The 424,187-nt window shown below is 47.8% G+C and overlaps 15 protein-coding genes and 2 long non-coding RNA genes across 71 annotated transcripts; 8 read left to right on the top strand and 9 right to left on the bottom strand.

The window, feature by feature from the left end:
- Positions 1 to 4,245: 4,245 nt before the first annotated feature.
- Positions 4,246 to 21,284, bottom strand: ANHX (anomalous homeobox). Of its 10 annotated transcripts, XM_061603261.1 has the most exons (10): positions 18,505 to 18,853; positions 14,626 to 14,899; positions 14,214 to 14,338; positions 13,402 to 13,525; positions 12,521 to 12,713; positions 11,333 to 11,462; positions 10,473 to 10,849; positions 10,065 to 10,203; positions 8,226 to 8,316; positions 4,246 to 5,617 (listed from the first exon to the last, which is right to left on the bottom strand). In XM_061603261.1, exons 1-10 carry the CDS (start codon positions 18,558 to 18,560, stop codon positions 5,525 to 5,527), a joined length of 1,602 nt encoding a protein of 533 aa, XP_061459245.1. In that variant the 5' UTR covers positions 18,561 to 18,853; the 3' UTR covers positions 4,246 to 5,524. The 10 variants fall into 10 exon arrangements, 9 of the variants coding, with proteins under 9 accessions (XP_061459245.1, XP_061459253.1, XP_061459246.1 ...); XM_061603269.1 differs by lacking the exon at positions 10,065 to 10,203 and having other exon boundaries at positions 5,530 to 5,617; positions 18,505 to 18,821; XR_009759681.1 differs by lacking the exon at positions 4,246 to 5,617 and having other exon boundaries at positions 8,232 to 8,316; positions 10,065 to 10,849; positions 18,505 to 18,855.
- A 68-nt stretch (positions 21,285 to 21,352) lies between these two features.
- DEPDC5 (DEP domain containing 5, GATOR1 subcomplex subunit) lies at positions 21,353 to 69,939 on the bottom strand. Of its 5 annotated transcripts, none has more exons than XM_061602718.1 (42): positions 69,839 to 69,939; positions 67,891 to 68,015; positions 66,619 to 66,706; positions 65,793 to 65,839; positions 64,783 to 64,868; positions 63,776 to 63,859; positions 62,831 to 62,880; positions 61,855 to 61,924; positions 61,553 to 61,631; positions 61,217 to 61,278; positions 60,756 to 60,825; positions 59,347 to 59,419; positions 58,712 to 58,815; positions 57,077 to 57,151; positions 56,157 to 56,291; positions 55,168 to 55,229; positions 54,447 to 54,520; positions 53,751 to 53,820; positions 53,046 to 53,082; positions 52,672 to 52,792; positions 49,955 to 50,181; positions 48,471 to 48,677; positions 47,034 to 47,169; positions 45,284 to 45,381; positions 44,410 to 44,475; positions 41,260 to 41,443; positions 40,065 to 40,225; positions 39,693 to 39,810; positions 38,917 to 39,084; positions 37,427 to 37,646; positions 37,090 to 37,226; positions 34,751 to 34,880; positions 27,938 to 28,089; positions 27,389 to 27,466; positions 26,821 to 26,953; positions 26,366 to 26,474; positions 25,317 to 25,541; positions 24,718 to 24,887; positions 24,282 to 24,453; positions 23,697 to 23,757; positions 22,919 to 23,001; positions 21,353 to 21,990 (listed from the first exon to the last, which is right to left on the bottom strand). In XM_061602718.1, exons 2-42 carry the CDS (start codon positions 67,946 to 67,948, stop codon positions 21,698 to 21,700), a joined length of 4,773 nt encoding a protein of 1,590 aa, XP_061458702.1. In that variant the 5' UTR covers positions 67,949 to 68,015; positions 69,839 to 69,939; the 3' UTR covers positions 21,353 to 21,697. The 5 variants fall into 5 exon arrangements, with proteins under 5 accessions (XP_061458702.1, XP_061458701.1, XP_061458703.1 ...); XM_061602717.1 differs by having other exon boundaries at positions 69,705 to 69,901; XM_061602719.1 differs by having other exon boundaries at positions 41,260 to 41,416; positions 69,705 to 69,901.
- On the top strand, positions 69,678 to 92,711 carry PRR14L (proline rich 14 like). 2 transcript variants are annotated; one of them, XM_061602716.1, is made up of 10 exons: positions 69,681 to 70,007; positions 70,939 to 71,453; positions 72,954 to 73,038; positions 75,883 to 75,948; positions 79,639 to 81,487; positions 85,404 to 85,472; positions 87,004 to 87,166; positions 87,896 to 88,002; positions 88,365 to 88,436; positions 89,503 to 92,711. In XM_061602716.1, the coding sequence occupies exons 2-10, from the start codon at positions 71,022 to 71,024 to the stop codon at positions 89,777 to 89,779; spliced, it is 3,120 nt and encodes a 1,039-aa protein (XP_061458700.1). In that variant the 5' UTR covers positions 69,681 to 70,007; positions 70,939 to 71,021; the 3' UTR covers positions 89,780 to 92,711. The 2 variants fall into 2 exon arrangements, with proteins under 2 accessions (XP_061458699.1, XP_061458700.1); XM_061602715.1 differs by having other exon boundaries at positions 69,678 to 70,007; positions 75,883 to 81,487.
- LOC133373245 (melanotransferrin-like) lies at positions 73,362 to 121,093 on the bottom strand. Of its 9 annotated transcripts, none has more exons than XR_009759632.1 (19): positions 118,619 to 118,684; positions 115,814 to 115,997; positions 109,629 to 109,792; positions 108,435 to 108,534; positions 107,476 to 107,652; positions 105,691 to 105,853; positions 105,534 to 105,598; positions 104,639 to 104,796; positions 103,215 to 103,401; positions 101,965 to 102,113; positions 100,751 to 100,841; positions 99,210 to 99,269; positions 98,221 to 98,403; positions 97,874 to 98,030; positions 96,797 to 96,879; positions 96,252 to 96,436; positions 94,868 to 95,045; positions 92,570 to 92,671; positions 73,362 to 74,012 (listed from the first exon to the last, which is right to left on the bottom strand). XR_009759632.1 is itself a non-coding variant. In XM_061602733.1 (19 exons), the coding sequence occupies exons 2-19, from the start codon at positions 118,695 to 118,697 to the stop codon at positions 93,929 to 93,931; spliced, it is 2,358 nt and encodes a 785-aa protein (XP_061458717.1). In that variant the 5' UTR covers positions 118,698 to 118,733; positions 120,923 to 121,093; the 3' UTR covers positions 92,728 to 93,928. The 9 variants fall into 9 exon arrangements, 8 of the variants coding, with proteins under 8 accessions (XP_061458718.1, XP_061458717.1, XP_061458719.1 ...); XM_061602733.1 differs by lacking the exons at positions 73,362 to 74,012; positions 92,570 to 92,671; positions 115,814 to 115,997 and adding exons at positions 92,728 to 93,981; positions 116,309 to 116,398; positions 120,923 to 121,093 and having other exon boundaries at positions 118,583 to 118,733; XM_061602735.1 differs by lacking the exons at positions 73,362 to 74,012; positions 92,570 to 92,671; positions 115,814 to 115,997 and adding exons at positions 92,728 to 93,981; positions 116,309 to 116,398; positions 120,923 to 121,093 and having other exon boundaries at positions 118,619 to 118,733.
- PISD (phosphatidylserine decarboxylase) lies at positions 112,710 to 152,243 on the top strand. 5 transcript variants are annotated; one of them, XM_061602758.1, is made up of 9 exons: positions 134,426 to 134,604; positions 134,828 to 134,952; positions 138,358 to 138,543; positions 140,619 to 140,784; positions 145,016 to 145,252; positions 145,916 to 146,054; positions 147,634 to 147,780; positions 148,439 to 148,599; positions 149,809 to 152,243. In XM_061602758.1, exons 3-9 carry the CDS (start codon positions 138,494 to 138,496, stop codon positions 150,031 to 150,033), a joined length of 1,125 nt encoding a protein of 374 aa, XP_061458742.1. In that variant the 5' UTR covers positions 134,426 to 134,604; positions 134,828 to 134,952; positions 138,358 to 138,493; the 3' UTR covers positions 150,034 to 152,243. The 5 variants fall into 5 exon arrangements, with proteins under 5 accessions (XP_061458744.1, XP_061458743.1, XP_061458742.1 ...); XM_061602760.1 differs by lacking the exons at positions 134,426 to 134,604; positions 134,828 to 134,952; positions 138,358 to 138,543; positions 140,619 to 140,784 and adding exons at positions 112,710 to 113,074; positions 121,937 to 122,034; positions 126,080 to 126,255; XM_061602759.1 differs by lacking the exons at positions 134,426 to 134,604; positions 134,828 to 134,952 and adding an exon at positions 126,174 to 126,255.
- Positions 148,158 to 184,937, bottom strand: SFI1 (SFI1 centrin binding protein). Of its 7 annotated transcripts, XR_009759630.1 has the most exons (34): positions 182,406 to 182,684; positions 181,160 to 181,275; positions 178,814 to 178,966; positions 177,358 to 177,429; positions 175,939 to 176,049; positions 174,374 to 174,468; positions 173,717 to 173,834; positions 173,133 to 173,235; positions 172,310 to 172,466; positions 170,879 to 171,040; positions 170,283 to 170,353; positions 169,713 to 169,805; positions 169,028 to 169,125; positions 168,132 to 168,198; positions 167,255 to 167,385; positions 167,073 to 167,154; positions 166,204 to 166,382; positions 165,324 to 165,399; positions 164,410 to 164,505; positions 163,141 to 163,217; positions 162,882 to 162,984; positions 162,061 to 162,157; positions 161,217 to 161,377; positions 160,689 to 160,763; positions 160,272 to 160,346; positions 158,218 to 158,394; positions 156,900 to 157,162; positions 156,650 to 156,748; positions 155,655 to 155,919; positions 154,843 to 154,963; positions 154,396 to 154,528; positions 153,403 to 153,505; positions 152,361 to 152,601; positions 148,158 to 148,979 (listed from the first exon to the last, which is right to left on the bottom strand). XR_009759630.1 is itself a non-coding variant. In XM_061602724.1 (33 exons), the coding sequence occupies exons 2-33, from the start codon at positions 181,180 to 181,182 to the stop codon at positions 152,485 to 152,487; spliced, it is 3,753 nt and encodes a 1,250-aa protein (XP_061458708.1). In that variant the 5' UTR covers positions 181,183 to 181,275; positions 184,210 to 184,937; the 3' UTR covers positions 149,752 to 152,484. The 7 variants fall into 7 exon arrangements, 5 of the variants coding, with proteins under 5 accessions (XP_061458708.1, XP_061458709.1, XP_061458706.1 ...); XM_061602724.1 differs by lacking the exons at positions 148,158 to 148,979; positions 182,406 to 182,684 and adding an exon at positions 184,210 to 184,937 and having other exon boundaries at positions 149,752 to 152,601; XM_061602725.1 differs by lacking the exons at positions 148,158 to 148,979; positions 182,406 to 182,684 and adding an exon at positions 184,414 to 184,937 and having other exon boundaries at positions 149,752 to 152,601.
- Positions 184,661 to 209,549, top strand: EIF4ENIF1 (eukaryotic translation initiation factor 4E nuclear import factor 1). Of its 5 annotated transcripts, none has more exons than XM_061602727.1 (19): positions 184,661 to 184,919; positions 187,419 to 187,545; positions 188,935 to 189,008; positions 190,621 to 190,748; positions 191,146 to 191,441; positions 192,324 to 192,525; positions 193,621 to 193,796; positions 196,251 to 196,386; positions 196,647 to 196,826; positions 199,206 to 199,432; positions 201,512 to 201,583; positions 202,299 to 202,491; positions 203,058 to 203,137; positions 204,015 to 204,154; positions 205,017 to 205,107; positions 205,454 to 205,583; positions 206,495 to 206,839; positions 207,409 to 207,573; positions 208,780 to 209,549. In XM_061602727.1, exons 2-19 carry the CDS (start codon positions 187,447 to 187,449, stop codon positions 208,983 to 208,985), a joined length of 2,940 nt encoding a protein of 979 aa, XP_061458711.1. In that variant the 5' UTR covers positions 184,661 to 184,919; positions 187,419 to 187,446; the 3' UTR covers positions 208,986 to 209,549. The 5 variants fall into 5 exon arrangements, with proteins under 5 accessions (XP_061458711.1, XP_061458712.1, XP_061458715.1 ...); XM_061602728.1 differs by having other exon boundaries at positions 184,661 to 184,953; XM_061602729.1 differs by having other exon boundaries at positions 184,909 to 184,997.
- A 1,921-nt stretch (positions 209,550 to 211,470) lies between these two features.
- DRG1 (developmentally regulated GTP binding protein 1) lies at positions 211,471 to 221,130 on the bottom strand. The gene is made up of 9 exons (XM_061602761.1): positions 220,922 to 221,130; positions 218,471 to 218,594; positions 217,953 to 218,128; positions 216,746 to 216,815; positions 216,252 to 216,421; positions 215,224 to 215,354; positions 214,245 to 214,412; positions 212,713 to 212,835; positions 211,471 to 211,591 (listed from the first exon to the last, which is right to left on the bottom strand). Exons 1-9 carry the CDS (start codon positions 220,961 to 220,963, stop codon positions 211,492 to 211,494), a joined length of 1,104 nt encoding a protein of 367 aa, XP_061458745.1. The 5' UTR covers positions 220,964 to 221,130; the 3' UTR covers positions 211,471 to 211,491.
- Positions 221,131 to 224,927: 3,797 nt separating this feature from the next.
- Positions 224,928 to 255,955, top strand: PATZ1 (POZ/BTB and AT hook containing zinc finger 1). 9 transcript variants are annotated; one of them, XM_061602743.1, is made up of 6 exons: positions 224,928 to 227,016; positions 232,477 to 232,540; positions 239,865 to 239,936; positions 244,220 to 244,391; positions 250,021 to 250,158; positions 254,301 to 255,955. In XM_061602743.1, the coding sequence occupies exons 1-6, from the start codon at positions 225,680 to 225,682 to the stop codon at positions 254,714 to 254,716; spliced, it is 2,199 nt and encodes a 732-aa protein (XP_061458727.1). In that variant the 5' UTR covers positions 224,928 to 225,679; the 3' UTR covers positions 254,717 to 255,955. The 9 variants fall into 9 exon arrangements, with proteins under 9 accessions (XP_061458727.1, XP_061458726.1, XP_061458730.1 ...); XM_061602742.1 differs by having other exon boundaries at positions 224,932 to 227,016; positions 239,868 to 239,936; positions 254,298 to 255,955; XM_061602741.1 differs by having other exon boundaries at positions 224,955 to 227,016; positions 254,298 to 255,955.
- Positions 255,866 to 265,782, bottom strand: LOC133373252 (uncharacterized). Its single transcript, XR_009759633.1, has 3 exons — positions 264,477 to 265,782; positions 263,824 to 263,908; positions 255,866 to 256,436 (listed from the first exon to the last, which is right to left on the bottom strand). It is a non-coding gene; the product is annotated as an uncharacterized LOC133373252 (long non-coding RNA).
- Positions 264,811 to 273,548, top strand: PIK3IP1 (phosphoinositide-3-kinase interacting protein 1). Of its 2 annotated transcripts, none has more exons than XM_061602763.1 (4): positions 264,811 to 264,940; positions 267,069 to 267,254; positions 268,007 to 268,085; positions 271,924 to 273,548. In XM_061602763.1, the coding sequence occupies exons 2-4, from the start codon at positions 267,218 to 267,220 to the stop codon at positions 272,129 to 272,131; spliced, it is 324 nt and encodes a 107-aa protein (XP_061458747.1). In that variant the 5' UTR covers positions 264,811 to 264,940; positions 267,069 to 267,217; the 3' UTR covers positions 272,132 to 273,548. The 2 variants fall into 2 exon arrangements, with proteins under 2 accessions (XP_061458747.1, XP_061458746.1); XM_061602762.1 differs by lacking the exon at positions 264,811 to 264,940 and adding an exon at positions 264,949 to 265,254.
- A 770-nt stretch (positions 273,549 to 274,318) lies between these two features.
- LIMK2 (LIM domain kinase 2) lies at positions 274,319 to 312,644 on the bottom strand. Of its 4 annotated transcripts, none has more exons than XM_061602751.1 (16): positions 312,414 to 312,644; positions 307,753 to 307,852; positions 290,821 to 290,956; positions 289,377 to 289,486; positions 288,550 to 288,738; positions 287,570 to 287,675; positions 286,030 to 286,229; positions 285,506 to 285,692; positions 283,058 to 283,144; positions 282,002 to 282,133; positions 281,512 to 281,568; positions 280,342 to 280,407; positions 279,132 to 279,306; positions 278,373 to 278,428; positions 276,992 to 277,149; positions 274,319 to 275,994 (listed from the first exon to the last, which is right to left on the bottom strand). In XM_061602751.1, the coding sequence occupies exons 1-16, from the start codon at positions 312,442 to 312,444 to the stop codon at positions 275,838 to 275,840; spliced, it is 1,947 nt and encodes a 648-aa protein (XP_061458735.1). In that variant the 5' UTR covers positions 312,445 to 312,644; the 3' UTR covers positions 274,319 to 275,837. The 4 variants fall into 4 exon arrangements, with proteins under 4 accessions (XP_061458735.1, XP_061458737.1, XP_061458738.1 ...); XM_061602753.1 differs by lacking the exon at positions 312,414 to 312,644 and adding an exon at positions 311,921 to 311,988; XM_061602754.1 differs by lacking the exon at positions 307,753 to 307,852 and having other exon boundaries at positions 312,414 to 312,489.
- Positions 312,645 to 314,555: 1,911 nt separating this feature from the next.
- RNF185 (ring finger protein 185) lies at positions 314,556 to 332,019 on the bottom strand. 4 transcript variants are annotated; one of them, XM_061602451.1, is made up of 8 exons: positions 331,843 to 332,019; positions 325,986 to 326,205; positions 324,708 to 324,726; positions 323,293 to 323,405; positions 321,776 to 321,830; positions 319,515 to 319,632; positions 318,234 to 318,310; positions 317,683 to 317,771 (listed from the first exon to the last, which is right to left on the bottom strand). In XM_061602451.1, exons 2-7 carry the CDS (start codon positions 326,150 to 326,152, stop codon positions 318,258 to 318,260), a joined length of 525 nt encoding a protein of 174 aa, XP_061458435.1. In that variant the 5' UTR covers positions 326,153 to 326,205; positions 331,843 to 332,019; the 3' UTR covers positions 317,683 to 317,771; positions 318,234 to 318,257. The 4 variants fall into 4 exon arrangements, with proteins under 4 accessions (XP_061458432.1, XP_061458433.1, XP_061458434.1 ...); XM_061602448.1 differs by lacking the exon at positions 318,234 to 318,310 and having other exon boundaries at positions 314,556 to 317,771; positions 331,843 to 332,013; XM_061602449.1 differs by lacking the exon at positions 318,234 to 318,310 and having other exon boundaries at positions 314,556 to 317,771; positions 331,917 to 332,010.
- A 100-nt stretch (positions 332,020 to 332,119) lies between these two features.
- Positions 332,120 to 338,708, top strand: C19H12orf43 (chromosome 19 C12orf43 homolog). Its single transcript, XM_061602447.1, has 6 exons — positions 332,120 to 332,308; positions 333,437 to 333,482; positions 334,451 to 334,549; positions 335,384 to 335,457; positions 336,368 to 336,461; positions 337,456 to 338,708. The coding sequence occupies exons 1-6, from the start codon at positions 332,167 to 332,169 to the stop codon at positions 337,829 to 337,831; spliced, it is 831 nt and encodes a 276-aa protein (XP_061458431.1). The 5' UTR covers positions 332,120 to 332,166; the 3' UTR covers positions 337,832 to 338,708.
- Positions 338,709 to 341,221: 2,513 nt separating this feature from the next.
- HNF1A (HNF1 homeobox A) lies at positions 341,222 to 370,136 on the bottom strand. Of its 3 annotated transcripts, none has more exons than XM_061602561.1 (10): positions 369,937 to 370,136; positions 352,912 to 353,111; positions 351,243 to 351,429; positions 349,481 to 349,692; positions 349,019 to 349,233; positions 347,835 to 348,036; positions 346,697 to 346,888; positions 345,892 to 346,013; positions 344,266 to 344,407; positions 341,222 to 343,702 (listed from the first exon to the last, which is right to left on the bottom strand). In XM_061602561.1, exons 2-10 carry the CDS (start codon positions 353,084 to 353,086, stop codon positions 343,578 to 343,580), a joined length of 1,572 nt encoding a protein of 523 aa, XP_061458545.1. In that variant the 5' UTR covers positions 353,087 to 353,111; positions 369,937 to 370,136; the 3' UTR covers positions 341,222 to 343,577. The 3 variants fall into 3 exon arrangements, with proteins under 3 accessions (XP_061458545.1, XP_061458544.1, XP_061458546.1); XM_061602560.1 differs by lacking the exon at positions 369,937 to 370,136 and adding an exon at positions 364,662 to 365,243; XM_061602562.1 differs by lacking the exon at positions 369,937 to 370,136 and adding an exon at positions 359,756 to 359,837.
- LOC133373176 (uncharacterized) lies at positions 343,450 to 367,362 on the top strand. Of its 2 annotated transcripts, XR_009759622.1 has the most exons (6): positions 343,450 to 343,628; positions 346,149 to 346,213; positions 352,716 to 352,844; positions 353,601 to 353,712; positions 356,116 to 356,975; positions 367,180 to 367,362. It is a non-coding gene; the product is annotated as an uncharacterized LOC133373176 (long non-coding RNA). The 2 variants fall into 2 exon arrangements; XR_009759623.1 differs by lacking the exon at positions 346,149 to 346,213 and having other exon boundaries at positions 343,452 to 343,628.
- An 8,287-nt stretch (positions 370,137 to 378,423) lies between the features above and the next one.
- Positions 378,424 to 423,161, top strand: SPPL3 (signal peptide peptidase like 3). Its single transcript, XM_061603152.1, has 11 exons — positions 378,424 to 378,943; positions 403,629 to 403,706; positions 406,378 to 406,466; positions 407,445 to 407,564; positions 411,637 to 411,715; positions 412,652 to 412,764; positions 416,115 to 416,221; positions 417,538 to 417,701; positions 417,957 to 418,156; positions 419,928 to 420,037; positions 421,715 to 423,161. Exons 1-11 carry the CDS (start codon positions 378,921 to 378,923, stop codon positions 421,784 to 421,786), a joined length of 1,155 nt encoding a protein of 384 aa, XP_061459136.1. The 5' UTR covers positions 378,424 to 378,920; the 3' UTR covers positions 421,787 to 423,161.
- The last annotated feature ends 1,026 nt before the right edge of the window (positions 423,162 to 424,187 follow it).

Genomic DNA, 424,187 nt, shown 5'->3' with positions numbered 1-424,187 from the left:
TCGCCCGCCGCGGCGGCGTTCTATTTCTAGCTGACGTCATCCACTTTAAATAGCTCCTTGCGCGTGCCCTGTGCGCGTCGGGCGGCCGAAGCGGGAGCGTGCCTGAGGAGGGGGGAAGGCGACGGCAGGGGCGCATGCGCGGTGGCTGTGCTGCATTGCCAAGGTATGGGCCGGCGACGGCATTGCGGAGGGTGCGGCCCGCGAGGAGCCTTCAGGACCGCACCCGCCTCCCCTCTCGGCCATGAATAAATAATAATAATGAAACCCAGTGGGTGGGCGAGCTCGTGCCGGTCGCCGGCGCTCAGCCCAGCCTACCTCACAAGGCTGTTGCGAGGAAGTGGAAAGAGCTCCTCGAAAGAAGCATGGGATGGGAAATGTGATCTTTAAACTGACCGCACCGCCTTAGATGCTTGTGCGGAGCGGAGCGGCGGGTGGGGTCCTGAGAGGGCGGTGTGGGGCAACAAACCAGGACTCCGAGATCTCTTTCCTGGTCAGTCACCAAGTACGGAGCTTGTTTCGTAAGGACTTCATCCCACCCCCGGTGTATAGCACTGTCTGTCTGTTTTTTATTTATTCATTAAATTTATATCCTGCCCTTACTTCTAGAAAAAGCCCAAGGAAACAAGCAAGGGGTAGAACTGTGAAAACATGTTAAAAGGTTGTCACCCAGAGCAGGGCCAGGATCTCTGCTCCATCCTCCCAGGTTGCGGACAGGGAATAATGGGCTCAGGTTGCAGGAAGCCAGGTCTCAACTGGACATCAGGAAAAACTTCCTAACTCTTAGAGCAACAATGGAACCAATGGCCTAGGGAGGTGGTGGGCTCTCCAGCACTGGAAGCATTAGAGGCAGCTGGACAGCCAACTGTTGGGGATGTTTTAAGTTGGATTCCTGAATTGAGCAGGGAGGTTGGACTCAATGGCCTTATAGGCCCCTTCCAACTCTAAAAACAAAACATCTTGAAAGCATATTTTTTTAAAAAAAACATCTAAAAAAGCAGTTCCAACATAGATGCGGACTGGGATAAGGTCTCTACTTAAAAGGCTTGTTGAAAGAGGAAGGTATTCAGTAAGTGCAGAAAAGACAACAGAGATGGCACCTGTCTAATATTTAAGGGGAGGGAATTCCAAAGGGTCGGTGCTACAACTCTAAAGGTCCATTTCCCATGTTGTGCGGGAGGATCCTCCAGATAATATGGTATCTGCAGGAGGTCCTCACCTGCAGAGCGCAGTAACCGACTGGGTATATAAGGGGCAAGACAATCTTTCAAGTAACCTGGTCCCAAGCTGTACAGGGCTTTGTACACCAAAACGAGTACCTTGAACTTGGCCCAGTGGGTAATGGGCAGTCAGTGCTATTCTTTCAGCAGCAGGGTGACATGTTGGCGATACCCTGCCCCAGTGAGCAGTCACACCACTGCATTTTGCATCAACTGCAGCCTCCAGACCAACATCAAGGGCAGCCCCACATAGAGCACATTATAGTAATCCAGCCTGGAGGTTACCAGTGCATGGACAACAGTGGTCAGGCTAACCCAGTCCAGAAATGGCTGCAGCTGTCATACCACCAGCAAAGGTACTCCTAGCCACTGATGTCACCTGGGCCTCTAGCGACAAAGGTGGATCTAAGAGCACCCCCCCCCAAACTACAAAACTGCTCTTTCAGAGGGAATACGGTCCAAAGCAGACAACTGACCAATTATCCGAACTCGGGAACCACCAACCCACCATCTTGCTAGGATTCAGTCAGTTTCTTGGCCCTCATCCAGCCCACCACTGATTCCAAGCACCGGTCCAGGGCTTGCATGGTCTCTCCCAATTCAGATGTTACATTGAGAGCTGGGTATCATCAGCATACTGCTGACACCTGGCCCCAAATTTCCTAAGGGCTTCATATATATGTTAAACAGCATTGGGCACAAGATGGTACCCTGTGGCACCCCACAGCACTACTGCTAGGGAGCTGAAAGACAATCGCCCAATGCTATTCTCTGCAAATGACTCAAGACAGGATTGGAACCACTGTAAAACAGTGCCTCCAATACCCATCTCACCAAAACGGCTCAGGATACCATGTCAATAGTATCAAAAGCTGCTGGGAGATCAAGTAAGAGTAACGGTCGCATTTCCTATCCTTGTTCTTACTTTGAATAACATTTCTTTTATTGCCTGTGTGCCCAATTTGGAGAGATCATTTTGGGGCTCTTTGCAGTCTGTTTTTGCCACCCTGAATAATTTGATGTCATCAGCAAACCTGGTCACCTGTTTACATTCCTTCATTGCAAGAACGGTCCCATTTATTCCTCCTTTTTGGTTCTTTAACCAGTTATCAAACCTTAAGATTTCCATTGTCCTCTTATTCCATATCTGCTAAGTTTACTCAGAAGCCTTTGGTGATGGACTTTATTTGGGGCACATTTCACAGCACAGAACTCTTGCTGAAGAGAGTTCGTTGTCTGTTCTCTTCTGCAAAGAGAACCCCTTCCTCGCAATGTTTTAAGAGTTTTTGAGACCATCAACAAGCATGTGGCTAGGGGGTCATCTGGCAGACATTCTATACCTGGGCTTTCAAAAAGCCTTTCCTAGCCTCTGCCCTGCAGAAGTTTTGGACTACAACTCCCATTAGCCCCAGCCGTGCTGGCTGATGAGAGTTGTAGTCCAAAAATATCTGGAGGGCACAAGGTTGGGGAAGGTGAAGGAGGACTTCAAGCAGTGGATGTGGTAGGGGGATTCACTAAGGACAGCAGTGGGGGAGGCAGATCTCACCCCTGGGCACAATCCTCCTGCGTGAGCCTGACTGATGTGACTGCCAACCCTCCTAATCACTGTTCTGGGTTACACATACTGCCTTCTTTTCCGTGTTTCATCTCCTTGCCGGGAAAACATGACTTATTAATGCACAGCTCGTATCTAAATTGCCCATTACTTCCTTGCTACTCAGACATTGGGCACCGCTGCTGCCTCAGCCAGAAGAGGAGTCATTTCCATCTGTTGCTATGGTTCAACGGCAAAATCTCTCCCACTAGCAAGCAAAGGAGGAGATGGATATATTTGTCTCTGGTTGCTAAAGGCAAAGGAGGACGACTAGCCAGTCTGCACACAGCAGGATTGAGACTTTTTGTGAAACGAGCAGCTCTCTGAAGTTGGAACCAAGACTTCTTTCTCTGCATGTTGTTATATAGCCTCACTGTGGATGTGCCCAAGGGGCAGCTCCACTCATCCATTCCGAGTATTTTTTTGCTAGAAAAGGATGGGTTAAGTAGGGATGGATGAATCTCGTAATTTTATTTTTTCTCAGTTCCTGATTATTCCACATCAATTTATAATTAAGTCCCCAAACTTGCAATTTCCATATACACAGTAGACCCTAGCTGTAATGCGGGTGTCAGATGACCAAGTACGTACCCGCGTTATAGGGCTTCCGTGTTATAACGAAAACGGCATTCTGTAAACGGCATTTTACTTGGGGACAGTTGTCATACCTGCAGTATATCCAGATCTGTGGTTCAGCCGTGTTATAGCGATGTTCCATGGGCATTTCTTCTAATATGCACATTTTTGTATGCCATATTACCTAATATACACATTTTGCAATCATTTTCCCTAATATAATGCATTTTTGTGTGTTGTTTCAGAGATATATGCATTTTTATGCACACCTGCTCCTAATATATTCATTTATATATGCATTTTTTGTTTAAAGAACTGCACTGCAAAATGGAGAAGTACGAATTTCAAAGGATAGCTGTGTTTCAGTCTGTGTACTGTTTTGGGAAGGTTTGCACAAACAAAATGTGTACCCTTATTCCTAAGGTTAAGGATGCTAATCCATACATGATTCTTTTTTTACATGCAGCCTTTAGACAATTTGCAGGGTCTTTCTCTGTATTTCTCTTTAATTTTATTTGCATACAGTGTGGTTCATCAATTAATAGTTTTGCAAACTACTGCATCTCAAAAATATTGCCTGGGTTTTAAAATATTTTTGGAAGACCAATTATAGGTTTAAAAATAGGACAATTAAAAATATGCATCTTTGCATAAAAATGTGTACCAGTTAATGTCTATGTATAGACGCCTCGGCAAATTAAGATGGCAGGTGGCGTGGGGGGGAGCAATCTCATCAGCACAACTTGAAAAGGGAAGGGAAATGGCTAGGAAATCTGGTGCTCAGTGCAAAGGACACCAGATAGAGACCCCTTCCCCAACACCCATATAAAGAGAGAGATACATTTTCAAAGAACTTTATTTGTAACCGTTCCTTTACAACTAGAGAAGTCAGTGCATGAACAAGTATCCCACTGAGAAACAGTTAAGCAAATAAAAAGCACCACAAAATCTTGCAATGTGGAATATTGCTTAATAAATAATAATAATAATAAATTTAATTTCTTCGTCACCTATCTGGCCAATGGCCACTCTAGGCGACTTACAAAATTATTAAAATACAATTAATAAAATACAGTAATACAATAAAAACAATAGATCTACAACAACAATATTAAAACTGGGTAGGAGGCATTACAATTATATCGATTAACCCTCCCCGGGTTTTCATGCTTAAAATGAAAGTAATTTGATAAAATTATCCCAAAGGCTGCATAACAATCTGGGGTTGCTAGCCAATGCCCTCATTCTGTTAGTGCACCACAGAACATCCGTGCTTACCCTGCCCCTATGCACACCCCATGCCCTCCCCAAATCTGCTCTGGAGGGTTCCACTGCGCAAGCATGAGTCCTTGCGCTCAGAAAAGGAGGGACTTAGCACTACTTTGGATACAAGTCTTACTTTTTTATGGCCTCTGGCATGTGACAAGCTCTCCCCCATGTGTCTCCAAAGACATACCACTTCCACTCTTTAACACATAGGCGTTGGCATGTAGCAATGGATCCACAATGGGAAGGACAGCAGAGAGCAGAACTGGAGTCTTAAGTGCGGGGTCTGGGCTGAAGGCTGCACTGGTGGTGTTCTCCTCCTGTGAGGCCTGCCTGGAGTGCATCTCTGTCCAGGTGAGACCCTTGAAGGTAACTGGGCAGATTCTCATTAGTAAGTGCTGCAACTTGGCAGTTAATTTAACAATGAAAGATTTCCTTTGTGGGAAAACTTAGCCACTTCTCTTCAACCCCCCACCCCACGCTCACATCACCAGCAACTTTGGGCAATGTGGTCCCCTCCAGATGTTTTGGACTACAACTCCTATGGCCATATGATGCTGGGGATGATGGGAGCTGTAGTCCAAAACATGCAGAGAGCACCAGGTTGGCAAAAGCTGATTGAATGCTTGAACTAGCCCATCTCCAAGCTGCTATTGCCACAGCCAGCTCTCAGTAGCCTTACAAATGGGTAACCCCGTAATTAAAACAAGCTCTGTAACTCGGAAGAGCCTCCCTTGAAACTTGCAGCCTCCTGCAGGTCCACGGGGGTTGCCCCCCCAAAGGAACCCCAGGCTTTGAGCATCCCTCCCAATGTTTAGCGTGCCTCTTTGTTGCGCAGAAATAAAGGGTCCAGGCGTGGCTCTAGTGGGAGTCACACACGACTGCTTGAAGAGAATTCACAGAGCAACCAGGCCCCCCAGAGAGTGTCACTGGTCGAGGGATCACTCGCAAAATCCCACATCATCTAGAATAAGAGCAAAGGATGTTTACTGTGAGGGCTTCCTCTTAATGCTGGACGGTGGGTTTTCCCATTTGGAGGAGAGATTCCATTTTGGGTCCAGCACAAGGAGAGGCAAGAAGGGACCAATTTGTAGGTCCTACTCAGAATAGACCCATTGAAATGAATGGGCATGACTCACTTTGGTACATTAATTTCAGTGGGTCTATTCTGAGTAGATCTCAACCCTGTTTTGTTTGCTTCCCAGAAAAACCAGAAGAGAAAATGTGTCAACAGAACTAGATTAACCACAGAACACACTCGGGCAAGTCATAAGAAAATCAAGAGTGTCCTGGACCCGTTGCAGCCCACTGAGTCCAGCATCCTGTTCTCACAAGGGCCAACCAGATGCCCCAATGATAAACAATAAAACTACAAGTAGGAAATGAGAGCAATAGCGCTCTTCCCATTTCCAATTCCCAGAAACTGGCACTGAGCGGTACTGGCGGCAGCAGACAGCCATCATCATGATGGGTAGCCTCAGCTACCTCTATGAATTTGGCTAATTCTCTTTTAAAGCCATCCAGGTTGGTGACCATCACTACAATTTCTGAGACCGGATTCCAGAGTTTACACTCTGCACCTTGGGAAGAAGTCTGCTCTCACTTTCTCATTTCCCCACTCTTTTAGGGGTCGCCACCCAGAGCTAAACTGCGTTCATGGTCCCCATGACACCACCATGCCAACAAAAGATTTTCCAGCTGACACATAGCTTAACATTCTGACAGTCTCAGGTTTCATTCTTTTAAAAGCTTAAACATGCTGCCCCTCATTGCAGCACTGCCTATGACCCACTTTGCAAGATGGCAACTGCTTTGGGAGGATGCTGGGCTCTGAGCCTCTGGAGCTGCTGATTTGTGTGATCCAGCAGATTCACCTTGGCTGCGAGCATGTGCCAATGCTCAGTGCGGCTGGTCCCCAAGGAAATGCGGCACTGATAGCGGACTTCCCTGCTATTTGCCTGTTGTTCATGATCCAACTGTTCAGATCTGGCCACGGCGAGCGGCAGCCAGGCCATGAACTGGCCATTCCTGTGAGCACTCAGTATGGAAGGCCACTGCCCCAAGATACCTAGAGTAGCCCACTTCCTCGTTTTTCATAAAGGAAAGACCAGAGCCTCACTAAAGCAGCAGCCGCTGCTGCCATCCAGAGTGCAGAGAGGCAGCACATTCATTATTGATGTTCTTAAAAGCATTCCTGCTTGTCTGGCTTGGCTAATGGCAGCTGAAAGGGCCACATTCCCAAGATAAAGGAGTGTGCCATCAGGTAGCAGAACTTGAATGGAGCCTTTCAGAGCCGCACAACCCCAGCTGAGCAGCGCAGCCCTCGTCCCTCCAAACATGGTGCAGAAAAAGACTGTGCCACTAGAACAGGGCCTGCATGCTTCAGGCTTGGCAGAAATACCTTGCTTTTTTTACTAGACCCCCAAGATCTACCAAGCAGAGCCGGGTGCAAAGAACATACAGTTAGAATGAAAGGCCAGGGAGCACTTCCTGAGTCTCAGGATTTGTTTTCAGAACCATGGTGGTGATTGGTTAAGCACAGTGTAGGTTGTAGCTAAAGCAGCCTTGTGTTCTCCAACCCATCAGTGCATGGATTTACGCTTGCACCATGGGACCTCCTCTCCTCCCCTGCACGTCTCCTAAATCTCTTCCTAGGGGTTCCCCCAACCCTCTGAAGCACATCTGGGGAGGGGAGGGGGCACCTGTGGAAGGGGGGGGGAGTCCTGTTGTGCAAGGAGAACTCCCACCAGCTCCAGCCAGCCCAGTCGTATGAGGCTAGGGCTGATGGGAGGGCACCAGGTTGGGGGAAGCTGCCTTAAACACTACGCTACCCTGGCTCTCCGCTTAAAGCTAGGGTGGGGATAAGGGAAGGGGGCCCCTCAGGTTCTATTGGGACTCCAACTCCCACCGTTCCCAACCATAAGCTGCGCTGGCTGCTGAGGGAGGGAGAGTCCAGCAGCAGCGACACCTGGAGGCGACAAATCCCCCCATCCAGAGTAGTACCTCTCTGCTAGGCAGGGATCAACAACTGGAGCCTGCAAAAGGAGGGGAGAGGGATGGGTGGAGGCCTCTGCCCCGGAACGTCCGTACAAGCCACTCTGGCCTTGCCCTGGCCCACCACCTTCCATTCTCAAGATCCTGCACGGATCGCTCATCTTGCTCTTGTTTGCACTCTCCAGGTGAAACCAGGCGAGGAGGACACCCCTCCAGGCCCCACTATCTGGGGCCCCTTGGGCCACAGCCCTCACTGGTCCTGGCCCTGGCCCTGGTTTGCACTCTCCTGGAGTGCTTTTGCCTGGCTGGCATGTGACTGTGAACTCTGATCATGATGCTTTCTTGCCTGAAAGGGGTATGTGCGTGCATAAAAAAGCCTGCATTCATTGCTCCTCCCACTTTGGCCCCTGGTTCATCAGCCCCTGGCATTTGGCCCCTTGAAAATTGCCCAGAAGGAAAATATGGCCCTTGGGCTGAAAACGTCTCCCCCTTCCTGTGGCTCCAGCAGGTGGAGCACAGGGCACCCCCGGGCCAGCTGGGGAGGCCCCCTTCGGTGCATCTGTGCCGCCGGCTCTTACCTGCTCCGGTACCAAGGCCTGGCTTTTCTCTCGGTGAGGCAGGTGGAGAAGCGGGTAGTGCTGAGGCTGGCAAAGTACAGGCGGAGGAGAACTGTGGAATGGAAGGAGGAGGAGCAAGTGAGATTGGGATACCATACAACAAACCCAGGCCCTTTTTGACACAGGTCTTGCATACACAAATTCTGTAATCTGTATCAGTATCGGTATGATTTTAATATACTGTATTTAAGCTACATGAAAATATGTAATTAATAAAAAGATTTAAAATTCCATATCCCCTCTGAGTTTCTGTGTCCCTCCTCTGAGGGTGGTGCAGAGGGTGGCGACATGAGAATAGGGCCCTTTCAGTGGTGGCTCTCGTCTGTGGAATGCTCTTCCCAGGCCTGGCACCACCATTGCCAGCTTTTAGCTGCCAGGATAAGACATTCCACTTTGACCAGGCTTTTGGTCATTAGCTTGAGACTGTACTGTGGTATGAATTAAGGCCTGTTTTATGGTGCTCATTGCTTAATGAGATGGGGTAGGATTCATCCTTTTCCTAGTTGTTATTGTGGGAGCACTTCTATTGTTGTAAATCGCCCAGAGAGCTTCGGCTATGGGGCGGTATACAAAGGCAATAAATAAATAAATAATTTTTATTGTATTGTACTTTTCCTCCCATGGATTTGGTTTTTAATTGATTATTACAGGTTTGTTATTTATTTTAAAAATGTATATCCTGCTTTTCACTCTCTAGGTCCCAAAGTGGCTTACAATGGTAAAAATATACAATACACAACATTTAACTTGTATTTTATGGATTGGTAAATTGCTTTGAGAAATCTTCTTGTGGAAAGTGACAAATATTCTTAGCACTGTAGGTTGGAAGCGAATGAAGCCCCTTCTCCAGTCAGGCCGGGGCAGACCTCTCTCTTACATCCCCCCATGACAGAATTGCCCCCTTCCATTGTGGAGGTAAAGCCCCTGGCCCCCACTGACACGCTGCATGCTCATTTTCCTATATGCCCATCCAGCTGTATGATGGTTTTTCTAGAAATCCGGAGACAGATGAAGGTAGGATGCAGATGGTAGGCAAACCACAAAGTTACCTGAGAAGCACATAACCATCCCACTTCTGCTTCAAGTAAATGGGTTCAGCAGGTTTTTGTATTGTTCCCCAAAACCTGCAAATCCTGTTTGACCAGAGGCAATAAGTGGTCTAAAGCACCCAGGGTAACAATTCCTCTCCCATAGGACTTGCAATTCTCTTTAAAGACTACCATATGTGCAGCCAGCCTGAAAAGGGATGTGTGTTGTGTGTGTGGGGGGGAGACAACCTGAATTGTTTTAGAACCAACAGTCATAAAATAAGGAACGTTTGGGTTAAAAAGCCACAGGTGTTCACTGTTTGAGCAAAGTTGCTGTGGGGCTCCGCAACACCGGGGGGGGGGGGGCTTCCAGGGCAGGGCTTAATATGGCAAAGGGGTTGTTCAGATATTGCAAATGGGTGACTGTCAACAGGTTTTTTAACTTTTTGGATCTTCCCTGGAAATGTTAAATCCAGATTAAATGGGGGAGGGGGAATATGAGCTGCCTGTTGATGCTAATGGTGTTGTGCAGACGATGCTGTGAAAAACGTCCATGTGTGAGGAGCTTCAGTCCCATGATAAAGGCTCATCTGGAAGCCCCCTGGGGTTCTTGGTGCTGACTGCAATCACTCTGGCTTCAGTGGAGGGGCGATGAGTGGTGGGACTCAGAGGCCCTTGTTGCTCCATGGCTACTGCTCCTTCGCCAGCGATTTCCAGAGTGTTCTTGGGCCCCACAAGCCAAGGGATCCTTCCCCCGGCCCCTCCTGGTTACCTGCAGGGCAGGAGGGCTGCCCAGGAGCTCCCTAGCTGCCTCTCTCTAAGTACCAGGCCTTCAATCGCTAAGTCTGCCTGCTCACTGACCGTCTCTGGCCTGGCCTCCCCAGAGACATCCGGAGGCCCCCTGCCACAACCTGCGTTGGAGTAAATGCCTGGTTAGGAGAGGCCGGAAGAGACACTCCCAGACCATGAGCACAGCCACTCCCAGCATGCAGCAGGCCCTGCCCTTGCACCCACCCACCCCCAGTGCAGGCTGATTCCTGAAGTGAGGGCGTCACACCACCCACGACCCCCGTGCAGCTGCCCTTTGTTTCAGTCTGCCTTGGGCAGGAAAACGTCCTCGTGGGGTTGGCGCCCTTGCTCTTGTCCTTAACAACCCCCTCCAAATCTCCTGCCCTCTCACCTTGCTGCTGCCACGTGGCCGGGCTCCCTGTGGACCTGGAGCAATGGCACCCACAGGGTGCCTCCCAGCCCCCCAATGAGCACTGGACCCCCTTGTGAACAGCTCCTGGGGTTGCTCTAGGCGCCGGCAGCATCTCAGCCAGGGGAGGTGCTGGGTATAAATCGTAAGGATGGCCAACGGGGTTCTCCACCCAGAAGCTGCCAGTGGCAGCAGAGCTGGGCGGTTCCCGTCCGGTCTCCAGCATGATGGTGCTGAGGCTTGTTCCTTGCTCTGGCCCAGCAGGCGGATCAAAAGCTGTCATCTCTTTGGCTCCGATGGGGCCGGCCACGGCCTCCGCGCCTGGGCAAAAGCTTTCCTGCTGGTCGCTTTGCACGGTGCTGTGGAGAAAGAGGCAGTGAATGAGGCTGATCGCTAATATGGTGCCTTTTGCAAGTAAGAAAAAATATAGGCAGGGAAGCGTCATTTATGAGTGGCAGAACAGTGCGTGGCCAGCAGCAAGGACTCAAGATGGGGCTCCAGGAAAAAATGGAGAAGATGCTCAGGGGCCTTTCCAGGCTGTCGCTATTTTTGAGTGGGATTCACATACTGGCAAACTCAGGTTGCACAATTAAAGTTGATTTGGTGGTCTTGCATGAAAACCTGGCTCCACCCCCCTAAAAAAATTACAGACTTTTTGCAATAGTGATGAAAAGTGCATAAGATAGTGTGAGATAAGGGTTGATGCAATGCAGTACAACCTCCCCACAAACCAATCAGAATGAATGCTCAATAAATAGCCAACGTCTCCAACTTTGGGCAAACAAGCATCAGGATGAATGCTTCATAGTGAGGTACCCTGGAAGCGATTTCAGAGGCATCACCTGCTGTGCAACAAGAAAAGAGCCCCACTGGGGTTGTCGCTCTGGCCTCCGGCTCTCCACTCCCACCCTGGGCTGCAGGCGACAAGGGGATCTTCCATTTGTTCCACGCCAGCATCTCCACAACGTCCACCTGAAAGGGTGTGGGAGAGGCAGATCAAGGATTTCATGCAGAAAGGAAGCACTGTACTTAGGGGAGGGCTGTGGCTCCGGGGCAGAGCACCAGCTTTGCATGCAGAAAGTCCCAGATCAACCCCCAGCAGCCTGGGGCAGGACTGGGAGAGACCCTGCCTGAACCGATGGAGCGCTGCTGCCAGTCAGTGTAGACAATACTGAGCTAGGGGGACTGACTTGGTAGAAGGCAGCTCCACTCCCTATGTTCTTTTTGATTGTTTTCAGTTCAACCTGTTGGACTAGCAACCAGACTGGGTACAGATGCACTGTGAAACGGCGGGGTTGCGCCCTAGGAACTCATTCACCAGGCAAAAACACTAAAGAGTCCTGTGGCATCTTAAAGACTGAACACACTTATTGTTATAAGAAGTTGTTCAATACCTGTGGGTTAACTCAAGACAAAGATTTTAATCACCCTATTTGTGTTAATTAGCTTATCAATGCAAGGATATCTGTGCTATCAAAGATGGTTTCACACTAATGGTTCCCTTCCCCAGTACAGGTGTTAATACAATCATCTCAGCAAATTATCACCAGTCTGCCACTATAAAAAGTGTGCCTGCTTAATATGGATTTATCACTGACTTTAATTTTTACACCTCACTGCCATTCAACGCCTACCTTACAATTTCCTTTATATATCTGCTGAAATTTCACTTCATGCATCTGACAAAGCAGGTTGGAGTCCATAATTATTTTGTAATAAATGTGTTATTCCTTAGGGTGCAACAAGACTCTGTTATTTTTGCTGCAAGAGACTCCCAGGACTATCCCTCTGGAAAAGTTTTCTGTGAAGTGGCCTTAGGGTGCATCAACACAACAGCAAGTTGCTAGGCCTCATAATAGCTGCAGTCTTAAAAGTGTGAAAGCTGAGAATAGGATGGCAAGACATTTGGAAGGAAGGAGGACACAAGCCAAGAGAAGCCCAAATGCATTTGCCCGAGTGTTTGATCTGCAGCTTCAGTCCGTCTTTCAGTGCTTCCCCCAGTCCTGAACCCCAAGAAAATGAGGGCTGACCTGCAGCCTGAGGGCTTCTCCACATCCCCTCCTCTTGAGGTTTTCCTTGGCAGGCTGAATCCTCAATGCCAACAGAGGTGATGACAGGCCCTTGCAGCTGCTGACTGGCTTTGGTTTTTTTGCGCCGGCGATAATTGGCAAACCAGTTATAGATGTGACAGGGCTGCAGGTTTGTGTCACTAGCCAACCACTCCTGTAGTTAGCAAAAGACAGGCATAAGAAAAGCCACAACAGCCCGGCCGGCCTCGCAAAGGATGGTATTATTTTCCATACACATCTCTGTTACCCACAAAAAGCGGGGAGGGGAGATCAGTGCAGTCGATTCATTGCCCCTAAACCACTGATTGGAGAATAGCCTCCTCACAGGAGGTTCCCATGGCCACACTGGCTGGGGCTGATGGGAGTTGTAGTCCAAAGCATCTGGAGGGCACCTGGTTGGGCAGGTCTGGCCTGAGCAGTTACATGGCAGTGGCATTATTCCTTTGCCGAGGACACTCTTGGTTTGGTCCAACATTTCAAAGGAGTCTGAAACGTCAGGTGAGAAATGTAAATGTACTTGAGGGGCAGTGACTGGCCCAAGGTCACCCAGTGAACTCGCTATGTGGGGATTCGAACCTTGGTCTCCCAGGTCGTAGTCCAACACCTTAACCACTACGTCATACTGGGTCTCCAGGTGAGAATGCGATGCTAATTATTCATCCAGCCTTGGTGCTCAAGCAATTTCATGTCCACTTGCCCCATCTCAGAGTACTGCCCATTCCTCACACCCATTCACCAGACCAACTCGCCTGTTCCACAGCCCAAGCTCAAACAAACCACAGCCGCTGGAAGCTGCAACAGAATGGCCCTTCTCCCCTAAGGAAGTGACATTCCGATCCTACCCTCTGCTGCCTGCTCGGCTTGCTGGTCACCTCCACAGCAAACCTCCGCAGAATCTCGCGGACCTCCTTAGGGTAGTTCCTGCTTTTCACCCCCTCGGGACAGAGGGAGGCTGGCGGAGGGTTCCTGCACATGAACAGAGAGAAAAAGGGAAAAGCTCTGCAAAGGACAACAAGCAGTGATGAGCTCCTTCTCAAACCAAACCAAACATGGCGGATCAAAGCCTCTTCAGTCAAGCGGACGGACGGGCATGGCAGCAGCAGGGGTTGGCGGGGAGGATTTTGCACTCCCAATTGTTCAATGATAGCAAGGACAAAATGACTCCCACTCCCTCAGATATCCTGCAGAAATGAAGAAAGCTTGGAGGTAACCAGGAATTTATTTTTGTGCGGAAGGACTGAGAGTTCAGTTCATCTCAGTCCTGGTGCTCAAAAATCTAACTTCTGTGCTCAACAACAACTGCTTAGAGGTGTCACAGAGTTGCATCCGAGTCCTACTCAGAGTAAACCCATTGTGATTAATGGACCCAAGTTAGTCAGGTTCATGAATTTAAATGGGTCTACTCTGAGTAGAACTACCTTTGGACACAACCCATTCTTTCATTTCAGGTGCCTGTCCCCTCACCTGGCTCCAGTTGGAGAAGCAGACCCCATTAAGCCCGAAGCCTGCCCTCCCCTGCGGCAGTGGCCCAAGGACTTCTCCTGCAACACGGAAGGGGGGCACACACTTCCAAGGAGGTGGGGACCACCCACTCTCGCCCCGGCAATGGACGACTGATTCTCCCACCAAAGGCTTCTTTTGCTGCCCCCCGTACCTTTTTCTACACCTGTATTTCTGGACAGGTGTCAAGGACTGTGCCTTCCGCTTCTCCCTCTCTTGCCAATAGTGGATCTCATGCCAAAGCCTCACCAGATCCGCCTTCTCTGTTGCTTTGCAGCTCTGGAGACAAACAAGAGGGGCTGCTTATTTCTCCCCTCAAGAAGTACATTAACTAACTAATTAATTAGATATCCTGCCCTTCCCCACAAAGGATACCCACATCCTGCTACTTCTGCCTAGTTTCTAGCTCTCTACAGTCCACAGTTTGTGCTGTAGGAAGGAACAGCATGACAGGCACCACACTGTTAGAAATGTATGAGCGCACTCTCTCTGGCCCGGACTATTCAGAGTAACTTCCTATCCCACAAGCTGTTTCTCCCCCAAAGAAGTTGAGGGTCTGTTTCTACCTCCAGAAGTTTGCAAGCTGCATCATACTGGTTCTGGCGGAGATGGACAAACACACGAGCCTGGACGATGTGGACATTGGTGAGGAGGTACCCCCAGTGCCTGCCCTGCGCCATGGTCTGCACCAGCTCCGCCAGGCTCCGAGGAGAGTGCTGGAGAGTTTGGCAAAGCTTTCCTGCTTTGTCCCGTAGCTTGGTCTGGGGAGGATCCTGCTGGTCGCTCTTCTTAAGCTGGGCCATGAACTGCTTCACCCTTCTGGCCAACCCGTTGCCTCTTCTGTGTGACACAAACAACATTCCCAAGAGGATTTGTTTTACACAATGCAAGATGGAGAGACAGAAGAGGTTCTGCTGCTTCCAAAAGATACTAGGGGCGCATATGCGCCATACATTTAAAACATATTATTTTCCCCAAAAGAATCGTGGGAATCGTAGTTTATCCTTCACAAAGCTACACTTCCCAGCATCCTTAACAAGCTACACTTCCCAGGATTCTCTGGGGGAAAGAATATGCTTTAAATGGATGGTGTGTATGCAGGCCAGACAGGTGTGTCCTCTTCAGACCATGAATGACCTGACTGCACAACCTCCGCTCTCTTTGAAGAAGGTGGATCTGGTCACTGTCCCAGCTGCCTTGCTCACATCCCAACAGATCAGGAAGGAAATACTTTTACCACAGGTCTCGGTAACAATTTCTTATCCACCACCAAACCAATGTTTTTTGGTTACTGTGTAGCTTTTAGCTCAACTGTCCCTGACATGAATGTTGACATGAAAGGAGTTCACAGAAACTGGTGTGGTTTACATATTAGCCATTCCTTTCTGGCAAAAGCACCCTAACCACATGATCACCAGACCAATTTCGCTGGGCTGCTCTTACAGGCAAGTGCTCGGTCCTCTTCCTGATCCCACACTCAACCCTTCCTTTCCTTTCAAAGAAAGGGCTACAGCTGGAGTCCTTTGCACACTTACATGGGATCAAGCATTGAGCTGGGTGTGGCTTTTCTCCAAGAAAATGGGCACAGGACCAAATGGAAATTGAGTGATTTGGCAAAGGCTACTCAATGCTCCCACTAGGGAGCTGAGATTTGAACCCATGGCCAAGCCCAGAATTCCATTATTCACTGTTTATTCTTTAAAAAACATGCCATACAGTTTAATTGTCAAAACCTCTAGGCGGTTCTTGCCGTCCATCCTTCCTGGAATCAAGTCCAGACAGCTGCCCAGGATTGGCCTAAGACATTTTGCTGCTCTGCATAGTATTACGTTCCAATTAAACCATGTGGGTGGGTGAACACTGCTGGAGTAGCCCCATCTAAACAGAAGACCGTAAGAAGAGCCTGCTGGATCCAGGCCAGTGGCCCATCTAGCCCAGCATCCTGTTCTCAACAGTGGCCAACCAGATGCCTCTTCTGGGAAGCCCATGAGCAGGACCCAATGGAACAGCACTCCCGCTCCTGCGGTTGAGTTCCAGCATGTGGAACAGACCTGCCCCAACCCAGAGAGCCACCACGCCAAGGGCAGCTGGCCAGAGCTTCCACAAACATCTCCTTTTTGCTGCCTGTCTGGGATTGCAAAGGTGACTGGCGTGTTCAAGGTCCCAGGGGGTGACTGCAGGTCTGTGCTTACCTCCCCCCCCCCCAATAACAGAAATTTAGCAATTTATCTCAAGAAATAAATAATGTGTTGGGTAGAGCCAGGAAAAAGGCGGCCACCACATGTAACTCACGACTGCTGGGAAGTGTCTTGAGATTTTTACGGTTTTGCTGCTGTATATTTTTTAGGTTATTTAAATGGTTTTTACTGTAATGTATTCTTTTATTCTGATTTTATGTTATACTTCATGTTATTTATTTATTTATTTAGTTTCATTTATAAACCACCCATAACCAATGGCTCCCTGGGCGGTGTACAACATACAATAGTACAATAATACAGTAGATCAGCAAAATCACTCGATATAAAATACAGATGCACTAAACAATATTATCTGGAGGGTAGTACCACACTGAGACGCCTTGCATGGCAAGCAACGAACCAACTGAATTATTTTTGTTATTAGGCAGTGTTAAAATACTTAAAAAAAACCCTGTATCCAACCTGAAAGCTGGTGTTTCTTTAGAAGAAGTATTCTCCTTGCCTCCACCCACCCCCTGCCCAAGTTAGGCCGTGGTGGGGAAGGGCTGGGGAGAGACTCGGGGCAACCCTCTTGGTCGGCAAGAAAGAGAAGTGTGTGTGTTGTTCCCGCCAGCCAGGACATCAAAGCAGGCAGTTCCTGTGCCAGAAATGATTATCTTTTCCTTTGGGGCTGGGGTTTTCTACCGGCAGATTTATGCAAATGTGATTAATCCGTATAGACTAAAATTAATCCAATCAACAGGCTAAGGATTTCTTCAGTCAGGTGGACCCCCTACTCAGAGGCAAATCCTGCTGAATAAGAAGGCGGTGATATCAATCTTCATAATGTGCTTTAATGTGCTTAGGAACTTGGTATGAATGTTGCAGACTACATCAGAAGATTAAATTGCTGATGAATATTCAGAATGTCAGCGATTTGCAGTGTTTTTACTTTCACTACATGGAAAGGCCCGCTCAAATTTGGGCAAGTATGTCTTTAAAATAATTAAGGAAGCAAACCCTGTTTTTTTCTTTTAAAAAAAATACAGCAGGTCACCCCATGACCTGGTGCCCTTCAGATGTTTTGGAAACCAATTCCAAAACATTGTACCCCAAAATGTCTGGAGACCCTGCAACCCAATTCACCATTGTAACCGCATCACAAGATACAAGAGCATACATTCTTTCTTTAAAAGTTTAAAAAGAAACGTAAAGAACTCACGTTTTATCTTTAGAAATCGTTGTTGTGAGGGCTAAATTTAGTTTAATACATTCTATTTTGTTGCAGTCTAATTTGCTAGATTGTTCTATTTAGTTACAAATCTCAAACTTGAAGTTTAGAAATGCTGAATTATGCACGGTATGGAGAAATGTAGTTGCAATTACAAAAATGAAAATGTGTTTTAAAAATGACCCCCCCTTACTCGCCTCTTTTTCCAAACTAAAAAGCCCCCCAACCTTGTAACCCCTCCTCGTAGGGGAATTCCCGCAGCCCTTCGATGGCCAATCTTCCTCGACCCTTTTCCAGCTCTAGAAAATCAGCCCCCCTTGTTTAAAGGCTCAACAATAAGCCCCCTACCAGACTTTAGGACTGTTGGCACAGTTCTTTTGCCTTGTGAATTCTCAGCATGGACTTGGCCCCTCTTTTTGGGGGGGTATTTTGAACCCTCTAATGTGACGCCTCCCGCTCGGCAGTTTCCTGCCGCCCCCCTGTTCCGCTCGGGCTGGGAGGCTCCGTTACCTGCCCATGCTGGCCCCGGCGACGGCGCGCTCCGGGTCCACCCACGCAGGGCGCGCACCGCCCCAGGGCCCGCGACGCCAGCTGGGCGTCTTCCCTCAGGCGGGGCGCGCGCGGCCTCCGCAGTTGCCTTTTGGCCAAGGTGCGGGGGACGCGCGCGGCCACGGCGGGAGGTCGCGCTGGGCCCGGGTAGCTTGCAGGATAAAGGGCGCAGCAGGAGCGGCGAAACGGGCTCGGGTGCGGACGGCATCTGCACGGAGAGCCGGGTCTCACCATGCTCTTTTTACTGGGCTGCGTTCAAGGGTTCTCCTAATCAGAGGAGACCCAAAGGAAATAGAGGACATCATTATCACTGTTGTATTTATTAGTCGCTTTTAAAGAAACTCAAAGCGACTTACAACATTAAAAACAGATGTAAAAACAAGAATCAACACGTCCTAAAAATACGAAACACTTAACACAAAATCCAACTGCTCCCCGCCTGACTGAAAAACAAAACAGAAAATTGTAATTCCGAAGGTTTTTACCTGGCGCCTAACAACAAGCAATGGTGGTACCAGGCGTGCCTCCCTGGGGAGAGCATTCCACAAATGGGGAGTCACCACGAAGAAGGCCCGTCCTGGTGTTGCCACCCTCCACACTTTCCCAGGGGGCACACAGAGAAGGGCCTCAGATGACGATCATAAGGGGCAGGTGGGTTCATTGGGGGCCTGAGCCACGCAAGGCTTTATAGGTCAAAACCAGCCCTTTGAATCTGGCCCAGAAGCTAGTCGGTAGCCAATGCAGCCCTGCCAGAATTGCCATTGTACGTTTCCACTGCCTTGTCCCAGTCAGCAATTTGGCTGCTGAAGTCTGCACCAGCTGTCGTTTCCAAGCCGTCTTCAACAGCAGCTCCATTTAACGCATTGCAACAACTAACCCACTGCATGACTGACGTGGGTCCATCAATTTCAATGGGCCTTCTCTGAGTATAACATAATTGGATACAACTTACTATTTTTAACTTTAAAAATGTAATACCTTTACACAAAGCAGGTATTATTTCCAAGGCCACGTGTTTAGCATCAGGACAGCAGAAGCAAACCTCATTTTGTTCCTGCAATCACCATGATTGAAGGAAGATTTTAAAATGAGAAAGTGCATGTGCTCAGACTTTTTTTTAAAAAAGGGGGGTTGACAAACTGTTTTCGTTCTGCTCCAGGTAGCAGGAATGTAGAAGCAGCAGTAAAGAATGGAGCGGGGGGTGGAAGTGCTCCTTGCGTGCTTTTACAACTGCAATACAAGCCCCCCTTTACGCTCACCATGTGCAAGATCAGTCCAGAGTCTGTAATCACCTCGATGTTCCACTGATTAAAAAAAACAACCAGTGGTGTAGCTCAGTGTGTGAATGAGACAAAACATGCATCGTTTGCAAATGGGTCTCATACACATGTGCTCAATCAGGAGTGGCTGTCACTCAAGCCTCTACTGGGGGTGTGGGAAGTGCGTGGAGCTTCCCCATCAAGGCCTCAGAGGAAAAAAGGTTAGCAGACCGGCCCTCTTGGTGGACGTGCAGGGCTTTGGGCACAGAGGGCTCAGAGGCTTCCCGGCCCCTGCGATGTAGCACCAGGCAGGCGAGGAAACTTCTGATCTTCCATTCGGTTAATAAAACAGGTCAATACTGAGCTGAGCACAAGTTATTTCATCTCCCCAGGCAAATGCTGCTCTTCAAGCGGACCCTTGCAGAGAAACCCCCCTCAGATTGCAGCCAGGCATGTTGAACTGGACAGCAACCCACAGGATCAGTTCCCTTTGTGTCGCTCCACTGCATTTTGAAACCTAAGTGCCTTTTGTGTTTTTTAAAAGGTCTATCTGGGTTCAGTGGGACTTACTCCTAGGTAAGTGTGTAGTGGACTGCAGCCTCAGTCCACAGAAAGTGAACTTGGAGAAAGTCTTCCTCCCCTCCCACCTTCAACTGGAGCTCACTAGACACTGAACTGTTTTTTCACCCCAAAAAGGATTTCTTCAGAGTAATAAGAGACAAAGGAAATTCAGCCTCTCTTCACACACACCTCTCCGAATAGAAGCTTCCTGGCATCAAGGCAGGGCAAGGCAACTGATCACATTTAGGTAAAGTGCTGAATCACGCCAGCAGTGATATTACAGAGCAGCTCATGGTCACTCAGGTATCAGTGATGACAATCCCAAATAATTTGGGGAATGCTAGAAACTATCTCCTCACTTTCAGACATGCCCCAATCTGTAAAGATGAGATGCGCTCTCCCCTATTTGCTTAACTAGCTTCCTGGAATCATGTTGGAGGAAGGGACCCTAGAGGTTATCTAGCCCAACTGCCTGCTCAGTGCGGGATCTACAATGCAGCTACAGCAATCCTGCCAGGTGACCAACCAGCCTCTCCTTACATATCTCCAGGGAAGGAGAACCCACCATCTTTTGAGGCAGACCATTCCATTGTTAAAGACCTCTTACCTTGAGGAAATGTCTCCTGTCATTTAGCCAAAATCTGACCCTCTGCCATTTCCATCCCTTGGCCCTAGGTCTTGACCACTGGCAGAAAAGATAACAAGCCTGGCTTCATCTTCTGCATAAAAGCTCTTCAGATACATATTTGAAGGCTGCTATTGTGCCTCCCCTTAATTTTATCTGCTCCAGGCTCAACAGACCCAGCCCTTTTGCTGTTCCTCATAAGATTCATTTCCAGACTCCCTCGCTACCATGGCCACCCTCCTCTGGAGAATTTGTCACTGCCCTCCTTAGAATGAGGAGCCCTGAATTGGGCTCGGTACTCCAGCTGCACCCAGACCAACACAGGTTAGAGTGGAACTATTATCTGCTTCTGTTAATACAGCCCAAGATTGTATTAGCTTTTTTAGCAGCAGCATAACACTGCTGGTTCATGTTCAGTTAAGACAGTCTTCCCTGACCTGGTACCCTCCAAATGTTCTGGACTACAATTTCCATCAGTCCCAGCTAGCACTGCCAATAGTTGAGTATGATGGGTGGAGTAGTTTAAATGCATCTAGAAGGCACCACGTTGGCTAAGCTAAGACGTCTAGATACCTTTCACATCTCGAGCCTTTTCTTTCTACCTGAATGCAGGGCTTTGCATTTTGGTCTGCTGAATTCCATCTTGGGGGTTTCAGCCCATTGAGAACACTGTGAATCTTGATCCTGCCTTCTGGGGTGGTAGCAGCCGGTCCTGTTTCATGCCACCTGCAAATGTGCCAAGTATCACCCTCTGAGCCTTCATCCAAGGCATATATGAGAAGGCTGCAACGCACAGGGCCAAGGACAGAGCCCAGCAGGTGTCCACTCCAGACCTCCCCTCCAGGTGGGACGCCAACCCCCCTCCCACACACCACCAACAAATGCACCCTCCCATACACACACACACCACAATTTTTCTTCCATAAATATTGTACAGTATCTTACATATGCACATAAAAACCATGAGCACTCCAGGGGCTGGGAATGCTTTGCTCATTATCCCGAAAAGGCTTCTGGTCTTCTTCGGCTGCAGCCTGATGCTCAATTCTGTTGGGAGCCGAGAAACGAGCGAAGGTGGCATCGCAGTGTGAGGCTCTCCATCTGCACCTGTGACGATCGCCAGTCTGCTGCATCCTGAGATCTCACTTCCAGGGTGTGCAGAGAGGCTCTTCATGCTCACTTTTCACAGAACTGCCCATCCCAGCTACGTCTGACGTGTCCCCCCCACGTCCTTCAGGGCGCGCTAGTGTGCATCTTCTCCAAGCAGCTAGCCCAGAAGGAGAGCAGGCGGTTGTCTTTGTTCCAGCAGAAGTCTGTGAAGTCCTTGAGCAGCCGGTCGGCAAACTTCTCATCTCCCGTGGCGCTTGACCGCCACGTTTTGGTCAGCATGGTGTTGTAGGCCCAGTTGTAGCCAATGTGCTCTTCACAGAAGACGTTCTGATTGGTGGAGCTGGTGGAGTTGCGTCGCCGTCTCTGCTGCCCAGAGAACTTCCGCTTGGAGTACGGCAGCTGAAGAAACACCGTCCCTGAATCAAGAGGAGCCCATTTTAAAAAGAATGGCAGCTACCTCACACAACGCAGTTCAGGTAGCTGTGAATGCTTGTCAGTGTGCGAGGCCATCGGGGGCACAGGCTAAAAGCCTGGCCGCTCCGTTTTTAAATGGGAGATTGCCTCTGGTCATGGCCTAACTTGCAGAGGAGCTAGGTCTTTGCAGAGAGCTCCTCCAGCACGATCTAGCAGCACGGCTCTTGCAAAGCATCCCTACCACTGGCATGTGGCCCTTGCAAGATTGCCTAGAAGGAATGTGGCCCTTGGGCTGAAAAGTATCCCCCCCTTGCTGCTTCTCTTTGCCTTTCTGCTGAGGAGCAAAGCAAATGGAGCAACACAAGTCTATACCAGGACCTTGAGAAAAGCGCTCTGGCCAAGGCTGCTGGCTGCTTCTAGGGTTCTCTCTAGCAACTGGTTGTTTCCTGTCTCTCTGATGACTTCCTTAACACTCACCTGGCTGGGCGGCTGAGCCACAAGTGCTTGTTTTCGGAACAAGGACTGAACTGAGCTTACACAGTCCTTTCTACAGAGAAGTCCACTCCTGGCTACCTTTCTTAATTCCAGCAGACTAATCTGGGCGAGAAAAGCCATTCTGCTGCTGTTGCTGCTGCACACTTGGAAGAACGTAACTCTGACCGATTGACTGCAAATCAGCCAGAGATCCGCCAGGAGATCCCAAACTGCTTCCTGCCTGCCCCTGACAAGATCACCCGTCTGATGCAAACCTTTTCCTCAAACGACAAGGCGACAACTGCCTGCCAGTGCCTTCTGCGGGCTCGGTTCATCGTTCTGCGCTGCCCACTGCCAGCTTTTGCTGGTGATCTTATAAAAGGCCAGCTACTCACGGGGTGCATCACACCCCTCAAGAGTCACCACCCAGGGGAAAAAAGAAAAAAGAGTGCTCACCTGTGACATGAATGTACTGGGGTTTGTTCTCTGAAGGGAAGTTGAATGCAGAGGCCGAATATTTGTCTTGTACAAACCCAAACCTGAGAAGAACCAATCATTGCAGAAGAAATTAGGGGAGGATGCCCACTTGGCATGCAAAAGGTCCCAGGCTCCCTCCCCGCAGTGGCATCTCCAGGTATGGTTGGGAAAGACCCTACAGGAAAACCCCAGAGGGCTGCTGCCAGTCAGTGGAGACAACCCTGAGCTGGATGGACCATTGGTCTGACTCCGAATAAGGACAGAGGAGGGCCGCAGCCCCCGCTCTGCCCGCAGAAGGTCCCGGGTTCAACCCCCAGCAGCATCTCCAAGTAGGGCGAGAAGAGACCCATGCCTGAAGCCCTGGAGAGCTGCTGCCAGCCAGTGTAGACAAGACTGAGCTAGATGGACCAATGACTCGGTATAAGGCGGCTTCCAGTGCTCTTAAGCGACGGAAAGAGCACGCAACAGAGAAAGCTGCCTTAGACATCCACGTGGCCCCTCAGAGTCTTGCAGCTTAAGGCAAGGGTTGCCAACTCCAGCCACTGCATTCTGCACATGAGCAGGAACCAGACCGACCATTAGGAGAAGATCATGGAAAAGGTAAGACTCCCACACAAAACCTTGCCGAACTCATTTCCAGACGCTCCCTCCAGACGTCACTGCTGTCCCCCTTCCCACCCCTCCAGAAGCGAGTCTCCTCCTCGGGCTGGATGGTTAAGCGGCCCTTGCCCCGCTGCCCACCCTCTCGTTGGCTTACCTGTGTGCGATCACCTCCTGGAGGAGATGCATGCGGTCCCAGTAGGTTTCTGGCTCAAAGCCTGGAAGAGAAGGCCAAGCTGCTAGCTGGACAAGATGCAACGGCATTTAAACGCTGCTGGATGCACAGGGAGGAGGGCAGGTTGTTACACCAACTCCCCTCACCCCCCGGAAAGGATGTATACGGAGGGGCCATCAGCCAGTGCTGGAGGACACGTGTGCCGGTGCAGTGGTTAGAGTGTCAGACTGGGACCTGGGAGATTGTGCGTCTCCCATGCCAGCCTGAGAAAAGGCTAGCTGACTCAGGGCACGGTGGGAGTGGGGAGGGAGGGAGGATGAATGAGGCAGGTATGAGCTCTGACCACTGCCTTGCCCACATTCAGGAGCAAGCAGCATTTGGAAGGTGAGCAAAGGGAATCGTCCTTCCAAACTGCACCTGTCCACATTTTCCACCTCAAGCACCTCCACACGTGTCCAGATCCACAGGGCATGCTCAGATGCAGGACTGTGCGCGCAGGAGGGAGGGCAGGCCTTCTGCTCTCGCCAAAGGCACCAAGCCGCCTTCCCCTTGCTCCTCCATCCTTACCATCGAAGAGGTGCTCGGTGCCCTCCTTCAGCAGGCAGCTGATGTTGAGAGGGATGAACAGCTGCGCGCGAAGAGGGTCCCCGTACAAATAACTGGGTAGTGCAAACGGGCCTTCTAAGACAGGAACCAGCAAGAACCCACAGGATGTGGCTTTGCGATGCCAGCCCTGGACCTGGGAGGAGGAGGGGAGCCATGCTTAGGGAGACAGCGAGCCTGCCAGCACAGAGCAGCAATTCGCTTTCGCCCACACAACTCTTGCTAAAAGAGGAGTGACACTGCAAGCTTTTGGTTTACGTTAAATTCCTCATCAGGACAACGGAGACCTGAGCGAAAGCGGCGTATTTCCCCAAACCAAAGAAACTGGCCCCGTAAGAGGCTGCTTTGATTCTCTGGATCAAAACACAGCAAGAAATGTTGCCCCCCACCCCCAGCTCACCATCTCAAAGAGAACAGTGGCTGTCACAGCCATCCAGTGCAGCTTGATCTCGAAGGCCGCGTTGAGGGAGAAATTGCCATGGTAGTAACAGCTGCACCACTCCAGGCGGTCCGTGCGGTTGTTGATGTCCACATCCAGCGTCACTGTCCGCTGTTCTGGCACTGTGGCAGCTACCGCGGGTCAGGACACCAGAAGAGCAGGAAACAATTGGAGGGGAAAACCACAAGGAAGAAGCTTCTAATTAAAGTTGCATGGGCCCCTTTTGCTGTACAGGAGCACTTTCCGAGAAAACATTACAGAAGGGTCTCGGCAGCGGGTCTGATTCAGTATAAGGCCGCTTCCTATGACAAATAAAGCTATTTAGGGGCAGCTATTTAAACCAGACTTTGCCTACCTGGCGCCCTTCAGATGTTTGGGGCTACAGCATCTGGAGGACACAAGGTCAGCAGAAGCTGCTTTAAACCCCTCCTCCTCCTCCTCTTCTTCTTAAGCCCATGCGTGCACTCTGTGCCATTTCTGGCAGCCACAAGCACTAAGCCCTCCCCTCAGACACCTCCAGCTGCCCTCTCCCTCACCACCACCATCACCACCATGGGTACCTAACAGCGCAGCTGCCTGGCTTCGCCCTCCAAAACTGCGGCTGAAGGAGCTGTGTCTGCTTGCGTAGGAGGCCGGGCGGCTGGGCAGCCAAGGCAGGAGGAAAGCCGGGATCTCGGAGTGAATGAGCTCCTCAGCTACAAAGGCCACCTCAAACCATTTCCGTTGGAAGGCAGAAAAGTCGTCCTTGGCGGCCGTATGCCACATGGCAGGCTGCTGGATGCCCCCTGCAACAGAAGAACAGGGGCCCCTTTGGACAGGCTCCCAGGACACCTAGGCACGCAACCACGTGGCCAAGAGGGGGGCCAAGCCTGAAGTGGAAGGTCCAAAGGGCCCCTTTCCTTGGCCCCCTACCTAATGTGGGGCAGAATCCAGCAGCAAGGTTCCAGCACAGCTTTCCGGCAGGTTCATGTCACTGTTCAAATGAAGGGAAGTTTGCAAAAGGACGGCCATCTTCCCTGGTCACTGTGTCTGTGCAGGGGAACCTCTGGGGGGGACCTGCCTGCCTCCCACACCCCCACACCCTCCAAGAGGGTCTGTTCGAAGAGATCAAGAAAGGAAAAGTGGCCAGTGTGAAGCAGGCAATGTTGCCGGGGGGGGGGGGAGCAGGAGGCATGTTGGGAAAGGAATGCAGCTCAGTGGTTAGAGCACCTGCTTTGCATGCAGAAGGTCCCAGGGTTCTCTCTCCCACAGCATCTCCAGGTACAGCTGGAGACCCCTGGAGAGACACTCCAGGTCAGGGTTGGCGACACTGGGCAAGATGGACGGAGGGCAGAAAGCCTCAGGAGACAGCGGCTTCCCAAGTGCCTCTCTTGGGGTTTGTTAAAAGTATCCCCATTAATTTCATGTGGCAACTTTTGACACTTTAGACTGGCCTCCTTTGACAATGGTTAAGCCGCCTTGGACTTCCTTTGTGTGAGAGGGAGGGAGGCGGGAGAGCGATTGTTAGAACCGATAAATACATAACCCTCTGCTGGAAAACTGCCTAAAAGTGCTGAGGGTGCCCCCACATGCGTGTGTGCAAGTTGCCTTCCGCCATGCAGAGCCCAACCTCGTTCCTGATCCTTGTCTTCCACGATCTTGTAGAAGTAAAACCCGTAGATGAAGTTCCGCAGGGCCTCTCCGGAGGCATGAGCGATCAGCTGCTCATCCAGCATTTTCTGCAGACAGAAGTGCAGGGATTGGGTTCTCCATGGCTGGGAGGGGGCAGGGGGTGTCTCCAGGGGCCGGGGCGCAGTCTGAGATGCCATCCTAAGCCGGTCCCCAAAAGTGCACCTTGTATTTTCCCCAAAACACTGCAAGTGTGGTGAGGGCCAGCCCTGCCCTCCCTCTTGGATGCTGGCTGGGATCGTGCCAGGGGAGGGGCCCTCTGAAAAAGCCCACCCATCTCTGGTTTGTGCCGCTGCCCAGGCCAGGCGCTTGCCATGCAGTTTAGCATCTTGGTCAAGCCAGGGCTGGTTGCAGGGCTCACGGTAAGACGCCAGTGGGCCTCTCCTCTGCTCTCACCTGCATGATGTCGATGGCCATGGCCTGGGTCGGCACTCCTTCCACCATGTTCACCAGCCAGTGGACCACCTCTGCGCTGATAAAGCAGTACGGGGAGAGGCCCTTCTGTTCCGAGAGCAGCTGAATCCCAGTGCTGAATCCCAGTGGGAGAAGCGGCAACTTTAGCATGGAGGAATTAAACTGATTCCTGAAGCCCCAATGCCTTCCGCCAACCCTCGGATGGGCGGGATGTGCAGATGCGCCTAAGCTACGATTCTTTCAGAGGGAGGTGCCTGGAGGCCACAACAGCCTAGGCCAGCGGAGGCCTTGAAATACTTCAGAGAGGAGCAGATTTGCCATTTGGGGCAAGGATGTTAAGGCTGCCTGGACTGGAGAAGGGCCTCTATAAAGTGGCAGAACACCTGCTTTGCATGCAGAAGGTCCCAGGTCCAGCGGGAACGGTCCTGTCTGACACCCTGGAGGACACCTGCCAGACAGACCACTGGTCTGACGCAGCGCAAGGCAGCCTCCCATGTCGACTCCCCAAGAGGCAAGGGAAGGGGGCAAGAGAAAGAGAGGCTGCACTTACGTGGGGTGTTTCATGGCTTCAAGGATCTCTAGCAAAGTAGACGAGGACGTCAGAGAGCTCGCCGAGGACAGCTGAGAACTGCAGAGTTTAAAAACGAAAAGGAAGCATTTCGCTTGGTCTGGTTCATTCCAGGCAGCCTTAATGCCCTTGCACCAAACGGCAAACCGAGGGGCCTCCAACTGCTTTGGGCAATGACTCCTCTCAGCCCCAGTCAGCACAGCCATGCTGATGGGAGCTGTCACCCCAAATGCCTGGAGGGCATCAGGTTGGGGAAGGCCGATTTCAAGCAAGCCGATCCCTGCAAACAGATGAGCACCACACCTCTCACTTGGGAACGGAGGAACAGCCTGCAGAGCTCACTTCAGAGCCCTGGGCAGGGGAGGCCCTCGGACGCTGGGATCAAAGCTTTTCCCAGTCAGCCAAACAGCCAGGGACTCTGGCCTGCCATTCCAAAAGGGCAGCCTCTGCCTCACCCAGCTGGACCCAGGGCTGTCACCAGACGGGCACGCTCGTGTGCTCACCGTCAGTGACGGACAAGGCCCGTCTTACCTGTTCTCCATGGAACCAGCGGTGGTGGAGCCCTGGTCTCCTACGTTCTGGGAGCTGGCAACGCCCTGAGTGCCGCTCCGGTCTGCAGGCTGGCCCGCGTTGCTCAACACGCTGCCTTCCAGGGCGGCAGGAGCCGTTTGATCGGTGGAGACCTGGAGGAGGAGGAGGAAAGCAAGACGACAACACTGCAACCCTCTCTGTTTATTTAAAGGAATTTGAGAAACTGCTTAGGATTTTAAAATATGCAAAGTGGTATACAAAATGGCAACATAAAGGCAATAAAATAGTTATAAAGAGCAGAACCACAAAGCATGAACAGAGACACTAATAACAAGTTTCAATCTTATGCGTCAGGGAAAGCGTTACCAGACATTATTTATTTATTTGTTACATTTATACCCGGCCTTTCTTCCACCATGGAACCCAAGGCGGCATACTGGTGGTTCCCAGGCAGTCTCCCATCCAGGCACTGACCAGACCCAGCCCTGCTTAGCTTCAGCAAGGGGGTGGCCTCAGGTGCCTGCAGACCACAGCCTGGGACCATCTGAAGCAACTGATGGGTGGCGGCTCAGCTCTGGCCGGAGGAAGGAACAGAGGAGGCTGCCTGATACAGAGTCAGACTGCTGGTCCATCTAGCTGAGCCCTGTCGACACGGACTGGCAGCAATGGCTCTCCAGGGTGTCAGGCAGGGACTCTCTCTCCCAGCGCTACGCAGAGATGCCACTGGGGGTTGAACCGGGGACCTTCTGCATGCCAGGCAGATGTTCTGCCGATGAGCTATGGCCCTCCTCTGCTCTGGGCATTTTGGAGTTCAGAGACAATAGTAGGAAATGCCTGTTTTTGAGTCACTGCCCTAAAATCTCATGCAGGGTGCAGTGCCACGAGTTAAGATCCCCCAAGATGACCTAAGCGATCTGATAGGACAATAGAGGGGCAGGTGGTCCTCCAAGTAACCTGGTCCTGAGTTCGTTCAGTCCCGCAATGCATCGAAAGAAAAAAACCGACCTGCGCATAACAGCAGAGGTTGGTCGTGCTGCACATAACCCAAGCATCATTGGACACACAAGAACTGTGGGGCCAGCTCTAATTCCAGGGCGAGGGAATGCTTTCACGCTCCTGACTCCTGCAGGCCAGGTATGCAGCGTATTTTAGTCCCTACTCGACCGAGGCCAAGATTTGACTCTCAAATCTAAACCGATTTAATCGTTCAGATTTTCCATGGAGAGATACTGTAAATGGTAGTTTGGCGAGAGTGCGCCAAGATCTTGTGCCTGGATCCCTCGTCCTCACAGAGAAGAACAGTTCCCAGGATTCCCTGGGAAACAGGCTCAGATAAACTGCTCCTGGGCGGTGACCTGGACAGGGCCTCTGATTGGGGGCCCATGCAATGCACACAGCAGAAAATGACAGAGCTGCAAGGGCCTAGACCAGCCTTTCCCAACCTTCTGGGTCCCCAGATGTTGTTGAACTGCAACTCCCATCAGCCCCAGCCAGCGTGGCCAACGGAAAAGCATGTGTTTGCGTCCATCAACTTGGAGGTGGGGGAAGGGCTGGATTACAAAATTATGCAAATTGCCTCTTCTGTTTAAGACACACTCAATTTCCTTTTGAGTCTTCTGAAACGGAGAAAAGAGCCAAATGTCCTCCTCCTCTCACCAGCCACGCCTGCCGCTTGTATGAGAACACAGGCGGCCTTTCTCCCACAGGAATGGGAAGTGGGGCGTTCCAAAGTAGACTCAGGAGTTGCAGCGGAATCTTCTGGAAAAAACACGAGCCCCCCAAAAGCTTCCGTGTGAAGTGAGCCCATCTGCCTGGAGGATCACCCAGTATGCTGAAGGTTGGCTAGAGGCAGCGGGGAGGGAGTCAGTCACGGCAGGGCCAAATTATGGCCTTGAAAAGAATCCTCAGCTTGAGCACCTATCCCGCTACTGAGTAAACCTTTCCTATTTTTAATTGGCAATCATTAATGGATACCGTCCTCCTAATTCCTGAAAAGGTAAGTAAGTACATTTTGTCATCTCAGCCGCTTCCCAAATCCTCCACAGCAGCTCTGAAATGTGGGTGGAGGAGGCGGAGACAGATGATCTGTTCTTTCATTTCTCAGACAGGCGCCGCTTCAGATTCACACCACAGTCAAGTTATTCACAACCTACATTTATCTTTTTGCGCATAAAAAACCTCAGATTATCTAAGCAGAACTGCAATCTGTACTGTATTTTTTTATTGACTCATCTTATAAGAAAGCAACAAAATGATTAAAAGGGGGGAGGGAGGAGAACAAATTTCATCATGCCCCCCCAAGACCAACAGTTCCTGCAGGCCCAGCTGATGACATCTCCCCCGCACCGCCCCCTCCCACAAGCCCTTCACACACACCCAGTACCACCTACACGACTCTCTCTCTGCAGCCAGAAACAACAGATGCTCTCCTCAGGCTTCGCCCTGGATCCCACCCAAAGGGGAACAAGCAGTTCTCATGAGATACTAACCAGTACTGCGTGTTCCAACGGGGCCTCCCTCCTTCCTTCCCTCCCTGCGATTCCAGCACCGTCTGCTCTTAAAACCATAGCAGGCCACACACGGGTTGGGGTCTGCCCAGCCCACCCTGTGAAGACGGTGCAAACTGAATGGGATGGGAAATCTCCAAGAGAGAGGCCCCCGGGCTCAAATCCCAGCTCTCTGGCTCAGCAGCCTTGTGAAGCCACTTCTGATTCTGTTCTCCTAGCTGCAAAATGGCAGCACTGGCCATCTTGCACAGCCAGGGTGTGCTCTAGGGCCCAGGGCCACAGCCGCACTTGGGGAGGGTGGATTGGGCAACAGCTCCTTCTGCAGCCATCTGGGACGCACGTGGTTCCTCCAAATTACAGAACAGAGGCGACAAAAGAGGGAGAGATGGGAATGTGGGGTTCTCCATTGGCTCTGCTAAAAGACCTGCCACATCAGGCTCCTCTCTTGTCAACTACAGCAGCCTTTCCATCAGGCTGCGGGAGAGGACATCGAAGTTGTGTGGTCTTCCCATCAGCTCTGCTGGAAGAGTGACATCTTAGCGCTCCTCCTCTCCTTGACAGCCTTCCATTTCAGCTGTTGCTACAGACTTCGGTATCTAAGAAACAAGTCTCCCTGAGTTTGCTTTTTCCCCTCCTCCCTCACAATCCTCTTTTCCTTTTGTGTCATGTCTCTTTGGATTATAAACCTGAGGGTGGGGACTGACTTCTCCCTGACATTTGTAAGCTGCTCTGGGAGCCTTTGTTTTGGCTAAAAAGGAAGCTAAAAGCAGTAACAGCAACAACTTAGATTGCAAAACATATGGACCAGTCACTTAAGTGGATTTAATTAAAGGTAAGAAATGCCAAGATCCTGTCAAGCAGCCCAGTACCTTTATACTAACTGGTCAGAACCCTGAAGGCAGGAGCAAGTGGGAGAAGGGACTGCCTGCACAGCTTTACCCTCTATTTCCGCGAGCAAAACAGTAGCGAGAGAGCGATTGTGGTGAGGGTTTTGTTTGTCTTAACAAGAGCTCAGAAGACAGGGCATGGGCACAGCAGAGATCTGAAGGGGCCAGGGCTGCCTCGCCTCCTTCGGGCTAAATTAACTGAGAAGACTGGTAGTCATTTCAGACCCCAAAATGCAACTTGTGGCCTTGCCAGAGACAGTCTGTCAAAAAACACCCACAAAACTGACCTGCGTATGGAAGACTGACGCTGTGCGTGGGCTTCGGACAAACTCCATAAAGAAGGTCCCATCCTGAAGGCACCAGAGGGAGCAGCAGTGGGTGGCAGCGGCAGGAAGAAGACGGGGGGCGGGGGGGAAGACACACCCTTGGGCAGATCTGTCACCATTGGGGGCAGGAAGAGCCAAGGGGGCAAGGGATGTGGGGGAGGCGCCTCCTCCACACAGAGAGGGCCCCCTCAGGGTACAAAGAGCAAGCAGTTGGGAGCCCCACAGGCAAGGCCAGCAGGGCAGAGCCCACACGAAAAACAGAGCAGCCATGGGTCCATGCACCCTGCTGGCAATCCAGATTCGGAAACATGCATTGAATTTGCATCATTAACCTGCTTTGTTAATCCTGGGAAGAGCAAAAGGACACACAAGCTTCCTGCAGGTGTTAAAAATCTTATTCCGCTACCCCTCTGGAGTCTGAGATTTCGGCAGGCATCACTCACGTGCTTTCTTTGCAGACATGAGGGCTAGAAACTTAAAACAGCACACTGAGATTCTTAGCAAACTGAATTCTGTGCTCAGTCCCCACATTCTGCACTTTTTGGGTCCTCCCACACAACAGCAGCAAGACACACAGCCCTGACCACAAGGCCCCCTTCCCAGCCCCCCCCAACAATGTGGGGCTCTTGGCTTCAAGAACCAGAAAGGTTGCACAGCGAGAGTAAGGCGTGCAAAACACCCCATAAGCATACCCCGCCCCCCGTCTGGATCAGCCGTTCAAAGCACAGAAAGCAGTTAAGAGGTGACGTCTCTGCTGGAGAGTGGCAGCGTTGCCAAGATGTTAAAGCTGGTCCAGTGAGAGAAAAAGGCAGGCAGGCAGCATGTCATTCCTATAAGCCTTCTGTTATGGCAGGTGCTTTATTCACCGCCACAACCACAGTGCAGAAAGCAGGTCACTCTTACGCCCATTTTACAGATGTGCAGGAGGAGTTGAAACACCCTCGGCCACCAAGCCAGCCTGTGTCAGAGCTGGGACCTGAAGCCCTAAATCCAAGCACAACAATCCACTGTTGCTATTCAAGCACATACAAAAACGGGCACCATCTCTCTCTCTCTCCAGCTCCTGAACAGTATAAACATAACAGCCCATCCAGTCCAGCATCCTGTTCTCACAGTGACAAACCAGATGCCCCAGAAGCAGGACTCGAGTGCAACAGCAGCTCTCCTCACTCGCGATTCCCAGCAACTGGTATATACGGAGGCAAACACAGCCCTCCTCTTTTAACCCAATTCAATTTGGGGCCATCGTTGCCTCTTGCGGGAGCAAATTCTGTAGTTATGCACTGCCTTAAGAAGTCCTTTCTTTTGTCTGTACTGAATCTTCATTGTTTTAAATTGTTTTTTAAAAAATTTAAATTGTGTTTTTAAATTGTTTTTTTCTGTTTTAAAATTTGTGTATTTGTTTTTAATTGCTATAAACCGCCCAGAGAGCTTTGGCTATGGGGCGGTATATAAATGTAAATAAATAGGATGTCTAAGAGTTCTACTGTTATACCAGAGGGTGGAAAACTTTTCTCTGTCCGCTTCCTCCATGCCATGCAAAATTTTATTTATATGTTTCAGTGGGATGGTGGAGCCTTTCCAGGATTCCACATCTGGGATCAACAACTCCATGGTTGCACATCTGCAGTCTTGCCTTGGCATGCACCCTGCAACTTTAGAGCCACGCTGACTCTTATCATAGTGGCTAAGCATGTGTGTTGTGTTGTCTTCAGTTTAAATCTTGCCTTATGCTACCTTGGGCACTACACCATGCTTTCAGCCTCAACCCATTATCTGTAACATTGGGATGATAATCCTGACCTACCTTGCAGGAGTATTGGAAGGGTTACAGAGAAAACGCACATGAAGCACTTTGAAAACTCTCAGGACAGAGCTATGTTATCAGTGAAGGCACAGAAGTTATTACGCCAACACACCCAGCTCCCTTACATTTCAACCCGGTTAAGTGCTCAACGCAGAGATGACAGACAGATCTGCAGCCTCAATGAGCCACTGACACCAAGGCCATTTGGCACGGCAAGCATTTGATAAGGCTTGGCAGGGCCATCATTCATGGCTGCTTTTCCTTTTCTCCACTGACCACCCTTTCACACCTCACACCTCCTTCTTTGAAGGATGCACAACCAAGCAGCTGGATTGACCCAGAAAACGTCCCACTCACCCCTCAAAGGTCTTTGCTCAGTTATGAAGAAGCCCAAACAAAAAGCAATTGCTTGGGACAAATGCCTCAGGCGTAGCCTATAACGGCAGACAGAGATCGGAGGAACCTCAGAAGAGCCCTTCAGCTGAAACAGGCCAAAGGGCCCCCCACCTAGTCCTGCATCCTGTTCTCAGTGGGCAACCAGATGCCCTAATGGGAAGCCCACAGACGTCAGGACCTGAGTGCAACAACTCTCCACATTTGCAATTCCCAGTCACTGGCATTCACCGCCACGCTGCCTTTGACAGACAAATGCCTGGAAAATAAGGCTAATACTCTTTTAATCCAATTATTGGCCATCACTGCCTCCTGTGGAGCTGCTGTGTAGTTTAACCTCACACTGTGTGAAGGAGTCCTTCCTTTTGTCTTCCAGCATTCAGGCGTCACTGATCCCCACAGATGGAAGAAGGGACATATAACCAAGGACGAGTACCAGCGAGTAGCGCAAACCTGCACATAATATCAGAAGAGCCCTGAAGCAGCTGGGCCCGGCCCACGGAGGCCCACCTGGTCCAGCATCCTGTTCTCACAGTGGCCAACCAGATGCCCTAATGGGAAGCATGGGAAACAGCCTGAGCGCAACAGCAGCTCTTCCCAGAGGGACACACTGCCTCCGATGGCTAGTAGCCGCTGATAGCCTTATTCTCCATGAATCTGACTAACCCCCTTTTGAAGCCATCCACGGCGTCTTTTTTTTGCTTTCCTGGCCAGTGAGACTAACCCTCAAGATTTCGCTTATACAAACGGACTCACATCCCCATTTGTGGCAAGCAAGGCTGGAACTCGCCTGGAAGGCCCATGCAAGTGAGCGAGCAACATGCACGGGGGCGCATTCCAAGGCGTGGCATGCGCTTGAGACTCCCTCCCGGCCCAGGAGGCCTTGCCTTTACCTTGCGTGGACTGTCCACGTAGGTTGGGGTCATGGTCAGGGCTGCGCTGCTGCTGCTGCTGCTGCTCTCGGGTGGCTGGATGGCGCTCTTCCCGGCAAGCGTTGCGGCTGCTTGCTGCTCGCCCAGGGTCCTGGAAAAGGAGGAGGAGGAGGAGCGGGATTGGCCTCACGCTTGGCTCTGCAGGCAGCAGCCACAGCAGCATCACTCCCCGCCTCCTCCATGCTGAACATGCTGCCCTGTGGCAGCTTCTAGCCACAGCATCACCATTTACAGCACGGGTGGGCAACTTTTTTCTCCAGCCCAAGGGCCGCACGCCTTTCTGGGCAACCTGCCGGGGGCCACATGCCAGTGATGGGTGGGGCCAGAGGCAAAACTGGGCACAGCAACAGATGTGACTTTGTATAGTGAGCCTCATTTTGCTACTCAAAAGGCAGAAGTTTCTGCACACACACATGCCCCTGCCCCCCATCCTCCAGTCCTGCTAAAGGGATGAGTTGCCCTGCGCCAAGGACAAATGCCAGCCTGGCAAAAGCACCCAAGGAGGGTGTGGAGGCAGGTCTGGGAGGGGGTGGTGCCTAGGGAGCTCCCCAAGGGTCAGACCGAGAGGCCCGGAGGGCCACATACACCCCTTGGCTCCGAGCTCACCCACCACTTGTTTACAGGCCAGTCACCTGCATGACAGCAGCGAAGGGGATACGGCGCAGGTGCTCAGGGCCTGAGCTCTCACTCCCCCCCTTTCATTACCAAGCCCCAGGATGGGAGCATAAGAACAGAGGAAGCTGCATTACCCTGAGCCAGATCCATCTACCTCCTCACTGCTGCCTGCACTGACTGGCAGCAACAGCTCACCAGGGTTCCAGTCTTTTCCCAGCCCTCCCTGCTGCCACAGCCACTGGGGAGGGAGCCCGGGACCTTCTGCGAGTAGGGCAGGGGCTTCGCCACCCCTGAGCCACAATGGCCTCTCCTTAAAGGCTCCGAGAACGGCACTGACTTCCAGCGAGTCGGTTCAATTTGGTACATGCATTTGACATTCCCGATCTCTGAATCACGGTTCAGGGCTGGCTGTGGGGTGGCTCGCTTCCTCCCGCCCCCCCTCCCTGGCGTTCATGTGACATCTGCACCAAGGTTTGGCTGCTCGCAGCTGGGCTAACGGGCTTCGCCTCCTGGCTAAAAGGAAGCTGCAGTGGGATCGGTGCCTTTACAGCCCAGCATGCGGTAACAAGGAGGCAGGACGGGGCATGTTGAGGCCATTGCTCTGCTCCCCCTTACTCTTTTTACCCAAGAGGCCCTTGGCTTTGGGGGCAGGTCTCTGCTCCTCCTGCCCTGCTCGCCTGTTAGTTTGCCATGGCTGTTTTCAGGTTTTATTCCACAGTTTTAATGTAATATGTATTTGTTTCTAATTATGGTATTTTTGTAACCTGCTCCGGGATCCTTTAGGACTAAAGGAACGTAGGAAGGTGCCTTATTATACTGTGTCAGGCCGCTGGTCCATCTAGCCCAATACTGCCTACACTGACTGGCAGCAGCAATCCAAGGTTTTAGGCAGGAGGGATTCCCAGCCCTACCTGGAGACGCTGTCGGGGATTGAACCGGGGGCCTTCTAAGATGCTCAGCCACAGAGCTATGGCCCTCCTGCTATGGTAGGAAGCTACCTTATACCAAGTCAGACCGTTGGTCCTTGTAGCTTAGAACTGTAGACACTGAATGGCAGTGGCTCCCTAGGGTTTCAAAGAGGAGCATCTCTCAGCTCTACTTGGAGATGCTGTCGGGGACTTTCTGGAGACGTTCTACCACTGCGCTATGGCCCTCCACCTTTGGGGAACGGGGGGTTGAAGGACGGCCAGCCAGGCAGCCAACGCACGCCTATCTACACCAGCCCTTAGCCACAGGCCGACTGGCACCAGAGGACTTTGGCAGGCAGCAGGCAGGTGTGTGAAAGCGGGCCACCATCTAGCAAAGAGGAAGGGTGTACCATGGGATGGGTCGTATGAACCTTGTGCTATTCAAGGCTCCCTCAACACTCTCTCAAGGGACCTCCACTTGGGAGCCTGCCCACAGATGATATGCCACACCACGCACAGGCAAAACTCATGACACTCAACCTGGCACGAAGCAAAAGGCAGTCGGCCACAGAGCTGTATGCCAGGACATGACAAGGGGGCCCTCCATTCCCCTCTCCCCTAAGACAGCGATCTTGGGAAAACCAGGACCGTGGATGGCGGAAAGCAATCGCCTTGCCGTTGCAGGAACCAAGGAACCTCTCCTTGCCAGGAGGCCAGAAACGTGGCCAGTGTGGCCCTCCAGAATCCTCCCCAGACTGTTGAACTTTTCCAACTCACTTCTGGCTGGCTTCCATCTCCAGCAGGGCTGAGAGTGCAGAGGTCCCCTTCTTACCGAGAGGAGGAGGCCCAGACGGCTCCAAAGAGTGGGTGGAAAGCGGACCTGGCATTTGCAAGCCTTTCATGGCGGATCCTTTCTAAACGGAAAAAGCAGAAGCCATGAGAATGCAGCAGGGAAACACACGGAGGAAGAGAGCCTGACAAGCATCCTGCAGGAGGGGCCGTGAGGGAGCCAAGGCTGGCTGCAGCTCTCTGCTCAGCAAACCCAGGTGCGCCCTGCAGAACGTGCGGACTGGCCCACAAACACACAGAGCATCGCTTAAGGTGACTGGCTCACCCGGATCATCCGGTCCGACCGGTGGCGCCTGCGAATGCGGTTCAGTCCCTCCACAAAGCGGATGAAGCCATCCAGGAGCTGCCACTCCTCTTCGTCCGAGCGCACCTTGCCCCCATACATGTCGCAGTGCGCCTCGCCCTCCATAATGCGCTTTGTGGCACTGATGCAGGCCGGCAGCAGCAGAAAGCGAGTCCGCCAGAATTTCAGTGACTCAATGAGGCTATGCGAGTGATGGGAGAGCCAAGTAAAAAGAAAAGGAAGCAGGGCGTTTTATACGTGCAGACGCCATCTAAGCCAAACGTCTGCCAAGCTGCTGAAATTTAGTCAAGGTCAGTCAGCCAACCTCGGAAACATATTTCACGGATGCCTGTGCTTCCTCCTGCCCAGCGGTACCTGTGCTCGCCCCTGGCAGCCTGGCAGAAAAAAAGGTCCCATCCACACTCTCACGCCAGGTGGCGATGCTTCCTTGCCATAGGCGGCAACTGTGCAAGTGGCTGCTGACCAGCCTGCAGCCCAGAGGGCCCTCCTCTATGGATCCCCTTCCCAAGCTCGATGTGGGAATGGCAGGGCCAGCAACAGGCTGCTGCCACGCGCTGGAGACCACGAAGGGAGGCCCAAGTGCCCAGCTGCGGCCTTCCTTTGTTCTAAACCCATTATGCTGAAGTTGTCAAAACAGACAGAGGAGGGAAGTCACAACCAGAACACAAACACACACACAGAAATCAGGCACAACAAGGGGATTTCTATGCAATACAAGGACCAGAGAGAGACTAAATTACCCACGTAACTACAGTAAGATAAGCCTACACAGTTTCCGTCTGTGCAGTGCAGGAGGCCAGCGTGCTTGGGGGAGGGCCTCTGGGACTCAGAGACAGCCTCCTTTGGCAATTTCCTGAAGAATTCATGGTGGCAGGAAATTGGGGGACGTGTGGATAACTTGGAATTTTTTCCCTATATGGTGGGAATTCCCTGTGGTGCAGAAATTCTGGGACTTTGGTGAAATCTTGAGTTGTGCCACAGAAGAAGGTCCTAAGTTGGGCTAACTGCATCCTCCCAAGGGTTAGAGTTAGACTCTGGCTCCCACCAGCCCCAGCCAGCATTGCCAATGGTTAGAGATTATTTATTTATTATTTATTTATTTAGTTTCATTTATAAACCGCCCATAACCAATGGCTCCCTGGGCGGTGTACAACATACAATAGTACAATAATACAGTAGATCAGCAAAATCACTCGATATAAAATACAGATGCACTAAACAATATTATCTGGAGGGTAGTACCACACTGACCGCTGTCACCCTCTTTGGCTTCCCGCCGGCAATTGGGTACACAAGTACAGGAGGTTATGACACTACGTCAATGAACTTGGACAGTCTACTTGTGCTCATTCTAAGGTACCGTCTGTCTGTAGCTGGCTGAGGTGGATGAGAGTTGCAGTCCCAGAAACAGCTTGAGGGCGCCAGGTCAGCAAAGGCTGCTCTCCACTCACCTGAAGTCCTCTGAACCAGCAGAGCAGATGTACTGGTCCAAATAATTCCACTTGTACTCTTCTAACCTCTCATGGGAGAACTCAACCCAGCAAGAGACAAACTCGGAGTCGGAATGGGAAGGGCACAGGCTGTAGGTGTAGTTGATCTGGGCCGATTCATACGGATACCTACAAAGAACAGAGGAAACCTCTGCAACTCACACCAACAAGCTTTTGCTGTTTAAACAATGCAAAGGGGCTAGTCCACATAGGCACTGAGCAGACCACTGTGCTCCAAGAATGTAGGGAGAGACCTAAGGCTCCAGCAACCACCATCCCATCCACAAGGTCCGTTCAGCGCCATGCAGGGAACAGGCCTGAAGTGGGGCAGCCCCCCCCCCCTTTGGAGCTCCCTCCTGTCACGTATCAGGCAGGCGTCTCCTCTGCTTGGCACTCCCCTGAAGAACTTCCCTTTTTCAACAAGCTGAGACTTTTTTAATCCTGGTTTGTATCTGCAGCGGATACGAAACTGTTTTCTATTTGCTATCCTTACTAAATCATTTTGAAATGTTTCATAGCAAGCAACTCATACGTGGAAACCAGTAAGTCTCGCCGCATCCCCACCCTCTACCTGAACAAGAAGACGGAACAAGAGCGGCTTTTGCACACCCGGTTTGCAAGGCCTCCTTTGCTGCTTCCCGATGGCACATGTGGAGCCAAGCGCCCTGCAGAGCCGAGGGGCTCACAAGTGCCTGAGGAGTCCCCAGTCCACACAGCGCTTGGGCAAAGAGACTCACTTTGGCAAATACCGCGTGACGGTGATGATTTTGTCCTTCAAGACCACTCTGTGGAAGGTCCGGCCCATGCTCAGCCAGTACTGGTCCTCCTCCTCAGCTCGAATGCGCGACACGAGGCCTAGTTCACAGGACATACACAAAGGACAGTTGACAACATTTGCCCAGCCGGAAGCTCTGCTGAGCTGCGCTCTCTTCCGAGCCACCTCTGCCACGCAGCCCAAGCAAACGTGGGCAGGGCATCCAATGCCAATTTCGCTGTTGCCCAGCAGGCTAGTTTCTAGACACACACGCGCCCCCCGCCACCCCCCATCCAGGCAAGCAAAGGCTCGTCATTGCTCTCTTGCTGGCCACCAGGAGAGGGGAGCGGCTCACCTCTGCTGTACACGGGGCTGCTACTGAGAGGGGGTTGGACTGCTGCGGGCGGCTTCTGAGGCTTGCTCTGCACGATGAGCTGATAGCCTTGCATGAGGCGCTGGCAGATGAACTCCTCAAACACCTGCTGGGCCGTCATCTGCACACCTTCCTCGTCCCTCCTGAGCAGGGAGAAAGGGGAGGAGGGTCACCCACAGGCAGCCAATCAGGCAGTTCAAAGGCATCTGATCCCACCCCTCCTGCTCACCCCGCACTCCCCTGAAAGGAGGTCATGTGATGTCCAGGCAGGGAGATGCCAGTTATTAAGAGCCTGGCCTGAAGCATCTATGCTGGAGCCAGCCAACACGGTGCCTCTCCAGGGGTGACGGACTACACCTCCCATCAGCCCCAGCCAGCAGGGTCATTGGTCAGGGATGACAGCAGCTGCAGCCCACAACATCTGGAAGGCACAACGCTGGCCGCCTGTGCTCTGTATGGCTGGCCAAGCCCCATGCGCTGCCCTTGCGCAGCCATAAGCTGGACCAGGCCAGAGGGGCCTGTTCCCACAGCGGCCAACCAGATGGCCCAACAGGAAGCCAAAAACAAGCAGGACCTGAGCGCAAGATCACTCCCCACTCCCACCCCACCAACCGAGATTCCCAGCCACTGATATTCAGTACCATCCCCAACACCAGAGACGGCCATCGTGGCTAGTAGCCAATGATGGCCTTTATCCTCAATGAACGTGTCTAAACCCCTTTTCAAAACCAAGCAAGTTGGTGGCCGCTGCTACATTTCACAGGAGTGAATTCTGTGGTTTGACTCTGCGCTCAGTGGGCAGCCTTTGGCAGCCTGTTGAAGAGCTCTGTGTCACCTGGAAGGTGGCATGCTCTGACACTCGAGTGCCACTCCTCCCCTGCCGACTCGGGCCCTCCTCCTCCTCCAGCAGCCTCAGCTGCCCCAAGGCCGCCCTGTTTGCTTCAGGGGCTGGCTTCCCCTGGCGGATCCCTGAGCAGTCCCCAACACCCCCGGAGGAACTGCTGGGAAGAAGCTCGCCTGGCCGTGAGCCCCTCCCGCTGCGCTCCAGCTACTCGTCATTTCTCCAGCCGTTGGGGACTAAGCCCAGCCAGCCCTGAGGCTTAAGTGCCTGCCGGACAGCAGCAAGTCTTTAACCTCGCCCGCAGGACAATGGGAACATGCACGCGCGCACACACACCTGTCCAGATCAGCTTCGGGAAGCAGATCATAGCAACCCTCGGTGTAGTCATTCTGCAAGCTTTGGCGGTCCGGGAAATAGTCCGTGGTGAGGGGGAGGCAAGCCGGAGTGGTGAGGGACTTCCAGTCCACCCCAACTGTACAACAGAAGCCTGGCACTACAGGGGGAGCAGACAGTGTCAGAACTGCCTCGTTTCATCACATGGCGGAAGGCAATAGGGTGAAGGGGGGCGGTGGGTGGGCATCAATGTGGTGGGGAAAGGGGGAGAAATAAATCAGGAACAAAGAAGGGGGAAAGGAGAGAGAAACGGGTGCCACAGAAGCAAAAAATGGGTAAAGCAGGAACGGGAAATAAAAAAGGGAGACAGATGCATGTTTGCAGGGAGGGGGGAGTGAGAGGGGAAGGGAGGGGAAGAAAGACAGAGTTTGTTAAATGACACAGTGCCCATCATGCCAACTCACTCCCATCATGCAACTGGGATCCAAAAAAAGTTAATACAGTTTCAATTGCCCGTCGATTGTCAACTTAAGCCAACACAGCAGCTGCAGAATTTTAAAAAAGCCACGCATACATCACTATTAAGCATACTGAGGTGAATGAAAATGCAGGACGACTCCGATATTTTGAGTCCAGACCAGAGAATTAACACCAGGCCTTTCTCCTGCGTAAAGTGCCAGAGAAACAGGGTAGGGCAGAGGAGGGACCGGGGTGGGGTGTGGGGCGGAGCAGCCTGCCCTCCGCAGCAGCAGGAGTTGCACACCCATCAGAGCAGCAGCAGCAGCAGGAAGAACGGACAGCAGAGAGACAGGAAGGGATGGTGAAATCACAGGGAAGACGGGATCTTGCCAGAGTGGCCCCTGCCTGGAGCAGAGCTTTCAGAGAGAGGAGCTCACCAGATCAAAGCAGCTGTTGGCCCCAGATGCAGCATGGGAGGGGGCCGAGACCCCACGTTGGGCATGGAATCCACCCAGACCCCTCTCCTCAGAGTGCCCCTTTTCCAGCCCCAGGGGCTTAGCAGGGAGAACAGGGCATTCTGCACCTTTCAAGCTGGCTCCTTGCAGAGCCACATGCAATTCCCCCTCGCCTCGCTCACTCCAGGGCACACGGCAGGCTCCGCTACACCAGCAACGGGAATTGTTCAGGGGCGAGAACAACCCACAAGGGGGTCCCTTGGGATGTTTGCTGGGACTCAACTCCTGCCATCCGGGGCCATCCCTGTCCCTCCGTGCAGTGCACCTGCTTGGACTGGCTCTCCCATCAATGAGGAAAAGGCACTCTGCACATACTCAGAGACACGCTCCTCATAGGTTCCTCCCACGTTCCAAGGCCAAGTCTCAGACGTGGCAGGTATTACTGATCTGGGTACAGAAATCCAGCTAGAGAGCAAGCTCTGCGGAGACCAACCTTTAAAAGGCAGGCGGACCAAGCGCCGTCTGTCGCAGCAGAACAGAACCAAAGTCTGGGAGGAGGGATTGCACTCGGCTTCCCAGGCAGAGTCTGAGCGATCTGACCTTCATCTCTTCCTCCCAGGGCACAGATTGTGCTTTAGCTTCCATCTGGCTTGGTGGCAATTTGCAAGAGCTCAGCCCACAGCTCTCTCGTCAGTTCACCAAGGGCAAAAAGCAATCATAGGCTGTAGTAAGCAAAATCCCTACATTTAAGATGTTTGCAACTAGCTCTGCATTAAAAAAAAAAACAATAATCAGAGCCCTCCGATAAAATGGTTAACAGAGGCTCTGAATGACTGACCTGGGAAGGATTGTATAATAGGCTATACCCGAATTTCGTCTCCAATAAAACCTACATTTAAGAAGAAGATTAAAATTGACTCCACCTTTTCATTATTACAAGGACAGTACAGGAAGGTTATTCTCTCTGCCCTTTAAAAGGTTCAAGCACAAGGCACTGAAGTGCACCAGCGAAAAAGTTTGCCTGTATATAAGAACAAATACCCAGTTTAAATAAGGCACCTAGTTCTTTAAGCGCAAAGACATGGCAAACCCAGCAAGCGAGCGCAGGGGGGGAGGGAGAGGAGGAGGAGGAGGAAGGCACGGCCCCTAGGCTGCCCCACACAGCTCTCATAGGCCAATATCAGTCAGTCTGATACAACACCTTTGCCTTCCACCCAGTGCAGAGATAGCCAACGAGATGGAGACAGTCCAGCTGAAACAACCTATTGCACTAATTCTTTCTGCCAGGCAGACTTAACCTCTGCTGACCATCGTGGTTTGTTTTGAGATGCAACAAACCACAACCCCTGCTTCGGATGCAATGCAAGGCTAGGGATGGCGGTTTTTCCTTCCCTGAGGTGAGCTGGCAAGAGCAAAGAAGGGCACCATCAGCTGCGTGTGGCAAGCTGCAGTTCTTGACTTCCCATGATGAGCGGGCGTGGCCCCTGTTGGAGGCCTACTGCATATATTGCAATTTTATACATGCCGTTTGTCTTTCTCTGACATCTCCCTTCCCAAAAGGCTTGTTCGAAACACTCTCCCTGCTGCAACCCTCAAATGCAGCCAATGTTTATAACAGGCATATGCCAAAGAGCTACCAGGCGCCTTATCAAACCGCCCTGATTTGCACAGTTTATTCCAGGCGTTGCTTCTTTGGGTTTTTCTTCCATTCTCTGCAAACACAGAACAGAATCTTCCTCCAAGGGCAGAGCTGGGTCCACACGTGTCCCGGCTCTTCCTGGTCACACATTTCACAGCAGGAGCAGAAGCTCTCAAACCCAAAGGGGTGGGTGGGAGTGACACCCTCCCCCCCCGGCAGTGCAGTAGGGCATTATGAACATCCCGCAGTCCCCCGAGAACTAAAGCTCTGCGTAACGCAGACAGGCAATCCCGGTTATTGTTCTTCAGTCCCAGACAGACGTCCTGGGATGTCTGGACAACTGGAGGGTTTGACTGCTGAGAAACCAGAGTCCTTGCAGTGGGGCAGGGTCCCCCTTTCCTATGGGGAGTTGCCTAGTCGACAGCACCTTCCAGATGAAAGGAAGGCCCTACATCAAAACTTACTGCTTGGAAGAGAGGGAGACAAGGACACTGGGGGCGAGGGGGAGGGGGAGCTGCAGGACTCTGGGAAGCGGCTCTCGCTTTTGCCCTCATCTACCCAGAACAACCTCCTTCCCAACCCCGTCACCGCTGTGCTTACTCGGATCCGGAGAGTTAGAGACAGCACTTTCCAAGGAGTCCTTGTTTTGGCTTCGGACATTCATTCCTGTAACAAGCGGAAACAGACTCTCACCCTTCAGGGAAGCGCAGAGGGCTTTCGAGAGCAGCGCTCATCTCCCAATTGACAAGGAGAACTCCAGAGAACCCGAGGCTCAGCAGGGCATACAAAGAGGAGGCACCAAGGCACTCTGAGGCCCAAGGGGGAAAAAACCCAAAGAGCAGCACGACAAACCTCCTCTAACAAACCCCAAGAGCAGACAATCCACCAGGAGTTTGGGGCATTAGTATGGGCTTACATCAGGGCTGGGGAACCGGTGGGGGCCCCTCCAGATGTTGTCTGGCTGCAACTCCCGTCATCACCCCTGACCACGGATGAGAGTGGGGAGTCCAGCAACGCCTGGAGGGCCCCAGATGCCCCCCGCCCCGGTTGACACCATAACGCCTTGCTTTATTATGTTGTAAACAGCTCTGAGGATCCCGGTCACAGTGTGGGATGTGCATTTCTCAATAAAATAAAGTAAAAAGACTTGTCTTGTGCGAGCACCACTTCCCATAAGAAATACAGGCCAATTTTTAAGAAGCTGATGTAATGCGGAGCCTGCAAGCCGGAAGAAGAGACCAGCCAAGGCTCATCTTGCAATCAGCCCCTGCCAAGGCCACCTGCCATTTGGGGTGTGCAAGGAACATTAACTACACGTATAAGGCTCACAGGTCCTGCAATCTGCTCTTCGGTGCTAGATGCGGCACACACAGCCATGCTTATTTTGTGGCTGAGACCAAGACAGTCTGGGAAGAGTCCCCCATAGTCACAATCACCTGCCCACAACCCTCCTAATGCTGCTTCCTGTTCTCACCTGCGCTGTGGCTACCAGTCAGCTGGTGGGGATAATCTTCCATCCCACTGAAGCTCAAGAAGGAAGGGCTGTCATCTGGATGCCAAGGAACTCCGTGCCTGGAGAAAAAGAAAGAGGGATTTGCGCGTTAACTTCAGGGAAGCAGAAAAGTGCCCCCCGCCCCATCCTGCACGGACTTGGGGAAAGGGTTTTGTCATCCAGGGCCTCAGAGAGGGAGAGGGACAGAGATAAATAAAATAAAAACAAAGGTCAACTACTGAAAAAGGCAATGGCTTGTCCAGTGTCACCATTTAAAAAAAAATTGTCTCCACCCAAATGAGCTACATCCTTTTATGAATAATTATCCCTAAGCTGCCTCAAAATCTGCGAGGCACTGAGCAGGAGACAAAAACAAGGAGCAGGCCCTCTGCGCACAACCTTAAGTAAGGGAGGGCATAAGAAGGAAGCAAGGGAAGGGGCAAACAGCAGGGCTAATGGTGGGAAGTGGGGGAAATCAGATCACGGGGCAAAAGCCAAGAAATCCAAGATGAAAACCAGAAGTGGGGGAGGGAATCTTCAGGCGCTTCTTGCAGGAAGAAGAGGATCATGGGAACACAGGAAGCAGCCTTACACGGTGTCAGGCCATTTGCTCAGCACTGCCTGCACTGCCTGGCAGCAGCGGCTCTTCAGGGTTCCAGGCAGGAGTCTCTCCCAGCCCTACCCAGAGATGCTGCCGGGGACTGGACCTTGGGACCCTCTGCATGCTAGGCGGATGCCCTACCGCTCAGCTATGGCTCTTGCGAAGCAGATAAATATTTGGGAACATTCTGGGCATAAGGAGCAGCAAGGGAAAAAAAGACAAATACAGGCGAGAGTGCACGGAACAGATGGCTTCCTGCAAGTCAGCTAGCATTAAGAGGCGGATACGAGGGAAGCAGAGGATGCATTTAGAGCTGCTTTCCCAAACTCCCCGACAGCTGAGGCACGGGGGTTTAATGCGTTAAAACTGAGTCACACCCCAAAATGGTTTGGCACATGAGTTAAGAAGGACCTGTCCCCTAAGTGTCTCTGCATGAGTCCCTGTTCAGAGTGTGCTCTTGTGTGGAGGGAGCCTAGCCCAGAGGTTTGAGAATAACCAAATACTCAGATGTAGAGGATGCAGAGAACCAGATGTACCGGCTTCTTGAGAAACACAGTATGTCCTGCAGGCCCAGAGCAGCTAACAGCAGCTTGATTGATTGATGGTTTTAAGGTCACTCAGTGACTTGCTTGCTGCTGCGTGAACGTCTTAAATGGCCCCATTAAGAACATTTGCTGCATGCGCACAATGCACAGACAGCTCCGCTGAGTAAGCAGGAAACCAGAGACTGGAAGGGAATCAGCCGCCCAGAGAATCTCCAGGCACGGATGGCAATCGATAACTTCAGCGGCTGTATTTTAAACGGGGCTAATGGAAAAGACTCCAGACTTTGATAGATTAGTCCTTGCCAATGTGGCGCCCTCTAGATGTTTTGGACTACAACTCCCATCAGCCCCTGGCAGCATGGCTGAGGCTGACGGGAACCGTAGTCCAAAAATGGCCTACCTGGCTGGGGATGGTGGGAGTTGTAGCCCAAACATTGGTTATTTATTTACTGAATTTATATCCTTCCTCCCAGAAGGAGCCCAGGACGGCAGGTTAATGTGGGAGGGACCACAGTCTTGCTATGGCGAGGAGCCAACACTTGCAAGCTCCCAACAAGTCCCTGCCGCTCCCTTTGGGTGGCCTCACCTCCCCGCTGCCTCCTGGTAGGCCAGCTCCAACAGTTCGGCCGAGGAGTGGGTCCAGTCCCGCTGCCCGTTGCCCTGCATCTCCGCCATGTTCTGCCGCGTCTGGTGGTGGATCTGGATTGCTTCCCCAGAAGGACCTGCCCAGGCAGATGTTAATTGTCGGATGATTTGCCACCCGCACCTCTCCAGTCCTTTCCCCACATCCCAAAAAGACTCTGCAAAGCCACAGGGGATGCAGGCCAGTGGTTTCCTTCCATTCATTACTAAAAATTGCCCAGAGGGGTGGCACACTTTACAACCCCTGATCTGTTCCCACTACCGGCTTTTCTGCATGAAAACATATGCCTCATTAAATGGGTTACATGATTGGGGTGGAGCAAACCTAACAATCACCAAGAGATCATCTAGTCCACCCTTCCCCAACCTGGTAACTTCCAGCTGTTTTGTATCATAACTCCCATGAGCCCCAGCTAGCTCGGCCATGTTGGCTGGGGCTGATGGGAACTATAGTCCAAAACATCTGGAGGATTCCAGGCCGGGGAAGGTTTAGACATCTTTTCCAGTACCGATGTCTCTAACTGGGAGCAGCATTGCAAGGCCTCAGGCAGGGAGAGGGATTTTCCCACTCAGCTCTCTGAGACTAGCCTGGGGAGTTGTGCATGGGCTCTGCTGAGCCATAGGTCCCTTTAGGGTATCAGATGCAGGCACGCCAACAAACCCACGCACACAGACAATACACCTGTGGATGGCATGCACCACAAGGCAAAAGTGTCCCAGATCGAAAAGAAACCCAGACCTGCAGTCAAAGGCAGCAGCTGGAGACTGACTGAACACAAGGACATCATACTGGGTCAGGCCAGAGGGGGCCCACCAGGTCCAGCCTCCTGTCCTCACAGTGGCCAGCCAGATGCCCCAAAGGGAAGCCACAAGCAGGACTGAGAGCATTAGCAACTCTCTCCCCACTCGCAATGCCCAGCAAGGGGCATCAAGAAGCAGAACATAGCCATCATGGCTAGTAGCCACTGATAGCCTTTATTCTCCATGAATTTGTCTAATCCTCTTTTGAAGCCATCCAAGTTGGTGGCCGTCGAATCCCACAGTTTAACTCTGCGCTGCATGCAGAAGTCCTTCCTTCTGTCTGTCCTGAATCTTCCAACATTCAGCTTCGCTGGATGGCCCTGAGTCCTAATCTTATGCAGGAGAAAAAGTCTTATCCGCTTTCTCCACACCATGCATTATTTTAAACACATCCCCCGCTTACTCCCTTCCCCCAAAAAACAAAAGCTCCCTTATAGGAGAGTTGCTCCAGCCCCATAATCATTTTAATAATAAATCTGCCCCGCCTCCAACTCCAGAGGAAATACGTAAGCATTGTGGCTAGTAGCGATCGATACAGCCTTGCCCTCCATCAAGCAAGTCAAATAAGCTAGCCGCTTACCCACAGGGAAGGTGTGCATCCAGCGCCTCCGATTGGATGTGAGCTTCATGGGCATCCGGGAGGGGGCGAAGGGGTTGATGAGGGCCCTCTGTGGTGCATATCCCCCAGCGGAACGGACGTGCAGCATAGACTCTGCGCTGCCCACGTGGAACCTTCCAGGAGCGCTCGAGTCTCGCTGCTGGGGCTCCATCATATTCTCAAGAGCATCTGCAACAACGAAGAACTCTGCATGAACAGGAAATCCCTTGAGCACGTTAAGAGCCAGCCTTGCCGCCAGGCAAGTTAAGGCAGTCGACTCAGGCGGCAGATCTGGTTCCTGCATTGAGCAGGGGGTTGGACTTGATGGCCTTATAGGCCCCTTCCAACTCACTATTCTATGATTCTATGATCTGTGGTGCCGCAGTCGGAGATGGACATGCTCCCAATGAGGTTTATGCAGAACATCTTCGTAGTGGATTGTGCCCATGTGAAGGAAGGGGTGGGGTGGCCGGTTGCATTTCCTGACTCGGGCACCCAAACGTCCTTGGCATTGCAAGCACGGGCAAAGGAAGGAAAAAGACCAGTCTGCCTAGCAGCGTATTTGGGAGCAAGAAATCCGAGTCGAGGGCAGCAGAGGGTTCTAGGGTGGCGTGGTAGTCACTGATGCTCATGTTTATATGGCATTTAAATACTTCACGATCTTTGGGAGGGGTGGGGTGGCGGTCTGCCTTCAGAACGACCCTCTGAGGTCTGCAGTACCAGCAGCTGAGAAGGAATCCCCTGAACCTAAAGTCCAGCTCCCTAATCGTGAAGCATTCTGTGCCTCAAGGGGATACTTTTTAAGGAAGATCCTTAAAATAAGACAAAGAAAAGCTGTTGAGAGACAGTAAGAGAGCTTTGGCTATGGGGTGGTATATAAATGTAATAAATAAATAAAGAAATCCAGTTGGGAAAATGGCCATAATTCCCCCCCTCCCTGGTTAGAGGCTACAAGTGGGGGGTTCCCAAGGGACTCCCCAATGAAGCCAATTCCTTTAAACAATTTAACAAGCAGGGCAGAGAAGAAGGCCAGCTGTGGCACGTGCTGACATTTGGAGAGGGTATAAAGAGGGCAAGGACACCCAAGGCGAGGCAGGCATTGTGGGAACTTTGTAATGAGCCGAGGCAAGGAGGGAGAGGGCAACTCAGGAGGTGACGTCTCTCGGGGGCCAGCCCAGAACAATCCACAAGAAGACAAGGCAGAAGTGAGAAATGTGGACAGCAGAGACTTGGAGGAAGGAGACGAGAGGCAGGGTCAGGAGACACAGAAGGGCCAAAGGAAGCCACAGCGGGGTGGGGGGACGAGAACACAAGAAAAAGCAGGGCCCTTCCGCTCTCTCTGTCTCTCTCTGTGTGTCTGTGTGTGTTAAAAAACCACAAAACCTTCCATTAAAGAAAGAAGCCCCAAACAGTGATACGTTGAAAAGGAGTGAAGCTTCCCCTTTCACTCCTGGCCTCATCCTGACCTCGGGTGCTGGTGTAGCCCAAAGAGCTGCTGACTTCGTACTGGAGGTGCAGGTGTGGGCGTGGGATCAGCAGGATGTTGGAGATCTTGCCCAGGGAGCTGTCGTCAGAAGCCTGGCCCCGCCCCTCCTCGGACGGCAAGGGGCGGCTCTGCAGGGAAGGGCTGGAGGAGACATCATAGGAGCTGGAGCTCTTCCGGGGGCGGCTCTCTCGTTCCCGCACGGACCGGCTGGAGAACCCACAGCAGGGGGAGGGAGGAGGAGGAAAAAGAGAAAGAGAGAGGCCCAGCTGCAGTCACTTCACACAAGCCCAGGACAAGCCTTTTGGCAATTAAGGGGAAAAAAAACTTTTTACAAGCGACTAAGGCCCTTAGCTGACCTAGACATTTAAAGCAGCATTATACCACTTTAAGCAGCTATGGCATCCCCCCAAAGAATCCTGGGAACTGTAGTTTGTTCAAGGTGCTGAGAGTTGTTAGGAGATTCCTGGGAAGATAAATTGTTGGTTAAATCCCTTTGGAAACTGTAGCTCTGTGAGGTGAGGAGGGGGTCTCCTAACAACTCTCAGCACCCTTAACAAAGTACAGTCCCCAAGATTCTTTCGGGGAAGTCATGGCTGTTTAAAGTGATGCTTTAAATGTATAGTGCAGAAGGGGCCTAAACGGGAGTCTCCAATTAACTGAATAACCCTTTTTTTAAAGAACAAAATGTTAAATTTGATGTAAGTACTTTTAAAAATTATCTTTTAACAACAGCCAAAAATATTTGAACTAATATGTAATTGGGGGGGAAGATTTAAATCTGTAGTTTAAATCTTCCATTCCAACAAATTCAAAGGTTTATTTGCAAGTTGTGTGCATTGAAATAATTCTAAACATTTGACAAGAAAGGTCAATTCAATGGTCCAGCTCAGACAATCACATAAACCAGCCCTTCCTCCCTTGCTCTCCTCTGTCACATGTGCAGGAAGACACCAAAAACTTCTACTTTAAGAACCACAGTTCCACTTTATTATCTAAAAAAATATTTTATTGTTATTATCTAAAATTTATTCGACGCCTATCTGGCAGGACAGCCTGTCACTCTAGGCGACATACAAAGGGATAAAAATACAAAAACAACATCAACATAAAAATCAACATAATAAAAATACTGTTCACATAAGACCCCAAAAATCAGACCACCCCCTTAGCCACCTAACTGTGGCATGTTCATTCATCTGACTGTACAAAAAGCCATGTCTTCAACTGCCTCCGGAAACCCAAAAGTGAAGGGGCTAAGCGAGGATCAACTGGTAAGGTGTTTCATAGCGTGGGAGCTACAATGGAGAAGGCTTTAGATCTAGTACCACTTAATCTGGCCACCCTGATAGATGGAACCACAAAAAGTCTAGCAGCTGAGGACCTCCTACGCCCATCTGCTCCAAGAAGAGAGTTTGTTCTTCAAATAGATTGGGCCAGCATCAAAAAAGGACTTATAAGTTAAAGCTAGTATTTTAAACTTCACCCGCAACACTATCAGGAGCCAATGAAGTTCCCGAAGGATTGGGGTGATGTGTTCTCTCCTATGGCAGCCCTTAATGAGTCGTGCCACCGTATTCTGGCCAAGCTGAAGCCTACGCAAAGTTCCCAAAGGGAGACCAGCATATAGAGCATTACAGTAGTCCAGACGGGAAAGAACCAAGGCACTGACTACAGTTGGTAAAAGATGCTTTGGGAGGTAGGGGCAGATTTTGCGAATGAGGGACAGGTGGTAGAGTGCAGTCCGACAAACTGCCGCTATCTGAGCCTCCATCGTCAGTTGGGAGTCCAGGATGACACCCAGACTTCGGACTTGGTCACTCAAGGGAACAGAAACTTGGTTGAAAGTCACTTGAGTTATTCCTAGTTTGGACCGATCACCTACCAAGAGGATCTCAGTTTTATCAGAGTTTAGCCGCAGTTTGTTCTTAAACATCCATTCCCCTATTAGTTCCAGCCCTTTAGTCAGTTGTGTTACAGCAGCCTGTGGGGAAGATTTAAAAGACAAGTAGATTTGGGTATCATCTGCATACTGATGAAATTGCAGACCCATACTACGAATAAAGTCACCCAACGGTTTGATGTAAATGTTAAAGAGCATTGGGGCAAGAATCGAGCCTTGTGGCACGCCACAATCTAGCGGCCACAATTCCGAGATCTCATCCCCCAATGCTACTCTTTGGGTTCTCCCGCTAAGATACGAGCGGAACCAACGCAGGACATCTCCTTGAATGCCCATGGTCATTAAACGATCTAAAAGAATGTTGTGATCGACCGTATCAAAGGCTGCTGACAGATCGAGAAGAGCGAGGAAGGTATATTCTCCTCTATCTAAGGCTCCCCAAACTCACAGAACTGTGGTTTGCTCAAACCACAGTCAGTTAATAAATGAGGCGCTGAAACCACTGGATTGCTTCCCAGAGTTTGGACAGGGCACAGAACTATGGTTTGTTCTCACAGTGAAAGGGAAAGTTTTCATTTTGCACTTCACGTTGCCTGCATCGTCAGCCAGACATGGCTGAATGAGCTCACGGCTGAACAGAAGCAAGCACAACCGCAGACAGGAAGCCCAGTTGAAAGATAGTTAAGCTGCCTTTGAAAAATCTACTCACTTATTTGCAAAGGCTGCTCCATCTTTATTCCAGGCCAGCGTCTGCATTACTGAATCTGGCTCACTGCCACCCACGCAAGCTTGTTTACCTGAAGGTGGCGCAACGCTGCGCTCTGGACGGGCCGGGCAGACGGAAGACTTGGGCATCGTAGCCGTCATAATCCACTTGAATGGGGAGAGCGTTCTCTGTCTCTTTCGGGGCCGCTAAGGCTGGAAAGCAGTGACATCGTGCTATTCACTTGGGCAGCTTTTAAAGGACTGGGCCTCAGCCCTTGGGCAAAACAGCGTAAGAACATAAGAACCTGCCCCACTGGGTCAGGCGAAAGGGAGTTTATCTAGTACAGCACCCAGATGCCTCTTTGCAAGCAGGACCTGAAGGCAACAGCAGCACCCTCCCCACTTGCGATTCCCAGCGGAAGATGGAACCCTTTAAAACTAGCAACAATGGAGGATAATTACTCACAAGAATCCTTGCTGCTTTTTCCTTTTTCACTCTGTGGCTGGAATCCAACGGGCACACACACCGCAAAGGAGAGAAAACATCAGAAATGCAAGTTAGCTTTGGCCATTTGTGAGTGGCAGACTCAGACCAAGAATAGTTTGGCAATTCATCTGGACACCCAAACTGCCTCCCCCCCCCGACAGTCGCACCCTGAAGTGCTTGGTGTGTTCTCAATGTTTTTATATTTAATTATTGTAATTTTTACCAAGAAGCAACTCCCACATTTCATACACCAGCCAAAGTAAATAAAAAAGATTCATCTGGCTGGCTGAGGTCCCCCGTAACAAAAACTGGATTCGTATAGCTGTCCACTGTGATGGCATGACTCAGCTAAGGAGAGACGGGAGGCGGGGGAAGAGTCAAGGGAAATGCTCTTTCTGCAGAGGTTGCCAGTACAACACCCGCAGGTGCCAAGGTGCCCACGCCAGTAAATATCCCCCCAAATTCAACAATGCATGAGAGACTGTTTGCTCTTCCTGCTTCCTTCCTGTTTGCACTGGCCCAGCCTCTCCTACACACCTCCATGGCAGCCACTTTCTGTTATGCCGCACCCCATGGCAGCCACTTTGTGACTGGTGCCCACGGCACCTTCTCAAAATTCGGAATTTTGAATGTGCCTACTGGCCCTAAAATGTGGGTGACCACTGTCTTACAGGGACCACTTACTTTCCTGGCAGCCAGCTTGATCCGTGGAGTGAAGCTGTTACACTGGAGCTGGCTCTTGGAGGCGTAGAAACTGAAAAAGGAGGAAGAGAATGGCTCAGTTTGCTTGCAATGCTAAACCGTGGCTTAACCAGTACGTGCACGGACTGGAAAACGCCAGAGTAAGATGCTGGTTCGCACGTTAGCTCGCTCTCCGTTCTCCTCTGGGAAGGTGATTTGGTGGTAGTGTTTCTTTTCATGTCCCCCTCATATCAACAAACCAGAGCTTGTAGTCTACAACCAAGTGGCCAAGTTCAAAACTAGCCGACTTCGGACTGAGGCTCCTGAAGCTGGCTTGCTGAACTGGCCAGCATTTGTTATAAACTACAATTGCTGGTTCACATACAACGACAAGCTGAGATTAGGGGAATACGAAACTAAGCTCCTTCTGCGTTTCAAGGAGAAAAACGATGCAGGAAGCACCGGGAGAGCTTTGCTGCAGCAGTAGCAGCCGCTGCCGCCCCAGACAGGAAAAGCAGAAAGCAGCAATGGACTTCCCAGGACTGCTGCTGGGGAGGGGGGGAGGGAGACAGCCGCGCTCCCTGGCCTTGAGCTCAAGGACTGAAACTAGAGGAGGAGGAGGAGGAGGGAGGGCGGCCCCACTCCAACACCACCCAAGGGGGAGCCTCAGCTGCCACCGTTCCAACGTCAGGCGCGTACCTGTGGTTGATCCAGTGAGGTATGTTGTAGTCATCCCCCAAGCGAGAGTCTCCAGGACTGCAGCGATTGTGTAGCTAAGAGGAGATTTGAAAAAGGACATAATGCTGTCTAGATGCTTCTCGCAGGAAGTTTCTGCTGCATTTTGGGAATCCAGGAGTATGCCCTGCAAGCGAAGAACCTGGAACTCGATGCAGAGGCTTGTGGTCAAAGGAGTCATTGTGTGAAGTGAACGGCTTCTGCTCCCGCAATGGAACTTCCCTTCCTCCCCCCTGCATGTCCCCCCTGCACCCCAGTGCTCTGCAGGGGTCACACAAGGGAAGAGGAAGTTTTGCTGCATGAGCAGACGTCATTCCGCTGGCTCAATGGCCTCCACTGGAGTCAGCCCAGAAGCTGGCAGCCTGGAGATCCTTAGCCTTCATTTCAAACAGCCTTCCCTAACCTGCTGCCCTCCAGATGTTTTGGGATACAACTCCCATCGCTCTCAGCCAGCGCAGCCATATGCTGCTGGGAGTTGCAGTCTAAAACATCTGGAGGGCACCAGGTTGGGGAAGGCTAATATAGAAGGAAAAAACTCCTAGTCCTCATTGTTTTGGAGAGGTCTGAGAACAGGCATCATGGAAACAAGCCTGCCTTCCGGCACACACTCTGGAAGCAGAATTTTGCAAGCATACGCCTTTTTATTTAACTGGCTGGATGTACTTCCCCCCACCCCACCCCTTACCTTGAACAGGGGCACAGCATGGAGGGGCTGCTCTCCCATGCACACCAAGTCCACCCCGATCCCTGTGGGTGCAAGAAGCAAATACAGGTGAGGAAAGGGTTGGGGAAGTGTTGCCAATAGCGACGGGCAGTCCAACTGCTCCAGGTTTAAGGGGTTTTTGCTTGCGATCCCAAGGAGTCTTGGTGCATCACATGAAATACAACTTATACAGGGGAGGCTTTGGAAGGAGAAACCAGGGGTGCCCTGCAGCCAACACAGGTTTTGCATTCACGTTAGAAGAAGCCTCACTTAGGAAAACAACACCCTTTTATTTGGAGAAAACCTTTCTGGGTTCTACCCGGCAACATAAAAAGAGAAGGTCTTCACTAGACAAACTAAGAAGCGATCTGTGCCGATTCCGGCTGCAGGAGGTGGGGAGTCACTTGTCTGAAAGTTCCTACATAGGGAGGGGAATCTCCCTGCAGACAGAAAATCAGCATGCCAGGGAGAAAGGGTTGGTTCAGCCTTCTCCCTGGCAAACTGTTCTTCTATACATAGGGACAAGGAGAGCATTCAGATATGCAGCTGGTCACCAGCAATGAACACTTTACCGCTTGGTTACCCTTCACTTGTTTAACAAATGCCTCCTAAACAAAGAAAAAGAATAAATGATTTTATGATCTCATTTTCCAAAGGGCCCTACCCAAATGCACACGTGACAAAGAGGACATCTTTGCATTTTGGAAGTACTCTCAAGTGGGAAAGAATACATGTAGGAAGCCGCCTTACGCAGAGTCAGACCACTGGTCCACCTGGCTCTGCATCCCCAGGAGTGGCCCTCAGGATGATGCTGAACAGCAGCCCTCCAGGGTTTACTACAAGGGTCTCTCACAGCCCTCCCTGGAAATGCCACTGGGGACTGAACTTGGGACCTTTTGCAAGCAAAGCAGATGCTCTAACCACTGAGACATACAGCCTTCCCCCACAGACTGTTACTAACACAATCTTACCATTATCGATCATGCGTTGTTTGGTCAAGATCATGAGAAGCCGGTCCACTTCAAAGACCCCTACGCCAGGTGTGATGACGACGGACATCTGCCCTGTTCGGTCAAAGTTCCGATTGATGTAATGTTTGTCGAACACTAAAACGGATAAAAAGTCAGGATCAAAAACAGGCAATGTTTTACAAAGAATATCCTTTTCAGCTTTCTAGATGGTCTATTGTACAGCTCACCACATTATATAAGCTTATATGGAACAGTTAACATTTGGGCATTCAATAGGTTTCAAGCAATGATCTGTCGGTTTCACTACTGAAGAGGCTCTCCTGATGATTAATTACCCCCATTTACAGCCCTCAACTGTTATTTCAAGAGGTGGACCAAAATTCCCTCCCACTTTTGCATGGGGGGGAACACGTGTGTGGGATTTGGGGCTGCTTCAGACGGCGGACAAAGTTGCCATGCTGGCTGGGGTCGAGGACAGTTATAGGCCTAAACATCTGGAGGGCACCAGGATGGGGAAGGCTAGTGTAGACTTCAGGTGAGTACTGGGTGCCTCACAAGGGCCACTCTCAGTTCACAGGAGGCAACGAGGAAGGAAGCCCAACAGGCCAAGGCCAGCACCCCACATTCGCTGAGCATGAAAACCAGAAATATAACAGAACCCTCTGCCACACACAGGAATTCCACACCAAAGGTGCAGCAGTTCCTTGGAGGAAAAATCAACAGGAAAGAAGTTCCCCAAGGAGAGCAATTTTGAATACCGCTGAAATATCTCATCAGTCAGAACTGAGACAGTTACTGGCCTTTTCCAGCCCGGTCTATCCTGCAAGAACAGGCAACGTTCGTATTAGAAGGAGCCGGGTGAACAGTCTTGCCCAGACACACGTTGCTAGAGCGGAACAAGATTATACCCCCCGACTCACCATTGAATGACAGATTTATGGCCTCCAAATAATTTCCTTGAGCAGAGGTGGAATTGTACCCCGGAGGGAAGCCCTCTAGATGTTAATTGCAAAGGGGACGGGAGGGAGGAAAGGAGAGAGATCTTCATATTTTGGCTAGAACTCTAGAAGCCAATTTTTATTATTTATTTACTTGACAAACTAAGAACATAAGAAGAGCCTGTCTGCTGGGTCAGACCAATGGCCCACCTAGTCCAGCATCCTGTCCTCAGAGCGGCCAACAGGATGCCTCTTCCCAGAAGCCCACAAGCAGGATTTGTGAGCAACCCTCCCCATCTGCGATTCCCAGCAACTTCCTCTGGCACTGGAGGTAGAGCTAACAGCCATATCCTCCATGATTTTGCTTAATCTCACTTTAAAGTTGGTAGCCCTCACTACTGGCTTACATCTCTACCTTTCCCACCCCACCCTTCAGCATTCCTGCTCCTAGGACAGCTAAGTATAAACACCGCTAAAATTACAAAGCGGATATGCCAGAACGGTAACAGCATGAAAAACACAGCAGCAAAATAAAACCAAGCTCAAACAAGGTTTAAAAACAGTAGGGAAAATGTAAAGGGGGAGGGTTTGCCTGGCACCAGAAAGACATGAGAGCTGGTGCCAGGTGAGCCTCCTTGGGGAGGGCATTCCCCAGGCAGGGCGTCACAGCCTACAAGGCCCCCTCCACGTTAGCCTGACCTCTGATGGTGGGGACTCTCAGAAGAGGGGCTCTGAAGACTGCCTTCATGGTAGGGCATGGAGGGTGCAGGGAAGTTGGGGGTTCTCATGGACTGCAAGCCAATTTTTGCTTTTCAATATCTGCTCAAGAGGTGGGTGCAATGGTAGCATTTTCCCCACCACCCAAACTTTCCCAGAGGACAGGAAAGGTCAGTAACCAAGACTGGACCTGCAGAAGGCTACTGGTCAGCGAGAACCCTGCTGGCAACCCTGACAGCCTCTCGGATGCAGATCGGGCTTGAAAGGAAGAGGGCAAGCAAGCCTCCCTTGGAAGGAGCAGGCAGGCCTTCGGGCTAACCTCTCAAAAGGCAGGGACATCTTTTTATACTCCAGCTTCAAACTGACTCAGCAAAAGGTATCATCTCACCCGCTCTGAATTTCCTCCACAAGTCAGGAAGGTGCAGCACCTTCCCTGGCTTGCCTCCTGGCCGAATCCAGAAAAGACAGGCGACCCAACTCCTTCGCAAAGCACCCCCTTAGCAAAGTTGTGAGCTCCCTCGGGCCGACGGAGCTGTGCTGATGGCCAGGGGAGGGCGATGAGTGCCTTGCTGTGCGTGCTGTGGACCCCCCAGGCCTGAGCACTGCCACAGGGAGGCTTACTGCAGGCCCTGCTTACCTGATGACCTCCAGGGGTTTTGGACTACAACTCCCATCAGTCCCAGCCAGCCCAGGTGCATGATGCTGGGGCTGATGGGAGCTGTAGTCCAAAACATCCAGAGGGTGCCAGTTTAGGGAAGGCTGGCTTGCTATGACAAAGCCCAACAGCCTTTTCACCAGCTGCACAAGTTACACCAACCGCATCTAGACTGCTGTATTCATTTTGCAATTCTAACAACCACCCTAAGCAATAATACAGTAAAAATAACAGCAGCGCCTCACCTGCCTGCTCTAAGCGCACCAGGACAGGGTACTGGATGAAGAGCTTCTTGATGGTTATGAGCAAGGAGGTCCACTCCTCTCGCCTCTCGTTCTGGACCACCACCCTGTAAAGAACCACGGGGGCGACTGGGTAACAGAGCAACGAAACCAGTACAGTCCCTTGCAGAGAACGAAAGGATATGAGGATGGAAAGGGCAGGCGGGCTAGAGATGGGGGCGGAGGGAATGAATCACAGGCAAGGGACTGCAATCATTTATCCAAACACTTGAATTCTGCGGAATTCAAATTGTGATACAATAAAATACAATATATAAGAAATAAAAGAGGCAAAACAAACCATTAAAAACTATACGGCATCTAGGACAGTACATTACAATTGCTACAACAAGCAGAAAAATCATTATGTTTTGGACTACAACTCCCATCAGTCCTGGCCAGCACGGCTGTATGATGCTGGGGCCAAGACCCTCAGCAGTTTTTGAAGTTTGGGAACTACTGGCTTAAGACAGCTGTAAACATGAATTCAGCAAATGGCAATATAGAGGAAAATCGGATGATTTTTCCAGAATAGTAGCAAGTTGCTAGTTCTCAGGGTTATGACACTCCATGAAAGATGGATCACATCGGAAACCTACTTGTAAAAATCTTCATAGAATCTTCCTTCGTGATCCTGCTGAATTGAGGAGCGCTGCATCTCCGGAAATTCATCTAAAATAGACAGAGGCAAGATGAAAGATAAGTCCTGTGGGACCCTAGAAGCCTGCTGTAAGGTTCGCTGAATGCATGCCAGCAGTATTCAAAGACAATTATCTGCAAAAGCACTTGCCCAGAACATCTGCGAGGGTGACTGACCCTCCCCACTTTGGAGAGTAGTGACTGAGCCAATATGATGAGGTGTGTGTGGGGTGTGTGTGTGAGATGATGATGAGAGGCAAACTAGGGGGCTGGTTGCGTGGCCCAGTGGGGCATGGTGGTGACAAGTGTTGGACTAGGACCTGGGAGAGTTCGAGTCCCCACTCAGCCATGAAGTTCACTGTGGGTGACCCTGGGCCAGTCCCTGCCTCTCAGCCTAACCTACCTCACAGGGTTGTTATGGGGATTAAATGAGGAGGGGGAGAAGCATGCATGCCACCTTGAGCTCCTTGGGGAAAAGATGGGATATAAGTGCAATAGATAATAATAAAATAATAATGGGTTCCGTCAGCCAGATTAAGTTGTATCAGTTTTGAAAATGCTTTCTATGCTGTTACAGTATTAGGGGGAAACCGGATTTTTATTTATTTATTTATTATTTAATTTAATTTATATACCGCCCTAAGCCCGAAGGCTCTCTGGGCGGTGTACAAAAAGACGTCACAGCTGGCTAGAATCTAATCCTTGGCTAACAAGGCCAACCAGAATTTGGTCATGTATGAGATGACTTGCAGTTTGCTGAACCAGCCGCAGTTTAAAACAAACCGTGGCATAGCACTATGTGCAAATACAGACTTCTTCTGGAATTTGAATCACCAGTTAACAAGAACGTAAGAAAGATGGACCAGGGCAAAGGTGGCCCATCTGCTCCAGCATCCTGTCCTCACAGAGGCAAAGGCCTGTTGCTGCTCTGTGGCCATGCGCTGCTAATAGGAAGGACACTCACCCCACGGAGGGGAGACTGGCACAGGCCACCAGCTGTGAAGCCAGCTCTCAAAGGAGAGGCTCCTCTAGGTACATTTGGTATTACCACATATTGGGTTGAGTGGAGGCACTAATTACATGCAGTCAGCTGTTCCTTTTAGTTTCTGCTCAGTTATATGCAAAGGCTGCATAACCAGGAAATGATGACGCACACACCTAAGGCGTGTCTTTGATCTGGAATTAGGACAGAAGTGGGGGGCGGGGTGGGGAATGCTGACTGCATGGAATCCCTCTTATGGTAAGCGATCAACACCTCCAGCTTCTAATGAGCCCACAATGCCCAGAGAGGGAAGGAGGGAGGAAGAGAGCAGCCCCCTTACAAGTGGAAGGAGGAAGGCAGAGAAACACTTGCCCTGTGGCTACTTACTTGAGGACTTGGCATCATAGAATGTTCTAGAAAAGAGGACCACTGTCACTTCATGGCTGCAGTTCTTCTCCTGACCAAGAGGAAAGCAAGGAGGTGAAAACTCTGCCCAAAGCCAGCCCCAAGTCACATACCTCATGGGACCCCCAACACGTGGCATCTGCACACACACGCCACATTCACACAAACAAAGCCTTGACAAACTGCATATGCTCTTTAGTGCCTGGTCTCAATGAGAGAGAACCTAACAGTGGGGCCAGGAATCGGACATCTTGCTAGATTTGAACACCTTCCGACGGAACCTAAGGCCTTCTGAATCACTTGTTGAGGGGAATGTGACCAGAGCAAGGCCCTCTCCAAGGACAACCACAGGACGACCCTGGCCAACAGAGCAACAATGCATCATGGTCACAAAAGGGACCATGCTCTCCATTCCACTGCTGCAGCCAAAGGCACAGCATTACCTTCCACTTGGTGAAGAGATCAGCAAGGAAGCCATTCACAGCTTTCTCAAAGTAAAGGTCCCCTGTGGAAGACGAACCACAACAACAACAAAAAGGGACAATTAGTTATTTATGTTGCACGAAACGCTACTGCTGCAACCAGCGTCCCAGGAGCTGTTCAACAGGGGAGGGGCACTATCTGAGTGGCAGAGGACAGTTTTGCACGTGGAAGGGCCTGGGTTTTATCTCCAGCCTCTACAGTGAAAAAGGCTCTCAGGAGGATGGACTGGGGAAAAGCTCTCTGAGCCACAGACCCTCCCCAGGCAGTCCTCTGGGAAGGCTCTTGTTTCTCCATACCATAGATGTCAAAATCCCACATTTCACAGCTCATCTGGATGAAGATATAAACCATGGCAGAGGTTGAGCGGAACACCACCTGCAAGACACACAGACACAGAGCATCGTCAGCCAGGAACTGTAGGGAGCTCAACTGGAACAAACAATGAGCTCATCTGTTAATTCAAGGCCATTATTCTGAATCAGCCCACCCTCCCCCCATACACATGAGGAAGGGAGAGTCAGGGTGATCTTCTCGCTCACTGTCTTCAGCTGACTCTCACGTCACTTTGGAAACGAAAGAAAAGGATAAAGAATCCTACCCGGGTGTCTTCACTGATGTAGCCACAGGTGACCTTCTCACTTTTAACCCACAGTTCACCTGCCTGAGCCCTAGGAGCAAGCCAAGGGAAAGAACATCACACTCTCGGAAAAGGCTGCGGGCGTGAAAACCGGCATCGCTACCGGCTGGCCCGGCCTGCAAGACAGCAGCAGGACCAGCCGCTGTCCAAGGGCTTTGGGTGAACGAAAAGGGAAATGCTTTTTCAGGCCCCAGATGTAGCTTTGCAGCCATTTCTCAAATATTGCAACTATGCTTGTCAACTAAATTTTTAACTTGAGGATATCATCTGCCTGATTAATCAATTTATCAGTTACATTCAAACTGATTTCCTTATTATCAAAGCCTTTTCCAGCTCCTGCCTGTACCTGGGAATGTGATTTAGGGAATTAGTAACCTGCTGGTATGGGGTGGGGGTGGGGTCATTTCATGATTATTCTTTCCTTTTGTTACTTATACAAAAGCAAACAAACACTTGCCCAGCTAAGAACTCAATTCATGGCTAGGTTCTTTGAGGTCCCTTTCCCTAGGAAGAGTCTAGGGAAAAGTCTGCCTTGGGAACTAGTGGGCCTTTCTTTGCTGGACGTTTTTCAGCAAAAGCTGGATACCAATCAATGTTGGAAGCTATAGCTGGCAGGATTCATGAGTGGAGCACAAGGCTGGCTCCAATGGTGCAGTGGGGTGGTGAATCGGCCCCAGTGAATCCACAAAGCACTTTGGACAGTGCCTTGAAAGTTCACACTAAAACCTAGAGTGGATTCACTGCCCCACTGGTGTTGGAGCCACCAGCCTCCGCTGTCAAAATGCCTTCCAGCTCTAGAATTCTACAATTCTATGTTTATAACTATGGGACAAACATAATTATTCCTGGTGCAGCCAGATTTCTATCATAAGCACTTCCTGGAGAGAAGGGCGATATGGTAGAGAGCGAACAAAGGGTGGGGGGGCTGGATACTCACCGAATACCTGCAAATTCCACCTTCTGAGTGACATACGCACAGGTACCAACCTAGGAGTATTTGGTTTACAAGAAGAAAGGGGAAATAGCCATTAGCATGAGAGGCAGTTAAAATTTGCAGGAGACAACAGTTCTTCCTACCTCCTATGTTCAGCACTTCGGAGAGAGAGAGCGTGTGCAAATTTCTAGTGCTTGTGGCTGAATTTGAAAACTTTTAGACCTTTTTTATTAAAGGCCTAGAAGCCAGGACTCTCAGGGCACAGGCAGTCACATAGGTGCCTCTTCCTTTGCTTGGATATAGCCTATTTCTGCCAAAACCCATTTCTGCACAGCCTTGCATCCCTCAACTCAGACCCTAACAAAAAACTCTCAAGTTGCACACCTTGGGTGGAAAACCTTGTCAGCCTGAGGGCTGCATTCCCTCATGAAAAATCTTTCAGGGGTCACATGCCAGTGGTGGGTGTGGCTAGAGGCAAAAATGGGAGCAGACAACTGTAAAAGTGGGCAGGGCAACAGATGTGACTCTTTGGACAGCAGCCTGAATTCCAGCCAAGCAAAACTGGGAGGCTTCTACATCCAGACACACAACTCTCCATCTGGGCAAACAGGAGACATTATCCCAGCTCAAAGACACATTCAAGCCAGACGAAAGGACTTGAGGAGGGCTCAGAGCAGGGCTGATCAGGTGTATGGCCTGGGGAGAATCCAGAGGGCCACATTTTGCCTATGGGCCCTATGTCCCCCACTTCTGTTCTACACAACCCCCCCCAGCTGTGGTCTCATGCCAAGGCCTCCAGTTTCACAGTAACATACTCTAATGTCAAAATCAGTCAAAATCTGGGTTGCTTAAAAGGGATTCAGAGTGGCAGGTCAAGCCCGTGACCACCCAGCGGTGGGAATGAACAGAGCGTCATGTTCTCTCCCCGACTGGAAGCAACATCCTCACCAGACTCTTCTTCAGCCGCCACATATCGCCACGCCCAATATACTGATCCTTGAACGTCAGCTCCACCAAATCAAGGGTCACATCCTAAAAGAGAGTGGGGGAGGAAGGTGGTGACAGCATCCTGGGGACTCTACACTCCAAAGCACCCAACATTTGCTCCCGTGGAGGACTGGCAGCTGGAAACGGCGGGCTCTTTGACTGCAAGCAAAAGCTCTTCTGCTGTTGCTTTTAGCTTGATATACTTTTCATTTCTTGGCAAAAAAAGTTTTATTAGGAAGCCAGTATAGGTGTGTAGTCCCCATTCCAAAAGTGCTGAGGTGCTGTCTATTTCAGGGCATAACTTATTTCACGTTTTAGCTTGATATATACTGCACCCTTCGCCAATCTCATTGATCCCACAGCAGGTAATCACCCACTTCAGCCAGTCTGTTGCTCCCCTGAACATCATCAACCCTGAGTATTGGTTTTAAAGTCTGCTTTTACAGCTACATTTTTCATGAATATTTTATATTATCTTATATAACCAGCTTAGAGGGTTTTTTATTTTATTAAGCTGTATATAAATCTTGTTAAATTAAAAAAAATGAGTAAGTGAACCCCTTGGGCCAATCCTAGCTAACATTGGGCAGATAAGGTCACCTGTTGCATTATGCAGCAAGTACCCAAAAATGTGCTCCTGTGCCCATCTTGCTGACAGTGGACAGGTAGGAAGGTGTCTCACCTCAGTTTTGGACAAAGCATTCAGAGCTGGGAAAGGGCCCGCCTGCTCAAGGCCAGCTGCCCTACAGCGAGGTGTAGGAAACTTCAGAGCAACAGTCCAAGCTCTGCTATACTCCTGCTAGAACTGCAGGCACCCAAGCAGAAGTCAACTTTGCAAAAGGTGTTGAAATGCCTCCACAAAGCAAATCTATCTGCTTTTGCAAACTGAAGCGGGATAAAATTCCCACGTCCCTAGCAATGGACCAGATGGAAATGCCTCACAGTAAAGCCCGCGACGTCACAAATACCTTTGGGTCAACAACATTCACGTGGACATCCTGGTAGGGTCTAAGTCGGAACACCTGAGCAACCGTCTGATCTACACTTATGGTTTCTGTGAAAAGAAGGAAATGCTGGGTGATTGGGAAGAAATGGATCCTGATGGACTCATCCCAGCATAGACTTCACGGTGGATCTCCGGGAAAGTCACAGGAGAAGGTGTTGACTGCATCACTCCTAGCCATGAAGAGCTGACTGAGAACAGCCAACACTTTTGATTGATTATACTGCATTAAGAATCAGAAAACCAATCAATCAAAAATAATCTTAATCCACCATCAACAGAAAAATGGTCACCTTACCAGAGCTTGGAAAAGTTACTTTTTTGAACTACAACTCCCATCAGCCGCAGCCAGCATGGCCACTGGATTGGGCTGATGGGAGTTGTAGTTCAAGAAAGTAACTTTTCCAAGCTCTGCCTGAAGCCATAGATAAAAACAAGCTATGGTTTTATGTTAACGAGAAGTGTGCTGGTGCATGCGCCGGAAAAGTTCTTGCTCCATTCCTTCCTGGCTCCCGCTCAGCCACGGATGGAACAAGCCTGGTTTATGGTTATGTCTAAACAGGCTCATGGTTTGTTGCCCCAAAATGAAACTGCAAGCAGTAATCCAAGAACAAATCTTGGTTTGTTTGTGGTACATTTGACCCCAACAATTGACAGCGGTTTAACAGTATAAAGTCATCATATTATAACCCAATACAGCCTTCTGAACCACAATTCAAAGGTGGAGCAGATCCTGTGAAAGCAACGCCAACACTTGCATTAACTTATGATAAATATAATGAAATAATAGATCATTTATATTTCAGAATATATAATACCAGTCAGTATTTGGTAAAAAATATCCAATGCGAACACCAACTCCAATCAGGAAACCACCTTTAAGCTAGAGTATCTAGAACTGCTTACTGCAGTTGTATCCGCCACCCCCATTAAATACCCCAATAACAGTTTCCAAGACAGGGGCTGGAACCCTACCTTTCTGTAAATCCTCCTTAAGTGACTTCACTTGCAGGAGCAGAGGGCTGAAACACAAGAGAGATAAACAGTCACGTGAACCAGGCCTCTGCTGTACACTCCAAGAAGCTTAAATGTTTTAATGTGCCCCCAACCATTACCACGCTGCAGTTCAACAAAGCATCCTGGCCCCCTCAAAGATCGGTATCTAAGTTATACTTTTACTTCAAGATCAGTACTGGGTGACCAGAAGCTAAAACGATTTCAGGGTGGGGAGGAGAGGATGCAGCAATGATGATGCCAAAAGCACACTAAATGATTGGCTTCAATGCTACACCTCTCCACAGGCCCTACTACACATGGTCAGGGCCACAATCAAAGACCTGCCCCTCCCAGGGAGAACAGCAACTAACCTCCATGAACAGAGTCTCCCAAGCAAGGCCAAAGCCCTTCCCCCTAGGAAGGTCTGGCTCTTGTGGTTTGGGAGGTGTAGTTAGGAATACAGAGGAACTAATGCATGATCCCAAGAGGATCCTAACTTGTACTGAGCAGATGAATGTGGCCCAGTAGCCTCAGTGCAGCAGGATGCCTGCCTGGCATCCCTTGCCCCAAGCAAGCATTCCCCCCCCGTGCCCAGTGGTTCTGGAGATTCCTGCCCCAAAACCAGAGTACACAAACAAAGGGGTAACAGCCAGCATCTACAACATAAATAAACACAGACATACAGCCCTCCCTCACAAAGTCCTGCTGAGTCTGCAAAGGTGGTCCCTTATCATGCACGGTATCCCAAAGTTGATATATGCAGAAGGGCTGGAGGGATGTCCAGCCCAAGCACAATGGGATTCACCTGTATTCATCATTGGGGTGTGCAATTTCCACGATGTCCCCCAGCTTGATCTGAAGAAATACTTTGGGGTTCACCACAAGCTCATCATCTGAAAGAAGAAGAAAAAATAGCGAGGTGGGGTTATAAATTGGCTGAGTAACCATCATGGGGACGTTGGGCTGTTTTGCTCTTTACAGCAGTAACTGCAGCATTTCCAGATTGCTGAGAATTTGTTTCAATAAATGGGCAGTTTCAAGTCATTGGTTCAGGTCACACATCACATTAAACCATACTAGGGTTTAATGCTAGTGCACGCTCCTCCAAAATTCCTGGGGTGCTCCTTCCCTGCTGCTGCTGCGTTGCAGCTGAAACAAGCCAGACTCTGACATGTCGCGTGGTCTGGGCTCATGGTTTGTTTCCTCCAAACAAACCACAAGCAGTAAGTCATGAATGAATCTTGGTTAGTGCCTGTGGTTTGTTTGAAGGAAACAAACCATGACCCACATTTGGACAATACAACCAGCTAGATTCTGGCTTGTTTCATCCATGGTGAAGCAGCGAAATGAATGGCATGGGAGGGCCACAGGAGCTTTTGAGCAGTGGGCACCAGCAGACTGCTCATTCACATTAAAACATGGTTTGTTGACACTATGGTTTACTGAAGCATGAGAAAGTGTCTGCAATTGCCACTCAAGCCTCAAATGCTGGAAGAGGGCTGCCTGGGAAGAAAAAGATGAACAAAGCTTTTAAGAGAACTGATGTAGGGAAGGAGCTGAGAGCATAAGCTGTGGGCCCAGGTTCAAACCTTGCCTCAGCAACAAAGTGACTAGGCAAGCCACCATGTCTCCATCTTACTCCCCCACTGACCTGCTACATGGGGCTAATCACCCAGGCTTATGACAAAGATTCCTGAAACAACAATCCCAACGTATGTACTAGGGAGGAGTTTCACATAAAACATGCCTATGGTTCCACTCCCCTGAACTCCCAAAGTGTCCTTTACAAACGCCAAGAATTCATGGAGTTGCATCCAATGTTAGTCTTATTCTGAATAGACAGAGAGCCCATTAATTTCAGTGGGTCTATGCTGGGTAGGATTTAGTTGACTACAGCCCATGAGCATTATTGTTAAGATGGGAACCAGGCACCTTGCAAGGCTGCCCTAAAGCGCCTTGGGGTGGTCTAGAGGCTGATTGCTCCTCCACCTCCTCAATAATGGAAGAATGTTTATTCTGTTACCCTTTCAGCACTAAGGGCCCTGTGGCCATTTCCACCTTCTCCAAAGCTACTGACCACTGCTTCCAAATCCCTTCTTGTGTATGACGAGCTTGTAGACCTTGTTGGTTTTCATCTTGAATTCTGAATCCTTGTTCTTCTCAGGTATTAGAAACCAGTCATTTAACCAACATCTTGCTGTTCTGCAGAATAAAAGCAAGCAAAGCATTCAAAACCACAAACCACAAACCATTCTACATCACAAGGAAAACAACCTGACGGCCCGGCTAAAAAAAAAAAAAGCACAGCCACCGAAAGCCCACATAGTATTATTTTATTAATTTCCAGAGGGATAGCCACGTTAGTCTGTTGCAGGAAAGGAAAAACCAACAGGACCCTGGGGTTAGGGACATTAAAAACAAACAAGCTTCTTACGGCATCATAAGCTTTTGTGGGCTAAGTCCACTTCATCCGATGCAAGATGAAATGGGCTCTAGACCACAAAGATTAATATCGCAAGAAATGTGGTACTCCTCATAGTGTCACAAGACCCTTTGTCATTATTTCATTAATAAACCCCAGCCTATTTTAAGCCATTGTTTCCATCCTACATTTCATTTGATGTCACAACTCAGTGGCAGAGCAGCTGGTTCACATGCAAAAGGTCCTGGGTTCAATCCCTGGTGTCTCTAAGCAGGCCTGAGAACACCCGCCGCCTGAAACCCTGGAGAGGTCACTGCCATCGCCAATGCAATGACTTGGCATAAATTAGCGTCCTCTGCTTCTATGCCCAGAGCAACTGGTCGCTCAGAGAAGAGAAGCTGCCCTCACTCAGAGTGCCTCTTCCTGATGCCCAACCACTTTCAGCCACCTTGCCAGTTTTGACCCATGCTCACCAAACTGAAGAAAGAACTGAGGTGGGCATCAAAACGTTTCAGACAGTCTCATCAGGCAGAGGAAGAGATCCTGGGGCTCAGCATCGAGCCTGCCATGGAGCCTGTGGGGATTCAGTCAGCACAAACCAGAGGAAGAGCCCCACGGCTGGATCAGACTGATGGTCCACCTAGCCGGACATCTTGTTCCCTGCTGCCGTGGCTGCCACCCAAATGCTTCTGGGAAGCCCACGGGCAGGATGCAAGGCCAGCAGCCCTCACTTGCCGCTGCTCAGTAGTTGAGCAACAGCTCTGCATGAAGAAGGCCCCAGGTCCATCTCCAGGTAGGACTGCGAGAGGCTTCCTCCCTGTGGTCCCCAGCGGATAGTACTGAGAGGCCTCTACACATGGAGGCTCCATATAGCTAATAGCCAGCTACTGACCAACCTCTCCTCTATGAACACATCTAATCCCTTTCAACAGCCATCTGAGCCAACAGCCGCCACTACACCTGTCAGGGAATTCCATCGTGCGTAGTGGCGGTATAGGAGGTGCACTCTGTGCCAGCTCAGGAGCACTTTCACCTCCGTTCCAGAGCGAGGAAAGAGGGTGTTGTGTTGTGTGAATGGCATGGACTACTATGTATCAGAGTGAGGCAGCAAAGACGCAACAGAGCCTTGGGGTGGCAAACTCATATGTGACCAGATTTCATGTGCTTTGTGGGAAGGATAAGGGAGAAGAAATCCCATTTTTGAAGGCTGTCCTACACTAAAAAAAACCCCTGCGAACAGAAAGCCGGCGTCTCTGGGAACCTTCCTCCCAGATGTACTAATTTTCTACTTGCAAGGAGTTTTTACATCTATTCAAACCTGGATTCCTCACTTGTCCTTCCTCCGCCCCCCCCCCCGTCGGGAGTGGTACAGTCCCCTCCAGGCGAAACGAGAGCAGGGAGGCGGGCGAGCCCACACGCTCCCAAAGAGGGGCGGGACGGGAGAGAGAAAGATATCGTCACACGCCTACCCTGGACGGGCGGAGGGAAAGAGGGCGCTGCCCGGCGCCTCCCGGGCTAGACTCCCTCCGGCGCCAAAGGCGGCGGCGCAACAAGGGGTCGGGGACCGGCCCGCTTCCCTCACGCCGGGGCCCCCCTTCCTCACCCGGGAACCGGAGCTGGGCGCAAGGAGGCGACCCTTCCTTCCCTCCGTCTCTATGGCGCGCCGGTGACTTCCCGGATGAGGAAGTGGGGCGGCCCATAGAGAAGCAGGGAAAGAGCGGCGCGATGTCGGAGGGAGCGGAGCTGGCTGCGGCCTGCGGAGGAGCGCCCAGGTGGGAACGGGGTGGTGGGGCGCCTCTGAGGCCTGGGAATAGGCACCCCAGAAGTCTAATTAACGAATTAGTTAATTACCTCACTCTCCCCTCGCTGGGGGCAGCTGGGTAATTAACTAATTCGCTAATTAGACTTCTGGGGTCCCTTTTATGCTGAGTGTGCGCCCTCCCCCGCGCAATCTAGCCCCTCCTTGGCTACCTTGGGGGGGGGGAGCTGTTTTGTCCTGTGTTTTTGGCATTTTATGTTTATTTTATTTTATTTATTATTTTTAAGTAAGTTTATTTATATTTATGTTTTCAGATGTGCTAAAAGCTGCCTAGAGATCAGTCCCCATCCCTGAGCCCTCTTTCTCACACACCCCATCCGGAAGGCGAGCAGGCTCAGGCTTTGGCGAGTTTCCCGGGGAAGGGGGGCTGTTCCAGGGCAGCTGCTGCTGGGGCTGCCTCTCTGGGCCGTGGGGGCCCCGATGGGGGGGGGCGATGGGGGGGGGGCTCAGGCAGACAAGGTGGCCAGGCGCAGAAGGCTCCTGCACCAACCCTTGTGGTGGTGAAGGGGATTCAGGAGGAAGATAGGAAGCTGCCTTATACTGAGTCAGACCTTTGGTCCATGTAGCCCAGTATTGTCAACACTGGCTGGCAGCAGTGGTTTGCCAGAATTTCAGACATGGGGCTCTCTCAACCCTATCTGGAGATGCTGCCGGGGATTGCATGTGGGGCCTTCTGCATGCAAGGCAGGTGCTCTACAGGTGAGCTATGGCTCTTCCTGGAGATGAGGAAGGAGCCAATTCTGGATGAGGGGGTCAGCAGTTGGTGTACAGGAGAAAGGGGTAGGGGACTTTGCAACTTAAATAAAACCCTTGGCTACTAGAAGAAGATTGTTTGCCTTGCTTTGTTTGTGTTTTTGCTGACTTGTTCTTTTTAATTGTGAAAGGGCGTGAGTGCAACTGTCCTGATGCAGCATCTGCTGATGTGGAGTCCCTGGAAAAAAGCCATTTTGATCTTCTCAGTTTCTCCATGTCTGCTGTGGTGCAAGAACTGTACTCAGGGCTTCCTGTCACCCTTGCCACTGAACGTACAGCTCTGTTGGATCCCGCAATCGTATTCGGTGCAAAACCTGACGCACCGGCCTTTGTCCTGTCATGTAGCAGTTTGCCGTCTGAGCACTACCGAACTCATGGGTTGAAAATCTGTTCCAAGGATTCTGCTGAAAGGCTGGATTGCACAGGCAAAGCACCTTCTCCTGGACTAATGGATCTGCCATCTCAAGAGCCTGTAGAAGCTGGAGGTCTTGTTAAGGATGATGAGACCCTAAATAGGGATGTGATGAAACTGGACCTTAATCATGGATGCTCGAAGGAAGATGCAGGAGCGGCAAAGGACTTGGGCAGTGTTGTTGAGGAAGGCCTTGCACAATATTCTCTAATCTCAAAGGAAATCTCCAAAGAAGTAAGAATTGGGGCCACTGGGTATGGGTTAGAATGCCACAATAAATTTCGTGCCAGGATGAAAGAGAACTGTTATATATCAACTGCATCATATCAGCTCCTAATAATATATAGAAGTTTTAGAAAGGGAATGGTTCCAAATATTGGAGGTGCAGAGAATGATACAGATAATTTCAGGAATGTGTAAAGGAGTGCCCACATATTCAGAATTACTGGATGGATTTAATCAAACACTGACAGTGCAATCGTACACCTTTTTTTTTTACTCAGAATTAACTCCCCTTGAGTTCCATGGGGGCTTACTCCCAGATAAGTGAGCACGGTTAGTGAGGATTGCAGCCTGGGTGACTTACTGGCTGTGCAGTTCCATTAAATCCTGAAGTTACATAGCTTGCCAGTATTAATGGAATGTTTTGAAATATAAAATCTGCAATAAGCAGAAAAGTTATTTTGTTGAATTAATTGGCGTTTAAAAGTGTGTTCTCTTTTCCTTTTGGAATCCTTGTTTCTTTTACTTTTATGTTGGGAACTAATGTTGCTCTTATATGTTTCAAATTTATAGCAAAAGTTTGTTTGTTTTTAAAATTGAGAGGTATAAAATTAGTGTGATATTTCATCTGACCAAACTGCATGTCACTTGGGAGGTCCGTGATTGGCTTTCCTGTCTTTTTTTTTTAGTTCAACTAGAGTAGGTCTGCCATGCAAACAGAAACTCAGAGAATAGGAGGATTTAGATCAGGGAAATGTCCCCACCTCCAAAAAAAACCCCATCTTCACTGCTCTGAAGAAAATGGCATGCCGTCCATGGCTGTATTTCTGTGCTGGTTTGTTTTTTTAAAAGGAAAACCCAGTCACAACTTCATTTGTAATGTGTATTTTGGCTGTGTGGTTTGGGAGCATAGGAAGCAGCCTTATATTGAATTCATCTAGCTCCTTATTGCCTACACTGACTGGCAGCAGCCCTCCAGAATTTCAGGTAGGACATGTTCTTAACCTTACCTGGAGATTCTGAGACCTGAACCAGAGACCTTCTGAGTGCAAAGTGTGTGCTCTACCAGTCAGTCACTGCACTTCCTCCAAAGAAGCAGATAGTTGCTTGGGACTATTTGTGTGCTGAAAGAAATTGCCTGGTTCAGTTTTTCATTTTCATCAAAACATCCAAAGTGGCAGATGGTAAATATTTAATAAAAAACAGAAACTAAAATTCAATAATAAGAACATTAGTAAAAGCTAAAATGAGAACAGCTGTGGCAAGTTAGTTTTCAGCACCTTCCTCCTCTGTGAGGTGCCAGTGGATTGGCACCACAAAATAAATGTAGAGAGAAGTCACTTCTAGAAAGGCACTCTTGACGCGTGTAGTGCCTGGTATCCAGGGAGTTAAGTCCCCTCAGCAGACTTAGACATCCTCTGCCTAGGAAGGATTTGGGAAAGTTATAATTATCCTTGTCGTCTCTGGAGGTGCTGTTGCTTTGATGAGCGGTATGATATGTTTTTATTTCAGAAGGCACCTTGCCTAATCCATGAGGGGAGAAAATTTCTTCCAAGACCTTCCAGTGTTGAAATAGCAAGCTTGCAGCAGAATCCAGGTACGCAGATGTGTATGTTTGGCCAGGCAATTTCTCCAGGACAGGGTTGCGATGATTGTATTTTATTAAATTTCTATCCTGCCCTTCTTCCCAAAGGAGCCCAGAACAGTGACTGACTGAACAGCAAAATAATACAATTAAAAACTAAATAAATAAATAAAGACATTTTTAAAAAAAATTTTTTTTTGGTAATGTTCTTGTTTTTTGGGCAATAAAAAAACCTTAATCTTAAAACATTTAAAAAACAACCACATATTCTCACAGCTGATAATTTCAAGGTTACTGTGAATCTTCTATGTCAGCAAACAAATATCTGACTGAATGGGATTTATTTAAATTGTTTATAGCTTGTTCTTTGTCTTTCCCACGATCCCTGAGCAAGGAACAATAGTAAACTACAGCAAAACAATAGTGTCGAAATGCAACTTAATGTAAAAAAAGACACTGCATTAACAACATCATCAAAAGTCCATCATCAACCAAGCGAGGGGCAACACCTTTAGGCAGATTTTTACCTGACATCAAAACTCCATTATCATTGGTGCTGCTCATACCTGAGAGTGGAGAGCATACCAGAGTCAGGCTGCTGTTACTGAGGAAGGCTTTTAAATTCCTCCTGAAAGCTGATAATGAGGGAGACAGGATTCCTCACCAGGGAGGGCGTATCTGCTCATCATTTCAGGTTGTAAAAGGGGGCTTGCTTTCCGCTACCCTCTCTTTTTTCCTTCTTTTTTCATTCCTAATGTGAACTAAAGGGAAGTTGTAATGTTGGTTCAAGCTGAATCGGATTTAAAAAAAAAATGTGAGAACCAGTTGTATTTCTAGGGAGGGCTCCTTTGGGAATGTCATAAAAATGCTGGACAAACTTGCTGCTTTGCGCACATGTGCCCATCCCGAGGGCCAGGGAAGGGTTCTGTGTCTAGAATGCCTGAAACGTTGCTTTGCTTCCAGGTAGACTTGACTAATGAAAAAGGCTAAACAGATAAACAGAAAATACAAATGATACAGAATTTAAAAACAATAAATCCACTTCTACAGTCTTGCAGTTAACATTACGTAAAATGACTGGGACACACTAAAGGGAAAACCTTCTTAAACAAATCTGCCTAAGTATCAAGGCACTGGACCCTTGTCTAATATCAGATGGTCACTGATTCCAGAGGGCTGAAGCCACAATACTACAAGGCCGGTTTTTGAGTACAAACGAAGCACACCTCTGGGGTGTGTTGGACTTTCCGCAGTGCCCCCTTTCAGACGTGCACTTGCCTCATCCTCATCACAAATAAGGTGGTGCCAGCCAGCATTCTAGAACCTCCTCAGAGTTCCAGCCTTAACTCAGAGCCCCTCTGCCCACCCCAGTGAAGAGCACGTATTCTGGGGCTTGGCAGTTGTGCTATTGAGCATCAGACTTCTGTTGTCAGCGTAACATGCGGATGTGTTGGAATGGGCTGGAGTTATTATTGCTGCTTAGTGTGAGATCTTTCTGCAGGGCACTTAGGGCAGGGTTAGGAAGTCAAGAAAATGGGTTTATCTTCTGTAGGTGTAGATGGCTTGTGAACTGGTTATGTTCTTTTTCTGGTCAGCTTCTTTTGCTGTCGTTGCTTTTAGATAACCCATGGAGTATGTGAATCTGTAAGGGTCACTGAGCTATCATTCCCTGTTTTGCTTGTTCTTTGTTTTGTGGAGGTGTGAATGTAAGTTGCGGAGCTTTCAGAAAAGTCTTTGTGGGGTGGGAACCCTTAAGCTATCTAGGACAGAGGGGGTAGAGCGGTGTGGGCACCGGAGAATTCCAATTAAAATGCCTGTGTCCTGGGTGGTATTAACTGCAGTCCTGTATTTTTAATACAACCTAGGACATTTGTGTAGTTTTGCATCCTTTCTGTCCAGACACCTTAGATCTGTGGAGGATAGACTTCAGGCTTGTGGGATCTACTTTGTTTTTAGCAGATCTGCTAAATCTACAAGAACCTGAAAACATAATTAAATATTAGTTATATGAGCGTTGACCAGAGAGATGTCTTAAAGGGACATTTCAGTTTTCCCGCCTCTCCTTCCAAGTGGCGAATGATGAGCCCAGCAACAATTTCCCCCCAATTTTTTTAATGTAGTAGAAGGTCAAATTTATGCCCTAGAATCAATTGGTAGTCATAACAACGTAAGCAGTATTCCTAACTCAAAACAGTATTCCGTTTACAGAATATATCAAGACATATAGACAAGCTTTCAACATGTCAAGTGCGTTCGTTAGACGTTGGGATAAAAACTGATGCTCTCCAGAAACAGAAAATAAGGAAAGCAACGGTTAAACCACACATATTTTGAGTGTGTGAGAGGACAGTTTTGATTCATAAGGTTGCAAACTCCTGGTGAATTTTAGGTTGCTGGCGGGAGGGGGAGGAGGGGTTATTTATCTCAGGCTGTTGTGACTTTCCTTTAATGCATGCAGGACAATATTGCTTTATTGTCGTTGTGTCTGCTGGTGCCGTGCTGTTCCTATAAAACTGGGGGGGGGGAGAATTCAAGCAGTGTTAAGGTACATTTTAGCATAAGTGGACCTCTGGACCCCGTATCCACTGGAATCTTGTCTTAATATGTTGGGCTGGTAAGCGAAACATAGAAACTTTGGGTAGTATTCAATGCTAGTCTTAGAGTAAACCTATTGAAGTTAATAAACATGACTAACTTGAGTTCAGTATTTTCAGTGGGTCTACTCTGAGTAGGACTTAGTTGAATGCAGCCCTTTATATGTATATGTTCATCCTTTATTCTTCATGTACAGAATGAAACGGAAGAACAAGGGAACGTAGCACAGTAATTTCCCCCCCCCTTTTCTTTTTTGCGCAGAAGAAAACCAAGCAAATGTGCAAGTGACAACTGAAAATCTGTCAGACCCCATGAAAGAAGCACAAGGTATGAAGGCTGATGGGACGGATGGGCTGTTTAGTAAAGCAGGCGAGCGCAGTGTCCGAGGGAGTGCAGGTGTTTCACCCGAGAGCAGTGAGTCCTCAGAGATAGACACAGTCATGGCCAAAGTTGAGGTTTCAGAAACCAACACCTTAGTCTCTCTAGAGCCTGTAAGCACGATGGACAATGCTTCAGTGAACAAGCAGCTGCAGGGAGAAGAGGAGGAAGGTAAAGGTCTGACAGCCTGTGCCACTTCATCAGTAACAAGAGATGTCCTCCCCAGCCCAGAAGCTGGGGGAAATCAGTCCCTCAGTCAGGACGTGGAAGTGAATGCAGTCCTTGATGATTATCCATCTCCCCTGCAAGATAAGATGAACTTGCATGATAACAGTGGCTCTGCTCCAGTTTTGGAAAGCAAGATTACCATTGAACCTCTGCTGTCAAACTCAGGCTCTGAAGCTTCAGGTCATCCCTTGAAAGGTAGCCTGGAGCTTGGAAACACACTCTGGGAAGAGAACGTGGATGTCTTTGAAACTGTTTGTGAAATGCAGGAGGAAGGCTGTGTTGGTGGAGAGGAAGAAGACTTGAGAAGCTGTGAAAAAATGGAGGTTCTGGAAGGATGGGCCTGTGAGCCGAATGCGGGTGAGACTTTGCCCCCAATATGGAGCAGTGAAGAGCTGCCCAGCAAGAGCAGTAATGAGCAAGAGGTGGGTGTTCAAGACGTGGATCGTGCATATAGTTGTGTCTCTGACGGAGCTGTTGAGGTCCAGCAAGAAGGTGCTGTCCAATGCCGCTGGAAATACATTGAAGAGAACTCTCATCCAGAGAACAACGGCTTTGTGGTTCCTGCTGGATCATTTGCAGTGGCAAAGATTGTGTGTCCAGAGGATGGCATCTCTTCATCATCTGAAGGTCATTCAGAAGATAGTTTAAGACCAGCCTCTTCAGGGATCGGCATCATTCAAAGGGGTAAGCGTCCCAGTTGTGGAAGACTGGCCATTGAGGAAGAAGAAAACAGGTCTCTTGTGATGGAACAGGAAAACTTTGGTTGTTTTCAGAGCAGCTGCAGTATAAGCATTGATTCAAATCCCACCCACCACGACTCTTTGGATTGTAGCTGCAAATTAGGTGAAGTGAACTTACTGCAAATGCAACCCAACAGTGGTCCAAGAACAGAAATCCTAAAGAGTGCTTCAGCTGTGCAGGTCCTTGCTACCAGTGTAGGAGATGTTAACTTAGCCGCAGTTGAAGGAAACCCCCAAATGACTCAACTCTCTGACGAGCATTTGTCTATCCAACGATCGGAGAGGGTTTTAAGTAGCAGCAAGTTCCTAGACAACCTGCCCAAAGAAGAATTCCCTGCAAAGCTGGAGATGCAGCACACTCGCTTCGTACTTCACGCCAAGAAAGAGTTGCCTTTGAAAAGTCAAGATGTTTGTAGTTGTGCTGTAACAAGCGAACAGTCTGGGAAAAGCACAGCGCTTCTGCTGAGGGATGCAGAACAGCGGCCGGCTGATATGGAAACGGTACAGGCCAAGGCGTGCCATGTTGGGGACCAGCGTGTGAACAGTCTCTGTGCTGCCAGTGAGACTTGCTGCACTATGTCAGGAGGTGCACCCTTAGATGATGATTATGATGATGAAGACGACCTCCATGATGTTCTCAAAAGGAGAACGGAATCAAAAGCTGAAGGATCTGATGGACTGGAAGCAAGTCCCCGCTCTGCATCCGACCGGGAAGGCATCTCTCCCGAGGAGTGTGGGGGTGTTAAGGCGGGGGGTCACCATCCCTGTGGAAATAGCTGTGAAGACTTGGATGAAGCTTGTTCTCTGAAGGCCAAAGCATCAGAGTCAGATGTGGTGGCTGAAAATCGATGGACTGGCAGTGACAATACTTGTGTGAAATCAGAAGAAATTTTGGATGTTGATGGCCTTGGATGTCTTTTCCCTCCAGATTCAAACCTAGAACAGAGACTAATTAAAGCTTCAGTGGTAGCTGACTCTGATGGAGCAGAAGCAGCTGAAAGGGTAAAAATGTACAAAGGGAGCTGGAGAAATGGGCTCAGTGAGAAGCCAGCAGGTGACAGGGATTTGGACAAAGCCAGCTGTCCTTTTGAATGTGGCGAGGCAGAAGAAGGGCGGCATCAAGGTCATCCCTCCTCCTCCACACCCGAGCCCCCCAATGTGAAGAGTGCCAACATCCCTGGTCACACAGAGCAGCAGCACAATTCTTTGCTCTTGGAGGATTTGTGTGTTGTCAATCCAGGTCAGCCGAGGGGAGCCATTTGTCCGACAAAAGTTCGGTCCCTTCCGTATCAGAATTCTCATCTTAACAAACTGGTTTTGTTGAATCAGAAAAATGAATCCCTAGAAAGAGAAGCTTCAGAATGCCAGCTGCCTCCCTTGATGTCCTCGGAGAAGCAAAAGGAAGGCCATTCTACAGAGACTGTGACCTGCTCAGCTGAAGAAACAGAAAAACCTGTCAACTGCAGTCAAAACGAACTGCTGTGTCCAAAGAGAGTTCACCACATGACTCCAACTCCACCGCTTTTAACAGAAGAAAAAGGTGTTCAAGGGAAATTTCAGCAAAGTACGTTAGGTTATTGCACCTCCATTAAAGTGGTGCCAGAATTTACTGGCAATCCACGAAAAGAGTCTGTAGAATTAAAAAATACTGACCCACATTCAGAATGTGCTCCTGAACTCCTGAGGTTGAATGGATTTATTACAGATCAGGCTCCTCAAGCAACAACTGATGAACTCTCTCCTGCCTCTGAGGCAGTCAGCAGGAATCCTTCAGAGGTGCTAGATAAAAAAGCATTTCTAAAGTGTAACAGTAAGCCTGCTTCAATTCCTAGTCAAATGTTTTTTCAGCCAGACCCTTTAACCTCCGCCACAGCAAATGGTCAGAAAGTTATGGAGGGGGTCCATTCAACGCTGCTTGAGAAAAAACAAGTACCTAGTTTGGCAAGTATGTGCTTAGGAGTGCAGCTTGCTCAGATTCCTGGGGTCGCCTGGTCTCAAAAAGATGATCCAAGTACTTCACCTTCTCCACATGCTCTCTCCTGTCCTCTTGTGAAAGAGCATCCTGGAATAACGGAGTCCATGGGGAGAGAAGTTGACGATCATCGTGCCAACCCGTTAGCATCAGGTTCCGAGAATGAAGAAGCAAGCTGTTCTGTCAAAGAGGATACACCCTTAGACTATCCTCCAGATAGCCAGGAAATGTCCACATGCACAGAAGATACCAAGCCAGGGGCAGAAGTAGCAGAAGACGTTGCATCCATCACTTCCCACAGTCCTGATCCCTCAAAGAAGAAGATTAAAGCATCTTTAGAAGTTGGCCAGGAGGAGAGCAGTCTAACCACTGAGAAGATGGAATTGTCACCTCACCCTCTTTCTGGCACTGAAGAGTCTTCTGGAGCTGTCTTGCGAGGCTTGACGATTCTTGCAGAGGGAGGAGAAATCGCTTTCCCTTTCAAAATTGAAATACACGCATGGCCTTCCTTCACCCACCAACCTGGACGCATTTCAGGACTGGGCTCAGCAAAAGTCAAAGATCCTTCGACCCCAGCAGTTGTTTTTCGACGTCATTTGGAGAACATGAGTTATGCTTTGCAAATGAAATACTTACACTTATGTCCCACAAGACGGTCTCTGGAAATCTCTTACAGCATCATCCCTTGTGTGTCTTCAGGTGGCTGTAGGCTAGAAGCCTCCCCAAAAGGAAGAAGTCTGCAGGCTGCGGAGGGCTGCCAGAAGCTGGCAGGAGACAAAAAGAAGCCGTTGAAGGACCACTTGGCCAGCCTAGGCGCTGTTGAGAAGGCGAGAGGTTCGGAAGCAGGTGATCGTCTGATGCTTACCCAGAAGCCCCTGCGAGAGGAGGCTGAGCAAACTCTTGCTTTGCCTGTCGCTTCCTGTGATGCGGTTGGTCAAGAAGAGGGAGCAGAAGTGAAGGCAACAGTCAAACGCCCCTTGAAGCGGAGACTCCTCAACTTGGGGCCTCCTTTAGGCAGCTCTTCCCGTGAGATGGTGGTGAAGTCTGGAGGTCCTGCATGGCGGGCTTTTGCTGGGGGGAGTGCAGTTGAGGACGGCAAGTATGAAGATCCGTGGTGCACTTTAAGGAGAGCGAAAAGGCCAAAGAGAGTCAAGGACCTCATTGAGTTGAAATGTCCAGAGGCTGAAAGCCTGAGCCTTTGTTTCAGGAGCCAGGGCCGGCAGTCAGCTGCCAGCAATAGCCCTGTCCTTCTAGTCTTTTGCACATTGCCACAAACCGCTGGCTTTAGTTATGACAGAAGCAGGAGTCCCTCGATTCGCACTCACAAAATAAGACCACTTCTTCCATTCAGGAGGCAACCGGGCAAAGCCTGCTTTAGGGTTCGTGTCCCAGGCCAATTCAGAGTGGCAAGAAGTCACCTAATGGCAAATTCTGCTTTCCTGAGGGACCCCAATCCCAAATGCCAGCTCATGGAATCTGTCTGTTTTGCCATGAAGCCTACAGGGAGCAAAGTAGGCATGGTCAGGGCCCAGATGCCAAAGCAGCGAGGCAGCCCAAGCAGCTTGCCAGACAGCCCCTGGCTTAGAAACCATACCAAAGAACCAGCCCTCTTGAGGAAGCTATCCGTGTTGGCCGATAAACTGCTGGCCCCTCCACGGAGCCCTCAGAATCTCACACAGCTCTTGGTTTCCACTGAGCTTCTCCCTGTGCCTGAAAACTACAGCCAGCTGGGAAGTAAGAAGCTCCTGGAAGTTTTCTCCTGTGTTGATATGAAGTTAAACTCTCCGTGGCTTAAGGGTGGCAGCTGCAGCTTGAAGATGTTCAGCTCTCAGTCCTTGGCACTCTATCCTCTTGAGCTGACCAACCTGTTCTTTTTGGAACTCGGCAACAAAACCTCCCTGGCCTTCAGCACCCCTGTCTTCCCCGTTTCTTTTCACATAAAAATGGACTCCAGCCCAACGAGCAACCTCCTGGGGCTGACGTCCCTGCACAGTGCCCCTCACAGCCACCAGCCGGTGCTGGGCGAGGCCCAGGCCTTGCAGCCTTCCAAGTGGGCCTTTTCTTTCCTCCTGTCTCAGAACTGCCTGGGCGTAGCGCCAATCCAGAAAGATGCCTGCATCCCTTCTGTATCACCTGCTGTGCCCCCAGCCTCGCCAACAGCAGCCAAGGGCAGGGGAAGAGAAGCTGCAGCTCACTGGAGGAGGGCAGGGGGCTGTCCCACACTTGCTCACCCGACCGCCCTGGCCCTGTCCTCCCTCGGCTGCTATCGGGTCTGGACAAGAAAAAGAAACCTTGGCCATCGCATCCCGACTCTCCCAAAGCTGGCTGTGCGCCAGTTCACCCGTGGCCTGAAGGGGTTAACATGCTCCCCTGTTGTGTCAGCTGACCTCTCCTCTTCCTGGCCCTCTTCGCTGGGCAGAGTTCTGTCCATCTGGAGCCGGCATGGGCCTCCCACCTGTCCTTCCGAAATCACGCCTCTCCGTTCCAATCTCGGCAAGTGGCAGCCAGTCAGGGTGGCAACCGCAAGGCTGGGCTTCTTCGGGAACAGGTAAAGCTCCCTCCCTCTACCTTCTTTCTGAGAATCCATCTGTGCAGCTGTGTGTACTTTGCTGTCTCTCTTGGAAATGGGGGTGGGGGGCCACATTAGAACTGGCAGTGGAAGAGGCCCACGCTCCAGCCCCCCACCGTGTCTGTGTGTCTGCTGTCAGCTAAACCTGCACGCTCAAGATGGCTCTCCGGCCAAGCCCCATTCTGCCAGCTGAAGTAGAGCCGGGCTTTGTCAGTTTATTCTCTGACAGAGCAATAACTTTCCTTTTTCTCCCCTTCTGGCCACACACACCACCTCACGCACCAGAACATTCCTTGGGGAAAGGTGAGCTATAATCTCACTCGTGCTTTTCAGAATCTGGTTGCAGAGCGCCTGGAGGTTTGAGATTTCAGAGTCCGGAGCCGTGGGGACCGTCCGCTGCCTTCCATAGTGAATCATCTAGGCCAGCCTTCCCCAACCTGACGCCCTCTGACTGTTTTGGACTGCAGCTCCCATCACAGCTGAGCTGCCTGAAGCTGATGGCTCTTGTCGTTGGAAGGACCTGGAGGGCTCCCAGGCTGTGGAAGGCTAGTCTGGATTCTGCTTCTGGACAAAAAGTATTGTGTTGCCCTCTCTGAGAACAGCTCTCTGGAAAATAACACCCGCACCCCAGAGAGCAAGCTTTGAGCAAGAGACATTGGGGTCCTCGGTGGATTTGCAAGTGGAGGTTGCCCCACAGGCATCGCCCAAGCTGTAACTTAGCTGGGAATTTTGACTGTCTGAATTAAAAATGGCATGCAATGGAGAGAGTGATATCCTCTCTTTCCCTCCTTGGGCTAAATGCTAGAGGGGGAGAATGGCCTTTTTGTAAATCTAAGGCAGTGGACTTGGTTAAAATTATAAACTGCCCCACTCCCCAATAAGAATTCCAGTAATTTATTTTGCCCCCCTTCTGATTCTGCCCTTTTGACATCAGGAAAGGGAAACGGATAAAGTGGCCCTCTCTTATGCCTCGGGGAAGAAAATTAATATTTTGCACATGGCTTAGCTGTGACCCGATTTCATTTACCTGCTTGTTACAAAATGGGAATTTAAGAACTAAGTAAGCTCTAAAAATCTGAAATGTTTCCACCTTCTCTGACTGCTTTTAAAATTGGTTTAGCTGAATGTGTGAAGCTGTTTAATACCGGGTGGTGGAACTGCTCACTCCTGTCTAGTCCAGCATTGTTGGATGTGGCTTGTAGTGGTGGCAGAAGGCCATCTTCGCTGTCCTGCTGCCCTCCAGATGGTTTGGACTAGAACTCCCATCACTGCCATGATTGCTGGGGCAGATGGGAATTACAGTGCAAAACATCTGGAAGGTGCCAGGTTAGCAAAGGCTGCTCTAAGGGGTGTTTTAAAAAAAAGTTTATTTTTAGGCAGAGGTCCTTCCTAGTCCTGCTATGTAAGAATCAGTTTCCAGGGATGGTGTCCAGGTGTTTCTGCATACAAAATATGTGCTCTTCCCACTGAGCTCTGTGTCCTTTCACAAATATTTAATCTCGGGCAAATGTCAGGATTTTGCCACAATGTTCTGTGCATAAAAAGCAAGGAGGAAAGGAAGCGTCACCTTAAAAATGAGTGTTTTAACTGTAACTCCTTTGTTATAAAATGAGGACACTTGTGTAATGTCCTGAAGAAATTGTGTGTGGGCTGAACTCCGTCTGTACAGGGCAGAAGTCCTTCCATCTTTGTCTCCTGCCCCCCACAAAAAACTGTAGATATAAATTAAAACCCTATTGTATTGTTTATAAATAAGTAAAAATGTTTATAGACTGTCCCTTGTACAAAATATCACAAAAGAGACAAAATACAATGCAGAATCATTGCAAGGTCATCTTCAGAAATATGTCATTTTTAGGGGGTGCAGAGAGTGCTGGATTTAAATGTGTCCCCCTCTCCTCCCCCCCCCAATTCTTTGCCCTGTGGTAAAACTGTGGGCAGTTTGCTGCATGACATTTTGCTGAAACCAGCAGCACTTTAGTTATTTTTTTAAAAAACAGGCAGTCCCTTTTAAAGCTGAGAGCCCTTGACTGCTTTATGTCATATGAGCATGTCCACAAAGGGAATCTGCTCCAGTGATGAAGCAGAAGCTTAGATGGATTCCTGAAGCCAGGGAGGCCAGATTGCTCTCTGTGCCTCTCATTTCTACATCAGAGAGCGAGTATCACGCTAGAACCATCTCTTTTTTAAAATAAATAAATAAAAGCAGTCAAGGTGCAGAAGGGCCCTCGGTGATGAGGGCTCTCTCCCTGCTGCTCTCTTCCAGCTCTGCAGTAATGAGTTCAGGTTTAGGTTTAAGTTTATTTAATCCGTAAATTGCTTCCCACCAATAGGAGTAAAAAAGTAATAAAATGACACAAATGTTTAAAAACCCAGATTTAACCATGTAATATCGTTGGTGCTGCCCAAACACCCAGGAAAACAGAAGCATCTTTGAGGGCACCGAAACGGTGGCAAGGGCGGTGCCAGGCGGGCCTGTTTGCACAGAGTTTTCCACAGGTGTTGGGTGTGAGTGATGCTGGCAGAAAACACCTTGGCTTCCCCACTTGCATCCGTGTGATTCTGCCTCAAATGCATATTTCCAAGCTGGGATGAGATGCTGGTGTGAGGCTGTGACGTATTTCCTATTTAATTTGTACGCTGCCTTCCTGCATTGCTGAACTAAAGGTGATTTTACAACAGTGACAAAATGTACACCAAAACCCACACTGTCATCATCCAACAGTTCAAAATAATAACTAAACACACAGCTAAAAAAGTTCAAGGATCCCATTTCGCATACAGTCTTACCAGATGATCTCATCAATATATTGGCAAACGGCAGATGTGAGCCGGCTGGCGTTTCCACCTTGGAACAAATTGTCCTTTCACACAAGCGCCTCCCAGTTCTGCTGGCATGAAAGAGGCTGCCAACTGCTGCCAGGTGGCATTTAACACGGATGCCAGTCCCAGCCTTAGCGAGATAGTTGCAATGAAATGCTGGCATGGCAGGGGCTCAGCCTCTCTGGCCACCCTGCCCGTGGAGCATGGGCTCCCCAGGAGTTGGGCTCAGAGTCCTGACGGAAAAAGTGCCTCTTTTCTCTTCTTTGTCTGAGTTCTGCACTCCCAGCCTCCGTCAGTTTCTGACCTTCGGAATCCCAGTGTAGCGACGGGGCAATCCAGACAGACGTGATTTGTTAAAACTGCAGGAGTGGCTGTTGTGTACATTCTCAGACATCTGCCTGGAAGGATTCTTAAGCCCTCACGGGGCAGTTGATATGTTCAAAGGCTTTCAGCATTGGCCCTGGTTTTTATCACTTTTTCCTGTGGCTGTCACTGGGGGTTGATTTCAAAGAACCACGGCTGTTTCCAGCCATTTAAAGTACTCCAGAAAGGGGTGTGTGTTAAAGTGTCAGCCTAACGGGAAGCCTTAGAGGCACCTAATGCTAGACTTCCTTTCCTTTATAACTTAGTCCAGCCTTCCCCATCCTAGTGCCCTCCAGGTGTTTTGGGTTAGAACTCCCATCCCATCGCTTTTGTGCTAGCTGGGGCTGGTAGGCATTGTGGTCTTGAAAGGGCATGAGTTGGGGGCGGCAGCCTTAGTTGTTTTGCGCTTGCCCTTTAGCAAAGAAGGTGTTCTGAACTGAGAAAGAGCGTCTCTAAACGACTCCCAGCATTTCAGGCTGGAATTAGTGCTTTCTCGGTTTGGCTTGGCTTGGCTTTTGCCTCTCAAGCAGGATCCCTTTCCTCCTAGACATCAGGGCGGCAGCCCCAGGAAACACCGAGAGGCCCCAACGTTTTCTCTCCTCCTTCGTGGACTGTCACTTGTACTCATGGGCTGATCTCCCTTTTTCTTTTTTTAATAACCTAGCTCTAACTCCTTGTTTTCTGTGGCTCTCTTTCCTGTTTGAACCAGCTCTACCATGTTGCCCCAGGTGCCTGACCAGTTGGTTGACAACCCCAGGGCTGCAAGTGATGCTTGGAGGTAAGTGGGAGCCTCCCCCCCCCATACACACACACACACACAATCGCACAAAGGAGCCTTTGACTTTTCTTCTTGCCTGGTACTTTATCTGTCTTTGACAAGGAGGCACTGCAAAATATTTGTGTCCAAATTCTTCCTGGGAACCACTGAGCTTTGCAAGACTTCAGAAGTTAACTGGCAGAGACTATTGTGGGCATTTCTGTGTCCTGCCTTCTGATCAGTTCTCTCCCTCTCCCCCCCACACAGACAGACAGACAGACTCTCTTCAGGAACCTCTGGCCTCCCTTTCCATATCCTGTAATGTTGTAAAATTTTGTAAGCCACTTAGACGCCTTTTTTGTAGTATCAAAACATTTCTGCGACCCTACCTTCCTATACATCTGCTCCCACGAGTGATACATGCCCTGGTCTCCTCTCGATTAGACTACTGTAATGCGCTCTATGTGGGGTTACCCTTGAAGACGGTCTGGAAATTGCAGCTGGTACAGAATGCGGCGGCACGCTTAATAAAGCAGAACCGTCGCCGGGACCATGTCACCCCAGTGTTGATGGAGCTACACTGGTTGCCAGTTGTGTACCGGGCCCAATTCAAGGTGTTGGTGTTAACCTTTAAAACCCTATACGGTTTTGGCCCAGTTTATCTGAAGGAACGCCTCCAGAATCACCAAATATGCCGCCAAAGAAGATCAGCCTCACAAGACCTTCTCTCGGTCCCACCGGTGAAAACAGCTAGGCCTGGTGCAGACCAGGGAGAGGGCCTTCTCGGTCGTGGCCCCCACCCTCTGGAACTCGCTCCCTTTGGACCTCCGACATGCCTCCTCCCTGATGGCTTTTCGCCGAGCCTTAAAGACCTGGCTATTCAGGCAGGCCTCTGGGATCTCTGGGGTGGGCTAGGTTCTTATGCTGTATTATTGAAGGGATGGTTTTAGATGAATTGATGTTAATGTTGTGATTGTTGATTGTATGTGTTTTATATTGTATTTTATATTGTTGTAAGTCGCCCAGAGTGTCCGTTAATTCGGACAGATGGGCGACTAACAAATAAAATTCATAATTATTATTATCATTCTGTGAGGGTAACCTAGGAGCACATATTTTAACACTGGCTCTGGGCAGTTCACACGCCTTCTCCTCCTGGCTTGCCCCTACCTCTGACCCACCTGGCCTGATTGCTGCCTGCTTCCTCCTGAGGACATGGGAAGCTGCACTATGCTGAGTCGGACCATTGCTCCATTGAGCTCAGTGTTGTCCACGCTGGCTGGCAGGGGTGACTCTCTATCGTTTCAGGCAGGGAGCCTTTCCCAGCCCTCCCTGGAGATGCCACCAGGGATGGGGACCTGGGACCTCCTGCATGCAAAGCAGGTGCTCAAACCACTGAGCTGGCCATGTGACCACCTCCTTACTCTCTTCAGCCATCTCCACCAGCACCGGCCTGGATGCCGCCTCCATCGCTAATCCCCAGCTGCGATTGGCATGTTCTTGCTTTCGTTTTGCTTTCCGCCTCACCTTGCCTGCCTTGTCCTTTTCCCAGGTTGGAGCCTTCCTTCTCTGCATCGTTACCTACATCTTGCTCGGTTCTAGAGCCGGCCCGCTCTCCTCTCGGACTTCCAGCGCCTTCATTTCAGGTCCATCCCTTGGATCGGCTGGACGTTCCTGTCCCTGTCTTGCCCGAGGCTGGCAGCCGTCTTGAAAAAGTGAGTGATGCCAGAGAAAAGGCAGGCGGCCGAAACGTAGACACCAGTTGGTGGCGGGATGAATGATGCTCCCTGTTTCTTGACTGGTGAGAGGGTTGGAGCATGCGTGGTGCGGGAGAGAGAAGGGGAGCAACAAAATGAACCCCACCTTACCCCTGTGAGATTTTGAATGAGGGGGAGAGAATGGGAGGAGCCACCTTAGATAAAGCAGGTGGCTTTCAGCTATGGGATCTCCTCCCTCCCCCATCACAATATGGGGATAGTACTGGTCTGCCTTGTAGGGTTGTATGTAAGGGTTGCTATGTGAAATACTCCCCAGCCTGGTGCCATCAGCCCTAGACAAGCGCAGCCATGGTTCCATCAGCCCCAGCATCATATGGCCACGCTGGCTGGGGCTGATTGGGAGTCATTGTCCAAAACATCTGGAGGGCACCAGGATGGAGAAGGCTGGTATACTTTCTACCAGTGCCAAGTCTTACTTGGAAAGCCCTTGTACGCAGGGATTGGCCTGTTGGGGTTTGGTTGTGATTCAGATCCCCACTTGGCTGTGAACCTCGCTGGGTTCCTTTGAACAAGTCATGTGTGCCTCTCTCATGATTTATGTGAGGATAACAGCCTGTGGGCCAGAGGTCATCTTGGTGGGATGCAGATGTCACTTGGGGACTCCTCACTTTGGGGCTTGTAGCATCTGGAGCTGGGTTGTAGTTGCATCTTGCTCTTTTTCCCAAGGCTGACTTGGAGACGAGGCCGAAGAAGGTGTCTCAGATCCGGATTCGGAAGACTGTTCCTAAGCCAGATCCCAACCTCACCCCCATGGGACTTCCCAGGCCCAAAAGGTAGGCAAGTTGCGCTGCCTTCTGCTGTGAGCTGCTGCTGCTGCAAGTACTCGACACTTCACGTGGCAGCCCTCATGGCGTGCTAGGGGGTGTACAGAAGTGGTGTGACTTCTGCCTAGAGGCCTCACAGGCTCCTGCACAAGGCACAGCCTTCTTCAAGAGGACCTGGTCAGTTTTAGCTGCTGTGCAATTGGCACATGGAGAGTAAAACCAGTGTGGGCTGGGGGCGGGTGTCAATGTCAGGGACAGGGAACATTTTGGTATCTCTCTTAAACTGCCCCCCGCCCCGTTGGCCAAAGCAACAGTAACTGGATCTGATGAATATGGATGATCCTGATGTTTCTTGTTTCTCATTCTTCCAGGTTAAAGAAGACAGAATTCAGTTTAGAAGAAATCTACACCAACAAGAACTACAAATCTCCCCCAACAACCAGGTTGGTTACATTCGCCAGTGCAAAGTGTAGGACAGACTCAGTCTCTGGACTCATGGGACAGACAGCAGCAAGGCTCCAGAACCAAAAGGGGGTTGCATGCTGTTCATTTACTGTGCAAAGAAAATTCACAGGAAGCTGTCACAGAATCATAGAATAGTAGAGTTGGACGGGGCCTCTAAGGCCATCAAGTCCAACCCCCTGCTCCATGCAGGAATCCAAATCAAAGCATCCCCGACAGGTGGCTGTCCAGCTGCCTCTTGAATGCCTCCAGTGTCGGAGACCCCACTACCTCTCTAGGTCATTGGCTCCATTGTCCTATTGCTCTAAGTTAGGAAATTTTTCCTGATGTCCAGTCGAAATCTGGCTTCCTGCAACTTGAGCCCATTATTCCGTGTCCTGCACTCTGGGATGATCGAGAAGAGATCCCGGCCCTCCTCTGTGTGGCAACCTTTCTTGTACTTGAATAGTTCTGTCTGAATAGTTCTAATTTGTTCATGTGGCTGAGGGTGGACTAGAGCTGTGTGTGTTTGAGAACATGCTAAATTGTCTCTTTTGTGATGTACAAGAGAGTATTTTTACTCACTTCCCTGTTGAAAATTGTGTCTAAATATGCCCTGAGATGAGGAATGCTACAGATTTAGCTTCTGGTAAAATTACCTCCCACCCTTCCCCAGACTTAATTTTGCTTTCCTCCCCCAAAGTGCTTTATTTAAGTTCAAATGCAACTGATCTTTGGCTGCACTTTTGGAGCAAAGCGAGTGGTCTTGAGATATTCCACTTGGATAACTAGATGCCAGCAGGAAACTATCTAGGAAGTGTCCTAGTAGCAACTGGACAATGGTGAGTGGATTTCTAAAGAGGAGTTGGTTTGTGGTTAGAAACTGTAAGGTGTAGCTTCACTGTGTGTGGCAGAGATTGTAGAAGGTGCTTAAGAGTCTGTCAGTGTTTAGTCATGCCATTGAGTCACCTTCTCTGTCGGTGCAGGATTGTATCTGACACTTCCGTGGTGTATGAGATGATGTTGCAACTAATGTTATTCTAAGTTTACTCGTTCTGGCCTTTCCAGGTGTCTGGAAACCATCTTTGAGGAGCCAAAGGAGAAGAACGGATCTCTGATCTCCGTCAGCCAGCAGAAGAGAAAGCGGATTTTGGAGTTCCAGGATTTCACTGTTCCCCGGAAGAGGAAAGCTCGCAGCAGGGTCAAAGCCACGGGCGGTTCCACCCGGGCCCAAAAGGCAGCCTTGGAGGGAAGAGAACTTGATATCCTTCTGATCCAGAAACTGACGGACCTGGAAACCTTCTTTGCTAAGGAGGAAGAGCAGGAGCAGGCCTCTGGCAGTTGAGGATGGGCCGCCAGCTGGAAACAGCCCATGTCCTCTAGTGCTCCAGTGTGCCCGGAAGGGCACTTCATTGCTTTTCCTGTACGAAACCACTCAACTCTGATCCCCGGATGATCAGCTCTTGTGTACAGGCCTGTCTGGCATGGCCATAATAGGTATTTTCTTAAACACTGGAGGAGATCCGCTAATTTCCTTTTAACCCAGCCAGGCGGCTCTGTCTTCTTCCTCATTCCAGTGTCACTGAAAATTATTGTTAATATCCTCTGGGGAAAATGAGTGGGGCAGATTAAAGGCTCAGGTGATGCACCTTCAAAGACAACAGGATTTTAAGAACTTCCAAATGTTTTGTTTTGGCTCCTGCTGCTCTGCTCCTCCGTGCCCTCTCCCCCCCCCCCAGATGTTGGGACCAAGCTAGGAGGACCAATGAGCTTGGGTCACCTTATTCAAGAGCAACCCTTGTGAAGCAAGATTTAAAACAGGGTGTGGCGTCTCCGTCTGGTGTAACCAGCAAGGACCCACTGCAGTTCTCTCGATCCAAATTGTCTCAGCAGAAGTCTCGGGCGAGACCAGAGCATCAGAAGTTGCACTTTTGTATTTTGTTTGCTGCATGTGGACCCACTTTAATATGTACAGACGGACTCTGGAGTGGAGGTTCACCTGTGAAATTACCTTAGTTGTTTATCCCCCCCGCCCAGCTCTCTCCTCCAGGTTCCTTTTTACTGAAACCTTTTGGTATTTGACACACCAGTGAAATTCAGTAACAATTCACCACATTTCACCTCTCTTAGCAACGCTGACCTTTCTCTCTTATCTTTCTCCTGTTTTTAACTTGAATATTACAGGTCTGGGGCCAAGTGTTGCCTGGTTCTTCTAGCTGAACAAATGAATTAATAAACTGGCCTGGCTAGCAGTACACTGCTGGATCCTGACATGTGCAAGCTGATGAGGAGCAAGTCATTCTTTGTAGCCACACTCAGGAAATCTTAGCCTCTTCCCCCCCCCCCAGGCAGTTGGAATGTTGCTGCGCTGTGGGATTCTCCAATACACCTGTTTTTCCTTTCCTTTTTATTTGAACATTTCACATGGTGAACCACAGCTGCTGTGCAGCTGCAGTCCCCATAATTTGGGCCAGCTGTAATGGCTGAAATGCTCCAAGGTTACCTCCCACATCCTCCCATCTAAAATTTGCACTTTCCGTACCTCTCATGCCCCTTTTTGGATACCTTCTTTATCTCCAGAAAGAGTGGAGTTCCAGCAGTCCAGTGAAATAGCGGATGATGGTCCCTTAGGCAAGCCTAGGGATGAAAACTGTGGGCTGCCCTCTCTCCTTATGACCAAGGACGCTAGAAGTTGAAGGAGTCGCCTGTGGAACCCTGGGCCTGAAAACTAGAGAAGCGGAAGGAAGGGGTTGCCACATGTGTGCCTGAAATGAACAGCTGGACTCCTGCTCCATCCTCACCTGTGTGGACAAGTTAAATAGCTTTCCCAATGTGAAGAAGACAAGGAATTGTTTTTCTTCCAGCCTTTCCCAAGCTGGTGCCCTCCAGAGGTTCTGGACTACAGCTCCCATCAGCCCCAGCATCATATAGCCATGTTCAGAACTGCTGGAGGGCACCAGCTCAGGGAAGGCTGGGCGAGACCTCATAGCCAGTTCCATATGTGACTTTGACGTATGTTTGCTACTGCATGCAAATCTGTGGGCACCCACTGCTAGCAAATACTTTTATCATGGTAAGAGATCCCTGAACATCTCCAGTCTCAATGTTTTGGATGTGTTGATTTAAATCATCACTAGAAGTATGTTTTAAAACCCCTTTTTGTCCCATAGTGGGATTCTATGATGCAACACACCAGCACAGATTCTGATGTGGGGGTTTCTGATTCCGTTGTTGAGCTGATGTTCTGTGAGGGCGAGGCAGGGTGAGTGCGCCGAATAGGATCCCTTCCTCCACTGTGAATTTTGAATTGTCTGCTGTTGGTCTCTTGTGTGTGTTTTCTTTCCTCCTGTTTTGTGTGAGCTTCCTCTTGAGAATGCATTTCGGTAAAGTTGCAGCATGGGAGAGGCAGGACTCCTTTTACTGCTGTTTTGCTGCAGACCACCAGAAAACAAAGCCAATGTTTCTGTGGCAATCCCTTCACCAAGACTGCATTGAAAGAGGGTTTTCTTCCAGCCCTGGATTCCTTTGGCTCTAAAGCTGTCATTTTGTGTGTATGCAAGTTCCTCTAGCCCCTGTTTTCATAGGACCCATAGATCGGTGGTGGTGGTGCTGCTGCTGCTGCTGAGAAGTTGAAGCTGCCCATTGTGCAGATATTTTCCCTGAGAAGGATCTGCCTTCAGACAGAGCCCTTCCAAAGTATGGGGACTGGATTTCTTTTGCTTTCGGTACAATCATGGAAGAGATTCTACCCAGGGCACTTGAACGAAGATTCCTTCTCAGGAAAGAGCCAAGGCAGCCTATGATGGAAATTCTTCGGGGTATAGAACAGATTTCTTTTTTAAAATAATGTGGTTTGGGCATACATGTGGCTGTGTGTGCTTGAATGGAATCAGAGTGTTGGTTTTTTTAAAGTAATTCCTCTACAGTGGGGATGGGGCTTGCTGAGGCCAGAAGACGACATGTCCCTGCTGGTGGTTAGATTTGACTGACGCTTTGTCAAGTTGGGTTTGGCTTAAATTGGATCCATCACTCTTTGATGGAGCTGCATCTGCTTTGTAGTCGGTGGTCAAAAATGGCTTGTAATAAATGGCTTCTTTAAGCCTTTCACGTTAATAAAAACTGAATGGAAACTTACACACTTTTGTACCAGTTGATGCCATCGTCATGATGTTTCTGCTTTCGTTTCGTTATGCTCTTTAATTCCAGTAGTCTCTGAATTTTAAGTTTTACTTTCTTCCTGTGTTAAATTATGGAAATAAAAAAAATTAACATTTCAAGTATGCACAAAAGGGATTTCTTTTTCAAAAACATTGCCTTTATTAAAATATACAAGGAAAAGGAAGACTACAATTTAAAGAAAGGAGTGAGACTCAAGCATGAGATGTTAAACCAGACAAAATAACCTTGTTATATTGCAAAGCTTATTAGGTACACTTCAGCCGCGATCCAGCCTTTCCCAACCTGGTGCTCTTCCAGATACTTTGGACTACAACTCCCATCAGCTCTAGCCGACACAGCCATATGACATTGGGACTAATGGGAGCTGTAGACTAAAACATCTGGAAGGCAACAAGTTGGGGAAGGCTGCTGTACTTACCTGGGTGTAAACCCCAATTAACTCTAGGTAGACATGCATAGAATTGGAGTTGTATATCTACAGGATTATAAATGCAAATGTGCCGAGAATGTTCATAGCTTTCCTTCTCTGTGTAAGAAAGAGGTTCAGCAAAGCCAGCCATCACTTACATGGTTGTTATAAGGAAACAGATTTGTATTGTGGAAAGAAATTGGTCTTAATTTATGGGGAAACTCTGACAAAAATAGAAACCACCTGTCTGAAAAAAAGAGGACTGGTTTCCCCTTAGAATAGTCTCCCAAATCTGGCCTGCATTTGCTTAAAGGAAGTTCCAGTGGGGGCAAGGGATCAGGCGTCTTGGAGCTAACTTGGATCTCCACTAGTCCCAGGCTTTAGAGTTGGATGTCTGTCCTAAACATCCTTTGGGCCAAGCCATCTAAAGCAGGGGTGGGAAATCTTTTTCAGCCCAAGGGCTGCATTCCCTTCTGCGCAAACCTCCGGGGGCCACATGTCGGTGGCCGGCAGGGGTGGACCAACAGATGTGACTCTTCCCTTTGTACAGGAGGCTACCTTCCATTCTGGACCATTGTATGCATTCCGCTCCAGGGTAAGTTGCTGTGATACATTTCTAGGCAAGTGTCCATTTTAAAACTGAAGATGTAGCCTGAGAAAAACGTAGGCAACAGGGAAACTTGGCTTCTCCAGCATGACGATACTGGAAGCTTGCCACCAGAATGGCTAATATTTCGGTATTAGCTGCTGTTCTGATAGTCTGAGTGGCACAAGGCCCATCTTGTGTATGTTTGCTATGGAAAACAGCCAATTGCTGAAGCCCACGGAGCCTCCTGGCAATGGTCGCTGTGCCAAACCTTCTGTGGCAGTCTCACTTCTGTGTTAGGAGTTCCTCTGGATGCAACTTCAGTGCTGTGCTGAATACCTGCAAGGATCCTGCTCGCAGAAGTCCAGGATACCTGAAAACCCAACGGGAGTGTATTTGTGCCGCTGCTGCTGCTCAAGTCTGTGTGCAAACACACGCTGTGAGTTTCTGAGAGTGTCAGAGAAGCTCAGAATGTCGCAGCACTTGGCTTCCGCAGAATCTCACACCTACTTTTTATAAAGCATGTTTTCAGCCCTTACAAGGGTCTGAAATCAATTTATCACTGGGTTGGAGCAAGAGTTCCTAGCCTAATCCATTAGAAATCACACAAGTTTGTTTTGGCGTTATGGGTGGGGTTGATGTGTTTCATTGGTCTAACTGTTCCCGTGTTTTTATACGTTGTCGCCTGCCCAGGGACTTCCTCATGAAGGGCAGATAAATACAACTGATGGCAATTTTTATACCCATCACAGATTGCCTAGGATCAGCTTTTCATTTATCAATTTGTGTACAGAGTTTATACCATCCTGCTGACACTTAGCATTTACACAACATATTCCGACTACCCAAAGAACTTTGCAAGCGTGGACTCTGTGGGTTGTATCCAGTGCTGGTCTACTTTGAGTAGAGCTAACATGGGATACAACCTATGCTTCAGTGGCTTAATTCAGGGGTGGGGAATCTTTGACCCTCCAGGTGTTGCTGAGCTGCAGTTCCCATTATCTCTGGCCATTGGCCAGGCTAGCTGGTGAAGCTGATGGGAGCTGTCCTTCAGCAACATCTAGAGGGCAATGGTTCCCAACCCTGGTTTAATTATATGTCTCTAAGAGAACCCAGATTATTGAATGACTAAGAAATAGAATGTATTATTGCTATATCACTAGTTCCTCACAAGAGCCCAGTATGGTAGGTCAAGTACAAAGCGGCAGAGGACAAGGGGGCCCAGCCTGCCATACATTTCCTCCACGGGCCCAGCTTACCTGCAGGTGTGCAGTTAAAAACAGCTTCCGCAAGCTGGAAGAAGGACTCCCCAAGAATTGCCTTGTAGTCCAAGTGGCTGGTGGGGATGAGGTACTGCGTGGCATCTTTAAAGAGCAGGTCACTTTCCCTGTACTTCTGTGACTCAAAGAGCGGAAAAGCCGAGGCCAGGCTTTGTTCCTGAAAGAAAAAAGCAGAGCCTTCAATCAGCGAATATAAGCAAAGCCTCCCCAGAGTGCCTGAAGCTATTCCCACAATACGCACCAGACCTCTTGACATGTCTGCTCAATGGTGAATCTGCACAGGCAGAGAAGCCTGAACGGATCAGTATGAATGTGTACAAAAGACTGACAAACTCACACTAGACAGCTGCCTCAAGCAACAGGTTTAGGGCAGTGGGAATGTGCCAGAGTGAGAGATGGACCCATCATGGACACAACAAGTTCTGAGGAGAGTATCAAGAGCTGGGCATTTCTGCTTTGGCTGCTGCTTCCCTCCTCAGGTTTCCCAGGCACGTTTTCTTAACTATGGACTATTGGCGGTTATGGGCTGAGGAAGCTTACACAGCTCCAGTTCATAATACCTGTTTCTGGATTACACACGTGAATTTTCTAGTGAATTGTTTCCCCTGTTCATTAGCACGTGGCACTCATTCTGGTGGACTCAGGAGCCAGTAACTGCTGGGTGAGTACCTCCAATTAGCCTAGACGGGAAACTCCAAATAGTTTGCATCTCCTCCTCCAGGAGACCACAGTTTAGTTTCCTGTCTAGCCTAGGTCAGAACCCCTTTTCTTTCTTCTTGCCTATCTAGAAAGTGATCTAAAACTTCTCATGTTTTCCCTGTTTGGCTTCTCCCCCACTCCCAGCTCAGAAAGTATGTCTTCAAAACAAAACACCACAATGCAACAGCTGCACAATTTCCACAGGTACAGATAACTCATGGCAGAGCTCTTCAATAGTTTTTCTGGGTAATTATGGCATGTATGAATTGCTTCACCCATTTCCTTCTCTATGGTTTGTCCTTTCTGCCTCGGAATCAACTCTGTCACTTGATCCCTCCTTTTCCAGATAGTATGGCCTTTCTTTTCTCTCCCATCTCTCTCAGGAGGGATCAATCATGACTAGGAGTCCAGCAAAGTGGCAGGGGGGCATATGTAACCCTTTCTCCCAGACTGTGCTCCCAGTGAAAATGGCAGGAGATGGGTTGCCCCACTGGTTACAGAATGTTATTTGGGTTCCAAAGGTTTGGAAGTGGAGTTGTTTTTCCACATGCAGCTTAAAGCAAAACAGCAGTAATCATCCATGGCTGGGAGCAGCCTACTTTCTCAGCTGAGCATCTCTCACAAATAATGCTTTAGCTCTTCAATCTTGCACTTTCAAGCTTACCTGTGACTTCACCAGGAAGTCATAGACCTTTGTGACAGTCACTGGCCGTGTCACGACTACATTGGGAGGGACATGGCCCAGGTTGCAGGCCCTCCACTCTGTCACTGCTGCACGGCTCCCATCCAGGCATAAGAGTTCAAAGGCATGAGAAGCACATCCTGCCCCCCAGCCTGAGTGATCCAGGTCTGCAGAGGAGTAAAAGCAAAACATGAAAAACCTCGTGAAATTATTATATGCGTTCATTTGGTAGATAGGATCCAGATATTTGATATCCAACTATTTGTATTTTTTTACTCTATGAATGTTTAAGTCGTTCCTAGAACAAAAGAAACTAGCAAAAATGGCCCATGCTTTTTATTATTTTATAAATACATAGATGCACTTGTCTGACTTATAAACATTTGCACAAGCAAAAACAAGCATCTGTTCTCTCATATATAATTAGACAGGCTTTTTAACTGGTGATAACATTTGGAGGGAAATTAAACCGAAAAATCAGTTTAACATCTTACTAGAATCTTCACAGAAGAAAAGAAGGATCTTACACTCAATATTCTGGAGCAGGTTATGGTGTTCCAAGAAAGCCACATCACCAAAATGTCTTCTGCTGGGGTCGCCAAAGAGACATCTGGAAGAAGGAAGAGGGGTAGTCCCAATCCAGCAAAAGTTACATTGCGGTTTAAGTCCCGCCAAAACCAATTTAGTCACTACCAACTTTTTAATTGTTTTATGGGACTTTTTGCCATGACTAATTTTAGCTGGATGGGGCCAGCATTTCCACATCAGTCATGCACAGGGCATGAGGTGACCTCAATAAAAGGTCAATACAAAAATAATGGGATTAATAGAAATTGTTGCTAACTTCAAGACAACCTCCAGCTCACTTCATCTGCCAGCTGCTGGCCATTGCAATAGTTCTAAACAACTACATGGACCAAAAATAACGGACTATATCTGACTGGATCATCCTTGAAGTAGATCCATTGACATACAAACGTTTCAAGTTAGCCATGTCTATTGATATAAATGGGTCTACTCTGAGTTAGGGATGGTGGAGAATTTTGGTTCAGTTTGAATTTTAATTATGTTATTAGCAAAATGTATATACCACTTGATTGCGCAAAACCTCTAAGTGGTTTACAAAAAACTTTTAAATTATCTAATCTAATTCACACTTCCCAAAATAATACACGAACCAAAATATTGCTATTTTTGAAAATCCACACTTCCCATAATTTTGCAATGGAATTATTTTTAAAAAAGTGAATACAAGTGCAAAATTAGTGTGAAACGTGTACAAAAATGCATATATTGGTGAAATGCTTTATATTAGGGAGATTTGCTTGCAAATGTTAGGCAAACGGAGCACTAAAATGCAGATGAATTTTCATGAAGACTTGTAAAAATATAAATCACAAAGTGATGTGGAAATGTGGGGCAGGGAAGAGAAGTTGAGAGAAACCAAAATTGTACTGATCTTTGCATCCCTACTCCGAGCATGACTCAGTAGTTTCACACAACCTAATACTGAAGCTGGCATTCAATGATTGCTACCAAGGAATTCAGAACTGGGCAGCTGTCACTCCAAAGCAATATCCTTTCTGACCATGGATACAACTCACCTGAGGGCACCCAGGTTGCCATAGTAGAGTTCGTTGTGATTGGCTGCACACCTGGATGAGCCCCTCCCTCCCTCTGCCTCCTTTTGCCCAATGCAGACTTTGCAAAGGTTTCCATCGCTTCCTGGCATGCATCCCTTCCAGAAGTAGTCCTGGTACGCTTTGAACAGGGAAGAAGGGCCAGTTGTTAAACTAAGGAACAGCCTTTTGGACGGAATGTCAAGAACCTAGTTGAGCCTAGAAAGGGAAGAGGCTCAAACCTCCACCCAGGAGGATCCAGCATCCTGCCCTGCACCCCATCCCCACACATCTCTGGAATCAAGTTGCCCCCGTTCTGCTGAGATTGTTACCCGAGCTGAGGTTGCAGTTGATGGTGCCGTTCTCCTGAGCCCCCACAGTGTACCGAGAGAGAAGGAGCCACCCTCCTGGGCTGTACATGTGGCTGTGGCAGGAGCGCCTCCCCCCCAGATTGTGGATGTTGACATGCTTGGCATCCTTCTTGACCAGGGCGACCGCGTAGACTGGAGGAAGAGCTGTGTGGCAACAGCATAATGCTGTTAGAATGTGGCAGGACGGGCACTTTGGAAGAGAGCCTCTGAGTCCCCAGTGAGCATGGCAAGATGGGCCTTGCTAGGAGATGCCACTCATGTCAGCTGAGAGACAGATATGATCAGGGGAGGGGTACAATCTGCAGATAAGTCATCCTGCGCAACCCCCCTTTGAAGGGAGCAGAATATGGCAGCTCTTGTACAACGCCCACTCATTGCAATTATTGATTTCATTCTTATTTAAGGCATGTCAGTTTTCAGGGCAATTTGCAAATAAAACAAATAAAAGCACAAAAATTCAAAAATACAACCAAAACATTTTTTAAAAATCAGTTAACAGCAGCATCCAGGCCTTTAAAAGGCCTTTTCAAAACCTGAGAGATTAAAAAGTCATTCCCTGGTGCCACAAAGACAGCAGTGGATGTGGCAGGTGAGCTTCCCTGGGGAAAAAGTTCTGGCGAGAGGGTGTCTCACTGGCCTCTCCCTCAAGACTGCGCAACCTAATTAACCTAACTGTGCATGCTAATTAGAGGGAGGGTAGATTTTGTGCAGCTGACCTGGTTAAAGTTGCCTTCCTACTGCTTGAGGCAATACTGGGTTGCCTACAACAGTAATCTCCTTGGAACAGAGCCACTGAAATTAAAGTGCATGACTAACTTGTGTCTATTAATTTCAGCAAGTCTACTCTGAGGATAACATAGCTGGATACAACCCACAGAGTGCAAAATAATCATACTGCATTTCTTTGATAGTTTTCATCTTTCCCCTCTTTTTCAGGCACTTCTGCTTACCTGTAATGTGGTTCAGTGTCTCTGTTTCCTCTTCTCCTTGAGTGGGAGCGCATTCATCTCCTGCACAAAAGAGATATACAGAAGTGACCTCTGAAAATGGGAGGAGGGAGGAGGAGGAGAGGAGTCGTGCCTTAGACCACTTGGTGGGTTCTCAGTATTGAACAAGGATGGTCTAATTCAGTCTTCCATCAGCCCTAACCAGTATGGTCAACAGTCAGGAATGATAGGAGTTGTCCAAAACATCTGGAGGGCACTAGATTGGGGGAGATGCTCTAATTACATCGCGTCATATGTGTCCCACAAGGAAATGCCTTTTTGTATCACACACAGGAGTTATCAGCTTCCTTTTCTGATGGGGAATTCCTGTGGAAGCCAGAATCTCGTGATGCTCCAGCTCAGATAACCCATGCAGGGAATTTCACATGAGCAACCTTGCCACAGAGGGGGACTTCAGGCCATCTCTCAATATCCATCTGTTCCTTTACAAATTCACTGTGGCATCTATGGCCATTCAGCCACAAGAGGAACCAAGCTGTTGTACTTTTTTTTTTAATATTCCAAGAAAATAGCTGTATAGAAAAAGACTATAGTTATAGTCACATTATCCATACATGCATTTTTGTTACTCAGATTGCAAAATCAGTGGATGCCTTGCACGTGCAAATGATCAATGACAGAGCTAACACCGCTGCAAAAATGATAATACCACCTGTCAGTATCAGGAAATAACAGCAGAATACTGCTGTGGAACCTGTAATATTGAGCTGCCAGTCATCAAGTGCTGAGTCACCAAACAATGTGCATGTGTTTGCAAGTCAGCAGAGTGTTTCCTCTTTATTCCCCATGGGTTACAAACCCTTTGCTGAACTGCCTTCTGACAAGAAAGGGAATTTGAGTGAATCAAATTGCAGTTGCCTATAAAGCCAATTCATTAATTTGAGTGTGCTAAATTAAGTTTAATTCCAGGATGTTTCAAGGACTTGTTTTAACTTTGTTTCTATCTTAATTTCCGTGTATCTGTTCCTCATTTTTCAATTCAAGTTCGGTTCTCCACATTTCTGCATCAACTTGAATTTTAAAAAAATCACAAAAATTCATCAACATTTAGGGCATATTTCTATTAATACATACTGTAAATGTTTTTATGCAATTTTGCCTAATATGCACATTTTTGCAGGCAATCTCTCCTAGCATAAGGCATTTTTGTGTGCTGTTTTCACTACTATAGGTATTTCGTATGAACATTTTTGTTTTGAGAACTGCACTGCACAATTTTAAAATATCAAAGGAAAGTTTTGTTTCGAGAAGTGCAAATTAATAGGTTCACATTAAAATGTGAACTGAACTGAACTTCTTTCCCCCCCACCTCTTGGACCTTCCTTATTTCTGTTGGCATCACTGTGCCCTCATTACGATCTTCGTTATACTGCTGTTCCCCTGTATGCTTACACATGTTTATTTTTTGTTTTACTTTTAGTATTGCCACTCTTATGAAAAAGAATTGAAAGATACTTTTTAAAAAGTAAGTGAAGCAAGCTCACCATAACATTCTGCAGCGACAGGAACTAGGGCACATCTCCCTGCAAAGTAGGCATGTGTGGCGTCCAGCGTAACAGCGTCTGCCTTGTTATTCTGCCCATGGAATAAGTGCACAATTACCAGTTTGATGTTTGCCATGTAGAGAAAGCCAATCTTCCCTGCAAGTCACACCTGCTTTTTAGACAATTTCGGAGATTGATTATTAAAAAAAATAATGAAACTACACAAATGACCATAAAGTTAATTTACTATGGGATTTAAAGGAAATAGTGTAAGAGACGGATTTGGAATTACTAAGTGGCTTGTTAACTACAGCAAATATTTGTATTTCATTATTAGGAAAAAATGCCATTTACCATTTCACAGAGCTTGTTCGAAAGTATGCATATTGCTGTTATGTCTAAATTAGCATATAACAAGAAATTGTAAGGGTATAAATTTGATGGTTTTATGAATAACGATTTTGCATGTTGCATTTGGGATAATAAATTTCAGATAATGCTGCACACACGCACTTGCTTTTTGTTTCTTCCTTGGGAATGGGATGAGTAAAAGAGATGGAAACATGTCTGGAAAATGATGCTTTATTTATATCTTTTAGTTATGTATTTTAAAGAGAATTTATAAATAAGAGATTGAATATACAGCATATTTTGTATACTGGGATTACAAAAAAATAATGAAACTACACAAATGACCATAAAGTTAATTTACTATGGGATTTAAAGGAAATAGTATAAGAGACGGATTTGGAATTACTAAGTGGCTTGTTAACTACAGCAAATATTTGTATTTCATTATTAGGAAAAAATGCCATTTACCATTTCACAGAGCTTGTTCGAAAGTATGCATATTGCTGTTATGTCTAAATTAGCATATAACAAGAAATTGTAAGGGTATAAATTTGATGGTTTTATGAATAACGATTTTGCATGTTGCATTTGGGATAATAAATTTCAGATAATGCTGCACACACACACTTGCTTTTTGTTTCTTCCTTGGGAATGGGATGAGTAAAAGAGATGGAAAAGAGATGGAAACATGTCTAGAAAATGATGCTTTATTTATATCTTTTAGTTATGTATTTTAAAGAGAATTTATAAATAAGAGATTGAATATACAGCATATTTTGTATACTGGGATTACAACTGATAACAGAAAACGTAAAAAGATTATGCAACACAGACATCGCCAGTTTAGCTTTGTATGCCCCCACCTTGATGAGCTCAATGCAGCCGATCATAGAGTCTGCTTGGACACAGACCAGCGGGTCAGACCTGACATTCAGAGCCCACTCCTCGCATTTGCGGAGTTCAGCGTTACTGATACAACACCAGCGTACCAGGCTGTTGGCTAGGGAGCTCCCTGAAGCAGCAGGAGAGATAATTATCATAGGAGGGAAGAGAAATTGTATAACCGAGTGAGGGAGCTGCTGGTACTTAGAAGGGGTGAAGCCCATAGGCATGTATTTGCTTAAAATCTGAATATGCTAATTTCTATTATAGATGCAAATTTGGAATTTAAATGTCACAGAAGACGAAGGAGTTAGTTTCCCATCCAAATCACCCCAGATAAATTCTTAATTTGCACCTCACCCCAAATCAGTTCCTCTTAATATGCACCAATTAATTTCCCAACAGATCCTGCAGTAAATCAGTTCAGAGACCCTTCAGTTACCCCATCTGAAGAAGCATGTCTCCGAATGCCAGTTTCTGCGAGCCAGAAGTGAGCAGAGTGCTGTGGTGCTCAGATCCTGATTTTGGGCTTCCCAGAGACATCTGCCTGGCCGCTGTGAGAACAGGATGCTGGACTAGATGGGCCCCCTTTGGTGCGATCCAGCAGGTTCTTCTTATATTATTCATTGTCCCCCCACAAGCATCTCTAGATAAAATTATCTTAATTTATTCCCCCAAATAAATATAAATATCCGACAAAGTTCAGCCTCCCAATTCAGTTATGCACCTAGAAACACTTTGGGCTTCTAGAAAAAGATCTGGGGCCCATACAGGGGTGTAGTCATCCAGGGTCTCAGGGGGTCTTAGACCCTTTACTTTTGGGGGAGCAGGGTCCCCATGAATCCAACATCCTGTGAGCCAATCAGCATGAAAGGTGTTAGCCACTGAGAATAGTCTTCTAACATGCTTCTTTGTCCTTTTCTGCTGATTGGAGCCAATCAGAGTGAAAGAAGGTGAGTCAGCCACTGAGAAGACTCTTCTCAGAAGCTAACACTCTCCCTTTTCATATTTATTGGTTCCTAGGGATGCCTGTTGTGGGAGAAGGCATTAACAAGGATCTTATTCTCAACCCAGCAGCATAAAAATAAAAAATGGGGAGGTGGCGTGGCTGTGACTAACATGGAAGAACCCTGCACCTCTGAATTTGCCACTACACTAGTGGGCCCATGCCTCATGGACCGACTTCTAGATACGCTCCTGGAGTTGTGCTCTTTGAGTCGGGCACTCTTACCTTCATGTCCCAAACCCTGCAGGAGAGTGACATAGTCCAGGCCAAGGACATGGCTGATCTCAGCCCCCTCTTCTGTTAGTTGCAAGCGGCGTGTAGCATCATGGAACAGCAGGTTCTTCCCTCCAAAGGGTGCAGATGCAAAGAGCTCAAATCTGGCCTTGTCTTTTCCCTTTGTTCCAAAGAGGTGCTAAGGACAAGGACAGGCTTAGCTAGGCCCACACTGCCCAGCAGTGGTGGCCACACCATGGAATAAGCTGCAGGGTGGCCAATGCGGTGCCGTCTAGACATTGACCAGTGGCCATGCTGGCTGATGGGGCTGATGAGGTGGATCCCAGCAACAACTGGAGGCAGCAGTGGCGCATGGGGTGGGGCGGAGCCTGCCCTCCCACCACCAGCATCGCTGCTACTTACCCAGATGGCTGGAGCAAGGCCACAGCAAGGGGGGGGGCTGCATGGTTGCACCTGTGGGACTGCTGCCGCTAACCCAGGGCTCCTGCTGGTGCACCCGCATAGCCCTGACCTCACTGTCACCTGGCCTCAACCCCATCCTGGCACAACTCCCCCTCTCTCCCCCCCAAAAAAACTATATTTCTTCCTCATTAACATCCTTTCAAATGATATTACTTTAGCATGGCTTTATAAAAAATAACTTTGTTCTTACACGTAACAAAGAACTATGAATACACACACACACACAAATTGCATTAGGGAGAGAAAGGGCATATTCATTCCAGACTGAAAAACAGGCTGTATGGAATCAACCAAACGCATCTTTCCAGAGGGGATTATGAGCCACAGGAAGACAGAATCAGTGTTCCAAGAGTCATTGCATGTTCTTTAGGGGAAAAAACACAGATTTTACAGAATTTTAAAGTGGTGGTTTGAGTCGTACTTGCCAAGTCAATTTTTCCCATAAGGGTGAGCTGAGGTGAGTAAGGCATCTCTTTTGCAGTTATTATTTGGGCAATGCAGAGCTGGGAGCACCAGAGCAGCAGAGGCCACAGACCCCCAAGGGACAGAGAGTGTGGGCCCGACTGCAGCAGTACAAGTACCCTTTGAACCTTGCTGAGTGCCACAACTCATGTAGTGGCTGTGTTAAGGAAAGGTGAGCCTGGGATTGGAGAGCCAGAAGGTACTTCTGTTCCTGAGAGTCTCTGTAAGAGCATTTGCCAACCTGGTGCCCAACAGATGTTTTGGACTACAACTCCCATCAGCTCCAAAGAGCATGGCCATACTGGGTGGGGCTGATGGGAGTTGTAGTCCAAAACATCTGGAGAACACTAGGTTGGTGAAGGCTGCTCTGCAAAGACACACATGCTCATTGTGGAGTAGCCCTTTTTGCCATCTCAGTACGTCTTTATATAAATGAGGCCTCAGGCATGAGCCCCACAGCCATATTCATTCTTGTGCTGGCCAAAAAATACCTGGATAACCGTGAGAAATTTCTTGGCAATCTTCTGGAAGTTGTGGCGTGTGACAACGGCACGTCCTGGCCCACGGCCCAGATTGCAGGTGGCATAATCAGGCAAGGAAGCTGTGGACCCCTCAGGACACAACAACTCATATTCTTCTTGTTCTGACTCTTAACAAGAAAAACAAAAAAAAAGTCTGGATTCAGAGAAGCTGGAGCAACAGCTGCAGTGTGGCTTGTTAACAAAGTGGCTGCAACAGAGAAGGATGGACAATTGCTATCTGTTCTCTTGGCTGTGTAAAAGAAACAGCTTGCTGATGTAGCAAAACCCGAGATATAAAAAAATAGAGATAAATAATATATCCTACTTTATTTGAGAAGGACAGAGGAAGAGGCAAACTTTGGGGCCTGGAAAGTACCTTTCGAGGGCTGTTTCTCTGGCTATCTGATCTGGCGAAGGGGATGTGCAGTTGGAATGTGTAAGCCTGTTGCCCTCCAGATGTTTGGGACTATAACAGCCATCACCCCCAGCCATACTGGCAAGGGCTGAAAGAACTGTGGTCCAAAAAGGCCATCAGAGGCAAATTGCAGTCCAAAACATCTGGAGGAGAACAGCTTGGCAAAGTCTGCTTTAAGCTGGACCTCCGTTCATGCTCAGTCTGAACATTTGTAAACAAACTGAAATATTACAAGATGCTCGAAGGCATCAGCAATCCCTCCTGCCAAAGAAAACCAAACCTGGGTAGGCACTGCACCCCTGGAATTTCACACTGCTTGCAGAAATGGGGAGAATTTCACACTAAGCCACCGTATGTCTCCTTGGCAAATCTTAAGTTGCTTTTTTCAGGAAAGCTGAACTCAAAGTGACTTACAAATCTTAGACAAAAGTCCCTGGGCAAGAGGTTTACCTGTGACATTCATGATGGCCAGGTGATCCATGAAGGCAACATCTGCCACCCCATTCCTCAAGCATCTGCAGGAATTGAAGTGGCATTAGCCCAGGGGGCTGCTGAGCATCTTCTCTGGTCCCACCCACTTGCACTTCGGGAGGAAGTGGAAGGTCACCTGAAGGCTCCCTCTGAGCCTGAGAAGGGTTCACCGCTGCTGGTCTCACAGAAGTGGTTCTTGTCTTGGATGTAGGATTTCTGTCCTTGGCAAAGAGTACAGAGCTGCAGAGCGGTAACCCCGATGCCAGGGATGCAGCTGGCACTGAAATAACCACTGACAACTAGAGAAATTAGAAGGGGAGACATTCTAATGAAAATGCATGGCTGAGACAACACGGAATTCCTGGCCCAAGAATTAAGAGCAATTATACAGCAATCTGTGCATGATCGCTTTCTTAAGAACATAAGAAGAGCTCCTCTGGATCAGGCCAATGGGGCCTGTCTAGTCCCGCATGTTGGTCTCTCAGTGGCCAACCAGATGCCCGCAAGAGAAGCCCGCAAGCAAGCAGGACCTGAGCACAAAAGCGCTCTTTCCACTTGCGATTCCCAACAAATGGTATTACTGCCTCTGACAGTGGAGGCAGGAAATAGCCATAGTGGCTAGTAGCCATTGCTAGGCCTATTGTTAGGGAAGCCTGGTTAGAGGGTTGGACTAGAACCTGGGAGACCAGAGTTCAAATCCCCACTCAGCTATGAAGCTTGCAGGGTGACCTTGGGCTATCTCTCAGCCTAAGCTACCTCACAAGATTGTTGCGAGGATAACATTGAGAGGGAGGACAAACATGTACACCACCTTGATCTCCTTGGAGGAAAGGTGGGATATAAATATAATAAATAAATAAATAATGACATTTGGAGGGCCAAGGGTTCCCTATCTCTGGCATACAGGACTGGAGGCTTAGGTTGCAGATCTATATCCATTTACCTAGGAGTAAGTTCCACTTAACTCAATGGGAGATACTTTTGAACAGACGTTATAGGACTGTGCTGTAACCAAATGTTCTGAAGAATCAAAGCCCAGTCTTTATTTATTTATTTCTGAATATAATGTCTCATGGGTGACTGAGGCAACATTTAATTGCCAGGGCAGACATTTATTTTGCTTAGGCTATTTTAGATCTGATATCTTCCTGTAACAATGAATGAAAAAGACAGGGAATTATTAAATATTATGTTTCCATCTAACAATGAATGGCAGCTTCTTTCACTAAACTTTAGCTAATTGTAAATTATATTGCACTTTATTTAAAGTCTCAAAAATTCACTTATATTGTAGTTTTTGGTAATATGCCTGTTTATTTAAACTTAATCTGCAAAAGGCAGAATGAAAATTCTTCAATTGACTGACAACTTTCATTGGAATCCTTTTGAAATTAGAGATGCCTCATGCTGATTTGGACACCTTCAAAAAACAAAAACAGGAAGTGAGCACTTTGCCCTGCGATGTGATGGTGATAGGTGTTTCCTTGGGGTGTTGCAAAATTGGTTTGCTGCTCTCCCTGACAAAGCTCTGGCAAAACAGGATCTAAGGACCCATCTGGGTTGGCATCTCTTCTCATGCACAATAATACATTGTGAGAACATTTCACACATGTCTTTGTCATGGCCAATTCTCACAAGGAGTTTGTGCATTCAAGCAATCAGCCTTGTATGTTGGTGAAATGTACCATAGCAGGCATAATCCATCTTAACTTTGGCGTTCTTTTGTTCTCAGTGGTACACACTTACACTTCCTGTATTCAAACCAGCAGGACTTAAAAGGCCATAATGTGGCTAGATTAGTCCCAGTATGAGAAGAATTTAGGATTCGTGTGGCAGGTGCTTTCCACGCTGCACTTTCCCTCACATTCCAGTAGGCAGGCCCTTGATCCAGCAGGTATCTGATCTATCGCTGTTCACTCACCATGGCTGAGGGGCTGGTCTTCATCCCATACAAGCTCATTCCTAGTCAGAAGAAAGCCCAAAGGGATGTTCCAACCAGAGGTCCATCTGGCCCCATTGTGGCAACTACGGGCCCCTTTTAGCCTTCGGATATCCAGGGTTCCTCGTCTGGCCACAGCTACAGCAAACACACAGTTACCTAGTGGTGAGAAAGCAGGAGAAGATGCAGGAACCACATTAATAAACATAGACATCTCTGTGCCTTCCCCAGTCTGGCGCTCTCCAGATGTTTGGGACGACAAGTCCTTTCAGCCCCAGGCAGTATAGCCAAGGATGACTGGAGTTGTAGTCTAAAACACCTTGAGGGCACCAGGTTGGGAAAGGCTCTGCTAAGCCCTTCCTCATGTTCTCAGGGTTTCCTAGGGAGAAGGCATGACAAGTAAGCCAGTTCGCGTCTGTGGTGTAGATATGCCCTCAGTTTATCATGGATTAGGGCAACTTCTTTGTTTGGGAACAAGCGGGCCCAGTTATGTTGAAGAAACATTTAGGGTTATTTCCAGATGGGGATTAATTTGCAAGTGGGTAAGTGGTAACAGTTTTTAAATTATTTATTTCTCCTTGGAAAGGTTAAATCCCAGATAAAGTGTGCGTGTGTGAGAATAGTGGCAGGCATTTTGATGCCAACAGTGTCAGGTGGACACTACAAAGAACTTGCATGCCCGAGGAGCGCCCATCCCACAACAGACACCCATCTGGAAGCACCCATAGTGTGCCTGCTTCTCCTGGCCAAGAGACCTGACCTTCCTCCAGACAGTCCCCCACTTGCAACCCTTCCAAGATCCTTAATTCACCTTTTCACTCCATCAGGCACATCAGGGATTGTGCTGGACTCAAGTCTTGACTTGATGGGCTTTTTACATTTCTGTGGGCTCTGATCAAGTTCCTGGGTGCTGGCACCAGCCTGGGAACAAGATAACTGACCTTCTGAGTAGATCTCCTTTGCCACAACAGTCAAGCCGAATAGCTTTGCAGCTGAATATACATCTCCAGCATCCAAGGAGGTGGCATCCGCTTTGTTCACCTTATTAAGAACAAAAACACCATTCAGAAACATGCTTTAAACCTTCCGTACAAGTTCTTCTGGTCAGGTAGGCTATTCCCAACCCTGCCTGGAATTCTTGGGTGATATCCTGCTTCCAGTCTGGTTAGGATGGGCTAACTTAATAAGTATGTACTGTATGTAGTAATAGATGGGCTGTAATCTCTCACGTATTAAGCATGAACACCTGTCACAATAATTGCAACATTTCCCCCGGGACAACACCACTCCCACCCTTAACAGATGCTGTGGTCACCTAGCCACTCAAATAATGCATGGCTATTTATTCCTGCCATCCTCAACCTGGTACCCTCCAGATGCTTTGGACTACAGCTCTCATGAACTTCACCAGGATACAGCGATGCTAACTGGGGCTGATGGGAGTTGTAATCCCAAACATCTGGAGGGCACCAGGTTGGGGAAGGCTGATTTACTCCTTTTTCCCAGTACCACCCAGTATTACCAGTGTGTGGTAGCAGCTGCAATAGTTTGTGCTGTTAGTTAAAGTCAGCATTGTGTACATTAAAAAAAATGCTTCTGACCCTTCTTTGATGCTGAACTGAAAGCTCAGTTGCTGGTGTTGTCTCCTACCTCCAGAAGCCCCTTTTCTCTTCAAACTCATTTTTTTAACCTGTTGGAAGATTCGGGAAGTATCTGAAGCTGTGGGGTGGCAGGAGCAGCAACGCCTCCTTCTGCTAAGCCTCTTCTAGAGCTGTCTGTTGGTGGCCATCACTGCTTCTCGTGGGAGCAAATGCCTTAGTTTAACTATGTGCTGCAAGAAAAAGTTCTTTCTTGTCTGTCCTGAATCTTCCACTTCTATCACGTCCTCTTTTATTTGCCTTTTCTCCAAACTAAAAAGCCCCAAATGTTGTAACCTTTCCTCAAATGACAGTTGCTCCAACCCCCGGATAATTTTTGTTGCCCTTTTCTGATCAGAAGATCAAGCTGATCAATGTACGTCAGCTGCTAGAATTCTACCAATTGCAAAGGAATAATTCCCTCCTTCTGAAATGTACAGCTGAACAAATGGATTGAATTTGCAGCTTGGATAGCCTCTGGGATTCCCGGGGACTCACTCTAATCTTGTCAATACAGTCATAAGTGTTGTGAGCTCTGATGCAGGAAACCTTGGTGAAGGCATTAATTGTGACAGGAGGCAACATGGCCAGGAGCGCTTTGGATAACTCCGAGCACTTCCTCTGTTCCAGGTCGGAAAGGGTGCACCAGCGGAACTTCTTCCCTGTGAGAACAGAGAGCAGCTGTCATTGTAAATGGCATGGAAACCCAGTAGCATGTGAAGATGCTGGCAACTGAATTTGGGACCTTCTACATGGAAAGCTGATGTTCTACCACTGACTTATGGCTCTTCCTCAAATGGGAGTTATATGATGGGAGCTGTATCCTAGCAACATCTGGAGGGCCACAGGTGTCCCATCCCTGCTGTAAGACCATTACATCCAGAGTCTAAAGTCACCTAACGGCACCACTGTTCATGAGAGCGCCCTACAAATCAGAAACCACCCCTTCTGAAATTAATACCCCCAGCTCTCCTTTAGACTCCTCTCTTTTGTGAAGCCTTCAGCACAACCTCCCAGTATTCATCTCCAAGTGTAATAAATTATAAAGCTGTAATTCTATGCGCACTTAACTGAGAAAACCCAACTGAAGAGTTTACTCCAAGGACTGGGCTGAGGTTGGCATTACAGTTTTACTCATCTTCTTAACCCCATCCCCCTGGTTTCTGCCATTCCTTTCCTCTGTCGCTTTGTTCCCACAACACAGAAATTGTAAGCACCTTAAGGCAGAGACCTGGATCCCCCCCCTACACACACTTTCTCTCTCCAAAACAACATATACATTGTCTACGTAATAATTAACGAGAGCAACTCCAGAGCTGGCAATGGGCAGAGCATTCCAATAACTGACAAGACATAACATTTTCAGAATCAAAGTAGACTATTAGCTTGGTGGGATATTGCTTGCAGGAGAACGGACAACCTGGCTGGGTTTTTGCCTCTTACAAAAAATGACAGGTGTTCAGGGCACAGGCTGCCTTTTGTCTCCCTCAGTGCTGCCACCCTTACCTGTAGTCGTAAGAGCAAGAGCGGCCAGGACAAGAGCAGTGGCTGCAAGGGCCTTCATGACCGCAGCTGCAGAGTGCAAGCCCAGCTTGCCTCCTCCGCGCAGAACCATTTGCCTTGCCTCATACCAAAGATTCCAGAACAATGAGTTGAAGCCTCTGGAAGAAAACAAGGGGGCTTGGCACTGTTTTTTTTTTTTTTTTTTTTGAGCAGGGAGAATTAAAAGGGCTATCAAAGCAGCAGCCGCCTCTGGATGTAAGGAGGATGGGAGGAAAGAGGCCCCATTATTGGGCACAGATGGGAAGTGTTACTGTTTTGTCAAGACTTGGCCTGACGGGTCTGTGAGAAGAGTTATGTCACTTTTATTTCTTCAGTCCTCCTCACACAGGCTATTTTAGACAGAATTGTGTGAGGCTTTGGAAACTTGCACTCAGTGGCACCATTTGCTAAACTGGATTTTAAATATTGCTTTTACATCAGCATTCTGAGACTTTCCAAACATCAAGCATGGATTCTGAGGTAAAACCTACCTGCCCATCCTCAGTCCCTTCCCTTGTAAAGGTATTTTGTGGTTGTGCTTTAGGTTGTACAAAGTGCTTCACCTGCAGTCTCGAAAGAATCCTCACATTACCCCCATTTTGCAGATAGGCTGAAAGTGGCTCACCTGAGGCTGCCCACGTTCATAGCAAGGATGAGATCTGAACTGGGGAATTCCTAAATCCAAAATTTGTGTTAAGGCAGTACTTTTATTATTGTTAATATTATACATTTGATGTTTTTACTGCTAGCCACCTTGAGGGTCTCCAGCAAAAAGATTGCTGGTGTGGTACAGCGGTCAGAGCCTTTGCCAATCTGATGTTCTGTAGATGTCTTGGATTACAACTCCCATCAGCCCCAGGGGTCTCACTGGGGAACTATGCTGACTGGGGCAAATGGGAGGTAAAGTCCCAAACATCTGGAAGGCAGCGGACTAGGAAAGCTGGGGTGCAATTTGATACATGCATACTCAGAAGTAAGACCCTGCTTTGTTCAGTGGGACTTACTCCCCAGGTAATTGCATACAAGAGTGCAACACTAGTATTGGACTAGGACAAGAGAAGTCCAGGTTGAAGGCCCTCCTTGGCCACCAAGTTGTCTGCTTAGTATGCCTGAGCTGCTCATTGCCTCTTACCATGTCCCACCTCACAGATTTGTTGTGATAATAAATTGGGAGAGGAAGGGAGAGAAGAACCACTTATGCTGCCCTTTCTTTGTAGGCAAGTTTTTGATAAACGGTAATAAACAAATGTTAATAAGAAGGCAAGATGAGAGTTTTAACAAAAACTAGATGCCACGCTCTCCCCAGAGAGGCCTACCTGGGACCAACATTAACATCCTTTCTACCCCATGGCATGACCTCTCTCTCAGCCTTTTCAGGGGAAAATATTATTTTCATGATTCTCTCTCTCTCTCTCTGTGCAAGTGTGTGGATATATGTATGTTTTTTTTTGTTAAACTTGGTTATTTTTATTTTATTATTAAATCCATAGTTCAATACAGAAGTGGTTTCTCATTACTTATACAGAATAGAAAAACTGAAAGCTAAGTTTATAATAAAGCTCACACATTATTAGATAGTTGTATCTATGTATGTTGTCGTATGTCGCTCCAAAACATACATTGGTATTGGTAATAATTGATTTGTTGGCTGTTTTAAATTGTGTACGTAAGTCACATAGGCACGTTTGGTATTAAGCATCAAACTAAATACTAATAATAATCTGAAATATAAATTCACAATAAGGCAAATAAGGTTGTGTGTTGTCATGGTAGCTGTAATTCCAAAACATGACAAAAATGGGTAATAACTGGTTGTTTTAAGATGTGTACGTAAGCGGCCTACAGACATTTTTTATCAGGAGACATTAATAATAATAATAACTGAGAGGTAGGTTGACAATAAAGCAAACGCACTGAGGACTGTATGCAGCCCTGATATTCGCCACTCCAAAGCATGATAAATCATTGGTAATAGTCGATGTATTCATTGTTTTAAGGTATGGAAGTCGCGCCTGGCGCCGTTTTGTGCGATGACCGTCGTGGTCAACCCTCCTAGGCGTGAGAGGAGAGACCGGGGAGCTCGGGGACTTCGCTCCCCTCGCTCGCGCAGGCACGAATCAGCCGCAGAGGCCAGGGCGGCTTCTCCTCACGGGGGACGCCCGGCCCAAGAGCGCCGCCAGGCCCCGGGACGCCCGCCCAGTCCCGCCTTCTGCGCCCGCCCGCCCGCCCGCCGCGAGGAGACGCCGGCGAGGCAAAAGAGCGAGCGCTGCGGGCGGCTCTCCTTCTTCCGTCGCCGCTGCACCCACCGGCCGCCCGAGAGAGACAGAGAGCGGCGCCAAGATGGCGGCGGCGGCGGCGGCGGCCCTGCGCGTGGCGTGCGCGAGGGCGGGCGGCAGGAGCAGGTACCGCGCGGAGCCTTCTCTCGGCCCGCATGGATGGAGGGGCTGGCCCTCGAGGGGGGCGGGAGGCAGGCAGGCAGGCAGCGGCGGCGGCGGGGCGTGTGGCGAGGGGCGCCTCTGACAGGACACGAGAGAGGGAAGGACGTGGCTGGCCGGAGGGAAGGGGCCTCGCAGCTGACGGCTCATTTGTTTATGGGGTTTCTGTCCCACCCTCCCTCTCTCCCTCCCTCCCCGGAGGCGCCCGAGGCGGCGAGCAAAAACACTGAAAGAACTTTAAAACGCCTTAAAAACAAAAGGCTTTAAAATATGTTTAAACAAGAGACCTTTTAAAAACGATTAAAACAAAGCATCTTAAAAAAGAAAAGAAAAGAAACCAGCTTTGAAAAACATCTTAAAAAGCAATTCTAGCACAGACGCAGATTGGGACTGGGATTATAGTTAACTGACTTATTAAGAACATAAGAAGAACCTGCTGGATCAGGCCAGTGGCCCATCTAGTCCAGCATCCTGTTCTCACAGTGGCCAACCAGGTGCCTGGGGGGAAGCCCGCAAGCAGGACCCGAGTGCAAGAACACTCTCCCCTCCTGAGGCTTCCGGCAACTGGTTTTCAGAAGCATGCTGCCTCTGACTAGGCTGGCAGAGCACAGCCATCACGGCTAGTAGCCATTGATAGCCCTGTCCTCCATGAATTTGTCTAATCTTCTTTTAAAGCCATCCAAGCTGGTGGCCATTACTGCATCTTGTGGGAGCAAATTCCATCGTTTAACTATGAGCTGAGTAAAGAAGTACTTCCTTTTGTCTGTCCTGAATCTTCCAACATTCAGCTTCTTTGAATGTCCACGAGTTCTAGTATTATGAGAGAGGGAGAAGAACTTTTCTCTATCCACTTTCTCAATGCCATGCATAATTTTATACACTTCTATCATGTCTCCTCTGACCTGCCTTTTCTCTAAACTAAAAAGCCCCAAATGCTGCAACCTTTCCTCGTAAGGGAGTCGCTCCATCCCCTTGATCATTCTGGTTGCCCTCTTCTGAACCTTTTCCAACTCTAGAATATCCTTTTTGAGATGAGGCGACCAGAACTGTACACAGTATTCCAAATGCGGCCGCACCATAGATTTATACAATGGCATTATGATATCGGCTGTTTTATTTTCAATACCTTTCCTAGTTATCGCTAGCATGGAATTTGCCTTTTTCACAGCTGCCGCACACTGGGTCGACATTTTCATCGTGCTGTCCACCACAACCCCGAGGTCTCTCTCCTGGTCGGTCACCGCCAGTTCAGACCCCATGAGCGTATATGTGAAATTCAGATTTTTTGCTCCAATATGCATAATTTTACACTTGTTTATATTGAATTGCATTTGCCATTTTTCCGCCCATTCACTCAGTTTGGAGAGGTCTTTTTGGAGCTCTTCGCAATCCCTTTTTGTTTTAACAACCCTGAACAATTTAGTGTCATCAGCAAACTTGGCCACTTCACTGCTCACTCCTAATTCTAGGTCATTAATGCACAAGTTGAAAAGTACAGGTCCCAATACCGATCCTTGAGGGACTCCACTTTCTACAGCCCTCCATTGGGAGAACTGTCCGTTTATTCCTACTTTCTGCTTTCTGCTTCTTAACCAATTTCTTATCCACAAGAGGACCTCTCCTCTTATTCCATGACTGCTAAGCTTCCTCAGAAGCCTTTGGTGAGGTACCTTGTCAAACGCTTTTTGAAAGTCTAAGTACACTATGTCCACTGGATCACCTCTATCTATATGCTTGTTGACACTCTCAAAGAATTCTAATAGGTTACTGAGACAGGACTTTCCCTTGCAGAAGCCATGCTGGCTCTGCTTCAGCAAGGCTTGTTCTCCTATGTGCTTAGTTAATCTAGCTTTAATAATACTTTCTACCAGTTTTCCAGGTTTTTCCAGGTTTTCTACCAGTTTATTGGAGAGCTTTAAATAAGAAGCTTGAGGAGGAGAGAATTCTAAAGCGCCATTCAACGTTAAAAGAAGGAAGAGAGTACAATGTGTGTGTGTATTGCCCTCGAGCCGATCCCGACTTACAGCAACCCCATGAATGGGGTCTTCATGAGGCTAAGAGGCAGTGGCTGCCCAAGGTCACCCAGGGAGCTTCATGGCTGTGTGGGGATTCGAACCCGGGTCTCCCAGGTCGCAGTCCAACACCTTAATCAATACACCGGCTCTGGAGAGTACAATATGCCATCGCGAAAATAAATCCAGGGTTGTATCCGACTCAGAGTAGACCCAGGAGTCTGCGAGTACGGTTAAGGCAGTGGGCACCACATAGATACTTGTATAAAAATCACATTATTTCCCACAAAGAAACCTGGGAAGTGTAGTTTGTGAGGGGCGAGCTGCAGTAATCTGGGGGAAAGTCCTGTCCTTTAAAGGCAAGGTGTGCGTGCAGCCATAATTCAAGTTGAATGATACCTGGGGGAAATCCCACTCCAGGAAAAGGCTGGGTGAAGTCAGTGCCTGAAGGGTAAAGGGTGCCTTGTTGAGTGGTGAGGGAAATGCACTCTATCCTTGCTCAGGGACACTTGAGCCCCTGCTGCTGTAGTAGTTTCGTTTTATTTGTCTCTAGGACCATCCATGTTGCTTTACCAAAAGAGGAGAGCATGGGAGGGGGTCTCTGCCCTGAGGGGTTTACAGTATAGAAAACAGGAATGGAGGGAACAGGAGGCAGGGGCCTTCCTCCAGTGACAGACGTTTAAGGCTTACTTACAAGGGTCCTTGTGGTGAGCCCTGGCACAAGGGAAGCCCCAGCCACATGCCTGCTTTTTCGCTCCCCTTGCAGTGTGGGCCAGTTGGGCCCTAGTCCATTTTGGAGGATTTGGGGGAAATGGCCTCTGTGAAATAATAATGATAGACTTTCTATGGCCATTCATCTGCATATTCTCTCTGGGTGGCTCAAAGAAGCAGAAAAATAGAATAGTGTTAAAAACAAAACACAGTAATGAAAGTACAATGGCAGAGATGATAAAAACACCACAACATAAGACTTTCCTTCTAGTAGGGAATAAAACCCAAAGTTAGTAGCTTCCTTGTCAACATAGCCTGGTTCTCCCTCCTCCCCTGCCGCTGAATTGGCATGGTGAAGACATTATAAAATGTTGCATCAGGATCTTTACTCCAGAGAGACTTCAGTACTCTCAAAGGGCTTCTGGGATATATGCAGCTGGGTATATTGTGCCAGTTTTGTGTTCCTGACCAACTGTACCTGCTTGCCTGGCATCATAATTTCTTTTCCATCCTGTTTTGAGCTCTGGTTCTTCAACATTTTGCCAGTGCAAACTGCATTTCAACAGCTCTTAAGAAAAACAAAGTGTGTATGTTAAAGCTGCATGCCTTAATGTTCTTAACTGTTGGGGAGAGTTACATCCTAACCCCATCCCGGCATGTTTAACTTGGAAGACAGTCCCACTGAGTTGCATGGCACTTTTTCACAAGTTAGTGTGTGCACATTTTCAGGCTTTAGGTGTTTGTAAGCATGTTTACTCAGAAGTAAGTCCTGCTGAATTAAACGGGGTTTGATTGAATAACTGTGCTTGGAATTGCGCTCTAATAAGAATGAGATTTTGGTGGCAATTCTGGGCACAGGTACTTGTGAGTAAACCCTGCTCAACTTAGTGGGCTTTATTTCTGAGCAGACATGTATGTATGATCGCAGTGAATGTGTGACGGCAAATAGTTATGGTATCCAAGGGCAAGAAATTACTTTCTTGATGGAAGTGTTCGTGTATTTTTAAAGTCAAAAACGTAAAATCTCTTAATCTGTGCATATCTGAATATCTACTGGAAGTATTTTTTTGCATGACTAATTTAATAGCACGGGGGAATAAGTCTGTCAATGGTGATTAGCCATGATAGAGCCTTGGTATTCATAGACTGCATGTTGCCAGATACAGTACCAGTTATGGGGTGTGGGTGAACAAATGGGAAAAGCTGTTGTTGTCATGCCTGTTTGTGGGCTTCTTGGAGCTGTTACTGGCTACTTATAGAAATAGGATGCTGGACTAGATGGGTCTTTGGTCTAATCCAGCAGGGCCTTTCTGGGGTACTTTAAAAAATCACTGCTCATCACTTTAAAGTGAGCATATTAATTTTCTTCTCAAATGTTGGAGAACTGTAAGTGGGTGGATAGAGTTGTTGTTTTGAGTGCCTTGGATGTGCCCTCCCACTCTGGAGTCACAGAGGGCAGAAGAGCCTATCTGGAAGAACTCTGAACCATTGACCCTCTTTCACATCGTTTCCATTTATAGTGCAGGGTTTGGACTCTTGCGTGAGCATCCTATTGCTATCATATATACACACAATCAGGTCACTGGGAATAGATAACATTTGGCTTGGACTATTTCCCCATCATCCTAACTGTAGGTCATTGGGAGCACAGAGGGATTAGACTTTTTTGGCTCATCCTCCCATCTTCACTCTCTCTTATCTCAGGAGACTGGGGAAGAGGTGGTTGGGTTCCTGTGAACTATGTTACTGAATTAGTTATACCCTCTTCATTTCAGCCTTCAAGTAGAACCTGTAGGGGAGACGATCTTGGTCAACATGTGCTCAAAAGAGGACTAATCAGCTCTGCCATGCTTGGACCTAAAACAGAATTAACATTCTGGCCTAAATTAATAAGCCTAGTCAGCTAACGTGCGCCCCTCTTCTTCTGCACAGCTGAAAGGAGGAGTTTGGAATCTTTTGCTTTTGGTTAACCACTGTCTGTAATTTTGTCAGAACTAGCACAATGTGGTTAACATTAACTGTGGCTAGTTTAAAATAAGCCAACTTCAAATGGTGGTTTCCAAAGCTACAGGTTTAGAAGCCATGGTTTGAAGTTGGATTGTTTTAAACTAACCATAGCTAATGTTTACTACAGTTTGCCTATCTGGACAAACCGCAGTTAACTAAAAGCAAAACCTTCCCAACAACTCCTCCTGGCTATGTGGAAGAAGTAGGGTAGGGGCATGAACACAGGAGAAGGGAGGGGGAGCATTAGCTCATTATTTGTTAAATTTTATTTGTTTGTTTAATTTCTATCCCACCTTTCCTCCCGAAGGATCCCAGGGCAGCATTCCAACCAAAAAATCCGCTTCAGCCTAAATCAAATGCCAGCCCTCGACACAGTTCAACTCACATACAAAAGCCCTTCTATAGAAACCCAAATAAATGATACTAAATAATTAAATAATATCAGTGATGACAAAATGTTTTAAAAGCCTTGAGAGAACAAGGAAGTTTTTGCCTGTGGCTGAGAAATTGTTAATGTATGCACCAGGCAAGCCTTTCTAGGGTAGCGATTCTCAAACTTTTCCCCCTGTGGACCACTTGAAAATTGCTGAGGGTCTTGGCGGACCACTTAATGATTTGCTGCCTGTTGCAGCAATTGTAATTCCATAGAATTCAAATAGTAATACAATATAAGAAATAAAAAACAATTAAAATACAATTAAAAATCATTATGAATATTCAGAGTGATGGATGTACCATTTCCCACCTTCAAATACAAATGCACAGGCAGGCTGGAGACTACCTGAATGAGGCAGTTGTCCATGGACCACAGGGAGAGCATTCCACAGGTGGGAGTGGGGGACCCTGGTCCTTGTGTCCATTATTCTATAAATTGGGAGCTGTCTTGAGTACAGTTTCTGTAGAAATATGGGGTATAAGTTAGGTTGAAAGAAAGATGGGGTATAAATGTAATAAATAAATAAATAAATGCATTGATCTGTCATAGCATCTCATTTGGCTCTAAGGACCCTGTAATGTGAGCTGGCTTCCTGGCAAGGGAAGACGCCCTTGACTGCTACAAGGGACCAGAACATTCTGATCTCCCTCTGTGGAGGTTTTATATACAGGCCCAACTAGTTATTTATTCTTGGTGGGGTCGTGGGGGAGATCTTGTTCAAAGCTTTTCAGTAGCACTTTAGAGACATCTCTCATTAGCAGCTGAAATGCACGTAGCTGTTTAAATCCATTGAAGTCCTGGAGAAACTTTATCTCACACATATTAATTTATGAGTAGAGTAGTTTTAATAATTTTAGTGAATGTAGCACAGCACAGTGCTTAGTGCTAGGAGACCTGGGTTCATAATCTGTAATTGTTATCAGCAGCATAGTTTGCAATGCAGGTGAACAGATGGAAGGCCTGTAAAATGTGTAGCCCCCATGGAATTCTGTGAGCCAGAGCAACCAATCTGGGGCATGCCCCAAACTTGAGGGGGGGTGTCACATGAGGCAGGAATTGGGTTTAGTTCCCATCTTAACAATGTCCTTGAGTGCCTCATCCTCCCCACCCCAGCCACACCTATGACAAATGGTAAAGCTTTGCATTTGGGTACCATTGTGGTACAAGAACTTTCTCCCATCCCTGACTGGGTGGTCCAGCATCTAGCAACAGGGACCTCCTTGGCACGGTTTGTGTGTTGAGACATGTGTGTGTCTGCATGTGCAGGTTGCAGTATGCACAGAGTTGCATTTCTTCACACAGTGCATAATTAACTGGACTATTCTACCACAAGATGGCCACCAACTTGAATGGCTGTAAAAGGGTGTTAGACAAATTCATGGAGAATAAGGCTACCAGTGACTGTAGACTATCTCCCGTGTCAGGCCATATGCTTCTGTATAGCAGTTGCTGGGAGTTACAAGTGGGGAGACAATTGCTGTTGCCCTCAAGTCCTGCTTGTGGCCTTCCTATTCGAGCATCCTGTTGGTCACTGTGAGAACAGGATGCTGGGCTTGATGGGCCTTTGGTTTGATCTGGAAGACAGGCCTTTCTTATGTTCTTCCCCACCCCACGCCTTGGGGGGATTTCAGTAGTATGCCTATCCTCCTTCCCCTATACACACCTCACCTGTCAAAATGACATGCATTTTGCTGTTCATCATGCAAAAACCAGTTCTTAGTTTTCATCTATTTGTCATGCATGAAACTGAACTCGGAGCAAGGCTATAATGGCAAGGGTTGATTCTCTGAGACTCCCATCCAGTGTTGTGAGACAAAGAAAATTGGCTGCAATTCAGGAAACAATTTTGTAGGAGGCCAAACGTAATTCAGATACTTTGATTAGGAGTAGGTTTTGGATCTTGAATGTACTTAAGTGTAATAGTTTCCATCTTGTCAGGTCACGGGGTCCCTTTGGAGTTGATCACGTTGCAGAACCTTATCAGAGTTAACAAGAGGGTGTTCACTTGGCTGCAGTAGTTTTCTTTCCTCCTTGCTATTATAGGTTTTCTTAGCACATCAGGGTTGATGGGTTTAAAATGGATATGAACTCTGCTGCTGGCTTCAAGACAGAAGGGACTGAAAAGGTCAGGGCTGCAGGCGCTCTTTCCTATATTTCCTTAGTGCTAAATTTGCCCTCAGTTAAAAAGAGAAGAAGGAGCAAGGTGACAAAGACTCTTTGGAAAGTCTGCAGAAGGCAGGAAAAGTTGGACTTAAAATAATAAAATGCAGTTCTGATCCTGCCACCCAAAGCCGATGAAATTAGCCCTTTAAAACATGCCTGATATGGCATATCTTTGGATATTTGGGTGGTATACAAAAAGGCATGAGATAAAATCAATAATGTTGAAACAGTACAAGGAACAAAACCCTGAAACAGTAAAACAGCAGAGACAGCTAAGAACAAGCAGAACAAAACATGGCCCAGCTCAAGAGAAACAGTTTTAAGGCCAACTGGTTAAGGTTTCAATATTTAAAAAGTGTCTGGTTAACCCGTCCACTAATATTAACAAGGAGGTATGAGTGCTCAACTTTGGCTGTCTCCTCTCTGTAGGAAAACAGATAAACAGTGAATGATCACAGGCCACAAAAAGTTGCCTTGTATGCTTACCCTTCTGCCTGTGTTGTGCCCTGAATTAGCTGGAACTCTCTGCTGTCTGTCTTCAGCCTGTGTTCTTTGTCACCATGGGTCTCCTGGAAGAGTCCATGCTGTGATGATTTATCCTCCCCACGTTTTCTACTGTAGTCAGCTGGGAACCATTTACCACCTGTCTTGCATTAATACATAATGGCTGTGTTTGCATATCGTGTTAAACCATAGTTAATGTTCAACTATGTTTCAGTGTGAATAAGCAGTGTGCTGGTACACACAGTTCAAAAGTCCAGGCTTCACTTCTGCCATGCTGTGCCAGGAGCAACAAACCACAAGCCTTGGCTTGTGTTGTTGGAGCTTGGGCTCATGGTTTGTTTTCCCCAAATAAACAATGAGTGGTAAGCCAAGAACAAGCCAGGACTAGTTTGTTTGGAATGGGGGGGGAAAAAAAGCCAGGTTCACGTGACACAACAATTCAAGGCTTGTTGTCTGTTGCTCCCTGTGTGGATAGGGTTGCAGGAGAAGCAAAGAGGAGACTTCTGAGCAGTAAATACGAGCATGCTGCTCATTCACATTGAACCATAGTTAAACATGAACTATGGTTTAATGTGACATGCAAAGCAGGACAGTATAAAACAAAGTACGTTGAATCTTAATTACATGTTTTAAAATCACAGACAAAATATAACCAATCATCATAGCTTGAAGGGTAGAAATTGTGACTAGTGTATATTTTACTGCCTGGAGATAGTAATTTGGAAGAAATCAAGTTAAAAGTACAATTGTAGGTCTAGATAACTCAAGTGTTCCAAGTTTTGGATTAAGGTTAAAATTCACTCCCTAGTACATGAAAAAATGTAAAGTAAGTCAAGTGATCACAGGGCTAGGGTTAAACAAATTAATTAAACATTGCGTTGTCATCTTGAGGAAGATAATTACTTGTACCTCGGTTTCTGAATATGTGTAGTTAGATGTACATGCCTTATATAGATGTTATTTATATGTATTTTTCCTGTTCTTTGTACCCACCAGTACCCTGTTCAGCAGTAGCATCTTGAGGCGTGAGAATAATTCCATGAAGGAGATGTTGGTGCTTTGGAAGCAGCCACTTTCCCCGTTCTTCCTTACTGGTAAGAATCTTCATATATTTTAATCTAATTGTTTCTCTGACTACTTCAAACCATGATTACATATTATGGTGTGGAAGCACAGCACTAAACATAGTTTGTCAGTTCAGATGTCACAGCAAACCATGGTTAGAAAATAAAACAGGAAATGGAGAAAAGAAGCTTCTTGCAAGAGAGGGTGAGGAAGGCACCATGTTCAAGAGAGCTGGTTTTGATACCTGGAACGGGGCACGGCCCTGTAATATAATATTTGATATTTATGTAAAGATGATGGTGGCATGCTGCTTGCTGCTGCTATATTTGATGTTTAATTTCTCATTACCACCCTTGGGAAGTCCTTGTTTCGTTAGAATAAGATGAAAATTAAACCTGTTGGTCTTGTTCTTGCTGAATCAAACATGTGAAGGTACTCATCGTGTATATGCAGTCTGAGTGTTCGGGTGTTGATGTAGGCTTAGATAATGAATTTGTTGCAAATCGTGCCAGAATTGTTCATTATTTATTTAATCTGGTACCTGTGTGTGAGTGCAAGGGCTTTTAATCCGGTGGAAGTGACTGCTAATGGAAGAGGTGGCAAGATGGCTTTTGCTGATTTCCACCACCACCCTACTGCCTGCAGCCTCCAGCGTCCTCTGAAAATCTGCCCTAGATGGTTGGGAGACCCTCCAAAACAGGGTACATGATGGTGTGGAAGGTTGCAGTGGGAGGGGTGAATCATAAAAAATGGCCTCCCTTCCTCTTCCATTAGCGGATGCCTCTGTCGGAGCCAAAGCCTGAGTGGTAACACCAGCTGAATTCCACCTTTACTGTAGGTGCATGGATCAAGTTCTGATGAATGGCATAGTGAAGGAAAGTACATTGCAGAGATTTTCATACATAAATTTCTATACATAAAATATACATGTTTTGAAGGACAAAACTTCCACCTTTTCAAATGAACAGGTTTTTGTGGTTGGGTGCTGTTGTGCTAAAAATAAAATTTATTCATAAATAATATGCACATTTATTTCTGTATTGTAACTTATTTGATTGATTTTCTTCTCAATTGAATAAGAGACCTCATATGCAAAAACGGCGGGACACAGATTGCTCCTGTAGTTACACACAGATACAGTCTTTGTTCTGCCTCAGGTACAGAGGTGTCCAGCCCAAAGCAAGTCTGGCAGATTTGCCGATTCCTAAACAAATGGATTTGGGGAGGGAGTTCCACAGATGTAGCACCACCATGGAGAAAGCCCTGTTCCTGGTGGGGGCACCTGCAGAGCCAGACCGCCAAAAACAACCCCAATAATGTTCAGGCAGAGTCTCTTTCTCTCTCCTGTGTGTGTGTGTGTGTGTGTGTGTGTGTGAGAGAGAGAGAGAGAGAGAGAGAGGAAGTGCTGCATTAGTTGTGCAAAAGCATTGGCTCCCTGAGCCCTTGAAACCATTTACAAAAATTGTATTAAAGTCTTCAAATCAAGGAAGATTTCCCCAAGGCAGCTAATACTTGGCCTCTTCCATATGCTCTCTAGTTGTGTCAGTGTCTGGGGCCCCAGAAGAGAAGAGACAGCCCAGAATAATATGATGGATGTTAGTTCGCTTTCAGTGCAAAAGGGACGGTGGCTTTGTGATTGGCATAGGACTGGCCAGTCGGTGCTGTGCAAATTCAGTATCAGTTGCAAGTTGGGAAAACTGGTTTCCGATCTAGAAAGAAGATGGCACATGAGTCTAAATTGCAATGAGTGTGCTTTCACAGTGGGCTCACTGCTGAACCTATTTTTACATTGTTGTAACCTGCCTTGGGACTTCATGGTGAAGAGTAGGTCAGAAATCAAATAAATAAAAATAATATGCCTGTGTGCCTATTGAGAAGTATGCACCAACAATTCCAGGGAGACTGATACTTAATGCATCCTCCTGTCCAGCAGGTGGCAGCAGGGAAGTGAAAGATGGTTCTTCTTGTGCCATAATAAGAAATGTGGAATGGCAATATCTATGCTTGCATAGAGACAGAGAAAGATTAGAGTGACATGAGGTTTCTTCTCCCCCCCCCTTGCAAGTTTTCTTCTTTCGTTTGGATCTCCAATTCATCCTGTTAGAGGAGTAGAAGCACAATTGCAAGATGTTCCTGCATTCACTTGGGCTGAGGCTTTATGTTGTGAGGTGGGGGAGGGAGGAGAATTTGAGAGAGCAATTTAACGAGATTGATCTTTGCTGCAACCTGCAGCGTGTATTCTGTAAATCATGGCTCTGTGGCGATTTGAGGAAGTTTAGATACATGGACACTGTTAATTAAATTTGTTTACTTGCAATAGCTGTATATTCCAGCATACAGGTTATCCTGCTGTCTCTCTGCATCTTGGTAAAGTGTGTACCTCATAGCATTGCACTGGGGAGCTCTACCTGTGGCATATTTCACCAGTAAGGAACCAGAAGTAGCAGCCCTTAAAGTCTTCGTTAGAGAGCTGTAACCTGGGCCCCATTCAGATTTGTGGTAGTTACACAAGAGCAGACTCCCCCAGTCTATTGCCCTCCAGATGTTTTGTACTGGGTGTAGGGAGTTGTCGTCCAAAACATCTGGATGGCACCAGGTTGGTGAAGGTTGTACTGCTGGATGGTTGTAATCCTCTCTTCCCAATCTGCAGCATGAGGATAAAAACTGTGGACTACATTGCTGGGTTGTTGTAAGCTATGGTCAGCTTCAGCCCTTCCCCACAAATCTTGCCTGCAATATAACTATAGAGTTCATTTAAAATTGCAGCACAGTAATCTCTCCCCCCTTTCCCCCTACATAAGAACTCCAAAGTTTGAAAGAGCGGGAGTTCTTCTCTTTGATTTTACATGGATGTGGGGAAGACCGAGGACAGGACAGGACATTCTGCTACCAAATCACACAGCTTTCACTTTGAACCTTTTAACTAAAATAAAATAGAATAGAATAAAATAAAATAAAATTGATGTCATGATACGCCAGAAGGTCCATCTGCAGACAAAGGGGTTATTGTCAGTCCTGTATTTCTTTATCTCTATAGCTGTTTTCTGTCCTTTTGACATTACAGTTTCTAGGCTGCTGCAATGTTGGAAAATAGCCACTTGCCATTGTAGCAAAGAAACAAATCTTGCACAGTAATAAAATTTCAGAAATCATTACAAAGAAACAAACATTTAAAATATGATGTCAGAAAGGTCAGAAGCACGTCTGAAAGTTGTCTGTCCATTGAATTTTGTCAGCTGTTACTCTGCACAGATTTGTATGGACGTGCAAAGTAGCCCTGCATTAGATCTGCAGTCCCCAATGTGGTTTCCATAGGAACCTCAACACCCCCAAGAACGATGAATGAATCTGTCAATTTTGGTTTCTCTCAGTTTCTAATTTTATCATTCTTAAGTTTGCATCTCCCCATTTCTGTATCAGTGTGTGATTTACAAAAATAATTTTAAAAAGCATAAATATTTGCAGAGAGAGGGAGGAGTGGCTTGCCTAAGGCACCGAGTGAATTTATGGCAAAGACAAGATTTGAACTAGGGATGTCTTTTTTTCCTAGCTCTGTCTTGTGGACTCTATGCTACATCATACAATACTGTATTTAAAAGCAACTTAATTCAACAGAGCAAAACCATGAAAAACCCAAATGCCAGTCTGTTCCTGTGTACCTTGAATGAAGGCCTTGAGTGGGCCTGTTGGGGAAGGGTAGTTGCCTGAATAATGGGAACACTACCCAGGGGCTTCTCTATTTTTTCTCAGACTAGATTGGATGCATAATATAGGTCTGATTGCGGTGAAACTGTTTCTAAATCCTTTGGCATCCCTGATTGTTTGGCTTCAGTGTGGGTTCTGTTCCAAAGTGCTCTGTGTTTGAGAACAGAAGCTGTGAACTGGGAATCAACTTGTCTAGGAAGTGACCATTAATGTTTGAATCAGCAGCAAGCCAGTTGTAACAATGCCGATACGTCTCTCGGGGCAGACATGGAGATGCCAGGTTCCCTATGCAGCCTCTGCCTCCTTTCTTTGCCTTGTCACTTGTTGCCTGCTTGATTTCCTAAAACGTGCTATCTCCTTTTGTTGCAGGTCAGCGAAAGCTGCACACTGCACCAGTAAGGAGTGTATTGCGCTTACGTCCGCTGCACCTTTTGGTGGCTACAGGCGGAGGTTATGCGGGGTACAGACAATATGAGAAGAATAAGGAGAAGCAGCTTGGAAAATTGGGTGAAGAGGTACCCCCCAAAATTGCAAATGATTGGGAGGTAAGTTGTTGAAGTTTTTATGCCATGTTCTTTAACTTCACACCTTCCCTTATAAAACTGCATCAGCTAGCCAAATGTAAAATGAAACAAATGATGTGGTGAAGTGGCTAAAGGGTCATGTTTTGGGTGTGAGAAACCCAGGTTGAAATCCCTGCTCAGCTCTGAAGCTGGCTGGGTGGCTCCGGGCAAGTCACAGAAATGACAGCCCAGGGTGGCTGGGAGGCTTAAGAACTCCTCTGAGTTGCTTGGAAGAAGGGCAGAACACCAACATACATGCATAAGTATTGGGCCATTGGACCCACCTTTCACATTTTATCTTGCTCCCTGGGGATGTCATGACTAGTGGCATGTTGACACGTTACCTGTAGTAATAGCCCTAATAGTGATGATAGTAATAATGGGGGAACGGCTGTACTGCTCTGTGGTAGAGCACCTACTCTGAATGCAGAAGGCCCCAGCTTCAATCTCCCACAACTCCAGGTAGGTTGAGAAAGACACCAGTATGAAACCCCGGGGAGCCACTTCTGGTCAATGTGAACGAGGGCTTTTCCTGGATCAGAGAAGGAGACGGTGTCTAAAGTAGTAGGGACCTACCATGGGTGATGAGTGCAAAAAAGGGATTCTTTGTGTGGGCCTCTAACCTTGATGATGGATGCTAATGTGTTTGCTGGTGACTGCAGTGCTTCCAGTATGGAGCTTTCCTTCATTCCTGCTCTAAGGTGGCCAGCTAAATGGGTGCACTTTGCATGGCTTGATTGCATTAGGAACTAGGCAGGGATTGTCTGGAGTTCTCATGTCTCTGTGCACAACCAGCAAAAGTCACTTGTGCTGCAGGTGCTTACGGATGACCTTGTCCTAGTTCCTCAAGCCTCGGCGTAGTTTGCCTTCCCAGACCCAACAGAGATGGCTAGAATCAAGCTGCTGCGGCACGCTTAAAATGGTGGAGAGGCTGAGCCACTCAGTAACGTACCACCCTAATTACTGTTGCTAATTATTCCACAGTTGTTTTAATTGGGAATCCCCATTTATGTGGTAATTGGTTTTCACTCAGTCTGTTTTTTAAGAAAACACACCTCTCTTCAGTCCTTAAGGTGGTTGGAGATAAATGGGAAAAAACTGACAATCAAACTGTTGTTGATTTGGGCCTGTTCCATAGAAACATCCATCGCCGGGTCTTTTGATGTCCCCTTCTGAATATGTCACATGGCCCTCCTTCCTCTCCTAAACCCCTTAGTATAGATACAGGATGCTGAATTGATTTTCATAATCTTTTATTTGTTCTGTTGTTTTTATTGTTTTTAAATTTTCTTGAATTCTGAGCTGCTTTCCAAGGTTGAAGAGCGGGACAGAAATATATGAAAAATAAACATTTGTGTCTGATCCAATGCAGTCTCATTAAAAGTTGTAAGACTGGAAAGGACACTAAAAGAGGGCTAGCCCCAAGCAGGTTATCACTCCTTACAGTTCAGTTGGAAGTACTGCTTTTGCATGTATCGAGGCATGGAAACACGGCCCCTTCTTTGACCAGTGGCCATAGCATGTGGCTCTTGGCATGCGCCCCAGCTGAGTCTTGAGTTTGTTTTGCTTTATAGTACTGATTTTGTGGTTTTATTATTTATATTGTTTATATTTGATGGCTTTATTATTGGTACTGATGCTGGAGGTGTTTGATTGCTATCTTAATTGTGTTCTTGATTTGTAATGATACGATTTATTTATTTTTACTAAACTGCTTTGAGATCTCTTGGTCTGGAGGGAAAGTGGAATTCCGGGCCTTCCTGTACTTCCTCCACCAAGTTGGAGGGGACAGGCAGGCCCTCACCAGCACTTGGCAAATGAGCATCAGGCAGTTCTGCATGCTGACACCACCACCATTTTCAGAGAATGTTGTTTGGCTGGTCTTAAAAGTGGAATGTTTCTTCTTTGCCTGCAGTGAATTGCAGGGGCAGAGCACTCACCTAGGCTTCATGCCCTAAAAGGGTTTCCTCTCACGTCATCACTCCTCAGAGAGAGCTCCCTTTATATTAGAAACAAAGCTTGGAGGTAGAACTGTCTTGCAGCAAGCAAGGCAGAGCAGCTCACAGACCTTTTCATTCACTCATGCATGCATGCATTTGCACAGACCGAGAACAAAGGAGAGATGTGGAGCCAGAGGTTGCTGGCACGTGGCTCTTCATTGGGGGGTCTGTCCTTTACCACTAACTCATCACACAGTCACATTTAACGGGCTGTTTAACACCCCAGCCATTCTTGGTCTGCGTGTTTTCAGCCAGGTCTCTGCGGATGCTGGTGGAAGGTCTGAGCTGTGGCTCTGTTCCCGCTGGTCTGGTATCACCTCTGACTTGAGTATCCTGTAGTAGACTCCTTGGGCAGAACAACTGGTTCTGTTGGTACTGAGGGATGTTTCTCTTGTCCTCTGTATGGGTTGTATGTTAGGCCTATTCAGAGTAGACCTGTTGAAATTAAAGGACATGACTAAATAAGGTCCATTGATTTCAATGGGTCTACTCTGAATAGAATTTAGTTGGATACAATTCTTGTTGATTCCACGGTATAAGGATGTAGCTCATCCCTTCTGCTTTAACAACTGCTAGTACCCAATCTGTACTCTTTTACATCCACCGTTCTCCTACTCTTGCAGGGGTGTCAAAAATGCAGGGCATAATGCTCCTTTTGCCAGTGTCTTCCTGCCGAGAAATCAGTAACTCAGGGTGAGATCAAGTGCTAAGAGCTTGCAGTGCAGTGTCTACTGACAAGTCTACAGCTTAGCTGGCAGTTCTCTTTCTCTCATGCTTGGGAGGCACCCCAGGAAAGAGACACCAGAGGATGCAAGCAGTCTGCTTTCTGAGCCTGTCAGGATGCAATTAATTGATGTGTGCAGAGGGAGAATTCCATGCGTACTATGAGAAATGGCATGATTCAAGGTTCCTGTGAACCCAAAGTACCACCCACAGAATAGGCTGCTTGTTGCTTCTCTGTGTGATTCACTGTTTGACCCTGGCCTCATTCCTGTTGACCTCCACGGAAGGTCTGGTAATCCTTCTGTGACTGGATCATTCCATCACTGCGATGCACAGGCACTGCAGAAAGGTCCAGCCTTGGAGGAGGCATCCTGTTGTTTCTCTGCCTGTGTCACAGTTCTGTGCCTTGCCTCCTCCCAATCAGAACGCACACCTGGATTGGTGATTTGTGAGGAAACCTCTGAGGGCAGGTAATGCTTATTCCCACATACTAGAGCTTCAGTTTGTGAAGTGCAAGCGTGCCTCCAATTTAATTCAGAAAAATGTGTCTCATCTATCAGAAATTTGGTAACCATTAGCCCATAGTGAAATTCGAGAGGTCTGGGAAGTTTTTGGGGTTGCCTATCAAAGCAGCCGCTTCCACCCACCTATTGAGAATGCCTTGGTTTTAGCATGATTAACAGTGAAATCCTTTGAGAGTTACTTCAGGGACTCCAAACAGAAAAGCAGCTCTCTAAGTAAGGTAGATACAATTTAGCCCAATTACTTTGCCATTTGTAGAATCCTTATGCACCAATGGATGTTCCCAGTTTGAAACATGGGCTGACAAATTAAAAGTAGATTGGGAGCAGGGGAATCTGTCTTGCTGCAAACAGTTTGTTAACAACAATAAGAGCTTCAAAAACATATAATAGCTTGATTGTTCCTTTCATGAGAAGCTGGAGTCTATTTTTGCTGACTTGTGAGTTTGAAAGTTTTTTCCCTGTGTTTATGTATTCGTATTCGCATTCTTGGTCACAAACTGCTGAGACCTTCCCCTTTCTTCATGGGTCATAGTAATGAATAAAATGATGAGGAAAGGACTAATCACAGAGTTGGTACTCAGTTATGTAGCTGCCTGTTACCAGGACAGGAATGGATTCCTGGTGTGTGCGTGTGCCTGTGTGTGTAATAGCCCATAGTTTCAAGTTTCCAGTCCACGGAACTGGCCCTTTTGCATAGGTGGGAAGAGTCTGTCCTTTTAAATTTTAAATTGCATGTCTGCCTGCTGCAAAGGGGCAAGTGGGTATGCAGACTGGGAGTGCATGGAAGAGGCAAATTTCTCAGAGCAACACTCTCAGTTATAGCAGGAAGAAGGCAAAGACTGCCGTGGTACTGGTTCTTGATGTCAGTTTCATCAAATAAAAATATGTTGTGTACCTTCAGCTCATCCAGTTAGTGGAGCCTCCATTGCTGGTCTGGATCAAAACTGGTTTGTGAACCCCTGAACTTGCATTTATGGAAAAATACTTGATTCTCCCAGGTGTCAGCATTAAGTGGTTAGGCACCAGCCTTGCTTTACGGCTGTGAAGGAGAGTGTGCACCCTTCCAGATGTTGTTGGGCTACAATTACATTAGTCTCTGACCATTGGCCAAGCTGCCTGGGATCTCACTGTGAGCACACAAGGTGAGATTCACTTGCTTAATTCATTTATTGAATTAGATGCATGCAGCTGTCTCTGGTTGGGTAGAACTGTTGCCATGTATGGCCAGGAGGCAGAATCCGAAGAGCATTTCCTGAGTGGGGCCACTAGCTGTGTGTCCGAAGGGGTTAGACGTCCTTTGGGAGAAGGAGGAGGAGGAGAAGCCTTTTGTCCAAAAACAGCTCAGCCTTCTTGCCACACTGATTTACATAAGGAAGCCTTGACCAAAGAACATGCTTGTGTACACTTGGTGAGACGAAAGCAGCTTTTTGCCTTGAGCTGTCTCTTAGTTTTTCATTTGGTGTGTGAAAAGCTCTTCTCCCCCCTCTTTTTATAAAACAATGAAGAGCAGCTTCTCCATTCTTGTGGGCAACTTTGTGCCATTGCATTTCCAAATGGCTCTCTATGCAAGGAACAAACTGGAGGGATTCTGCATAAGATTGCTGTACCCCCACCCCAATTTTGGTTAGCTGCCTTGAGTACCATTTGGTGGAAAGGAAGAATACAAATGGAACAACGTCAGCAAAATTACACTCCCTATTATTCAGTTAATTAAGAGGATTTCTATCCCCCTTCTTCAGACAACTGCCTTTCAGAGTGGCTAATTGTTAAAAACAAGAAAAATCTAAACGACAGATTTATATAAAGAAACAAGAGGATAAACTTAGTCAGATAAAATATTGCATAAAAGCAAAAGATCAATAATGCATGAGCAAATAAGGAGTGAAATACCGGACAAGCTTCCTTGCATAAGTGCACCTCTGTCACTTGGCTCTCCTGGGGGCAGAGCATGAGACTTCCCTCAGGCACTGAACATCGTAGGCCCTGAGAGGGGGGTGATGTGCTGTGCTTCTTGTTCCCCCTTCCCCCTGTTGTATTTTCATTTAAATGTAAACTGCCAATAAGACTGTGCTGTTTGGGCTTAGAGTAGCTGACGGTTCATAGTGACATCTGACACTGAACACGCGGCGGGCGGCCTGGCATGTCAGCGTAGCTTAACCCTCCACAGCTCTGGAGAGGACACTTTGTTTTACAGGCTGTATCCTGGCACCTGACACAACTGTCTGCGAAAGGCCAAGTTCCCAGCAACTTCGCCTCCATTGGCTTTATTGGCTGAGGGGAGTGGCGTGTGTGACGAGCAATCCGTTCTGATGCCCTGTCCCTCTCTACTCAGAGGGCACAGAGTGCAGTCGTGGGCTCGCTTGTAGGGCGATACCTTCTGCCGTTGGAGATGCTGATTCAGAAAATGACCAGTGGGAAAGCCCAGAGGGTGACCCCTTTCCTGAGCTTGAGCCTGCTGGCTGTACAGAATGAGATGCAACATGCCTCAGCCTAGTTGCCTCAGCAGTATAATTAAAATGAGTGACAACATGGGGGCAGGTAACAATACTGGCTTTCCTTACAGGGTTGTTGTAAAGGTCACAGCTAGAGAATCAATGTCAAGTGCTTTGAATGCTTGAAAATGCTGTGACAGATGTTACAAGCATTGCTTCCTCATAACTGAAAAATCTCTTTGCAGCCTACATAGAAATAAAGTAGAATATAAAAATACCATAAAACAGTACTATAGATAGATGCAGTGATGTGAGGCAGAAAACATTTCAAAAATGATTTTTTCCAGTGTTTTATTTTTCAGTGGAAACATATCCTTTTATAAGTAACATTGAATGGATGTCAATTGCAAATACATATTATGCAAGCTTGACAGTTTCAAAGTTTTTGGGCTTGTTTACTCAATACACCTTAAGTATACACAGATCACTCTCCAAGGCTGAGGCAGCCAACACGGTGCCTCCGGATGTTGTTGGACTCCAGCTCCCAGCAGCCCCAGCACCGAGCATGGCCAGTGGCTCAGGGATGATGGGAATGGTTACAATAATAATAATAATAATAAAATTTTATTTGTGAGTCGCCTATCTGGCCGACTGAATACAATATAAAACCCAAAATACAATAATTAAAATTAAACAACATTAAACTAAACAACATTAAAAACTGACCCACCCCCGTATCTGTTGTATCTGGCAACATCTGGAGGGCACCATGTTGGCTGCCCCTGTTTTAGGGCAAACAAACTTTTTTCCAGCAAAGACTGAACATTTCTTGATGGAAATTTGAGTTTTCCAGTTCAAACTTTTCTGGAAAACCCACATGGCCAGATAGATGCCATTGCCTGTAACGCCAGATCTGACAGTTTTAAGACATTTTGGAAGAGGTGATTAGTTCATTGAGATTATCATTTTCATGGCAATTTAAGATGACAGTATAAATTTGACTATTGTTTGCCTGGATCATCTAAGGTTTTGGAATATAACTTGTACTTCAGCTATTTCAGCTGATGCAGTGTTAGCTAAAGAATTTTATTTATCATAATATTGTTTGTTAAACCCTTATAACAGCTACGTGCTATCTGTATAGAATTATTTGATGATAGCTACCTTGAGTGGGAGAAAAGCTAGAGATAAATATGTAAATAAGGAAATTATTGTTCAGGAAACTACATAGTTTGAAATGAAAAAAAACCCCACCTCCTTTCAAATTCTGGCTGCAGTTATTTATTCCACATGAGCCACGTGGCTTTGACTCTGTACCTTCTGAGTCATTTTTGAGCAAATAATTATTTAGCAGGTAGAGAGAGAAGAAGAATCCCAAAGGTTTAAAATCCATGGTCAGTCCCCCAGAGAAATTAAGGTGTGTGAACCTTCTTGGGGAGAATCTTTATTTATTTATTTATCTGTTTGTTTAGCTTTTGGCTTATACATCAAAGGCCCTGCTCTGTTCAACTGGTGATACTGCTTGGCATAGTGAAGGAATTTGGAGCAGGCGCCTGGGCAGGGATGGTTTCGAGTGGAACGACTAGGTGTTTTATTGGCAGACATATACTATTCCCAATACCATGTTTGCTGAATCCCTCTGTGGGGAGAGGGGGAGCACTTGCAAGGGAATTGCAAGAGAATTGTTGCTGGGAGGGAGTGCACTCGCGAAAAGTAGCAGGGTTCCTCCTGGATTGAAAGCCTGGCTGGGAAAGTCATTATTTGAAATGCAACCTCTCTGATACTCCCTGCAAATTGTGTGGACCAATTGGCCTGACTCTGCATAAGGCAGGCTCCTATTTGGAAAAGGCTGTAACTCAGCGGTGGTTAAGGGTATTTGCTTTGCTTGCAGAAAAGCCTGGGGTCCATCCCTGGCATCTTGTGGCAGGGCTGGGAATGTCCCCAACTGAAACACTGGAGAGCCACTGCCAGTCAGTGTAGACAATACTGAGCTACATGGACCACTGGTCTGACTCGGTATAAAGTCAGCTTCCTCGTTTCCTCCTTAAATGGACAGGTTGCAAAGAGCAACGGGCGTGGAACACAGTGGGATAGATATTACTACAAAATATAGATGAGGGGAGAATATTTAGTTATGTCAAGTTTGTCACAGTTTGGCTCATTTTAACTTGATTGATTTTATTTAATTTCATTTAACAAGATTTATATACCCAATGAAGCAAACCTCTAAGTAGTTTATCTGTTTATAATAAAATGTTCTGTTCTGCTTCTATCTGCAAGGCAGAAGATACAAGGCAGCTTATGACAAACCAAAATAAAAAGCTGTAACAATAAAATACATTCAGTGACTGTGAAAGAGCAGTATACAAAGTTGCTGTACAGATGTAGCAGAATTCCCTTCCTGTGAGTGGTGCCGCCACTGTTGCCCTCCCTTCCGGCTTCTTCTAGTTATGGGGCAGAGACTTGCACCATCTGTCCGTCCTTGAAGGGCTTTCTGTGCTGGTTTGGAGAAGAAGCGTGTATTTGGTATCTGGCATCAGTTCATACAACAGCAAGAGCTCTTTTCTGTGGCTGGTTGATAACTTTAACCTGTAAACCGTGAGCTGCTGGTTTAAATAGGTTTGCTGGAAATGCATTAGAGATAGCCTGATGGTAAGATCTGGGAAGTGATGGTGGGGTGGGCACATTGTTCCCTTTGTCCGGAAGCTGGAGAATTATTGCACCAGTCGCCTGAGCTTGGAAGCAGTGAAAGAGGAACTTTGTGCACAGAAGGAGGGGCTTGTGTCTCCCCCCCCCACTTCCTACAGTGGTTTATAAAAGGGGCCGGAGTAACGGCTGTAGCTGGAGTTGTGCCTGTTTCTGTATCTCTGTGCAGGCACTGAAGAATCAGTGACATCCACATCAGGCGGACGCAAAGTTTGAGAGACGCCGTTGCCGTCCCAGCCGACAGAGCCAACCCTTTGCCCTTGCGAGAGTGCTTGGGGGCCCTCTGGAGATCGGGTAGCTAAATATATCAGCATGATCTAGACCCTTTTGGTTTCTACTGTTTTTCCTCAGTACAGAGTTTTGTTGTGTGAATAAAAATTTAATTTAGATGGAGGTAGTTTTGAGGGTTCCCTTTTTTAATGGGGCTTCTTTTGTAGTGGGGTTGTAGCCCTGAAAAACATCCTCTAGTGTGTTTTTCCCCCTGAGTTCCAAATATATTTCTTAGTTCAGGATCACTGATGATGCCGTTCAGAAATATGTCCCAAAGCATGATGCTCTTTAAACTGTTGCTTACAAAAAGTTCATTGGTTTCTGAGCCAGTTCAGTGCTTTTGCCGTTGCTACTCTTTCAAGCTTAGAGGGCTTTCTTTCTGAAGAGCCACAGCCGAAAATATTTTGGGAAGTTTGTGAGAGAAGTAATGACACCTCAGCTGCTTCCCAGCCCCCCTGCTGGTGTCCTGCATATGCTGGGGCAGAGCTGGGATGCAGCAACTGGTGCTTAGTCGGCAGCGTGTGATCATCATGAGAAGTATTGCCCCTCCTTCCTCACTCTCTCCGTTAAGTCTTCCTCACTTGCCACCTCCTCCTCCTCTTAAAGAAGCACGCAGCTCATTCTGGGGTTTGTGGGAAAGGAAGCTCTGTGTTTTCACAACAGAGGTGGGACATCCTTAAGAGTTCTCATCCTGAAGGGGCAATTGGTGCTTTGTTAAGGGAGAGTTCTGGGCTGAGACTCTGTTCTGGGGCTGCACTCTCACAAGAGGATGAGGAAAGGGTATTTAGTAAATTGTGACCAAACAGATTTCATGCTGAGGCAGATCTTAATTTCTCTCTCACTTGTCTAAATGTGAGACGTTACTTTCTGTGGGCTTTTGAGAAAGAAATGAGGATTACAGTCCAGAATTCTGCAGTTATACCCCAGTGACACTTTACATCTAGCCTGGAAAAGTTTTAACCAATTACCTGCATTTGACCGAGGCTACTGTAGCTTTGATCCAGTTTGTCTGCCATGCTGTATTGGCCTTATACGCCGGCCTCGTGTTGGCAGGTGATGCTCTGTGGCAGCCATCCCTAACCTGGTGCCCTCCAGATGTTAATTTGTTTTAAATGTTTAAATTGTGTTTTAAATTGTTTTTAAAATATGTGTTTTAAATTTGTATATTTGTTTTTAATGTTTTTAGTTACTGTAAACCGCCCAGAGAGCTTCGGCTATGGGACGGTATATGAATACAGTCAATCAATCAATCAATCAATAAACAACATCCCCCATCAGCTGTCGCCAGCAGGGCCATAGGATTCCAGGGCTGATAGGAGCACCGCTGTGCCGTCTGGGGCTGGAGGGCACCAGGCTGGGGAAGGTTGCTCTGTTCATTAGAGGCTGAGACAGGGCTTACATTTCCTGGCAGTCTGCATGCAAAGATGTGAGTTTCGGGAAGCTTTTTATTCCCTTGAGCACACTTATTAATTTACTTTCTTCTTAAACATTGATTAGACATAATGTAAACTGCTGTCTACAATACTACACAGAGATGAGTGTATCTAGAACGAAACACGCACACTCTGCTGTTACAATAACATTAATGTGTGTTATAATCACATCTGTTTAATGTGATGTTAATAAATAGGAGGGTGGCTTTTCCGGAGTGAAGGGGGTGCTGATGAAATAAGTGAAAGTGATCCTTGTTGTTTCCCAGTGTGATTTCGATGGTTTTCATATGGAAACAAACTCCTTTCAGAGTGTTGTAACAGAGATAGAAACATCATAATACCTGCAGAGCTTGGAGGAGCATTTCATTGCATTGGCTGTGGCAATGCTGGAGAGGAAGCTGCCTTATAACCAGTTCAGCTTTTTTGTCCACCCAGCTCAGTGCACTGATTGGCAACTGCTATCCAGGGGTTCCATCAGCCCCAGCCAGCACAGCCATATGATGCTGGGGCTGATGGGACTTGTAGTCCAAAACACCTAGAGGGCACCAAGTCACTAAAGGCAGCTCAAGAGAGCTGGTGAAGGGAGGGGGAAGGTATGTGCATACAGATACTATTGTGATTTGTTTCAGAGAGCAGGCCTTTGTATCACTGTTTTAAAAATATGAAGACTTAATTCTTGGTTAATGGACTGGGTCTTAATTAATGGCTTAGGACAGGAGGTAAAGCAGAGGGAGCCCTTAGGAGATGCAGGTACTTGTGTAACTCGCATCCACTTCAACGAGGCTTGTGCAAGAGGAATTAGTGCCATTAGTTTTGTCCAGCGACGACAATCTTTGAATGTGATGCTGATGATTTGTTGTTGTTATGTGCCTTCAAGTCGATCACGACTTATGGCAACCCTATGAATCAGTGACCTCCAAAAGCATCTTAATGTGGAAATAAGCTTCACTGAAATCGTGGACTGTGTTCAGGTATACATGTTGGATGACTTTATGAAATAGGGAATATTTGTGGCCATTACTAAAACAAGAAGGGTTGCTTCCAGACGGACTTCCTCTCCAAAGCAAGCCAATACTTCTGCATTCCTGGCAGTGTTGGGAGACCAGTAACAAAGTCAACAGTTTTCTTACCAAATATTGTTTCTTGACTAAACAACTCTACATTGCTTTGCTGTTACTTTGAGAGTGAAGTCCAATCGAAGGCAGGTTTCTTCTGGTCTCTGCCTCTGGCCCTCTAAATGGACACTGTTGTTCTCTTACTGCCCAGGTCCAGTCAACAGGACTCTAACATTACCTTGGTAGTCCAGGGCCTTGAGGTGTTTGGGCAATGAGAGGAAGAACCATTTGCACTGGAGAATATTCATAAATCTGTGGCTCTTGGATGCGTTAAAAACCATCTGCTTAAGTTTTTGTCTTCTCTGCCTATTAAGGCAGAGAGGAATTACTTCCGTAGCCGCCACTGGTTCCTAGCTGTCCCTGGGAAGTGAGAGCTGGCCTTCCCCAGGCTCAGCGACGGCCATTCCTGTTGTCTGGGGTGGGAAATGGCTCCCTCTCTCTTTGCGTGCCGCTGTGCCTTGGCTGGGCAAGGTGGGAAGGAGAAGAGGTTTCTCTGGCAACATGAGTGCTGCATGCAGACCTACAGCTCAGCGGCCCAGAACGGAGGGAGCTGGCGATACTGCACTGCAGAGTCAAAGCTGGGATTGCCTCCCCCCCCCCCCCGTTCTCTTCTCTCCTCTTTCCTCCCTCCCCTCCTCCCTGCCTGCTCGCTTGCATTCAGCCTGGCTCCTGGGAAAGATCTGAGGGGCTGCACATCTGAAAATAGTGCATCAGTACCCAGTGGCTGCAGATTCTTTGTTGGCGGAGCCTCGCTCCAGTGGCAACTCCTGGCTGAAGCTGTGCCTCACAGAGCAGGGCTTGTGTGGGGGGAAGGCTGGGCTTGTCTCTGCAGGAGGATGTCTAACGGCTGCGACACAACAACCCTTGTCTGTTTGCAATAGCTGAGCCCGTCCTAAGAGGGCAAGAGAGGCAGGGGCAGATCGGAGGAGGCAAGACCGCCAGAGCTGTGACATCATCGCATCTTTCCTCTTTTGCCGAAGTGAGTGAGGGGGAAGAGAGAGAGAGAGAGGACAGACAATGTGTCAGTCAAGCGCCCTGCAGGGACCAGAGCTACACTCAGGGAAATGGTGAGATGCTGCAAAGCTTTATCTAATCCTCCTCCTTCTTGTGGCAACCTCCGCAAAGTTAAAATTCATGTCCGGAGGCTGCGCTCAGGGAATGGTGGCAGCGGCAGCTGTGCTGGGGAGCATCACCCGCAGCTGGAAAATCCAGGCCCAGGTGGGGGCACCCCAAATAGGAGAGCCCGTTTCAGGTACTGTCTAGCATATGTTTTGCTTTGTAAGAAGGTGCTGGAAGGAGGGAGGCAGGGAGGCAGGAAGAGTGGCAGCTGCCTGCAAAGCCTTTGTCTGGCTCACTGTACTCCCAGGCTCTCTTGCTATGCACTTGATTGGCACGGGAAAGGAGTGTTGCATTGTAGCCAGGATCCCTCCCTCCCCTCTCAGGCCTTTTTGAGGAGTGGTGCAAGAGAGGAATGTAGCGGGGGGGGGCAAGAATCCTTAGGAAACAAGGCCATGAGGCGGCAAGCAAGGATGCTTTTTACAGTTAGCTGCAGCTCTGCAGGGATTGGCCCGCGATTGTCTGCAGTGAAAGGGGGGAGATGGAGAAAGAAGAAGGCAAGAGAGGCGTCCTCTCCTCTGAGCTCTTGGAAATGCCCCCTGTGGCAGCATCCAGGAGGCCCCATGAATAGATCCCCCTTCCCCTTGAGGAATGGCAAACTTTGCCTTACTGCCCCCCTTGGCCCTGCTGAAACATGGCTGCTCCGTGTGTGTGTGTGTGTGTGTGTGTGTGTGTGTGATTGCTCGAGTCTTTAGGAAGCTCTTCAGTACCCCAAAGCACTCATGTCTCCCCTGGCTTTGACTCTTGGTCCAGATCCTGGCCAGAATGCATTAATGTGAGCATCCCGAAGGTTCCCTTGCCCCTTCTTCCTCGGAAGGCAGGAATGGGTCCTCGTACAGGTGGCCTTTGCATATAGGCACAGCCCTACATGGGCCACATGTGGGGAAGGAAGCAGGCCTACTCAGTAAGTGATCGCTTTTAGGCTGAGAGGGGATTGAAATGTGTGTGTCCGCAGCCAAGTGGAAATTTGTATGGGTGTGGTTCCAAAATGGGGAAAGAAAAGTAGGGAGGAGAACTACCTATCGAGAAAGGATAATCAAAACAGAAACCGGATGATGGTGGTGGTGATTTTGTCTTAGTGGCATTTTTTTGTTTTTGACCGGTGTGAGGTTCATCTGGCCTCAGTCCCACAGCAAGATGCATAGAGCTCTTGAAGAACTCTGGAGTGGCGTGATCCTGGAGCGCTAAGCAGCAGGTGGTGTTCTGCTTTAGGTGAGATCTTTCAGTCCCTCTGGATTCTAAGGGTGGATTGGAATCCAGCATTTTCCTGGTTTAAGGCAGTGCTGCTGTTGTGGTAGGATCCCAGCCCCGGCACATTGCAGGACATGCTGACTGTCTGGTTGCCCCAGGACTAGCAGCTTCTGCTGTAGCTCCTCACCAGGACATGCCTGGGGAGGTTTCCACAGGGCCTCAAAGCAGGCACACTCCTGCACCGGGGTCCTTTCCCCCCATAGGAGTAGTTAGGGAAGGATGACCTGCAAGGCCCACAGAAATACCGGTTCTTAATGAGGGCCATGTTGGACTCATCCTGCAGCAGTGTGTGTGGAAATGTAGCCTTCCCTTATCAGGATGTCAATGCCCTCTGCTGTCCTCCATTCCAGCTCTTTCACTGCAGACAATTTTCACGTCCTCACAAGTTGTGTTTTGGACAGGTTTCTATTATCTTTCCAAATCAACACTTGCTTGCTGTCCAGTGGATTGTGGGAGAAGCCTTTTATTGAGTGGTGCTCAGAAGTACAATGTGGACTAGACAGGTCAGCTGCAGCCTAAAGATAGTCTTGCTTCCCTTCTAAAACAACTGCTGAGTGGCAAGTGTGCTGCTGGGCCCTGTTAATTTTGCACTTGGTTCTGGGTTTTTTTTGCAACGATTTATTTTAGGAAAGAGCAAGGGTGGGGCGAGGTAGGTAGGTAGGAAGCACCTGTGTCCCCAGAGGTGCTTCTGACTGGCCAGGTGTTGCCTTTTGTGAGCCAGCCGTACCTGAGGTCCAGTTGGCTGACCGTCTTGTGTGTGTGTGTGATCCTACAGGTTGCAATTTCCCCAGCTGGCCTTGAGGCGGAGGTTGGGCCAGCTGAGCTGTATGTCTAGGCCTGCTCTGAAACTCCGTTCTTGGCCTCTGACTATTCTCTATTACCTTCTGCCTTTTGGTGCTCTTAAACCTTTGACCAGAGTGAGATGGAGGCCTATGAGCAGGGTAAGTGCTTGCAGGTTTGTACTATGCTCTGTGATGCCTTATTTGGAGGGGGGGCTGTTAGCAGAGGGAAGAGGCTGAAGCAGAGCTGGCATATGGAACCCCCCCCCCTTTCTCGTTCTCTTCGCTAGCATCTTGTGTTGTCTGTAGTGAAGCTTCTGTGCTTGGCAAAGATTTTCCTGTTAGTGGACAATTTCACATGCTAGCCTGAAAACTGACTGACTGCTCACGAGAGGAAGTTATGTGTGGATTCAGCTATGAGAGAGAGAGAGAGAGAGAGAGAGGAGGGCAAGAATGTTGGGGGCTGAGGAAAGCCAGGGTGCCTATCTTGTGATGTGAAGGTGGAGGAGGTTTGATCCTGGTTGGGCACCTTGATGTTTTGGGAGATTTAGATTGCAGGCACACTGTGCATCCCTTCATGCAACAGGTCTGTGCCCTGACGCTCTCTGGCTGTGTATTCTAACAAAGGACACCCTCCACTTGAACAATATTGGTGTTTTAAAAACGTGCTATTTGTGCCCGAGTCCTACTGCTGTTACAAGCATGTTGTATCATTATTTTGAATACAGTTGTGTAGGATCAAGCTACTGCTGGGCAGGAGTGTCCCTTCACAGCCATTTCATTTTTCCCCCTTTTCAAATTTGGGAGTAGGGATGCTAAGAAGAAGGATTAGCTGAAAAACAATTAGCGTGATCTTCACAATGACTATTGTCACTGCCTGTACTATCCAACAGTTTTTATATTCAAGCCAACTTTATTCTTTCATTCTACCTCCATTTCAAGTAGCTCCAGAGGGTATTGGGAGCAGGCAGGCATGGTTGTGAACCTCACGCCCGTCCTCCCAAGAGCTCAGGCCAGTGTGGATGGGTTCCCTCTGATTTTATCATCACAGCTACCCTGTGAGGTCGGTTAGGCAGGCTGAGGGAACCTCTTTTCCCTCCCCCGATGCACAGGTTGGATCTCTGTCAAAGAGATTTGGCCCTTCAACGTTTCCTACTAAAAGCAATTTTAAAAAATGTAATTTTATTTAGAAAAAATGATAAACTGCGTATTCAAAAAACCCTCTAAGCAGTGTTCATAAAACAGTATAAAGCGATGATCAATGATACAAAAAAACTCAGCAATTTTTTAAAAAGGTATGCATGACTGAATCATGTGACCACCCTTGATACTCTCCTTGCCCCCATTTCCCAGAGAGGCCCCCCGCTGGGCAAGGTGGTACTCCCTGTGGAGCGGAGCGTCTGTTTTCCCTGCATGCAGGCAGCAGTCCTCAGGGCACATCATCCACGTTCCACATTGAAGTGAGCCTGTTGCATGCGTCTGACACAAAACTGTGGATCCAGGGGTGGTGGTGGGGATGCCTCAAAGGACAGGATCCGTTGACAAGGAACTGCTTGCTCCTTCGTGGCTTACCAGCAGTTTTAATGGCGGGCCGTTTGCTGCAACATGTCATGTTGGCTTTGTCAAATGAGTGGCTGTTAATTGTTTCCAACTGCTAGAGCAGACGCTTAGCTGAAAGAAGAGGGTGCATGGGGCAGGTGAGTGGCCAAGTGTTAGTCTGGGCCCCGTTAGGCCTCAGGAACTGCCCACTCAGCAAACGTCAGAGCAGCCACAAGAAAGCAAAATGGGTGTCAGTAATAGAAACATTAAAACTCTGTAGAAGCTGCTTGGACGTTTTGCTGAATCACAGTGGCAATTAAATAGGAGATCTTGGGGGCCTCTTGGGTGATGGAGTGGATCTGCTCTAAGGTTAAAGAAAACCTCATTCCTAATACAATGTTAAAGGGAATAGTCACGGCCGCTAGAGCAGATACACAAGTGGATTGTTTTAAAGAATATGCTGGAATGTGTCACAGTGAGCTCAGGATTGTCAGAAAAACTGGGGGCCTTGGGAAGCCGCCCGTGTTTTGTGTACTCTGACTGGCAGCAGTGGCTCCCCAGGGTTTCAGGCAGGGGACATTCCCGTTCCCATCAGGAGATGCTGCCAGGATTGCACCAGGGACCTTCTGCATGCAGAGCAGGGGCTCTATTGTACTGCAGAGCTTCAAGTCCCAGGTTCACTTTCCCCTAGTTAGACAACGGGCATCCTTAATCGACAGTTCTATGTATGTCCACCAATCTAAGTGATAAAGTTGATGTAAAAGATGGAACAAATCTGGTCCAGTCCCTGATGGGTAATGTAAGAGGATGTTCAGAGCCACTCATGCTCTCAGACAACTGAACTTTATTCTAAAATGCTAAGGAACATTGAAATGCTCTTCAACAACTAAGTATACTGGAAAATGTTAGAAAAAGGCTAAATCTTCATTCAGGGTTGGAAATAAGAAGCCTAGGATTCTTATTCTAGTTACTCTGATTGCTTAGTCAATGCAGTTATAATGCTATTATTAATCCATTTTATTTTCTAAGTACTATATTGCTATATAGATTTTTCTTTATGTTGCTGTGTCTTCTTTCAAAGGTCATAATATTTTCTTCTGTCTAAAGGATATTTTCTGAATGAAGCATTGTGTATCAGTAAATCAGTTCATTGATTTTTGGTTGCAATCTTGAGTCTGTGGTCTTTATCACTGGCTATTCTTTACCGCCCCTAGCCCCCAGCCCACTGGGTTGCTGAAGTGCAAATCTGAACCCAGATTAGATCAGCACATTAACACCCAGGGTTTCAAATGTGCTGAGCCCCCTTGTGATCATCAGGTGGTCTGAGAAATCAGGAGATATTAAATGCAGTTTTTTTCCGGTTCTGTTCGTTTCCAGGATGTTGTGATGAGTGAAATGAAGTGGTGTTTCTCTTTTAAGGACGAAGATGAATTTTTTTCCTATATTTATTAGGAATCTCATAATTAGGGACATTGGAAATCCCTCACGTTGTGGTGCTCCCAGTGAAAGGACAAGAGTTGGCTGTATTGTACTGTAGTGGCAAGAGGCTGGTGTGCCCTGATCACAGCACAGTCCCAAGCATTCCCCTCTGAACTCAGCTGAGCAAATACAACTCGGGACGCCTCCTCACTCTGCCAGGCATTGTTTCTCACCTGACATGGCTGTGCCAACAACAGCCAGCCACTTAGGAAACAGCGGAAGCAGAGAATAGCTCTAAAGAAATAATTCCAAAAGCATCGCTGTGACGGGCCAATGGAGCTCGCCTTTCTTTCTTTCTGAGTCAGGACAGTACTGAGTGGCTGTGCCCGGTGATGATGGCGATTGGGATGCATCGCTTGCTAGCCAGCTTGCCCAGTGGGCTGAAAAATGATCCACTGCTGCAACAGGCATGAGAAATGAGAGTGAAAACACTGCTTCTTTTTCCTGGTCTGCAGATACCCACCACCTCATTGCCTTATTTTGAAGGATTAATGAGCAGTGGTAGATTGCGTCATCTGTGGATCTAGTCGGGCATATTCCTGGGATCAGGAGACAGGGACCGTAGGCCAGAAAGGTGCCTTGATCGTTGTGGGCATTGTGGTTCTGTTCCCCACATAAGAGATGAGTGTTAGGTATATTGTGAACTTTGCCATTCTCAGTGGGACATACCCCTACACTTGCTTTCTGAAGTCCTACCTTCTGTTACAATCGCTCCAGACCTACATTGGGAGTTTATGGTGGTTATAACTCTCTCTCGCTTGTCAGCTGCAGCCTCCAGGCATCTTTTCCCTCCAAGCCAACACCAACTCCATTTGGATATCCGTAAGAACAGCCCCCCTCCGCATAAATCCTGGCACTAATGGTCATGTTTGTGACCCAGGCAATGAATTTACCAATGATAACGGGTGTCATTGGGAACTACCCTCTCAAGGCCTGTTAATGGGTCTGAACCTTTGATGCTCCCCTCGGGATGGATGCCACCTGCCATAGTACAGACCATGAATACCGTTCCTCTTGTGGGGTTCAAGCTGGTTTGCCTGAGAATGGTACAACCTCCAAGCATTCAGAGAGGGGAGCCATTTATGCATCTTATGCTTATGCCCATGATTCTGGTTTGGAGAGAAACGTTGAAACTTCAGCTCTCTGAAACCAAACCCATGTTAATTAGCCTTTAATTTGCAAGCTTTGCTATCCAGCCTATCCACTTCTGTGGGACATTCTTCCCTCAACCCCCCAGCTCCTTGCAGCCTGTGATCTCTTGCCTGTAAAGAACTTGGCCAGGAATGGATGAGGGGGGAGGCCAGTTATTTTCCTCAGGAGCTACTTCACTACGCCTGCCCACCTATCTTCCGCCTCTGTCTCTCTCTCTCTGTAGGTTTCCTTATACAAATCTGTGCCAACGCGACTTCTCTCCCGGGCCTGGGGACGCCTGAACAGTGTCGAGCTGCCCACCTGGCTCCGGAAGCCGGTCCTCAGCCTGTACATCTGGACGTTCGGTGTCAACATGAAAGAGGCAGCTGTGGAAGACCTTCACCACTACAGAAACCTCAGTGAGTTCTTCAGGCGGAAGCTGAAGCCCCAGGCCCGTCCCGTCTGTGGCATCCACAGTGTGGTAAGTGGCAGACTTGAGGGGCGGCTGCACTGCCCTCTTCTGAAGCAGCAGCCTCGCCTCTGAGGACCCCATCAAGACTCTCTCCCATCCTACCTTCAGATGGGTTTTGAAAACTTTTTGATAGCCATGTGATGAATTCTTTCTACTGTTTTGTTTTGCGCTTTTGTGTTTTTACAGTTGTTTGAGTTTTGAGTCCTACTGTTCTCACAGATTAATTGTATTTTATATTTGCACATTATTTAATGGTTGCATTTATAAGAAGCAGGATAAACATGAGCTGCATGTTAATAACAACAACAATGGCAGTGATGAGGACTAGGGCCTTTTCTGTCACAGAGCCCACCTTGTGGAACTGCATCAGGCCTCCTCACTGGACTCTTTTAGGCAGCTGGCAAAGTCGTAACTGTTTAAAAAGGCCTCCAGCTGAACATTTCCTCTTTTTTGTACTTTGACCCTTAATTCTGATGGCTGCTGTGTAGCTACTATGGCTTTTATGCCAATATTTTGATTTATGACTTGGCTGAATTGTGGATTGCTTTATAAGTGTTGTTTTTTAATGTTGGCCAAATACCATTTTTAAAAATAAATAAATAGTGTTCTTCTAGGATAGAGAAGGGTCAGATGGCAAAAAGAACCCCTCCTATTGTTGTTTGCTCCCCGTAGATCAGCCCGTCCGATGGCAAGATCCTCAGCTTTGGACAAGTGAAGAACTGTGAAGTGGAGCAAGTGAAAGGCATCACTTACTCCCTGGAGTCCTTTCTGGGCCCCTGTGCTCATAAGGAGCACTCTAAGGGCAAGCCTGGTGAGTGGCCGCTCTGTGGGCATTGGAGTCTGTAGGGGACTACTGCCCGGTTGCCATGCAGCAGCTTCACTGGGCGTTGGCTGGGCATGGATCCCTCCCTCCCTCCTTGGAGAGGCTTCTGTCTTCCAGCTGCTCTTCCGCCTGGCCTGCAGTCTCAGTTGGGGCCCTCTTCTGCTTGAGCCTCTTTGTGCAGCTCCTCTTCTCAAATTCTCAGGGACCCATGGAAACTATCAGCAGAACACTCTGCATCTGCACATGGCAGAGCACTTGCTTTGCCTCACGCAGAAGGCCCCAGCTTCCGTCGCTGGCATCTCCAGTGTTCCCAGGTGGCAAGTGGTGGGGAAGAGCAGAGCAGGCTGTCCTGGGCTAGAGACGCAAATAGCTAAGTAGAAGATGGCTGCCTCTGGCAGGCCAGCCTCCTGAGAAGCTGCAGGACTGTTCCACTTTCAGTCACACTTAGGAAATGCCAGGCGAGTGCGTCTGAATCCCCCTGTGCATAACGTCTGGGGCCCCGTGTCCTCCCAGCTTCTGCCTGCCTTATTGGGAGTGGGGAGCGCCTGTCATGCTGAGATGTACAGTCTGACCTGATGCCTGGTTACTCAGGAAGTGTGCCCAGTGTGACTTCCCCTGTGTGGGTCTGCGTTGGATTGTAGCCTTTCAGTATTCTAACCCAGTAGCTCAACTGTTTTAGATCCGGGAACCACCCTTAGCCCAAACATGTTTTGGGGGGACCCAACCCCTTATTTTTTAAATTTGCCTTTCCCTGAGGTGGTGGTATTAGAGTCCTGTTGTAAATGAAGCAGGGATGTCAGTTCTTGGCATCTTAAGACATTCAGGTACTGAACATAAGAAGAGACCAGCTGCTGGGTCAGGGTAGAGGGGGCCCACCTAGTCCAGTGTCCTGCTCTCACAGTGGCCTACCAGATGCCCCAACGGAAAGCCCTCAAGCAGGACCTGAGTGCAAAGAGCATCTCCCCCCTGCAGTTTCCAGCAAATGGTATTGGGAAGCCTCCTGCCTCCGCCTATGAAGGCAGTGGATATCCATCGTGGCTAGTAGCCACCGATAGCCTTATCCACTACATCTGAGGGGTGTGGCATTTGGGAACTGGCCAGGTATGGCTGTTTTGAGCAGAATGCTAGAAATCTAGTTGTTGGTTGTTGCCATGATCCTTCTAAGGCGGAAGGGCTGTCGCCCAGCGATAGAACCCCCTGCTCTGTCTGCAGAAGGTCCTGGGTTCAACCCGAGGGCGCCTCCAGGTCGGCTTGGGATAGACTCCTTGCCTGAAACCCCAGGGAGCTGCTGCCAGTCAGGGTGGGCAATGCAGCGCTAGATGGACTAATGGTCTGGCCTGGTGCAAGGCAGGCTCTGATGTTGCTGGGCACTCTTGCCAGGCGCAGCATCCTCCAGTTCTCCTCCGAGAAGGAAAACTATTCCCAGTCTGACCCCAGGGGGAACTGCTGCCGGTCAGCGCAGCTGGGTGGACCCGGACTCCTACTGGGGATAAGGCAGCTCCCTCTTCTGGTTTGTGGGTTGTGTTTGAAGCCTCAAAAGCCAGTTTGCTTTGTTGGTATCTTCCAGCCTCCTGCTGCGACTCATTCCAAAGGCAGCTGGTGACAAAAGACAGCAACGAACTCTATCACTGTGTGATTTACTTGGCGCCTGGAGACTACCACTGTTTCCACTCACCGACCGACTGGAAAGTGTCTCGCCGGCGTCACTTCCCAGGTAGGCCAAGTTTCCAGAGACAGGATGCACGCAAGCAGCCCGTGCTGTTGCTCCATGCTGCATTGTCATGTTGTGTCCGTGATGGAATGTCAAGTCCAGCCACTCTCCAGGGACTGAGGAGTAGCATCTCCAAGTGGGCTGGGAATCTCTTCCATGTGGCACAACCCAGCGCTGTCCCCCAACTGCACCATGTCTGCCTTCTTGACCAGGAAGTGGTCAGACTCTAAAGGGCACTGGACAAATCTGCCTTTTAAAAAATAGGAACTGATGCCATCTCTTAGATGCTTCTTCTGTCTGCCTGATTTTAAATGGGGAAACAGTTGCTATCACGCTCATACAAAGAGTCATTGGGTTCCCTTCCTTCCTGCCTTGTCACTCTTACAAACTACGTTTATTTTACAGCTGCCATGCAATAAATCACTTCATGCCTTACAGCCTGGAGCTTTCAGGGGAATTTAATAAAAGATTATCTTCTCTTGCTTTTGCCCATTTCTGCTTTTGCACCCAAAGCCTTGTCTGCATCTTTTAACGCGAGACCATCCCACAAAGCTGGGAGCCTCTTTGCTGGAGCTTTTCCTGAGGGCTTGCCTTCAGCCTCCCAGCAGCAGCTGGGTGAACAAAGGGAAGCTCTGCCCATTTCTCCCCTTGCTCCCCACAGGCTCCCTGATGTCTGTCAATCCGGGGGTTGCTCGCTGGATCAAAGAACTCTTCTGCCATAATGAACGAGTCGTCCTCAGCGGCTGCTGGAAACACGGTTTTTTCTCTCTGACAGCAGTAGGAGCCCAAAATGTGGGATCGATCCGCATCTATTTTGACCGGGTGAGTGAGGCCTTTTGAACTCTTGCTTTAAGAACAGGCAGCAATAGCAGCATCCAGAGGGTGGTGTCATTGTCGTCGTCCCCCGCAATTTAGGGTGAAGTGGAACGACGATACGTAAAAGTCTGTATCAAGCTACCGCCTGCTGTCTTGCCTTCTCGGCTTCCAAAGCAGCTCAAGACCCCACAGCTTTTCCCTCTTGGTTTTGTTTCTGGATGACAGGCTTGGTCTGGACCAGCGGTTCCCAAATTGCTGATGGTCTTTGCGGGCCAGCTAAGGATTTTTCTGCCTCTTGTAGCAATTGCAAGGTGCTATGCTAGGTGCTGTACGGCTTTTAATTGTATTTTTGTTGCTTTTATCTCATATATGGAATTTCAAGTTACCTGCCACAGAATTCAAATTGTAATACAATAAAAATGCAATATAAGAAATACAGGAAGCAATGAAAATACAGTTAAAAATAGAGATGACTCTCATAGTTTGGGAGCCTCTGGTCTAGATGCCAGAATGGAGGGTGGGCCGTGGAGGTTCAGGGCCAGAGTGCCTGCTTTGGAAGCAGAATGTTCAGAGGTTCAATCCTTGGCAGCATCCCCAGGCAAAAAAGGGTCAGGGAGCAAGTGCCGGGGAAGACCCTTTTCTTTTCTGCCTGCACTCCTCCCCCCAGGAGCTGCTAGCAGTCAGTGTGTGACAGTAACATCTTTTTAGGAGGGCATTCTCATATCTGGATTCCTCACCCAGCCTGTGAGTAATCACTGGGAAGTTGTTCAGTGGCTTTGTAAAAAAAAAAAAATAACCCCCCCAAAAACCCACCTCCTGAGTAACCTCCAGCCTAGAAACCCACCTCTTGGGGTTAATTCCCAGAGAGTGAGTGTCCTGTCTCCTTTTGCATAGCCAAATGAGTTTCCTGTGCTCTGCCCTCAGCTTCCAACCTGGTTACGATACCCAGGCTGACCTCAGTTAGTCTTGAAAGGTTGCAGGGGGGTGGATGCTCCAGAGCATTCGGCTAAAACAGTTCACAGGTTCCTTGAAAGAGGGCGGGTGCGGTTTCGGCAAAAACTGTGCCACTGCAGATATGTGCAAATTCTGGTGACCAGGCAGGGAAGCACCATAAAAATGCCCCCCCCCCAAACTCACAAATGACCAGATTAGCCAGTGGACTAGTAACAAAACATTATGGGCTTCTTCAGTAACAACTCTTTTCTCCATGTGCAGGATTTGCATACAAACAGCCCTCGCTACAGCAAAGGCTCATACAATGACTTCAGTTTTGTAACCATCAACAATCATGAGGGCATCCCCATGAGGAAGGGAGAACATTTAGGAGAGTTTAATCTTGGCTCGACCATCGTTCTGATCTTTGAGGCACCGAAGGACTTTAATTTCTACCTGAAGCCTGGCCAGAAAATCCGCTTTGGAGAGGCCTTAGGATCTCTCTAGAGACTCCACTGCCAAGAGGGCTTTTTATATGCAACAGGGACTCAATTCGTAAAAGGAAGTTTCTCTATGGTGGGAGTATTGCTCAGCGGGACCTGAGTGAGGAAAACGAGAGACCCTTGTTCTTAGAATGGGGGTGCTGGCGCGTTCCCACCATGAGAGGTGCAGACATATCAGGGATTGTGGCCTTTAAGAATGTTGACCAGGGTGGCTCCTCTTCCCTGTGCCTGCAGAAGGAGCCATTTCTCCTCAGGACTCCGTCTGCAGCCTGGTTTTGCGCAGAACTGCAACGTCTGGATTGAAACGCTGTCAACTCTGCAGTCAGAGGGAGGAAGGCGAGCAGGGAGATTTCTTCTTTAACGGGATACTATCAGATTCACCCGAGCGCCATCTTTGCTCATTCCATCCCTCCACCCCACCCATATTCTTAAGTTGCGTTCCACACCAGACTGAACAGTCCAGTGCGCAAACAAGGAGATACTTGACAGAGTGGAATATACAAACTTCCAAGTTCAGTTGTGAACCCTATTGTTTTAGAACCCTTTTACAAATCTGGTACTATCCCTTTAAAGCAGAAATCTGCACTGTATTGTTAAACCTCAAACACTGTGTCCACATTCCATGTTTGACTTGATCTCGTTTTTTGTCTTTAGGAAGTCTTTTACGTGTAGCTCCAGCTCACTCCAACCTTTATCATTCTGTCTTGCAATTCTGGGCCTTCACCTTTTGTGTTGTTTTGTATGGGAGATACCTAGTCTCTTGTTAAGTTTGGAACATGAAAAATACAAGATTTATTTTTTCTCTGCAAAGGCAGTGGGACGTCTCTTGCTATGGAAAGTGGTGAGAGTTGCGTTTCCTTTCCTTGTGCAGCAACTCAGCTGCCATGAGCCTGGGACAGGGGAAGATCATGCCCGGCCAGGACTTCCTCAACACAAACTGCAAATATGCAGAATTCACGTAGCCACAGGACAGGCTATTAAAAACCATTTGGGAACGCCTGAGTAATCCCCCCATTCTCCTTGTGTGTATTAACCTTTCCCCACTCTTTGCTGGATTTGGAAAATACATAAAAACCCAAATTTGCCCAGGCCAGCTTGAGAATTCCATTCTGAAGGTTCAGCCTACAAGCACCAGGAGTGGGGGCGCTCAGTGGCAAAATGTTAAGTGTTGCTGCGTAGACAAGTAATAAGGGGAGCCTTAAAACTTATTATGCCTTTTTTTCTGGGAGGGGATTCATAGCAATTGGTGCCAAAGGGGGAGAAAAGAGATTCATTTTATTTATATCGTTTGTGTTTTGTTCTTGAACTCAAGAAACCATGCTGTGAACACGGATGAGGGTCCGGCGTGTTGAATTCATCTAGCTTTGACGTTACATCCCTCCCCTTGAAGTCTCATTTTTATGCTTTCCTCGCTTGAGTCTTACCTGTCTCTGTATACACACACCAGACACAAAAGAAGCTCTCTCTTCCTTTTCACAGACATCGCTGTCATAAAAGAAGCCAAGACAAGTTCCTGGCTGTGATTATGCTAGAGAAGAGAGCGAGTGCCGTTCGAGGCATTATGCTTCTGTTGCAATGATGGCAGCCCCTCTCCGATGCTGATGGAGGGCAGAGAAAGAGGAGGAGGAGGAGAGGTGGCAGGGCCTTGGTGAGCCCGGCTGCTCAGCCATCATCCTCACCTTTTTGCTCTCTAACCAGCTAACTGCCCTGTTTAACCCTAGGACAGAAAGGTGGCTCACAGTTCCTCCATGAGCGCATGAGGAGAGGGGAAAGTGCCTGAAATGTGGGATGCTAGCGTGGCAGAGGGGGAAAAAGCCTTGCTTCATCCGGTTGCTCCTTCACCGGCTTCCACTTAGGCTGCTTTGCCAACCCCCCTTTGAGCTTTCATTTCTCATTACGGAGCTTGTGTAGCGGTCCTGGAGGTTCTGCCGCTTGTCCAGGAGAAAGGGATTCTGCTGGATGAGCTTCTGGTGCTGGGCCAGGTCCAGAGGAGGAGATTGGGGCTGGGCCGGCTGAGAGCCAGAGGTGGTCACATTGATCCTAAGCAAAATGGGAGCGGGTTTCTTGGTGGCGCTGTGAATTTCTCCTGCATGGAGAATCCATCCAATTTTTCAACTGTATCAGTAGCACAGTATTTTTGTATGTCAAAATGTACAACTTAAGGACATTAACTCATTAATTGCAAACGTTTTAAAATAAAAATGAATGACTTATCATGCTTGCCTTTTTAAACGAAAGTATTTGACTGCTATAAAGAGATGCGTTAACCCCCTGCTGTGAAATCCTATACATATCTACTTAAAAGTAAGCCTTGTGTTCAGTGTGACTTACTCCCAGGTAAATGCATCACATAGGATTGCAGCCTCAGCCAGTGTTTGTACAGCTAATAGGACGGAGGCTCCTCTGACCCCTCCAGCAGCCAAGGGCAGAAGTGCATAATCATGCAAACAAGAGTTCAGGATGCTGAAGGGTTAAGAGCAGCTCGAATATTCTGGACACGGATTATGTAGGCCTGCATCAGCCTTCGCTCTTTTCCCAGGATGTGCAGGAGGGAGTTGATCTCTGCTGTCAGCTGCAGGAAAACAGGAACACAAAAAGAGCCGGGATTGAGGGGCAGCCTGGTTCAGGCTCCAGTGAGACCGAGGGGTGGCCCTCTGTGCCCCCCAAAGATTATTCCTAGCCTCCCTCATCCTACAATCTTGCAGTGAGCCACAACCCACTAAACACGTACAAAATATCTGCTAAGGGATCAGCAGTGGAACAGATCTTTACAATGCTTCCCAGTGCCAGTGGCTTCCAACAAGCAGGGGACTTAATTTACTCACAAGCAGATGTGCCAAGTTGCCACTTCAAAGTGCCAAGCTGACGTGCCTGACTTACAAATAAATTGTTCAGATTTGCCCTTCTGCTACATGCACGTGTGCCACAGTTTGAGAAACGAGGAGGAAATGCAGCGCAACTGGGAAGCCCTGCTGCAGGTACAGCCTTAAGGGAGTGTCCTGGGCAAGCTGAATTTTATGCCAAGCAAATCCTGAATTAGGAAAATTGGGGAGCAATGGGGAGGGCCACAAAGAAGCCACGTGGCCCAGAGAATCACTAGACCTCTGCCTGGAGGCGCCTCCAGTTGCTCAGATTTCACTCTGAACACACTCGTGCCTCAGGTTTTCACACTTAGACATCCCACCTCAAAAGCCTGGAATCCTGTTGAATGGCAGGGGGGAACCAGAAGTTTTCCTTTTCCTTGCAAAGCCACTTGGGAAATGTCACTCCCACTCCATTTTTAAATCCCAACTCTTCACTTTTGCCTTTGCAGCCTCAGGCAGATCTGAGGCCCTTTTCCGCGCATTGGTAACGGAGAGCCTCCCATTTGTACCTGATCCAACTCTCCTTGCACTTGCTGCACATCCGCCTGCTCCTCGTCCCCCGTTCTCATCTCTAGCCACTTGCGGAGGATGCGTTGTTGACGCTGACATGATCTGAAAGAAAGAGCTGGAATGTCTCCTGCTCTGGCCAAGGGAAAGAGAGGCTATGGGCCCAATCCCAGCCTTCCTCCTAGTAGGGCAACTACAACAGTTTGCACTTCTGCAGGATGTGCAACAGTCTTAAGTAAGCCCTTCACAATTGTTTCCTCCTTTATAACCCTATCAGCTGGGTCAACACAGTCCACCCTCTTTTGTTTGCTCTGTCTCCAATAGCCTCTATTAATTGCCTGCTGTATTACTCCCTTTACAGATGCCGTCAGATCCTGGTATCTCGCTACACAACTTTTTAATCGCAATGCTAAGATGATGTCGTTATCTTGCTTTAAGGGGGAAAGAGCAACTTTATTACTATTAAACCAGGGATGGAGAATCGTTTTCAGGCCAAGGGCCACAATTCCTCAACCTTCCACGACTTGCATGCCAGCGATGGGCAGAGCCAAAAGAAGTGGGCAGGGCCAAATCACAGCTATACAGAGTCTCACCCCCACCCCCCACAATTAAGCTTGGAAAAAAACATTTTAGCAACATCCCTATTTTTTTACACTCCTGCTCAGTTTGCTGTTTGATTTTGGCAATGTTGGTCAGGACACCTTCCTTCCACCCTCCCTTTCCTGGATTTGTAAGTGTGGGAAGGGAGTCCGCCTGTTACTCAGCTCTTGGGTATCGCCCAGTGCACAACTTTACTTGGTGGTGCTGGGGGAGGGGGGAGGCAGAGAGGGGAAGTACGGGAGGGGGATTGTGTCCTTGCACCACAAACAGCGCCTCCCACGAAGGCAGTGGCACTGCCCAAGGAGGACTTTCTGAACTGACCCGACCTTTCAAACGGAAATAGGGAAGCCCAAACCCTCAGGGAAAGTGGGGAAAAGCAGCATGTGGCTACGCACTTCAGCTCTTGCTGGTTGTGCTGGTACTGCTCCATTCTCTGCCCAATGAACTGGAGCTCAGCTTCCAACCGCTTCTCACCCTCAAGCGTCTCCTGGCTGAAACTGTCCGCTTGCTTTTCTTCTTCTTTGGTTCCTATAACCAAAAGGAAGGCAACACCGGTTTTGGAATCCTTTGATCTTCTCTCCCCTTTGCTCCAGCCACCCCCAGGTGCTGCTCATCTGGGGAGGGATCACATCCCAGGGAGAACAAGAGGGGAGGTTGCCACGCTCCCTTGCTCTGGCAGCAGCTCAAAGTGGAGAGCCACCCACCTAAGGAGGAAGGCAAGCCCTCCTGGAAAGGCTCTGCACTCGTGCCTCCAAGCAAGCAGCCCCCTTTCTTCAGGAAGGACAATATCTCCCTGCAGGGAAACAAAGGCTTTTGACCCTGGACAGCAGGGTCACCATTACCTGTCCTTCCACAAGGGGGAGGAGGGCTCACTCTCCTTGTAAAATCTTCAGGCAAGAGCAGACCTGCCCGCGGGTCTGCCACCACTTTCTCAGTCACAGCGGCTGCTCCTGGACGCTCAACCTGAAAGGCAAGAAGACAAGAACCAGGTGCCACTGAGAGCTGAAATCCATTGGTTTGGCTTCAAAGCCAGTTGCAAGGTACCCTAAGCCCTTTGGGTAGGATGTTCTTAGGATAAAAGGACCCCCGTCTTAGAAACAGACCCAGGGACAGCTCTGTGCAGTAGAACTGGGTTAATAGAGAGAGAAACGCTTCTGAACCGGGAGCCTTACAGAGTGGACAAGATCTCTGTCTGCCATTCTGGATGGGGCAGAGGAGTTCCTCCATCCCGCAGTGCCGTTAGCACAGGAGCCCGGCCAGCAAGCAGCACTGCCGTGCAGCTGCCCAAATGAGTGTGGGCAGAAGCTGCTGCTGGTGGCATCCTTGCTGGAGCTAACCAATGGGAACCCCCAAAAGAGGCCATCTGAGGCGGGCAAAGGGGCCAGGCCAGGATCCCCTGAGCCAACCCTCCTGCGGCATTTGCCCTCCCTTTGGCCCTGGCCAGTGCAACCGGCAGGGCTGTGGATGTGGGGCTGGATGTGGCCCACCGTCAGGCCCTGCCCCTGCCAGCCAGGGGTTAGCATTGCAGCCTTAACAGGGGGCTTCGCTGAGGCAGATCAAGCGTCTGGTTGGCTTGAGCAAAGGGTGTCGTGGGAAGCCACCCCTGCGGAGCAGCAAAGAGGAAGAGTGGCCTCCTGGGCACGTGACATCTCACCGTTCCTGGTCTCTCTCCCAGCCGAGTCATGAAGGAGGCAGGTGGCAACAGCCCCGGGTTTGGCTTTGGAAGGACCGTGCTCGCTGGCCAAGGGGAAATGCAGAGCGGCGGAGCAGATTCAGGAAGGGGGAACGCTGAATAAGTGCAGCTGCTCAACCGGGGTGGGGAAGAGCCGCTGCTTTGGGTCGCTGACGCAAGGGCCCCAGGCAGAGCGGGTGGTTGGCTTGGAGCAGTTTGCTGCAAAGCCCCAGTGGTGTTTTCTAGGCTGGAAGAGAAAGAGGAAAACCAGATTGGTGAGATTTGTGTAAGAGATTTTCCTTGGGTTTAAAGATGAAGACACAGAAAAGCTACATTGTAATCTGGCCAAGGAAACAACAGCCTGTTAGTCCACAAGCAGAAACTGGCCTATAGGAAGAGAAGGAACAGTTTGCTCTGGAACAAATTCCCCCTTCCCAGTCCCTGCCAAGCTGCCGGCCTCTGCTTTTCTAGCCTAGGTGTCAGTTACAACCTTCATAATTCAAGCTTTGCTCTGCAAAATACACTGGACTAGAATCTTGGGTTCAGACCACCTCCTGGTCCTTTCTTTCTTAAAAACTTTTTCAAGATTTTGGAAGAATCCACAAAATTCCATGAAGGATTGCAGCCACACGGCTTTACAACTTATATCAGAGTCTCTTGCAGCAGAAATCTTGTTCTGCCAGACTGATATTTAGCTACATCCTCAGTGCAATCAAATGAGAAGCCCTGCTAAGAATTCCTTCAGGATCTTATTTCACTGCCAGAACAATGACAGGCACACATGTTTATTCTAGTTCAAGCATCAATAAAGCACTGAGAGAGGGCAAGAATGCCATCCCTGCTCTTCTCCTTCATTAGGTGTCTTGGGTAAAAGCGACCCCTGAACCAGGCCCACAGAAATGGCTAGCAGTAGAGGCCCCTACGCAATCCTTGCTCTATTATTTCATCATGCCTGAAGGTTGCACATTCTTATCTACCCTTTCAAGGCAGTCCCAGGCAGCAGGTCCATTCTCTCCAGAGATTGCAGCAGGAAATCAGGTCTACGTGGCTGTAGCCTCGCTCGGCGGGCCGCATGCCTGCAGGGAGGTTAGTAGGATGGGTCAGAGGCATTAATGTCCAGCAGGATCAAAGCCTACAACTGTACACCTGGATTGCCCAAGTAAGGAGGCAGCTCTCCAGTGCCCTTTAGGATGGGAGATGTTGGATCCCCCCCCCCCCCGCTCTTACAGGTCAGTCAGGATGGAGTCTCCAGCCGCCTGGAAGTTGTGGGGCAGATTTTCACTCTGGGCAGGCTTTAGCACAAAAGGCAGGCTTGTTCGCTCCCCAAGATCTCCATCAGCACTGCAGGCTGTGGTGGGCACTGGCACCTTGAACGTCACTCGCTTTTTGAGAGGGGCCCCTGCAGGGGACGGGCTTGGCTTTTGGCAGAGAGCCTTCCGCTTCCAGAGCATGGCACAACGGGAGACTGTCTGGTGGCAGTGGCGGGCGACCTGCGAGCACAACAGAGGAGCACACAGCAGGTTGGTGGTGGGCGAGCAGGGCTGGAAGAGAGCGAGGGGAGGGTGGGCTCCCAGGAGGGGAGAGGCAGGGCAGGGCGCTGTTTTAACCTGACAGGCTGACCTGTCCCTGTTCATTTCTGTTGCGTTTCTGGAGCCTTCATCAATCTGGTGCCCTCCAGGTGTTGTGGACTACAACTTCCACCAGCCTCAGCCAGCGCAGCCGTAAGATGCTGGGGCTGTATCAGGGGGGCACCAAGCTGGGGAAGGCTGTTCTTGAGGGAAGGAGGACAGCTGCATACCTGCATACAGGGAAGGAAAGCATCCAGCAGAGGAATGTCGAAAAGTAGTTCCTCTCAGGGCAGGAGCTCCACTTTCAGCAAGACCCCTTAACTGCTGATCTAGGCTGGGCCTGATAAGGGCATGTCATCCCTGTTGAGATGGCAAAGGGGTCCGCCTGATTGCCCTGAGCACCAGGAAGTGGGTGCTCTTCCCACGTTTCTCCCTCAGCCACAGCCCCTGGCCTCAGCCACTCCTGGGGGGGTCCCCAATTGCTCAGGCTGTAGGAAGGATCCTGCCACTTTTTTGGGGGGGGCTCAGCTGCATCAGTAAGCGTTTGCCTCTGGCCCTGCTCACCAGTGGTGTGTGCCCCCCTCGGGAGGTTGCCCATGAGGAAATGTGGTCCTGGGGCTGGAGAAGGTTCCCCAAACCGCCCTGAGTGGGCTTGATCCTCCTTTCCCTCCTGTGGGCAGAGCTAGAGGAAGGGCAGTGCCTATGGCACTGGCAAGGTCTGGGCCAGGTCCACGTGTGATGGTGGTCTCTGGATCTGCAGGAAGAAGCAGGGGTAGTCTCTGAGGGGCTGCGGTGCCTAGACCTGTCCCTGGAGCAGCTCTTCCATCTGTCACCGAGGGGCAGAATCCCCAAGCGAGACAAAAGAAATAAGCATTGTAAAGGGGCGTGTGTAAGTAAACGTGTGCAAAAAAGGCTACTGAGGTGAGAGCAAGCCAAGTCCCAGGGGCCACACAGGAGAGGGGCCCCTTTCTTTTTACCTTCAGCTGACACTGGGCTTGGAGCTGCCCTCGCAATTCCTTCATGCCGGCCGTGTATCGCAGGATGCGGGTCACGCCCTCCCGCAGCAGGTCGGCCCTGTACGTTTCCATGGCTCTTTCAATGCGGCCTTTCTTCCGCTGCTGCTCCAGGACAAATCCGACCCAAGCATCAAATGCCTGCAGCCAAGACACACAAAGGACTGTGGCTGCTCAGCTTCTCAGGTCCAACAGCTACAAAGAAATCGGCAGAAACTCCCTCTGGGAAAAGGAAGCACGTTCAAGGAATCAAAGTATTTTTTAAGCTCTCGGAATGTTAAGATCCAGGACTAGCGGCAGTAATTTCAAAACTGCAGAAGTGGTGCAACACATCCACTTGGGAGAAGTTGGTATTCCCCATATTCTTGAAAACAGTAAGAACATAAGAAGAGCCTGGCTGCTGGACGAGGCCAAAGGGGGCCCCTCTAGTCCGGCCTCCTGTTCTCAAGTGGCCAACGGGATGCCCCAATGGGAAGCCCCCAAGCTGGACCTGAGTGCAAAGAGCATCTCCCCTCCGGCGCTTTCCAGCAACTGGCATTGGGAAGCATACAGCCTCCAACTACCGAGGCACCGCATAGCCACCAGGGCTAGTAGCCATTGATAGCCTTGGCTTCCACGCATTTGTCTAATCCTCTTTTAGAGCCGTCCAAGTTGGCGGCCATTAATCCCTTCTCTGGGAGCAAATTCCACAGTTTGTGCTGCATGAAGAAGTCTTTCCTCTGCCTGTCCTGAATTGTGCAGCTTCACTGGATGTCCACGAACTCCGGTGTTATGAGTGAGGCTGAGACTTTTCCCTGTCCACTTTCTCCGCACACCATGCATAATTCTGTGCACTTCTAAGCTACCTCCTCTCACTCGCCTTTTCTCTGCCACATGTCGTGAATATACACACGTCAGCCGCTGCTGCCCTCCCTCCCTCCCTCCTCAAGCTCCCCAGCCCTGGCTGGATGCAGAGGGTCTTTCTACAGAGCGCTGCTTACACAGACAGAACTGCTATCTGGAATCTCTTCCCCGTATGGGCAGAGCCAGGCACTGTCTGGGAGACGGACAGGAGGCTACCAGCGGAAAACAGAACCGTGCTTGTCTCCCTCTGGCTCCCCTCCTTCCTTGGCAATAGGCACCAAAACAAAATGCGTGATGCCCTGTCCTGTCCTGACGTTCTACCACCTGGCCAGCTCTGATTTGTTGCTGGCTGAAAGGAAGCCAGAGGGAGGCTTGTGGCCCAAGTTGGAGAGAGACTATGTAGACCAGTGACAGGAAAAATTCAGCCCCTCAGGATGGTGGTGGACTCCCACTCAAGCCCCAGCCAGCGTGGCCAGTGGCCAGGGTGGGGGAGCTGGAGTCCAAGAACATCTGGAGGAGCCACAGGCTCCCTGTCCCTGATTGAGGCAAACACTTGACTATGGTGGAAGAAAGATGGAGGTCAAACTCCTCAGCCAGGACTCTCAGAGGCACTTGAGAAACACTGAACGGGAACGTGTCTTGCTCCTCCCACTTTGAACTGCACACCTTGCTTTTTAAGGGTCCCTCCTTTCAAAACGCCCTTTGGGAAACACAAGGCCAAAGCTCTCCTGCCCCCTTTTCAGGCCCACGGAAGGAGCCGCGTGCCTTGCAATCCAGCACAGGGAAGAAGTGAGGATGCTGGAGAAGAGAAGACTGAGGGGAGATATGAGAGCACTCTTCAAGTACATGAAAGGTTGTCACATAGAGGAGGGCCGGGATCTCTTCTTGATCGTCCCAGAGTGCAGGACACGGAATAATGGGCTCAAGTTGCAGGAAGCCAGATTTTGACTGGACATCAGGAAATACTTCCTAACTGTTAGAGCCATATGACAATGGAACCAATTACCTAGAGAGGTAGTGGGCCTTCAAGAGGTATCTGGACAGCCCTCTGTCGGGAATGCTTTGATTTGGATTCCTGCATTGAGCAGGGGGTTGGACTGGATGGCCTTAGAGACCCCTTCCAACTCTACGAGTCTATGATTCTATGCTTCTCTCCCTCCCACGCCCCCACTCACCTTCCCCTGCAAGGACAGGGACCAATGCCAAAGTGCCCGAACGGTTTCCTGCCGCTCCCTCTGCCTGTGCGCCAGCTGTTAGTGCAGAAAGAGAGCCGGCGTGGGCAAGGGTAAGTTTGCAGGGGGGAGGGAAAAGGGCACAGGAGTGGAAGGCAGACAGAGGCCAGGATACTCAGTTCCGTTTTCTTCTGGAGGATACCACCCAGAGGACGGTGTTTTCTGACACGCCATTCTCCTTTGCCCCCTGAGAGGGTAATGCTTCAGATGAACCCAGTGTCTTCCCTCTCCTCCAGCAAGGTTTGTCATTGTGGTGCATGAAGGGCAGGGGTCCCCAGCCTCACTATTCCAGCCCAGCCTCACAAAGGGCCATTGCAGCTGGAGGCCAGAAGGGGAAGGAGGACATGTAGCTGACCTCACCTGCAGCTTCCACGAAGAGAAGTAGGTAGAGAAAAGCCGTCGGGCCGTCAGCTGATCTCCTTGTCTCTGCAGGAGCTGCAGGGGAAAGCAGCACAACAGTTGGCCCTCTGCGGCACCGCACCGCACCAATCCCTTCCTTTTCCTCAGTGTACTACCAAGGCAGCTGCATGGGGCCCCAGTGGCCCTCACGAAAGCACTGCCAGAGGGAGGCCCAAAAGCCCTACAGCAGTTGCCAGGGCTTGGATGCCACAGACACGTCTGCACCAGGAGCAATGACACGGCCTGCAGGGCGCTAAACGGTGCTCAAAGCACTTTGCGCACATGCATTGCAAGAGTCCTCCCACAGAATTCAGGGAGGGGAGGAGGGGGTGTCGCTGAGAATGAGGAGGAAACCTAAGGCAACAGGCCTGAGTTCAGGGCAGTAGGCCTGCCTATGGTTGGTTAGGTGGGTGTGGGGGGCAGATTTGTCTGCCTCTCCTAGAAAGCCCTTCCTGTCCTCCAGAGAGGGACATTTGCAAGCTCACTCACCATGTTCCTTATGCACTGGAGGTGATATTGCTTCCACCGGGCCACACACTTGTTCAGCAGCTGCCTCTCATGGTGCTGAGCTGCCAAGACAAGCTGTCCTCTGTGCCTGGAGGATCGGATGTAGGTCTCCTGCCAGCGAAGAAACATCGCCTGCAGCCTCACTGTCCAAACAGGAAGACCAAAAATACTGAGCCACCAAGAGCCAAGAGCCAAGCCCCTCCCCTCCCCCACAAGAAAATCCCCACTTTTCAGAACAGCCTCCTCCAACCTAGTGCCCTCCAGGTAGTTTGGACTACAGCTCCCATCATCCCCAGCCAGCATGGCTGTATGGGGTGATGGGAGTTGCAGTCCAAAACATCTGGAGGGCACCAGGTTTGGAAAGTCTGCCTCAGAGGACTCTCGCTAATAAATGGCACAAAACTGGAAATTACAAATATACCTGGAGCGCCACACAGTTCGGTGCTGGCATCCACATATAGCAAAGCTTTGTGGACTTAAAATTGTATTATAAAGATTTTTAGATCAACCTTCAATTAAAATTTTCAGGGTGATTTACAACTGTCACTTAAAAAGAAAGTATAACCATCAATTCAGAGGAGCGTAGAGATACACAGACAGGCTATCCAAGTGGGCGTCTGAAACCTTGACCCATTGTGTGTCGTCCATCACTAGCTCCATCTCCTCCTCCTCCTCTTCCTCCTCCGCAGGAGAGGGGGGTGCCTGGCTGCCGTGCACAGATGCACGCAGTGAGCAAAGGCAGTAGGAGGCACAAGGCCAGACGGGGGATCTGTGCCGCCTTCCAGCAGCCGCCCTGTGACTGAGCTCCACCCCAGAGGACACTCACCTGCATGCAGGTGCTTCTGGACATCCCTCACTGCAGCTGCCTCCTGCTGATGGCGGTGCGCACGTAGTGAGGCTGCGTCCCTCCACCTCAGCACAATCTAGGCAGGAAACCGCAGCGCTAAGTGCTGCCAATACTTTCTCAGCTGGAGGGCATCATGTCAGGCCTGGGTCCCTCCAACTAACCCAGGGGTGGGGCACTTCTCTCAGCTGAAGGGCCGCATTCTGTTGTGGGCAGCCTTCTGGGGGCCGCATGCCAGTGGTGGGTACAGCAACAGATATGACTCTTACCTTTGTATGGTAGGTTACGTTCAATCCATGCAGAGTCACAGGTTTCTACACACACACATGCACACACACCCCAATCTCTCCATCCAGGCAGGCAAGAGACATTATCACAGTTCAAGGACGCATCCTAGCTAGGCACAAGCACTAGAGGAGCAGGTGGAGCAGGGCTGGGAGAAGGGCGTGGCCTGGAGAGAATCTCGAGGGCCAGACAGAGAGGCCTGGAGAGCCACATTTGGCACCTAGGCCTGAGGCTCCCCACCCCACCCTGGGCCATGGAAAGGGCCAGCCGCACTGCTCCCATCACCACAGAGTGCCCTCCCATCCATTCATCCCTTCCGCCACCCACAGGGGTTGCTGCTGCCCCTGATGCCTTGTTCTGCGAGGACGCTGTGCACGTGGGCACTTCACAGAAACAGGGGGCAGAGGGCTGCTGGGCAGCCAGAGAGAATGAACCAGCGGTGCCACTGACACCCCCCACATCCCCCCACACACGGCAGGTCAAGGGGTGCGCCAGCTTCAGGTTCATGATGAAGTCACCTTTGAGAGAAGAGCTCTTTGGTACTGCTGCTCTGCCAGTGCGGCCTCCTTAGCTCCATGCTTGGAATCGGCCACGCCTTCCTTCCAGGTGTGCATCACCTGCCTGAGGGCAGACACAGAGATGGGGCGGAGGAGGCTCTTAGCAAGGACAAATCCTGGGAAGGAGGCAGTGGGAGGAAGGCAAGGGGTGGGCAAGGGGTGCGAGAGGGAGAGGGAGGGCTACCCCAGGAGGGCCAGGGCCAGGTGGAAGAAGGGTTACCGCAGCCGCCGCCGATGATGCTCCTCCTCCCGTTTGGCCACTTGCTCCAGAATGACCTGGATGTTACTCTGGTAAGCCTGCAAGAGAAAAGTGTCAAAATCTTCATCCTTCCAGGTTTTAACATATTTAGATGAGATTTTGTACGTTCAATTTACTAAAGCGGGACTCATCATCCTATAGTTCACAAGTGCACCAAACAGAGGTATTTGCAGGGAGTCCAGGCACCCCCGTAGGGCAATCATAGAGGACTCCTTTGCAGCTGCTGGGCGGATTTGTTAGACAGGAGGAAACAGAGGACGTTTCTGCTTTCAGTTCCTCTTGTAGGCTTTTTGTCGGAGGCAGAGGGCTGAAAGTGCTGTATTGTCTAACATCCTCTTTACTTAGCTGAGGATGCTGGCCAATCCTCTGAGCCCATGCTCACTGTGTGGGATTTGATGGACCTGTGAGCCTCACCAAACAGCCGGGTGTGCGGGCAAGATATCTTCAAGCATCCAAAGGGTGCTTGGTGGACCACAAGGCAGCCTCACTCGAGCACCAATGCTGTGCCAAACTCCTCCTCCTCTTCACTGCTCAGTCTCTCTCCCTCTTTATGAAAAAAAAGGTGAACAATAAAAAAAGGGAAGGAGACTGACCAAGCCTGCTATAAAAAACGACTAGCTAGCGGAATCTGTGTTACTCATTGGCGTGTGAAGGAACGGCTAGGCTAAGCTGGCCAGCTAGTGGAAGCAATCACAAGACCCTGAAGAAGTCTGAGCCCTGCGAAAACCGTGTGAAGAGAAACAGGAGTGGTTTCTCCCCACTAGGGAGCCCTGCCTCCAGAGACCAGTGGGTGGATTAACCCTTTGCAGGATATCCTCTCCAAGGGAGAACAAGGGAGCTCTGATCTCTGCAAGCCTCCCAAATCAAGGGGAAACTATAGTGTAACTGTGAACCTCTTTTTTCAAGCAATATAAACACAGCTGCGACCCACTGGTTTTGGGAATCCAGATGCTTTTCCCTTAAGGAAAGCACTTCTGTTGAAAAGGGGATGTAGAATTTTCTGAGTGCTCCTATTTGGTACTGCTAGAAACATAACATGTCCTTGCAGCGCAGAGCACCTCTCCTGAGCAGAGGACGGCACAGCCCTTTGCCCGTGGCTAGTAGCACACAAAGAAGACAAATGCCCCCGCCTTCCATCTCAGATCAGCCAAGTGAAGTGATTCATTGGGGCTGCCATGCTTCGACACAGCCAAGCAACCTGGCATTCCACAAGGAAGACCCCAGACTTACCTTCCAGGCTGATAAGACCTTCTGCAGCAAACCCCGCTGGTGGTGCACGTCGGCTCTCACCAGCTTCTTCCACTTCTCGGCTTGGTGCCTCAAATACTGCAAGGGAAAAGGGGAGTTGGACATCACCCTGTGAGGCACGGCAGACAAAGGAAAGAGCAACTTCCTCACCAGGGAGGGATCCATATGGCTTCCTGCTGCCTAGCAGAGTTTAGGTCAGTTATAGTGAATTTGGTCAGCCTTCTCCAACCCAGTGCCCTCCAGCTGTTTTGGACTAGAACTCCTGTCAGCCGCAGCTGGCTCCAGGAAGTGTGTCCCTTTGAGAAGAAAGAGCCAGCCAGGGGTTGGACAAGGAGACAACCCCCACATCATCTTTCTCCTGTGGTGAACGGCTGTCATCTCCCCCCTTTGTGGAACCTGGCACAGAATTGGGTGGCCTGGGAATCTCTGTTTTCATAATTTTGTTGTTTAAAAAAATCCCACAAGCTTACAGACCCTTGTGGCTGCAGAGAAAAGCCTGGAAAGGTGTGAAATCTTTCAAGCCACAGCAGCAAGGCTGAGTTGCCCAGGGTGACTCGTGTCCTCTTCCTCCCTCCCCACCAGCGACTGTTCCCACCCTCCTACCTCCTGGTCCCTCATCTCTGTGTTCTTCCCTTCTTCCGTTCTCTCGTTCCCTACCAACAGTTTCAAAGTTCTTTGAAAACCTGAAAACTTGGGAAGCAAGACTTATGCAATGCCAGCGAACAGGTTCCCAATTTCTATTATTTCATGTTATGGCAACGTGTGGGCTTTCTTGGGGAAGAATTTCAAGGTACCCAAAGCACACCACACACACTCCTGCTCGCAAGCAATCAGGCCAGGAATGTTGGTTACAACAGGAGAGGACCCACACAAAGTGCATCCGACACACCTCTTACCTGTTGCCACTTCCTCCAAGACCATTGCAGGAGCTTCACAGAGTGGAACTTTGAAGCTCTGGCCTCCTTCATCCTCCTAAAGGGAAGCACAATGGACCTTCTCTCAAGCTTCAGTGCAGGCATGGATGCCTTCTGTCCTACTGCCTTGGGTGGTGAGCCTGAAGGCGGAGCCTGTCGTTTTGGCTTATGGAAAGCTTTTACTCCCCCAAAGCAGTGTTATAAATAATAATGCTGCTGTGAGGACTCCTGAACTCCTTGGCCCTTTGTACTAAATACCACGAGGAAAACCCCACATACCGAACATGGGGATATGCTGCGTTTGTTTTCCACAGTGCCACTTATCCGGTGGTTTTTACCAGGAGACAAGTCAGCTGCAAACCTGAAGCATGAGGTATGTGAGCTTGGGAGATTGGCTCTGCACCTCCACCAAGATGGGGCCAAAGGAAGGACCCACAGAGAAAATGGCAAAGAAGCCTCTGGAACTACAAAAGGCTCCAGCAGGCCACATGTAGACGGAGTCCTGTAAGAGGATCCGGATCAGGCTTGGTCTCTGGTCTGGGCAACAAGGAGGGCCCTGCTGTGCCCTTCCACAGACCTGCCTTGCCTTAGCTATGGGGCAGCCAGGCCCAAGGTGCAAGCAGGCAATGCAAACAGCAGGAAGTGGCACAGAGACCATAGCAAAGTCAGGGGAACCAGCAGGTGTTCAGAGGAATGGTTGGAGAGGTTTGGTGAGCCTGATGCTGACTGTAGGCTGTCTCCCGAAGGACAAGGATAAGTGGGCCTTTTTTGCAAGAACACTGTCACTGAGAGTCAGGTAAAGTCAGCCCAAAGCGTTTATGGACACAGGACCTCCTGCTGCTCTTATTGTCTCTTCTCTCACCCTTCCTTTGTTTCCTGGACATTCTCCTTCCAGAGATGGAAAGTTGCCTGCAGGAGTTGGCGGCTGTGATGCTCTTTGGCCACGGACAGGCCCCGCTGCTCTTCCAGCTGTGCCACAGTTCTCCCATGCCAGAAGCCCCAGGACAGGGACAGCAGCCGGTGCTCAGAGTGTAGAACCGCCTGCAGAGAGAGGAGGAGGAGGAGGAGAGGCACCAAAGGAGAGCACGGTAAAGCTAGACCACTTTGTGTCCCACGCGGCAGTCTTGTTGCAAAAGCAGAAGGATTATTTTGCCAGCACTTCATTTCCGATAATCTACACAGTCTTTTCAACAGAGGGCCACCACCCAATTGAGCTCAAGTACTCAAATAAACCTTACAGATCGACCCAAAACTGATAGGAGAGCCAGGAAGGAGAGCAGCAATGACCCTGAGGAAGTCTGAGCATCATCATTACCAGAGGCGCAGAAAAATCCTTGCTTCCTTCCACTTCCTCTTTCCAAGTGGACTTTGAGACCCAGATTGTGTTTGCAGTTATAGGACTCCTGTCTGGAACGCATGGACTAAGAAGAGAGTAGGGTGTCTTGACACAGGCAGAGTTCCTCCTTCTCCTCCCTTCAGCTGGACAAGGCCAGAGCAAGTGCCTCCAAGTCAGAGCAAGGGTCCGGCACTGGCAGGGGTGGGTGTGCGTATTTAGGTTCATGACTGGGCACAGGAGTCCCAGGTATAATGAGCAAGGCTATTTCAGAGTGCAACAGAGTACGTGGCTGCCAAAACCATCTCTTGTTGGAAACACCTGATATATTCAAGAGGAACAGTGCAGATATTGTCTACTGGCCTTGCTTAGGTAGTGAAACAAAAATCCAGGTTTACCATTTTCTCTGCTGTCTGGTTCCCTCGCTGCTCATGTTCTCTCAGCCGCCACCTTTCAAAGAATCGCCTTGTCCAAATTTCCCTGGTAGGGGAAGGAGCTGGTGAGTCTGGGAGATTTGCTCAAAGGCACTTCATCCATGCAAAGCAGGTGTCCTACTTATGGGCTGTCCCCCAACATCTACCTGTGGAAGCACACAGCCATCCCCTCCATCTCTCTCCACCAGCACTGATGATCCTTGAATCGCTTCCAGGCCTGGAAGGTGGCAGGCAAGATCACGCCCTCGTAGTGCCCATCAGCTTTGGCATATTGCAACTGAAGGAAGATTGCAATTCCAACAAGATTTTAAGAGCGAAAGTTACAAAAACCTCACCCTAAGGAACCAGAAAGGCCTGAGCTACCTAAAAGATGCGCATCTGCACATGCAGATGCCTGATACAAAATGACCAGAGTGGGAAGGATCTACCAAGGGAGCTGCTGTCACTTATTTGACTTTGCTTCATTTAAGATAAGGAACAACTCTCTACACTTCTTCCCTAGAGAGCCTTCTTCATTCTGCATACAGCTAGCTGCCTTGCGCATGAATAAACTGTTAGTAAGCAGAAAGAGGTGAACATTGTCTAGAAGAAATAGCCCACATAGCAATGGAGCTGTGGAAAGCAGCATTTAAATTTGCTACAGCAGCCTTCCTGGTGCCCTCCAGATGTTGCTGGACTACAATTCCCACCTTCCCTGACCAACAGCCATGCTGGCTGCTAGGAGTCAGGAGTCAGGCTGGGGAAGAGGCTGTGCCATGGCATCGGCCTTTGGCTGCACAACTGGGTGGGATCAGCATCACCCCCACCACAGTCCTTTTTTAAAAGAAAACAGGAAGGATGGAGAGAGAGAGAGAGAGAGAGAGAGAGAGAGAGAGATTAATACACAACAGAAATGATAAATAGAGAGAAGGGACCAGGTGGAAGAACATATACAGGGAAACATTTAAAAGTGGGTCCCACTCAAAAGCTTGAGGTTCAGGCACCAAAGAATTTAAAAATGACTGTGCTATGGAACCTCCTTACCTTCTTATGTCTTTCCCAACTGGCATTCTGTAACCAGGTCCTGAGACACCGATGCAGCAGCACAGCACTGAAATGTAAAGCATACAGTTTAGTCAATAGCTACCTCTAGTGTAGTGGACAGCTCCCTGCAGCCCAGGACCAAGGACAGCTCTCTACAGGCCCAAAGTAAATGTTAACAGGAAAGTACTGTACAGGGCAGGCCCGCCAGTTTCGAGACTTAAAATGAACAAGCCACTCCTGCTATCCAAGAAGTGGTTAGCATGTTTTTTAAATAACTTGCTAGAATGAGGACACCATGGTCAGGATTCCTGTGAGCTGCTTCATGTGCACTTCAACCAGACATGCTCTTTGTAAGATTACAGGGAGCTCTGCCAGTGTAAATTGTACCATCTTGTTCATCAGACAGAGCGCAAGCCTTTGCAATCAAGTAGCAAAGCCAGCTAGGTCAATGTGAGTGATTTTCAAATACTAGATTTCTAGGTGAGGGAAACCAACACTGGGTACCCCTTCCCTGCCTCACTCCCAGGACCTCAGCAGACATCACTGAGAGCTTCAAGATGGAAAGGTGTAATATTAAGATTAACAAGAAACAAAGAAAGAATGGCAGGATCAAGATTAAACCCATTCCTAATAGCATGGGCCTAGAACAGCCTTCTCCAACTGGTATCGTCCAGGTATTTTGGACAGCAACCCCCACCAGACCCAGCCAGCACGGCTGTATGAGGCTGGGGCTGATGGGAGGAGTTGTCTAAAAAACATCTGGAGGACACCAAGTTGTGGGAGGCTCGCCTAGAAGATTTCAAAAACGGGAGCACTGCAAACTTCGAAAGAACACCGTGGAGCTACCAGGCTTTAGATGTGTTGCTGCATCGACAGAGGTGGTTACCCTGCAGCACCTGGAGTGAGCATGAGCTGCCAGCGTCAGGGGCTGGAGTTGTTCTTCCTCTTTCTGTTCCAAATGAGACTTCCAACAATTCCACATCCTGTGCAAGAGCTGGAACAAAACCAGAAGAGAGCGTGCATGATGCACCCTAAAGACAAGAGCCCTTAAAGACAGACAGACAGAACGGCTTTTCAAAACAGAAACATCAACAGCGGCAACCAAGGAATGCACACTCTCAATGACCAATGATAAAAGTGACCAAGATGACATAATTTATTTGGACAACGACACAGGCCAAACTATTTATAGCAAATGCACATTACCCGACCTTTTGTTATCTGGAAGTTTGATTGCTCAGACTCATCATGGTAACTTCCATATCCCTAACTTTTTTTATTAATCACCATCTTCATAATCTGAGTCCAGCCCGGAAAGAGTCAGGGTACTCCAAACTGCTGGCCTGCACAGATACGCAAAGAACCTCCCATGAAGGTGTTACACAATAGTCTACCTTTAAGTAGCTGTTCCTAACCAATTACACCTCTTACAGATGTTTTCTGCGGCTGTTACAGTTTGTGCCATGGGAACAACTCAGTAACACAAGATGGTAGCATTCTTGTCAATGTGACAACAAAGGCAGATTTAGGGTCCAGATTCACATTTAATGTAGATGCAACATGGAACAAGATCAGACTCACCATGACTTGGTACTGCTGAAAAGCCAAATTTCGTCTTGTTTGCTTGACGGAAGCATCTGCAACATTCTTCTGCAGGGCACTAAGTCCCTGGTGCTGTGAAAAGCAAAACAGCACATAGTCCTGAATCCCAGAGCACATTAGTTGTGGCACTCCTGCTACAAAGGCAAAAGTGTGTCTTGAACAGCCCATCTTATTTACCATCTATGAATATAAAAGTCAGCTTAATACAGAAGAGAAATGGGGAAGTGGCAGGTTCCAACAATAGATTTTGGTCACTATAAATGGGAGATGGTCTGGTGATAAACCACCGGGAAATTCCTGCGCCACACAAGAGCAGTAGCCACAAAATGGTGGCGCGTGTGTCTCCATCCCTGCCCCTTTTACAGGTATACAGCAGATAAGGTCAGCTGTGGCTTCCTGCTGTTTGTACACACATTGGCAAGCAGACAGCTGCCAGTGTGCAAAGTGGCCTCATGGGAGAATCATCATGGAGAAAGCAGCTCTTCCTGGTCAGAAGTCATTCCAGAGAGGCCAGGCCTCCCCCTGCCAGAGGTATGGCAGATCTCTTACCAATAGGTGGCGTCTGTAGTGGTGTTCAGCAAGCTCGTGGTGCTCAGCTGCTTCGGTACAAAATGCCACATCTGTTTACACAGGTTAAGAAAAAAAAGTCTGCTTACCCAGCTAGGTTGAATCAACCTTTCAGTAGTTTATCCCTGACATGGAAGAAGGTAGTGTGGAAGAATCAACGTTCTGTGTTGGTGAGTTCTACAAGTTAATCTACATTCTTCTTTTTACTTTAAATATACCTACTAACTGAGTGTCCACTCCTGCCTTTGATTATGAGGAAAAGGAGCAAATAAGCAACCCGTGATCACCTTCCCTGAATACTTGCACAGCTTTATATGCACCTGTTCTTCAAGACTGCTACATGTGTTATGGTCCATCCATGATCCACAAGTGCTCACCAAATTGAAGAGCAGGCCACACTCCAGTGCAGGGACCTGCAATAAACCTGCTGGAATATAGACCTGCTTCTCATGTTCAAAATGTGTCACTTTTTAAAAATAAAGGGTCACTTTACATTCTCTCTCTCTCTCTCTCTCTCTGCAAATCTTACTGCCAATATCCCCAAAATCCCTGGAGAGGCCTGAGAAGAATATGGATACACTGCTTCCATCGAGTGAAAACTCTTCGCAAGGCAATCCTTGCTGCCAGCTGCACAATGTGCTCCTGGTGGATGTGCAATTGCTGTTTGTGTTCCCAAGTCAGACGCCACACCGAGAAACAGCGAAGGAGCACACAGGTCTGGTGCTGCTGCAAGGCCAGCTCTGGAACAAGAGAGACCCGAATTGCTCCATTTGTGCTGGTATCAGGGTCAGGGGATGGAGTTCAAGCGTTGCTATTCAAGTGATACAGTAGATGTTTGAGTATCAAATAGGAAATGGAAATGAAAGTAATCTCTGGTGCCTGTTTGTGGGCTTCCCATTGAGGCGTCCTGTTGGCCACTGTGAGACTAGATGGGCCCCCTTCGCCTGATCCAGCCTCGGGGTTCTTCTAGTGTCAGCATTTAAGCCATGGATCACTGTCTTCTGTACGATAAGCAAAGCAGAATTTGCACAGAGGCGAACTTGTAAAGAAGCTTGTAAAGAAAGACACTTCTTCAGGAGCACACATCTATAATGTGCTGCACCACTAGCTCAAAAAACAAAACAAAAAGGCAACTCTGATTATCTTGTGCCAAAATAAAGTTTACTCTGAGATTTATGCATACTTTTTTTCTCCTTCTAAGATTTTTTTTTTAAAATTGAATTTGAGGCAAGAATACAAGTGGCGGAGGGACTGAGCTTTAGCTGTAGACTAAGTTTTGCAGCCCTTCTGGAAACTGTTTACATCTCTGCAATCGTGAGGGATAACGCCCTTTTTTTTAAAAAAAATGAAGTGAAATGAAAACTGAGTTTTCCTAAGATAAGTAGCCTTTGCAAAGCTACATCTGAAAGGATGTGGCTGTTCACTTGTGCCAATACAAAGCAGTTGGTCAATGCTCCCACAATGCTTGTGTTCATTAGAGATCCAGGTTGGATTCTACTAAAATCACTGCCAGCAATTAAGGGAACAAGACCTCCCCCTTCCTCCTTTCAATGGAGCTGCCCCCACTGAACAAATTAACATCTCTGACTAGTTTTTCTTTTACTAGAGAGCTTTTCAGCACGCACGCAGGCATGTTTGGTGGTCAAAGGTGCCCAGCCGTGGCTTTCTGCTACACCCAACCCTTGCCAGACAAGGCAATGTCAGACAAAACAATAAACTCATCCCATATGAAATATTGTACTTTACCCTTCAGTCCAGGCTGCTGTGTGGTCTAACGGAGTCCTTGCTAGTCAAGCTTGTCAGCGGTTCTGGACCAGGCTGTCCTATACTAGCAATGAAGCCACTGAATTTTCTACCTTCAAGTGACAGGAGGAACCTAAGCCCTCTTGGAGACATCCATCACTCCAAGGGAGAATCAAAAGCATCTCACTCTGAAGAAGTGCATCATTTTGTGGCCCTGGTATAGAAATTAACTCTTATTTTGTCCCAAATCATTGCGCCTGACTCACTGTCCTGATGCTCCTTCTCCCTTCGGAGTTGTACATAGACACGCCAGGCTTTCATGCACCTCGTCCTCGCTGTGTGCCGCTCATGCATGACTGCCTTGGCCTCCTCTTTCCTCTCCTCCTGGATGCATGCATAGCGCTCCTTCCACTGGAGCCAGGCCTGGCAGCAAGGATCAGCAGGAAGAATAACGGGTCGAGCAAGGCAGTGAAAGAAGAGAGGAAAAGGCAGGGCAACAGAGAAAGCACAGAGATGTAACTTCAGGCATATTTTCCTCACCAATCTCATTTGTGTTCTACTGCCTACCCACCCCTAGCAGAGGCAAAATATTTCTTCGCTCTCTTTCATGTACAAGGGCAGACATCCTACCCCCACCACTATGAGAAATATGGGCCCCCTAAGGCACTCCTTGTGTGGCTCTGGCTCAAGAGAAATCAGAACGAAACGAAAACTCTCACGTAATAAAGTACCACTTCTTGCTAAAATCTCCATTTCTGAAAGAGTTGTGGAGGATACGTCTATTAACATGGAACCTCCTTGTACAGAGGCAGTGTACTTCCAGGTAGCAGACACTTGAGACAAATAACAAGGCACCGTCTCTGCTTGGGAGTTTCTCAGAGGCAGCTGAGCAGACGCTGCTGGAAACAGGGATGCTGGTCTTGATGGATCTGTCTGCCACCGAGCAAGGCAGATCTTATCTGCATGTGATCCAGAGACATGGCACCCATCATTACAAACAGCAGTAATTTAAAAAATAATCATGCTAGGTTTTCTTTTTGTGCCTCAAAGGCACATGAGGTTTAAAGGACAAATATTTCCAGCACTCACGCGAAACTGCAAGCCTTGGGCCCAGTGCTGTAGAGCCTGGCCATCCATTTCACAGCCAAGTTGATTCTGGGACCATCTCTTCTTCCACAATCTCCATGACAGGCTGTCAAAAACCAAAAGAGTTAGGGCGTACTTCAGAATTTAATTCTGTGGCCTAGAGAAGAGAATAATGAAAACCACCCCCAGCAGTCTTCTTACAGCAGCCTTTGCCAATCTGGTGCCAACTCCTTGATGCTTAGACTACACCTCCAACCATCCCAGCCACCATGGGCATTTGGTGCTAGGACTGAGGGCATCAGGCTGGGGAAAGCTGCCTTAGAGACACCCCAAGGTTTCTGGGCCCTATTTTATCCTCGGCAGTGCGCTGGGAGTCCATGGCAGATGCTCAGAGGTTCTTCAGCAGATGGATTAACATGGAAAGGGGTGGGGGGAATGGAAGTCAGTTTTAAAGCTCAAGCCACAGAAATGAAAGGACCTAACTTCCCAGAAATGTGTGCAGGGCTGGGATATTTAGAAGGATGGAGTAGGGATGAAAGGAGTGCTGTGTGCATCATTAACCCTTTTGAATATGAGCCAGTTCTCACCGCAAGGCGCTCTGCTCTCTGAAGCTGAGGGCCTCCAAGTGCATCCTGTGCTTCATCCGGCGTAATTCCACATAGCTTAACCAACAGTGCCATGTCCAAAGGGTTTTCATTTTTTCTGCTGTGAAAAAGCCAAAGCAATACATGGTTTTAAAGCATTTTTGTGTTGTAAAATTCAAGGTCTCTCGCACCAGTAAAAATCCATGGGTTTAACAACTACTAAGTTTTTGAGAAAATGCATTAGCTGCAACACGTGTCAAAATGCAAGATAAATTGCTGTTCAAATACTTCAGAGCAGATGAAGAATTCATTGAGCTTTTGCGCAGGCTCCCTTCCCGCCATAGCCAGGATTAATGTAACACACAGCAGAATATGTGAAGAGCCGGCGCACTGCCAGGTTCAAGCAGATTTGCCATCTGCACAGGAACATTACACTGGAAGAGCACAGAGAGGGCAACCAAGGCTCTTCTTCTTCAGGTTGAGGAACCTGCACTCCACGAGATGTTGCTTGGCTCTGTCTCCCATAAGCCCCAGCCAACATGGCCAATGTTCAGGGTGGTGGGCGTTGTAGTCTGACAACAACTGAAGGGCCACAGGTTCCCCTCCTGTTCTATGTGCCTCCACAACAGACATCTCTGTCTCTTCATTCCATTTGCTCACCATGCGCCTCTGCAACACAAAAGGCCATCTTCTCCTCTCGCTGCAGGAGTACGTAGGATTTCCAGGCCCGAAAGATCAAGTTGTACAGGAAATACCTGGCCAACAGAAGCAAATAATACTTTGCAATGGCCAAAATCCAGCCTAGTCATCTGCTATATAGATGATTCATTCCAAACTGCTTTGGGGAATGCTTTTGTATCATAAACTTCTTGTCGCTTAGAAAGTATTTATTTATTTACACAGGTGATAAAACAGGTTTGGAAACAACCACTCCCTCACTTGCTTATGGCAAGTAAAAATCCCCTCCACGCTGGAAAATTTGTTCAGTTTTAAGGTAAAAAATGACTAACCACATGTCATGTGTAGGCAAGTGTAGCCTTGTAAAAACTTCTGTGGCCTAGTATTTAGTATTATTTCTATTATTATTTATTTCATTTATGATCCCTTAAGGTATCCCAAAGCGATTTACAATATACAGTAGGGCCCCGCTTTTTGGTGCCCCACTTTTCGGCATTCCACTAATACAGCGCCAGCAGGGCGATCAGCTGTAGTGCGGGGAGCTTCAGGGGCAAAGCACTGTCAGCTGATATATATAAAGTAGTCAGTAGTATATATAAAAGTATCAGTAGTATATATATAAAATAGTTACATACATAAAACAGTTAAAACAATTGGGTAAAGATTTTAGAAGGCTTGTTGAAAGTGGTTAAGGTGTTGGACTATGACCTGGGAGACCTGGGTTCAAATCCCCACATAGCCATGAAGCTCACTGGGTGACCTTGGGCCAGTCACTGCCTCTCAGCCTCATGAAAACCCTATTCATAGGGTCGCCGCCATAAGTCGGAATCGACTGGAAGGCAGTACATTTACATTTTGGAAGAGGAATGGATGTCTTCAGCAAGCACTGAAGAGACGAGAAGGCACCTGTCTGATAGTGGCTTTTGTGAATTTATTTGCAAAGCTGTTATTCATTAAAATGTGTTGATCAATCCATGCAATACTTAGATGGGTACCTAAAACCTGGAAATTACCAAAGCCATAGACAATGTGATTCTGCAGAACAACTTTGATGGTCGAGTGATTGGTCTTTATAAACTGAAAGTGAAAGAAAGCACTAGAAATGGATCATTATGTACAAGACGCTAGTGCAGGCAGCCAATGGGAAAGTAGTATGGATAAACAGTGAAACTGAAAAAAAATCACAGACCTACAGGGCAATTACCTTGAGTGTATATACTGGCAGAGTAGAGAAGCAGTTACTCTGTGCGTGCTTTGTCCTCCTTTTTATTTTTGTCTTGTTTGTTATGTTCCGTTTGGGGATGCTTTGGGTCCTACACTATGGTCAGTGCAAGCTGTGGTTGGGTCTGATGGGCCTGAACTGAACTGTTTTATTTTTAGTTAGGACACAGGAAGGAATGCATGCACTTGTGAAAAGAGTTGTACAAAATAAAACAGGACTGAAGAAAAGCCATCATGGCTTGGGATAGCACAGCTTGCTTTTTGACACACTCCAACAAACAAGGAATTTCCTCTTTCTGGGGTATTAGAAAGTCCATTTCACAGACCTGTAGTGGCAATCAGCCCTGATGGTCAGCTTCCATTCTCTGCAAACAACCCACCATTCTTCCTTCCATTTCCCAAAGGTTTTCCGCAGTATCTTCTGATCACAATAGCATCTAGGAACAGAAAGAATGTAAAGCATACAAGACAAGAGCAACATACCTGTGGTTTTAGATCCATTTTTGTTAAGTTCCTGCCTTTTTCTGTTTAACACACTCATCATTTTTTTCACAACCAGTCCACAGATTGGACTGCTTTAGTCCTAGAGAAGTCAACAGCATTTAAGCATGTTTGTCTGTGAGCTGGATTGTGTCCTTCATCTGTGGACATGGAAGTGTTTCTAGAGAGAATTAGACTCTGATTCACTCTCATATGTGTTATCCTTCCTTTTGAACTTGCATAAAAAGTCCAGTCTCTCCTCAAACATGACAGTACAGCAGGTGACTCTGCTAAGAATAAAAGCCTGTGGCTTTCAACATCTTGGCGCTCCAATCATTCAACAGCAGGCTGATGACTACATGATGGTTCAGACACAATACCAAAGCATGATTTGCAAGTTGCCACTAATCTGAAACTACATGTTGAAGCCGGTTTGCCAAACATATTGTTGTTTGGGACAGCACTCTGCTCTTGAAGGCTGCTGTCTAAAGAAGTCCTGCTCTGAATTCCAACCCATGAGGAAGCTAAGTAGCCACCTCTTAGAGCATGACCTTCTCTGTAGGAACCCCAGTGTGGTGAAACTCTCTACAAAGAGAAATCCATGCAGCTTCCTCCTGGGTAACTTTCCAAAATAGGCACAGACCTTCTGGGCTATATCAACTAACCTTTACTCAGAGTAGACCCAGTGAAATTAATGGACCTAAGGTAGTCATGGTCATTAATTTCAACAGCTCTACTCTGAGTAAAAGTTAGTTGAATACAGGCCTTTGAAAACTAGGCGCTTGCTTTTCTGGTCCTCATTTAGATTCTACTGCTGTGTTTTGCTGTTCTTTTTCATTTGTGTGTATGTGTGTTTATTTAGACTGTATTCTTTTATAGATGTTTCTTTTTTTAAGTTTGTGAACCCATTTTAAAATTAATGTGAAAAAGCAGTATATAACTGTTTTTAAATGAAAGTTTAAATAATAAAGAAACATCTGGATGAGATTCAGCAGTTGGTGACAACGGTCTACAATGTCAGCACCCTCTCTGTTCTCCATGGGGGCCTAAACAGAAGTAACTCATACAAAGCAGAACTGAGCAACTGATCCCTTTCCAGATCATTCACGTTTCAGAAAAATACCACTTTTACATATGCACAAGCCAGAAGCCCATAGATCAACGGTACCAAGTTTGCTCCATTTGTCCCAGGCCAGTTCCGATGATGTTTGTATATTAATACAGAAATGCTTATTCTCCTTAAGGAGAAATCTTGCTTTGCCTACCTGGCTCTAGAAGGTAGGACTCTTCCAAATGCCTTCTTCATCCACAGGTAAAGGAATTTCCTGGCCAGGTGTCTAAAAAGCAAGCATTTCAGTGCTTTTTGGTATATATTTGTTCTCTATAAACTTTCAGCCAAAGATGAACACACAGATATTTCATATGTAAATTCTGTTTAATTCCTCCCAGTGTACCACTGCAAACATAAACTATGTTACATATTTATGCCACCCATAAGGCACTTATAAGGCCCTATATGGAGAAACTTTCCTTGTCAAACTTTTGACTCTGTTGCTGCTGAATTGTACTCAGTTGTGAGCACTGTTTATGTGTTTTTGCTGCTGTTTATAGTTTTGTGAATCTGTGTTTTAATGACTGGATAACTGCTGCTTTTTAGGTTTGCTTTTTACTTGTAATGTAAGCTGCTTTGACCAACTCCTTTGTAGACGGGAAAAGTGGGGAACAAATCTTTTAAATAAATAAATAATCCCATTTCTTGCATACAACAAGTGTATAAGGCGAGTTAGTTATTTATGTGCTGATTTATTTTTATGAGCATAAATCAATATTTTATGCAAGATGCCCAAGATAGCTAAGCAATAAAACTAAAAACAAAAAATGACAGCAACGTATCAGCCTCCCCCAGTCTAGCACTCTCCATACGTTGTTAGACAAGAAGTCACATCATCCCTGATGGCTGTGCTGGCTGGGGCTGATGGGAACTGGGAGTCCAACGACATCTGGAGGGCAAAAAGTCGAGGAAGGGTGCAATATACAGTAAAATAACATATCAAAAATATAAAATGTCAAAATAAAAATCAGCAACCAGCTAAAAATGAGACCAGCAAGCGAGATGGCTAAGCAAGGACTAGACATCAGGCCTCCCTGGGTAACCCCAGCTCTGCCCCTTCTATACCTTAACGGCCTCTCGCATGTTTGTGGCTTTTGGGCAGCTCTGAAAATATGGGAATCATAAAAGCCAATTTGCTGAAAACAGTTTCCTGTTTTGATCCATCCCTGCAATGTTGACGCTAACCTTGTCCTCTAAATGGTTTTCCTCCACGGGATGCACGTAAGTGAAAGGAAAACAGTAATTAACTCTGCACCCCAGACTGTTAAAGAGAAACCTACACAGCATTGCGGTATACCCAAGAACCATTGATAGCTGGTTCTATTTTATCATTTCTATATTCTCTACATAAATGTCTTATCATTTCTTTGCATATAAACAAAAACAAAAAATGTTTGACACTTTCATCATTTAAATAAACGTCAAGATCTCAGTGACAGCATTATCACTGTAATGTCCACACAAAGTATTCATCCCCAACTAGCAGTGATGCCAGGGATGTGCATTTTTAAATAAATACGTTGAAAAATCTAACTACTGGACATAGATGCTTTTCATATTAGGTTAATAAGCCCAACAGAGAACATACAAAACATAAAGGTGTTTCTTACCTGATGCAGAGTTCTTTTAATCTCCCACCTCGGTTCCAAGTGTAGGTAACACGATATGAGATCCTGCGATTTCCAGTAAGTCGAGGGGAAACATACTGTCCAACTGCCCCTTCTTTAGGACTTTGCAGTTTCTGCGTCTTTAGAAACTTCAGACTTTTAAAAAATAAAACAGATCAGCACTTTAGCCGCTAGACTTGCAGTTAAGCAGATATAAACACCTAGATAATTTAATACTTTCACAAACAGCTCAAAGCAACAGAAACAGATTTCATTAAGCAGACCCTTCCTCCTGGCCCCAGTTCATTCAGAATGATGCTGCAGCTGCAAATGGACAGGGCTTTGGTGCTGAGGTCCTGCTTGCGAGACGCTTCCCATTGAAGCATCTGCCTGGGCACTGTGAGAACAGGAAGCTGGACTAGATGGGCCCCCTTTGGCCTGATCCAGCTGCTTCGGGGGCTCTTATGTTTATAAGACTGATGTAATTTAGAATGCTTGCGTTACTTGCATTTAGTAAACAAAGTTAAAAACTTTGGAACTGCCAAGTTCGCCTAATATTGTATTTGGAACTGGCATCCATTTATTGTTACTAATTAATTTATGAAATGGAAATTTTTCCATAGATAAATAAAGGCCTGGAACAGTTTCCACAGATAATATTCCACCCCACTTCACTGCAGTTGTAGGTGATGTGGAAAGAAGGAGCATTGCTCGCGGCCTGAAGACTTGCCCCTTTTCTGCCTCCAGTCCTGCAAGTTTTGCAGCATTCTGTACTGTTTCAAAACTCACAACACCTGTTTGACCAGAAGTGACAACGCGACTATGGGAAGTGAGGCCTCTCTCAGATCGCTTTCAACTCTTTTAAAAAACTACTGTTTGTCTCCAGTCTCAAGTTTATTGAGTCTGAAAAAACTTTTTATCAATAACTTAAGACAAGCTAAGACTTGCTTTCTCTTCCAGCACTAAAAGAAAACCTGCAAAATCAACCCATAAAAAAATTATTGAACAATTAATGGTCAAGAGAGAAGAGAATTCAAGTCTCACAGTATTCAGGGGAAAGAAAAAACAGTTGCCATGGTGTGATACAATACATTCTACACCATTTGGCAAAAAACCTCTTTTAGTGGTGGAATGAGCACTCCCCCCTCCCCACAGAGGTGGTCTGGGAATGGGCCATATATAGCAGGAGGGAAAATGTACTGGGCACAAAGGAGGCTGCCGCTTGCTACTATGTTCATAACACCTGACCTCTGAAGGTGGTCACAGTATACACCAATGTTCCCCAATCTGATGCCCTCCAGAAGTTTTACACTACGACTCCCATCAGCCACAGCTGGGGGCACCAGGTTGGGGAAGTTTGCTGTACACACTGCAAAGATTTAACACTTTTAATCTGGACGTGTATAAGCAGGATATCTAGGGCACAATTGGACTAAACTGATTAGGACTAGACAGATCACCTGCTCAAATAGGAGCTCTTGTATATCTTTTAACCAAAAAGCAAACAGGAAAGAGAAACTTGCCAATTTTAAAAGGCTATTTAAAGTCTTCAACCTTGTCTATGTATTAGACAAGTGTTAAATATTTATTATCCCAGCTGGGGCTGATGGGAGTTGTAGTTCAAAAAAGTAACTTTTCCAAGCTACGAGGGTCATAAAAGAGGGGAACAGAATGCTACACACACATGCGTACAATGCACTCAGATATACCTATGCAGTCCATTCAGAGAGGGTCAAGCTACCCACTGTCAGGGGACAGGTTTTGTTCCCGTGACAACAGGGTCCCACCTATCTCCAAATACTTTGTTTTCTTTAGGCCAATTCACTTATCTGGGAAAAAGTACAGGGACAGTTTTAGTGGGAGCAAGCCCTGCCTTCTCTCCCTGGTCAGCCAGCTTCTGGGATAGGAGAGCGCCAAGGTCAAATCAGGGCCTGGCAGACCAGGGTTCAAATTTCTGATCGGACATGTAGCTCACTCGGGTGACTATGGACCAGTCACTGTCTCTCAGCCTAACCCTACCTCACAGGGTTGCTGTGATGATACAGTGAGGAGCAGGAAAACCATATATACCACCTTGAGCTACTGAAGAGGAAAGGTGGGATATAAATGTGATGATCAAAAAATTAATAACAAAAAGAGGGGAAAGTCTGGCTGCTACCCAGGATCTGTAGCACAGCCAGAAATAATTTGCTCAAGCTAACATGGTTCTTGCATTATATTATACCTGTTAGATCCTCTGCAGCAGCAATCCTTGCTCACAAATAGTTGCGCCCAGCAGGAACTATTTAAACTCCAGCAACAACATAGCTGAGTTGTGGGTGCAGGGCTTTTCTGCTCATCATTTCTTACCTGCCTTTGGCCTTCTTCTCCATCACATTAACAGCCTTACGTCCTCCACTGTCCAATGCAGACCAGAGTTGTCTGGTAAAAATCTCATGTGGTGGTGGAACACAAGAAATCTTTGGCTAAAACATGAGAATTATTATTTCTTTAAAAAATGGACTGTGCCACATCAGATGGTAAGGATTTTAGAACGGCATACACATGCACACAATACCCTCTCTGCAATTAAAAAAACTATAAGCCTTCTACAACCTGGAGCCCTCCAGATGTTTTGGACTACAACGCCCAGCTGTGCTGACTGAGGCTGATGGGAGTTATAGTCCAAAAATGTAAGAACCCAAGAGGAACCCTGCCACATCAGGCTAAAGGCCCATCTAGTCCTGCATCCTGATCTCACGGCGGCCAACCACTTGCCCCAAAGGGAAGCAAAAATGCAGGACCTGACCCACTTGCAATCCCCAGCAAGGCATACTGCCTCCAACAGTGAAGGTACAACATGTAGCTAGTAACCACTGACAGCCTTTTGAATTTAGCTTAATCCTCTCCAAGCTGGTGGCCATCATTGCCTCTTCTGGGCGCAAGTGCCACAGTTTAACCATGCGCCGTGTGAAGAAGTCCTTTCTTCTGTCTGTCCTGAATCTTTGAATATTCAGCTCTGTTGGATGTCCCTGAGTTCTAGTATTATGACAGAGGCAGAGCAGCTTTTCTCTGTCCACTTTTTCCATGCCATGCATAATTTTAAAATAATTTAAAAGCCTTTTCCAACTCCACAATACAGTACCCTTTTCAAGGTAAGGCGACCAGAACTGTCCACAACCTCCCAAACGCCAGTCGCACCACAGATTTGCATAAGGGCATTACAACAGGGGCAGCTTTATTTTCAAGTCCTTTCCAAGGCCAGGACTGAACCCCTGCTACATCTGGAACCTGGGGAAAAGGCCATTCAGTGTTGGGTATCTTTAGGAAAAAGAGGGCACCTGGTCTGGCAAGGCTGAATTATGGCATCTCTCTGGGAAAACGGTTCTGCTTCAGTCTGCTGCCTGAGGGGCTAGTTTCAACTTGCAGGAATGTTTTCTCCACTCCACTCCCCACTCCAAAAAAGGGCCATTAAAAAAAAAGGAGAGAGATTTGCTCCGTCTGCGGTCTGAAAACGGCATATTCCTATTCTGCCCTCTCCTAATACACGTGTAGAGCGAGCCGCGCATTCCCACAACAACATTTCCGCTTCGGGCATTCACTGGGCGGAAGATACCCGGAGATGAGGGTCCGGTCTCCCCTCAGTCGATGCCGGGCCAGGAAAAAGCGCGGGCGGCCCGAGACCTCCTCCCTCCTCCTCAGCCGAGACCCCCAAAGCCGCCCGGCCGCCTTCGTTGCTCGCTGAGGCGCTGCGCCCGCTAAGTGGTCGCCATGGAGACGGGGGCCTGGCCTGGGCGGGACGGCGGCTGCGTCGGCAGGAACTCAGCCCATCCAGGCCTGGGGTCGGCAGGGAGAGACGGGGCCCTCTGAGCATATGCAGAATGTCGTGTCGTCCCTTCAGAATCAATGGGCAATTTACCACACGCAACCCCACCCCACACACCGAATGTGGGATTCGTTTCCGGGGCAAAAGGCGCGATTTCGAAGTCGCCTCGAGCCCCACTGAATAGCTCTTTATAGCCACACACGCACACACCATGTTACAATTTAGATCACAGAGGCGCCAATGTGGTGCCCTCCAGATGTTGTTGGACTACAACTCCCACATCCGTGTCCATTGGCCGTGCTTGTTGGGGATGATGGGAGCTGCAGTCCCGCAACATTTGGCTGTCCCGGTTTAGAATAAGGACCCGGCCGCACTTCGCAGCCTGCATTGAAAGGGTAAGGGGACACGGACACACACACACATATTAGCACCCCACAACAACCCATCATTTGACAATCCACGAATCCCACGTTTTCTCTGAGGAACAGATCTGGCAGGTTTCAATGGGATTCACAGCCCGATCCTATGCATACTTCACACAGTTCAACAGAACTGAATCGCTCATCCAGTCATTTTAGGACCTCACAAAAAGCAACAAACTGTGCAAGCCTAAACACATTTCTCCCGAGAAAACAAGAACTGCACTGAAAGGTACTTTAAAAGCTGAATAGTTTATTGTAGCTTGATATTGTTGACAACAGCTCCTGTTATTGTAGATGTGCATATATGTGCATATACATAAATGAACAGGAGCACAGAGGAAAACAATGTTTGTAAACAGTGGATTGGCAATAAGTCATATTTTAGTGCAGAGCCCAACAGTGCAATTCTATGGATGCTGACTCAACACTCACTACGTTCAATGGGGTTTAGTCTCCAGGAAACATGTTTAGGATTGCAGCCCAAGTGATGCACGAAACGAGTTGCCCCTTAACACACTTTATCACACAGCCAGTCAAGGGCGGTTAAACAAGATGAAAAGGTGGAAATTGCATCTTTATGGATTAAACGGGAGTTCTGATCTGCAGGTGTCATGTGAGTATGGCACCTAATTGTGTGACAGACCAATGGAAGGTTGTTAAAGGGTAACTAATCCGCGTTATCTTCGTCTGTGTCCTTAAACGATGCAAAAAAAAAAAAAACTCACTGGAACCAACTGGCTGCGCTGCGGTGCAATTCAGGACCCTACAGCTTGCCTTATGCCTCTGTGTATCGGGGCTAAACTATCTCATTGCTTTGGATAAGCAAGTCCCCCTTCCCTTTCCTTCCCCCGCCCCCAACCACAAAAGGCATAGCAGGGTTTACAGCACAAACCCGTCCATGCCTACTCAGAAGTAAATCCTACTGAATTCAATAGGGCTTACTCCTGGGTAAGTGGGGTTGGCACTGCAGCCTAAGAAGGTGCGTGGCTCAGGATCATCGCAGTACCACTCTCTCCACACATCTGAGGCTGCAATCCTGTGCGTGCACAAACACTCTCAGAACGAAGTCCCATTTTACTCAATGGGGCTCACTTCCAAAGAAGCACGGGCAGGATTGCTCCGTGACCCTACATAGGATCCGTTTGTTAGGCCGCAACCCTATGTACTCTTACCTGGGAGTGAAGTCCTCCCAAAGCAGTGGCGACTGCAACCTAACCGTGCACAGGTGTCATTTAGCGCTTCTCGAGCAGGGACTCTCCGCGGCGGGCAACGATCGACCGCAGGCCAGGCTGCCCAACTGAAACGCCTGAAGGACCCACCCCATGCTGCCTCACCACTCTATCACCCCCTCCCACCTGTCCATTGTGGGCATGTACCTGTATTTACCCCTGTTACTTTTGCGGGAGGAAGAATCCCGATTTGGGGCCGTCTATAAAGACGCGGTTCTTTTATTTTATTATTATAATTTTATCTTTTTTCCGGGTCAGGCTACCACCGATGGCAGCCTCCCTGCGGGCCTGCCCCGAAGGCCGGCCCTGCGCGTGCGTGAGCCGGAGGAAAGGAGGAAGGGGGAAAGGCGGCGAGTGGGCAAGGGCAAGCGTGGCGCATGCGCCGTGGCTATTAAAGGGGGAGGGGTGGGTAACGAAGGCCCCGGTTACGGCGGCTGAGGAGAGGAGAGGCGGGGCGAGGCGAGCCTGAGAAGAGAACAGGACAGGCCGTGTGCATAGAGAGGACACCGGGAGCAGCGGCAGCGGGTCTGAGGGGGCGGCGGCCGCCCCCGTCGTCGTCCCTGGCTGGGCTGAGAGGGGCCGGCCAGGCCAGGGCAGGCAGCGGACCGAGCGCGGCGGCGGGCAGAACCGCCTTCCTTCCGCACAGCCGTGAGGTGAGCTCTCGGTCGGCCGAAGCGGCCTGGCCAGGTGAGGGATCCGCTGACTCGCTCGCCGCCGCCTTCGCCGTGTGGGTGGGTATCGCGCCCACCTCGGACAGCGGCCTCCCCAGAAGCCCCTTTCTCCGGCGCGGGGCGTGGTCACAACTTCGCCTCTCCCCACTAGCTGCGCGGGTCGGCCTCGTAACAACAGCCCTGACAGGTAGGCCGCGCGCCCCCAAGGGAGGGAGAGCGCGGCTGGGAGCAGAGGCGAAGCAAGGGCTTCTCGCCTCGCCCCCGCCTCCCGTGGAGCGTCTTTCATCTTCTCCTGCCGTGGCCTGTCCTCTCCCCAGTGGGGTGGGCGTGTGAGAGGAGGCGGGGCCGTTGGTGCGAGGGGCGCCCGGCTGGGATTGTGGTTTTCGGCTTCGTTTGGGCTAGCGCGCTCTTTCTCTGCCTGTTAATATCCAAGGGGGGGGGGGGTTGAGGCCAGTGTTAACCGTACTCAGAGTAGCCCCTTCGAAATCAACGGGCATGGCAAACGGAGGCCTACTCTGAGCAGGGCTTAGTTGGGAGCAGCCCCGGTGCTCCCCTTCCGCCAGACGTCATCGCTACCTGTTGTGCATCTTGGAAACCCCCTTGCCGCTTCTGCTCCGGCCAGGCTGGGCGCCTAGCTCAGTGCTGCCTTCTCCAACCTGCTGGGCTACAGCTCCTGTCATCCCGGGCCATTGGCTGGCCTGGCTGGGGCTGATCTGAGTTGGAGGCCGGCAATGGCCAGGAGGGCTGCAGGCTGGGGAAGGCAGGACGACTCCTGACTAGTGAAACTGTCAAAGATCTTGGGCAGAGGAGGGTTGTAGCTCAGTTGTAGAGCATTCTGCTTTGCATGCAGGTTCCATTCCCAATGGCATCTCCAGGGAGAACTGGAAGAGGCACCCGCCTGAAATCCTGGAGAGCTGCTACCAGTCACTGTTGATAGTACTGCACTAGGTAGACCAAGGGCCTAATTCCATATAAGGCAGCTTCCTCCATCACCTGTTCATTGTGGTCCTTTTCTTTTTCAACTGGAGGTGCTGGACATTGAACCTGGGACTTCTGCTCGCAAAGTGTATGAGCTGTGGCCCCTCCCTTTGAGTGGGAACAGAAGGGCTCCTTACAGGTTATGGTCTCTTCCCCCCCCAAAAAAAATTATCTGTGAGTTCTGGTGCAAGGCATTCTCCACTTGCTTCTGCCCAGTGGTAAGGAAGCCTGTCTTCTTTAGCACTGGGTTTCTTTTACAGATCTGGCTGAACTGTGTTTAGCTGCAAGGAGCTAGACTTGAAAACTTGCTTAGGAGGATATTGCAACATGGAACATCAGTACTCTGAGTCTTCACTATGCTAAAGCAGGTGAAGAGTGAGTAGAGATGTAACATTTCTGGAAATTTTGAAGCCATGGAAAACCATTTTTTGGGGGGGGGGTTCCAGGGAAAGAAAGACAAAGACATTAGGGGGGAAATTGAAAAATACACAGTACTTTTTTAGCACCCTTCACACATCAAAAAACACTTTGTTACTTTAGGAACATAATGTGTATTGTGTATAACTTGATTTCCTATTAAATTACTATGTTTGGTATGTTAAAAGTACAGTTTATTCAGATAATAGTTACAAATTGAATTTGCTTTTTAAGTGCAAATGGAGCTGCAAGCTACTGAACTGTAAGGAACCTAGTATCTTTCATTTTGCCAGTTTCAGGAGCAGGCAAAAAATAATAAAAAAGGAGAAACCATCAACATTATAATAAAAAAATCCCTATGTATTCTGAAAATTATATCTTCTCCAGTGCTCCATAGTGTCCAGCAGACATAAAGCGCTCATTTCCATAGAAAGAGCTGAGAAGGGGGGGCAAACAGACTCAATGAACACTACTTTGAATCTAATCAGTCTCCTGAACTATTACTATCAGTTTCTTCTGTTTCTACATATTTGTTATCATATTTATCATGGTCTTCTACAAACTGAAAGTTTGCTTGCGTTGAAACAAGCTTCTATTCCCTTTTACATTTCCTAGCACAATTTTTTTCAATTTTTCAGAAAACAAAACAAAAGGCTTTGGGGAAAAACTGTCCCATCTCCCCAGATTTTTAGGGCTTTTTCCCTAGGCCTTCACATCTTTAAGTGCGGGGCTGGCAATGTTGCTTTTGTCCTTCCAACTCTTAGATTGTTGAAAGGAGTATTATTGTACTTCTGATATTAACTAACAGTATGTACATAAAAGAACTGTAAAGGAGTGGTGTATAACCTGGTGCGGAGTTTGTTTGGTAGGACTAAAGCCTGCAGTTTGGAAAAACTCAAATTAGAGCCTACCATTAAATGTTTAGGTGTCTGCAACGTTTTCACCCCTCAGTGGGCCCAGAGCTGCAAACATTGCTTTAAGCAGTTGTGCCAAAATGTATGGCAAGGAATACTTGAAGTGACACTCTGTTGCAGTTTTATCAGATGAGTTCTAAGATGTTAAGTGCCACATCTGTGTGTTTATCAGGTCACACGTTCAAAGCCTCCAAGCAACTATGGATAAAAGGGGGGGACTGACAGAAGTTGTGAATGGCGATACATTACTTGACACTAACAGAATTGGTGCAATGAAATTCCCTCATCGCTACACAAAAGTAAGCTGCTAGATCTCTTGTTTAAATATCAAATTGCTTCTGAAGTAGTGGTAGAATCAAGCTGTTAACAGAGTTGCTGACAGTCTGCAAAAACGTCTCGTATTCCTACAAATGAGCATGCAAATATAGAACTTTCAGTGTGATATTTTGGCTTTTGGATTCTATTCCAAAATATTGTTTCTGTGGAAAACCTTAATGAGAAGTCTAAACAGATTCACACCATTCTCCTAATTTTTGCCACTGAAGTGCTGATAGCAGATCTGTTTTGCTAAATGAAAAACATCAATCTGAAGTTCCATCATGTTTCAGAACATTGCATGTTATTGTATTTTTAGCTTTAGCTTCCATAGTTATCACTCTGCTATTGGCATGTGGTATCTTGCTTATAACAAACATCTAAATTCTTCTGATTTAGGTACATCCTTTGCTAGTCAAATTATGTTCCAAATGCACAATGCAGACAACTACTTACATGCTTGCTAAAAGGGGAATAACATAAAACAAAAATGGTATGAAGTGCAACTGATGGGTATGTGTTGTTCCTGAAGAGCAGCACATACCCAGCAGGAATTCTCAGAATTGTTCTTTGAGCTTTTGATGAGCTAGGCTGGTAGTCCATGGGATATCTGTTAACAAGATCTGCCTTTTCACCTGTTGAATAATAGTGATAGAATTATGCATGTAATTACATTCCTAATCTTGCCTGTGAACAATTCTTTTTGGCATGTAAAGCCATGTAAATGAGTCCCAATAAAATCTGTGGTACTTATCAGATGCTCACTACGTGAAGAGTAGAGATACCTGGAAAACTAAAAGCTGCCCTCTGTTGCAGTCCTTTTTAGTTTGCACTCTTGCTATGTGAAGTATTCAAGTAGAAGGACCATATACCTAGAATATACTACAGTACAAAAACAGTTTAAAGTAACATAGAGGACCTTCAGCAGAAATATACTTCAAGGATATATAGCTGCTATGTATAGTAAACTGAGCATTGTATGAGTTTCCGAAAGTCATCGCAGCAGGCCAGTTGTGCTATCTAGTAGCAGTTATTGCAAACTGGCATTACTGATGTCTTTGGCCCGAGATAGTCTCCAATGCCCAAGGACTTCTTTCACAAAGCACTTGAGATTCTTGTTTGTGAGGAATCTTAAATTCTTTCACCCTGTCTCTGTGGGCAATATATTTTTGCCATGATCCTAAATCTTTTAACCTTCAACTTGAGGGTATAATTCTTCCAAACAGATACTCCTTCACCTGTGTTCTAAATATTCCTTTCTAGTCAGAACAATCAAATACTAGAAAAGCCTTTTTGCTAACTATGTTGCATGAAGTCTGGTCTGCAATAAATTATGCTGTACTCCATAATCTTTTTTTGTCCACTTTCTCTAGGAAGAACTCTTGGATATTAAAGAGCGTCCCCACTCTAAACGGAGGCCATCATGTCTTTCAGAAAAATATGACAGGTATTTCTACGAAACCAAAAGTGTGAATGTAATATTCCTAGCTTAATGAACCAGCGTTTATTAAACTGGAAACCAGCATCAGGCCCACACACTGCATGAACCCCCCTTCACGTGCTGGCTTTGGCACTTTGATCCCAGCTTGTTCTAACCACAGCTTCCTGTTGGGAGTGTAAGAAGGGGCTGTAGTTTAAATGGGCGGGGACTGAAGCACAGAAGCTGGCACACAAAGAAAGGGAATTGGAGAGGAGAGGGCAGTGCAAAGACCTAATGCTCACACTCGCCGTAGCCATTTCCAGGTTGCAGTTGCAGACTTCAGTTCCCATTTGGAGGCCGCAGTCAACATTGCCAGTGGCATATTGCAGCCACGCTATACAAGAAGGATTAGGGTACTACCAGTTGTCTCGAGATCTTTGGACATCTCATTCAGCTCCTCTGTAATTTTTCATCCTCTATTACACCTTGAACTCCTTTGTCATCCAGCTGCTTTGAGTAAGCCTTCATTTTCTGAAGAAAGACAAATTGCCCCTAATAGCTGCCTTGCCACTGCTGGCATCTTCTTGTATTTGTGGTACCTTTTCTGATAAAGTTTAGCTAAACGTCAATCATCAAGGCTTCCTTTGGTCAGAGTATCATGGAGAAGCGCAAGCTGGCCTCAGAGTTTGATGGAATTGCATTCTCTTAGAGGACAACATCCAGTGATAGATGTTCAATGATAACAATGTTGGCCCTGCCCTTTTCCCTAGGTTGTGTGCCTGTTTTTCTTCTTTATAATTAGACTGCTGACCTCGGGTGATTATTCTTGTCATCCTTGCTTGATGATGTGTTACGTTTACATCAGTTGCATTTTGGATTTTCATTCTTGGTTTTTAGCTGAGGTATACTCCTTGATTATATTGCTCTCCTTTCGGCGCCAGGTTAAGACTTGCCTCTTTGCTATGGCGTTTTAATATGTAACTCGTTTTAGTTTTAAATTTTGTTGTAATTGTTTTTGATTTCTTGTTTTATATATGTTTATGCTGTATTTATTATGAGATCTGAGATGTTTTGTATTTTTATATTCTGTTGTTCACCGCCCAGAGAGCTAATGCTAGTCGGGCGGTATATAAATCTAATAAAATAAATAAATAAATAAATATATTACTTCTAAAAATAGAGTGGGGTGGGGCTTCTGTTCACCACAGCCCCATCCCTTTAAGAGTTTGAACACTCTACCAGTTACACCTACAGTGGTGGATGGGAGGTGTTGCCCAACTCAATATCATGCCATTTCTGAGAAGCAAGTTCTTGAAGTGTGTAAATTCTTGAATACTCTGTTCTAATGTCTGCATTTGACAGGCTTGTTGTAGCTTGGTATGATACAGATGTTCATATTGTCAAGACTTAAAACTGCTTTAGGTAGCTAGTCATCAGCCTTGCATTCATTACACTGCATTTGGCTTCTGCATTCAGGGAGCTCCTTTTCTTTGAAACTGAACAAGCTGTACTAGTACAGTGTGTGTGACTATGAAGAACCCTTAGCAGAAGACAGCTACCTCTGCCTGCAGTTGGTTACAGAAGTGTTACTTCTGTTGGACCCCTGTACATTTAACATGATTCTTTTGCAACATTGCAGTGATGGCGTTTGGGACCCTGAAAAATGGCACGCATCTCTGTATCCAAATTCTGGAAGGACTTCACCAGTGGAAGGACTTAAAAAGGACCTAGATTCAGATCGGTCTTCCCTCATGAGAAGGATAGTGGGTGAGTGCATCATAGAGGCACTTAAATTGCAAATCTAAAATATAGAGATTGCTTTGTGGATTATTCAGGAGGCTCAGACCCTGGGCTTCATATGTGCTTCAGAAAGCAAGATACAGCAAGGAAGGAACATGCAGTAGAATTGCTAAAATCTGTAGAGAGGTCTGTTCTGGGACTGATTTGAGTAATGACTTAAACTGCAGACCTTATTTCTGATGATGCCAAAGTAACAAGAGGCAGTACACATTTGGTTGCTTAAAATAGAAATCTGTGGTCTTAGGGAAGTAGAATTACTAATTCCTGCATGTAAATGAAGACGAGTGAAGCTTGTAGCAATTTCTACTTGCTTGAGCTCCTTAACACATTCTTGGCATGTGACTAAACTCTCTTAAACCTGTAGATCCCAGGGAACGGGTAAAAGAAGATGACTTGGATGTGGTACTGAGTCCACAGAGGCGAAGCTTTGGAGGGGGCTGTCATGTGACTGCAGCTGTAGGCTCACGTCGAGCAGGAAGCCCACTGGAAAAGGAAAGTGACTGTGTCCGTGTCATTGGTGGCCGTAGGATTGGCAGTGGAAGAATAATCTCTGCCCGAAACTTTGATAAAGACCACCGAGGTGGTGAAAAGGACTCGCGGGACTCCAGAGATGCAAGGGACAGAGACCGTGACAGGGATTACAAAGACAAGCGTTTCAGGGTTAGTGCTTAAAAGAGAAACAGGCAGGTGGCTTGTGTCTACTTCATGTCTCTGGTAGACTTACTTGATGCAGAGAAGGCAAACTATAGATACCTTTGCTGTAGAGCCAATAATGCTGCAAAGACCTGTAGCCTGCGCTTCAAGTGAGATGGATCATGTGGGGTGTGAACACTGTTGGGCAGCACAGATGGACTGACTGAAATCGGGGTGGTTTTGAGAGCAAAAAGTTGTATCCAGCATTAGTCCTGCTGAGAGCAGACCCTTTAAAATGAACAGACGTGACTAAATTGGATCCATAAAGGATCTGTGTTGGGTCTAGTACAACTTTGGGTACAACACAAACATTTTTAAAACCCAGACCCCACCTTAGGGTGCACCAGTTTGTCCTAAAATGGCAGTAAGGTGGATCTTTTTTCCGTTATGATCAGTTGGAGATGGATGACATTTGTTTAGCTGCTCACTTTAAAAGTCTGCATTTGTGAGGTACAACAGTGTGTCTCTAACCTGCATTTCCTTTGCTTCTGTTGCTTCCCTTAGCACCTGGCAAACCTTCCATCTTGCTCTGCTTGCAAACTTCTTGGGGGCATTTGTTTGTACACTGAAGGAGACAGAGTGCTGATCTAGGTGCTTCTGTGGACAGATCTAGCAGAGGCCGTTCCTATGGGATCTCATCTTTATCAATATTGCTGTATGGTCTTTAAAAGATGTTCCAAGGGTTAAAAGTGAAAAGAGTTACATTGTACACTCTGCCTCTTAGGGAACTAATTCTCCTTACCCCAAACTTCTACATTCATTTTTGTCCAATGCCAGTCAGAAGATTGGATAAGAATCCGATAATCTTTATAGCGTGAATGTTTTTCCATGTCTCCCCTTATTCTTTAGAGAGAATACGGAGACAGCAAGCGTGTCTTTGGAGAACGCCGAAGGAATGACTCCTACACTGAGGAGGAGCCAGAATGGTTCTCTGCTGGCCCAACAAGTCAGTCGGAAACCATTGAACTTACTGGCTTTGATGATAAAATACTGGAGGAAGAACACAAAGGCCGAAAGCGAGCAAGGCGGCGCACAACATCTCTGAAGGAAGGTACTTAAGCCAGGAGCATTGGCTAACTGGAAGGAAACCTTTATGAAGTGCCAGAAAGAGAGCATTTAATGTTTGTAGTGCCTGCTTCTGTCTACTTAACATCTAATGGCTAATGACAGAGTTGATAATACAAGGTTGCTGGAAAAGTCTGGGCTGAAATGCTTCTGCATCAGGGTCAGTCTTCTGGTTAGCTGACCCAGGTATAAGATGTGCCTTGGCTTGAGTTCTTAAAGGGCCTGCATGTGACTTAGTATAGAGGGTAGTTCTGTCTCTGCTGACCATAAAAGGTTCTCATTTTAGAACTCTGTTGGTCACTGAAATGAGTGTAAGTGGCCCTAGATGCCTGTCTAGGCAAAAATGTGGGATCAAAACCTGTAGATAAGCACTGCAGAGTGATAGTGAGCAGGGTAACAAGTGCGATGCAAGCAGGTGATACTTGTGGTAGATGGCTACCAGCTTGGGACTGAAGGCCTTAATTTTCATCCTGAGCCTGGCAGAAGTTGAGGTCCCTTTGCAGCCTTCCCGGAGGACAATATCTCATGTATTCTTAATTTGGCATCAAGATAATAGTTTAGGCTGCAGTCTGAACCTCTCTTAGCTGGGAATAAGTCCCACTGAATTTGGTGGGACTCCTGAGTAGACAGGATTGCAGCAATAGTGTGTGAAAACATTCTGGGTAAGTAGCAAGGCTTTGGTTAGGAGAATTCACATATAGACAAGTAAATTGCCTCCCCCCCCCCAAGCCCTTTCTGGCTGCATTCTAATAGACCCAGGTGTTGGTAGATCTAAGATTTCATGGTGTAAAAGCGTAGTTTTAGCAAAGCTGAAATACAGTTCTTGAGCCACCTGAAAGTTTAACAGTGCATACAATTTGCACATTTCTGGTGTCTGGTTTTGAACATTCTCTGGAGCAGCTCCGAGATTAAACTTGAGAGGAATGCATATTAAATGAAACTTCAGAGAAGCTTTCTATGAACTATACACCTATGACACTCAAAGCAAGCAGCTGAGTCCTGAGTGTCAAAATGAAGTGGCTTCTGCTGCCTCTGGAGACGATTCTGGCTGGGCTGACATTTTGGCTTTATCTTTCCCAAGGAATAGAATGCAATGGTGGAGTAGCTCAAGAGGAAGAAGTACAGCCAGCTCTCGGCCAGGAGACGGCAGCAGATCAGGAAGTCCCAAGGGAAATGGTACTGCCAGAACCAGCTCCAGGAGAGTTTGATTTCAATGAGTTCTTCAACCTGGACAAGAGCGTTCCAGGCTTGGCTTCGGTAAGTGTATAAAAAAACCCCTCAGTCACAGCAGGTTCCATCTCGAACTAGTGCACCCCATATCTTGCATCAAGAGGTGGCTTATCCCACATCTTATTGCTCTGTAGAAGATCTTGGCAAGCTTGTCAACTGAAATGAAGAGTTAAGTATTCCAAGGCAATCCCCGCGTCTCTGGCTTGAGTGGATTTTCCTGCATGCTGTCTTGGGTGTAGAGGTGACGTCACTTCATTTCTTGTACCTCACTGTTCTGGGGAAGATTGCACAGACACCTAGCTGTGCTGAGCAAGACCACCTGGCAGATACGCTTTTGTATGGGAAGGTGGGATATATAAAACTTTTAAGAGCTACATCTCCAGATAACCACTGAGAAAAAGCAGCTGTAGTACAGTTTTCTGTATAAAACGTCCAGTTGAAGAAAAGAGTTCAGTGATCTTCACTTCGATCTTAGTTTTGTGTTCCAAAATTCCTCAGGCTGGTGCAAGCACAGTGTTGGCCTTTCCTTTGAATATGTTTAGCAGCATTACAGGATCCGAGTTGTATTTTAGACAATGAATGTAGGAGGCTGCCTTGTACTGAGTCAGACCTTTGGTCCATCTAGCTCAGTGTTCCCTGCGCTGGCCGGCAGCAGCTCTCCAGGATTTCAGATTGAGGTCTCTCCCAACCCTATCTGAAGATGCCAGGGATTACACCTGGGGCCTTCTGCATGCACACCAGATCCTCTAATGACTGCGCTACAGATGCTCCCTATGCTCCTGATAGTGAACTTTGGCGGCAAGTGCCTTCTAGCCAGAGCAGGGCTTATTGGGACACTAGAGGGCATTGGCATGTTTGGGGCAAGCTTCAGGTTTGCAGAACTACAAAAGCATTTTTAGGGGGAGCTTAAGGGGGCAGGACCCAAAACCAGCCCAATGAGGACTCTACGTGCTCAGTAGCCACAGGTTTTGGAGGAGGGTGAATGGCTGGCTGGAACCCTGAACAGGGTTAGGGTTTCTTTTATTCAAGGGATTTGTGTTCCACTTAATCATTGGCATTTCTAATGACTGAAATATGTGCTTCACTGTTTTGTTGTCGGTCCAACATGCAAGGTTTTAAGTTGGAAAGTCTTACCTACATCCAATTTGCAATTATTTTTAGCATTTTGACAACTCTTTGTTAGGGGAGCACATGAAGGTAAAAATTGCTTTAAGATGACTGTACGAAGGGACAGGTAGACTTCTTTCATTAACATTGAGTTTAATATTGCTGAGCGAGTTTTGCAGCACTGATAAGTAGATTGGCTCTGCTCATTATTGATGCCTGTAAGACCTTGTTTCTTAGTGTGACTTGGGGGAAGTGCGGTCTAGGCACACTGCATAGGAGGGCATGACAACCCTTACTGAACCTACCTTTTGACTTCAGTGAAGGTGATTCCAATGGAAAGCTGAGGGGTTTACACTGTAAGATGGATCTGGATTGGCAAGGTTCAGCAGGATGAGCTGCTATCCTTTGAGACAACTTGGGCGAATGAGGACATAAGAAGAGCCCTGTGGTTGGATCAGGCCAGTGGTCCATCTAGTCCAGCATCCTGTCCTCACAGTGGCCAACCAGATGCCCATTATGGGAAGACCACAAGCAGGACCTGAGCACAAGGGCATTCTCCCCTCCTGTGGTTTCCAGCAGCTGGTATTCAGAAAGCATCCTGCCTGCAACTAGGAGGCAGAGCACAGCCATCATGGCTAGTAGCCTTTGATGCCCTTATCTTCCATGAATTTGTCTAATCCTCTCCTGAAGTCCTCCAAGTTGGTGGCTATCACTGCCTCCTCTGGTAGCGAGTTCCATAGCTTAACTGTGAGCCGTGTGAAGAAGTACTAGAGTATTTTACAATAGTAATATTTAGGGCTGTTCTAACATCACATGAGTGTGGCAGAAATGCCTTTTATCTGGAAACTGACTTCTGTTACACAAGTAGCGTCTTCTAGGTTGGAAACCTAAACACTTTACGAGTAATAAGCCCCAATGAAGACAATGGAACTTGCCTCCAATAAAACATGCATAGGATTGTGCTGTTCATCCTCTGCCAGTGATAAAGCGTTGTTGACTGCCTGAACCTTTAAAATCAGTAAGCTAAATTGAGCCCCCTTTGTGAACTCCAGGCAGTGGTACACCTTTGCCATCAGGATGCAGCGCTACTGCCATTGGAAGTTGTTTTGGGATTTATCTTTAAGGCCTACCCAAAACACTTGACTTTAGAGAATAGACACTGCATGGCTGCTTAAATGACACAGCTTCTCAAGGGAAGGAAGGAAATGATGGCTTAAAGTATTTCCACCAATCATAAATTCTGGAAGCGTCAGGCCTGCTAAGAGTCAAGGGGATTTTTCCAGGGACACAGTAAGTGCTGCCTCTTGTACTGCTGGACTCCTGTTCTTAGCTATGATTGTCTGAAATGTTATTCATTTCCCCTGTATAATATAGATGATAGAAGATGTGCTGGGGGAAGGCTCTGTGTCAGCCAGCAGGTTCAGCCGCTGGTTTTCTAATCCCAGCCGTTCTGGAAGCCGTTCGAGTAGTCTTAGATCTACGCCCCATGAAGAGCTGGAGAGACTGGCAGGTAATCTCATCTTGTCCTTTCCCAGCCACCATTCTATTTCTCCTAGAAAGCTGTAGGACTGTGAGCTCTCCCACTTTGGCAGCGGCTTCCTTTGTTGTTCTGATGCTTCAGCATCTGGAGCAAAACCCAGAGCACGTTGGGTAGGAGTCTGTGTGTGGAATTTTTTCTCCCAAGAGTGTAAACCTCTTTGCTCTGTTCCCCTAGAGGCGTCTAGCAGAAAAAACTTAACAAGGCAGTCGTCCTGGTTTTTACTGTTTCAGGTCTAGAGCAAGGCATTCTGTCCCCTGGCCAGAACGCTGGAAACTACTTTGCTCCCATTCCTTTGGAAGACCGTTCTGAAAACAAAGTGGACATCCTAGAGATGCTACAGAAAGCCAAAGTGGACTTAAAGCCCCTCCTCTCAAGTCTCTCAGCCAACAAGGAGAAGCTTAGAGAGAGCTGTAAGTCTTCCCCCTCCTGCTGTTGTGATGCCTCTGGGCACCTCGGGCAAAAATGTGTTCAAGTGCCAAGCTTCGGTTCTCAGCCAGGAAGTGCTAAGATTTACTTCGGGGATCCCTATGGAGATCTACATTGCCTTGCTATTGTCTGACCTTAACCATAAGACAGCAGGATTAACTCCTGGTGTAAATGAAGTTCCCATGTCGACACTTCTTGGCACCTGAATCAATTTCAAAATTGGAAGATGATGCTGAAAACCTCAAGCACTGCGAAGCTTGCCACTTGAGCAGCTCTTGCTACGTACCCAAACTTGCACTACTGCATCTCTTGCCTCAGTAACGTAAGCAGCGTTTTCTGCAACTAATCTCTCAGCTAGGAGTCTATGGCTTCTCTGGGTGTCCTATAAAATTGGAGAACTTAAACATTGGCCAGTATATAAAATGACAGTTTTGTTGGGGGAGGAGGGTCTGAAGATGGGGAAGGGATGCTTTAACAACGGATTTTCCTGCTGGAATCTCATCACGCCATTCCTGCTGGTTAAGGGGCCCCAACTTTAACTTGCATGTACAGCAGAAGACTTGCATGGATGATGTGGAGTTGCATGTTTGTGGCTTGTGCGTGTTCAGAGGCTCCCCTGCATGTGCTGCCTCATCCTGGGTTTCAGTTCAGAATCTCTGCTGACAGGTGTCAGCAGCAGATACTAGCATGCAAACATGCTGAGCATCCTGAAGTTTGCATCTTTGCTTTTGTGCGTCCTAATTACGGTGAGGAGCAGGACCTGGGATTTTCATCCTATGTGGAGCTGGGAGATCCCTGCCATAAGAGCTTTCACCCGGACGCATGCAAAGCCCTGTGCTCAGAGGTCAATCTCTCTTGCTGCCTGCTACATCTTACTGAATGTGCTTGAACAAGGACATCAAGCGATTTGGGCCCTTCCCTCCCTTTGCACAACTGCTGGGGCATCAGAATTGCTGTCTTGGGTGCCAAGTTTTCTTTCCAGTGACCAAAGAAAAAGGCAGTTCCTGCTATGGAAATACTTCCACAGACGTTTCTTAGGCCAGGATCTTTTAACAGAAACCTAAGGCTGTCCTTCTGCTTCCTGGTGCTTCTGTGTTCTAGCATCTGTTCCCTGACTGGAAGCATCTTGCCTAGATGGCTGGCTGTTGCTGCACGGAGGACTGTTTGCTTAGTGCTGCATATTTTGTGGCTTTGCATGATCTGTAACTGGAATCTGGGCAAACCAGTCCAGTGCAGTAAATGATGCATTCTGTGTCTCCATTGACTGTTCTCCAGTCTCCATAGTAGAGGTAGGCAACTTTTGTTCCATAATGCTCCTGGAAAACACGAGACTGGGATGTCACAAGTTTATACAACTGCTTTGAATTTGCCAATTGGCCATGGTTAGGGTTAACTGGTCTCAGCTGAGATTTCTGATCTTGTTAAATTGCAGTAATGAAGACATACATGTGGTCTTGTGAATGGAAGAGCTGTCTTCAGATAGACTGAGTTCAAATGCTGGTCTACTGTGTCCGTAGCTCAACATTAAGTGACATGGCAAAAGGATCCATAAAGACCATGCCAGTGCAACTTTCTGTAAGCAGAAGGCCTGCTTTTAGGTGCCATCTTCAGGATAGAAGTGAAGAAATGCTGTAGGCTTAACCAATTGTCTGGGAAGAACAAGAGTGCCCTGGTAGTGCTTTAAGCCGAAGTAAAAAGTTAGAACCAAGAGAGAACCAGAGATTGGAAGCCCAAGAGATCTTTCATTTCAGACAAACTGTCTTTTAATTTCCATTCAAAAATTATTGGGAGAAATTATCAATATTCCTAATGGCTACAGAAATCCTTGCTCAGGTTTTCAGATTGCATGTTTGTGCCTTGGGGTGCAGTCCACTAGAAAGTGCTGTTGTACCTCTCTCACTTCAGTGGGGCTTTGAGGGGGCACTTCCTCTTGGAGTGTGCCCATAGTCCTAATAGCTGTTGTACTGTGCAAATATTTGTGGCTGTTCGTATTCCTCCACCCGTTGTACGTAAATTAAAGTTTGCTAAGCTGGTAGGGCTGCTTTCTAAGTTTCACATAAGACTCAGATTTGTCACAGATATAGTGGTTACTGAGAATCCACTAATTTGTCTGCATGATCTCCTCCTTTCTTCTTTGCTGTTTGAAAGATCTGGGATCTCAATTTCTGTTTCAGCCACAGCTTGAATCTTGGATGTGCTTACGTCTTGCTTGGTCTTAAAATAGTGGACTGGAACAAGGATGAACTATTGCCAGATCCTTGTGGTTTTGCTTTCTAACAATCTCTGCAGTTTCTGAATCTGCTCTGTGAATTGGAGTGTCTAGTTCTTGATATCTCTCTTCTCCCCCACCCCCTTCCCTTCAGCACATTCAGGAGTTGTACTTTCAGTGGAAGAAGTAGAAGCTGGGCTGAAAAGCCTGAAAGTGGATCAGGAAGGGAAAACAGCTGCCCCCTTAATGGCAGAGCAGATGGAAGAGTCATTAAATGTGACAGACTCCCAGCACCTTAAAGATGGTGATATGTCTGCCTTCAACAAACTAGTCAGTACTATGAAGGCAAGTGGGACTCTACCTTCGCAACCAAAAGTCAACGTAAGTAAAGAGTGAGTGCTGAAATGATAGAAATTCAACCACACCTGGTCCTGGGGCATTAACTGCAACCATACATGCCTGGTTGTATAGCAAATACTTCTAGACTTATAATATGCTTTTCAGCACAGAGTTTTCAGACTAGTGGATGACTTGTCTGCTGCTGAAGCGTCAGGTTTGTTGTTCAATGAACAGCCAAACTGGTAGTCCCAAGATAAAACCTGGTTTCTTGTTGAATCTTGTAAATGGAGCACCACCACTGAAAAGACCCTCCGTAGATCAGCCTTCACCAACCTGGTGCCCACTGAGGTTTTGGGCTACCACTGCCATCAGCCCTGACCAGCACAGCCATCTTGCTTGCTCCAGTGTAGCTGTGCTGGCTGGGGCTGACGGGGGCTGCAGTCCCAAACACCTGAGGGGCACTAGGTTGGGGAGGGCTGCCTTCATTACTGCCTGCCTTGCCTTTGTGAAGGGGAAAGGCAACTGGAAAAGGTGGTGGTTTTAAAACCCAGGCAGGCTTGGAATCGGAGTAGGTCAGCCTTGTAAACAAGCCCACAGAAGCTACTAACCTGAATAAAAACTACTGGCCTGGGTTTCCATGCTGGTCATATAGGAAGGGAAGCTCCCTCTGTCTTGCATGGAAATGTGGGATAGGTTTTTAAAAGTGGAGGGGGGGCTCTACCAGGTGGATATACATAAACAAACCAAACCTCCAGCGGCACAGAGGCCGGCTGGTACTCTGAAGCCAGCTGGAGCAGCTGCTTTGCATTCCACTGATACGCTTACAGCCAGCAATGGTTTCCCTGAAACCCTGGAGAAGAGCAGCTGCCAACAGATTGCTGGGCTTTGGGGGTCTGACTCCGCATGAGGCAGCTCCCTGTGTCCCTTGGTGGACATGGAGAAGGCTCCAGGTTCAGTCCCCAAATTCTCCAGGCAGGGCTAGAGATGTTCCCTCAGCAGACGGTACGACAGCCAGGTGGGTCGATCTTGGTGCAGCGCAGCTTCTTAGCTATTTTCCCTGAGTTGCTGTAGTGACACAGTCTCCGATTACAAGGGTGGATACATGAATTTTCTTTGGGGGAGGTTTTCTGTGTATTGTTCTGGGTAGCCCAAGTGGAATGCCGGCCACATCTGGAAGGCTCCCTATTGGCTACCCCTGCTTGCTGGTGGCTTAGAGGGGTTCCTTGGAACTGCTGAGAAGAGACTGATCTGACTCAGTGTTCTTCTATAAACTTGACGTCTGTTGGAGTCTTGGATCTGCCTACACTCTGTGAAGGGAGCTATATCCTGCTCCTCGGTATTGTTAAGAGAGGAGGGTGTGTGGGCAGAGGGGAGGGCTGGGTGGTTCTGTAGCCTGCCTACTGGCAGTGAATCAAGCCATCCCTGAAATGAAAGCCTGGTCGAATCCAGGCTTGGCAGTTTAACTTAAAAACGAAACAAAAACAACAGTGGCTTCCGAGCTGCCAGTGAAGTTGTCCTCAGCTTGTAGTGATATCTTGAAATGCCTGTGACTCGAAGTGGATCTGGTGAACAGATTTAACTTCTGCAACATGATCAAAAGGCTTTTATCACACAAGACCAACAGTAGTCTAGAGAAACTGACATATATTTGATGCTCGAGAGGGGCTGGTGTTAGTAATTGGAATGGTTGCTGTTCTCGACAACTTTAGGAGGGGCATTAACCTCGTGGGCTGAAGTGCTGTGACGTGTTAATGGATTCCATTTATATAGCACCAGAGAACGGGCCAGCACTTTGCTGCATATATAAAGCTTGAGTGCCCCCACACCTGTTAGACCTTACCCAAGTTAGAATACTCTTGTTACTTAATGGCTTTGGTTGTAGTAAGGATTAGGGTATAGGAGGGTAGCCATAGATGTTCTCCCACATTGTCTTAAAATCAGTTAGCCAGTGCTGGCCTCTTGGTAGTCCATTTGTCAGTCTGCTTATAAAAGTCCTCATTACACTGGCTTATTGGTCCTCATTCTTGCATGTGATGGTGGTGGTGGGCTCCACTAGAGGGATGGGACAGGTGGCAATTGCTCACAAAGAGGGGTGTAAATTATATGTTGCCTTTTTTTCAGCAAACCCGTGAAAGCCACTTGATACCGCCTTCTGAGATGCCAGGACAGTCGGCTACAAAGAATATCTTGCAGGTATTTTGAAGTCTTGAAAACCTTTTTGAAAAGTGCCATCTCCTAATGGCTAAAACCAGAGCCTTGGTGCTGCCTCTAGTAGAGGACAATCATTTAAAAATCATTCTGCCTGTTGTTGTTGTTGTTATCTTTATTTATACCCTGCCATTTTTCCAAAACTGGAACTCATGACGGTTTCCAGATAAAAAATACATATAATTAAAAACATACAAAGTCTACATTAAAATAAGATTAAACTAATTCCAATATTAAAACCATACTCCATGCATCTTGTTTTCTGGCAAAATGGAAGTTTTGCAGTGCTTGATGCCATCTGCTCACTCTGCAAAAAACCTTGTCCAGCTTCTACAGTGTTTAATTGATATTTGTGAAATCAAGAGCACAGGTCTTCTGGCTCAGCTAGTCCAACTGCAGAAGTGTTGTAAGCCAGCCTTCCATGTCCACAGAGTTACAGCCTACCTGTGCTTGCATGCCTGTGTTAATAATCTGTGTCACATTTGACAACTACCTGGAAAAAAGCAGTTGATGAAATTTCCATTCTGGTTGCCTGGAGGCAATTCTTCTTCCTGCCACCAGTGTTTTAGACTGCTGTGGGCTTGTTTTCCCCAAATATCTCTAGCTTTCTGAAGAGTGCTGCTGGAGAGAACTTGACCCTGGTAGTGTCTCTAGGCAGCCATTAATGTTGGGAAGAGCTAAAATAACTGTTATTTCAAAGGAGATCCTTGGACCATCCACTGGCAGACCTGCTTCCTCTAACGTCCTGAATACTTTGATGAGTGGCTTGGAACCTGTGTCATCTCTCCTTGGCCAAAGAGCACCCTCTCCGCCTCCGCCTTCTGTCTCTCAAATGTTTCCCACTCGAGCGGCTTCAGCTGACTATCTGAGACATCAGATCCCCTCACCGATTGGTAAGGCCTGGTTCTAGAGACATTTCCCATCAGCTTCCTTTTGACGCATCCTGTAAAGCTCACTTTTTCACTCTCCTACCAGATAATTAGCTGAAAGTTTCAAAGCAAAACTAGTTGGGCTGAGGCTCTGAATAACACCTTGGATCAAAATTAACTTGAATTGCAAAGTAACAGGTTGGGCCGACTTCTCTTTTGTTTTCTTCCTGTGTTCCAAGAGAGTTTGCAGTTCTGATATTCTGCAGCAGCAGGTGACATTTCTCCTAGAAGAAAATAATAATAATAATTATTAAGTGTATTTATATACTGCATTTTCCACAAATATACGTGTGCTCAAAGCAGTTCACATAAATAATCCAAATGTAATAGCACAACACATAATAAAGAGTATAATCACTAAATTAAGAAATATGTATATATCTCTCCAGTACATCAGAACATAAATGAGCATAAAGCTCAGCAGCAAAGCAAAGCAATTGAGGGGGATGCCTCTGTTTCTGCAGAGGGTGAGGAGGACCATGAGGCGGTGGGATAGCTGAATGTTGAAACTGCTCACTGTCTCATTGTAGGCTTTGGATCAGGTTCTCCGCAGTTGCTTGGCGATCCGTTTCCGGGGATCCGGAAGTCCATGAGCCCGGCTGCTGTGCAGGTGAGAGGGGGAGCTGCTCTTCCTGCTTCCCACAGTCTGAGTTGGAAGTATGAGGAGAGTGGCATGTAGGGCAGGTGGCTTTCTGCTAGGCGTGACAGTTCCATCTAAGGGAACGAGAGTTGTGTCCTCAGTAGACTGGCATTACTGCTAGCCATTCCTTGCAGGACAGTCAACACACCTGCCAAGCTACTTGCAGAATCTCATGTCCTGCTGAAAATTCTAACAGCGTATGATTTGAGTGGTCTGTGAGGCAAGCATAGTGGTAAATGTTGGGATATCTGTGGGCCACAAATAGACAATAATTCCAACGTGCCAAAGGCTCTGCAGGATTTGGGAGGGCTTAGTGCTGTCTAAGAAACTGGTGGGTGTGGTAATGACAAACTGTTTCCCAACATCATCCCCTCTTTGTGCCCTGTGTGTAAAGCCCCTCTAATGGGAAAATCAGAAATACTTGTGACCCACCCACCCTGACCTCTTTAGAGTTCTGTTTGCAGTACCGAGTGGCTCTGAGAAATGGCTTGTTTCTTAGTTTAATAGATATATTCAATAGGAAAAACATCTTAAAGATGACTCCACTTTAAAATGAAGGCTGCCAGATAAACTTGTGCGAAATAGATGGAGAGTAACTGGAAGAGCTTTGCCTACAGCTGTGCTGTAATTCAGCAGCTTATTTTTAAATCTCCATTGTGGTTAAATAGATCAAGAAGGAGGTGGTGGCTCTGCTACACCAGAGGGGAATATTGCCTTGTAATAGAGACCTGAGGGCAGTAGTCATGTTAACATGAAACACCTTAGTATTGGCATCTACAGCTAATTTGTAATAGCTGCTTAAAAGCCTTGGCTTTTGATTACTCTTTAATGGAAACCTTCATTTCAGATGAGTCCGCTGGAGCTGCAGCAAGCTGCGTTAGAAGGCCTGTCCCTTCCACATGACTTAACCATGCAGGTGTCAAACTTCTACCAACCAGGTTTCGGCAAACTACAAATGGACAAAACCAGAGATGGCTTCAGGAACAGGTAAGCATGAACAGCAGGTGGGTAGCTGGAAAGCAACCAATTTCGATGCTCCTTACCTACCTCTGCTTGTCCTGCCCCATTTTTCCAAAGGTGGCTCATCCAAGATATCTACCAAAGGCATTGTATTACTTGAAATGTGGGTCTCAAGTTCACTAGGCGTAAACAGCTATGCTGACATAGGGCTTGGGCTGTAATGTCATGAAACTAAAGCAGTGCCTGTAATAACATACCTGGTTGATTCCTGGATATCGATGCATGCTTTGCCAGTCTTTGGCTTGCATTGTAAAAGCTGTTGGGACCGCTGAACCTGTGAACTGCAGAGGTTGGTCTGTTAGGGAGAAATTGCTTTACAAGGTAGGGCCTTGAAAGCGCTTTGCAAGAGTCAAGTGGCCTGCTTTCTCCTTTCCATTGATCTGCATGGCTATCCCAGGATTCAAACTGAACTCCCCTGGCCAGTTGCCCATATACTTGTTCTTGGAGGTTCAAACCAGTGAGAGAGAGACTGTCTTGCTAGGAGGGGGAAAGACTGTGGCTCCCTTACAAGAGTTCTCCTGGTCTAGTTGTTATGAAAGGCAGTTTGTCCTACTTGGTGTCTCCCAGTGTACCAAAACACTGGGGTGCTTTCCTCTCCGTACACAAGGAGCCAAGTTCTGAGATCAAGCTGAGTGTTGCCTCAAGCAGCCCTTCCATTTCCTTTCTAAAGCTGGCTCATCTTTCTCCTGCCTGCAGAGGGGCTTGTCCTAGCAGAGCAGAGTGGACCAGACCCCTGGGGCAGTTTAGGCACTGTGTGGTTTTTTCCTTGGTCCCCAGCCAGGCAGAAAGGAGAAGGCAGTAGCTGCTAACATGACTTTCTCTTTCCTAGGCAGCAGCGCCTGACTAAATCTCCTGCACCCCCAGGCCACAGAGGGAATGCCTCATCTCCTCCAGCCCCGGCTGCTTCCATAACTAGCATGGTTAGTGCTAACAAAGACCCCAGTAATGGGAAGTAATTTCTGTAGTTGTAAGTCTTGTATGAAGAACAAATGTAATGTTGTAAAAGCCAATGTTCCAACAAATGGAAGTTCCAATACCAGATGTACTGTAGTGGGATGTCTTTGGGTTTGGTAGTGGCAGCAATTTAAACTCTTCTGCAGTTACAGTATGTTTTCCTAAAGTTTCTACTAAACACAGTCCCAAGGGGTCCCAGCACTGTCTTGCACACCTGGAGCCCTGTGGAACTTGTCCAGCTGGATTTGCTTTCCAAAACACAAAAGCTACAGTACAGGACTGGCTTCTAATTTCTGGTGTCTGGTTTCGCAGCTGTCTCCTTCCTTTACTCCTACCTCAGTGATACGCAAGATGTATGAAAGCAAAGACAAAACTAAAGATGAACCAAATCCTGCAAAGCTGAAATGCAGTGAGAGAGATGAAGGTCTGAGGACCCATGAAGGTATGGCGTGGAGTGTGTCATGTTTGTTGTGAAAGGACAGATGGTGTCCAAAAGGCAGGCAGGAGTGATGAGGTCCAAGCAAGATGGTGCCACCCTTATGTCCTAAATTCTCTGACCTAAAATCAGAAGATGTCCCTCCCTTCTGAAGAAGCTTCAAATACTTTTTAGCTGGGATGGGGATCTGATGATGAAGGAGGCTTCTGAGGTCCACTGGTTGTGTAGAGAGGTTAAGTTACTTGGAACTACCCACCAACATTCTTGATCTCTTTATCAAGCTTCATGCCATGCGTACCTAAACGTGATTGGCAGTCATTTGTTGTATCCAGCATTGGAGTGCAAGGCATTGGCCTTTCATCAATCTTCAATGAGGTAAACCTGGCGAACGTAAACGTGGCTTCCTTTGCATCTGTACAACCAAACATGAAGCATATATATAGCAGAGCAGCAGTGGAGGATACTAGAGCTGTTGCAAACAGTGTGAAGGATCCCAGGGCACTTTTGAAAGGCATAGAATATTCCCTGGAAGGTCTCTCCTGTGGAGGGCCACAGCGAACCAGGGCGGGGGGGGGGAGGCTTGGACCATGGAGGCCTGGCCCCAAATCTCTGCTCCAGGCATGAAGTCCACTGTGATCTTGGGCTGTGCTGTCTTCTGTAGCCTAGCCTAGCCTTTGGGAACTGATTAAAAGTCAAGTTAAATCAGGATGGGGGGTGGGGGTGGGCAGAGAAAGCTGACCCCACCCACAGGGTGGCTGTGAGGAGAGTGTGGGATAAGTCACCTTGATACAGCTATGTGACTTCAAGGCAGCTTGGCTGTGGTGGCGTCTTGTTGTGAACTTGGGGGGAGTGAGCACTCTGTTTTCTCTCCCACTCCTGACAGCACATTGAGGTGACCTGCTCTTGTCTCTCTGCAGAGGGCCTGCTGCCATCAAGGTCCATAGAACACATAGATCAAGAGAATTCGCCTTCCATAGGTACTAAATTAGCATCGCTACAGCGCTCTGAATGTTCAACGCCGCTTTCTCAGACCAACCGTTGCACCAAAGAACAAGACCACAGGCCGAAGTCCACCGGGAGAAAAACCCCCACCATGGCTTCTCCTGTCCCAGGGACAACTTTTCTTCGTCCTGTCCACCAGGTCTCCCTGGTTCCTCATGTGCCAATGGTACGGCCTGCTCATCAACTGCCCCCAGGATTGGTCCAGAGGATGCTGGCACAAGGTATTCATCCACAGCATCTTCCTCCTCTGCTGCAAGCAGGTAAGTTGTATTCCCCCAATCTATGACCAGGTTTTGGGGTCATCTTATAACTGCAAGGTTGGAAAGAATAAAGCATAGTAATGGCATTGCCCTTATGAGTTCAGTCTTTTGATGTAATATGGGTTGTATTTTAATATGTATTTTGTATTTTCCTCTTTAATTGTGGTAGCCTACGGCTCTGAGCAATAAAGATTCATTTCATGAGTTCAGTTACCTTATAGCAGGGACTTAAAATGAGTGACACATTTGAGCTTGATTTTCAGCAGTGGTTTCTGTGGGGTCTTCCTTAAGAATATAACTGATGTACTATGTAGTAACATGCCTCCTGACAGGGAAGGAAATGTCACAGTAAAATAGTCCTGCATTGGCTGTCAGTGGCCTTTTGTTCAGCTACAGTTGGGTGCTAGTTTTACCTTCAAAAACATCTGTTCAGTGGATTATGGTTGGAGTCCAAAGTGCTGTTAACTTGCTCTGAATTCTTGGAATGGTTGGGCTAGAAATGCAAATAAGTGTCCAAAACCTATGAGATAATTTTCTTATTTGAGGCTTTCTTCTTTTTTGCTTGCCAGGTATGATTCCTCCTGGGGTAGACCTGACTCACTTACAAGGAGTATCTGCTCCCCTCCTTGGCCAGCCTTGCTACCCGCTCCCAGCAGCTGGCCATCCCCTCTTGAACCCTCGCTCTGGGACGCCTCTGCAACTGGCAATGATGCAACAGCAGCTACAGAGATCAGGTACTTTGTTTAAATACAAAGGAACTCTCGCATTCTAAACACTACTTTGCTAGCATGAATGAACTCTCACTTAAAAATGAACTGGTTATGGTGCTGGTAGCTTCCTTGTCTAAACTTCAGCAATTGAAACATCCTCTCTACTCTAACACACTGGACTTCAACTGGTGGGTTGGGACCCACTACCAAGTCACAGCCTAACACAAGGTGTGTTTTGGCAACACCAATACCATCATACAAATAAAAGGTAAAAAAAATGAGGAACGGGTTAGAAGTGGGTCCCGCATCTGAAAAGGCTGAAGACTGCTGGTCTAATGGAAGGCTACAGTCTTGTAGTGGACCAGCTTGTGCCTGCTGAGCTAGGTGAGCCCAGGAGGGCACTACTTGTCTTACGCAGGCATTCATATTCTGGATCTTATCATGTACGGTGTAACTAGTCTGTTGACAGATTCTTTGTGTGCATGCTTGATATTGTGAAGTTTCAAAACACATTCAGCCCACAGGGATACGCTAAAAATGTAAATGTACTGCCTTCAAATAGATTCTGACTTACGACGACCCTATGAATAGGGTTTCTGTGGCAAATGGTATTCAGAGGCAGTTTACCATCACCTCCCTCAGAGGCTGAGACTGGCCCAAGGTCACCCAGTGAGCTTCGTGGCTGTGGGGATTTGAACCCTGGTCTCCCAGGTTGTACTCCAACACTCTAACCACTACGCCACACTGGCTCTTGGGTACACTAACCAAGACTAATGTAGGCCCATTTCTGCACTAGGAGATACCAGATGGTGGTGACATAACTGGCATTTGGAAAGGGAGCTTGAGTGCTCTTGTCCAGCCAGCCGTCTGGAGTGGCCAGATCCTCCTGCCTGATGCTTGATTTTTAGGGGGTTGGGGAGCAGAGGTCTTGGCAATGTTGCTGTGTGCGGAGTAGTTCTACAGGAGACAGAACTCGGTGGCTGTGTCTCTGTCCACTGAACTACTTGTGCCTGCCCTGTAGCACAGTGAACTGAAAGGCATGGCTCCTAAAACTCAGTAACAAAATGAGCCTTACTTATGCCACCTGCTTCAGGAGTTCTACCTGCTCTCTCACAAAAGCTAAGTAAAAGCTTCTGACCAGAGCAAACAGGTTCAGTTCGCCACACTTTAAAAAACAGCCTAGTGTTTGCCCAAGGCCTGGCTCTCACTCTCTCCCCCTTCCCTTTCCAGGCTCAAGTGCACAAGGATCTGCTGTCAGTGTGCCATCTCGGACTGGATTGCCTCATGTACACTCGCAGCTTGACCACCGTGTGAACCAGCGAAGCAGCTCCCCCGTAGGCCTTGCGAAGTGGTTTGGTTCAGATGTCTTGCAGCAGCCTCTCCCATCCATGCCGTCCAAAGTCATCAGTGTAGATGAACTGGAGTACCGGCAGTGAGCAGCCGGGTTGGAGAGCAGGTCCCTTCTCCTGATGGCAGGCAGATCTCCTTGGGCAGCTGTCCCCCCGTGTGCTTCCCTGGTGTTTTGTTTTCGGGCGCTTTGGTTTTAGGACTATGTGCAAGGTTCTTCTTTTGAGTGACTAACAGCACATGGCACCTGGCCCAGCTCCCACATCTACGTCAAGATTTAAAAGAATCTCAAGAGACTGAACCCTGAAGAAACTTGGATCCAATACAGGACCAGTTCAATTCTGGAAGCATCTCCCTTTTTCTTTTTTTGCTTTTTTGTAAGATATGTGAATGAAGTGCTGAGAATCCTCTTGGGGATAGAGGTAGCAGCTGAAGGGTTCCTCACAGGAAATGAAATGTATAGACCCTTGTGTACACACCAGTGTATAGACATCTTTTTGTATATATCCACAGGATAGCTTTTTTTGAACCTATACAGCTGTACATAAAGGTAGTTAGTAAAAAGTTAAGCTTTAGTTTGTGTGCCTATGGTTTGGATCTTTTCACTGTACATGTGGGACTTGTTTAAGATTAAAGGTGCCGCATCTTGTCAAGTGTGAGTGAACAGGGTGAAGTCGCTTTGCCTGTTGCAATCTCAAGTCTCCCTCCACTGTATCCTTTTTGTCATCGGTAATGCCACGATAGCTAAAGTGGGATGGGGGAAGGGGCCACTGTAGATTCTGAATTTCTCCAATCAAAGGAAAACTTAAAAAAAAAAAACTTCATCGAAATTTGAACCTTCAGTCCCTTAACCACATGGCAAATAGGTTGCTGTATACTGACCTTTTGTGGCCACCTTAGATAAACATAGGTACAATGGTAGTTCCACCCAGTTTTCTGTGCTGCAATGTGGTGCATCTTTAAAATTGCCTTCTGCTAGGTCAAAAGCAGCTTCTGTGAGTGGCCCACCACTGGCTCTTCAGTGTGAGTAGCTATAGTAGCCTATTCTCCCCTCAACCTTTCAAAGTAGAATGACAGTCTGGAATCGCCCCGTAGCTCTGTCTTCAGTCCAAAGCCAAGCTAGCTGTTGCAATTTGAAAGCATCCTGTGGCTAGTATTGATGGCCCAGAATAGGTTTCAGAAATGACCCGTCAACTGCTCTGGGCATCTGGAATCCATATGGGCCATCAGTGACTGAACACTTGAATACTTGTGTAAAAAGTGAACTAATTAAGTACAGCTTATGGTCACGGACTCTTCCCTGTAAGATTGTTTCATAACTTTTTTTAAGTGACAATTTCCCCAAAACATTCTGTAAATAAAGTCAATTCTATGAGCTCTTTGTCTTGCTGTGTAAAGGGATGTTGAGGTGACTATAGTTGGCTTCTTTGCATATTAGGCATATTTTTATCACAATTTGCTTTCAATAGATGGTCTTCATGCTGAGGGTGCCTTTATTACTGCATTTAAGAGCTTTAAGTTGAACTCAAGAACAGAACTTCAAGCCTTCCATTTGCACCCTTCATTCAAACACTGTTCCACCTTAAATCTTTTTTGGGGGGAGGGGAACAGTAGGAGAAAGAAGAAAAGCCATAGTAAATACTGGAAGAAGCAGGACTCATCCCATAAAGCTAAATGGTGGGAGATTAGGGAAGACAGGCAGAATCACTTCACACTGCATAGTTAAGGTATGCTATTCACAACATGTTGGGATTAGACAAATTCATGGAGGGTGAGATTATTAACGGCTGTTTGATAGTTAATTCTACCTCAATCAAAGCTATTCTCTTAAGTACCACCCAATGGAGACCAGCAGCAGGAGAGGGCTAGTGTACTCCTGTCCTGCTTACAGGTGGACCAGCAGATACCTATTTATAGTCACTGTGGGGTACTGGATATGCCTTTTCATCTGATCCAGTAGGGCTTTTATGAAAATGCCTGGGTTGGTTTTTTTACACTAATTTCAAACAGCAATGACAGCAGCCCCTGGAGGAAAAAGAGAGGGGAAAGGACATTCTGCCCCCTTATTTTCAGGTGCTTGCTATACACTTTTTAAGTTCTAGGTATAAACACTGTTTCAGGAATAGTTTTCTAGCTTTTATCTGCATACTTTATTTACACAGGTATGTAACAAGGACAGGAATGTGACTTTAATATATAAATGACACATGCAGGAGGACGGCATATTTTTGTCTTCCTTTGCATGTTAGCTGCAGAGACCAGCTTTAACATACTCTAGAGCAGGAATGGGAAGCTGCTGCTGAACCTGTTTCATCATTCCTGGCCATTAGCCAGGCCGGCTGCTTGGAGCTGTAGTCTAGCAAGGCACTGAGAGCCGCAGGTTAGCCACCTCTGCCCTAGGACAAGAATGTGTAATCTGTCCAAACAGGAATACAGATCAAGGCTTCACCACAGTACACAGATTTTAACCAGCCCCATGTCTAATACACCTAACTTTCCCAGTAAGGTTTAGCTAGGAACACACATCTGACAACACAAAAAGCCTTTGTAACATCACTGAGAAGGCAACGTGACTAAACTGGCCAGAAGAGCTTTTTATTTCTTCACTATCTGAATGACGTCTTCATCTTCCAGGGTATGATCCTTTCCAACTTTCTGTGGATTGTGCTTGACTGATGAGCCCCACACAAGTGCACTGAAAAGAAAAAAAAAGAATGGTGAGTTTAGAGGCTACCATCCCATTATTTATATATAAAGGAGGAGCAAGGGTTCCCCCACAGTTCAGTTACTCTCCACTTCACTCACTTGCAACTAGCTGCCTTTGGCCAAAGCTGAAGAGCTCAGCTATTCATACAAGATCACAGAGCAGTTCGCAAATAAATTATAAAAATAAATAGCAAATAAAATACTTTAAAATCACCTAAACCATCTTACAACGTCACAGCAGCAGCAAAATAATATATCCCAATAGACTTGTTCAGCAATGCAGGGCTTCAAAGCCCAATTAAACAACAGCAGGACCCCAAAACGTGTCTTCAAATAAGTGACAGTATCAAAGTATTGCTAACACCTGATGCACCTTCAGAGGCAGGGAATTGCACAAAAGGGGGTACCACCATCAAGAAGGCCTTGCCCAGGCCTCCCGCACCCAATGGCAGGAACCTGGGAAAGTGCCCCCTCCAAAGATCTCAATGGCTGGCCTGCCAGACCCCATCAAGTATTAGGACCCCTTACAAGTCAATATCAAAGCCTTAAATTGGGATCAGAAGCGAACAGGGGCCAGTGTAGCTATGGAGATTATTATGATTTGGTCTGCATGCCACTCCGGAGCTGAGCAGCAGCATTCTGCACCAGCTGTGGCTTCTAAACCGACTTCAAGGACACCCCAAGGAAAAGGTCATTGTAGTAATTATTTTTTTATATGGCAGGGGCAATATCTTCCACTACCCAGGAATCTTTCTTCTCTACCTCTCCAGGGTTTCTCTCCCCCTTTTCAATTACAAAGTAGATATTCCATCACGATGATGGCAGTATAAGAAGTATCCTTCAAATGCTTGTTACTTTTTGCAAAAAAACAAATGACTAGGAAACGATGCACTTCTGCCCTTGTGCTTTTCAGGCTGTCTTAAGATGACACAGAGAACAGAAAAAGGATTTGTTAAAAGACAACAGTTAATTTAGCACAGAAATTTTGACCCTCCCACTGGACAGTCTAGTCTTTTTATACTTGAGAGTAAACTGAGGCTCTGATGACAGTGCAGTGCAGGTAACAGGCAAGAAGTGGAAGGGAATCTGCTGTCGGTTGGCCATACTTACTATTTAAACTCTTTAATGAGGTTTTTATGAATCTTCATGCAGAAATCCTCCACGGTGGTCCGAGAGTAAGGCAAGACTACGGGAGAGGTGTAATCAGGTAGCTGCCCTTTGGGTTTGGTGTAACTGCAATTTCAAGTCGAGTCATTAAGAAGAATAGCTCTGGTGTGTTAAAAGGAAATACACTTCAGACAGAGGTTTCTTTTCTAGCGAGGGCTAAGAGTCATCGAAGGTCTACTTCACAGACTCGCAGAGCTGGAATGTACCTCAAAAGGTCATCTACTGTCCCAGCTCTCTACTGATGCAGAAAAAAAGAAGAGCCGGCTGGATCAGGCCAGAGGGAGCCCATCAAGCCTAGCATCCTGTTCTCACAGTGGCCAACCAGATCCTTACGGGAAAACTGCAAGCAGGACTTGATAGGCTGACAGCTGCCTTCTCCTTAAAACCTCCAATGAAGGAGCCCACCACCATCTGAGGCTCATATAACCTGTACCATCACAATAGTCTTAATATTGAACTGAAACCAGTTTTCTTGTAATTTGAACTCATTCGTTCAAGCGATGGTGCCCTCTAGAGCAGCCTTCCCCAACTTCTTGTCCTCCAGATGTTTGGAGATCCCAACTCCCATCATCATCCCTGACCATTGGCCATGCTGGCTGGGACTGTTGTCCAAAACAGCTGAAGGACACCAGGTTGGGGAAGACTGCTCTGGAGCAACAGAAAAGAAGTGAGATACTCCTGTGTCTGGAATGTACCACTTCAGACTGCAGGTGGTGAGGGAATATTCCTCCCTATAATAAATTTTCCAGCACACAGAAAACTAGAAAGTCAAGGAGAACAATATTGCATCTACCCTTCCCAATGACATGCCAATTTTCTACGTGCAGAGATTTGTCACTTTTTGCAGTGCAGCATTTCTTCCAATATCTGTGGCCCTGCAGATGTTGTTGGACTACAACTCCCATCATCCCTGATGACTGGCCATGCTGGCTGGGGCTGATGCAAGTCCAACAACATCTGCAAGGCAAGAGGTCAACCATCACAGGAACATAGGAATCTACCTCATACTGAGTCAGACCCACTGACCTCTCTAGACTGGCAGTGGCTCTCCAGGAGTCTCTCTCAGCCCTACCTGGAGATGCAGGGAGTTGAACCTAAGATCCTCTGCATGCAAGACAGATGCTCTACCACCGAACTACAGCCCTTCCCCTTCCTGCTGTAAGAAAACATCATGCCAATTCTGGTCCCTGAAGTCATCATCCCTCCACATTTGCCCTGTCATAGAACAATGCCATGATTCCAACATGCAGACAGGTTTTGTTGACCACTGTCCAGACCCACTGGAGGGTAGCACTCTGAACCTTCTGACCCAAGGCCATTACAGCTAAAAGGGAGGAAAAGAAGCCCAACTTCAGAGATTAGCTTGGAAATCTTGGCTCAAAATGTGCAGTGGAATAGAATTATGCAGCTGCAGTTTTTAATTGAACAGGAACCAGAGATGCTTCCAATCTTGGCAATGCCAAACTCCCACTCACATCCGCACAAGTTTCAGGTAGTCCCAGATTTTCTCCAGCAGGTCATCAAAGTTCCACCGGTGGTGAGCTGAGATTGGAACACAATGAGGCACTTTGTAAATTATGTCCAGTTCCTCAATGGAGATCTGGTCAATTTTGTTCAGCACATAAATGCACGGGATGTAAACTCTGCAAGGACAAAGTAGAGATTGGATTTTTAAAAATACATATTATACACAGAGATTGCTCCCTCCTGCCCTTCTACTCCTGAGTGGTCATTGCCGTAAGACAGATGTATTTTGGAATGAGCCCTTTAAATTATTTTATTATTACTTAATTTATTTATTTATACCCGCCTTTCCTCCCAGTAGGAGCCCAGGGCGGCAAACAAAAACCCTAACCCTAAAAACACTCTAAAATATCATAAAAACAGACTTTAAAATATATTCAAACAAAACATCTCTAAAAACACACTGCAAGGTGTTTCTAAACATCTCTAAAAACATCTTTTTTTAAAAGTTTAAAAACATCTTAAAAAGCAATTCCAACACAGATGCAGGCTGGGATAAGGTCTTTACTTAAAAGGCTTGTTGAAACTTAGGTACTTCCAAACTACTGTGCCCACAGAGACAAAGGAGAGGATCCAGCACTCTCAGTCACGCTCAGGGACCCAGTCCTCAGAGAAGAGTGCCACACACCTTTCAGCAATAACAAGAGCCAGAAACAGGGCTCTTTGCCACTGGAATCGACTGGGAGGGTAGGCAGTAGACCCTCCTCAGAGTCCATTTGCAAAAGAAAAAAATCCACAATGCGACACCCACCCCATACCCCGTATTCAGGGAGATACAAGTGTTTGATTTGCGTGATATGTCATGCTCACTGGATTTTGATTTCCTGAAAGAATGTGAAAGGAGTTTGTGACCCAGCATAAGCACGCCTGAAAAGCATATGAAACCTCCTCCTCCTCCTCCAGCCTTGTTTCCGAGCCCCCACACATCACCTGTTCCCTTCAACCACGTCAATGAGGTCATCGGCAGTAACATCACTACGCAGCGTGACATCAGCATTGTGAATTTTATACTCTGCCAAGATGCTCTTCACAGTTTCAGTATCCAGCTCGCTCTGTGGGCACTGATGGAAGAACACAAGGGCAGCTGAGTCACCTGGGGAACATGGCACTCGGGTCGGCTGCTATACTGCGGAAGCCGTTTAAAGAAGCTTCTTTCCTTCATTTGCGGCAAGCGAAAGAGTGAATACCACCCTGCTCTATAGACCCAAAGACCCATACACCAGGGGAGGGGAGCTTTTTTCAGCCAGAGACCCTCGTGCCAGTGGTGGGTGAGGCTAATGGCAAAAGTGGGTGGAGCCATGAATGACACTTATCTTTGTACGGCAGGCAACACTCAAGCCATGCAAAAGCCACACACCCCCCCCATCTGACCATCCGGGCAAGCGAGAGGCATTCTCCCAGTTTAATGACACATTCCAGCCAGGGAAAAGCACTCCAGGAGGGGACAGAGCAAGGCCAGCGAGGGGTGTGGCCTGGGGAGAGTGCCGAGGGCCAGACAGAGGCACAGAGGGCCGCATCCAGCCCATGGCCTGAGCTTCCCCACCCCAGGCACACACTAGTGGCACAGCATACTTCCCTTCCTGTTGACCCACGTGAGGCAAGCAAATCGATGCCTCCTTCAAAGCAATGGGATCCTTACTTCAGGGCCGCAAGGATTGTCATCAGGGAAATGGTTTTTCCATATGACATTTCCAAACATTTTGAATATGAAAGAGTTGTAATTATTTCTATATAGGAAATTGTCTTCCAGATGTCTTTATTGTAAAATCACTTAGAGATGTTTTACAGAAAGCAATTCGTAAACGGAATTAAATAAATAAACGCCCCCTACAACAGCTCAGACACAGCCAGAAGAAGCCTCAGGGACAAATTAAGGGCTTCCCGATTCTCCCCGACCAAGAGGCAAAGAGCTCTCCTCATCACCACGATGGGGAGGAAACACACCCAGGCTTACTTACAGTGGCGGTGAGGTTGATGCCTCCTTTATCCTTTTTCTTGAAGCCGATGTTGGGAGGTTTGCTGTTCAGGCGTATCCCGAAGCCTTCCAGCTCGTTCTCAATTATCTTCTTATGTCCCAGAGGCTTCAGAACGTCAAGAACGATCAGAATAAGATTGCAAGTCCGAGCAACTGAGAGGAAAGAAGAGGATATAAAATGACATTCAAAGAGGCTGGAAGTAAAGAGTTGTAAGCCAAGCCAAGCACATCTTGGTCCCCGCTTTGAAATCAGGCCAAAGCGCCCAATGAATTATGCTCTTTAAAACAGCTACGAGCAAAGAAACCTTGGAAAAAGCTATGCCTCTGCCACCCAAAATATAACACAATGGACCAACATATCAGTGGACAAGAAAATCTTCCTCTTCTTCCTACATGGGCAACACACTAAAGACTCCACCCTCCCAACAGCACAGATACTGACAGAATGCAGAAGGGGCCCCAGAGCCACAACCTCACCTGCAATGACCTGGCGACCTCGGCCTTTCCCGTCTTTTGCACCCTCAATAATTCCCGGAAGATCTAGCAGCTGTAGGGTTGAAGGGAAAGGAAGGCACCATTATATAGAAATCAGCAAGTCTGAACCTACTAGCTGTGGAAAAATCTGAGGAGACGTTTTAATAAAAAGTGTGGGTCAATTTATTTCAGTCTGAATAGGGAGAGATGTTTCTCAACAGGAAAGCAATGGGCTACTGTGTCCCCTTGTCACACAAACCTATGAAGTGGCCTTATGCCAAGTAAGACCTTTTTAGTCCATCCAGCTCAGGACCTCCTACTCCAGCTTTCCGCAATCTAGTGTCCTCCAAATGTTTGGGACTACAATTCCCATCAGCCGCAGCATCATATGGCCATGCCAGCTGGGGTTGTTGGGAGTTGTAGTCCAAAACAACTGCAGGGCACCAGTTGGTAAAGGCTGATCTACTGTAATTAGCAGAGGCTTTACATGACTTTTTAACCAAACCCTGAGACCTTCTGGAAGCCAAGGGTGCGCTTGGTCACTGAGCTATGATGGGGTCCTCCCAAAAGCCCAGTCACATCCTTCCCTTTTCAGACAGGGAGGAAGTCCATCGCTCAGTGGCAGAGCATCTACTTTGCGAGCAAAACATCCCGAGTGCAACCCCCAGTGCCATCTCCAAGCAGGGCTGGGAAAGGCTCCCTGCTGGAACACGGCGAGCGCCACTGCCAGTCACTGTCAATCAGGAGTCAATCAGGAGTGGCCAACGTGGTGGCGGGCGGCAACTCCAGATTTTGATGGGCTGCAACTTCCATCACCTCTGACCGTCCACCATGCTGGCTGGGGCTGAGAGGAGGACATCTCGTTGGCTACTCCTGGCATTGCTGGACAATCCTGAGCTAGATGACCTGACATAGCAAAAGCTGGCAGATGAGACTGCAGTAGCCACATATACGATCCACATATATGTACAGACTCACCTAGTTAAACAAATGGGGAAAGCTCCCTCTCTAGGAGAAAAGAGTACTCAAAAATATTTGGCTAAACCGTTGGAGCCCTTCATACACATCTCAGCTCTTCCATACCTCTCTCTCTCTCTCTCTCTCTCTCTCTCTCTCTCTCTCTCTCTCTCTCTCTCACACACACACACACACACACACACACGCACACACACACACACACCCTCTTCCTTCTCAGATCTCAAGAGCTCACCTGTATTTTTGCTCCTTTGTATCGAATCACCCCAGGCACTGTGGTCAGTGTAGTGAACTCATAGGCTGCAACTTCTGAGTACACTCCAGCAAGATTGCTCAGCAAAGTGGATTTCCCCACAGATGGGAAGCCCACAAAACCTATTCGGGCATCGCCAGTCTTTGCAACATCAAAACCTACAACACAGCAATGAAGTCAACGTCACCAACAGGCTGCAGAAGAGATGTGCCCAGCTTGCCCCTCAGCTGTGCCAGGCACAGTGGAGACAAGGACATGAGCGACACCCCTTCCCAATTAATTGCTGGAGCAGACAGCACAAAGGACAGTCAGCCCCTTAAATAATCAAAATTCTACACCTTTCCCCAAGCAAGTGCGCATATTGGTGTATTTTGTATCATTTACTCGGATTTTGACTAGCGAGAGGAAAAAAACCCTGAGCTGGGCCCCATCCCAAAACACAGTTCCACGCCAGGAGTGAGCCACCATCGCCTCCATTCTTTTGTAGGGAGTACCCTTACCTTCTCCTGGGCCGCCCCCTCCTCCTCCTTTGGGAGTGATGAGCTCGCGGCGCAGTTTGGCCAGACGCGCCTTCAACAGCCCCAGATGGTGCGCTGTGGCCTTGTTCTTCTGCGTGCGGGCCATCTGCAGGATGAAAGAAAAGTCAACACAGGGAGGGTTGCACGAACCCAAGACTTTTAGGCGAAGGGTTGGTGGCACCAGTCTCATTCCACAGCCCCTCAGGTAACTTAACCAAAGGGCACAGGCCTCTGTTTCCCATCACTGAAGAGAATGATGGGTGTGAGGAACTGTCTGCAGGCCATGTGGGAAGGCAAGAAGCATCCTGGTAGTTTTGACTCCCGCCTAGACAACTCTGATGAAGGCAGACGGTCATCGTTTGATAAAGACCTGGGCTATTCTCAAGGAACACTTTGAACCAATGCTCAATCCCAAAAGACAGAGTTTTGTTTTGTTGTTGCTGTTCCTGGTGTGATTTTTATCTGCTCCTCCTGTATTTTTTTTAATGTTTATTTATTTATTTATTTTTAATGATACTTATTAGTCGCTTTTTTCCAAAATGAAACTCAAAGCGACTTACCAAAAAAAATCTCAAAAACATATGCAGAATAAAGATAACAGTGCAAGAGCAGACCAAGCAGAACTCAATACAATACATAGAGCAATACGATAAAAACCGCAACACACAATACAACTCAAATGTAGGTTTTCTGCTACCCCCTCCTGGCCCCCAAACTCAGAACCTCCTAGTTCAGCCATCGTAGCCAAGAACCCACCCACCTGCAGCTTAGGCTACAGGAAGCCCCACTTCAAGCATGTTTGGTGGCAGAAGCCACCTCGGAAACAAACAGGATGCAACTGCGTTGGAGATGGAGGCAGGGCGCCTCCACGTGCCAAGCAGGGGGTCTTTGTGGATGCAGGAAGGCCATGGGGCAACCCAGCGGGCGGCCCCCACCTGTGTGGCTCCAGAGGTGCGGCTTGCTCTTGATGTAGATCTTCTCACAGCCAGCATAAGAGCAGGTGTAGACGGCAGTCCATTCGAGAGGCCAGAAGCGGCGTCCCCTCTTGGGCTTGGCTTCCAACAGCTCCAGTGAGGAGGAGGGCGGGGTGAGCAGGCCCCCCGGGGCAGAGGCCTGGCAGGGGAGGCTCTCCTCGAAGAAGCCGGAGGCGCTCAAGTGTGAATGGGACTAATACTGGAGCGGGTGGGCAAAGGCCGGGTGGGAAGGCGGCTGGAGCTGCTCCCCGGTCCTCGGAGGCCGCCAGGAGGTTGTCGGGCCTGAGCAGCGGCATCCCTGCACCGGGGATATGCAGGGAGCCGGTGGCCAGCATGCAAGCCGTGGAGCCACCCTCCTGGTTGATCCCAGGGCAGGGCTGCGGTGCCAGGCCCAACAGGGCCCTTAGTCCAGCTCCGTAGTCCAGCTCCAGCTGTTGATGATTGTATTGGGTGATCTTTAATGTATATTACTGTATCCTGCCCTTTTGCAGTACAATGGATATATATTAAAAACAGCTTTGACACATGGAGGTTCACCTTCATGACTGCAGGTTATACCTGGGATAGTCCTCTCCTTCCCCATGACTCTGGCTAAGCCAGCCTTTGTCAACGTGGTGCCCTCCTCCATAGCTCTTTCAGACTACTACGCCCATCACCTATAGGCAGGGCTGATGGGAGTTTTAGTCCAGAACAGCTGGATAGCCCCAGATTGGCACAGGCTAGCCCAAGCCTCTTCGGAGGGCACCTAAGCCCTCAGCTGCTGCATTTGTTGCGGCCACAAGGTCCATCCATGCTGCGTGAAAAGAAGAACCAAACCCCACCTGTTTCCACAAGGACACAAAGAAGGCAGGCTCCTCTTGACACTGGAGGCTTTCAAGAGGCAGCTGGACAGCCATCTGTCAGGAATGCTTTGATTTGGATTCCTGCACTGAGCAGGGGGTTGGACTTGATGGCCTTATAGGTCCCTTCCAACTCTACGATTCTATGATCCTCAGCCTCTCTTCCCTGCCCAGACGCCGGCCTTTCCCTGCCCTGGTGCCCTCCAGCTGTTGGTGGGACTCCAACCCCATCAGCCAGCAGGGCCAAGGGCAGCTGCAGTCCAGCAGCGCTGCTCAGCAGGGATGGGGCACCTGTGCACCCTCCTGCTGTTGCTGGACCACAACTCCCATCAGCCTTCTCCGCGGGCTCTATGCTAACTGGGGCTGATGGGAAATGCAGCTGAGCAACATCTGGAGGGCCAAAGGTTCCTCCTACCCACCCCCAAGCCTGCCGGCCAGCATCCTCTGCCCAGCCAGAGGCGGCAGCAGCAGCAGCCTCCCCCAGCATTGGATTCTCAGAGATAGACTGCCGCAGCGCATAGAGGCTCTACTGGCGTCACGGCTCTTCCTCTCTCCCCCTCCAACTTCTCGCTAGAGCCACAGGGCAGGAGCTGAGGCGCCACTCAGCCGCTGCCGGTTACCTCGGCCTCTATCTCGGCGATCTTGGCCAACGTCGTAGTCATGATGGCGGCGGCGGCAGCAGCGGGAACAGCTGTACCTCACGGATCGTTCTCCTCAGGCCTGTTTGGGCCGCGCATGCGCCGAATACATGTTCTCGCGCGACTTCCGACAAAAGCCCTGCGGGGAGAGGGAGAGTGCGCGAGCGAGAGTTGACCCCGCCCTTCCTCGAGCGCGCTCCTCCCGCTTTTTTTTCCACAGGCGGGAGTACCATAGAGTGAGGTGACCAGAGCGAAGCACAAAGCAGAAGCCTCCTGCGTCGCCATAACGACTCCCCCGCCGCCTAGTGGCCGGGAGCGGGAATTGCCGGAGTCAGCGGCCCGCCCTCTCTTTACCGCTCTCGGGTCTGGGCCTACACGCAGATGAGATGATAAAGCTTATATCAGGGGCTCCCAACCTGGGCTCCCCGGGCTTCCTCCGGTGGCCCACGGCAGGCCTGTGGCTGTGTGGCGAACGCTGTGGGCGCCACCTCCGTCTTTGTTGTATTGACATTGGATTTTGTGGCATTCAAACGGTAATACTACCATAAGAGGCACCATAAGAAATGAGAGATTAAAATACAGCTAAACACCGTACAGGGCCGAGCACCGCGTACAATCGCGACCCCCGGCAGACATCTCAGGAAGTGTTCCGCCAAGCCCTCAGCCATCTCCAAGAGGGCCCTGGCTCGCCCGCAGTCGCCAAGACTAAGGATGGGCGACTGAACGCATCGCCTTTCCCTCCCTTTCCAGCCACTTCACGCGGCCCTTTGCACTTGTACGTCAGGACGCTTCTGAGGCCGCGGGGTACAAGGGGATTTGAACCCGCATGTGCAACCAGGGACTCCTAGTCCCTTCCTGCCCGAGCCCCACGAGAGACTGCGACGAGAGGTGCTGTGGTGGCGTCCTGCCTGGTGGGGCATCTCCGTAGCCGAGTAGACTGGCTCCTTCCGCGGCTGCCTCTCATGGGGTAGCTGGCACCGTGGCAAGATGGGCGGGAGTCAGCGATGTTGCCACCAACTCGGCAGTTGAGTTGCGTCCTGGAGTCCTTTCCTGCACTCCCCAATTTTTGTGCCAAGTGAGAGTAAATTGCCGGCTCAGTAGGATCAGGCCAAAGGCTCAGCTAGTCCAGCATCGAATGCAATCCCAGGTTCCATCAGCCAAAAGCACAGCGTCTAGATCGTGAGCAGTAAAGGGACCATTCCAGTCTGATTGTGGTCAGATTCCTCACACAGAAGTGCTGCGTCCACTTCTGGGCCTCAGTCGAATAAGGATGTTGGCAGCCTGGCACGGATGCGGAGGGCGACCAGAACGGCAGGGGGCCAAAGGAAGTGCTTGGCCGAGGACAGAAGAAAGAACCAACTTGGATGGCTTTGAAAGAGGATTAGACAAAGGCATGGAGGGTAAGGCTACCAACGGCTACTAGCCACAGTGGCTATGTTCCAGTGCTGAAGGCGGTATGCCTCTCGAGTAGCAGTTATTGGGAATCTTGCACTCAAGTCCTGCTTGTGATGTTCCCAAAAGTATCTATTTGGCCACCGTGAGGACAGGAGACTGCACTAGATGGACCATGGGCCTGATCTAGCAGACTCGTCCTGTGTTATATATCCTTAAAAAGGATTTTGACTAAATGTTAGGAAGACCTGATGAGCTCTTCAGTAGCAGAGCTGACTGCCTTACAAGGCAGATCCTAAGAGGAGTCAAAGCAGAGGCTGTAGCGCCACCTGTCACAGATCTGGTAGCAACTGATTCCCAGCACTGGGAGGTGGCTGGGACAGATGACCTCTGAGATCCCTTGCAACTGTCATTCAGAATGACCTGCTGGTTTAGCAGGACCATTGGATTGTTTTGCCTATTGAAAGAAATAACAATGAAGTAGGTACCACACATTAATTAGATTAGATTTTTTGGAGTGGGGCTAAAATCACTCTTAAAACAGTATTATTATTTATTATATTTATTACCTGCCCCCACCTGTAGGCCCCAGGGTGGGTCACAACAATATAAAATACATTTTTAAAAATAGTTTAATACAAATTACATACACAACCAGAGAGGGTCCTAACATATCTCTCTCAAGTGTCAAAAGCCATGGTGAAGCCGGGTTGCATCCAATGTTAGTCATAGAGTAGACCACTGATACTAATGGGCATGGCTAACTTAGGTTCATTAATTTCAGTGGGTTTACTCTGAGTAGCAGTTAGTGGGCTGCATCATTATAACCTTGTGTGCTGGCAGCATCCGAGGGGCCAGATCCTCCGTAATACCCAAGAGGAGAGAATGTTGGAAGCACAAAGGTGCCATGGCAACAGATGTGCAAAGAAAGCATCATGAAACTTGAGGAGGAAAGGTGGGAATTGCTGAAAGAGGAAGCAAAAACGAGGTGGTAAAACGGGAGGGTCTGTGAGGGAAGGAATGGGAGGCTGTGCCAGTTTCTTCACCTTCCATTTCGTTCCAAGGACCGTATGAAATACCACCTGCTTAAGGATGAATAACGCTTTTGCTGTATCCAAGTCAGTTTTTATTTCTGTGACAGCAATTGCTTCCCGCAAAGAGAAAAGTAGATTTAAAGGGTAATTCTGCTACAGGTGCCACAGGTTTGCTGGAGTTAGAATTACTGGAATGAAAAGGACGTTTTGACATCGCTTGCTGCACTTGCCAGTTGGGCATCCTCGCCAGAGACGGGCACCTGGAGCCGTGAAGGTATCCCAGGGCCCTAAGGGCAGCTTAGGATACTGGGGAGGGGGGGCGGATAGCTTTGCTGCGGATTTGCATATCAATGCCCACAATGGCATTTCATTTCTTTCAGAGGTGAAGCGAAAGTTTTGCACGTGCTTGGAGCTTGCCAACCAGCACAGGAAGAAACCCGGTGTCTGAGATCGGGAATGGGAAAGCGGGGTGTGGGAAGAAGCGGGGGTGCCAGGCTCGCTCCTCCAGCTCTTTCCGTGTCAGATTTAGGGAAGGGGGGTGGATCTGGAAACGGGGGTTACTGGGAAGGCTCAGCTGCCGGCTCCTTCCCCCCCTATAGAAGCGAAACGTTCGTTCTTATTTCAGTGCGCAATTGTGGCAACATCCTATAAAATGTTAAAAACTGCCGGGCAGGAGGACTTCCGACGACGGGCCCGCAGTGGTGCTGCAGCGCCCGCCGAGGGGCCTGCCTGGCCGTCCCCGAGAGCGGTGGCCCTCGGAGCGAGCGCTTGGACATGCTCCGCAGAGAGCCTTCGACGGCTCCAGGTGCGCTGCGACCTCCGAAGAGGGCCCAAATGGGCGCAGAAGCGCTCCCTCCCCAGCGCCGGGGGACTCCAGAGGAGGGGGAGAAGCGGCGCGGCGGGGAGCTCCTGCAGCCGTCGGGGGTCTCCGCCCGCGCCTGCGAGGAGCAAGCCCGGCGACCCCCTTCAGCCAGGCCAGGCCAAGCGCTGCTCCGAGCCGGCCCTCCAGGGATCGGCTTCTTCAGCGCAGGGAGGGGGGGCTTTCTCTGGCATTAGCGGGTGGGGGCGAGGTTGTATTGCACCATCAGCATTGAGCAACGGGGGGCATTCAGACTGCAGTCTCCCCCCACTGCGTAGTTCAAGCCTAGAGATATCGGGGGGGGCGACTCTCCTTCCCGCTCCGCCTGGGGCGGGGGCCCTTGCCGCTGCTGGCTCGGCATTGGCGGATCTGCGCGGGGGAGGGCGTCTGCAACAGCCCCCAGCCCCCGCGGCCAGGAAGGGGGGTTGGCGGTGGCGTGGGGGGCCGGCCTGCCGCCTCTGGCTGCTCTTGCATTGGCGGATGCGGGGAGGGAGGGGGGCAGAGCTTCAGTCGCTGCAGAGAGGGAGGGAGCCGGAGAGAAAGGCGAGCGGGGGGGGTCCCTTTATCCGTAGGGGGGGGGCGCCGGAGCCGAAGAAGAGCCAGCAAAGTTTGCAGCAGGGCTGCCCGGGCCCTCCAGCCGAGCCCCGCCGCAGCCCCAGTACGGCCCGCTCGCCCCTTTTTTGCTGTTGCAGCGTGGGGGGGGACTTCGGGACTATCGGCCCCCCTCCTCCTCCTGCTCCTTCTCTTCCTCCCCCCCAGGGGTGAAAGTGCAAGAGGAAGTACAGCCGCTGCCATCTTTCCTTCTCTCCAAACACACCGAGCGAGGGAGGGGGACAGGCGGACCGAGCGCGCCGGCGGCCCCCGGAAACTTCCCAGCCCCGACGGCGAAGAAAAGGCCGCTGCCGCCGCCGCCGCCTCTTCTAGCAGCAGGAGGAGCGGCTTCCTCCGCGGCGGCCCCTCTGCAGCGCCTCGTGGCGGCCGCGAAGCAGCTCGCCCGGAGAGGGGGGAGGAGGAGGAGAAGCCGCCCGGAGGGGTCTCCTCGGCCGCCGCTTCGCTTCTGCAGTGCCTGGCCCGTCCTGCGCGCGCGCCCCGCTCCCTCTCTCTCCCCCTCCCTCCGCCTTTTGTTCCTGCCTCGCCCCCCAACAACCCTCTCTCTTCCTTTCCTTCCTTGCATTGGTGGCGCAAGCCCCCGCGCGCGTCTCCTCCGCTAGGCGCGATCGTGCCCAGCGCCGTCGGGGCCCCGGGATTTTCTGGAAGGCGCGAGGCGGAGCGCGTGCGCCATTCCCTTCCCAGCCCCCTCCCTTTTTTCTCCTTTTTTGCATTCCGCCCATCTCCTCCTCCTCCCTTGGCGGGCGCGCGCCCTCGACGGGAGCGCCGAGGAAGAAGAGCTCCTCCTGCCGGCCGCGCCCGGCGCAAGCAGGCCGGCCGGTAAGTCGAGAAGTCTCCGCTGCCCCGATGGAGCGGCTGAACGAGGCCAACGCCGCCGCCAGTGGCAATCCCTGCGGCCCGTCCCCGCCGGGCTGCTACACGTACCAGGTGAGCCGGCACAGCGCCGACCTGCTGCACAGCCTAAACCAGCAGCGCAAGAGCGGCGGGCGCTTCTGCGACGTGCTGCTCCGCGTGGGCGACGAGAGCTTCCCCGCGCACCGGGCGGTGCTGGCGGCCTGCAGCGAGTACTTCGAGTCGGTCTTCAGCGCGCAAGGGCTGAGCGGCGGCGGGATCGAGGGCGCCGGAGGAGGGGGCGCGGGGGCGCCGGACGGGGGCGCTGCTGAGGCGGCTGGGGCAGCCGCGGGCGCCGGAGGGGGCGGCCCCGGCGGAGTGGGCAGGGAGCTGGAGATGCACACCATCAGCTCCAAGGTCTTTGGGGACATCCTGGACTTTGCCTACACCTCTCGCATCGTGGTGCGCCTGGAGAGCTTCCCTGAGCTGATGACGGCTGCCAAGTTCCTCCTCATGCGCTCCGTCATTGACATCTGCCAGGAGGTCATCAAGCAGTCCAACGTGCAGATCTTGGTGCCCCCGGCCACTCGCCCCGACATCATGCTTTTCCGCCCTGGCACGGGCACCACCGACCTCGGCTTTCCGCTGGACATGACCAATGGCACCGGACTGGCGCCCAATGGCAACGGGATTGCCGGCATGCCTGAAGACGAGGCCACACGGGCTGCGCTTTCTGTGGCCGCCCAGTCCTCCTTGCCCATCTTGCAAGGGGTGGACCGCCTCCCCATGGTAGCCGGTCCGCTGTCACCGCCGCTGCTGGCTTCGCCCTTTCAGAACGTCGGTACTGCCACCCCTTCGCTAAGCAGCAAGCGGGGTAGGGGCCGACCCCGCAAAGCCAACCTTTTGGACTCCATGATGTTCAGCGCTCCAGGAGGGCTGCGGGATGCTGGGATCTTGCCTTGTGGCCTGTGCGGGAAGGTGTTCACTGACGCCAACCGCCTTCGGCAGCATGAAGCCCAGCATGGCGTGACCAGCTTGCAGTTGGGGTACATAGACCTCCCGCCACCCAGGCTTGGGGACAACGGGGTGCCGGGCCTAGACGACACTGCAGCCCCCCGCAAGAGGAGCCGGACGAGGAAGCAGGTGGCTTGTGAGATCTGCGGGAAGATTTTCCGGGATGTTTACCACCTGAACCGGCACAAGCTGTCGCATTCTGGCGAGAAGCCCTACTCGTGCCCGGTGTGCGGGCTCCGGTTCAAGCGGAAAGACAGGATGTCCTACCATGTTCGCTCCCACGATGGGTCTGTGGGGAAGCCGTACATTTGCCAGAGCTGCGGAAAAGGTTTCTCTAGGTAAGACGGGAGCCCCACGGAGGCCGTGAGTGTGAAATCAAAAGGCTTTTCAGCTGTTTGTGGCTGATGGGATGGTAGTCGGCTCCCTAAGATCTGAGCAGAGATTGGCCTTTGGAACGGTCTAGGTGAGCCTTCCCAAATCTGGTGCCATCCTCCAGATGTTTTGGACTATAGCTCCCTTCAACCTGAGCATTGCACGGCTGGTGCATGATGGGAGCTGTAGTCCAAAACATGGCAAGTACCAAACTGAGGAAGGCTGCACTGGTGGAATGTTGTGGGGCTTGGAGGAGTCTGAAGAAATTTCCTTTCCTAAGCCAACAGATAAGAACCACCTTCATCTTTGTACCATAGCTCAGGTAGGCGAGTGTTCTGCAGCAAACGTATAGAACGACGCACATCCCCTCACACTTGGGAGGATGTGCTGGGGAAATGCAGTTAGGTGTCAGTCCCGGGGGGGGCACTGTGTGTTTGCGGAGGTTGACTCCTCTTCACACAGTGTATGTTTATTGTGGCACAGGGCAGCGTATTGACACCCCAAACCTACACATGTTTATGCAGACGTAAGTCCCTCTGTGCTCAGTAGGTTTTCTTTGTTCAGTTTAGTGTGCACAGAATTGCGGCCTTACTAGGAAATAACTTGGCAAGGCTTACATCTGAGTAAGCATGCTCAGGATTGCAGGGATCCTAACCACTGGGGGTACAGAATGGCCCTCCAGCATCTGGGATGGATGAGGAGGGTCTCATACACACTGTGACTAGCTTTTCACGATCAGATTCTCCAACTTCGGGAGCACTTCCTGAGTTTGCAAGGCTTTCTCAAGAGAGAGGTGGAACCCTGTTCTTGAATGGGCCTGGCTGTAGGTATCTTTACATTCAGGTGCGATCCCTAACCTTTTTGAAATCCAAGAGAGGATTTGGCACCTGATCAGTATGTATGGGTTGACCTTGAACAAGTCGGCTTCATTGGCTGAAGGTGGCTTCACAGGACCATTGGGTCTGCACCATAAGGCGGTGTTCTCTATTGCTCCTATTTGAGGGCCGTGCAGGTCAAAGCAGGGCTCTTGGCTGGCTTCCTCAGCCAGCCCTGATTCAGTGAGCTTCAGGACATCAGGCTTGCTAAAGGGGTGCTGGCAACTTGGTGAAGCCAAGCACTTGGTGGGATCCTTCACGAAAATCTGATTCGACCTCGCTGTAGAGGTGACGGGGAGGGATAGGGAAAATCGGCTTGTACTGAGACAAATAAGATCTTGGGAGTCCACTCTTAATTTCCACTTTCGGGGTAGTAACTTCATGAAGCAGTCTGAGACGTTCGCCTCACAGTATCTTTGTAGCTTTGCTGGGTTGGTACCCCTAAAAATACCACTGACCAAGGCAGTCTTCCTTGATCTGATGGATCCAGTTGTTTTGGACTACAACTCCCCATCAGCCCCAACATCACACAGCCGTGCTGGCTGGGGCTGATGGAGTCCAAAACATCTGGACAGCACCAGGTCCACTTAGCAGGTTTGCACAATGGGGCACCAGCTGCAGTTCAGCCATTATGGGGACGGTGCCCATTTTGTTTATAGCTGCATCTCAGTAATCACTTCCGCAAGCAGATGTGCGTTGTGGCTTCATGAAAAGGGCAGCAGAAGCAACGTGTAAACAGCAAGATTGTGCTTAAGATGGGAAGGAAGAATCTTTTTTCCTTTCTTTCTGAAACTGGTCCAACAGTACATAACATAAGAACATAAGAAGAGCCTGCTGGATCAGGCCAGTGGCCCATCTAGTCCAGCATCCTGTTCTCACAGTCGCCAAAAGTATTTAAAAGCAAAACCCATAACCAATTTTTGCTGGAGGTTTGAACATCAAAAGATGCCTGCTGGATGAGACCAAAGGGGTCCCCATCTAGTCCAGCATCCTGTTCTCATAGCGACCAACCAGATGCCTCTTCTGAGAAGCCCCCAAATAGGGCCTGAGTGCAACAGCAGTGCTCTTCCCATTTGCCAGTCCCAGCAGTTGATATTCAGAGGCATACAGGAACGTTCCCAAGGACTAATTTTCTTTTGATGAGTTTAAAAGTAAAGAGAGCTTTTCCGTAACCGCTTGGGGCACAAGATGAAGTGAGCCGTTTTGCTGAATCAACCAGGCTTACACACTGATTCAGGCTGTAATCTTAAACTTGCTTACTAGGCACTTAGTTCCATTAAACCCAGTGAGATTTCATTGTGAGTAAGCATGCACAGGATTGCACTGCGTGACATGAGTGGGACTCCAGTCTTAAATGCAGTTTCTGTGAAATCCAGTAAGCTGAGTGGAAGCTGTTAAGGAAGGGTTCTCGAGATTGTGCCCACAGGCTGGAAGCAGATTCAGCTGATTTGAACAGCAGGTACTTTTGAGTGAGCATGGTTAGGATTGGCGCGTTATATTCCAGGCCTTATAATATTGAAAAGTAAGCGTATTTTAAAATCAGGTTATTTAAAGTCTTTAAACACCAATCCCACGTATATTTACGTGGAAGTCAGTCTCACTGGGATGGTACGCTTTCCCAAGCTGTTTTGTCGGTAAGAAAATTTAAAAACAAAATTGACAGCAGCTGCATCGCAGACAGCAACCCCTCTAAATGGCATTTATGCCAAACAGAATGCTTCTTTAAAAAAGCATTACATGCCTGATTTTCAGAATTGCTGACTATTAAAGGTTTATGCTGCCTTAAGAGAGTAAGAATTTCAACTTTTTAACTGCCTCCTCTCTGTAGGTGTGTCTTTTTACAGCCGCTTGATATGCAGGAGTTTGGCAGGCAGTCTGGCTTATCTTCTCCATGTTGTGCAAAGCATCACCTGTCAACTTACTTTTACTTTTGATTAGCCAGTCACCTTAATATTATCTCTGTTTTTTTAAAAAATGTAGTTTTATGTTTCAACACTGTATACCGCCTTGATATTTTACGATATGGCGGTACAGAAATACTCCTCGAAATAAATATAAATAAACAAACATATGGGAAAGAGGCACATCCGAAAGGTCCTTTTATAAAAAGAGAAAGGGGACCATATCTGAGGTTTATTCATTGTCAGTAATTTGTTTACAAAATAAATCTGCCATTTTAATTGATTTCATAAATCAGCTAATCCATTTAAAGACCTTCCAGATAATTTAAAAAGTGGCCCCTCGATTTTAATCATGCACCATGTTAGAAAAGGTTTTTTCTTTTTTTCTCTCTAACTCCCCCTCCTCGCCCTCCCCCATTGATTCCCTGCCATTTTGGAGAGAGTCTTTGAGCTTTTCTTTGCATCACCTCTTGGAGGAGTCATCTTGGTGAGGAAGGACAGTAACCCCCCCCCCCCAAAAAAAAAAGATGCAGGCAAGGCATTGCAAAGGGGCAATTCTCAGCAGACTAAGGCGTCAATTCTGCAGATTCTCTTGGTTGGCAGGAAAGTCACATATAAAATAAGTGGACCTTCTGAGCAACTCTCTTTCATGGGGAGGGGTATACGTTTTATATATGCGAGCAACAGTGCAATTCGTGTCTGTTCAGAAGTCCCATGGGGTTCAGCTGGATTTACTTCCAGTTAAGTGGGGGGTGGGACTGTCACCTGAAAGGTGTATGACGAATGGAGGAAGATTTCTTGATTTAGCGGGAATCTGCCTTGCTTTTAGTTGCCATGCAGTCCAATCCTGTACCTTAGCTACTCGGGAGCAACTTCCATCAGTTGCTTCTGGCGTCTTGTAAAAACATACCTTTTGCCCCACCCTTTTCCTGACCTGTGGGATTAGACCTTGCTGTGGCTGCTGTTTTTCTAATGTGGTTTCTGTCTTGTAGCATCTCTTTTCTTTTTTTTTTGTAAGACTGTTTTTACGTTTTCAATGTTAAGAAGAAAGAAAGCAGCGAGGCTCAACCCCCCAGGGCACACTCCTAAGTGCGCATTGGGACCACACCCCAAGAGGGTTCTGACAGAGAGAGGGGTCACAAGTCTGTCTGAACATTTGCAGCAGCCCTTAAAATCAGGGATTGATTTGGAGGGGCATTGTAGTGCTGTAAAGATGGAGGAGACTTTGATCACAGAAGTGGGGTTTTTTGCCCCAAACTAGCCTCTCCAGTTGGGCAGCTTCAGCCCACCTGCCTGTCTGTCAGGTTGAGCAGCTTCACTGAGGATCTCTTCTGTCGGCGCTCCTTCTCCCAAGGGCGAATTCCATTGAGCTGCATGTCGTTGGCTGAGGACAGAGAAGCTGGGGGTAGCGAGGGGGAATTGCACCCTTGTCTCCAAGCAGCTTCTGGGGCTCAGACAATGGCACACACGGAAAACCACCAGCATTTCAGAATCCACTTGCTCACTAGGCAGACGGACTGTTTCTGTTTTCATGCTGGCTGGGGCTGATGGGAGCTGCCGTCCAAAGCATCTGCTGGGCACCAGGTTGGGGGAGGCTGCTCTGTCCTGGAGGCCTTGGAGGAGGGCCGTAGCTCAGTGGTAGAGCAGGTGCCATGCATGCAGAAGGTCCCAGGTTCAATCCCCAGTGGCATCTCCTGGTGGCACTGGGGGAGACTCCCTGCCTGAAACCTTGCCAGTCAGTGCAAGCAATACTGATCCAGATGGAGCTAGGTCTGACTTAGTATAGGGCACCTGCCCGTCTTCCTGTCTGCACTTCCTTAGCAGTGTGTCCAAGTGATCTTGGCAGGCAGAATTCATCAAGGGCGATTCATGGCAAAAGGCCCTTCAGAAGAACGTTGAATGAGAGATCCTTTCTGTAGTGGTTAGCTTGGAAGCCCCACTGAGTTCAGTGGGGTTGGCTGTCCAGTAACTGTACTAAGTTTGCAACCTCCCTGATGATCAACTTAGATACATAGATGTTGATGTGTTTTAATCTTTTTAGTTGGTTGCTTTTTAATGGTTTTTTAAATGTCTTTACATGTTCTTAAATTGTTTTATTGATAATTTTTTTTTTTTTACAATCGTGGCATATAAACTTTGTTAAATAAAACAACAACAACTTAAATCGCATGGAATTCCGTGCTAGATTTTGCTCTGGGATTAAACTGCTTCTCAACATCCCTACCATGCATTTAAAGTACCTGGCTTCCCCCAAAGAGTGCTGAAACAGTAATTTGTTAAGGGTGTTGGGAATTGTAGCTCTGTGGGAGCTAAACTACAATTCCCAGGATTCTTTGGGGAAGCCACATGCTTTAAATGTGCTTTAAATATGATGTGGCTGTGATATCCTTAAATCCCACTTCTTAAGCATGGGCTTGTTTCCAGACTTTGTTCTCAAGGAACGGTTGCCCAAGAGTACGTAAGTGAGCCGAGGTAGATATATAGAGCTGTAAATCTTGCCGATTTCTGGGAAACCCAGATTGATGAGCAAATTGAAGCTTAGTCCTGCATCAGCTGGGAAATCTTGTTGCTGTGTGGAGATGACGGAAGTTGCAGACGTAACTCAACGCTTGTGCCTCTTTCTCTTTTTTTCTCCCCCCCCCCCCGTAAGGCCTGACCACTTGAATGGGCACATCAAACAGGTGCACACGTCAGAGAGACCTCACAAATGTCAGGTAGGAACTGTGGGGTGAAGGAGGGTGCCTGGCGGGTGGGGTGGAGGAGCCTTGCTGTAGTGCATTCTGAGTTGCAGAGACTGTCCACTCCTTTGCACCCCCCCTTGATGCCATCTCTTGCATACCTCCCCCTCCTCCAGATGTTACTCCTCCTTCCCCCCCCCCAGCATCTCTTTCTTTGCAGCTTTTGTCTCTCTTGGCTGCCAAATCTCCTTGTCATAGCCAATTATCCCTTCTCTCTCTCTGTCTCTCTCTGTCTCTCTCTGTCTCTCTCTCTGTCTCTCTCTCTCTCTCTCTCTGTCTTCTGCCTGCCCGTCAACAGGTGGGCTCACCATCTATCCTTGATTTTTAGGGAAATTCTCATTTGCAATTGAACGTCATCTTGTGGGTTCCTCTTCCACCTATGAACATCGCACTGAGCAAAATTGGAAGCTTCTCCCCCCCCCCCCCAATGTTTTTCCTAGCAAGGAGAGGCACGGAGCGTCTGATCTGGCTAACACGGGTAGAAGGCATGGGGGGGGCTGAGGGCCACCAGCTATTTCCCTTCCTTCCCTCCCCAGTGACATATTTATGCTCAGGTATGAAGAACGATAAAGTTAGATCTTTTTTATAGTAGTTAAACCCAAAAAAGAGAGATTTTTGTTAATTATTCTTATGCATTGTTAGGATCTCTGTTAAAAACCCACACAATCCTTCCTCCTTCTTTTGAATTAAATCCTTGGCCGTTAAGCCCTGGTGAAGATGAATCAATAGCCAAGGCTGAGTGATCAAGAGTGGGCGGCAGAATTGGTTCCCCCCCCGCACACCCTTCCCCCAATGTTCACACAAACCCCACACACACACTTCCTGTCCAGACTCATTGTCCTTTTTAACTGTGGTAGAAATGTAGCAGGGAAGAGGAATGCCCCTGATTCCTTTCAGAAGTTGAGTTTAAATCGGTATTTGGAAAGGGGTTTTTGGAGGCACCTTTGGTTTCATTTTTAACCAGTGTTAATTAACATCCAGGTAATCTTGCAAGGATAGGAGACCTTTTCCAGCCCGAGGGCCGCATTCCCTTCTGGGCAACCTTCCAAGGGTCACATGCCCACAGTGGTGGGCAGGATAAATGCAAATGTTTCTCTTTGTGCAGTAGGCTCGTTTTGGCAGACGACCCTCTCTGTCCCCCATCCAGGCATTATATCAGCGTTCAGGGGCAAAGCAGGGCCGGTGAGAGGTGTGATCTGGAGAGAGTCCCAAGGGCCGGATAGCAAGGCCTGGAGGCTGCATTTGGCCCCTAGGGCTGAGGCTCCTCCCCTGGTAGTATCATCAGCCCAGTGTATAAGGGCAATGCCAGCTCAAGGCTTTGGGTGCCCAAAGGCTACCTCAGTGGGCCCTCTGAATGTAGACTAGGCAAGGGGTGCAACGGGCAGGTTTTCTTGCACAGTCTTTGACTTCCATGGGTGCTCTGGGCAGAGTCAGAGCTAGAGCGTTGGCCCCATGTGCAGTCTTGGGGCGCCCGGCCGATGCCCTCTGGAGCCCGCCTTGACTGAGGGGAGATTGATCTCTGCGTGGGAGAAATTGGGGGAGCAGAGAGAGGGAGGAAGGGTGTGATCCCAGGGCCCCTTCCAGCCCCTTAACCCTGGATAGTGGTGCACCACTAGAAATGGAAAGACAAGTAACAGTTCACAAAAGAATAATAACTGAAGAGTGCCTTAAAGGGTTAATCAGTTTTTGGGAAACGTTGATCTGACTCCAGAAAGTTAAAGATGTTGAACTGTCAGTAGGATTCTTTTGGGGAAGCAGTTGATTGCATCGTGTCTACTCCTGTGAAGGCCTAGGGGGAATTGATTAAGCCAGCCATGGACATGGGAAATCCAGGCTGACAGCAGGTCGTGGGAGGCCTGTGGCTTACCTCCAGCCTGCCTTTTCCCACCCAGCCCAGAATTATCTGAGTCCAGGGGTGATTTGTGAGCACAGGGCTGTGTGGGCCAGCATGAAGACCACAGTGAGCTGAGCACCACCTGTGAGCCAGACCTGCCTCACCCCTGAGCTATATCAGAAGCCTGGGCATGGATGTGGACAGGTTTTGACATTGATGCGGAGCCCAAGTTGGTGCATGGTGAATTTGCATGGTTCACATTGCAGCAAGTGGTCCTGCTCAGAGCTGCCTTCAAGGATTAACGCGACGTGACAACAGCTCTGTAGAGTCAGCCAAAAGGCCCATCTAGTCCAGCATCCTGTTCTCACCGTGGCCAACTAGGTGCTTCAGTGGGAAGCCCACAAGCAAGCAGGACCTGAGCGCAAGAGCACTCTCCCCTCCTGCAGCATCCAGCAACTGGTATTCAGGAACATGCTGCCTCTGACAGTCACTGTGACTAGTAGCCCCGATAGTCTTCTCCTCCTCCATGAATTTGCCTAATTCCTTTTTAAAACCATCTGTGTTGATGGCCATCGTTGCCTCTCGTGGAAGAGAATCCCACAGTTCAACGACATGCAATGCGAGGGGCTGAAATGGGGCGTCTGCAAGGGTTTCCGCTGGCAAGAGACCCGTGGACTTGCTGCAGGGAGCAGGTGGGCTCCATGAGGGCGGGGGGCTCATGGAGGGTGTCTTGTTCAAGCGCCCTCCAAAACCTGGAGCCTAGAATCTTAAGACCTCACAAGCCTCCAGAGTCGGGCATTCAGCTCACGATTTCCCTCTGCCAAAAGTGGTTTGTTGTGGCCTGGTGGAGCTGGTCTTTCACTGTGACCTCTCCTGCCTCTGAGGGGTGCAAAAGATGAACGCACGCAAGGCTGGTGCATTGCCTGCCTGGCTTTCACTCGTCTGTGGTCGTTGTTCTGTTTTCACGCCATGGCATGTTTCTCTATGAGTTTCATGTGTGTATATGTATATACAAACATCATCACCTGAAGGTCCTGCAATACAATTTATGTCATCTAATGCAAAAAACCCAGGATGTCATATCCAATACGTAGGAAAAACTACAACCGACCTACGCACATGCTTCAGAAACCACAAATCAGCAATCTTGACTTTAAAAAGTGGCTTAACCAGTTGCAAAACATTTCAGCACCGAGGGCCACAGCCTGTTGGACTTATCTGTAACAGCTACAGAGTTGCCAACAGATCCAACAGCACTGACTAAGAAGGAGAACTTCTGGATATACTCCCTGGAAGCATTGGCACCACATGGCCTTAACTCGGAGGACAGTACAAACCTGACTTCGCTCCTGCAAATGCAGCCCCTCTGAGCATTCCATCCTCAAAGCTCTGAAACTGCCACTTTGGTAGCAGCTGATGAAGGCAGAAGCCAGAACATTTTGCTGGTAAAATGAAGCATACAGATTTTTCTCTTGTTTGTTGCAAATGGCAAGTAATTTCAGGCTCTCCTAATTAGGGTTAGCAATTTTTTAAGCCAGCCTCTGTCGCAATGCCTTTTAACAGGGGCTTAACATGCTGATGTTAGCGAGTGACGGCGTTCATCTCCACACTGTGACAGGTTTCCCCTGCTGATTTCTGCGAATCAAGCTGCTACCCTTAAAGGCAGAAGAGCAGGCCGGTGTTTTTTTCTGGTCATGAGCACCAGCTGTTCTTAACTGGCACAGACCTTACTCTCTTTCAAGATGGTCTTTAACATGGTCAGAAACAAAAGTTTGCCATCTCAACTGATCTTGTTAAATATTTCAAAAGTGCCCAGTCTCCCTGTGGCACTGCTAAACATGGATGGCGCATTTCCCCCCACTATATTTTTTTAGGCCCCACCTGACAAGCAGGAGTGAAGTTGTGCAAGACAATTCACAGGGGTGTTTGCTGTAGAGATCTGGCAAGCCATTGTCCCGCCCACCACTTTATACATTGCTATATTGAGGTTTTGGTAATAGGTCAATTGATTTCAATGCAATTTATTTATTAATCTATGTAATTATATATATTTTTAAAATCCCAATATGTGGCTATCTGGGAAGCGAATACAGTTTTACAAGAGGCACACTGTCTTCTTTTTCCCCTCCCCCATTTTGCAAAAATGTCATCAAGAAATAAACTACAGAAAGCGCTCCCTCTGTCGTCCATATAAGGCAGTGCACATCATTGATCCTGAACAGTTATAATTACAGAGAAATATAATTGGGGCAAAGGCAGTTTTCCCCCCCGGTTCTGTCTGTCTTTTTAAGAGGGGTGAGTGCAAAATAAAATCAGTTGTTTCGTTAGTTAATTCTTCAACGTATCACTTGTACAGATGTCCATAGCCTAGGACAGGGGTGGGGAACCTTTTTGGCCTGGTGGGCCAGCCCACCTGTCAATCACCTGACATCATTACAACACCAGATGATTGACAGAAGGGTTGTCCCACCCACCTGTCAGAGTTGGTGGAGAAGAGCTTCCCAAGCACCTGAGAGCCCGGCTGATTGTTGGACCGGCACTGTGGAACTCACTGCAAGGGGCTTTGCTGCTTCTGTGGCACCAAGTGGTTTGCATGGCTGAGTCTGAGTTTTAACTGCCATTTCAGTGGAGACCATGTGGTGCTGTTGGAGCAAAGTGGGCTCCCCTGCCCTGCCCACCAGTGCACTCGGGAGCTCACTTTATGCCTCCAGTTGTTCCTTTGTAGCCATGTCAGCCCCTTTCCTACATACGACATCGTGTGTGGGGCAAGTGAGTGTAGTTTGGAGGGAACAGCCTGCAGGAGTGGAGGTTCACCACCCCTTGCCTGGGGGTTCAGTCTGTGTTTTGGGAGCACCCTGGGGTTTTACAGAAGCTTAACAGGAGCTCCCTGATGAGTGGTGGGAGAAAAGATGCCTCTGGCCCCCTCCCCCAGGATTGCCCCCTGCAGGAATAGGTGGGCTGGTTCCGGCGGAGCAGTGGTGAGGGCCAACAGCCGTGGCCAGTGCTCCTGGTGAACTGCGCATGGGCCCAAGAATGTGCCCCAGAATCCTGTGCAACCCCCCTGGAGTTCCAGGGCGGATGTGCAGGCATCCTCTGACAAGACAAGCTGTTGTGCAAATAGGTGAGAGTTTGAAAGCTGTTAAGAAATAGCAGGAGGTGCTCCAGGCCAGAGTTCTTCAACTTGAGGTCCCCCAGATGTTGGGCTACAGCTGCCATGATCCCTTGGCCAGTTATGATGGGAGTTGTAGTCTAAGGACATTTGGGGACCCAAAGTTGAAGAGCAGTGCTCTAGGCCGGGGGTCAGCAGGTTTCCAGCTTGCAGGGTATGTTTTATTTTTTACTAGATCCCTGAGATTCACCAACCAGAGCCGGGTGCAAAATAGTAGACAAGCCCGGCAGATACGTGCCAAGAATTAAGGGCCGGGGTGCCCCTGAACGTAGGCTCAGCCAGTGAATTTGTGATCAGTTTCAGAAGCAAGCACTTAAGTTCTTTTGCACACAAAATCCACTCCTAGTTTCCTCAAAGACACTCTTTTTCAGCAGTCTAATTTACTATGAGACAAACAATTTTAGTTGTTGAAATTGGGAGTCAGGAACTCCTGCAGGTCTATTGCAGATCACCCAGAAATGTGCCAGTAAATTTCAATCTATTTTCTCGCCCCTCCTTTAGGCCTCCTCCCAACCTGATGCCCTGCAGATGTTTTTGGCCTGCTGCTCCCAGGTTGCATTAGCATTTGCCCTGCTGCGCTGGCTGGCCATGTTGGCCAGTCTCTGGAGAGCCACAGGTTGAGGAAGGCTGCTCTCAACTTTGCCTCCATGATTCTAAGGGCCCCCTGGGAGGGTGCAGGACGCATGGAGGGCAGGTGTGACATTCCAGGCGGGGGGGCACCCTGCAACTGCCACAGCAACAGCGACCGGACGTTGCAGCCATCAGATCTGCACTGCAAACTGGAAGCGGCTGAGGAGGAGGGACCACACGGCAACTCCCGGCCACCCCCCCTTGCCCACCCGTGGCTTCTTTTCCTGGCTGGTTGGTTTTAGGGGAGAGCCCGAGTGAGACATGCTGTTTTGGTTCTCTTCTGCATTAGCTCCCTGATCTGCAGATACTTCTCTCTGCTGAAGAGAGACCGGCTGATGGGTTCAGGGACTCAAGATGTCGAGATGGTTTATATAAGGTGGCCTGACTTTAAAATACTGAGAGCCCCTTGCAATCAGCAAAAAGTCACCAGCTCCCTTTGGCTTAGATCCCATAAAACAGCCTTCCCCAATCTGGTGCCCTCCAAGGGTTTGGACTACAAATCCCATCAGCGCTGTGCTAGCAGGAGCTGATGGAAGCAGTAGTCCAAAACTGCTAGAGGGCAGGGAAGGCTGCCGTTAGAAGTCACTAAGTGAGTCGTCGCTGAGGGATCCTTGTCCTGGAGCCACTTAGCTTCTTGCAGTTACTGGCTCTGCAACCTGCTGTCGATCCCCAGCAACAATTGTCTGGCAGCAAGGCGAATCTCTTTTGTCTAATCTTAAGTTTAACTCGGAGCAGAAGAGCCTTTGCGCCGGGAACACCCCCTGGAATACAGAGCTTTTAGGGTTGATGCCTGATGGGGCCAGCCTGTCATTCTACCCAGGTGCCTGGAGGCTGAGAATGGACAGAAGCCCATCAGATGAGGGTTTTTTTATGGGGGGAGGAACAGGAAAAAAAAGGGAAACACTGTGGGTAGGTCATAGCTGGTTGCCTTGTTTGCTCAGTTGGGCCTTGATGTTTAGAAACTCAGCAGTGGGAGGGAATCTGGTGCACTGTCCAACCTGCCGAGGCCAACATTATTGTTGCCCTCCCTTTGCCCCATTGCTGCAAGGAGCCCCACAACAATGGAGCTGGTGCCACACTTGGGGGGGGGCATTTCATGCTCTCCGTGGCCCCCATGCAAATCTTCCCTGCAGGATAGAGGGCTGCAGCCAGAAGCCCCTTGTGCAGATGCCTGCGTGGAATGAACAGGCACCTCCCTGTGGGTGCTATCCTCAGCTGGTGTGGCCCAGCCTTCCCCCAACCTGGTGCCCTCCAGACGTTTTGGGCCACAATTCCTGTCACTCACTACCAGCCTGGCCAGATTGGGTGCACCGGTGTGGCTGGGGCTGTTGGGAGTTGTGGTCCAAAACATCTGGAGGGCACTAGGTTGGGGAAAGTCAGCTGTAGAAGTTCACAATCTTGTTTGTAATGTGGAAGAAGAAACTAACTTGTTTTCATTCTGATTGTGGGAGCTTATTTCTTTCTCATTTGTGACACATTTAGGTAACATCTGGCCATCCTTAGCATTAGGAAACCAAATCTTGATTATGAAAAACTAAAATTGTATTGCCTGGGGGAAAAATAGCAAGTTAAAAATCAGCATTCAGAAATGCCGTGCTTTTCCCAAATGATTTCATTGCAGAATGAGTTTCTTCCTTATCTAATCTCTCTTACTTCCTGCCTATTAGCAGGAAATTGGCACCCTCCATGGAATAAGCTCAGAGACATCTACCTCCATAGAGCAGTTGAAACTTCAAGAGGTATTTCTTAAACACTGTTTATTTTTTTTTAAAAAAACTTCTCTATTTTTAGTATATTTATCTGCCTTTGCAATGCTTGGTAGGAAAGCACTGGAGTTTTCCTTTTTATTATTGTTATTAACAGTGCTCTCTGATAACATTTTACTGTATTTTTAAAGACATTAACATCTTAAAATTTGAAATGTTTAGCTTACTTCGAAGTTGACTGTGTGTTTCTTGTTTTTGTTTTTAGTTCTGATAGCTGACTTTTGGCTTTCTGGACTCGAATGTATTTCTGTCTCTCCCTTTAAAATAATTTTTGCCAATCAGTTCAACAACTAACTGTGCTTGAGAGTGTTTAATAACTGGTGTCAAAAGAAATTAGTAAATTAAACACAACTACGAAGAGTTTTATCATTTGATGCCTGTTGTTTTCAGTGAGTTCAGTGGTATACCATTAACACAGTAGTCTCCAACCACTGGGACTTTCTCCTCAGGGCTGGCGCCAAAGGGCAGACAGGTTGGGCCTGGCTAAGGGCCCTGTGGCCCACAGGGACCCCTGAAGGTCCCCTTGTTAGAACTTCCCAGCTGGTACTGAAGATGACTATCTGGGAATCCTTTCCATGAGCGAGGCTTGCTTTGTTTCTGTGTTTCCTTTTGACAGTTCTGAAAACGACTGTTATTAAGCCGTTTTGAAATTACAACTGATGCCCATTCTAACAGCCTACAGATTTATATGTTTTTAGTCTGCATCATAGGAAAAATCCTGTTGGATGATGTCATTAGATATTGTCCCAGCCTTCCTCAGAGAAAAAAATATGAAAGAAAGAAATAGCAGCTGCAAACATTCCATACGTTTCCTTCTTGGCCATTCAAACTGTGTCCAAACTGATTGTTTCCTTTGGAGCCTATTTTTAACAAGAGCAAAGGAAAATACATGGTGACGCCAGGCAAGAGTGCCCTTAAGAAGGAATAATTGCTCCTAAACTGCATCCCAAGAGTAAGGCTGCTAGCATCGCTCTCCTTAAGGTTAGCAGAGGTGCCTGACAGATATCAAAAAGAGAAGTTACTCAAGTTCATAAGCAGTTCCTTTATGCAGGCATGGAGACCAATGTCCAAGCTCAGTGTTCCCCAAACTTCTGATAGCAGACACTGTTCCCCTCTGCTGCCCAACCCCAAACGATTACTGGACACCTTCTTATGCCTGAGAAGGTTCACAGGGTAAATGAGTAAAAACAATTTTAAATTGTTTTTTTAGAAATGTGTTTTTAAATTTGTATATTTGTTTTTAATGTTTTTAATTGTTGTAAACTGCCCAGAGAGCTTCAGCTATGGGGCGGTATATAAATGTAACAAATAAATAATTAAATAAATAAATAATTGCTGTCCATTTCCATGGGGCATCACTTTCCTGATTGTGTGGCGAACCTCTGTGGATTTCTTTCATCTTGTCCATTGGTTATGGGAGATGCACTTGTAAAATGACAACAGATATATATTGTGTCAGAATCCTTTCCAAAGACTCTGTGCTCAAACAGTTTTGTTTTGTTTTGCTAAATGGAAGCTGCACCCATTTTGCTCAGCGCTATGTCCAAGAGGTTATATTTTGAAATTTCAAATCTGTTTCTGACTTAACAGCATTTGTAATACCAGAGTCATTTTCCAGCGGAATCTATCTGTTACACAAATTACAAATAATTTTGTATTTTTCTTATGATTCTCTGGTCTGGATCCTGCAGGAGGACACAGAATCTTCTGCTCAGTGCCTTGTGTATTCGCCCAGGGACCTGACCTAAAGTCTGTTGAAACGAAGAGAAACAATGATCTATCTTGTGTTTATTTTCTTTTTTAAAAACAGATTTTTTACCCAGGCCATTTATGCAATGCTGTCTCAGCTAACGCCACCCTGCATCATTTAAATGTCAACTTTGGTAATTGCATAATTTTGATAGGGATGGCCAGGTTCAGTCCTCAGCAACTCTAGGAAGGGCTGGGAGAGACTCCTGCCTGAAGCCCTGCGGAGCTGCTGCCAGTTGGTGTAGGCATTACTGAGCTAGATAGACCAATGGATGTGAAGCAGATTCCTTTCTTTCACAGAACTCTAGAATGCTTAAGGGAGCAGGGAACCACCTGATGGGTCTTCCCTAGTGGAGCTTTTCAGCCTGCTCTGGATTTTGTCTGTACATTTGACATTTCCCCTCTGCCCAGCAAAGAAGTGTTTGGGCATTGCAAGGGCAGCCCCCATCTAGCAAGTAGTATGAATCTCTGGTGCCTGCAGGACAGTGCTGGGTGGGGATCTCTCGCCTGCAGGGACTCCTCTCCACCCCAGACCAGTTTGGCTTCCAAATCACCATTTTGTTCCCAGTTAGGGTCAGCTTTCCATGTGTTCAGAGCTGACATGTTTTTTTTTAAAAAAAGTCTGCAGCAAAAACTCTGAAGCCTTCCTAAATTATGCAAATGAAGCCATTTCCTGTGCTTGATCTTGCAAATTAGTCTATAATTTTTAGCAAATTTGCCTGTTCTATTCTGCCATGTGCTAGGGAGTGGCAAGGAGACACCTCTCTGGCCCCACCCACACACTTGAGTCTGAACCATGAGGACTAGAAACCGGGCTCTTTTATTTATTTGTTTTAAATGGGAGGTGAGATTATCAGGAAGCTGCAGGGCCTCTCGTGCTGCAGGGTTTTGCTTTGCTTTGCTTTGCATTCCCTCTAAATTGCAACAGCTGCACAGCCCTGGGGCCATCTTGCCTTCCCTTGCCACTTGTTGAGCTCTTTCGTTTCCTCCCGGTCGTCTTGGCTGCCATCTTCCTTCTTTCTTTCTCCTTTCCTCCTGCCCCACTTCGCCTTGGGTGCCACTTTCTCTGTGCCAAGCAGCCTCCCCTTTCTCCGTCTGGCCCAGGGGCGCCGGCTGCTTTGCCCATCTTTCCTCCTCCTCCTCCTCCCCTTTTATGCCTTCCCTGCTCCCAGATTTGTTTGTCCTTCCTCCCCTTGGCCTTGCTGCTCTGCTGTTGGGGAACCTCTCCCCGCCTCTCCTCTTCATCTGGTCCTACTTCTTAGATGGTCAGCCTCCTAGTCTGTCTTCTCTCACTTTCTTCTGGGGAGCAGAAGGTGTTGATTTAGTGAAATAACGAGAAGACCAGGCAAGACCAGCCTGACGCCTTGCAGATGTTTTGGTGATGGGGATTGTAGTCTAAAACATCTGCAGGGCACCAGGTTGAGGAAGGCTGTCTTAGGGAGTCATAAGGGGTGTGTTGAGGTATATCCTCTTTAAAGGAGAGCCGCAATCTCATGGAGTCCCAGGGAAACCTTGGGTTTTGTGTTTGTTCAGTGTTGCTGGCAATTCAAGCAGCTCCTTCTAAATAATGGATGTGTTCAGGCTGCCATTCTAATCTTGGGTACTGGCGGGTTCTTTTGTTTACTTATTTGGCACGTGGGTAGGCCAGTTTTCTTTTTTCAAAAGGTCCAAGTGTCTTGCTGGCAAAAGAACAGTCTAAAACAAAGAGCAAGCATGGCAGAAGGCCGTAAATAATTAAGACCTTTAAAGGAACCCCAGCAGCAGAGGAGAGCAATGACACTCGCTTAAATTAAAGCACTCTGCTTTTTAAAAGCGGTCACGTCTGTTAGCGTCTCCCCTCCCGTTTTGCTGTCACCCGTCCAGCCTGGAGCTCTGTGGCCGCTCCAGTGCTTACACGGAGCTTTTTCCCTAGACCTTTTCTTTCTAAAGAAGGGGTGTCCTCTGTCAAAAGTAGGGACGCCTTCCAGATACTGAAGATCCTATGTTTGCAAGAAGCTGACAGGTTAGAGCATTCGTTGCCAACCTGGGGCACTCCAGATGTTTTGGAGTACATCTCCCATTAGCGCTGGGGCTGATGGGAGATGTACTGCAAAACTTCTGGAGCGCCCCAGGTTGGCAAAGGCCCGTGACACAGACACATCCGCACACGCAGGAGGGATGGAGGTCAGTACCTCTTCCGGGCTTCTGTGCAAGCAGGTTTTGAAATTATACAGAACTTCAGAAGACGCTTGCACCTGAGCTGGGGTGCACAGGCATCCCCCTTGCAGCGCCACAAAAGAGCATCCGCTTGCTGAGCTGGGGTGCATCTGACGAAGTGGGCCTTGACACCTCGAAAGCTGATGCCGTAACAAATTAAGGTGCCATGAAACTGTCGGTTGCTTATCCAGCAAGAGATTCAACACGGCCAGCCCCCTTTGGAAATTAGTAGCCTTGGATCACTTTAGTATTAAGCTTAGCAGCCGGGCCTGTCCGTCTTTGTTTTAACGTGGGTCTGCTGCTGTCCACAGACTTGCAACGCTTCCTTTGCCACCCGGGACCGGCTGCGTTCGCACCTGGCGTGCCATGAGGACAAAGTTCCGTGCCAGGTCTGCGGGAAGTACTTGCGGGCAGCGTACATGGCCGACCACTTGAAGAAACACAGCGAAGGGCCAAGCAACTTCTGCACCATCTGCAACAGAGGTAATGGATACACCCTCTTGTAATGGGGCGACATTAGAGGTGGGGTGGTGGTTAAACCAACAGCCTGGAACGCCCCATTTTGGGGCTTTACCCTGGCTCCGGCTGGCAAACGGCCTTCTCCAGGAAGATGAGCAACAGCAGCTTTTGTTGCAGCAAGTGGTGTATATACCGTTCAGGACTAGTGCCCACGTCCATTGCTTGCTGGCCCCACGGTGACTGGCTCAAGCGTGAAAGGGCCATCGCATATGTATTGCCGCAGCCTTGCCTCCCACGTCCCCCCCCAGCCATGATTCATCTCTGCCAGCCGTCAGATGTTGAGGGGTCAAGTCATGAGGGGGTCAAAAAACACCCATGCCTTTGTGGAGCATCCCTAACAAGCAAGCAATTCTTTTCCTTCTGACTCCTCTCACTGTGTAAAAAGTCAGACCATCCGTGTGTGCGTGCGTGTGGAGTTTGGAACCAGTTCGGCTCAGCTTGTGAATGACGTTTCTTCCCATTTTTCAGGGTTGGAGATTTCCAGAATGGGAGAGGGGTGGTCCAGATCAACGAAAGAGGGGGAGATCTGAAAGGGAACAGAGCTTCTCGGGCCAGGGAGGTGGGAAGGGGCTGATGTCCACCCAGTGCTAAATACCTGCAGCACCACAAGGGTATGACGAGACATCAGGCTGTTGTTCTCAGAGCCAGGCAGTAGCAGCGCAGTCCCTTTCCAGGGTCCATTTCCCAGGATTTTACAAAGGAGCGAGTGCCTGATGCCACGTATCCTTCAAGGCAGACCTGTGTTTCGTAAGGAGTGTTCACACACTATCTTGTACCTTGGTGCAAACTGTCTAGACCTGCCGTTCAGCTGCTTGTGAGAAATGGTGTTTGATTTTTACAATCGCCACATGTAGCTCTTCCCTGAAGAAAGTGGTGTTTTGCTCTCGAGGTGGTCTGTCCCCGCGGTCTCTATACGTGGCTTTGGTCGTGAGCAGTTTTCTCCCATCAGATTCTAGCAGCCTTGCACCTGGCCTTGCTCAGGAATTCTTAAAAAGCAAAAAAAATCAGTGCAGGTTTGAAAGGTTCCGTCCACCATCTTAATTTAAAATGGCATCCAGACATAGACAGAAACCTGGTCCTTGACCTGGGGAACAATCGCACAGAATTTGGATGCAGTATCTAAAGTGGTGTCCAAATACGTGGCGAACAGACAACTATCTAAGATACATAGTAGAGAGATGCAGACTCAAGTTCCACAAGTAGTACAAGACAACATTCCGATCCCAATCCTGTTGCTTGATTTCAGTAAAACTTGGCTTCCGTAAATTGTGCTTTGGACAGTGGCCATGCAGTGTAATCCTGAGTGTGTTTACTTGGGAGTAAGTCCCTTGAATTCCCTGGGACTTGCCTCCTAAGCACACTTAAGATCATAGCCTCGAAGCCACTTAAGAATTGCTGGTAAAGGTAGCTTGCTTTGGATGTTCCAGATGGACAAATAAAAGTTGTGTGTATCAGCGGAAAACGAATCTTTGTGTCTCTTGAAAGGGTGAAACGTTACCAAAATGCTTCCCTTTTCTCTTTGTATAAGAATCTTGCTCAGTCTGGGCAGCGCTGCCTGGAGCCGATGGGAATTGTAGTCCAAAGCAGCTGGAGGGCACCAGGTTGGCGAAGGGTGGAATAGCATCTGGATCTAACCTCCTGTAGCTCTGTTTTCCAAATACTGAGTGGCTACTCCTCAAGATCTCTTGCGTTGACCATCTTCCTACTTATGTTTTATTTAAATCTTTACCTTAATGTAGATCTTGGGCAGTGATCAAATTTTAAGGATTTGATTTTCTTTGTTTTCTGCCATTGTTGTTACTTGGTGGGGGGGGGCGTGGTTTCTTCTTCTTGACATGCAGAAGCACAAAAGGGACTGCAGGCTTGCTGAAGCTGAGAGAGGCTTGGAGGTTTTTGCAAAGATTTCCACAACCTAGCAGTGTGTTTTTGTCTTGTCATCCCTGCTGGGCAGGGTTGTTGCAGAGGATGCTGCTATGGAGGAAGCCGTTGCATATAACATTTAATTCATTTGGTTATTCAAAACATGCACATACCACCCTGTGTTATCAAATCCCAGGGCGCTTTGCAAAATAGGCTAACACAGAAGTTGTTAAAACAACAGTAATTCACAACTTCAGTGCAACACCCCCATCCTGTAAGAAAATATCAAAAGCATATTTCTATAAATGCTAGGTGGTATAATAATAATAATAATAATAAAATCTTGGTGAAAAGGAGAGCTGTCCCTGCAGCTGCCGTTTAGCACAAGAGCATAAGAAAGAGTCCTGCGGCTAGGTCAGGCCAAAGGGGCCCCACCTACACCAGCATCCTGTCCTCACAGTGGCCATTACGGGAAGCCCATAAGCAGGACATGAGCACAGTAGCAATTCTTCCCACTGGTGATTCCCAGCAACTGGCTTTCAGAGCTTCCTGCCTCTGACAGTGGAGGGTGAACGTAGCCATCGTGGCTAATAACGCCTTATCGTCCATGAAGTTGTCTAATCCATCTTAGCCGTCTCATAAAAATGAAGTGTGGCTTAGCAATGTAACGCTGGAGGAGACAGAGAGAGGGCAGTGGGTCGCCACTGGTTCTTGAAAGCAGCTCTGGTTCCTAAATACCCTCCCCTGTTCAACATGGTCATCAGACTGATGGGAGAGATTGTCCAGGCATGTGGAGTGTACCATTCTCCCTGTATGCTGATGACACCCAGCTCGCTCTCTCCTTCCCATCTGGCTCCAGGGAGATTGCCTGAAATACTGAATCAGTGCCTGGGGTGGTAAAAAGGGACTGCATGGGGGCCGATAAATGGAAACATGATCCGGGCCAGACAGGTGTGCTCCGGCCCAGGTGAGCTGCTCAACTGGGGATAGGGGCGCGGCCTGTCGCGTCTGGAGTTGCACACACCTTGGAAAATCTGGGTCTGGGCTCCCGAATGTGCTTCGGTAGCAGCTGTGGAGAGAGAGTGCTTCTGCCCATCTTAGAGCTGGCTTGTTGGTCGCACCCTTTCGTAGAGAGGACGGATCTAGCAGGGTCACCACGTGCCTTAGTTCTGCTTTGGTTGGAGGCTGATGGGAGTTGCCGCCCAACATCCTCCGGAGGCCGCCCAGGTGAGGAAGGGGCCTGAGGTTTACAGCCGGGCTAGATTACGACCGTGGCACCGCCCTTTGCAGCTGTCCAGAAACCTCAGGTGGGGTGTTGGCTGAAATAGGGGCAGTGAACCCCTTGCCCAGGAATGTGGCCCTCGGGACTCTCTCTGGGCCATACCCCTCACAGGCTCTGCCGCACACTGTCCACGAGGGTTGCAGTTTTGTGGGAGAGAAGCGCTTCAGAGCGGCAGGGCCACGACATTGCAGCAACTGCAGGGGCAGGATGTTATTTGGAGCTTTGGAAGAGGAAACAATGGTAAATTGATTCCAGCTCCGTTAGTTCCCAATGCCCTGGGGAATAAGGCTTGGGTGGATCCTGCTCTTTGCTTTCTCTCTATAGAAAAAGGGAGGCGCTTCGCTGGCTGACCCTCTAGCTGTAGATAACACTTGGCGAAGTTGTCTTTTCAGGAGCGCCAGCCAGGTGCTGCTAGGCTAGTCAGACCATTAGTACTGGGGTCAGGGTCCGAAGGTAACCTTCCAGGGGTCTCCATTTGGCTCGGGAGGGAGCTGCCCAGGCCACACCCTCCTTAGCCACACGCTCTTTCCCCAGGCCACACCCTCCTTAGCCACACCCTCTTTCCCCAGGCCACACCCTCCTTAGCCACACGCTGTTTCCCCAGCCACACCCTCCTTAGCCACACGCTCTTTCCCCAGGCCACACCCTCCTTAGCCACACCCTCTTTCCCCAGCCACACCCTCTTTCCTCATCCAAACCCCCTCTTCAGCACAGCTTTGCACCCTCCTTAAATTGTCTCTGCCAGAACGGGATATGGCCTGGAATTCTGATCAAGCCTTGGGGTTTTCCAGATGGAGGATAGAGAGGGGTGTGTGTAGAGACTAGCCAACTCTACAAAGTTAAAATTTACATTTGCTGCTCCGCCCACTTTTGCCTCTGGCCCTGCCCACCATTGGCATGTGGCCCTCCAGAGGATGCCCAGAAAGGAAAGTGGCCCTTGGGCAGAAAACGTTTTCCTACCTTTGCAGTAGTCCAGCTGCTAGCTTCATACAGTCGTATAAAGTTGTCAGCCTGCAATCCTGTCATCACAATCATCAAGCTGGCTGACCCGGCACTCTAAAGAATACAAACTTTATATACAAATTATAAATACAAAGAATACAATTTTTTTTGTGGGTGGAGAGGCAGCCCTTAGTTCAGAAGCATCATTTGAAGAACGTTTCGAGTCTGGTGGATCCTTTCTTGGTCAGTTGCGTTCACTGTTCTAAAAAGCTATGCTAGTTTTGCTGCTCCCAAGGACAGCTATTTGCCAACCTGCTGTCCTCCGGATATTTTGGGGCGACAACTCCCATCAGCCCTCCAGCATCATAGGGCCATGCTGGCTGGTGCTGATGGAAGCTGTCTCCCCAAAATTTCTAGAGGGCACCAGGTTGACAAATAGCTACCCAAGGACCTTTCTGTCGGCCAGGAGAATTCCCAGTGCACCTGAACGGGCAGCATGTTCTCAGCACAGGCGAGTCTCGGAATAAATACCCAGGCTGCCAAACCGGTAGTTGCATATTTAAAGATCTCCTGGCTTGCTCTCTCCCCGCCCTGTTCTGCAAATGAGATTTGGTAGATTACAGGTTTGTTTGAGAGACGTACTTAGCACATGATTTCCCGCAAGAGGGAAAAGTGTTCATGCCTTTGTCTTGACCAGCCTTCATCAGCCTGGTGCCTTACAACCCCCTTCAGCCCAGCATGGGTGTATTTTATTTTCAGCTGTTTGCAACAAAAAGAAAAGAAAAAGTCTATACTGTCTGCATTAAGAAAAAAATGCCATGATGGTGAACAACATAAAATCAGAGATGAAATTACATTTCATGAAACAGCTTCAAAACACACTGTGAGACTGCTTCCATCTGGAGAGCACCAGGTTGGCGACTGCTGGGTCTTGACATGAATTCGGGAGCCTTTTACTCTACATGGGCGCCATATATTTAAACCACTGCCACCAAGAATCCTGGGAACTGTAGTTTACCCCTCAGAGAGCCCCAACTCCCAGCACCCTTGACAAACTGCAGTTCCCAGGCATCTTTGAGGGAAGCCAGCTGCGTTTGACGCAGGGTATGTATGGAGCTTCCTTGGTGATCCTGTTTCTTGCCTGTCCTGTGCACAGGCTCTTGTCGAGTTGTTTGCCCTCTTGTGAAGTCGCTTGGAGGCACCTTTTTGAAAAGCAACAAACAAATACATAAATAAAATATTAAACTAAATTAAAGACTTTTCTCCCCATGCCGGCAATTTCTGGGGGGTTTCGTTTGCGGGGTTCCCAGGGCAGGGCTGCCCCAATTGTGATGCCCCCTTCTGATGCACAGTGGTGGCCGGCTGGCTGGCTTTTGTTTTGGTTTGTATGCCCGTTCTCGTAGAGGAGCTGAGAGGAGGAGGAGGCAGCGGCGGCAGCGGCTGAGAGGGGGAGCGGCAGAGGCGCGTCTGTGCTGGTGGCAGGATCTCATCTCCTTTTGTCTTGTTTAGGTTTCTCCTCTGCCTCCTACTTAAAGGTCCATGTTAAAACCCACCACGGTGTTCCCCTTCCCCAGGTCTCCAGACACCCGGAGCCCATCCCGAATGGGGGAGCAGCGTTCCACAGCGTCAGGACCTCTGGCATCAAAGGCAAGCGACTCCCTGCTCTGCACGTCCCGTCTCTCTTGGCGTAGGACTTGGCGGTCTTGTGGGCTGCGGGGGGGGCGCGGGGGGAGATCCGCTGTGTATAGTTGCAGGGTGTGTGGTGTGGAACGACATCCCTGGATTTTCCCTCACCTGCTCCACTTCAGGCAGGTTACATGCCTGAATGCTCTCTCAGGGGCCAAGACCCACCCCCTCACTGCCTGGAGAAAAAATATTATTATTATTATTGTTATTATTGTTATTTGATTTATATTCCACCCTTCCTCCCAGCAGGAGCCCAGGGCAGCATCTAGCATCTCAGCCAGGTGTGGGGATCCTTTGGCCCTCCAGATGTTGCTGAACTACAACTCCCATCTCCCCAGGCCATTGGCCATGCTTGCTGAGGCTGATGGGAGTTGTAGTTCAGCAACGTCTGGAGGGCCAAAGTGCTCCCACTAGTCATCGATAAGCACACAGGGAGGCCCTGCTGGATCAGGCCGAGGTGCACAGAGCCCAGGGCTCTCTCGCCAGCAGTGATCAGCCAGGTAGTCCAGGGAAGCCCACAAGCAGAGCAAGAAGATGATAGCTGTCCCCAGCCAGTAGGATTCAAAGACACAGCATTTCTGAGCATGGAGGCTCTTTTCAGCCCAGTAGCCATCGCTGACCGCCTCCTCCGCCCCCTCGGATCTCTCAAATCCTCTTTATAAGCCACCTAACCCTCTGGGCATCAGCGCATCCTGTGGCAGCGAGTTCCACAAGATCAGCCTCTGCCAGCCTGGCGCCCTCCAGGTGGTTCCAGCACAGCTGGGTTGCTGAGAACTGCTGGGAGTTGTGATCCAAAATGTCTGGAGGGCGCCAGGTTAGCAAAGGCTGCGTAACGTCATTGTGCAAAGTGCGGGGAGGGAGTTTTCTCAAGAGGAATTGTGCAAACCTAGACGCTGGGTTAGAATGCTAGGGTGGGTCCATTCCGCACCCACTGCCGCTCCTTCTCCCCCGTGCAGTGGGGTTTTTAGTGGCCTGAAGTGGGGCAGTCCATCAAAAACATTACCGTGTGGTTTTGCTAGATCTGGCCCAAAGACTAAGACATCCTGAGTTCTGTTTTGGTAACTGGAAGGAAGTTCTCCCACCCCCCACTGGGGTGCCTCCTGGGGGGGGGACATTTAACTCCCTCCCCTCCCCTCCCCATCGCTCAAGTCTGAAACTGACCTGTTTCTGAGAAATTCGCAGCCCTCCCCTTGAGCTCTGGACACATTTGGAAGCTCAGGCACGGCCAGCCTTGCCTTTCAGGAGGCGCAGGGCACCTGTCCTGGCAGGGGCCTCACTCCCTCCCCGCTGGAGACGGCCGTCCTCCCCAGGTGCTTTGCTGTAGGGGAAAGCGCACAACGGTGGCAAGGCGCGGGCCTGCCTCTCCCTCAGGTGGCCCCCTGCAGCTGGCAGAGTGGGAAGTCTCCTCTGCACAAAAACATTCTCTCGAGGCAGAGTACTGGTATGCAAGGGGGGGGGTGCAAGGGAAGGAAACGAATCTGGGACCCCCTTCTTCCTCTCCCCAATGCACAAGTGTCTACGTGAAGGGAATGGCTCTGCGCGGAGAAGCACTCAGCTGCGAGAGCCCTGACCAGGAGTTTGAAGTGGTGCAGCCCTGACTCCCGTGGAATTCCTCTGGCTGCATCAACGCCCTATAATTAAAGCACGTAACTTGCCCCCAAGAGTCCTGGGAACTGTAGTTGGCCCCCCACAGAGCTACAATTCCCAGCACCCTTAAAAAACTACCGTTCCCAGGATTCTTTGGGTGAAGCATGTGCTTCCAGTGTATAAGAGCGAGGGACCAGTTTCTGGTTTTACTCAGGATTGACAGACAGACAGAGAGTTGCATGGTGGCATATCTGGCAAGGATATGGAAAGGCTAATAAGGCATAGATACTCACACTCTCTCTGTCACACTCGCACACCACACACATAGGCTCCATCTGCACTAGACATTTACAGCACAATTATGCCACTTTAAGCTTCCCTCAGAAACCTGGGAACTGTCGTTTGTGAAGGGTGCTGAGAGTTGTTGGGAGGCCCCATCTTCCGCTTACAGAACTACCGTTCCCAGAATTCCCTGGGAAGAGGGGCTGACTGTTCATCCACTCTCGGAGGGGGACATCGGGGGTCTCTTAACCACTCTGCGCACCCTTCAGAAATGACTTCTTTGGGGAGGCCATGACTGTTTAAAGTGGGTGATCCTGCTTTAAATGTGTCGTGCCGCTGCGGCTGTCCTTGGAGGCAGCCTGGCTGTGAGGCCCGGTCAGGGTGGTCTACTCGAGGGGCATGCTCTGCATGGCACAAAGGGCAGGGGAGTGGGAATGGGATGGATCCGGTCTGGCAGGGTGGGGCGCAGTCCCTCGGGATGTTCTGCTGGACAGGCTTCACTGGAGCAGACACACACTTGCCCAGCCCAGCAGAACGTCCCAGTGGATTGTGGCGCCATGCTGGTGGGAGCATGTGTCGGGCTGGAAGGCCCAGCGTCTTGGACTTCGGAGAGGACGTCTCTGGCCTCCGTTGCCTCTTCCTCTCCCCAGTTCTTCTGCTTGTGAAAGTAATGGACTCAATTAGTAAGTTCACAGATTGCGTCTTGGTTTGGGTACGGACGTTCCAGGCGGGCGTTTGCAGCTCTGCCACCTGGATTGAGGGTCCCAGAGAACTGCCAATCCCCCGGGGGAAGTCAGGGATTCTCCTGCCTCAAAAGCTGTCTGTACGCTTTCCTCCGTCTTGTGCTGAAGGCAGCAGGGTCCGGTTTGGGTCGCTGGCTTGCCCTGGCAAGTGTTGTGAGAACGGCAAATCCACTTTTTGGCTGCATTTTCCGAGGCCGCAGTGGAAGACGATTGCAAGGCATTTGGGGTCTTGAGAGATCTGGTCTTGTGTCTGTAGAAAAGCGCTTTAGCTCCGCCCTCGCTGGCCTGGTTGCCCTTCCACTGTTTGGACCACAACTCCCATCAGCCCCAGCCAGCACAGCAGTAGTGGGGCTGATGGGAGTTGTAGTCCAGAACAGCGGGATGGCACCAGGTTGGCAAAGCTGCTTTAGCACTAGGTGGGCAATGGAATCATACTTCCTTTATATGCAGAGGCTCACAATTAATTACAGTGATGTGGGTGGAAATGTTGGGATTTGTGCTGCTGGGTTGAGTGGAGCCTGGCGGACTGAGATTCGGTTGACTCTGCCCATGAACCTTCATCTTAAGTCAAGGGGACGTAGCTTGGTCATGAGGGAGGGTCTCTCCATACATGATGCTTCACCCAGGTGCCGCAGTGGGATTACAGGAAGGGTGGTCGCATGCACCTGTCCCAAGTCGCTTTGCAGCCTGGAGGCCAGGACGGAGCTTCACCGTTGTTGCGCAAGGCTCTGCCTGAAGTAGGTGAGCCTGCGTGGCCTTCACCGCCCCCCCGAGCTCTGACTCCTCCCTCAGAACCTGGTTTGTGCCCCTCTTGGGCCTTGCGTGGCGATGCAGCCGCTGCATCCTTGCACTTGCACTTCTGTGCAGTAGGAAGCCACGCCCACTTCTGGATCCAGAGTTAGGAGAGACTTCCTAGCGCTCAGTGAGTTTGGGGTTTCCATATAGGAGGATTGTCTGTGCACGGTCAAGGCCTTATATATGCACATCCAGCTGCAATGACACCTCCAGTGTCACTGGACTGGATGTTCATGGACGCGGATTTGATTAGCCCTTTGCCTGGTCACCCGTAGGGTGTCAGAGGCGTCTCGAGATTGATTGGGAAGGAAACGTCTGCGAGAGCTGACTTTTCGAGTGACATAAATATGTGAGGACAAGTGAGCTGCGGAAAATGTTTATGGGCTTCCCCAACCAACCCAGTGCCCTCCGGATGCTTTGGACTACAACTCCCATCAGCCCCAGCCAGCGCGGCTGTGCTCCCTTCAGCCCTCCCCCTGGGTCATACAGCTATACTAGCTGTTGCTGATGGGAGCTGTAGTCCAAAACATCTGGAGGGCACCAGGTTGGGGAAGGCTGGGCTAGAAACTTTAAGGAATTTATTTGCACAAGGGTGTACATTCAGGCAAACGGGGTGGGCAGTCCACTTCTGACCTTTCACATGACAAATGCCCCACAGGGTCTAAAGAAAGCGCCTTTTCTTTCTCTTCCTAGAAGGCCAGAAATGCTCACATTCGGATCAGATTGAGAGTTCGGATTCCTACGGAGACCTCTCCGATGCCAGCGACCTCAAGACCCCCGAGAAACAAAACGCCAACGGCTCCTTCTCCTGCGACATGGTGGTCGCCAAAAGTAAATTGGAGTCAGAGGGAGACAAGAAGTACCCCTGTCCCGAATGCGGCAGCTTTTTCAGATCCAAGTCCTATCTCAACAAACACATACAGAAAGTTCACGTCCGCTCTTTGGGGGCTCCATTAGGGGACCTGGGCCCCACACTGGGGTCCCCCTTTTCCCCCCAACAGAACATGTCTCTCCTGGAATCGTTTGGGTTTCAGATTGTTCAGTCTGCCTTTGCGTCCTCTCTTGTGGATCCCGAGGTCGACCCACAGCCAATGGGCCCGGATGGAAAATGAGGCCAGCTTCCACCTTAACATAGCAGCCGTCTGCTTTTTTCATGTGTGACTCTAAGATGGCTGTTGATGATGTGGGGGGAGCATCTAAATCCAGTTTTGTAGTGGGGAGGTTTTTGTTTTAGGTTCCCTTCCTTCCCCCGTTCTCCTCTCCCGCTCAGTCTCCCCGGGCAGAGCGTGCGCGTTGGCCAGCCGGCAATCAGGAGGGTATCATCTGCCCGATGGTGCACGGATCACCCTGAGTATCCAGGAGGTCTGTGGGTGTCCCAGCTTGGAACCCCACGACAGAAACAAATGCAACAAAGGCTGGTTTGGGAATTTTAAGGAACTCTAGTTGATTTGGCAGAGAACTAGATGTCTCCGTTTCTGTTTTGTTTTTCTCCTTTTTCTGTCGGTCTTTTCTCCTTTTCTCTCTCTGCCTCATGACCCTTTCCTAAGATTCGCATATGAGCACACCCTGTGCTGTCTCGTAGATAGAGGTGCCGTCGTTTCTTTAGGAAAAGAAGAAAACACCCACCAGAAACCAACTGGAAGTTTTTGTGCTTAACGAAGTTAGAATGCTCTGTAAGGGGTGAGGTGTGAAGGGAGGTATGGCCCACCAGATTCAAACCAGCTCTGGGGTGCAGTCAAGCAGCAAAGTTCTCCTGCGGGCGCTTCATGAAAGTGGCAACGGGGGGGGGGTTACCCAGGAGCAAATCTCCTGCTCATTCCGTTGGGGCTTCTGCAGGAGAATCTTTACTCAGTTGTGCTGCTAGTTTTTCTGACTTGCTCTGGGTTCTCTCTCTTTTATTATGATTATGATTATTACATTTATGATTTTAGGACCTGTTGTAGTGATTTGCTACTGAGAAGCCCTTCTGAGGCAATTATACAGAGAGCTCTTAAAGCAGCTGTCATGTTAGGGTTAGTATTTTTTTTTAGATGTATCATAATTAATAATAAACTTGGCTAGTTGATTGTTTTTAAGTCTATGGGATAATATAGTTATGCAAAATGGAAGAAAGGGGGAGGTTAAAAAAGCTAAAAGGTTTAAAAAAAGGAAGGAAAGGCCACAAAAGGATACCCTCAGTTGGTTGATGCATAAAGACCCCAAACGATGAAATTGATCAGCAAAACGATTAATTTTTCTGTACTACCAACCTGTTTAGTGAAATAAATAATAGAGTTCAGACTGATTTTTTAAAAAAAGAAAATAATAATTGGATTGGACTGCATTAAAGAAGTTAGAATGGTTACTTTACACTCTTTTCTTTTTGTCTGGTTTTTATTTTATCTTATAAAATAAGGGTTGAGGTGCCCGTTTCCTTCCTGTCTTTTGTACACCACCTCGGCATTAAGCTCAGTGGGGTTTGTGCAAGAGAGGTTGGCTGGGTACAGATACAAGGACCTCAAAGAGCCCCACGGCAGCAGCTGGACCAGGCCAAAGGGAGCCCGCCCAGTCCAGCGTCCTGTCTTCGCAGTGGGCAACCAAGTGCCCCAGAGGGACGCCCATAAGCACGGAGGGCCTGAGCGCAAAGGCTGCGTTCTCCCCCACCGGTGACATTTCCTGCGCTCTTAGCCACTGTTCAGACGGTCAGAAGCATCCCCTGGGCTGGCTCTTCCTCCTTACACTCCGTCCTCCGCTGCGTGACAGCACGAATCACCGTTAGCGTTGACATCTGTACTAAAGTTCACACCGAGCCCAGCTAGCTTTAAGGCAGCCTTTAAAACCAGCTTCAAACCCCTGTTGAAAGCAAAACCAGAGTTAATAGCATTTGAGTTGGGGCAGATGTGATGCTATGCAGGGATGGCGCAAAGCTCTGTGTAGCATGCAGGGAGGCCCCCGTTTCAGTTCCCAACGGCATTTCGGGGGAGGGCTGGAGTAGACAGTACTAAGCTAGATGGACCAAGGACCTGACTCGCCTTGTAGTACTATTAGACTTATATGCCACCCTTCCTCCCAAAAGGAGCCCAGGGCAGCAAACAAGCGCAAAAACCCCACATAAAAACAGACATTGCAACAAAACATCCTTCAAAACATATTAAAACAAACGTTTTTTTAAAAAATATTAAAAACTTCTTAAAAAGCAATTCCAACAAGATGCAGATTGGGATAAGGTCTCCACTTAAAAGGTTTCTCGAAAGGAAGGCCTTCAGTAGCACCAAAAAGATAACGGAGATGGCACCTGTCAGGGGAGGGAATTCCAAAGGGTAATCGGCATCCTATGTTCCTATGTCATTAGGGTCCTCGCTGATCAGGAAAAAGGATGGGGAGATGTTCAAGGCTGAGGGTTAAGTGATCGAGTGGCTCATCCAGCTTCGGCCATGTTGAGGTGGGAGTGAATAGTTGTGCCCTTCAGCTGAGTAACTAGCATTTGTTCCAGACTGGCGTGCGCTACAGGCATCCTTGGGACTGTCGCTCATATCATGACAGGAGGTCCCAAATTCTAAGCATCTCGTGTCCGGCAACCTTCTTTACGTGCAAGAAGTGTGCAGGGCAGGTCGGACTGGCATTTCAGAAGCCTGGTTATTAACGTGATTGTGACTGCACCGCTGCTCTTTTTGGCCTCCATGGGGCAATTGCATTGGGAAGGGCCGCAGCTCAGTGGCAGAGCACCTGCTTTGCATGCAGAAGGCTCCAAGTTCAATCCCTAGCAGCAGCTACAGGCAGGGCTGGGAGAGATCTCTGCCTGAAACCCTGGAAAGCTGCTGCTGGTCAACAATAGAGCAGCTGCTTTGCATGCAGAAAGTTCCAGGTTCAATTCCCAGCAGCATCTCCAGGCAGGGCTTGCAAAAACCCGTCTGAAATCCTGGAATGCCGCTGCCGGTCAGTGTAGACAGTGGTGAGCTTGAGGGTCTGACTTGGTGCAAGATGGCTTCCTCTCTTCCTCAAATGGGGGGCCAGGTGGCACCTTGAGTGTGAGTCGGGAGGGGGTTCCAGTTGCTGATCCCCACTGCACAATCTTCAGGGTTGTAGTAGCCAAAGCCAGGTCAACGCCCTGCTTTTTTTTTTTTTTTAATTATGTGCGGGTGTCAAAGTACCAAATATTTAATTGCCGCAAACATTTGGAGAGTTGAAGAATCAACGGATTTAAAATTAGAAGGGTAAATCTGGAACAAACCTACTTCAGGTAGGAAGGGGAAATTATTATTTTGTTTGGCGGGGGGGGGGCGGAAGCATTGCCCTCTCCTCCCTAGTGCCTACCCATTGTGTGAGGCCTGAAGCGTGCCTCGTGGCTGATTAATCCTCATTACACAATCTTGTGTATGTGCCCTAGAAAGTAGCCAGGCAGGCAGGCATGCGATTGCATGTTCCTGCATACGCCCCTTCTGCAGTCTTTCAGACGTCATGCATTAAAAAGCAGAGGGCCATGAAAATGCCAGCAGCAGCCTCTGCCATTGCCGCCTCTGATTCTGGCCAGTCTCCCCAGAAATGCCTTGCCTTTGCAGGCAAGGGCCTGCCCGTTCAAGGACATCCTCCGCTACTGCAACTGGGCCTTGGCACTGGCTAGCAGGAGGTGGAGGTGCCTGGCTGGCTGAGAGGCTTCGGCTTTCTCTCACACAAAGACTGCTCTTGTTCCCTTCTTTCCTCCCCCACCTGTGAAGGCGTTTGGGGAGTGGTTTGGCTGCAGCCGAAGGCACGTGACAACCCACATCCAGGCACTGTGTTGATCTGCTCTTGATCAGCAACCAAGATCCAAACTATGCTCAGTCAACCCCCAAAATATTGACAGCAGTTGTTTTTTTAAAGAAAGTATTTGGCGCATTTTGCTCTCGTTTTGGTGGGCACCGCCTCTTCCTCCACTTAGTGCCCTCCAGATGTTTGGGACGACATTAGTGCTGGCTGAAGAAAGCCGATGGAAGTGGTCATCCAAAACATCTGGAGTGCATGAGGCTAAAGAATGGTCTCTGCAATCGGAGGGGAACCTGTGGCTCTCCAGATGTTTCAGACAATCACAACTATCCAGGCACGAAAATGGGGCTGAACACAAACATCCTCTGGAGTCCCCTTCCTCAGCCTGATGCCCTCCAGTTGTTTTGGACTACAACTTCCATCAGCCTGAGCATCGAAGGGCCACGCTGGCTGGGACTGCTGGGAGTTGTGTTCCACATACAGCTGGAAGCTACCAGTCTGGGGACAGCTGACTATGGAAAATGTTTGTGTTCCAGCCAGTTCAGTGCCTGAACTGGAAAAAAAATCAAACGGGCACAGCCCCCCCCCGACATTAATGAAATAATGCACAGCCCAAATTTATTTATTTATTTATTTATTTCCTGCCCTTCCTCCCAGCAGGAGCCCAGGGCGGCAAACAAAAGCACTAAAGACACTTTAAAACATAATAAAAACAGACTCTAAAATACATTAAAACAAAACCACTTTAAAAAGCTTGAAGACATATTTTTTAAAAAAAGGTTAAAACCCGTATTGTTTTTTTAATAAAAACATATTAAAAAGCAATTCCAACATAGATGCAGACTGGGCTAAAGTCTCTACATAAAAGGCTTGTTGAAAGAGGAAGGTCTTCAATAGGTGCAGAAAAGTAACAGATGGCGGCGCCTGTCTAATATTTAAGGGTAGGGAATTCCACAGGGTCGGTGCTGCCATACTAAAGGTCGGTTTCCTATGTTGTGCGGAACGGACTTCCTGATATGATGGTATCTGCAGAAGGCCCTCACCTGCAGAGCACAGTGATCGGCTGGGTATATAAGGGATAAGACGGATAAAATGGCAGTTCTCCTGTGCAAGCCCTCTTAAAATTAGCAGTGTTGTTGTGGCTTGTGTGGGAGAACTATCCAGTGGATTTTCTCCCAGTAGTGGCGGTGGGGATATTTGATCTAGGTCTCCTAACCCACTGAATGGTGTTAAGGGAAAAAAACCTGACTGAACAGCTGCTCCCTCCTGTGTCCTGGCAGGACCAGCTGTAAAACAAATGTGCTCCCAAAAAGATATAGTGAGGGCCATCAGCTTGGATGGCTTTAAAAGAGGATTAGACAAATTCATGGAGGTGGGGGAGGCAAAGATCAGGGGCTACGAGCCATGATGGTTATGTCCTGCCTGTACGGTCAGAGGCCATATACTTCGAATACCAGTTGCTGGGAAGCAAGGAGGATTGCTGCTGCACTCCGGTCCTGCTTGTGGGCTTCCCATAAAGGGCATCTGAATGGCCCCTGTGAGAACAGGATGCTATACTAGATGGCCCCCTCTGGCCTGAGCCAGCTGCTTCAGGGCTCTTCTGATGTTCTTAATTGCGTGGCAAAGAGCAGAAATGCACATGGTCACCCAGCCAATGTCACTTTAATACTAATACTTATTAATAACAATTGGATTACTTCTGTTGTTTTTAATCCAAAACAACACAGGCAGCATTTAAGCAGCTGTGGGGGAAGGGGACTACAGGTAAGAAGGAGCAGAAGGGAAGACTGGCAAAGGAATGTGTTTGTTTCCATCCACTCATCTCCAAAACCTTATGAAAGGTGAGCAAATCCAACGACACCGTTGTGGAAATAAGGGATTGCCGTGAAGGACCCCCCTAGAATCCACTGTTGTGCATTATGCCCATTCAGCCAGAAGCTGAATAACATTTGAGCAACATACAAGTTGCAAGTATTCTCACACCCAGGTCGGTGTGCCTGGATGTGTTTTTGGTGTAATTAATGTAGCTTTGCTATTATGGCTGCACCATTTCCTCCTTAAATGATTTATGTCACTTAAAGGCTTAAATAAAGAAAAAAAGCAGCCAAGTATTTCTTAAAAGAACAAAAGTGGTGTTTGGGGAATGGCTACAGCTGTCGTAGCGCCCCTCTTTTGCATGCAGAAGGACCCGGGTTCAATCCCCAGCAGCATCTCCAGGTGGAGCTGGGAAAGATCCCCTGGAGAGTTGCTGCCAGTCAGTGTAGACAATGCTGAAGTTGATGGACCAGTGGGTCTGGTTCACTATGAAGCAGCTTCTAGAGTTTCTAACAGAAGTCACACGGGCTCATGCCTGCTACTTAATGTGTGGCCAAAACGCAGGGATACGTTGCTTAAGGCCATTTTTACCATTGTCAGAGACTGTACTAGATGGCCACACGTGTGTTATAAACACATACACCTTGGAGATAAAGCAAAGGAACAAAGAACAGGGCCACTCAAGGTCATGCTAAGAATCAAACGGCTGCAGAGCCAGAAATAGCTCCCTTTCTCCATCCGAGGTCATGTGCCTAAACCACAGAGCCAGCTTCAGACTTTTAGCGCTAGCATTTACAGAGACTTTCTCCTGTCCAGAATGAGGTAATCTCTTTGCTTTTGTTTTCCCTTGATAAAGGTTTTTCAGTCTAATAATGCAGCATCTAGCTAGCTGCTTCTCAGGCTATCACACCAACAGCATACAGGACACTTTAGACTCCAGTAACCAACGCAATGTTTCCTTGCCCAAGGGATTTGCACTCTAAATTTCAAGGGGGGAGGAAGGGAAGGATCATATATAAACAAAATTTAAAAAAACATACGGACAATGACAGCTTGCAAATCTTCTCTTTGCAACCTTAGTGGATAGTTAGATTTTCTTGGCACGGATGCTTGGAAAGTACCCGGTGTCCAATTTGGTTCTCAGGGGGCCAAATTTCAGGAGTTCTGTGGTGCAAGAAGATCCTGCAAAACGTTGCCTGCCTGAAGAAAGGCAGGGCTGTGTTGTGGCTTTAAATGTCAAATAAAGGGGAGGGGGGAAGCAACAACCTATGTAGATGTGGCCCTCTGCACGATGATGTCACTCGGAGACAGCCCCCCCCTCCCCGTGGTTGGTGTGTGAATCACAAGGTGCATTCTGGTGTCCTCCATCTGCAAGGGTTCCTGGGAGGCACCCTTCAGATGTTGGGGCTGCAGTTCAGTGGCAGAACATCCACTTTGAATGCAGAAGGTCCTAGGTTCAATCGCCAGCATCTCAAGGTAGCAATGGGAGAGGCCCCCATCTGAGACTCTGGAGGGCGTCTGAGTCCCTAAAGACATTTCCACTCCCAAATGACTGCAGTTGTCAGTCCTGTCCCTTTGGAGCTGGAACGGCAGCGGGAAGACTGTCCCTTTGGTGTTCCCACTGGTATTGTTGCACATGGGGTGCCCTCAGAAGGGCCAGCTGCACTCCAAGCAAAGCAAGAAGGCATGGCACTTTCTGGACTCCCAGAATGGGGTCAAGTGAGGTGGGGGAAGAGGTTCTGGGGCTCAGATCTGGGGTGGGGGCAGCGGTCCTGCTGTCTGGCCTGCAAAGGCAGCCCGGCCCCTGAATTATGTACATGTAGGGAAAGGCTTCAGCTACCAGGAGGGAAGGAAAGGTACTCTGTCCATACTTATGCATGTGCTTTATAATATGTCAGTACAATAGGATTTGGGGAAACCCAGGCTGCTCTGAATTATCTGTGCCAAGCCCTCCCAGGAAATCACCCTTGTTACTGGCACCAGGCAGAAAGTGAAAGCAAGATCTGGAGCTAAAGCAACACCCTCTCCCTGCTCCGGTTGGCCTTGTTTGGTGGTGGTGATGATCGTGAACAACTCCTGGTCCTTTACTGGGGCTTGTGGCCTGCAAAGCACTTATGCCTCTGTGAGTCAGATCCGTCTGTCTCCCACTCTCTGCAGCCACCTTTGCCTTGCCTCAGTTTAGTCCAGGGATGGCTAACTGCTTTTGGCCAGCAGGGCAGGTCACAAAGTATTCACCCCTCCTCAGGACAGGTGGGTGCGTCTGCTCACCTGTGAATCGCATGCATTCATATGACATCAGGGATTTTAAGATGCATCTTTCTCACTGAATAGTCCCATTTGGTTTGGAATTTCATCACAGAATTAGTGTATTTTAGAAAAACATTCCCATCTTGTACCGGAAAGTTTTTTAAAAAAACCTTGGTGTTCTGACAGGGCAACTTTTGGAGGATACTGATAGATCTGGCATATGTTAGAAAGTGACATACAACCTGAGATTGGATTTTTAAAAATAATTGCAGTTGGAAGTAAATGCCCACCTTCTTTTGAATGTTATTTACCATCCGCACTGTAGGAGCACCTGGGTTTCTTGGATTAAATACTTACTGCAACTGCAGGCAAGGAGAGGTTTCAACACCCAGGAACTCAGGCAGCTGAGGTTTGTTTACAAGGTAAAATTGAGCTTGAACTCCCCAAAAGACACACACCTGTGCCAAGCAGATGCCAGTCTGGCAGAATATGCTCATGGCACACAATGTCCTGAGACGCTTTTTTGACTATTTCCCGCTGCAAAACAAGAAGCAGTAATTTGCGCACGCACGCACATTGCGCAAGGAGAAGCAGCTCTGTTGAGCTCTGGGAAAATAATTCCACCTAGGTGCTTCCCTAAGTAAATGCTACATATGGAAGTTACATAACAAATTATTTAACGTGGCAACTTCCCAAGCTTGGTGTCCTCAAAGTTTTGGGGCTGCACTTCTCAGGGCTGATGGAAGTTTTAGTCCAAAACTTCTGGAGGGGGAAATCTGCCATAGGTCCATCTATCTCCCCAAATCTGGAAGCTTCCAGATGTTTTGGTCTCCAACTCGCACCATCCCCAGCAAGGCTAGTCTATTCCAGAAATGGGGAGTGTGTGGCCTTCCAGATGTTGTCAGATTACAACCCTCATGGCTAGTGTTTGGGAAAGATGATGGGAACTGCAGTCCAGCAACTGGAGACCACATATTCCCCACTCCTGGTCAACATTCAGACAGGAGGCTCTCTGAACCCTACAAACATAAAAAAGAGCCTGCTGGGTCAGGCCAAAGGCCCATCTAGTCCTGCATCCAGTTCTCCTGGGAATCGCACAAGGAGGAATTCACTGCAAGAGCACTCTCTGTACAGCGGCTACTCAGAAGCCACCTTGGAGACACAGCATAGGCATCAGGGTTAGTAGCCAAATAATCTTCTCTTCTACCAATTTGTGTAATCCTCTCTGAGAGCCATCCAAGTTGGTGGCCATCACTGACTCCTGTGGCAGCAAGTTCCAGAGTTTAACTATGTGTTGTGTGAAGGAGCCATTTCTTCTTCTCAACCCCCCGGAGATGCCAGGAACTGAGCCTGCTAAGCAGAAGCGTTACCCTTTAATATAAGCTACCTTGAACATTATACTTGGGAAAGTGGTATATAAACAAAACTGACTTACCTTATTTATTTTGAAGATGTATGTACTGCCCCTGCACATTGGCCTAAGAGATGAATAGGGCCGTCAGGAGTCAAAGCGCACCAGCCTGCAAAGAAGAGCAGTTTCACACATTTCTGTTTTTGCAAGGACAGGCAGACGTCAGGCTTCTGGGATCTACTTTGCGTTTTACTGGAACTGCATGATCGACCAACTGCAGCCCCATGCAAAAGACAGATGCTTTGAATTAACAAAATCTGAGCCCAGGGACTTGTTTTGTCTACCAGAACGGACAGAGCCTACAATCCTTCCACACACACAAAAACAATACCAGTTACCACAAGATTTCTCCATTTTAATAGCATAATTTAGGATGTTGGCTGGGCCACTTTGTCGCTTTTGCTGTTCAACCAGCAGCAAACTTTAGCCACAGGTCAACATGTCCAGAAAGGTAGCTGGGCTAGCATCTTGTAGAAAAAACAACAAAGAATCGTGTGGCACCTTACAGGCCTTAGCAAATTTATGACGGCACAATAAAAAATTGTTAAGGTCTTTAAGGTGCCACAAGACTCTGTTGTTTGAGCCACAGGGTCACACTTGCACACTCCACAGAGGTGCTGCCAGGAACAGCCGAGGTGGGACGTCATAGAGAGAGGCAGAGAGCAGCTCTTGCCCACCTCTAACTTCAATGCGGTTGCGCAGGAGACCTTCAAAGAAGATGCTAATTAGAGGTGGGGAGGGGCCAAAGGGCCCACCCCCTCCACCGGGCATAGGAAGAGCCTGCTAGAAAAGGCCAGTAGCCCAACTAGTCCGGCGCCCTGTTCTCACAGTGGCCAACCACGTGCGCAGTAGTCCAGCCCGTGCCTTGCATGCAGGAGATGCCGGTTCAGTTTCGGGCAGCATCTCCAAGAAGGACTCGGGAGGACTCCCTGTCCGAAACCCTGGAGAGCCGTTGCTGCCGGTCCGTGTGGGCAGTATTGAACTAGATAGGCCAAGGGCCTGGCTCGGTCTGAGGCAGCTTCCTCAGTGAAGGCCGCTGTCCGTCCCGCCGGAGGAGCTCCAGCCGCTGCGGTTTGCTTTGGAGGAAAGTTGCTTCGCGCCCTCCTGAGAAGCGCCCGGCGCGACGCCCAAAGCCACTCAGGTCTGCACGGTCCGCGCGCCCTCGCGCCGCCGCCCGGTAGACTGCCGCTGAGGAGGGAGGCTCCCCACGCGCGGCGCGCCTTCCCGGCTTAGGACCCAGCGAGCGCCTCGGCCCCGGAGGAGAAGGGAGGGCGGAGCTGTGGCTCTTTAAAGGCCCGGCTTGTTTACGCCGCGAGGAGTCGAGCCGAGCCCGACGTACAGCCTGCCTGGACGCCGTCCCAGCTGCCCCCTCCATGGCGCCGTCCCGGACGCTGCTGCTCCTCCAGCCGCTGCTCCTCCAGCCGCTGCTTCTGCGCTTTGGCTCCGCGGCGGAAGGTGAGCGACCCCCGGAGGGAGGCACCCCCCGATCCCCGCGCGGAAGGAGCCTACGAAGGCGGCGGCGGCAGCAGCAGCGCCTCTTCCTGGCCGGCCGGCCGAGGACGAAGTCCCCGCAGCAGCCGGCCAGGCCCGCGAGCCCCTTTCCTGGCGCTGGTTCTGCTCCGGCGGAAAGCGGCGGGCGCGCGGTCTCGTGTCCCTTCCCACGTGCCCGGCCCCCTTCCGAGCGTGTCGTGCCCGCATGTGGGAAGTCGCTCCAGCCTGCAGTCGGGGATAGCCGGGCTTCGCTTGGCGGCAACGCAGATGCGCCAGGCTGAGCCCCGGGCTTCCTCGGGTGCAAGGCAAGCCCCTCTCCGTGCAACGGGCCATTGCCCCCGTGCAGAGAGCAGGAGGGGCTCGGCGCAAGAGAGGCGCTGGGGGGGCACTCTGCACATGCTCGGGTGCACTAGAGGTCGATAAAGGGGCACTGCTCTCTGCATGCTGGGGGGGAGAATGCTTCATGCGCATGCTCCTTCCATCTTCTTCCCCCCCACGGCAAGGTTAGCAGACAGGAGGACAATGACGTAGCCCTCTTATTCCTCCCCGTTAGCTCCTCCCTCCGCCCGCCTCGCCATTGGCCCGCGCTGTCTCCAGGCCTTGAGCTGGCCTCTTATTGGCTGCTGCGTTGGGGGGGATGATATCATCCTTCAGCCGCAGAGCCCTTGTGGTGTAAACAACGCGGCCACGCCCCCTTGGTGTGTCAACAGGCTTGGCCACGCCTCCCTGCACGTGTGTTTCCTCCGCGAGGCTCCTCCCCCTTCGGCAGAGGCTTTGATCTGTATCTCCCGCGGGGCGAGCCCCGGACAGCCCGAAGAAGAGCAAAGAGACCCTCCCCGGCGCAGGGGGCAAGTTGAAGGGCTGCCATTGGGCAGTGCGCGCTTACCTGGGAGTAAACCCCGTGGAACTCGATGGGCTTCATTGACTTGGCTTTTGATCAATGGGTGAAACGTGCATAAGCTTCCTTTTATTTTTCTTTTCTTTAAAGCATCTTTCCGTCGTTCCTGGTGCATACCTGGGTGCTGCTCAGTGGACACATTTTCCTTCCTGGCTGAGGATGGCTACCCTTTTTTAAACAACAAAACAAATGGGGCATGTTATTTCGGGGTGGGGAGAATCACCCCATTAAATATTACAGCCCTGCATCATTATGCATATCATTACTATTAGTTACTCAGTTTATATTCCTCCCGCCTTCCAGGCTACCTAAGCAGACAGTATGTGGAAACGGTCCAGCAAAACAGCAGTTGCGATCCCTGTGATTGTAAAACCCCAGAAGCGCCCGGCTGCAGCTGGGTCAAGCCAAAGGGGCCCGTCCAGCCTACCATGCTGTGTCTCACAGTGGCCAACCAGATGCCTCTTCTGGGAAGCCCCCAGGCAGCTCCTGAGCGCAACAGCGGCTCTCCCTCCTGCGGTTCCCAGCAACTGGTTTTCAGAGTCATCGTGGCTCTGCCAGTGGATGTAGCCCTCACTTTTTAAAAAAGGGGGGTAGACAAATTCATGGAGGATTGGGCTGCCAGTGGCTACTAGCCACAGTGGCTCTGTGTTCTCCCTCCGCTGCTGGAGACGGGGGCCTCTGAATGGCAGTTGCTGGTAGAGTTGCTTTTGCTCTCCGGTCCTGCTTTTGGGCATCCCACAGGCAGATGTGAGTAGATGATGCTGGGTTAGCTTTGGCCTGATGCAGCTGCAGGAACTCTTCCTACACGCCTCCTGTTCCCAAGGTACTCTTCACCTTTGAGATGTTTTGATGTCTATCTTTATCTCTCTTCCACCGCCAGATGCAACCTCTTCAATCTCTCCAGCACTTACGGTCAAAACGGCGACAGCAGAAGGGGCTGATCAAGTTTTTGAACTTTCCAACAGCTTGCCATCCCAGAGCGAGGCTGCCGTGGTTCAGCCAGTGGTTGGGATCAGCCAGAGAGTCAAGATGAGATCGAACGAGAAGAAAGACTTGGGCATGCTGGGTAGGGAATAAAAATCTCCCTGGAAATGGCCCGCGGCAACTTTCAGTGGGTGGGCTGAGTCATTTCAGAGTGGCACAAGCTGAACCAAAAAGGAATGAGGTGGTTTAATTCAGCCCTCCCCAGCCTGGCGCTCTCCAGATGTTTTGGACTACAACTCCCATCAGCCTCAAAATATCTTTGGGGTGCACCAGAGTGGGGAAGGCCGGTTTAGTTTCAAAAGGGGCCAGACTGAATTACATCTATTTAGAGGTGGGTGGGGAGGAAATGGGTTGGTTTTAGGCTTGTTTGAAAGGATGTGGGGATGTCTGCCGTGAGCGCTCTCTGCAAACAAGAGCGCCGTTTCCTGGTGCAAGATTCTGAGGGTCTGAGCCATCAGTGTAAAGCAAGAGAGGTTTCTGGTGCTGAAGTGTGTGAAGTGTAAAAAGAAGCCACCCTGCAGGGTTTTTTTTAAAAACAGACGGGTGGTGTGACAGTGTTTTAAAGTCATGTTGTTTGTTAACTGCTAGTGCTCGGCTTCCACGTCCAATCTAATCCCATTTACAAGTCTCCTTTCCAATTGTTTCCTAAAACATCTCCATTTAATAAAAAATTCCTTGGAAGGAGATGCCAAATGTGTACAGGCACATACAGTACCTGACTTGCTTTGTTGCAGTGATTGTGGGGCTCCTGGAAGCTTGGCAAGATGGCTGACTGCAGCTGCGTGCTTAAGATGTGCTGTGTCTGATTTCTCTTCTCCCCCCCCACCCCCCCAGGGTACATGCTGGGGCTGCTCATGATGGTGATCATAATTGCAATCGGGGCAGGAATTGTCGTGGGCTACGTCTACAAGAGGCAAGTGGAGGCAAAGGGCCTTTCAGGGTGCCATGACTGTGTGGGTGTTACCAGAGGGCTAATTTGCATGTTTTTCCAACACGGAGGCTGTGTTTAGAGCAGGGGTGGGGAATCTCCAGCCTGCAGGCCACTCATGGCATGTCAAGGAGTCCAGTGTGAACCGCAAGGCCATTTTCCCCAAACCATGCCCACATGTCAATGAGCTGGCATTGCCAGCAAGTTCCCTCTGGGAAACAGAGCCTGCTCACCACCCCACAGGCCAGCTTTGACAGGTGGGCAGGGCCACTTATCAGTGAGCGGCTGTCAGATGACTGACAGGTGCGTAGCCCCACTCACCTGGCAAGAGTTTGCCTGCAGGTGATGGGGAGGTAAAAGATCTCGCCCATTGGGCCAAAAAGGTTCTCCACCTCTGGTGTAGCACTTAAGACTGAAGGGAGAAGCATACAGCCCTAGTTTGGATCTTGCCTTGGTCATTATGTGGGTAGTACAGTTTTGGTTTGCTTTTTTACATTTTATTGTGGTGCATAGTATAATTCAAAGCATAATTTCTCTGTTCTGATTGCGTGGACTTTTGTAGATGAAAAGAACGTGAGATTCTTTGCATAGTACAAACTGTTACAGAACTATGAAGTAGTATAGATATCTCCCGATAACAGAGAAAGGAGGAGATATGCTGCATGGGGGCCAGCCTGGTGACATGCCCCTGAGGGCCGCTCCACAGCCACCCCGGAGAAGGGCTTTTAGCATCGCTGCATTTACTTCCCTCCCTCTGGGCAACTGGCAAGCGCCTTGGGGCTACGTTTCAGCCCAGGGAAGGGAAACCTGTGGCCTTCCAGAGGCTACTAGATTGCCACTCTGACCACCCTGACCATTGGCCATGTTGGCTGGGGCTGGGAGTTGGAATCCAAAAACCTCTGGGGGGCCACAGGTTTTCCTTCCCTGCCTTTAGGGTTTGCAACTATGAGCAGCATATTTGAAACAGGGCCTTGCAGGTGCCACATACTCCCTTCAGGTAACTTGCTACCTGAAATGGCACAGTCTGGCAAGAACACCATGGACTAGTGATGAAGCTGGATGCTCCGAACAGAGAGCGGCTGCTTCCTTCCTTCTCCCCCTCAGCTACTTTGACAGAGCAGTGCACTGTCTAAGCCATGCACACACTTGTTGGGCAAGTTTAGCTTTCAATCAAAGCTGCCTTGCCGGACATACACAGTATGGAATTTGGTGCACAGCCAGGTGCTGCTGCTGCTCTTGTTATTAGTCATATTGCCTAAAAGATCTGCAGATGACTCATATTTCAAAACCAAATACACTATACCATTAAAGATTCATATAAAACATTAAACATTCTTGTACAAACACCTACAACTCATATTACATATTTGAAGTCACATTTGACTTCAAAAGAGGAAACTTCACAAAAATGAGGGGATTGGTAAAAAGAAAGCTGAAAAACAAAGTCCAGAGGGTCACATCACTCGAAAATGCTTGGAAGTTCTTTAAAAACACTATATTAGAAGCTCAACTGGAGTGCATACCGCAGATCAGAAAAGGTACCGCCAGGGCCAAGAAGATGCCAGCATGGTTAACGAGCAAAGTCAAGGAAGCTCTTAGAGGCAAAAAGTCTTCCTTCAGAAAATGGAAGTCTCGTCCAAATGAAGAAAATAAAAAAGAACACAAAATCTGGCAAAAGAAATGCAAGAAGACAATAAGGGATGCTAAAAAAGAATTTGAGGAGCACATTGCTAAGAACATAAAAACCAACAACAAAAAATTCTATAAATACATTCAAAGCAGAAGACCATCTAGGGAGACAACTGGACCCTTGGATGATAAGGGAGTCAAAGGGGTACTAAAGAACGAAAGGAGATTGCAGAGAAGCTAAATGAATTCTTTGCATCTGTCTTCACAGTGGAAGATATAGGGCAGATCCCTGAACCTGAACTAACATTTGCAGGAAGGGATTCTGAGGAACTGAGACATATAGTGGTAACGAGAGAGGAAGTTCTAGGCTTAATAGACAATATAAAAACTGACAAATCACCGGGCCCGGATGGCATCCACCTGAGAGTTCTCAAAGAACTCAAATGTGAAATTGCTGATCTGCTAACTAAAATATGTAACTTGTCCCTCGGGTCCTCCTCCGTGCCTGAGGACTGGAAAGTGGCCAATGTAACGCCAATCTTCAAAAAGGGATCCAGAGGGGATCCCGGAAATTACAGGCCAGTTAGCTTAACTTCTGTCCCTGGAAAACTGGTAGAAAGTATTATTAAAGCTAGATTAACTAAGCACATAGAAGAACAAGCCTTGCTGAAGCAGAGCCAGCATGGCTTCTGCAAGGGAAAGTCCTGTCTCAGTAACCTATTAGAATTCTTTGAGAGTGTCAACAAGCATATGGATAGAGGTGATCCAGTGGACATAGTGTACTTAGACTTTCAAAAAGCGTTTGACAAGGTACCTCACCAAAGACTTCTGAGGAAGCTTAGCAGTCATGGAATAAGAGGAGAGGTCCTCTTGTGGATAAGGAATTAGTTAAGACGCAGAAAGCAGAGAGTAGGAATAAACGGACAGTTCTCCCAATGGAGGGCTGTAGAAAGTGGAGTCCCTCAAGGATCGGTATTGGGACCTGTACTTTTCAACTTGTTCATTAATGACCTAGAATTAGGAGTGAGCAGTGAAGTGGCCAAGTTTGCTGACGACACTAAATTGTTCAGGGTTGTTAAAACAAAAAGGGATTGCGAAGAGCTCCAAAAAGACCTCTCCAAACTGAGTGAGTGGGCGGAAAAATGGCAAATGCAATTCAATATAAACAAGTGTAAAATTATGCATATTGGAGCAAAAAATCTGAATTTCACATATACGCTCATGGGGTCTGAATTGGCGGTGACCGACCAGGAGAGAGACCTCGGGGTTGTAGTGGACAGCACGATGAAAATGTCGACCCAGTGTGCGGCAGCTGTGAAAAAGGCAAATTCCATGCTAGCGATAATTAGGAAAGGTATTGAAAATAAAACAGCCGATATCATAATGCCGTTGTATAAATCTATGGTGCGGCCGCATTTGGAATACTGTGTACAGTTCTGGTCGCCTCATCTCAAAAAGGATATTATGGAGTTGGAAAAGGTTCAGAAGAGGGCAACCAGAATGATCAAGGGGATGGAGCGACTCCCTTACGAGGAAAGGTTGCAGCATTTGGGGCTTTTTAGTTTAGAGAAAAGGCGGGTCAGAGGAGACATGATAGAAGTGTATAAAATTATGCATGGCATTGAGAAAGTGGATAGAGAAAAGTTCTTCTCCCTCTCTCATAATACTAGAACTCGTGGACATTCAAAGAAGCTGAATGTTGGAAGATTCAGGACAGACAAAAGGAAGTACTTCTTTACTCAGCGCATAGTTAAACTATGGAATTTGCTCCCACAAGATGCAGTAATGGCCGCCAGCTTGGATGGCTTTAAAAGAAGATTAGACAAATTCATGGAGGACAGGGCTAGCAATGGCTACTAGCTGTGATGGCTGTGCTCTGCCACCCTAGTCAGAGGCAGCATGCTTCTGAAAACCAGTTGCCGGAAGCCTCAGGAGGGGAGAGTGTTCTTGCACTGTGAGAACAGGATGCTGGACTAGATGGGCCACTGGCCTGATCCAGCAGGCTCTTCTTATGTTCTTACTGCACAGACATGCAATCCCCACCCCCACCCCCAATAATAGCCAGAGGAAGCTTTGGCAGCAGACCAAAAACATCTTGTGGCAATTTGCTTTGGAAAAGGAATCGTCATCCTGTTCAGTCCTTGCGCCACCATCCGAGTCTTACACCCCCCCTCTTCTCTCTCTCTCTCATCAGGGGCAGAGATTTGAAGGAGCAGCACGAGCAGAAGGTTTATGAACGCGAGATGCAGCGGATCACGTTGCCGCTCTCTGCCTTCACCAACCCAGCCTGTGAGCTGGTGGATGAGAACACGATAGAGGTGCACACCAACCAGACACCCCTGGAGGAAACACACAGTGGCGACGCGCCCCTGATGGGCCAGGCGGGCACTCCAGGAGCCTGAGGGAGAGGGGCACTTGGAGATGCCCTGCTTGGACCCGCAACGGCTGAGACTCCTCTCTTCTCACCATTTTATGTGGGAGTTTCATTTGCATTTTTTGTTCTGGATGGAGATGGACAAGACTCCTGCGGTGTGCGAGGACTCTGTCACCCATAGCCATCTGTTGGTGGGTGTTTCGGGTCCCAGCCGCACAAAACTGACACTGCTGAAAGGACTGTTGTGGCTTGAGCCGTGGCCTGGTCCAGCTGTTCTTTCTGGAAGGCAGCGAGAGAAAACAGATGCACGGTCCATCTTCGGCTGTAGACCACACGGACTCATTCCAGTGAAGAAGGCCTGTCTGTATGGCCTCTTCTTATCCTCTTCCGTGGGAGATGGTTCCCACCAGTCCTGGTGCCTGCAAATCTGAAGTGGGGAATGTATAGTAGGTGAGCTTTTTTCTTCTTTTTTACGGTATTCAAACGTTTTGAATGTATTTTTGTGTGGCGCAAGATGACAACCGCTGCAGGGGCAGCACTGACAACCCTGTTAATGAGATTTTCTTTGCTGCTCGACACTTAAACCTCCTTTTCAAAAACGGTTAAGGGCAAAGCTTCCCAAATGGTAGGCCTTGGGCTTCGCTCCCTCTCAACTACAGCCCCTGCTGAGCACTCTGTAGTCTTACACACTCCAAGTCTTTTGAGGTCAGGCAGAAATTCTCATGTGCTTGGTGAAATTTCCACCTGCAGCGATCTCTCCTTGGTGGTGTCCGTGGAAGAGAGCAGACCTGGAGAGGGTGAAGATGGGTCAGCTACCTTTCCTCCCCCAGCCCATGTAGGAGAAATGGAGTTGTGTGGCCCAAAGGGATCATAGCCATTCTCCTGGCCTTCCACAGAGGGACATTCCTGGAAAGAAGTCTTCAAGCCTGTTAGAATAAATCTGCCTAGACAGTGCTGGCTCAGAAGCCCGTTTCAGAGCCGGCCCGTGATTAAGTGAGCGATTCCCTGCAGGTTCAGGAGCCCACTCCTTTGCATTGGGCTTAGTGGTTCAGGGTCTTTTTATAAAACGGGGCCAGTTCCCATGTAGTATCTATCTAAGTGAAGTGTGAGGGCACCTCTGGAGCATGACTGGCAGGCAGCATTCGAGGCAGAGAAGCGGGGTTAAGTAAGTTCTCCTAGGAAGGGTCTCTTTGTAGGCCTAAACACACGCTCGCTCACTCTCTCTTGTCAACAAATGCTCACGTCAGCCATACAAACTTTTATTTTGCACCCTTCACCACTCAAGGGAGGTGAACCAGCCACCACAAGTGAAGATTTCTTGCAAGTTACGGTTATGCAAGGCAGAGAAGTGATTTTTTAAAAATGTTTCAAATGCCTTTGAATATCATTTGTTTGTAAATGTTTTAAATTTCACGGACTATGAAATAAAAGGAACTGTTCAGGTTGTGGTTTGTGTCTTCTGTGGCTGGGCCAGTGCTGCAGCGAGAGAAACGGAGGAAGCTGCCTTGTATCGAAATCAGATCACTTGGTCCACCTAGCTCAGTATTGTCGACACTGATCGGCAGCAGCAGTCCAGGGTTTCAGGCAGATCGAAATCTGGTGACCAGGGAGGGGGGTGATTAGCATCCCCATCAGAGTTTTTTGGGGGGAGCAGAGGGGTTTAAACCTCCCTTCCCACCCCTGCACTCTTGGCTATTTTTTTTTCCTTTTTGCTGCTGCCTCCAAAATTTATAGCATCTTGGGTGGGGTGGGAAATGTGCTTGGAAGGCTGGAAATTAGCTACTCTTACCCTAAAACGTGTGTGTGTGTGTGGCTAACGTATGGCCGTCAACATATGGGGCTCCAACACCCATCAGCCCCAACCAGCATGGCTAATGGTGGGGGGTGATGGGAATTGTAGTCCTACAGCTTCCCTTCAAAGAATGCAGCAGGAAAGGGCAGCTGCACATGGAAAGATTAGTAGCTGCCCTTCCCAAAATGCAGTGCAAGGGTTCAGCTGCTGCTACTTCCCTTACTCCCTAGAAGAGAGAAAAACTCTTTGCCCATGGGCAAGAACCCATCCCTCTGATGGGATCCCCCCCTTTCATCCAAGTCCCCCAGTATAACTTCTGGTGCATCTGCAGCAGCCGAGAGTTGGGTTGCTTAGATCGAATACTCGCCACCTCCCTGAGGCTGCAAGCAGCCATTTTCATCTCAACACACACAATACGCCAGCTTCACTTTCATAGGATGAAGTTTATTGCTTTTAATTTACTCAAAACATTTTGCTGTGCAATTAAAAAAGAGTTCAGAGTCTCTTGAACACATGACCCAAGCTCCCAACCCCCAGTTTAGACAAGACTCCCAAATTTATGAAGAGGGGGAGCAGCATTTTGATCTAAATGCACTGGACCTAGAGACATTCCCCCACCCCATGTATGAAGGAAGGCCCGGGGGTTCTTAACCCTCGGAGGATTAACAGAGACACTCGAGTCTAAAATTGGCTTGGGCTACAGGAGGCTTCACGTGTCTTTAGCTGCTCTAAGTGGAAGAGTGGGCCCCTTGGTGTCCAGATCCGAGGGCAGAGGAGGAAGGGAGCCGAGAGACATTCAGGCCAAAAGCCAAAACAAGCAGGTGTGGGCCAGAACAAATTCACGTTCTGTTGGGTTTCTCCAGAAGTCGCTTTTGCTGATGCCCTCTGAAAACGGGAACAATCCAGGCAAGTCAAACAGTGTAGTGCGTGGGCCACCCTCACCACAGAAGAGGGAGGCTGGAGATGGTTCCTGCTCCATTCTTGGCACACCCAGGAAGCAAGTGTGCTTCTGTGCATGTGAAGAGGCAGGCCAGGAGACAGCTGCTTTTCAGTCTAAAGGGAAGGGAGGCCTGAAATGGAGGACAGAGGTAGTGACTCGCAGGACAGAACGAGGCCTCTGGAATAGTGGGTTCCCGGACAAGAAAGTGGTCTCATTCCCTGCCAGCTGCAGGTCATGTCAAACGGAAAGCGGCTCTTTGCTCAAATCCAGCTTTTTCAAGCTGTGGAAACCCCCCCCCCAGCACAGCACAGCGTCTCTGACAGCCAAAAGCAACTCAACAGATGCCTGCGATTCCTGAGCAATCCCAGCGAGGTGCACAGCTTCTTTTCCCCCAACAACGGAACTCCAGTTCCCATCTTGGCTGAGTAGTGTTTTTGAACGTACGTTTGGAGGTATTTGCAGAGTGAAGTGACGGGAAGGGGGAGTCATTTGCCAGAGAGGATGTATTTCAGTTGCCCCTAAAGAAGAAGAACACCCTTCTTTGGGGGCGGGAGGTGTAGAAATGCTCAAGCCCCCTCTTCTCATGTTCTCCAACAACAGATGCGGGAGCCTAGGTCAAGGGCAACACGGCCTGTTGCCTCCAGGCAAAGTTCCCAGGCTCCACTGCTTTGCTTCATGAGCTGAGCAGCCAGGAATCGTCACACCTTGCAGTCTATCACGTCCTCAGGTACCACCATGATGAGATGCACCGGGGGGGGGGGGGCACTTGCAAATTGTGTTTCCAAAGCTAGAGTGTGTCAGTACTACAGCCACTGGTGGGACAGGACTCTTCCTCCAGCACGTGCCACAAATCCACAGGAGGAAGGTAGTCAAAGGTGAGGCAGCGAGAGGCAAACTGGTGCCTTATTAATGCCCTGTGAAGGTTTGGAGATCAGCTATGTCATCTCCTGGACGCCCCCGCCCACTCCCCCAAGGGTAATCCATGGAAGGTGCACACGAGGGCTAGGTGAGGTTTCTTGGTAGCTTATCCCGGATCAGCCCATGCTGCACGCTGATAGCGTGGTCCAGTTCTTCCAGTTCTGAGGGAAGGGGGATCCCCAGTTCCCCCAGGTACAAAGAAAGGGCTTCAAAAGAATCCTCCAGTTTGGAAAATGGGGGCCTACGAGGAGATACGAGAGAGAGAAGGCAGCATGTTAATACAGGTTCTCCAGAGATGGGCGATCACCAACGGCAAGTAAAAACATGATCCCGATAACCAGAAAGAGATGCTGAAAATAATAGAAAGCTCTCTAAGGCCACCATCACACCAGACATTTACTTTAAACAGTCATGGCTTCCCCCAGAGAATCCTGGAAAGAGTAGTTTGCGAACGACCCTCTATTCGCTTCACGGAGACACAGTTTTCAGAGTGGTTTAACAGTCCCTCTTCCCTGAGCAGTCTGGGAATTGTAGCTCTGTGAGGGGAATAGGAGTCTCCTAACAACTCCCAGCACCTTTCACAAACCACACTTCCCAGGGTTCTTTGGGAGAAGCCATGATTTTTAAAAGTGGAATAATGGCAGAACAATGCATGGTGTGAATGTGGCCTAAGTCTGTAAGTAAGTGAACCAGCTCCGTTAGCAAGTGATGTGGACCCTGGTTTACTACCAAGTCAGACAGAATTCCATGGCCCAGAGAGGCAGACTCCGCACACTCAGTCGCAGCATTAGTGGGAAGCTGAGCCTTTCAAGACACAAGTGTCTGCTTTGCACAGAGGAAACGAGCCCTTGCCAGCTCTGGAGGGATGCGGTTTCCTTTTGTCACTGCTTCAAGTTAAAATTTACATACGTTGTTCCCTTTAACAGCAAAGACTTTAGAAAAGAAAAAGGGAGGGAATAAAATCAAAAGCAGACAAACACTCTTGTCCCCAGTGAGGGTCACACAAAGTCCCTCCCTCAAACAGAAGGTAAGGAACAGTCTTGATCAGCCTTGCCAACCTGATGCCCTCCAGATATTTTAAACTACAACCCCCATCAGCCCCAGCCAGGGGCTGATGATAGCTGCAGTCCAAAACATCTAGAGGGCCCCACGATGGCAAAGTCTGCCTTGCGTGATACACTTTCAGCACCAGACCAGAAGGAAGTAGCTGGACGCAACAGGGCCAGATGGGGCCTCACCTGCTTTCCGGCTCTAGTCCACAGCAGATGGCTGCCAGAGGGAAGAAGCCAGGGGGACAGTCCACAGGAACAAACTTCTCCCAGAAGAGTTTCACATTGAGGCCAAAATCCAGAGTGCGGGGGAGGCAATCCGGATCTGCATACACTTGTCCTATGATCTGGAAGGGAGAAAGGAGGCACTGGCGTCACCGAAAGCAGCAGGGACATTTGGGCATGGAACAGGCACCGAGGAAGGCAGGAGCAGGCAACAGGGCAGGCAAAAAGAGACAGGGTCCATCAAGGTCCTTCAGAGAACTAAAGATGAAATGTTTAAATGAGGAGGAGAAGAGGAAGCACATCTAAATGTTGACTCTATTTCTCTGCATTTCCCTGGCGAAGGACTCACAGGGCCAAAAAGGCACTGGATGAACAAACATCTCCTCTGTCCGCCCCGCTGCTTTTTGACGCCTACTTGCAGTTCCTTGTTGGGGATCCCATTCTTGCTGCACTTAGGAACACTGGCAAGCGGCACGATTCCCACCAAAGAGGCTGGAAAAGCTCTCCTCGATTCCTCAGGCACGGCTTCCAAGGCCTCCCCATCTGATGGGTCAAGCTGAGGTGAGTAACCCGGGAGGGGGAGAGGGCTGCCCCGTGGCCTTGTGGTGCTCTCAAGAGGTAGCCCTTCTCGACATGCCAGTGAGAAAGGTGACCTGCCTGGTGGGTGGGTGGCACATAGAAAATTCACCTCCGCCTGATTCCTGATGTGCAAGTTGAAGGAAAGACACACAGCTGGCTGACTTTTCTTTTTCATTTGGGCTATCAAAGTAGCTGCGCATCAGTTTTTTTGAGCAAGTGCCCGGGGGAAGAAAAGGGAGACTGTCAGCACCTTGGGAAAAGTTTCCGAAGCATGGGGGGAATGAGCGCTGGCTTGCATCCCACGCCATGTCAGCAGCACCTCCAGCCCGCCAGCCACTGCACTGGAAAGAGGAAGAGCCGCCGTGTGCAGTGGGCGAGCGAAGGCCCACCGATCTCACTAGGCCAGCTGAGGCCTCGGAGGTTTCTCCAGCCGGGCCAACCCAAGACCCTGCAAGTGGGGTAAGGGGAGCCACGGTCGGACGGGTCAGGCCTGATTGGCCGTGCTGGCCAGAGCGGAGGGGCGCTGTCGTCCACAACAGCCGGAGGCACCAGGCAGGTGCAGGCTGAACTTATCCACGCAAACAATTTACAAAGCGGTTGGGATTACAAAAATAAATTTCAAACACGTGTAGTTATGAACTGCTCTCAGAGCATGCTTGTACTAGAACTTCAGGGCCCGGCCGTGCGAATGATGCGGATCTTCCCCCTGGGTTAACCCAGCAGCTTCCTCACAAGCACCACAAAAAGCCCAGCGGCCCAGACTTACCTCACAAAGCACTATCCCGAAGGAAAAGATGTCCACCGTCTCGTCGTAGCTCTGCCCTGGAAGGAAAGGAAAAAGGAGCGGGCAGGGTGCATAAAATGGCAGTGACTCTGAGGCACAGGGGAGGATGGGCAGCTGGGCCAAGGGGGAGCGTTGCCCACAGAGCCACTTCTCAGCCACCCCGTCCACTTCCCGTTGTCTCAGTCGTCACATCGGAACCCGGTCTGCCTAACTGTTGTTTTGCTTTAATATGCTTTAAAGTCTTTTGGTTTTAAGGTATTTTTAAAATATGCTTTTAGTGTTTTTATTTGTCACCTGGGCTCCTTCTGGGAGGAAGGGTGGGATATAAATTTAATAAATAAATAAAATAAAACCACTCGGGGCATACTCCTGACATTTTCCCCATTTTAACCTTGCACACCTGTGAGTAAAAGGCCAAGGGAAGAGATGGTGCCCTGTCCCAGCCCCCCACAAAAGCACCACAGCTGAGAAGGGCACTTTGTCCGGCTTCCACACAGGACAGATCTCCAGGAAGGCCTGCGCATTCAGCTGCCGGGGAGGGCTGTGGCTCAGCGGCAAAGCACCGCTTTGCACGTAGGGGGTCCCAGGTTCAACCCCTAGCGGCATCTCCAGGGAGGGCTGGGAGAGAGCCCCGGCCTGAAACCCTGGAGAGCTGCTGCTGCTGCTGCCAGTCAGTGTAGACAATGCTGAGCTCGATGCGTCAAGGCAGCTTCCTCTGCCCTTGTGAGGGAGGCCTCTTACCGTTCAGCATCTCTGGCGCCATCCAGTAGGGGTTCCCCACCACAGTGTAGCGCTTCTTCCGGTCACTCTTGCGCAAGGTGCGCTTCTTGGCCGAGGGCTTTTCCAGGGTGGGCTTCTTCTTCTCCTCCACGATCAGCCGGGAGAGGCCAAAGTCGGCAACCACCACCGTCTTGTCCTGCAGGCAGGAACAAAGCAGAAGAGGAGACCTTCAGAGGCTTCACCCTCCGTGGGGACCAGAAGGGCCCATTTCCCCATGAGCTGCAGTATCCATAAGGAACACTCAGGGGTCAACATCTGGCACGGCCGGGAGAAAAAGGGAGGAATCTCTGGCTCGAAAAAAGGCCTAACAGGATGGGGTTTTTTTGTGGGGAGGGGGAATGTATGTTGCTAAAAGTCGCCACCTGTTCTCGGCCACCAATAAAAAGGTCAGGCTTAAAGAAATCCAAGATGTGAACAACTGTGCACTCCCTCGGGCAGCAACACCTGCAGGGCACCAACTTGGGCTTATGAAGCTGCCTTGCATGGAGAGCGAAGCCAACTGGGGCATCTGATCTACGATGAAAGTTTACTGAGGAGAACTTTATTGTTCATGCATTGTTCTAATTAGCAACTTGTACAAATTGTTGTATGTGATCTGACTTTCCACATTATTTGCCCCTGATGAAGGCAGGAGTTTTTCCAGCCGAAACGCATTGGGCGTAACTTTTTAAAAATATTTTTACAATAAATCTCCAGACTTTGATTCACCCACATTTGCCTCTTGACATCCTGGTTTTTCTCCCCCTTTTTTCTGATGCCCAATGGCCTCATTTTACCATTCTTAGCATGAGATCCTTCCAGTCTCTATAGCTTCCTAGGATGGACCCCAAAGTTGCTGTCTATGTAAACTGCGGGTGGGGGGGCAGAGTCACTGGCCTGTGTGGGGCTAATTTGGCCCAGCATGGGCCCCAATTTGGCCAGTGAAGCCGTTTTCCCCAAACCACACCCACCTGCCCCACATGTGATGTCAGGCATGGGGCAGGTGGAGACGAGAAACAAGGGAGCCGGCCTGTGAATGCGACTTTGGAGTTATCCAAAGAAAAGACCCTGAAGCACCCAGGAAGGTGCTTTACTTACCTGGAGAGAAAGGATGGGCGGGGGGGGGGTAGAGAAGTGTTCTTGGGGGTGGGGTGGGGTGGCAGGAGGGAAGAGAGACACAACAGGCACTCACCAGCTTGATCAGGCAGTTGTGGGAATTCAGGTCTCGGTGAATGATGCACATCGAGTGCAGGTAAGCCTGTGAAAGGGAGAAGCAGGAAGGAGACGCATGTACACAAATGCACCTCTCCGCTTTCAGCTCAGCCAATTTCCAAAAGTTGCGCTTTGGGCTGATCCTTCCCCCTTACGCAAAGCTCCTGCTAGCCCGCCTCACAGGCTGCCCAAGTGTCTTCCAAGCACTGAGCCTTCAGCTCTTCCCATTGCCCTTTGTGTGTGAGGCGCTGGGGGCCAACAAAAGAGCCAGGGGCACGGAGGAGCCGGGCCCCAGGTGGACCTGCCTGGCCCAGAACTGCCGTAGCCCTACTGCACTAAAGCCCTATTACACTAGAGACCTCCAGATGCGAGGGATGAACGCACAAGCAAGAGGCCAGGGCCTGCCCAAGAGCCAGAACTGAGCCAACTGCACCTGTCTCTCTCCATCGCAACCCTTTCCAAGTCAGGTTTTCATTGCATGGGTCTGGATTTATTTTTATTTTCTTGTGGGGTGGGCTGGGAGCAGAGAGGCTTCCCGTCCTGCAAACACGTCAGCAGCAGCAGCTGCCCCTGCGCTTTGGCTGCTTGCTCAGCGGGCAGTTCTTGCTTCAGAAAGTGCCTGAATGGTCAGGGAGAGGGTGTAGCCCCCTTGAAGAAGCTGATCCTCAAGGGAACTTATGCCAGCTCTGGGAAGCATCTAGGGCAAGGGGAGGCTCCTCTCCAGAGCTAGCCCATGACTTGTTGCCGCCCGAGGCAAGGGACAAGAAGCCAACTCCTCCCCACCCCACCTCCATGTACAGAAAGGTGGAGGCAAGCGGAGTGGCAGTCGAATCCGGGAATGAGATCGCCTCCTCCGCTGCCCGTGAGTGGGACTGAAGGGGGCACAAGAGACTGGGTGCCCCACGCAGATCTGAGCTCCAGCTGAGGAGAACGGCCAGCGGGCTGAAGGGGAAGAATGCCACTGCGGCTCCTTCAGTATCTACCAGCTGAGACAATGACTTCCTTCTGCCTAAGAGCAAGGCCGACTGGCCCTGATTCTCTCCCAGCTGCACACACACCCACCCCGTAGCTGCATCAAGCTCCCAGCTCAGCACCTCACATTTCCCAAGCCCTCAACGTGAGTGTGTATCGGGGGGAACAGGGGGCTCACCATTCCTGAGGCAATGCCTTTGGCAAAGCTGACCTTCTGCTCCCAAGGAAATGGCTCCTGAAAGGCAAAGAGAAAGGCCTCCAATTAACGTCTGCCTTACGCAAACTAAGTGGCAGTGGCAGATGAACTGCTGAGTGTTCTGGTCACAGGGACATCAGCTGATGGGAGCTGTAGTCCAAAACGGCTCTGCTGGGCAGGGACTGATGGGAGCTGTAGTCCAAAACGGCTCTGCTGGGCAGGGACTGATGGGAGCTGTAGTCCAAAATGGCTCTGCTGGGCGGGGACTGATGGGAGTTGTAGTTCAAAATGGCTCTGCTGGGCGGGGACTGATGGGAGCTGTAGCCCAAGCCATCTGGAGGGTATCAGTTAGGGGGAGGCTGCTCTGGAAGCTGACGGCTTTAGCGGCCAACAGCCAGGGCAGTTTCAGTGCATGATTTCCCCCTGCCTATTTGACACGCTGCCCACTCCTCCTGAGCGGCACGTCACTCACCACATTCCGGAGGAAGTCCTTCAGAGTCCCGCCTTCAATGTACTCTGTGAGAAGATTGAGCTTCTTGTCCTTGTACAACACCCCAATGAATTTCAGGACGTTGGGATGATCCAAGCTGCGCATGACTTTTACCTGAGAAGACAAGAGGCTGGGATATACCGTGACTTCCTCTACACTTCATTTTTTGAAGAAAACAAAGAATATTTATTGTAGGTCTATGCTGCTCTTGTAGGGGACTTCCAGCCCAGGGGCTGAGCGGATCCTCACCTGCTCGGTTTCAGAACTTCTGCGGCATCAGGGAGCCCAGGCGTGTTGGCCTCCAAGGGGCTACATTTGCAGATGCAAAGCCTCTAACGTCCCTTCAGACAGAGGCGATAAGCCCTGCTACCATTGTTCTCTGCAGTGCCTCTTTTACCTTGCCAGTGTGGTGTAGAGGTTATGACTGTCGGACTTGGACCCAGGAGACCAAGGTTCAAATCCCTCCTCGGCCATGTGAAACCCACTGGGTGATCCTTGGGCCAGTCCCCACCGCTCAGCTACCTCACAGGGTTGTTGTGAGGATAAAATGGGGAGGGACAGAACCATGGATGCCACCTTGAGCTCCTTGGGGGGGAAAGGTGGGATATACACGTAATAAAATGCATAACTGAAAATAAAATATTTTTAAAAAACGGTAGAACCAGGAAGGGGGAAGATAGATGAGGTCAGTAGTTGGTGTCTGAACGGCACAGCAAGATGTTTGTCAGAGTTGTCCCTAGCAATGGAGGGAGCGCATGTCAGTGGGGCTCCACTTTAGGCAGCAAAACGTTTTGGTCCAACACTGGCTCTCCAGGCCAACGTGCGACGCTGAATGCAAACCAAACCTTGGCCATTATTTGCATGACTTAAAAGACAAGAACAGCTGCATGTGGCCTAATATCCTTTTGCTCTCCTTGAAGTGGGACGCAGTTACCAGGACGGCTTCAGAGTGCCAATTTCCTACTGAGATCGTGGAATCATAAAGGGACAGCCTGCACACCACCCCCAGGAACCGTTTGAAAAGGCGGCCGTGCCTACCTCTGTCAAGAAGGTCTTCTGCGTTTCCTCGTCACAACGAATCAGCTCCTTCATCACCATCACCTTCTCGGTTGCTCTGTGAGTCACCTTCATAACAGCAAAAGGAGAAGAAGAACTGAAATTGGGCACCGTCTCACTGATTCTTACAAGATCTCTGTGAAAGGAGACTGGTTTTACTTGCTTTTACGTGTTTTTATATCGCCATTTTGTTGGGTTTAGGTTCTGTTTTTGTTTTACTATTTTAACACTATATCGTTTGGGTTTTAGACTGTATACCGCTTACGAGATTTTTTAAAATATCAAGTGGTATGCAAATACTTTACAATAAATAAATAAAAACAAACATCCTACACCACAGAGCATTACGGACAGGCTGCAAAGCAGGATACGGAGACACGGCCTGTCTCTGCCTATCTGGTCCCTCTCTAGTTTCCTCTAGAAGCAGGACTTTGCTCAAACAATCTAAAACACAAGTTTGGGGCCTGAGCCAAAGTCAGTGCTAATCATAAGCATCGTAAATGAGACCTGCAACAAAATGTTGTTCTGTTGTTATTGAGGGTTGAATGCTATTGAATGTTGTCTATCATTATTCCTTTCTGTAAACTGCTTAGTGATTTTTACTATAGCCAGTGGTATTACATTTATTTAACAAGTATAATAAAACAAAGTTTCTCGGCTGACCTGTCCCAAAATAAAAAGAAACACTGGAAGCTGCCTATATGAAGTCAGCCCACTGCTCTCTCGAGCTCACCGACCGGCAGCAGCCCTGCAGGGTTTCCCAGCCCAATCTGCAGACACCTGGGATTGAGCATGGGCCCTTCTGCATGCCAGGCAGATGATCTGCCACTGAACGATGGTCCCTCCCCGTAAATACCCAGCAAAAAGTCATGCAGAAAGGAGCTTGCAGTTCGGAGGCAAGGCTGAACCCGATGTTCCCATCCCTAACAACACAGGAGTCTTGCAGAATGCAGTGTGTGTGTGTGTGTGTGGGGTCATAGCTGGGAAGGAGGCAGGCATGCACAAGACAGAGGCCACAATTAGTCAAAGGGCTCTTGCCCGAGTTGGCACACTCATTGCAAGGCATGCTTCAGAGGGGGCTTTTGGCTTACCTGGACCGGCCACTTGCCTACCCACAGAAAAACAAGAAGAAAAACATGCTCATTAGTAAGAAAAAGGTAGGAGGAGCGGGAATGTGGCCTACACCCCAAAGAGGCAGCTGAAAACAGGGCAGCTGGTAGGAAGATTCAGGGCAGACAAAAGAAAGGACTGCTTCACACAGAGCATATTCGGTCCCAAGAGAGGCAGCAATGGCCACCAACGTGGACAGCTTTAAAAGAGGATTAGGCCAATTCATAAGGACGGGAATCGATTGCTGCTAACTCTGATATATATGTTCAAATTCCATGGCTGGAGGCCATAGGCTTCTGAATACCAGTTGCTGGAAACCACAGGAGGGGAGAGTGATGCTGCGCTCAGCTCCCGCTCATGGGCTTCCCATAATGGGCATCTGGTGGGCCGCTGTGAGAACAGGATGCTGGACTAGAGGGGCCAGTGGCCTGATCCAGCTGCGGGGCGCTTTTAACGTTCTCACGGTTAAGAGGGAGATCAAGGACCCTTCTGTACTATGCCCAAATCGGAATGCAGGACAGCCTGTCCCCTTGATCTTTCCAAGCAAGACATAACCCAGTAATGGCCAAAATCTGATCTCCGTGAGTTATGGCGTAGGCAGCAGGGCCACTGGTGAACTCAGCCTGACAAGCTGCGAAGGCCGCTGGGGACCAAGGGGGCAACATGGTTCCTCAGTAGCAGATTTAGCCCGAGCACAACATTGTGGCAACAGATCAAACTAATTATTCGCAAAGAGAAGACCGCCCAGAGAGCTTCGGCTATGGGGCAGTATACAAGTGCAATACATAAATAAATATAGATAAATTTAGCTGCGGTGCTTGAGCTTCAAATCATTCCTCCAAGCGGACCTCGGCACCGGACAACCTTAGGTCCAGCTACTCAGGCTCTTGCACCCAAACCCAGGATGCAGTTGCAGAGAGCAAACTTAAAACGTTGCCATCATAGAAAGCCAGACCATAAGTTCATGTAGCTCAGTAATGTCTACACTGGCTGGCAGCAGCTCTCCAGACAAGGAGTCTTTCCCAGCCCTACCTAGAGATGCCTTGAGGACTGAACCTGGGGCCTTCTGCATGCTACGCAGAGCTACTATGGCCTTTCCCCGTTCAGTGTCCGCTGCACCTATTTCAAGAACAATGCAAAGAACAGGGAACAATGAAAGGAGAAGCCAGATGAGCACCAAGAACACCAGAGGGGCAGAAAAAGGATCCTGATGACTGGGGCACAAAATTAATGTGAGAAGCATATACTCCCCTGCGCTGGTTGGGTTGGGGGGCTGCTGGGAGGGAGAGAGTTAAGAGTCGTGTGTGATAGTCTACTCACCTTGATAGCTTGGCCAAAGAAGCCTTTCCCCAACACCTCCCCGTGAATCAGGTCACAGGGACGGAAGATCTGCTGGGAACAGCTTGTTGAAGAGCGGAGCGACTCAGAACGGCTGATATCCCGGCTGAGGATGAGCGGTTCCTTTGGGGAGCTGGGGCCGGGGGACTTGGAAATGCTGTTGCTTCGCCTGATGCACAAAACATAAACGAGGCTAGGACTTTCACTGGGAGGGACCTTTTGGACTACAACTCCCATCAGCCCACAGTGCGCTGTAGTCCTAAAGGTCTGGAGGGCATCAGGTTGAGGAAGGCTATGCTAGAGGATCAAAGCATACATTCTGAAACCACTCAGTTTACACCCCACCTTACGAAACATGTGCCAAATGGCTCACACGTTTGCAAAAATGCCAGTCGGAAGCCCGTTTATTTATTTATTTGTTTTTATTTATTTGTTTCATTTATAAACCACCCATAGCGAGTAGCTCTGTTGGCAAGTGTTGTGGCGGTTTCCTCTGGACTTGGTACCTGAGGGAGCGCCGCCGCAGCGTTCCTTCCAGATTCTCCTTAAGGTCCAGAGCAGAGATGGGGCAGGGGGAAGAGGGCTTCTTATGGTGCCCGGGAGGCAGCCGGGAGTCCAGGCGCAGCCTGTCAAGGCGCTGGGAGACAGGGTCATGCTCAATCAACAGCTGGAGAGTTTGGCTCGTCTTGCGAATCAGGTCCTCTACCTGAGAAGCAAAGCCAAGAATAAGGGAACCGAGAGAGATTTCCAAGGGAGTATTCTGATTCTGCAGGGGTCATTCGTAAAGTAGTTGCTGATGACACCGGCATTGGTAAGCCACCAAACACATCGAGCATGATAAAAATTTTCTGCCTTAATTCAGTCCAGAGGACTTGTGTTCACGTGTGGACTGAAAATCAGAAAAAGGGTTTTGGGAATGAGCAATATTAATTATGTCTGTCTTTGGACTTCCTGCATTCCATTTCCCTCCAACCTCACCGCTTACAACCCCCACCCCCAAACCACACGTGTGTCTGTGTCAGGGGTATTTTGTTTATGCCATATAAAAAACTCTGCTTTTGTCTTGAGCTGGTGCCTTAAGGAGAGGATCAAAATCATTCCAGGGATCAGAATGAAGACTCAAGTTGCTGAACAAAAAAATCTCTGCCTTTTACCAAATCAGTCTATTTGTCTGGCCCCATCTGCACTCGGCATTTAAAGCAGTATTATACCACTTTAAAGAGTCATGGCTTCCCCCAAAGAATCCTGGGAACTGTAGTTTGTTATACACACATCCCATTCCCCTTCTCAGGACTACAATTCCCAGAATGGTTTAACAATCAATCCTCCTTCCACGGGAACTGTCGCTCTGTGAGGGGAACAGGGGCTCTCCTAACAACTCTCAGCACCCTTTACAAACCCCAGATCCCAGGATTCTTTGGGGGAAGCCATAACTGTTACAGTGGTATAACACTGCTTTAAATGTAGAGTGCAGATGGAGCCTCCATCTATAGCCGTCTGTCCCAGCCTTCGCCAGCTCCCATCAGTCCAGCAAGAACAGCCAAGTTGGGGCTGATAGGAGTTGTAGTCCAAAACTTCTGGAAGGCACTAGGTTGGCAAAGGTTGTTTTACTCTGACCGGCAGTGGCTCTCCAGGGCTCCCAGCAGAGATCTTTCACATTTACTTAAGAGACGCCCTTGGGGATTGGACCTGGGCCCTTCTGCATGCAAAGCACGTGATCTAACCCTGAGCGACTGGTCTTCCACCAGGAGCAGAAAGTGCATTAAAGAGGCTTCCAGAGCGCCGAGGAAAGAACATTTGCTTTTTGATATGTTCTTAAACCTTCTTTTTAAAAAAATGATTTTAATCTTAGACAATGTTTTTAAAGCTTTTTTAAAGAAACGTTTTTAAAGATGTTTGGTTTTAATGTGTTTTAAAGTTTGTTTTTATGATGTTTTAAAGTTGCTGGTGCTTTTGTTTGCCACCCTGGGCTCATGCCGGGAGGAAGGGCGGGATATCAATCAATCAATCAATCAGTCAGTCAGTCAATCAATCAATCAAACAAACCTCTCCCATCTGTAGTGTGCGAATTGGGGTCCCGTTTATCTCCAGGATCCTGTCTCCAGGGTGAATAGCGTTTTGAACATCAGGACTGATATGCATTCGGTTGACTCTGAAGAAGACAGCATCATGCGAGATTAGAGCTATTTTTATTTTTCTGATTCTCCAGGGAGCAACATGTGGAAGGGAACAAAAGAAAACTAAAGCAACAGCTGCCTCCTTTATACAATGTGATCACCTCTCTTTTAACTTTTCATCTGCATAAAGTGATTGAGAGAGATCTGCAGCTGGGTCAGGCCAAAGGGAGCCCACCTAGTCCAGCGTCCTGTTCTCACAACAGCCAACCAGGTGCCCCCCAGTGGGAAGCAGCCCACAAGCAGGGCCTGAGCGCAACGGCAGCAACTCTCCACACTTGCGAGTCTCTGCAATTGGCATTCAGAAGGATATTGCATCCAACCTAGCCATTGTGGCTAGTAGCCACTGATTGCCTTATTCTCCTCCGTGAATATAATCTTCTTTTAAAGCCATCCAAGTTGGTGGCCATCACAGCCTCCTGTGGGAGTTTAACTATATGCTGCGTGAAGAAGTCCTTTCTTTTGTCTGTGCTGAATCTTCCAGCCTTCAGATTCATTGGATGTCTATGAGTTCTAATGTTATGAGAGAGGGAGAAAAACTTCTCTCCATCCACTTTCTCCATGTCATGCATAATTTTATATGCTTTATCATGTCACCTTTTACTTACCTTTTCATTTTAATGATGGATATTTATATCCTAATGCTTGTGTAACTGGCTTTTATACTTACTTATTTATTTATTTATGTCTATGCCGCCTTTTGGCCAAAAAGCCCTCAAGGCTGCTCACAAAAAATAAAAAATAATAAACACAAATACAAAAATATACTAAGAAGCCTATTTTGGCATTAAGCAGTATATAAATGAATTGACCATCATCATTGTCATCATCAATAATGATAATAACACTCACTCTTTCACTTGGACGCTAGTGGCATAGGCTGAACAGCCACCTTCGACAGCCACCGTGAACCCTCGCTTGCCATCAGTGGCCGCAGGCATGGAGATGAGAGTCAGCGTGTAGGGCAGCTGTTCACACAGAAACTCTGTAGACAGCCTTTCGATCATTGGTGTCAGAACAATCTGGTTATGACATTTGCCACTAAACAGGAGAGGAGAGAAAGTGACCACAGCGATCTTTCACCTTTGCCGTTACTTTTATGCAGCAAGATTTTCAGCACCTGCTTAAAACATTTTTTATTAGAAGCCTATAAAGACATGTAGATTTTGATGTTTCAGTTTCTTTTTAGTTACTAGTGATTTTAATTGTCTTTTAGATATTTTTAATTACTTGTTTTCAACTGGTTTTATTGATCATGTTAATATTTCTTGGAAACCACTTAGAGGTTTTGTTACAATCAAGCGGCATATAAATTTTGTTAATCAGTTAATTAAGATTTCGGATGCCACGCAACAGCTCCTCAGTAGGCAGCCTGCCAATGAGAACAGGTCAGCCACGTCACTTCTTGTCACTTGCACTGGCTGCCGCCTCTCTCCCCACACTTGCAGCACGTGATCCCTGCTACCCAGAGCTCCCAGAGCAGGCATCCGCCAGCATTCAAACACTCCATTCCCCAAGGCCTTATCTGCCCATGTGTACTATCTAACGTAAAAGAAACATGACGGCCCAGGAAGAGGATTCCCGAAGCTGTGAGCAGCAGGTCCGTGGGAGAAGTTGTGACCCTCACAGCAGCACGTCACAGAGGAAGCAGTCATGGAGCACTGCCGACTTCCCCTTACCAGTAGAGGGCGGAGTGTTGCACCAGGGCATAGGTGTCGCCGTCTTCAATTATCACCTTGCAGCTCATGCACGCAAAGCATTCTGGGTGGTACTTGTATTCACCAGCCACCTGCAGAGAAATGAGGTTTCAGCCAACGCACAGGATGAAGGCAAAGCAACAAGGGTGCTTCCGGGCTCAAAAAATTGAAATGGAAACCTCAACTGTATGTTAACCACGCCACCGCTTTCTGAAAACTGGACTGAGCAACCCCTCCAACCCATGATTGCAAACTCTGGGCCACTCAAGACACATAGAAGAGCTCTCCAAGGCTCATCCATCCAGAATTGGTGTCCGATTTTACATGTTGCGTACACACAAACACACACACACACACACACACACACACACAAAGAGAGAAAATGAACACAACGCATTTGGTTAGAGCTGTGCTTTCCCTAGAATCCACTAGGGGTCTCAGGCACCAATTTTTACACGTACATAGTCCCACGCTGAGTATTTTAAGATAAATTATGGTCCAACAAGATGTTGACCTACACAGTTTCCCTTGAAGTAATGACAGCCAGCTGGCGAGCCAAGGTTCAAGCTCAAAAAAAAGTTTTATCTAGCTTAAGAACCCTAATAAGCTGTAAATCAAGGCACGGGGAGAGGTTTGTCCACAGTTAGAAGAAAAATCCCTTCCCCTTGTCTGAACGATTTCACACCTAGTGCTTTTTTGGACTACAACTCCGACCAGTTCAAGCCAGCAGGCCCATTTTGGGCTACAATTCTCCTCAGAATTCATCCCAGAGATCATGTTTTAGAATTCTGGCCCAGTCCTGTGCGCAGGTATGCGCAGACACACGCACTAGAGAGCATGTCCCTTCCACTGGCAAGGGCATGATGCAGAGCCAATGAACTGGAGTAGGCAGATTGTCAGACTAGGACTGGGAGACCAAATCCCCACTTGGCCATGTAGCTCACTGGGTGGCCTTGGGCTAATCACAATCTCTCTCAGCCTAACCTACCTCACAGAGTCGCTGTGCAGAAGAAATAAATGAATAAACTGCCCATATCACCCTAAGGACATGCCCCACGCTGAAAAGTATCTCCTGTTTATCAGACCTGTTGAGAGGTTCAATATTGTATTACAAAGACGGAGCCTGACTCCCAAGAACAAAGGCAGAGTGCAAAGTTACGGCAGGCACAGCTTGGAGGCCCAACAGGAAACACTTTCATCTTGCGCTCTTTCCAAAAACATTTCAAAACAAAGCTGTTACTGCTCCCTGTAAGGCACTCGGCCACCTACTTCCCAGAAGGCATATAATCAGGCACACCTTCGGTGAAAAACAAAATCTGATATCATCATTAGGGCTTTGAATCCTAATCGTGCTCAGTCTTACTCTCAGCACAGAGTAACTGGTGGAGATGTGCACGGGATGCCCAGAAACACCAAACATCCTTACCATGACTGGCCCCGTCATCAGAAGAGAGCAGCCGTGGCACGATTCACCAAATTTCCTCCAGTAGTCCTTGTGACAGTAGAGCTTCTCGTTCTTTTCATAGTACCAGTTGGTGAGGAGGTCCCGGCATTCGGAGCAACTAGGAGGCAAAACAAAGTATGGGAGACACCCAGAATCCCCATATCTGCCAATATGCATCCAGCACGGCAATTGTTCTCACCGCATATTTCTTTAAAAAATATGGATAGGAAAAGTAATAGCTAAACTTTGCAATAACTCTTCATACAGAAAGATACCAGCTCTCCATTTTTAGCAAGGCTTGTCCACCAATACAATACCAACTCAGTAGGAAACAAAAAGGCTGGAAGGAAGCCAGACTGGCCTGGCCTTTGCTATCCACAAACCCTCTGGATCTTCCCTAAAGCAGCCTTTGCCCAGCCTGACGCCTTCCAGCTGTTTTGGACTACAGCTCCCACGAGCCACAGCCAGCACAGTCGTATGATGCTGGGGCAGATGGGAGCTGCTGTCCAAACCCATACAATGCTGGGGCTGGTGGAAATCGTAGTCCAAAATGGCTGGAGGGCACCAGATTGGCGAAAGCTGTTCCAAGGCGTTGCACAGGGGATCTGCGGATGAGTGGATAAATAGAAGGGGCAGCTGGTCTGCAAGAAAGCAGTGCTGAGGAAGAAGCATTATGCTAAGAAGGTGGCCACCCTCCTGGCCAACAGAGTGGCGCCTGTCCCTCTCAAAGCAACATTCATGCTCCTCTGACCATTGTGAACACAGAACCAAGGGCCAGATAACCACGAGCACAGAACCAATGGCCCCCGGCCAGCCCACCGGGCCAGGAGTTCAATACAGGTGAGAGTACAATGATCTGTCCAGTGATCTGCAATGATCTTTGAACACCAGATGCAGGTGTCTCTGATAAAGGACGCATCACCAGCCTCCACATGCCACCACCTTCCACTGCTGAGGAAAGCTTGGGTGGCACCACTGTGAAACACTCCTGCAGTCCCGGGGGCAGGGGGTGAGTTCACACACACAACCAAGCGGTACCCACGGCACGATGGGCTCTGAAGAGAGGCTGAGCCCCCCGTGCCAGAAAGCTGCCTAACTCAGGTGACGGATGGTCCTGCCTGGAAAAGCCAGCACTTAGCAACTCCATGCTCTGCTTCATGCAAAAACAAACAGGCCTTATTTGGGGTGCACAGCTCGAAAGCGGCTGTGCCCAGAGCAGAGTCCAGCAGGTTTCTCCTGAAAACACACCAAGCCCTTCTCAGGGACTTCAGCAAGGGTATCCCCAATCTTTAAAAACCTGGGAAGAGAGAGGGAGCATTCTTTGCCCATTTGGGATGAGGCTGGCTGGCATTTCCTTGAGCTCTCTTGTCATGCAATCCTATTACTTTGAACCATATTCCGTCTACTTGTAGGAGCAGCCAGGATCCCAAACGGTGCTCCTGAACACTACCTAGCAGATGTGAAAAGGAAGTATTTTCGCTACACAGTGCATAGTTAAACGCTGAAATTTACACCTACAAGATGTAGTAACCGCCACCAACTTGGATGGCTTGAAAAGAAGATTAGACAAATTCATGGAGGATCAGGCTGTCAACTGGCTACTAGCCACTAGACGGAAGGATGTTTTTATCTGCAACTGTTTTTAGAATGTTTTGACCTGTACCTATTTTAGAATGTTTTCAATTGTTTTTAGAATGCCTGCTGCTAAAATGTTTTGTTATTAATGCGTTTGCCACCCTGGGCTCCTTTGGGAAGGGCAGGATATTTAAACAACAATAGCAGCAGCCACAATGGATACCTCTTGCTGGGACCCACAGGAGGGGAGAGTGCTCACGTCCTCAGATCCCGCTTTTGGGCTTCCCATAATGGGCATCTGGCTGGCCACTGTGAGAACAGGATGCTGGACTAGATGGGCCCCCTTTGGCCTGACCCAGCTGCTGCAGCTGGGCTCTTCTGAGGTTCTTACAGCAGCCTCCCTTAACTGGAGAACCGGGGAGTGCTTATCTCTTGCGATGTGTTTTGATACACAAGCCAACGGGCCCTGCCCTACTTTTACAAGGATAAGTGAGCTAATCCCCATTATGAAAACTACACTTCCTCGGCATGCAGCAACCTGCCTACAAGTGTCAAATCTTGCCTCTCTTTCAGCTCCTAGCCTGTAACTTAAGTTGATAAGGTTGATCTGGTGGGTGGGATAAATAAGCAAGAAGGCGAACTCTAGAGACCCATATCTGTCAGCAACAAAAAGATTTGGGATTGTTAAACAGCACAGGAGAGCCTTCATGTCTGCCTCTCCAAGAATGTGCCCTCCTCTCGGATCTTGCCCTAGATTAAAAGAAAAAATTAAAAAAAATAGGAACATTTTGGGAAAGAAGATAAGCAAGTTGAAGACTCCTGCTGGCCTGGACATTCCATCCCAAACACAGGCTAATCACCATGTAGACAACCCCTACGTAAGTTCATTAGGAACTCAGGAAGCTGCCTGATAGCTTAGGATTGTCAACACTGACTGGCAGCAGCGGCTCTCCAGGATTTCAGGCACGATTCTCTCCCAGCGCTGCCTGCAGATGCCATCAGGGACTGAACTGGGACCTTCTGCAAGCAAAGGCTCTACCACAGAGCTTTTCCCCTTCAGAATTTCCAGGCCCAGAAGCGGGACCTCTGGACCAAGGTTTTGCTTGGGGCCACTAACACTCCATTCGTTGCATTTCAAGTTGGAAGGCATTCCCTGGACAAAGCACAAGGCCCCTACATCCCTCTATCTCTCCTCAGGACTAGGAAAGCAGCCAACTGGATGGCTGCAAAGAGCAGCAACTAACTCTGGGCCTGCCTTCCCCAGCCTGGTGATCTCCGGAGGCCTTGGGCTACAGCTTCCAATTGGCCCCAGGCAGCCCAACCCAGCAGACTTTTCTTTTGGGGGGGGGAGGGGTAAAGGGTCTATCCAGAGAGAGGAATGCTCAGGTTGGGCCTGCAATTCAGGGCTCTGTCTACCGCAGTGCCAGGTCCCCAGCAGCGTCCCAAAGGCGCTCCAAGTCCTCTTCCGCCTCCTCACTATTGCTGCTGGTGGCTGTCGCCCTGATGGGAATCTCCTTGGCTGCAAATTATCCTGGGGGGTTGTAGCCCAGGCCTTGCAGCTCAGCCTTCCCCATCCTGCTGCCCCCCAGACGGTTTGGAATTCAACTCCCATCAGTCCCAGCATCATACAGTCATGCTGACTGGGGCTGATGGGGCTTGTAGTCTAAACCACCTGGAGGGCACCAGGTTGGGGAAGGCTGCTCTGGACACTGGGAACCGAACAAGAATTTCTGGAGCTGCCCTCGCCTACTCAGTGGAATTCGAGGCATGGCAACTAGTTGCTTTGCTGTGACTCACGCATATCTAAGGCTTTTGTCCCTTTTTCTCCTGGGCTGCCTTATCTACAGAGTTGCACTTTACAAATTCTAGACGGCTGACAAGAGCTGGACAACGGCTGCTGCTGCAACACAATTCTGGAGGAAAGGTGAGGGTCTGGAGTGCGTTAAGGAAGCCCGTCCTTTGCAACGTCATTGCGAACAAATCCAGGCAGGGCAAGTTCACAGGCAAAGTCTGCCCAGGCCTGCAGAATGCGCGACTCACATTCCCAAGGCTGCTTCAAAACGTGACCGAAATTCCTACGCTGAAGCATTTCCTCAGCAGAAATAGCAGGGCGCTCCACGTTCCTACACAACTACGCGCTGCATGGAGCAGGGTTTATACGCCGCTGCTCCTAAAGCGCTCAGAGCACATTGCAAGAGTATTGCTGTGACTGTCGCAGCCACCATGTTAAGCCAGACCCTCTTTCAGACGGGACCTACAGCTTGCCTACCTGCCCCCACCCCCAGGGTGCAAACAAGCTCATGGCTAATTTGTTTTTTAAAGAGAGTAGTGCTGGCTCGCACATTACATAGTCACGGGAAGCTGCCTCAACCCAAGTCAGACCATTGATCCATCTTCCTCAATATTGTCTACACTGACCGGCAGCAGTTTTCCAGGTTTTCAGGCAGGAGTCTTTCCCAGCTCTACATGGAGATGGTGCTGGGGACCAAACCTGGGACCTTCTGCATTCCCAGCAGATGCCCCTCCGCTATCAAGCTGCCTTACACAGAGTCAGTCCATCAGCCTGGCTAGCTCAGTATTGTCCACACCAGGGACAGCAAACTACAACTCCCATCGGCCCCAACCAGCACAGCCAATGGCCAGGGATGATGGGAAATATAGTCCATTAACATCTGGAGAGCACCACAAACGGCACGTCCATCCCTGCAAGGAGGTGTCACTGGGGACTGAGCAGGAGATTTCCTGCGTGCAAAGCAGGGGCTCTGCCACTGACCTACGGCCCTTCCCTTGCCTGCATTGTGCCCTGGCATGCAGTGTGTGTGCCGACATCCATTTCTAAAGCAGATAAGCCCTTGCAGGCTCTGCATGGCAATCTGCACGCCCACTGCAAGGCTGGCAGCACCCCAGAAAGATGAACAAATCTGCCGTGGCATAACTGGTCATGAGCTACGGACTCAGTTCTGTCACACACGGAAGGCTCTCCCAAATGGGAAAGCGCATCACAGGGGAGGTGAAATGGAAATGGACTGCCTCCAAGTCAATGCCGACTTACTGCAACCCTATGAATGGTGAGCGGTATTTAGAGGGGTTTCCCATTGCCTCCCTCTGAGGCTTTGTGGCTGTGTGGGGATTCGAACCCTGTCTCCCAGGTCGTAGTCCCTCACCTTAACCACTACGCCACACTGGCTCTGCATAGGTCAGGTACAGAGAGGAAAATCAGCATCTACACAAAGCGGGGCCTGCGGGCCAAGATAACATAAGAGGCACAGCCGTCGATTATGCAAGATACAAATGGATGCAAGATCCAGTCAGTGTCGGCAGGGCCCATTCCCAAGCAGAGCCTCCTGTGGATCAAGGCCACTATCTGTCCTGTTACGTATGTTAAAAAAACCCACACCCCTAACAACAGAACAATTACTTGCTGCCACAGAAAAGAACCGGCCTGGCTGATCTTATCCCACCACTTACTCCTTTCAGTGGAGCTTGCACAGGGCAAAGTCCTGCCACAACTGTCCGTCCCCCACTCTGCTGCCACCGTTAACAGGGCCAGAATCTGCCACCTCACTTCACAGCACCGTGACCTTCTACTTGCCACACGCCGTGCAACACCAGTGGGGGCAGAGTGGTGAGAGAGTGCCAAGACTAGGAGGTGGGAGCCCAGGGTTCAAATCCTCACGCAGCCCCAAAGCTCACTGGGTGACTGTGGGCCAAGCCACCATTTTTTCAACTTAACCTACCTCACAGGGTTGCTCTGAGGACGAAAGTGAGGAGGGAGAGAACCGTGTACGCCACCTTGAGCTATTTGGAGTAAAGACAGTGATATAAAGCTAATAATACATTAAATGAAATTGAATTAAATTCTGCCTTCTGGAGCAGGTCAGAAGAATGGTATGGAATTATTCTTATTAAATATTGGGTTTTCAGCCGAAAGGAAAACAGTGTATGTGGGGAACAGCACGATAACACGACACAACAAATCAATCATCAAAACACTGCAAGACAGCAAAATCACAACATGAGGGAACCGGGTGGAGGGGGCAAGCCTTCCTAAACGAAGGAATTCCCAAACAGCGCTCTTGCCTCAACAGACAACAGGGAGGTATTTAAAAAGCTTATCCCAAGCTAGAGGAATTAAGGGGGAATCTCACAATCACCTCTTTTTAACTATTTGGGGCATTAAAAAAAGCAATCAGTGTAAATAACTGCTTCCAGAACAAAACTTTTCCCCCCCAGTTGGGAGGAGAGAGGCTGTTTCCATTATATGTCCCCACCCAACCCTCCGTCTCTCTCACAGCTGTGGCTGGAATACTACACTCAAGCCACAAGCAAGAGTCGAGTTTTGAGAGTGACGCTATTTTGCTCCTTCAAACGTCCTGTCCGTTCCTGGGGAAAAGCAAACAGGGTTTATTTTTTATTTTTTTGCTGGGGGGTTGGGGGTTAGTATTTATTCCAGCAGGCTCATATAACACATTAGAAAGGCAGGGCAGAGAATATTATTAAAATAAAGTAGGCTCCCATCTTGCAAAAGGGCATGTTACAATACACCTGGATAGTTTTCAAAGAACAAAAGGTCTTTTAAGAAGCCGGGAGAAAAAAAGATGTATTGTCCAATGCCTTTCCAAGTTTTACAGCTCCATCACACTAGCAGCCTATTATTTTGAGACAGACAACTGCTTCCGTCGCTCTTTGGGAGATCTGAATAGGAGTTGCCCCAGAGGAAGAGTTCATCATACGCAAAATCCATTGAGCAATAAGTTGTTTTCCATACACCTTTGAGGTCTGCTGCATTTGGCGAGTTTCCTTCTTAGACTTGAAGGTGCAGCAGGAGTTTCAAAAGGCACCAATTCTCAACCCAAGAACAAAAGGACCAAGCTCCTGTGTCCACCACAGAGTTGAGTCCCAAACATGTTAAGAGTGTTTTTGAGGATTTAGATGTAAACATGCCATCTCTCTCAGACCCCTCTGTTTTAATACTGTTTGATTTTAACATGTGAAAACCTGCAGGACATTCTCCTCCAACATTGCTCTGGAGAGGTGCAACTTTACAATGTGGGCAGGAGATGTAATCTAGAGGGCAAATAGTTTGCTCCACACCAGATACAAGTGAAAGACTTAATAAAAATAACACCGATGCCTGGCATTGAGCGATAAGCATCTTTTTGGAAGATGTCACCTTGATGAAAAATGCTTTGGGTCTGTCCTGTATCAATTGCACATTTCTGAAGCGACTGCTATTAAAAGGGGGGGGCAAGGAGGGAGAAGGACAGGCACACAAAGGAACAGTATTCACCCTACATTTAAAGCACATGACTTCCCCCAAAGAATCCTGGGAACTTCAGTTCACCCCTCACAGAGCTACAATTCTCAGCACCCCTTAACCTACAGTTCCCCGGAATCTTTGGAGGACGTCATGTGCTTTAAATGTGCTCTAAATACATGGTGCGGACACAGCATAGAAGAGATTGGATAACTCTTACTTTAATTCTGCAAAGACATCTGTGAGAAATACCACACGCACAGATATGTGCATGCACCACACATGCACCACACATTTTGTGACGCAGTCACAAAAGCAGGTGCCCAGGGTAGCAAGTTCTTTTGGGCTGATCTTCCTGCAGCTTTTCTTAACCATCTAACGTGCCTACCTTTGGCACCTGAGCTTTTGTGAGATTTCCCACCTTGCTAGCATTTGAGCAGCAAGCTTTCACTCACTTCCTGGCAGAGAGACAAACCACTCGAGGGAGGGGGTTAAGCACTTCGCTCGTGCTGCTCCCTTGAAAGGCAGGCTTCAAAGAAGCAAACAAGCAGAGAGGAGAGGCCAGCAAAAGAGCAGCTCTGGAATCAGAGACAAGCTGTAGGCACAGGCAGGTTTAGGGAACGTGCCTCAGCTCATTTGCGCTGCTGCTGAAGGATCGCTGCAGTGTGAAATCCAGTATGCACTGCAGATTGTGTTGTTCAGGCAGCTGGAAGGCTGGGTCCCTTTGCTAATAGATGTGGGCCACCTGGGTCCAAACTGCACCATGGCCAGACTAGGTGGGTGACTTCCAGCAAATCTCTCTCAGCCTCAGCTTCTCTTTTGTAAAACAGAAGTGTCCTACTTTACAGGGTTATTGTGAAGACACAGGTTGCTTGCAAAAAGCATAGGACTGCAGCCCTATTTATTCTAATTAATTCATTTCTACACCACAAACTCATAAAACATATAGCTATACAGTGCACAGGATTTCAACTAAAACCAGCACTAGACTGAACAGCAGCCTCCCCATGTCAACATAGCAACGAGGGAAGTTTCCAGAGCAGTTTGTCATAGTTGCAAAACCCCTCGCGTGACCTGAAGTAGCTCTTTGGATCCAAACCGTTAAAAGGATTGGTTGCAAATCTTTCCTCCACCTCCCTCATGCTCACTTCACTCACATTGGATTTTAAGAAATTTTAAGGAATCTAGAATTATAACGCATTCAAGTATAAGCTTTCCAAGGGTAGTAAGGAAATCCTGGAGGCGCTGAGATTTTCAACAAGCGTTGGACATTAAACAACTCTTCAATGCTCATCCAAGATAGCCAGGCAGTCAGGAGCCAGAGCCAATCAGAGGCTGTTGGGGCAGTGGACCAACCTTCCCCTGGTGGGGACCTGGGCTTCCCTGTGTCAGCCCACCAGAGCATCCCCATGTTCTAAGCCAGAGAACTTCAGGTTTATGTGGGACGGAGGCAGCCCGTTCACGCCCTCCTGGAATCTTGCCGCAGTGGAACCCACACACCTTCCCACCCTGCGCTGCAGACCCCACATGACTCAGTTTACCCAGAGAGGTAAATTGGCCCAGGATTTGCCACAGCGGCACCCTTTTTCCTGAAGACGTGCCAAAACGATTTCCTTCCCAGGAGCTGCAGGGCTCCTCCTCCTCTGGATTGCCTTAAAGGAGCATGAGACAAATTCGTGGAGGAAGCGGTGATCAGTGGCGACTAACCCTCGTGGCTATGTTCTATGTCCACTCTTGGGGGCAGTATATGCCTCTGAAGAGCACTTGCTGGGAATCATGAGTGGGGAAAGTGCTCTTGCACTCAGGTCCTGCTTTCAGGCTTCCCATCAGGCTTCAGGCTCCTCTGTGAGAACAGGACACTGGACTCGATGGGCCACTGGTCTCCTGTTATCAGTATTGGGTTGTCTCCTTTGTTAGTCCTCCTCAGAGTAGACCCACTGAAATTAACGGACATGCCTAACTTAAGTCTCTTAATTTCACAGTGGGCCTACTCTGAGTGTCACTTAACTGGATACCACCCACTGTTCATCACCCTCATCGTAGGCAGAAGCCTCACTGCAGCACCCCGAAGCAGGAACTGCCTCTCCAAGGATTTCTCTGGCAAGGGCCAGAAATGAATCCTGTGCTTCAGAGGAAGCCAACTACACTTTAGGCCCATCACGGTTCAAGGCCAAGGAGACTCGGGGTTGCCTATGCTGAAGAAAGGGGCATTTCTGCTGCCATAGTTTCAACAGGCGCCTGCAAGGGGGTGTAGAGGAGACCAGCCTTTCCACACTGGATGCCCCCCAGATGTTTTCGACTACAGTTCTCATCACATCGGTGCTGGCTGGGGAGCTACAGCCCAAAACCTCCGGATGGCGCCCCCATTGGAGAAGTCTGGTGCACACCATCAGTCCTGAAGCAACACGTGTTGAATGAGGTCACAGTTCCAACATTCAAATGACGTCTTCCGTTGCAGCCTCCTCTTTAGCAGAGTATTATGGGTGTCCAACTTGCCATTGCACACACCACCAACCTTCCTCGCCAGGCCGCACTGGCAAAAAGAGGCGACGTTTGGGATGGGCTTTGCCACAATGCTGTGGGTAGAATCCCCCCTTCCCCCAGCGCAGGCCCGCAATGTAGCACACCTTTCCTCCTCTTTACCCAGGAAGAGAGCAGAGAGGTTGGCTCAAGGGACTCTCTGCTAGCACCATTGTGCTGGCTGCCCCCAAGGATTTCTACCAGGCAGGTTGCTGGGTGCAAAGGCACAAGACGACCCGAGAGTGGGGGGTGGGGGAGCAAAGACTGCCCCCCTCCGAGCAAGGCTTACCGAAAGGGCTCCTTTGGAAGGAAGGAAGTTGGAGCAGACAAGTAGCTTCCCATCTCCGGAGCCCTGGCTAGAGCAGCTCGGCCACAAACCTGTCTGACTGCTTCTACTCAGCCGTGGCAAGGGCTCGCTTCGCCTCCTGCCGATTCGGGCGCCTCGCTGCTAGCGCAGGGGAGGGCTGGATTCGGGGCCTCTTGTTCCCGGCTCGGCTTCTTCTGGCTGTCATGGTCGCAAGGAGTGGCTTCGAGACACCCTTGGGAGGAGGCAGGTTCAACTAGGAACCCATGGCGGGAGGAGAGTCATCCCAGTGCCGAGGTCTCCCAAAGAGCTGGAGCAGTCGTCGTCGCCCTTCCTCCTCCTCCTCCTCCTCCTCCTCCTCCTCCTCCTCCTCCTCCTCCTCCTAAGGTTCTAGCCCAAGGGTGGAGGAGGGAGGAGCAGCTGCTCCTCTTTTCAGGAGGGAGGTGGATGGTTAAAATGATTAGCAGGAGATAATAACTGATTTACAAAGGGTGGAATCCACAGCCCTGCAAGGCACAAACCTCACTGTGAAAGGAAACCTACACAGGAGTCAACAGCGGCAGGATCAAGCTAAAAATAAAGAGCTCTTAACCTAGGAGGAGACGTGACCAGGGATCGCATGCCGCAATAGGTTTGCCAGATACTTTGAAGACAGAGATCACATCCACACCGTACGTTGAAAGCACGTGGCTTCCCCCACAGAATCCTGGAATCTCTCATTTGTTAGAGGTGCTGGCAACTGTAGCTCTGAGGGGCTAGCAACAGCTCCCAGGATTCTTTGGGGGAAGCCATGTGCTTCTAAATGTCTGGTGTGGAAGCAGCCAGTCACTTTTCCCATGATCTGAATGCCATGCCTAAGGGAGGTGTCCAGGCACCACCTGCCCCAACTCTGTAGGATGGCTTCCAGTTGTTAAGGCCGGAAGGGGAGGGCAAGATGGTCAGCCAAGACCAGCCAGCTTGACCCCTAGTGGTTTATTACACTTAGCAGGAAGGAAGGGTCCAGCTGGGCTAAATGCCTTCCTGAGAAAGAGGAGCGGGGAAGTGTCCCCGTGATGGCAGCCCTGCTACTGAGGAGACCTGTCTTGGTCACAGAAGGGCAAACAATCATCAGCCAGCTGTTAACATCCCCATCTGGGCAAGGTGCCTGAGTAATGGTTCCATTTCAAATCAAGAGTTAGGGTTAGGATCTGGACATAAAAACTGCCTCAGTTGCCCTTTATTGGGAGACCGGAGGAATTAACTCTCTTTGACCTCTCAATGGCTTCCACCGTGTTCCCCTTCCGAAAAGGCTTATGAGCCAAGCCAGAGACTACCAAGGAGCCCACAAGCAGAACTGGAACGCCTTGCTCCCTAGGAAACGGTAACCCAGCCCCCTTGCATAGCACAGGGAGGGAGAGAGAGAGCAATCAGATTTGCTTCTCAAAGCTATCTGGGTCTTGTGAGATTCCCTGGGCAATGAGGATGCTCCTTTGTTCTTAAAAAAAGCAAAAAGCAAACAACAGATGGATCCAAATAACAGAGGGAGAAAATTGACCAACACTATGGCTATGCCAGCCTCTTGTTAGGTTTTTTTTTTAAAAAAACCACAAACTCTCAAACTTAAGAATCCTTCTTTGTTAGGCAAATTGGAAAAGCAGCTGAAAAAATATCTCTGGTTATGCATGCACGTTCTTACAGTTATGTCACACACACCCCAAATGGTTCCATTCTGATGCCGCTGAGTCATGCTTTAACAGGATAGACTTGGACAGGTTTACAGCTCTCAGCCTCGCAACCTGCCTCCGGCAAAATGGAAGAATAAGAGAGATGTTTTGCAGCACCCCCCCAAGCCCTCGGGATAGGGCAAGGCAGAAATCTAAATATGTGGGTTTTTTTTTTTAAAAAATGTGTATACCACTCACTCGATTAAAAAAACAAAACTTTAAGCAGTTTACAAAGGATTACAAATGTTCCTCCGTGCTTTGACTAGTTGGGGATTACATGCTGCTATCTTGCCTCAGGATCTCTGTTAAAAGGAGATCTTCAGATTGGACAGCAGCATGTTAACCCCCCTTGTGGAATACTCTCACAGTGGGAAGCCCACAAGCTGGATTTGAATGCCCTGCTCCATGGTCAACAGGAACTCAGCCCCCTTCCACAGATTCCACTAGGCCCAAGATGGGGAAGCCAGATGGGACCCTCCTTGTCCTTGATTAACATGAATTACAATGCCCCAGGAGTCTCTCCTGCCAAGACCCATCAACATCAAGAGGAGATGAGCAGGGCCACCATTCTGTCTGTGTGTGTCAATGGAGCCTGCGCAGAAGAACTTTCTACTAGATTGTGTCCCAAAGGTTGCTTCTGCCTGCCACACTCTGTCCCCCAAAACCTGCTGCTGCAGAATTTGCTAACATGTCTGGGCTATGAAGTCGAAATCCAGATGTTGCGTTATTTTAAGAAAGGATGAGAGTAGAGGTGTGAGTGGAGAACAGACGCACATTCTGCGTTGGTTCCTAAGAACTGAACTGCAAGGCTTGCTCACACACACACGTGAGCGTGCGACAGCCAGTCACAATGATGGAAAAATAACCTCCTCTAATTGCCAGGATCTTCCACTTAAGCTGGGCTTTAAGCCTGCTGTAAAGTGCAGAGCCAAGTGACTCTGGGTCATAAATCCTGATGTTGATGTAGTTCATCTGTTTCAGGAAGAGGGAGTCATCTCCTGACCATTTACACAGCTCCACTGGAATCCGAAACAATGCAGTGAATTTGTGTCTAGGAATGTATTCCTCTTTTCCACGCACTCCTCACATCCTAGCCACTTCAGGATTATTAGTACCATACCACGAATAAAAGTGCCACAGAGTAATAGGCAAATCCCTCTTTGACTTCACATCACCTACTGCCAGGGGAGGATATAACAACAGAGCTCTGCCTCTATGGTTTGATGTTATGGACTGAAATTTGTCCCCACTTGATCTAAAATCATCCCTATAGCAGATTCTCTTAAATTTATGACATCCCACAATGCAATTAAGCACAGGCAGCAGTTCTGTAAGAGAGGCCAACTCATGAGAGCCCAACATGAAAAAACAGCCAAATCTCCTCCTAGGAAAAGCCATTTGGAGTTCTTCCTTAGAGCAAGGGCACGGCACAGATTCAAGAGGTTCTCTCTAAACAGGAAATCTCTGACAAAAAAATTGTTTTGCTTCTGAAGAGAGTTCTGCAGATCAGCCTTCCCACACAGAATTGCATACACACCGCAATTAAGGAGGATAAAACCTCATTGCCTAACAATGAGCCCATAATACATGTGTGAGTCTTTCAAGGTGCCAGAAGACTCCTTGTTTTTACTGGGGGAGAAACGGTCCATCCAGCACATTTCTTCTAACATTTCTCAGCCCCTTTTAGAAAGATGCGGCTTTACCAACTTGTGATAAGAAGTCTCTAAAGCTCTAAAGGTGTCTTTTCAACGGTACCTTTCCTCAAGGACTATCACTGCTGCATAATGCCCTTAGATTATCACCAGGACAGTTAGCAATTGCTTGGAAGCTTTTAAAGATAAGCAAGCTCACTTTTAAACATGCACAGAGAAGGGAGAAAACCTAGAATTTGTGGTGTACACACAGTCTGCCCTGGAATATAGCACAGCTATGTTGATCTCTCATTAGACTGCCTTCCCCAAGCTGTTGCCCTCCAGATGTTTAGGACCACAACTGCCATCAGCCTCAGTCCCAGCCAGTGCTAGCTGGGGCTGATGGAAGTTGTGGTCCAAAACATCTGGAAGGCTTTATTAGACTAGCTGGGCCAACAGAGTAGTGACCAAGCTTGCAGGCTCCTTTTCAGGGTACATTAACACGTCAATATACAGCTCTGTCAGGAACTGTGTGCAACTCCAGGGGCGCATCTTCCCCCAGAAGTCAAGCAGGGTCAATCGCCCTGGAAGAGAAGAGCTTCTTCATTTTTTGTTCCCAATTCACATAAGGCAGCGTCTCAGAATACCTGCACAAAGCACTTATTATTGGCTACAATGGGGTTTGTACAGGATCCTCCCACATTTCTACTCCGGGGGCCTTTGATCATGACTGGATGAGAGCACAAAGCCAGCATACATTTATTTGGCATTATCGGCATAATTTAGCTCAAAGCTGGGCTTTCCTCACAGGGTAAAATCCCATCTCCAGCACTCAAGAGAGTAAGCTGACTCTTCTCCCAGTGAATCCATTCATGGCTCCTGCAGTTCCTGGGTGAAGAATGGCTACAGCAGGGGCACAGGGCCACCTCCTTGAGGATGCTTCTGCCTGCACTCCTGCGAGCTTTTAAAAATGGATTTCAGGATGAGACCCTCTCCGGCTGCATAAGTGCAGCAGAGGAGTCCCAACCCTGCACCTTTGGTTTAAGAAGCCAGGAACACCAGCAAGGTCCTTTTTATTTACTTCCTGCCTGCCTCGTGATCTTGCTGAGGCTGCGCCCTGCCCATCTCTTGCACTTGAATGCACAGCTAGCCAGATTCTTAAATAAGGGGGGGGGGAAGGGCAGCCTCCGGAATGTGCCTCCAAGCTATTGCCATTGAGATGGAAAGGGCTGAACAATTCAATTCAAACACCATCTCTGATGCCGCAGGAGAGGGGTGGAGATACTGATCCTTCTGGTGACACATTAACTGTGGCCCCAGGAACAGAACACGCCAAACCCTACCCTTCTCCCAGGAGAGGAAAAAACTTCTGTGTGTACAAATCCTTGGGGTGGGTGGGTGGGTGTAAGAATCCACAGAAGACTCCTGCTTCATATTTATTTATTAACATTTATATACCACTAAATATAAAAAGAAATGTCCAAGCAGTTTACATAAAACATAATCATTGTTCTGGAATACAAAGGCAGAGTGGCCCAAACCAGATGGGTGCTGGATCCCTACATCAGGCTTCCCCAAACTGGTGTGCTCCAAACGTTTTGGACTACAACTCCCAAACAGAACGAACCTGGGTGATGCTGAATCTCGTCACAGCCATGCTGATGGAAGCTGGGAATCCAAAATATCTGGAGGGCACCAGATGAGGGAAAGGCGCCATACCGAGCGTGCAGAACTGGCATGTGGGGGGTAGGTAACATCCCCCCCCATCAGGAGCTAGTTCTAGTCTGCCAACAAGGGGCAGGGTTCAGCCACTCCCTCTCACCCACCCATAGTGTGCTTTTCACCCCCCAACCGATCCCGCACCACAGAAGTTCACTGGGAAACTGATCTCAACATGACTGAGCGCATGCAGCTTGTGCTCTCGCAGTTCAGCAACACAGACCTCCCCTACAAACCACTGACTGCACGGCTCATGGGGACACTGAGGCACTGTCTCTTGGCAACACTTCCCGGGAGGCACACCCAGCAGATGAGCATGCAAACACTCCCACTCCTCCCCAGGGGACACCACGCAGCTCCCAGTAGGAGCCAGAATCAGCCAAAGGCAGAAACAGGAGAGGTGAGGTTTCTTCTACTGCTTTGCAATCCAAGGCTCCGTAAACACACTGGCCTGGTTCACACAAAATGTTAAGCCATGGTTTAGGAAACTGCGGTTCACTAAGCCATGGCTTGGCATTGCACATGAACCCTGCCCATCAGGTTAGCTATGGTTTGTCTGCAATCAACATACCATGATCTGAAGTCAGTTTGTCGTTTGCTTATGAAGCTTGGATTGTTTTAACTAGGGCTTGGCATGCATTGCTCCCCAGAGCACATCACACAGCTCCCTGTAGCCACCAGAATCAGCCAAAGACAGGAAGAGGACAGGAGAGGTTGCGTCTACTGCTTTGTGTTACAAACCCAGCAACCGTCTTTAACGATGGTTTGTTTGCTCTCCCCATCCCAGGGCACTAAACAAGAGTGGCTGGAAAACAAAACCAAGCTTTAGAGAAACAAGCCATGGTCTCCTTGATCGTCTGTGGGACAACTCCTGGTTTGTTAAACAAATCATGAGTTAGCATTAGGCATTGCCCTTATTTATTTATTTATTGCATTTATATACCGCCTCATAGCCGAAGCTCTCTGGGCGGTTTACAACACTGGCTGCTTATTGGTTCCTCAGCACAGCCCACACAGTGTCAGCAGATCACCAGGCTTTTCTAGTCAAGACCACATACAGACACAGACAAAAACCACCCTTCCCCAACTTGGTGCCCTCCGGGTGATGCTATAGCTCCCATCAGCCCCAGTCAGCATGGCTGTATGATGCTGGGTCCGATGGGAATTGTGGTCCTAAACAACTGGAGGACACTAGGTTGGAGAAGACTGCCTGAGACAGACTCGCACACCCCAGAGATACCCCCCAAAGTGGTGCAAGCGGTGCGCTGGACAAGCCCCTGGTGGGCACAGCAAGCTGCAATTCAGTTTAGTTTTTAATATTTTTACCCCACTTTTCTATGAAAACTAATCAAAGCGGCTTAAGATGGAAAAAATACAATAAAGTCAAAACAATAAAATCGCAACATAAAAAGATAAATCACTGTAAGCAAGCGAGTGGGGAAGCAGAACAGATCTCCATAAAACCATAGACCGTGTCTTAAAGGAAACTAAAAAATGATATTTCCCCTGGCAGGGGAAAACAGAGAAGAAGATCCACCCAGACCTGGGGGGCAGGCCTCGTAAGTCACCTGCTCCTAAGTTTTTGCATCAGTTTCCAGAGGGGTTGCAGCCATGCTAATCCGTTGCAGTAAAAAGAACAAGTGCCTTGTAGCCGCTTAAAGACCTACAGCTGTAGTAGTCACAGACTAGCCCAGAGGTTCCCAAACTGCTGTCCAAGCTTCACTCAGGTAGTCCACAGCAAGTGCACATTAAATATTCATATTGATTTTTAATTGTATTTTTACAATCTTTTACCATTCTTTTATTTCTCATATAGGATTTTATTGCATTACAATTTGAATTCTACGGAATGCATAAAAGAAGCAACAAAAACACAATTAAAAACCATAAGGCATCAACACTGCACGTTACAATTGCCACAACAGTTAGGGGAAACCATTCAGGGGTCTGCCAAGACCCTCAGCAATTTTCAAGTGGTCCGTGGAGGAAAAAAGTTTGGGAAATGCTGGACGAGACCCAGTGAAGTCAATGGACTTCTTGACTAACTCAAGTCCATTGATTTCTACCCCGAGGGCAGTTTAGCAGGATAGAGACCTAACCCATCTATTACGGCATAGGCGGTCAGAGACTCCAGCCGGCAGATGCCGAGAAGTGCCAGGGTTCGGCCACCCAGAGTGACAAGGCACCAGGATTCGTTTCACCTACCGGAAACAGGAAGTGTGCCATGCCTCATTAACGGTCCTGTAGAGTCGCTGACCAGCTGCAATGCTGTCCCCACATCCCAAGCACCTCCAGTCCTCTTCTCCTAGACACACAAGAGGCAAAGATGTATTATCGCTTCAGCAGCTGAGCCCAGGAATTTGCTTTAAGTACCAAAAAATGAACTAAGCTCATAGTCCTTCCACACAAAAATCTCTTAGATACATCCACCCCACGTCACCTTTCTTCATTTCAGAATTGAGAGAGAAAATTAATTTTGTTGTTGCAATTGTTTTTCATTGTGATTTTACTAATGTATTTTCATTTTGTGAGCTGTCTTGGAAGGATTTATATCCTTAAAGGTAGAATATAATTAATCATAATAAATAAGATTTTACAAATTGCTCAGCCAGGAGTCAGAAACCCTTGGGGATCTACCCAGACACCCACCAGTAGATCCTGATTGACCTTCTGCCCATGTCTGCTTTACAGAGGAAGATCAGCCTTTTATCGTGCAAACATAGCAGCTCCGCTTGGTCAAAATGTCTGAGCTCAGAAAAAGGTTCACTGCTTTCTGGAGATTATTCAGAAGCATTCAACAGAGTAATGCCGGCATTTGCCCCACAGTGCTAACTCAGCACACGCGAAAGGATTGCACTCGCTCGGATTCCCAGGAGAGGGCGGGGGGGGGGGGGAGGTTTCTTTTGTGGAGAAGAGTCCCTGAATGGCCAGCCATTGAAGCATTCCTGGACTTTTGCTTAACCTTTTTGTGTAAGATGCTCAGCCAATTACAGAGCTTTGAAAGGGGGGAATAACAGCAGCGGAATGAATTACTGGCAACATCTAGAGAGGTGCAGTCATTACATTCGCAAAGCATTACCATTTCAGCCCTTGCTATGTGCTCTGGCTGCCAACGTTTAGCAGAGGGATGGGCAATCGGTGACTTCTCTGCAGATGCTGATGGATTCCAACTCCTGCCATCCCTGACCACTGATCTATGCTGGAGAAGGGCCACCGACTACCCACCCCACGTTTAACACTGATGTACTGGTTGCATTTGTACCTTGCTATGTCCTCCAAGGAGCTCAGTGCAGCACCAGAGCCTGACAACCCTGCAGAGAACAAAAGACGGGGAAAGTGCCTTGATTGGAAGCACGCTGGCAAAGCTGAGCTCTGACTTGGGTTTCCCATGTTCCACTGCCCCATGCTGCCTCAAGGCGTGTGCGCAGCCACCTCTCTCATGCGCTGGAACCCACCAAAAGCACTCGAAACTCACAGGCCCAGCATCCCGAATCTGCAGAAGGGCCCAAGCTAAACAGGCAACTCAAACCCCAGGCTCCGCCAGCAAACCCAGCATAACGAGCCGGTTACGTCTGAAGCCCTCTGCCCGGGGTCCACGCTTGCAAGTTCATATAGCCCACCAATTGAGAGGCAGAGCTGTGAAACAGGCAGTTCTCCTTCAGGTCCACCCCCTCAAAAACAGGACATTGTGGTGACGATCACGTAATAACGACAACAACGACTAGAGAGAGATCCTTCTCAGGAGAGCCACCCCATTTGGGGGAGCCCAGAGAGCCTCACTTGGCACCAACCTTGTTATCTTCTTAGTGCCACGTAAAAACGTTTTTTACGATCACAGGTTGTTTTAATGTAGTAATGAACTGTTAATACGTTGTTTATGTTTTATTTCTGTTTTCGTAAACTACTTTAAGGAGCTCTGCTAAAAGGCACTACAGAAATATTTTAAATAAACAAAGGCAGTGTGCAGATCTTGCCTCTGCAAAGGACTGATGAGCTGGGCTTAGATCAGCCGCCACCTCTCAAAGCCTTGGTTTCCCCAACCCTGTCTGCTACTGGGGGGATAATAATACTGATCTACCCCACAGGAGCCTTGGAAGGGTTTTGTACCCTCGTATGTTTTATAGATGCTGTGCAACGTCGCTATTCCTAACACAAACCTATCTGGAGGTTTCAAGCACTGGCACAAGCCAGGGCAAAGAAAAAAGTGTGCTGTGTCGCTGTCCCTAATGAGATTTCTGAGTCCTCAGGAAAGGACGCGAGGCACCGGCCTGCCAAGCCCCGGCAGAAAGGGGAGGTTGCATCTGTTCAGGGTCACTGAAGAGTGCTGATCTTGCTGTATAAAGTCAGGACAGGGTGGGGCATAATTACTGCACAAGAAAATTATTTACCAGCCATTATACTGCAGCTGAAGCCCCCACTGAGCCACCTTCCACAGGCTTTTTGCCTAGTCATACAACTCTTGGGCTACAAAGGTTTACCTTATTTGACTATCACCTTCTCTGACATCTGAAGAGCCTGCCTGCTGGCTCAGACCAGAGGGGGCCCATCTAGTCCAGCATCCTGTTCTCACAGTGGCCAACCAGATGCCCCAACGGGAAGCCCAAAACGAAGCAGGAGCTGAGGGGAAGAGCACCTCCCCCTGCTTGAGATTCCCAGAAACTACCTCCGACAAAGGAGGGAGATGCTTTTAATCTTTTTAAAAGTTTCAGATGTTCTTAGTTGTTTTCAAATGCTTCAGATAGGTTTTTATTTTAATTGTACTGTTTTTACTTTTTTGTTTGCCTCAGTGGGCTCCTTTGGGAGAAACAGCAGGCCAGAAATCAAATAATAATAATGTATTGTTGTTGTTGTGGCTAGTAGCCATTGATAGCCCTATCCCCTGATCTTTGCATCAAGCAAAGAGGCCATTCTGGCTTCTCATACATCATGGCTATGAGGACTACAAACCCAGAGGACTATACCCCTGACCAGTTTTGCTCTATCTTTTGCAAACACCTTTCCTATTCAAGGAAAAGATTTGTCAAAAAAGATCCTTTCACTTCGCAGAGGGCATTCTTCCCTGCTGAGGACACACGGGAATGGCTTTCCAACCCAGGCACTAAGGAGCCTCAGTGTTCCCCTGAACCACCAGATCCCTCAGTCAGAAGATTGATACTGGTGATCAAAGCTCCCTGAACGACAGCTGCTCTGCTGCGGCTGATTTTTCCCTCCATAATGCGCAGCTACAGGACAGGGCTGGCGTTTTTCTAAAGGAGACAGACCTCTGGCTTCATGCTGAGGCAACAGTGAAGCCCAGCAGGCCAAGATGGCATTCTGCGCAAGCTGAGTGCACACCTACAATGATCCACAGCCACAAATGCAGGGAGCTGCCATCACCCTGCCTAGATTTCCATATGGCAAGATACCTTGGCTATCACATCCTGTGCTCTCGTGCAAGAACAATCCCTCTGGAAAGCTGTCATACAGCATGCCGGAAAGATCTGCAACCTGTTTAATTCAACTAGCTGTGGAACCAGAAGCTTAACACCCGTTAGGGAGGCTTCCACGCAGATGTTCTTAAATGTAGCCTTAAGGAGCCTGGGAATTAAGGTCTGCCGCAGCCGGCATGTAGCAAGAGATGCAGCAAGATTTGGGTGCCTGGTGCTGAGTACACCTGCTTTGTACTGCCTCCTGCTCTACGAAGCTCATCTCTGTGTTGTAGGGGAACACCTTCTGAAGGAAATGTCTTCTAAGGGGCCTCTCTTCCATTACTGATGACCTCACTGAGCTGCCTTGGCCATCCTGGTGCCCTCCAGCAGCCACAGCCACAGCAGTGATTGCAGTCTAAAACATCTGGCGGGCACCAGGTCAGCCAAGGCCACCACTGAGAAGCCTCTGAGAAGCTTCTCGGGACACAGCTTGAACGCTTCTCGGCAAAAGCAAACAAGACTTTTAAACGCTGTAAGGAGCAGCAGCAGCTTCATCAAGGCTGCTGGCACAGATACCACGTCCAGTGAACTGACGGAACACGACTAGCACAGCCTAGATAAACCCACGTCCTGCAGATAAGCACATGCCGAGAGCTGCCAGGGTAATAAAAAGGAGGGGGGAAATTACAGGCTTCCGTCATGTCAACCAATGCATCCCTGGGCGAGGAGCAGGTCAGCACGACAAGACAGAAGGGTCACAGCAGGTGTGGACCCAACAGGTACAGTTCTGGCAGTTCAGAGACACAGTCCACATTTGCCACTGCTAGGCCCTGGAGAATACTGGATGGATGGGCCCAGTCTGGCTCAGTAGAAGGCAACTTCCCATGAAAACGCAGGCCCTGGCCTGGGTACTTTATTACCCGAGCCAGTCATCCCTGGGTCAGTTGAGGCTGTGGAGCCCCCACCTTTCAGAGGCAACCTGATGCCTGCTTGGAATCGCACGGCACAGCACGGCAGGCGCCCGCTGCTTTCAGCAGAGCGGTGGTCGCGGCCTCAGCTGCTCAAAATCCAAGCACGCCAAGGGGATTTGCAAGGGCTCGCCCGCGCTGCGAAGGCCTTCCTATGGGGCTGATCCAGCAGCCCAGGCTCCTTCCGCCGAGGGCCGCTCAACGAGCGCGGCGGGTCGGAGGAGCCGGGGGCGGCGCCCACCTCAGCCGTGAGCCCTGCCTGGCCCCCTGCGCGCTCGCCCGCCTGCTTGGTTCCCAGGAGTACCTGGCCGTCCTCTATCGGACACAGGGCACTGGGTAGAGAGGGAGGCCACGCCCCCCGCCGGGCTGGCCCTTCCCACCGCCCCGCCCCGCCCCGCTTAGCAACGCCGCTTCCTCCGCTCACAGAATAGGCTTGCAGAGCAGAGAGAGCTCCCTCCGCCGGGCGGGGCCCCCAGCCGCCCACTCTTACCCGCCGCCGCCGCCGCGATCCCTCCGTCCATCGCCCTTGCCGGGCAGCCTCCGAGCGTCCCCTCGGCCGAAACCCACCCGCGCCTGACGTCACCCGGCCTCTACGGAGCGCGGGGCGGGCCACATCTTTCTCGTTCGCAAAGGCAAGGAGGGCACGGACGACGACGCACCTGGACCTTCAGGCGGCGGCGGCCCCGCCCACTCTTCTCTCTCTCTCTCTCTCTCTCACACACACACACCTTGGCCCCGCCTCCTCCCTGGGGATAACTCGGCCCCGCCTTTCTGCCTGCCAGCGGCCAATCGTAGCTCCCCGTCTGTCCCATCTCTTTCCCTCCCCCTGTGCGTCACTTCTATCCAATGGGATGCCAGGCTGGGCCACAACAGCCTGCCTCCTCCGCCGGGACTCGCTCTCCCCACAAGATGTCTCCAATGCCCTCCCCCAGAGGAACCAATCGGAGCTGTTCTCTGCGCTCCCGCCCACTTTCGCAGCCGCACGTGCAAAAGTGCGCCGTTCGGTGACGTCAATACTGAGCTGGAGACCCCGGAATGGCTCTGCGCGTTGGCTGATGGCACTTCAGTTGCCCTAAGGAAGGGGTTTCTTCATCTCGGGTGAAAGATGTGAAAAATCGTATTCTGAGGCAATAACATTAATTGTATGCATTTGTGGAGGCCCACAGCTTTTGCAAGATTCTCACAGGGATCCCCGACACACTCTCTCTCTCTCTTATTTGTCGCTTACTACAAAAATGTGTCAAAGCAACTTACAATTAAAAAAGCATACAGGATTCAAAATTTAAAATACATAAAGAAGATAACAAAACATTGCCTCAGAAGTGCTCATCCTGTAGTATGAACACACAGCATGAAGAATCTCACCTCTGAATTTTTTAGGAGAGTTATTAAGATCACCCGTTCCAGGCTGTACAACACACCGGTCATCCACAAATCCCAAAGTGCTGATAAATCCATTGGTTGAGCCCTCTGCGTACAAAGAGCATATGTCTCCGCTACGCAGAAATATCTACATCTTGTCAGACATCTCTGGCTTGGTGGCCCTGATCGCATAAGGGGCTTGGCTCGCCCTGGAGTTACAGCAAGGAGACGCTTAGGAGCTGCTTTGTAATCCCATGTTCCCAAAGGCAGCCCTTTACTCCTCCTGAGTTTCGTTAGGGAAGGAGGCTCACTAGCCCCGGCTCCAGCCTAAAACCTCAGCAGAGCTACTTCAGCAGCACACCACATTTGTATACCACTATTCATTAAAAAATCAAAGCAATTTACAGCAATCGTATATACATATGTGTGTATATACACACACAAACACTAAAACCATGTAAAAATTTATCAGAAAACATTGACCAACTATTACCCACATAAGCCTGGCAGCAAAGAAAAGCTTTCAGGAGGCATTTAAACGTCAATTTTGGCAGTAAGCAATATATAAATCAAATAACAGTAAATTAATTAGCATTCCAAGGCTGCTATTATTGTCTATCATAATTATCATAATTGCCAGTGGTACATTTGTTTATACTGGGTAGCACACAAGGGGAAAAGCATAAAAATACAATTCAAAAACCAGCGTGTCAATGCTGTACTAACAGACCACATTCTCTGGGTTCTTCTCATCCCTCAACTGTCAGCTGACAGCAGCCATTCAGCCTTCCCCAACCTGGTGCCCTCCAGGGTATTTTGACTACAGCTCCCATCAGCCCCAGCATCATACAGCCATGCCTCTGAAGACCAGTTGCTGGGAATCATAAGTGGGGACAATGCTGTTGCACTCAGGTCCTGCTTGTGGGCTTCCCATTGGGGCATCCGGGTGGCCACTATGAGAACAGGATGGTGGTCTAGATGCCCCCCCCCCGCTGGTCTGATCCAGCTGCAACACTTTTATTTTCCCCACACACCCCTTTTAAATTCTTTCATTCACAAGATCTCCACCCCTTCTGAACATCCCTCAGGGCAGTCGTGATAATTGCAAGGTGTGTATGGGTGACACCATTATTACACCTAATAGCATAGCCATTGATACCAGCAGGCGTATAAGAGAAGCCTTTGCAACAAACAATATGGCTGCCTTACCTCTTTAGCAACACTCTTATAGCAGAAGACTAAAAGAAAATAAAGCAATTCCACACAGGCAAAATGTAAAAATGTGTTTATTCTAAATTACTTTCACAACAGTGAAAATTAGTGAACAATGGTGTTGCACAGTGGTGCCATCTTTTGCTAACCACAGGCCGAGTGCAATCAATACATGATTCGGGGGGGGGTAGAGATATACAAATACAAAAAGCACATCAGGGGAGAGGAGAAATCCAGAGGCTGTTTCAAATTCACCAGTAAAATATGAAATCCCAGAGGGATAGGCTTATTTGCCTGCAGCAACCGAAATAGCAGAGTATCATTCTGGCACCTTGAAAACAGATTAGACCTATGAAATCTTCTGCCCCAATTAAAGCCAACTTTGGCATGTGCCTGCCAACAGAATGAGCTATAGAGTCCACCAAAGCTTACAATGCAGTAAACCTACTAGCCTTTAAGGTGCTCCAGAGTTCTTTGCTGTTTCAGTAAAACACAGAGGCTCAACAATTTGATCATTTAGGATATCACCAACACAAGCCGCATTCATTAACAGTGGGACTCAGACTGGTATAACACCTGAGCTAGGTTCTTTGGGGTCACCTTTGCCTATAGATCAGATAGCAGCTGGTAAAGTATAATACTCCACATTTTAAAAAACATTCAAAAGCAGTTAAATCTGCTTTTAGTATTTGAAATCTATAACAGCCAAACTTCTGCATTTTCTTTTTGCCAATTGCCAGATATTTTATTTTGTTTAAAAAAAGGGCTTTTCGCCAAACTGTTGTATGAGATTGCTTCCACAAGTACATTTTTAGTTCCACGGTGCTCAAGAGAAAGGTAATGCCAGCAATCCCTTATACATAAAGATGCTGTTAGCATTCCCTTGTCAACAGTAGGTGGCACCATCTGCTTCCCAATAAAACTAATCTGTGCTACGTAGGATCTTGGAGGCAGCACCAGCTAAGAGCCTTTTCTACGGACCCTGGCCTTGAACGCTTTTTGGAAACCCATGGCAGAAGAATTTTACACGATAAAAAGGGAGACCTCTCAGTGTGACTGCTCTATCAAGGGTCAAACAAGCTGCGTGTTCCTCACATGCGGACACTGAAAGGGTATGAAAAGCTTGAATGAAACAGGTGCTGCAGGTCAGACTTTTACTTTCCCCGTCTGTCTGGTGAAGCAAATTCAATTACCTTTGTTTCTACAGTTATTGTTTTGGGGGAGGGAGGGAGAAGAGAGAGAATGACTGTTGACTTGCACTGCGACACTTTATTATATTTCCAAGCTCACCCTCCCAGGCACAGTGTCAGACCCGAGGGAGAGAAAAAGCAGCCCACTTTTGCCATTTGTCTTTTTCAAGATTGCTGGTTGTGATTTGTTCACAGCAAGTCATAAAAACTGCTACTACAGAAAGTCAATCAATGAATGGGTTGTAGTCAACAAAGTCCTACTCAGAGTAGACCCACTGAAATTAATGAACCTAAGTTAACCATGTCTATTAACACTGATGGGTCTACTCTGGGTAGGACTAGCATGAAATTACACCCTGTGTTTACTAACACTAACAAATAATGCGGGGCAAGGGGGGGTGGAAGAGATCAAAAGATTGCAAAATAGAGATGAAGACCAGGAGCCTTTGGGAGACACCCTTGTACTTAACAAGGAAGCCTAACTGAGGTCAAAGAGTGAGAAGTATGCATTTCAGGTCCTGCAAATCCAGAAGATTCAGCAGCAACCTTTTTCAAAGAAATATTCCTCTTCTTCTTCCACTCCCGCAAAGGAATCCCTTGTGCACTAGTTCCCCAAACCACTGAGATGCTCTTCTACAGGAATCCCAATGAAATGAACAACCTGGCGCTCTCCAAGGCTTTTGGGACTACAACTCCCATCATCCCTGGAAACATCCGGAGAGCCAAAGGTTCCCCACACCTGGACTACATCGTCTCAGGAGCACAAGGTCAGGGAAGGCTGAAACAGGAGCACGGCTCCAGTCCGTTTCAATGGGTTTTCTGCGGCTTGTGCTCATGATCAATCCTTCAAAATAATAATCTTTGGTAATCTGAAAAAGCTCACACACTAACAGCCATTTGGCTAAGAGCTCATGAACAAGCTCCGCTTGAACAGAACTCCTCTTGCAAGTATTCCCAAAATTCGAGGCTGTTACTCTCGTTATGCAGAAACTGTAATTGTGAGAGGGAAGGGGGCGGGGGGAAAGAGAGCAAAATCCTCAAAGAGATTGTCTTCCACTCTTCAAACTATTCCAACATGTTGGGGGGGGGGACAGGAAAGGATGACAATTTTGGATAAATCTCAGGAAGGATGAGGGTCAATAAGTACAGTAACCAGAACTGTCTACATCCAAATTAAGAGCTGATGCCTACTGTACTAGCGTTAGGAAAAGCAACACTGCATTCATCAATGAGGAAGTGCACTGTGCAACAACCAGACAGGAGCCCTGTAGTGCCCCACAGCCCCACCCCACCCCTGAGACGAGAGAACCTGCCCCATCTGGCTCCAGGAAGTCCAGGCATTTTAGGTCAAAAGGTCTCTTATCCCTTCATGTTAAAATATCACTGGAAAAGGTTAGAGGCGGGTCGCCTTTTGTCAGCCAGGTGCGTAACAGAAGGAACAGAAGACTTCTAGACGACATCACCTTCCCAAGTCCTATTTGGGAAAGGAGAGATTTCCGGGAGCATTGGATTTTGATCAACATATGCAACTGGATTCTGAAGCATCAGTCAATCGATCTCCCTTCCTTCCCTGCTGTTGTGTCACAGGGATTCAGGGAGGACTGTGGCAAGTGTTTTCACACCTGGCCTGCCACCCGCTCTCCCTCCAGGGCGGGCACCTGGCCTAGCAGCTTGGCACATGATTTCAAACAACGCTCCCTTTTGGCATATGGAGCTCAAAGCTAGGTTCACAGTTGTAGCCACATATGTGCTGCATGAGACATGGCTGAACTTTAGAATGCTTTCAAAAGAGACCTTTAATTCCAGTAACTCTGGCGCAATAAGCGAGATTCCTCCCCACGTTGCGACACCGTGGCTTCCGGGAGCCCATTAGCTATGGAACCAGACACCAGGAAGCTGACAATGCGACAAGGAGGAGGGGGAGGAGGAGGAGTCATCCGTGACCAGTTTGGAGCCCCACAAACTGTGGTAGAATACAGACCAAGGTTAAGCGATCAAGAGCCAGAACATGATCACCAGGGCCACAAACAGGAAGAGGCGGGACAGGAACTGTTCATCCACATACTGAGGAGTCCCTGGAACAGCTGGGAAGACACAAAAAGAAAGAAAATCACCCTCAACACACACAGGTTCAACACAGATCCAGACACAGCAAAGCACAGAATCAACCAACATTCTACTGCTTCATGAGACTTCCCTAGCCTCTTATAACTTCGAAGTTATTTGAAGGACTGTCTGCACCTATATCAATCTCCCTGCGAGTGAAAAGATTGGCAACGGAGGCCTGCCGCATTGGTCCACTGCCTCAGTTAGTGAAACGGGAAGGAACGAAAGAAGAGGGCCTTTTCAGTGATGGCTTCATGGCTCTGCAAACTGTTGTCTGCCAGAAAAATCACTACACTCTGTTCATTTAGAATGGCCCCTACATTGTGGAATTCCCACCCCACAGAGGTGCATCTCTTCACTGTACAGTTTTTGGCAAATGCTGAAGATGCACCTATTTACCTTGGCCTCTGAAACTTGAGGTGTATATTTTCAGGACCCACCTATTCATGTGATTGCTATCTGTTTTAATCGTTTCCAACATTGGATTTTGGACTCTTGTAACCCACTCTGGGACCTGCTGGTGAAAGGTGAATAACAATAGTAACAGACAGGCTCTGAAGACTTATTCATTTCAGTTGGCCCTATACAGGATGCATATCTTTTCCCATACTGCTCTATGAAATGGTTAAACAGGGAAACTGTTAGGCTCTGGGCTATGTGGGCGCTTTATTATTGCTGGCTCATTTAACTTTCATAGTGCTTTGGCACTTGCCGAAATTATCTTGTATTTTGCATCACTGTAAAAAATGGAACAGCAATGCAAAATAAGCATTTAATAAAAATATATTTATTATGTAAGCCGCCCTTGGGGAACTTTGCTCAGGAAGGCAGCCTATGAAATATTCTGAATTAATAAATAAATGCACTATAATGGGAAATCCCGGCAGCTTGTCTTGTTGTGACTCTCCAGAGCAACCTGCTGCTAGGAATGACAACACAACAGCAGCAGTGTCGGGGGGGGGGAGCTGGGGGAAGCAGCAGTAGTAGAACTTGGTCACTGAGATCAAAGTTATTGTGAAGTAAGGACAGCCCTCCTTTATTAAAAACATGTTTGAAGGGAGGAAAAACACCTCTTGATCTGAGGGAAGGGTGAAAAACGTTGGTTTTAAGAGATCTCTCTTAGGAATGGACACCAACAGCACGTGGCAGAGAGTAAAAATCAACCCTTAGAAGTAGTACAAGCCAAAAGGAGTTTTGGATTTGCTTTCAATCTTAGCATAATGAAGAGACAGTTGGTGCTACACATTAAACGTGTTATGTCAGAGGCCTTGGCTCACTCACAAAGGAGGGGTCACTGCTCTGCAGAGCCTGCTCAGCATTCCTCAGCCACAGGCCCACCAGAAGTGACTCGACTGGTTTTACTCCGCAAGGAGCACTGATGTTAATCAACTAAGAGGCTGCTCCTTAGAAACAAACACACTGTTAAGAATTACTTCACGGGTGAATCGCTAAGCAGAAAAGTATTGTTCTCCCTATATAAAAAAACCCAGAAGAAAAGCAGCACCCATTTTATTGATGTTTTTAAAACAAAAGAACTTATCTGTCTTTATTCAAAGGGTTCCAAGCATCAAGACTTGAAATTCCTTGGTCACACAACAAAAAGCAGCAGAAGCACAATGGACCAGAGCCAGCCTTTGATCTGCAGCTCCTATTCTTATGGCTAGAACCAACAACCATTTCTTGGCTTGCTAGCTGGTTTTTAATTCAAAAGAGCTCTGTACCTGGGGGAGGCCGGCCATCGTTTATGTTGAACGCTGTAGCAAATATACCAAAAGGAAATGCCCCAATTCCAAAGGACATTTGGAAGCCTCCATCACCAAACCCAAAACCCTGGAAGCCCTAGAAGAAAAGAAAATCACAGATGGGACAAAGCAAAAAGGTGTAAGTATGATCGTGTTCAAAGTGGAACAATTTCAAAGTGTCACGATTTCTACAATTTGCTGAGAGGAGCCCCTAGCTATGTGCCATGAGGATTAAAAAACACACCACCTCGTGCATGCCCAAAATGCTCACTTGTAGAAAAGACTGCTTGTTGTATCTCTGCATGATTCCCTGCTCTCACCTCCAATCCCTGGGGCTGATGGGAGTTGTAGTTTTAAAAAAGTAACTTTTCCAAGCTCTGGATTCACGTGGTGGTGATGAAATGCCTTGTGCTACCATTTTACTACAGTAAATTTGTTATTACTAGTTAATATACATTTGCCATTTATGAAGGAGTCGGAGTCGGACAGTAGAAAAATAGAGGAGTCGGAGTCGGAGTTGAAGGTCTGGCGTACCGACTCCACAGCCCTGGCACTACCAGCTTGCCTTCGGCTGCTATCAGCCATCTGATTGTAGGAGGGTATTTTGTGTTCTTCATCAACCCAGGAGAGCCGAGTGGAAGCAATGCCTTTTGCTCCAGCAGTTTCAGCTACAGCAGCAGCACCTGCTCAAAAGGTACTCTCAGGTTCTACAACTGATTTAATAAGGCTCTCCCAACTCTCTAGGGAGCTCAAAGAAGAAGAAAAAGGCTCCTTAATGACACCCAACAGAGCTGCTTGTTTGAAGCAATGAGGCCCAAGGGCAGCCCCGCAAGACTCTGAGGCAACTTGCATGGAAAGATGCAATTATTTCATCAGGTCATGCACACTCGCCATCATCTCTGCTGTGCTAGGAAATTCTGCAGCCTGTCCCGTCTCTCCCAAGCACACACAGTTGACTATTTATAACCTCTGCGCCCACGCGCGCTTTGTGTTTACACACATCCTGATCCATTCCCAGTAACACAGTTTGGAGACCAACTATTATCGGAGTATGTTTCCATACGCATGCCCACAGGGTTTCAAAATCCATGTTACAAACATTCTACAAGCCAGAAGCATAACTGAGAGCCACTATGGTGCAGTGGTTGCAGTGTTGGGCAAGGACCCAGGAAACCAGAGTTCAGACCTCTGACCTTGGGCCAGTCACTGTGTCTTGGCCCAACCCACCTCGCTGGGTTGTTATGAGGTTAAAATGCGGAGCTGGGCAGTGGATCGGTGCTGTCTTCAAGCCCTGCTTTTGGCAACAATCAGTTCCACTCAGGAGCTCCTAAGTGGAATCAATCCTATGGGGACTGCATTTGACACCAAATTTAAAAGACGCCAAATGCAAACCCTGCTTGCTAAAGAACGATCAGGAGCACATTTGAAGGCTCCTGGATGCTCCCTTGCAGCTGCTTCTTCCAGCTGGCCCACACCTGATGTCATATGTCATGTCAGGTGTGGGGCAGCATGGGGAAAAGCAGGTTCCCTGCCACTGGACTAAAGGAACGTAACAAAGGGGCCAACAGGTGCCCAGAGGAAGACGACACCTGTTCTCAAAACCAGGGTAAAGTCTTGAAGGAGGAGCAGGTCACCCGGGCTATTTTCTATGGCAGCCTTGCCCCAGGTGGCTTGGACTACAGCTCCCATCACCCCTGCTGTGCTGGCTGGGGCTGATGGGAGCTGAAGTCCAAAACAGCTGGAGGGCACCGGGTTGGGCAAGGCCCTTTCAGCACTTTAGTACAGTGTTTCCCAAACTTTTTTTCTCCCAGGGGCCACTTGAACATTGCTGAGGGTCTTGGCGGACCGCTTCCTGATTTCCCTGTCTGTTGTAGCGACTGCAATACGCTGTGCTAGCACCTGTTACGGATTTTAACTGTGTTTTTACTGCTTCTTTTATTAACATATTGCATTTTAATGCGTTACCATTTGCAGTCCATAGAATTAAAATGGTAATACAATGAAACACAACATAACAAATAAAGGCAGCTATAGAAAGACAATTGAAACTCAATATGAATACTTAATATGGGCATGCTGCGGACCACCTGAATGAGCTCATGGATCACTGGTGCTCCACAGACCCTCTGCCTTAGCCTAAGTTTTCACAGCCAAAAGGGCCAGCAACAGGCAGTTTCTAGTTTGTACTCCTGAGAGAGAGACAAGTTACTTCCAAAGGCTGCAAATCACAGCTTACTCACCCCTCTGTTTTCTGGCTCAGGTCTCTGGCCTTGAGGTCGTGGTGGTGTTTTCTCTCTGAAAGATATAATTAATTCAGCCCAGCCCGACTCTGAGAACCCGATGAGGACACCACCTAGGCCCCAGAACTCCCTCCGCACATTCCAGCCATGTGGGATGGCGGATGAGGAGATGTTTCGTGCCCTCCTTCCTCTTAAAGAGTTAGCCTGTGTTGCAACTCTTGACATCATTAAATGGATTTATACAGCCCCATGAGGGTGCGCTCCACAGGCTATAAGAGGACAGGAAACCTTTCACAGTGGTGGACCCCGGGAAGCCGCCTTGGCAAGTTCCAAAAAAGATCTGCACTCATTTTAATAGGCTAACATCTACACACACCCCTCCCTTTCCTCCACCCAGACATGCAAGAGCCATGATCAGATGTCTATGGTACATTCCAGGCAGGCAAACACACTCAAGGAGAGTGCAAAGCAAGGCCAGGACGGGGACTGCCTGGGGAGACTTCCAAGGGCCAAACAGAGAGGCCTAGAGGGCCACATTTGGTCCCTGGGCCTAGGATTCCTCATCCAGGTTTTTAAAGCGGCACATTCTGAATTGTTTGAACACACAACCCAACTCTTTATTCTCATATCTGTTCATATATCGCAAAAGAAACCTGGCCAAAAGTATAATCCATATCAACCGAGAACACAGTTTGGGAAGCGTCGCTCTAAGAGGAACAGAGGAAGTTGCCGCATACTGTGCCGGAGCCTCAGGCCATCTAGCTCTGTATTGCTAACACTGGCTGGCAGCAGCTCCCAAAGGCTTCAGGCCGGGGACAATCCAGGCCCTACGTGGAGATGCTGCGGTGGACTGAACCTGGGACCTTCTGCATGCAAAGCAGATGCTCTGCCACTGAGCAACGGCCCTTCCCCTGCTGACCAAGAGATCCTCGGTCAGTGAGCCTGCAGGCACAGGAGAGAGCAATACTAGGCAGAGGGCAGAGCAGCCCTGTGGGTTCTCAGTTTGCCTGCTGCTATTGCAGAGGGAGACGGCTTTTTCTATTGTGGCTCCCACTCTGTGGAATTCCCTCCCAAACGATCTCCGTCACACCCCCGCTATGATGAGCTTCCGCTGGGCCTTGAAGACCTGGCTCTTCAGACAGGCTTTTGGGGTGGGTTAGGTTTTTTATATTGCTGAGATTTTAATGTTTTAATGTATTTGTATGTTTTTATTCTGTACGTGGCCCAGAGTGGCTGGACAGCCAGCCAGATGGGCGACTAATAAATCTAATAAATAAATAAATATGTCCTCCTGCAAACCACATCAGGACAGAGCTTCCTGAACGTTGAGCCATCTACAAATGCTAACCGGCGTTTAGTTCAAGCTGACAGATTTTCACAGATGAGGCCAGGAAAGGGGGCAACTTTGCAAGTACGTCAGCCAGACACACACATGGCTCTGCAAATCTCACTCTGGGGACGGGGACTCCCAATATGGGGAAAACACAAAGGCTGGAAAAGCCTTCAGACATCCTTACCTGGGGTCCTGCTGCCCGGTACTGCCCCTTCCGTAAAGTGGGATAACTTTTTCGCGACTGATTCCTGCTTTACACACAGGACACACCTGCCTATTTGGCCTGGTCTCTAACCACTGAAAAGGCAGAAAAGAAAGAACAACGTTGAGGGAGAGGCTAGAGGCACCTCGCACACAAGAGTGTAAGCACTTTGCAAATGCCACGTGGCACCATTCATGCTGTCTGCTGGGCTGCAAAATTGACTGGATGCAAGGAATAGTCTCCCCGCCCCCATAAAAGCACACCTTCTTATGCTCTTGGCACTTTTGATATGATTTTTACTGCAGTCCTCTGTGGTAATCTTCGCCAACCCGGTGCTCCCCAGATGCTTTGGTCTCCCAGCTCCCATCAGCCCCAGCTAGAATGGCTGACGGGGAACTGGAGTCCATGCTGGCCGGGCTGGGCCTGATGGGAGTTGGAGTCCAAACCAAGAGGGGGGCTGTTGTATGGTATACCCACTCTTTTTACCATGTGTGGCCTGCCAAGGCATCCTTAACGGGCCACAGCTCTTTCTTCAGGCCTATAGCTAGGCCTGGTGCGGACCAGGGAGAGGGCTTTTTCGATCGTGGCCCCCACCCTCTGGAACTTGCTTCCCTTTGACCTTTGGCATGCCCCCTCCCTGATGACCTTTCGCCGCGCCTTAAAAACCTGGCTTTTCAGGCAGGCCTCTGGGATCTCTGGGGTGGGTTAGGTTTTATACTGTATCAGTGTAGGATGGTTTTTTAGATGATATGATATTAATACTGCGATTGTTATGAATATGTTGATATTGTATTTTATATTGTGTACGTCGCCCAGAGTGTCCGTTAAGTCGGACAGATGGGCGACTAATAAATAAAATTTTATTATTATTATTATTATTATTATTATTATTATAGCCTGCAAGCTAGTACATCACCTCTCTCACAGCCAGTAGATGAAAGCTGGTGCAGGACACAGAGAAGAGTATCGGTGGTTCAAGTCTCACCTTTGCCATACATCTCCTAGGTAGCCCTTAAGTAACAGCACATATTAAGGCTGGCCTATTTTATAGGGTCGTTGCACCAAGGGAACACACACAACATGCTCTGAACACCCCCAAGTATTTTTATAATTATTATGACAAACCTCTGTCATGTCACTGCAACATATGAAGCTTCTTACTAAAACCATGAAAGAACCCCAAACCCACTCACCCCCAAAAGCAGTAGATTGCAAACGATTGCATGTTAACGTTTGTTAGCAAATTGGGTTGCCCTAGAGAGATCTGGCACACAGAAGGCGTGTTTAGGAATGGAGAGGGATATTGCACCTTTGCAGATTCCCCCGGAGAGCGGGGGGGGGGGGTGCCTGTGCAAGAGGAGCTGATGAAAGACAAAGGAAAAGATAAACCACCTTACCTGGTGTAAACAAGGCCAACTGTTCCGATTCCCAAAGCGAATTGTTCACAGGGCAGAGGAAGAGCGGAGGCAAAGGGGGGGGGAGAGAGAGAAAGATCAAAATACACTTGGCATTGCATACGAGTAAGCAGAAGGGTCGAATCCAGCCCTGCAGGTTCCAACATTGTGCATTAAACCAACAACATTTAAAAGGGGAAGCAGACAGAGCTGGGTTTGGTTTAATCTTTAAATTGCTTCTTTTCCAGGAAATATAATCTGACACGTAAACCACATGGCTGAAAAATAACTGAGAGATTACTGAGGGAAGCCTCCCCCCCCTTTTTTTTCTTTTTACAAAAACAGGATCTGCCACAAACAGATCCCAGAGATGTAATTCCTTATAAACCTCCTGGATTATGGCAAGCAGAGAGCAAGAGGGGGGGAAAGACAGCCAGCGCTCGGGCCTGATGGGAGTCAGAGTCCAACACTATCTGGAGGTGTCTCAGGCTGGGGAAGGCCACTGGAAGGGCACCAAGGCAGGAGGAAGCTTCCCAGGCTGGATTTCCCTGTGACTGCTTTGCTTTCTGATTGATTTTATTTTAGGTATTCTTATACACCCGTGTTCACTGTTTACATATTCTACATTACACAGTTTATAAATTCATGAGGAAATGAACAACACGCAAAACTGCACTTGTGCAGCATCAGCAAGAGCCAATCCCCAGGTTCTGTCACACTCTAGAGTGGCCACAAAACTGAACCCAGGGAGGGGCGATGCAGATGAAGGGGGGCCTCTATGAAGACAGGCTTTCAGTGGCTCTCATCGAGTTCCACAGACAAAGCACGGGGGGTCCATCCTGAACCCCAGAGGGAGCGCAGAAGCTTCTCCACCCCTGAGCCCGAGCCCTGAGCCTGCAAGTGGCACCCCTTTCATAAGTCCCTGTGGAACTGAGTGGCTGCCATTTGTCCCCATGGGGACAAAGGAAAGAGCTGCACCGGGAGATCTGAACTTGGCATCTAATGCCCAGCTAGCTGGTTGGCAGGCACACTGCCAAGGAGGGAGATGCTGGGAGACGGGCGTTGCCCTCTTCCCTCAAGGATATCTAGAAGACAGGACCCTCCTTGGGAATGCAGATGGAGGGCAGGGTGGGGTGGGCTGGGGCGAGAAGCAGCACCTGTTCTCAAGGGGCTTGTTTTCCCCTTTTCTTGAATGTAAAACCTTGATATTTATGTAGACAACTCAAGTGTTTGGGCTATCAAGCAGATGAATGACTAAACAGCAAGAAACAGGAGACTGACCAGAAGAGGTGCCCACACAGGCTGATCACGGCATCCTTGGCAGTGTCCAAACAGATGTTGCACTCAAAAGTGCTGTCCTGGCTTGCACCATCCCCGTTGCTGCCGCTGGTCCCACCAGTGTTGGAGCTCTCAGTGGAGGCAGAAGCCGCAGGGCCTTTGCTGGCCATTCTGGGCTTTTTTCTGATCAGGCCCAGTCAGGGAATTTGTACAGAACTGAAACCTATGGAAGAAAGGAAGAAAGCATTCAGAGAAGAACACTGAACTGTTTCACTGATCTGGGCAAACGGAGACAAAGATAGCAGCACAGACTTTGCCAGCCTGGCTGTGCTGCCTGGAGCAGATGGAAGCTGCAGTCCCAAACACTTGGAAGGCACCAGGTTGGGGAAGTCTGCTCTAGAGCAGGGTAGCCAATGTGGTGCCCTCCAGATGTTGCTGGACTACAACTCCCAGCATGCCTGACCATGGCCATGTAGGCCAGGGCTGATGGGAGATTTGGTACAGCAACTTCTGGAGGGCACCAAGTTTGGAAGTCTGCTCTAGAGCTACTTCTGTACAATGAAAGCCTTTACGCCAGGTCTTAGATTGCTTCTTATCATAGCCAAGAGAAGTCTTAGGCAAGCTGAGCAACAATCCAGTTTTAATATGCATTTGTGACTGGCACTGATACACCCAGAGCAATATCTGGCCTGTCACTGAGTTTCCTGTGTGTAGCTTTTAATTAAGCCCCAGCTCCTCAATGCCACAAACATTGAGCACAGCAGTTTACAAATGCTCCCTAAACAAGGGAGTTGCTTCCTTTTCTTGTCTGTGCTTTTTTGGGGGGGGGAGGAGGAATGTTTTGCTCTTTATGCAATAGGTATTTTTGTGGTGCCTACGACAGTTTTAGATTTCCAACTGTGGCCCCCGGCCCAAAATGGTTAGGACTCGGAGCCCCTGCCCTGGCTGGGACTTTAGGTCACTACAGAGCCTGGTAACTTTCATCTTCTTCGGCCAACGGAAGCAGATCCAACAGAAGGAAGTGATGAACTAATTCTGGGTACCTGTTCAGCCTGCTCCTGTCTCCCACAATATCCATCTCCACCTTATTCTACTTCGTCTTGAAAAGTCTGCCTATAAAGCCCACAGACAAGATGTCTGTGACTAAGGGTGTAGAGACAGGATATTTGCCGACTGATTGCAACATCAACCTTATTCAATTTAAAAGCTAAAAACAACAACCGACACTTCACAAAGACAAAACAATTTATTTCACTTTGGCAGTTCCATGTTTTATGCATGAAAATAATAACAGCATCTTAACTGAGAAATTGTTTACCTTTTAACTGACTACTCAATGAATTTATTGAATACTTCAGCATCAGTAAGAAGATACTGAAGAAAACACAAAATAACAGAATTTAACGAACAGAATCCTACCACTAACTGTTGAAAGGACAAGTTCTCTCTCATATTCTCTGCTATGTCAACACACCAGAACCAAGAAAGCCTCACAAATTAAACATGGGCATCTAACATTCAGCACGATTAGAATTTACCTGTTGACAAATTGCTAATCAAGACTTTAGTTGATTAAACTACCAACTACAGGTTTCCAGCCCTTGTGAAACCCACAGATGCATAAGGAAAAACAACTGAGAAGCCCCTTTCTTCCACAAGAGGACCCCATTTCAATATAAAATGGCTCTTCAAGGGACAGAATCCCCTCCTCACCGTCTCATCATTGTGCCTAGCTTACCTGAAGTGAATTCAGCCCCTCAGCTCACTTTCCTTGCAAAAAAGCTGAAGGAAAAGCACACATTACAAAAGATGACCTCTGTATGGCTACTCAGCTCTTGTGAAACTGTGCTTTTCACCCAGGGCAACGCTATCCCACAGCAGATCCAGAGAAGCTTCATGCCCACTTCTCCAGAACCCAGCAAGCGGGGAAGAAGAGGCATCTATTTCAACAGAACTCTTTTCATTGAGTTACATCATTTTGCAGGAGGTTCCCAAAGGGCACCGCCGCAATCAGCTAGCAAGCTTTAAGGGACCTGCAGATTTTGCAGTAGTTCGGTCATTTCTAGTAAAATCATTGCACGCATGTTGAAGGGGGGTGGGGAAGCAACAGGCACCCACACTTCTTTATTAAGCCAGACAGTTCTCATGAAACACAAAGTGGCAAGCTTATGAGCATTCTAGTGGTTTCCCGCCTTGGAGAAAAGTAATTTAATCTAATTATACATTTATATACATGTTTGCACCCAGGAGAAACTCCTGGCCTTTACATTCGAAGCTCTTTGTGTTGACCTCTCTGGGTCCCATTTCCCATTCTATGACTGCCTGAGACCTTTGCTCACAACTCTCAGCCATCCTGAGCCTTAAAGTCACTTTGACAGAGCAATCTGATGAAACGTCTCTCCCGATATGAGCCTACCCGTACACTGTGCTCAACATCGAAGGCCCTCCTCCGGGTGCCGACACAGAGAGACGCCCGGAAGGCGATTACAAGAAAGAGGGCCTTCTCGGTGGTGGCCCCCAAACTATGGAACACCCTTCCTGACGAGGTTCGCCTGGCGCCTACATTACTATCCTTTCGGCGCCAGGTGAAAACCTTCCTCTTTGCCCAGGCATTTTAATATTTTAATATTTAATATGTTCGTATTCTTGTATTTGTATTTTGTATGTAATGTTTTAACAGACAGTTGATATATCTTTTGTAATCTGATGATTAAGTGGTTTTTATATTATATGCGAAGTGTTTTTTATTGATGTACACCGCCCAGAGAGCTTGCTATGGGCGGTATAAAAGCTGAATTAAATAAATAAATAAATAAATCTTAGGTATGTTTATTCAGAAGTAAGCCCAGTTTGTTCAATGAATGTACTCCACAGTAAGCATGTTTAGGACTACAGCCAGAATCTTTTTTTTTTAAGGGTGGGATGGTTATAGTCTTTAAATAAAAACATTTTTTCAGGCTTGCAAGAAGCCTGGTCACCTGTGACTACAAAATCTTCTGAATGAATCCTGTGCTGCCAATGGGAAGAAAGCAAGCTAACTTCAAAACAAAACAGCCTCAATGGTTTTGGAATAGAATAGGAAAAAATCTCAGGTGGCTGCTCAGAAAGGCATCTAGAATTCTTATTCTGACGTTCATGATTTTCAAATATTTATTTATCTCTGTGCAGGGCTGAACATTAGGGAGCTGAAATATTTTTTCAGCTCAGCCCATGAACTGCACAACTTAGGCAAGGGCTACATAGTGTTCTAGGAATCTTAACATGATTGCTTGCCAATATGTAAATTTCCTTTTCATATTCTTATCAAACTTGTTACTAAGAAAACAAGTTACTACTCCCTTACACAGGAAAACAAAAGAGCATCTAATACAACCAGCTAGATCAAAGATGTCATTTTTCCCTATGTCTGGAACAATTATGCATTAACACATTTGTAGTAAAGAAAGCCTCAGTAGATCAACTGAGAATTTGCACAACATGTTAAAGGATTTTTTTTTAGAAGGCAGCTACAATCCTGTTGTCTCATTACTTGAGAGTAAGCAGTGTTGAATTCGGTGGCACTTACTTCTGAGTAGATATCTGTGCCATTTTAATACACACACAGAAAAAGCTATTTCTGACAACAGTTAGAGGAGCAAAATCCTAAAATTCCACCCGTTAAACACAGCTTCTACCAACAGACTGCAAAATGTTTTACTTTTGAATGGGTAGAATCATCAGTGTTTACATGGAACTTTATGAACAATGTTAACAATCGACGTTAACCGAACAGAGTTAAGGCCAGTTCACATTTTTCTCATGTCTCAGTGAACAGTCTTGAAATGTTCTTGGGCACCTGCATGCATGCACCAAGATCTGAAAGCCTGGGGTGGCTGGGTGGGGTTTAGGGATACAAAATAACACCAATTCTTTACGATCTGATATGGAAAAAATGGAAACGGGGGGAAACACAAGAACAAGCCTCTTAAAAGTTTAGAATTAGAAGCTAGGACAACATGCTACTAGAAAGCCTGGTGATAAGCATTCCTGGTTTGGCTACATGTTGCTAGTATTTTCATATTGTGATTTGTTCATTACAAGAAAAGATTCATTTTCTGAGTTGCTACTCTATTTTATTTATTTCAGAATTTATAAACTACTCTGCAATCTGAAAATACCCAAGCAGTGCACAGAAATAGAATCTCAAAACAATAATAAAATATAAAACCAACAAGAATTAAAAACTGTAGAAAGAAAAACTCCAGAAACAAGAGTTTGTTCTGTTTCTGCGTTATAACACTGAGGTCTATATATTATTTCTCAGCCCAAGTAGCATAGTCTCTCTCAGTTAAATCTTTCTGCAACTGATCAGCACAGGAATGTGGGGGTGAGGAGGAAATTCAGAGTCATATGGATCACTTTGGTTGATTGGGAGCACACAGCTCAACCCAGCCTCACACACACACTTTGAAATCAGCTCCCTCACCACCACTAAAAACAATCTCGTTCCACAGTGAGCAATGTCTCTGTGTCTAGCTTGCTTTAACTGTTTAAATAAGCCACATTTTGGACTACAAGACTAGTACGTTTTAAAATTTAGTAAATAAATAAAAGGTATTCTGCTTGATCCAAGCCATGAGCTTGTCTAGTCCAGTACCCTGCTTTCAAGCAAAGCCCTCCCCCCCTCTTTCAGGAAGGGAATGAAGATGCCAGTCCTTCCCCTGCTGCCTGCCCCACAGCAACTGGCGTTCAGAGATATATACCACCCCTGAACACTGAGGTTCCACTTAGCTACCATGGCTAACAGCTGTCAATGGACCCCTCCTTTTCCTTGAAGGCATACAATCCCTTTTTTAAAATATAACCACTGACCTTAAAACTCTTTACCTTCATCCTATAGCAGCGAATTCCATAAGAGCCCAGCTGGAGCACACCAAAGGCTCATCCAAGTCTAGTATTCTGGGCTGCCTTCAACGAAGTCCTACTCAGAGTAGACCCATGAAATTAATAAGCCTGAGTTAGTAATGTCTATTAACTTCAATGGGTCTACTCTGGGTAGGGCTAACCCTGGGTACCACCCTCTGTTTCCAACTGATGCCTCTGGAATCTCACAAGAAGGGCACAAAAGCAGAGAGAATGCCGCTATGCCGTTTGTGTGCTTCCCATAATGGGCATCAGGCTGGCCACTGTGGAGGGAGTATGCGGGGCTGGACAGGCCCTCTTGGGCCTGATCCAGTTGCTGGAGAGCTCTTCTTAAACACTCCTGCCAAGTGGTTTGTGCCCAGCAACTGGCATTCCCAAGCACACTGCTGCTGAACACAGAGGCTCCACTTAACCGGCCTCCCCCAACCCAGCGCCCTCTAGAAGCTGCCTCAGGTCAACGGCAGAGCCCCTGGCTCAATCCCTGGCAGCATCTCCAAGCAGGGCTGGGAGAGGACCCCGTCTGAAAACCTGGAGAGCCGCTGCCAGTCAGTGCAGACAACGCTGAGCCAGGCAGAGCAGCGGTCTGGGCGCAAGGCAGCCTCCTGTGTTGCAGCGCCGGGGTGAACCACGGACCTGCGCTGGCTGTAGCTGACGGCAGCTGCATTCCAGAACATCTGGAGAGGACCAGGCTGGGGGACAAGGCGGCATTGAGGCGTCAGGGTCACTGACAGACTCGTCCTACTCTGCTGGATTCGGGCAAGCGGCGGTTGAGAGATCCCAGCGTGCAGTCTCCAACGGTGGGCAGCCTGGCGACCCCGCCAGGAAGGCGTGAAAGGCAAAAGAGCCGCCCTCGCCGCCCAGCGCTTCCGGCCCCCTTCCCCTTGAAGGACTGGCAGCCCCTTCCCCAGCTCCCAGGCGGGCCCCAACTCCCTTCTCGCCCCCCACTCCGGGCTCTCACCGGGGTCGCGGCTGCCTCAACTCACAACTCCACGGACGGCAGCCCAACGCCGCTGCCCGACCTACAACCGTCACCTGATTTTCCCCCCAGCAGGAAGTCCAGCCCCACACCGGAAGCGGGGGTCGCTTTTCCCAGCACAGTCGCCGTCCAGCCCCCGCCACTAGGGTTCCGCCCTCTGGCAACATCACAGGGCTTTCTTGAGCTGGCTGGGGCTGATGGGAGTTGTAGTCCCAAGCGCGCGGACAGCACCATGGAGGGCGAGGCTGAGTGGCCGAGCCTGGACTACAACCCCCAGGATGCTCTGCGGCCGCGGGGATTCCCATCATGGCGGCGGCCAGAGGTGCCACCAGCAGCAGCAGCAGCGAAGAGGAGGAGGAGGGCTTGAAGCGCCTCCGGGAGGCTGCTTGGGACCCGGTGCTGCAGCGAGCGGCCACGGCCGGAGCGGCCTTGTTGGCACCCACAGGCGGTAGGGAGGGCCCCGGGCTGCAGGCCCAGCCAATGCCTTCCTCTCCCTAGATCAGGGGTTGTTAACCTGGGTCCCTTGTGGAGGCCGTGGACAAATAAATAAACACATTTCCAATGCCTTAAAATAAATTGTGTGTGTGTGTATGTCTGCATCTATGGGTTCCTTCTGGGAGGATATAAATTTAATTAATAAATAAAATAAGTATGCATTATTTAGGCGGCACCTACCCTGTGGAATTCCCTCCCCTTAAATATTAGGCAGGCGCCATCTCTGTTATCTTTTAGGCGCCTTTTCAAGACTTTCAACAAGCCTTTTAAGTTGAGACATATCCCAGTCTGCGTCTGTCTTAGAATTGCTTTTAATATGTTTTTTTTATTTTAAACAATATGTTTTTAAACCCTTTTTTAAAGATGTTTTTAAAGCTTTTTTAAAAAAATGTTTTTAAAGTTGTTTTGTATTAATGTATTTTAAGGTCTGTTTTTATGGTGTTTTGATGTGTTTTTAGCACTTTTGTTTGCCGCCCTGGGCTCCTGCCTGGAGGAAGGGCGGGATATAAATCAAATAATAAATAAAATCATTATTGTTATTATTATTATTGCTTCATTTATTATTAGAATTTATTCTCACCTGTCACCCAGAAGTCCCAGGGCAGGTTACAACAGTTTTATTTATGGGGGTCCATATAGCTTTCATCAGATTCTCAAAAGAATCCGAGAGCCATTGTTGGTGTAGTGGTTAGAGTGTTGACCCCCTGTCATCCCTAACCACTGGCCATGCTGGCTGCTCGGGCTGATGGTAGTATAGTTAAACAATGGATTTGCTCCCACAGGATGTGGCAGTGGCCACCCACTTGAATGGGAAAATGGGTTGGTAGAGGCAGCAGGCAAAATATGTTATGGAAGGCCAAAGTCATTAATGCCTTACTGCCTATTGCCAGAGTGTGCTAGGGTAGCCTTCTCTAGTGAAACATGCACTATGTGGATATTCTACACAAGTTAAATCATAATCCCTTGTATAATTCACATGATCCTTGATGAAGATCAGGTTTATGTTCAAAGATTCATGAATACATTAACTCTGCTTTCATCTTGGAGCTAATTCTAACTTTATTTTTTAACTTTTTTGCAGGTAACTTTAAGAAGAGCAAGTTGCCATCTGTTGAACCTAGCATCAGGTATCATTCTTGTTTTGAAAGTTGACTGAACATTCTGTTCTAGAAACTAAAATCTAATCTACATATTCATAAGCATTGTGTAGTACACACCTCCACGAGATGTACCTCATCAGAATATAGGCTTAAATGCCCATGCCCACCCATACAATCCTGGCATGTGGAAAACTACTACATCAGGGAGAAGGCTAGGCTGGAACCCTTCTCTCTGATGTGCTAACTGTCCAAGAGCCAGGTGTTATAGACCCAGGAGCATTTCATCATGCAATCTTATACCTTCTTTTTGACATGATTCAGTTCCAGGAGGGTTTTACGAGGTGTCCTGGTTTGAATGCTCATAGAGGCTGCAACCCTGTGGATTCCAGCATAGCTGGTTCTTCTTTATGGTCTGCATGTTCAATAATTCTACAGTAGGGACCCGCTGATACGGCAGGTTCCGTTCCGGACCACCGCTGTAAAGCGAAATCCGCTGTAGAGCGGAACGCATTGACTAACATTGACAAAAATGACGCCGGAAAAACGCCGGAAAAGTGGAACATGCGCTGTAGGAGCGGGGCCTTTCTGCAACTGACAACCGCTGTATCAGTGGAACACTGTAAAGCGGAGCGCTGCAAAGCGGGGCCCTACTGTAGCTTTAATCGTACTTTTCACCAATTTACATTAGACTAGGAGGACTGTAATTTCCTGGATCCTTTTTTTTAAAAAAAAAAAACGCAGGAGACTTAAAAGGCTGTTCCTTATATCTCCATGCCTTGTATTGGACAAACTGAATTGCTGCCAAATGGACATATATGATGATGTTCGGTCTCTGTCCTGGGGAATCATAGGCGATTACCAAAATCCTCCTTCCAGTGCCAATCTCTGGTCAGCTTGTTCCAGTTTTCAAGATCTGATTCCAGTTTCTCCTTCAAGTCGAAAGTTACAGTTTCTTACCAGCCTCCAATTACTGATTGATTGTTCTCCTTAAACAGAGAGAAGGCCATTGATCACAGGCAGGATGGCAATGAACTGCAGACCACCCCAGAATTCCGAGCTCATGTTGCAAAAAAACTGGGAGCCATCTTGGACAGGTACATTTTCTCAAACCACCCGTTTTTGATGTGATGTAGAAGATTCTTGAGAACTTTCCTCAGACAAAATAGAGTTTATATTTCTGGAGAGTAAGCAGAAGCTGCCTTGATGCAGAAATTATTAAGGGCACATCATATATTTCGGATTAAAGGCTGTTTTGCACTCTGCAGATGGCAGAATGCTGACATGAGATTACCATATCACCCAATCCCAGTAATTTAGAATCTTGCTGCCCTTCTTTGGACCAAATGAATTTTCTTGACCATTTTCAAAGGCAACACCACATTTAACACATTGCAATCATCTAGTTGAGAAGTTATCAGGATAAATGTAGAAAGGCTACAATTAAAAAGCTTTTTAAAAAAATAATCAGTTTTGTTGATTAGCTGAAGCTGGTAAAAGGCACTCCTAGCCACTGAGGTCACCTGGGCCTCTAGCAACAAAGATGAATCCAGGAGTGCCGCCAGACCTGCTGTTTCAGAGGGAGTATGGCCCCATCCAAAGCAGGCAACTGACCAATTATCCAAACCCGGGAACCACCAACCCACAGCACCTCTGTCTTGCTAGGATTCAGACTCAGTTTATTGGCACTCATCCAGCCCACCACTGAGTCCAGATAGCGACCTAGGGCTTGCACAGCCTCTCCCGATTCAGATGTTACAGAGAAATAGAGCTGGGTATCATCAGCGTACTGCTGACTAGCATTGAATACAACCCAGCGTCAATTTGTTTTTAACATTTGATTTTATTTGTATTTGTAATTAATATTTTATATTGTTTTTGTGAACTACTCAGAGGTTTTTGTCAGTTAAACATTTTGTCAATTCTTTTAGTTCCATTACTGTCTTGAAGAATCCACCAAGACCTGCACAGAACGATGTGAAATCCTTGGAGACTGAAGACGATGGTCAGTTCCCTGTATTATCTAAATTCACCAAAAGGCTTTGCACCAACTTGGGTCTCGCTGTGGCTCTGTGTCTGCGTGCTAAGCTTGCTGTGTACCTTGGAGGCCCAAGGCTGGGGCCTAGCCCCGTGAGCAGCTTGAGGCGATGCATACTCAAATCTGTTTATTATTGTTATTATTATTAATCGTGTTAGTCACATTTTTGCACTCAGGTGCGTCAAAGTGACTTGCATACTGTTGCAGAACTAACAAAGACATTAAAATCAGATATAAAAAAAATAAAAACGCTCATCCCACAATATATTTAAGAGAAACAAGTCCTGCCCACCCGCTTAAAGGATGAGCACAACAGAAGGCACTGACATATCTAGCTATTCTCCCAATTAAACCCCCTAAGTATGTTTTTGCCTGGTGCCTAAAAACAGACACCAATGGCTCCAGGCATGCTTCCCTGGGGAGAGCATTCCGCAAATGGGGAGCCACCACCGAGGAGGCCCGTTCTGATGTCGCTACCCTCCGCACCTCCCTCAGAGAGGGTACATGGAGAAGGCCCTCAGATGATGAATGCAGGGTCTCAAGGGACAGTCTTCAGGCACAGGAAGGGATAGATGTGTGCAACCAGATCTTTACAACCAGTGTGCAGGCTCTCTGACTGGCTGGCAGTATGAAACCTCTGAATTGGTGAGGCCTGGTAGAAGTATGAGAAGCCATGCCTGCTGCCCTTGATTGGTCGACAGAGTAGGGCCTGCCACACTCCCAGCCTCCCACTCCAGCAGCTGACCTCAAGAGTCCTGGGTCGGCGAACGTACATCCCAGGTCTGGATTTCGGTACAGTACCTCCCAGTCTGACCCCCACTCAGAGGGTGCACTAACACCTTCCTCATTTTTCTTCCTTTGTCTTAAAACGGCTCAGGCTTTCGCCTCTTTTCATCATCTGTGCCAGGAGACTGCGGGAAGCCGGAACCTTTGCCCTCTGGAAAGAGACGGCGGCAGTGTTGCAGCTCCAGGTGAGATGCTGCTCTGGGACATGTGTGTGTTGGAGGCTGAACTTGCATACCTTGCAGCACAAGGTAGGCCCAGGAGCTGGTTTGGAAGCTACAGCTGACACAGGGACATGGGGCCTTGCCTCTGATGAAAGAGCCACCATTATGCACACTACACCACAGGTGGAGAACCTTCAGCCGTAGGACCAAATGCAGCCTTCCTGCTCCAGATCTGATCCTTGCGATTATCCCCTCCCCAGCACTTGTGACTCTCAATACCTGGTGTTCAAAGGTATATTGCAGGTGCAGGGAACTTTGGCCCTCTAGCTGTTGCTGAACTATAACTCCCATTTGCCCCAGCAGCATAGCCAATGAGCAGGGGTGATGGAAGTTGTAGTTCAGCAACATTTGGAGGGCCAAAGGTTCCCCACACCTGGTACACTGCTTCCAACAGTGGAGGGAGAACCTGGCCATTGTAGACTTTCCTGTTTCAACAAGCCTTTTAGGTGGAGATCTTTACACCAGTCTGCATCTGTATTGGGGCTATTTTAAAATATTTGTATTGTTTTTATATATGGAACTGTTGTGTTTTTGATCCCTACTAAAAACCTTCCTCTTCTAACAAGCTTTTTAAGTAGAGACCTTATTACAGCCTACATCTGTGTTGAAATCGTTCTAAAGATGGTTGTTGTTTTTCTAAGATGTTTTGTTTTTAAATATGTTTTTAGTGTTTTTTCACTTGTTCCTTGCCGCCTGTGCTCCTTGTGATTTCCTGTGGTATTTGTATCATGATTGTATATTTTACTGTTGTATTTATCGTATCCACCCTGGGACCTTGTTGTGAAGGGCTGGTAAGAAATATAAAATGCATAATTGTGGCTAGTAGCCATTGGTAACCTCCTCCTTCTCCCTGAATTTGCCGAATCCTCTTTTTAAAGCCGCCCAAGCTGGTAGCTATAATCACATCTTGCGGGGAGCAAATTCCAGGGTTTTAACAATGCCACCATTTTGCTTGCAGCTCTTCCAGTGAGCTGGACAGTGACCAAGAATGGCAGAGATGCCAGGATGCAGCAGTGACGGCAGAAGAGATCCTAAAACTTAGTGGCCTCCCAATAGCAGCTCTTCAGGATCCCAGCCAGAACCACCGTTGCCCAGCCTCAGAGCCCAGCCAGAAGAAGAGGAGGAGGAAGAGGAGGAGGAAGGCAAAAGCAGAAGGAGAGGATGGTGACGAGAAGGAGGCCATAGAAGGAGCACATCGTAGCCAGGCCAGTGGTGGGACTGAGGGGCCCTTGTGCCTCAATGGAGTGTGCAGAAGAGGAGAGAACGTGAGTGCAGAGGATATGGTGGTGAAGAAGAAGAAGAAAATGAAGGAAGTAGAAGCAAGGACAGAGTGATGGTTCCACACACACTCTGTGTCAGTAAAAGTTGCCTGATAAGAGGCGTGTTGCTTTCGACAGTCTCTCCTGTGTTTGAGGAAACACAGTTGTCAAGCTTTATATTTTATAGAATCAAACTCCTGGGGTTTACTTTGGCAGTCCCTATTGGAAGGGGCACCAGTGAAAATGTAAAGGGATCGCTCCACAATGGCCTGTTGGATCTGCGTACTGGAGTGCCCAGGCAGGTAGCTCAAGACATCTGTGGATGACCCTCCTGGGTTCCATCTTTTCTTCCTGGGCCTCTGCAGCATGTAACCCGCCAGGCTGCACTCCAGTCGTGGACTGAAGCCTCCCGAGTGCTCAGCAAGCCTGCCTAGTAGTTTCCAGCGAGAAATGTATCCTCAACAAGCCTGCCCTCGCAGGAAAGCCACAAAACCAAGTGGTTCATTGAACCCCTGGCTGGCTGCCATGCATGGCTTGGTGGGTGAAGAGTTGTGCAGGCTGAAGAAAGTGGCCAAATGCCAACAGCAGTAGCAAACATATCTTCCTGCCAGGCATGTAAGCATCTGATGCCGACTTAATCCGTTTCCCCTGTAATGGTGTCTCAGTGATATTTCTGACTGTAAGAGCCGTGATGGAATAGAGAAGCAGCTACCTCACCCTGTGGCAAAGAAAGGACTGCCTAAAACTAATTGGCCTCCCTTCCTTGCTGGTCAGAAAAGTCTGTGCAGGTGAGCTCAATTTAATGGTCTCTGATGTTCCAGTTGGAGTCTGCTGTGGCTTCATTTTTACTGTACGCAGCTGCAACCAGGCACCTCTTTTCTGTGTCTGTCCCCTTCCCCCCTTCTCAAATTTATCTTTCAATGATATTAAATCTACTGAAGTACAGTCAAAATTGAACAAGAGTCATCTCTTGCTCTCTCCTTTAACACAGGCTGCCCCTTTTCCTGTCCGCCTTCACCACGCATGTTGATTTCAATGCCTATTGGGTAATTCAAGATCACATTTCCAACAGTGAATCAATTGTCCTCGGTACCGTAACCCAGTTGCTGCAGCAAGGCACCATGTGGAGGAAGAGAGTTTCCACAGAGCCTGCTCTTCTTAATTACGGTGAAGGATGTCACCCTGTCATCAGTGTGGAAGCTAGATTCAACTGGCATTCCAGCTGGTTTCTGTACGTGTCACGGGAGGATGCCATCCAGTCCTTTGCTTTGGGGCAGCCCAGGGTTTCAGTCTCTTAATCTGGGGATGGCCTACTGCTATATTCTTGGAGGCCGCTCCCTTCTCCAGACTTACAGGCCGGCAGTTTAAACTGTATTTTGCCCTGCCTCTTCACAGCTTGGTGGACGCTGTAATAATGGGAGTGCCAGCTTAATCATAATTGGTTTCACATTTGATGGAATGCACACACTCGGGCATAGCTAAGGTGTTGCATACGGCAGCCTTTGCCAACAGCCACGCTGGCAGGAGCTGATGGGAGTTGTAGTTCAAAACATCTGGAGGGCACCAGGTTGGCAAAGGATGGATTTTGTATGCCAAATAGCGATGCAGTGTAAAAATGTTGCAGTTCTGTCTGCCCCTTGCAGCTGGCAAACATTTTATCTCTCTCAGGAATGGAACTCTGGGCAAATGTTTTACCAGACCTTGATTACAGTTTGATAGGGCTACTAAAGACCGAATAAAAATTGTTTCCAGCGTGAAATGTATCCTGCATGTTTGCAGTTAACCATTCCCATTTTAAGGGATTTTGCGCTCCGCTGGAACACTGTATTCTAGATCCACCATTTTGGGTTGCTTAAACATCATCTTGGGTTGCTTACAAAGGAGGATAGCACTTTAGAGGACACACTTTCGAGATCAGAATGTACGTACATATACAGAAATATCAGTGTGTGTTTATACATGCAAACAAATTACGGAGAAATGTAATGTGTATCAGATGTGGACAAATCACAATGCAAAGCGGGATGCCTCAGATGGATTTGGGTTTGTCAAAGCAGGGACCCCTGGAGCAATTTGTGGTGCCTTGACCATCCAGGCATTAAAGAAAAGTGCTGTAAACAAGCATATTCTGAAAATGAAAGTAACATCTCTAGGCTTATTGTAATATCAGGGTGGAATGAGGAGAAGGAAGGGACAGCACACACCAGTGTGAGGAAAGGGCAGAGTCGGAGCTCCATTGTGATGACCGGTCAAGCTTGTAATTAGAGTGATTTTACCTGGAAAACAACTCCCTTTTGTTTCTTCCACATGCACACACATTTCAACTTTTAAAACACTTAACGTAAAAGTACCTGGATCTATTTGTAATTTGACAGGTTTCGTACCTAGGAACACTTCTCTCATGTCTGCAATTTTCAAACCAATTACCCATAAAACACTAGGAGAGATTAAGTCCTTATTTACTGAATCCAAAACTGTAATGGTTTCTCTTGCAGGAAAACTCTTCTGAAATTTGGCAGGATTTTTGTTCTGAAGGGGCTGCTTTACCTGCAAATTTCATTCAATTCTGCTCCAAATTTTAAAAAGTTACAGACATTAAATGTCTAGTACAATTTGCCTATAATTTGACCGACGTTATTCACTCGGGGGAGGGGGCTACTATGCCTCCAAATTTCATCCACTTCTATCAAAAGGGGAAAAGTTTATCCATTTTTTATTTCCCAGTACTGAAGGTGGGGAGATAAAGGGGACATGGATGAACCCCAAGCAGGCAGCCTACAAGGTGCTTGAGACCAAGGCAAGCTCCTCCCAAAGAAGTGCCAAATCAGGGTGTACACGGACTCCTGTGGTCAGTTCACACGCCTATTCTCAATCAACACTTTGTGTTCTGCCAGTCAAACAGTGTGAGAGGCTTCTGGGTTGTGTTTCTCTGTCTCTGACATTTGTTGGTGTTTCTAGGGAGGCCTGCCTTGCACTTGGGAACTTATGGCCCTCCAGATATTGCTAGATTCCAGCTCCCATCGGCCTCAGCCATCATGGCCAATGGTCAAGGATGATGGGAGTTGTAGTCCACCAACATCTGAAGGGCAACAGGTTCCTCACCCCGCCCTTAAAGCCTTGAAAAGTAAGTCATCCAGCTGTTTGGGGGAGTGAAGAAGAATGTAAAGACTTGCAACATCTCTTCTCCCCCTGCAGTTTCTTTCTGCCTTGCTTAACATCCAGCTCAAGGTAGAGTTCTGTTGACCTTGGATTCTGGCCGACTTCTTTGTCAGTCTCTATAACAATATCCTGTTACATCTATCTTTTTTAATTGTTTTTTTTCACTAGACCAACATGGCTACTTGAAATTTTAGGGGAGGGGGGTATTAAGAGTCCACTGTGCCAGAGTTTTGCTTACTTTATAAACAGGCAACATAACATAATAATCTTGTAGATATAATTCCCTCCCACCCACACCCACCCTAGCCTCTGTTTGATTTATTGGAAATTTAAATATATTTACAAGATAGAGCCAAACAGGCAATAAATTCTGGGTCTGCAAGTGGCTGTAAGTGGCCCAGCTTGGAAGAAGAATCACTCCTGAGACTGACTGGCACTGATTGTCCAGGCTCCAAATAAGCACATCATGGTATGAAGGAATGGTACTTGTCTCTTCTGGGTGGGTATAATTTGATGCCCGTTTACTACTTGTAGTGCTTGGACAGGATTTTTTCCTCTTCTTTTTCTGCCAGCAACTTGGCTGTGGACAATTTTGGTTTCCTTTTAGCACCAGGAAGGTCTTGGCTTCTCCTGCTCTGATGCAGCAGTTAAGAAACTTATTATCCCCAGACCAAGAGGTGTCATCCTCCCCAAGAAATTCAGCGGGAAGGAAAACTGAATTCTGCATTTTGGAGCTGGCCTAATTTGGATGGGAAGGTGTGAGGTGCTTCTGATGGGAGTCGTAGGCAAACATCAGTCCTCCCTCTCCTGATGCTAGTGGTGTCTCTCGCTATTGGGTGTTTTTCAAAACGGAACCACAAGAAATAAGGTGTGGGTGGGCAAGAGGCTAAAATCCTATACTGCAAAAACGTAACTCCCCGTGGTCAGAAATAACCAATTCTGTAAGTGGTACAAATTATGTGTAAAGTGTATTACTTAGGCTGTGTTAATGCAGCACTTGGGGTTATGCACAGACTGGGAAAGTAGGTGTGGGGCTCGTAGGATTAGGGAGCTCTGGAGATAATGGGGCTGCCTGTGTGAAGTCCTACTCCCTGGCTACTCGAAGAGTCAGCAAAGCTCTTGCTTGGGTCAACTTGTGGAAACTGCTCACATCATATTTGGATTTGGGTTGGGGAGGTTTGTTTTTTACTACCATCAGGACTGGCAACTTGGTTTGCTTGCTTTGTAAAAGGAAGATGAGATTCTTAGAATACAGTAGGCATTGGGAGATGCTGCTCCTGAACCCATACTCTGTGTTTCACAGCTGTGCTCATTTCTTACTTGTACATCATTTAATGCAGAGGACCAGGGGTTAAATGTGGCCCCTGAGGCCTCTCTGTCAGGCCCACAGGATCCTTCCTAGGCCGCCCAAAGCCCTCCCCAAGTGCTTTCGGCTGGCTGGAACGTGTCCCTGGACTGTGACAACGCCTCCTGCCTGGATGGAGAGACTCTCTCTCTCTCTCTCTCTCTCTGTGTGTGTGTGTGTGTGTGTGTGTCAGAGAGAGAGAGAGAGAGAGAACACAAACCTCTGTGTGGAATGTAGCCAACCGTACAAAACAAAGAGCGACTTCTGTTGCTCCACCCGCTTTTTCCTCTGCCCCCTCCCAGCATGCGGCCCTCAGAATGTTGCCCATGAGGGAATGTGGCCCTCAGGCTGAAAAAGGCTTCCCACCCCTGATTTAATATAAAACCGAACTTCTGAAAATACTTCCTGTATCAAACATTCTCCTTGTTAAAGGCTATTCTAGAGCAAGCTGTACCTTTTTCTATTTTCCTTTCCTATCAAAGGAGTCACACTTGGCTCCCGCAGAGACAATTTGCGGCCAGGGAGGGCAAAGTCTCCTAGTTTCTCACCCCAATGAAAAGACAACTTTGTAGGGTCCAGGGATTCTCACCACCTAACTGCCTCCGACCTCTTGGCTGGTTTGCCCCCTCCCCATTTTCCTCCTTTGGCCAGAACTGAGCAGCTGAATCCTTCCTGATAACCTTCAGGGCATTAGCTTGACCCACTGCAAGCTTGACTCTCAACGGAGAAAAACAGGAGCCATCTGTGTGGGATGCTCTGCTGCCCTTGCGAGAGAGGATGCACATTCTTCTTCCTTTCTTGCATGAAGCGGAGGCTGGCCTTAACCTGCACAGGGCATCCCTGCAGCCCAAACATGCTGGCCCAGATGCAGACCAATGCATCTCTTGCTGCTGGAGCCCAGCCTTTCTCCCCTCTCCCTGCAGGGCTGCTGCCCGCCCTGCTGAAAGAGAATTGGTCTAAGCTGGGTTGCAGCTTCTGTGGTCATCCTGTCCCAAAGGAAGGCAGTTTGGCGGCAGATCAAAGGGCACCGCCCAGCATTTTTGGCGTCTCATTTGCAAAAGGCAAACAGTTCCTCTTGGCATTGCTAGCTCCAGCCTTGCGTGCATATTTCTCCCTGGCACAAGCTCCTCCCAAGGCTTCGGGGTGTGTGAGATGAGGGATTGCACAAGGTAGGGCAGGAGAAGGAAGACACCTGGCTGGCTGGCTGGCCTTCCCTCCCCATGGCAGCATCAGGCCAGCCAGCACTGGTGAATAGTGGTGAATGATGCGTCTCTATGCTTGGGACATCGGACATCAGCTCCCCATTGGTCTCTGAGGTTACTGAGTGGAGGAGGCCATCTGAGTGGAGATGAAAGTCTCTATCACGCCGTGAGTTGATGGTAGCAAGTGACTGTGGCTGTTGGAGTCGGAGCTCTGGTAGAGCACCAGGCTACTTGAGGAGACTGGTTGGAGGGGAAGGAGAGCATATGAGTTTAAGCACCCCAAAAGAGAAGATATACCCCCCAATGCTCTGTTGGTGGTGCCACCACTGGGGGTCGCCCAGCTGGTGGTGACCTGTGACAGGGCCTTCATGGTGGTGACTCCCCATCAGTAGAATCCCATCCCTGGTGAGGGGTGCCAGTCTCCTTCATTATTAACTTTTAGGAGAAATTTAAAAACATTCATGTTGGCCCAAGCATTAGATGGCTAAAAGACCTGTCCCCAGCCACCGCAAATTATGAGTTTTGAGTAGAGCTGGTTGGTTTTGGGAGGTTTTAGGAGGTTTTCTTTGAACTGTTTTTTAGAAGTTTGAACTGTATTGTTTTAGGGTTGACATGTTTGCTGCCCTGGGCTTCTTTGGAGGAAGGGTGGGATATAAGTTTAACAATAATTAGGGCTGCCATGTTTAGGCCAGCCTTCCCCAACCTGGTGCCCTCCAGCTGTTTTGGACCACCCCTCCCATCAGCCCCAGCCAGCACAGCATGTTCTCAAAAGCAGCGCCTCTCCTCCCCTCCCTCCCACTTACCAGCAGGGCTAGAGGTGAGGCGATGACTGGGCTGGAGGTGCTGAATGGTGGCATCTTCACTCTGCAGGTGTATGGCGGAAGCCTGCACTGGTGGTGTGTGGATCCCAGACTCGGCGTGAGTTTCAGAGTCAGATGTGAACACCTGGAGGGAAATTAACAACATATTAAGGATTTTGGGCACTGCTGTTTTTGGAAAAGAGTTAGCATGTCAGTTGGCAGCTACATAGGGCAGAAGAACCATAATACTGTATTGTGAATGTGTTTATTAGCAAATTTGTACTATGCCTGGTGGCCCTGGCAAGGCCCTCAAGTCAGCTTGCAAAAATAAAATTCAATCTACAAAACAGATTTAAGACCCGTAATTAAAATTGTGAAAATCAACAAAAAGGCATTCATGCAGCAGCCCCTTTGATCAGCTCCTTCAAAGGCCTCCTGAAAGACTCTGCTCTTTACTGGCCTGATAAAAGCTAAATGAGAGCTGGCCTAATGGGCTTCCTTGATGACACCACCCCAGAAAAGGCCCTGCTTTTTGCCACCATCTTCCTAATCTCAACTGGTTGTGGCCAAGGGGGAGTGACTGATGGATTTTGGCAGCTGAGCAACCTGACAGGCAGTCCAAGTCTCCATATCTGATGCCACTCTGTGCCATGTCTGCTACCAACACGGGCAATAAATTGAACTAATTCTAATTCTGCACAGTCAGGTTAGCAGTTCTTTTCAGCTAGCTCTATTGCAGCTTTTGTCAGCCTGGTGCCCTCCAGATGTTTTGGACTACAACTCATCAGCCTCATCTTGGAAGTTCTAGTCCAAAACATCTGGAAGGCACCAGGTTGGTGATGTCTGTTCTGTTGCCTCTCTGTTCTTGCAAATTGGCAGCCCTGCTCTTTGAACTTGTTGATTTTAAAACTACCTGTCCTAGAAATATTGGAGAACCCGCAAATGCAGATGTTGAAGGGGTATAACTCAGATTTATTTATTTATTTATTTATTTATTAAATGTACATCCCACCCTTCCTCCCAGCAGGAGCTCAGGGCGGCAAACAAAAACACTAAAAGCACTTTAAAACATCATAAAAACAAAAGACTTGGAAACATATTAAAACAAAACACCTTAAAAACATATTTAAAAAGCAACTTTAAAAACATCTTTAAAAAGTACTTCCAACACAGACGCAGACTGGGATAAGGTCTCCGCATAAAAGGCTTGTTGAAAGAGGAAGGTCTTCAGTAGGTGCCGAATAGATAACAGAGATGGCGCCTGCCTAACATTTAAAGGGGGAGAATTCCACAGGATCGGTGCCACCACACTAAAGGTCCACTTCCTATGTTGTGTGGAACTGACCTCCTGATAAGATGGTATCTGCAGGAGGCCCTCACCTGCACAGCATAGTGATCAACTGGATATATAAGGATTAAGATGATCTTTCAGGTATCCTGGTCCCAAGCTGCATGGGGTTTTGTTCACCAAAACTAGAACCAAGAACTTGGCCCGGTAGCAAATGGGCAGCCAGTGCAATTCTTTCAGTAGCGGGGTAACAGGTGGCTGCATAGCTGAGCACACACCGGCATTTCCGTGTCCCCGTCTCCCCCCCGTCTTCTTTCATCACCTCCCCATCGATAACTCACCTGCTTGGTCGGCGTCAGGCTGGCCAAAGCACTGAGGTTGGCTGTGTCTGTTATCACCATGGTCTGTGGCAGGAGGCTGGTGTGGGCGTATTGGGCCACCTCTGGTTTGTGGCCATAGAGAGCTAGGAGGAATGGAGACCAAGAAGGCATGAGCAGAGGGGACTCTCTGAGGGACAGGGGGAGCCTGGGTTTAATTCCTGCTTCCAGTCATCCCCTTGTTTACTTTTTATCATGTCCCCCTCCCTCTTCCTCCACAGAGCTCGCTGCAGTACATGCATGATCCGGCAGGGCTCCTTCTTATGTTTTCAACAACCCTGTGAAGGTAGGGCAGGATAATATTTTAATACTCGAGCTATTAGACCGGAGGTCTGTCCTATCCCCAGCATTGTGTTTCTAAATCTGCCAGCCAGGTTTTCCTGGAAGCAAGCAAGCAGGGTGCATATGGCTACCTCCTGTTTTTCTGCAGCATCCTGATATCTAGAGGTAGCCTGCCCTTGCCTATGGAGGCTCCATTTAGCTGTCATATCTAAGCCACCACATCTTGCAGGAGAATCCCATGTCAGCCTTCCCTAACGTGGTGCTCTCCAGGTGTTTTGAACTATGATTCCTATCTGCCCAAGCCAGCACATCCATATGATGCTGGGGCTGATGGGAACATGGCTCTGCTGTCTGTGGCGGATGGAACCTGCAGTTAGAAACACCTCGAGGGCACGTGGTTGGAGAAGGCTGCAATGACTTGTCGCTGCATTGTGGGAAGGATTCCATGCGACCGCCACCCCTGCCTTGCTGTGGCTCCCAAACCTACCGTAAGGAGCCTGGATTTGGGCCATGGTGGCCATGAATGGGCTCTGGTTGAGGTGGCCTTGGACCTGCTGCATATTCGGTTGCTGGTAAGACGGGTGCAGCTGCTGGGAGAACTGAACAGGCTGGAGGGTGGTGAGGCTGCTGCCCATGTTGTTGATCACGGGGACGCTCTGGGCCTGCGTGGAGGCGAGGCCTGGAAGACAGGAAGGACCACCAAGTGCATTCAGAGGCTCACCTTTGTGTTACCCCAGCTGGCTCTATCCTGCAAAGGAGCAAATTCCCCCTTTTTCTTGTTTTGGTAGAAAATCTGCCGTGGCAGAGGGGTGGAATCAGGGGTGGTCTTGAGGCATTTGGGGGCCTGCAGCGGAAAGTCCAAACGACACACGCACACAGGGCCCCTGCGGGCTGGTGCATTATTGCAGGTGTGTCCTGCAGTGTATTCGTGACACAACCACAGTGCGCTCGTGGTGGATTTGTTCTGCTTTAGTTCTATGATGGCTCCCTAACGCTATGCACATTATTGCTGACTGGAGGGGCAGACACAAGGAAAGGGGGCAAAAATAAAGCAGAATATTTGTGGCGTAATGAATGTGCAATAAAAAGGACATTGGGGAACACACACACACACACAACAATGAGGCACAAGCCACCCTGAAGCAAATGGATGGCTTTGCAAGTGACTACTCAGTGGCAGAGTGTATACTTTTGCCCTCCCAAGCTCAGCCTTTCTCTAGTTCAGCCTTTGCCAGCTCCTATCGCCCTCAGCCAGCATGGCCATATTTCTACAGCACAGCTATGCTGGCTAGAGCTGATGGGAGTTGTAGTTCTCAACATCTGGAGGGCACCACATTGGGGTAGGCTGGCTTAAGAAAGAGCATGGGCAGGAGCAGTGCTGGGGAAGACCCTCTCCACACCTGGAACCCTAGAGAGCTGCTGCCAGTCAGAGAGGACAGCACTCCGCCAGATGGACCACTGCTACCACTCTCCATAAGACAGCTACCTATATGCAAACAAGCACTGCAGTGCTCTTATGCAGCTGCTGTTCACTTCAGTAGGTCTTGCGCAAAGAGGAGCAGAAAGGTGTGTGTGCGGATGCGCTTGTGTGCTTGCACGCCTTCCTTACATCTCTCCTCACTTACCAATTACCAGGGTGGAGGCCCCCGTGTTGGTGAAGGCTGGCGTTAGCGAAGACGTATCTCCTGGCCCAATGGCCATGACACCAGGGAGCGATGCCATGATGAGGTTCTGAGTCTGTTGGCTCAGCATGTGTGGGTTTTGTTCTAGGCTGTGCAAGGCTGTCAGGGTGCTCACCGGGGGAAGAGAGCCCCCTGGAGCTGAGATCTGTGCACAGGAGAAATAGGCAAGAGGAATGTCAGAATGCCGTTTGGGGAGAGGTGCAGGAGCAAGAGCCCCGCTGGGATGTAGACTTGGACTTAGAAGTGGGAACATCAGTTGCATTTTTTAACAGAACATTACAAAATATCAGAATACAACATTACAAATGTAAATCAAATACAAAATACAGTAAAGATCCATAATTAACCAAGATCCTGAAGTCCCTGGTTAAAATCTTGCACAGCGGGAAGGAGAGCCTGGCTGGGAGTCCAGAGTCTGTGAGTTCAAATCCCCACTCGTGTCTCCTGGGTATCAAGGGCCAGCTAAAGATCACCCCCACAGGGAGTGGCTCAGGGGTTACGTGCCCTGCCATCTGTGCAACCATGGGCAAGCTGCATAGTCCCAAGGAGCCCAGTTGCCCCCCAGCTGGCAGTTGAGGACAAGGAAGGGGCCGGCTTGTGCAGCTGTGGCAAGCTGAGCAGGCCCTAACCAGCTGGAGAAACCCCCTCTGAATACCACTTACCATGAAATCCCTATTTGTAGGGTAGCCATAAGTCGAGATCTACTTGAAGGCAGTCCATTTCCATTTTTCATACCAAAACAGGTATATTTTTAAGAAAAGGAAAGAAAAAGAAAACCAGCCCAGAACTTAAGGTAGGAGGTGATCTTTGTCAAGCAGAGATGCCTCACCTTGAATTCCTCATCTATAAAATGGGGATTTAAGCAGCCCACCTTATAGGGTGGTTGTGATAGTGAATGAGCAAAAGATTGAAAAGCAATCTGAATGCAGGAATTGGAACTGACGCTTCTGCTTTTTGCAAAGAAGCATCTGTTTTGTGACTGGGTGCCTTTTTTGTGAATTTTCTTTTTCATCATTAAGAAAACTTAAGGCTCAGTTCCTGGGCTCTAACAATCCACCCCTGAGGGTCCCTTTTTAGGGGTTCTGCCCCCTCCAGCAGGTGCCAAGGTCAGCCTGCACTTGACTCACCAGCTTTGCATCTCCAGCTGAGACAGAACCAGCTGAGCACAGACCAGGGGAAGCCGCCTGGTGCAGGATAGTCTGCGTGGTCACAATGGAATTATTCCCTCCATGCTGGTTTCCATTTGAGGAATCTGTCTCACTGACAGGCTGTTGGTTGTACCTCATGCCAGAGTCAGAAAAGGAGAGCTGCTGCTGCTGCTGCTGCTGCAGGGGAGATTGCTCTACAAACAAACAAACAAACAAACACGGGGGGAATAATTACAGTAATTTGTGCTTATGTTGATGACTGGCCCCCACGTTAGGCAGAGTGAGGCAACAGCCTCAGGCAGCAGGTGAGGCTAGATGTGGAAGGCAGGGACAGCAGTCCCCCAGTTCCTCCTGAGCTTCCCCAGTCATTTGCCTCTGTTGGGGGACAGCCCTTCACCACATTGAGTCAGACCATTCACCCACACGTAGCTCAGTACTCACCGTGGACCTTGCTGGGTGAGAGAGGCGCTGCTGATTGGAGTGAGGAAGTTCCTGGCTGTGGCCCGCTGTAGCTGTCCATGGCAAGCTTGTGCCGGAAGGCCTCCTCCTTGCGGCGGTTGGCAAACCAGTTGTAAACTCTGACCTCAGTCACTAGGTTTGAGCCCAGCCCCTGGGCCTGGGAAGGGGAGACGCCACGCTGGATGCACTCTGCCCTGCCAAGGAAGGCCAGGGGTACTTTGTCAGGCAGTGGGGGGGGGAGGGAGGGAGGGAGGCAAAGCCATTTTCCCCCGCAGGGGGAGGAGGACTGCAAATCATTTGCGGAGGGGGGCTGCACCAGCAGCTGGCTTTTAGTGATTTGAATATCCTGCTTTCTTTACCCAGGTATATGGGTACACTGGAAGTTCTAATTGTCGTCGTGCTCCTGAATTCTGGATTCAGCATGCTTCTGGAAACTGCAGGAGGGGAGTGGGCTGTTGTGCTCAGGTCTTGCTTGTGGGCTTCCCATTGAGACATCTGGTTGGCCACTGCGGGAACAGGATGATGGGCTAGAGGGGGGCCCTTTGGCCTGATCCAGCCACTGAACTCTTCTTATGTTCTTGAGTCATAACTGCAGTTTAACTTTCTTTGCTTTATGGCAGAGCTGCTAATTTGTTGCTTACTGGGCTTATTTTTATGGATTCTGTCATTTTAACTGTTTGTTTTTTACTAATACTTTATTACATGGATCCCCTCTCTGGGATTGAAAATATTCAGTGAATTATGGGTTATAAATACTTAGAAATGAAAGAAGCGAAGATTTTCACCACTCAGCTCCTCATGGATCTGTCCAAATTGCCTGGGGTTTGGCCGTCTTTCTTGGGCAGTGCCTTAACTGTGAAGTGCTCCACAGGAGGGAGCCCACTGCAGGGTGCATGACAATTCTAGTCTCCCCATAGAGGTGCTTTCAGGTAATTACTCTTGGTGCCTCTCGTGTATTAATTTTAGTCTAACCATAATTGTCTCAGAGCTCTCTGTGCAGTTGTATGTGTAGCCTAGAGTTTAATCTGGGCTTCCATGCTGATTATATATTTAGGTCTAATTTGGGGTGAAAGAGAGAATGAGGGGACTAAACAAGAAAGCAGCCTTACTTCATCCAAAATCAATAATTTACTTTTTCACACACACACACTTTCCCCCCTTTTAGACCTCCTGCTCTGTGTGACATCTTGCCTGACGAAGAGTTCCAGGAGAACTCAAAAGCTTGTCACAATTTTGTGGGCATTTTGGTTGGTACTAATAGTGATCACAGCCATACCTTACATTTAAAGCACTCTTGTACCCCTTTAAACAGTAATTGCTTCTCCCAAAGAATCCTGGGAACTGTAGTTCTCATTTAATTATCCTGGCTAATAAGAACATAAGCATTACCTTGCAGGATTTGCACCAAAAGTCAGTCTAGTTCACCTCTCCCAACTTGGTGTCCTCAGATGTTGTGTACTACAGCTCCCATCAGCCCCAGCCAGCATAGCCATATGATGCTGGGGCTGATGGGAGTTGTAGTACACAACATCTGGAGAGCACCAGGTTGGGGAAGACTGACCCAGCCTGTTTCCAGGAGCAACCCAGGCCTGAAGACCACAGCCATCCCCTGTTTCTCTTCAGCATCTGGCGTTCAGAGGTAGTTTGCCTGGGAACTTGGAAACTCCATTCCATTATCAAGGCAACCAGCGATTTTCACTCTTGGCATTCACCATTTCAGAAAGAAGGACCCTTCCTCGCTCACCTGTTGCATTCCTCCACCAAGGCTTCCCGTTCCTCTTTGCTAGGATTCTTCTGCCTCTCGTAGGCTTGAAAGAGGATTTGTTGCGAAGCCGGGCCCCACTTGAAGCGATTCCTTCGTCCTTTCTTTGTTGGGAGGTCTTCTCCCATGGCATCTTCCACTAGGATACCCTGGCCAGCATGTGTGAATTCTGAGACAACAGGATGGATGGGATCAGGGACAATGTTACTGCCCATCTCTCAAATAATCTCTCAAAGAACTGGATGTGGAACTGGCACGTGTTGCATCTCTTGTGATTGTGGCATGCATCCCTACCTACACTCCTCCCGGGAGTTGTGGTCCAAAACAGCAACAGATTAGCAAAGGCTGTTGTAGTTTAGAGTTCATCTACATGGTGGTTTAGTGTGTGTTTGGTGCTACTCACACCCCCTTTTAATTTGCATGGTTCACATGACATTACTGGCAAAGAGAAGCTATCACGCAGTTTTCCCCCTATAAATCCATACTAACCCAATCATCTGATAATACGAAAAAGGAAGGAAAAAATGTCTTCGCTCCATATCTCTAGTGCTTGCAGACGCTTTGCTCCGATCCTTTTAGGTAGGTGTGTCAGTCGTTCCCCTCTCCACACCTCCTCCCTCCTCCTCCTCCTTTCTTTCATTTCATTTCCTGTGGACTGAAGAGCAACTTCCTGCTGCTCTCCCCTGTTCTGCTGGCATTTTTATGTTATTGTGCCTTTATGTTCTTTTTCCCCTAACTTGCGTGCAAAAGCATAACACAACTCAAACAACGATCTGTACTTCAGCTATATTGTGCCACTGAAAATACAAATAGCATTCCAAGTTGTTGTTTTTAAATGAAACTAACTGGTAGAACAAACTGAGCATGCTTGGTTGCCAGGTAACCAGAGGGAGTGGAAATGTTAAATTAGATGGTGTGGTCATTAGGAAACTGTGTGACTGATCCTTCCTCTCAGTGTGAATAGAAAACACCGTGTTTGCAGCTGGCATTGAGCCCTTCCTGTGGACGGTGCAACTAGAACACAGAGGTAACAATAGCGTCTTTAATTCAAAGTAATGCTCCCATGTGGATAAGCCCTTAGACTGTGTCAGAGTAAGGATTTCTTGCCCACAGGGGAGCGCATCTTCTGCATTTCTATAGGTGACATTGGTCCCTGTGTGTTTTCTAAATGGAAGGATGCACACCCAGGCCAGATAATTCATGCAGAGATGCAATGGGCAGCCTCGTCTAAGAGAGGGTGATTGATCCATTAGTCTCTGCAGTGGGAATGACTGAATGATCTCCATTGCAAGCTGACTGAAAGGAGACCGGGCCCAGGCAGAGGATCAGTGGGTTGCCTCTCCAGTGGGTGAGTCCTTTAGGTTCCTAGGAGCTTTCAAATTAATCACTTTTTTTTCCAGAGCATATTTGAGTTTGGGAACTGCTGACTAAGTACAAGTTTTTCCCAACCAACAGGAACACAATTTTGTGGACACTGAAATCCTGCATGAAGAGATAATCACGATAGTTTTGTTGCCTGTCCCAGAATCCCTTGCAACGTTGATTCGGCTAGACCCCTCACTCTGGTTTCCTGCTCTTGCACAGGTAAAAAATGGTCTTGTTCTGTTATGCCCTTCGGGGCTAGGAAAGAGCCACTGGTTGCTATACTTACGTTGGGCCACCTCTCGCTGCTTGCGGACATACCAGGTGTAGAGGGCAGCCCTCTTCTGGGTCTTCATGGGTGTGCCCTTGTTGAGATGTTGTGAGAGGTGGGATTGGTTCAAGCCTGTGGTATCCACCACCTCCCGCTGGGGAATATTATGCTGCTGTAGGTAGGACTTCACCATCTTAGCTACCCTCCATGGATCCTCTCTGGAAGGAACAGAAAACACACTGCATGAAAAACATTTCCACTCCCCCCGCCCCATAGATCCTGAGATGTAAGGAGGATCAGCCAACGTTTCTTGTACATGGTGAAGGGTGCATTAATAGCAAAGGGCTCGTTCTTCTGTATTGTGTTGCTAATACTGCTTTCCTCTTTCATCACAAGCCTTCTAAAGTCTTTATCCCAGTCGGTATCTGTCTTGGATTTGAATTGGTTCCATGCATGCACTGTTGTTTAAAAGTGTTTTTATATTTACAATTGATTGTTGTATATGCAGTTGTTTTAACTGTTTTTATACATGCTACAGCTTTAGATATGTTGTCGTCAATTGCTTTGCGATGCCTCATGGGAAGCAAGTAACAAATGAAACATCATCATCATAATATTTTCCTTTCACTGTTAAATCCTTTGTGCATCTGAATGCCCATGCATCCTTTTTGGTCCAAAATATGCTTTACAGTAAAACTCTCTGGCAGCCACAGGAATATCCTCATCATCGTGGGCCAGTGTGGTGTCACAGTTAGAGTGCTGGACTGGAATCTGGGAGTCCTGGGTTCAAATCCCCACTCATTCACAAAAGCTCACTGGGTGAGTCAGGCATTGCCTTATATGAAATCCTAGTTTTAATCTCTTCTGGTTTTGCTTCCCTGAATCTGGCTTTAGGAGTGGGTAAATTTCTTGTGGCGTGTGTACGTTTGTCAATGGGCCTTTTAGGACAAGGCATCTGGCTTCTGGACTGCACCAAGTGGCTTGGGAATGACCCCAGCGCCAAATAGGCACTGTCTGTTTTTAAGTTCCAAAACACCGTAGCAAGCTCAACAGACGTGTGCCTTCAGGTGGGTCAGTGCAGCAAAACCGTATCAAAGTCCGCAGGGTGGGGCCAGGAGGGCTGGGCAACCACTTGACAGATGGCCAAAGAATGAGGACAAAGTCTGCACTTGCCCGCACAGCTCAAAACACTTTTCGCTCTTTCCCTCATGCTGGCTGGGTTTTTTCCACAGACAAGCTGCCTTCCCCAGCCTGATGCCCTCCAGATGTTTTGGACTGCAACTCCCTTCACCCCAACATCACGTGGCCATGCTGACTGGGGCTGATGGGAGTTGTAGTCCAAAACATCTGGAGGGCACCAGGTCTGCGAAGGTTGAGTCAGCTGTACTTCTCCCTCTGCTTTCTATTATCCTGTCTGTTTGAAAAGTCCTGAAGGTCATTGATTTTGGCTCTTTGTTTATCTTCTGGTGTGTTTTATAAAGGCACATTCCTTTGGGGTAGGCTTTAACCTCCATCCTCTTGACTACTAGCCTTCTGGAAGTGAAATATACATAAAGGTTCCTCTAGACTTCTGGAGGGGACCAGGGTGGTAAAGGTCTGCCTTAGACATTCAGCTGCACACACAACGTGGGTAAGCCGGTCAGAACATTATGGCACCTACCTGCCATCTCTCTCCCTCCCCGCTGCCCGCCGATGAATCTCATTCCTATCTATTGTGTTCCGTCTTGCCCCGCAAGCTCTCCTGCTTCTGTTTCCTCCAAATAGCCACTTCCTCATATCTCTGGTCCCTCTACCGTACTGCAGGCTTTTCCAGCCTGGTACCTTCTAGATGGTTTGGATTACAATTCCCATCAGCCCCTGATAAGAGTTCATCTGGAGGGCACCAGGTTGGCGAAGGCTGCCTTTTTGTAACAAAGCTATAGTCTGTATAACTGAACATGCGCTTACCCTGGCTATGCAAGCCTCCATTTCTCCTCTTCCTCTGTTGTTTCCTTGTGTCTATTTTAGATTGTAAGCCCCTTGGGGCAGAGATCTGTCATGTCCTTTGTAAAGTGTCAAGTACATAGATGGTGCTATATTATTCATAATACTACACCATCATCATCAATATATTTCACTTTCCCAGTGCATGCACATGGAGAAAGAGTGGGAGCTAATCCATTATGGTAATTGTGAGCAGGGTACCCAGGGGTGGCAGAGAATCTAGACGAATACAAATACTAGTACAAGTTTAAGAAGATGGCATGGTTGAAGCAGCTAGCCAGCCACAAGCCTGCCAATTCTATTTTGCTGGTTGATACTCAAGTACACAATAGTGTAATGGACCCAAACAATTATGAACATCCAGGGATATGTCATATTCAGTGGATGAGGGAGTACGTGAATGTGCCCACCACATATTCCAAAGGGCATTAACCCAAAGCAGGGCTACTTGGAGTGACAATATTTGGATATCCCTTATGCAGCCATGTGCAATCATGGTGGTGGCCCTAAGGAATTTTTGCAATGTTGCAGGCAGTCCAAGGCCTTGGGGTAATCCTGAGTCAACAATGTGGAAATATAAAGGTGGATGGAGATAATGAGTTGATTGCAGAGCCATGAGAGTCTCTCCTTTCCTCTGCAGCCCTCTCTCTACCCCCCAAAAAGCTGATTGTGTGGGCTGAGATACCCTCCAGAATAGCATGGGAGATGACACAAGGGGCTGCAGGGGGAATTAATGGAAATAATCCTTCCCTCTACCTCAACCTAGTCTGAGCCTCCACCGGATCCCAATCCCTTTTGTGAATGGAAAGAACCTTGAAGTGCAAGTCTGGATCCAGCCCACGGGAAAAGAGAACCAGATGCCATGAGAGAAAGCATTATACACAATGAGGATCCAAGCTAGCCAGAATTTAGCAATGGATTCCCGTCAGCTGCCTCATGGGTAGTACTGATTTTACATAAGGCATAGTTTTTGGAACGCTTTTGCTCTGTGAAGCAAGCCCCAACATTGTTACGTTTTCTGACATTGGTTGATCATTTTTATTTCCTCCCAAGCCTTCCCAAATTAGCCGTTTGAAAATTTTTGCAGTTTTTTTTTAAATCTTGCTTTTTAATGTCTTAATCCAGTTTTTTTTAAAGGATCTGTATTATGCTTTATGTTCTATTTCCATGCTGTCTTTTTAATGCTGGTTTATTGCTTATTTTAGTCCTGTGTTTTGTGTTTGTATATTTTGTTGATAGGTGGAATTGGTTGGAGATTGGGAAGCTGCTTTGTGGAGAAAGTTCCTCAAAAAGTGAGGTATAAAAATAAGTAAATGTAAGGGGAATCCTGAGCTTATTCGAATAGGCTCTTAGGTGCTCTCCTGAAGCACAATTAAAAACGGCCCTAGATTTCCACCGTCTCTTAGGCTCCTTCCCACCCACTAGGCCTCAGCCTGCTCCGCTGGCATTGGCTCCCCTCAGTACGGATTCTCCCTTCTTCCGTCACCCTTTTTCCAGCTCCAGTTCAAGCTTCCTTCTTTTTTCTTTTTGCTAGGTTCTGAGGTCACTTTTAAGGGCTTCTCACCTCCCTTTTGTCACCTGAACAATAAGTAACCCGGGTAGTTAGTTATAAACTCAAAGGGAACAAGAGCCTGGTTGATAATTTATAGCAGCATCTCAAATTTAAATGGAAAGCAAATATCAAGTTGTTAGCATTAAAAGAAAACCCAATCCAGAGAACTGGGAAAGCAACATGGGGTGGGGGGGAGATGCCTTGATGTTCCACTCTTAATGAGGTTGTGGCTTAAATATTATTTCCCTCTTTAAAAAAGAAAAAAACACCACCCTCTCTGTCCAGCATTCTTTTTTGCTGTCCACTCCCTATGACTGCTTTTTCCCATTATTTCCAACCGCTTCTCTGGGCAATGTAGGGCTGGGTTTAGTGCAAGAAGGACCTTTGATCCCTCTGAAAAAACTAATTTGGGATTCCTGCTTTGGACCAAGCCTGGACTCAAGATCACCACCGCTTGACACCGTTCCTGGTCTTTGAACCCTGGAGCCTGCGTCTTTGTTGGTTTCACTGAATAAATTGGACTTGGAAGGGGCAGAGAGGAAGGAAGGTAAGAACAGCTCCTGACAATGTTTTGTCTCTGTTGAATTTGGTCCTTAGGCTGGCCCGTGCCATCATGCCTGGAACAACAGAAGTGATGTTGTAATTTAAGCCCAGAGCCCCAACAGCAATGGCCATGCTCAGCAAAACAAAGAACATCAATAGAAAGACTGCATGTGTGCATTCCCCTCTGCCGTCTCCCCTTCAGAAAATACTGCCCATGTCCCCAGTTCTGCCTTCCGAAATTTATTCTTGCAATTTTAATTCACACACACCACCACTACTTGTTTTTTTAACTGATGTTCAAAGCCCCATTTTCATCCCCCGCTTCTATAAGTTGAACAAAAGAATGGCGTTCAGAAGCACATGCAAGTGAACTGAAAATGGCTGTTCTCTATAGCACAGGCTTCTTTCAACACTGGTCTGTCTACCGACAAACGCTGGCCCAGTGCACAGATTCCCGAGGCTGCGCATTGCAGGATAAGAGCAGTAGTGGTGGGCAACCTTTCTTCCATGGACGTTTGTCCGCCATTACAGATGTTCCCAATAGGGCAGGGGTATCCAACCTGGTGCCCTCCAGATGTTACTGGACTCCAGCTCCCATCGCTCTCCCTCCAGCCACTCTGGCTGTAGTCAGAGACAATGGGAGTTGCAATCCACAGCATCTGGAGCAGAGCTTGGGAATGTTACTTTTTTTTGAACTACAACTCCCATCATCCCCAGCCAGCATGGCCACTGGATTGGGCTGATGGGAGTTGTAGTTCAATAAAGTAACTTTTCCAAGTTCTGATCTGGAGGGCATCACGTTGGTTAGCCTTGCCCTAGAGGAACCTTTTGAGGAACCCTGGGGTTTCTGCAGGACACTCTTTGAAAACCACTGCAGGAGTAGATTTACAGGTCAGGACTCGAAAGGCCCCCCGCCCTTGAAGATTGCATTCCATCCTTGGCTTTTATATGTGTTGTGAGAATGCTTGAACTCCTCACCAGAGGCTAGCTTTATGTTTCTTCCCAGGGGAAATGCTGCTGCCCTTCCTTTTTTTACCAGCACAGCAACCATCCTTTGCTCACCCCTGGTAAAAACCCACATAAGCCCCAGTCCTCCTTCTGAATGCAATGGCACCTTGTTGTTCACGGGAAGGTCTGTGGCTCCGGGGTAGACCACCTGCCTTGCATGCAAAAGGTCCTGGGTTCAATCCCCAGCATCTCCAGGTAGAGCTTGGGATTGTGTCACTGGCCTGAAACCCCAGAGAACTGCTGCTGGTCAGTGTTGACAATACACAGCTAGATGGACTGATGCCCTTTGACTCAGTCAGTCCTGTATAAGGCAGCTTCCCATGTACCTGTGTTAGGCCCCCAGCTGATGCCTGCTATCCTTCCATACCTTTCCTTAATGGGAAAAAAAACCCCACGCTCTCCCCAAGGTGGGGGAAGGTCAGGCAAGAGGAGTTACTCAGCTGTGAAACCCGTCTAGGTACTTTGGGTGTTATTGGGACATTTTCTACGGCCAAAGTCCACACTGTTTCGGCAGGCTGAGTGAACAAATGGTCTGGGATGATGATCGAGGACATGTTTACTCTCTTCCTGACCTGTCGGATTTATGTGCTGCAAGACGGTCATCTGTAGAAGATGAAAGCCCCTGGATGCAATCCAGAGGGAGAGGCATGCTACGAGGTGAGGCAGCCATCTCAAGCAACAGATTTTGAATGCTTTTAAAAGCAGAAGAACGGGAGGGCCTGTGGGGCTCTGCTACCTTCTTGCGCAGCCCTTTAGTTTCAGTGGGGGTTGCACAGCAGCGTTTCTTGCTGGCTTGCACCTAAGCCCCCCTAAGTCCCATAGCACAGTGGCGGGGAGCCTCAGCCCCAGGGGTCAAATGCAGCCTCCAGGCCTTGCTATCCGGCCCTTGGGACTCTCTCCAGATCACACCTCTCACCGGCCCTGCTTTGCCCCTGAACGCTGATATAATGCCTGGACGGGGGACAGAGAGGGTCGCCTGCCAAAACGAGCCTACTGTACAAAGAGAAACATTTGCATTTATCCTGCCCACCACTGGCATGTGGCTCTTGGAAGGCTGCCCAGAAGGGAATGTGGCCCTTAGGCTGGAAAATGTTCCACACCCTCGCCATAGCACTTCTGACACATTCTCCAAAAGCTAGTCGTCGTCGTCATTGTTGCCATCATAATTATATTTGTTCTGTGCTTTTTACAATATGTCTAAAAGCAACTTCCACAATATTAAGATATGATACAACTTATTAAATGTTTAAAATACATAACACAGAATAAAATATAAGAATGATTGAAAAAGTGTTAATCCATTGGCAAGAATAAGAAGGACAAATTCTACCCTACTAAAAGGTCAGCATCAACACAGGCCATAATCATGCCACATTATGATTAAATTAAGATCAAAAAAGCCTAGGTAGACAGGAATGTTTTTGCCTGGTGGCTAAAAGCTTACAATATTGGCACCATGCACATTTCCCAGCATTCCATAACTGGAAAGCCACCACTGAAAAGGCCTGTTCTCTCATTGCCACTCTTTGCACCTCCTTTGGTTGATGTGAGTAAGGTAGCAAGGGAATCATTATTATTATTATTACTATTACTGCTGCTGCTGCCGCCAGTACTGCTATACCTTATGGAGCGCTTAACATTGGTGAAAACATGAGCTTACATATAATCATGTTAGTACAGAGGGACAAAAATAAGATTTTACATAATGTCAGTACAGCATATGGAATTTTGAGAATCACTGTCAGGAGTCCTGACTGTACTGACATATATACTCACAATTTTTTGGCCACTTGATAGGAGTTGGCAGACTTCAACCTGGCAGGGTCTATGTGTTTTTTTACTAGAACCCTGAGGTCCACCAGCCTCAGAGCTTGGAAAAGTTACTTTTTTGAGCTACAACTCCATCAGCCCCAGCCAGCATGGCCACTAGAGTGGGCTGATGGGAGTTGTAGTTCAAAAAAGTAACTTTTCCAAGCTCTGACAGCCTGAGCCAGGTGCAAACTAGTAGCCGGTGGGTGGAGCCAGATGCAAAATGATGGCTGAGGGGTGGGGCCAATTACTTACTACATGCCATGAGCCATATCCTGGAATGAGCTGTGTATACAAATCCAGATCCACAATCCCAACACAAAACTCTAAAACAGTCCAGACAAAAATGTCAGATGCCAAATGTCAGAAACAGAAATAATAGACTACCTACTCTGACATTATAAAGTCTTGTGTTGTTGGCCATTCCCTTCCCCTACCCTTAGCTTCCCTACTTGACACTAAGGATGAGAGAGAAATTTGATCTAGCTCACATTTAAAACTGAATCTAACGAATGTTCTCTTTCAAAACAATATGAGAGCTGAAACACAGCTATCAAAATTCACACTTGCCCTAATTTCGCGATGCGCTTCTCCAACCGATAAATGTTTACAAAAAATGCATATATTGGGGAAAATGTGCATAAAAATTAATATCGTGAAAATAAAAATGCATTATAGTAGGAGAAACGTCTTAAAAATATGTTTATTAAGAGAAATTTGCACTAAAATGAGGATTTTTAAAAAATCACAAATTGCTGCAGAAATGAGGTGAACTGAATTTAAGATTAGGAAAATGAGAAACAGAGAAAAGAAATGTTCAAATCCTTCCGTCCCTACTTGAGACTTAAAGACACAGGTGAGGAGTGGTTGCTAAAGACACATATTTTTGCTGGGAGTCTGGAAGATTCAGGAGCGATTACATTTAGCAGGAAAGGTGTCTGGATAGGAAGAATAGTTATACTTATTTTGAGGGAAACAGTTTATTGGAAAACACCCTTAGCATGGAGGAACAGTGAGACGAGAAGAGGAGCTGTTGTTATGATGGGCCAAGGCCAAAGCAGTTAATGTATCCTGCATGCATCATGCTCTTTTCAGGACTGCTGGCTGTCCTACGTTTTTATTTGTGTTGGTTTGCTTGTCCTGTGCCCTCTAGAGAAGCAAAAGGAAGTAATGTGTGACAAACAAAGGATACTCTAGTCTGGTGGTTCCCAAACTTTCCCCCCATGGATGACTTGAAAATCACTGATGGTCTTGGCAGACCACTCAGTGATTTCTGTGCCTTTTTTAGCAATTGTAATGCAATTTGCTAGGTGCTGTATAACTTTTAATTGCATTTTTATTGCATCTTTTATTTCCTACATTGCATTCTATTGTAGTATAATTTGCATTCCATAGAATTCAAACTGTAATGCAATTAAATGCAATATAAGAAATAAAAATACAATTGAAAATCAGTATGAATTAGGGTTGCCAGGTTCAGGGCCTGAGACTGATCCTGTATCTTTAGGAGAAGAGAAAGTCAGCCAGGCACCAGGAGGTCTTCTGTATCTTTAAAAGTTGTGCAAGGGGAAGGGAGAATTCCACCTTGTGGTTTTTCCCATTACAATGTTGCAAGAACACCTGCACTTGGCTGACTTTCTCTTCTCCTAAAGATACAGGATCAGTCTCAGGCCAGGAACCTGGCAACCCTAATATGAATATATGCCGCAGACCACCAGAAATAAGCTCATCCTCCGGAAATAAGCTCATCCAGTTATGACTCTGCTGTAGTTATAACTGCTCCAGATGAACTGCACTAGTATGTTTCTTAACACAGAACTAAACTGCACAGTGTTAATTTATCTAACTGACTTTAATACATTTGTACCCCTGCCTTGCGTCCAGCAGGATCTCAAGGTGGAGTACATAAGCCCTTCCGTCTCCATTTTATCCTGATAAGGACCGTGTGAGGTAGTTGGTGACAGGCCCAAGGTCACCCACAGCATCACTGGCCTCCCTAGTCCTGCTCTGTGCCTCTCACTCAGCATTGCCCGACCTGGTGCCTTCTGGATCTTTTGTACCACAACTCCCACAAACTCCAGCATCACATAGCTCTGTAGATATCTTGTAGCCCAAAGCATCTGATGGGTGCTTGGAAAAGTTACTTTTTTGAACTATAACTCCCATCAGCCCCAGCCAGCATGGCCACTGGATTGGGCTGATGGGAGTTGTAGTTCAAAAAAGTAACTTTTCCAAGCTCTGGCACCAGGTTGGGGAAGGATGATCTAACCAATACATCACGATGGCTCTCATAAATTCTCTGTTTAAAACACTTTGAGCAGATTAAGGCAGAACCAACAACAAAATAGAGTAGAGGTGGCCTGGTGTAGTGAGCTTGGTTCATCTCTGGTTCAAATTTCACATCAGTGGGCAGGGGGCCCTTCCAGATTGGTGGTTTGTTTATCTGTTTGCAGGTATATTCTGCAGCATGTAACTGATGCAATAATAATGTGTTAGTGGTGGGTTTATACTGGACCATCTACACCTTGTTCAACTTTATTTGCTGTTCTTCAGTGGTTCCCCAATGTGACTGCAAACAGTTTTGGGATCTTGTGCAACTGTTTTAATACCATCATGAGCACAAATAATAACAAATGCACAATAAAAAAGGCATCTGGAAAGGTGCTTAGACAAGCCACTCTCTTAGCCTTGATCCCCAGCCTGAAATGCAAGGATAGTAATACTGACATGCCTTACAGCGTTGTTGGAAGGCTTACTGAGATCAAGTGTGTGAAGTGCTTTGAACACTCAGACACACTATATAAAATGTTGTGTCTGCATAGTTGCGATCTGTTTTTCAATAATTAGTTGAATTGTCTACACTACAGCCCAGCAAACATTAGATGTGTTATGAACCCGCCAACACTTGAGCCAGTGTGGATGCATCCACAGGACTCCTTTCCATATCCTAACAGAAGGATCTTCCTCCCCCTTTCCATCAGTGAGACATTGATGACAAGAGTGGAGAGAACAGGTGTTCTCCTGACTCTTGTGGCTTCCTCTGAAAGGAGACACCTGATAAATCATCAAAAGTTAATGATCAAAAAGCTTATCTGAGCCTTTTCGTTTATAAATTTATAAGACAAAAGAGAAATAATAAAGCCACTGGATAATTAGTAACCAGCTCAGTCCTGAGGCTTTGGAAATCGAACTGACCCTAGATCTCAACACAGACTCTGGGAGAGGTGCAGGGGAAGGTGGGCTGATGATGTGAGGGGTCATTTGGGCAGGAGCAGGGTGGTGTTTGAAGATGGACACCAAGGGGAAAATGAAGAAAGGAAGATGATTTTGAGGGAGTGGTTAAAAAAAGAAAAGAAGAAAACAGGGTGGACAAGAGGGACGTGTGGAGAATTGAGGCCTAGCTCCTTGCAGGTAAGAGTCACTTGCTTCCAGTGCATTTTCTGCCTCTGCTCTTGTGACTCGGCTTAGAAGCAAAGTCAGCACAACTGGTTAAGGTGGCTGGATGGGATCTGGATCTTTGGGTGGCAATGACAAGGTTTTGCTGAATCACAATTTATGTAGGATTTCTCTCCTCTGCCCCTAATAACACATGTTGTCCCCTGAACCATCTTCCATTTGCTCCCAAAAGCGAGGCTGTTGCCACGCTGAGCTCCGTCGCTGTCAGGAACGGGAGGGCTCTTTTTTCGGTTCACATTTGCCCAAGGAGTCCTTCCAGATAATAAAAGCTCGTGTGAATCCCCACACAGTCTACAAAGACCCCCTGCCCCCAGCCCATAAGAAATGTTCTCATATTTTAGAGCAGCCTGGAGTTCAAAAAGAACAATTGGACTTTTTTTTAAATGGAGCTCATTTGTAAATATGTTATGGTTAGCCACAGTAGGAAACGCAGTAAGAAAGGCAAGACTGAGTAACAAGAACCAAGAGGACTTCTAGAGCAGATGGCTGAAATCAGAGACAGTTGCAACTGCAAGCCGTAAAAGCAGTCAGCACAGAAAGGTTTGGGAACGACAAAAGGGAGGTCTACTTTCTGGGAGCTGAAGTCAGCTCACGCTTGTGGTAATAATGTCTGGCGAAACTACGGCCAAGTGAATCATGCTGCATATCTCTAAACTCTAAAACATTAGAGAGGCTGGCAGAGGTGATCAAACCTTCCTGCTGTGAAGGTTTGCATGAATTCCCAGGGAACCCAGTCTGCGTCCAAGAGTGGTACCATCATGAGTTCTTCCTTTGAAGCACCATGAGTTCTTTGAAGGGTGGTGTTCGTGTCGTGAGTTCTTTCGCCAGTGACAAGATAGCTTATTATGAGTTATTGAAGACCAAGGGTGAGGGCTGTGTGTTTTGGTAGCATGCTTTTCCGACAACAGCTCCCTGCCTTTGGATATTTCTGCCATAGAAATAATGCTGTTGATGATTCCTCCCCACTCACCGACTTCAGTTGAGTGAATTTATAAACTGCATGAAGATGGCTCCCTGCTTGCTCAGATTTAGGTTCTGTGTGTGGCTAACTACACTGCTCCCCTCCCTGCAACATCTGAAATGGCGGACAAAAAAAGTGGTGGAAGATTTGCTGAGAGAGATCCAAAGTTCTTCCCTGCCTAAAGAAGCCCTTTCTTATCTGAACTGGACTTTGGGGCACTCTATTGGCATGGACCTGAAATTTTAGGTTTAATTATTCCTTTTTCTTTTTTATAACGATCTCAGAACACGGTCAGTTGGGTCTTGCCTAGTACTAGTTGTGCTACTGACACACCTCTGAGCCTTTAGATCAGCTGTGAACCTCTTCTAAAGTGAGACTTAGAATGACCAAGAAGGAAGGGAGAGGAAAAAGGAGACAGAGAGAAAGAGGAAAGCATTAGGCAGGAGATGCCCTTACTGTAATAATCTCTCCACCACAGCTTTCTGGTGCGCAGCCTCTTCTGGGCTCAGGTTTTCCAGCTCCTTCATTATTGGCGGAGTGAAGTCTTCTCCATCATCGGAGGTTTCCTCTTCGGACATCCTAGACTCCCCCATTCCATTGGAAAGAGCAGGGAGTTCTGCGCAGGGGTCTCCTTTTTCTACTTGGATTGCGCCGAGGCCAGGCTGCTGGCTTTCACTGAGGTGTGGGTAGGGGTCTGGCTCAGTCAGGGCTTTGATGAGCGTTTCCTTGCTGAGCCCAGATTCCAACAGCGCTCCCAGTAGTTCCACCTGAAGATGAGTCAGTTTGGAGACCATGATGGTTATTTCTGCCCTCTTCTTCTTCTAGGACCCGAACTCTTTGACGTGCTTGCCACAGGCTCCCGGGTTTGCTACTCCATGTTTCTGAAGTCACCCGCCCACCCGTCAGTGGAGTAGAAATGGCAGGAGATCCTGCCTTTGCACCCCCCAAAAAAAATCCCCCAAGAGAAAAAAAAATTAGCTGCTTCGGACCCCCCACAACTGTCCTGAGTCAGTACTGATAAAGGGACCCTCGCCTATCTGTTTACATTGGAGCAATGCAAATTCTCCGAGGTTCATATTTATCTGTGTGCTTAGGCAAGTTACTGAACTTTGGACTTCGGCATTGCAACAGCAGTTCACAAAGTGCCCAGAAAGGGAGGGCGAGAGAGAGGAAAAAAAATAGGGGGGGGGGAAAGAAGAAGGGAGGAGGAGAGCAAATGGAGACGAAGCAGCACATGAGACACCTTTTGAAGAAGAGACCAGGTTGTGAAGAAGTTCTGGGCACAGGGAGAAGTTTAATGGCATCTCCTAGAAAGGTACATCATGTTTCCTTTGGGATGTGAGTGGAAGGTACTGGCCCAGTACATTCTGGTGCTTGAGATGGTCCTGTCATCAAATGGTCCTCCTAATTAGTGTGGTGGGTCCATCAGGAGGTTCTCCTCTGAAAGCCCTACTGCAATGACAAGAAGCTGCAGAAGGGCATTGCCATTGTGTTCCTGGTAGGCTGTGTCATTCATGGGTCAAATCTACCTGTCCCACACTCTGCTGCCACGTGGGATGAGTGCATCTGTCCAGATTGTAAATTCAGATTGCTGTATTTCCACACCAGTTTGTGATTAAAAAAAAATCGTCATGAAAGTTAATCAGCATTTTAGTGCAAATTTATCCTAATATACAGATAGTTCTATGCAATTTTAACCTATTAATTATTGTGTTTAATTATTGTTATATTGTATTTTATTAATGGATTGTATGTCACCTAGAGTGGCCGTTTTTTGGCCAGATAGGCAACTCAGAAATAAAATTTTATTATTATTATTATTATTATTATTATTATTATTATTATTATTATTATTATTATTTTGCCAGATGTACACTTTTGCAAAGCAGTTTTCCTTTGCAGTTCATGTTTGCATGTTATTGTCATTAATATCTGCATTTATATGCACACTTTATCCTAGCATATCCATTGTTGTACAATTTACTTGGCTAGAGAACTGCATTGCAAAATCTGGATAAGTGTGAATAGCTATGTTTCGGTTTACATTTTGTTTCAGAAAATAAAAATTTGGTCAGTTTGCTTTTAAATGTGAACTGAGCCAAATTTCTCCCCCACCTTACTTGTGGAAGCCCTATTGCAATGAAAATAATTGGTGGAAGAGGATGGCCATCCTGTTCCTGGTCACCCATGGGTCATATCTGCCCGCCCCACACTCTGCTGCCACCCAAAATCTGCTGCCTGAGAGGCTCCCTCCCCTTGCCCACATAGTAAGACCAGGTTCTCTGCTGTCTCTTCACTGTTACTACTTGTTATTTCTCATAGTTTCAGCATCGATGTTTCAGTCTAACAACTTTGACTTAACCCCAAAGTTCTCCGCAAAGTTCACATGCAACAACAACTCTCTTCTGGGTCCCCTCCCTACCCCCTTGAGGTTTGGCATGCTGGGAGGGGAAGGGAAATGAACCCAACAATTTTAATGGGCACCCTCAATATATCACTACCACATTATGATGGAATACTTTGACAGCCCTTGTGGATAATGTTAACCATGTTTGCCATCCTTCTGAAATAACTTGCTCATCCATACGGTCGTAGGCAAATCACGATCTCCTCAGTTCTAGAGCTGTGAAATGGGAATAATGTTGACATATCTCACAAGCTGTTGGAGGAGAAAAATGAGGTGAAAAACTATGGTTGCCCATAGGGATGGACGAATCTCTACATTTTGGGTTTTTTCCCTCATCTGAAGTTCAGTTCTCCACATTTTGAGATCAGTTTACATTTAAAAAGTCATCATGAAAATATGTCAGCATTTGAGTGCACATTTCTCCTAACGTTCATAATTTTGCCTGCAATTTTGCCTAATAATATCCACATTTTTGCAATACATGTTCTGTAATATAATGCATTCTTCTGTGTTATTTGTACAAATGTATGCATTTTAATGCATGTTTTTCTATGTTTATCTTTGCAGTGGCAGCTACTGGCTCCATGTCAGTGGGGCACTGGAATCTGCTCCAGATTTTAGTCTGCAATTTCAAGGAGCTGTCCAAGGTGCTGAAGCAACCTGAAAGTTCGGACTAGGACATAGGTGGCTGATGCCAGATTGAAATGGTCTCTTGCTGGTTTCCAAGCATTAAACAGTTTAAACATCTGATTTGTACCTCTATTTGTTGTTTTCTATATAGCAGGGCCTATTTGAAATGAAAGAAGGGCCCTGTTGGCAAATTATAGTGTATACCATATTTTTAAATGTGCAGGTGAACAGCCCCCTGATGCAGTGGCTGATGGTGTTTAGCCCAGTGTTGCTCAAGGTCTGCCATTTTTCATTTCATTGCCTGATTTAACACAGATTAGCAAATTTTGTGAGATCAAATAAAGCTTGAGAAAATATTCTGGTATTCTGTAGAGATGGAGAAAGCACTTAGATATACATAGCAAAAAGGATATGTTGTGGCTAGACTGATGGGAAGAGGCTAACAAATGATGCCAGTGTTGAAAGTTCTGCACTGACTTCCCATCTGCTACCTGGGCCAGGTTCAAGTCCCAGGATACCTTAAGGGACTGTCTTACCCTATACATCTCAAGTTTTCAGGAGCAACTATGAGCAGGGCTATGTTGGCTGGGACTGATGGGAATTGTAGTCCAAAACAACTGGAGGGCACCAGATTGGCAAAGACTGTTTATGTTGCTGTTACATTTCCATTCCACCATTCCAAAAGAGCCCAGGGTGGCAAATAATGATACAGCAAAGCAATACAATGTAAATAAATAAATAAAGGCATTTGAAAAAATTTAAAAACAATCAAATTTCCTCACAACTAATAATGTAATGGTCGCCAGGAACAGTATATTTCTGCCATCAAATGTGTGGGTGAACAGGAATGTTTTTAAATTACTCCTGAATGTTAATAATGAGGGAGATAGATGCAATTCAACCAAGGGAGGCATTCCATAAATAGGGAACCACCACCAATACGGCCCTGTCATTGATGCTTTGTGAGAGAGCGGTGTATATATAAATACTTTTTTAAACAAATAAATATAAATGGGCTCAAAATGCACAAGGTGGAAGAGCTGTGGCAGGTCTCATCTTGCTCCCCCATTTCCTGGCCAATGATTACACCATCACATGAGCAGCTCAGGTTCCTGGGGCTGTTAGCTCCACCCAAGGCTTTTATTCCCACCTGTCCATCGCAGCTGACGAGTAACCCCAGTTAGTTATACAACCTGATGGCAACCAGTTTTCAGTAGGGAAGCTTGTCAAGTCCAGGGCTTGGCTTATTGTTAGCTATTAATTTATTTGGAAGACCTATGGCCACCTTTTGACCAAGTGGCCTTCAAGGCAACTTGCACAGTGCTGAGACTGGTAGGGCGGAAGGCAGGGAGCCCAGGCAGCAGGTGAAGTCGGGGCCAATGAGAGGCCCCATGTTTGTCCCCCGCTCCCGCTGCATTCTACAAGGGCGACACTGAGACTAAGGAGGGGGTGGAACTGACAGACACCGGCACCCTCTGGACTGGTTGTAAGTAAAGAGGCAGGTGTGTATGTGGGGCCCCCCTGAAAACAGACGTAGATCGGTGGGGCAGTGCCCCCTTGCCCTAATGGACCAGCCTCCTTCACCAACCTGATTCCTCCCCCTCCAGTTGTTTTCAGACTACAACACCCATCAGCCCCAGCATTATATGGCTGTGCTAGCTGGGCCTGATGGGAGTTGTAGTCCAAAACACTTGGAGGGCACCACCAGGTTGGCGGAGGCTGCTGTGACGCAGTTAAGATGATGACAATATGTTAAACTTGTTCTTTAATGAATTACGCCTGCTGCAGATCTTTGCTACAGATCCAGTTCCTGTGCGTCGCTCAGCTACTTGCACCTCACATCTTGTCCTCCTCCATAGCTCTGGTGTTCCTTCAGCGACACCAGCAGGCTTTGGCCCACGATGGCTTATGGCACACCCAGTCTGTTAATCTTTAAGGTGCCAGAAGTCTCCTTGTCCTTCTTACAACAAGAAACTCAACAGCAGGGATGAGGGAGAAATCTGGTTTTGTTTGCATTTTAATGATAAACTACCTGATTGGCACTTCTGAGAACAGTACATGAACCGAAAGACAGCCACCCTTCAAAATTCTCACTTCTCTGAATTTTGCAATGCCAACCAATGTGGACAAAAATGGATATATTAGGGGAAAGTGTGCATCAAAATGCATGTATTAATTAAAATGCATTATATTAGGTGAAATTGCTTACAAAAATGTGTGTATTAGTCAAAACTGTATACAGAATTTTTTTTCTGGATAAATTTGAACTAAAATGCTGACTAATTTTCATGAGGATTTTTAAAAAATAAATTCATCACAAATTGCTGTGAAAATGTGGAGAACTGAATTTAAAATTGGAAAAATTATAAATGGAGAGAAAACAAATTAAGAATATGAGAACCTAAGCAGAGTCCTGCAGCGGCTGGATCAGGCCACAAGGGGGACCATCTGATCCAGCCTCCTGTTCTCACAGTGACCGACCAGATGCCCATTTTGGGAAGCCCAAAGGCAATCAGGACGTGAGCGCAACAGCAGCTGTCCCCAACTTGTGCTCCTCAGCAACTGGCATTCAGAAGCAGACTGAACCCGACAGAGCTCCCCTACTCAACACAGCTGCCCCTCTGGAACTTCTCTTTTGCTTCCAGGATATAATGGCGGTCAAATTGTCTTCAGTCTGGACTACAAGTGACTCACCTATGCCGTGCACAGCAACATGCAGTACTTGGTAAAAGGCCGTTGCCTCCGTCAGCTGCCCTTGAAACACTCTAAAAATGTTGCAGTGATGCAGCTAAGAAAATGGGGAAAGTGCTCTTCGCTGGAGACCTCCATGCATCCTGACATTTAGCTAGTTATTTCATCTTTCCATCTGTACACACTCTTTACAGAACGCCTTTGATATCCGTAGGGTGAGCATGTTGTAGTGTTGTCCTCTGTTGCCTCCTGTGGGTGCTGTTAGCGGCTGTAGCAGCAAGATTTAGGGCAGGGTTGGGGAACTGGATCTTGCCAACAGACAAGGATCCTTACCTCCCCCACCTTCCCTTGACCAATGTTGACAGGTGGGTGGGGCTTTCCACCTGTCAATCACCTGCTGCTGCAATGACATCTGATGACCTGGTTCTGCCTGTGCTGATGATCAGCTGATTGTCAGGGCTTGCTTAGCTCCCTATTTGGCGCTTCACAAGCCCCAATTATCAGGCGATTGTCGACACTTGCAAAGGGCCCTGGGCAGGGCTTTGTAGGTGCCGCAGATGCAAAGAAAAACTTTGGCCTAGCCATGCTCTCACCTGCCCCATACCTGACATATAGATGTTGTCAGGTGTATGGGAGATGGGTGTGGCTTGGCAGAAAGGGCCTCCTGGGCCAAACAGGGAGGCCTGGTGGGCCTAATTAGGCCAAAGGGATGGAGGGTCCCCACCCCGATTTAGGGTGTAGTACTGGTGGCCCCAGTAATATTTTCTGCATGGATTGGGCTTACTTCTGACCAAGTGACATATTCGTGGTCAGGAAGAAACTGACTAGAGAGGGATGTGGGCATGGGGAAAATGTAGGAAGCTGCCTCATGCCGAGTCAGACCATTGGCCCATCTAGCTCAGTATTGTCTACACTGACTGGCAGCAGCTTTCCAGTGTTTCAGGCAGGACTCCCTCCTGCCCTACCTGGACATGCTGTGGAGTGAACCTGGGGCCTTCTTCATGCAAGGCAGATGCTCTGCCACTGAGCTATGACCCTTCCCCTAATATGTGTGTTATGTGTATGTGTGGTGGGCCATCCCATGCAGCCTCATTCTCCCAAGTAATCTACTCTGGGATCGCCAGATTTTGGCTGCCTGGAGTCTTTTTTGCTGTTGCAGTGTCAGATCTGGCCATGATGACACATGCCTTAGTTACATCTCATTTGGATTACTGCAATGGGCCCTCTCTGGGGCTGCCTTAGAAGACTGTTTGGAATCTTCAGGTGGGTTCAGAATGCTGCAACCAAGCTGTTGACTGGGGCCATGTTACAGGGACGACATGTCTCCTAGTGAAAACAGCTGCATTGGATACCAGTCCGTTTCCAGGCACAATTCAAAGTGCTTGTTATGACTTACGAAGCCCTAAATGCCTTGAGAGCAGGCTACCTAAAGAGCCACCTTCTCAGTCTACTTGGAAGCCAAGATCTTCCAGAGGGTCCCTTCTCTCTGTCTCTCTCTCTCTCTCCCTTGCGAGCAACATTTGATCTGTGCATGGCAGGAACTCTAGGAAGGACCTTCTCAATGGCTGCAGCCAGACTTTGGAGCTCCATATTGTGATATGGCGGTTGGTTATTTTTCCATTGTGGATTTTATTGCCGCTTTGGGCATTTTTGTACAAATAGGTGGAGTACATAAATTTAACAAATAAATGCAGTTGGTTACACCAGAGGGTTGGTGCTAAACTGGGGTGGGAGAAGTTAGATTAAGTTTAGAAGTATTGAGCAAGCTCAAAAATCCAAGAAACAGTAGGCTAGTTTTCTGTCCTCTGTCAGCTTGATAGTTCTGTGTTAATCCAGGACAGAAATATCAGACAACCAAAGGGAAACTCAGACACAGGGCCACCACAATGGTGATACTGGAAAGAGCAGTGCCACTCTGTGGCCAAACCCAGCTATTGCACCAGTCGTTTGATGCATCTTGTGGTCATATCCACACCATGCATTTAAAGCACATGGCTATTGGAGTTTGGTATGTATTTCAGTGGAGTGCAGAAATGAGTAGCCTGGTAAGCCTGGTGGTTGAAATCATGAAGAAACATAATGTTTACTACTATTGGGAAATAAAGACATTCTGAGTACAAGCCTACATGTGGCCATTATAGAGTTATGAGGCTAGCACTAACATACCCTATCTAATTAACAAGAAAAAGGAAGGAAGGAAGGAAAGCTTGAGAAAAACAATCTGCATATCAACAAGTGGGTTACCAAAGAAGGAATCATAGAGGAAAGAACAGATTGCCCTTCTGTCTATCCCCTCCCGACCCCCCAACCCCCATTCAGGTTACAAGTGTTGGTGCTTTCCTCCCAACAATGGCTTCCCACAAGAATCCTGAGAACTACAGTTCTCAGCACCCGTAACAATCTACAGTTCCCAGGATTATTTGGGGGAAGCAATGTGCTTTAAATGTATGGTGCGGATGTGAGTTAATGCAGAGGGGTGGGAAACCATTTTCAGCCTGAGGGCCACATTCCCTTCTGGGGAACCTTATGAGGGCCACATGCCAAACATGGGAGGAGCAATGAATGCATATTTTGCCTTGGTATCGTAGGGTAGTTTCTACACACACTCACACACTTATCTTCCATCCAGAGAAGCAAGAGACATGATCAGAGTTCAAGGACATATTCTCGGGGGTGCAAAGCAGGGCTGGTGGCCTGCAGGGTGTGGCCTGGGCAGGGTGGCTGGGGAGAGTTCTGAAGGCCAGATGGAGAGGTCTGGAAGGATGCATTCTTCCTCCAGGCCTAAAGCTCCGTACTCCTGGTCTAACGCGAGCCACAGGAGGATGCCAGAGGTGTTCAACCTGGACCCTTCCGCATGGCAGACATGTGCTCTACCACTGAGCTGCGGATCCTGCACCCAACCAGAACTCTGCCTGTTGTGGAGCCAGATTGCTCAAGAAGCTGCCATATGTGGCACTCCGATGGCTCAGCTGTCGATAACCAAAAGATGCACCTTCCTCAGTGCAACAGCATAGATCAGGCTTCTGCTTTGTGTTTTGCCAGCAACTGACATAGATGAGGTAATATTCGATGTGTAAGGCAAGATCTGTGAACAGCTTTTGCTTCCTGGTCTACCAGAAGTACCGGTGAAACTTATGGCTGGGCTGGAGAAGATGGCACTCAGCTATAGATGGTGGCCCCATCTACACTCTACATTTAAAGCAGTATTATACCACTTTGAACAGTCATGGCTTCTCCCAAAGAATTCTGGGAACTGTAGTTTGTTAAGGATGCTGAGAGCTGATAGGAGACCCCTGTTCCTCTCACAGAGCTATTCAGTATTTCCTGTGAAGAGGAATTGATTGTTAAACCACTCTGGGGATTGTAGGTCTGTAAGGGGAATAGGGGGTCTCCTAACAGCTCTAAGAACCCTTCACAAACTACTCTTCCCAGCATTCTTTGCAGGGGCAGCCATGACTGTTTCAAGTGGTATAATACTGAGTTAAATTTAGAGTGCAGATGGGGCATTGTTGATATAAATGGATCTTACCTATTGACTGTAATGCTCCCTTAAGAGTTTTTTTTTAATTGGCTAGTGGGGTACAAGTTTTTTAAATAAATATAAAAATAGTGTAAATATGTCTCCTTAAGTTTTTACATACATGTTTACATTGCAACAAAAGTGGGACGACCCAATCCCACCCCCAGTGGAACATTTGTTGTATAAAAAGTTACAGGATTTCAGCTGGAAGTTACAGGACATGCACTGAAGCAAAGCAGTATGTCCACCCTGAAACTTTTGCTGGGGCAAACAGGATTGAAAGTGGGATGGCATATGACCTTGATCTCACCATGTGCATCAGTGATTGTGAATGTCATGAGCCCCGCCAAGCAGTCCTGGAGTGATGATGAAGAAGATACAGAATGGGACCCTGGGGAGAGTCCTAGTGGGTTGCAACCAGGAAGGCTTCAATACCACTCTCCTACCTCCTCTAGAGGAGGAGGACCTCAATGCCACCACCCTCATCACCCCAGACATGCAGACAACTGCAGGCCCCCACTTTCTCACCCAGGAGGAGTGCTCGCACACATTCCAGTTATGTGACACCTTCTTCACGCAAGTAGAAAGAGCCTGCCTGAACCTACTTAAGGGTTGTAAGGCGGGGTGTCTAATTGCTGTGATGTCTTAGCTTTGAGTAGTCATGCCTAGTTATACTGTGTGGAGATGCAGAATATTGTGTGACCTGTAAGGTGATCCATGAAGCACTCTAAACTGAAGTTTTTCATTAAACATATTGGAGAAAAATACATTAGTGAGTCTGAGGCTGATTCCAGTGGGCTTGGTCAGGGCAATGACTGCACAATGAAAAGGACATCCAAAGGGTACCCAATTCCCTGTTAGAAAGAAATCTTTCTTGTGTATTGAACTTTTAATTCCCTGGGACAGTGGCTGCTGCATACACCTCATGTATTTAAAGCACATCCCCCTTCCCCCGCAAGAACCCTAATTTGTTAAGGTGCAACGAATTGTAGCTCTCTGAGGAGAAAACTACAGTCTCCAACAAACGCGGGTGACCTTAACTTGCAACCGACCAAATGAATTAAAATTGGTTCCCACTAATTAATCAAACTGCAGTTGATGTTCCAATTACAGCTCGCAGCCGTCCAGAGCAATCTCATGCATGGCTACTCACAAGGAAGCCACATTGACTTCAGCAGTAAAACAAGTGTAAAATTTGGCAGCAGTAAAAAGCATGTATGAAATTTGAACCTTGGACTTCAGGCTGCTTCCCTTAATGTTTTTCACTCCTCCCTTTCAAGTGAGAGAGAGAGATTAATTTGCCATAGGGTAAGATGAACTTGCCGAGTTTAGATCCTTTCCTGACAGGAAAAAGTATAGCAAAGGAGCAGACAAGACTTAACAGTGTTTAAAGTAGATGAAGCAATCCCGCTCATTATCATTATGTTAATAATAGTAATTACACCATTAACCTTTCTAGCAACTTTCCCAAGAGAGCTGGTATGCATACACATCATAACGATGCAGTGGTCATAGGCTGCAATCTTCAGGCCACTTACTCTGAAGTAGTCTAATTAGAGTCCCTGGGGCATTTCTCAAGGGTAAGAGATAGAGTCTCTAAGGTTCTGGTGCAATAGCGGATGTCTTGAGGCAGATGGCAAGGGATGCACCCTCTTCCCCCAGGATGGGTCTCAGTGTGTGTGTGTGTGTGTCAGTATTGTAATATCTTTTCCAGGGGCCCCCCACCCGCTTTTTCCCCTTTGGTAGATGGAATATTTTGGCAGACCCAGCTTTGCAAATACATTGTTTTTCTGTATGATTAAATCTGAAGAACTGCATTAGGCAGAAGACAGAAATAGTGATTCCATAAAGTTGTGTCCAACTAAGTTTTTACTCAGAGAAGACCCATTTAAATTAATGGCCCTAAGTGAGTCTGGCCCATTTGTTGCAATTAGTCAGTCAATATTTTCAGGTGGGATTCCGTCACATCCTAGCAAATTCAGGCTGCGCAAGTATATTTAACTGAGAGGTTTTGTGAAACAAAATTGCTTCTCCCAAAGATCTGACTTTTTGCAGTAAGAAAAGTGATGTGAAAATGAGTTGGAAAGTGTGGGATAACATTTGCTTTGAGGCAACTTTGTCTAATATCTCCTCAAACAAATCAGGCTCAGTGTTTGTTAAACAGGTTGTCTGGAAGTAACACTGGATACAGCAACCTCATATCTCCCCCAGGACCCTCTCCCTGGCCAAAGAGGGCCAACCACACCTCTAGCAAACTCCATCCCCTGGAAAACTCAGACAGTTGACTCTGACTCATCCCAGAATCAGTTCTTTATCTGAGCAAAGGTTCATCGATGTCAGACTCAGCTTTGCAAATAAGCTACTAGTCCACAGACACTTTTACTCACCCTGCCCACGCTGCAAGTGAGTGAAACAAACGTTGTCATTTTGCAAAAATGGTAGGATTTATGCCAGCCCAGACAGCCAGTGTGGTGTAGTGATCAGTGTTAGACTATGACCTGGGAAACCAGGGTTCGAATCCCCACACAGCCACGAAGCTCACTGGGTGACCTTGGGCCAGTCACTGCCTCTCAGCCTCAGAGGAAGGCAATGGTAAACCCCCTCTGAATACCACTTACCCTGAAAACCCTATTCATAGGGTCGCCATAAGTCAAAATCAACCTGAAGGCAGTCCATTTGTCATTTGTACGCCAGCCCAATAGGCAAGTGCCCGTTTACAGTCCTGTTGAGGCCATGAATGTTACTCTCTGCACAGTTCATCCAGAAACCAAACAAGCAATCACAATCCACCATTAACTGTGAAATGGATCCAATATACTTACTGTAAAATAAAAGTGAGTCTATTTAATCTAGACAAATGAAGAGATATTTCTCAAGATATTGGATCTCTTCTCTGATTAGAAGAAATTAAGATTGACAGCAACATGAGAACACCCAAGACTCAATAAGATATTGTATACACACACGCACAGAGAGAGAGAGAGAGAGAGAGAGAGGTGGCTGGTGCCCATTGGGACAGGTAGGGCATGGCAGGGAGCAGAACAGGAGGTGGCACCAGAGCCAATGACAGGCTGTTCAGGCTAATTGTAGTTTGGTCTCCATCCTCCTCCTCCTCCCTGCTGAGTTCTACAATGGCAACCCTGAGAGTAAGACAACAGGAAGTGCTACCCCCAGGACTGGCTGTGAGTAACCTGGTGAAAGTTATTGTATAAAGAGAGAAAAATGATACCAAGAATATGTGTAATATAATAGTGTTATATTCTTTTTCAATTAGAAAAATATATAATTGATAAGCACATTAAATTACAATAATTTAATAATTAAGTATTAGATTTAAATCAATATTATTCCTTTTTTTACTTTACTAGTAGATATATTAAGTGCCCCATGTAAAGAAAAAAGGCTATCCATCCCCTCAGATGAAGTTTAGAGAATTTGCAGCAAAAGAGGAGATCTGTTTGGGTTTTGCCTCTCAAAAGCTGCTGAAGCAAGGTTGTAAATGAATGTATTTTCTCTCGTACTGCTGAAACTGGGGGAAATCTTGACAGCCGCCAATACCAATCTCTGTTCTTTCTCCTTTCTGATGTCTTGCAGTTGCTGCTGTGGCTCTGTGTAGCCCGGATCCCAAGAGGGTTTGACTGGTTGTCAGTATTGTCGTATTTTACACTGTCAAATGCTTTATTTAACCTTTAAACCATCCAGCTCCAGCCAAATAACAGCGCAATCCTATTCACATCTACTCAGAATTTAGCCCTAATTGATTTCAGTCCTATTGTGTGCAAATCTGGACTTTTCATCTGGGAAACAAATAAAAACTTTCCTTCTCAAATCATTAGATTGTGACATTTCTTCTTATTGGCTGGGTATAATTATAGACTTGATGGGGACAATGACAGTATAGAATATATCCATCATTATGTTTTAATCCATTATCACAATTATTATTTATAAACCATGTGTGTGCCCACTGATCAAATCCCCACTCACTAGAGAAGCTCACTGGGCAATCTTGGGTTAATCACCATCTCCCAGCTCAATCTACCTCACAGGGCTGTTGTGAGGATAAATGGTGGTGGATTGTGTGTGTGTGTAAACCATGTCTGCCACTTTAAACTCTTTGGGAGGAAAAATAAGTGTACAGTTCATAAATTGCCTTGAGACGTTGTGGTATGAATAAGTAAAATAATGATAATAAAACTAAAGAAATCAGGATGAGGTGAGGAGAGGAGTCCAAAGAAAGGTCATTCTCATGGGAATTTATTTTGCTTTTTGTGTGTGTGAGCAATGGATATAAACTATAAACATGTATTAAACACATTTAAATATTTACAATAAAATATAAATATATAAAGAAATAAAATACATTTAACACAATAAATATATACAATAAAGTATAATTCTATAAGCATATTTTTATGAAATACATACATATAGTTTTGTAAATTACAATTACATGTATATATTTTTAGGTGATGAACGGATTCCTTATGGGAATGCACAGCAAGCTTGGATGAATTAGCGTTTGTTGCTTTCAAAACTGTCATATATATATATATATACACATATACACACACAAATACAATGTATGTGAGTGTATATAGGCGACTCATAATAGAATAAAAGATGATGCGTTCAAATAACAACGAAACAATGCTAATTCCAATAATAATAACCGCCCGCCCGCGCGACTTTTCCTCGGCAGCTTCGCACCACTTGCCGATCCCGGCGGGACAAAAAGACATGGAGATTCCGCCTCGCCGAGGGGTAGCAGAGGCGCAGGCGCAATGGCACCAGCGCCACCTCCGTCAGGCTCGCCTCCATCTTCCCGTTCACCTTCAGCACAAACAAAAAGGGCGGCGTGCTGCGCGCGGGCGCTCGAAACAGAGAAACAACGCACGAGAAAGCGCCCCTCCCCCCCTTCCCCGGCTGCCGTCTAGAGCGCAAAATCTCTCCCTCTCTCAGCCATCTCCGTCTGCGTCAAAGCACGTGAGCCTGTTTTGAGCACGTGATCCGCGCTCTCCGGCTGGCTGGCGGACGGGCGGCGCGTGCGTGCCCGCCCCCGCGAGCAGGCCCCGCCCACTCCCTCCCTCCCTCCCTCCGCGCGAGAACGAGTGAGCGAGCGGCCTCGCCTTCGGAGTCCGTTACGCGCCCGCTCGGCTCCCCTCACGGCTCGCCCCGCCGCCGCTCCCCCTCCTTGTCGTCGGTCATGAGGCCCGCCCGCCGGCGCCGGAGCGCGGCCCACTTACTTCCGCTGTTGGTGTGGTGCGGCTGCCGCTGAGGCATCATCGCCGCCGCCGCCGCCTGTCCGGGTGGGGATCCCTCGCCGCCGCCGCCGCCGCCGCCATGTTGGGCCGGGAGCCGCAGCGGGGCCGCCGCCGCTACTGCCGCTGAGGCGTCCGCAGGAGAGGAGCAAAGGCAGCCAGGACGAGGGCGAGGAGGCGGAGGAGGAGCGGCCGGCGCCAGCGCCATGGCGGAGCAGACCTACTCCTGGTGAGGAGCCGCCTGCGCCGGGCCTCCGGGGGTGGGCTTCCGGGGTCCCTCCCTGCCTCCCTGCACGCCTCTCCCCCGCCAGGGACGGCCGCAAAAACAGGCCTCGCCCGCCGCTCCGGCGTGCCGCCGTCCTCCGCGGCAATCCTGCGGGCGGCCCCCAGGGTTCCCGCCCCACCCCGCCGGTGGCCCGCAGCGAGGCTCCGGGGGGGGAGCGAGGGCCGTGGGGGAAGTTGGCAGGTTCGACCCCCCGCCGCCATTTCCTGCCTTGCCCCTTGACTAGCCCACCCGCTCGAGCCGCAGGAACCAGCCTCGGGAGGCCTTTTTGCTCAGGCAAGAGCTGCCTGCCCAGCCAAAAGGCAAAGCGGCAGCGCTGCCTGCTGAGAGGCCGGCCGGCTGGCTTGGACCTGCTCCTGGGTCACCGCTCGATCTGCAGGCTCGTGGCAAGCTCCACTGGCTGGGCTCATTTCTCCCAGGGGCTTGGCAACCAACCCAGTTGCCTCCGTGTGTTGTGTGTGTGTGTTTTTTAAAATGGGCTGCTCATGTTTTGGAAGCTTTAACTCCCATCCCTGCAGGATGCTTCCTTATTTATCAGTAGGGTGTTTTTTTTGCATAAGGGGTAGATTCCCAGGTTCTAGAAGAGTAGCCATGAAATAATAATCTTTTGGTTCCTTAAATTCTGCAAGTGGCTGTGGTATGGCTCCTGTAGGCAAGAGCCTTCTCAAACAGATGAAGGAAATGGACAGCAGTGTGTGTATTCAATATGTGCTCACACTTTTTTCTCATCTTGCAAAATAGGGTTCCCCCCCAATTTAAAAAGTGTATACATGTACAGTGTTTTCACTCCCCTCAGTATTTGATGAGGTAGGACAACCTAATGCCCTCAAGGTGCCACAAAATCCCATATACGCAACATTGGGGTGGTGATGTGTTTCGCCACTTGCTAAGCTAAATTAGATAGAGATGTCTTCTATCTGTATGGTGCAATCTATTTTGCCACCAGCTGTTTCTTATTTAAATGCCTGTTAGTGAAAGAGCACAAATGTGTATCTGAGGGAGGAGATATGTTCCTGTATTTAAAAAATGCAAAGTTGTAGAAGCTTTTTTTCCCAAAGGCCGGGTGCAGTGTACCTCGATTAAAGGGAGAAGACAAATGCTCTAAGTTCATTGATGTCTTATTTATCTTGTCATGTTAATCACTCTGATGTGTTCAAAATGTGTTTAGTTAAGGTGGCAACTCTACTCAAAGCCTTCCTTTTAGTGATGGGTGGGTGTGAAAGATGCTCTAGTTTGTTACACCTTACAGATGTCACATTCCGGTGTCTGCCTACAGTAATAGAGGAGTAAGTGTTGGGAAAAGGCACTCTAAATTCTTGGCATGTTTACTGAAAAGTAAATCCCACCGAATGCAGTGGGACTTTATTTCTGAGCTGGTGTAGATAAGACTGTAGCCTGATTCTAAGTACGTTTGTATGGGATATAAGGTTCACAGGTTTCAGGTTTAAGTGTTCTTACATAAGGTTGCAGCAAATGCCACACAAACTGGTTAATAAAACATAAGAAAGACTATTGTTTGGATAAGTGTTTGCTTCTTAATGCTTTTTGAGTGTTTTTATCATACATTATCTTTGTGATCCTCGCTATAGGCTAGTACAGTTAGGCTGATATTTTAAGGGTGACTGAAAGTTCTCATCCTAAATAGAATGGAGTTGAGGTCTTTTCAGACACGATTGTTACTATCCTACTGTGGGAGATTAAGTGAATTACTTGAGTAGGACCATCTAGAAAGTTGTGGCTGAGGTGAAACTTAAACTACGGATTTTGTGGTTCATAGCATGCTAAACTAAAGATCTATCTAGTCTTCTGTTTCCAACAGTAGCCAGCCAGATGCCTCTGAAAGCTCACAAGGAGCCCATGAGGGTGGTAGCAATTCTCTGCTTCCCAGTATCTGATACCAACAACCACACTTCATTTAAATGCAGAGGTTCATAATGTAATTGTCAACTGCAGAAAGATAAGCATGTGCCCCTTTTTTCATATCCTTTCAGCTTCATGGGAATTCTGAATTAAGAGGCACCCAAAAGAGAAACAGTATTGTCTTGTCTTGAAGTGTATGATCTATCCACTCCAGGTTGGATTTCCATTAAGTGTCCTGTAGCCAAGTCCTAAAAATAATTGTTTAGAAGTCAGTCCTTCTGAATTCTGTGGGAATTAACTCCCAGGTCAGTATTTCTAATTTCAGTTTGCAGGATTGTAGTCTTGGTTTTAAAGTGATGTGACAATCCAAGAAATGGGGGGAAATTCTGGACTATAGCACAGAATTTGTGTGATGGCTTGGATGGGGGAGATACTAGTTCAGATCATTAACTGTGAACTTCATTAGGTCGTCAGGGGCATGTGGCAGTGTCCTGGTTCATAAGTCACAGGCAGCCAAACCATGTTTTGTCTGTTAGTGTTGTGTCTTGGAATGATGTGCTGACTGTGTTGTATGCTTTGCTTTGCAATAACTATAGTTTGCTGTAACGTGCAAATTAAATAAACTAGGTGTGGGAGACCTGTGGCACTCCAGATGATGCAGAACTCCAACTCTCCTTAGCCACAGTTAACATGGCCAATGGCCACAGTTCATGTGAGTTGTAGTCCACCAACATCTGGAGGGCTAAACCTTAGCCAGTCCTAAAGTAGCTGTGGTTATTGCAAATCAAAGTTTGCATGCTCAAATCAAACTATAGTTTCAGTTCTGATTTGGAGGCGAACAAATAGCTCTGTTCAGGAACAAACTAGGGAAAAATAACAGTGGGGCAGCGGGGAGATGTGAGATCTTGGTGACAGGCTGTACTCTTGACCGATGCACGTTAATTCTGAATAGGGCCTGAACAGATTCTAAGGGCATTCTGAGATGAAACAGAATGTATATGTGTGAAAGAATATCTTTCACTTTTATTGAAATACCTTGTGGAATGCCTCTCTCGATACAAACCTACCCGTTCACTTCGTTCAGAATCTAAGGCCCTCCTCCGGGTACCAACCCATCGGGAAGCCCGGAGGGTGGTTACTAGATCTAGGGCCTTTTCTGTGGTGGCCCCTGAGTTGTGGAACAGCCTCCTCGAAGAGGTACGCCTGGCGCCTACACTTTTATCTTTTCGGCGCCAGGTAAAGACCTTTTTATGCTCCCAGGCATTTTAATTTTCTTAACCATTTCAATCTTTTAATCCGTATTTTTAATTTTTGTCGTATTGTGTTTTTGTAGTGTTTTTTGTTGTTTGTTTGTATATGTTTTTATGATTTTTATTATGATATATTGTATTTTATCTTGTTTGTTCACCGCCCTGAGAGCTATTCTGCTAAGGGCGGTATATAAATTGAAATAATAAATAAATAAAATAAATTGAGGGCACTGAGGAAGCAGGCTTCCTGATAGCTTGGAAAGGTCAGTAATGTGTTTTTTTTTTTTTAAATCTTGAATTGGAAAATTTTCTGGAAAGCCCTTAAGGTATTTTTTTGCTGAGATAAATAGATCATATTCAGTATATTTAGTTAACAAAATTTATTTAGAGCGCCGTCTATATACATGGTGCTTTACAAAGAACAGGTATGACAGGTTCCAAGCCTGTGGGGCTTACAGTCTAAAATAGACACAGGAAAGCAACAGAGGAAAGGGGAAAATGGAAGCATGGAAAGAGATGAGATTACTTCCAATTATATGTGCTAAGGGGATGAGCTAAAGGCTCCTTAAGAGGAGGAACTTAAAGGAAAGAAGGGAGGTGGTTGCATGGAGGCAAACTAATAAACAAAACAAGAAATAAGTGGCGAAGAGTGCCTGTCACCAACTTCAGCAGGTGCATCAGTTATGCCCTTTCCTGGGCAGGGATAATTTGGCCGTTGTGACACATCCATTGGTAACTTCACATCTGGACTATTGTAACGCACTCTGTGTTGGTCCCTTTGAAGCTGGTCCAGAGGCTGCGGCTGGTGCAGAATGCCACACCCCAGGTGGTGAGTGGTGCTCCTCATCGGGCACATATCACTGGTGCTGAGGGATCTGCACTGGCTGTGCTGACTAAGCAAGTTTTAAGGTAGCGCTACTAACATGCAAAGCCCTAACTAACTCTGGACCAGGTTATCTCAAAAATCGTATTCCACTCCATTGCCCAGTAAGGGCATTACATTCAACAAATGGAGCGTGGTTACTTTTACCATGGCCTGATGATTATCGGCTTGTGATAACATGGAAGTGGGCTTTTTCACTGGTGGCACCACTGTTGTAGAATGCCCTCGCCACTGAAACGCAAGAGGCTCCACCTGCATTAGCATTCCACTGGCTCCTGAAGACACACCTGTTTAGGCAAGCGTTCCCCTGCACTTGTTTGTTTTTAACTCTCATATTTTATTTATTTTATTGTATATTTTAATTAAAGTATTTTTAATTAAATTGAAAGTTTGGTATTTTAGTTATGTATGTATTTTATGTTGTAAACCGCTTAGAAGCCATTCTGGCAAAGAAGCAGTATAAATCAATAATAGCAACAATAATAACAATAATAATAATTTTGCATTCTGAATAATTTTTCCCAACAGTCAAAAGTATTTGAAGTGAAATAATAGGTCCCTCTTCCTGCCCACAAAGTCTATTTGGGCTGCAGTCCGATAGACATGTGTGATTTAAATGTTATAGGTTATGGTCTGAAGGCACATGAGGCCAGCAGGGTCAGGTCTGGTCAGTGCCTGGATGGGAGACCGCCTGGGAACCATATGTAAGCCGCCTTGGGCTTCTCTCATGAAAAGAAAGGCGGGGTATAAATGTAATAAATAAAATATTCAAACAAATTCAAAGCCTTACTTGGAAATTATTTTTAATAGAATACTAAGACCTAATAGCTTATGCTTCTGTTACATTATTTAGGTTTTTAAGACAAAAAAATGAAGGCACTGAAAACTGTTTAACATACTAAAATGCAAAGGCCAACTCTGTTCTTACCCTCACATTAGCCCTGTTTCAGCTTGAGGGTGCATCTAGATTGGCTGTGGGGAAACTTTGTCCTTCCAGATGTTTCTGAACTACAACTCCCATCAGCCCCAGCAAGCACGGCCAGTGGCCAAGGATGATGATGGGAGTTGTAGTTCAGTAACATCTGGAGGGCCTAAGGTTCCCCACACCTGACCTAGATGCTGAGAGGCTCAGGGTAGGCATTTTAAGTATGTTTTCTCTGTTTATAGTTAGTTTTAACTTACTTCATTTTTATGGTATCTTTTTAACATGACTGAACTGCTTTGCACAGAAAAATTTATATGCATCATGGAGATAGTGGCTTGAAAAATGTAGCTTGAAACTTTGGGTTTAGATTTGAATAGTATAGTACAGTATGCCTTTCAATTGCCCAGTTGGATTCGGTATATTACTAATTAATTTCCTGATATATACATTGAACAATTTCTTGCCAGAAAATAAAGAAATTGAGTCTTTTCCCGGAAAAGATTCCTCCTTGCATCTCTGGTCCCTGTGCACATACATTTCCTATACATGTAGGATCTCTTCAGGCCTTGAATGTAAGTAGGGGTTGGGACCCATTAGTATGATCCTGCTCCCCTCAATTCAAGTGTGCATTCACTATCAGTTTGTCATCTGAAAAAGACTTAGTTTGCATGATTTGGATGTCACAGCAAATATTGAGAGGGGTAACACTGTTAAGTCTGTTGCAGCAAAAACAACAAAGGCTCTTGTAGCTCCTCAAAGGCTAACAAATGTATTATGCAAAAAGCTTTTGTGGAGTGGACTCTACTTCATCAGATGGCAAGTTGTTATGAACTAGCGAGGAGTGAACGCATGAATCTGAGGCACAATCCTGGCCAAACTATGGTTTGTTATTGATACCTAAATCTTGCCTCTCTCTCAGCCTAAAATACTTAACGGGATTGTTGTGCTGAAACTCTTTGAGATCCTTGGAGGCAGATAAGATGTAACAGGGTGGTTAGAACTAGCACACAAAGGATGTTCCTTATTTCAAGGTTCTCCAAATACGTGCTGAGTAGACCATGGTGTTCTAGCATCTCATGTTTTTGTTCTTGCTTAGAATGCTGATTGCTGTATTTGGCTCACCAGGGTTAGCCAATATGCTGAGTTGGGGGGGGGAGTCTGTAGCTGCAGAATGTCACAGCCCAGTCTGTCATTAAAGATTCTCTGTTAAACTGGTGGAACATGCCTGACATGTACAGTTTTTCACAGAAGAAATGCTGCCATTGCAGAGCACCCCTTATTGTTGAAGTGTCAAGCAGTAGAAGAGAGTTACTCACCATGTCTTCATGTAAAGTACTGTTTTGAGCCTGAGAAGTGATGGGTATTGCTACAGTCCCTTACTCTGTGTATAATGGCTAAGAGACTGAGCTATGGATCTGGAAGTCCTCAGTTCAAATCTCACATCTGCTTTGAACTCACTACGGGTCCTTCGGCAAACCCCCCCATCTTTCATATCTCAGTTTAGGTCTCAGAAGAAGACAGGAACCCCATCTACCATATGGAAAATAATAATACCGACTTACATTACAGGGTTATTGTAAGGCTTATGAGCAGATAATGCATGTGAAGTGCTTTGAAGACTTTTATACAATTTTTTATTAAACCAGCACAGTGCTATGTGGATCAGAGGTTGAATTTTCATAGCATTTTTGTAATAGCATTCATAGCTTTTGAAAATTTGACCTGTCCAAAGGGCAGTGTGTTCCACTTTTTGCAGCTCAGCAGAGAGAAGAGGAAATATTTGTTGCAGGGGGATGTGTATAACAGCCTGGTAGTGATTCTTAAGCTTTGCCTTTGGCATGTGCCTTCTTGAGAGCAAGTAATTATGAGGTATAGCCCAAGTTTGATAGCAAGCATGGATATTTTCACAATTGACGTTGAAACCAAACTCCTTTCATGGGCCTCAAGCAAAAGATTAAAATATGTTCCTCATTGTGATTTTTTAAAATCTTGATTTGTATTACACTTGGTTAACTTTTGACAGTGTCATATATCGTGGAATTTAGGAGGAAAAGGATGGCGTCTGTGAGTAACATGTAGGCTTAGTAAATCTAGGTGATGGCTATCATTTGTTAAGCTTTGGTACTTGACCAAAGATGGGATGGTCTCTTCTGCAGTACGATTGTGTCCCTAATGAGCTAACAATGGGAAAAGATGTAAAATGTTTAATGCAGAGGTATCTAACTTAACACACTATTATAGAATATTATAGTTTGATTTTCTGCTTTTCGAAGCTATTTGGTTGTGGTAAAGTAATGACACTTTGAGGGTTCTTACTATCTCAATACAGAGGGGGTATTTTATCTGTTCCAGTGAAGACAAGAATGATCCTTGTCAGTGTTTCTCACTAGACCCCCCAGAGTTGGCATCCAAGTGTTTTTTTTGTCTGCCTGTTTGAGATTTAAATCTCTGTGCAAGTGCTATCCCTGCAGGCGCTCCTGGAAGTTGCTTTGTTCTAGCAATTAAAATGGCTGCCATGTAGTTTAGCAGGACCATGTGTTAGATTGAAAGGGTATATCATTGTGTGCTAAGCTGCTATGTAAGCTGCCCTCCCCTCTACCTTCTGCTTTTGGCATTAATTTAGCAGTAGTTCCCTGTGATATCTGAACTTGGGGTACTGTCATTTGTTTAAAGTGTGGCTAAGCTAGAATCAAATATGATTTTGGTTTGTTCTCACTAGCCCTGGCTTAAACTGACCACAGTTACCCAAGTAAAGATGCCACAGGGAACTATGGTTAGTTTGAATCCCAAAGTGCACACTTTTGATTTCTTCTGGTGTGCAAAGGAGGGGAGGTAGAAACATGTGAGCCTGAGGTGTATGTAGGCCCTGTGCATAAAGAGGCAAAACCATGGTGTCACTTATGTTTGAATTGAGCCCAAGCAGCTCTTAGACCTATTAGATCATGGGTGGGGAACCTTTTTGGCGTGGCGGGCCTGATTTTAATCTCCCTCTGCTGCAGGCTGACTTTGACAGGAGTGTGGGATCACACATCTGTGAATTATCTGATGTAATGATGATACCAGGTGATTGGCGGATGGGTGGTCCTGCTCCCTTGCCAAAGCTGGCCCACAGAGGTGCAGGCAATAAAGCAAGACTGAACTCTCTGTGTATCAGCTGGTGGGTGGGTTTTTTCCCATCCTGTTTTATGCAGGGTATGGGATATCTTAAACATTTTTTCTTCTCTTGGGTTTTTTTTTTAAATAATTAAGGCTAATGGGGTGCTTCAGGTTCTGTTTTTAATGTAATATACTAAATGCTAGTTCAGAATTTTTAATCTCTGGAAGATTAACTCTTCCATAGTCAGTACACATTGGGAGAAGATGATGGTAAGGGTTAGCTGAGATTTACATTGCTTCACATTGCTTCTAAACACTCAGAGTATTGATGAGGCAGTAGAGCAAACATGCCTTGTAAGAATCTTTACTTTCACCTGTAGTTGCCCTGCTCTCAGGATGTGTGGGCCTTAATTCCGTACGCAGGGGCAAGTGAGGTAGAAGTGCAAGAACTTAATTTCAGAGTTAAGTGCTTTACTTTCTTGCTTTCTCTCCTCTTAACCCACAAAACATTTATTCTTTCCCTGCATTTATTAAAGTACATTGATGATTTATGTGCAACAAAAAATACAGATGTGTACAATGGTGTGGAGTGGAAGTTTTTCCAGTGCTTTATTTTTGCACAGAAAACTTTCACAAGTGACCGTGAATGGAAGCCAGTTGCAAACACAATATTGGGCGAGCATGGCAGTTTTAATGCTTTTAGCTTAGTTTACGCAGTACAAGTAAAACAACATGCTAAAGTAGATCACCCTCTAGGCCCAGGCATCAGAACATTTTCTGATACAAATTACGCCATGCAAATTTGCATAGGAAAAGTTTTCTAGAAAAAAATTCCCATTCAGAATTTTTCAGTAAACCCACATCACTGGATGTGTATATTCTAGTACGAAGCTGCGTTTTCACCAAGATGGATAGTTGCTGCATTGTCCTTTTGCTGCTGTTAACCTCTGTTCTTTCTAGTTGTTACAGCTAGCTGTCTGTGTCTCCTAGTGGAAATAATTTACTTTGCTAGCCTGTAGGTCAGGGCATCTGTGGTGGAGCCCAATCAGCTGCTCAAAGTAGGAAAAGCTCAGTAAGACAGATGTTTTCTGCATTAAAATTGTTATATATGGGATGCAGTGGGACGTAAGGTTTTATTAATTGGCTTTGATCTCAATGTTGAGCACTACTGCTGCAAATATTTTCCTTAATCTAGTAAGTTAGTTACCTTACCTTTGTTAGACAAGATAGTTGTCTTATATCTTAGCAGCAGCAGATTCCAGGTCATATGAATGACTGGGCTTGCATGATTAGGTATGGTTCCATTGAGTGAAAGCAGTGAAGGCATCATAGGATGGTTTACCTAGACAAAATAGCAGTAATTATCAGGGTTGTCATAAGGATGATTTAATATTTTCAGAAGGTTCATTCAATCTTAACACAGTTGATGAAAATGTTGAAGGGCTTTTCCAGAGTAACAGTGAACAAAAAATGTACGTTCCTATATTCTGATGCAACTGTACTGAAAACAAGAGAATAATGGTTGAATCTCCTTTACAGTTGTGTCTGTGATGAAGCATTTGGTCCAATGGCATTGGACGTAAGAAGGGATTGTGTTTGAACTCAGACGTTTTCCAGACAGCCTCCCACATGTTGGCTGCAACATAAAACACGGTTGGCAAAGAACAAGCAAAAGAAAATGGCAGTCTTCACTACAGCAAAACTTAGCAATTGCTGACCTGCATTTCATCATGCTTGGTTATTGTTTCAATAACCCTCGTTGTTGATGTTTGGCTTTTATAATAACTTGAATATGTGGTACAGCTTTCTTGAACAAGTAGTAGAATGAGACACCACAATGTGTTTACGGTCTTTAAAAGCTGAGTATTAAGTTGCATATAAATATGAATATACTGAATCTTAATTGCTTGACCGTTTTATTGGGTTTGCACACGGAATCTCATGTTAATATTGCCCACAGAGTCTACTAGGTAATTGGATGTGACTAACTGAGTGGATTTAGGTAATCAATAATCCCACTGACAATTGAAGTTCTTCACAAAATTTCCTGCAGGTTTGCAGTGTGCATTTAAAAGCACAGATCTAACCAGGGCTGTGGAGTCAGTACGCCAAACCTTCGACTCCTCTATTTTTCTACTGTCCGACTCCAACTCCTTCATAAATGGCAAATGTATATTAATTTTTCTACTGTCTGACTCCAACTCTGACTCCTTCATAAATGGCAAATGTATATTAATGTATTAATATTAATATATTAATTTTATTTTGAAGTCGGAGTCAGTACATTTCTACCGATTCTGACTCCACCCAAAATTGCTTCCGACTTCACCCAAAATTGCTTCCGACTCCATGACTCTGACTCCACAGCCCTGGATCTAACACAAATGTTTGTACTCTGATGGTTTAAGAGCCTGTGGCTGTAATTTTTATAGTTTTTGCCTTGTTTAAGAAGCCCAACAGGCTCAAGATTATTAGAAGAGGTCCCACAATATAATTCTTAGTGGTAATATCATGCAAACAGTAGAGTGTATACAGTGCAAATGTGTAATGTGAATAAATTATTGTTTTCTTAGATTTCACATGTATATCTGGAGGCAAATGCGTGAGTATTTTTAGTAAAATTTTAAAATAATGACAATTGCATACATTTTTGTGGGAAACATGCAGTGTTATTCATTCAGCTGTTAAGTTAGTGGCAACATTGGAAGTGCAAGTTGGTTCTTTTGCGCAGAATGCCTTTTACCAGTTTATGCTATGTTATGTATGTCTGCTTGGAAGTAAGCCTCTTTGAGTTCAATTGGACTTACTCCCAAGTAAGTATATAGCATTACAGCCTTAGACCTCTGTCCCTGACTGGACAGAGGGAGCCTGGCCTCAGTTATCCAAACTCTGATAGCCTCTGGGTTAGACTGCTGTAATGTGCATTATATGGGGCTGCCTTTGAAGATTGTTTAGAAACCAATTAGTGCAGAGTGTGGCTTCTAGATTACTAACTAAGGTGGGCTTTATAATCCTAAGAACATAAGAAGAGCCTGCTGGAGCAGGCCACTGGCCCTTCTAGTCCAGCATCCTGCTCTTGCAGTGACCAACCAGATGCCCTATAGGGAAGCCCATGAACAGGACCTGAGTGGAACAGCCCCTTCCCGTCCTGCGGTTTCCAGCAACTGGTCTTCAGAAGCATACAGCTTCCAACAGTGGATCACATTGTGCCTGTCAGTTTCTGGGCCTAATTTAAAATGCTGGTTTCAACCTTAAAAGCCCTTCAAGGCTTAGAACCAGGGTACTTGAAGGACTGACTGTCCAAGTTCCTATCTCTATGTTTATTTAGAAGATGGCCTCTTGCAGGTGACCCTGTTACCTGCAGTGAGGTGGATGGCATCCAGAAAGGTGGCCTTTGCTGTGGTGGCACCTTAATTGTGGAATGCTGTCTACAAAGAGGCTTGCCTGGCACCTTTGTTACTGTCTTTTTGGTGCCAGGAAAATATCTGTTTATTTTCCTATTTTGTAATTTTATGGCCTTTTAATTTATTATGTTTTGTTCTTTGTAAACAGTCCTTGGAATATGATTGATGAAGCAGTATAAAAATACTTAAAATAAATGAAAAACAAGGATTTGGATCATGTTTTGCATTGCCACCATGGAGGCTTACACAGAATTTCACAGAATTCTAACCTAATATTTTTATGGAGAAGATCAGCTAGAACATGAACAAAAGGTTTTGGTGTTTCACCAAACAGTATGTGTTAAAACACAACAAATCAAGTGAAAATATTGGGGGGGGAGGGAATTGGTGAATTCCCCACCAGCATCTTACATGGTTGGGAAAAAGGTTCAAACCTACTGGACTTGTTGGTATTTCTGAGTTAGAATTAACTGCCCAAGTTCAATGCATGGTGACCTTGAATAGCCACCACAGTATGGCACCACAGAAACACAGTATGAGAGACGCAGGCAGCCTCTGAGATTCCAAGGTTGCTTGAAATTATTACGAACAAATCAAATGAATACCTTGAGATCATAAAAATAAAATCAAGCTAGCATACTCATGTTAAAGACTTCTGTGAAATCTCACCATGGAGCACAAAGAATCATTTGAGAGAACCCAACTTTTTGTATTCTTCTGTCACAACAGCTGAAATCCTGCTTTCTGTCAGTTTCCACTTTGCATCTTGAAGCCTTCCGTTGGTGATAGCATAGAATGGCATTCTGATGGGAACAATGGTATTGATGAAGGGTGGGATATAAATTGATTGAATGAATGAATAAATAAATTTACAATGCTATGGTTTGATTGAATAAACTGTCAGCTGTCTTCCATCATATTGTCTGGAAATGTGAACCTGGCAGTATCAAACTGAGACTACTGCAAAGAACTGTAGTGTCTGGAGACAGTGCTTCAAAGTCAAAGCAGGCATGGAACCTCTTAAATTGCATGTGATCAAGCTATTGAACAAATGTGCCACAGAGATGCAGAATGAAAATGTGACTTGAATGGAATGACCCTAACGGGTGCCAGTCAGTCAGTCTGCCTCACAGTGCCTCTGCTTCCTTGGAAAATCAGGCCATCAGTGTGAAGCTCTGTACCAACCCCACAAAAGAGCAGATTGCCAGGCAGGTTATAATGAAGCACACACTCTTGTCAGGGTGAGCACTCCTTCTCATGTCAGCAAAGGTTGGCATTTCAGAGAAAAATATTTGCAGCCACCAGGAGGACCAGAGCCCCAGCACCTGATAGCAACTGCTGTTAGTGTCCTGTAGGTGAGTGAGCGGTCAAGCACTGAAATGTACCGCTGTAGGATATTCCTGCCCAGACTTGTGTAAATAGAGGATGTGTGAGAACGCTTGGCAGAAAACAGGTGAATCACACAATTCGTTGTGAGATATGTCTGATGAGACTGCCTTTAGTGCAGTGGGTTGAGTTAGGAGCAAAGAGAGTCTATTTTCTTGGGCTGTTTGGAAACCCTTGGGTGGACTGCTGGATGGCCACATCACTTTTACATGTGGCCCCTGGATGGCTGATGGTGGATCAGTATGGCCCTCAGTCTGTAAAAAGTTAACCATCCTTCTTGTCAATGCTTACAAATCTGCCTTTTATCTGCTTTGCATGGAGTTAATGTAGGGTACATGTATATCTGCAAGGAAAGTTGGGTACCATAGCCATATGCTGATGATGTGGCTGATGATTGCAGAAGGAAGGGGGGTATGTTTGTCTGCTTACAAAGACATGTATCTCAAAAAAGCATCTTGGTATTTGGTTAATATGAAAATATATTGAAATAAGTAGGACCTGCAACAACAAAAAGCTCTGTATCCTCACATCTCAACAGCAGTACATTTATTTATTTTTCGTCTCACATTCACATCCTACCTATGTGGTAGGTACCTACCTTTTATCATGGAACCCAAGGTGGATTATTTAGGGTTCCCTGATGGCTTCCTGTTGGGTCCCTCCTGCTCAAAGAGGGCCATTAGCCCCCTTTTTGCCACTGCTCAGCCACCCACTAGAAACTTTTCATTCCCTGCTGGATTTTAATCTGTTCACTGCTTAAAAAACTGTGTTTGGTTTCTTGGCTCCTTCCTGTTTTCATCTGCAGCTTTTCTGGTTTTCTTTCTGTTCTTTTCTTATTTGGTTACTACATTTTTATTTTGGTTTTGGTTTTTGTTTGTACTGAAGAGATTTTGTCACAAGAGTAAATGCGGCATTACTGCTTATGTTTATATTTAAATATGACCAGGCTTATAGTGGAAGTTTAGGTCCAGATGTTGAAACTAGTGCAGCAACCAGAGGATAGCATGTCTGGCTGTCTAAGTATTTTACAGTAAAAGAGAGGAAGTTGGTGAACAAAATACAGACCCAGCTTAACCTAGCCAAGGTGTATGGTTCTTCAATCATAGGACTCAAACATCTTGACATTCTACTCCCCAGGAATTTATTTATTTGTAAGATTATTTGTATACCGCTATTTTGTTGAAAACATCAACGCGCTTTTACAATACCTTTAAAATAACAACCATAGAATAAAACACATTTAAAAAACAATAAAAACAAAGGTCAGCTGTTGCGAAAAAAGCATCTTCTTCATTGCCTGCATACGCCTTGTGGAACAGAAAGGTTTTCAGCAGGCACTTAAAAGTTAAAACAGAAGGTGCCTGTGACTACTTCATTTTGAATACCAGGGTTACTTCATAAATTTAACTTTATTAGGTTAAAGTAGTTACTTTTTCAGCTGCCTATTACTGAAATGCTTGCTGTGGCAGCCAAGAGGCTAGATGGCTTTATGAAAGGATTAATAAATTCCCTGTGTTAAAACTTAGCTGACAGCCTGTCCTTTTCCCAGTTTGGTTGCTAAGAAACAGCAAAGAGCTTCTTACCAGGAAATCATCTTAACAACCTCCCTGTATACTTCATCTAAATTTAGGACTGTGGGATTGTATTGTTTTTGTTGGTAGAAGTCACGAATGTTTTATTTGATTAATCAGTGTGGATCACTTTTCAGTGGTAGAGTTGTAAGGTTTTGTCTAATCTTTTAAAAGTTGTTGATCAAATGTTACTGTCATGGAGAACAAAAATCTATTCAAGATGGCCTTTTTAACAACTTTTGTTCAATTGTCTAATGTCAAAAAGGCAACTCTACTAATATTTTCATAATCAATTGGTCAAGAAGCAAGAGATTAATGAATTAAAATGTTAAAAAATTAAAAAAAAATCTTTTTGTCTTGTCAATACTCACCTTGCTTGAAGAAGATGAGCCATTTTGAAGATCAACTTTCCATTAGTTGGATAAACATGCGGTATATTGCATTAAAAATGTAGTTTTAAATAGTGTGTTTTACTCTGCATCCTCACCCTCCTCAAATTGCTGGTGTCTGCCTTCTTCTGAAAAGGACTTTGTCCAGAAGTCAGTTGCAAGAATAGACAGTAAATACCACCAAAATATTTTTAACTGCGCTGACAGGATGGTCTTAGCAAAAGTTCTAGGTGTGTATGTGTGTGTTTTAACCAGAGCTTTGTGAAAACATCTTGTAATTGTGTCCTTAAAGTTTGTGAGCGTGCATGCACTTTCTCCTACCCCCAAAAGTTCTTTATAGGTTTCACCCTAAGATATAGGAATAATTGGGATGAGTTGCACGCTAGCAACTAGCCTCTTTTTCTGTGGCAACCAGGTGATTCTAGCCCTAAAAAGCTGCTGGTTCTTTTAGAGCAAAAGTCCTCACCTTAGGTTGCTTTTCTTTCTCTTTCTGGAAACATCCCTAAGCCCCTGCAGAAAGATCAGAGGCTGGAGGGAAGAGGTAGCCCCTCTGCAACAAGGGGAGCAGCCGCCCAGTCATACTGCTGGGTTTGAATTGGGGCTGCTGCTGGGTGTGTGCTCCAGCTGCCTGAGCACCTTGCTGTGTGCTCCGCAGCAATCCTGTCCCGCTTTACAGATAGAGGAAAAAAGACAGTGGAGGACAGGTACGGGGAAACTTTGGCCCTCCCCGGCCGTTAAGATTGTGAGCTTCTGGCTGGCTTGGGCTTGTGGTGGAGGCTGATGGGTTTGTGGAAGCAGCAGCTTCATAAGGATCTGAAGCAGCCGCTGTCTTGGCTCCCTCCTCCTGTTCTTGTAGCTGAGTGGTTGTTGGGTTGTCCTCACCTGGGCTGCAGCAGCCTGGCCACTGCAGCCCCCAAAGCGGAGCAGGAGAAAGGCCAGGCGTCAGGGACCTTGAAGGTCCGGGCGTGGGGCATGGCGGTTGGGGCATCTTTCCATTCCAGTTGCCACACTTCCTGCCTGCCTGCTGTTTTTTCCTTTGCTGTGGTGGGTGGATTGCTGTGTCAGGTGAGGGCAAGGAAGGGACGTGAGACATCTGGGGTGATTGGTGTGTGTACTGGGGACTGCGTGAAATAGGCTGTGGTCTGGGTTGCCCACAGCAGCTTTGTTTTAATTATTTAGAATATTTATATCCCACTTTTGGCAGCTCACTTGTAACAGAGGCTTCATTTACACTTGCACGTAGGATTTATTTGGGGGGATTTCCCTGTCACAGCAGCTTTCACAGAATTGCAAGTGTTCAGACCTAAGTGTGCGTGCGCTTGGATTTGCTACTTCTTGCTGTCCGTATCTCTCCCTTCTCTGTTGTCTTTCCTGCTGTCAGAATTTAGACAGGCACCTGTTTTGCTGTGGAACTTGTAAAGAACCACATATGTTGAGGATCTGGAGTACGTAGAAACAGCTCTGCAAGATGGGGAATATGTGGCCAATCTCCAGGTGTAATTGGACTCCCAACTGCCATCAGCCCCTGCAGCCTGCATTGTCTGTTGTGGTCAGGGATAGTGGGAGTGGAGTCCAGCATCATGTTGAGGGCCACAAGTTCCCCATCCCTGCACCACACTAATGCATGAGTTTCCAATGTCTCGGCAGGACCCATAGTAAACGTTAAGTGACAATGTTCTGTACAAAGGCAAGTACCAATAAAAGCAGGGTATGTATACAGAGGAGAGCCAGTATGGTGTAGTGGTTAGAGTGTTGGACTACGACCTGGTAGACCAGGGTTCAAATCCCCACGCAACCATGAAGCTCCCTGGGTGACCTTGGGCCAGTGACTGCCTCTCAGCCTCAGGAAGGCAATGGCCAACCACTTCTGAATACCGCCTACCATGAAAACCCTATTCTTAGGGTCACCATAAGTCGGGATCGACTTGAAGGCCGTCCATTCATGTATACAAAGAAGTACATACAACGAGCCCTTCAGCAGCGGGACCAGGCCAAACGGGACCCATCTAGTCCAGCACTCTTGCTGTCACAGTGGCCAACCAGATGCCTGTGGGAAGCATACTTACATGTTGTTCTGCGCAGGCCTTTTCTGCCTGATGTGCATCTGTAGGATTAATGGCTTTGCTGTTGTTAGAATGTGACTTTGGGTGTATGAGCTACAGTATAACCAAATGTCTGGTTTGAACTCAGTTTTACGGTTGTGATTTCAGATTTTTATAGCTGCCTGTGGGATCATCCTTATGGCCTTTATGTGGGATGAATATTGCGGTGGGGGTAGGGAGAGAATAGCAGATGGAACACTCTGGGCCCTCTTTGAAAGGACGGACGGACGGCGTGAGAGTAGCTTGCCAGGACCTGCAAGTGGATGGCTAAATGCATCCCCTCCTCCCAATCCAGTTTTGTTGGCCTTGAGATGGAATGGAATGTGTGGATTCCATCCCCCTCCCCCAATCTATGCTGTGACGAATATAGCAGATCTGCAGAATTTGACAACTGCTACGGGAGCCTGGAAACATACAGTTTTCATTTAAAAACAGAACCAGTTTTTTCATGATTCCAGAGAGATGTTTCAAAACATGAGCAATATCTGCAAAAGGCTCCAGATTTCAGAGAGGTGGGTGGAACGTCTTATCCCCTTTTGTCCATTTCTTATACATACACTCTCATGCTGCTATCACAGAGGGCTGCAAAACTCCCCCCCCAATAACAAATTGAGGTTCAGAGTAATCTAGAATAGTCTAGAACAGGTTCCTAAACTGTGGTTTGCATCTGGAGCAGCGATTTACTTAAGATGTTAGTGTAGGTCTCGCCGTTCAGTGGAAAGTGGAAAGGGGTGGTGGTTGTCTGGAGGGACCCTGCCCTTCTGAATTTGCTGCTACACTTCAGGTTGTTTCATTTAAGTATCAATAAGAAAAGGAGCATTAAAGTTGCACTGTAAATCCATTTGGACCATCCAGTCAGCCTCATACATCCTTAACCTCAGCTAGGCCTTGTTTCCCAAGCAGGGCTCAGGTGGAAAAGGAAGCCCTTTTAGGCTCCTCCTTGCCCAGAAAGACACAGGGGGTTTTCAGTGAGAGGCTGCCACTTGCAGTTCAGTGGTTCCATCACACATGGCAGCCACAAGGATGTGGGACAGGAAACTTTCTATGGTTTATTTCCCACAAAAAGGTTTCCAGTTTTAGAAGTTCATGAGCAGCATTGAATGATGCCAAATGCAAATGCAGTACTAAAGTTTTTAGCTTTGTTTGCTGAATACAATAAAAATAAAAATGCTGAATTGTATATCACTGGGGCATCATGAAATTTTCTGACGCAAATTGCCCTGATTTGCATAGGAACAATTTCCAATTCAAAATTTTCTGGAACACCCCATTACAACTGCACACAGAATCCAGCCGCTCCAGACACCCATGCAATTCCTTGGAATGAGCTGGCCTCCTCCACCTGTTGGGCCTGGATTTGGTGCTGGGTTTCCAGTTGCTATCCCCTGTGTGACGGCTTGGGCTAGGGCAGCCTTTCCCAACCAGTGTGTCTCCAGATGTTGTTGGACCACAACTCCCATCTTTCCTGACCATTGGCAATGCTGGCTGAGGCTGATGGGAGTTGTGGTCCAACAACATCTGGAGGCACACTGGTTGGGAAAGGCTGGGCTAGGGCCTAGCTAGGCTGAACACTGCTAGTTCAGTGTGTCCAAGGGGGATTAGGAACGAAAGTCTTCAAATAACATGCTGTATGGCAAACTCTTCTGCAATGGGGTGGTGGGGGTGGTCTGTGATTTGACATGGGGAGGGGGCAGAGAAACAAAGTGGCATGTGCATAACCTTAAGGTGCATGTGAAGATATGTCTTTGGCTTCCTGCCAAGGTCTTGAGCCACAACTAGGTTGTCAGAAACTTACCTTGACTAATGTGGCAGGCTTTTAAGTACCACTTGCCGAATTGACTCTTGCGGCCAAGTTTTGCCTCTAGGTATGTAGGCAGGGAAGCATTTGTAAATGAGAAGTGTGTTGGTTTCTGCCTTTGTTTTTGTATATATATGTGGCCTTTGGTGATATGTTTGTGGGCTAGAAATGTCCATTAGCTTATTTGCAGGGCTGAAACATGGTTTAGTTTGTTCTGGAAGCTCTCTCTCTCTCTCTCTCTCTCTCTCTCTTTCTCCCTCTCCCTCCCCCTCTCCCTCCTCCCCCCCCCCGCCAGTAATGAGCTGGCTGGCTGACTATTTGTCTCTAGCAGCTGTTCTTCCGCTGCCTACTGCTGATACTGGCATTGTCCAGTTTTGTTATGTACTGCTAGAAAGGTTGAGTTGGAATGTCTGGAAAAGCATATTTTCCATGCTTGATATTCTGGAGCTATGTAGCTGTGCCGTCTTATTCCTGGAATTGTTCTGTAGGTAAAGCTCTATGGAGCTGTCTGTGCAGACTAGAGAGCTAACTGGTTGGTTTGTTATGTAGACAAGAATGCGGTCATTGTAAAAAATGGGAGGCTGACGCCCAGAGCTGATGCAGAACAGTGCTTGTGTGTCTCTGGGCATGCCCCTCGCCGGGGCCATGTAGTTCTCTCTCTCCCACCTCCTCCTGCCATTAGCAAAAAAACATCATCCAGGGGTCTTCCCTGGGATAGAGCAGCACATTGTGAACTTCCCTTTTCACTATTTAGCCATTCTCTGCCCAGGCAGCTGCTAGTGGCACCTTTTATGGGCAAGCATGTACCATTCAGGGTGGGTGGAGAAGAATATATTATAGCCCTGATAAGGTCACAGAACCATTTTGACAAAGTAAGAGTCTCAGGGGTGGGCGGACTTCAGCCTTGCTTAATCTTTCCTCCCCTCCTACTAGAATCCAGTTGTTCACCAATCTGTGTGTTCATTTACAAAGTAAGCATAAATACTCGGGATCACTGAACACATATTAGCTATGCCTGAACCCGTATTAGCTATGTTATAAAACCCTGAGAGTGCACTCTTATGTGCGAATGCTCTTGTCCAGAGTGCTCGTCAAGCACGTGGGGCACACCAGCTGAAGCTGTGCCCCAGTGACAAAGCCTCAAGGTAACAGCTGAGTTAGGCACCTATGTGGGAAAAGGCAAATACTATATTTATTTAATGTGTTAAAGCATCAGCTGAAACGGAAATAAGGTCACAGCAAAGGTATTGTGTGCCTGCAGCCAAATCCCAAGGGGTTAATTTACAATTCAGGCGCAAAAACCCTGGTGGCAAAAATCCTGTAGAGAACTTGGCTTTTAATAGTGCAACCTTAAATGTCTACAGTAAGCAGCAAACAGAAATCTAAATTAAATCCTGTTTTGCAGAGAGAGTAAAACAATATATAGTTCCTGGCTAGTGGAAAGGCCAGGCTATAATACAGTGTAGGCTTAACTTTCTGTTCAAGCTCAGTGTTGGCTCAGTTTAGGTTATTAAGTACAGCATATAAATTTAAATGTAGGCTCAGTCCAAGTTAAAAGTTCAACCTTTAGTTCAGTTTTAAAACTAGCTTATTAAAAAAACCCCACAACCTCCTAGAGTGTAATTTAACAGAAGCTTGCGTTGAGGCATGTTCACAGGGACATGATTGGTCCTTCACATTCCCAGAAGGACGCTATCTACCCAAGTCCTTACCTTAATCCCCATTAAGCCACTACCCCTGTACATCCGTGACCACCATTGTACACCCATGACAAAAATTCACATTTCCAGGGGCTAAACTGACCTAAATCCCTCTTTTAAATTTCTACCCATGGAAATTTGGTGCAGCTCAGTAGTTGAACTATACCTCCTTATGTTTTTCAAATGAGCTCCCTTCTCAAACTTTCTGTAGCAGCAGCTGCGGAAAGCTAGCCAGGGTTATACATTTGGGTAAGCTAGCAAGGGAGCCTACTCTACAAGCATACCCAGCTGAAGCAGCTTCTCAGCCCCAGTGACAAAGTGTCAAGGTAACAAGGAAATTAGACTCCTGCGCTAATTGGCAACAGAGACAGGGGACTCTTCCCCTTATTGATCTTACACATCCCAAATTTCCAAGCAAAAACAGTCAAATAATTGCAACAGGAATGCGTATAGAAGGTCAGCAACAGATGGGGGCTACCTGGGTTCTGCAGAATGTCACATGTCTGCTGGGCAGAAGTTGTGTAGCCAAAGAGTTTGTTTTCCATTGTTCATCAGCCTTTAATACACATTTTGGATAGTAACTGGATCAGAGCACATGCTTAAGAGAACATACACATTTTAGTTGTAATGTGATGGTCACTGTTGCAGGAGCCGCTTTCTGGCATGGTTAAATGTTAATTGGCTAAATTTCAACGAACACAGAGTGTAAAGGGGCTGCAAATATTAATTTCTACCAAGCAGTACAGTTCTCTGGTTCCCTGGATACTTAACATTTGTTTTGCAATTACAAATTGTCAAATGTGGGTCAACAGTTTTCAACTGTTAGTACATCACTTAGGATTTAAGGAGTCTGCTGTCAGACCTTTCACAGTACTTCACACAGTTTTGGAGCCCCTGTTTAATCTCCCTATGATGTCAAATCTGACTGGCTATCATAGCTGCCTTGCAGAGAGTTTGCAGAGGTGATGGGAGTGTGAAGGGCCCTATGCAGCACACATCATTCACCCTTGAGTGCTGAGATGAGACTTGAACCTGAGAGAGCCACATTTAAACCCAGCATGTTAGTGTGCTGTACGAATGTCAAGGCTGCTGTACAGGCTGCAGTTTCATACTGGAGGTAATACAGCCATTGAGAGCCTTTCCCTCCAAGAATCCATCTAATCCCTCTTTGAAGCTGTCCATGTTGGTGGCCATACTACATCTTGTGGCATTTTCACAGTTTAACCGTGTGCTGTGTGAAGTAGTTTGTTTTGTGTGTGCTGAATCTCCCAACATTTGGCTTCATTGGATAGTCATGATACTATACCATGTGAATTAATTAAAAAACACACCAGAATCAGAGATCATGCAAATTTATTTATCTTGCCTAATTTTACAGATCACAGGATTCAGCTTTCCTTGGGGTCAGATTTTGCTCTGTTTAACAAAGTATATTCATAGTATCCTGACTAGTGTGGCTCTCCGTTTTTTCCTGATTGAAGGCTTCCTCTCTGCCCATTTCCGTAAGGGAATCAAGCATGCTTTGTCATTCCTTGCTGTGCCTGCTCCTGCACTGACTTAGCCAACCCATCAGTTTATCATCAGCCCAGGATGCCTCAGCCATGATCTCCTGCTAAGCTAGTTCTTTTCCAGCTCTCAGAAGGCTGTGTGCTTCCAGGGACTCAGCCTCTTCCTGATAACTCCCTTCTGCTGACAGGTGAGACAGGAAGATTACCTGGTCGCCCTGCTGAGAACCCATGGTGTAATTTCACCACTGTGCTTTGCAAGTCAAACAGGTCCTTCTGAAACTTAGTGTTATATCGACTGTATTTTCTGAATCAACAATATGTAATAAACATGCTATATCTGAGTTATTGTTGTGTATTTGAAATTATTTGATTGCTGTTCGCTTGTTTGGAATTAACCTGTTGACGAGTGAGTCACCTTGGCTGATGTTGCTGGCTCAGGCTTCAGATGTTTCAGTCCTTAAAATTGAAGGACGTGTGTACACACGTTGTATTTTGCAAAAGAAGCCTAGCCTTACTGAGGAGCTCATCTGGTCATATGGGCTGTCTTACTGCATTATGCATGTGAGAAAATTGATCCATATAACCCAAGTATTAGATTCGCAGATTTTACTGTCATTTGAGTTTTCCCCTCTGCGCCTAAGCCTTCACTGCAGCATGGCGGATCCCTAGTGCTTCTCCCCACTCCTAATACAACAGCAGTAATGTTCCTTGCCTCCATCTATCTCTTCTCTCGTTCCATAGAAATAGGCAGTTGGGGTTAAAGAGGGGTACCAGATGTATTCATGGTGCCAAGTTGCAGTTTGTGACCCAGAATCTGAACTGTGTTTTTTAATAAAAACAAACAAACCACAAAGGCAGCAAACTAGCCTAAGTTTCCAGATAGGATTACTTCTCTCCATCTGTATAAAAATGCAGATGGCAAGGGTTTGGGGCATGTGTGGACAGAGGGAAGATGGCAAGAAAGGGAAACTGAGGAAAAAAGAAGCAGGTTAAAGGACTAATGGTTATCTGTTGCCAAGCAAGGGAAAGGAGGAGCCACCAACTCCTTGAGACTCGCGGTGACAACTCCTTGAGACTCGCCTGGAGTCAAAGCTGGATGCGAGAGTTTTGGAGTGATTAAGCACACATTTCTGGATGCAGGCCACAGTCGGAATCCCGAAAGGCAGGCTGCAGTTCATTCAGCGAAACAGCAATTGGGCGTGGGGGGATCTGAAGGTAGGCACATCTTTGTGTTGCCCTGAGTTCCACACAGTGAGGCATTGCAGAGTGCACCCTGGGTTCTCCCGATCCCTCCCCAAATGATAAAGCAGAAAAAGTTGGCTTATAGGGAGACTAAGTGGCTTTGTGTTCCCTTTTGGCCCCTGACTAGACAGAAGGAAACTAATGAGCAGGGAGAGTGAATGCTAAGTGAATACAGGTGGGATACTTCAGGTTTCTCACCACAAGATTATTAGGGGTGGGCTTAGAGAGCGAAGGTGGGGGCAGTGTGCGAAATGGTTTGAGCTTGACCTTGAGTGCCAGGGCAAGACTGCACGAAATAGAGATGGGGACCCTAACCTCAAGAGATGCAAACAACTGTAGATTAGTTTGCTGGCAGAGACAGTGCTCCTTAGAAAAGGTGCTTTTGTTTTCCCATGGCTCATGAATGGCCAAGTAGAAGCAAATATCTGTGCTGGCTGTTTTGCAAACGAATCCGGTGTAGAGGAAGGCGTTAAAATCCTCCTGGAGTTCTTGCTTCTCCAAGTCAATGACAGCAGTGTCACCTCCTATGAAGGATGCTTCCCACCTCTTTGTGTTTGCAGATGCCCCATGCTTTGCACAGCCACCTAGGGACTTGCTGAGGGTGCCAGCAGCAGGGCTGTGGAGTTGGTATGTCAAACCTTTGACTCCGACTCCTCTGTTTTTCTACGGTCCGACTCTGACTCCTTCATAAATGGCAAATGTATATTAATATTAAAACATTAATTTTATTTTGAAGTCGGAGTCAGTACGTTTCTACCGACTCCGACTCCATCCAAAATTGCTTCCGACTCCACGACTCCGACTCCACAGCCCTGGCCAGCAGGACTGGACACTTCAGTGAGAAGATCTGTACAAATGCAGCAGGCTCAAGGTCCTGCCTTGTAGTTTAGACTATGCCAAGACAATGTCGAAGCTGCTAGTATCCATGCGTGGCGTGCTCAATCTGTAAGCCACCCGTTACTATGGTTGTTTTTAGGGTTATCTTTTATTCTTGTAAGCTCTGCTATTTATTATTGCTGTTTAATTGTGGGTCTTGAGTTAATTTTGTACCACCCTGGAATTGAAGGGTGGTATAGAAATCTTTTAAATACAGGAAATACTGCTTGTCAGTTGCAGGAGCTGATGCCGCTTATGCTTCTTCCCTTCAGTGCCCCAAGAGGGTTGGGAGGTGGATCTGGGTAGCTTACTTGGCCAAGGTGCTCCTGTAAATCCTGCGCCCGTGACCCATTGTTCTGATTTCCCCCCCTGAAGTTAAAACAATGTGATGTTTTGTGCGCGTGCAAAGTGCTTCTGGGTTATCTATCCCTAGCGAGAATCCAATGATGTGAATACGCGAACAGTGATAAAATGAATAAATACAGGGTTTGGGTACCTTAGCTGTTGTGGTTCCATGAATGGACACTTTTAAAACTTAAATTTGGGTTTTAGTTCTAAAATTGAAGATAAGTTTATCATTTGGATTTAATGTGAGTTTTGCTCTATAATAACACACTGTACTTCTCTGCCTTCCATTCCAGGGCTTACTCCCTCGTGGATTCCAGTCAAGTATCTACGTTCCTGATTTCTATTCTTCTCATAGTTTACGGCAGCTTCAGGTAGGATTATTGTCTTTCGTATGTAAGATCTCCCCTCCCAAAGTCATGAACTGCTGGCTGTATGCTAATGCCATGTTCTCTAAAGGTGTGCTCACAGAACAAAAGGGACCTGCATTACAAGGGAAGTGAGTGAGCAGCGGGGGGGGGGGGGCATGGTGGGTGAAGCAACCTTCACTTTGATCAAGCAGCATTTAAAGGGAAAGCTGGAGCATTTGCCAATTTGTTCTCATCTGAAAGGCATGAAGAGACTATCCTCCAGTCACGCACAACGGTCTCAACCACCATGAAAGTTTGAATTCGTTGCCTCGTTTATCTGGATGGTGTAAGGGGGATGGAGTGACACGTTCTTTGGGTTTCTCAAGGGGGGCCGATCACAGGAGGAAAGCATCTGGAGCGCCCAGATACGATTGGTTTTGTTTTTACAAAATTTACCCAAAGCGTTTTGAGCTTGCTACTCTTTTCCAAGGCAATTTTCCTTTTTGTATTTCTTCACAGAGACCAGGTTCTTTCCAGTGTGAAACAAAAATACTGTTGAAAAAAGAACAGTAAATTTTTATTTTTATTTTATTTTTTCTCCAGTACCTTTTGGATGTTTTCCTCCTGTTTGTCTGTGAACTGGTGCCGCTCTGTTGTCTGCGGAACTTAGAATTTGCACAAGACATTGTTTGAGACCTCTAAACCGGCACAAAAACGTGTGGTGTTCTGGAGTGCGTTTTAGTACCAATAGTGTTGTGCATTTTCCAGAACATTTTAAACTTAGGAACATTTTCTGCTTCTTTAAATCAGACTCTTAATTTGACTTTCATTTAGCAATTAAAACTTTGTTTAAAATGTGCCATGTTAATTTTACATGCTGTATAAGTATTTCAAAAGTTTTTTCCCCGAACAGCTGAAATACTTGATTAGAACCTTATTCTTACCCTATTCTCTTGACTACAGTTTGTTTTAAGCTGATTTTAGTATTGTATTTTTAAATTGTTGTAAGCTGCTCTGAGACCTCAGGGTGAATGGTGGATAAGAAATCATCATAATCATCATCATCAATAAAGTACACTGAGTTTATTTGAATGCGATATTAAAATGAATTCAAAACTAATTTTTATTATAATATTAAGACACAACAACTCGATGCACTTCCCTTCCATTGATTAGATTAATCATTTACAGTGTGCCTTCTTTTTTAAATGTACTAGTTTTAGCATGGTGAAGAGTTGTGTGCCTAAGGGCACAATCCTCCTGGTAGCCCCCCCTCCCTTGCACATGTGTGGTGCAGCCACCAGTCAACTCTGCTGCCACTGGGGCCCAGGTGGGGCCCAGCCAGTTCAGCTGAGACTGGCATAAGTAGAGCTGGCAGAAGGCTCAAGAAAGGGGTGTTTCCTGTGTGTTTGTTGGGTGGAACTGATGGCAGGGGGACTTATGCCGCATCCTGAGCCTGTTTGGCTCGGTCCTGTGGCCCTCAATCCCTGCAGCCAAAACGCCAGGAAAAGGGGTGGTGGAAGGAAACAGGCATTTCTTTTCCTTCTGCCAAGTCCTCCCTCCCAGCAGCTCCTAAACGGAAGTTGGGTGTGGCAGCCTCTTCTGCCTGCTCAGCTTCCACCAGCTTCTGATGACTTGGAGCTAGTATGCACTCTTCATAGGGATAGTCACTTCAGAAAAGTTAAAAGTTAAATCGGGGTATCCGGGGAGGGTTAATTGTTATAACTGTAATGCCTCCTGCCCAGTTTTAATATTGTTGTTGCTGATGTATTGTTTTTATATTGTATTATTGTATTTTATTAATTGTATTTTAACAATGTTGTAAGTCGCCTAGAGTGGCCATCGGCCAGATAGGCGACAAAGAAATTAAATTTATTATTATTATTATTATTATTACAATTTAGATTTGATTGGTGTTCTTTCTCCAGTTGCCAGTTGACTTGAATTGTGTTTGTTCTTTGGACTAGTTTGCATTTCACTGTAAGACTGGCTCCCCAACTAATACATTGTTGTTGATGCCAGGAAAAAAAAATAATTTTATAGAAGATAAACTGATGATGGTTGTCTGATGGTGCCCTGGAAGGGGACCCCAGCTGTAAGCCACAGTAAGAAACAAATTATGGATGACTGAGAGATAAGAATTGCCATGAACACTCAGGGTGTTGGTTCAGAGTGCTCCACTGATGCCCACCCTGCTGCGCATTCCACCCTGGCCTGTTGGACGCAGCTCCCTTTGGTGGTGGATTAGGCAGTCGGTCTGCTCTGTGGAATCTTGTTCCTGCTTCCACCTTGGACGGTCCACAGGTCTGAAGGATACAAATCCTAAATTGCTTTGCTTTGGGATATGTATTGGAGATGTTTTTATTGCAACAGGCTTTTAATGTTTGACTGAATTCAAGAATTTAGTTTTGTTCTTAGCTGCCAAGTTCTTATGTCTACTGCTTTTTAAGTTTTACTGCAGCTGTTTAATTTTATGTCTTGCTTTCCTTTTCAGTTCGCTTTATGTTGTGCTATTTCATTTTTGTAAGCCATCCTGAATGTTCTGCAGAAAAGTTGGAGTATAATTTTGGGGCAGTCCCTTAGTAAATTGTACATTAAAAATATATACATTAAATAATATAAAACCTACGTATTAGTCTATGATGATGACTAGAAACATGGAGTAGATGTTTTACATGTATTTTTTTGCCTACAGGTCCCTCAACATGGACTTTGAGAACCAAGACAAAGAGAAGGACAGCGGCAGCTCAGCTGGGCCCTTCAATGGCAACAGCACAAATAACAGTAAGGAGCTCTTGGCTGATAGGCTTGTGAGTGGGCCCATCCTGCCCCTCTGGATGTGAGCCACGTAGTACGGCTGTCCTGCCCAAGCCCTGCTGAAATGAATGGGGGCTGTAAAGCAGAGCAGGTGGATCGGGAGGGTGTAATAATTCCTTTGGTTTTTCATAAAGAAGCTTGTCTTGAAATTAAACATTGCAGCGTGTAGGCTAGTGAAAATGGTTTAACTTTAAATAATAATAAAATTTTATTTAGCAGACGCCCATCTGTCCGACTGAACGGACACTCTGGGCGACTTACAATATAAAATACAATATAAAATACAATATAAAATACAATATAAAATACAGTCTACTCATATGCATAATCATCACATTATTAATATCATAACATCTCATCTGAAGACCATCTTACATTAATACAGTGTAAAACCTAACCCACCCCAGAGATCCCATAGGCCTGCCTGAAGAGCACCTATTCCTGTTCTGCTGTTCGTACAACATAGGTGAGGTGCTATAGAGGTCATTCCACCATTGGTGCTGGCAGTCTAGAGTTTGGTTTGAGACTGGTAATTGTAGACTGATGCAAACATAGGGATGAACAAATGTGTCTCCTTTTCCCTTTCTTTGCCTGCTATTCCCTGGTATTTTCTTGCATTTGGGAGAAAAGTGTTTCCTCCCAATTCAAACAGCAGCTTCAGAGGAGACATTTTTGTCAGGACTGCAGCAGGGGAGGAAAGGGTTTAACCCCACAGTGCCTGCTGCAATCCTGGTGATTATCACTTCCCCTCCCCAAAGCAGCTGCTATTTCCATTTAAACACGTGGGCACACGAATGGCAAAGATGGGTTTAAAATCATGCCTAGTTTGCCCTAAGCGAGAGGAGAGGGTGGATCTCAGGAGGGAAGGTACCTGAAGAAGGCGAATGTGTGTGTCATGTGATGCCAAATGATAAATATTTCCTTTTTTTGTCTTAAATCCTCCAGGTATCCAGACTATTGACTCAACACAGGCGCTGTTCCTTCCCATTGGGGCATCTGTCTCTCTTCTGGTCATGTTCTTCTTCTTTGACTCCGTTCAAGTTGTCTTTACAATATGCACAGCAGGTGACGGCCCTTTGCTCACCCCTTCCCCATCTTACTTAAGGACTAGGATGGTTACTGGAAATTTTATGGGATTTATGGATGAGTTGTTTTAAAATATATGAAAGGCCTAATTAGTTTCAAGAGCACTTTGAATAAATTTACAATATAGGGACAAACAACCGTGCTGAAGCAGAGGGACCCCACTTTCAAATCGGGCAGATTTGCAGTTGTCCTTGTTTTTAAAAATATTTTATTTATTAAAAAACAACAAGAGGAAAAAGGAGATGAAAACAATAAACAGAAACAACAACCAAATCCTGGGATCAATGAGGATACAAAGTAACATATTTTTACCAGATATAATAAAAATTTCCAATATTACACAAATTAAGTCAGTAATCATAATAAACTGGTATTGAAAGCACATAAATATAACTTACATATTTTGACACAGTATGAATTGGTTAGCAAAACTTTTTCCTTTTCTTTAAGAAAACCAAATAGATCTGGCCACTGGTGGGAGTTGGTCATGTAAATCATGATTAGTCACATAATCAATAAACAACCACCAAGTGGCTCTATGCATCTGATTTAGCCCTATCTTGTAAAAAATGATATGAGTAATATTATCTAATAAAGCCAAATTCCATATATTTTTATACCACACAGATAAATCCAGACCTTGCATTTTCCATTTTTGCACAATCGTTTGATAGGCTGCCATCAATAATTTGGAAATCAATGGTTTAGATTTCAAATTAGTACTAACATCTTTAAACAAAGATAAACAATTCTGGAGTGCTTATTATATTTTATTTCGTAATATTTTTAAGTTCCCTATGCACTAGAGCCCAAAATGGGACAATTTTGGAACAAGTCCACCAAAGATGGAAATATGTGCCCTTGGTAGAACTACCATGCCAACATAATGGGCTTATATTGGAAGATATATAAGACAAACGGGTTGGTGTTAAATACCATCTATGTAGGATTTTAAGAGTAATGTGTAAGATTAATGCAGTTCTTATTGATGCATTGTTGTGATTGCTTCAGATTAAGAATTTAAGAAAAACCCTTCAGCTGGACCAGGCCAACGGCCTCTTCTCAGGATGCCGGTGGAAGCCCTCACACAGGACCTGAGCGCAACAGCAACACTCTCCCCACCCGTGATTCCCAGCAACTGATATGAGAGGCATCCTGCCTCTGGCAATGAAGGGAGACCGTAGCCATTGTGGCTAGTAGCTATCGATAGCCTTATTCTCCTCCGTGAATTTGTCTGATCCTCTTGTAAAGCCATCCAAGCTGGTGGCCATCACTGCCTCTTGCAGGAGCAAATTCCGTAGATTAACTATGTGCTGTCCTGAATCTTCCAACATTCAACTTAATTGGATTCAGGCGTTTTAGTTTGTTTCTCCTCTCTCTTAAATAGCTGTGTCTTTTTTCACAGCTCTCATAAGGAGAGATAATAAGTTCCCCCAAAATTCATGCTTGTATTTTGATAAGCAGCTTAAGCATTGCGTAAATTATTAGGTCATATTAAGGGGTTGTTTGTTTATTTGATTCATCTTTATCCCGCTCTTTGTCCTGGGGGCTCAGGATCCTTACCCTGTGAGGTAGCTTGGGCTGAGAAGGTGTGATAGTTCCAGGGATGCACCATGGCTGTGGGGATGGGTATTTTCCACCTAGTATTGTGTGTAGCTTTCTGTTGTGACATACTGGGCCATCAGTGAAAATGCCCTTTTTCATTTTTAAATTGCAGGTCTTAAATTACTCCACAGAGTACTGAAATGCCATCTCTGTTACAAACTTCACATTCCAAGAATGTTGCTAATTTCTTATCCATAGCCATCCATTTAGCTTTGTGAACTGCCAGTTAAGATGTTTTTGGGGATGTTGCAGTTGTGAGAAGATGTCATATAAGGAAACTGATTGTAAAAATATTAGCTTTATTCCTCTGTGTGTGTACAGCAAGGAACTACCTGTCCATGTTTATAAAGTCAAACGCAAACTCCTCGGAGCTGCTGTAGTGCTTCATCCATTACTTGCTTTAACATTTTTGTATCGGTTAAAAGTTTTCCCAATTTAGCTTGGCAGCAGATTTTTTAAAAATGTCTTTGGTGAAAGTACTTATAAAACCACAGGTAGCTGGGAGAGGCATTTCACCTCTCACTGGGGGAGAATGTCTTTTAAGGTAGTGCCATTCGGGGCAACCTGTAAACAAAGTATACTTCCTCGGCTCCCTTCAGACCTACGTGTTCTTATGCAGACTACATTGATCTGTTCCCTGCCCTGGGGTGGCTTTTATGATGAAGAATGGACTAAAATATTTTAAATAAAGAGTAACCCAGTTAATTGGTCCCAGGGAACAGTCCCATGCACTTCTGTGTATAAGACCCGTTAAACTTGGAGTAGCTTCTTTCAAAGGAAATACAAATAGAATTGGGCTTGTTGATGAGAGAAGGTTGACTACCAAGAAACTATGGAATTTGCTATTACATGGTGTTGTGATGGCCACCAGCTTGAACAATTTTAAAAGGGGAATAGACACATTCATGCTGGATAAAAACCACCCAGTCATGATGGCTGTGTGCTGTTCCCAGTATCGGAGGTGGGGTGCCTCTGAATAGCAGTTGCTGGGGTACATGTGGTGAGAGCATTGTGGCTCTCAGGTCTAGAGATGTGAAGGCCCAGGGGAACAAAAACAGGGAAATTCGGGGGGGAAACTCAGGTTTTTTCCCTCCTGTTTTTTTTTTTCTTGGAAAAAAACTGGAAATATTGGGGAGGGGAATGAAAAAACCCCAAAATGTTTCAGGAATTTTCCAGGTTTTTTTTCCAGACCTTCATACCTCTACTCAGGTCCTGCTTGCTGGCTTCCCTTGGGCACCTGCTTGGCCCCTGTAACAACAGGATGTTGGACTAGATGGGCCCCCTTTGGCCTGATCCAGCTTCGGGGCTCTTCTGATGATCTTAAAAACATGAGCTTGCTCCGTCATGTGGTTAGATTGTATTTGAGCAAAGTGCAACACTGACGTGTAGGCTTAAATTTGATTAATAAACTGGAGTTGCTGAGTGAAGTATCAGCGCCTACAGTCAAGCTATCGGAGATGCAGTGGGTAGTTACCAGGACAGGAGCCTTCTCAGTTGGTGGCACCCTGACGATAGAATGCTATCCCCATGGAAGTTCACTCAGTACTCTCCTCTTAAAGCAAACACAGCAACTGAGCAGGGATCTGTAGGAGTGGGGTTTTTTGCATTGGCAGGTGGTTGGACTTAGGTGAGTTTGCAGTCCCTTCCAACTCAATAATTCTGTCACTTGGCACCAGGCAAAGATTGTTTTATTTTCCCAGGCTTTTTGTCTGGCCTGTTTAGTCGTTGCTGATTACTTTTACGCTCCTTTGCATTTGTTTTATTTCTGCTCTTGTATTAATGTTTTTGATTTTAGATTTGTTTTTTTACTGTATTTTTAATTCTTTGCACGTCACCCTGCGAATTTGTTGAAGGGTGGAGCATAAATTCCTGAAAAAGTTAAATGAAAAAGAGAGCAGTAGAATTTCCAAGAGGCAATGGGCGCAATCTTCTGGGAAGTGTCAGTAAATAGGTGTCATGCAAGAGCGCAGATTCCTGTTTGTTTCAGTGAGCCTTGCATGGGTAAACATCCTGCAGGTTCGTGCTCAATAGGTGTAGATGTATTCAGACCTGAGCATTGCACAACATTTGCAATGATTAAAATTTACCCATGGAAATTAGTCTCTGCATGTTGCATCTTTGGCCCACTTACAAAAATGTGACGTTTCAGAGGAGCTTCTTAGCCAGACTTAAATGCTTTGGGGCAGCCTTTTGACTTTCGGATCCTGTGTTCCTTTAGGAACATATTAGTTCAATGATGATAATTTACAGATAAATTCCTGGGCTCCAGATGTTCTTCAACAAAATGCAAAAAGCTCCTCAAAGGAGTTAAATTAATCTTTAATTTGCCCTGTCTCTGAATTAGTTGTAGATGTTGCAATGTATTAGATTTCTCTGATCATCTTGGAGTTTTGCAACCTTGATCTGTGTTAACATTCTCTCTCTCTTTCTCTCTCTCTCTCTTCAGTCCTTGCAACAATAGCCTTTGCTTTCCTACTGCTCCCAATGTGCCAGTATTTAACACGACCCTGTTCACCTCAAAACAAGTAAGGAGCTTTTTTGTTCTATGCAGTGCAAAGAAGCTGTTGTTGATTCAACAAGGCTGATCTCTCTGGGGTTGGTGACAAGGCAGCTTTGGCTCTGAGGAGAAGGTCAAGTGCACCATCCTGCCCTTGCTCTCCACACTTTCACTTATAAAGGACAGAAAAGGGCTGGCCCACAGTTTGGTACCCCCCCTTTTTTTTTTAACGTGAGGGACTGTCTGCCGGGAAGTTGTCCTGCACAAGTAACTCTGGAATGAAGGGGAGCTTTCCTTCATTTCAGGGCTTTATGGTTCAGAAGAGCTTTTCTCCTCGGAGTCTGCTCTGTGAGTGAGAGCTGTTTCCTACTCTTCTGCCCTGAGGGATGTGCAGAATGGGTGTTGCTTCTCCAGGCCCTTTGGACAATAAGCTGCCCCCTCCACTTCCTTTGAAGTTGAAGTTCCTTTGTGGGTGGGCGGGAGAAAGGACAGCTACAAATGTACTTGTGACTCCAGGTCACAAGCATTGGCTCCAGAGTACATTGCAGGGAACGTGGTAAAAATAGCCCACCTTGTATGACAATTTTGGGGTAATGCTGTCTTCTGAAATAAATAGTTCCTTTTATGGACAGAAAGCCATATTTGAAAGCTCTCCCCTTCCTCCCCCCCAAAAAAGAAATTGGCGCAAACTGGTAGAACCCTCCTAACGCTTTCGGCAGAAAGCTCAAGGACAGAGCGACTGAAATAAGCCTTTCATCTAATTTTAGGACCTTGGCAGATCAGTAAGCCTTGAGGAAGGCCTTGAGTCCTTGCTGCCTTCAGTACCTTTCCTGTGACAAAGGCCTTGTCACTTTGGCTTTTCTTGTGCTCTGGAGCCCGGTCAAATCAGAGCTGCAAGATGTCCCCCCCCCTTCTCTCCAAGTAGCAAAGAGCCTTCATTGTTTCTTGGGTTTTTTCCCCCCAGGATTTCTTTTGGCTGCTGTGGACGTTTCACGGCTGCTGAGTTGCTCTCCTTTTCTCTCTCCGTTATGCTTGTCCTCATCTGGGTCTTAACTGGCCACTGGCTCCTCATGGACGGTAAGTGCTGAATATATGAATCCAGTTACTCATTTCTAACAGTGAAGGAGGGAAATGGTTAGTAGAAACTTTTGTTCAGTTCTTCACTCAGAATGGATGCTGTGTTTGCCGTGGTAGCGTGTGTTGTATAAAGCAGGAATTCCCAAACTGTGTGGCAAGAGAAATTAGTTCATTGAAAGTTCCCCATCCAGAGAGGAGAGTGTCCATTGTGTGACTGCTTGATTCACTGCTTTTCTTCTGACTGTAATTCTGCCCCATCTTAGCACTGGCTTTGATGGGATCATTCAATGGCTCCTGAGGTAGACAGGCAGCAGGATGGCCTTCCCCAGAGGAGGATGCCTGTTGTGTCTTTGCAGCAGTCACTGTTCATGGTTTGGAAGGAGGCAGTGGGGAGGTAGGCAGAAACACAGGAGGGCTTCTGGTATGACATTTTCATGCCTCTCATGACTTTGGGCCAGTCACTGCCTCTCAGCCTCAGAGGAAGGCAATGGTAAACCCCCTCTGAATACTGCTTACCTTGAAAACCCTATTGGTAGGGTCGTCATAAGTCGGAATCGACTTGAAGGAAGTCCATTTCCATTTTTCACATACTAAAAGTAAACATTTTAGTGGGAATGAAGTCTTTCCATTTTTAATTCAGGGGGAAAAATGTGTACAAGCTATCAGAAGTTTGGGAAACGGTAGCAAAAGGCACATAACTTAAGTTAGCTAAATGTTGGTGCTCTTTTCTATTCAAAACGGTGTGTGGGTTTAGGGTTAGTTACTCTAACTTCTGACATAGACCAGCCTCCTTAGAAAAAGTGCTTCTAAGAACATTTGCAGGTGCTGTTGGGAGGTAGAACTCTCAGGAGTGGCAGCTTCCTCCGTGGGGCGCTCCTATGCAGATGTGCTGTCTCCCTACTTGTGATTCCAGCAACTGGTATTCCAAGGCTGCCTCCAACAGTGGAAGTAGAACATAAATAAACCCCATTTAGTGAATCGCTGCAGCTCTTCCAGAAACATGCCAAGGACATCCTCACGTTTCCATTTGTGTGTCACAGAGATGAGTCTCGGTGTCAACAAAAAGCATGCCTTTTGCGAGGGTTAGTGGCAGCTGGCATTTGCGGAAAGGGCCTTTCTAGTGGTGGCACCCCAATTCTGGAACTCCCACTGCAAGGGCTACTTATTTGGCACCCAACTTGAGAAGCTTTTGGCACCAGGCTAAGACCTTTCTGTTGCTCAGGTGTTTTAACGTATTTTAGCTGCAGATGAGCTCAGGTTCCATTGGTAGGGCTGGGGAGCTGTCTGAAATCCTGGAGAGCAGTGGCCAGTCGGTGTGGACAGAAGTGAACCGATCTAACTTTTGGTAAAATGCTGTTTCCTTTGACACTAGCACTATTCTGCTGGCTGCTTACAATAGCACAGAAGTAAGGGTTACTAATACTAATGTGTGCAGCAGTTTTCCTGTGAGTGTATCCACAGCAGCAGCAGAGATGCTGACAAATACAATTCTTACATTAGGAAAATACATGTTGTTGTTTTTCTGACACAGCAATTCATCAGGATATTCAACCCGAGCAACACAACTTGGTTCTAAATCAGATAGGAAGTATGCACCCCTGGGATGTGGCTTGCCTCCATCCCCTTCCTCTTGGAAGTGACAAGCAGAGAAGTTTTCGTTCTGCCTTCCTGCTTGCTTTCAGCACAGGAGTGTTCCATTTGAAAAAGAATGCCCCCTTATTACTTTGCAAATACTCCTTTGTGGGGCAGAATTCCTCCACCCAAGTATGCTGAACTAGTTTAGCCTTTCTGTGAGACTAGAAAGATTCACACACAAGATGGCATGAGTCACAGCTTAAATAAAATAACAAGATTAGTAAAGTAAGTCATGTTTGAGCTGCTGCTGCTGCTGCCAGTATGTGTTGGAGACTCAAACCACCTGACCCAGAGGAAAGGCTACAGCCTCAGCCACTCATCGCGCAAGCCTAGGTTGCTTTTTCCAAGTGGCAGAACGGCAACAGAGAAGAAAATTCTGGGCTTTCAAAAACGTTAGTTCAAGTCTATGCTAGAGTTACAGCCCAAGCCTACTTGTTTTGAGAGGAAATTCCCAGTTTTACAAATAGCTTAGATGGCAGAGTGAACTGTTCTTACTCATTATTGTTCTGAAGATTAATAAAGTCCAACCTGTTTCCCTTGAGGCAGTCAGTAGTGGTGTTGTTGTGACCTTTCCTTTAACAGCATAATGGTATGTATGTCTACTCTAAAGAAAGTCTTAACTGTTTTCAGTGGAGGTTACTCCCAGGTAAGTGTGTATAGAATTGCAGCCAGAATCTTTTAATTAAGAACCTAGTGTATCGGGATCCCAAGACAGGCTGCCTCAACACTTAGTTATTTTAACCCCCTTCTCGCGGTTTGACATTCTGCATCACCACTCTTAACATTGCCATTTCATCATTTATTTATTGTATTTATATACCGCCCCATAGCCGAAGCTCTCCGGGTGGTTTTCCTATTTTTTTCATCTGAATCAGGAGAAGGGAAGTAAACTTGGTTCACTCCCAGCTCCCAAAACAAAGGTAAGACTCATCAGAAATAATTCTCCATGTTTTGGGAGCTGGGAGCGAACCAATTTATAAAGAGTTGGAAGGCTTTTTCTCATCGTTGTCTGCCATCTTGAACTTCCCCAGTGTGTCTAGCATCAAAATTACCAAAATACTGTTGCTAATATGCAGCATTTCAATAAAAGTCTGTGTAATGAATATTGTGTCTTGTGCATTCTGGGGATCTTCAGACTTGATGAATGCTTTAATGTCTCCCCTTTTTGCTTTTAATCATTCTTCATCTTTTACATGTTTATAATGTTTTAAACTGTTTTTTCAATTAAAAATGCAGACTTTTATCTGTTCTTTCATCCTGACAGTGTTGGCTTTCGGATATTGAAGAATAAAGATTTTAGGCTTTATGGTTCAAAGAAACCATTCCCTGCCTCTCCCCCATTTTGGTCACTGCCCAAAGCAATCTAGAATTCTTGAGAGGCTGATCTAGAGAAACTATGAATGTAAATTAATTGCACGCACATACAGATTTGCTCAACATATTCCGAATACAAAATTGCAGAAATGTGAGTTTTATGTTGACAAGTATGCACAGCCCTAGACAGATCTTGGTAGCGAATGTGTCTGTAGTAGACACTAGCCACTTTCCTCAGTTTCGAACCCAGTATCTTCACTGCCACTTTGATTCCAAGACGTTTCACCACGTTGGTGTGCCTGGTTACAGCAGTTGTCTGTCTGCAGCCGTAGGCATCACCAAGCCTGCAGTCGCTGGGAGTCTTGCATAGTGATCTAACTTGTTGCATTTCTGTTTTGTAGCTCTGGCCATGGGCCTGTGTGTGGCAATGATAGCCTTTGTCCGTTTGCCGAGCTTGAAGGTTTCCTGCCTGCTGCTCTCGGGACTGTTAATTTATGATGTCTTCTGGGTGAGTTTCTAGTTTCTGATGTATTCCTATCACCAGATGCAAAGAGTTCTTCTGACCTTGGAGGCAGGCTGGCAGTATTCATCACCTCCAGCATCTTGTAATACTGTCATTGGGCGCCATAATGCAGCAATAGGCACACCCGTTTCTTCCTGCAGCTGTCAGTCATGACTTTCTGAAAGTGTCTTTCCTTCACTTGCACCATTTTTCCTTCTGTATCATTCCCTGTGACCCTCCAGATTCCCTGCCGCTTGCATGGGAAATGGGCTATGAAGAGGCCTCACTGTTTGCTGGGTGTGTGTGTGATTACATACCTTGGCGCACCATCTTGGTCTGACCCTGCAGCATCTCGGCAGCCAGAGAGATTTGTTTAGAGTGTTTATACGCCACTTTACAATAAAAAAGTGGTTTGCATAGTAGAATAGGGCAGCAGTTGTCTTACAAATAAAAGTGTAATTCTACAGCTTCCACTGTTTTGTTTGTACTCTTCTTTGAGTCTTGAAGGCCACTTTGGGCAGGCGGTCTCAGCACCTCTTAGTCTTCTGAACTCTCAGCTTCTGGGGGAATGGTGGTGTAAAAAAAGTCTCACCCAGCCCTCTTACTGCTCTGCTGCTGCTGCTGCTTTCTCAGGCTTGCAGTGGCCACGGGGAATACCCCCACCCCCAGTGTGTTACTGACCACCAGGTTCAAGGGACTCAGGAGGTTGGTGTCCAAAGAGGGCAGGGGTTGCTCCTCATCTGGGCAGGGGGTATCAGCAGCTCCCTGGTGGGCAAGCAAACACTAGTGTCGTTGTGGGCAGGGCCACTGCCGCCCTCTTGCTGCATGATCCTGTTTGCCGGAGCTGGCCTCCATCTCTGTTAGGAGGGTAGGGGGCTTCTTCTGCCAGACTCAGTCTGCCTCTTCCCAGTTCCTGAAGCGACTTTCAGCTCCTGTCTTGGTCCCATCTGCAGCTCTGGGTTTACTTTGCTGCATCCTTGCCCCCTTATGTGGTGATTCTTGGGAGGTGCCTGGTGACCTACAGCAATATCTCTTGCAGGTGCAGATGGAGCCACCTGTTCATTGTGGGCGGGCTATATCTCCTTTTGGGAATGTGATGCTCTCGTGTATGTCTGCCCCTGCTTGGGACTAATGAAAGGACTTGGGCGCCATGCCAGCGGGAACTGGCAGTTAGGTTCTGCAAGTCCTGTGTTGGGTCATTACTTGCTTTGCTGACATCATGACTTCCGCATTCTCTACCAAATACTTGTCATGGAGCTCCCAGTGGATGATGAGAGAGGGTAACAGCTTTTGAGGTGCTCAGCGCTTTCTCCCACCTCTAGGTCTTCTTTTCTGCCTACATCTTCAACAGTAATGTTATGGTGAAAGTGGCCACACAACCGGCCGATAATCCCCTTGATGTTTTATCGCGGAAGCTTCACCTTGGACCAAACGTAGGTCGAGATGTCCCCCGCTTGTCACTGCCTGGCAAACTTGTCTTTCCAAGGTAGGAGGGACCTTCTCCCCCCCCCCCTTACTGAGGCTTCTTGAAGACATTTCCATCTTGGGATATGTTTCTGCAATAGCAATGCCATTTTAAAAAGAGCCCCCCAAGAAGCACTGGGAATTGGGAAAGTGCTCTTCTTGCTTCTACCTCAGCAATTAACTCGGCTCCCTCAAAGGGCCCCTGTGCTGATGAGAGAGGGAGGGTCTGCTGGGGTGGATGTCGACTCTGGAATACACCCAGCTCCTTGTTTTCCAGTTCCACAGGCAGCCACTTCTCCATGCTGGGAATTGGAGATATTGTGATGCCAGGCCTCCTGCTCTGCTTTGTCCTGCGTTACGACAACTACAAGAAGCAAGCCAACAGTGATTCCTGTGGTACTCCAGGGCCAGGAAACATCTCTGGCCGCATGCAAAAAGTCTCCTATTTCCACTGCACTCTCATTGGATACTTCGTAGGTAAGGGGAGGGCAGATGTGCACAATAGTGGATGGGGTGTGGGTGAAAGTAATGAGAAACAGACACAAAAACAGACACACATATTGCGTGCTTGCTTTTAACTGCAATGCAGTCGGAAAACATCTTCTAATTCCACCTGTAGCTTTAACACCTGCTGCTTCCCCAGATTGTGTGCATGTACCCTAAGGTGGAATGAAGAGCACAGCGAAACTCCAGACACTTCTTAATGGTGTCTTAACTTCACTTCACTTAACTTCCTCTTAACTTCCTCCGTGGCGCAGAGTGGTAAGCGGCAGTAATGCAGCCGAAGCTCTGCTCACGGCCGGAGTTCGATTCCAACGAAAGGAGGAAGTCGAATCTCCGGTAAAAGGGGTTGAGGTCCACTCAGCTTTCCATCCATCCGTGGTCGGTAAAATGAGTACCCGGCATATGCTGGGGGGTAAAGAAAGGCCGGGGACGGAACTGGCAATCCCACCCCATATATACGGTCTGCCTAGTAAACGTCGCAAGATGTCACCCTAAGAGTCGAAAACGTCTCGCACTGCAAGTGTGGGGACACCTTTACCTTTTACCTTCACTTATTTTTTTCTCTAAAGATTAGAGCAGGCTTGCAGGGTGCTCACTTAGCCATGCTGCCATGATCTTGGTTTTATTTGCCAGAAGCTGAGTAGACAGGGTTAGTCTTTATAGAAGCCTGAATGGAAGAGCAATAGGAAAGAGAGCTTAAAAAATAGTGGATAGCTCAAGTTGCTAGGATTGAGGAAGAAGACAGAGGTTATGTTTTGGGATATGTTAATGCTGACATTCCAAAGAGTGAAGGAATTTAATCACGTTGCATCAGGCTTGATACTGGAAAAACAGAGGACAGTAGCCCTGGCTAGTGAAGACTTGGGGCACAGTTTACTCTGGTGAAATCGACAGACTTAAAAATAATGGAAAAGTCTTTTGTGAACACTTGAGCCCACTCTGTGGATTTCCAGAACAGGAATTAAAGCACACTTCCTTTTTGTAGAGAAGCTGCCTTCGTTATGTGAAAGATTCTGATGTTTTCTTTAAAACTTTTCAAACAAAGGGTTTCTTAAAATCTAGACTCTATAACCGAAGGCTGCATGCAAAGCACCAAGAATAGTTATGCAAGTTTTATTATGTTCACTGATTGCAAAGTATGTTTACAAAATGTGTATGTTTGTGAGTTTTGCAGAGGGGAAATTGTATTAAACAAGAGTTTGGGAATAAATCACCCAAACTGTTATTGAGGTAGTTGAGGAGATAAGCAACAGGGAATTCCTTCAATCGAATATAAAAACAAGAAATAACTGATCCCTTCTGGGAATTTTATCAAGATCTTTACACTACACAAAATCCTTCAGCAGAGCAAATAAATAATCTATTATCCACAATATCAGTGCCTAAATTCTGTTAACAGCTTTTTGATAAGCCTTTGCTTTACTTTACTTTTGGCCCTCCAGATGCTGTTGAACTCCTCTTAGCTCTCATCTGCCTTGACTATTGGCTGTGGGAGCTAATGGGAGTTGTATTCAGGAACATCTGGAGTGCCCCCATCCCTGCTTTGGAAAGTGAAAATGCAGTTAACAGAATTTTAGTGGAAAATGTCATTCACTGGATTTGGGTAATTTGTATTGTGGAATGCCTCCCCCCCAATACTGTGTTTCTCCCAAGGGCTGCGGCTTGCAAACAAGCAAAGACATTCTCCAAGAGAGGGGAACCACCTGGGGGCACTGACACGGTGTTGTCTTTTCTTCTCCTGCAGGTCTCTTAACTGCAACGGTTGCGTCTCGCATCCATCGGGCAGCTCAGCCCGCCCTGCTCTACTTGGTACCATTCACCTTATTGCCACTCCTCACTATGGCCTACTTAAAGGTGAGGCAGATGAGAGTGAAGCCTGTAGGGAGGTCTTGGCACACACAGTTGGGACCCAGGGATGCCTTGGGGCAACAGTGGCAACAGCAGCCGTGGGCACAGTAGTAATGCCTTGTGTGTGCCCCAGCAGCTGTTGTGCGTTTGCAGGGCACACCCCTTTTGGACTCTTATGCACAGCCAAAATTATGTGTGAGATAAGTAGATCCCACCCAAGGCAGCTTACAACAGCATTGAAGGTATATAATCATCATCATCTAAAAGCCACCATAAAACCCATTTAACAGGCATTAAAGTTCACAGTTCAAAGGGCTGGGAGAATAAAAGGCCCTTGCCTGGCACTGAGAGGACCTCAGGATGGGTGCCAGGAGAGGATTCCACAAGTTGGATGATCACTGCTGCCTTTTGTTGCCTTCTGTACCTCTGACGGGGGCTTCCCGAGAATGGCAGGTGCACCAGCCTGAGCTGCCGGAAGGCGCTGACCCCATGGAGGCCTCCAGCCACAGAACTCTCTCTGGCAGCACCCTCCAGAGTGAGCCTGGCCCTTCTGGCAGAGGGGAGCCGCTTCTAGAGCGCCACCTTCCTGGGCAGGTGAGCGGCCTGACAGCAGTGCCTCTATCTTGTTTACTGATGCTCACCTAGTCCATTACGGAGGCCAGGCACTGATTCAGCTGTTCCACTGACTCCCCTGAATGAGATAAAAAAGAGAAATGGGTGTCGTCCAAATATTGAGGACCCCTCACTCCAGATTTTCAGAGTTCTCACTCAGCAATTTCATGTGGCTGTTAAAGGGCACAGTGGGATTCCATAGCATAAATCAGGTAGCCAGTGTGGTGCCCTCCAGATGTCGTTGGACTCCAGTTCCCATTGTCCCTGATGATTGACCATGCTGGCTGGGTAGATGGGAGTGATACCCTAAAATGTCTGGAGGGCACCGTGGTTGATGCTCCTGCCATAACTCCTCCAGAGCCAAGCAGTGGTCCTTCACTCTCGCTTCCTGCCATCAAAGTAGGAATGGAGCCATCCTGATTCAGTGCCCCCAGTCCTTCAACCCAGACAGCCTATTCAGAAGGGTACTGTGGTTAACGGTGTTTAAAGCTGTTGAGAGATCCAGGAAAGTGAGCAGGTGGCACTCCTGTCCTCCGCCCAGCGTAGGGCAGACATGGGGCCCTCCTGCAGCACTGTTGGCCATGCTGGCTGGCGTCGATGGGAGATGTAGTTCAGAAATAACTGGGCGTTAGGGCAGCCGAGACAGTTTCTGTACCAAACCCAGGCTACTAGCCATGGTGGCCGTGCTTTTCCTCCACAGTTGGGGGTAGTATGTTTTGGAATACCATTTGCTGGAAACTGCAAGAGGGGAGAGTGCTCTTGCACTCAGGTCCTGCTTGTGGGCTTCCCATAATGGGCATCTGGTTGGCCACTGTGAGAACAGGTTGCTGGACTAGATGGGCCCCCGGCCTGACCCAGCAGACTCTTCTTGGGTTCTTCCTGAAAGGGACCTGGATGCTCAGTTTCATCCAAGAGCACCTGGCATTGCATGGCAGCTGTTTCTGGAGCACCTTTCCCATGAAGGGAACATTGGCAACCTGTTGCCATAATCTAGCTCCAAGGAAGGCTTTTCCTGGAGGAGCCCCTTCAAACTCTGCGCGCGCACGCTGACTCTGCTGTGCCTTTCCTTAGGGTGACTTGCGTCGCATGTGGTCTGAGCCATTCCACTCCAAGTCCAGCAGCTCACGGTTCCTAGAGGTATGATGGAATGGATGGGAAGTGACCGGAACTCTTCTGCCTGGTCCTTTTCTTGCCTCACAACTTGGTTGTCCGTCCCTGTGGCTGGGCTGGTACTCGGGAGAATTACCAGACTGTGGAACTTGTACAAATGGACTTGCTTCATGGAAAGGAGAAGAGAGCAAAGGGGTGGGGGGGGCTTCCTCCCTCCCTGCTTGGAAGTGGGGACAGTTGGCGGCAGCAGCGGCACCCACCCCCCTCCCCTCCCTCCCTCCCCTCCGCTCCTCCTTTTTACGGATTTGTGCCAGGCCATCAGGTGTTTCTCGGGAGGAGGAAGAGGAGACAGACTGACTGACTTTCTGCTGAAAACGACGCAGAGTCGTTGAGGAGCTTAAGAACACTAAGAGAAAAGAAATGGTCACTGCTTTGGGAGTTTCTTAGGGAACCCCACCAGTACTTTGGGACCAGTGTTTCTGTTGGACTCCGCTTTCAGAGAGAACTGAGACAGAAGTTCTTTTGTCACTATAATCTTCCCCCACCCCTTTTCAAATTTATTAATTCTGTTCTGTGGTGTGAGGTGACTTATTAAATCCACAGACATTGAGCGACTTCATGCTGTACACAATATAAAGACTTCGTTGTAACGAGTTACGTTTCCACCCCGATGTCACGTTGCAGTGGAGAAGGGCACGACTTGTATACGTAGACATGCTTGCCTACACATGTGCACCCACCCATAAATAAACAAACAGATGCGATGGGGAAACCTGCTAGGCTCATGCTGGGTAGCTGACGGGGCTTGCTGTGATTTTTAGCATGTAGAGCAGTTTAACTCTTGGGCTTTCTTGTCTGTGGATCTGCAGATATGCTGCTGCCTCTTCCCCCTCCCTCCATGAGTGAAGCTTCAGTTAAAAACAACAAACACAGTGTAGTATTTTGTACTGAGTGTGCTCCTGGATTTTAGGGGATTCTTTGAATTTGCTTTTTTCAGTCAATGTAGCAAACGTGGGGAGGGACACAGCAGAAGCCCTTTACCTCCCCCGCCCCCCACGCCAGCGCCTGCTTTTTTGTTTGTGGGTTTTTTAAACAACTTAATCCATTTACAGGTTTTTAGTAGAGCTCTTTCTTGACCTCCTGCATGTATTATAGCAGCTGTTGTCTCTGTGCGTTCTGATCATAGTAATGTATGACTTGTAAATACATTTTTTCTATTTTCTATTTTTTCTATTTTTTTTTGCATTGTTTAATTAGTGTGCTGTATTTTTTCCCCATTCCCCGATGTTTTAAAAAAAGGGAGAGTGAGAGAAAAAGAGAGAATCCTGTCCTCTGCTGTTGTGATCGGTCAAAGTTTGTGATGACTGCTTTGTACCTGGGAGTCTCTTAAAACGTGGACTTTTCTAAACCAGTTGTCATGGCTATGTTATTTTAACTGCGAAAGATCAACTATTTCAAAGGTTCCTAGGATGATCTTCTCTTTTTTTCTGTCAAAGTGAAAGTTTCTTTTCTGCAGACTGGTTTAAAGTCTTGCCCTGAGTAGGAAAATGGATGCCTTGAGCTGAGCCCTGACTTTGGGGATTCCTGACATGGTGTCAGCGCTACCAGTTGGGAATCATCTTATGGAATATTTCCCCCCTTTCCTCTTGTCTTGCTGCTTCCTCAGTTCCTTTTAGGGAGATCTGCGTTCCTGCTTGAGGGCTTTCCAGGAGCATCTGCTTGACCACTGTGGAAACAAGATACTGGGTGCATCTTCGGCAAGGCTGGTCTTACAGTTTATTGATTAGAAGCTGCCTTGAGGGGAAAAACCAGGACCAGAAGATGATAAATAATAATGGAAACTGCATATCTTTGAGTACATTGTATCTTGCCTTTTCTTCTGTAGTGGAACTCAGGGTAGCATATGTGGGATTCCCAGGCAGTCTTCTATGTGCTGACCAAGACCTGCTTAACTTCAGCAAGGGGCTATTTGTGTGCCCTCACAGCAAGGCCATGTCAAGCAGCCTGTCTCTCAGAAGAAAATGCCGGCTATCCCTCCCTCCCCCTTTCTGTTCCAAACACTTTTTTTAGCTTCACAGTGAGTATCTTTGTGCAGTATTCAGCGTTATCAGCTGAAAAGCTGGACTTGTTTGGTTAGTTTTAAACTGATTTTAGGAACAGCTGCATAAATTTCTTGCTAAAAACTTCACACAAATTTAACCAACCTCTTGTTTATCCTAAAGTTTTCTTGCCAAGAACCCACTAGTTCTTGACTATCTTGCGGACAGGAGGTTTTTTTTAATGCATTGTTTCAGCAGACATGCAGAGGAATCTCATTTGAACAGATCACATGCAAAGTTCTTTTGGAAAGCAACCGCAATTAAATGAATACTTATGTTGGCTTTGTTCAGCCATTAGGACAGGTGCTAGCTTGTCTTCAAAAGTTTCATGGGGC

Source organism: Rhineura floridana, chromosome 19 (assembly GCF_030035675.1).
Source record: "Rhineura floridana isolate rRhiFlo1 chromosome 19, rRhiFlo1.hap2, whole genome shotgun sequence".
NCBI classification, from domain to species: domain Eukaryota; kingdom Metazoa; phylum Chordata; class Lepidosauria; order Squamata; family Rhineuridae; genus Rhineura; species Rhineura floridana.
Note: the sequence above shows the minus strand (reverse complement) of the source record. Positions and strands in the feature narration are given on the sequence as shown.

Excerpts from the sequence above, each read along its gene's own strand:
- PISD (XM_061602755.1), top strand. The coding sequence starts at position 138,541 with ATGGTGAGATGCTGCAAAGCTTTATCTAATCCTCCTCCTTCTTGTGGC. Across the intron at positions 140,785-145,015 it reads GATGGAGGCCTATGAGCAGG|GTTTCCTTATACAAATCTGT; the intron begins GTAAGTGCTTGC and ends CTCTCTCTGTAG. Across the intron at positions 146,055-147,633 it reads GCACTCTAAGGGCAAGCCTG|CCTCCTGCTGCGACTCATTC; the intron begins GTGAGTGGCCGC and ends GGTATCTTCCAG.
- ANHX (XM_061603260.1), bottom strand. The coding sequence starts at position 18,560 with ATGCTCTCCCCAGGGAGGCACGCCTGGTACCACCATTGCTTGTTGTTA. Across the intron at positions 14,339-14,625 it reads CAGCTTGCAAACTTCTGGAG|AGCTGCAAAGCAACAGAGAA; the intron begins GTAGAAACAGAC and ends GTTTGTCTCCAG. Across the intron at positions 10,850-11,332 it reads CTTTTCTTGTTGCACAGCAG|CACCGTGCAAAGCGACCAGC; the intron begins GTGATGCCTCTG and ends CTTTCTCCACAG.
- PIK3IP1 (XM_061602762.1), top strand. The coding sequence starts at position 265,173 with ATGGCGCCGTCCCGGACGCTGCTGCTCCTCCAGCCGCTGCTCCTCCAG. Across the intron at positions 265,255-267,068 it reads CTTTGGCTCCGCGGCGGAAG|ATGCAACCTCTTCAATCTCT; the intron begins GTGAGCGACCCC and ends TTCCACCGCCAG. Across the intron at positions 268,086-271,923 it reads GTGGGCTACGTCTACAAGAG|GGGCAGAGATTTGAAGGAGC; the intron begins GCAAGTGGAGGC and ends CTCTCTCATCAG.
- PRR14L (XM_061602715.1), top strand. The coding sequence starts at position 71,022 with ATGTCTGCTGTGGTGCAAGAACTGTACTCAGGGCTTCCTGTCACCCTT. Across the intron at positions 81,488-85,403 it reads CTGGGCTTCTTCGGGAACAG|CTCTACCATGTTGCCCCAGG; the intron begins GTAAAGCTCCCT and ends TGTTTGAACCAG. Across the intron at positions 88,003-88,364 it reads GGACTTCCCAGGCCCAAAAG|GTTAAAGAAGACAGAATTCA; the intron begins GTAGGCAAGTTG and ends TCATTCTTCCAG.
- PATZ1 (XM_061602741.1), top strand. The coding sequence starts at position 225,680 with ATGGAGCGGCTGAACGAGGCCAACGCCGCCGCCAGTGGCAATCCCTGC. Across the intron at positions 239,937-244,219 it reads AGCAGTTGAAACTTCAAGAG|ACTTGCAACGCTTCCTTTGC; the intron begins GTATTTCTTAAA and ends TGCTGTCCACAG. Across the intron at positions 244,392-250,020 it reads CTGCACCATCTGCAACAGAG|GTTTCTCCTCTGCCTCCTAC; the intron begins GTAATGGATACA and ends TGTCTTGTTTAG.
- C19H12orf43 (XM_061602447.1), top strand. The coding sequence starts at position 332,167 with ATGGCGGCGGCCAGAGGTGCCACCAGCAGCAGCAGCAGCGAAGAGGAG. Across the intron at positions 332,309-333,436 it reads CTTGTTGGCACCCACAGGCG|GTAACTTTAAGAAGAGCAAG; the intron begins GTAGGGAGGGCC and ends ACTTTTTTGCAG. Across the intron at positions 335,458-336,367 it reads CTTGGAGACTGAAGACGATG|GCTTTCGCCTCTTTTCATCA; the intron begins GTCAGTTCCCTG and ends AAAACGGCTCAG.
- HNF1A (XM_061602560.1), bottom strand. The coding sequence starts at position 364,999 with ATGGTCTCCAAACTGACTCATCTTCAGGTGGAACTACTGGGAGCGCTG. Across the intron at positions 353,112-364,661 it reads GTGGTGGAGAGATTATTACA|AGAGGATCCATGGAGGGTAG; the intron begins GTAAGGGCATCT and ends TGTTCCTTCCAG. Across the intron at positions 351,430-352,911 it reads GCAGCGAGAGGTGGCCCAAC|AATTCACACATGCTGGCCAG; the intron begins GTAAGTATAGCA and ends CTGTTGTCTCAG.
- LIMK2 (XM_061602751.1), bottom strand. The coding sequence starts at position 312,444 with ATGGACGGAGGGATCGCGGCGGCGGCGGCGG. Across the intron at positions 290,957-307,752 it reads TGGCACACTTCCTGTTTCCG|TTGCTCCGAATGCCGGGACC; the intron begins GTAGGTGAAACG and ends TTTGCCTCCTAG. Across the intron at positions 277,150-278,372 it reads TCGGGATAGTGCTTTGTGAG|ATCATAGGACAAGTGTATGC; the intron begins GTAAGTCTGGGC and ends TCTCCCTTCCAG.
- DRG1 (XM_061602761.1), bottom strand. The coding sequence starts at position 220,963 with ATGACTACGACGTTGGCCAAGATCGCCGAGATAGAGGCCGAG. Across the intron at positions 218,595-220,921 it reads TCGCCGAGATAGAGGCCGAG|ATGGCCCGCACGCAGAAGAA; the intron begins GTAACCGGCAGC and ends TTCATCCTGCAG. Across the intron at positions 218,129-218,470 it reads AGGGGGCGGCCCAGGAGAAG|GTTTTGATGTTGCAAAGACT; the intron begins GTAAGGGTACTC and ends GCTGTGTTGTAG.
- RNF185 (XM_061602448.1), bottom strand. The coding sequence starts at position 326,152 with ATGGCCAGCAAAGGCCCTGCGGCTTCTGCCTCCACTGAGAGCTCCAAC. Across the intron at positions 321,831-323,292 it reads ACCGGGCAGCAGGACCCCAG|AGAGAAAACACCACCACGAC; the intron begins GTAAGGATGTCT and ends TATATCTTTCAG. Across the intron at positions 319,633-321,775 it reads CTGAGCCAGAAAACAGAGGG|GGCTTCCAGGGTTTTGGGTT; the intron begins GTGAGTAAGCTG and ends CTTTTCTTCTAG.
- LOC133373245 (XM_061602732.1), bottom strand. The coding sequence starts at position 118,657 with ATGCTCTCCCTGTGGTCCATGGACAACTGCCTCATTCAG. Across the intron at positions 99,270-100,750 it reads TGTCGCTGCAGAATGTTATG|GAGATGAATGCGCTCCCACT; the intron begins GTGAGCTTGCTT and ends TCTTTTGTGCAG. Across the intron at positions 98,031-98,220 it reads CAACTGCAACCTCAGCTCGG|CGTACCAGGACTACTTCTGG; the intron begins GTAACAATCTCA and ends CCCTGTTCAAAG.
- SFI1 (XM_061602722.1), bottom strand. The coding sequence starts at position 182,663 with ATGCTCAGAGGGCCCCGTCTCTCCCTGCCGACCCCAGGCCTGGATGGG. Across the intron at positions 160,764-161,216 it reads TCCAGTGCATAAGGAACATG|CTCCTGCAGAGACAAGGAGA; the intron begins GTGAGTGAGCTT and ends TTTCCCCTGCAG. Across the intron at positions 154,529-154,842 it reads TCCCCCTTGTGGAAGGACAG|GAACCAAAGAAGAAGAAAAG; the intron begins GTAATGGTGACC and ends TTTTGGTTATAG.
- DEPDC5 (XM_061602718.1), bottom strand. The coding sequence starts at position 67,948 with ATGAAAACCAACAAGGTCTACAAGCTCGTCATACACAAGAAGGGATTT. Across the intron at positions 37,227-37,426 it reads GGTCGGACCGGATGATCCGG|AAAGGATCCGCCATGAAAGG; the intron begins GTGAGCCAGTCA and ends TTTTCCGTTTAG. Across the intron at positions 26,475-26,820 it reads TGGCCATCGACATCATGCAG|AAAATGCTGGATGAGCAGCT; the intron begins GTGAGAGCAGAG and ends TTCTGTCTGCAG.
- SPPL3 (XM_061603152.1), top strand. The coding sequence starts at position 378,921 with ATGGCGGAGCAGACCTACTCCTG. Across the intron at positions 378,944-403,628 it reads GCGGAGCAGACCTACTCCTG|GGCTTACTCCCTCGTGGATT; the intron begins GTGAGGAGCCGC and ends CTTCCATTCCAG. Across the intron at positions 412,765-416,114 it reads CCACTGGCTCCTCATGGACG|CTCTGGCCATGGGCCTGTGT; the intron begins GTAAGTGCTGAA and ends TCTGTTTTGTAG.
- EIF4ENIF1 (XM_061602727.1), top strand. The coding sequence starts at position 187,447 with ATGGATAAAAGGGGGGGACTGACAGAAGTTGTGAATGGCGATACATTA. Across the intron at positions 193,797-196,250 it reads GCGTTCCAGGCTTGGCTTCG|ATGATAGAAGATGTGCTGGG; the intron begins GTAAGTGTATAA and ends TGTATAATATAG. Across the intron at positions 207,574-208,779 it reads ACAGCAGCTACAGAGATCAG|GCTCAAGTGCACAAGGATCT; the intron begins GTACTTTGTTTA and ends TTCCCTTTCCAG.